Raw genomic sequence first — 575,318 nt, 5'->3', positions numbered from 1 at the left:
GAAAAACTGGCAATACTCGTTAAATTAAATCATTTTTATTACAACAAAGAAAATTGTAGGTCAGTTTTTTTACTTGCATATATGTTAATTAATTTAGGGCGTTAATTTAATTTAATATAGGGCGACATAGCTCAGGAGGTAAGACTGATTGTCTGGCAGTTGGAGGGTTGCCGGTTCAAACCCCGCCCTGGGCATGTCAAAGTGTCCTTGAGCAAGACACCTAATCCCTAACTGCTCTGGCGAATGAGAGGCATCAATTGTAAAGCGCTTTGGATAAAAGCGCTATATAAATGCAGTCCATAATTTAGCAGACCTCCATGGCCCACCTGTTTGTCATCTGTCAGCCTGAACTGTAGTCTGCTCAAGTGTGTACAACTACTCCCCTGAGAGTTTATTCATTTAGCTCTCCTTCTTACTCACATCAGCTCATAGAATAGTACATTAGGCCACAATAACTGTTATGAAATGACACTTGCTCAGCCATCCACTCCCCAGCACCAACCTCACTTCTTCCTGAAGGGATGCTGGGAAACATGCTTTGCCTCTCCCTTTACGGCTCAGGTGATGGGGTCCACCTGTTGCCCAAAACCACACTGCTTGCAACGGTGCCTCCCATACATCAGAGAAAACATTCCTTTACCCTGAGACTTCAGGCACCCAGTAGGAACGCACGACAGGGCATGGCAATAAGCCAGGTTTCCATTGGCCCCTGTTTAATGCATATGTGATGTACTAACACAGGCCACTATGGCTGCTGGCATTTTAACTGAAAGAAGTTAATTTACTAGTCAGGTCCTGGGGGTTGAATTTTATCTACACCTGTCTATGTTATGCTTATACTGTAAAAAAGAGATGTCTCGCCAGATTTGTGCAGTTGGCTGCTGCTAGCTTACAATAGCGGAATAAATACTTATGCTTGTATTCTGGATTCGGTGAGATCATAAAAACGAGATTACAGTGAAGAATTATGTGCAGTTCTGCTTCACAGGTTTTTTGTACAGGTTACAGGCAACCAGTAAAATGTTTTATTTTCTATTTCTATGTTTTATTTTCTCTCAGTCACAAAATATATGATATGTGAAAGGATCATGAACCTTGAAAAAGATACGATGATATTATGCTTGCCTCCTTCTGCTCAGCTCTCCCGGGCGCTGGGAAACCATTGCACTGTATCGATGACTGGCCAACTGTTCTGACTTGTTTTGGTAAATTTCCTGTGGAGGTCTCTGCCTCACCCCAATGGCATTTGTGATGCGTGCGGCACAACCCTCACTCCATCCCACCACAGCCTGGAGGCAGGGATCATTTAGACCAGGGGTTGGTTATTCCGGTCCTGGTGGGCGGGTGTGCATTCAGGTTTTTGTTCCAAACAATTACCCTGGCTGAATGAGCTAACTGGCTCTGCACACCAACACTGGCTCACTCGTAGATTAGATCACGGTTAAAACGTTTTATAGAGGGACACAACAACAGTCTTCGGCTGTCATTCGTACGGTTTTATCCGGAAACGTAGCTAAAATGTCAGACGGCGTAAACGTTTGGGCTTTATTAAGTAATTAAAGCCAGAAGATGGCATGAAAACCAGGAACAGATATGGCCCTTGTTGTCCACCTCTGATTTAGACTACGTCGGTTTTCAGTGGTTGTGGCTGGAGAAGCTACAGAGCGCAAGGGTCTTTCATTGCACACCATCAGACCACTCTAGGTAGGGCTTGCTAACCTTTCCACTGGAGCAAAACCCCCATTCAAAACACACAATGCAAAACATTCAGCAGAAACGTGAACTGTTGCCACCCTCTCACAAATGTGTTATTTTTCACAGAACATGAAAACACCCAAACAGGCCGCTGGCTGTGCACTGCTCTCCCACTGCCTGAAACTCCCCTTCCTCTGTTACCTCACCAGTATTTCAGTAAGTGAAGCAACTTTTAGTGATACAACTCTCAGTAGTGCACGATGCTCTCTCTCTCTCTCTATCTCTCTCTCTAACCCACACACACACACAGGCAGTGCAAAACAAATTCTTAGGCCTTTTCTGCTTAAAGGCCAGAGAACCTTCTAGAACCTCTGGCACTTCTCAGATTTCCATTACATTACAGGCATTTAGCAGATCTTATCCAGAGCAACTTACACAACTTTTGTTTACATTGTATCCAATTACACAGCTGGATATGTACTGAAACAATGCAGGTTAGGTATCTTGCAGAAGAGTACAACAACCTACTGGGGAATCGAACCTTTGACCTTTTGGTTACAAGACTAACTCCTTACCCATTATACTACACTACCACCCTATAGGATGGGGACTTTCAGTCAGCTGGGGTCATCGCATGCTGGACAGCTCCTCTCGTGAGCATTCTGTTTTGTAATCTACTTCCTGTTTCACCATATTTCCTGTTTTGCCTTCTATGGAAATCACCCACTGGTGCTGTACTCATCTTTGACCACATCTGTCCCTTACCCACCATCCTCTCCTTTCACCGCACTGTCAATCACACGAGCAGACCCTGTACTCAGTCTCATGAGAGAAGGAAAATGAGGGTTACTCCTGCCATACTCATAAATTCTCTATATAACACCATGCATACAGACCACAGTATCCACTGTGAAAACCCGCACAATCTCACCCAAAGTTTGCTGAACTAGCACCAACCACGAAAACACTGCGGGCTGAAGTGGGAAACAGCTTGCAATTGTTTATAACCTGGTTGTGCTTTTTATATTACATTACATTCATTTGGCAGACGCTTTTATCCAAAGCGACGTACAAAAAAGTGCATTTCATGGTCGTAGACAACTGCTAAACACGGGTTCAGTAAGGTACAATTACAAACTTATTTTGTACAGCTATTTCTAGCCGAGAACAGTGAACACTATTCTGGCCTAACATCTGCAAAGCCAACTAGGCAGAAGAATAAGCTACAGTATTAGGACAAATATAAATTACCAAGAGGTGTTGGGATGGGGCAACATGTAACAAGTGACAGGAAAAGGGTTTTTTTTTTTTTTGATAAAAGAGTGAAATACAGCGTGGTTAGTCTAGGTGTAGTCTGAAGAGATGAGTCTTCAGGCCACGGCGGAAGATGGGTAGTGAGGGGAAGGTTCGGAGAGGACAGTAGGTGCCAATTCCATAGGTATCAGGTGGAGTTGGCATAATGGAAAATAAGAATCAGTTTTTATAAACCCCTATCAATGCAATATACTAAGAAACCTTTCAGAAACAGGATTTTTTGTACTTGCAGCTATTTTATTGCTTTAAACATACGATTGTGAAATATTTGCTTTACAAAACCATGCCGACATTAAAGTGTTGTAATTAGACAATAAAAAAAAACTTTTTATGAAGATTCACGACATCATTGGACATTTTTTGTTTGGTATTTCTTTTCTCTGAACACTTTACTGTGACTAAGCAGCATCACTGACTCCATAATGCTCTGAAATTGTTGCAACTTCAGATCTTCACAAAAGAGAAGCTAGTGGTGAGCTAGGCCTGACCACTTGTAAAGTCTATTGTGTTTATTTGCACTTACGTGAGCCTTAAAGAATCATAAGATACATGGCCTAACTACACCACAGCCCCCCAACTTCACCCAACACCCACCCCACCCCCCGTGTCATGGGACAATTTCTAGTTCAGTGATGAATCATTTCCTCTTTGTATAAGCTTTCTATAATGCTCTGTTTTGTATAAGAAGTTGTTCATCACAGGCAGGTGGCATTAATCAAAACAATAGTGGTACCCTGGTGAATTCTTCAAACATGGCCCTTACATCGGCCCAGGTAATCATCCCTCTAACAGCTGATGGGAGTCCCACGCATTCCCTACCCATCTTCATTCCCTCGGTTACACTACACTAGAGATTGGTTTTCAGTTGACCCTCCTAGTTAAATATATTTTAAATATTTAACTCTCTCTTCCATGTTCCGGTCCTAGCTATGTATGCTCTGTCTAGTAAAAGAGCAGGTTTTCTTTAGTGAAACTAAAAAGAATGCACGAAAACAGTATTTAAAGTGTTGAAAACACAGTACTCAAGATAACTTTCAAAAAGTATAAATACAGTTATGGGGGACTATGCATGAAAAGGGCTGTAATTCCAACGCAGATCACTCTCTATGGATGTAAATACCCTCAAATTAAAACTGAGAGTCTGCAATTTTAGTAGACAATCATTCATTGTTTTATTTCAAATGCAATGTGCCGGAGTACAGAGGGGAAACAACAAAAAGTGTCACCGTCCCAATTCCTTTGCATTTAACTGAACAAACACAAGAGAACTGTGAAGTTTTTACGATGCACAGATGTCACCCGTGGCTGCTTCTGTACACGATGTGTTGCAGAAATTGAAAGCACGGGATTTTGTGTGCAAACCCATTTACTAAAGCAGCAGGAAACTGCTATTGGTTCAGCTGTTTGTGAAAGTCACCGCCTAAGCAGCGGATGACTGACAAGCCCAAGAGCCGTCTACCGTGGGAGGGCTCATATTTTAGGGCGATATTTTGTCGCGGGGGCGACAGAGCAGCACCACTTCACACACTCCGACGGAACTCAGCAGCACCTGGTTAGGGACGCCGTCCACCATGGAGCACTTCACTCTCCTGCTAATATACATTCTCCGCCTGGGCTTCACCTTTGGAGGAGATGAAGGAATTCACTGGACTTATAAAGGTAAAAATATCTTCCTATGCCTGTACCCAACCTGAAATCATTCTCTCTGTATGCATCTTACACATCTGAGCTTCTGTAAAAGTGGTTTTGTCTGTTACTTTGGACTGTTAAAATAATGCAGCAGTTGTATAAAGGTACCATTAAGCAGTATTCAGTGAAAGACTGAAGCTTGCACTAGCTTTGCACATTGTTTTTAAAAAGAGGTCTCTGCTTTTTAATCACTTATATACTGTTTTGGGCAGTTTGACCCTGTAAAATGTTCAGTTTTTATATGCGTGCATAAGAAATAAAATGTATTTCTTCAAAGCTGATTAAACAAGGGACATTTTATGTTTTACCTACAGTAGGCTTGCATTCTTGCAGTGATACATGTTGGTGTGTGTGAGTATTGCATGTAAAATGTAAATTATAATTAGAGGAAAGATATCAAAACTACAATAACCATGTTATTATTTGGTGCTTTTTTTTTTGTTTTTTACAGATATGTGTTGATGAAGTTGATGCTTTTGCCATTACAGCTGTACATAAACTGTTATCATTGACAGGACTCCCAAGGGCTATATTGGTCTAAAACAAAACAGAAATACTACTCCAATTACTACTACTACTACTACTACTAATAATAACAATAATAATAAGACTATTATAATTATAGTTATTATTATGACTGTAACTATGATTATTATTTAGTATGATTATTATTATTATTATTATTATTATTAGCGAAGAATTTGCACAGCAAAATGTTCAGTTTTCTTGTCTCTTATCTTCTCTGGGGGCGCGCAGAAGGTGCCTTGGATCAGATGCACTGGGCAGAAAAGTACCCCGAGTGCGGTGGGGCACGACAGTCCCCCATCGACATCCAGCGGAGAAAAGTCCGACACAACCCCTATATGCCAGCGCTGGAGCTCACCGGCTACGACAAGATAGAGAACGGAAATTTCCGCATGACCAACAATGGACACTCAGGTATCACCGGATGGACATTTTTTTGCCCCAACAAGTAGACTAGCATAATTCAATATGCCTGACCTTCTGCTAATAGGCTACCTTTATAACAGCTCTCAGATGGTCCGTTTTGGCCGCGCTGTCCAAGGAGTAAGCTACCCGTGTACCTACGGTCCCTTAAAGTTGAATTAACACTGGGCATTTTACGGTGTAGAATCAGTAAACTCCCACATAATCAACATCAATTAGACCGGGGGACACATGAAGGTTCTAAACACTGCATTGTTTCACACAGACACACTTTACAGGAAAACAGGGAAATAGCTTTCCAGATATGTTGCCTATGTTGACGCAGCACAAAATATATGGCAGCCGACACAATTTCAAAACGTGAATAAACAAAAATGAATTATTTTCAGAAAAATTACAAAGCCTCTTAAACAGGGCTCCTCAATCTTATCCAGAAACAGCCAGTGTGAGTACAAGTTTTTGTTTCAACCAAGCAGCCACACACACAGTTCTACTAAGGTCCTTAGCAAAGACTCTAGGTTGATTAGTAGAATCTGGTGTGTCTGCTTGTTTAAAATGAAAAAAAAGCATGCAGCCCTAGAATCAGGTGTGTCAAATTAGGGGTGTTCTTAACTGGCTAATTTTATCTTAAAGTTACATGCTTAATGGTGCAATCGTAAGCAGAATAAAAAGTAAAGCAAATTATTGAGTGCTGGATCAAAATAATGCTGCTTTCATTTTATAGCCAGTAGTTAACTAGTTTCTGTCAGTGTTCCTGGAGACAGCCGTAAAGACGGTTTTCGAACCCTCTCAGCCAAGAAGTGCGGGTGGTATGGCTAGCGATGAGACTCATCTGAGCCAACAAATGTTGACCTGACTAATCAGCGCAAATCTAGACATGACAGGCTAATTCAGTAGTTCTAGCTCGCACCAAGAGCGCAAGTATGGATGTACTGTTAATGTACTACAATCGCTTACAATTTGCCACTTGACTTCGCAAGGCTGTCAGTCTTGTTTATATAACAAATTAGATAATCCGGTAGGTCGTTTATGTGGGATTTCACAGTATCCAACGCAGAGATAATGCACGTGGAGTGAGTTTATTTGATACCTGCTGCCCTCTAGTGTGGATATGCAGGTACAGCACACGGTGAATCAAAGTTATGTTGGAAGCGTTTTAGATGAACACTACTCTGTAGGCTTACTAACATTTAAGAAGTTACCACTTTGTTTCGCCATGATGCATATGCGTGGATTTTTTTCGTGGAGAGTTGCAGGGAGAAAGAAAAATTGCTATTCTGGGAGAGTCGTTGTTTCTCCCTGCTCGGGTCTCAAGTCAGTGGAACAACATTTTTTTGTTTTGTCCCATCGCTCTTCCTTGCCCTGGACAGTTCAAATTGACCTTCCTCCCACCATGGTGATAACCAAGGGCTTCCCTCAACGCTACACGGCCGTTCAGATGCATTTGCACTGGGGAGGATGGGACCTGGAGGCCAGCGGATCCGAGCATACCCTGGACGGCATCCGCTACATGGCAGAGGTGCGCTGAAAACCTTTTTGTTTTTATTTTAGTTACAGAAAATGTATGCAAATGTCAGCAATGCAGTGTGCTGCTACAGTGCGCTGTTGATAACCAGAGGAATGGACTGATTACCGTAAACTTGATGGAAACGCACTTCACCAGTTTTATTCTTTTTATTATTATTATTATTTCGCTCTGCTGATCTCTCGTCTACTCCTAGTCTTTGCTCCCAAGGCTCCCTGAAGTGTGAAATGTATGACAGAAGCAATAAATCTGCCATGTCAGCAATGAAAATTAATAACAGGCCTCTTTAAAAATAATATTTTACTCAGGCTCTGGAACGCCGTGTCCAGGATTCATGTACCCAGTGGTTTCCTCTTCAAGCACAAGCACTGAGAACGAGCCCATGTCTGCTCACTGATGAGATGCTGAAACTTCCTCTTTCTAAAGCAGAGAAACTGGAAGCACTAGGAAGAGCATTCTGTTTTCTCACACAGACACTATATTCCATCCCAGACTGATAGTAATTGAATGGCGGGGATGTATTTAACAGGACAATAAAATGTGTGCTATTAAGTAAATATGCCTGCAGCATAAAATGTACAAAATTTTATATGCCACTAGTAAAATGTTAAGGTGGTGGCAGGGTTGTGTTGAGCAATAAAGGGACTAATTCAATCTCAAAAGCAATCTGCATGCTGTAGGATTTACAGATGCAGCGGCCCTACCTGAAGCTACTGGGCCACAAATGTTTATTATAATTCTGGAACAGACACTGCATGTAGTAAAATGCATGCGGTAAAATAAAAACATTGCTTACCTCAAAGCCGCTAGTTTTTAATTGCAACATTAATACATTGCATGCAGGAAAACAGTGCTTTTCCCAAGGGTGCAAACAGAATGATCAGCCATTAAATTTGATATTTTCTATCTTTGCCATTCGATTAGAGCATATTTACAGGACAGGGGACCACGCTTCTCCTGTCACAAGCCAGAATTATCTTTCTCTGTGCTGAGGTCCTGGGCAAAGTCAGGCTATTAGTTTGAAATTCCTCGAAATTGCCATTCAACTCCAACTCCAGGACAAGGAGTGACGCCCCTGGAAGCCTTAATCCTTAGTCCATGCTGAGACGGCTTGGACGTCCTGGGCAAGCGTGAACGCAGATGTCTTCAACTCACCGTTTGTTTCTGTTTGCCTTCTTTGTTACATTACATTACATTACAGGCATTTAGCAGACTTACACAACTTTTTACATAGCATTTTTACATTGTATCCATTTATGCAGCTGGATATATACTGAAGCAATTTCGGTTAAGTACCTTGCTCAAGGGTACAACGGCAGTGTTCCCTACCCGGGAATCGAACCTGCGACCTTTTGGTTACAAGCCCAGTTCCTTACCCACTGTGCTACACTCCGTCCTTGTTGCAGATGCACGTTGTCCATTACAATTCTGACAAGTACAGCAGCTTCACAGAGGCCAGGGATAAACCAGACGGCCTGGCGGTGCTGGCGTTCATCTACGAGGTGAGGTCTCGGAGGCTGCGGCCATGCCCACGAGCACAATCAGTTTGCCCTTCTAAACTGGGGGAATAAAAGCTGGTAAAACAAGGGCTCACGTGACCGGCTATCGCCATATACCACAATGTCCGTGGAATCTGTGGAAAATACTCGCACGCTCTCTGCACAGGGAGAAATGTAAATCATATGTCTGTACCTTATTTATTTGGCTACTGTTTTAATGTCAGCGATGCATCTTTCATTCTGAGAGACTGGCAAGGAAGGTGTTAGAGAGGATATTCTCCACATCAAAAAGCATTCTATCACTCTAAACATTCTAAACATTCTATCGGAGTGGTAAATCTGCTGCTAAATCTTTTGTATGAGAACATGTTGAATATCTTCCTGTTGGGTTGAATATTCTGTCTGGGATGTTTTTTTTTTTTTGTTCTCTAGGATGGGCACTTCGAGAACACGTACTACAGTGATTTCATCGCCAACCTGGCCAAGGTCAAGTACGCAGGTGATGCTTCACACATCAGCCAAGTTGCCACAAACCAGCCAAACCCCACCCCCCTTTGTTATGCTATTAGAAAACTCTCTTTGTGACTTACACAGCGTACATTTTGTATATACAGTATATTTATACAGCTTACAGAAGCTGTACAGATTAACTATCTTGGTCAATGGTAATGGAATCTACAACCTTACAGTTGCAAGCCCCAGTTCCCTAACCATCATGCTACACTGGTACCCAAGGGTGTGTCTTTGGTTTGAATATTGAGGGGGTTAAAATGCATAGACCCCAAAAACCGCAACCCTGTAGGGGGGATCTGAAGGCATGCTTTAGCCTGTTGGCTCCTCTATATTCCTGTTTTCCTGGCGTTTCAGGGCAGTCCATGACCATCACCTCAGTGGACGTGCGCTCCATGCTGCCAGAGAACCTGTCTCACTTCTTCAGGTATCAGGGGTCCCTGACCACCCCCCCTTGCTACGAGAGCATCCTGTGGACTGTGTTCGACACCCCCATCACTTTGTCCCACAACCAGGTGCGTTCCCCTCTCTTTGAAAATATACAACACACAGCATTCTGTGCACTCCTCCTTTGAAAGCCCAGCAGTTCATTTCTATGCAAACTCAAGATGAAATGTGATCTGTTATCCATTCAATGCATAGGCCTTCCTCTTGTCAAGCGTGGATGACTTTAGTTATTTAGGACTTTTCTGTCAAAAACCAACTAGCTACTTGGTACACAGACACAGGCTGTACTTTATATTGCTTTTGAAAATGCAAATACCTACTCAACATACACATGTTCATGTGCAAAAGTACTGTTGCTGTTTATTATAACAAGTGGAATCATTAGTTTAGTCTCTTAAAGCTCAAGATATTTATATTAGATGAGTGGAAAGAAAATAGAACATATATTACAAAACATCATATAGCATACCAAATTCCACATGTTCTGTACTTAAGATACATTAAGATGTAGAAACTGTGTGTGTGTGTGTGAGAGTCAGTGTTTAAATATGTGCCTGCATCTGTGTGTGTGTGTGTGTGTGCGCGCGCGCGTGCGTGCGTGCGTGCGTGCGTGTGTGCGTGCGGGGTCTAATTTTTGCCTGCTGCTTTATCGTTTCCTTGCCAGATCAGAAAGCTGGAGAGCACCTTGATGGACCATGAGAACAAGACCCTGTGGAATGACTACCGCATCGCCCAGCCACTGAACACCCGGGTGGTCGAGTCCTCTTTCCTGCCCCGCCTCAGTCAGGGCTGTGAGTGTGTTAGCCCGCTGGTGTTCAGGAGCTGCTTAGCCCGCTGCTGTTCAGGAGCTGCTTAGCCCGCTGGTGTTCAGGAGCTGCTTAGCCCGCTGGTGTTCAGGAGCTGCTTAGCCCGCTGGTGTTCAGGAGCTGCTTAGCCCGCTGGTGTTCAGGAGCTGCTTAGCCCGCTGGTGTTCAGGAGCTGCTTAGCCCGCTGGTGTTCAAGGGGCTGCTTAGCCCGCTGGTGTTCAAGGGGCTGCTTAGCCCGCTGGTGTTCAAGGAGCTGCTTAGCCCGCTGGTGTTCAGGAGCTGCTTAGCCCGCTGGTGTTCAAGGGGCTGCTTAGCCCGCTGGTGTTCAGGAGCTGCTTAGCCCGCTGGTGTTCAGGAGCTGCTTAGCCCGCTGGTGTTCAAGGGGCTGCTTAGCCCGCTGGTGTTCAGGAGCTGCTTGGCCCGCTGGTGTTCAGGAGCTGCTTAAACCGCTGGTGTTCAGGAGCTGCTTAGCCCGCTGGTGTTCAGGAGCTGCTTTGCCTTGGCTTTTCACTGAACGCTCTCCCTTCCCTTTCTTTTCTGCAGCGTTCTGTCGACAGGAGGAAATTGAAGCTAGGCTTACGAAGATAGAGGATATAATTACAAACGTGGACAAGCGCATTACCTCCGGTAAGTCATTTTTTATGTTTATGGGAAAGAAGAAAAAAAAAATTTAAATAAAATAACCCAAAATCAATAGCATATTTGCACTTGTTGAAAATTGAAAATTAAGGAGTAGAAATGGCCCAAATGTTCAAACCAAGCACTGTGTTCAGGTTGTCTTGTCTTGTCTTGTCCCTAACAGGGAGAGCTGAGACCAAACTGCCCAGAAGTGGTAAGTCCTTTGGGTTTGTGGGCTCAGTGGTGATTTGAGGGCAGCAATCTATCGGGGAAGTTTTCATCTTCCATCTTTAATTAAAGGGAAGTTCCACCAATTTCATTGTTTTTTTTTTTTTCCCCTTCAGCAAAATATGTGTAATTCCTTTCAAATGGCAAATGTAATGCTGTAGTGCGGAACTAATCCCGAACGCTTCTGAGAGCCCCTTAGCTAAGGCAGGCCTGTCTGTGACGTCACGGCAGAGATCAGAGTCGTTTAAAGTGAATCTTCTCTTTCTCTCCTCCGCTCAGGGCTGCGAGTTCTCTACCCGCTGGTGCTGTACTTCCCAGAGGGGTACCCTGGGAGCTACGCTGAGGTCACCCCCATGCGCCCCATGGACCTGCTCTCCTTCACGGTCTGCATGCACGTGCGCGCCAACCCCGAGACCGTGCACACCGTCCTGTCCTACTCCGGCCCCGACCGCGAAAACGAGCTCGCCATCACCACGGGCTACGAGGCGGGCCTGTGGATCGGCAACCAGTACGTCAACTTCGCCGGCGGCGCCGTCACCCGGGACTGGGGCCACTACTGCGTGACCTGGGCCTCCCACTCCGGGCGGGTGGAGCTGACGGTCAACGGGGCGTCGGCCGCGGTGAGGAACCTGCGCCCCAAATACGACCTGCAGCCCCGGGGCACCCTCATCCTGGGCAAGAACAGGGACGGCCTGCTGGGCGTCTCCGAGTCCGACCCGCTGGTGGGCCACCTGACGGACGTCAACGTGTGGGACCGCGTGCTGAACTCGGCTGAGATCCGGGAGCAGATGGCCTGCGGGGTCGACAGCCCCAAGGGGAACGTCCTCAGCTGGGGGGTCACCCCGCTCCGCCTGTACGGCGGGGTGGAGCTCAAGACAAACTACAGGTGCCCCTAAATGTGGCGCCCCCCCCCACCAGGCGGGAAGTCCTGCTGTGTTTTTATTTGGGCAAATGCTGAGGCAAATATATAAAATGCCACATAAAGAAGCAAAAATAACATCCATTCGCTGATATTCACATATGAATGAATGGATGGGCTTGTGTGAGTCCTTTATATTCTATCACATATAGGCTTATGCTATTAACAGTTAAAAGTATGGCTCAGCTGTGTCATATCATGTTTTGATTGCCTAAATCAAATGCAAAATCATCCTAGCTTTCGCTACCATTTTCAAAAAATTCTGAATGTGCACATCACCATTCACAAATTGCAACAGTATCTCGACAAGTTCAGTAGATATACAGGAGGTAAGCGAAACAATGGGAACATCGATGACGGAATGTGTGTTTTACTACTTTGATTTGGTTTGCCTGGAGAAATGTAACCATGGAGAAATACCAAAGGCAAACGTGTGAAATGAAGGGAAGTCAAACAATCAGCATGTACCTACATGTTTATTTAGCATCATATAGCGTTTTTTATACACACCAAGATCATTTATTGTTTCTTTTTTAAAGCAGTATGATACATTCCTTTAACTTAGGCTCTGTCGAGCTCAGTTAGATTAACTAACAGGCATTTTACCGGCCTCCTCTTCACTTCCTTCCCAGTCATTGTTGAAATACACATTGAATACACGTGGTTGAGTGCCTTGGAGTTCCAGCTGCAGCTCTCGAGTTGCGCTAGTCGTATTGGGTTCATCCCTGTTGCTCTGGTAGATGCGGGCCTCTCATCTTGCCTGCACTGGCTCATCTGCAGTGATATGTTGCTGTTGTTCTCGCATCACTGGCAGGATGTGCACTAGAGTCGTCTGGCAGATGAAAGGGAGAACAAAGCTGTGCTGTGGGTCAACTGTGCTCCTATTGGGCAAGACAGAACACAAATTGGGGGGGGGGGATTTAGAGCCCTCCCATGACCAAAAACAATGACGCAAGTAATAGATTGAATAATACATTTACATAAAGTTTGCTTAGCAGGCACTCCTATCCAGAGCAACTAAAAATGTAGGATTTATATAGAGCATGGTGGATGTGAAGTGAAGTTCTGCATGTACCGCTGGAAGCAAAATAAAATCTAAGAATTGTAAAATACAGTAGAAAAATGGTGTGGTGTTTTTTTTCCGTGTTTTTGTCTGTGTGCACGTGCGTGCCTATTTGCTGACCCTAATCATTCATTTATTTAACACATTTCTTTTTACTTAGGTTCTAGCCTTTTATTCTGCCCTCTCCATTTCTGACTGTAGTTTGCACGGCATAACACCTCCAAATTACTTTTCTACGTGTTCCTTTTTCTGAGTCATATTCAATAGAGCCAAGCTTCTCTTGTTTTAGATCACAGCATCACTGATCTGAATGGAGCACAACAGAACCATGTGTATATGTAGATTTCATATTCGTCGATTTTAAATGTTATGTAAAATTAAATGAAGGCTGTCATCTTTATCATCTCTTTTACCTAAAAGAATACAGCAGTTTCAGTTTGATGCACCTAATATTAAGAATAATATATAATATTAATCAAAAGGGGATAATATAAAATGTTAAAATATTATTCCCTTTTGATCATACTATCTTCATTTTGACCTAATATAATACAATAAACGCAGTCAATATTAAGCGTTGGAGGTGATCATTTTAAACACGCTGAACACTGCAGCAATGTCAGTGCGCTGTGAGCGGATTTAAGGAGCTCGGCTGAACTGCGTATGGCACAGAGCCCCCACACAGCTGAGGCGGAGACTGTGCTCGCCTGTGCTCTCTGCAGGTCCTGACAGGCGGGACGCACGCTGAACGATGACAGCTGCGTCTCGGCGCTCGGTAGGCCTCACACGCGCCGGCCCGCGCTCGCGGATGTGACAGACACCGCCGGCTGTCTGGGGCTGAGGATTTGGGTGAGACGGAAGGTACGCCCGGGCCCCACCCCATGCCCCTCTGACCCCGTCCTTCGGCTGTTCCTGAAGGATCAGCGGCGGCTCTCTGTCCTCTTCTGTTCCCGGCGAGGGAGAAGCAGCCAGACGCAGAGGAGCAGACGGTGCCGAGGGGCGGGGCTCCTCCTCCAGTTCACCTTTCAGCTCAGACGGATTCTTCACTTCCTCTGTCCCCCTGGGGAGAAAGGCCTTTCTGCCAAAGTCGGTTGGGCCTCTGCCTTTGCCTCCTCACTTGTTCCTTTGTTTCTCACTCTCTCTTTCGTGTTTTTTTTTCAGATGGTTTCTGTTTCTCGGCTTCTTTTCTATATCCTCCCCTTCATCTCCTTTCCTTTCTGTATTTCTGCACTTTTCTTTTGGTTTCATCCTTCTCTTTGATCTTATGAAAGACCTTGCTCAGTCCCTCCTGCTGAATATGCAGGTGAGCAATGTTTGGATTTGGAAGCTTTAGTGACTGGCTCCAGCAACTGCTGACGATTTTAAAACCAATGTCCCCCACCGCCTTCCAGGCTTCCTTAATCCCAAAACCACATGTGGCAATTTTTTCCTAGTGGACAGAAGCCATAAAATTATAAGTAACCATAACAGAAAGGAGAATTGGGGTCAGTTGTAGAATTTCAATTATTGAATTTCCCATACTTAATAGTACACTATTTCTCAGATTGTATTTGAGACTTGAAGCAGAAATCACAACCGTCAGATCTGAGTTACCGTCAATATTTTGAGAAAAGATCTGGCATTTCAGCATTCAAAATAATGTAAAACCGGAATTTCCTTCCCTTCGTGATAAGTGAACATAAATCGTTAAAATAAATCGTTTTGCCAACATCCCTGTCACACGCCAAGCTTGACATCCCGGAGAGGGAGATGTGGTTGTACCGTGCAAAACCGCTGTCTGTCGCATGGAGAAAGAACATCCACACAAACATGAATTCAAACGACCCACTTCACCCTTCCCCCTCACGGGTTCCGGGCGAAAACAATAAACGAAAACAACAAGCTAAATTAACAAAGACAAAAGAAAGTAAAACAAAGCAGCACAACTTTGCAGTTCCCTGTTCTGTAGCTGACCCACCTTCCCAGCCAGGTCCAGCTCCTCCAGCATCCCAGCTGAGGGTTCCTTTCTTTTCAGAGCTCCAAATAAAACGAACCGAAAATCATAACTGCGCTCTCGGTGTTAGCTCCCTGATTAGCTAACGCAACCCAGGTGCGTGTGCTTTCTCCACCAGCCAGCGCAGCCGAGACCAATCCACCTCTCCGGCGGACCGACTGCTACAATCCCAAACATACAACAGTTAAAAAAAACTTGGTAACCTAGTCACTTTTAAGCCACATGTGCATGCTCATGATTGCAACTGAAGGTTGAATTTTGAACTTCTAAAATATATACATATTGAACATATATTTATATATACGTATAAAATGCACTTGTGCCTCATAACGTTATTTTATTTCAATGTATGTAAATATATGATATAAAATTTATGTGTAATAAACATAAAATATAAGTACATATATTAAATACATGTAATTCCCATATAATTCCATATATCGTTCTTCCATATGCGTAAACTGGTGTCACAAGGTGAGCGTAAATGTTAAGGTATTAAACATCTTCACAAAACTTTTTATGGTATCCGTGACAGGGCAATACTTCCTGTCATCATGCAAAGCTCTCTTCCCATGCATGACTGACAGAAAGCATAGGTGTTTAACCACCGTCTACTTTATGGGTGGAATTCAGGTCTGACTGAACATTTGACCCTCAGCACCAACATGTGTGAGACACCGCCTGCTATTCAGTCCTGAGGGTGTGTCAGGCATAGGAGCCACTTCCTTGTTTGAGGAGCCCATTGGGTGGAGTTAGTTTGATTTGGCTCACCTGCGGTTCATCAGGCCTTTAAAGACTGACTGTTTGTTTGCTCCTTTGGCTGCGCATGGCATTGCCTGTGTGAACTTTGGCAGGGTCTCCTGGTACCTTTTTTGGTAACTTGTTGAGAGGACAACCATGAAAATGTAAGAATTGAGTAACAAGCACATATTAAATTAAGCTAAAAATTAAATGATGCTCAGTTTTGTTTTGAAAGCTAAGTTTTTATTCTTTTGTACTCAGTAAAAACCCCCCTTTCACAATTGCACCTTTTTTGTTCCAGGTTTTAGTTCTCTGTTGGGAAATGAAGCATAGTAAACAGACATCTTTCTGTGCGCAAGTGAATGCATCCAGTCTGCATGTGAAAATGTGTTTTTACTGTTAGGTGTCTGTTTGTCAGTACAAATTCAACTGATTCAACTAATTAACTAATCATGGTCTTCAATCAAAGCCTTGATAAATAGCATCAGGCCTGATAGTACTGGGCTATAACAGAAGCCTGCACCCACACTGGCCTTTTTTGGAAGTTTCCCTGTACGAGTGACGAAACCGGTGTAAATTTGACTTCTGTTTTGTGTTCCTATTTGTTGATCACGTTCCGTATTTGTCTTATGTCTCAATCTCAATGCCTTGGAGAAGCATTGAGGGAAAGTCCCTCATTTACAATACTGCCTACGCAATATTTTTTTATTTTAACTCGGCAGTATTGTAAAATACAGTATTGCCTGTATGGCTTCTCTGAATATAATAGGATAAAGTAAAGTAATTGAGAATGTCAGTTCAAAACGACAAATTCCAATAACCTGAGCTGCTGTATGTCTTCCACTTGTAAGTCCACAGTGGAAGGTGCAGATGATTTTGTTCTGTTGTGGTAGGAGGATCCCTGTCCGGCTTAAATCCCACCCTATCTACTCACCAGTGCTCCTGTAGGTTACCAGATGCTATCAGTTAGAGACGTTCCTCTTTGCTGACTGGCATTCACTCCCCTGTATTTTACTGTGTGGCTTCCAGGGTGGAAAATAAACACTGGCTCGCAGACGAGGAGGAATCCTGAAGAAGTGTTTGCTCTCCAGTCTCAGTGCTCCGTGTGCAGGTAGCGTAGCAGCGAGGGGGTTGGGGGGGGGGGGGGGTTTCCAAAAATGTCTTCATCTTTCATTAAACCACTTGCCCTGCTTCTCACCCCCGCACAGTCACTGAAGGGCGTAAGTAATTACACGGCCTGCAAATGAGTGCACTTTTAATTAGGACGTCCATTGATTGCCCGCTGAGTAATCATTCACTACCTCGCCCCGGTAACCCTACTGAGTTGCTGAGATTATTCATCTCCCGCAATATTGGAATCCTGCTCTGACTCTTAATGCTGTTTTGTGTGTACAAAGTATATAGATGCTCTGAGCCTCAGGCTATATGTATATACAGTATATATATATATATATATATACACATACATACAGAGTGTATATAAACAGAGTGAAGCCACCTCTGGCCGATTCTAGGCATAGGTGACATATGTGGTTGCCTAGGACCCCATCTGTCTGGAGGCCCATGAAAAGGGGACTAACTCCAGAAACGGAGCTGATGCATTTGCCCCATTCCTCAATGCTACACTAAAGAGCCCAACTCTAAGTGCAATTTTGGCTCATCATCCGTACGTTAAAACTGGGGCGCCCCTTCCACATGAGCTAGGCTTTTGCCACTGCATCTGAGCCCTTTTGCCCATTCCCCCCCCCCCCCCTTACCACCCTGATTCCTGAATCATAATCCACTCCCTCATACCGGCCCCAGCACGGCACAATGCACAGTACCTTATCCTTTCTAAACTTCATTTAAATTTACCACTCTATTTTGTCAGGAAATCATCCCAAATTATTTCATAGATTGTCCATATCATTTTATCATAACCATGGTTAACATTTTAATGCTTAATCTTCAAAAACACAAAAAATTGCATTCGATGTAACATTATTTACAGATTTGCTTCAGTGATTTAATAATACGGTAAACTACCAATACATTACACTATCCTCATTTTCTAAATGTTCAGCATTGGTCTGGATTTAACAAGAGGAAGTTTATGCACAGCCTTGTATAAAATAAAATAAAAATGTAAAACAGTCTAATGCACATGCCTCTACAAATACAGAATAAAAACTCTGACGATTATTGCTGCCTTTCACAAATGGTTATGACAATAAATGAGCACTAGAGGCCGCTATGCAACCAAGCGCAGACCTTCCCTGCACCAAATTGCTGCCGAATTAATTTTTTTATTCATCCTGAAGCTACTCATCCATCTCATTGATTAACCAATGAAAGAGGTCTTAAGCGTTTCATTTTGGCGGGTGATGAAATTAAAATCAGCCTTAATGGTGTTCTTCCAGGAATTTCATATAGAATAATGGTCTGTGCTGAGCTGGAAGGACTGGGGGAGAGTCTCCTCACTGTGAGTGTACATGCCTGTGGCTCCAGCATGCAGTCTGGGTGTGCAGGAATGTGTCATCATTTTGCCTTGTGTGCAATGAGGTATGCCTCATTCAGCCAGCTTTGATAATCTCAATGCTCATGCATGTGCACCTTTCCATCCATCCATCCATGATCTATACCTGCTTATTCCTGATCAGGGTCACTGGAGGTGCTGCTGCCTATCCCAGCATGCATTGGGCAAGAGGCAGGAATACAGCCTGGACAGTGCGCCAGTCCATCGCAGGGCAGACACACCATTCACTAACACACTCATACCTAGGGGAAATTATTACCAACTGCACCATTGTGCCACCCCTATGTGCACCTTTATATATGTGCAAAATATATATACACAAATTAAATAACCTACCTGCCTCCTTATTTTCGCTTTGCAGGACTACTTCCATGAATAAAGAATAAATTAAAACTCTCCTTATAATATCTAGCCTTTATGCCATACGTTCACATGCACACTGATATATGTTCTTAAAGTTCTCCAAACCATAATGGCCAGAGGCTGAAAGCACACACCCGGCCAGCACCCATAGATCCTGTAGGGACCATTATTGTTTGTGAATGACCTAAATAGGTATGAGTGTGTGAGTGAATGGTGTGTGTGCCCTGCGATAGACTGGTGGCCTGTCCAGGATGTAATCCTGCCTCTCGCTCAATGCACGCTGGGATAGGCTCCAGCAACCCCCGCGACCCTGCCCAGGATAAGCAGGTATAGGTAATGAGTGAATGAATGTTCTAAATGGGCAGAGTGTTCAACCAAGGTAAATTTGAACAGACCCTCCCCGATTGCAGGATGGCGAATTGGTGTTGACGTAATCATCCATCGTGTAATAAGGAAGGCCTACTACGCGCTGATAGAGAGGGTGTGACTACGACTGCTTTTGCTGTTGATTGCTTGGCCTTTGACCATAGGCTATCTCAGTTTTTAGAGCGGTCAGCATCGGATGTGTTGCAATGCCTGACGCGTAGCAGGAAAGAGAGGCTAGCTGACCGGCTGTTTCCGCAGAATGTGCCCTCAGCAAATCCTGCCAAGGGAAACGCATTCTAACTGGCCCTGGAAGATACATTGCAGACAGGCAGTGAAAAGACAGCTCTGGGGCCTGAGCCAGAAGCTGACTGTATCAGGCCCACCCTGAGCAGGTATAGGGTTGCGCCAGGGTTAGGATTTCATTGAAAGAACATTGCACCCCCACCACCCATTAAAATCCCCATCCATCCAATTTACCAAAGAAGTTTTTAAAAGAAATATGATTATTATTATTATTATTATTATTATAGAACATCTGGTTCTCTTAATTCAAAGTAGGTATGCTATATAGTCTCAGGGATTCCTTTTTAAAAATGATATTGTTATGGAAGATGGTGAGAAAATCATATTACACACACGGAATGCACTCGCAGTACATCTGTTGTCTTCAAAGCTGAACGAAAGTGGAAAGAGGGATGAAACCAGAATCCAGGGTCTCCATAAGTCATGAAGAAATCAATAAAAGACACAAGCTGTACATGAAAGGATCAATAAACTGAGACCAGGGACAGCCCTCCTTCCCGTCAGTAGTGCTTTACAGCGAGAGGAACTCTGCCAGTATTGCACTGCTTCCTGCACCTTAGCGCCCTGTCAAAAGCGCAATTTCCTTTAAACACGACAGAAAACCTGGAGGAAGGACTCGGGTGCAAATCTGTACTGTCATGCAAACCCTGAACAATTTATGTGACCCAGATCAACAAAAAATGTCACCTGATCTCTCTGAGCGAAGGGTACTGCTGGAGGTGGGTTCCGCTTGCGTAATGCAGTAGAACGGATGACCTCACAGGAGTTAAGGTTTCTGGAAGGTACAGTAATGGCGCTGGATCTTGCTTGCTTGGCCGCAGTCATCTGGGGCACATTTTAGGCAGTGAGATGGAGCGTCGTCTTACGAGCGCTCTTCGCTAAACGCGTCAGTCGCTGTCCGCGGAGGCGTTCAGAGGGGCAGGACTGCATGCCTCGGGTCATCCCTCTGACATCATCACGTGACCTCGGCTGGCGAGGTCAAATTGTTATCGACAACGCCTCCTCAAATTACCTGGCTGTCCTTGCTTAGCATGCAGAAGCAAGCAAACTTGTGTCTGGGGTGACCCTCATACACAGGGCTCTTGGAAACCTTGGGTGCTCTGTCTCGACAGGGACCGTTGCAGCTGTGGAAGTATGGCTATTGTCTCATTTTCTAATTTCTTTTTTAGCTAGTTTTTGGTACCAGGCGTCCACACTTTCTCTGTCTATCAATCAATCCAACAAACATAACCTCTGCAAAAAGAAAGGCCCACCATCTCGATAGCTACTTGGGAACTGGTTGGATTTATATACACAGGCAGCTCAGCTAGGCACAATGCAGGCTTTGGAGCAGCTGTTCATTTTATTAACAAGAAGCATTGCTCTAGGGCAACTGTGTTTTTCGACTGAATTAGGACCAGCACAAACAACCGATTCCAAGGGCAAATTTGGCTCTAGGCTAACATAGTGATGGTGACACGTGGTGTGTGCAGCTTGAAGGTTGTTAAGATTTTTTTTATCATGTCTTGCTTTTAATTGCATGTAATTAAAAAAAAAAAAACACAGATGCACACCCAATTCCTCCTGTTTTCCCTTTGAAGAAACACACACGAGTAGCCGCTAAACCGTTAAAATGGTTTTGTGTTTTGTTTGGAAATGGAGGAACATGTTTCTAAAATGCAAAATTTGGGGTGTGGGGAAATCTACCAAGAGAACATTCCTCATGAATGAATGAATGCTATATCCTCACACCCAGAGGAAAGATGTGCTTACAGCATCACATGCAAACAAGACACAGAATTAATAATACACACCAAGCACAACAAACAAAGCCACTTCTTTGTGAGACAGGATCAAGCCGCGGGTCATAATAATTAAAAGGAGCAGTTGTGTGATAATTCTCTTTGGATGGTGCAACACTCATAGCCCAAAATAGTAATCATGTTGGTTAAATATGTTTATCATTGTGAAACAACATCATTTTATTGTGTAATTAAGTGTAATTAAGTGGTTGTTAAAATAAGGGACATAACTCTAATAAGTTTTTGTTGGCTCATTTCCTGCTAGTCTTAGTTTTGGGTGCAGACTATTTGTCTCTGAGGGAAGATGTTTACATTCTTGGTGTATGTGATGTCGCATATATAAGTAAGGGTGTGTTTTGGTCATGCAGTGTATCTATGGGCAATCCACCGATGTGCTCAGCCAGAAAGTTTTCCAGGCTTTGAAAGACTGCAGGAAATGTTCGATGTGTGAACTGGACGTGAAAATACCTAGAAATATCTTTGTAAAGGTCTTGAATTGTAATGCATCCAAATACCAAAAGATGATGGCTTCCTCCTGCTTTGTCAATTCCAGATTTAGCCATTTTTTGTTGAAAAATGGCTGAATCAGGTTAACAAAACAGGTTAATAATTCCAGGGTTTCAAGGTTGTGTATCCACAACACAGCTTTTGGGGACTGATGCACTCTTTAGTCTTAACAATAAATATGGGCACTGTATAATTAGGCAGTGCATTACCAATGGAAATATTTCTGAATGCAACGGTGTCTGTCTGTCTGTTTGTCTGTCTGTGTGAGCTGTGCAGTTATCCAGTGCAGTTGCAGCCCAGATTAGTTTGTGGACTGAAGTGTGACACCATAGGTGGCAGCTGGCTGTACAAGCCTGGGAAAATGTCCCTCAAATTGATAGGGCACATAATAGACATGATAGTTCTTGGAATTAAATATTCCAAAGGGAGGAGAAAAAATCAGGAAAAATCCTTACTAAAAAATGTCTGTTTTTAACAAACAAAGCACTAGTTTGTTATTCAATTGTTTAAATGTGTATTATTCTGCTTACTGATACCTGTGAGATTGTGTAAATGAATGAAAGGATACTGTATATAATACTGTATAGTACACCTTGGATTTAGTTTAGTTGAGATTTAGCTTCCTGAAGCTTTGCCAAAAGCCCAAACGCAGCATAGAATGTCTTTAGCAATATACAAATATTGGTCTAGTTTACACTGATGAAACAGGATGTAGCCTTCTATTAGTACACGGATGTTGTCAGTACTTTTTGTTTTTCTGGCCTCTCAGCATATGCCGTATTGAACAGCTGTCACATGACATCACCCATCAGATGCTTGGAACATTTTTGTTCCAGAATTCCCACATTGTTACCATGCTGACTCGTCATGTGACGGGGAGCTAAGACCAACTGGCTTGTGCAGTTCCCCTGCCAGGCTTGGTACAGGTTCTTCCACAGAAGGTCACACGGCATTCCCAGAGAACGGGAAATAAAAGTGCAATCATTGCAAAACGTCTGCACGACTACATGGTGACCTGTGGTTAAGGAACCAATTTAATAAATGTTAGTCATGGATCCGGTTGGAAGAAAAACTAGATAGAGTGGCAGTACTTATGACCAGGGTTGAATGAATACACAAGCCATGTACACTGTATACTATGCCGCTGGTAATCTATTTTCCTCAAAGAATAATTGGTTATTCTTTTTAATCAACAAATACGATTTATTAGGAATACTGGAACATCAATGTGGAAATGTTCTCTGGAAACAGGTGTTATTTTGCATGTCCTAAATCGGGACTTCCTAACCCCATTCCTGGAGATCTACCATCTTGTCTGCTTTCATTTCAACCTTAATTTAGCAGACCTGATCTTGCTAATTATGAGCTCAAGATCTCTAGCTGCTGAATGAGGTGGACTGTGTTAGGGTTGGAGGGAAAGCCCACAGGATGGCAGATCTCCAGGTACAGGGTTGGGGAGCCCAGTTCTAAACAAACGCTATCTATGTACGCTATCACCCATTCAGTGTAGTGGGAACTGTTCGTTTTACTGCTAAAAATAATGAAACCACTCGAGAAACCTCCATGAACTGCTTTGCATTTGTAACCATTTTGATCTCCAGCATTTGGCCTGACAACCTGCTCCAGGAACATGCAATGTGGCGACACCCTTGGAATCTCAGTGGCGGTATAACATGTGAGACATTTCTGTGGAAGATTCTGCTCCCAGTACACATTCATTATAATAATGCACTCCAGGCCTGTCTCCACCCAGACTCCTTTGTGCAAAGCTGTACAATCACTGGGGGCCACAGCACAGTGCTGCAGAAAATAGAAGCCAACTTCTGAAATTCCAGTCAATCTGTCCTAATAATTTGATTACAGGTTATTATGTGCTCTCCTCTAACTCATTCAAATTTAAAGAACTAAAGAGAATGTGTAATTTTAAAGTACAGTTCAGGAAAGAAATGCAAGCACAAATTTGGCTAACAGTCACCTGGGATTCAGTATTTCAGTAACCTTTATGCTACAAAATGGAATTTATGCTACACAGGAATTGCAACTGAAGTGAAAATACACAACCCTCATAAAAATTCCAGGAAAACAAAACATTTACAGTACAGTACACTTTTCACCCCACTGTTACAAGACTGTGTAAAAACCTTTTTTCCCCCACTATAATGCCACAGTTTACTTTGGCTTCAAATTTGAACCTTGACCTATTTTCATATTTTAATGTCCAATCCATAATTCATGAAGGTAAGACAATTAGAATTCACCCATTCCCTATAGAGGACATTTTTTTTTTTTTTTTTTTACGAAAGGTGGCATAAAGGATAAAAATGAAACTAAATGGAACTACATAATAAACATAGGCAGCAAAAAAACAAACATTGGGCGATTTTCTTTTACATTTATAGTGAATTGATTCAACACAAGTATAATAAATCCATAGTACCAAAATCGTCCATCCAAAAGAGTACCAAAAATTGAAAAAAAAAAAAATGTTTACAAAACAAACACTATCTACAAATATAAAATATACAGCAATAGCAATGTGTAAGAGTCTTCACATTCAAGGAATATTGACCATTTCTTCCCTGAAGGACATCTTATACTCACTCACCACAATGAGAGAGATTAGATATAAAAACATTTTAATTAATTCACACAATAATGCCAAGGCACAACCACTGTAGCGGGTCACCATGGTTGTCTTACCATTGTTACCATTATGACAATGTAGTGGTCTGTCACTATACACCAGTGTACAAAGTCTGAATTGCAACATTGCCTCCCTGGAAGACTTGTATCATACCCACTGATATAAAAAGGTGGTCAGAGACAACTAACGCAGATAGAGAGATAGTTTAACACAGCCTCGGCACCTCTTGAGTTGAAAAACTTGAAAATCTGGAACCGAGTGATATGCATTCACCTACAGTGCACCACCAACTGGTGCTGATTTGTATGACTCAAACAATGCCACGTTTAACTTAACTTTCTTCACACTGAGATCAAACAAGAGAGAAAAAATGACCGTACATGCATATTAAGGAAACAACAAAAAAAAACCTTTAAACAGCCTCTCACTGTTTGCACTAGTGTAGTCCAAGAGATGGCTGTGCGTGTTTGAGTTTGTCCACTGACCTTAAAGGCACTTTCCGAAACATAAAGGCAGCGATGGACGGACACTCGGCCCCCCGCGTTAGCTCACTGCTAACGGGCTGCAGCGTCCCTAGTTTCGGCGATCTCGCCCTGGACGCTGCGGTCAGCAGTCCTCCTCGCCACCCCACCCGCGCGGGCCCGCGGCGTCTACGCCGGGCGTCTCGTGGACGGACGTGTCGGCGTTCCCACTCTCCGCGCGCCGGCGGCGGCAGCAGCAGACGGCGGCGAGCAGGCGGGACCTCACCGGCTTCGTGCACAGCGCAAACATGATGCAGTTGGCCGCTCCCTGGAAGGTGTTCCCGATCCCCTGAACAAAAAAAACAAACAAACAAACAAAAAAAAAAGGCGGCAAAGAAAAAAAAATGAGGCGCAACAACTGGGTAACCGTAACAACCAAAGAGCCGCCACTGATTACAGGCCATTCAGCCCAACAATGCTCGCCATTTTCCTGACCAAACTGTACCTAGTACTTACAGTCTCAATAGCATGTAACACCGTATCAAGCCTGGTCTTGACAACCCCAAAAGTTTCTGCTTCTACTATGTGACCTGGCTGGCTATTCCACACATTGACTACACCATTTACTCACGTGCAGGGTGACCAGCAGGGGGCTCTGGACAGCAGGGGATTCCATCAGCAAGAGCAAGAAGCGCAGGCTGCTCCATATCCGCAGGGCGATGAAGATGATGGGGATGAGGGTCATCTTCCTGTCGGCCATGGAAGACCGCGACTGGGCCTGGGAACTGGTGGCCAGAATGGGCCGGTACTCTGAGAGAGCAGCATGCTGGGATAGAAATTAAAAACAACTCAAATGCTATATAATTACTTGGATGCCCATTTTTAACGCTTGGTCTCATGCACAGAATGTTTGGCCTCAGGCTCAGAATTAAGATGATTGCTGTTAGCTATTCCATGGTTATTAAGAACTACTGATGACTCTATGGTCTAAGTGCATAATAATACTGTATGTCAGCTCCAAGCATTACAGTTTATGCAAATATTATACGTGGAGGCTTTTACAGGGAAGAAAAAAGGGAACGAAAATGTGATATTTCCCATCTCCTTGTCAATACAAGCCTTTCAATACCCAGATGTGATGGAAGACACTTGAGAAACACAAAGATCAAAGGTTATTGGTATCACTCCAATTGATGTATACCTAACTTTCTCTACAACTTTATTCTCAGATAAGAGAAGACTGCATTCATAACACTATAATATTTATGCTTTCCATTGTACCATAAAGTGGTTCAATCAAACAATCAACAGGCAAATGAAAGCTGCCTTTGACACCATAAACACGTGGCACACAGAATCCCTGTTTGCAGTAGCATTCCTTTTTTTAAAAATTGTTTGTGCCAGCTTAATTCTTTAAAAACAGCATTATCTTTAATGCAGTGGTGTTACTGCATGCTTTACAGCGGCAGATGTGCGAACTTCAGACGTGATTTTGGGAGTTTCGGTGAGCAGCGGGCGAGGGGGGCTCTCACCGCTCGATGGATGTGCTTCTTGATGAGGATGTAGAGCACGGGGAGTGTGAGGTAGGCCGCGAACTCCCAGATCTTCCCCGTCAGCAGCATCCACAGCACGTAATCGGGGGCGTGGATGCTGACCCAGCACCAGCCTACAGACACCTCGGAGGCATCGTACCCGATCTTCTGCAGGCTGACAGCCGCCACCGTGATCCCCAGGGGCAGGCCCCAGCTGTGACACACACACACACACACACACACACACACACACAAGCACGCACACAAGCACGCACACAAGCACGCACACGCAGGCACACACGTAGACACACACACACACACACACAAGCACGCACACAAGCACGCACACACAGGCACACACGTAGACACACACACACACACACACACACAAGCACGCACACGCAGGCACACACATAGACACACACACACACACACACACACAGGATTAAGTCCACAAATCGTCTATACCAGTGGTCTCCAACCCTGGTCCTGGAGAGCTACAGGGTCTGCTGGTTGGAGACCACTGCTCTATACTGACGGTAGCATTCAGCGTTAAGGCAGGGGTGCAAAACCAACAGCAGTTCTGCACCCATTACGCAATGCTGCATGGAAATGGAGTTGGGACAAACCAGTGTGAAATCCACACCAAAGCTTCAAAGGTGGACTGACTCCAAATAGCAACCACGTACCAGATCAGTTTTTTTTTTTCTTCAGCTCATGAGAGTTAAGATCAGGAGTGTGATAGGAAGGGCTGGGGACTCTGCAGCAGGAAAACAGGTTCTCTACTGAGCAACCCTGTGTCTACTCTCCTAACGACAGACTCTGGGGACACAAACTGTACAAATACTGAACCCGTTCCATTCCTCCAAACAGGAATATAGGATCTCTACAGCTGCATGTTCACCTTAAGTATTCATATTTATAAAATGAAATTTTGAGGACAAACTGCAAAAATGCAAGAATTCTATTTTCAAGCTAGCTTTGGGTTTTTGCTAGCCAGATAAGGGTAAAGCTGAAACTACACTTGTACCAGAAACACTGTATGGAAGATGGGGGAAGATTGCTTGCCCACGTAAAAATTTAGCTGCATTACACAAATCCCCGCCCCAGACCTGTCATTACAAAAAGTCTAACTACCTACGACTTCAGCCCCGAGACTTCATCGTTGACTAAAAGAATCAAAGAACAGCTGGTATGACTTATTTTTCTAAAGGGAACTTATTCTCTAAAAAGGAACCCTTGTCCTGGATCTGCTGAGAAGGACCCGCCACACGTGGCTTTCTGTGGGTAGTTTGGCTTTCAGCAGGCAAACCTGTCAGTGTGGAAACATCTGAGGGAAGACAGGACCGGGACGGGAAATGTGGTCTTTTCACACATCCTTGTCACGTTCAGGTCGGTAAATACCCAGAAGCAACCCCTCATACTTGTCCAAACACGGTAGGAAAAAGTCGACAAAGGAAACTTCAGGAAGGAGAAAGAACGAGAGCTTTTATGCACAGACGCAGGCTGCCCTCCCTTCATGGTGCTCAAGGAAGTGAAAAGTGGTTGTGAAAAGAGAAAAAGGCCTCTCGTACATTATGTCAGAAATTGCCATACACACCATGAAGAATAAAGTCCCATTGCGCTTATTGTGCTATATTGCACGCAACTGCATAAAAAGTGGTAACAAACTTTTTTGGACTAATCAAATTAAAGACGGAGGTGAATCAATAGGCTGCTAATTATGTTGCTGAACACGTGTTTAAGTTCTTTCCTAATTATTCCCTTAAACTTATTAACACAAGACAGGTCTGGCGTGTTATTTTCTTTGTCTTTGAATTCTTCATTATCTACCAAATGGTTAGTTTTAGTGGCCAAGTGTCCACACCTTCAGAAATTAGGAGCCTGCCCATTCGCCTCAGTCTTTAATTTGTTTAAAACGTTATTTCACCTCTTGTTAATGTAATTGCTTACAATGTAGCACAATGTGAATATGGGACTGGAGTCAGACACCTGACTCCACTCATCAAGTGTTTCTACGCTTGCAGGGAATTTAGTCTTGTGACAGGTAGGTATTTATTTTAAAGCATAACAAACCAAAGCTTCCAGTTTTTTTTTGTCCTTCCTGCAAATCAAAGATTTTGTGCAACAAAAAAAAGAAGCACATTGTGAAATAGGTACCACTGTCTTCCCACCCAAGTGCTGTTGGGCACTTCTGCAAGGGAGGGGAGGGGGGAAGCAGTCATCGGTTGATGAGTACACACTACCACAGCAAGAGAAGCGAAACTCAGGGCAACCACGTGGCTCAGTGCAGAGTAGCCGCCTCAGCGCTACTCTGCACTAAGAAATGCCACAGGGGCACTTCTCATTTTGTGCATTGCCTACACATTAAACTGACACATTGTTAAAACCATTGACTGATTAGGAATTTCACTGGCTGAAGACAAGACTGAAAGCAAAAATCCCCCCAAAACAAACAGGAACTGAAGATAGCTGCTGTACAGGCCTGGCAGAGCATCACCACGGAAGATACCCAGCCTGTGGTGGACATCAGTGTACTTATAGTACGTCGCTTTGGATAAAAGTGTCTGCAAAATAAATGTAATGTGGTGATGTCTATGGGTCACAGACTTCAGGCAGTCATCAAATGCGATGGATTTGTAACCAAGTTCTAAGTATGATTATGTTAATTAGTCTGATTACTTTTCATTCACTAAAATGAAGGGGGGGGGGGGGGAGGCAACTACGTATAAAAAAAGGTTGTAATTCCTACATTGATTACCCAATACCTAGAACACACAGCAAACAGTAGTAATTCTTGCTTGAGTTATCTTTTGGAAACCCCTTGTTGCACTCAACCAACTGAAAACCAGCATTCTAAAAAAAACATGTACCATAGACTATATAAAGTTATTTTCAGTTTGGATAACATTTGATTGGGAAAAATACTATTTTACATTATTTGTTGAAGTAATCAAACATTTAATTTATTACTGAACACAATTAGGTTCTGTAGTTTTATGCAAAGGAGGAAACAATCCGCATGACGCCAGTCAGAAATGACACGTGACATCAAGCGTATTACATTACATGTGTTACATTACACCGCGTAGGCCTACTGGTGGTCATGCCAGGATTTCGTCTGATTTAAGTGTGCATTTCCGCTGAATTGCTGAGTCCAAACATCCCAATGAAGACGCCTTCTCCATTTCGACACCCGTAATTCTATATGTCCGCAGTCTCCGCATAACACATGGGAGGCATCGCTCCAACGGTTCAGATAGCGTGATTTGACCACATGAATGTGAATGCACGTGAAGAATTTTCACGGTCACTATGTCACTTGATTCATTTGCCGAAGTGTAGGCTATGCTGTTCCTTCTAAGCGTGATTAAATACTGTATGTCAAGAAGGAAAACATTTATGTTAATAGCAACCTAAATGACAATGAGAGTTCTTTGGATTCTGAAATTCCATTAAACTTTTGATATAAGTGGTTTTTTTTTGCTCCTCCTCAAGACTCTTAGAACTACAACTGGGTTGGTCAGGATTTGACGACGTGGTCCAAGTCCAACAACTGTATTGTTTTTAAGCGTTTCTGCAAAGTCCGCTCGACTGTTTGTCACAAAGACACATTGTATGAACAGTAGGCTATCATAGTTAGAAATAGGAACATTTTATTGAATATTGAACAAGTTTACGAGATACTTCCCCGGGCAACTCACTAAAACTGAACTTGCATAACAAAACTTACTGACAAACTACATTTACTTCAGGCGAAAAATCCATACAATACCCGGTATAATACACGCTGTTAGTACTGTACCGGATGTCACACATACATGGGAAGTTTGACTCCTTCCTTACCTGATTATGTGGAACCACAGCACCAGGCTGTCAGCAAGTTGCTGATTGGACCTCACGATGAAAATATACAAGTAAACTGCAATCGCCACAGTCCAGAAAAACGAGCTTGTATTGGCGAAAGTGGATATCGCACCTTGAAGAACGCAGTCCCAAGTGTTCGATTTGAAAATCTTCCCAACTCCATAGGAGTAAGAAATCGCGGACAGCAAGTCGGCGACTGATAAATAAACGAGGAGCTTTCTTGGCTTGGTCCTTAAATCTGTCCAAATGACATAGGTGCATATTATCAGGGTAGATCCCAAAAATGACAGCACACAAGAAATCAAAATAAGAACCTGTTCATAAGCATACACCTCCGTCTCGTTTTCGTCAGCCATTGTATTGAATGTTGGAGATACCCCCACGTATACAAAGTGCCAAACGAAATTTGGCGATATTGATTACATTTGTCCAAGGTGCGTTTGGTTTAATCTATTGCACAATGGTTTTAGGAATCCTGTTGCTTCATCCACTCTTTCCGACTCAGCTCATGCTATTTCAGACCAACCCAATGCTGAACGCTGTTTACGTTCAAGGCAAGAGCAATCACGGGGTGCAATTACTATTAAATATGAACTTCGAGACTAACACAATCATTCTACACCAGTGAGAAGAAAAGTAAAAAAGCTTAGAACACAGAACTAAAAATCATGTTCAGAAAACTAATGGAATTTCACCATCTGATCGCATAAAAACAATAGTCCCGATCCGTATCCTTTCCCTTTCTTACAAAGTTTAACCCGGAACCCAAACTTGCAGCACAATCTGGCTCAGCACTTTTTGGATTTGTTCATTCGAGCATGAAAACACGATCATGTGAACCCCCAGTAGTCGCGTCTTATCCCTTGTTGTTGCTGTGCTCTAGGTCAGCAGGTTGCTAGCAAACTTCTCTCCAAGTCATCTCAGAGTTCCTCTCTGAAATACGGCCAAAGTGAACCATACTGCCCTCCAGCGATCGAGTGACTGTGGAGTGGAGAACTTTGATTTACCACAGATAAAATCAAGTAGTTACGGATTTAAAATAAAAAAATGATTAGTGTGATATTGTATTTGAAATAGGTGAAAGAAATCTTACAGAAAGTAACGTGAATTAATATTCTCACCCCTTGTCTTTTTACATCAGCATGCCTAAACTAAATCACTGCATCTGGGAATATTTAAATTCTATGAATCAAATAGAAATTAAATAAGAGCACAGTACAATACTGGGAACTAACAACCCTGCATCAAACACACGATAATTATGTAACTTAAGTAATAGTAGCCATTAGCCTATTAGAAGACCCGGAATGTAATTAAATTTCATTTGCCCCTGTTTTCTTTTTCTGAGAATTGAGACAGACCGTGAAGAGCCTAGGAAAGAGCCTGTCATTTGGCTGACACTTTCAACAAACACAAAGATCCTTTGTTCATGCTATAATTATGACGAAACGAATCTCATTTAATAGACTCGTGATTTACACTTATATGAAATTAGAGCAGTCAACCACCAGGTGGTGTAATCTGCCAGGTACACATAACAAACAAATGTGCGTTCTCTGGTTGATTGTATCTTAATTTTAATGTATTTTGGAATTTTTAAATCTGCTCTTTTCGCAAATCAATTTTGGTTGCATTTGCTCAGTTTGTAAATGTGTGAATAATGCATGAATTCAACACCTTAGTTCATCTGAGAAGCTCAGCTGAATGTTCATTCCATCCTCTCTGTGAACAATTAGCTTGCATAATAGTTGCGCTCTTCCGCAGAATAAGTTTCTTTGATGCTGGGCAGAATTAAAATTTTAGTAGGTCTTTGGGACTGGTGTCTTCAGAGTACTCTGAACAGTGAGGTATGCTGTACTCTCGCCTTTTCTCATTGTAAACAGGCACCAAGTGAACACACAGAACCATTGTGGAACAATGTTTTAACACTAGGGACCAGAGCAGCTGTCAATTATATTAGACTGGGACTAGTAATAATCCAAAATCATAATGCATATCACAAACATAACCATTCATGCCATCCCAGACCGTTCTGTATCAGTAAGTACTGCTTTATTTTCATTTCAAGTAAATTGTAATGATTGAATAGCAAATGCTATTTTTGAGGGCAATTTTTATTTATTTTTACAACAGATCATGACTATATCTATTACATGGATATTTCCTACTTTCCATCAAGCAGCGATTAAATTAGATAGGCAGTATGTCCACAGGGGACTACTGACACTTGAAGGTCACCAACAATATTCGTCATCATGATCTCCCTCTGCTATCTGTTGCTGGTTACTACATTTGACATGGAAAAAGCAACATTTGGACCAACATGTTTCCAGCATGATTACCATTGGTGCATACCTGACTGACAACCAAGTTCGGTCCTAGTAGCTACACAGGGCTAAAGTGTGGGAATGTTTGTGTGTATACATTGCTTATAGTTCTCATTAAAATGTTCAGTGTTAAATCAACTCTTTAACACTGAACATTTTACAGGGTACACATGGTTCCTATTGGATTCATATGTAGTCTGAGTTGAATTAACACGGGACATTTTAATGTTTTGGGCAGTGGAACAATTTTCAGAATCAAATCAGTGCACCACAAAATATAAAAAACTATTCTTAATAACTGATTATGTTAATTGATATTAAGTATAACAATAATAGGGTATATTTAATTGCCATTCATAAGCTTCTATTCCTCAATTGTGCGGAAAACTATAAATAATTTGCGAATGCTCAAATTTTATTATTAATTACATTAAATTCTCTGATACTGCGACACACACAAAACACTGTGCTGTGGTCACGACTAATAACCGTATTAAAACTCAGCATACAAGACTAAAGTACTCCATTGTAAAAGAACATTAGATGTTGTTCATTACAAAGGACCTTCGGGGTTAAATATGTTTTTATAAAGATCGATCTAATGCTGCAGATAGCGGTTTATTGCCAGTCGGGGCTTAACAGAGGTTGATGAGACTCGTTCTGCACTGGCTGCATGCTGGAGCGGTGAGGGTTGGGATTGGAGGCGTCTCACAGGCCATTAGGCCTCGCTACACTGCCTTCCAGCATTAAAGCCTCCGTGGGTTTCAATCTGCCTTTTTCCATCACCCTACCATTGAAATAAACCGTACTCACGCATCCCGGCAGTGAGATTGCGCTCCTGTTTGATCTACCTGGGATGTTCGGTCAACAGACTTCATGCGTACGCGGAGCTTATGTATAATACACACACACCGCCAGTGTTCATCCAAGAGGCATCCTTAAGCACGCGCCAATCTGGAGCACTGAAGCACTGAACCTGTGAGACTGCTGCATCAGCTGGCTGATACTCGGACAGCACGCACCGTGAAGTCACGCCTGTAGTTGATCGCCAAGAGATCAAGAGATGGTTTAGACCGTCCTACAAATTTGTTCTGAGACCTACAGTACACGGAGACTTGTGGAGCAGTAATAAGACTAGAGACATTAAATCTCATGTTCGTATGAATATCACAAGACCAAAGACAAACCAATTTATTTATTTTTTTAAATCAAAAACTTAGAATTACCAGTCTAGGTGCCTATCTCTTGGCCTAAGCTAGACTTTAAAATGTATTGTTGGCATTTTGCGTTGCTCTGTCAGAGTGGCTGGCATCTCCGGCCCCCCCTCCTCTCGGTTTGGGTGGCCCTAAACAAGAATGTTGTTGTGGCCCCAGTGTTCCAATAAACAAAAATAAAAAAATAAAAAGTAAAAAACTTGAATGGTGTGGCCCAGGGAGAGCCGTGGAGCTAAACGACAGCATGGAGCGATTATGCCAGTGGCCGGTTCCTGTGAGAATAGTCCTTACACACACCACTCACTCTGCAACAGACTTCTCTCATAACATTATTATGTAAACCAGGGGCTAAATGCAATAGTACAGATTTTGTTGAAAAATAAATAAATAAACAAGACCATTTATAACAAGCAATATTTTTATTTTAGAGAGAGAAAAAACACCTTCAGGTACAATAAATGCCAATAGTGAATTGCATCCATATAACAGCCATTAACGGATCTGAAAGTGTGAAAGCACAGCCTTGGCGGTGTTGCCTTCATAAATCAGAGTGATTTCATTCACATGCATCACTAAGGGCCTAATGACACTGTCTGAGCACCAACATCTCTACGTGGATGCAGTTGCCAGTCAGAGAACAACTACCCACCTGTCATTCCAACTAGCTCAGCCAATGGTCTCAGATGTGGGGGGCGGTGGCCTCAGGGGGGAAGGGGTGGGGCATCACAGGGTGAAGAGTTTCTGCGGCAGTATACTTGCTGATTGCTTCTTTCTCACTCCTCACAACAACCAGCTAAGACACTGCCACAGAAACACCCACAGGGTGCCTGGGTCTTCTCCTCCCTCCTGCCCCCCCCGCTGTGGGCCCCCTGTGGCCCCTCCATGGGTCTTGGGGGCCCGGTGAGGTGTATCCATGCGTTAAGCAGACCCACCGCGGGCATTCCTCTGACGTTCTGTCTGTGGAATGTCCGTCATGTGTACAGGCACTGAACTGCCATCGGCTGCCTTTCAGCTACTGTTAAGAAAGAAAATCAGAGAATTTATGCAAAGGAAATTATTTGAAGTTAGGTTGTTAATTACATGGATTTCTTTATGTTTTAAAAACCACCCAGTCCCTGAGAAAGGTCAATTTCAAGACTAAGAATAAATGGACCACCTAAAGTCAATCAGTCAGGACTGTTTCCTTAAAAGGGCATCGGATAACTTACCCTTGTGTTCTGCGGCCATTACCTGCCCATTTGTCAGGCTGCACTTAACACAGTGATTGACTCGGACCTTGCAGGGGCCTCTGAGGAGTGACTCCAGCCAATCATTTTAAAAGCCTCTCAGCACTGTGATGTCACAGGTGACAGGAAGGGCAGCCGCTGTGTCGGTATCTTCCAAAGAGCTGAAGCAGCAGCTTCCCAGGAGGACTTCTGGCGAAAGGCAGCAGGAACCGAACCTAAGGCCAGCAAAACCCACAGGCAGAGAAGGGAGTCAAAGATCCCTATAGCAGAAGTTATTGCCTTGCTACTCTGTAAATTGTCTTTGTGACAGTTCTCTGTAGAAAGCGCTATACAAATAAAATTGAACTGAATCGATTGTCTGGTGTTCTGGCAGGGCCGAAGCAGCCCTCAGAGGCCTTGCGTTCTGTATGCAGAGCCAAAATGTACACTGCAGCAGCCAGGGCTGGGAAACACATAGCGCACAGAGACCGTGCACCTTCATTTAGTGCACAGTGCTTGAGATTACAGACTGCACCTCCCTGCATCACACAAATATCTCTTCTGTCAAACAGAAGCTTGGTCTGGATCCAGTTCTTATTTCAGCCAAGCAGAAGCACAAAGGGAAATTGTGTGTGTGTGTGTGTGTGTGTGAGTGTCTCTCTGTGTGTTAACTTTCATTTGCACGTGTTTGTTTGTATGTGTTGTGTGAGCCTTGTGTATGTTTTCCTGTGCGCGGAGAAGCGAGAGGGAAGGCCAGATCACAGATGCGACAGTGATGGGGGGCCACATTCTTTAGCTCTCAGCTGGTGTTCCTCATCGCCTGGTTTATTTTTGGAACGTAGCCTCATTTTTCACACCACCGCCAAGAGAAGCCCACTGACGGAAGCACACAGATATGAGGAAGACCTCCCTCTACACCCACACGTGTGTCAGAGAGAGAGAGAGAGAGAGAGAGAGAGAGAGAGAGACTCTGCTCTGTCAACTTCCAGTGTCCAAACCTGGCTCTCCCTCTTCACTGTCAGATTTCACTCCGTCATATAATTCCTCGCGATGTAGAAAAGCACATATGTGTTTGGCCCAGGTGTAATCTCAGTCTGTTGAGGCACAGACAGAAAATTAGGCTACTCCAACAGACCTTTACGCATCTGCTAATAAAGCACAGACTGCCTTGTGAATCTTTTCACTTGTAATCACAATAGACACAGTTACTCATTTCCCACGCAAAAGGTCCCTAGTATGTCTATTTCCCACCTGGTGTTTGTTCATCACTTGCTTAGCAAGTTCACTCAGTACAAACCAGCAGACTCATAATACCAGCTATTCTACACTGAGGAATGCAGGCCATAAGGAAAGTATTTTAACACTCATAAGTCCTTGAAGCTTCATGTAAATACACTAAGAAGTCGCAGACTGTTTTTCACCGCTGAGAGAAATTTCAGCAACTCTTGGCGATCTGACAGAAGCAAAGGAAGACTTTGAAAGGAAGACACTAATTAAAAAATCCACCTACGCACAAGAAAATTATCCCTTGAAGTTTAGTGCAGCACAATAATTTGCAGAGTAACAAGCGCGAATACGCAATAGCTGCGACTGCACACGCGCATGCATCCTTGTGTGCATGCATCCACGCACACGCCCTCACACAAACACGTGAGCTCTTCTTTGGCTCATGACCAACCTTTCCACAAAATCTTGTGCAAATCTGTGAATCCACTCGGGAGTTACGCACCTTTTTGTGAAAGACCACGCCCATCGCCAAGCTCCCTCTTGGTCAATCGGCCTTGAAAGTTACTCAGCTCTACCTTTGGTCATGACCAACGTCCATGCCAAATTTCAGCCTCCTGGGGTGAAAACTGTGGCCGCTACGGGGTGGGACACTTTTTGTGGACCAACCGACTGACCAACCGACCGACCGACCGACCGACAGACAGAGCTATAGAGCTGCGGTCGCAGCTAAAAACCGGCCATGTCCATAGCTCACCACTCAGATAATGCAGCTGGATGTGACCTGAACATCTAACAATATTGTTTCTGAGCATTACCAGAGCTCTCCTGCTGGGGTTCAGATTCACGCATTCAGTTCTGAGCCATTTCTGGAAATGGGTGCATGTTAAAGATCTGAGGATAAGCCAGCAATCAATCGAGTGCACACTTTAAATAACCTAATGCCACTTACGATTCCGTGCGAGGTGTTCTTCTACAAGATCCTAAAAGTGCTGGCATTTAATATGTGAAGCGTATATTTGTTCTGTATTCAATGGCAGCATCTTCCCTCTAGCTTAACTTGAAAATGCACTTCTAAGAAATAACCCAAATTTGAGTTTCCTGTACAGAACAGCCTCTACCCTGACAACTGGGAAGTCGTTCCAGCCCATTTTTATAAATTGGGTGATATGAGAATTTAGTTCCATTGTCTCTCTTTAAACCAGGGACCAGGGGTGCACAATAAGGACCGATCCATTTCAGGGTTTTGTGCCAACTTCTGCTCTGCTCTAATTGTTCAAGTGGCCCAGTCATCTCTTGACCTGACATTTGTATCAGCACCAACTACAGCTGAAGACTGCAATATGCTGTATCCAAAAGATTTTACTGTGCTCAAGTACAAGAAGTTAATCGGCATAGTTTAAAAACTAAAACTAAGGTAATTGGTTGGAACAAAAACTAGCACGCAGACCGGCCCTCCAGGACCGGAGTTTTGCACCCCTGATTAAACGAAAAGCCCCCACCACCAAGGTACTCCCCTTTGCAATAATGTAACCACAGATTCCATTTCTGAGTGAAAGGCCAGTGTTAATGGAAAAGAGATTGGTCGATACATATTTTGTGCCAGTGTTTGCTTTTCATACAGATGCACACTCACTCACATGCACAAACACAAGTACAAACTGTACTGCACACACACATGCAAGGGTGTACACACAAACACAAGCGTTTGCACAAACACGCATACTCAAAATACACATACACACACAAACTCATATATCGCTGCAGACCCAGCAAGGATTATTTTAAGTGCGGACTGTTTAACTAGCAACTCTGCCAACTGCATGCACACAACTGATTGCAACTGCACATGTATGCAGGCATATTTACATGCTGTATATCACTGGCATGGTCCGTTCGACCTTTCCTGCCTTTGTCAGAAGGGAGTTTGAGAAAAGCACTTGCAGCTTCAAAATCACTTGTTTTCCCAGGGGGAAACTTCCTGCAAACCGCCCCAGCTAAATGAGGCTTCCATTAGCGTGAACACAAGACTCTTTAAAACGATGCTTGAAATTCACAATTTAATGCCCCGTGCTTCATGGGCAAGTGTTGTGTGCAAAAACACTTTATAAAGATTCTAGACCTTCCCTGGTACAGGCATTTTTGAAAAAAATGCTGAACTTGTCTAAAAGCACAAGGTTTTTTTGGAGCATAAATTTTCCCTTACTTATTTGCTGTGCAAAAATATCACCCATCCTCATACGCAAACGACTACTGATCAACCGATGACTGCAACCTGCGGGGAATGCTCAAATCATGTGGTGCGTTCCCTGATGTAAAAGCAATTTGGAAACATTTACCTTGGTGGGTGGTTTGAGCACGGGTAGAAGTGTGTCATTTAAGGCCAGCTACTTCTGATTTAACACCTAACTGTACGCATAGTGTGTACAAGCTAGTGATGGGGCTTATAGCACTGGTGTAAAACAGGCAAAGAAGGTACTCCTCAACATGGCTCAAAGTTCAGTGTTACATGATTATGACTTCTACGAACGTCCGATGAACTCCACAGTAATCACATTAACAAGCTGTATCCTCATTTGAACCCATGCAGGAATGGCAACTAAATAAATCAGTTTCAAACCTTATCTGTGAATGGACCGGTGCAAATCCGGCACAGTACATATTTAAGGTAAGTAAAATTAATTGGCTCAAGTAAAGTTTAATTATAGTGAACCATTAAAAATAGGGAATGCATTTAACAGTAGGTGGTGTCATAAGGTTTGAAATGTTTTGATCAAAGCAGGGTAACACATCAAACATAAAGTCGCGATTTTCTTACTTCTTGATAACCCTGATCCAAATACGCTGTTCCGATTTTAAAGGCACACTTACAGTATAAGTATGAGTCTTTTGTGGTTCAGTACATGGCAGCTCACTGGACAGACCTAGAGGAATACGTTTTATTTTTTTTTGTGAGAAGGATGACACTCACACATTAGCTATTACATATCAGTTATTCCCCCCTCTACAGAACAAGATGAAAGATTTATCTCCCAATATGTCTGAATGTACTGGAATATCCCGTAAGTGGGGCATCCTATGTAATTAAAAATACATAGCTTTTTACTATACATCATCTGGCTTTATAGATCCACACATCAGACATAATTACATAGGCACACAACTGCTGCATAATGCTGAACTGCACAAATAAACTTCTACTACTACACGGACATTTCCTTCATATTTTGAGTCAAGAGGCTTTATCTGAGAGTAGTTGCCGTGGCAAAGTGTGGTATATTTTGCCTGTTGAGATACCAGGTGGGGCAGCCAGCTGTATCTATCAATGCACCCCAAGAAATGGAGGAGGGCATAACAATATTATTGTCCTTTTCTTGTGTAAGCAGAAGAAAAGCTATTTGCTATTTTCACAACTTATCAACATTTGGTTTTTCATGCCAATAAATATTCAAATTTAAAATATTTGTAGGGCCTGTAACTTAACAACCCAAACGGAATGCTTGGTTGGAAGTTTATTTCTCTTTACTTCCCAGCTCTCTCTCTCTCCTGTACAGTGCCTGCTTAGGCATAACAGAGGCTTTGATTACTCCAGACCTCAGCACCCCACCACCCCCAAGCAAGTGGCAACAGATGGTAGAGGAATAACCCCTCACCCCCCCCACCCCCCAATGTGGACAGTGACTGACAGAGTCCCAAAGTCTCAGAAACAGAACAGAGATCATTTAAGAGGCCTGTGATACACTGACGTAACGTACAGTACTGTTCCTGTAGTGGAACAGGTAGGAGTTTAACTTAATTAGATTTGCATTAAAAGAGAATCAGAGCACACAACCATAACGATTTCTAGAAGGGACTCAGTGTCTCGCAGTCAATTGGTGCTTTAAAGGCACATGCACACCTGTTTAAACACACACACACGCACACACACACACAAATAAAAATTAAAAAGCTCACCGCTGTTGTCCTGTGCACAGCAGTAGAGAAGCCTGGAAGGAGCTCTCCTCCTCTCCTCTCTCACTTTCTCTCTCTCTCTCTCTCTCTCCCCGTCTGATTGGCAGGGCGCTGAGAAGGAAGCGCACGCGCTCACAATTAACCTCTCGCTGGACGAGCTCCGCTGCGCTCCCAGACGGCGTGAAGCCCGGCGCTGTGTACAGCAGTCACGCCTCGCTCCCGAGCGCCGCTCTCCTCACGCCGGGTCGTCTTAAAGCGAAAGTGGGCCGGGACCTGACGAGCGCGTAATCCGCTAACCGACGAATCCACACACGCCCCCCTCTGAAAACAAAAAAAAAACCGGGGAGTACAGGCACTTGAGTTTCCTGAGACATTTTTCTGAGCATAGATCTGGAATACTCTCTCTCTCTCTCTCTCGCTCTCTCTCTCTCACACAGCTGTCAATGGCACCAAAGGAGCTACAGAAAAGGAGCGCTCTCGCCGAATTCAATCATTTGTTTCCTTATCAGCTGAGGCTGAAAGCGCGGATATGGGTGCTCACGGCAGCGACAGGAAAATGCCTGGCATCCTGGCACAGGGAAATGCAGAAAGTTACAGATACCACGCTCAACAGGATGTCAAAGGGAGGCCTTTTCAATTAGTTATATGTCACTCCTGACACCTGCAACAACACTGGAAAGTTCACTGCGCTCCCTACACATTTTCAGCCTCCCTACCTTTTCAGGGAAACGCAAGACGCAGTACTGAATAAGAACTACTGGTTATTTAATTTTTCGCGGTCATCGGACTGTTCGCAAAGAACATTGCTATTCCTAATGCTCCAGCTATCCGGCTATGGAGAGCCCTGAAGAACATTTCATCCCTAGGTTTCCAAAAGTGACAAAGACATACAGAGATGTGTGCACGTATAAAAAATGTAGGAGGCTGCCCCCATTGATTCTTTACCTATTTATAAGGGGATGCACGTTTGGACTGCAAATGACAACACAGACTCAAGGTGTCCGGAAGCACACAGTGTGCTTCAATAAAACTCACCTGTTGCTGTTTTCATATGTGAGGGCAGCATAGTTGTGCGTAGGTTTCTCACACAAAGTTTCCTTTGTATCATACCTTACACGGACCCAGAAAGCATGTTGAGTTATTGGGAATAGTCCTACCATTCATCTCACTCTTGAAGGCCTGTTGTTCTTTCAGTTATTTTTTAATTACTTGAATTAAACAGTCAGTTACTGTCATCTAAAACACTCTTTTTAAAAATCACACAGTAACCCTAAAATGTCAGATGGGTCATCCTTCTCCCGGTCTTGATTGGCACATGAAAAAAAAGAAAAGCAACTGTGGTTTGGTTTGCAAATCACAGACATGGTTGCGGTAAATTCCCCCCTGTACAACAGACAAACATGCTAATACCTCATCACTGGAAAAGACCTGCCCAGACAGAAGCCACCAGGAAGTACAAAGTGCAGACACAGCATTCTGGCTCAGTATCAGTTTACCCGGCAGCCGTTAGATCAATCCGAGCTCTATTTGTGGAACTTTGGTGCATCAATAATTAAAGGCCTCCAGCTCCTCAGCAGTGGAACACTGCACAGGCTCCCTCTGATAACCTTGACAACATGCTTGAGACAGACGGGCGGCTGTGTGTGTCTACGTGTGTGTGTGTGTGTGTGTGTGGGTGGGTGCGTGTGTGTCAGTCAAAAAAATATAAATAAAAAATGGAACTGTGTCCCTCATAGGCGAGAGCTTCACAGTTTTTCTGACAGTGTATTTTTCAAATTCAAATTGTGACTTCATCAAATAAGATTTTTGATTGCATGGAAAAGTGTGGACTGCGCATGCAAAGTTGAGATACTGACAAGCACATTTGCTGTATAAGTGTGAATGTGTGGAGAACATGCAAACTGCATTTTGAATGCTCAGACCAGGGCTGCCCATTCCTGTTCCAGGAGATCAATGAAATCTCTAGCAGCTGAATGAGGTGTGCTTTGTTAGGGTCAGAAAGAAAACCTACAGCAGATCTCCAGGAACAGGGTTGGGCAGCCCTGGTTTTGACCATGCAAATGCTTGGACTTTAAGTGGCACCTGCTCGGATTGTGTGTCTTAGGGTACATGCTCTGTGCCAGCTCATCACTGGAAAAGAACAAGCGCATGGAGGTCTCCGTAGTGATCTACAAGTAGCACACACAAGTAGCTTTAATGACACTGCAGCAACTCAACTTCCTGTCCTTAAGCAAGTTTTAATTTTGTTCTGTAGGCTGGGGAACACATTGACTACCCAGCACCTCAATGACATGAACCAGGAAACAAATTCTCTATTAAATCTTTTCTGCTCGTTCCCTACGATCTTGCTTCGGGGAAAACAGCCATCAGAATGTCAGAATGGTTAGCGCTCAGCAGATTTCACACACACACCTTTCATGAAAATTGACTGGTGTGCTGACAGATTGCTTCAAAACACCCTGAACTGGAGTCAGAAAAGCAGAAGCATCAAAGAGAGGTGTGAATGGCGATATTATGGAGACCGAAACTCGGCAGCGTTGAGAAAACGCTTCTGTGGAGATTAACCTGGCCTGTGGCAATATCCGCTTTGTTAATATCTGCGCTCGTTTTAAATGTCTGATTTCGATGCCAGCGAGTCCCTACGAGTGACTCAAGTGTCCGTTTCGCTGGATAGCAGGCCTCCTAAGTAACACGCGCTACGCTGTGAAATTGCAGGGTCCGCCGTTCTGCGCGCATCGAAAACAAGGCGGTCTCGCACCGCGAACCCGTGACAGCGACAGAGACGGTGATCCATTAACCGAGGGCGTCTTACCCTGAACGCAGGTCCCGGCGGAGTCAGCCAGCTTGGCAACCTCCCTCTCCTGGGCTCGGCGGTGCGTAAACAGGTAGCCCGTGGGGCCATCGCACAGACGAACGGTTGACCTTGAGAAGGTGCGTGCCGCGTGCCCTTGAGAAACAACGACAAGAGAACCACCAGTGAGCATCATCATAAGCAGCCTGCGTGCTTATATACAGCACGACATAGCTAAAGGTGAGTCAGAAAGGGGAGATCGGAGATTCCAGTAAACCAACTGGAATTTTGCCTTTTGTTCTTCAGAGAAAGCTTCACTGTTTGCTCAGCAGCTGCTGCAGTGCTGGCTGGGAGGAGGACATGAGAATCGAAAGCAGCTGATTGAAAAAAAAAAAAAAAAAATCAGTGCTGTGGCCAAGTTTACAGCAAAAGCGAAACTTGTACACATCATTTGAAAAGTGATAGAAAGCTCTAGTTCCGCTGTGGCTGAGCTTTTGAGAAGCTTCAGTTTAATTCATCAGGTTACGCTTTGCCTGCAGCGTCAGGTTGGAACACGACGCACCATCCTGGCAGCCCACTGTTCCTACAACTGATAATTACTAAGACACTGGATTTGTAGTACCTATAAATAGTATTTAAAAAAAACAACTTCAAAAATAACATTTTTTTCCCTGCAAATGTAGTCAGTATTAAAACAGGAATTATCCAGAGAGCAAATAACTCATACAGAAAATAACAGTACAGTAAAAAATATTTTCACTGCATTCACTGGGGTTCTTCAAATTATCAGAAAGTTATCAGTAATCAGTTATCAGTAATCAATGCTCAGGTAGTAGCCACAAGTGATGATGTGTAAAAAATATTGCTCACATGTGCAATGGTACAGTGCAGTGCAATATCGCACTAAAGAAGCACAGGGTGGTCAGGGATTAATGCTAATTAAGACATACTAATTAAGGAATACTTAACTGTGCCCCCAAGGATTTTATATTTTCAAAGGTGTGTTTAAGTAGGCAGCTGTCCATGCATAAGCATTTGGAACTGGCCTAGATGGATTACCTTGAAACTTCAGAGTTCTGAATTATTACACATAACATTCCCGTCTAAAATTGCTTTAATTTTATACGCTCTTTATATTACACAAAAGGAGAAATATATTTTATTACTTTTTATTAAATGTGGAACTAATATGAAGTACAAAACAGTGTTATCATATGAGGTTAAAACTTCAAAGTGTGATATCCCAAAATTAACTACAGACATTATTTGTGATTACTAACATAGTGACAATCATACGTTTTATGTGGAAGAGAAAACAGTCATACAGAGCCCTCTTTGTAATATGCAGCCAAAGGGTAGTTCCTGCAGTAACTTTAACTTCCAGGAATTCAGAAATGCGTTTAATATAAGCGTCAAAAAATAAGAACTAAGAAATGAAAGGCACAATTTTAATAATCCTATATTTTTCCTGGAAGTCAGGTCCTATTTGACCAAAAAGGGAAGTCAGTGGCCATTTCACTGGTTGAACAAAATTAGTTTACTACGACTATCATTTCTCTTTTGACGTAATACTTCTTCAAATACAAGCTCAAATCATGTCGTGTCAAAACATGCCAGAAAAATCTTATTTTTTCACCCAAGCAGAAGAACATTCCACACGAGTATCTTTCAAAATACATCCATATCAAATTACCAAGTCATGGAAAACACACAAAAGAGAGACGTATAAATAACTGACAAAAATGGACAAAAGTAAAATTTAATTTAAAAAAATGATAAACATTGAATGTCACTAGAGAAATAAGAAAATTATAAAATAATTATAAAATACTATAAAATAAAGCTCCATAAAATATCACTCTTCAGTTTATATCACTTGATTATTATTCAAGCAACTGACTGATGGAATAACCAGTACTAATCGGTGTAGCATTTCTTTGTGAGACACTTTTTTACATCACAAAAAGTGTGTCATGTTTCCCTGCTGTTTACGCACAGACTATCGGAACTTGAGTAATTGTTGCCTACTCTTTCCTCTTCACGTTAGAAGTAATTAACAAAATACTGGCTGTAAATATCAATTCATCTGATTGGTGCTGATCAGGCAATTTAATGCGAAAGCTTCAATATCTTCATCAAACTTAAAATTTCATTTATTTAATGTTTGCTAGTCTTTGATAAAGAAATGCTCAAACATAGTGTGTAATGGAAGGATTTCAGCTAAAAGTGTAGACCATTCTTTGAAAAGAATTCTACTCAATAAAACCCCTGATTGTCATTTGTGTTCAGTAATGTGAATTTAGGAAAGGGAACACAACAACAGAAGACACAATTAAGGGGAAGCTTTGTGATTATTTGCTAGTTATTCAGATAATTGGCACACTAGCTAATCCAGCAATAAATCAAGGCAGGTTGAGCCCAACGATCAGCTTAAAGGTGAGGCCACAGAAGGCCTGGTTGTAGACTCCACAGTGCACTACCGCCCCCTAGGATGTTCAGGTATGATTTAAACTCTGCTTGTCCCTAACGACTCCTTTCAAAGTAAAAAAGCACACAACAAAACGCCATTCAAAGCAGTTCTTAGCTCTGGAGTGGGCCAATTAAAAAATGATGATGACTTATCCTGCTAAGCAACTCACCCATGTCTGGTTCCACATGCATCGAAATACAGATCTTGTGTCACAACTGCTCACTTTTAATAATACACATGATGTCACAGACTTTGTATGATTGCTGATGCCGTACCCAGAACATGCAGGGGACAGAATACAATCACTCCGCCTCGAATACTATCACGGCAAGCCCCTACCAGCTATCCTGGCCTGCTCAGACAGGACAAATATATATATTTTTACAAAGCTACATGTGAGAGAGCCTGCTACTCACTAACTTTGTTACACGGTGTATTTAAAGCTATTGTCCTTGCCCTAGAAAGCCACACTTTCTCCTTGTACAGCCAATGAGAATATAAGTATAGGGTTGAGGGCAGAAAATGTTCCAGACTGCAATTGAAACACTGAATACGACTAGAGGGTAAGAAGGAAACAAACAGAAGTCCCCTCGAACACTTGAATAACCGGCATATCCAGGAAACAGTGTTACTACACCGACCCAATCACTGCACAAAATTAAATAAATCCACAAATAGAAAACACCGAACTACTGCTTTTCCTCAAAATTCCCTAGTAAAACACCAAGAAGCTTCTACATTCCCTGACGTCGTACTCACAACGTAACCGCCTCACCACAGGAAACTCCCCTCAAGCACGGCAGGGCGAAGGGGAGGGTCAGGAGGACCCATGTTTCTGGTGAAGAAGTTCACTTCATCCCTTAGCAGCAGTGCTCTTTTGGGGCAAGTAGATGATATCCCAGTGCTGTTCGTTCTCGGGCCAGCCAGTCACAGCTGCACTCTCGCTGCCTCTCCGCAGTGCGCCTCTGCGTCTGCTCCCCGCAGTCCAGACAACTCTGCTGACCACAAACCTCTGCACTCACCCGGACAAGCCTGTGCAAGTTGGGGCATGTCTCAGGGACTGTCTCTGCTTCTCTCTCTACTTCACAGGCCTGGAGAGAGGGTGGGACTTCAGCAAAGACGTGGAAAAACAACAGTCAGGATTATAAAAGTGGCAATATATTCTTGAGGTCCTAAAACAAAGTAAAATAAAGAAGTTGGTGTCTGTAATTCTGTTGTCTTTGTATTAAACTGACAGTTCACTTTCAGTTTCTTATTAGTTTCGGTTGGAAACTATTTCCTATGGCTTCTACAACCTGAGACTGAGACTGAAACGCTCAATGAAAGAAGCTCCTCCACAGTAAAAGTAAGGATGTTTGTGTTTATAATTGAGAATAAATCATGTAAAATGATTCTATTATATATGGCTGTACAGTCTGTGGAAGCAAAATTGCTGTACAAGCTGCTTTGGAGTTACCTGAAGTGTATTTTCCTGCTTTAGACGATAAACTATTAAATAACATTGTAAAGGTGGTTGGCCATCAGAAACTTCTGTAAGTAAATAAAATATTGTGCAATGCACATAAAAACTGTTTGAGCCAATCAAAAACATACACTAAAACTGAAATACTAGTTTAAAAAAACCATTGAACTGTACCTTAAATGACTGTTGGTCATGACTCTTTTCAGTTTAGTTGGTTAATGATATCTCAAACTAACAAAACTGTCTGCAGTTACATGGAATATGAAGTAATAAGGACTGACCTCATTTTAAAATAAGCAGCACAACACATCAGTCTATAAGTAAAAATAAAGCCACCCTTACTGACACAAATGCAACTGCAACCTCATTTATATAGAGGGTCTGACTCATTGCAGCTTGCCCTGCAATGTCCATCTTATAATCAATAACATTAAGTATCACGTTTTCTTGTCCTTGCACAACATGGATATTTTTCATGTTAATGTCATCAAATTCTTGCTGTTAATTTACAGAGAGTAAATAAAGTAAGTAGTAAAGTACCCCTGTTAGCAAAACCTGGAATCTGTCGGGGTGGACATCAAGTTTGAGAGACGTTTTTGACATAAATAGACTAAGTTAACCCCAATGTAGCTCAGGTTTTACCCAAATAGAAAACTTTCACTTTTCAACCAAATGTATCAGGGTTGAAGAGATGGCAACTGTGAGTAGCATGTGGCTCATGAGACACTCCTAAAATAAAACAGCACCCCCTGGTGGGGAACGAAAAAAAACAACCCCACAGAAAAACTATGCAATTCAGGTCATTTTTCATCATTGATGGAACGTACTCCCGATTTCTCTATCTCTACAATTTTACGTAGGCTAAATGTTGGGGGGGAAATGATAGTTGCACTTCAACATCCTGACTATAAGCAAATTCTCTTCCTGAATGCAGGAGGCCGTAAAATGACCCAGCCGCACCAGCAGGTTTCTGCAGTAAAAAAAGATTTTTTTCGGCCACAGAGACCAGACAGCCAGCGAAACCCTATGTACTGCAGACAAGACAGTAGCACTGTGGAGATTTGGCTAATTTCTGACCTACATTAGGCAAATGCAGGAGAATGGATGGCCTTAATTAGATATACATCTTTTAGCACTAATGTAAAGGACACATAGAGATGTTGTCACGAAAATGACATAAATAGCAGATGCAAATATCAATATGAATGAAATAAATCTTTACTGTGAGGAACTGTGAGCAACTGAAAGAGCACGCACAAGGACACATGTGTACCTGGCCAAACACACACACATACACACACACACACACACGCACGCACAGGACGTTATGGGAGAGTAACGGGATAGCCTCTCAAGGGAGTAGCTCTCTCCAGCACTTTAGAAAGATTCACAGCCGCTCGTCCCACTTAATCATGAAAATTAGAGGCGAAATTAAGGCCATCCATTACTGATTCCCCTTTGCTCCTGTCACCGGGTCATTCTGACTTTACACACCGCACACGCTCCTCCGGGGCTCACTCATTGTTCCGTCCTGTCCACAGAGCATACGCGCTTACTCAGCTTATGAATAACGTCGGCCGAAAACACTACAGAGGGCGATACGTCGTCCTTGAGGCCAAAGGGCCACACGCATATGCTCGGCGTCTGAGGACGGAGGCTGTGACAGAGGGTCTGAGCAAACAGCTGAGCCCTACGTCGGCTGGCTCGCAGAAAAAATGGCAGACGCACATGTACATACGCGTATACGCACAGACCCTTACATACTGTACACATACACATTTGGAGACGCACACACACCTTGATAAACAATAAGAAAATCCAATCATAAGTCATAACTCGCCCACATCAGCACTATGCAGCCTGAGCGCTCACGTGATAATCTGCAGAGCCTGAGGGAATATGCCGGAATCCTGCTCTCCCTTCCCATTGGCCACCGTAGCCACATTCCCAACATATACAAGCACGCTTAGAGGCTAAGAGACAAATCTGGCAGGCAACAAATATAGGATTGTAATTATATACAACCCAAACTGTACAGGCAATCTACCCTTGGAAATAGACCTAAGGAGCTAGTGGGTAATTTCAGAAATATAATAAATACGACAGCATTCATGTTTGGGTCAATGACGCCACTGGAGAGTCTTTGATTAATTAATGGTATATTCTAATATTCCAGGGTCTCTTTCGCTGCTGCTGAATTAAATGAAGTACAAATGTAAAAAGCCATCACCTGTGCCCATGTTCCCATGAGCTACCCAACAAAAATCCTTCTCAATACGGTAACAATGGATTTTCATATAAATGTTAATGTCAACTGCATTCTAATTTGCTTTACCGAGGCAGAGCACTCACAGTTTGGAAGATAACAGCAATTATGAAAATGTGAAGAGCAAATGACAAAAATATTTGCAAACACACAAATGTCTGTGTCAAAGTGACATTCATTAATTTTCCTTTTTTAATACAAATAATATTCAGAAAGGTCACACAAGCAAACAGGCACAGGAACGGCTACGGTTCAGACGCCACACTATTTTAGCTCCTTGAACATCTCCACCGCATTGCAAGGCTGCAAGCAATATAGCCTGGTGGCGGTGAATACTGAACTGTGCTGCAAACTCAGGAAACAGTGACATGACAGCTGGGTGACAGAAAACTACATATTCCACCGCGCTGAGGCGTGCGCGCGATTCGTCCGGAATCTCAGGGGGACTGTGAGACACGGGACGGTGTGCAGTGTCTTGCCGCAGGGCTCAGATAACTGCACACCTTAGCGAGCGCAGCGGTGGCAGGTGAGCCTGCGCACTGAGCCGCCGGGAAGCTGAATGCACCTACGCATCGCTAAACTGCGACCTGCCGCGCCTCAGCGCCGCGGGACCCGACTCGCTGTGTGTACTCTGCTCTCCTGACATCCGCACAAGACACTCAAAAAGCGAAATACCCAACCACATCAAAATCATACTAAAAACAATGCGCTACGGACAGCGGTGAGACAGCGCATCACAATTTTACATTATCATTAAAAAAAAAACCCCCAAGAATTACATTCCCCAAATTTAAACATAAAAAAGATTACCTGTGTGGGAAATAGGTGACCTGAATTCTCACGGGAATTAAAGCCCAATTTTCGAATTGTCATTTAAGAATAAAAAAGCCTGAAATATATACTATTTGTACACTACTAATGTATAATTCATATATACACGCACACACACACAGAAGGTCGTTATTGCAGGACTGAAAGGTGCTGGGGCTGCATGCTGAGTTAATGTCCTCCACCGGGCACCCCCATACCCCCCCCCCTGCCCCCCCCCCACCAGTGACGTGCCACTAATCACTGACTGCACCATGCACAGTTCCAGATTTGCTTTAGAGGGGAAAAAACGGAGTGAGCAGGGAGGACGCACAGATTCCTTACCCAAGCAAGTCCACAGCTTGCTGCATCGATTACATCATCTGAGCCCAGCGGAAGAGCGCGGGACAATGCAGCACTGGGAGATCCTGCAGCTAATTCACCTCCAGCGTCTCCCTCAAGTGCGAGCCCGGCTGCCGCTGGCTGAGAGGACTCCAACTCCCACGCTGCTCCTGTTCTCCTCTGCGTCCACACCGTGAAATCCCACCACACGGCAGTGCGGGGAAGCTGCAGGGTCACACCGAGCACTGCAGGAAGTTAGCCAGCTGGCCGTCCCTGCAGCTAATGCACGCTACGCAGGGGGGCTTTGAGGACAGTGCTGCATAAAAAAAGGAAACGCACACACAGACACACACACACACTGACTCAGTCACTGACACGCATATTAACACACACACACACTCTCACTCACTAACAAACATACACACGCACACTTGCTAATACACACACACACACTCTCACTCACTCACTCACTCACACACACTTTCAGACACACTATCTGACACCCACGCACACGCACACACACGCACACACACTCAGTGACTCACACATATGCACTCCACTTAACCACACTGCAATGGAGAGAGAGAGAGACAGAGAGAGAGAGCATTAGAGAGAGAGAGAGAGCGAGCGAGAGCTGCAGAGGATGTCAGGTGAGTGCTCTGTCTGCTGCAGTTTAGTTTTGGCCACGAGGCGCCCAGTGCATCTGTCGGAAGCCTGAGAGCCTCGTCAGACCGCACACCGCCTCAGACCCGAAGTTCATGCGCACTCTGAACACACATCCCATCCAGGCAGTCCCGCACCCTGTAAAGTGTGCAGTGATTTCAGCAAGCGTCCCACAGGAGGACGCCACACCGTTTAGCCTGAAATGAACCCTGAGAAGGTACAGAATTCCAATAAGCAGAAGGTAGGCTCCAGTGTTTCAATGCAGGAGGGATGGGATTTTTTCTGTCACCTCGTACAAATTGTACTCCACGCAGAAACTTTTCAGCAATACGTTACCCCTGTTAGCGCGCGCCTCGTCTCACCCGTAAGATTAACTGGGCGAGAAACGGCAGCAGATAAATCGTGACACTGCAGCAAGCACAGCCAATCAAACCTGTCAGGCAGAATTTCAGCCCCGCGGACTCCCCCAATCAGAGCAGGGAAGGAGCGGTGCGGATCTGAGGAAAAAGAAAGCATAACTGACGAAGGGTGGAGGGAAATGAGCCCGAAGGACCTCTTTCCGCACCGAGAGGATCGCGGGCTATCCCGCTACTCTCCCGAAACGTCACGGAGGGGAGCGTCGGCGAGCTACAGCACTGCGCTGGCGGGTACCGGGCCAGAGCACTGCAGCACGGGAGGAACCCGGCTCCTGTCCCACCACGGGTCCACAAGGTCCACGCCACATTTTACCTGCAGCCCACTCCGGTGGGACAGATGACAGCCACCTCTCCTGGCCTTTCTATCGCGTTTGAACCCGCCGAGCCCGTCAGCCACGCGCAGTCCAAAGGACACTCGATCTCATACTCTGCCGGGCCACTCTGAGCCCCAGCTAATCTCTGGGTGGCCACGAGATCCTTCACCTTTTTTTCAGCCAGCTTTTTCAGCAGCGGGCAGGAGCTTGTCCCGTCCACGCTCGGGCACGAGAGCCTGCCTCTGAGGCAGCCTCTGCCCTTCCCTTCACTCCGCACACACTTCTGCCAGCAAGCACAGTAAAGCTGGAGGGCCACAACCGCCGCACTCAACTGTGCAAATTCCCGAAGCCGTTTTTTAAAAAGAAAAAATACCCGCACAAATTCCCACATACAAAGTACAGTACGGTCATCTACCTCTCCCTGTGGGTCGGGTTCCAATGCTGCAGATCGCTCCCAAAGACCTGGCCGGCATCGGTTCCTAACACACACCTACGCTGCTCAGATCTTAACCCGGCTGAGGAAACAGCTGAAGGGAGCGTGCAGAGAAAGGCAGCCGGTGCGCAGAGGCTACGTTAGCGGCGCTGCAGGCTGCGGCGTTACCCGCTGCGGGCGCCGGCAGCGAGGGCGACACGAGCGCTGCTGCTGCTGCTGCTCCCTCATCAACCGCCTCCGCCGCGTTACAGCATCACAGCCATCGGCACTAGGAAGCTCTCCGGATCGCTTTCTGCCTCCCGGCGAATCAGCCGGGAGAGCAGCGGAGAGACGCGCACGAGAGCAGCGGAGAGACGTGCACGAGGCGGGAGAAACTTCTGCATACTCACCGGCGCGGCGCTTTTTCGGGAGGCGACCCGGGGGACGGCGAAGTGCGCTCTCCCAGCAGGGCAAAGTTGACTGCAGCAACGCCTCCTAAACAGAATGACATTGTTAGCTGCATCCCTCTCCCTCTTCACTTTACCCCTCCTCTTCAGGCTCTCTCTCTCTCTCTCACTGTCCTGAATCCCCCTCCTCCTGGTGCTCTCTCTCCTCTTCATGCTCTCTCCTTCTCTCTCCCCCTCCTCCTCATGCACTCTCTCCTCTATCCCCATCCACCTCGTGCTCTCTCTCTCTTCCTCATGCTCTCTCTCTCCACTTTGTGCGCTCTCTCTCTCTCCCCCTCGTGCTCTCTCTCTCTTCCTCGTGCTAGCTCTCTCTCCTTCGTGCTCTCTTGCTCTCTCCCCCTCTCTCTCTCTCCCTCCTCCTCATGCTCTCTCTCTCCCCCTTGTGCTCTCTCTCTCTCCCCTCATGTCTCTCTTCTTCTCTCTCTCTCTCTCTCTCTCTCCCCCTCATGCTCTCTCTCTTTCTCTCTTTCCTCCTCATGCTCTCTCTCTCTCTCTGTCTCTCTCTCTCTCCCCCACCCTCGTCTCTCTCTCTCTCTCTCTCTCTTCTCCTCCTCATGCTCTCTCTCTCCCCTCATGTTCTCTCTTTCTCTCTCTCTCCCCCACCCTCGTGCTCTCTCTCTCTCTCTCCCTCTCTCTCTCTCTCTCTGGCAGCACAAACTGCAGCGCTCAGCAGTGCTTCCCCCGACTGCCGCAGCAGATCCTGCATGTGGCTCTGCGTATCCGCGTGCGCCACGACTTTTAAAGGGGAAATGCAGCCGCAACCTCCCCCCCGGGGTGGGGGTGGGGGGGGGGGCGTGCGCCTCCTCCGCACGCCCCGACTCCGGAAACGGGACGGCCCGCCTCGCCTCCGCACAAGAGGAGGAATATGCACCCCGTCCCGTGGCAGCTAGGCACGGTCCGCCGCTGCCTCGTTCACAATGGCACTAAAAAAGTACAGTAGCTCAGTATGACTCTGCGAGCCCGATCACGCCCCCGCGCCACAGAAAAATCCCCCATTGTTGAGCAAAGCGTCGTTTTGAAGCACACCTCTGCAGCGCACGCTGACATGACTTTATTTTTAACTTGCGGTGAGAGGTGGCCGGCGAACAGACAAGACTGAGCAGCACCTAAGACAGAAAAATAGAGCAAAAACAGAAGAAAAAAAAGACCCACTTTTAACCAGAATCTTACATCACTAGAACAGATCTGCTGGTAAGCAAATCACCACTGCTTTGCTCAGTGAGTCAATGCATTCAGCAAGCTGCAGGCAAATCTGAGTGGTGATGTGCAGGCGCGGTTTCGTCTGGAGGAGTGATAGAGAAGAACCTCACAACATTTATACACACAAAAATGAGCTACCGACAAAGTCTATCAATGTACGTCCTCAATTTTAATGTACAATGAAATACAATAATTACCCTTTCCTTCACAAATACGTTTTAGGATTGATGCTCATCGAAAGAAATGGGGAAACCTAAAAAATCTGGAAGTCAAACTTTTAAGGTCAAATGCTGGTTAAATCCAGGGGGCTGACCATGAGCTGTATGTATCTACAGGCATGTTTCTGATCACAGCGAACACACACACGACAGAATGCCCAGAGCTGAACGGTTATTCCAACCGATAGAGTTCATCCCACCAGCATGAACCAAACGCACGTACAAATGAGGGGTAAACTTCAGCAGTGCTCCTCTGCAGTGGTCAGCCCTCTTTGGAAGGGGACGGAGGCTCTGCGCAGAGCGCTCTGGAGCGGCGGACAGACCCAAACCCACCCGCTCCGGAACGCGGCAGAGACTGCAGCCCAGGCGAGGAGACTGCAGGTGCCCCCCGCGATGCAGAGGCTGGGGGGTTTCAAGGTTACCCCTCAATTCTACACAACTTTTTTTTTCAGCTTCGGCTGCTCAAAATAAAATACGCGATTAGAATGTTCTCACCTGAACGTTCTAATGCTGATGTAACAATCACGACTGGCGAGTTCTAGAACACAGATTTAGAATTTTAAGGGGGGAAAAAAGTATTCCAAAAAAAAACAACCTACTCTTCAAAGGGTTAACTATGACTAGTGTAATGCATTGTCGGCCTCAACGATGTGCCGCACTCAGTGTCTAAACACAGTGAAGAAAAGCTTTAGTGATATGCATATTAGTGTCAATTAGTGTTGCTTGCAGTGAGGGATCTTAGTCTAGTAGGTCTGAGCATTTCTGTCTTTGCTACGCTGTGTTCAGTTCACCAGCTAGTACTGGGGTTTGCTCTTATCTGGTGTACATGTTCTTACCCTTGGTTATTATAAAAATGGGTTCATATAAACATGACCTGCAGAATCAATTAACCAGTGACCTGTCAAAGAAAGACATGACACCCTTAACAGTCCCCACTCCTGTCACAACAGACATTGCATATCTTGATCAAGCTTCTGATTGAGCAGTACTGGGGTGGGTAATCAGTACAGGAATAAGTTCACACTGCCACACAAAATATACTACAGCATCTGGCCCTTTCCAAGAGAATAATTACAATTATGTTTTATTTTTTTATGATTTGAGATTTAGGACCATTTGACTGCCAAGTTGGAACCCTGGGGTAAGAGTTATATTATTTTCAGAATAAACAAACAGGGAAGGTGGGGGGGGGAGGGGTAGCTTTGTTTTGCCAAAGTTAACACCAGTGAAGAAAAGGTGAAGAATATCTCTTTTGTGAGCAGCAAAATAACAAATGGCACTTCCACTGATAAATAAAACATGGGAAAAGACCTTGATGGTATAACCCATCCCTGGCTATCCTACAGTAAAAGCAGCCCAGGCTATTATCAGGAAATGGTTCAGTGCAGAACTGGACGCACTCCTTCCACCCTCAGTCTCAAGGGCTGTGCCCCGGCTATGACTCGAATCTGCAACCCCCCTGATCCCAATTTCTGTTACCAAATTCCACAGTACAAAAAAATAGATAATAGAGTGATCAAATTTGCTTCTGCATCCACAGCAGGCCCCACCCCAGGACAAAGCTCAGCAGAGGGAAGGCTGCTCCAAGATGCTCAATAGCTTCTTATCCCTGCTACAGGCTACCACACAGTAAGAGAGGCAGCAAGACAGCTTGCAAAAATATAAATGCCAAGAGACATGATTTTGAAGGTAGCGGCCAAATATGAAACATATCTGGCAACACTTTTTATGAGTCAGCACTTTACATTACGTAAAATCAATTAGGGGCCAAGAGGGTACCCTTATGCAAATATGGCTTGCTATTACCATGCGTATGACATATGGAGAACTGCATTGTGGGTAACAAGCAGTGAAAGAAATCACAGGGACGTAGACCTCACCTCACGTGCCACCCTGAAACGATGACCACAGAACCATGTCAAAGTGCACAACCCAAGCCAGCTCTCCGTGACGCAGAGACGCAAGGATACAGAGGAGAGCTCATCGGTGCTATTCGCCAGCATGCGGCAGGTGACACTGTCACACTGTACATCGCTGGTTTATCATGAAGTGTCCTTTTCCCCCCTTTACACCCCTGATATCTAATGCAGTGAGACAGCTGATACCTCTGCCCTTTCTGCCACCAAAGCCTTTTTACTTGATGCAGGGATACAGAGGAAATGTCCCCCATGGTAGACCTTCATGCCATTAATACTCATAGGCATGGGAGTATCACCTCTGCTTTGAGGTCTAGCACATCAGTGTTTCTTTAGACCATTTTTAACTCATACAGCCGACTCTGCTTGGCTTCAGTTCTGGTGGTTTTGGAGTGGGTTCCTTTAATGGGCTCCCAAATTCTCCTCTGTGTGCCACCATTACGTCAACATCCCTACACCTCCCAGACTGATACAGGGCTTTTCAAAAATTTAAAAACTTACAAAATGTTGTTGTCAGCAAAAATTGAATATATCAATTAAAGTTAACATTCCATCATTTTACTATGTATAAACTGGATTTATTTGTATATTGAAATATTTATAGAATTTTTCCGTTTTTGTTTTATGATTTTGAATATGGAGAGCATGTGGCCCTGGGTCCTCAAATAACCTACCACTGCTTTAAATGTCCAGTTTTCACTATTAACCAGCTTTACTATTTTGTAAAGAATAGAGATGGCACCATATTCATGTTTTAAAATGTAATTAATTTAAGAGAATGCTGATCTTTTTTCAACATATAATAATTCCTTATTCATTAGAGGTAAAATAATTGCCATGAATTGCATGGACAGAGCAACCATATCAGAGGCAAAAAAAAAGGTAAATGAAATTATGTGCTAATTGAAAATCTTTAATTAATTCTTCAATCCAATGTCGAAGAAGGTTCAGGATAAGCATCAAATTGAGTTCTCTGACTCATGGTTACTGCTCATTAACTGCTGTTGGCTGCTCCATGAATAGGTGATATGGGTGCTTCTGACCTTGAATCCCAGCATGTACAGAAATCTGTCAGGGTGGAGAAATTGTAGACTGTCTGTGAAACAATGCCCAAACAAAAAAGAGGGCAAAAATGGAACTCAAGTATTCCCAGAAAATTAACGGGATGCTTGATGTGTGTAAAAATGCATTACACTCAACATTAATGATTTAATGTCAGAACAAAAATGAAAGATATTAACAAAATACTTACAGTATATGGTCATACTTTTCTTGATTCTAAGTAACTGTGTGCAACATTAAATTAATCGTCATGCTGCACTCATCGGCCAAATAACTGAAAGGCTGCATTTCACTGAGCAGTGCAGGTCATGCCCTGACGCAGAAAAGCCAACCACATCAGAAAAAGGTGCTGTAGAAAGACCACTCATCACATCAATCACTGCTCTTTCTCCACGCCCACAGAGAAGATCCCCCAGAATTCAGAGAGAGCATCTCACCAGGAGCCAGGTCATGTGAACCGTAGCATCACTGAAGCCTTTCCCTGATTGGCCGGAGCTTTGAAACACATTTCATCAACAGGAAGTGATCTTATTGATTAATGAAGGTCCCTGAGAACAAAGTCACCTTCCCTCAAAAATACATGCGAGTGAAGAGACAGATCCTCTGCTTAGTAATAGGAGCAATTTCTGGAGGATGATGTGTGTTGTTATACCTGTCAGTGAACAGCATCAAAGGCTGACTGACAGCCCTAGAAATAATATTCATAACAGAAAGAGATTTTCACCACTTTTGTGGCCTTCCCCCTTATAAGCCTTCATCAGCATCTTTAACTTGGTGGTTTGACAACTCAGTCAAAGCTTCTGCATGAACCCCAAGCAAGGAAATGTCAAAACACGCAACCACAGTACCACACTTCCGAGGAGAAACATCTACAATAAATATCTTAACTGCTTCGTCCCATTAAACTGATCACGTGAAAAAAATCTACCAAGAGCTCATTGTAATCCAGTTTTTCAAAGTTCCATTATTTAAAGTTCATTTATTGAGCATGCATCAATATGATTATTACACTTATAAGATTGGAATCACACTATAAACCGACCATTTGTCAATGGTGGCAGCCAAAATGTCCTTGCTGTCAAGCAAGGCTGTCCTTTTTGAATAAGGTAAAACAAATGGGAGTAATATAGGCCACAATCCATATTGCCTGCATATGAAACCAAAGCAGAATAGCTATCCTCAGCTCTACCTTTAGAAAATCTCCCTAGGTGTAGTTTAATCTAAGCCTTCTTACAACCGTCTGTCTGCGGAATTCAACTGATAACATTACTATAATTATAATTCTTGCTGTCGCCAGTACCATAACCTCACCACACGTGTGTTATAGTGGACGATGCTGTTCCAGTTTCAGTTCTGATTGTATACATTCTTGTCTGCCATAAGCCAAGGCAGTGAAGAACAGGGACACATGTATGGATTAACTGTAGGCATGCACATATGTGCCACAGTAGTGCGTTAGCCATGAGAATGCCACACGCGCTGTCTTCAGCCGACAAATGAACTCTGTGCCCTCTTCTGTCTGAGTATGGAGTTGCACAACGATCCTCTCCAGCACATTTACCTGGTCTCAAAGGTTCAGGTATCTGCTCAAACACATTATACATAAAACTCTATAACATGCAATAAAGAACATTACTTTTATTTTTTATAATTAGCACCTTATTTACAGCAATAATGTATCAACATCAGCATTTTAACATAACAACATTTTTAAAACATGAACTCACTAAGACAACAGGGTTTGTCAGTGGACAGTAATTTTTCTGAATTTCAATTCTCTATATGTAAAGTAATTAAAGCATTACTATTATGAGATGTTTGTCTTAGTGACTTCCCTCCAATCTCAGAAAAAAAAAAAAAAAAACACTAAATAATTTCTGTCCACACATGGGGAATGTGAAGCTGACTTTCTGGTCAACTCTGGGGAGAAACAATTACTGTCTTGGTGGTATTTTTCAACTTCGAGTTAGTTGTACCCGCAAAACAATATGAGCAAGCTGGGTCCGATTTCCACCATTGTTCCAAAATGAAGAACAATGTACACTGCTTTTTAAGAGAAGTGAAGGAATTTTACTCCACAGACAGAAAATATAGACAGAGACCAGAGACGCATCTAGGCCAATTTTAACCCTAAAGATGATTCGCCCATTCATGAAAACAGGTCTTTTTAAATTAATTGAACTAGTGGTTTAACTTTTACATGATGAGTTATATCACTATGCTGTATGGATTGTGCATAGCCTACTGGTGAAGGCATGTGACATCATGGGACAAAAAGTCCTGTGATCATTTCTGCAAAAAGGGTAAATCACTTTTTAAATAAACTTTTTATTTTTATTTTGCCATGACATGAAGACTATACAGAAGTGGCAGATCTACTGTATATTCTAAAGTGAGTAAGAATAATTTTCCCCTTTGATTTGGACTGAGAAAAATCTACACGATCAAGAAAAGAAGCTTATTTATTGTATGCACTGTGCATTTTCCTCATTACATTTTGTCATCAGCAAACTAACATAAGAAATGCATGTTTATAGTAGTTTATCAAATAGTATCTCACACTTTGCTTTGAAAATACCCATCACAAAATAAATTACTTACACTGCCATTGTCATTCCCCGTTTTTCTCCTCCATAAAAATGACTTATTGTAAAACATATTTAATCGGAGGTCTTAACCTTCTAAACTGGAAACGGAGGAATCATCTACCCATAAAACGGATGTCTCTCGCCGCCTACGCGCGTGACCAAAGTAGATGCAACGCCTCACTTTACAGTATTTCTAGAAAAAATAGAAAGAGAAAAGTCCACATGAACATTGCTTTTCAATGCGGAACTACAAGTAATTGTCGGTAAATGTAGCCCACACGCAATTTTATACAAAACCTGAATTTATATTCATAAACTTTATCTTTTATATGCGTGGGTCAATTAAAGCGTTTGAAGGTTTACAAAATAGCGACGGTGCAAAAGTGAATTCACGCTCATTATGCTTTGAATATAAATGTACAGTAGCCAGTATCCCTATTAAGCATAGTGCGGAAGGCTATCCAAAGTGATGCATAACATCTCATTTGCAATAGTCTTTGAAAATGGACTATTGAAAAGTAATTTTGTTACACACAAAAAAGACGCAAAGTCGTGGCCGACTTAGAGATATCAAGGGGAATTCAAGGGGAAATTTTTCGCAGTAGTACACGAAGGTAGCTGAATGTATCATTTTATGTCGGAATATGATTTTTGGCGCTATAGTGTTTGTTCGATTATAATTTTTTGCACATAATTAAGAAAAGATTGTTAAACGCGACATGCATACAGCATCGACTTCAAGTTTTGCAAGAGTGAATATTTCCCTCCGTCAGCATAATAGCCCACTCAAGCTCAGTAAAAATTATAATTAATCTGTAATGCCTTTGCTTTGTTGTGACGTAATGCACAAGCACATTTATTGAAATAAAACTATGTTGAAATCGACTATTTTATTAGAATCGTTCGCTGATGTTTCAGATTATCGGTAAAGTCGAACAGTTAACCAGTTTTCTCATGCTTACCGGTGTTTGTCAGGCATGCTCTTCATCGTTACACTGTATGCGGTTTTGCCCGGGCTTGTTTAGATAGCTTGTCCCATTTGCAGCTAACCCGCGTCAAACTACAGAAGCAATATAACATTGTCAGAGGGTCCCCTCGAAACCACCGATAATAGCCTAGAGTCTATTTAGCCACGTAAGTGACTACTTTTTCGTAAAAAATAAAATAAAATAAAAAAGAAATTGAATTATTCCTGAGAAGCGCGGTACCCACGCATCCACTGCAGTAGAGGAAAGAGGCTGAAGTGGACATGTTCAAACTTGTTTGGAGAGGAAGCGCAAGCCGATGCATGTCAGAAATCTGGCCGCGATGTTGCGTCACATAGCCTATATTTTCTTGACACGTGCCTTCATAGATTGGGTGAAACTGACCAGTTTTAAAAGCATAATAAGCGTTTCCCCTCGCACGTTTGATAGTAATCGCAATAATAGGGGACTTTTCTATGAATGACTCGTGAGATTGTTCCACGCCCTGGCTAGAATTTAGAAACCCACTGGCTGCTATGCAAAAGTGAAACTAGAATGTACGCCTTCTGATACATGTACTTGTTTTCCCACCTCATTGTTACAGTCCAGTAAAAATAATATTTGAAAACATTGCGACCCATATAAACAATGTCCGCTGTTCACTTTTAATTTAGGATGCTTTTTATTTTTGCATTGTATGCCTAATAATGATTTATTTATAAATGAGAAGGTAACTGAGCCAGTCAGAAGTGATTACAGTGGGTGTAGAAATATATTGTTCCTACCTCCTAAAATGTAAAATTTTCTTCTTTGTTATTACCTTTCATACCTATCTAAATTACCAAGCTAAATATTAACTGAGGACATTCTGGCTCAAAATAGTCATATTAAGCGAGGTTCTCCGTTTGGATACAGGGTTCTGTTATGACTGCATAATTAATTTTCTATAACCATCTTCTTACCCCTTACTTTCGCATTGTCGTCCCACTTTTGAGTGCCCAATCATATCTGCAGGCTTGTCCCATCACTGCTGGGTCCTGCATCGATTTGGTAATTCAAAATGTGTCAGCATTTCATTCTGACCAAGCAGAATCTCACTGCACCTAAGATTTGTGCCTTAGATGGACAAACCACCAGTCTGTACGACAAGAGGTCCCGAAAGGACTGTATTATCATTTTAGTACTGCACGGACACCATTTCTGACTACAAAACTATGAAAATCCAAACAAATGTGGCATTCAAAACTGAGAACACAATGTATTCCAAAGTGAGCAGATGCCCAAGGTCAGATACAATAACTTTTCATTTACTGATAATTTAATTTTGATATCATACCACAGGTCCTTTTCTTTGAAGTTTTTTTTTATTATGATGATGATCACGATGATCAGTAACATTCTATTGTTTAAAAGTAACTCTAGTTCAGAGTTATTTACTGGCAAGGCACATTAAATTCAAGTCATAGAAGCAACATGAACAAAAACATGGGTGCAAGTTGAAACACAAGAATTTAAAAATAATTAATTTCACCTTACAAACAGTGCCTAACTGTTGTCTTTCAGTGCAACACACCTGCATCATGCTAATGTACACATACTGCAGCGTTTCAGCATAAGTCCAGGGAAGGGAACAGTAGTGCTGTAGCCTCCACATGCTGCCTGACTCAATGTTCAGAACCCAGCCAGCCAATCAGTTTGCTCCACACTTAAGTCAGAGGACAGAACTCTCACCTCAGCTGACGAGAAGGCAACAGCAGATAAGAACATGATACACGGGTGATGCATATGTGTCATCAACTTTACATGTAGCTGGTAATGGCCTCTGAGAAAGCCGAAGAGTCTGTTGTCTGAGGTGATTCCCCTTGGAGGACAGATGACAGACAGAAGCCCTGTCTTTTCCACCAGCTGCTTGGGGAAACACGTCCAGCGCCAGCAGCAGCATTGATGTCACAGGTAAAGGTAAATAGCGCCACCTCATTGGCAGATGTCCCCTGGAGTAAAGGCATGTGCCAGACTTTTTTTGTCTGCATCCAGTTCTGGAGCCTGGGAATGGTGCAAGGGAGGGGACAGTGCAGAAGTTCTGATTTTAGCTCAGCAACAGTTAGTCCATAAACCTGCTGTGTTTACTCTCCTAATAACATGCCCCAGGTAGCAGGAAAAGGGTCAGAACTGGGAAATGTGTCCATGATCAAATCCAGTTCATTTTACTATATGGGAAAACCCATAATTCCCACTTGAGAAACTATAAAAGAATATCTAAACCTAAAATAGATGCCACACAGTAAAAAGCATGTTAATGAAGTCTAATGTGGGGTCAGCACTTCAGATGGACAAAAAAAGGATTGAGTCACATGACAGTGCCAGACCATATACTGTATGTATAGGTGTGAAACAAATGAAGATCCCTCTCTCTGATGAAGTGACAGGTGTAGATGGCTTCTTTAATCCTTTTTGTCAGGTGCATTGTGTATACAGTATATCCTTCATTGAAACCAAATTCAGGACAAGCCAAAGGGCTGTAACTGCAGGTATCTACACGTACCACAGCTTGTTGGCATTAGAACATGCTGTTTTTATTATTTTATGCTTTTTGTAGAATGATTTAAACATTCACGACTAAATGGACATAACTGTGTAAAAATTATGAGAATGATTAGAAGACAAACTGAATTTTGCTTTGCATTTTCAAATGCTGTTGTAGCTGGATTGTTTTAACAAGGTATTTCTCTTTGAAGTATTATACGCATATAGTTTTAATTTAGACGTGTTTGCATATCTTTCCACAACCAGCATATCAAATTTGTTCACGAAACAATTGTAGCTCGTTTACTAAAACGTTGCCTTTGTGGCACAAGTTTTTTTTTAAATTTTTTTTAAAAAAGGTTCAACTGTGCTCCTGGATTACTTCCAAACAAAGGGTGGTGAGATACTCAAGCTAACTTTGAGCAAGGGCATTCAGCCGCTCCCAGGGAACAATGCAGCTTTGACAATTCATGATAAATTAATTATACCGGCTTTGACACGGCTCTAGGAGCTCAGCCAGGATGGCTGCAAATGAGGACCTGCACAGGAGAGGAGAGGAGGGACTCCCACAGAAACAGAGTGGGAACACAGCGCCACTCACGTCTGCGAATTTCACAGACGGGTTAGGATGGCCTGGCCCCCTTCTAAGACTAAATAAGCAGAAGGAGCACCCATGGGAACCCCCAGAAGCTCCTGAATGTCAGAATAAGGGCAAATATTGAGGTGAACATACGCCTCCAGTGCAGTGTAATAATATGATTGTGTAAGCTGTTTGAGAGGGGAGTTGGTGGGGGTGGGGGGGCGGGGGCGTTGGGGTTTGGGGGTGCTAGGTGAACAGTCTCTCAGTTCCATCAGCACCCACTGATCCTTTCCTTGAACACTTGCTTCCAGGCTGCATGCAAAAAAAAAAAAAAAAATCTCTGACAATATCTATGCGATTGACATAAATTCCTTGTAATAGTTCCGGGTTTATATTTTCTTGCTGTATCATGAGTTTCGTCATGGAATCAATTTAAGAGAATGAAATACTTGATCACTGGCATAACATTGGCACTGCATTTGATATTAACAATATTATTTGTGACGTGGACAGTGCAGGAAGAGGAAGAGCTTGGCTTTAGCAAGTACTTGCCTGACTACTTTAGGTTATTGACTTATTGTTTGATGCAGTTTGCTCTGGTGTCAGGTTACAGGAATCAGACTGTTTAATAAGTGGCACTCCAAAGAATATGGATGCTGTGCTTCCCATATGGCTCTTTCTATATTTATATATGATGTCATATTACAGTTCAAATGGCTTTATATTCCCCTTTCAAGGGATCCTTGTCATAGCATAGGCCTACCTGATGACGCAACAAAATTGTATCCATTACCTGGCACGTTTGTATCTTAAAGTACATTAAACTCCACAATAAAACATTTAAAAAATAATTAAAAACACATTATTGTAATTATTTATCATCGAAGCAAACATATGATGGCAAATTATTATTTTTTATACTGAACATTGGTAGTCATTGACTTAATAGACTTAAAACTTTAACGTAAAAATGGACTCTGGAGATGGATAATTTACCTTTTAGACAAAGCATGCATTATCTTCAAGAAGCATCGGATTACACCATTCACCCACACTGTGGCTAATATTCATTGTTAGCGTATGCACGCAACATCTGAAAAAAAAATTAATTTAACAGGGTCCTCGAGTCGATCTCTATAATCACCACAAAATGACAGTTGAACAGTTAATTATTATAATAATTATAAATAAACGAAAACGATAAGCAGGTGCTCACAATGGACAATGTAGTGAACGCTACATTTTTATTGTGTCAAGACAACGCCCGCGCTATTTTTCATTTACCAAAATTTCCAAACGAAAACAACAGATTGCTTTGTCTGATCATTTCATTAGGTTTGGTGCAGAAAAATAACAATCCGAGAAATTATTTTCACTGTCGGAATCGAACCGTTTCAAAATCTTGAATGGATTTTTGAACTGTAAATGCGTTAACCTCATGACTTAGTCCGGATATCCTTATCACGTGATTACATACTAGAAGCCCACATCTCCAGCTCACAACGTGCATGTGTCATTTTGAACCTAAACAGCGTCGTTGTCTGAGCAGGTAAGCGTTGCATGATCAGTATGCTATACTTTCTATTGTAAGGTTAGGAATTCTTGAAGATTGCGCTTTATGTCAGGATGTTGAATACTGCTAGCCTACGCTTCGTTGTATTGTGTTTGATTATGTTAATATTGTATACTTCTTCGCTGTCAGTGGGCGATGTGTTTTGACATTCGCATGTAGGGAGTGCACTGCAAAACTGCGTGTCCCTTTGGTTTTAAAGTGGTCTGTACGGGACGACGAGCATGGGCCTCTAAAACCTTTCAAATGTAACAGGGAGATTTGTTGATTTTAAATTCTGTATGGCGGGTGGTTCAGTCCTCTTTTCCACATACATACGTCCAGTTATTGACCTAGTAACATTACACAATCAATTGTTGGGACATATAACATGAATCTCAGCATTAACCAATCTAGAAAGCAACCAGTGGCTGCACTGGCCGAGACCACATCACGCCCGAATCATACTCGTAAATCGGTGTCGTGGAAAAATGAAGGTTATGTGCCGGAGGATGTGAGACAAGCGAGGGGTGAAAGGCCCCCCTTGTTTAACCCAAACGGGGTAATTTTATGTTATGCTTGTGGAAAGGAAGGACATATTGCCAGGGAATGCAACTCAACATTAAAAAGAACATCTCCATATTCGGAGATTAGCAAACAGCTCAGTGAAATGCAGTCGGTTTTACAAAAACTGAGCGCCGAAAACGCTGAATTGCGCGCAGCTAATAAGGGGATGGGATCGAAATGTGCTAATGCTTCAGCATAGGGGTTCCAGGCCTCCGTGAACCACATTGCACCTTTGGAACGAGATACCTATGGTAGGCCAATTGTAAATGTTGCTGTTGGAGGCCGATGCAACAGTTGGCTAGTGGATTCTGGTGCTTCCTTGTCAATTATACACTCAGATAGTCACCCTCGCAATCCCACGAATACAATTACTCTGGAAGGTTTTGATGGTACAGTGTCTATTGCTTCTCAGTCGGACAGTTTGGCTTTTCGAATTGGCAGTGATTCTTTTAATGCTAAGGCTTGGTTCAGTACAACTGGTGATGCTCGCAATATTTTGGGATCAGACATAATGAAGAGGCGGGGATACATAATCGATTATGGCAATAATTGTATTTGGCGCAATACTCAGAGTGGGGATGATTTAGTCGAAATTTCTGATGTGCATGCGGTGTTTGCTATTAAGAAGGCAGAGGATTATGATTTGGATAGCTTGTTGTCACATGATGATACCCAGCTATCAGACCTGTTAGGACAACACAGAGGGGCTTTCGCTAAAAGCAAGCATGATTGTGGTCGCATTGATCCGGGTGTCATAGAGGTGAATGTGCAGGGGCGGGACCCCCCCCCTCTCAGACAGTACAGCTACCCGAATGAAGCAAACCCCTATGTGCAGAGTGCAATTGACTCCCTACTTGAACAAGGTATCATTAGGCCGTGCTTATCTCCATGCCTAGCTCCTATATGGCCTGTACGTAAACCGGATAACTCATGGCGTTTATGTATTGACTATAGGGAACTCAACAAGTGCACCCCCACATGTGCGCCTGTGGTAGCTGCCACACCTGATGTTCTAGCATCCCTTCTCCCAGAAGCTAACTATTATTCTGCCCTAGATGTCTCCAATGGTTTCTGGTCCATCCCACTGCATCCTGATTGCCAATACAAATTTGCATTCAAATTTAAAAATACCCAATACACTTGGAATGTGCTTCCACAAGGTTTTGCTAACTCACCGACATTATTCCACCAGTGTTTGGCAAATGTGCTAGGTGCTTTTTCTAGACCAGAATGTCTCATTCAGTATGTTGATGACCTATTGTTGCAGACTGCAACAAGGGAGGAGCATGTCAGTTTACTTGCAGAACTGCTTCACCTCCTTGAAGAAGCAGGAATCAAATTGAATCCCAAGAAAGCGCAACTTCTCAAATCGGAAGTAACTTATTTGGGCATTAAAATTACCAAAGGGGGGCGCACTCCTGATCCACACAAGGTAGAGATTATTCAGCGACTTCCAGTTCCAGTTTCAGTCACAGCTTTAAGATCATTTTTGGGGATAGTCGGATTTTGTAGGGACTTTATTGAAGGCTTTGCTGATATTGCCAGACCGCTTAACTCCTTACTTTCGGGGAAAAAGAAAAAGTCTGATGCTTTGGATTGGGGTCCAGAACATCAAACGGCATTTGAAAAATTGAAAGATGCGCTAATTAAAGCTCCTGCATTGCGTAATCCAGACAGATCACAGCCATTTATTTTGCAGACCGCAGCCACTGAGGAAGCTCTATCAGCAGTTCTGTTGCAGGAAGTTCAGGAGAATCTGCGGCCCATTGCATATGCCTCCCGTGTGCTCTCTCCGGTTGAGAAAGCATTTGACTCATGTAACAGGCACCTTTTGGCAGTTCATTGGGGAATGTCCCATTTCGAGTACATTTACGGCTTTAATGAAGTGACACTCCATACTCCCCATACACCCCTTCAGCTTCTTTTGAATGGCAAAGTGAAAGGAGTATCTAATTCAAGATTAGCACGATGGACTTTGGATCTGGGTTCCAAAAATTTGAAAACTGTGTACAAATCTTCATGCATGTTACCCCGTACACTTCTCTATGAAGGTGACCCTCACACTTGTGACACTAAACCTGTCCAGCCTCTGGACAGTGTCTTTGAAGTGTGCGCTATAGAAGGAGCCATTGATGTATATGTGGACGGGTCCCGATATTGGCAGGATGGTCAGTATCATACTGGCTTTGCGATTCATTCGGACAATGGGGATTTCCTTTACAGATGTCCATCTCATTTCTCAGCTCAGAAAGCAGAAATTTCAGCAGTCCTACAGACCTTTTCAGTTTTTCCAGATTCAGACTTAAACATCTTTTCAGACTCTGCATTTGTTGTTAACTCTCTCACTGAGTATTTACCCATTTGGCAGAAAAGGGGCTTCACCAGCGCTGATGGCCAACCTTTAAAACAGGTCGGACCCATACAGGCTTTGTGGACAGCAGCCAAGTCCTGTACACATAAGGTTGCTCTATTAAAGGTGAAAGCCCATCAGAAGAAAGGAGTAAGCCAACATGGAGATGGTAATTTAGCTGTGGACGAGCTAGCAAAGAAAGCAGCTGTAGCAGGGAGACCATTCCATGTTCTGGAACCGGAACCAGAACTAGTTGCTGTGGTAAACGTCAGGGAACCGACAGACCTTAAGGTTGCGCAGCAACGGGATCCAGTTTTGCGGGAAGCAATCAAGCAGAAACAGAATGGGGAGGCAATTTTGGAGGGCCCATTGACTCTGTTTGATGCACAACTCCTGGTCCATGATTGCATGCTGTTGTACACTGGAAATGACATTCCAGTATGGATCCCACCCACAGAATTGCGGAATGATATTTTGTATCATATCCACAATCAGGGGGGGCACTTAGGTATAGAAAAAACAAAAGACCGATTAAAAAACATGTTTTGGTGGCCAGACGTTGACAAAAATGTGAAAGATTATTGCACAAATTGTTTAACCTGTGCCCAGATTAATCCATCACCAGTGAAAAGGAAAGGGCGACTGAGGCCCACGTGTCTAGCCGAAGGACCGTGGACAAATTTGCAGATCGATTATGTAGGTCCACTCCCTGCAGCTAGAGGAGGCTACAGGTACATTCTCATCATAATAGATACATTCACTAAATGGATAGAGGCGTTCCCAATTAAGTCCGATACCGCATCCGCCACAGCCCGGGTATTATGGGAACAAGTCTACTGTAGATGGGGTCTGCCACTTAGCCTGGAAAGTGACAGAGGCACGCATTTCACAGGAAAAATTCATACAGACTTGGCAAAACTACTTGGGATAAAGCACCAACTACACATAGCTCACCATCCACAGTCTTCAGGCGGGGTTGAACGAACAAACAGAACACTCAAAACCGCATTGAGAAAAATGGTATTGGAAAATGGCACCAATTGGGCTCAAAATCTCCCTAGTATTTTGATGTCTGTGCGAGGGGTTGTTCACAAAAGCACAGGATACAGCCCCCATGAATTGATGACAGGGAGGGGAATGCGAATGCCAGAACATCTGCTACTAGAGGTGCCGAGACCCATGATAGAGGGATGGGCGACTGAAACCTTTCTGAAAAACCTCTGTTCTTCTTTACCTGCTATGTACCAGCAAGCGGCTCAACAGATTGGCTCGATTCAGAAATACAACAAAATGTATTATGACCAACATGTCAGTGAGCAAAAATTTGAGCCGGGAGATGAGGTAATGGTAAAGAATTACCATCATGCTGGGCCATGGTCAGCTAACTGGAAGGGCCCATACACAGTCATTGACAAATGTGGAGAAACTGTATATAAAGTCCAGTACAAGGCAACAGCACGACGAACCACAAACAAATGGTTTCATGTGGATCAGTTAAAATTCTACAAAAGAACAGAGAATAACTGATCGCACGTCATGTTTGTGTCTGTCTAAATGTTGGGGGGGTGGGCACTGATTTTTGTGTACACTTTTATTTTTTTCAGATCAAGCAGGAAGATAGGAAAAGAACGAAGATGCGAGGGAGTGTCCTAATGTTGATATTGCCGATGACAGTGGCGATGCTCCAGGAATGCCCAGAACAGCAACCCGCTCCCCAGTCAGGCATAGTGACAAGACCATATCCTGGAATCCTGATCAACAACGTCCAGTGGGTCCATGTACCAGTCCTGGTGAACCTGACAGCGTGGTCTCCAGATGTTGATGAGCTGTGCAAAGGAGAGAGTGTGGCTGACATCTACAAGGACCTATTGACAACGGCGTTTCTGAAGTACCATGGTGCGGTGGCAACCAGGTCATCAATGGAAAAACAGGCAGAGGGGCCCCAAACTCCACATTCAACGGGAACCCCAGTAGGGCGGAAATTATTGGGGTTCATGGACAGTGCACTTAGCGCAACTGGAGCTGGGTTGGGAGTGTCTAACTGGATGGACAGTCAACTTTTAAGGAAGAATGAGGGAAAATTGAAGGAATTAATTGGTTCACAAGTTCTCCAAACAGATGCGTACTTGCAGGAAGGACTGATGAGAGGAGAAGACTGACAGTAAACAACATCCATACCATTGCAACTGCACTATCAATTATCACTCAGAAGACAGGAGCTTAACGATGCAAAGAATATGTGACATTTTCATCCATTAGGCAACAGAGATTGAAATTTCATTCAAAAAGCAGATATCTGATTTACCTGCTCATCCATTTATGCATCCCGAGGCAAATAGATTGATTGTCCATGATTGCTATCCATGAAATGTCTGACAGAAGTTACCATATCATTCAACAAGTAAGAAAGATAGATAATCTATAAAGACAAAGACATCATACTAGGATTTGGTTTTAGGCATATTTGTCTCTTGTCAGATATTGTATGCTATCAAAAGATTCACCAATCAAAAACATTTACAATTCAAAAACAAAAAAAAATTAAAAAAAAAAAAAAAAAAAAAAAAAAAATATTATTATTTTATTATTTTTTGTTATTGATATTGATATCATAAAAAAAAAAAAAAAAAAAAAAAAAAAAAAAAAAAAAAAAACACCTTATTGATTTAAAAAAAAAAAAAAATTATTATTATTTTTATTATTTTTGTTATTGATATTGATATCAATATTAAAAAAAAAAAAAAAAAAAAAAAAAAAAAAAAAAAAGGCAGGTATCTACAACACTGCATAGAAAGCAATGTTTATTCATTATCATTGTTTCACTGTTATGACCACCCTGTACTGTCTGGCCAAATGTCCATTTTTTTTTTCCTTCACCCATTTTGTTTTTTTGTTTTAAATGCATCTTTTCCCCCACCACTCATTACACTGATTGTCACACAGCAAGCATTATCATACACCATTCGCATCACACCAGGTTTTTCTTAAAGCACACATATCTCCTCCCAACAAATATCATTTCAAAACACCCACTTCTTCACACATGTATTGGTTTCTTATGCTTGTTGAATACTTTCATGGTCGGGTTTGGTTACCTCTCTCTCTCTCCTGGTTGTAAGTCAGTAATGGATTAGAAGTCACAGTGTGGTTGGTCTGTGACTGGGACAAGGCAGCAAAAGCTTTCATGGGACCTAGGCGTGTGAGGCACAGTAATAGTCCAATGGCGAGGGGTGTATCCCGAGATGAGGGCATCACCCAGAGGCCATCAGCAGTTGAGAGCGACCCGCTGGGAGGGTATCCGGAGAGGCATGTGAGTAAAGGATGCTCTATGCCATACCAAGAAACCATACTGCTGGACTAACCGCAAGAGTATCCAAATGAGTGATGGTCCATGTTCGCAAATAAACCATCAAAGGGGGGATATGTAAGATTTTGAGTTCAACTACAAATCTTCAATACAGAGGTTGTGCCAAAACGCAATACTTGGGCCCACTGATGAAAGAAAGCCTTAGTTCACAGCTCACAAGACTTCAGTATCACTGTAAAGACTGACAGTGCCATATTGATACAATCAGCCAGGAGAGGGAGAAGGGTGAATGAAACTGACTCGGGAGTGATTAACAAAGCAGAGTTGCTAAGGCATTGTGTGACTCTTGACAGAAACTAATCATCTCACTCACCAATCATCACTGGTACCACTAATCAAATCACAACTAACAGCTTAAAAGAAGGCCAAGACAGACAGTCGGGGTGCATTTTGACTTCGATGCTCCCAGAGTACATGCTACGTGTATTTTCTGTTGCTGCCATATTTTGCCAATAAAGACAGTTTCTACGAAGACCAAGATTTTCTCGTCCGGAACCTTATTTTTTCTTACAGTACATTAAACTCCACAATAAAACATTTAAAAAATAATTAAAAACACATTATTGTAATTATTTATCATCGAAGCAAACAGGCAGCATATCAGATATGATGGCAAATTATTATTTTTTATAATTGGTAGTCATTGACTTAATAGACTTAAAACTTTCACGTAAAAATGGACTCTGGAGATGGATAATTTACCTTTTAGACAAAGCATGCATTATCTTCAAGAAGCATCGGATTACACCATTCACCCACACTGTGGCTAATATTCATTGTTAACGTATGCACGCAACATCTGAAAAAAAAAATCATTTAACAGGGTCCTCGAGTCGATCTCTATAATCACCACAAAAATGACAGTTGAACAGTTAATTATTATAATAATTATAAATAAACGAAAACGATAAGCAGGTGCTCACAATGGACAATGTAGTGAACGCTACATTTTTATTGTGTCAAGACAACGCCCGCGCTATTTTTCATTTACCAAAATTTCCAAACGAAAACAACAGATTGCTTTGTCTGATCATTTCATTAGGTTTGGTGCAGAAAAATAACAATCCGAGAAATTATTTTCACTGTCGGAATCGAACCGTTTCAAAATCTTGAATGGATTTTTGAACTGTAAATGCGTTAACCTCATGACTTAGTCCGGATATCCTTATCACGTGATTACATACTAGGAAGCCCACATCTCCAGCTCACAAACGTGCATGTGTCATTTTGAACCTAAACAGCGTCGTTGTCTGAGCAGGTAAGCGTTGCATGATCCAGATATGCTATTACTTTCTATTGTAAGGTTAGGAATTCTTGAAGATTGCGCTTTATGTCAGGATGTTGAATACTGCTAGCCTACGCTTCGTTTGTATTGTGTTTGATTATGTTTAATATTTGTTATTACTTCTTCGCTGTCAGGTGGGCGATGTGTTTTGACATTCTGTCATGTAGGCAGTGCGAGCTGCTAAAACTGCGTGTCCCTTTGGTTTTAAAGTGGTCTGTACGGTACGACGAGCATGTGCCTCTAAAACCTTTCAAATGTGTAACAGGTAGATTTTGTTGGATTTTTAAATTCTGTATGGCGGGTGTTCAGTCCTCTTTCCACATATCATACGTCCAGTTATTTGACCTAGTAACATTACACCAATCAATTGTTGGGACAAATCTTGGCAAATTGTTACATATTTTGTTAGAGTCATTTTTCAGCTCGTTAGACTTATTTCGGATTCGTGTAGCCTAACTGTAGCCTATGGTGCGTCCAGGATGACTGTTCTCAAGCTAGCAACACCAGTTTACTGTTACTTTACGGCATTTAGCAGACACTCGTGCAGTCCATTTCTATCTATAGTTTAATATTTAATCAATTCAAATACAATCCCAGCTGAGAATCGAACCCACAACACCTTTGAGTTACAAGACGAGTTCTTTAACGAAGTAATTATTACATTTTTAGAGAATGAAGTCAATCCAGTCTCTCAGGGTTGGATCAGTGTTTTGAGTGACGGATAAATCTGAGTCTATCTGCTTACTCCATGCCAAGGTGACTAGTTAGCTAGTCATTAACAAACAGCAAGATAATATAGATAGCTACAGCAATGGTCTTGCAAGAAAGCAAGCAAGCTAGCTATTTATATGGACAGCTATTGTGACACGGCTACGTAGCTGACAGGTATCTAACCATGACTTACAGTCTCCATATTCTGTAGTTACCTTTATTATTGTCACTGAGCTTATTCACAGGAATGCTACTGATCAATCATTTATCAGCAAATAAGTAAACATGACAATCTAAACCTTGGATAAGTTTTTTTTAAACTATTGTCAACTTTTTACTAACCCCTTGCATCTTTTCAATCTGTTCAAACAGACTCTTTGAAGATATACATCCTACATGAAAACCACTCTTGTGGCCCCACTATCAAATTTTGCTTTTGTTTGTTTTAATAAGGCTGCAACTGCATGTAGTAGGAAAATAAATGCTAGAATTTATGTTCTTAATGTTTTTATGGAATTTCCTTTGAATTTCCTTTCCATGCTTTCTCTTCCATGTCAGGTCGTTCGCTGGACCGCCATTATTGTGGCATTTGGTATTACTATGCCCTTGAGTGAAATGTTGAAATACCTGCTGGGAAATTGCAGAAATTTTGGTAAATCTGTCAATTATTAATGAGTCTGCAATATTGATTTTGCAGTGTTAAAGTAAACCTGCCAGTGATTTTTCTGGTTTTCTGTGTGGACTGCTATGAACATCAACTGTTGGCTCCACTTTGTGTTTAGTCCCTTGAGAAATGTTTATTTTGTCAAGGTTTCTCAGCAGACTTTACCAGAATTGGGTCCATCATCCTTGTGTATATAGCCTATTTGTCGTCATTGAAAATCATTGTTAACAGAAATTACCCCATATTCTTCCCCAGTGCTTATTCTAAAAGTATAAGGCCTATACTATTATTTCCATTACATTATAGTTACTGTTACATTTTAATATGTTTAATTGTTTCAATGGGCAAAACAACATTTTCACATTGTAGGTTAACATTCATTTTCATAATTTTGTTTAAGTTGTAAAGTAACATTCATTTGAATCCAAAAATGAGTGTAATAAAAAAAGATTCTGAATTTTTCATACAGAGGAGAGTTAGCCTAAGTGAAATGTGACTTTGACACTATACTTTTAAGGATTTGGTTGGATTGAGACAGTTCTGAACAAGCGATGGAAAAAATTTGGTGTGATAATTATGACTGATTTAGAAAATGGCCACTGTGACTAGTTTATAACTGTCTGGCCGGAATTGTTTCGCGGAAGTGGAACCCAGGATGTGAGCGTGTCAGCTTTGGATTTGCAGTAAGCGATTTAGCTACATTTAGCCTACTTATAAAACGGGAGCGTGTGTGTGATCGTGAAGTGATTGAGCACTGCTGTGTGTTTTGAGAGGTTTGAATGTTGCAAAGAGGAAACCCTACAGGGCCATATGCATGTTCCTGACAGCTGTGCTGTATGTATATAGGCTATATAGGCCAAATGAAAGTAATAAGAAGCCTGTAATTGAGTAAGCGTCTGAGCACCTCCCTGCTGGCTGTATGGGCAGTCTCTTCCCGGCAGTGCATCTGGTTGTTTGGACAGTGGTGTTGCAATGCTAAAAGTTCCTGTGCATCTGTGGACTGGTACAGACAGCACGGCTGCAGCAGATCAACCACTCCTACGCGTGCACAAAGCACTTCTGGTTCATCTCTGAGATCTGACATTTATTCCTCCCAAAACATATCTTTGTCTATTTTTACCTTTTCTCCCAATTTGAAAATTTTGCCCATTCGTGTTTGTAGCCTGAAGTGTCGGCTCTGGAGTGCGGACTAGCATGCCTCCAGGCTCCCAGCCACTGCTTATTTTCAGTCTGCTGTCTACCAGCTGACAAACGCCCCTTGTTTTATAACGCAATTAGCAGTAAGTGGGTCAATGTTTTGGTAGGAAAGCAGTGAAATCCTAATCTTGTTACATGGGCCATGGTTGATTGTACAACCTCGTTGATAAGGAGCAGTTGTGTGTGTCCTTTCTCTGTTTAACAGCCACGTGCCCCACAACTCTGTCTGCCATATTCTGTTTTTCAATAAAGTAGCCTATACCACGGTGGGTATTTATTTGTGCTTTTCAGAATCCCAGGAAGTGTGTTGTGATTGGTGAATATTTTGAATGTTGCAGGGTTGACAATAACTTGACATGATTGTTTATTGTAGCGTCATTGATTGACATTACTTGAATAATGAAAACTAGTCTTTTTTTATCTTTTCTTCTTTGAAAATTGGCTTGTAATACAGGTCCGTAGCCTTTAGCAAGTAGTTTCAGTCGTGTGGATGGAGTCCTTGCAGCCGTCAGCTGAAACATGGCAAACGTAGGAGCTCTATCCTGCACTGAGCAGAGACTGTAATTCCTCATTAATGTTCTTATTGTATAACAGTGTGGGGTGATGTGGAAAACGACACAGTTCTGCAGTAAATTAGATTCTTCTCTCCTCATAAACCTTGTGTAATTATTTCATAAGAATATCTAAGGCCTCTGGCATACTGTAAAATGTCCTCTAAGCTGACGACTGAATACTATCTAACTTACTGGGTCAGAACATTGCTTTAAACAATTACTAAAAGTTCAAATTATAGAAATTATTAGCAGGAATAGCATTGCATTATAATGTGAGGAAATGAATTAATTATCCATTAAACATGGATTTAGATAAGCATGTAGGTTATATTGTGACTATAACGAAACAAAATACTAAATACAAGAAAAACACACTCGCAGTGTGTGTTGGCCTATATTCAGTCGTATAACCTTCTCATTCAAACAAGTAGCCTATATTATTCCTTTACAACTTGCATATTACGTCATGACATTATGCTACCACAGTGACTCTAAAGTTTTTGCACTTAAAGGATAAACCGGTAATTTTCACTTTTTCAATATCGTCAAAATATGAAAAGACCTGTTGTTTCTGTCCAACCCTCGATTAATTTATCCCACAACCAATTATTATTTATCTAGCGAACTCCGATATAGGCTACCGGAAGTCATAGAACTCCATTTTTGTCCAAAAAAGTATTAAAATAAGTCTAAGAGATATGCTGTTGCTTTGAGGTTCACTTGACATCAGACTGGGTCAGCATAGTAGGAGTTCGTGGTTGGGTTCCCTTGTGGTGGTGTGTACCCAGCTATAACGTCGCCATGAGAACGGATTTCACAGGGTTCTTCCCCGTCTCTTCCCCCGTAAACCGACTCCTCATGGCCGCCATCGAGCATTTTAAGTTGGGAGAGAGGGGGAAAATGGCGGAATTAAGAGGGGCCTCCTGGGAAGAGCGTTCAGCGAAAGCGGTTATCCTTGCCCCAGAGGCGGGCCCCACAGAGCGGACCGAATCCTGTCGCTGCTGGTGCTGACGGGGGCCCATGGGGTGACAATGCACAGTTGGCTATTGTTTTGCCCCCCCAGGTAGTGAAAGGCTCAGCCGGCAGGGCTTCCTTTGGCTCATTATGCCAGAGCGACTGCTGTTAATCTGGGTCCTGCAGTCTGCCTGTGACAGATGTAGATGATTGTAATCCTCCAAAGATTATTTTGTGACTATCATAATCCTCCTTGTCTTCTGAAGACAGTACTTGACTGCACCAGCACACTGGTCTTAGGAATTGACATTACAAAATCATGGGGCATTGTAAATCATAACATTAGTAATGAATACATTTCCTAAGCTTTAAAATATTTTGAGCGTGCATAGCTCAAATTAAATTTTTCGGTGATAAACAAAATGTTCTGCAGTTAATACTTAAACATGCTCGGAGATTAGCTTGTATTGCTTTTTATCCTCATCAAGCTATCAATATGTTGAGGCGTGAAGAAAGCATAAAAAATTGTAGCTGTCTTTTTGTTTTGATTGGAGAAAATGGCGTCTGACACACAGCATACGGCTGTGTTCTGTCATCTGCCCGATTCACCGAATGGGAGCGCGCCTTTAGTAAGGATTTGTCACCTTTGACCTGTCCTGCTCAGGGACACAAAAAACTGATTGGCCGGACTCTTTAGCCGTTGGTTTTGAAAGGCTGCTTGCTCAGCAGGCATGTTGTGCTCAGGTGCTTCCTTCGCTGTTCACGCTCAGCTCTTTACGTTTCTGCGCGCTGGTGCGTCTGTCGCTCAGAGCGTCCGCTGACTTTGAAGCGTCGAGCCGCTGGCAGGAGTCATTTGCATACAAGAGCAATTTAGGCTGGCAAGCCGCCCATCACCTGTGCGTAACTCCGCTTGCACTGAGCGGTGGCACGCGATAATATGCCAACCAAGACCAAGGAGATTAACCGGCACACGATTTTAGAACTACATTTGTAGTTTGTTCTTCACCCTTAAGGGTGGACTACAGGAGTAATGGCTGGCTGACAGTTTGCCCCTGCATCTTGTTCTTTGTGACTTCTTCTGTCTGAGTCATTTTGTACTGTGGGGTTAAGGCCATTTGGGTACTGCTAATGCCTCTCTAATCTCTGTCAGGTGTTTTGCCTTTTCATTTTAGAGAAGCAAAGACAGTGAATTTAGCATTCATTTTGCTGTAAATGCTGAAGAATAACTGAAAATGGAAAAAATGCAAAAATAAAAATTGGAAAAGAAAATGCCCTCTACTTCACACAGGACACTGAAGTTCTTTGCTCGTGTGAAAGAGAGGCCACTGAAGCTGTATGTCATTTCCCCGTCTTTGCAGGCGGTGGTGCTCAGAGAGAGACGATGTGGAAGGTTGTGATTGGCTTGACCCTCCTGGGCGGGGCTTGCGTGCGGCCTGGCAGCGCGAAGGAGCCCAAGGAGCCCAAGGGGCACGTGTCCGTGGTGGTGGTGGGCGCCACGGGCGACCTGGCCAGGAAGTACCTGTGGCAGGGCTTCTTCCAGCTCTACGCCGACCAGGTCAGCGGCGGCCACAGCTTCTCCTTCTACGGCGGCGCCCTGTCCGAAGCGGAGAAGGGCAGGCCGGCGCTGTTCGAGATCCTGAAGGGCCTGGCGTGCCCCCAGGGTCTGTCTGAGGACCGCTGCGCCGTCCTCAGGGACCAGTTCCTCAAGCTGGCTGAGTACCGGCAGCTGAAGTCGGCGGAGGACTACGCGGCCCTCTCGGGGGAGATGGGCCAGCGCCCGGCGCAGGAGGGCCTGGCGGAGGCGGGGCGTCTCTTCTACCTGTCCGTGCCGGCGTTCGCGTACGCCGACGTGGCCGACAAAATCAACGGCAGCTGCCGGCCTCCCCAGGGGGCGTGGCTGAGGGTGGTGCTGGAGAAGCCGTTCGGCCACGACCTGGACAGCGCGCAGGTCCTGGCCGCCCAGCTGGAGAAGTCCCTGAAGGATGAGGAGATGTACAGGATCGATCACTATCTGGGAAAGCAGGTGGGTGCCTATCTGCTGCAGTGAGCTGCAAACTGACCCTTACACCCCAATCAGATCGTATGGAGCCCAATGGCACCGTGTTTCTACAAAACTTAATATCATTTTAGCTGTATTATAAACAGTGTTTTATTTAAATGTTCCCTGAAATGATGTAAAATAATGAAATGTCCATGTAGGGCAGTTCACAGAAGTCTGCCTCTTATCAGACCCTTAAAGTAAAACAGGCTGTTTACTGTGCTGAGTGGGAGTCAGCAATTGTGATCAACAGACTCAGTTGCAAACATCTGATTGGATCAGCATTATGTGAACTTTAGGTTCTCCATAATACAGTGTAATCATGTTTTGTATTGTTGGAAAACTGATGTCATGGGGAACAAGGTGGTGTCTTTAGTGGTGGGGTGCTGACTGAAGATCTTGATACCTACAGTATGGGTCAGCACCCAGCCAGATACAAAGGTTAATCCGGTGTGATATGCTAACAGAGGTGGTGCCAGCAGGATCATTGATCCATACTGTTTTGCCATGATTGTGCCTTTATTTGAAGACTTGGTGTTTTACTTCCATCACTTTGTATATACTGTAAGCGCAGTGGTTCGGGGAGACTCGTCAACACAGTCTCCTGGGCGTATAAGCCATTTACGCATATGGCCATTTCACCACTCACATTTTGCACCATTGAATATTGTCATTATTACTAGACACACTGAACAATGAACTGCATTCAATTTTAGCCTGCCATTCCTCCTTGAGTCTTACCATATGGGCCTAGCAGTTTTAAGGTCCTAGCATACACATAGAACTTAGGATATCTGCACCCCGTAGTCACTCGCCTATACTGTACAGTGTCGTAGCAGGACACACAATTGTATTCATGCAGGCTACACAAGCCAAAGACACGTCTGCATCTAGCAAGTTAGATGGCAATTCGTATGAAGCCACACTAATGGCGGACAGCAGTCTCCTCTGTCAGTGCATAGCTGTTAGCACAGAGGAAAGGTTAAAACGTTATTTTTGGAGTCAGATAACTGAGAGAACCTTAAACGAATCCCGTTCCAGTAGCACCGGGTAAGACTACACGTGTTCCTTCACCACTCAGATACCTTCGCTTTTTGGTTCGCAGAGGGGTTTCTTATAGGTGACCTCAACGTGACAAATTTTGGTCTCTTGGTGTTGGTGATATCGATGCACCATTTGGTGTATCTGAGGGGTTTCTTACATCCAGGATGAATTAGATTTTCCCGATCCTGAATATTATTCAGGATACCTGAACCTGAATAGTTTCTAATTGTATTAGTCTGTGCATTGCTCCTGCCTGTGGCATGCACGTGTGTCTGAGGACCTGCTGGCCATTGACCTGCCTGCAAGACTCGGCTTCCCACTGCTTGCAGGCAGGCACTGTGGTCCTGGCAGTTGGCTGTCAGTTAAGACTAAGCCGTCCTTGCTTGAAGGCCACAAGGAGAATGTTAAGCACCGTTTGTTTTTTTTTGCGTGTTTAAAAGGTGGTCTCCCAGATTTTGCCATTCCGGAAAGAGAACAGGATGTTCCTGGAGCCCATCTGGAACAAACACCACATCGAGAGGATAGAAATTGTGCTGAAGGAAACCCTGGATGCGAAAGGTGAATGGTTATTGAGTGATGGTTCTACCTGACTCTTTCTGATCTACACAAAACATGATATTGGCAAAAGCCTATTGTCATTCTTGTAGCAAGGTGCAGGGTAATTAACAAATGCTCTCTACGAGGGTGAAATGTGTGCCTCTTGCAAGCAAATCCGCTCTCGATTGCCTCGAGTCACAGCGAGTCCACTCTCTGCAGCACACTTGTGTTGCTGCTCATTGTGTAGAGTTCACATCAGTCCAGCCCCCCAGAACTTGAGCTTATCCAATATCCAATCAGTAGGGCTGGGCTATATATCGATATTATATCGATATCGTGATATCGTGAGACTACATATCGTCTGGGATTTTGTATATCGTAATATCGTGATATGGCATAAGTGTTGTCTTTTCCTGGTTTTAAAGGCAGCATTACAGTAAGGAACATTTTCTGAACTTACCTGACTGTTCTAGCTTTTCTATTATTTGCCTTTACTCACTTAGTTATTACATAGGCATTACTGATGATTATTTATAAAAAATCTGATTGTGTAATTTTGTACCAATAGTCATCCCCACAATATCATCACAATATCGATATCGAGGTATTTGGTCAAAAATATCGCGATATTTGATTTTGCCCATATCGCCCAGCCCTAGTACGCAGCTGGTCTGTGATGCAGTTCACCTGTCTGTGTGATGTCACAGGCCTGTTAGTTTCTCTTGGGCTTGCTCTCAGTTTATACGACCAGTTTTATTGGCTGATTTTGTTTTGAGCTGTTGACATTGTCAGGGTAATTTTATTCTGATTTAGACCCAATTCAGCAGAGTGACATTTTATGAGTTGAGACCTTATACTCTACAATGGCATTGTCTTTGCATAACAATACAATGACATTGTAAGGTAAAATTTTGGCTGCCCCAGCCAAAATTCCACGATTGGGGTCATAAAGATCAGAAGGCTGCAAACACAGCTGAAAAGACAATTTCCCCACAATCTGGAGTTTGCCTGGAGTTCGCGACCTTTTTGCCCTGCTGGCTCTTGTGGCCTGCAGGAGCGTGGATGGGCAGATGGAACAATGACAGTGTTTGTTTTCATGTCGTAAAATCGACCACAGGCACCGTTGGGTTAGACAGGAACCTGGTTGACCATTATCCACATTATGAACTGTTGAAAGTGTTATATGTATGTGCATGTAAATGACTGGGAATAGTGTGATAAATGTGGTGGACTGTGAATAATATAGGGGGATACTGTATGTGCAGACAGGCACACTGGGCTCTTATAAGTTGGTATAGGGAGGTTTATCCCAGGTATGTATTGCCTACATAAGTTTTTGGATTATAGAAAGACCACCTTGGGCCTCCATAGAAACGTATCTTAGAGACAGATACAAAGTATCTTATAACTGTTACTAGATTTTTAATGGTTCCCCTGGTAGCAGTAGATAGTCTTTCTCTCCGGGGTACAAAGTCTTGCCACCCACCATTTCATCACACCTCAGTCAACACACGTATATGCAAACCCGTATTCGCACACACAACCACCATACATATTTATGGAGTCAGATAAACTTGGTTTTCCTCATTGCAAAACACATCTAAATAAACTTCTTAATCTTCTTAATCACTTGGTCTCTTAGTCCCTGTCACTAATTTTAAATCCTTACAGTTCGGTGTCTGGACCGACGTGATCGGCAGGGCACTAACTTTAAACCCTTACAACACGTTATTGGATATTGATAAAATTCTTTAGGATTTTAATTTGAATATGAATTGGCCTTAAATCCCAACATGTACCAGTGAAATGAAGGCACAGTCATCCCAGCCCCTGCATTCCGGCACAGTCATACTGCTCATGCATTCCAGCACAGTCATCCTGCCCATGCATTCCAGCACAGTCATCCTGGCTCCTGCATTCTGGCACAGTCATCCCTGCACCCCTGTATTCTGGTACAGTCATCCCGGCCCGCTGAGCCGCCGGCATCCGTGCGCACTCCCAGCTGCTGGGCTGCACACGGAGGTCCAGAGGGAGGCAGATGCTATCCATCAAACAGAAATTTATTTTTTTATTAATTTTTTTTAAGGGTAGCTCAGGAAGTGAACACCGTGCTCAGATGAGCTTGTTCGTACTGCAAGGCCCACCCCCTCAATCCCGCCCCCCCCCCCCGCTGCCCCCCTCTCCATTCACCCCCACCCCCGCAGCTCCCCTCTCCACCTGCCCCCCCCCGCGCTCTTCCTGCGCCGTCTCTGCAGCTCTCCCTGGGGGGAGAGCCCCAGCCACAGCGCATTCTGCTGCTGCAGTGGAAAAGGCTCATTTCACCGAGCGCACGGAGTGGCTTTCAATGCAGCAGCACCAGCACTGCAGGAATCAGTCTAACTGCCTTCCGACCTGCTCGACCTTCAGCCTGCGCGTCTCTGCACAATGCCTCATCCAGCCACGTTGCAGTGGAGTTAAATTTTCAATTAAAGGCTCCATTGCATCCCATAAAATGAATTGCAAAAGAAATCTGTTGGGACAAACGGTTGCTGAGCAAATAAACTGAAATGACCTTAGGAATATCTGATTGCAGTTCAACCGTTTTATTTAGGAAGAAACGGCTTAATAATGTAAGCTGCATTGTGGAACAAAATTTTAATCGACTGATCAGCAGAACTTCAAACTTGGAAGTTAATTTAAGTTTAAATCTGTGTGTGTGTGTGTACGGATGTTGAATAATCAATAATAGAGAAATAATAGAATAACCTTTATCTGGAATGGTTGTACTGTATACGTTCCCCTCAGATCTCAACTTCAAAATAGTAACAAAATATCCTGTTGTCTCATTGAATAAATTATGCGGCTGAACTGCTGAAAGCTCTCAAATAGATCTACTGATGTCCCTAAATGACCCAAGTCATTTGCAGACTGAAAGTAACGTAAACCAGCCACTAGGTGGCAGCAGAACATTTCTCTGGGCCTCACAGGCCCTGCTTATGCTGACTGACTGGCCATACTCCCGCAGGCTGTTCTGTCCAGGTGAGTAGGCGCTGGACATTGTACACCTGGAGGCATGAGGTGATGAACAGCTTGTTGTCTTTGCTAAGGGCTTTATGGTGTGTCTGCATGTCTGAGTTCTGCATAATGGCTAAAGGCACTAGCACAGTGTACATAACCTTTAGCTATGGCTCTCCCGTGCAACTGTCACTCAGTTTTAATCCACAGATAAAGGATGCACTGATCAATCATTTTCATGAGCTGAATATGCCAAAATGTACTTTTAAAATATGTGTTCATTAAAAAGTTTTCACCAGGGTGTGTCTTTATAATACCGATCTATAGATCCAGGGCAGGGTTTTTAATCCATCCAGAGTAAATGTCAGCTGAGGTTATTGAGAGTTTAAACATGTAAATGTTTTCATGGATTAGTCTTTAATCTGAAGGTGTGGCTGACTGTTGTTTGCAGTGTTTTTTCAGGAAGGTGGCAGTTTTAACATTCACCAGTGTGACTCGACCAGTCCATGTAAGCTCTTTCTAAAGAAACAGCCCCAGGAGAACACGTGAGATACTCAAGCACAGGTCCAACTGACTGGCACGCACGTAGACATGTGGTACGGTTCATCGTGAGTGGATGAGTCAAAATGGAGATCAGTTAAAGATGTTGTCCCATTTTGGGGAATTACGTTTCCAGGCAGGAGCAAAACCCCTCAGGCACAGCGAATCCCTAAGACCGAGACCAAGAGTTTTGGTCAGCACTGCTGTGGCCAAAGGTTCGAATGAGAAGTTAGAATATTTTGGTCGACCCTGTTGTATGTGTGATGGAACTTACAGACGGACTGCTTCTCACGCATGAATCACTGTTCCTTTCAGGTCGAACCCAGTTTTACGACCAGTATGGGGTGATCCGGGACGTTCTGCAGAACCACCTGACCGAGGTCCTGGTCCTGCTCACCATGGGCGTCCCGGCCGACGGGGCCAGCAGCCAGGAGGGCCTGCGCAACAAGCTGGCCGTCTTCGACGCTCTGCAGCAGCTGGGGAGGAGCAGCGCCGTGATTGGCCAGTATGAGGCCTACGGTGGGGAGGTGCAGGAGGAGCTGAACAAGACCAAAGACCACGTCAGCATCACGCCAACCTTCGCTGGTAGGTCCCGTCCCGCACGGGCAAGACAACGATCCACACACCGCCAGCAGGTCTCATCTCAAATCCTCTTTTTAAGTGGTTTGAGGCCTGTGATGGCAGCTCTGTTTTTCTTTTTTCTTTTTTTTGCTCTCTCTCTCTTCTTGGAGAAAGCCTTTTGACTCAGTTACTGGAAGGGAATCTGTCGAAATGTCACCTCCCACTCAGCACTATTTGGTAATTTGTATTTGTCCTTATGCTGTAGCTTGTTCTTCTGCCTAGTTGGTTTGCAGAGGTTAGGTCAGAATAGTGTTCACTGTGTGAACTAGACTGTGTTCTTGGCTAGAAATAGCTGTACAAAATAAGTATTGTATCTTATTGAACCTGTGTTTTGTGGTTGTCCATGACCATGAAATGCACTTTTTGTACGTCACTTTGGATAAAAGCGTCTGCCAAATAAATGTAATGTAATGTAATGCTGAGAGCCCAGCTGCTTTCCAGAACAAATAAAAGAACAATGATCCAAACAAATGATTTATAGGGAGAGTGCTGTGCAAGTACCCAAAGAGCTGGTGGGATCTGCTGTAAAATACCATGCAAGGAATGGGACAGCTTGATCTACCCTCTCCTTTCACGTGTAGTCCCATAAAATTGATTTAATTCCACCTAAATCCTGGCCTTTAAAAATAGTGCCGGACAGCACTATTTCTCTCTCTCTCTCTCTCTCTCTCTCTCTCTCTCTCTTTATCCATCTCTTTCTCTCTCTCTCTCTCTCTCTATCCCCCCTTATCTTCCCCATCTCTTGCCCATTTCCCAGTCATGCAGAACCAAGAGCAAACAGAGAGAAACGCCTTCTTGGCTGATTTATTGTCCTAAGTAACCTCTGATCTTGTTTTGCCTGATAAACGTGGGCTGGAAGGAAACGTGGGCAGGGTAATGGCTCAGCCGCCGTCAGGGTGCCGATCGCACCGCGGCTGGAGCCGCCTGTGAACCAGTGCGGAAAGTTCACACCTATAGTAAGGTAGGCTAAGTGTCAAACTGGCAGCGGAGAGTGTCTCACGACTTCCCTGGGTGTTGTTTGTGTCCGCCCCCAACAATACAGGGCTTCGTGATTGTGTGAGATCAGAAAGAGGCTGAACTGAGCTCAGTGTAGTGAGACTTCAGTCCGTAAATTACAGACAGTGCATATAGCCGTGCAGTTCGGTGCAGGTTTTCCCTTCTCAGCAATGGTTTCATGAAAAAGTAATTTCATGTGAAATAAAAGAAATGGTGGCTTGTCCAGTGATACTGAAATGTGTTTGGAAGGTACAGTGTGAAAGAGTCCAGGTCAGAATGAGCCTTACTGCCTGTGCTCAGCATGGTGCTGGCATAGGCTTAGCCCCACAGACTGGTACTGGAGGATGGGGGGGGGGCATATTAAATTAGATCCCTTCAAATGGATATCAAACATCTGAAAGAAGTTTCATAATCACCAGATGATGATGCTTATTTGGTGACTTTTTTTGCGCCGCCTTTGTCCGTGCTGACCACAGAAGTTTAGCACACTCATCCACAAAGTTTTGTTTGTCTAGTTTCTTTTTGTCTAGTTTCTCTCCAACAAAGGATGCCTTCAGTATTAGCTAGAGCTTGCAAAACATCTCTCTTATTCTTCTGTGATGAAACAGGCTTTCCTAGAACGTTCTGCCTTTTTGTCTCATACCCCCTGCCACCCTGATTCTCAGTCCCCTCTTCCACATCTTCTACTGTTTAACCTACCCCCCCCCCAAAAAAAGAAACCTTTCTACCTTCCCCCCTCAAGTTAATTCTAGTGACAAAGGACTACCTATTTCTGCTGTCTTACAACCCAACCACTGCACTCTCATTAATTGCTACTTGTAATGTTGGTGATGTATGAATCTAGGCCTTTTCTTCATGCACTAATTGTAAGTTGCTCTGGATAAGAGCGAGAGCACCAGATAATGCCTGAAATGTAAATGTATAAGTTTCTCTTTCATTACAGCTAACTTCAGGGTAGTCTTCTGCTTTGCTGTAAATTCAGTTCAGGTTGCTGCTTGTCTTTTTATGCCTTTCTCAGTAAAAGCATGTTGTTTTTTTTTAAATGCCAGTTGCCGACACTGTTCTTGGTCTTCATTTCAAGCTTCGAATATTTGTTTGTGATATGAACTTGAAGTGTAAATCATTTTAAGTTATATTCCCATTTTCACCCTAATTTACAGTGCCCAATTTCAACTGCAGCCCCATCTTATTGCTGAAACATCAGTTTGGGGGCTACACAGTGCCATGTATGCCCTCCAAAACAGAAGCAGGCAGCTGAATGCTTCTCTTGTGCCCTAAAACTCGGCAAACTACTTTGCAAGACCTTCTGATAGAACTGGCACAGGCAGGTCACATGCATGTAAGGTAATTGCTAGGTATTCGCTAGGTGAGCCGGTAGGGATTACCCTGACAACCCAAACCCTCCCTCTCTTGGCAAGGCTGTGTCTAAGCCACTACCAACCACAGTTAGCAGTGGTGGAATTTGGATTATTGTCTAAGCTGACAGCCATGTCATTCATATTTTAATCCAGTGAGTTATTTCATAGCCAGTTTTTTAAGTGTATCAGCTGACCATGTTGACAAGAAGAATGAAAGATTTGAAGTTCAGTAGATATGAAGTGTACGCTAATGAAAAGCTGTATAGCATAAAATGATACAATTAATTTAATGAACGGATCCATTTCATACATTACCATTAGTTTATTTTGTGTCATACTCCTAAAAAATTGATATCTGATTTGCTTTTAAGTTTTAAAAAACTCTTGTGCTAAATTGATTCCAACGCTTGGATTTTCCTTGTTTCAAATGTGAGTGAGTTGGAAATGACTTTGTTATATGTGGATTTCTGTACTGGTACAATTAATGTTACAGCTACATTTGAGTTAGAGTTGCACCTACTTCATATATTAATACTTCATTAAAACATCAGTTTTTAATATCAGTAATAAAATATACCATCAGCCATTTTTTAAAACCTTTATTGGGGGCAATCTGACGCATGGCTGCACATGTAGCTAATGATACCTCAAACAGAAAATCTAAAAACGTGATCGAGTGAGCTTCGCCTCTTTTCTTCAAAGGTGTTATGGTGCACATGGGCAACGCCCAGTTCGACGGCGTTCCCATCTTCCTGATCTCGGGGAAGATGCTGGACGAGCGCGTGGGCTATGCCCGGGTCCTCTTCAAGAACGAGGTGTTCTGCGTGCAGAGCCCGGACGCGGTCCACTGCAGGCCGAGGCAGATCGTCTTCTACTTCGGGCACGGCGACCTCAAGTACCCCGCCATCCTGGTCAGCAAGAACCTGTTCCGGCCGGCCGCGGTGGCCGAGGGCTGGAAGGAGGTGACGGAGCACGGGGACGTCGGGCTGTTCGGCCTGGCCCTGTCGGACTACCACGTCCAGGCCCCCGCGGCGCAGAGGGACGCCTACGAGCTGCTCATCGCGCAGATCCTCCAGGGCCGCAAGGACTGCTTCATCAGCACGGAGACCCTGCTGGCCTCCTGGGGCTTCTGGTCGCCGCTGCTGGCCTCCCTGGCGCACGAGTTCCCGCGCCTGTACCCGGGGGGCGCCGCCAGCGGCAGCATGCTGGACCTGCAGGCGCACGGGCGGGAGCTGGCCTTCGTCAGCGAGGCGGTGGTCATCCCGCAGGACGGAGGGGTCAGGGTCGGGGTCGGCGGGGGGCCGGGGGCTGCCGAGAGCTTCCAGGTGATGCAGGGAAAGTTCCGGAGCTCGGACATGGTGTCGGCCTGGGCGGAGGAGCTCATCAACCGGCTGGCGGCGGACCTGGAGGCGGCGGCGGAGGAGGCGGTGCGGGAGGGCGGGCAGTTCCACCTGGCGCTGTCGGGCGGCTCCAGCCCGCTGGCGCTCTTCCAGCGGCTGGCGCTGCACCACTACGCCTTCCCCTGGCGCCACACGCACGTGTGGATGGTGGACGAGCGCTGCGTGCCCCTGACGGAGCCCGGCTCCAACTTCCGCGCGCTGCACGACCGCCTGCTGCTGCAGGTGCGGCTGCCCTACTTCAACGCCCACCCCATGCCCGTGCAGCTCAACCAGCGGCTGTGCGTGGAGGAGGACGGCGGCCCGCTGGTCTACGAGCGGGACATCGCCCGGCTGGTCAACGCCTCCAGCTTCCACTTCGTGCTGCTGGGCGTGGGGTACGACGGGCACACCGCCTCGCTGTTCCGGGACACCCCGCTGGCCGCCCACGGGGACAGGCTGGTGGCCCTGACGGAGAGCCCCGTCAAGCCCCACCAGCGCATGAGCCTCACCCTCAGCGCCATCAATCGAGCGCAGAGGGTGGGCGTGCTGGTGACGGGCAAGGGCAAGCACGAGCTGATCACCCAGCTCAGCCGGGTGAAGGACGAGCCGCGGAAGTACCCCATCACTGGGGTGCGGCCCGCCGCGGGGAAGCTGGTGTGGTACATTGACTATGACGCTCTCCTAGGGTAAGAGACCCCCCCCCCCCCCCCACACCATCACCACAGGTTTGGGCACAATGCAACCTATCACTGTGAAACAGTTTTTTTACCAAATAAAACACCTGAGAACTGTACTTTTTTACCTTTTGAAAGCTCTTTCAAGCCTTCTTCTGTTTTTCTGTGAGATTTAATTTGTCTTGGTTGCTTTTATTGTATTGGGGCCAACAATCGTTTTTTTTGTAAAAAGTTAATTCAGTCCAAGATTTTCTTGATTATGGACTTCTAAAAGACACAAGAAATGCAGGTTGATTTGTATTTTTTGTGTGACTGGTTCAACTGTGTGTGTGTATCTGTCTGTCTGTGTATCTGCTTGCGTGTGTATTGTTGGCTTGGGGTATTTGGTGTGGGTGATAATCAAAAGAAATGAAAATAATGAAGGATACACATTTCCTAAAGGGGTGATTGAATAATGCAGCTATTTTACCTTGAACTTCCAAGTAATCTTTCCTTATTGGTGTAATGCCAGGATGATTGTGCACACACACTAAACTTGTTGGTAGCATTGCCTAGGTAATGACATCACCTTGTTTGGTTTTATTAACTTAGAAAAATCTGAAAATGAGAAGTTTGGGGTTTGGGGAGGGTTGCTGGAAGTCTTGTCGGGATGATTTCTAAACGAACTGTTTGCACATGGTTTTTATATCAGTGGATTTTAATCGCCACACGCTGTGAAACTTGATTTTACTACTGAGAGAGCAATCAAAATGGTGCACTTTATATCACCCATCGGGACTCATTGGGCCTTCAGTCTCCTTTATGACTTTCTTGTCCTGTCCAGCCGTCGTCCAGAGTGATTTGAGGTTTAGAGTTCTCGTGCCCTTTGAGCTCAGTAGAATGCCAGGTCTTTACGCTCTTGTGTGCAGTGATTTGCTTTTATTTGAAGGTACATTGACCAAGCCTCTGAAGTGTTCCCCCCTCCCCCCCTCTTATTTTTGTGTCTAATTATTGAGTGAAGTGAGTGTGATGCTTCAGAAACAAGTTCAGCCTCCCCATAGCTACACTACCTGTCCGAAAGTACGTGGACACCTGACATCCAACATCTAATCCAAAATTATGGGCATTAATGTGGAGTTGGTCCACCCTTTGCTGCTATAACAACCTCCACTCTTCTGGGAAGGCTTCATACTACATGTTTGACTATTGCGGCAGGGATTTGCTTCCATTCAGCCAGAAGAGCATTTCTGAGGTCAGGCACTGATTGGGCGATGGCTCGCAGTTGTCTTTCCAAATGATCCCAAAGGTGTTGCATGGGGTTGAGGTCAGGGCTCTGTGCAGGCCAGTCAAGTTCTTCCATTCTTTTCTCGACAAAACCATTTCTATATGGACCTTGCTGTGTGCCTGGGGACATTATCATACTGGAAAGGGCCTTCCCCAGTCTGTTGGGGAAGCACAGAATTGTCTAGAATGTCTTTGTATGCTGTAGCGTTAAGATTTACCTTCAGTGGAACTAAGCGGCCTAGCCCAAACCATTAAAAAACGGCCCCAGACCAAGGGGTGTCCAGATACTTTTTGTCATATAGTGTATGAACTAAAGTGCCTTTCTAGATGAAGAACAGACACCAACTTAATTGAGATTTAGCTTTTGCATCTCAAATGTGTGGTCCAAGTCCAGGAAAAGATAAGGATTTATTTTTGCTGCTCACACAGATAGCCTATTTAGATTTATTTTCTTTTAAGTCTTAAAATCATTTATAGAACACTTGGCATTAAGTTTTCCTGTGATAAAATTATTTATTTTTATTGTTTTCACTGTTTACAGTCACTGATTGATCACCAAACCGGAGTGAATGATTTTTCTTGTTATTTTGTACTGCTGTCTAAATACTGCCATAAAGTGATTCTGAAGCCTATGATATGAATAAATCGGAACATACCTGCCTGCTTGTGGTAGGTCTTTGGCTTTTGACTGTCAAATTTTAACCTTTTACTTCCTGCAATAAATGCCAACTTTTGTAAACATGGTTGTTGTCTGTTTAAAAAAAAAAATCTAATTTAACAAGGTATTCTGTTTGTCTGCTTTTAATGAATTTGTGGAGTAAAAATTTGTTCAGAGTTGATCCTGCAGTACCTATGAAACTCTTGCAGAGGTTTTTACTTGTGCCATTTTGTTACTCTTTGAACTTTTAAGAAGAAATGCGACAGATTTGACTTTTTTTCTCTCTTCAGGGCACTAGTGCTTTTGGGTTTGATGATGGGAATCACTTTCTCTGTCACAGCAATCACTCATCTGCAGGTCTAATGACTTGAAGGAGATTGGCCAAGAAGGTGGGCTTCTAAAAACAATTTAAGGGGCAGTATGTGGTGCTAACGCAAACTCCAGTCCCTGTGATGATGTCAGGTTTACTGCTGTTGTAGCAGTGAGAGTTTAATTATGTTCCTCTCACAGTTCCGTGACGTCTTAGAAAGTCTTGTGAAATTTCTGTGACCCAACCTGTGCGGATAAAATGGCACCATCAGTCATTGTTTTTATTCAAATCTAAAAATCTACAGTGTCTTGTATGTGTGTGTGTGTGTGTGTGCACGTGTGTGTGTTTCTGCATGTACGCTTGTGTGTGTGTGGCTTGGTGTCTTTGAGATCAGTCACCTGAGATAACACAAAGGAAGTGATACAGTCACTGTGAACATGGGGCAATCTTCCCTACGAGGCAGCTGTTTAACATTTGTAATCTCATGAAAGCCAAGAAAGTTGTCTGCCTTTCCTCACCGCCAGGCCCACCATCATCTGAGCCATCACATATCATATCTTGTGCAAACTGGCTGACATGCTGGTCACCAGTCGGCACCCTGAGCCGACCAGAGGAGGATGGGTTCCCTTGAGCTGGTTCCTTCCAAGGTTTCTCCCCATCTGCCACAGGGAGTTTTTCCTTGCCACTGTTGCCTTAGGCTTGCTCCTGTGGGGGTTTAGGCTAGGGTTGTCTGTAAAGCGTATTGTGACAACTGTTGTAAAATACCCTATACAAATAAAATTTGTCACACACAGAGAGGATGGGGACTTTCCAGAACAGAATGAAAAAGGAGAAGAAGGTAAAGTGTGTGTTGTCTGAACAGGCGGCCTCCAGCAGAGAGCTGCTGCCTGGCATGAGACCTGCAGATAGGAGGATGAGCTCATCTGTGTCTCCAGACGGTTCCGGAGGCCGAGGTGCCAGGCTGCCGGCTGACTCAATCCAGGCGAGGGGCAGTACGCGCGTCTCTACCGCTCAGAGTCTGCAGGAGCACAGGAGCCGCGTCGCCCGTGGAGCCTGACAATTTAATGAATTCTTTTATTCATCCCTCTTTTTTTGGGGGGGCTTTTTCAGCTTAATTTGGATAGGACAGTGTAGAGAGGCAGGAAGAATTAGGAGGAGAGAGAGGGAAAGACGTGCGACGAAGGCCGGTGGTCGGATTGAGCGTGCGGGTAGCGCTCTACGGACCGCGCCACTAGAGGCCCCTTCTTTTATCCATTCTGATGACTACCTTGCGGGGGGTAGTCATCACACAAGAGGTGCGTGAGACAGAGCCCGGGCTGAAACTGACCTCGAGCTGCCCTTGTTCTTCAGTGGTTTGCCACGTGAAGCCCTCGGTGCCAATCTCCACCTCTGCCCCTGCCCCACTCCCACTCCACCCCCCCCCCACCCCCTCCCATTTCAATTCAATTTCCTGGAAAAGGGAGTGTAGCATCTGAGCTATTGCTCAACCATCAGAATCTGGAGGGAGAATATGGGTACAGGGTGAGACCGAAACCGATGAGCCATGTCTGCAAGCAGAATGCTTCACAGCACCTGAAAACTAGGCCCTCTTCACCACAAGTCTGGCCTCTTGCCAAAAAGTTAATTAACGCTCAGAAGCAGTAGACAGAAGTGCACTGTGTTATTTCTGTACTGGGTGGAATGAGCCTTGTACTTAAATATACTGAGTACTGGGCTGAACCCTCAAAAGTCTGAATCCGATACGGAGCAGCAGACAAAGTCACTGCCTAGTGCTCTCTGTTTCAGGAGGAAACATTCAACATTTATGGTAGTTCCCTCACAACGATCAAAACACTCTGTCGACCTACCACTGATTCAGTAGATTAACCTACTTTCAAAAGTCCCACACTTGTAGTACATTTCACTTCATGTTCCTGAGATTGTTTTGCAGTGTAGTTTCGGGCATGTTCAATAAAGTAAAGTTAAACATTTTTTCGTGCCATTTTTCCACTCACACGTCACATGGATGCAGTATGTTTACTACCTGCATCTGTATGGATAGTGGAAAAGTGTAATAACCAAGAAAAACAAAGTTATACGGGTGACACACATTCCTTAAGAGGGTTTCAACATTACTTCAGATTACTGACAAATGAAGAGCACTGTGTTCCACTTGTGTGTTCATTTGCCAGTAAAATTATAAAATTTGAGATTGGCCCAAACCAACAAAATTTGGCATTATTTCATAACATTTGAGTAAATGGCATTGACATTTATATAATTTTTTTAATATGGCTCATTCATTGTTTTGCTCATAGTTTCTGTGGTTGACCTCTCCTGGCATGCAGCTGTAACATCATACTTGCCTCCAGCTACAAATGCGTTACAAACCAGGGCTGCCATGCTAATTTTGAAAATCACAAGCTAAAGTGATGTCATCTGTCTGCCATGGAGGCCAAACACATAAGGCTGTACTGCCACAATATTATGGGGAGAAAATCCAACCAGCCGTTCAGCCCCAGGAATCGATACAAAATCAGCGTTTTATTGACGGGAGCCTTTGTCGGAAAAGACTACATCTTTGTCGCCAAGTCAAATAATATGGTGCAAATCGTCGGCCACACTCTTCATAATGTGTTATTCTGCCTGACGTGGTGCATTCATTTTGTGAGTACGAATGCATGCGTCACAGCCTACAGCATGCTTTCGTGCAGCCACACTGAACTTCAATCTCAATCACAAAAAAACATAGACTAGTAATAAAAACTTTTTGGTTGTTCTCCTTTTACATTAAACCACACAGTACAGTGGGAACATGCTGTTTTGGTGTTTCAAAATGTGCCTAAGCCAGGTCACATAACGCATAAATATCAAGAGCATTGCTCAATGGCCTCTGTAATACACTGGTATTGCATCAATGATATAGGAAGACATGGCACCCTTAAACCTCAGCTTGACCTAATACAGTGGTCTCACACTCAGTGCTGTGGAGGGCCGTGTGTATGCTGGTTTTTATTCCAGGCTTAGATCTTGATTATATAATTAGTTCAATTATTTGCTGAATTAGGGATGCAGGTTTGCACATAATGGTGACCCGACGTCTATGGTGACCCGCATTGTCTAAATAAAAAGTTTGCTTATATTCTGTTCTTCAATGCAATTAAATGCATATGGCTGAATGAGTAATTGGACTCAATTAAGGCAGCATTAATTGGTGAATGAAAACCTGCATACACACGGGCCTCCATGGTAACGAGTTTGAGACCACTGCCCTAATACAATGATCTTCATTCTTGGTCCTGACAGGCTGCAGAGACTGCTGGTCTTTGTTTTCGCCTTAATATCAGACACCAATTCAGACCCAAGAAACCAGGTGAGGTCAGTTAACTGTGAAATCGACTTCTTTAATTGATTAATTAAGTTCCAAGTAAGAACAGAAACCAGAAGACCCTGCGACCCACCCACGACCAGGAATGAAAATTCCCGCCCAAATATCTGAGACATAAAAACTTTGGTGAGAACTTAAAATGTGACAGTGGTAGGACCTACAGCACAGAAGCCTACCACATTTACCATCGTGCTGAAAGAGCATGTAATGTAGTTACATAACCCCAAAACATGTGAACACCACAGTCCTCCTGGTCTTTAGCTTTGCACCAGTCTTAAATTTAGCGCATTCAGCAACGTTGATTATAAATAATTAAAGGATACTAGCCTACGCGATCTTCCCCATTCGTCTTGGTTACATTGGTGTAAAATAGGTTGTGTGTGTTTGTTGAAAAAGATAGATCTTTCACGCGAGAGCTATCATGAAAAAACAAAAAGGTCCAGAACAGACGGTATAAACTTGTTTATATTTGAAACGGATATGTCATTTCAATGATTAACTGCATCTTTAAGAGTTATTACGCCCAATGAAATATGGTAATCGCCCGAGTAGTTTATTGTAATTGGGAGGTGCAGTTTCGCAGCTGGGAGCTATATGTACCACGTGACAAGAGAAAGTCTAATGTTTCTCTTGCAGTAGCAGCCATCATTTCACTCAATAGGCTAGAAATCCATCCTGAGAAAGGAAGAGGCGACGGAATAAAAGAAATAGCCATGGATTAGCAAGGGAACAATCAGGAGGGAATAACAAGTTGTTTTCTTTTGCTTCCGTTTTGAATTTTTGCGTTGCTCTGAATTTTGCAGGTAAAGTATGATTTCAATGTAACGTTTATCGTGCTTTGTTTCCACTCCAGGTTCAAAAGAGGAATAGTTTTTGTAAGCGATTCTAAAGATAGCTAAAGAGTCTGTGTCCGTTTAGATCATAAAGTGGGTATTTTATATTAAATGGTGAAATGAATGCAAATTTTAACTTTTTAATTCAAGTGGTCGAATTCCGTTGCCGTACCCGAACGTAAATAATGGTATCCTGTATTAAAACGGAAGTAGCTACTTGGTGTTCGTTTTAACGTTATTTACACAAGGATATATTTGGGCTTCAGCTGGCATTTGTCTTTTACTAGAAATCTTCGCTCTTGGTGCATTGGGCAGTGGAAATGCATTGGGGATACAACCCCGTGTAAGTAGCTTGTCAACAAACAAGGTAGGCTACTGTAGTGATCTAACAGTTCGCAGCCAAGGGCCGGTAACAAGTAAATATGTTGCGAAATTGGGATTATCTATTTACGATCTATCACTCACACCGTGTTCAACACATACAGTGAATGAAAAGAGTTAAATGATAAATGACATTGTGCGGATACCACTCGGACATAAATGTTTAGTATGTATGTAGTGGTTTATTTGTTTTGTAATGTGATGTGTAGCTACACTTAATTTAAAACATTTTGCATAAATAACTGACTTGCTAACGGCCTGTTATACTTTCGATTTGACAAAGCTGTGCGTGTGTAATCAAAAGAGCGCGATGTATAATTTCGTTGATAATTGATGCGGTCATATAATTGGCCTACTTGTTATTAATTTGCTTTCCTAAAATATTTTGTAACGACCTCTTCGTTAACTTTAGTTCCTGCTTTGCGACCCCCTTTTTCTACCATGTACTTTAACGTGAAGAATCAGGCGAAGATAGTTGGACGGCACTAGCAATTGGCCTGTGTGATACACTATAGGATATATAATCAGTTTTGCATACTGCTAACAGTTTTGGAAGTGATGCAACGAACTTTTGTTAGTTCTCTTGGCTACTTTGAATGTCTGCATGTATAATCATTTGACTGTCAATGTGTTGCCACCAGGTGTGTTCTGTTGGTATCTTTAATAACGCACCCTGGCAGCAGTGCAGTAGGCTATTCTAGTGAATCGGATATGTTGTATTTCCCTTTTATAAAAAGATTTTTTTTAAATTGAGCTTCTCAATTTAAAATGGGAGTTTCTTTTAGTGTTTGTTCTGGCTTGGGCTGGTCCTGTATCCTCGTATGACTTTGCTGTTAGTGTTTTAATAGTTGCAAAATGCACTTGAAGCTTTTTTCTCTAAAAGCATTATAGCAGAAGTGTTCATATGTGGTTTTTTTTTTTTTTTCTCCTCCATTGTGTAAATTTGTCCAGCTTTGGTAATTATGATTTAACTGCTTATTTTGCTGTTGGTGTGACACATTTTGTACATCAGGACAGTTAAAGGGCCTTTATCCCACCCAGACATGCCACCCTGTAGCCTCAACAAATGACTGAAGCTTCGTGGGGCTGCCCTGGGCTGGGCTGGGCTCGTACATGAACCAGAGGGCTCATGAGAAAAGCCAGCTGCTGGAAGTGTTGTTTGGCCAGTGGAGGGCAGTCGTCCCACTGGACCTGGACCATGTATGAAGCCATTTCTTTGGCCAGTGAATAAGTTCTGTAGGAGGCAGAACTTAAGAGGTCTGTCTTGGGTAAATGGTCCAGACTCTCTATAGTGTTTAAAGATGCCATGGTGCTTCTATACAAAGGGAGTGCTGTTCCCTGGAGTCTTTTTAGCCAGCAGCGATTCCCTTTTTTTTCTGTATATATCCCAACCTGTGTATTTTAGCTGATTTACCTGGTGACACAAAATGGCTCTCTTGCATCGGGTAAAATGGTATCCAAGATTCCTTGGAATGTCTTCTAGAGGAACTATTCTTAAGCATCCAGGTGCATTTCTCAGGCCAACAAGTGGATTAGCTTGTATTGTCGCGCAAGTATGCCAGCTGTATCGTACAGAAACTCTTGCTTCTTGATTGCCTTTATTACTTTAATTGACTGAATGTCATGTGAATAGCAGGTCAAAGGGCACACCTCCAATTTAGGCTTCCTCCTGTGTGTAGTTCTAATTTTATAGCACTTTATGAATATGCCAGTGAATGTTGCCCTACTTGATCATTTACGACATCTCTTGGCTCTGATCTCGAGTGGAATGCCCTGCAAGACTATTTTTTTTATAAGAGTACATATTTGGGAAAACTGATAGACATTGCTGCTGATGTGCTTACTCATGCCAGCACCATCAATTAGCTTGAGTATGTCTGGAGTCCTTGTTATTGTTGGACTGCTTTGGGCCAGACTTGTTTTAAAAGTCTGACGGAAAGGTAATGCGATGCAGTCATAGTCTTTGGATCGGGAGGGTGTGTTGTGAAAGGGGACTCTTTCTAATCCTCGTTGTGCACATTATGACTGCAGATTCAACACGCCCAAGCATTACAGTTTATAAATGTCTGACCTCATGTGCTTTTTAAAGTCCTTTTGTAGTGAACTGGCCTGATTAAAGGAACATGAATGTGGACATTTTTAAAAGTATTTTTTTCTCCCGTTCCCTAAAGCGCTGGGAACCTGGTGGGGAGGGGGGTGCATTTTTAGCCTGTGTGTTTTGTCTCGTGTTCTCTTGTCGTAACCTTTTTCACCTCCCCTCTTCCTCCCCTGCGGTGTGTGTCTGCCTGGCGTGGTCTGGCGTGGGTTCTCTGACCCCCTCGCTCCGCCGGTCTGTCGGTCGTCTTCCCGCGATTGTGCCGCGAGAGGAAGGGCGTGCGCCGCATCTGCCGCTGGTGCAGCGGCCCCGCTCCCCCCCCGGGGACGCCGAACGAGGCCCCGCCGCAGCTGCGCGGTGATTACGCGCTCTGATACGCCGCGCCAAGGTCGAGGCTACGGCAGCCTCTCAGCTGCCTTTCCTTTGAAAGCCCTGCGATTCCTGGAAGACACTGCCTGTTGTGCGAGTGTTTTTCTGCGTCGGAAGCCCCAAACAAAAAGCCTGCGTGCAGACTAGGGGGCGTGAGATCTCCTAGTGCTGGTCCTCCGCTGCCCACGCACACGCTAGCCTCCTAAGCGTTCCGCGGTGCTCTATTTCCCGCCAAATTTTCCTGTGGCAGGTGACTATTGTAATACAAGTTCCACGAATGATAAGGGGGGGGGTCAAAACGGCCCTTTTAATGGGGTACGCCCACAGGAAGGCCTTGACAGGAGTTATCTTTAAGGGCACGTTTTTGTTCTCCCAGGCCACACAAATGCAGCCACACAATGGCTGCCGTGATGGATTAATGGTCCTGTGTGCCAGCCTTGCCATCTGTCTGGCTGCCTGAACAATGTAAACCCTAATGATATCTCTATCTGAGGGGTGCCCGGTCCAAGTCAACACTCGAGCGTTTTTCTCCCGAGGGAGAGAGAATGGCTCAGTGTTCTGTGTGGGTGGAACTGGTCTTTGTTTAATCCCCTGGAGAATTGATTCCGTAATCCCGCTCCTGAAGCCCTACATGTACGTTGGCTTCTGTTTCCGCTGAGCTCAAATTAGCCGCTTGCGTTCTGCTGCTTAACTGGGTAGCCTCATCATCAGAATTTCACCTTTGACCCATGTTGACAGTTATTGGCTGTATGTTCTTTTGTTTATATAAAATAGGGTTATTTGGCATGTTGGTAAAGGTACAGGTAGGCTATGTCTTTATTTTTTATTTATAATTACTCGTAAGAATGTACAGATTACATATTCAGTGTCATAAACATTATTTGAGCTTGTGGTTTTTTTTTGAGCCCAAGATGAATGATTTAAATATGGGAGCAGTTTTAACAGATTGGCTCTGTGGTGAATGCTGCCCACATTGATTCCTGTATAGGTTCTGTGGAAGAATAATTGGCAGTGCTATGAATTCCATATCAATGCTTTACTCCGGAATCAACCTATTGGTCAAATCACTGGGCACTTAGGTTTGTAATTTGGGAAAATTTTACATTACATAATCTCTAACTTAATCACTTGAGGGGTTGAATTTTTCATGCTTTTTGCACCCTGTCGATTTTGGAAAGGTCAGATGAGCGCATGCTTCACCTCTGCATGTGGGGCCAGCTGCTGCTGCTTGTCTCTCTGCAGTGCACAAGTCGTACTCCGTCAGAGGAAGACACACCCTCCTAGCTAGCACAAAACGTTCTCACAATGTTACTGGGATGTTTTTTGAATGTTGTTATATTGCTGCTGCTGTACATGACAGCGACACTGAGAACATTTTGTTAGCTGGGCTGTCTAGCTCAACAGGCAGACCTGCAGGTGCATTATCTACCAGAAGGCTCACCAGTGTGCGATGAGATGTCGTCATCCTGTCTGACTGAAACCCACCCATCATGACATTGCTAGTTGCAATTTTGGATTGGCGATGCTAGTTCCAGTTGTGTGTTGCCATGAGGGGCTGACAGCCACAGTCAGCACTGGCAGTGTCTGTCTTCAGTACTCAAGTGAGGGGCCCTTCTTTGCACTAGGACAACACCTTAACAGGTTGAGCCACCCAGCAGCCCTGTAACTGATCCTTCATGAGTGGCCATGTGTGGAACTGTGACCATAAATACGTTCACATTGCATGACTCTCCAGTATGATAAATGCCCTCAAAGTTCTAGCCTAGTTAAAATTGAATGACTTGTAAAAACTAACTACTACTTTGTTGCTCCTAAAGCATGTACATAATGTAACAAAATGATTTTTTAAAATGTTGAATGGGTTATATGTATGGAGGGCCATGATGTGGAAAGGAGCAGATGTGTGAGCCGCATTTTCTCATTGGATGTGTGGTCAGTGGTCCAATTAATGAAGGGCCGTCTTTAGAGGAATGTAAGCACTGAAGCCCCTTGGCTTCAGTAAAAGCTTGGTCGGAGAGGGGGGGACGGGGCAAAGAAAGAACCTTTGGTTCTCGGATTAAAAGTCCTTGGGCCCAGCTGTACATGACAAGAGTTTTGAACAGGAGATCAACAAAATGCTTGTAGGATTTCCCTGTTGAGAAGACATGACCTTGCATTCATGTGGCAGCCTTGCTTGTGTTTTCCTCAGGCCAAAGAGCCTGCAGTGAGGGGTGTGGGTGTGCAGAGAGCGCCAGAATGTGTTTGGGTTTCTGCAAGGGGACAAAATAAATCCAGGTGCCAGGTGAGGGGTTGGGTTACCATTGTGTGGCGTTTCTCATACCCGGCTCCAGTGGCGCTTGTACAGCAATCTCTGACTCCTGTGCGGCTGTTGGCCTGTCTGTCACAGACATGGGGAGGGGTGTGTGTCTCGTTCTGTCAAGTGGACAGATGAGGCTAAGGGGTGAATTGTTCTCCAGTAAATTGTAAAAATATTTGCTTAAAGCTGACCCTTTGGTCATGTCTGGGTGGGTGTGCTGCTTCAGCAGTTTTTCAGCCTGATCCTCAAAAGCCAGAATGAGATCTGTTTACTGTAATATCCCAGGAGCATACATCTGTAAAAGCTCTTCAGTCTTTTTCCCTGTCCCCTGCTTCAGGCAGTCAGCAGTCTTTCATGTTGCTAAATGCTGGCCTCTTGGCTAACACATCCAACTGAAGCACTAGCTACATCTTGTAGTTCAGCGATTCACCCCATGGTCCAGTTGTGATGAGAGGATGTTTCAGTAGTGGTTCAGGCTTACACATGTGATTTGGGGTTTTTGAATTGGGAGAATATGTATAGAAACCCTTTGAGTGACCAAATTCTGTGTGTTTTGGCAATGCTGGCATAGTGACCTTTCTGCTGGTCGTGTTGGCAACATTGCAGTTTGTTCTCGGTTCATATTGTTTTAATGTGGACTGTTCTGGCCTGTTGACGCTAAGGAGAAATTCTGTAGCTGTAAACCAGTTTGCATTTGAGTTCACTGTGACTTGCAGTCTGTACCAAACTAGACGGAGTTTTGCAGGGTTTAAAAATTCGGCTGCTTTCCTTTTGGAGTCGTGGTGTCTGAAATGGTACCAGTCACCGTGTGACAGCTTCCCCTTCTGTGTGGATGTGAAGTCTGAGAGCACGGAGAAACTGGCTCGTGGAAGTTCAGCCCCAGTCAAGGGTTCAGCCTACTGGCCCTATTCCATTCTGGAATTTGCTCTCTTCCCAGTATTCTAATTTGGGAATGCCCTCTGTCAGCAATCCTAGTTCTGGGGCAGTTGGGTTTCATCTTTGAGGAGTGGAGCTGACATTGTTGCCCCCTGTCCCTGCCTTCATGCCCCCCTCCCGATGGGTTTGCTTGGCAGTGGGCAGAATCCCTTTCAGATCGCCCATCATTTTTTGCAAACATCCAGGGATGAAAACCTCTCCATAACAATGGGAGGGGAAAATCCGTTTCGTACGAGTTTATTTAAGCCATGATGTTTGCCGTGCTGCAACCATGCAAAATGAAATGGAAGCTAGAGTATTGACCGTTTTACTGCTATAATTTGAACAGCGTTTGTGTAAAAGCGAAGCCATGCTAAAGTCATTATTTCAGCCTCGGAGGAAGATTCTCAGAAGCTGAATGGGCTGGGCTGCTGATGGCTTTTCGACAAACAAAACCATATGCGAGGCTGCTGGGTAGCTCTTCCTGTTATGGCCCTGCTCTCCTGCCTGGATGGACCCCACAGTCTGGCATCTGGACCGTGCCATCGCCCTTTTTTGGACTCATGCGCACCAAGCAAATGCCAGGAGCCAAACCTGCGTTGTGTTTTTAAAAAATTGGTTCAAGGAAGAAAACGGCAGAACTGTCAGCAACCTTGGTTGATGAAGAGATTGTGCTGTTCTTTTCCACACAGCCAGGAGACCCCCAGGACCATGTTTGAGAACACCACCTGGTTCCAATAAGAATTTGGTATCCGTAACTCGGTAACCGTTTTCCCTAAATGTTTAAATGTTAATTTGACGTGTAATTTATTCATTTATGTATATATATTTTTTTACCTCAGGAATTGTTTTATTCGTGTAAACTAATGACGTCTTCAAGTTCTTATTTCGTTCCGCTTTAGAGAGAGTGTTCCTCTTTGCTGTGCTCCAATGTACAGATTTTATATAAGCCATGTCCTCAAGTGAAAGGGTTTACAAACAGTTCTGCTCAAATTGGGTTTTTTATTTTTTAAAGACTCCCAATGCAGTTGTTCTTAACATACTGTATTGGCCATAGTGCTGGCGTTCTGTCAGTTTCAGTTTCTTATTTGTTTAATACTTGTTTGTGTAGGAAACCTGGCCTACCTGGTCTTGTTGAAAGTAAAGGCAGCTGGGCAATCCTACAGGGTTTCTACTGCCGTCACCTGCTGAATTTGCTGCTCCCTGTGGTAGTTTCTTCACTGAGGCCTGCAGCACACGTTATTATTGGGCTTTCTCTAGAGTGCATTGTGTCCTCGAAAGGATTGTTAATAATCACTAATCTTATTTAGCTGGCTAGCGTTTGGGCTCGCGGGACTTGTACCAAGAGCACAATAAAGCAAGTGTGATTTGCTGTGACTGGGGACCAGATTATGCGTACACTGAGCCCTAGCTAGGGACTGGAGCACGCTTTTATGCACATAAGTATTCAGTTTACTGCCTTTGACTGCAAGCTGCAAGCAGTTAATTTGGTTTTTAATTTAAATGTCTCTGTGCCTACGAGACTCCAGTACACGAAAGTGGAGAGAGATTTAAATTTGTCTCCTTCAAGGGGCGATGGTTGTCTTGGTGAAATAAAACTTGCTTTCTACAAATGCTTTTTCAGAGATGGCCATAGATCAGTCTCTGCCTGGCCCTTTGTCCCGCTTGCTGTACAGCTGTGCTGCATATGTGAAGTACGATATGAAGTATTTGCCCTCTCATTAAGGAGTTCTCCAGGTAAGGGGAAAAGGAGTAGTTTCTTTTTGTCTGCATGGTCTAGTGTGGTCACAGATTTGCGGTAACTGTGACGTGCTGTGGGCACTGGACAAAGACCAGTTTCTCCAGAATACTTCCAGTTTCCAAATGAGTGCTTGGGGATTTTCATGTTCTTCTGCTTGCCATTAGAGGGGTGAGGAGGGGTGGGGGGGGGGGGGAGAAACAAGGCTTCTCCTTGGAAGCCTTTCACAGCTGAAATTCCAGGCCCGGGTTTGGAAACCGCAGCGAGTGACATCACGGGCATCTGGACTCCTCGGCTTTTTGAAAAGGGCTCCTGTCCTCGGAGCTCTCAGAATGTGCCACCCAGGTGTCTGCAAACGCAGCATGCGGCGCCGCGCTGCTGCAGCATGCCCCGCCCCCGCGCTGATGTCATCTCGCATGCGTGTGTCAGCAAATTTAAACCGGCTTGCGAGGACAGTTTTATTTCGGTGAGCGGATATTATGGTGGAGTTTTAATCTGGTTAGGAATCTATTTTTTGACATGCTTGTCAGGGTCCGTCTGTCCATAAGTGCCTCATCCCTCTGTATGATTTAAGAATTGGACACCAGAGGTATGAGCTTACCTTGCCTTGTGAATGTTTGTTTGCACCTACTGTATAAAGGTAGAATTGTTACCGGGTGTAAGCGTCCGTTGAGTCGTGTCTCTAACGACATTGAGAAGTTGTAAACCTTGATTGACGCAAGTTGTACTGCCCAGGCAAGTATGAGGGGCCTTTTAATGGTATTTATTTCCAGGCCTGTCCTTTATGACTTTCATAACCTGAACCAGGAATCGTAGTACAGTTTCATACTACAATTTAGTATGTCATGGGTGATATTACTACAGAATTTCAGCTTCTGTCATATGGTACCTAACATGGGAACCAATAGATATTATGAAAATGCCACTTTAGCTCAGGGCGTGGTTTTATTTTTATGCATTTCAGGTATTTGTGTATATGGAAGCTGATGCCTCCTGTGTTAATTTTCTTCTACAAGCAGTTGTAAACATTTGTTTTCTTGGTGTAAATTCAAAGCTGTTTGACGTTCAAGGTTGCAGTGTGTGGTGGGACATTATTTGCTTGTTTCAGTTTGTGATTACAGCACAGGTGTGTAATTTCATGTTTAATGCTATGGTGCGTGTGTTGGGGTCGTGGAAGCCAGATAATGTGCCACCTTCATTGCTTACTGTCCTGCTGTTGACTTGGATTTAAAAAAAAATAAATAGAATGTATAGCCTGTACAGTAAAATGTACTTTATCACTGTCCAAATCTGGTGTCGTTAATTTGAGTGTCTTAATGTAGCTATATTACCTTACCTGCCTTTCTAATCCAGGAATAAGGAACTTGCAGACTTACTTTTTTAGTCATTTTAGGCTTAATGAAGGGGTTCATGGCTCAAATACAAAACCTTCTAGTTTTTATATCGACTGTCAACATTTATGCTCGTTCAGTTGGAGTGGGTGGCACCACATTCTGGTGTTATGAATATTAGGGATGGACCATTTTAATGGGATTCTATTATTGCAGCACAAGAGATCCTCAAACCGAGCAGATGAGTGTCATTTTGTGACTGTTTCCAGTACTGTAAGCGTGTGTCAGTTGTAGCGGCTCTAGCCTGGGCTGTGTGAGGGCGTGTTCAGCGGCTTCCTGGCCCGGTGAGTGACGCACGTCCGGGCAGATTTCCCCAGAATCAGACCGAAGCGGTCCTGCTTTAGCGGGTCTTCGGTGTGAGTCTGTGCAGCATCCCCCCCCCCCCCCCCCCTGCCTGCACGCCCACTGTGGCCCTGCAGGAAATGAGTCTCCCCACTGCACTTCCACTGAACCGTCTTGTTGTGGCTGGATGGCTGGATGGCTGCGTACGCTGTCCAGGAAAGACCACCGCCCCCCCCTCCAGCCTTCACCACTTCCTCCTCTGCCTCACCGTTTCATCTGCATTTTTTTTTTTTGACGTCGGCAGACAATTTGGCGGTATCCTGTAGTGAATTACCCAGTCCGGTCTCTGTCTCGTCAGCGTATGGTGTTGTGAATGAGTGTATCAGTCTTGCTTTTGTGACAGTACATTGTTCTGCCTAGAGCTATTCAGACCTCCGCAGCCAAAAATACCAGAGCCTCCCTCCTCGAGACTTCAGTTAAATTGAATTTTTGCAGGACTGGAGATACACTTGGTTTTGCTCGTATGCCCAGTAACCGACACTAAAGTTTGGTATTGGGGGGGGGGGCTGGTGGATGATGTATAATTCAGAAGATGCTTCTGCAGGCAAACTGTGTGGCACAGCAGGTCTCCGTCTGCTGGAACGCCGTGGGTTTCCTTAACTGCTCCAGTACATTGGGTGACTAGTGCTGTTGTGCTCCCTTTCATATCGGGGGGGCGGAGGGGCGGGTTCACAGAGTTACTGACTTCCTCAGGGTATCTTCCCGCTGCGGATGCATCCAGCTTGGGAAACTGACGCATCTCCCGCCCGCGGGCCTGCCTGCTGTGCGCTTTGGGGGGTAACGGCAGGCTAGAGCCAGCGTGCCCGGCCGGAGCGGTGGCGCTCACACCGGCTGGCGTGTGGGCGGGGGCTTCGGCTTGCCCATCGTGACTGTGCCACGGTGCGGTGGGCGACTGCGTCCCCCGGGCCGGCCCGCTCTGCGGCACCTCTGTCCGCCCGAAACCCTTCGCACGGCAGGACTGGAACCGTTTAATCTGTCTAGTCAGTGGGTGAGCAATCTGTTTGTCTGTCTCCCTCCCATTACCCCTGCGCAGACAGCTGTGCTGAACACCACAAGACAACAGGGCCAAAAAGTGTTTACTGCATAGTCACGCTGCGCGACCAGAATCTGCCTTTACCCTAAAAAGCCTGTGCCGCTCACCAAAGGCATGTCTATGAAATCCTTATTATCTCAAGGAATTATCTTAAGGACCTCCAGTTTAACTCCAGTTAATGCCTTAAGGCTTTGGTTGTATTCAGGCTTTGCGGTTTCTAAGTAAGGGCTTTGATTCGATCCCCTCTGGAGCATGCACGCACTCAAAACCGACAGACAACTATGCTTTTCAGTGGTATTTACCCAGGTTACTGTATGATCCAATACAACAACCAACCACTGCTTTAACAGATTTGGACCTACAAATCAAATGCGGTATTGATTACTTCTGAAGCCGTTATATTATTGCTGTGTAGAACTAGCTGAAGTGCCTTTGGCTTTTAGCTAATATTTCACACTGCCTGTGCCAGTATGAATTGCCATGTTTTTCAGTTGACTCTGTTTAAACCCTCTCCGAATGTAATCTGTATTTATTGCTTGCTTTCTGTTGAACCTTCCAAGCTTGCGGAGAGAGCTCTTGCAAAGACTATTCTGTGTAATTGAATTGTAGACAAGAGTCTATTGAGCAGCGTTTTGGCCTGTGATCTGATGCGAGCGAGCGGCCATTTTAAATGGGTCGTGTCTCTGTGCCGATGGCCAAACGCAGGGGATGAAGCGAGCAAGCAGTGGGTGGCGAGTTTGTGAATGCAAGCGGGAGCTTTTTCAACGGCTGTCCGGCTCGCAGGGAAGGCCAGACGTGTTAATTTGCGCGCTCCTCTGCGGAGAGGTAACCGTTTCCTGTCCCCTATTCAACCGTAGAATCGTGAGTCCTTCGTACTGTACGCTGCCCTGTCCCTGAAGGTCTAATGATGTTCCCTGTGAGGCCTCCTCAGGGTGTGTCCTCACTTTTGTGAATGGGGGGCATGGGGGGGGGTGTTGTGAAAAAGCCCCCGCTCATTGGCGATCTCTCTAAGCTTGCCGCTCCTTGGGCCTGTTGCTCTGTGGACACGGTGAGGTCAGGTTGCAGGAATGCACGTCCGTCTGTCTGTCTGGCTGAAGGCTTGCTGATTAATAACCACACGGAGGCGGACTGCGATGCGTGGGAAGGAAAGGGGGTAGCGCGGGTTTAACGTGCCAGCGACACCGTGGGTTCAAACTCGCTTACTTTCCGCTCTCCTTTTGAGTGGTTAAAGTAATTCTGTTCCAGAAACGTAGCACCGCAGAGTTCGGCTAATTTGGACGCTTCCGTCGCCGTAGCGAGGTCCCCTGGAGCGTTAGCGGGCCGCGTGCCTCTGCGGGTTCCCCCTTTTTCCCCGCAGCTGGAGGGGGGGCCCTGGCACCCCGTGATTGGGGCTGATTGAAATGCAGAAAAGCCCTTTTGGATCCGCAGGGCCGAAGGAACACTGGCACCTTTTGTCTGAACCAGCGAGTCCACTTTTAATCCTCATGCAAATTTGGGCTTTTCAGGCAACTTTGCTCGCCTGTTGTGTAACCGCTAATTTAGTCTCTCCTCTTCCTCCTACATTTCTGTCTTGCTGCCGTACCCTCTCCCTGTTTTCTCACCACACTCTCACTCACCCTCTCTCTCTCTCGCTCTCTCTCTCGCTCCCTCTCTCTCTCCTCTCTCTCTCTCTCTCTCCTCACACACACACTCCTCTTAGGAGACTCCCACATTGCGGGCTGTTTGTCTCGTTTTCCAGTCGAAGGCCGATCCTCTCTGGGTGTCTAGATGCTTATTGGGCTGAAAGCAGCCCCTTGCGTCTGCTGTGTTGGGATGAGCCCCTGGAAGCACAGTGCTGTGGGATAGAACAGTGTCGTGTGCCTGAGAGCCTTACAGCTGAGTCTCTCCACACGTTGCCATCACCCCCAATTTTCATCTTTATTGTTTGTTTGCTAATCAGTTGTATGGTTAGTATATTGCTGCAGTTTGCACTTTTAAAATGCATTGTTGAAAGGCCCCTAAGGTTGCGTCTTTTCTTAAAAAAAAAAAAAAAAAAAAAAAAAAAACGCTCAGACGAAGCGGGGGTGACGCATGTGAGCAGAAGGTGTTACTGACGCAGTCATCTGTCACTTACCAAACCGCATCATTGTTCAGAGTCGGACTTTGTACGGTTTGGTGTGCTAAGAAACTTGCGCTCTTAATTTGCTTAAAATAAATCCTTAATTTGACCTGTTGTCGGTGGTGCAGGTGCACAGACACCTATCTGGTCTGTGTGCAGCTCTATAAACCAAACCATGTCGAACCCGAGAGCGGCTGTAATATCGCCTTTCCGCTGGGTGGGCACTGCAGGATGTCTCAGTCGTTGCTGCATGGTGCAGCAGGTGCTGGCCCTCAAGGGGATTGTGGATAATTTTTTACCCTGCTCACACAGTGCTGCAAGTGTGACGCCAGTCAGCGGTGTCCTGATCACTGGATGACCGTGTGCGTCAAGGCCCGTTAGCATAGCAACCAGCCCATTTTGTCGTGGTTTCGTTTAAAAGGAAACCGTCGCCTGCTTTTCCTCATTTTAGTCCGATGCTTTATTACTTTTCCTGTTGTTTGGCTAGACATTCAAATGAAAGGACATGGCTAATACGCTCTGTTCCTCCTCTGAGGTTCCTGCGAGCTGTTTCAAGTTGGGTCTGAGTGAATTTATTTCAGAGGTGTGGAGGGGTGTGCATACCTTCAGCTGGAGGAGGTGAAATTGCATTCCTGCTGTGGAATGAAGGGTTATAAAACACCGGTTAGCTTGTCTTCATTTTACCCTCCCTCCTGCCACGTCGCGTGCCTTTTGATTAAAATATGGCTACGGTGAAAAGCTGCTGCTCGGTCTTCCCCACAGTGGAGTATAATTAGACGTAATCCTACGCACAGCCTGCTGGGAAAACCTAATTTACTCCGTCAATGTGTCTGCAGCTCCCTTGCATTGGTGCCACATGCACATGGTGTGTGGTGGCACTAGATGTACATTTTATTATACATGTAGATGATAGTGTATAATTCGTCCAGGTGCGTAGAACTGCTGAAATCCGTCCTGCTAGAGTGGATAAGTATCTGCGTTCATTTACTAATTGCATACCGCGTTAGATTTTAAACTTTTCCCTGTGTGGAAACTGGTCTTTGGTTTTAGGTTGCGTTAGGTGTCTTTGTTTTTAGATTGTTTGATTCTTAGAATTGATAGATTGCGATTATTGCACTTATTGCACTATCACAAACTGTTAACCTCTGTAATCAGTGCGTTATTCGACTCAGCTTTTCAGCTGCTAATTAGGTACATTCGGAGCGACGCCTTATTAGCCCTGCTAACTCCCAGTTTAGGCAGTAAGTGTATAATTCGTCCAGGTGCGTAGAACTGCTGAAATCCGTCCTGCTAGAGTGGATAAGTATCTGCGTTCATTTACTAATTGCATACCGCGTTAGATTTTAAACTTTTCCCTGTGTGGAAACTGGTCTTTGGTTTTAGGTTGCGTTAGGTGTCTTTGTTTTTAGATTGTTTGATTCTTAGAATTGATAGATTGCGATTATTGCACTTATTGCACTATCACAAACTGTTAACCTCTGTAATCAGTGCGTTATTCGACTCAGCTTTTCAGCTGCTAATTAGGTACACTCGGAGTGACGCTAGCGTCGCTCCCTCCTAGTTTATGAGCCAGTTCCCCATTCCAGTCTGTGCTCTCCCCCTCAGAAGGCGCTTCCAGCGACGTGGCCCCCCCCGACAACGGAACCCCTGTAACCTCTGCTACCCCCCGCTGACCCCCTGTGAGAACTTCACGGTCACAGGGGGACTATGGAACTGCCAGTCCGCTACGCGCAAGGCAGACTTCATTTCTGCCTATGCCTCCCTCCAATCCCTGCAGTTCCTTGCCCTCACAGAGACCTGGATCACACCAGACAACTCTGCCACTCCTGCTGCCCTCTCATCCTCCTACTCCTTCTCCCACACCCCCCGGCGATCTGGCCGTGGTGGTGGTACCGGTCTACTGATCTCCCCCACCTGGAAATTCTCTGTTCTCCCCCTCCCTGACCTGTCCATATCCACTTTTGAATTCCATCCTGTCTCTATCACCTACCCTGCTAACCTTTATATTATTGTTATTTATCGCCCCCCGGGGCCCCTGGGAAGCTTCCTGGATGAGCTAGACACCTTGCTCAGCTCCTTCCCTGAGGACGGCACCCCGCTGATCCTCCTTGGAGATTTTAACATCCACCTAGAAGCCTCCCAGTCTGCTGCCTTCCTACCACTACTTCACTCCTTTGACCTCTCCCTACAACACTCTCCTCCAACCCACAAGGCAGGCAACCTCCTAGACCTGATCTTCCTGAGGACCTGCTCCAGCTCCAATCTTACGGTTACCCCCCTGCATACGTCTGACCATCATTTCATCTCCTTCTCCCTCCCCCTCTCTCCACACCCTCCCTCTCCCCCTCCCATCCCCACTGTCACTGTCCGCCGTAACCTCCGCTCCCTATCACCCTCTTCTCTTGCTCACAGAGTGACTGCCTCCCTCCCCACTCTTCAATCATTCTCCAAGCTCCCCACTAACTCTGCATCCTCCACCCTGACGTCATCTCTCTCCTCAGCACTCGACTCGCTATGCCCCTTCGTCCCTAGGCCAGCACGTTCATCCCCTCCCAGTCCATGGATGTCTGACATCCTGCGCACCTCCAGGGCCACCCTCCGCGCTGCTGAGAGGAAGTGGGCCAAATCCAGGGACCCATCTGACCTCTCAGCCTATCAGTCTCTCCTGAAAGAGTTCTCCTCTTCTGTCACTGCCGCTAAGGCAAAATTCTACCAAACCAAAATTCATAACTCCATTTCTAACCCTCGTCAACTTTTCTCTATTTTCTCTTCTCTCCTCAGCGTGCCACCTCCTCCACCCCAGTCTTCCTTCACTGCAGATGACTTTGCAGCATTCTTTGACGAAAAGATTGCAGACATCCGCACCTCCTTTGCCCCCTCTGCGTCCTCCGCCCCCTCTGCGTCCTCCGCCCCCTCTGCGTCCTCCGCCCCCTCTGCGTCCTCCGCCCCCTGTTTCTCCACATTTTCTCTCCTCTCAGACACTGAAGTCTCCCAGCTTCTGCTCACCCACCACCCTACCACCTGCGCCCTCGACCCTATCCCCTCATCTCTCCTTCAAGCAATCACACCAGACATCCTCCCTTTTGTCGCCTCCCTCGTGAACTCATCCCTATCTTCTGGATGTTTCCCCTCATCCTTCAAAAAGGCCCACATCACCCCGCTGCTGAAGAAATCCACACTAGATCCTTCAGTCATTCAGAACTACCGCCCGGTATCTCTCCTCCCTTTCCTATCCAAAACACTGGAACGTGCTGCATCTAACCAGCTCTCTGGTTTCTTCTCTGAGAACAACCTGCTTGATCCCCACCAGTCTGGCTTCAGGCCTGGCCACTCGACTGAGACTGCACTCCTCTCGGTCAGTGAGTCACTCCATGCCGCACGAGCAGCCTCCCTCTCCTCTGTCCTGATTCTCCTAGACCTCTCCGCTGCATTTGACACTGTGGACCACTCTACCCTCCTGTCCTCCCTGGCAGCATCAGGGATCCGCGGCACAGTCCTTGACTGGATTGAGTCCTACCTCTCTGACCGCTCCTTCCAGGTTGCCTGGGCGGGTAAGGTATCACCACCCCGTCCCCTCACTACCGGAGTTCCCCAGGGCTCAGTCCTTGGTCCCCTTCTCTTCTCCATGTACACCAGATCCCTTGGCCCTGTAATATCTGCCCATGGCCTGTCCTATCATTCCTATGCCGACGACACGCAACTCTTTCTCTCCTTCTCCCCATCGGACACACAGGTCCCTGCCCGCATCTCCGCTTGCCTGAGGGACATACAGAGCTGGATGGACAATCACCACCTGAAGCTCAACCCGGGAAAGACGGAGCTAATCTTTATTCCTGCTCTATCCTCTCCCCTCCTCGACTTTTCCATTTCCTTAGGGGACACCGTAGTGACATCATCACCCTGCGCCAAGAATCTCGGAGTGATGATGGACAACAGGCTGTCCCTCTCCAACAACATTGCAGCAGTAACCCGGGCATGCAGATTTTTCCTATATAACATCCGCAGAATCCGCCCCTTTCTCACCACCTACTCAACCCAGCTCCTGGTCCAAGCAATGGTTCTATCCCGCCTGGACTACTGCAACTCTCTTCTGGCTGGACTACCGGCATCTGCCACCAGACCCCTGCAGCTCATCCAGAATGCTGCGGCTCGTCTGGTCTTCAACCTCCCCAGACACTCCCACGTAACTCCCCTGCTCACTACCCTCCACTGGCTGCCTGTTATAGCTCGCATCAAATTCAAAACATTGGTTCTGGCATACCAGACAGTCAAGGGATCAGCCCCAGCATACCTTCACAAGATTTTCAAACCCTACATGCCAGCCAGATCCCTCCGTTCTGCTACCTCAGGACGCCTAGCACCTCCCCCTCTTCGCACCTGCACTTCCAGAACACGTCTCCTGTCTGTTCTGGCCCCACGATGGTGGAATGACCTCCCTGTGGAGGTCAGAACAGCTGAGACTGTGAACAATTTCAAACGACGACTGAAGACCCACCTCTTCAGGCTGCACCTCTCCCCATCCCTCCTTTCCCCCCCTGTAAATGACTAAACTTAGGGGTGTAACTAGGCAGCTGTTTAATAGGTGACTTAGTTGATGCGCCAGTCTTAACGACTACTTGTATTTGTATTTTTATTTATTTTTATTTTTCCATAGATTGCGTTGTTGCCGTTCTCGTTGTTAGTGTTAATCAGTTTAACCACCAGGGTCCAAGTTGAACTATGCGGTTGTTCCCTGTACTTGGACCGGTACTTCTCTCTAGGGGTTTCGTCATACTTGTTCCTGGTTATGGTTATACACTTTGTTGTACGTCGCTCTGGATAAGAGCGTCTGCCAAATGCCTGTAATGTAATGTAATGTAATGATGATGATACTGTAGATAGTTATTAGGCTGCTAGATGTATGCCAGATAACACATTCCTGGATAAGGGTTCCTCATGTGTTGTGAGTACATACAGCTTAATTTATCTTCCTTTCTCCCCTGCACAGTCAAACCTGAGATCTGGCACATGACACCATCTCCCAGCCTCGTGACGCATTTTCCTGTTCTCTGACCTCCGCAGGTGGGCTCGAGCAGCGTTGGGCGCGACTGTGTTTCCCTGCGGCCGCCACCGGGTCTGCCGCTGGACTGGTAGATGAGGCTGCTGAGGAGGGCGGGGCCACAGCCGAGGATATTCTTTTTTTTGCCGTATTTAATTTGAAGCAATTTTTTACATTTCGGTACGTGGGGGGGGGAGAAGGCCAAAACCGCGGACCTAAAACCCACCCGGAGCATGGGGCAGAAGGTTCCCGGAGGAATCAAGACTGTGGACATGCGGGACCCGGCGTTTCGCCCGCTCAAGCTGGAGCTGCAGGCGCTGGACTACACCAAGCCGGCCCGGCTGGACATGCTGCTGGACATGCCCCCCGCCGCCCCCGAGGTGCAGGTGCAGCACTCGTGGAACAATGACGACCGCTCGCTCAACATCTTCGTCAAGGAGGACAACAAGCTGGTCTTCCACCGGCACCCCGTGGCGCAGAGCACGGACGCCATCCGGGGGCGCGTGGGCTACACCCGCGGGCTGCACGTGTGGGAGATCAGCTGGGTGATGCGCCAGCGGGGCACCCACGCCGTGGTGGGCGTGGCCACGCGCGACGCCCCGCTCCACTCCGTGGGCTACACGGCGCTGGTGGGGAACAACGGCGAGTCCTGGGGCTGGGACCTGGGCCGGAACAAGCTGCACCACGACGGGAAGAACCGGCCCAGCGAGACCTACCCCGCCTTCCTGGAGCCCGACGAGACCTTCCTGGTGCCCGACTCCTTCCTGGCGGTGCTGGACATGGACGAGGGCACGCTCAGTTTCATCGTGGACGGACAGTATTTGGGCGTTGCGTTTAGAGGACTCAAGGGCAAAAAACTGTACCCCGTCGTGAGCGCCGTGTGGGGACACTGTGAGATCCGCATTCGCTACATTAATGGGCTCGATCGTGAGTATATAACATTTACTCAATGTACTGTAATGTACCTCAGTGAAGGCCCTTTGCAGTATTAGTGTGATTCTCCTCAGTTGTCTCATTTTCATTTAAGTTAACCTATCTTACTGAAAGGAGTGCCTTTTTGCGTAATTGTATTTGCTTGTGATCCTATACACTCTGGGAATATAGAGAAACCTCTTGTGGTCTGGGAACCCTTTGTAGAAAATGGAGAGGAGTTCTGCTTTCTGTGTTTTTTCACTCATGGAAGAGCTGCTGGATGTTGATGCTATTCTGCCAGAAATTGCGTCATTTCTTCCTGAGTGTGTGTGTGCGTTAAGATGATTCTTTCTGAAAGATGGGTGTCCTTCTTGGTTTCACCCGACCTGTGCAGAATCGTTCTAATGAGATTTCCTCTGGCCCGCGTGATCTGTAACCAGAACGGGTTGGGCTCCTGTGGGCAGGTGTCAGGGCGCTCGGCTCCACTGTGAGGTCACAGGATGTATGTGTGGGCTGTGTGGAGTCGGGCACGGTGTGTGATTTGATACCAAGCCGAACAGAAGCTGACACTCGAAACCCGTATGCTGCACCCAGGGATTTCAGTGCGAAATGAATACAATCCTCCTGTTCTGGGGAACAGTTGTAAACTCGATTTTAAGAATGGAGTTGATTTGTCAGCTCTCTACATTGTAGCTGCTTTGCTTGTTGCAGCTTGACAGGATGACTGTTTGCGATTGGCTTTTAAAACCTAAAATAGCCAGAGGAAGGCACGCCAGAGTCTTGAGAGGTATTCCTTTAATGCGTTCTGTGCATATTTAAATGCACTCTGGCAAAAGAAGAGCAACGATTTGCCATGATCATTCCATCTGCTGTGTGCTGCTGGGTGGCTCACCCTATTGAAGGGATTTTTATCTTGTTTATTTGTTTAGATTTGTGTTCGTTTTGGTATATGTTGCCAAATTAAAATGTATAACCTACACTAAATCTGAAAAGTGTGCATAAAATTTAAACTATCCCTTTATTTAACAGGATCAGCCAATCAGCTGCCATTGTATCTGCAGTTTTGTGATGGAATGATCATCAAATGTTTAATCTGTATGATGTAGGCCTAATTGTAGCAAAAAGCTTTTGCAAAATATATCCTACTTGAATTGGTATAATAATTCTAAAGAATAGAAATGTCCAGTAGTTGAGTGTCGTGTGCAGGGTGTGTGGGATTTTTTTATTTATTTTTCTTAAATGAACATCCATTTATTCAAAATAAGGTCCTTGCCAAAATTATAGCTCAGAGTATTCCCAGGCAGTCTCCCATCTAAGTATTAATCAGCCCTGATCCTGCTTAGTTTGAAAGATCAGAGGAAGTCAAATGGCAGACATGTTTTTAGCTCTGATGTGGCCCTTTTAATTTCCCATCAGAGTTTTTCCACAGCTATTTAAAGCTCAAACGCCTGTATGCTCAAATGGTACCCTGGTTTAAAATGGCTGAACCCTGCTAGTGCTGATAATGGCTATGACTGCACATCTTCCAGGGCCTTTGCCACGTACAGTAGTGCCTTCCAAGACGTGAGGTGAACTGCTAGCTTCCAACTGAAAAACAGCCTCTCTCTTTCTCCATCAGAACTCTTCGTTCAGCATTTTAGTCAATCGCACCACACGAGAGAAGAATAATGGAGACACTAAATTTTTCTGTTGATTTTGCTGTTCAGTTAGTCCATTTTTGTGAAGAATACATGTTAATTTATGAATATACAGAATAGTGCTGCAAATGCAGTATGTTATAAGAAATAATTGACCCCGAACCATTGAGATTATTGTATTGGAAAAAAAAACTAAAACATTATTTTATTTGATGTAGAGAGCCATGTTGAAATTCTGAGGGGCAGTGTCTACATTTCTTTACTACAATATCAAACTGTCCAGCTAATGTTATTGGTAATTGTATTTTAATGATGGGAATTGAACCTGAAATTGCATCCAGTTTGTGTCAGTGTGTCTGGCACTTCTACCTGGAGAGCTCTCCATCCTGTGTGTGTCTGTGTTTAAGTGAGAATAGCTGTGTGGTTGCCTGAGGCTGTGTATGAAGAGGACCGGCTGGTTCACTCTGACCTCAGAGGAACTGGCAATGACACGGGTTACACGCTTTTGAGGATGCAGGTGTTTCTTTCTCACAGCGTTTTCTCCCCTCCTTCCTGTGGGAGTTCTGTGAAGTTCTTTTTTTAAAGTATTAGTCAGAGCCGTGGCACCGAGCGCTGAACACTTTGGCTGCCACTTATGGGAACCGCTCACAGTTTCATAATGAGAACATGTTGACATTTTAGTTTTTAACGGGGTGATCCAGACATTGCTGATTCACCCAGAGTGAGGGTGATTTTTCTTCTCCTTTCTTTTCTTGGCCCATTACTCAAGCCCAAGTCACAGTCTGACTAAGTCCACTTTTAGGTGCATTGTTTGGAGAGGGGGCAGCTTTAGGAAATGCCATTTCCCCCAGAATAACTGCCGCTCGGTCTGGATGCTACTCCTTGAGTTCTTAGTCGTGACTCTGATAGTACCCAGAATCCTTTGCTCCTCTTGAGATTTTCATTCACAGGTAGTTGATGAACATGAACGTAGGAATGCTGTCTCTGTATAGTCTAATTACTGTTGACTAACTCTTTAAACCTGGTTTAGTGTAGGCCCAATGACTGATCATTGACTAATTCACTACAGTAAACCGGCGTAGGGAGTTTTTTCCTGAGTTTCCTGTTCCTTTCTCCTCGCAGCGGAGCCCCTCCCCCTGATGGACCTGTGCCGGCGCTCGGTCAGAGTGGCGCTGGGGAGGGAGCGGCTCGGCGAGATCCACAGACTGCCCCTGCCCGCCTCCCTCAAGAACTACCTGCTCTACCAATGACAGCAGGAGGGGGCCCTCCCTCTTCTCCACAGCGGGGGAAAAAATGGCTCACGGTGCAACCCCCCGAAGGGCTTTCCATCCGCCACCCGCCCGAAACTGCCTCCGTAGAGAGGTCACACGAGCCGCGTCTCAGACTCGACCTCTGCCCTGATTTTACTCCCCACTCCCACCACGCTGCAGTACCATCATCCAACCATTCCACATAAATGACCGTCTCCTCCCTCCCAGCTGGTTTATCCATTTTAAATTTCTCCTTTTTCAATTTAAATGCTAATTTTTATTCTCCGGTAAGGTGTCGGGGCCCTGTGTGTGTGTGCGTGGGCTGCAGGCGGTTGGTATCTCTGCTCAAACCCCCCCCCCGCTCCTCTGTGCGAATCGGATCGGTGCTTCAGCTCCGTATCCGCTGCCGGGACAAACTAAGCTTTAATGTTGCCGAGGAACTCGGCCTCCGTCGGCGCCCAATCAGGAAGCAGCTGAGCTCTCACGCCTTTCACCGGGAACCTTCGCAGGGCTGTTAGCCTGGCGTGAGCCCCTCCTCACTCAGTCCCACAGGTGGACTGTCCGGTTTCTCTTCGACATTTTAAGTGCCTGTGTGCAGTACTGGAATATTGCATTTTTTTTTTTTTTTTTTTTAAAGGCTGCTTTTAAAAGTATTGTTTTTAATGGCATAATTGCAACACTGTGATGGACTGTTATTACATCCCTGGATCCCCCTCCCCACTGTAAAATCTTGCTAAATATTTGATCAAAATTTTATTTGGTCTGAGACTCACAAGGAACAGAGCGGGGGAGGAGAGATGATGGTGCTGTAGCGTGTGTGTGTGTGTGTGTGTGGTGAAGCTGCTGTACAGTTCTCTTAATCACCCATTCTATTTTATCCAGAGAACGGGAAGTGATGTAAAGACATTCATTTACGAGAAGTTTTTAAAAGTCCCAAGTGTGCAGCCGTGACCTATTAACTTGACACAGAAGGTGAAAATTGCCAGACAATGTTTTCTTTGACTGTTTCCTAAATGATTTTCTTGTGTTCATGTGGTCCTAGTTTGGCATGACTTTGTGCGTATGTGCACAACCCCAGCCCCCCCCCCCCTCACCCCTGCCAATCAGGCCTGCATAATATCATTTTCTTTGTATTCAGTGATGTAAATACTGTTGGTAACTACCTAATAAAGTTTCTAAATTAATCTTCTGTTGGCTTTAAGTCATTTCCATAATTGTGATTTGGGTTTACAGTGTTCTCTCTCTGACACAAGTGCTCTCCTGTGTTCAGTTACAAGTGCTTCTGCAGCCCTGACCACAGAGAGAACTTCATGGGGGGGGGGGGGGGCAATACTAATGAGCGTTGTGAATGCATAAGAAGGCTACAGCTAGCTGCCCCATTGTTTTTGAAATGGAGGGTGCTGGCTGGCATGGAAGGTGTTAGAACTGGATAATGCTGGAGCTGTTCCGTTCGCGACCCTGTTACTAGTCCCGGAGGTTTTGAGTTTGCATGGAGAACCCGGGCTGATGGGGAAAAGAGTGTGTGGTGCATCTGAGGAGAATCAGCAGCCCACAAATGAAAGGCTTAGCTAAGCCCTGTGAGGCAGCGGCTGCTGCAGGATGTGAGGATGCTGGCTGCCCATTTCTCAGTTTTTCAATTTCACCGGCTCCAGGACTAGGACGGCCATTTTGTTTTACAGCTGTGTGGTCTTCACTCTTTAAATATGTATGTGAAAATGGAAAATTGGACCCTGTCCAGATTGTCCAAAATCCATATCCTCTATCCAAAACAAAACTGCGATGTGTGGATACAGAGGTGGTAGCACTAGACGTTGCTGGGCTCGCTTTCTTGTCACGATGAGTCCGTGTGTTCATGATTATCAAACATGTTGCAATGCCTCAAGCATCGCTGATGATTAAAACGATGTGTACTGGTTACCGTTATCTGTGCCTTCCCCTTTTCTGCTGGGTATATATAGCTGTAACTGAAAGTGTCAGTATTTCATCCACGGCCACCCTCCTTCCCGAAATGCGGTGTACCATTTATGACTAGTAAACTGGCCTTATCTTTGCGTGGTTGCCGAATGTTTATAAGATTGAGCAATCAAGGATGAGAACACCCGAGGTGCAATAAAATGGCTAAAGTTCATGTTGTGAAATGAGCATTGACTTGAACATATGCATCTCTTGTGAAACGAGCATTGACTTGGACCTCTCTCTCTCTCTCTCTCTCTCATATCATACTTGAATACCTCTTGTGTACTTTAGTCCAGTTGCATGGCTGTGGAGCGGTTACTGTAGTTGGGCAACGCAAGATTCATTCCCCACCCCCACCACACCTACTGCAGTGGAACATTCCAGTCCCCATTATTACTTGGCAAGAGAGAGATCAGCAAGTCATGAATACTTGAAAGCCTCTGGTTCATTTGTATTTATTATGCTGTGATGCTGTAGTGAAGCTTTGCACACTCATCATACCAGCAGGCTGGAGCCAAACCCCTTAATGATTCCTTTTTCCTCTGACGTGGAAATTCAGAACTGTTGTCTTTCTTTTATTGTTCTTTTGTTTACTGTTGCATCACCAGTACCATAACTGTGCTATATGAAACAAGAGGGGAAGATCTTATCCAACAGACATAATAAACTGGGTAACAAAGTTGCATATATGTGAGTTCAGGGGAAAAGATGGCACAATCCTTTTGAAAATGCGTGTGGTTCATTGTGTTGTTCTTGTTGGAAACTGTAATCGCCAAAGTAACAGTAAAATAATGAGGCCTTGCTGTGATGTAAGGAGAACGTTGTGCGTAACTGAGGAACTGAGTTCATTTCAATGTACTGAACCACTTCCTGACACGGTGCCTCATTGCCATGGAGATGTACTTGGAGATGTAAACACTGCGATCTGCAACTGAGCTATGAGGTCATTCATTTCAAATATGCAGTTGGGCTGGAACGGCATGGTGTTTGGGTGTCTGGAACTGTTCACTTCCATCTCTCCTTGTTCTGATACCCGTCCCAGATTTTTTAAAGGCGAGAATCAAATGCAGAAAAGGGATTCACAGTTTTATACGGCATTGGAACTACTTCACTACTTCACTATACAAGTGGTATTATGTGAATTTGGGTAGGATTAAGAATAGCAATAATGCTGTATGGTAGTACATGGAATATGTGTCTTAACCTATAGTTTTGAGTTCTTTAAAAAAAGATTTATGTAAACAACCTTTTTGTTCTTTGGGGAAAAGATTGCATAGGCTTACGGTTGGAAGCCAATATGCCCTGGTTTCTGCTTTACAAATGATTTGTGTACTATGGCCGTGGAACGGAAATGGAAGGTAATACTGTCCAAAATGACCCTGTGGACCCCTGGACATGTGTTGCATCATGGGAAATGAGCAGGGCAGGACAGATGTGCACAGCTGTGGACCACTGTAGACTCCGCAAAGAAGACCTCAGAACATGGGCACAGAGATGAGGACAGAAATCCGGTTTGATGCACCACGTTCTGGTGCTGATACAGCCGGTTCACATGACCCCAGTTCCCATCTGAACCCGTGAACGTTTGCCGAGGTCCGGGGAACGATCTCTGCGCGTTCTGTTTGCAGGCATTCCAACGTGACACCAATTTCAAGGAAACTTCATGGAATCAAAACAAAGTCCAGAACAGAGTGTGCAGTTTAACTGTCCACGCTCATGATGTTCTCATGTCATTGGATCTCACAATAACAAAGTCAAAACAGATTCTGTCAGTGACTATACTCTTAGGTCAAACTGGGAACTTTGGCCACTCCCATTCATTGCTATCTTTGAACTCGGTTTGAAATTCTAGCACTTTATTAGGGTATTTATTTTGTGTATGGATGTACTGTATCTGTATGTATTTATCCATGTTATTTAAGCAGTTTTATTGAACATGTGCTCAAACACCTGCCTAACCTAGATGGTGCAAGACTGAATATTAGCGGAATTAATTTTTTTGTTTTACACAAAAAAAGGCAACCACACACTTTCTCTTGCTGCTGTCCAGCTGCCACTGTTTCATCATGGAATCCACCGGCTGACCTGCTCAGTCCCTGTGGTAGGAGAACACTCCACGTGCATTTAGCACATTAGCGCAGTTAGCACAGGCAGACTGCTGGTCTTACAGATGCTTGCAGTCTTGCGTGATGAGGCACAGACTCCTCTGAACTCTCTGAACTCCCCCTCTGTAGAATGTGCACGTCAGTCATATGAAAGTAATGATTTACGAGGATATGACTCTTGACAGTCCCCAAATCCATGCTGCTTTTGGATCTTTTTGAAGTTACAAACTTTCTCTGACACACTGTCAGTCCCGTTGAAGGCTGCGCTTGGCAGAACCGTGTGCTCTGTCTGCCATATGCTGCCTAATTGGAAAGATAGGATCCTTTAAATGCTTTCCAGTAGTTTTGTCTGAACGACATTCAGCATTCACTTCCTAACGGAGGAGCTTTTCACGTTGATTTAACAAACTGAAACAAGGTTACTGCAAATGCAGGAGCACAGCAGAAGAAAGAAAACAACGGCACAGCTGGCGTCCCGCAGGTTAATCCATCAGGGTGTAGTCCCAGATGGCCCTTTTTACGGTTGATTGCAGCCATTTTTGTTTTCCCGAGGCCGAATAGACGAGGTTATGTGCTTATGTAATGCCCTGAGCTGTTTTCTGTGACCAATGAATGTTTTGTTGATCTGTGCTGTGCAAGCCAATTGTCAGGCCTGCTGTGAGTAGACACTGCAGGCCTCAGGTTGCTATCCTTCCCAGCATAAATGCAACAAGACGAAAACAACAACAAAAACTACTTTGAGTAGTTCTGTGCGAGGCTCAGGCCCCGCTCTGCATTAGTTTTCCCCATTGGAGGTCTGAGGAATGCGGCTAATTAACGTCCCCTCTGAGGTCGTCTGCCCTCGCTCAGGACACACATAGCCGTGCCGATTCTTGATGCTGGCCAGCGGTGTGTTGTGAGCCTCAGGGGGGGTTTTTTTTCCCCGCCCTGGTTGCAGCAGCGCAGTGCTGGAGATCACGGAGTGTAGGGACTCCTCTGAGGTTATGTGAACTGGAGGCGGCTCACCGTTTCCCTCTCTCCCTCCTCTGAGCTGGCGGCCCACGGGCCCTGAGTCTCCAGACGCCCGGGCTGTGGGTGTGCAGGAGAGTCGGAGTGTGATGACGAACAGAGGGCTGACCGCGTATTGTATTTTAAGCACTGGGCACACTCTGACAATTCAGCTACAGCTACAGGTGCCACAGGCCCCAGGAGGACAGTTTAATGTGCACTGATACCATCTTTCCGTCTCTGCAAGATACCCTTCCAGAGATTGAATGATTCAGCCTCCCCCATGCTTTTTATTTAATTTTAAAATATCTGTTTAATTAGCTGACTGATCTGATCATGAGCCAGTGGTGATACACAAACACTCAGAGCGTGAACACTGGCTGGATGGATAAATGAGTGAATTTAACTTGAGTTTCTTCAGTCAGAAAAGGTTGTTGCCACAAGGGCAGATGGAAATCCACTGCCTTTAAGGTTTACACAGCCTGCATGCAGCTGGTTTCAGTTAATCAGAGTGGGAAAGTGGGTTTATGTTCGCTGGGGTTCTGCAAGTTACTGGTACCTCTCTCAGCACCACACCAGGGGACCACAAACTACTTGTCCCCCAGTGAGTGATATACATCTTCTCTGATTAGTACTAGCCTCTCTAGTGATGGAGCACAATATGGAGGAGTGCATGCAGTTCAGGCGCAATGCTGTTGAGAAAACCCTTATAAAAATTAACATTAATTATTATTAGTTAGTATGGGGACAAATACAACAGGATTCTCCACATGGAAAAGTGCAAAATATTTTCAAAGTTGCCTCACTTATTTGGGGGGAATAACAGCTTTGGCTGAGCTGCAAATGAATATGCGACCATGCAAGAACCATGTTTCCAGCTGTGGAATGATGCATGTTTACAAGGATGTTGTAACCCACGTTGTCCTAAGTCACAGACTCCCTTTGTGTGTTGTGGTGGTTTTTTTTAATCGCTGTGTCTCGTGGAATGGTGTTCATTGTCGAGTGGAAACAAACAGGCTGGACGGGAGCACGTTCCTCTTTTGTTCCGGACGACAAAAGAGCTGCACGCCGGGGGGATTTCGATGAATAACTTCAGCGCCTCCATCCCGTCCCGTGTGACGCTGCATTAGCACCCCCGGAAACGAAGCTCTGGATCTTTGTCTCTTCAAGTAAATGAAAATAAACGGGCCGCATGCCATTCCTAACTGTGGGCAAAGGCTGATTTTCATGTGAGATGCTTAAGTGCAGCTATGCTGCATTTATTTTAGTAGTCTGCAGCTTCTTAATGACTCCTGCCTGTGATATGTGGAATTTTTGGGTGCAATGCTGAATGTTTTATCTCACTGAACATATGTAGAGAATTTATTGAGCTTTATATTAGATACATGTATATATGTGTATGTTTGAGTGATTTTAAATAGGGATGGAAAGGATTTGAGAGTCCTTTGATAGCTGTCATGACAAAATAACTGCCATGACTTCATTCTAATCCTTTCAGCAGCATCTTTTATTGTCACAGTAGACACAATGTCTGGACACATGCAGTCCATTCATTTGAATCTCTTGACAGGAGATAAAGTTCCTCGCCATTACTCAATCTGAGGAGAAATTCTGTGATGTACTGAATTTGGAATAATGTCCGCCTGTCGTATTAGGGTATGGATCTTTATTTAAGATTGATGGATTGAAGTGTATGTAGATGACCAGTTGAATTGAGGTAACGTACAAAGTGATGGGAGTTAATCATTAGCCTTGTAATGGGAGGACCACATGAGCTATATGTGAGGGGTTCATATGATTCTTATGCTGACAAGACACTCCATAGAAAAATACTATGATCACTAAAAAGAGTAGAAGTGTGTGACATTGTTAAACTCTTGTGCTCTCATGTGTTTATTAACAATCCATGATGTACGCCTTCCGGCCAACTATGGCTTAACCGTAATGATTCCATGTCCTGTAATATGTCCTGTAATTGTTGGTCTCTGAAAAATATCTCAGATAGCTTTAACGCCAGGGCATCCCCAATTCTACAAAGTTTCTTCTTGGAAATTTCAAAAGCGGTAGGAGGAATTTCCTGGAAATGAAGGCCCGGGATCTTTTTTTAATGGCCGGTCTGAGAGGTCCATCTGAAGTGGTTGGTGAGAGGCAGCAACCGGCGGGGGAGCTGAGGTTTTAAGGCCAGTGTTTCTGCCCTCTGCAATAAGGCTGGCTGTGCTAAAATTAACAAGAAATGTACCATTCCACTGCTAACTTCTTAGGCCGGAATACGATTGAAGTTATTGCATCAGTAATGTTTTTATGAGTCTCCAAATGATTCTTTGTCTCGTTTTTATGATTCTCCAAATGACTCTTTATGACTAGCTAATCATTCTCTCTGCTTTTGACTAGCAAAATCGAATGTGTAGCCAATCCCTTGCGTTCCCATAACAGCACACAAAGTCCCTGCCGGAATGTTTGCTTTGTTGTACGTACCGCAACTAAGCTGCCTAGGGATTTCTCAATGCCATGCCTCCTATACAAGTTTGGGTTTGCTGGAGATTTGGAAGAAAAAAAAAAGATTTTAAAAAGAGAGAAGACAAACAAGTGAGCTCATCACTTATCAAGCTGCAGTCGTGTGCTGCCTCCCCTTCCCGTTGTGTTTGATCACAGCTTTCTTTCAAGGCTGCGTGTCTTGTAATCTCTACCCTCCGTCCTCTTGCTTCGGAGCATTCGCAGTCTTTCGGAGCCCAGAAACAGTCACCGTTATCAGCAGACTCTTGGAGCCCCCTCAGTGAGTAAACACTTTAGTGACTAAGCAACAAGCCAAAACCATCTGACACATTTCAGAAGTGTTTTCATGTCCTGGAACAGGAGAGGATTCCGTGAGGGGAAACACGGCTTTGGACTGCGCTTCGTAGCTCCAGATCGAGCTGGTTAGCGTTGGGCAATCTCACATAAGGGATGTTCTCGGCACACGGAAAGCACAGCACTTCACCTCTGCACAGATACGGTATGCAATGAGGGCTACACAGGTGCAGGATGATGGATCGAGTTATCACTGTGCTGAGACTCTGGCTGTGTTACCCCCTGTGCCTGAGGTACAGAGGACATCAAAGGAACCTCACTGAGGAAGTCAGTCCCGCAAAAACACAGTCAGATCCTTTTATTGCAGCCTTCACCTCTGATTCATCCGAGCATTTACAAACACCAAGCGTGCGCAGCCGGTTCTCATTACCCAACTGTGTGTGTTTGTTTGAGGTGGGAGGGGGATGGGGGGGGGGGGGGGAGGACAAAAGCTGAGAACAGTTAGCTTGAGGTAGAAAGCATCGTATAGGTATCAGGGCAAATCGTTTTGAGACCATTCTGGAAAATGGGATGTTTGAAGTTACACTGTACTGGTGCCTCTTGCGATTTCCAGTTGCACTTTAAATCCTGACATTTTTCCAATTTCAGCAGCACGGCTCATAGCAGTTTAGAAAGAAACCTGTGGAATAACACATTATTTGGAAGGCACACTTATCCAGGTTGGCTTACAGCACAGCACAGGCAAATGCCAGTGGCAAATGCAAATAATAAACAAGCAAGCACCAGTACAAACTATAGCACAATACACCACCAAAATAATTACGATAAATTTATATACAAATTATGAAAGTGATTGAGGAACTGCTTGCAGTTATCAAAAATGATATATCCTTTGTCAAACCACAAGGAAGGTAGCTCACCAGGCTAGTTGTTTTCAAATGACTAGCTATGACCAAAAAAAAGTTCAGCCGAACCTCAAGGAAGCACGGTGGCGATAATCACAAAAGGGCTGGTCTAACGCAAGTACCTGTCCCCCACGACGGGGTACGTTTTCAGTTTGAGCCGAACACTGGCAGGTAGCATTCACACAGCGCTCTGGGACTCACCGAGTTACAGAGGATCCATTGTTTGTGAGCGCTGCCTGGCAACAGGAGGAGCTCCAGGTAATTCATGGACATTTTTCACTGTGGCCATTTGTTCCTCTCCCAAATGTGCCATGGGGAGAGAAGGAAGGAAAAGAGCACGAAAAACAAAGGGAGTTTCTGAGCAGAGGTTTGGAAATTGAATGACAATCACTAATTACATTGTCTGTACCTGATGGGTCTCTGTAATTTTTCATCCAATTTAACTGCGTTTAAATTTGTTTCCCATAAAAAGGCAGCTTTTCCTGGAAACTGTGTGCCTGGAAATTATTATGAACTCCAGAGTGGATTGGAATTCATAAGGTTATGTGCCATTTTTTAAAGCTACTAAGAATAAAAACATATAAACCAATAAAAATAAATATTGCAAGAGAATTTTATATATTAGTCATGCCTTATCACAGCAAGTGACTATGTACACTGTAAATCATTTGAGGTGAAAATGATCTGTTAAAGCACAAAAACAATCATGAACACATGCGTGCGTTTCTGTGTGTGTGTGTGTGCATGTGTGTGGGTGTGTATGCATATGTGTGCGTGTGTATGTGTGTGTGTGTGCACATGTGTGTGTATGAGTGTGTGTGTGTGTGGAGACATGACATAATATTGGCTTTGTTTAAATTAAATAAAATTGCACGCCACCTGTACCTGTATGTACAGTAAGAAGTTTGGAAGTTACTATCTCTCCCTCTCAAGCAGCTGATCAACTGATTTTTATTTTTTTTTGCGATTATGAATGCCTGCAGGCTATGCATTACCACACAAAGCCTGTATCTCATAACAAGTCTTGTCATGTCACTGCTATCAGATATTTTTTGAAAAATGTACTTCGAGGAAGAGAGCCTTCGTTTATGTGAGCTTCTGTGATGTGCGTGTGAGGTGAGACTGAGGGTTCTGTACAGATTTCAAAGCCTCAGAGGCACATTGACAAATCACCCCCAGACCCTGTGACCCAACGTGAGCCCTTCCTCCCTTTCTTCAAGGCTAACATAATCCAGACAAGCTGCACAGTCATAAAAAAGTCTTCCCCGCCATCCCTGTCTCCAGCGTCTTTTGCATGGTAATACTGAGATTCTAGGATACATCAAACATCAAAAATCAGACATGCTGCTCTCCTTTTAGGCAAATACAAAGAAACAGTCGATAGTTACAAGGATACTAAGCCTGTGCAAAAATAAAATAAAATAAAATGAACAAATTGAGCTATTAATGGCATTAAACGCTTTTTATAGGGCATTTATAAAATGTGTAACAATTATTGCATATACATTATATGTCAGAGGGCATTGTATACTTTAATATAAAATAAAATGCGCTTTGATCTGAAGTCTGTAGACTTAACTGCTACACCGCGCTGCTGGCCTATATTGCCTGAGAAGTTGTGTCACAGGGCGTGCTTCAGTGGTATTCCTGTGACTACTGCTAGGAAGCCATTATCTCTGTGTCCTTATCAGACCCTACCTTCCAACAGGTGAACCTTTATGCAAAGTACTGTGAGCTGTGCGCCAAATGCCTCCATACTCGCTGACACATATTGCGGGTTCACATTCAGTTCAGACCCAAGAACCCACGTGAGGTAAATTACTGCAACTGTGTAATAGACTGCTTTAATTGATCAATTATGTGCTGAATCACAATGAAAATCCAGCAGACCAAGTGGCTCTCCAAGACCAGTGTTCCAGACTCCAGCACCATACATGCAATTTGTTTCTTTAGTTTGTGTTTTTAGATATAACTGGAGCTCGTAATCCTGATAATTAAAGAATTCAAGCTGGGTGTGTAAGTGTGCCTAAGTAATGGATAGTCTCAAGTGTGGTTTTCAGTTTTTTTATTTAATTGCTGTTATACAGTCAGCAACAGACAAACCATTAAACTCCAGACAAGTGCTAAGAATAATGTGAACGCAGACAGACTAAGAGTGAAAACATGGGTTAGAAAACCTTGCCTGGAGCAAAGTTTTCTCTGCGGCATATTTAAGGATTCTAATGGAATTTTATGTGAGACTAGGGGTGGCAGACCAGAACAATGCATTTGTCTTGAATGTCTGGTGATACTGGATATTTGAATTTTTTTTTTGTTCCATGTAAAATTCTTATGTTATGCACTGTTGATGGTTTTGTGTAATCCTATGTCAATACATGCTGTCCATACATGCATAAAGTTCTTAATTCTCAGTGTGACTTCATGTTTTAAATAAAGAAACAATGAAATATAATCAGAGTCTGATCTGAGAAGAATAAAAATCACGATGATTGTCTGAGATACGTACGTATAGTCGCTGTCTCTGAAGACGGATGTTGACGCCTGCACTGGGAGCCGGGGTGTCGTTGTCATGGCGCGTGCCGCAGCCTCATTCTCATTTCTCACACCACCTCCTGCAGACTCTGGCTGGGTGTAGGTGCGTCCAGTGTGCCGTTGTGCCACTTTAAGTCGCTTTGGTATAGAAATGTCCCTCTATGCCCTCTCTGATTGACCCGCCCTATCCCTTGCTGTCCCTACATGCCTTCCCAGGGACAAATCCAAGTGTGTGTGTGTGTGTGTGTGTGAGGGGGAGAGGATAATAAGTCAAACAGGAGACACACAAATCTGTCAGCTAAAGGCCTTTGATCAGATTGTTATTCCTGCACAATTCCTTTCCCCATCGTAAAACTGCTTATGAACTGTTGCCCACACACCCTCGCCCCAGTCCTGGATTCAAATGTGGTTCCAGATGTTTCTGGCCAAATCTTTCAGGGGGGCAACTAGAGGGCTTCAGTTACCCTCTGACCTCTTCTTTGCATCAAAAAATCTCTCGGGGTGGGGGGGGTGGTAGCAGAGGGAGGGCAGGAGACAGTGCACAGCTCAGGCAGTAATACATGCCAGTTCAATTTCAGAAAGAAGTCATAAATAAACGACAAAGCTAAACAAATGAAACTGTGCTCAGAGTGGAACGAAGCCGTCAGATACAACAGGACCAGCAGCACAATTTGTCTTATCCCATCGGTAAATCTTGAAATAAGCCAAACTCACCTCAGTCCTTTTGCTTTATTTAGCAAAATAGAAAATAGAAAGTAACAGAAATGTAATTTTATGTTAGAAGATTGACTTTTTTTGTGTGTTTTTTTTGCAGTGTGGCTGTCGTTAGCCCCATTCAGGTGGAGGTGGAGGGTGAAGCCCGCTCACGCAGCTTTAGACACGGTTCGGTTTACCCATCATGTGCTCCCCGCGTTGGCAGCTGTGCTTCTTTTCCAGATGTAGCTTCTTTGCTGCTTCCAAGGGCCAACATTTGGTTACAGGTAATTTAACTCTTGCAGAAAAAAAGCTGAGATATGGACATTTTTACTTGAGTTGTGTAGTCAGATTCCTTTCCTCTATAAAACAATGCACAGATTACTAACTTGTTTATTGCTAAAGAATCTGTAAAGCAACACCTGATCCTTGGTTTGCTGAAGCAAACAGCTCAGGATTTGCGTAAAAATTGAATGACTTTTGGCAGTGGTTTGTGTATGCTGTGTATCATTGCAGGCTTCATATATTTGGCAAACCAACTGTTTAATTTCTAATTTGAGATCCTGTGTATTTATATGTACTGAGTTTGGAAACAGTATTTCAGTACCTTTCTTATTGAAATTTCCCTCAAGCCCTTCCACTAGATTCCAAACAACAACAGATTACATGCTTATGCAAATGTGGTCTTGAAACACTTTTTCAGGTTGGACATTGCTTCTCTCAAACTAAGTTGCGGAAAAAAAAAACAAGCTTGCATGCAATGTAATGGGAAGTGGGTGGTTTGGGCTGCGGACTGCACAGTCTGTGGCCATGTGACTTTCCCCTTTTCACCTCTGTGCTCCCCTGGTGCAAGAAAACAATAGATCAGGACTGTGCATACCTGTACATGCAGGAGGCAGCGTACGGTCTGTCTGAGAACATCTGGGGCATCCTGTGGCGAGACGCTGCTGAAGTTCATCGCCATGACGCCCTCACGTCACCATGGAATCTGGACAGACCGTAAAGAACCCCCCTCTCTCTTACAGCGCTCTTGGGTCAGCTTGATTCAGTTCTTCCATGAGCTCTCGAGGGTGGATTTCAGACATATGTCAAATAATCAAATTCCATTACAGTTACATGACTGGCTGCTGAAAAGGATGACATATTGCAGGTGGATTGCTATGAGTGTAAACTGCAATGAACTGATTTAATTCAGTTTTTCACAAAGCATCTAACCTTTCGGTTGGTAATTTCTGTGACATTCAATGTTCAAAAGTTTAAGTAGACTGGGAAATTGCTGTTATACTGTGTGTAAACTGTAAACTGTTTCAACTCTTAGCAGTCGTGTGCTGTTTTTTATGATTTCATGTTGTGACTAAATTATCTCTGGGCAACTCTTTCAAGTCTGGATAACTGTCGTCTGTGTAATATCACATATTCATCATGATGGGGCATTTTGTTCTGTCATACAATAGCTAAGTGTCTAAGTATCATTTTTATGCTATTCTTCAGTTTCTTTTAACAAATATTCAGTGCTTCAGGACTGGAACACTTAATCCTGATCATTAATAAACAATCAATACTTTATCATTTAATGTCCTTCAAATATGGAATATACTTACATTTACAAAAACATTCACGCTCCTTTTCATTTTACACAAAAAACGAAACAAAAAATAAAAACAGACAAAAAAGAAACAAGGAAAATGCTGAACTGAGTTTCAGAACACTTCCTCTTGGAAGTCATCTCTGTGCACAATTACTTTTACTTCTTCCAAACTGCTCGGGACAGGCTGCAAGCTTACTGTATGCGCACTTCATTCGGGAGGAGACCAGGGCCCCGTTAGGTAGATGAAGACTGAGACGTGTTCCTCACAGGAGTAGAGCTTTAACAGCGCGTGGAAACCAGAGGAGTGATTCACTGTGCCCGTCTGTCCCCAGCCCACAGGCGTGACCAAACTGCCACCCTGCAGGGGGTGTAAGGGGGAGGGGGGGGGAGATGGCGCTGGAATCAATGACATCAAAGCTGCACTGCACTGTACAGCAGCCAAAATCCACAGAACATGTGGCAGAGGGGGAGGCTGATGAATGGGGACTGCAGACAGGCAGATGCATCCCGTTTAATTTGCCGGTCCATTCGTCTGGGCTAACTGGGCAGCTGTGACTGCTCCGGTCCTTCATCATGTCAACGGCAGGTGAGCAGCGCTGTGTCTCAGTCAGGGGTAAGGAGGGTAAGGGGGTAGGGGAGTGGAATTGGGCAGTTGGGGCCAGACAGTGTTTTAGAGACAGTGGTGGATATGCACACCACATCTTTTAGCAGCCAGACAATATGAGTCATAAGCAGATTACTATGACAGATGAGTAAAGTCTAACCACAATCTTGGTTTCTGTGACTAGCTCATGGGGCCTTTGCTCTTCTGTTTCATGCGTCTACAGTAGGTACTGTGCATAGATAAATGTGTATGCGGACTGGTACAAAGTTGACAGTCGTCATGGTTAAAATGAACTGTTGGTTAGGTTATGAAAGCTACTACCAATAAACAGAGCACAAATACTTTAACATTAAGGCACCCTTTAGATAAACATGAAATGTGAGCAGGAATAATTCTTCAATTTTCTTTCCATTTCAAATGGACGTTAAATAAGGTGTACTTCTCAATGAAAAAAATAAGTTTTGCTGCATCTTATTGGCAGACACCTGACAATACCTACACTTATTCAATTCAATTATTGATGCCTTTTTATTTATTTATTTAATTTTTTTACCAGTTTTAAAAGTTATACTTAAGACATGATTGCTTTCTCATTGTATTTGTGATCTAAAGGCTGAGGACCTGCCTTCAATAAACAGAGAATTAAATATTACTTCCCACCACATTTTGGTAAAAAATGGCCAATGGCTTTTCAATCCCTTAGGTCAGTGCAATGCAGCTAATTAGGCCTAAAAGGTTGAACCTGGCACCACGAACTCACACTCCTGCAATCAAGCAGCCTTGATTGAACAGATGACACTTGTTATCTGAAGTCTAGCTCAGCCAGTCACACCTTCCTTGTGTGCATCTAGTGGTAATCACTTTGAAATGGAGTTAGTTTTGAATATCTATTATACAGATGCTTGAATAGCTGTCAATGGTCCTATAAACTGTATAGTTTAAAATATTGATTTATCTGCTCAGGATACAGCTACACACGTCAAATACAGCTTTTCCATTTTCACTATGAGTTGTGGGACGTGCATACGGAAGTGCATACAACCCGAAGTTCTTCACATTGTCCAGGCTCTTCTTTCAGGTAAGAAGCTTTCAGCAATAAACACAAATACTAAGGCCAGACAAAATAATGAAAGCAATCTCGGCACCTGAAGCTGTCTGAGAGATCTGATTTAATTAATATATAAAATGAAACTAACATAGGGCCAGCCGCACCATTCTGAGGTAAATACCCTCTCGGATTCAGGCATTAATAATGTCTGATTTGCATTTGCCTTTTTAAGTAAAAAATAATTTATTAACTGAGGAAACTGTACATGGTCAAGGTTGTGAACTAATGGTCAATTCATTGTATATGGCATCACAGACTCCACGGCAGAAAAGCTAATCTACGTAACAGGCACTTTGTGGTTAATGTATCTCAGATAACATAGCATTGCATTTAATGATATTTTTCAAATTTTGTGAGACTGGAATTTTTTTTCCCTTTTGCTTTATGAGAACTATCAGCTGAGAACGATCACCTTTAGCAGACGATTTCATCACCCTGACCCATCATTTCCAAGACGACGAATCGCAAATCTTTACTTCCACTTCTCTTTTTTTAAAACAATTCAGTAAGTCAGTGGGGTCATTAAGAGCTCAGAATTCCAGACCCTTCAAAACATGCTTCATCGCACATTGCGTGTTTGGACGTGAGTCATGACCCCCCTGTGCGATATCGACCGCGACTGTGTTTTCTGTGAATCCGAGGCAGCTTCGCTTTTTCGCGGTCCGGCCGACCACAGCTTCCTCCTTCCTCCTTCTCCAGCCTCAACCAGACACCATGACACTGCTTTTTTCTTTTCTTCTGCTGTTTTCATAGCATTTATCACATGCTGTAATTTAGCAGAATTGATATTCACAAAAAAAGGAAGGAGAAATGTATGTCCTTTCATCCTCCAGACTGGTGTTCATACTTTCTCAGCAAACATTTCAGCTGAGTTGAGCTGTCGCTGTGCTGAGCCTTGTCCCCTGGCCCGCTTCCCTGCGTTATTATCCAGCTGGTCTGAGAGCAAAAAACTATCATGGAGGTTTGGTCTTGTATGCAATGTGATAACTTGTTTAGACTTACAGCAAGTGTTTTTGAGTCTGTCCTAATTCAGTTGATTTGAATTTGCAACAACTGACGCGATCTTTTTACATCCAACCTTTTTTTATCCCATTCTGTGTCACTAGCTGAGCTGCACAGTCACAGGCTGTGCCTGAAACAGCTTACTTGTCCACTTTTGAGTATACACCTTGTATATTCGATAGTAGATTGTTTTGGACACAGCCATGATGTTGAAATACACTTCATGCACAGCTGACCTGGGCAGAATGCTGGCTTCCTATTGGCCAGAGTAGTTTTTGTTGAAAACCTGCTGACTGGAGCCCTCCATTCCTGAACAAAAAGTTGCCTTTTTATAAATAACCAAAATCTCATATGCAGTGCTTTACTGTTATTTTAGAACATTTTTCTGCTTGACTATTCTCTGACTGCATCTCATTAAGTGGTCAGTTTGAGTTGTTTAAAGGACTGGCATTTTTTTCGGCTGTGATGAATTAATCAGATCTTTAGTGATGAATCTGAAAGATCATCATAATGCTGCCTGCAGGTTAACCAGGAAAACCTGTTACATTTCCTATTTAGTAAGACAGTAATAACAAATGTCTTCCCACCGGGGGAACAAGTGAGTTATTGGCAGGTGACAGTGTGTGGGAGGTGTTGCTTTCACCTGTCCCCGCAGATGGTGAAAGATATGTAGGTAACTTGACGCAAGCAGATGGCAAACGAGGTGGCAGCCAGGGAAAAGAGTCTGTCTGTGTGCTCAGAAGAGCAGCAGCCAGAGGTGGCGGGAGTCATCGCCACGGATCACTGGGGCTGCCATGGTAACACAGGCTAAGCATAGCTCCACTTGTGCCCTGGCCTGTTTGTGCGAGTCCAGTATAATAGACCCCTCTGATGATTCCAGCTCTTGTACAGGCTGTCCCAGACATCATGCTGTGGTGAGAAGCCACAGTAATCACCCTAAAATGAATTTGTACAAGCAGGCATTTAGAGCTTGCTGATTTTTGTCAGGTGCCTTTTTTGTATTTGCATTATTGGACAGTTTCAGGTATTTCATGCAATTAGCTGCCACTGAACTACCACAATGTGACTTCTGCCAGCATCGCTTTCAATGGGCTCTTTCCCCCAACATTCCGCATATAGTTTGGTGCTGCAATTCTGTTTCATTGAAATGAAAAGCCATACATCCTTTCTTACCTCCTTCTTTACTTTCAACTTTCAGCCATTCAAGCAGTTGCTCCCTCCAGACAAATGACAGACTTCACCCACATATCTCTCTCTCTTTCTCTCTTTCTCTCATTCTGTCTGTCTGTCTGTCTCTCTCTCTCTCTCTCTCTCATATATCAACTTTATTACTAAAGTAGCTTTCTATATGTTTGTGCTTATTCAGTTCTAGCCATGCATGCAGTGTACTCTGTGCTGTTCATATGAACCACAAACCTCTGGGTTGAGATATTGTCTCTGTAGGTCTGTGTCGCGATCAGGGTGGAGGGCCACTGCTTTAATTTTCTCCTCATAATCCTGTTAATTGATTCGACTCATAAAAGATTTAAATGGGCTGAATGAGAGAATAAATGCCATCCAGCCCCATCTCATTTTTAATCCCTCGTTAAGATGAAGAGAATGTAGCAGAAGGAAATGCGAGAGGACGTGAGTTCCCCAATTAAAGTGAAAAGCGAGTTTCAGCATTGTGAACCTGTCTGTTTTAATGACCTGGGGAAGCCTGTTGCTCGACAGTGCTGCTGCTGAAAGCTCTAAAAAAAAAAACCCGTTACAAAACCCAAGGTGACAGACAAGCCTGTTTGTGTTCTGCCAGGCCAGTTTGAGGAAATGAGTGCATGTCAGGGTTTTTTTTTTTTTTTCCGAAACCCTTTTGCTGTTCTCAAGGTAAAAACAAAATAAATAAAACCAGCAACCAAAAAAAGTTTGGCAGCCTCTGCTCTAACGAGAACTCTTATGAGAACTGAAGGGGGCAGTCTAATTTACCTGGTTCCAATTAATCAGTTGTTCTTTATAACATTATTAACATTATTATTAACCAGAAGGGGGTGAAGATTTTTTTTCTCCCACCTCTTTACTTGGTAAACAGACTCTTGGCAGTGACACATCTTCACAGGAAACATCTTGACAAATGGCCAGCCCTGTGAACTAAGCTATTGACTACTGTATGAGTGGATCTGCTTGGTAACTAAACACTACTCACTGATATCTCTTCAGTCATGAAGGCGGCAGTGTAGTATAATGGGTAAGGAGCTGGTCTTGTAACCTAAAGATCACAGGTTCAATTCCTGGGTTAGACACTGCCGTTGTACACTTGAGCAAGGTACTTAGCCTGCGTTGCTTCAGTGTATATCCAGCTGTATAAAAGCTTTTCAGATTAAATGCTGGATCCAGAATCTCTTAGACAGCAACTGCTTAACATCACTGTCAATCAATCAGGAAGGAAGCATCACATTACTTCTTGTCTTGTGCGCATGAACTTCACTCCAAGAAGTTTTAATTTCATAACTATATGAATTGATATGACTGGGAATTCAACAAAAAATCTAGGTACCAATTAATATTCAACCACAAGGGCTTTCTTAACCATTTTGACATGATACACTACTTTAACTTGCACTGTGCATGTTGTACACTGACATTGGCCATGTGATAGGCCTTGCTCGACAGTGAGTAGCTAGCTAGCTGTTGCTCTTACACTGGGGTGTCAAACTCCTGTCCCGGAGGGCTACAGTGTCTGCAGGTATTTGCGGTTTCCGTTCTACCAGCTGCCAATTCAGCCCTTGAGAACAAGGTGTGTGTGGACTCTTTAGCCAATTAAAGACTTCAGTGAATTACTCGTGCTGAAACACGCCAAAATCCAGCAGACGGGCCTCCGAGACTGGGGTTTGACACCCCTGCTCCAATGTGAACAAAATGCTATGTCAGGGCTGTCAAACCCTGTTCCTGGAGATCTACTGTTCCGTAGGTTTTCATTCTAACCCACACCTCATCCAACAGCTAGAGATCTCATTGAGATGCTAATTAGTAGCATCAGGTGTGCCAAATTAGGGTTGAACTGAAAACTTACAGGAAGCTAGATCTCCCAGAAGAGGGTTGGCCAGCACTGTGCTGTGCCACAATTGCCAGTCCATTGACTAGTTTGTCATGGAAAAGAATGCATGTTTACATGTTCATGTACTGTATTTGTCTCATTTTCGGTGTACTCATGTTAATATATTATCTCAAATACTCAATGGCACTGTAGATGCAGCACAGACTGCAAAAAGCCAGTAGGAAAACAGTCTCTGGAGGTTCTTCAAAGTGTGGGTGCAGTGGATGCATTTATTTCCATTGCCAGAAATACAACTGATCATTTAAAATACATATTTGGTTTCGTTTCCCTCTGCTGTTTTCATCTGATTAGAATAATAAAGATTAAAGACACCAGTAGCTCCAATTATGTGTCACCCTGTGGGACTGTGGTCACAGCTGAGAAATGCTAGCAGACTGTGGGTCTCATCTATGCACTGGAACAGTGTCTTAAAAAAATGAAGATGCCAGCACACTTGTTTTCTGTTTATGTTAGCATTTTATAATAATTTGGGGGTGTTTTTTTCCCTTTGAATCCTCAGCATTTCTCAAACAATCAAAATACAAAATACTGAAAGTGAAAATACATTAATGTTCTGTTTCACAAACATGTGCTCTCATTGATATACTGGTTTCCTTGTGCAGGTGAACTGTAATATTACAGTGGTAGTATACCAGACCGATTATGTGTTTCTTTCCGGAACACATAATCTGATCAATTTGAGAAAGTCGGGGTTATCACAGTATGTGCCATACACTGAATGGCACAAAACAAACATTCTTTAGAAAGACTGGGTGCAGCGTGGTTATTACCTCCGTAAACTGTTTTGATAAGCTGCGTGCAATAATAATCTGCCTGTCCAACCGTTATTGCGGTTATTTGAGTTCATGCTAGGTTAGAGCGCAGGAACTGCTTTATATTGCTTTCTCTAAAAGAACATAAATATGTACGCTGGCAGTTATATAAAGGTGAGGTCTAAACCAGGCCAGTAGAGTTCAGTGAACTTGTGGTTCTTTTAATGTCTTGAGAACGCTGGGTGTTTATGATGAATTTCTCACCTGAGCGTTTATCATGGGCTACACTATGTACAGCTTGAATTCAGGGAGCACTGTTTTCCCTGGACCTGCATGCCCGTGTGCATTCTCAGAATTTTCTAATTTTTTCCATCTCCAGCCCCCCAAATCAAACTCGCACGCCATTTAACGGAAAGTGCTGTTATATAAAAAATTATTATTCTGGTATTATATTATGCACAATTAACTAGAGCCAACATCTCATTTTTGACACTTTAAATGCGGAAGTATTGTTTCTTCATAAAACACAATGAAAATTACATTACATTACAGGCATTTAGCAGACGCTCTTATCCAGAGCGACTTACACAACTTTTACATAGCATTTTACATTGTATCCATTTATACAGCTGGATATACACTGAAGCAATTCCGGTTAAGTACCTTGCTCAAGGGTACAACGGCAGTGTCCTTACCCGGGAATCGAACCTGCGACCTTTCGGTTACAAGCCCAATTCCTTACCCACTGTGCTACACTCCGTCCAAAATATATTTTAAAAAACACTTGTTTTTATTTGTAAATCATAGTTAACAATGAATGTTGATTGAATTCAGGTAAATCATTTTGTATTAAGGTGGTTTAGTGGTTGACTGTGGTAGAGGTGATGACTGAATCTCGAGGAATACCTTTAGTGGTGATATAGCCATTATTATCACGAGCTCAGTTTACAGCAGACTGCTAATATGGTTTTCCATCCGACTATGAAAAGAGAGCGCATTCAACGAATGTATGAATAACAGGTGGGTCTCTTTGATGAAACTGAGAGCGATTACAAAAATAAAAATAAAAATCAATGCATCGCACTCTTTTAGCCTCAGCACAGACTGCTTTAAGAGGAAATATTTATTTTGGAGGAAAAGCTCTCACCGCTGAAGAGATAAACACCATCTCTTTATTAAAGCGCCGTCTTGTTCCCCTGAGTGGAGCTGATTGAGTGAAATATCCTGCTCTTTGTGCCCCGGCCAGACAACCTCAAAGCCTATGCAAATACTTTATACCATCACACCATCTGCAGAATGGCTCGGGTTTGAACTTTGAGGTAAGGCTCACGGCCAGCCGGTTAATATGGTGCAGTGATGGGGGGTTAGGGTTAGGGTTAGGGTTGGGGGGGGATGGGGCTCTGGAGTGAGGGCATGAGGGGTTGTCTGTGACCGTAGGCTGTGTGAGAGAAGTGTATGATGCTGGAGGTATTGTGCAGACCTTTTAATGCAGAGCGATTCTCAAAGCCAGTTTCACTTGCTTTAATCCACAGGAAGACATGTGAAAAGCTGAAAGCTAAACGAGGTTGTGTGCAAAGAGCCAGCTTTTTAGACAAGGCACCATTCAAGCAGCAGAACAGAAAGAAAACGAGCATGTAATTGAACAGCTTTGGAAATCCCCCCAGAAAAATTTTGCAATTGGGGTTTTTTTTTGGTTTTTTTTTGTTCCAGATGCAACTGCGAATAAAAAGAACATAAAGATGAATAAAACGAGAGGAAGCACAGTACTACATACAGAATAGGTGTTGTTCTCCTGGCCAAAATGATGTTAAAATGCATGGCTTTGGGAAATACCCTGAAACACCCTGCAGGCCAATGGGGAGGGTTGGGGTGGGGGGAGGGTGTGTAAAGGTGTCATGAAGTGCCTCATGTTTAAACTCAAAACCCCTTTTCCTGTCTCACCACTGACGCGAGAGACGTTACGCACACAGCATACTCTGTGAAATGCAGGGGTGTTCTGCCACTGAATTCATTTGCGGCGGCCTTTTACCCACAAGGCCCTGGGATGCCTTTCCAAGAGATACAGTGAGGCGTGTGAGCCGGGGTCGGGCGCAGATCGCTCTGGCGGGTCCTCCAGTCCTCCAGGCGCCGCCCCCCTTGCGGAACTTGCCTGGTGGAATGGCCGCACAAACAAACAGTCCAGGTGATCAGAAACACTGAACGCACATAAGAGTGTTTTTCAGAACTCGCGTACGCAAAGCAGCGTGGGCTGAAATTCCTTCGGCCACGCAACACACGTTTCTCCGAATGCGCCATTTTTTGTAAAAAATGTTTTTCAGTTTTTCATTTCAGTTTTTTCCCCTTCAAAGGGCAAGCAGAATTCGGTCCTTTTGGTTTCCTGATATTTGGCACCGAAATGGGTTGTATGAATGAATGTGTTTTCATGCCATAGAAACATACCTCCACTTTGCAGCAAAGCCGGGTTTCCTTCATTCTTTGAGTCTAATGGGTGGGGGCTGTGCAGGGCCAACATGTATCACAATGGCCCCACATGTTTCCTCTATGAGGATTTACATTTTTATCCTGCAGAATTTTGATAATCCTTCGAGGACTGAAATGGGAACATACAGTATTAGAAATGGTAGAGATATCACGAGTCTGTCAGTGCAAGCACAGGCATTTTTGTTTGTTTCAAGAAACGACAAAGGAATAAAAACATAGACTTGGAGAACAACATTTTCATCTCTTCTTCTGTATTAAAGTTGGAGTTGGGGTGGGGCTTAATATGCATAAATATAAGGAGGAGGGGTGAGGGGGAGCTGGGCCTGACAGGACTGATGAGCAAAGGTTCCTGTCTAGTGCCTGACCTTTTAGCTGTTTTCAGTGTGGGTGTCTCATGGCCCTGGATCTATGGCGGATAATGTGCCCAAACAAGTGAAAGTCAAGTACAGACCTGGGTACACTTTGGGATCAGGGTATAGGGAATGACACAGTGATCTGTGAATCCACTCAAATAAAAATTGACGAGTAATATCTTCCTTACGGGTCGATTGGCATGTCAGGTTGTCGCAAACAACCTAACAAAATTATTTCGCCGCCTTCAGCACTACATGCCAAGAGCCACATACATGTGCTGTGCGCCGACTCTTAAGAAACCCTCAGGTAAATGCTCCATTTTCAGAAACACTTTTCCAACATTAAACCTTCTTGTGTGCAGTGCAGCCATACCACTCAGCATGCTCTTGCTAGGGCTGTTTAATGTTAGCGGGTGGTGCAGACAGGCTAGCCAATCGCACAGTCAAGGAGAAGAAAAAAACACACAGGAAGCAGAATGTTTGCCCTCTGCTCCTGCCAGACGGCGCTGCAGTTAAGTATAGCAAAGAAAAACAGTGGACTCTGTCGTATCAGGTAGTAGTCAGCACTCATTCACAAATTTGCCTTCCTTGAGGTCAGTTGAGGGGGGATGGGGGGTTGAGGCAGTTCTGTGATTCATTGGAAACATATTTATGTGTTTAAGTATTGTGTATGTGTGTGCGTGTGTGTGTGTGTGTTTATGGGTAGTCTAAACAAATGGACTGATCTTTTTGATATTAATGATTTAGCATGCAGACAGATTTTTTTTTTACAGATGTGTAGTGTTTGCTTTGCTTTACTTTCAATGAACTGATAAAGTCATTACAGAATATGCACTGATCGACAGTGGTGTTTTGAGAGGTTAGAATGGTTGGTAATTCCAAGCAGCTATTTTAAAACCAGTATGTCAGTAACAATAGGTTTTTCAGCAAGAGTCATCCTTGCCCAGCTTCAATTACATGTTGTCATTGGTATTTATGTACTGTCACTTTTCTGTTTATTATGCCTGTATTTTGTAATCAGCTTTGTTCCTATTAACCGGTGCCAGCCAGCAGCAGATGGGCTTCCCATTCCGAATCAGGTTCTGCTCAAGGTTTCTTCCTGTTACAAGCCAGGGAGATTTTCCTTGCCACTGTTTTTCAGATTTTCCTTGCCCAAGGCATGCTCATGGGGGGGTCAGTCTGGATCTCTGTACAGCCACTTTGTGAAAATACCTTTGACTTGAAATCTGTATTTTCTAATTGTCACTTAAAATGGTGAGAAGTTGTCTGAACTGATAGCAAGTTAAGTCAACATTGCAGTAACCTATATGGAATAGATAATGCAACTATAACCTCCCACAAAGAAAAAAGTATTCAAGTATTTACATTTTTTTGACGATAAGTATGCTGTTTGGAAGTGAGCAGTGTTTGTCAAATTGTATTTGGAAAAGGAAGTCATTCTTCCTATCCTGAGTTCAGACTAGGGTTGCCAACTCCCATCGGACAAATTCCAGATGACAGCATGGTAAATTATAGCACATCTCGTTTTATGACCATGTTTAGCTGAGCTTGTTGACAGTTTATCTTATCAGCCATGATTGAACATGCCAGTGTTTCAACATAATGTCAATTTTTGGGAGGCAGTAAGCACAAGAGTACTATTATTTTATTTCTCAATTTTTATGTTGCAACCGCAAAAAAAAAATATTTAAAAAGTTCAACTCCCAGAATGAATTTAGCAATTCCCGATCAATTCCAGGAGATTCTTGGCCATTGCATGCAAATTGCCAACCCTTGTCCTGGCCTTGCAATGGTCCTGACTGACTAGCTCTCTTTGAAAACAAGAACGGATCATTGCTGGTGATGTAATGAATAAGGAAAATAGAGAAGCAGGTAAAGCAGTAGTAGTTAAGGAAGTGATGCACATGTGATGTGTTCTGCTTTCCAAATTCCTTTCAGGCTTAGAGCATCTTGAGCAATGCCTTCTGGACAATCAAACAGTCCACTTTGTTTCATCTTAAATGTGTAAATATTCTTTAAAAGATATTTACTCTCTGGCAAAATTGCCATAAAACCTTGGTTACCATGGTTTGGTTGTTTCAGTGGTCTGTTTAAGGAGTCTCTGTTCTCCTGTGTCCTGTGCTCCTGCAGACATCTGTTTATGATGTTGTTTATTGATTACTAGGCAGCCAATTATTGCAAATGAGGGAGTCATTTATTTCAGATCATATCCCTTCTGTGCAAAAACAAGTGACAGTAAACTTGTTTGTGCAGAAGAGCCAATGGTGGCTGACGCGCCGCGTGGCCAGTGAGCAGTAAACAAATTAGTTGTGAACTATAGTATAAATGGGGCTAATCCAGCACAAAACCCCTCTCTGTCCTGAGATCTACAGGCCACAGAGTAAACAGCTTAACTCAATCAGTTCTGGCACAGAAAGAGAGGTTCCTCTTTAGCTGCAATTACGTAGAACAAGAACTCTTGCTGACACAATGTTTTTCAGAGGTTAGGCTAATAATGCTGAAATTCAGGCCGGAAGCTTTCATGAGGGGCGTTTATTGCAACAGCCTAACCAAATCGGCTCCCTGCTTATTTGTTTGGTTGTCCGCCGTTTATTTAAAGCACGTGTTTCTCTTCCGTAAGCACAGTGTATTTCCCCTGAAAGCCTTACGCTCACCGAGAGGTGGGTTCTCCTCCCATGACTGCACGCTGGTGAGTTCAAACGCCTCGGAGGGACACTGCCTCTTTGTGTAGTGTTGCCCTTATTACGAAAAAGACCATCCAGCTGTGGATTAGAGCTCTCATTGGGCAAATAAAAACAACGAACTTGGTGATCCTCACACTTTGACTTACAGACTCGATCTTGGCTCTGGACTACACTGGCTACTGTATATGTGTGCAATAGTAATTATCCGCTTGGGTTGTTAACAGCAGTTACCCGACAGTGTAAACAGATTCTGAGCTCTAAGGTCCACAATAAATCATTCGCAGTAATGCGTGCGCAGTTTGTTTTTGAAGTAACCCTGTATACGGCGATGAACCCTCGTGATATTTCAAAGTAAAGGGTGACTCATTTAGCACCAATCGTTTTGTACAGGTTTTTATGGATGACCGAGAAATCTGACTGTGGGAAAAGTGGTTCAGTGACAACGCTGTCCATCATTGCCAAATAGAGCAGCCATCAGGAAATGAGCGCCCTTGTTGAATTAAGGAAACTACTACTGCTGATCACATGACATAAAACAGCCCTCTGCGTTGTTTTGCTGTTTGTTAATACCGTATGGACTCACAAACCTGCCTGACCATCTTATGGGTCAGACAGGTTTGTGAGTAAAATGGCAATGGCAATGGTAAAATACAAGACCTTTTGAGCTTGTATTTTGCCATTGAATGGAGGGATTTTGTGCATTGTTGTTGAACGACATGTGAAGATGACCTCATGTCGAATTAATGTATTGACACACTTTGATGCGCCAATATCTTTCATTTTGGAGGCATTATAAGAAAAGCAAACACGAAGTAGTAATTCATTTGGAATATGTTTTTAATGTATAATTTGGTATCGGTTTTTGACATTGCTGTGGAGGAATTTTAGCCCACTCTTCTTTGAGGAACTGCTTTAATTCAGGAAAATTGGTAGATTTTCAAACATGAACTCCTTGTTTCAGGTCCTGCCACAGTATTTCTATTGGGTTCAAGTCAGGACTTTGACTAAGCCACTCCAAAACTTGTCAGCCATTCAGATGTGGACCTGTTTGTGTTTTAGTTCATTGCATGTGTTTGCCAGTGTTGCATTCCCCGACAGTTCGCCTTCCTAACAGTGTGGTGAAAACAAGTGGCTCACCCATTAGGCCTCTAAGCAGCTAGGTTTAGCTGAGGGTGCGAAAGGGAAATAGAGACATCGATTTGTATCTGCCAAGTTGCCAGGTCGTGCTGAGTGGGCCCACGGGGGTCTGACAGGGCTGGGTTGGCCCTGGGAGATGTTTAGGAAGGACTCGGGGCATCGCGGGAACAGACACGTGTGACAGACACCAGCACTGACACAGCATCAAGCGCGATGGCGTTGGTGCAGAAATGCAGAAATGACAGGCACCCTGAGGAAAGGCTAAAGGAGAATCCACAGACACTTTCAGCTGAATTTCGTATGCTTATCATTCATTTAAACTAAAATACTGGCAGGTAAGGAAACCACTCTGTGCCCTCTCGGTCTGTCCTAGTCTATGCATGACACTCCATAACAAACAGAAAGAAAGCGTTAATGAAGAATCACAATTCCAGCACTTTATTATGGTTTATGTTTATATCCCCTTCACAGTACAAACTGGGGAAACTGATCTTGGGGAATCGGCAGCACTGAGGAACTGGTCCCTAAATGTGCGAGCATCCATATAATGTGAGATGCAAAATGAAGAATCTAGAATAATATATTGTGCACAATTTGCTTTACAGCTGAAAAGCTAAATAAAATGCATGAGAAAAGATGATGATCGAGACGTGACATTACCTGGCTTGTCACCTTATTATCCTTTAAAGTTCAATTATCTGTCACCGAGGAAACTGCTACATTATTCATGGCCACTGCAATATGATGACTCTAATAAAAATAGCATGAAAATGCCTGTCCCTGCTGTTTGATGATGCTGGGTTTGACGCACGTTAGCAAATGATGCATGATATGATGTCAGCAGCTTGTCCTCAGCAGAGCAGTTCTGTTCTTTCCTTAATATGTCATGCGGGGACTACTTTTGGAAAACAAGGAAACAAAACATTAAAAAAACTGGACTAATGATATCAAAAAATAAGTCAAATTGCCTCCAGTTTACTTCTGATATACTTATTCTGGATTTATGAAATTTAGCATTATGTTAATTTTACGTATATCACATTCATGGAGACTGTTGGCTTCAAATGGCCTTTAACTGGCCTATCCAGAGCAACTTACACAGCGTGCCCCCACCCCTTGAACCACCACCCCCCCCCCACAAAAAATAATAATAAATTGAAAGATTTTTGTGATTGTATGCAATGCATAGACCAACTCTTTTAGACCAAAAGACCTGTCTTCTGCTGATGATTTTTAATACCCTGTCTGTCAAATTTTCTGTTTTGTCCTTTGTCTGTGTAGCACTGATTCATCAAATTCATCAAGTTCAGCAAACCTAATTCATTCACCCCTTAAATAAAATAGTGAAATATCTAACACTCCAAAAAAAACATGTTTCTAAGGGTTTATTTGGTCCAGAGTTTGAGAGTGCCCCCATCAGGGAACCTGATGCAGGTACAGCTGTACAGAATCTTTGGGGCAAATGTGCTGGTAAGAATACTTTAATACTAGTGCTGTACAGGCTTGTTCTTGCCTGGTTAAGGATTAGGTAATAACGGACTCTCTAAAACTATCTAATGATTTTTTTTGAGTTATCTTACAAGTATTTTATATCTAAAGTTATCTTTCAAGTATTTTGTATTACAAGTAATTTACTAGGCTAAAGAAGGTTAAATCTAATTAATGGGGTCATGGATATGTGGAGAGTTTAATAAAGGATTATAGCCAACATTTTCCCTACAATAAGGAAAATGTTGGCAACTAATAATGGAATAATAATTTTCAGTAACATTACAGCATTTGAGATCAAAGCAACACATAAACAGACTACATTTTTATATACAATCTATCTTTGCAGCAGATATTTAACATGCTCAAGGACACAACAGCAGCACTACCGCTGGGTACCGAACCCATAATCTTGAATTCAGAAACCTGGATTCCTGACTAGAAAATGGCACTGCTCCAAACCTCCAAACACAAGTACTACCATGTAATTTCCCTACATTTCTTCAGTTAAAAAGAAAATAATCTTTAAAGCTTTGAGGAAAAAGTTGTGTTTTAGCATTTGCACTGATCCCAGAAGGTACTGATACCATTCTGCCTTGAGGGAAATGTAATGTTCTGTCTGGAAATTTCTCCTGGTACTGCCTTGCTCTGTAATACTATTCCGATGATGTCATTTTCAACAAGTACTGCACAGGTGCTATGTGGTAGATCAGCACTTTGTCGTGCTGAGATGCACACGCAGAGGTTACTTGTTTTTAGGTTTTGGCAAAAATGGGCTACTGTGTGGCTCATCCTGTGACAGCATTTCCCAGCATGTGGCAGTGCCCACTCGGTCTGGAATCGATTCCAGTTTGTTTCATGCGCTGACTGTGGTTGTCAGCCTCCTGAGGCTGCATACAGTTGGCTGCAGCATCTTTGGAAGTCGCAACATTCCAAATGACTGTTGAATACAGTTGGCTGAGCCTGATTCTGGCATGTTGATGCAGTGCCCCCTGGTTTCTAAGCGTTTTAAACCAATTTCTTAGTAAGTCAGTCCCTTAATTTTCCTACATATTCTGTAATTTCCAGGTCTGTATTATACCTTGTTACTTCCACAGAGTTGAGACAGAACACCGGTTTGGACGGCACCCATCTTGTTGTTTGAATAGGTGCACGTTCATGGCCTGGACGAATGATGAACCTTGTTCTCTTGCATCGAGCCTCCCTGCCGAGCCAATCCCCGCTCACACGGGAGCCTTGTCTGATTTTCAGACTCGTGTCAAAGGGCACCTTCTGTGGGCTGTGAGGTGGAGATCTCTCCTCATACTGCCGCCTTTATTGGCCAGAGCTGCCCACTGCTGCACAGTACAGTGTGAGCGGAGACTGGGCATTCGTCAGCCTCGGCCATGTGTTCAGGGGAAAAACTGGAAAAGCCAGACATTGCTCACTGTCTGTCTGACTGTATTCATTTGCATATTGGCCGGGAATCACGTTAGGAGGAGACATTAATGTACTTTGTGACCTCATGCTTTTTTCTCCTTCTTTTCCCTGCAGAACACAAAAGAGCCTTTAGGTGTCCCTGCAATCATGAATTGCAAAATTTGAGACACAAGAAGAAATTGTGGCGTGCACTCTGTTTGAACCAAGTTGTTATGAAGCAATGTGGATCAACACTTGCCAAAGAAACCCCTTACGGTCCATCTATGCCCTTTGAAATAATTGTGACCTGACAGTCTGTGTTAAGTCATATGTTGTACTTATCTATACTATCAAAATAAAGACTTAAATCAGCGCATTAACTTATTTGTAGAATGAAAATCAGGAGGAAGACCATAGTTATACTTGCTCAATACAATTATCATGTGACTCATGTCTAGATTTAGAGTTGCTGAATAACTAGTTTCCAGGTACTTAACAGGGCACTAGAGGGAAAGTATCAATGCCAGCACACAGCTGCTGCAAGGCCCTGAAACGACTCTGAATTCAATGGCGTCACCCTCAAAGTCTCGTTGCACAGAACAGCCGCTATTATTTTTGTGGGTTCAACCCCGGGCTCTGTCATTAGTCAAATCTGTGTCCCCAGTGGCAGGACACAACTGGCTTAAGTAAGGGCAGCAGTGGAGCATAATGGTAAGGGGATTGGGGCTGCGGGTTTCAAATCCCAGGTGGCAAACTGCAATTGTACCCTTGAGCAAGGCACTTAAAATAATCCAGCTCTGTAAATGGATTGTATGTAAAGAATGTAAGTTTGCTAAATGCCTAAAATTTAAATGTATGCTGTAAGTAGGCCATGGTTCCCCAAGCTACTGGGGCATTAGTCCTTCCCAATGACTTTCAGAACACAGTAACTTACTATCAGTGAAAGAAGCCTCTCTTATAAAACAGGAGTGGGAAATGTTTCTGTCCATTCATTTATCCATTGTCTATACCAGGGGTGGCCAACTCCGGTCCTGGGGAGCCGCAGGGTCTGCGGGTTTTTGTTTTGACCTTCAATACAACAACCACTTACACAAAATAAACCAGGTGAGGTGAGTTAACTGTGTAATCAACTGCTTTAATTGATCAATTAAGTGCCGAGTAAAAAACAAAAGCCAGCAGACCCTGTGGCTCTCCAGGACCTGGGTTGGCTACCCCTGGTCTATACCCAATTATTCCTGGTCAGGGTTGTAGGAGGTGCTTGTGGTCTATCCCAGCATGCATTGGCAAGAGGCAGGAATACACCGTGGACAGGTCACCAGTCCATCGCAGGGCAAAATGTGCTTGTGTCGCGTGTATTGTGTTTCTTTTCATGTCGGTGTATTGCCTGTATGATTAAAGTTTTTGCAGTTCATCATGAATAATCGTGTTTTGAGGATATTTAAAACAGAAGGCTTGTTGTTCAGTACTCATTGGGCTGAATCAAGTCCCTGAATTTGCCAACTGAACTTGTCTGGTGTGAATTCATGGACAACATCTCTTTTTCTGGGGTTTGGGGAGTTCATTTTCATTACCCTCGCCTAACCATTTGGCGCAGGGTTTTCTGGTTTTCTATTCCCTCTGGAAAAGCGTGCTCAGTCTAGCGCTGTTTGCTGCAGTAAAACATAAAAATGAACACTGATTTATTACTATTGATTTAGAAAAGACCATTTTGTGTGTCTAAATAAAGCTGTAATAGGACTAAAATTGAGACTACAATTACAGAATTAATCAGACGTGAAAAGACTTCAGTGCTCTCCAAGGGATACTTGTGATTGTGGAAAATGACAGTGGAGAAAATGGGCCGTTGGGCGCAATGTGTCTGTTCAGCTCTGTTTTGCCTGCTTCAATCCATGTTTGTGAGACCTGTGGGACTCTGACACTTGTCCGAGTGAGAGTGGCTGCATCTGTATAAGCATTCGGACTGGTGGCAGTGTGGGCATATGGTCCCCTTCAATGCTAAACAACAGTTCCACTGCAGTGCTCTGCTATAAACTCACCCCCAGTCAATACACACACTTGTAAAATGTCCTTCAGCTTTTCCGTTTCGTTGGAAGAAAAGGCCAGGGCAAGGGCCAGTAATATGCAGTACAGTTGTCATGAGGGAAATCAGTGAGGCTAATACAGGTGGAAGTCTGTGTTTTCTGATTGTCAGTACTTTCAGTCATCTAAGGTGAAGTATTATCTTTCAGTGGTTGTGAATATGTTGTGTTACACAATCTAAACCCTCAGCTATCAGTGAAATGTGTGATCCTTCCGTTTCCCTCTTCCTCACAACCTTCACCTGCTTTTTATCATCGCTTGACTAGAGATTGGCAGCGACTCTCTGTCCTTCATCTCCTTGACAACCACTCTTGTGGTTGGGAGGAACCCTGAAGGATGGAGTCGAAGGTCAAAATGTACTGGTAACTGGTCAAGGATGAAAAGAGAGACAGAAGATTACTTGGTTCATGATTTGCAGTCCGTTTTAACTGTTTTCCAACAAAGGACTATAAAAATGCACAATGTCTGTCTTAATTTGATTGGTTGCTGAATATTGTCCAGCTATTTTGAACTATTTGTGTTTATCTTTTTATCTTCTGTTTAATATTTTTGTGATATCAACAGTACAGAATCAATGCATATTTTATGACATAAACAGATAAGTGATATATTTGTAATGGGAAATTACTGACAATGAAAATTGGGTTGCTGCTCTTGGGAAAAGTCAAGTAATCTGTTAGGATGTTCACTTGGCCATGAACCTTTGTGGTGTTTATTGGTCATAGTATAATTTAGTTCTCTGTATTTGTGTCTCTTTCTTTTTCATCATTGTTCACAAAAATAGCCATAATAATATAAAAACATACGTAAGGTGTAATAATTTATTTATTTATTTTTGTATGTGGATCATGGCTAGGAATTTTTTTTCTTTTGGTCATCTCATTATAATATTCTCCTGAATTCCCTGCCTTGAAAATGGAACCCAAATTAGACATTTGATTTATCATATGTAGACTTTCGGTGCTAGGAACAGAAACAGCTGCCTGACTCATGTAGATAAGATAAGCTGTCTTCCTTGATAACTGTGAAGTTTAGTGTTTCTTATTTAAAATAATTTTTAAAAACTGATTCATCAACTTTGAAAACCTCAGTGTATTCATTCCTATTGCTGTGCTATGACAGTGAGTCACCAGGGGTTGGCGCTGTTTACCCAATGCATCTTTCCCCCCCAGTAGAATCAATGTTTGCTAAGTTCTTGCTCCTGGTGACAAAATATGTCTGTTTATTTTCATTTAGGCTCCTCTTCATAAGTGATAATTAATTGAATGCTAATATAAATGTAAGACCCAGTGACAGTTTTACCCACTTAACATATCTGGTGAAGAGACATATAGTTGGAGGGGTTTGTGTTTTGAAAAATGAAAAAAGAAAATGGGAAATCGTAGCTTCAGCTTACTGTTGTTCCTATTTGCCACTTACTAATTCTTGAGGGTTTAGTCTCAACCATGCTTAACTGGTTGTTAATGCATAAATGTCTTCAGTGCAAACACAATTACCAGGTTTCAATCGACTGACCGAAACAGAAACGGTGATATCCTATAAAATTCCCTTCAGACTGTAATGTACCGTGGCCTAAATGGTACTGCATGATAGCTTAAAATTGTCCACATGTGTAAAACATGTGTACAGTAAAGTTCCCAACCCCTCCTTTTCATGGAGCCAAAGGGGGGGGGGCGAAAGGCACAATTGATCCATTGAAGAAAATGGCCTTTGCAGAACTTTCTTCCATATGTTGTCTGTTAGAACCACAACTTCCATAAACCAGGCATCACAGTCGAAAAAGGTCTGCCATTCAGCTCCTGTTATTTCTCAAAATAAGCAACTGTTTCTTATTTCAGTTGCATCACTACCAGGCTTGCGTTCCTTCAGCTCTCGTTGTGAAAGCTGTGTAAGTTGCTCTGGATAAGAGCGTCTGCTAAATGGCTGTAGTGTAATGTAATGTGATGTTGTTGCTGACCCCGTTCACTCAGCAGACACGACGGACATTGTTTTTCTCTCCGTTGTTATTTGAGACAAAGCAAATTATTTACTACATATCTTGCACATTTCTTTGGAGGACATGCGACAAACGGATACTGTCCTGGGGCCAACCCGATAAGGAGAAGGCCTTTGGTCAAAAACTGACAAAGATGTTGACGAGCAGAATTCCGAGTAGGCTGAAGAGGTTGCCGTGAACAACATGGATGGCACTGTCACTGCAGAGGTCGCGATCCAGAGCAAAGGCATGTGGTTCTGGGGCATTGCCCCAGGTCCTCACTGAGAGAGCCCTCGAGCCCCAGACTAAAAAAACTGAAGTTGACACGGTCTTCCCAAGTTCTGGAATTCACTCCCTGTTAACATTAGAAAGGGTGAGGCAGATGACAGTTTTAACTTTTAAGTCACTTTTAAATAACGCCTTCGGGTGAATTATGTTTTCATTTTGTGTCATTTTTATTTTGTATTTATGCTTCTTAATATTCTCTTATCATTTTCAATGCTGCCTATGTTTTGTTGGTCTAATTTTACCTTGTTACTTTGGTTTTTATTTTTTTATCTTTTTTTTTTAGCGGGTTTGAAAGTGCTATGGCATGTATATTCTAAATGTTATAGGTTGTGTGAATTAAATTATTATTATTATTATTATTATTATTATTATTATTATTATTATAACAGTGGTGCTGGAAACCCAGCAGTGGCCTACAGCAGCACTGGTGCAGCAGTAATGGTCGTGCACACTGAGGACAGGAGCGAAGCACCTGGGGTCTTTTCCTCTCCGGTGACAGAACCGACGGCTTGGAAGTGTTCAGTAATTCCACTCCGTTATCCGGAGGAGCTTTTCCCTGTGTTATCGCTGTTCGTGCTCCGGCCACCTCTGCGGTGTGAGAGGGCTGTGGAAGCTCAGCCGTGGCAACTGTTCCTCTCGCTTAATGCTATCCCAAAGGCCACAGAACAAGGCTGAGCTTTAATCAGATTTTAATGTAATGACGATAATTCTGTCTGTTGTTGATTGCAGTGATTGTGTATGCTGCTGATTGTGGTGACTGAGTCATGCTGTTTTCTCAGATGTGGAGACTTTAAGTCTTTAAGTGAAGCTGCCTGTTTTCCTCTTATTTTCTTTCCCTCTCTTAGAAATCAATTTTAGACCGGTGTCAGCTGGATTTCCCAAAAAATCACTGACTTTGATTCAGCTTCACAGACAAGAGCATAGACCACAAAGACATCATATAAAAGGTGTGTGTGTTATTTATTTATTTACTTATTTGTTTATTTATGTGTATCTAAAGAGAGGGAACAGTCCACACACCTCCTATTTTGTATTCAAGCAGGTAATGTGTCATAATACAGAAAGTACTGTGGTCATGAAACTAAGCCTTGGCCACAATGGGGATTAATATATGGTTGAGTTTGGCTGCCCTATGAACAACCTCACACACAGGTCTCCCTGCTAACATTTGGCCATTGTTCCAATGTTCTTCTCTTCATGGTTTTGTTTTTGTCCATTCGCGGACTATGCAACCTTACCTTCTGAGATGGGTCTATGATGCACCAGGATATAAACCGCTGATGTTCATATTTGGACCAGCTTGGGAACTAATTGAAACATTACATTCTCTAAAAGGATGCGCTAATATCCAACACTCTTTTTGCGGTACTTCTTTTGTGCTACTTTCAACACATTTTGCGTCAACGTTACTATTTTTGTCTTACAAATAGACAGTTTTTTGTGTTACAAAGGGAGGCTTTTTTTTTAAAACAGACTGTGTTGAAAGTAACACATAATGTGTTGTCCTTAACTAGAAATGGTGATGTGTTAAAAGTAACACGTTATGAGTTTTTAACACATCTGTTTAGACAATGTAGTGCTCTTCCATCCAATAAGTTAATTTTTTATCCTTCCAATCATGACCAGACATTTTCCTTTAACGCAATGTTTTTATTCATCTCCTCAATACAACTGACACTTCGCTTTCCTTTTTCACTTCAGAGACAATAAGCCTGTTAAACAGACTGCTAATAAAAGTATTATGTCTCAATGCCCTTCTTAAATTCATGGTGCATATGTTCCAGGCCATAGAGGCAATAGGACAGACTGCATCAACTAGAGCAAGATCATTTATTTTCCCAGTAGAAAGAATTCAAATGTGTACAGGCTATTTCCCCGAATAGCATCCGTTGCTGCATGGTTATGAGAAGCTGTTAATTTTATTATGTTCGGTGTTGCTGTTTCACAGACACTGATGTGCTTGATAAAGTTTCCCATGAAGAGGAATTTTCAGGTCTGGTTGTACTGAGGGCACACATGCTGTAGCCTACAATTTCATATTTTCATAGCTTTTCATGTATCAGACATCGTTACCTTAGAGTCATTATTTCAAGTCAGAAAACATTCATTAAGAACTACCGTTCTTTATTGTCATGTGTACTGTAAGTTCATTTCAAGATTATGTTTAACTGCACAATGCAATAAAAAAAGCTTGTCAATTTGAGGCTCTTCATTCCAAAGTATATTTTAAAGACAATTGATACAATTGAAATTAAAAATACATTTTACAGCCATGTTGGAACACAGAGAAGGGAATGTATAGCGCTTATACAGAAGCACAGAAGATTGTATTTCTATATAATATTCCATATCCTTCAGTATTCACACTTATGTCCTGCCCTCAGTTTTTTGGTGAAAAGACACACAGTACAGCTCACAAAAAAGTATCCCATCATGCCTTGTCCAGCTTTGTTTCCACACACTGGCTGTGACTGACAGGAACTGTTGTCTGCAGTACAACTCCTACATGTCCCTAGGTTATGTCATCCTCTACCACAGGAATGAAGGGGTAGGGGGGTGGGGGGTGGGGGATGGGGTTTATTTTATTTGACGTGGTGTCAGTTTCACTTGATAGGCTTTGATGCGGTGTCGTGTTTATGGCTTACTGCTAAAGCTGGACTCTAAAAGGGTCAGGACCGCCTCCCTAGTGACCCTACCAACCTGATCTTCAGGAAAATGTCTATGCCTTGTGTTCCTCTGGGCCAAATGTGTTTTTGCGTCTGCCTTTGAATATATGAGGTACTGGTGTTTGCGTGAGGAGGTTGTGCTTGAGGAGCAACCTGAAACTAGCCAAGTGGTCTCGCTACAGGGGAGGGTAGGGTAGGCAACGGCCACCGGTAAAACTCACGCCATTAAACGAGGACTGGTTGAACTAATGAACATACTATACATCAAACTGGAACAATTCAGGTTAAGCATGTTGCTCAGCACCATTCCCTCCTTCAACTGCAAGCTACCGAACCAAATGATCCATCAGCAAACCTTACAAGTGTCAATTTAAGAACAATTCGTTCAGTTCAGGGGGGGTTACAGTTTTGGATGGAACAGAAACCAACGTTCACAGGGCCATGTGTGAGAACCCCTGGAATGCTTTTACGTCAGGGTACATACTGTATTATTCCTGTAATTTATTGCACTCTAGTCCGCTTTGTTAAATGCTTTTAAAAACTACTTCTGATTTATATCTTTTCAAATTTCAAGCCAGCACATTTCGCAAGGTGTCTGAAGAGGAAGTGAATCTCTGGAGGGCTTCAAATCTAGGATTGCTCCCCACCCCAGGACCAAAAACCATTTCTGTCATGTAAATTATACAGGGGCAAAAAAGTGTGAGATCATGTATAAATATGCCCTGACAGCAAACAGATTCAAATGCAAGATTATGAATTTGGGAGGAGTATTTGTTGCGTAACCTGACTCATTTTTTTCTCACATTTTTTTCCCCCAATCCTGCCCCAAAACAGGTTTCCTGGGCTGGTTCTCTGGAAGAGCTTGTTTGTCTTTGGGACTTTCATAATTATACAGATATGCTGGTTCTGGAATCGGAGCCAATCAAGGCATTCTTTTCTTCAGCAGAATTTTTTAAAGCGATTACATGTGGTGAGTTCTCTAGGTAGGCTTTTCACCCCCCAACCAATCCAGTTACCTAAGCACCAGAACATCATAACAGATGTGCCGGAGGCTTCAAGGTCTGCCAGTTACGTAACTACCCATAGGCCAGGTCACACCATATGTTTAGCATAACACTTCTGCACATAGTGGGCATAGCAGTCCGGGTCAAGTTCGCTCGTAATGAGCATAGTCTGCACCTCGGTGTCCTGCAAGGCAGCTGTGGGCTTCTCCACAAAACTAGATTTACAGGATGTGAAATTCACCCACCCATCTTTCTGTTACTCTGTCAGGGCAGCATGCTGTGAGCGCTTCTGAGACAAGCAATATCTCTGCCTTTTTTTTGCAAATGAAATATATTTTCCCATTAATGTAAATTGAAAAGGGCCAAGATTGTCAAGTGTACAAGAAGAGGAGAAAAATGTGTGGGCTGTGACTTAAGTGCCTTACAGTCCTGGTAATGCTTATTTTATTATTTTTTTATGTTAAAATTTTGCTCTAGTCTTGATGTAACAACCCCCACTCTCTGGGGTAGTTGCAAATTAAGTGCAATGCCATAGTTGGACTGAATTTGCATGTTTTTTTCTAATATGTAAGACAATGCATATCCATAAGACCTTGGCACTAGCAGGGATGCTTACGTAACGTCAAACAGGTGGCTTTATGACTTCAGCCAGTGAAAATGTGAGAAGGCTGAATGGAGACAAGATGTCTTCAATGAGACCTTATGTGAGTTTAAATGTGTACAATGTCAAAAAAGTGATTTGGAGTTTGACTGTCTTCGTGAGTTTAAAAACTATTGATTTGCTTTGAATTGAGGCCACACGTGAGGGCTATCCACTGACAGTGGATGCGTGCTGCTAGAATCATTGGTTCCTTTCGTAAAATCAATTAAATTATCTTTGGGCAGTGTTTTCTCTGCCCTTAATCATAGGCGTCAGCACGATACAGTGACTGCAGTATGTCCCCTCAGTTTCCTAAAAATAACCTGCTCAAACAGAAGTCTGCTGGCCTGTTGATGATCTCGTTTTTGTTGTCATAGTTATCACATCAGTCAAGCAGAACCCAGACCACAGCATATCATACAGGCAACCTGACTGAAAGACACCATTTGTATGGACGTCACCACAGACCCCCGCAGACCTTTCCCTGAACTTGATTACATTTGGCAGGGCCTGGGATTGAGACAGAAGGGACACTGTTCCTGGTTACAGTTCGCCTGAATTAGATTAGCATTTGAAGCCTTTGTATGAATTTGATTTAGCGTGTGTATTAGAATGAGTTCTGAAAACTGACCCTTTACTTTTGCCAATGTTTAGCCGCTGCCTGTATATAGTGTGATCCTGTCTGAGAGTAACATGCTAAACTTAGGAGGGCAATATGTTGGTGACACCTGGTGGTAACAGATAACTACTACAATGGCAGGCCAGTTTAAATTTGCCTTGCAGAAACTGTATATGTAATCCAAAAATCTGACTGAGATCAGCAATAGGCAGATGAGGACTACAGTAGGAACCTCACTGCCAGCAAGAGGTTATCAATGGTTTGCAGCAACAAGTGAAAAACTTGTCATGTGTTTTGAGAGAGTGGACTTTCAAGGTAAATCTAAAATGTTTTTAATGTCCGCTGCTTGAACAGATCTGATGCAATACTCTCAATCAAGTTTACATAATCATTTGTGTAATTGTCCTATGCCCCCATGAACAACAAATGAAATTAAAATAACTTAAACACTTCTGTATATTATTCATTTTAGTGGCTGAAATTATTTTAAATAACATCCAGAGACACCTTCTCTCAAGTAGACCAGTGAGTATGGCAAAGCACAGTCATGGTATTTGTCATGGGATGCAATATTTATTGGCCTAAAGATCCAGAAAATCAAATATACTGTCACCTGCAAAAATGATCAGGCCACCAAGAGTGCTGTTTACTTTGAAATCCCATCAACCAATCATTTATAGACTGCCTGCCGGTTGCTACAGAGTTTTTATTGTTTCATTGGCACTGTGACCGGCCTTTCTGCAGGTCTGGTGTAAATCCACAACTCCTTTCTGCAGCTAAGGAACGGCGACTGGCGAGCTGAAAATTGGTGGGGCGCAAAACTTTCCTTTAAACGAATCATTGATCTGAACCTGTTTTCATTAATTTTCCTTTATTATCAAGCATGCCAACAATCGGACTAATCAAATGGCAAGTGGCCTAGCCTAACACACAGCATCTTCATACCGTGTTAGGGGATTAATTCATAAATTCAATTTATCCGTTAAAAATCCGTTTTAATCACCAAGTAGTCTACACTTAACAAACAAGACACACCAGTCAGTTATCTACCATGTTAGCTTTCAGAATAACCAGCAAAAACAAAACCTGCGCTGCAAGATTGTTTACAATCTACACATTGTAGATATTTGCCATGAATACAAGTGCGAAGAAAGAAGTACACGCAAATAATGTTGATTAAAAATATGCACAATTTCGTACTGCAAATGAAAATAAATGTAGGCTATAAGGCCTATAGGCTACTTGCTAAAACTGCCTATTTGGGGAGAGCTGGCTATAGGCTATATGATGATATTGAGTAGGCTATTTTGTGGATTAATTGTATTGATACTAAAGGAAAATCAGGAGAAGTTTCCGCCACTGATAGTGATTAAAAAATGATTTTTCTAAATCGCATTTAGGCCAATCATTTAATCACCCAAACACAATGCAAAGCTGTTGTCACTTTCCAATTGATTAGACGGAGTGTAGCACAGTGGGTAAGGAACTAGACTTGTAACCGAAAGGTCGTAGGTTCGATTCCCGGGTAAGGACACTGCTGTTGTACCCTTGAGCAAGGTACTTAACCTGCATTGCTTCAGCATATATCCAGCTGTATAAATGGATACAATGTAAAAATGCTTTGTAAAGTTGTGTAAGTCGCTCTGGATAAGAGCGTCTGCTAAATGCCTGTAATGTAATGTAATGATTAGTCAGCTCGTTTGCATGCTTGTTAATCACTGAAATTAATTAAAGCACTTTGAGATCAATGATTAGTTTAAAGGAAAGTTTTGCGCCCCACCAATTTTCAGCTCACCAGTCGCCACTGGCTATGGGGCATCTCTGTGCTGACTGAAAGTAACTGAAAAGAACACCCCTTGGGCCACTGGAACAGCAGCAACAGGCCAGTAGAACTTGGTTAAACAGGTTTTCTAGACCCTCATTGTCACCATAAACTATCCTGTTTCTCTGCCCCGCCCTTGCCACTGGGCAGATACACTAATTTTGGGAGGGACATCTAGGTCTGGGTTATACTTTCAGGGGTCCCCAGAAAGTTAGGCTCATTGTCACTTTCTAAAACCATGTGACCTAAAATTTTCAAATGTGTTCTAACCCAAGTCTCTTTTTTGACAACCCGTGTGTAGCAAACAAGTCATGAAAAAAAACAGCGGGATTTAGGTTAAATGTTACTCCTTGTGCTTTTTTAATCTTCAGAATTGCAAAGATTAGAGCAACCATTGAACTCTCTCTCTGTGAATCATTACTCGGCACAGAACAAGTCCCTGCTAACAGGGCAAGGCTAGATCATCCACATTGCTGTTTGCTGGTTAGGAGGACGCTATAGATTTGATGGTAATTCATTTAAAAGTTTTTATCCACTGGAGCCACTGAAGTTGAACTGGCAAAAAAGAATAAATTAAAATTAATTAATTAATTAAAAAATAAAATATAATTCCAATGAAACCTTATCACTGTAGTCCCATGATATCAGTGATTGCTTTTGTGTATTTATGCAGTGTTTTGAATTGATGGGTGGCCATGTAGTATTGATGACAATCCTAAACAATATTTGGATCAGCAGATTGTTATTTCATATTCCACTCACATTGGTGAATGAGATGGGCTTATCATTCCATGTTTCATTTCATTTTGGTCACCTTCTCTTTACAAATTCATTGCTGTTTTCCCCATTTTGGGTACTCCGCACCATGCACAAGGACACACACTTACATTTTTCATGTCATAAATGAGGCACAAAAAGCATGCTGTAAAATCCTTGAGAAAGATCTGTATATAATGCACTTTGTGCGTTAACATGTGAAGTCACAAAAATAAAATGGCAAGTGCCTCTATTCTAACAGATATAATTTCATGAATTATAATGGCAGAGTGTTCAACATTTTGATGGATTATAATAGAGCACAGCACAGAGTACAGTGTAGCAGTGAATCACGTTAAGTGGATCTCTATAGTAGAGCATTACACACAGTATATGGTTTGTATTGGCAGAATAATTATATGGTGGTTTAGCTGCTTGTATTAGCAGTACATAGTTTGTTATAGGTTGATCGTAACAGCAGTCAAGTATGGCTGATGTCATTTGCTGGCATGACATCAAATACAGTAAATTACTGCATCAGCGGGATTAACCAGTATGCTTTTATCCAAACTTACTTTCTTCACTTAATTTCCATATCCATATTTACAGATTCAAATAAGCAGACTTTTTTAATGTGGGGAAAAAACTGATCAAGTTAAGAAAGGAACCCCTGGAAACATTTACGTGCACTTATGCTTCTCAAGGTGCTAAAAACGTGGCCAAACTGTTTTCTCGTTATTCTGCAGTAATGCTGCGGAATGCTGTTCTCCCATTCTCCTTTGGGTTAGAGGTCAGTTACACAACTCAGTCTTCCCTGTCAGCTGCCTCATGTTTTTTAACCTAGGTATCATCTGTCTTCCATTAGAGGTTGCCCACTCTCAACAGACACATACACACATACTGCAATGGAAACAACACCTGCCACTCTTATGTATTTACTGCCCAGTAAAAGCTGATAAGGCATGTTTTTGCTGTACTTTTATAGCAGGGTACGTTACTGTGTGTTGCTCTTCTGTCAGAGGCGACATTGCTAATATCAGAAAACAAATGTACTGCAGAGCAAAAGTTTTTTTTTCCTTGGGGAGTTGGGGGCTGGGTTGCTGTTTTTCATTTTTAGAGAAAGGAAAAAACAAACTTGCTTGTACAGTACATTGTGTTATCATGGAGGGGCTATAACTTGCTTATCAGTTAACCAGGACATTAAAACGGAAACGTGGCTTGTTATAATATGACGCTGCAATGTATGTGCTGCTCCAGAAAACTGATGATATCACCCTTCACACACTTATTTATCCTCAAGACAGTTTGGCACATTTTCTGTCACATTAATCTTTTATTTAACAACCAAGATCTTGCAGGAGTGTGCCTGTGCAACTGCCTAATGTATTTAACGTGTCCCATACAGTGTGCCACTGGCCATCAGCCACCTTGCCCTTTGTTTTTGAATATGTAATCGTGTTCTATATTATACCCAAGTTACCAACCCATACAACACTGGGGTAGAAAATAGATTATTCATTTGAACCCACCAATGTGGTTCACACAGGACTTATATAGTAGCCTACTTATACAAAATCTGAACATACTGTCCATGCAGTTTATATTATTCAAATAAAATACAGACATAATTGGTGTTTAAAAGGGATCGTATCCCGTTGGACAGAGGAAAGCCAACTAAGGTCTGCTTTCATTTTGCATTAGTGTCTTTACAAATTCCAATAATGCAGCAGTATACCAGCCTACAGACCAAACGACCCAACGACTAACGGTTCAGATTATGTTATTGGAAGGCTTGATTTTATTTGTTTATTTATTTTATACGTTCAATAAAAATAATTATTGGGTTGCATTCATTTGAATTTGAAAGGTCGGACACTGCAATTAAACTAATGTTAATTTAGACTAATACGTAACATAAATGCTTGGTCTACTTTGCATGTGACTGCAAATTGCGTTTGAAATGCATATGCAGTTTCGTACTGCAGAGCATCGAGCAGTTTGAAACCTTACGTCGGTCATATGCTTTTTCATGCTAAAACAGTCCCCGGTATCGCTTTCAGTGCCGCTACGTCACGGACAACACCCCCGTCCCACCCCCACCCCGTCATGTGCGTCATTGTACGTTTTTCTGATTCTGCGCAGTAGGAGTTCCTGACCAAACGCCGGGTGTAAAAAAGGTGGAACAGCGAGACCAAGGTTACTAGGCTTGTGTGATAGCTGGAGCGAAGTTTATACATTTTCTTTTCTTATTTGTTGAGTGTTATGAGAGCTTGAAAATGGCACAGAAAGATACGTTTTTACATCTGTTCGCTGGAGGGTAAGTGAGACTTAATCGTGGATTTCTTCTCTGAAGAGCTCGTGTCACATGCTCGGCCCGTGACAGTATGTGGCCACAATGAAACGTATTTGCCTCCACGCTTACTAAAGCGCGAGTTTTCCAATGAAAAATTTATAATTATTGTCTAAACTATAATGTTCTTCCTGTTATTCAGCTCCTAAGCCTAAACATTAAGCTTACTGTACGCGGGCAGCGACCACCTATTTGTAAATCGAGTGGTGCATGCGAGCATATTAGGTTTGTATGTGTGAACGTTTAATGGCTTCTTAGCACTTCTCCACAATCTATACAAAGAACGAATACATGCAGGTTAAAGGTTATTGAAACTGCTTGTTAATTAAAAAGGTATATTTAAATCCATGAATCAGGGCTAAACTTGACAGAGGTCTGTGCAAATAAAGTCGACTTTATTCAACATAATTAACGAGGAATTTTTCACTGTGTGGGAAATGCAGAAACATTTTGATACACATGGCAACATACTGCATTGAACATTTGTCTTTTGTTGAGCAGTTTGGCTATATCTTGTAGTGTTGAGTTTCCAGACGTGCAAGGATATAGCAAATAAGTTGGATGCTGAGGCTTTTTCATTAGGTATGTTTATTTTATTTAACCAGGTAGTCTCTTGAGATATTCAGGGGTATATACTAACCAGAGACAGTCACTACCATACTTGGAATAGTTAACAGAAAGGATACAGCTCCATTTGACTCAAGATATCCCCTGCACCTTCAACAGACTCCACAAAATATGTGATGTTGGTGCGACAGAACAAGTTTCTGAAATGCCTGCTACTGGTGGGAAGACCTGGAATGCGAAACAACTGCCTTTCTATCACGTTTCATATATCAGTTTCTCCGTTTTGCTCTACCTTGAATGCTTCATCACAAGGGTGGTTGTGTCTGTATTATTTTAAGACCAACTGCTCAAGGACTGTGGAGCTCCATCTACTTCTAAATGCGTACATCTTTGGCTCTGTCCAGCCGCCCAAAGCTTCCTTTCATGGCCAAGAATAGTAATTTCATCTTCTAAAAGGAGTCCCTAAAGAGAGTTATGATAGTTACTCATTCAGTTTCAGTCTCAAGCACCAATAATTTTCAAGTAATAGTTTGTTTTCATGAATATTGTACTCTAACGAGGTTGCATGCTTTCTCAATTTCACTCTCCATCATAGGGATTCTGATGTTCCATTTTACCGACTTAACACAGGGCATTTCCGTTATGCCTCTGTAATAATTCAAGTCCATTATTTTAGGGTTGTGCCGGTTACTGTTGCATTGCTTAACGCGACTGGCCCTCTCTGGCAGCAGCTGAATGTACGGGCTGCCTGTTGAGAAGACAGGACGTGTGACAGTGTGCGTGCTGCCCGGTGATCCAGCATTGGCCTAGCCAGCGCTCTGCAGGAATGCTTTACGTGTGAAGCCCTGCAGCTGCTCTCTCCTGGGCCTGTGCTCCCTGTCATTCAGCTAGAATGGAAATAAATCTGTCTCATGACATGTCCTTGTACTGTACCTGAAGGTATTTTTTTTTTTTTATCACCTTTTTTTGGCACAATAAGACTTATTGGAAAACGCAGTGTTCTTTTTTTTTTTAGGGCTTTTTATCCTAAACATTTTTTTCCCATCCACCAGTGATCCATAGCCTCAAATGAGCCTCAAACCACTATGCTGCTACCAGATATGCAGTAGATATGCAATTTATCTGTTGAAACACTGCTTGTAGTATCCACTGCATATCTGGCAGCAGCACGATTGAGGCTCATTTGATACCTTGGACCCTTGATGATTTAAAGCCATTTAGCCAACAAATGTGTTCCATACTGTATCAGCATAATTTACAGCTGAATCTAGTCCCTGTTTTTCTCAGATTTGATCGATCACCTTCATCCTTTTTTGGCATCCTCTTAATCTCCTCTTCCGGATGTCATACTTTATTGGCTAATTGTGTTTGCCTTTTCTGATCGAAGTTACTTGCGTCAAACGACGTTGCAGATTCACCGGGTCTGTTTGTTTTGCTGTTTGACTAGAATGACCTTCTGAGCCTCTGAACTGTTGGTGAACTTGACCTGTGATCAGTGAACTTTTCAGTGTGCTTGACTGATTTTAATTTCAGATGGACTCTATTCCAGTTTTAACTTTATTTATTTATGTATTTATTTCTTTTTACAAATTATAATACTGAAAGATAATTAATATTACTTGGAATATTATGAAAGATAATTGATATTATTTGGAATATTCTGGAAGATATTGGCTTGTGCTAAATTAGCTGAGTAAATGTATGAAAGTTTCAGGATGTATCATAAACAGGGAAGAAAATTGTAAGTTCCCATTCAGATTCTTGCCATGCACTGTTTCACTGGTAGTCAGGTTTCCAATCCTGTTTCCTGGATAAATATGTTTTTGAGGTGCAGTGGTTTGTACAAGTTTAGAATGTTCTATTTGCTTGAAAATGGTTCGGTTTGCACAAATTTTGTAATAAAGTTTTTTTTTTTTTTTTTAAATAAGTAAAAGTGATTTAAAACGACAAGCTAATCTTATTTTTGTTTTGTGCCTGCTTGTGCACAGGTGTAGCGGCACGGTTGGAGCCATCGTGACCTGCCCATTGGAGGTGCTGAAGACCAGGCTGCAGTCTTCGGGGCTCACCCTCAGACCCGTGTTCCAGGTCCAGTTGGGAACTCTGAATGGTGCCGGTGTGATTAGGCCCGCATCCATGACGCCAGGTCTGCTGCAAGTCTTGAGGTAAGGGGGCAATGTTCGTTTTTTGTTTTTTGTTTTGGCAGACCTTTTTCTAAAGTCATTTTTGCTTACTTTGAACCGGTCTGATCTGGATCTAGAGCACCAGCTGGGGCCAGCAGGCACTGCCCAGTCACTGACGCAAGGGTACTGACCATGTAGGTCAGTGCTCTTCGGTTACTGCGGTCACATGGATCACCTGATAAGGATCTGACACCCGCTCCCCCTGACAGGCGCCTGCAGTAATCTAGTGAAATATGAGCAAGGGGGAGAATGACTTAAAAAATGAGTGTAGCTTAAAAAAAAAAAAAAAACCTATTAAATGTGACCTGTTTATTTTTAATGATTGCGATAGCACTGACGCTGGGGTCTCGCTTTGGCTCTGGCTCTGGCTCGCCAGCTGAGAGCTGTTGCGTAACTCCTGCAGACGTTCTACACAGGCTCCTGTTAATGGAGGGGTCGGCCTATTTCTGGCTCAGAAACCGGTTTTAAATGACCTGCCAATGCCGAGGGGCGTCGTGTTCTGGCGGGACTTCAGTGAGTGGGTGTGGCCGGGTGGTGTCGCATTTCACAGTGCTCACCCTACGATTGGCTGCTGGAACTCGAGTGTTAAGGCTGTAGTATTGCGCAGAACAACCAAGGTGATGACCTATTGGATGTACTGTACAGCCCCAATACAATGTCACCCCGTGGTCTTAATTAGGATCCTGATAGCAAAAACTTTCACGAATGTTATAATGGGTATGTCTTACTTAATCATTTAATAAAGACTGGAAATTACGAATACTGACAGATCTCTGCATTTAAAAAAGTGGCAAAGAAAATGGATTCCTGTGTGTTGGTATCCATTTTCTGACACTGTCCCTGAGGAAGCAAAGCGCTTACTATTATTTAACAATTTAACCATTAAGTGTTTAATAAGGCACTTGCACCGATTGAATAGGACTGTTTTTTTAAAGCTATGTCATTCACAGTGGTACAGTTTGTCTACGTGTCATCTAAGGGTCTTATTGGTCCTTCCATGAACACTTTTTGTCCGCTACTGAAGGCATATGACGCTTGTTTTTGTCACAATATGTTCATCTGCTGTGTGTTGGCCAAGTCATCGTGCCAGCATTGTGAACCTGCTAGAGTGGACTGACGTAAAGCCGTCACGGGCCTGAAAGGCCAGGGATCGCGTCGGCCTGGAAAAATAAACGTTCTTTTTTTTTTTTACGAGGGGGATGGCTTGTGTGTCGGGGGGGATTTGGGGAGGGGAGAGCGTTCGCTCAATGGGAAATCGTGACCTCTCCTGGGGGCTGGGAGGCGTGGCTTTGTGTCCCGTACGTGTGCTGACGTGTCAACGATTTCTTTCAGGGGTTGTGTACGCGGCGGATCATTCGCCAGCTTGAAAAAAAACAAACGGCCTAAATCTCTCCGCCATGTGTGCGGTCACACAGAAGGGAACTGTTCTCATCCTTGCCTCTTTGTCTCTCCACATTCCAGGTCAATTTTGGAAAAAGAGGGATCGAGATCTCTTTTCCGAGGCCTGGGACCAAACCTTGTAGGAGTGGCGCCTTCGAGGTAAATGCAAAGTGCCACTGTGAGGAGGAACATTCTGTCCTGAAGCATTTGTCTATTAGTGCAATGAAAGCACAATTTTTGTGCGATGGGTATGAAAGGTGAAGGGCAATCTATAATACCTGCTTAGATTTTGTACACAAATGTACTCAACTACACAACATAATACATTGCTTTCAGCAGCCTCAAAATGCAGCTAAATTTACAGACAAGAAAATGCTAGTATTCCCACTGCCCATTGTGGTATTTTGGTTCATTTAACAGGAAAAGGGATTGCGTCATTCAGATTTTTGTAGGGTGACCTCTGGCTGAAATTTTTGGCCTTCATGCTCACTATTAAGAGCTATGGCGAGCCCCCCCACCCCACCCCCCATCTACGAAGTAGCAATGCTGCAAGCATTTTTTGACATAGGTAATGAGTTACCAGGCAGACAAGGGGACAGTAAACAGTGCATGTCCTGGAGCTGTTTAACAAGACAGGCTCGGTCTGGGGGTGGGGCTGATGTTTGGCTGGTGTTTGTTGAGCCCATCTGTGAAATTTTAATAGCAGCCCAACTTTGAATGACAAATACACAGCACAAATACTCTGTACAGCAGTGAATGAACATGCTGTGCAGGCTCTCAAAGTACAGTTTCTTTTTTTTCTCTTCATTTAAAAGACCTGTTGAATTTTTCACCAAGGCGCTGCTGGGTATGTCTGGGGACTGGACAGTTGGTGCAGTCAGGGTGTGCTGACTGCACCATCTGCTGCTAGCAGTTTGGCTGCTCCAGCACTGTGGTGTCCAGTTTCAAAGTTGTGCTTAAGGGGCCTGTGTCCTGGCATTTAGTGAATGTGTTCCCGTTGGGCTGTCCCAGAAGTGCTTCAGAATTCCGTGTGGAATGGGCAGTCTAGCACAAGCATACAGGAAAAGGGAGGCTACACTGTGCGTGTGCATACACGCGCGCGCACACACACACACGCACACACAGCTACAAAAGATGAATGTTGTTCTTTTAATTAAACCAGAAAAGTCCCTTGCACCTCAAGTGATTGGCTAATGTTCCCTTTTTCCTTCTTCATTGTCCCACACAGAGCCATTTACTTTGCTGCGTATTCCAAGTCGAAGGAGAAGCTGAACAGGGTCTTCATTCCCAACAGTGGGCTGGTGCACATGTCCTCAGCTGGCTTTGCAGGTGAGACAACAGGCCAAGCCGCGTCAACGTGTGCCCAATGTCCCGCATAAACTATTAATAGTTATTAAAACCTACTTTCAAAAAAAGGCTAGGCCTTTGGAACAAATAAAGAGGTAACTGCCCTTGGATGAGTGTTTTGTGTACTGTACATTTTCCAAAATGCCTTGTGCCAAAGGGGCGCTGTGTTTGTCCGCTAGCGGTCAGGCTAAAGAGCTGTTTCCTAAGCAGCTGTCAATAACGGCACACGTATGTCAATCGTGTGCGTGTGTGTGTGTGTGTGTGTGCGCGTGTGTGTGTGATGTGTGGGGGGGGAGAGCTACATGCGCACCGAAGGCTACAAATAATTGGTTTCGTATCATATTTTGCTGTTTGACCTAATGTGTCGTAGTGTTCTCCTTACATGCATCCAGGAAAGAGAAAGAGAACTTTTGTGTCACCACTTCTATTCTGTTGCAATGCTGTTTGGCTGGTCTCCTCCCTCATAAATATTTTATCTGGCCTGTTCATTTTTCAGCCTTTGTTACAAACTCCTTGATGAACCCTGTATGGATGGTGAAGACCAGAATGCAACTGGAAAAAAGGTATGTTGTTTGCAATGTAGTAATGTAGTGTGGTTCACTGAGCATGTTCCACTGGCCACGTAGTATTATATGCCTATAGCGTGTTTGGTTTATCTGACATGGCTAGTGGACACAACTATTGAGCATTCAGATTAAATAAGACTTCATTTGACCGTGGCTGTTAAACCTTGAGCCTTCTTAACTGGGGACATCCTCCCTGAAAAAGAACACCGTGCCTGAAATCCTGCCACCACATGACCAGTGCCGAATTATAAATATCCGCCTTGGCACAGCAGCATGTGCACAGAGCCACTGTCCGTGTCTGCTGGAAATAGCAGAGGTCAGAAATTCTTATCATGATGTCAGAGCAGATAGCCAGAGCTAAACATGGCTATGATTCTAAAATAACCAGCACCTCGCGGTGGAAGAAGATTTAGTCCCATTTACTGCTATAAAATACATGATATTTTGTAGTCAAATAAGACTATGAACTACTTTCTTTTGCTGGGGGCTGGAGGGGGGGTGGGGGTAATGGAAAATTAAGCTACTGTAAGTGCAGTTTACAAATGATTTGTTTGTACTGTATTATGAAATGTTTGGTATTTAAATGAAATTTGATTTGCTTAAGCACTTTTCAAATGATAGCACATGCTGTTTCCGGCATTTAAAAGCCGTTCCCTGAACTCTATTCTCCCCTCCCCGTTCTCACTCGTTCCCTCCCTCGTTCTCTCAGGGCGCGAGGGGAGAAGAAGATGAACGCGCTGCAGTGTGCGCGGCACGTGTACAGGACGGAGGGCGCGCGCGGCTTCTACCGCGGCCTGACCGCGTCGTACGCCGGCATCTCCGAGACCATGATCTGCTTCCTCATCTACGAGACGCTGAAGAAGCACCTGGCCGACAGCCGGCTCCTCTCGCACGGCAGCGGGAACAACAAGGGCGCGTCGGACTTCCTGGGCCTCATGGGCGCCGCCGCCGTTGCCAAGGGCTGCGCCTCCTGCATAGCCTACCCACACGGTGAGTGCGCGGTCCGCCAGAGCCGAAAACCCTGCTCAGAACGCCTGCTGCAGCCGACTTAAAACTGCCGAGTACCACTAGAAGCGCAACTCTGCCCCCGTGTGGTGTGGAGTATCCCTACACTTCAGAGGAATGTTGATTTTTAAAACTCTTGGCTCACTGCCTGCCCGTCTGCCCATAATGTTACATTACATTACATTTATTTAGCAGACGCTTTTTTATCCAAAGTGATGTACAAAAATTTTGGAATCTTTGTTGTTGTTGCTGTTGTTTGAATGCGCGCAAAATACAGTACTGTTGGAGGACGTGACTTTCTCCCTGTCTGTCATTCACTCATCCTTCCGTCTTTCTCTCAACCCTCAGAGGTGATCCGCACGAGGCTAAGAGAAGAGGGCAGCAAGTATAAGCACTTCTTCCAGACGGGGCGGCTGGTGTTCATGGAGGAGGGCTATGCCGCTTTCTATAGAGGACTGATTCCACAGCTCATCCGACAGATTCCCAACACAGCCATCGTGCTCTCTTCTTACGAGCTCATTGTCCACCTGCTAGGCGATGGCTCCCATTGACAGGAAGGAGGCTCCTTTGATAGCTGATTGGACTGAATGGGAGCTGGAAAGAGGACTTCCTGCTCGCCAGCTACATCACATTGCAGGACAATTAAAAGTGTTCCAAGAGGAGGACAGCGGCCACTCCTTTTTCAGACGCATCTGTAGGAACGCATCCTAGAAGGGACAATGACACAGAATTGTATGTTGTAAATTTTATGTAAGAAAAAAAATATTTATTTTCACTTGTTTCTTATTTTGTTTGTTTGTTTGTTAAATATCCAAAGGAAATGGGTTTACCACTTTGAGAACAAAATCTATTTGAAAATATGCCAGAGTAATGCACATAATTGAAGGAAACACCGAAGATTGTTTGTTAGAGGCCACCACAAAGAGCACTGCACTCTGAATATAAATAATAATCTGTCTGTCTATCATGTAGCAAAATGTTTGGACATTAAATCGGATGCAAGATCGTGTGCTTCAGTGATTAAAATGGCCTTTACTCTGATTGGGTTCAACAGTTTGCTCACATGGTAAATATTCACATGTTCTTCCTATGGGGATGTTTGTTTAGTTCAGAACACTTGAAGTTGATTAACCTGTTCGTTCAGGACCTCAACCACACGGGTACTACCTGGAATTTAATTTAATCTGTGACCGTTTTTGTTTGCTCTTTATCCCTGATGTTTTTTGATAACAAAAAATAAATAATTTTATTTTACACAAAACGAGGCCATAAATGCATATTTGTCAAATGTGGCTTCACACAATGCATGAATTAACATGTTTGTTTGTATAGTATATGATTTTTTTTAACATCATGGAAAATATTTATCTGAATTTAGGAGAAAGCTAAAAGCTAAGGCAGACAGTCTTTATAACCAGCTGACCAGTTAAATCCAGTCGTCCTGTAATTACGAATTTCATAACATTGAAATTTACATGAAGTATTTTAGTATTGTTGCTCTAGATCAAAAATCTACTGATACAACGCTGTAAAGGTTTGTATCTTGTTTAATTACACTATACTAATGGAATTCTGAATTGCAAAACGTATTGACGTGCAATTCAAAAGGAAGCACGTGATCGTTCTAATACTAAAATAATTGTACAGTTATGTTCTTTACCCTGCTGCTCTTGTTTGATCATACGCCCCACTGCATAGTCCTGCAGACAGTCGAACCACCTCTTTGCTCATGTGATCACCAAGATTGACTTTACTGCAGGGAGTAGGTCCCTAAACTCACCGAGTGGGTGTTTTTACTCTTCACACAAAAACTTTCGGTATTCATATTTTTATCCGGGTACGCTTATCCTGGATCTTAGCATGAAGTAGCCTACTCGGGAAAAGGGAATTAGTGAGAAAGCAGTTTGGAATGCTGTACTCGAGCTACATATGCACCCAATCGTGTCACCCTATCACCATTTAAATGCCAAAATAAAGTACACAGACATCAGATGCCAGCCATGCGGGATTTTATATCAAGGCATCGCTGATTGGTTGATTCGTAGGTTCATTGGGAGGAGCTAGCGTTGGACAGTGGTAATCCAGCCAGCTGGTTACTTTTCTAGTAAACTACTATAGCTGTCTTGGGTAACGGCGCCGATAAACCGTGTAATACTCCATGGACAATGGAGGTCTTTAACCAGATTTTTGCAGAATATCCTCACGTAACATACGGAGGCGTGGGTGCTACGGCTTGTGCCACTGGAGCCCTGGTTTACAAAATAGCGACGAGGTAAGTGGCTATTTGGCTTTTTGGAGCTAGCGGGCGAAGTACATTATAACAAAGGCCTCAGAACGGGGGTCCAAGAAGCGTCATCTGTGACCCCAAAAGGTCTACTTCGTACATACTCGATAGCAACATTTTATGAGTATGATCGCCGGCAGTGTATGCATGGGCTTTGTGTTGCGAATGGATTTTGCTCGCTTTTCGCCTGTCTGTTAGCTTGTATTTGGTTGTATCTCAAATCCACGTTTTGTCCTGTTGGCACCGCCCCTCCGCACCGTGTGAAACGTAGCTAATGGATTTGTCTGGGGTATTAAAGTCCACGATAATGCATCTAGTTTTAGCTGCTTGTGAATTGTATTGAAAAAACGATTAGGTAATTCCTAACTAACATACCAAATAATGTGGGAAAGCGTTGTGTCTAGCGAATTGGCGTGCTTTTAAATATAGTTTCTTAGCAAAACTAGTTATGTAACTAAAGTAACATTAAGACCCGAAGCTTTCCTTCGTGAATGGCCAATTTCCCCATGTGAATGCTGTGACCACAGTTGTCATTTTGCGACGGGGTGTAGCCTATGTGCATGCAGAAAATGTGCTGAGTGTAGGTTTTTACACTGTTTTACATGTTTGAACGCTATTATATCTATATTCCGACGTTGGATAACTCCGCTATAAGTTCCTAAATGTTTATGTGTTGAACAGAATGGCCGTAAGTTTCAGTTGGTGTATCTTCATAGTCTACAACACAGAAGCAACTGTTGAGACAAATGGACCATTCGCTCAGGGGCGAGACAGCTGCTCGCCAAGCTGTCTTTCCTTTGCAGCAATTGTCTTTCAGGTTTGGTGGAAAAAGAAGTACAGACACAAACCACTCTCTGTTTTAAATTATTAGAAATAACTACATATTGATGGCGTCGAATAGGCTACTATATTTAATCGAATTGATGTGTACTGGGTCTTAAGATTTGATCGCACTGAGACGCAGGCAATGGCATAAATGTCTTTGTTCTGACGCACTGATACTTGGGGGAGACACGATGCCATTGAGTCTGACAGAGCAGCGACTGTTCAGCAGTTGCAACTGAATACAGGCTCCTCTTCGCTTTCAGGGTTTAGCGAGACAAAGAGCTCAGTAGTTGTGGATGGAGTTGATTGTCTTTAAGGATTTTACTGTAAATCCTGCAGTGCTAGTCACTGACTGAGAAAGACGAAGGTTATGACCTTCTCCTGGTGTGGTTAAAACATCAATAGCCGTGGCTTCTCAATTGCAAAGCTTTCACTGGATATTAAGTTTGGTGTCTTTAGTAACATGCTAAGGAACGCTGTTTTTGAATGTATACTTTAGGCTATATTTTATATAGCTAGCTAATACATTATGTTGAAATCAGACTATAGCCCGATTTCAACATAATTTATGAGCTAGCTTTATAAAATATAGCTTATCTACGTCAAAATAATGCTAATAAAGCTAATAAATCTTGTCGAAATCGGGTTACACGTATAGCCTATGCCAAACTAGTAGTCTATACTTGTATCCTATGCCAGACTAGCGTCCTCGTGGACGCAGGGATGGGAAATTCCTTAGCAGGTGCTCAGTGTGAGTATTACTGCTAATATAGAATGAAAAATGCTGTTTCTGGCCGTGGTCTTTCTCAACATTGGTCCCCATATACCAAATTAAGTAGGCCTATCTTATTTATTGGGTTACCTGTGCAGTTTTTATAACACACTTGCTAAACAAAAGTTGCACTGTGCACTTGATGATGCTAGTTCTCGCAATAAATAAATAAATAAATGAACTTTTCCCCCAGTAGTTACTCATAGCAAATCCAAAATATCAACTTGCTTTTCTATCCCAGGAGTCTGTGAAAATCGATGATATTTAAACCAGTTTGAGAAAAGAAAGTCAAAGATGGCAACTGGTGTTTTCCTGCTCCACTCGAAAGATCTGATTAAATCTCTTGAGGCAGACAAACAAGAATTCATAGTTGCAGCCTGATGGCGCGGCATAAAGTGATTTTGTCTCGCTGTAATTTTGCTTGAATAGGAAAATTCTATGTGTATGCATATAAGTTTACATGTATGATAAGATTATAAGAATCTCTGACACCGGAGATTTGCTATAGGCCTAAACTTTGTAAGCTGTAAAGAGCCCATCCACCCCACAGTGCAGGAAGGGTTGTTTTACCACCAGCTCCTGTGCATTCAAGTCAGGACTGGTGTCTACAAAAATATTCTTTGTTGTAATGAATCAGGAAGGTGAAGAAGTTGTTTTTGTTGGCACGATTTCCTTGTAAATGGTATGTTGTTGGTTTTTTTTATCGGACAGAAAAAAGCCCACTCATGTTGGTGTGAACTGCTGGTTCTGCAACCAGGACACAGTGGTTCCATATGGCAACAGAAACTGCTGGGACTGCCCCAACTGTGAGCAGTACAATGGTTTTCAGGAGGTAAGCTGAACATGGACGGTTTCATTTATGCAGAATGTTTTTGTTTGATGAAATGAGTGTCTGCAAAATTTTTCTGTTGTGGAACATTACGCTTCTGATTGCTGTCTAAAACGGGTGTCAAATTCAAGTGTTGGAGGGCCATATAGTCTGCTATTTGTGGTTGTTTTTTCAGTCTGAAGCAAAATAAGGCCTTGAGAGCAAGGTGTGTGGATTCTTTAGCCAATCAACAACTTAAACAAAATGAAACTAACTTGGTAACTGAGTTTGTGATACCAAGTTAGTTTCAGTGATCTTTGAACTCCCCAAAATGACTTGTGAAAAAATGAAAAGTCTTGTTTTTAATGGTTTTCCAGTGCAACGGTCAAATGTTTATGATTGAATAAGCTAGTGTTTCTAATAAAAAGAGCTGAGTAAAGGAAAAAAGAAGTACTTCCAGGTTAGATCATCCTTATACTGGAACCAATGCGTAGCAACACTAAACTTCTCTAGCCCCACCTACTGCACTCAGGGCTTTTCTGGATGCAGTTAAATGAACGTGTACCTAAATGAAAAAGGTGCAGTTGGTTTACTACAGCCAGTGTCTTTAAAAGGCACAGTTGAGGCCAAAAGTTTACATACACCTATTCTAAAGATATTCAAACTAAGTTTTTTACAACTCCACACATTTCATGTTACCATACATTTCTTTTGGCAAGTCAACTAGGGCATCTACTTTGTTCACATCGGCGGTCATTTTAAAACGATCGATTTGAGACAGATTTATTTCAGCTTCAATTCACTATATCAGAATGCCGGTGGGTCAAAATGCCTAGGTGTATGTAAACCTTTGGCCTCAACTGTAATTGTTGTGTAGTTCAGCTCCTGTGGCCTACTGACCCTTCTGAGCATGTCTTCCAGAACGGGGACTACAACAAAGCCATTCCTGCCCAGTACACGGAGAATCTGAACCAGGGCGTCCCCGCCGGCTCGCCCCGCCCCGAAACCAGCAAGACGCTGCAGTGGGTCAACTGCCAGATGCTGGTGTGCAGGAAGTGCAACAATAAGCAGACCCTGAAGATCAAGCAGCTCGCGTCCTTTGTGCCAAGGGAGGATGTACGTTGCACCTCTGTCACCTCTGCATTGATTAAGTGTAATTCTGTATAATATTCAGTATAACTTTATATTCACTCTTTCTCTTTCTCTCACTCATGTATTCACTGAAATGCAGTTAAAACCTGATATTACTATTCCAAAAAAACCCATAACAGCCCACGTAGATGTCATTTTGTGTGCTCCATCATCAGAATTTTATGTGTCTTTTTTTTTTTGGACAAAGGATGAAAGTGCCATTTGGCATTTAAGAAAATGATACATTCTAAAATTGTCTCGATTGCAACTTCATTTTTCATTGGAATTATTTGTTTGATATATTGTAAACAGATACTTGGTGTTGTATACTTGGTAATTTCATTTAATTAACTTCATAGGATATTAATGTGTAATGTGCATTGTGCAATTTGCAACATACCGTATTGATTTTACCTGTGCCTGAATAGGATTTGGCCCTACTTTTTACTTATTACAGGAAAGCCAAATTAAGGAGCAGGTGTATTGCAGTACCAGTGTTACACACTAGGGGGCACAGTGGGTGCACATTTTGAATTGCACTGGGCAAAATGCATTGCATGACAGCTGCTTGAATCCTCTCTTTGTCAAGTAAAAATGGAAATGAAAATATTTCACAGAAATATTTGTTCAGGGAATAAATGCGCATAAATTTGCATGGCACAACCGCAAGCTTTTTCATGAGGAACCGTTTTTCTTTTGTTTTGTTTGTTGTTTCTGTCAGTGCAATGAATATTTAGTGCGTATATAGGCTGTTATACAAGAGTGACTCCTAAATGATAAAAAATGTTGAAGCATTAAGTGTTTGTATCTCTGTTTGTCATGCTTAGTCCTGTAGGCCTGCTGTACACCTGTTTCTGGGTCTTCCCTGCCTATTCATCCCAGCTGCTGTCAGCCTCCACCCCCCGAGCTTGGTGTTGTGACAGCCACCAATAATTTTGTGGCATTGTTCTTGTTCCCTCTTGTCTTTCCCCGATCCTTGCCATTCTGTTAGAAGCCCAAGCAGCCAGGGAGAGCTGTTTCTTTAAATTCTTTTTTAAAAAGCCTCACTGTGGATCTGTAAAAGTGAGGGTTAGGCCAAGGTCACCTGATCTACTACTGCCTTTTTTTAATCTATGATGAGTTTCCAGGGAATAAGTGTGGGCTGAGATGCTTTCTGTTTGCTGGAGGGCAGAGTGGTTTTACCAGAAATGTATGTTTTGTGTCTCCAGGTACCTTACTGGCTAGGGCTAAGACTCACCCGATAAGAATCGCGGGAGGAATGTCAGTCACGGATGGCCGAGTCTCGCATTGTGCAGCTTGAGATCTTTTGCAAATGTTCCCTTTTCATTTTTTCTTTCGGTTTGGGCCTTGCTACACTGGGAAGAAATGTCATCAGTCAATCCATTCCTCCATCAATATGAAGGAAATTGCAAATATGCCATTTAATTAGGCTTGTAACAATTAGGAGGGCTAAATATAGCCGGGCTGCAGAGTTGTGCTCTGACTGTAATTACATAACTTGGTAAGTGCAAATGTCTGTGCTCTGTATCTCCGTTGCGTATAATGGGCCTTGACAGTGTTCAGACTGAAAGGTTTGGCGTTCCCTTCTGCCTTTTTTTAAGCACCAGCCATCCAAGCTGTGGAGTGGTTTGTGACATCAGTCAGTGTTGTGTTGCATAGGTTTGGTGACTGTGGAACAGTCGGAACACTGGCGACAGAAAGGGAAGTCTCAACAAAGATCCATTCTCATCTTTTTTTCCATCCGTTGTGTTGGTCTGTTATGTGCTGTGTGATTTTTGAGAGTGCAGTAGGAAAAAGGTCAATTTTCTGGACTGTATTACTGCTGTTGGTTATTTGCATTTTGAGGAAGAGGTGCGGTAAAACTTTTTTTTTTCCCGATATATTTGCATATTTTGCACATCGAGATGTGTGCCGGCTAAGCTGTTACCTGCTCTTGATGAGTGTTGTACTGCAGCGTGTAGATCTGTTCATTTTGCATTCTTGCTTTCATGTGATTTTTTTTTTCTTTTTGGTGTGTTCCATCTGCAGAAATGTTTGCAAAAAACGTTTAAAAAGCCATCATGCAGAAAAAACGTGGTCTCTATGTATCTGTTAATATGCACTTCCTCGGTTGGGTCTTCCAACGAAATTATTGATCTGCAAATGATGTTACAACAAAGCTACACTATTCCGAAGCAGTGCTACCAGTCTAGTGCAGTAGACTACAGTTTTTTTTGTTCACTGCTTGCTTTTGACAGAAAAAGAACCTTTATGGTTATAATTTAGTATTTGCCTTTTTTGTGTTTTTTTGTCGTTGTAATTTTATTTATTTTTTAAAATGAGACTAAACTAATAACTAAACTAATTAATAACAATAAACGTAACCAGTTAAATTATAGTTACCTGTAAATTAGAAGGGTTAACCGCATGGAATGAAGGTTATAAAGGTTAGGAATTATTTACAATAACATGCCTGTTTATTTTTTTTATGACCAGGGGAAGTACGACGAGGAGATCGAGGAGTTCAAGCGCCATGTGGAGCAGACGCACAAGCTGTGCCGGCCGTGCCAGACTGCGGTGGAGTACTACATCAAGCACCAGAACCGCCGACTCCGCGCCCTGCTCTTCAACCACCACCAGCTGGGGCGTGGCCGGGACGCTGGCGGGGCCTTCAGCCAGGTGACGGCAGCCCCGGCGGGCAGGGGCGAGGGGGGGCCACCTCACGGGAACAGGAACCTGAAACGGCGCTCCCATTGTGTAGCCGTTCGAGCCATTCCGGCAGAATTACTGAGTTGGCTGGAGAACTGCATCGAGTAAAACCCGGAACCCTCCCAAATCTGGAACATAGACTGAAGTACAAAGAGCCGTTCCAGGTTTTACTCAGCACTGTTATCCAGCTGACTCGGTAATCCTGCTTGGTTAAATATCCCCCAGGTCATTTTAGAATCCTGTTGATGGATTCAGCTCAGCTACCCCTGATTCTAGTAAGACCTGGAATGGCTAAACCCATTATGCAAAGGGAGTGCTGTTTGCATCCTTGATTTAATATTGTTATGATCATCTGATATTAATATGATTCAGGATTATCATTGATTTTACGTGTCACGGGGGACTTCTCATCCTCTTCTGAAATGCTGCACTAGCTGTTGTGATGCATGGCATATTGTGGCAGAGGGAGCTGAAGAGTATAAACACATGTATAATGTCAATAAAGAATGGCTGGAATGGACAGCTTTATTTGTCCATCCACTTCTTGCACATTAAGGAGTTGCTGGAGACATTTCTCTTGCCTCCTAATATGCATGCCTGTCGAACTGTAGGAAAAAAACTCCTTTATGTTTGAATTGCCCTTGTGTCCTAACGTTTCCGCTTCTCCTCTCTCTAGAAGCCGCACGCCTCGCCAGCACCCGCCGGGGCGGTGTTCCTCCGCGTTCTGGCGTTCCTCGCCTGCGCCTTCCTGCTGGCTTTGGCGTTTTGCGGATCCGGGGAGCCTCTCGGCCCCGGCAGCCCCCCCCAGCCGCAGGACGGGGGGGCGTCCGTCCCCAAACCGGTCCCGAACGGAGGCCCCGCGAACGGGAGCGAGGAGGCCCGGGCGGCCGCGTGGCCCGAGGTGCTGGGCCTGCTGCCGGACCTGCTGCCGGACGAGGCCCTGCGGAACGCCCGGCGGCTGTGGAGCTGCGGACAGGCGCACCAGGTGGCCGTGGTCTCCCTGGGCCTGCTCACCTGCGTCAGCAGCGTCCTCCTGGGCGGGCCCGTCAGGTGAGCTCCCTTCAACCGCCTCGGGTAGAGAAGGGTTTGTTTCGGGGGAAATCTTCAGGCTAATAATTTGTTTATATTAATGCAGTAAAAAGACACCGGTATGCATGTCGCATCTGGACGTTGGCGGTTATTTGGAGAAACAAGGAAACTGAATTATTTTGATGGAATCCTGGTCCACATCCCAAGGCGGGAATTCTTGGCAACATCATGCAAAATGGGTGGTTTTGCTTTACAAGTGAAAAATGAGTCACCTGTCGGATTGTAGTTTTCCGTTTATGTTGTTTTCACAACGGCTTTTTTTTGCCTTTAAGAAAATGTAATTAGTAATTTAAAACTATTTCATGATCCCCTCAATCCAGGGGTGGGCTATTCCGGTCCTGGTGGGCGGGTGTGCATTCAGGTTTTTGTTTCCACCAATTATCCTGGCTAAATGAGCTAATTGGCCGCATATACACCAACACTGGCTCACGCATAGATTAGGTCAGTGGTTCTCAACCTCGGTCTTGGAGTACCCCTGTGTTTGCTGGTTTTCATTAACAGCTTTTTAAAATGATGGTCTTGCATACACAGGGGTACTCCAGGAACGCGGCTGCAAACCACTGGATTAGATCACAATGAAATCTCTTGTATAGGGACAGAATAACAGTCTTCAGTTGTCATTCATGCGCTTATCAAGAAATTTAGCTCAAATGTCAGATGGTGTAAATGTTAGGGCTTTATTAAGTCATTAAGGCCAGAAGTTGGCATGAGAACAATCAATGGATATTGTGCTTGCTGAGCTGAGTTTAGCTGCACTGAGCTGAGCTGAGCAGCTGACGACTACTGAGCGACTGCACACTGGTAAGCTGAGCTAGCTGAGCGAGTGACTGCTGACTGAGCTGAGCTGAGCTGCTGAGTGCTGGTCTGAGGGCTGAGCTGGCTAGGCTACTGCCTGCGCTGCATTGCATGTAATCCTAAATCTGGGACTTTCCACACTTTGTTTTAATGCTACAGGCTGAGGCGAATTGACGCTGTGGCTTCTGTGCTTTGGTTCCTGGTCATGGGGCTGCACCTGGTAGAACACTACCTGAAGGATGTCCCGAGCTGGCTGGACACTGTCAAGCTCAGCGCCACCTGCCTGTGCTGCTTGGCGGGGTTCACTGCGGCTGTGGCATCACAAAAAACCGCAGACCGGGGGAGAACCAGGGGTCAGAGGTCAGAGTCTGAACAGTGACACCCGCATTGTGAAACTAAACCGACAAAGAAGCCATAGGACCCATTTGTAAATGAGGTTTGTGTTCCAATGTGGAGCTGGGGTCTTCTTCAGTTTTCTCTCTATACCTCTATTCACCAATTATTCAGTAGTATTAGCCAATTGGATACTGGTCAGTACCATCTTTCCATCTGAAATTCTTCAGTAGCTTCGGCGGTTTTTTATTTATTTTTTTCCCTCATGCCCTATACTAAAATAATGGTAATACTACAGAGTAAATGGTTGTTTATTGAAAAGTATTTGTTTTCTTTTAAGTTGTCCCCCAAATCCCTCAGCACTGATGCTAATTAAAAGTAAAAAATGGAGCAAATAATTTGATTAATTATTAGATTTAAAGCACTACATAAAATATATACATGTATATATGGAGCACTGATTGATGAATGTGATTGAAGTTAAGCGTTTTCTCCCAAACAAGTGATAAACATGTTAGTGACCAATGGTTGGTCTGAGACGATTGACAGCTGTAGCTCAAAGTAGCTGCCAGGAAAAGTTCTTATTTTTATTGTGACAAATTTCACTTGCAAGTCAGCTGCAGTACTTTCCTTTGATGCTGCAACTGCTTTTATGATGGCTAGATTTAATTTTTTTGATGAACCATGTTTGCTTGTTGTTTGGCTACATTGCTATATGTCCTCTCCATCAATGCATCAAAGAGTTTTAATTTTTCATTTAGTTTGTGAAATCTGGAATTATGCATCCAAGGACAGTTGTGGACCTCGTACGCAATTAAATAACCACCAGATAATCTCTGCATTTTTGCATTGTGACCAGGTTGTGTTGAAATAACTGATTGGTCAAACAAAGTAGCATAAACCTAAGGCACAGAAGCTGAAAAAAAGTCCTTTGGAATTTTTCATATAAAATTACAAAAGCTTTTCCTATTTCATGTGAAAAGCTTGCTTACTCTGCAGGATTTTGTCTCAAAACAAAAGAAACGTGGAGTTAGTTTATAAAAAAAGTAGTTGTTTTGGCAAGTCTTTTTTCCACTCCATGGCATAGTAATGAGCATATTTGCCCCCTTTCTACAGTGCCCTGTGATATCCTTAAAAATGATGTGTGTCTGTGAAAATAATCATTCTTAATTAGTGCATTTTATTCCAGCATTTTGGCACAATTTAACCAATGCAGAAACAGTTCTTGCAATATGAAAAACAGTGTGATTAGGAAGGATTTAAATGGCTAAACTCCATCTCAACAATAAAATATTATTCCTCAGATGAACCATGAGCGTAGGAGAAGTACATTAACTGTTAAGTTACTGGAGAGATAAAATTGGGTGCTGAATGAATCACCAATGCAACCAATATGTTAATATCCATTTATATGGATATGTCCATTGGCTAACTATCTAGTTAACTAAATATCTCATATAGTATTTGACACCTTTAACTCAAAAACCAGTGAGAAAACACTATGCCTCCTGCTAAAATGTGAAGAAGCTAAAATTCTGCTTGTCTGTTTCATAGTGAACACTACCATCTACTGTACTACAGTGGCTACAGTACATGCTGCTCCCCATGGTGATGACTCTGTCGTATGGGTAACCTGCCTGTCGAAAGCCTTTGTTTTTCCAGAAATTCTTTATTTCTGTATGTATCACGGTTTCACATTTTCTCATTCCTGTTCTGTTTTCAATTTTGGGCGCGCAGAAAGGCCAATCGGGTTATGTGTTCTTGCTGTATTCACTCATAATTATTATGATTCACGAAATAAATAATGTATTGACTTGAAATGTGAAAAGGATTATTTAGGGTTTTGTTGTTCAGGTAAAGTGGAACAACTAGTTAGACAAAGCATTTGCAACAGAAAAGCAGGCGCTAATGCACTCACCGCAGAAGCTGGCCCTTGACAAACAGGTTCCTTATCTCTCTAATAAGTATTGGATACTGCTTTGTAGACAAGTGGACGGGTCCTGTTCTCACAGTCTGAAACACTATAGTAATCCCTACAATAATGACGCATCTGTGTAAATTATCATCTCTGCTTCTTCATTTCTTGCCATTAAGATTTGCTTTTTAATTCCCTTCAGGATTTTTGAGTCCATGTGATTTTCAGACTACCTGTGTAAGAATCCCACACATTTAGTCTCAATCTGGGCATGTTTGCAAAGGATGAAGTGTGTTTCTTTCAGGAATAATATTGTAATTTTGCTTTTTTTTTTTACCCCAGCTGTACTGAAGAAATCTTTCAGTAAAATATTATATTGGCATTATATTGCATTGCTTGTGAGATGACTGGAAAGGCAAACTTCTTGCATGGTGGCATAATGTAATTCCCAACACATTTTAACTTTAACCTCTTTGGACGAAATGGAAGCTTTTTGTGAATGCATTGCAGACAACACTAAGGTGATAATTTAGTGGCTAATTTAGTAGTCTTCCAGTATAATACTTTTTCATGAACTGTTAAAAAAATGATAAATCATATAGCATGCACTTGCAGTTACTGCCATAAGCTGCAGTGAAGCTGACACTAGCTGATCTTTATTGATCCTGTTCAGGTCCAGATAGGGGAAATGGTTGATCAATACTGCAATTTAGAGGCAGCTCACATAGATGCTGATTGAGGACCCAGTATTATCATGTATATTGTTTTAAATTATGGATACTGTATGTGTACTGTATTTTTCTATTGTCTTTTTAGAGATTGCTGTGAATTAAATTAGTGTGTGAATAATTGACCGTAGATTGTATGTTCTTATTTTTTTTTTTTCTTTTCTCCAGCCGTTGGTAAACTGGATTATGTATGTTCCCTCATATTTGAGATCTTCTGTTTTTAGTATTATTTTCTTCTGATTATTAATCCACCCAATAAAGTCAGTACCATGAATTCTGTTCACCCAAAGTATTTTGCACACAGAAAACTTTGCACTAAGTACTTTTTGTGTGTTTATATTATTTTTGTTATCATAGATTAACTGTACATTTTGAAATCATGAATTTAGGTGAACTGCAGTATTTTTCCAAAGCCAAAACCTTTCGTAATATGCAAAAATCAGTTTTCCCATAAGGCTACTGGGTTGAGCTGCAGATGTTTGTGGTCAGCCCTGTATTCGATTAGTATGCACACAGGAACTGTTTGGTGATGAGTGATTGTTGGGTCATCTCTGCCAACAGCAGGATGAAAAAGTTTTTGATTGAATTGCTGTGAGCAGTGGAATTGATCTCCCCAAAGTGCAAAGCTGATTTGCTGTGAATATTTTCCCCCTTAGTCCAGTCATACTCTGCCGTTTGCTCACATGACTTGATTGCTAACTGATCCTAATACATTTTTTTCATCACCATGTACTTTGTTTTTCATCAAAATTTGTTATTTGTATTAAAAAAGGCAAGCTAAGGGATATTTCACACATTTTACACTGAATTAGCCTATTTTTAATGGTTTTATTTTATCCCAATGCCAATATTGCAGTATGCATACAACTGCTAAATAGTTTGCCTTTGTGAAACTCATTTGAGCGCATTGTGATATTTTCGTATGCACTGTAGTTGTTTCCTTATTTTGGGGTATTTTACTTAATGATCAAGTATAATTTAAGTTGTTGTCTCCACTCACAAAACAAAGAAGAGGATCAGCACCCTGATGGAACAACAAATATTTTCAATCAATTGTAAATCTGAATTGTATTCTTGAGGCCATCTCAGAAAATTACATGGCACTTGAGGTTTTTAAAGGAAAACTCCTGGCTAAAGCACTTACTCCTGGCTAAAACAATTAGCAGGGGTTCAAAGCAAAACCCCTAACTGAAATGACTGTCCAATACTTATAGTTGGTGCCATAGTGCGTTGAAGATGGACTCTCCTATTAAACTCCACTGTGCCCGCTGTGGCAATATTACAGTGTGATGTCACGTTGTCTAGAGAACTCGCAGTTTAACTGTGGAAAAACTGAAATGCTACACAAAATAGGAAAATAGGACCGGGGTTGCGTTTTACGTCATGAATATGCAAGTTCTAACAATGTCGAAGTGTTTCAGGCTGGAGTTTTCCTCTAATATGGAGTAACTGCGTCCCTCCATGATTTGATCCATCCATTTTATTGCGCTGTAATGGACGCCGTCTCTTCAGGGTTCACAGCTGTGTTTGCTCTTCCTCACAGTATATACTGGTAGTTATACCATTTCTCCAGAATGTATGTTGTATCATTTATTTCCTGTTATTTCAACCAAATAAATTTTAATCGAATAAACAACTGAAATTACTGTTTTTTTTGATGAATTTATTAAGCCTGCACCCTGCACCACTGGCACCTCTGACTTTTTAAAAAGAAAAAAATGTCAATCTGATAAAAAGAACTGCATCGTGAAACTTACAGACTTTGAGGCTGTCTAATGGCTAACTGTTGAAGATATCCTTTTGAAGTTTCTGAATGAGCTGTGTTCATATAGTCATGTTAGGGGGCAGGGAGAACCTTTGTCAGGGGCTTCTTATTGCTGAAGTGTACATATAACCCAAATTCATATTAAGGTGGTAGTAATGACATCATGCACAATGAGCATTTGTTTGTTATGTGAAAAAGGTTTAGATTAAACTTGTGATTAGATTAATCATGCATTGCAAAAGCAAAAACGGCAAACTCAGTGTGTACAGTAGCAATTTTAATATAAACAGTCCTCAATCAGTATTTGAAAGTATTTGAGTCATGCACATTTTCCCATTCAGTCAGGTTTTCAAATGTTTTCAAGGTAACCTGTTGACTCCTGATTTACATCGGTCACGTCCAGTAATTTCATACTCACGTTATCTCAAAGTAATGAATAAGACTAGTTTCTTCCTGCAATCTTGCAAGGTCTGCCAGTGCAGAGTTACTTGGATGTTGCTGGATTGGGTCCAACAGCTTACCGTACAAAGGTATTTTAATGTCTGTCTTTAAAGATGATGAACATGTGGGGTGGTCCTTCAATGCTCTTAAGTGGAATCTGTAACTTTGCATGAAAGATTGACTGTTTTTAAGCCATAATACAGGAATTGATTTGCAACTGGGAAATTTAATTTTTGTCTTTTAGTGTGTCGTAGCATACTGTATTTACCACTGTAGCAAGCGCATGCAATTGCTTAAAGGACGGCTTCTACATTACAAGAGGACAGCATCCATCCGGTCACCCAAATTTAATTTTTTTTGGCCAAAAGGGGGAATTACTTCCTTAATAATACTGTTCAACACTTTGAGACCAAAGGTAAGAGCTTATATCCCACTTATAATGGATGCGCCACTGTGATCGCACCTGCTGTTGTGTTATACTTTCATCTCACCCGAAGAGGACGTTTCCAGAGTTGCTTTTTTTGCTCATTCAGGCCCCCCCCACCCCCCCCCCCAATCTCTCATCTCCTGCACCAACGGCTGGGTCAGAAAGGTCACCTGACCTGGGCCTTATCCACAGTAACCATCCCGTCCTTCACCTGCACAGGTGAGTGTTCTATACGACTGGCAAGGCAGACAGTCATATCATGTTAGCACAGGAATATTGCCTTAATTGTTAGTTTTGACTTTGAACATAGAATAGATTCAAAGGGAAAAAAGAAATACTGTTTAATTATTGGCCTGTTTTTGCTACTGTAATCCATGTTATTTTATACGAATTATTAAAATGCTAGAAGTTTTAAAAAGGCTGAAGTATTTATGAAGACTTTAAGACTTTATTTCTACTGTTTAGGAAGTGATAAGTAGGCTTATGATTCCCTGATGGAAACACCTTGTGTCTGCAAACGCATTGACCAAGACCCATTTAATGTCCTTCTGAGATGTTATCAATCTAGCTTCCTTTCCCCTTTTCCTCATTTTAAGGTTTGGCTATATAGCATTAGCTTTATTGCTGATGTTTTCCCTCCAAAGGGTATATGTACAATATAATATGCTAGCTTGTAAAGTGATGTAAAACTAGCTAAAATGTCCTCAAAGAAAAGCATCATGTGCAATGGTATTGTACTGAATTTTTGTTTTGAAGGCTTCTAATGCATGGGTGCATATCACCTTGTTTTAATCTGATCTGAAAACACTTTTACCATTGGAGTGTGTAATTGTGTAATTAAGGCTTTCTGGTTTTTTAGGATTAAAGTTTTAAAATTAGACCAGTACCCTCTGCATAAATTTCAACTGACTTTACCATCTAGTGTTGCAGTTAGTGTGCACAAAGCATGGCAATTGACAGCCACTGAATGTCTTTGTAAATTTGATCCTCGATCAAGAAATAAGACTCCTTTAACAGTGCCGCAAGGTGACCTAGAAAAACTTTTTTTCCCAGTTGCCTGGAATTGTTGAGTTGAGTGACAGGTGAGAAATACTTTCTCAACAATGCGTTTAAGTGTGCTTCAGTGATGAGTGATGAAGTGCTTCATGGTTTTTGAAAAATAAGATAAAAACTGTGAACTGGTTTAATCATGTACAGGAAGGCAGGAGTTCTGGTCATGTTGATAAATTGGACTTTCTCCATTTTGGTGGATCAACTTGTCAATCTGTTGTAAGGGTCTTTACATTTATTTTATTTTTTCATTGCGTGTGGGCCGAACATCAGCCATCGTAGGTCGCGATGAGTATGTGGATGGTGCTCTACGGGCTACGGACCTGATGATGACCAGGCAGTCGAAACTTCATGCTTTTAAAGCAGTCATTTATTTTGCTACAGGTGACACCTTTTTTGAAGAACAGCTGTAGTATTTTAAGGTAACGCAAGTTGATGGAGGCCAAACTTCATATTAATATAGCATCTAGTGCCTTATATGCTTTCAATTGCTGACATAATCAGTCAACCCATGTAGGAAATGAGTTATCCCCTCACCCTATTTTAACAATGTTCCTCACAATGGTTGACTAGCAAGCCAGAAATTGCAGCCAGTTGACAGACTAATAACTCAAAACTAATTCTGCCTCCCGTTTGCTAGGTCAAACATCATTTTACAGCAAGAGATGGGAATTGGGGCCTATACTACAGTGTATGAGTTTGCAATATTCCATTGGTCAGCAATGTGAGGCATTTGGTGCAGGCCTCTTGTATGAGCCCGGCACAGTGAATCGGGAAGGTGGTAGACAAGGTTGTTTAAATGCTGGGATTAGGAGGGTGTGGGAAGTGATCTCTCCTTCCATAAATTACTATTGTGAAGCTGTGGGTGGAGCGCGGTTGCTTCCACTAACAGGGCTAAAAATGAGGCCTGCACTTCTCGGCACCTTCTCCTTTAATGACAGTGGCCAGCTTGACAGCTGCCTCAGTGAAGTCATCGGCTGCTTGCTGTCTGCATGCCTTTTGAAAAAATGCCCTCTGTTTCAGTTGAGACATGAAGAGAGTTACTTGCAAAGACTTAACAAAAAGACATTTGCCTCACAACACTTAATCAGACTTAAACATTTGCTTTAACCTGCTGCATAGGTGTTTTGGAACATGATGTGTAGCCCTATCATGTGAACATATGCCGTGTTTCCCTTTCACAAACAATACTTGTAAAGATATTTTATGTAGGCAAATCAAGACCGCATACAAAGGATATAAGCAGGTTTTGGTAGGTTCCATAGGTTTTGTGTAGTTGTGGATAGAAACATAAGACCACATGGTATTCCTTATCTCCTGAATAGGACAGAAAAGTGGAATTAAACAAACAAACAAAAAAAAAACGGATTCAAGACACTGATTGTGAATGCAAACAAAAAACATCCTACAGCAACCATATAATTGTTGCTTTGGTTACAGGGCTGAAACTCCTCCAGCCTGTGATCTAACTAAAGATCATTATTATAAAAGCAATTTTGAATGAGTGCACTGCACTGCTGCAATTGCATCCTTAGACCATTATAGGTATTTATTAAGTGGCATTCATCCAAATTGTTATTTCTGCGGTTTAAGTTTATTGTTAGCTAATTTTGACATAGTGAGAGTTGGACCAGTATATTTGTGATATGATACAGCTCACTTCTAAACTCTGTAAGTGTTTATACAGGTATCTTTTAATACATCAATACAATTAAAGGTTAAACAAATAATAACATTTAAATGCTTGATGTGTTCTTAGGCAAAACAGAACCCTGATTCCCTTTCCTTACTGTTCCCTCTGTTTCTTTGCTACATTTATTAATGTTATATTGTCAGTTTTCAAGAGCCTGCTGTTTTGTAGGTATCCCTTCCTGGACTATTTTCTCACATAAATTCAATTTTGTATTTATTTATTTATTTATTTATTTATTTACTTACTTATTTATTTATTACCGTGTCCCAGTTACAGATAGCTGCTTGTTTAGGTCGAGGGTTGGGGTCTTGGGATGGGGAGGGATTGGGTTTTGGGATAGGGGTGGGAGGGGCTTGATTTACTTCTTGTTTTACTTCTGCTTTTGTAAGATTTCAACCTATTGTCATCTACCACCAAGAGACCAAGAGAATATAAGTAATATTAATGGAAACTGTTACTAGCCTCTGCCAGGTTTGCTCATTGTATTCACCCCCCTAGGAGTGATATTATACAGGCAGCTGTTTGTGTCTTTGAATCTTCTCAACAAAGTGAACATAACCACTCCTGCATCTGAACATGCTTAACATTACCTTGCATTAGTATAGGTACTTCTCTTTTGTGTATCTTTTTTAAATTATTACCGTAACCTTACACTGCACCTTGTGTTTTTTAAGCCCTGCAGTGCTGTGCTTTTGGCCTAGATGAAATCTAATTCATTGTGTGTTATGCTACTGCCTGAAAGAAGCCTTTTCTTACAGAAATGTTCCTGGTTGTCATATCACAAATTATGCTTGTTTGCTGGTGGCTATAGTGAGTGGTCTGGATTTAGCAAATATGTTGGCAAGCTCTATAGGCGTTGTTTGAATTGCTATGAATTTATAAACAAACTTTAAAAAAATTTTAAAAGTAATATCTGGAAGGCATTGGCTACCATATTCCTTGTCCTTCCTGTCCTGACATGGCCTTTAATTCCTGCAGATACCGCTTAGAGCTGTCTGAGTTTGTAAGTGTGATGGATGAGCTGAAGGTTGATGGGACACAACCTGCAGGGTGGCCACACCACATCCTACTGAGTTCTAAGTGGTATGTTACTCTCTAGGAGCACATGTCAGATTATATGTTTCCACTGCTTGAGTGGTTAATGGGATGAGCCTAGAGGCTAACAAACAAACTTTTCACAGGCCAAGAACATTTAAAATGTTGGCAGTTGGTCCATTGATAGGTATTGGGCTTGTGTATACTTAACATATCCTGTACATGTGGTCTATTTCAAGACAGCAGAAGTTTCCTGCACAAGGATGAAATGGCATGTGATGTAGGACCGGCATTCTGGGCCACGTTTCACTCGTGGTACTGCAGCTGAGCAGGTGTTACAATTAAAGAATCCATGCTTTGGAACTTCAAAAAGGTGTGCCCGCCCCCCCCCCCCCCCCATTGACAGCTTTTTCTTAAAGATTGTGAGGGGTGATGGACAAGCATGCTGAGAAATTCCTATATATTTTCTCCGGGTTCACTCAGTCAAACCTGTTTGATGCCAGAACACGACCATGCGGCCTAGATGTTGCAGGCTCAAACACAGGGTAACTGGCACAGGGAATTGATGCTATAATGTAATCTGTGTCACTATGGCGATGGGCTTTGCTGGAAACCCTACTCGAAGTGGCGTAAAGGAGGCCCACAGCAGCCCTAGAATAATAGTTGGTATGAAATATCAAATTTGAGGGCATAAAAGGAAGATGCAGCTAAAGCACTGATTAACGTAATAGCAAAGCCTGTTTACATTTGCAGCAAATATTTCCAACCAAGAATAACATGAAACATAATTGTTAGATAAATAATCAGGTAATATACGCACAAACAGCCTCTGATGGCTAACTTCTGCTGTACAGGCTGCTTTTTGTCACCTTGCATGCCGGTCTGCACATTCTCAGATAGAGGGCAGTGCAGTGACAGGACTTTCAAATTGGCAAATTGAATTTTAAATATGGTAAGTAAGCAAAAACAATTAATTGAAAAGGTCTTGTATATAGAGCTTTTCATTTTTAATTTTTTTTTTTTTTTAAGTGCAGTACGTCTTTTTTCTTATTATGATAATTCCATGGTCTTGGCTTTTGAGATGGTGAAGTGCGCGTTGGGATATAATGACATATTGGGTATACTTCTGGTTTGGATTTTTTGGACCAGTGACAAAGGGGAGCACGGGGGGCTGCTGTACGGGTTCTTCAAAGCCTCCCACACAGGTATTAAACCCTGCAGGTGTGCAGGAGGCATTGTTCCGGCCACAGCCACGTATCTTCAGCGAGAAATGGTTGCCCTCTCCGCCTTCCACTCCGATTATCAGACATTGAAAGCACCTTTACTATTTATTATTTTTTATTGAATTCATTCGCTCTTTCTTTCTCAGAAATACATTTATGGTTTGCTAGGTGCTAGATATAAGATCCAGCAGAGACATTTTGTGATTCATTCAGTGGTGTATAGTTTCACTTATCTTATGTGCCTATAATTTTTTTTTTTTTCACTTTTTTAGAATCAGGCTACCTGTTAAGTGGAAGCAAACCCTCCATGTGCTTCCCTTGCTACATGCACCTTGCAGCAGCTTCCCAAAGTATTGAAGCTTGCAACATTTATATTATTTAAGTCTTAAGGCACACCACTCTATTATACATTAGCCTGTTATGGGATGGTGGAGTTTGCAGATAGGTTTTCAGATGGATGCATAGACATGCGAATGTGTCAAACTAATATTCTTGGCCAACGTGCAGTTAATTATGTGCAGGTATGCTTCCATGTCACTTGAGATCCACAATTTTGTCACTCAAAACAAAAAAACCAAATCATTAGTTTTATGAACAAGAGCCTACGTTGTGATACATTAATATTTTCACATTTATATATTTTTAAAATATAAAGTTGTTTTAATGACAAAAGTAGTTGAGTAGTTGTATTTTAGCAGATTTATGCACCAAAATTATAAACCCTCCTTAACCTTTTTTTAGGCACAGAGGGCAGGTTTATAAGCCAGTTGCAGCGTGACCCGTCTGTGAACCTTGAGAAAAGTTTTTTCCACGTAAAAATGTATCAAAGTAAGGGGAGTTTTAGGTTCAAAACGGTGACCTCCAGTCGCCCCAGCTGTGTTTTCTAAACAATCTTGTAGAAAGTATCCCTGCCATTTAGCAGCCGGCCAGACAGCTAGTGCATTTCACTTTGATGCCCCCCCCCTCTTTTCTGGGTATGTTTTCATGTGATGTGGCAGCCAGCCAACTTCACCTGGTCCCTGTCCTACACCTGTGGCCTGTTTAGTGATGTACACATCCAGCTCTGCATGGCAGTGGCGACCCCTACGCACTTTGGGCAGCTAAAAAGCTGCATTGATTTTCCTTGCATCTAGAACCGCCATTCCTGACTCCTCCTGCCTGCCCCTCTGGTCCCGAAATTTTTTCCCCCCTGGGGTCAACTCAAAGCAGAGGTCTCACCCAACCCTCCACACAACCACGGTACACTCCACATTCTCACCTCACATCAACCCACAATACAGTCCACATTCTCACCTCACATCAACCCATGGTACAAACTGCATTTTCACCTCAACAGATAAAGTACCATAGGGAGAGCTACATTCCCACACCATCAGACAACATTACCACAACATCAAATGTATCATTTGCTTAACTGTGAACGCAGAAAGAACCACAGTCTTTCCTCACCACACAGTAAACAATGTTCTGATCTTGCCCGCCTAAGCACCATATTACAAAACTGCATCTTCTCCTCCTCTCACTACTGAACCGCAATACACTAATGTCAAAGGACAGTATGACGCACAGTTCACAGTGTAATAATTCTCACCACTGAACTTGTTGTATTTTTTCTTTACTTAATCTCAGATAATTCTGTTTAATTGGTTACTGTATGTCTTAGTAAGCTTTGAAAGAGGAGTTTAACAGATAAATGTAGGAATTGTACCATTTGACCTTTGAAAGAGATGTAGTATCATCAGTCCTGCAACTTGCATAAGGCAACTTTAATTTGTGTTTTGCTTTAATAAGTGTTGCTACATGCATGCATTATTCAACCCACCGGTCAGTTTATATTTACTCAGTATTATATTTTATAATAAAGACATTAAATAATAAAAAATAAATCCAAAAAGGCACACACAGAATTTAATTTTTTTGGAAAGCCAAAAGGGCAAGATCAAGCAAGGTTTAGCGTTGGGTAGGCTGTTGTACTGTAGTACTGTTGCCAAAATGAGAAATTATAACCTTCCTCAGACAGTGGAATTACAACTGTGTGACAAAACCCACCCAGTACCTTTGATGAGGAGGAAATGATCCAAGGCATATAATTGGACACGGCAGGTATAAACAGTAAAGGGAAATAAACTTTAGCATTAAGCTGTCTATATGGATGCTGAATTAATCCATGTTTTTTTTTATCAAGGCCAAAAGATGTTTTCATCCATAAGTTTATTTTTCGCCTAGACAACCTTAATAATGATGCTTCTGTTTTCTGTTACCCTAATAAAAGATTTTCGTCACTGCTCTTTTGAGGAGACAATGGTTGGCAGTTGCTCTGTTTTAATTTCTTTCATTTCTGTCACCTAAAAGGCTATTTACATTTGGCTCTGTTTCAGGTTTTCAGGGCTTCTATTCAGCCGAGTTGACTAATGACTGTGTTGATTTCTGAGAAATGAGCTCATCACTGTCTGTCCGCCTGAAGCTAAATGTAAAAATATTGCAACATCTGTAGCTGAATTTACCTGCAGCTTCAGATAAAATCCCAACAGGGGCCCAGCCTTTGTGGCCGTGAGTAAAGTGATTGTCCATCCAGCTCTGGATGTCCCTCAGGCAAGCGGAGATGCGGGCAGGGACCTGTGTGTCCGATGGGGAGAAGGAGAGAAAGAGTTGCGTGTCGTCGGCACAGTGAGGTGAAAGCTATGTAATTTAATACAAAGGTAAAAGTTTGCTCATGCTTGGAGCTGCGGAGGAGAAGCCAGAGGTGCAGACCAGGAGCAGGAGGCACAGAGGAGAAGCAGGAGGTGCAGACGATAAGCAGGAGATGCAAACTAGGAGCAGGAGGCGCAGATGAGGAGCAGGAGGTGCAGAAGGTACAGAGGAGGAGCAGGAGGTGCAGATGAGGAGCAGGAGGTACAGAGGCGTAACACAGAGGTAGCTCATCTGCCTGCCCGGTCGATAGAACCACAGGGGGAGGAAAGGATTGCATGCCCGAATTGAAGGACAGGTGTGCCACCCACCATTCTTGTTCAAACTGATGTACGCCCTGTGACATCACGCCATGCAGCAGAACGGCATTCTCCCAGTCCCTTTGTGAGTCTCATACTGAGCTGCAGTTTTTTTGGAAGCACCGTGAAATTAGTTTCAGTTTAAGCCACAATCTCATCTCAGCGTTTTCTTCTGTGTGTTGAAAAGTGGAATATAGCCACTCATACTTTCCTTATGTGCATTCATGAGCAATTGGCCACACCTTATTGGAATTTATTGATAGATGTTTTGCTGAAATATCAAGTAGTTTGTGTGAATGGTGAAAACTATGAATTTACAACATGCTTTTGAACAAAAAGCTCTTTCTTAGCTTGTTTTTTTTTTTTGCATACTTCTAGCAGAGCATGGGATGTCCAGCCACCAAATATCCTGTGACCCTGAAAATGTATCTGAGTGTGTATCTAAGTTTTAAAATTTAGTCCCCCTACAACAAAAAATTGTATTTGCGGGTAATACAGCGCACAATACGATAAACAATAAGGCTGACAACATTAGCTCATTGATTAGCACAGATATTCAGGTAACTGATACACTTAAAAGATTAGGTCATTTGTCAAATTAAATGCACACAAATAATGTGCATCACTTTCTGACTAATCAGAAGCCACACCCTGAATCATAAGATCTGGGCCAATAACATATCATCCAATCCTCTTGGCAGCTTTTGTTGAAGTACCTTGAAAAGGGGCTGGGTTGAATAATGTCTGTTAACATTGTTTTGAACACATACTGACAAGCAGGAAGTAATCCGAGTCAGGCAGATATTCTGTTTGGGCTTGTAAGTGAGTGATTCATAAACAAAACGAGTTGAAATTCTGTAGTGCTGTATCCTTATGCAATTAATAGTTTTTTAGATAAAAAATATTCTTAACTGTAATATCCAGCAAGTTAAATAAAGTTGACAGACCTTTATGTATACATGGCTTTTCATGCAGTGCACTCAAAGTGCTTTCCCAGTGCAGAAAACACTATTTGAAAGATACTGGAAGGTACAAATAAAGACAAGATATAAAGGTGAAGTAACAGCTAATAGTATAGTACAATGTACATGGCTAAAAAATACTATGATGGTTATTATCAAGCTGTTTACAAATTACAATAACCAGGGGGACCAGTATGCTGTCCTTTTTGGCTGGAGCGCAACAGCGAGGCCAGCCCTATAAACGCGAATGTCTGACTGAGTGACTGAGTGATGAAGTTACACCATTGGTCGGCCGAGTTATGAAGTTACACCATTGTTCGGCTGGATGTAGTGTGTTAGGCCCAGCCATATACTAGGTTTTGACCTGGTCTTGTTTTCCTTTTTTTATCCTTCCAAGGGCTAAATCTATGACAGCATCTGTAAGGAGCAATTCTGTGCCCGTTTGATTCCATCTCTCATTAGCTCACCTTTTTCTTGGCTCATAACAAATTATCATGTGCTACTTTTTCTTCTATTCTGACATCAGATGATGATTCAAGCAAAGGCCAGTTGGTTTCACACAAGATTAATTAAAGAAGGAAAATGCTCAACTTTAAGTTACTGATAACTACAAAAAATATTATTACTATTATTATTACTATTATTAATAATAAAAATTACATATTATATTTTAACCATACTGCAGTATGTTTTTTTAATGATATTCAACAACTAAATACTTTACTTAACTGCATTACAGTTTTGTACTTTAAATCATGATGCAATGTCAACAAGTTCACATACAATTTATCTACAAAAGCAGAAAATGGAGAACCATTTACTCACCTGAAGTAGAACTGTAAAAAAATAAAATAAAATTTGAATTATGTTCTGGCTAAGAATTTCCCTTGTGATGGTTGGTCATTCATGATCCATGGAGCAACGATACATTAACTGAAAGAGGAAGAATGGAGTTTGAATAAGTGAAATAAATATTGAAATATTGATAGTTGTAGTATGTAGTGGTTTATTGTTGCAGTTGTATATGGAATATTCACATAATTCCAAATATGTGCACATGAATCTTCTCACTTCATCCACTTCTGTCATTTAACGCCCTTTTTGGGGAAGGCTTTGCAAGTCTACAGCAGAATCAATTCCATACAACAGCTGTGAGACTTGTTTTTTTTAGGTTTACCTCCACTGTCAGTTATTCTTAGTATTAACTGTAGAGCATTCTTTCACTCTGAGCATATTATGGGGTGTTTTGAGTGTGCTGTAATTTGAACTTCTATATTTGATTGGGAAGACAAATCAAAACAAGCCAAATCTTGAAATGGCTGTTACGCTTCATTTGACAAACGAGCTCCACACAGTCCATAAAAGGTTACATGTGAACACAGAACTCTTGCCTCTCCTCAGTCCTCAGTGTGCAGAGTTAACATGATGGAATTTATGAATAATTGTAATTATATTCAGTGAGCTCCATAAATGTTTGGGACAAAGACATATTTTTTTTCTTGATTTGGCTCTATACTTCACAATTTTAGATTTGCAATCAAAGAGTTCACATACGTGGGGCTAAATTGCCCATTGTCAGCTTTTATTTTAAGTTATTTTCATCACTATGTAGGAATTACAGAACTTTTTATACAGTACATAATGGTTTAACTAGTGGTTTGCATCTTGCAGTGTAGCCTCTGTAGTTCGCTCCCCACCTCTCCCTACCTCCCTGTAGTCTAATTGGCTATGTAAGCTTAGGTATGTAGCTAGGTAAGCTGTTTATTTTAGTTTTAGTTATTGCACTCGTGCCTACTTGTTTAATTATTGCACGTATTATTTGCATAGACTGCTTTGCTGCTGCTTTTGTTTGTGTTGATCAGGTTAGCCATCAGGGTCCAAGTTAAACTACGCAGTTGCTCCCTGCACTTGGAACTGTACTTCCCTCTAGGGTTTTCAACACACTTGTCCCTGGTTACGGTTGTACACTTTGTTGTACGTCGCTCTGGATAAGAGCGTCTGCCAAATGCCTATGATGTAATGTAATGTAGGTCTGTCAGTTCTGTCCGGACAGTAGTCACTGACATATCCATGCCAGCCTTCTGAAGAATGTTTGTGATCTGTCGGGCAGGAGTTTGGGGTTTTTTCATCATTATGGTAAGAATTCTTTGTTCATCAGCTGTTGAGGTCTTCCTTGGCCTACCAGCCCATTTGTGATAACTGAGCTTGTTTGTGCTCTCTTTCTTCTTAATGAGGTTTCAAACAGTTGATTCGGTAAGCCTCGGGTTTGGCCTATTTCTTTGACTGTTTTTTTTTCTTATTGTTTTTTTATTTTTTATTTCTCAGCCTCACAATGGCTTCATTGACTTTAATTGATGCAACTCTGATCCTCATGTTGACAAACGTCAATAGCAGACCATAGAGGCAATCAAAAGCCTAGAGTCAAGACTAGATACTGAAAGCTCTTATATTTGCATTACACAAACCCTGAACCCACCTGACTACTCAGAAACGCCTGTGAAGCCATGTGTCCTAAACATTATGGTGCCCTGAAATGGGGGACTGTGTATAAAAAGCACTGTAATTTCTACATGGTGAAACAAAATATATAAGGATACCCTTAAAAACCTGAGAATCTGCACTTTAACCACATGTAAATTGTTTGGTTACAAACGTTAAATTGCTGAGTATAGAGCCAAATAAAAAAAAAGTATGTCTTTGTCCCAAACTTTAAGGAGCTCACTGTATATACTGCCTTTCAAACCCAAGGCCACTTTGCATAGAATATATAATGGGAAAAAATATATTCTATCATGGAATTTAAGGTGAGCACCAAGTCGTTAACCTTCATGTTTTGTCGGGTAACATAATTTGTCTCATGTCATCCTTACTGTGAGGCCTGAAGATTTTCTTTTGAAAATGTGAAATGAACTTGGCATGAAGTAAGTGACAAGTGATATCCTGTCCACAGACTTATCTCACCCAGATTGTATCACTGCATTTGCTATTTTTTCTTTTTTTTCTTATTGTATTGAATTACATCCATTTGCCTACAAGACAATTAGAAATATTTTATTTAAATGTTAACTTCTTAAGTTCTGATAAATTATTGTGAAACAACAACTTGCAAAAACTTGTGAAAATGCCTTTTAGCGACAAAAACATCTTTTCACAGATTCAAAAGCAGATTCCTCCAAAGATAATTCATTCCCATGGCTCTGACATCTGTTTTTTCTTCCACACAGCCCCAAAATACAGAAACATCTTCCCGCCAACGGAAACCCTCCCTCCCTGCTGTCAGTTATGAGCTGCCCTATGGGGCTGCCAAACACTAGCATGGTCAGGATTCAAGAGGTTTTCCATTATTGTGTTGCTTCAATTTTAGTAAGTGAGATTCTGAAGCGATATTATTCCCATATTATTGTCTTTAGAACAGACTGCTACGGATGTGTGATTCTCAGGCACCAGACGTAGACCTACACCGTACATTATCTGTGTAAATAAATAGATTTAATCTGGTTTTCAAGTGTTGGATTTCAAGTCTGAATTAATGTACTTGGTATAAACAGTACCACAATAAATATAAATATTAGGCAACTGCAATCACAACTAGACAATTCCTGCAGAAATTGTGAAGTGTGGTTGCCGCCAACGCAAAGTCGACTTTGTGCTGAATGGAGTGAACAGTGGTAGGTAGTTTCTATGATGTCTGAGGCAGTTGCTAGGGTGTTGCTAGGTGGTTCTATGGAGTTCTAAGGGGTTTCATGGAATTCTAGGCGGTCGCTAGGGTGGTGCTAGGTGGTTGCTATGGAGTTCTAGGCGGTTGCTAGGGTGTTGCTAGGTGGTTGCTATGGAGTTCTAGGTGGTTGCTAGGGGGTTGCTAGGGTATTCGAAGTGGTTGCTAGGATGTTGCTAGGTGGTTGCAATGGAGTTCTAGGTGGTTGCTATGGTGTTGCTAGGTGGTTGCTATGGAGTTCTAGGCTGTTGCTAGGGTGTTGCTAGGTGGTTGCTATGGAGTTCTAGGTGGTTGCTAGGGTGTTGCTAGGGTGTTGCTAGGTGGTTGCTATGGAGTTCTAGGCGGTTGCTAGGGTGTTGCTAGGTGGTTGCTATGGAGTTCTAGGGGGTTGCTAGGGTGTTGCTAGGCGGTTGCTATGGAGTTATAGGCGGTTGCTAGGGTGTTGCTAGGGTATTCTAGGTGGTTGCTAGGATGTTGCTAGGTGGTTGCTATGGAGTTATAGGTGGTTGCTAGGGTGTTGCTAGGGTGTTGCTAGGTATTCTAAGTGGTTGCTAGGATGTTGCTAGGTGGTTGCTATGGAGTTATAGGTGGTTGCTAGGGTGTTGCTAGGTGGTTGCTATGGAGTTCTAGGCCGTTGCTAGGGTGTTGCTAGGTGGTTGCTATGGAGTTCTAGGTGGTTGCTAGGGTGTTGCTAGGGTGTTGCTAGGTGGTTGCTATGGAGTTCTAGGCGGTAGCTAGGGTGTTGCTAGGTGGTTGCCTGAGTTCTAAGGCTTGTAGTGGTTTGCTAGGTGGTTGCTATGGAGTTTATATAGCGTTTGCTAGGGTGTTGCTAGGTTATTCTAGTGGTTTGCTAGATTGCTTGGTGGTTCTAGGTTTATAGGTGGTTGCTAGGGTGTTTCTAGGGTTGCTATGCATTCTAAGTGGTTGCCTAGGTGTTGCTAGGTGGTTGCTGGTGCCTGGTGGTTGCTAGGGTTGTTGCTAGGTGTTGCTAGGGGTTGCAAATGGTTCTGGCAGTTGCTAGGTGTTGCTGTGTTGCTTGGATTCTAAGTGTTGCTAGGTGTTGCTAGGGTGTTGCTAGGTGGTGTTGGATTCTAGCGGTTGCAGGGTGTTGGGTGGTTGCTATGGAGTTCTAGGCAGTTCTTAGGTTTTGCTAGGTGTTCTGCTAGATTTGTGCATGCTAGTGTGTTGCTAGGTTTATTCTAGGTGGTCAGCAGTTTGCTAGTGGTTGCTTGGATTTGAGGTGTTTTTCTAGGTGTTTTCTATGGGTTTGCAGGGTATTCTAATGTGCTATGGTGTTCTGTGGTTGCTATGGAGTTCTGTGTCCTAGGTGTTGCAAGGTAGGCTCATGGAGTATCTAAGGCTAGGTCAGGTGTTGCTAGGAGTTCTATGTTGGTTGCTATGGATCCTACGGCTTCTAAAGCTGTGAAGCTGTGTTGCTATGATTCTAGGTGGTTGCTAGGGGATGTGTATCAGGTGTTATGTTATGGGAACAGTTTTAGGTGTCCTAGCATCGCTATGGTGTTCCGGTTTGCTAGTGTTTGCTAGCGTTGTATGTGCTCAGATTGTGCCTAGGATGTTGCTGGCTGTTCGCTATTTTAAGGTGGTTGCTAGGTGTTGCTAGGTGGTTGCTATGGTAAGCCAGGTTTCATGTTATGGCAAGAATTTGCTATGGTGTTCAGGTGGTCTAGTGTTAGTTAGTTGGTTGCTATGAGTTCTAGGCTCAGTGTTCCTAGTGTGAGGTGAAGTTGTTTGAAATGTGGATTGCTTGGAGTTCTAGGCGGTGAGTCTTTCACTGATCAATACCCGATGCCTAGTTCTTTTGCATTAACTGTTCAAGTTATTAAATTCATCCATTACAGGCAATCAGAAGGGTCAAAGGCTGATCTCCCAATTTGACAAAGTATCTCACTATGTCAAATGAGACATGCCTTAGCGACTTTGGAAATTTTTCCCATTGAGAAATGGCCAATTTCCAAACCTAGATCGAGACCGACAGTACTGTTTTTAGAAGACAGACCATGAAATCACAAATGTGAGACGCAACGATTGACTCACAAAGTGAACATTGCCCTATCTCAAATCTCATGGAAAATTGCAAGAAGAAATTCAAATTTTTTTCAAAACTTGAACATTCTTTCACAAGTAATAGCACACCATGTCTCAGACAACGCTCGATTTGACATATTGCACGGTACGTGACGCAAACCTGAGGAGTACGGTCAAAAAAGCGAATAAATATAAATTAATAATAATGTGCTAAGTCTAATATATTGCCTAAGCAACCACACTAATAAGAATACATATGCTGTCCAGTTTCTGGTGGAAGGAAACTGGACAGCATATGATAAAAATGCTGAATTAAGGCATTACAGTGTGAAATTCAATACTATCTTGATAAGAAACATCTAAAATCATTTTAAAATATCCAATGACATTAATTTTACTCATGTATTTATTTGTCACATTGAATTATTATTATTTATTTTTTTTGTCATGTCTTTGTAAAATCGCTTTTTGGAACAAGCCCGTTCACCTTTAATGTGTCATACTAAACTGCTGTATTATATTTTGCTATACCTTTATTCTAAAGCAGGCCACTTTGTTAGCCACAGCCTAGCCCATTTTCTTATCCGGAGAATCATACATGTAGCCTAAATAGTAGAGGATATGGTGTAACTTAGTGTCCTCTTGAGGTTCACCCTTAAGATTCTGTGACCATAAATCCCTGTTTTGTATCTGACTACAAAATAATCTGAGTTAATATTTGTGTGGAAAAATTACAATAAATATTGTGATATGGAAATAAAAATTGAATTCAGCAGCCAAAGGAAGTCCTGAGAAAAGAGGAGTGTTGCTGGTGCGATGAGTTCGTTACTTCCAGGGTCTGCTTTGTTCCCTATCACTTGTTCAAGGCAGACAGTCTGTCTGCGGAGGCCAGGTTATGATTATCCCAGGTCTCCCACAGCCAGGGTTTGCATGCCTGACGGTGTGTGGGTGGAGATCCCAAAGCTGCCAGTTTAGCATTTATCCCCCCTCAATCTTAACGTAGAGCGAATTCCCCTTGTAGACAGGAAGAACACGATTGCGCAGCAGTAGGCCTACTGTAACATTACAAAATTACCGCAGTAAGCTCCTGATTGTGAGACTCAAGCCGAACCACCAATTCATTTCAGCTGGTTATTGCTCCTCCGTTGAAGAGAACGGATGGGTTATGCTCCTCGCGGCGCGGTTTGTTTTGCCTACTGTATTATGGGGCCCGTCAGAGGCATAGTTCCCTCATCTAGATTTGTGAATGGCTATACGTAACTGATCAATACATTTTAAGAAATGTCGTGACCAGGAGGCATAGGCTTCTTCTCATGAAAGTCCAATTTTCTTTAAGGCGTTACTAAGAAGTCTAATTTTTTCTTACCGAATGAGACGCTGGCTCATTGACCCTAATTACCGTTTGGTTCGAGGTAAACATAACGCAGTTTAGCTGCTTCTGTCTGAAGTATGACAACTGGGATACATTATGGAGAGATCACTTTGTGTTCCATCTTAGAAAAAAATCACAATTCAACAAATGACAGGCGATAAACTGAAAGTTATGTGATAGCGACCAGAGCGCAATTTGACACACTTCGTCATTCTGTAGGCAGTAATGGTGTGTGTGTGTGAGTGTGAGCGCGCGCGCGCTTTCTATTGAATGGTGATACATGATTACTGACTGGGAATTTCCTTGTTGCGAAATCAGCAGGTTAGTACTTGCCATGTATAGTGGATTTGTGTATTACGTTCTTGGTCAGATGTAAAACTACTTCACACAGGTTTTCACAATTGAAACAAAGGACGTGCGCCAAAGTACAAAGAATGATTCTGCGATTCTGTGCATAAAATTCGCGTGACACGAATGACAGTGCTGATTTTAATGCATGGCACAGTTTTAACATACGTTACAACAAAACATTTTGTTTCAGTTATGCATGTAAGAACATATGTTTCTCCCTTGCGTGCCTGTCGTAGCCTAGTCTTTTCAATAAAAAAAAAAATAAACAATTAGGTTTACGTTAGGGTACAAAAATGTATAGTCCACAATTTAGGTTGAACTGTCAGTTTATTTCGTTTAACATTACCCTGGCCTGGATAGGCTATTGTTCATATTAATCAGCCGATACATTTCTCCTGTACTATGCTATGCGTCGTTCTGACAAAGAGCATCTTCTGATGAATTAAATTTTACTGTAACGTAAATGCTATATTTGCGCTTTTTAATGCATGACATTCACTGTTATGACATCATGTAATGACAGTCATTATGTTATGTTATGCCATCTACAAAATGTGAATATCATAATAATAATACTAGTCCTACTATAATAATAATAATAATAATAATAATAATGATTATGATGATGATAATAATGGTATAAAATTATTATTATTATTATTATTATTATTATTATTATTATTATTATTATTATTATTATTCATTTTAATTCACCTTTGGATTTTTGTTGTTTCTGGTCTGTGTTCTTAAATGAATTTTCTCAAAACATATGCTTTATGCATTTACGTTTTCTCTGCCCCAATCGTTGTTAAATTACAGCCAACCATACATTATAATATGGAAATGCAAAGTCCAGCCTATGTCAAAACATCTGCAAATAGACTACACATATAACAACTGCAATGCACGTAACCATTTGACGGCATTGAGGGCATTGGGGTAACAGCACGTACCCAGGATCTAAGTGAAATATTCACTTCGAAAAGAAAACGTTTACATTTCGTACTGACATTATTTTCAGGACACGAGGTAATTTGTTTACTGTAGTTTCCCACGGGAACATAAGCAATGGACAGTGGCTTGTCAAAACATATGATTGACCGCCACGTGAACCTGAACAAAAATGAAGACTCTTTCGACCAGAAGTATGTTAGAAGTTGAATGAAAAAAAAGTTTTCACCTACTCCGAGAATTTTCTGTGGGAGGGGTTTACCCACTCCAATGTAACCACCGGGACACTGTTTGATATGCCATTTCGCGCAAGAGCGTGCAAAATAAACTGGCTGGCTTGCTGCCTTAACTGCTGTTTGAGAAGAAAAAACAGAGATGATGGACAGATTTCAGGACAGCGAGGACTGCTGTGGGCAGCAGAACCCAGACGGCACGGAGAGTACCCAAGATTTGGACTCCATCACGACGGTCAGTAGTCCGGGCTCGGGCGATGGTAGCGGGCAGAAAGGGGATGAACTGGACAAAGTGGACGCTTCTCAAAAGCCCCCGTATTCATACGTGGCCCTTATCGCAATGGCTATCAAAGAGAGCCAGGAGAAGAGGCTGACACTCAGTGGGATTTATCAGTTCATCATCACCAGGTTCCCCTATTACGAGAAAAATAAAAAGGGATGGCAAAACAGCATCCGGCACAACCTCAGCCTGAACGAATGCTTCGTAAAGGTACCCAGGGAAGGCGGTGGGGAGAGGAAAGGTAATTTTTGGTGTTTGGATCCTGCTTTTGACGATATGTTCGATAAAGGGAATTACAGACGCCGGAGACGAGTTAAGAGACCGTACAAACCTCCGCCTGTCCCGTATTTGCCGGGGAAGCCTTACCTGAACTACCCCGATGGCTACTACTTGCACCACAATCCAAAGTACTTGCAGACACCTTTCGTCGGAAGCTCATGGTCTCTTCCCCAGGCCAGCTCCTTGGGCCAATCCACATCTGTGAACTATCAGCACTTGCAGTCCACCAGCGGAGACACCAGCCCGGTGTCCTCAGATGGGTTTTCCAATTCTTCAGTGAACTGTTGCCATAGCCATCTACACTCGTCTTACAGCCCATACTACCGACACCCGAATGTCCTCGTGTCTCACAACAGTAGCCCGTATACGGGCATCACCCAGTCAATCAGTCCGAGTGCTGCAGGGTCCACTGGTAGCTACCACCAATTATCCTGCGCGTGGCAGCCAGACATGTCGATAATGCATTACTATGATTAGTTGGACTTGGATTTTTGGAGTTCTTTTTTTGGTAAATATGCATTCGGTTCTGTGCGTATTTCGTGTTAACTGTTCTTTTTTGTTCATTCATGTCAAAACTGGATTTCAAAGAGCAGAGGGGGAACTGCCTTGCACAGTTAAAATTACGATGAAGTTTAACGCTGTTCACTGGTTTACATAATTTTTCACCTCAACTGTAGTTGCGTTTAGCGGGACTCCTTTCTCTTGTTCAGCAAATAGTTTCTCATTTGGAGGAGGCACGCATTAATTACTCTAAAATGTGTTTAAAATATTCTTGTCGTCATTCATAGCTGTGGAACAGAACGTCATTTTGCAACGTTGTTGTATTGTTTCCCGTCCATTTCGAAGTTTCTTTTATTTATTTCATTTCAGTAGCTATAACAGATTCTACATGATTTGTTTCATTTATTGGCAACAGCCTATTAAATAGTCATAAAATTGGCAATTGTGTCATGTTTTTTTATTTTTAGAACCAACAGATCTAAAGATTCCTTATGTTTTAAGAGAAAATAATTAAAATCAAGGTTTAATGTGAATGTCACCGCTTGGTAGCCTGTCTTGTGAGACTGAGATTGCAACCGTGACAGTTTTTCTTGTTTTTGCAGGTTTACTTGTCTTGGCATTTGCATTATAACTGAATTTTGTACAACTTACTGGAACAAAAAAACGTGTTTTGTTTGTTTGAAATATGTTTAAAATGTTTACAGGGTAGCCTAGCCTTTATAACATATTTGTAATAAAATATTTGCAAATATATTTGAATGCATGTTTTTTTTAATTTGCAGTTGTTGCTTTCTATGGTTTCTTGTTTGTTCATAAACGGTACAGTGTATGTGAAACTTATTAAAACTTCGCTATAACCTGTTTTAATTTTAAACGTGTCAGATTTAACCAACCGAGCTACGTCCATTATCGCCAATCTCATCCACTTCCACCAAAAACCAAATCTTCGTGTCAATGCTGACCAGCTTTTAGCGGTATTTGCCTGGGGAGAGTTTGGGTTCTAGGCCTACAATAGAAGTGATACCGTACTCATGCTGGTTTACTCATTAACGTATTCGCAGATGCAAAATGGCCAGGACAGTCGGCTAAATCCAATCAATTTTAATTTGATGCAAAGACCTTGTCCAGTTTTCGATATAGCTAATTAATGCAATTGGAAATACAATTACCTAAATTAAGTAAAATCTATTGAAAATCCTGACTAAACTGTATAATGTCATAAATTAGTGAAATGATTGGTAGCTATGTGATTCATTAAGCATTTGTTTGAGCGTCTATCAAGCAAGGAGGAAAGCGCCACCTGGTGCACAGTTTTTAAATTGTGCAATCTAGTTTTACAGAATTATGACTGCACAGCAAATTTGGGTGTGTGGTCCAAGGAAATATTACAACAATGCATAACTTTTTTATTACTATTATTATTATTATTATTATTATTATTATTAATAATAATAATGCGTGGCTCATTATAATAATAGGCTATTCATTTGATTTTTACCTTCCATAACAATGTGGCTCACTGTAATAGAATTAGATTGCTTCACAGCATAGGTCAGACGCAACTAAACATGTAAATTCATCATATGGTCTTGCTTGGCATTGTCCAGTATCTGAAGCGTAGTATAGCCTACCAGCAACCAGAAGCAGTTTTATATATGACGACATGTTGTCCACCCTTGATTCTTACGTGGAAATGGCTCGCGTGCACTTGGATTCTCATGGTCTTCCCGTAGTCAGTAAGTAATCACAGTAATGGCAGAGACAGAAATGTTCACCAGGTGGCGCTGTTGCAGAAGTGAAGCCGACGAGATGTAGTCCATTTCCGTTGATTGGAACGGTCTGACTTGTTTATCACCATGGCGGGGGTTATAGTCGCATGGGCAGTTTTGAGGCTTAATAAGGAACTCGGAACAGATGCTAAGGGAGGAAGTTGGTTATGGTAGTGACTTACTGGCAGGCGTTTTTACAAGGCACTGGGTTTTCCTGCAGGAAGAAAATGGATAAGGTGAGCCTTTTCTTCACCTCATATTTTTAATTCATGTCATGTTTAGGTACATAACAATATGTACCTAAAGTCAGTACTGATTATTAAATATTCTGCGCAGTTCCATTGCTGCATCGCATGATGTTGACCATGTCTTTTGCACAAATATACTAAATTATTAAGTAATGTTTTACCATTCTAAAGCCGTTAAAACATTTGTTCTTACAGCTTGTAGCTTTTATACGAACGCGTAGATTTACTAAGTCTGCTTTTGTACAGTGAATACGTGCGAAACCCCCAGGGTATTTCCCCAAGGTATCTTTAGGGTACTTCTACTTGAGCCATTAGCTTTAATTTGTTTGCAGTTTTGTATGATACAGTATTGTGACCACGCAACAAAATTTTCTTTTTGATGGCAAAACACCCGCAGGACCTTTGGGACACTGCATTTAAGGTTAGCGCTAATTACGAATCGTCATTTAGTCAGTCAGCCCTGCCAGATTTGGTTCCTGAGGTGACTCTGTAACCTGACCGGAAATAAATTTTCCATTGTTTTCATTTGTTGAAGATGAATTCTTTATTCCTCAGCAACATTTAAGGTGTGTATTCACTTTAACAGGGGAAATCCTATTTTAACATTTCTGTAGGGGAAATCCTTGTTTAACATGTGCACGAGGTCAGAAGTGTAACATGTCATACTTGGTTAATCTAGATATGGAAAAATTCCACCACAGGTTTGAAGGACTGTTTTACAAGATGGTATCAGTCATTTGCCCCCCACTGGTGAATATGTACTTTCCATCTCTGTGGATTTGTAATGCAAAGATTTATTTCTTGTGAAGTCTAGGTCTTATTGTTGTTTGTACGTCACAATGTGTTTTACAGAGATAAACTTACAATTTTATTAAATTAAACTAAAATGTAAATCGTACAGGGATTCATGTCTTCAGGTTGCCAAAAATGATTTAATGTGCAAGGAAGGTTACTCACACATTCACTGCAAAGTGGGGTTGAAGAAATTGCTTGATTTGTCGTGAAAATAGGTTTGGGTTTTCCCAAGAGTTGAGTTGAAACTTTTTGGAAGCGTGCATATTATTAAAATCTAACCTATTACCCATTATCTCCTCAGCACAGTATTTGTACATTTCTATATATGACATTGTACTAAGATGACTTCCCCACTTAAGAAGATATGCCAAAAAGAGAGATAAAGGCACCATAGTTGAGGATGCTGGGGGAGGGGAGGCCAGTGCTAAGTTAAAAAAAAAAAAAGAAGAAGAAGAAAAACAATACTGAAGACACAGACAGCCATTCTATCCAAAGTCCATGGAAATGCCCGTTCATTTACACTGTAGAAATGCACAACCTTGAGTGTTTATTCTCTTCTGCTCGGCGTTCTTTATTTGCCTCTCGAATCCGCCGTTATACAAGCAAATATGCGATGTCCTTGAAACCAGTCAAGAAATCAGCTGTGATCTCAGTGATATCACATCAGTGGCGACCTGACTGTTAGGCAGAGCTGCCTTCTGTGGTTGGTAAAACAGAATTGGCGAGCGAGGCTGACCTTTTATTTTACTAGTGTTTTGTCGCATGTCATTTTCCACTTAATATAAACACCATGACAAATGCTGCTGGCCTTATAATACTTTGTAATCTAGTCTAATCAATTCACGTTGGTGTCTTGTATTTCTCCATGTTATCACAGAATTCATAGATTTTAGTTTTTCTTTTTTACTCTTCTCTCTACGTTCATTATGTACTGCCACTCTTAGTTGCCTGTCCAGAAAGTCTGACACCACTCTTTGCCTTAGCTTACCAGGACTTGATCATCGTTGATTGATTGTTTTAATTTCATGCACCTCTAACTGACCAAAAGTAGACAAGGAAATGTCATCATATATATGACTAGTGTTACAATCTCTAAAATTATGCTTCATCAGTGTTTTGTTTGTGAATTGTAATGAGGCATTTGCAGTTACAGTAACAGATATCTCATTCATGGGTGTTTTTTTTTTTTTTTTTTGGGCCAGTTTGCTAAGTCATTCTATCAATACCTTGTCTTTTGAATCAAGCAACATTTTGAAATAATAAAAACATAGGTTTTTCCACTTTTAAACTTTCTGCCAGAAAGAGTCTAAGATATCGGCTTTGGCATTATGTGGTCAGATGTTTTTATTTTAATTCATGCAGAAAGAATATTCATGCCATATTTTTAAAAGTATTTAGAAATTTTATCATTTTTTGTGTCGTGGTCTGTAGAATGCAATGTATTGAAAGAGTTGTATCCCCAATAATTTTATACGAAAGACATACAGAATGATGGGTAACGGGGTTGTCGGAATTGCAGGTGATAGAGAAGCGTCTAGGACGGTCGTAGCTTTACTAAGCCCTCCTGTAACCAGTAGCCACCAAGCACCCCAAGATGTGGACACAACCAACAGTTTCTTTTCTCATTGCATGGATTAACTCAACAGTGTTAATACACGCAATGAGAATATGAAGGCCTTGGAAAAATGATCACCAAACAAAAAAACCGTCCAAGTAAACAAACTGATCCTGCATAAAAGATGTGATCATGAACTTCTTCAGTTGTAGCTTTGCGTTGCTTTTATATGCAGCTGCCCAAATTATTATTAAATATGGTCCTGATTATTAATTCAGATCCAGAAGCTTGTCGTTTGAAAAAGAACAAAGATGTAATGGGTGTTCTGCCATACTTGATGTAAAAAATATATTAGAACTTGATTGTAGGAAAATGTTGCATACTTACAAATATTGTACATCCAAACTTATTGTACAATACTGAGATATATTGCTTGAATTGAGTATAGAATTCCCAACATGTTGAATTTATTTAACTTTATTTGTGTTTCAACAAAATTAACCAAAAAGAATAATTTCTCAAATTACATATTTATTTCCAAAAAAAAAAAAAAAAGATCGCATCCCCTGTTTCCGTACTTTATACTGACCCTTTATTTGTAATGCCTTATTATATCAGCACGCATTGCATACAGGAAGGGATTTTTAGACCGTTCTCTCATGCAGAATCTTTCCAGATCCTTGAGATAATTTGGTCTGCTCTTATGGACTGTCCTAGACTGAGGTGGCCATTGCAAAATGATATTTCTGTGGCCAGTTGACCATTTCTTTGTTGTAGTTCCTGATGTGAGCATGGGAAGTCATTGTCTTTCTGGAAGATCCGCGTGTGGTTACGTTTCAGCCTCCTGGCAGAAGCAGCCAGGTTTTTGACTAAAATGTTCTGGCACTTGGTGAAGATCACCAAAATGTGCAATTTCTTTTCCTCCTAAACCGTCTATATCGCTGTGCATAGGGGCAACATACACTTGCGTCCTCTACTGGGAGGGTATACAACTGTTCCAGTGATTTTAAACCTTTTAATAATTTATTTAATAGTGGTGGGAATTTCATTTTATATTTTAGTTTTTCGTCCCCATTTGCCTCTTCATGTGTGTGTTCTCTGCCTTTACACATAGTGAAGAATAAAAAATGTATTTCACATGGATGTTATCTCATTTTTATACCTCAGTGAACCAGAAAGTCAATTTTAGGCCTTGTTTCATTTCCTAATACTAAGGCAAACTTTAGACAGTAGAATATTATTGAAGATTTTATTTTGTTTGGTTTATATGGTAAATAAAATAATTGTTAAGAGAACATTTTATCTGCAGTTTTATTAGAATGAAAGAATATAGTTTTCTGTGTTGATTATTTTTTTCTGACCTTTTTTGCTCTTTATCAAGAGTGCAAGTAACTTTGGAGAAGACCATATATAAAAGACATTTCTAAATTCTATATTTCAAAATGCTGCTTTTCAGTAGTTTATGCACACAGGCTAGTCCTGTCTCTCTGTTTAGACAGAGTTAAAAAGTTTAAAAAGCATTTTAGGGAGAAAGCCACTCAGTTTGATGTCTGTCAGAGTGGATATTAACTTCATTGTAAAGAAGGGTGTTTATTTGACTGTGTGTTTTTTATCTGAAGGATGAATAAGTGGCATGTATTGAAAGTTGTTGCTATGGCGATAGGAGACAGTATTGGGGGTCAGAGGAATAGGAATTCTATCAATTTAATTTGTTATTTTTGTTCATATCACTTTTATGTTTTCTTTTTACTTGGTTGCTGGCTTTAAAATGGCAGACTTTTAGTAGGCTAAAATGTGAAGGCAAACAGAAATGAAGGGGGAAACAAAATCTTTGGTTTTTTGGTTTTTGGTTCCACGGTTAATGACCAAAGCAGTTGAGCAATAGTGAAAACAGAAAAGAAGGGGCATCTTGGCTTCAGCTTGCCGGGATGACAGGAGAGTAAGAGCTACGGCTACAGTATCAAGCATCATTTTAATGCGTTTTACAAACTGTGTTTGTTTGGGGTTTTTTTAAGGGGGGGGGGGTGTGCGGGGGGTGCTGACACAGTTTTGAGCACAGTCCCCTGGTTTCCCCCTTTCAGTGCTGTTTGTTTCGAAACTTTGTTGTTACCGTAAGTGGCAGTAGCTCATCTGTGCAGTTCGCTGCTCTGTGGTGACTGGTGGGAGGAGCAGGGCAAGGAGGGTGTCGCGAGGGGGGGTGGGGGGTGGGGGGGGGGATGAGGGGTGGGCGGGAGGAGGAGGGGGGGGGAGTGGGAGGAGGAGGGGGGGAAGTGGGCTGCAGCTTTATTTGGCTCTGTATTCTGAGTTTCTGTTCTGCACTCTGACTTCCTGTTTTGTTTTTCGCCCAGCAGCACTGTTGCACTTTCTGACTGTGTGCGGCTCTGAACGCTTGACCGCAGACACTCATGGTTGTTTGGAACGCTGGTATCAGAAGGACTGTTTAAACACGCAGCAGTTGTGGTTCACAGGGTTTGTCTCAGTAGGTCTAGTCATCTAGCATCCCTTTACCCCTGAATGGGCTGTTTTCCAAGTGACCATGAGCAACGTGTGAATTACCTGCAGTTGTCAACATGGTTTGGAACTGAAACCTTGATCCATTGCATCCCAAGTATGATCTCCATAATGTTAATCATCAATACAATATTGACGGGAGGCCACCACCGGGGCATAGTCAGATTCTTGAAGCGTGCTAGAGATTTAGCGATGCCAGTCTTTATAGCTGGTACTGCTCGTGCAGAACTGTTTTAATGATTTTTAAAAGATTACTCTCTCAGCTCTACCATCTCCAGCCAACCCTGCATCCCTTCTACACAGGTGCGATATATGGCTGTTCATAGCGTACGCTCTCTACTGATTTTTCATTATCCTTGTTCGCTCTATTTGATAGCTAAACTTAATGTTGTGTGACAAATACTTCAGTAGCTAAATAGAAGTAAGTCCGTGTGATATCTAAAGTGCTTAGAAGTCGGTGTCAAAATAAATGCTCCCCATGTAGTGGAATGCTCAGACATTGCCAACTTGAGATTCTGCTGCTGGTGGACATGAGCGTATGTACAGCACATTACAGTATCTTACTGTAATGTTATGAACTGAATAATTTCCCATTAATTCAGATATGAAATATCAGATATTCACATTGAGGTTATTTTGAGTGATTCTTATTAAAAACAGATTTAGTAAGGTTTTAAGGGAATACATTAGTTGTGTTTTTTCTTAACTGCGTGGATAATTTTAAAACTGAAGTTGATAGTTTACAGTTCATATGCAGTACTGTGAGTTATTGTTTAAGGATGAAAATTAAATGTATACTTACCTTTGAAAATCAAATAAATGCAATGAGCTCCATAACTTTTGGGATGAAGACATTTTATGGCTCTGTACTCCATAATTTTAGATTTATAATCAAATTCATGTGTTAAAGTGCACATTCTCAGCTTTTATTTAAGAGTATTTTGTACACTTTGGTTTCACCATGTAGAAATTAGAGCAAAATTAGAAAATTCTTGATTTGCCAAGTCATTAATCCGATCTGAATCCAATTGAACATGCATTTCATATAGGCAGGAGTTTCAGGAGATGGCAGCAGTATGTGCCTGGCAGGGCATCACCAGAGAACATACTCAACACCTGGTGATATCTGTGGGTCACAGACTTCAAGCAGTCAATGCATGCAAAGGATATGTGACAAAGTGCTCTACAAACATGACTACTTTCATTTACATACTGTAACATTAATATGTCCAAAACATTATGGTGCCCTGAAATGGGGGGATTATGTATAAAAACTGCTGTAGTTTCTACATGGTGAAACCAAAATGTATTTAAAAAAATACCCTTTAATAAAAAGCTGAGAATCTGAACTTTAACCACGTGTGTTTTATTACAAATCGGTAACTGTGGAGTACAGAGCCAAATCAAGAATAAGAAGAAAAAAATTCTCTGTCCTTCACTAAGGCATAAGAAGATGAACTCTGTTTTATAATTATGTACTTTGAAAGCAATTTGGTCTTCTGGGGATATAATTATTAATTCATATATATATTATATATTTCAATAAAAAAAGTTAAGGTGTTATACAATGGACAGCATTTCTATCCATCATAATTTCATGGTTTCATTGCTATTTTCTAGTCTGTATTTTGATATTCACCCTGTCACCAGACACGTAAAGAGAATGTGATCCTGGTGCAAGGATCATAAATGTTTTTAGCTTGTTGTTTCACAAAGTTGAAGTTATGAGTGGGTGGGAATGGCAGTTATGGTTTTGAGTGGGAAGCGAGAGGTGTGTGGGAAGCAATGCGTTAATTCGAAATTCTGCCTTAGGCAACAAATATTCACGGAGTCTTGTGTGTTTGTTCTTGTGTACTTATCAGTTCATCTAAGTTTACTTGTGACAAAACGTCAGTTTTGTATACGTGTGTTTACGCGTGTAAAGTGTAATTACAAAGCACGTTAAGGAATGTCAGAATCAATTGACGCTGTACCACATGAAGCAATTTTTGGGCAGCTGTGATAAGATCATTGTACCCATTCACAGTGGTGGACTCAGGCTGTTTGAAGGGCAGGGGCGAAAAAATAAAAAAGGGCACCTACTGCACGACATGGGGCCCCACCAGCACGCAAAAAGCTGTGATGCATCGTGGTTTCTCACTTGGAAGGGCATCTAAGAGGGAACTTCATTAGTTTTTTTCATCAGAAAGGCACCTGTAGGGAACGTCAAGTTTATCCCATTGTAAGGGCACCTATATGGCACCACATCACATTTTCTCCACCGGAGGGGCATCCATTAGGAAACTTCCCCACATTCTCACGCAGGTAGGGACACCCTTTACAGCACTGCATCGCATTTTATCCACTGGAGGGACACTTCTCCATTAGAGGAGCACCTAATTGGGCACTTGATGATGTTTTCTCACCTGTAAGAGTACCCTATACAGCACTGCATCCCATTTTCTCTACTGGAAAGGGCACCCATTGGGACACTGTCATTTAGGGGCGGCATAGAGGGAACTTCATAACTGCACTCTTTTCCATTGGAAGGGCACCCATAGGGAACGTCAAGTTTAGACCATTGTAAGGGCACCTTATGGGGCACTGCATCACGTTTTCTCCACTAGAAGGGCATTCGTTAAGACACGTTATTGAATTTTCTTGCTCTAGAGGGCACATCATCATAATTTATTGCATGAAGGGGCACCCTAGAGGGCACTCAATCATTTTTTTCCCATGTGAAGGGCAGCCAATAGGGCACTTCCTCTCATTTTCGCCACTCTAGAGGGCACTTTTTCAACCATGGGGGCACCGGGGGGGGGCGGTCACCCTCTCTGCCCCCCCTGAGTCCGCAAGTGCCCATTCACTTTGAGGGGGTACGTACCTCGTCAAAAAACCCTGATCTGAGCATTTACGTATTTACATTATAAATATTCTCTATTGTATAACCGCGTCTGCTAAATTAATTTCTCAAAATGGCAGAGTTCTGTTAAAGATTCCTATTCTATTGCTACCTACCCTTTTTGAGAGAGGCCTTTTTGAGAAACTGATTTACAGACACGCTGTAGAAAATATGTGGAAACTTTGTTTTCTGCGGTACAGAGAAGCTCATGAATCTGGATTACCAAACTCAAACTAAAATAAATTCTACTGTTAGTGAACTAAAACATAATTTATTTAGGTTTCTAAGAGTTTTGATTGTGTATTTTTTCATAGAACATTACATCATTGCATCCCATTAGATATGGGATTATGCATTTTGGTTAAAGACATGTGATAATAAAACTGGGAGACAAATGTCTCTGCTGGAATTAGAGTCCAATCATGGTTTCACTTTCAGCTACTCTGACCAGGTTCCTCTTTCCTGATATATGGATGAAAAAGTTCTCCTTTTGAAAGTAACCGAAAACAGCCTCTTTTAGGGAGAGGATGTGAAAATGGATTTTTGTTTATGTTTTACATTTATTTTGGGCAGAATCATTCACTAAAATGTGTACTGTGCATTGTTCTTTTTTTTTTACATCTACATGTAATATCCTATACATGGTATTCAGCTTGTCGTCCCTAATATTTGTATGTAAAATTAATTACAAACAATACCACAGAGTAAAAAAATTCTTCCCGCATAAAATTCCAAGTATACATGCCTGAACTGATAACTTTCTCTTTGTCTAACTTTGTGTACAGAATATTCCCAGAGCCATTCATTGTAGCACAATTGCCTACTGCATTGAAGTACACGGATATTTCTTAGACACTCTGTGGACCCTTTGAACTCCCCCTGCTAAGAGGGAACCATCTGCTGCGCTGGGTTATTTGAACCAGATAATGAATCAAGCAGGGATGACATGCAGAAAGAGAATATCTAATTAATGTGTGCTTCTCCCAGAGCACAGCCCTGCCCTGTATCTCTCCAATCAAAGGGGTTCAGGATGGATGCTAGGCAGTCTGAGAATACCACTAGGGAGTTATACTAAGGGGACACCCTCATGTTTCTTATTGAGGCATTACTTAATGGTGACATATATTTTATTACTATATATTTAAATATCTGTTGCTCCTTGTGTGAAAATGTCTTCTGTATAATGCTATGGTAATACATTGCTTGAAATCAAGTATTGGTTTCAATATTTTATTCAGCACCAGTCCCATTAGATTTCTTGAAAAGGTTGGTTAAAGATATTTTAATACAGGTAATCTGGTTCCATCTGACCATGACCACATGCAAGGAAATTTAAGTTTCATATATTATACTATTTCCCTGTTAATTCTACATTTTTATTTTGTGGTCAGTTTGCACACAGAAAAATAACCATAAAAATAGCTATAATATTCCAAATGTTCCAAATACGTCCACCAAAAGCATACATACGGGTGTATATTAGTAATTTCAAATTTCCAAAGTTTCGCATGTATGTTTAATCAGTGGCTGTTGTGAATAAGTGGCTAGCTCTGCTAAAGCACTGTCACTCAGTGTCCGAGCCGGCCCATAGGTCTGTGGGGCCCTAGGCTAGATCTTAAAAACGGGGCCCAAAATATTAAGTAATAAAAATGATAAATAAAAAAAACACCACGCAGGCCCCTTAACCATGGCAGGGTGCGAGGCAGTCACTTATATACCCTGATGGACCGACCAGCTCTGTTCAGTGTGGTGACAAGCGCCACAGTCTGGTGTTCAATTGTGACCGTGCAATTGCCAGTTATAGTGGGCAGTCCCACAGTGTAATCGGCCAAAGTGTCATCCAAGGAGGAAGGGAATCGATCGGTTGGGTTGTCTCAATTTTATGCCAGAGGGATGCCTCTGGTTGAAGAGTTACCTGCGGTCTGCCTGCACAAGCAGTGTGTTAACTGTAGTCCTCTATCACCTTGGTTTTCCGGTTTTCAACAGGGGGGTCATTTTGGTTTTACCATGTCGAAATTACAGCACTTTTTAATACATAAAAGTGCTGTAATTTTGGGTATACTGGTTCGCTGTGCTGTGTGCTGGCTCAGGTGTAGGTGTGTGCTTCTCTAACCTGAATTTATGGGAGATCTTACAGTGATGGGAGGGACCTAAAAATATGAAGGAGGGTTCCTTTTTTTGTGGAAAGAAATAAAATTACTTTATTAAAACTGGTTCAAATGGTGTGTTAATTCCCTCAACACACTTCTGTTTTGAGGCGTGTTTGTTAGTGCCCATGCTGCACCTACCTATTTGTGTACAGTCCATGTTTCATCAGAGGTGTCAGTTCTGTAGTCGCCTGAGTAACGGACAATGATTTTAGGTTAACGGAGGCACACAAAGTGCTGTGAACATCCAGGCTGTGTGGTTTACAGAGGTGCTAAAGGTACATTAGAGGGCGCTAGGCTCATCAATGCCTGTTGCCGTGATACTGTACTTGTGTCTCTCTATAAGGGTGTCATGGCTGCCCCTGTCATCTTGTGTCATGCGCTGCTGTGTCACAGATTTGGCAGTACAACTGGATGTGTGCCCCGGGGTAAGTAAGGGACAACTTGGAATTGGTGAACAAAATGACAATCAATTGTTAATTTAGCATGGGGCTGACTGGGATGGGAGAGAATCTGGCTGTTTGTTTCTTGCATTGTGCAATAACGTGCATGAGAGTAACGGCAAGTTGTGCGTTTGAGTCCATGGAGCTGTTTATCATTGCCTTCAATGACAAAACTGCCATTATCTACCTCAATCCACCGTGTTGTGTTAAAATGTATTTTCCGTTATAGCACGCTATACATGTATTTTGTTTTAAATGTTGACTGTCCAGTTTGGTAATGGGTAAGTTGGACACTGAAAAATACGGCAGACTGAGCGGAACATCCACTCTTTTTAGGCACAAAGACGCACCAGTACCTCTTCAGCATCACTGATGTATATACAGTGCTGTAGCCATATCCACACTATTCAGGAAAGGCTCCAGTTGGAGCTATGACTCATGGGAAGGCTTTTCCCAGAACATCTATAAAAAGGAACATTGCAATGCATTAGGGCACTGTTATGGATTTTCCTTCTGTCTCTAGGCCTGTGCCAAGGGATTTAAAATGCTGGAATTAGCATAGCATAAGTAAATAAAATCCTTCATAATAAGCAAATAACATATTTGTTTGCCAAATGTATGATCACAGTGAAATGTAATAATTGTTTTTGTTGCATGAGGTTTGGTGTGTTGTATGAATGTGTGTGTAGTAGTAGTAGTAGTAGTCGTCGTCATAGTAGTAAAAGCAGCAGCAGCAGCAGCAGCAGCAGTAGCCATATATTTATCATGTGTGTTGTGTATATATATATATATATATATATATATATATATATATATATATATATATATATATATATATAAGGCTTAAGGTTATGGAGGAAAGTGAAACTTGTAATTGTTTTGACCCTTAGTTGCACTACAGATTACTCATGTTAACCAGATTGTGAAACTTTGAACATTGCTGTTTGTCTGCTTTTATAGTATGTTAAATGTTGAAATTTAGTTGTGTCTGTAATCGACTGCTGCTTTCTTGGCCAGGTCTCTCCTGAAAAAGAAATTTCTAATCTCAATGAGACTAACCTGGTTAAATAAAGGTTATATATATATATAATTTATTATGGACTTTACAGCATCTAAATCATAATGTTTGGGAATGTTGATTATTAAGTACACATAATATTTTATTGTAACTCGTATGCAGTAGTGCTTTGTAAACAGTCTAAAATTTACTGTTGCCCGCCAAAGTATGCAGAAACATATTTAACGTCCTACATTGGCATCCTGTATGACTGTAATACACCAGTGTTTAAACAGGGATGTGGCAGAGACACTGCCTGTTTTGAGGTGATAAGACGGATAGCTTACAGACAAGATGGGAGAAAGTCATAGGAAATTGGAAAATATGATCCCTTATGATCTGTGAGGACTGTCGTTGACGTACAATGTGAGGTCAGGCTTCTTATCTGCGTTTTAGGGCTTGGGCTGAATTTCATTTGTAAGGGATCATCCCTCATGTACTTTATCTCTGGGAAAATGAAACATACTCGCTCATTTTTCATGTTTGTGCGTGGGGTGGCACTAAAATACTTGTCTAGTCCTACCGCATTTCCTGTGTCATGTATTTTTTCAGTGCTGCTTAAGCGCACATTTATTTTTTGGGACTTTGATTTGATATACCATATTCACTTGTCATTTTTTGTTGTTCATTATCATTGTAAAAAATATTACACACATTACATAAACACATGGATTTTGTTGATATCGATTGTTAATCCTCATTCAGCTCAAACAGCCAATTATTTTTAAATTTCAATTTTTTGTTATAGCAAAATATTTTCTTTGGCTAACACTTTTATGAACCTTGTTTATAATGTGTGTTGTGTCTAAACTTATAAGCTTTGTTTTCCAACATTTTGCAGTAGCTCATATCAAAAGGAGAATTTTGTAGGCTATCTCTCGTGGATTTATGGGTATTTCGAAAAAAGTTTTTTGTGAAAAGATAACTTTTGAGACGGTCCCTATTCGTTCGAAAAGTCAGGTTTGTGGGGTGGTTGCAGCAGCTAAGCGAAGTAAGCGCTGTGCAGTTTTGCACTTCTCCCTCCCAGTTGACGAGAAACGGAACGCCATCGGACTCTAGTTCCTTCCATCACTTTCTTGGCCGTAGAGTCCAACAATCTACAGTAATTCGTCTTTTTTTGAGGAGAGCGGGAGTCATATTACAGTGAGATACAGTGGGCCGTCTCGTATGAGTTTATACTGAATGCTAGGCAACGGCTGTACTTGCTGTATAGAGATGGGCAACTAGCTAAATGGATCGTACGGCTAATCATCTTCAGCGAAGGCAAGTGACAAATCGTGTTATACACGATTAACTAGACGGTGTTTTAAGTGTTTTAATTGAATGTTGATCATTTTAGCATTAGATTCCTTGCCTAGAATATTGACATTGAACCCTGACATTTCAATTATACGAGGAATCACATTATTTTTATTATGCACAATTATTTCAATAGCTAAGATTCCTCCGCACTGTTGGGAGCCAAATATGTCGTTCCTTGCTTTAATCCGTGTTTTTTAATCGATTTTCCATATTAATTCATTTCGCTTTAAAATGTAACTTGAGCTCTTTGCAGTGATGACGGTTTATTGTAAAGTTCGAGTGACCGTATATTTCCATGTGCGGTTTATGCTTCAGCTAGTCTGAAGATGAAATAGAACACTCGTCGCAGCGATTAAAAGCTCTCAATTTTAACCTGTGTTCGCTGTTGTGTCTCTCAGGTGTTGCAGTTGATATTTCCATTGCAGTTAATTGCGGTGATGTGCATAGTATAGTGTAACCATTAACTTTCCAAGTTGTATTAAATTGACGAATGCATTGCTAGTAAACCGAGTTAGCCTACACTACACTTTTCTACACGCTAGGTGATTTAAAAAAAAATAAAGTAACAAAGGCCCAGTGGAACGACAGCGTTCTGATTATCTTCAGACACTGTCGAATTGAGTTTCAAACTCAGGCAAAAGAAAAACAAAAATATTTGTTCTGGTTCATTTTGAAATTTTAATGGAAAGATATGTACGTAACTTGGACACCCCCAAATGTTTTAACAATTCCAGGATTATTTACATAGACAACCACATTCACTTAGTTTCATTGCATTATATGTAAAGATTTACTGAAGGAAGGTTAAGTGCTCCAAACCTGCAACAGCAGAGCAGAGTTACTGAGTTTCAAGCTCACTTCCTTAACCACCATGCTGCTGTCTGAATTGGCTAGCTGCGTTCTTAGACCTCAACCATGTCTTTGCATGTACACGATACTGCAAATAAAAATAACGTGGATGAATCAACATTGTTTATTATGAGGGTGTGTGGAGAATAGGAAAAAAACTGGCTTTCTCTTAAGTGGAAGAGAGTTGGTGATTCTCTCTCCTCCCTTTTTCTCTCTTTTTCTTATTTTCTCAGTCCCTTTTATCCATTTCTCAGCCTGCTGCTGTTTTCCCACCAGTCTTATCAGCTCATGTACTTCCTCTGCAAATATTTTCTTTATGATCTTGATCTTGTGGCAGAAAGTGTAGCGTCATGTCGCAATCGGAGCAGACCGTTACCGGTAAGCCTTGTGCATGTTGCAAAGGCACGGCTGAAGAGGATGTAGCCTCCTGCAGGGCTGCCCAACCCTGCTCCCGGAGATCCTCCGTCCTGTGGGTTTTCACTCCGGCCCTAACAAAGCACACCTTACTCAAGGAGATCTTGTTGAGCTGCTAATTGGTGGAGTCGGGTCTCCCACATTAGGCTTTGAGTGAAAATCTGCAGGACTGTTGATCTCCAGGAGCTGGGTTTGGCAGCCCTAGCCTGCCGCGTCTTGGGAGTTATGTGTGCAAGGTATGCTGGATATGTTGGGAAGCTGCAGCTAGCAGAGACAAATAAGTGGCTCTTTAAGGGAAATTCAAAGTTCACACGATGGTGCTAATCGGCAAACCCAGATTTGAAAGAACATAGGAGTGCTCAGTTTTATCATTTTTTTAGGCCTAGTTTTTGTGTTTTCCGTTCTCTGCATAGCCGATCCCTTTGAAAGTAGTCATGCGCAGACCCACACTCTATCTATAAATTTGTAATCCCTAATTCTGATGTTTTTTCAATTATGGTCTTTGTTTTTTTTGTTTGTTTGTTTGGGAATATGACGATGTTTATGCCCACTTGTCATTCGCCAGCGCTTTAATCTGATAGGTTGATGAGAGATCTGTTCACTTGTTGTCTGCAGCAAAAATGTTTCAATTGTCAGAAGACATTCGCCCCTGGATTTCAGCCTTCAAGCTGAATTACAAGCAGTTAAAATTAGTTGTTTTAGGAGCCACATGATTAGTTTCCCTCAGAACTGAGGTTAATGGAGAGCACTTCCATGCCCTGAAGGGCAGTTCTGCCTCTTCCATTTTCAAGAGATGCTTTTCCCTGTCACTGATTTATAGCCAGGGCCCCATATTATTAAAGAGAAAGGAGTTGTGGGTGTAAATGGTCTTTTTTATTATAGGCAGGATAAGGTAACCTCAAATTAGTTCTATAAGGAAATATAAACAATAGATTTTTACAGCAGACTGATAGAGCATTTGCTGTAAAATTTGTGAATCAGACCTTTGTAGGTTGATATTGTGTGTGTGTTTTTTTGGGTGTGTGTATATGGTGTGTCCAGCGGATTGCTTTAATTGGGATTAATTTTCAAGCACTGCATTGACTTTAATGTGAGTCTTAATTTCAAGTCCCAGTTAGTACTCGTTAAATGATTATGGAAGTGAACCCTGGTTTTGGGGGACTGTCCTGGCTCGACTGTAATGGGTTGAGCATCGTCAGGTCTCAAGGCTCATGTTTCTTTACCACGCTGCATTAGACGAATGTCCCCTCTTCGCTATTGGTTTGCCACTCCGTACGTGATACAGGTTTGGTTGACTCTGGTGTAAGCTTTCCTTATTGGTTTACTAGCACATCTTTGGGAATAGGCAACTAAAACTACTCAATGGCTGTTGATCGCTTCACGTCTCTTAGTTCTTAAACTGTGCTTTTGCTGTACTTCAGGCAGCTGTGGACAGCGAATATCTCATTCATGCTGAGTCTGTCTTCTTGTGAACTGCAAAAACTCCCTGGCCCTCCTTTTACTGAGTTCCTGTGAACAGAGTAGAAGCCACACTCATTTTGATTAAACACATTTATGAACCATATTTAAATTCTTTTAAAATAGCTGTGCCCCTGTTGGTGATTTAGAATACAGTCCTTCAGTTCATTACACAGGAGAAGTTTACAGATTTATGCCCTGCGTCTTTTAAGAGATCACCATGACCCGTGGGTTAGTATATGAACCTGCTGGTGGGTTTCTTCCCTGGTTGAATTGAAATTGACAAACAATACCATAAAATTTGATCCAATGGATCACACGTAAGAGGAAAAATCTTGGAAACGGCAGGAGCCAGTATAGAGGTCACCATGGGCTGCTATTCTCGGACCATCTGCACGTCTGTGATGGCAGTGTGAGTGAATTAAGCTAATTCGAGCAGTATCACACTTTCTCAGCAGAGAAGGGGCAGTTCTGGTTACCTCATGGTAATGGGATGACCACTATAGCCGTCCACTCCCTCCGCCTCCCACAGAAGTGTTTAATTAACCAGGAATGTTCTGGAACCAGGCCATTGGTGTTATTGGAATAGCGTCCACTCCCTGCACGTCGACTGTGGAATTTCACCCAAACATGGAAACGTGGGCTGGGTGCCCCACTGCTTATCTCTTCTCCCACAAGCAGATCATGTTTTTCCACAGACTGAGGCTTCAGGTCAGAGGTGTTAGGACATGTCCCAAATTTCACCTGGATTCCCGCACACGCCCTACCCATCTCCCTCTTATGATCGAACACGCCGTTTCCCACAAGTGTGCTGTTGGCAGTCAAGCATTAACAGCTGTGTGTGAAGAAATCCCCCACCTTCACTACATAACATGAATATTTTTGCTTTGACACAATATGATATTACCATGCTGTGTGAGTTTGGATGCAAGACAGTCTGGTTTCCTTTACACATTTCCATTGGGTGAATGTTAAGAAAGGTCTCTCCTTCGATTCTGGAAAAAAAGTGTGTTGAAATGCATTGTCTTTTTTCTTTGTATAAGGAGAATCCACATACATGGAAATAGACCTTTCACAAAAAAATGCAAATGATTCTTCTGTCTGCCTGTTTGTCCAGCAGCTGACCTGGTTGTAGATGAGTGGCAGTCACTATGCCGCCGGGGGTCCACAGCATGCTGGATATCTGGGAGGACGAGAGCCAGCAGATCCAGGTGGACTTCCTGCTGCCCACGGGGATCTACCTGTCCCTCCCCGTGTCACGCAATGACACCATCGGCTCCATCAAAAAGGTGATGAAGACCTTTCTCTTGAGTGGCAGATCCCAGCTAACAGTTGACAGAGGCTCTCACCACGGTTGATCCTATAGCTGACTTTACAGGTTTGGGCCTGGGCCATGTTATAGGCCCACTATTACTGGATTTGGACTGGGAGTCTGTCCACTAGCTGGGCACTGGCAGAGTGGCTTTAGGTTGGTCAGGGCTGCTCAGCTATTGCTGTATAAGCTCCTGCCAGTGATATAGTTGGGTTTGATGCACCTCTCCTCTAGTCAGTGCTAGCTCTCCTGCAGTTCTGTGTTGCCCGTAGTATGGCAAACCGTCACCGGCCCCCAGTTGAGGGCACTGAAGGAGGGGGCCTGCCCCAGCTTCGGTGCTCCTTGCGCAGGTAAAGGGAGGTACAGCAGTGAGCGGAGGTGCAGTTGCCATTTCCAAAGTGGGAGGGGAAAAGAGTGAGAAGTAGCGTGTCAGCTGAGCATTGCAGGTGAAGCTTGTGCGGTGGCGGCCTGGAGGAAGTGTGTTGGGGGGGGGGGGCGAGGAGGGAAATGGGTGGTGTGTTTGGGGGGGGGGGGGAGGAGGGAAATGGGTGGTGTGTGGGTGGGGAGTGGGTGGTAGCAGGCTGCATTTGATGTCTGTTTGATGGCTGAATGGAGTGTGTAGCTGCAGAGAGGGGGGAGGAGGGGGGTGGTTCGTGGGGGGGAAATGTTATTGAATTGACATTGCTTTCCCAGACTGCATTTCCTGATGGGCTTAATGCGAGTGGTTCTTTGTTTGTTCGGCTTGATCAGGCAAATAATAACAGGATAAAAATAGTCTCTGAGTGACATGTTGCGCAGAGTGCTGGCATCGCTGCAGGACAGATTCTGTCTTTGATACCCACCGCCCTGCCTTCACCATCATCTAATTTCAGTCTAATCAGACAGGAAGTGGTGTCATGTGCTTCCTTTTCTGATAAATTATGAATCAGCCTGCTGCTGCTGCTCTTAAGTTCTGTTGTTGTTCTTCGCTGTGGATAGTTTATTTGACTGTTTGACACTACCATGATTCAGCATCGCACTATTGGAACACGCATGTTATTCTGCCTGTGTGCTGAAAAATTATTCAAATCAAAGAATTTTGTTGCAGTTAATCATGCAGCAGCATTCTTCTTTTTGCCACTTTTGTAGCAACAAGAAATAGGCCCTGAGAAAACTGCACAGAGTTGTTTTAAATGTAGGAACTATTGGTGTCATTTAAGGAGGAAGTGTGTAGAAACGCATAGTTGCGTACACACCACACCTTACATATTGGGGAACCATTTGGAGAGTTGTGTGGTTTGTGTAAGTGTAACTGCAGTACACCACAGCACAACAATTTTACAGAAGTCATTGTATGTGGCTGTTGTTTTGTTATGCACTTACTGGAAAGGAACAGTATTGTACAGTAGTATACAGTATAGTTTCTTACGTGATCTGTAGCTTACACTTCAATGTAGCACGATCAAAGTATTTTTTCTCAGTGCTGCACAGTCACCATCATTCATCCATGAGTAATGACTAATATGATGAGATAATAAATAATATGAACTGTCCACGTGGTTTGCAGATCATTATACTGGGGAATCTGTACAGCAGTGATGAGGCAGGCCTCGAGGCATGCAGTGTAGTGGGGACTGGGGCGGTGGTCGTTTTAAAGGGATATGAAAGAGCGTTGTGAATGACCGTTTCCCTCCTCCGCACGCCTTCCCGTTAAACCCTTGTTTCCTTCGCCGGGCTCTCTGCGGCTCAGATGTTATGGCGGAGCGCGAAGAGCGAGCCTCTCTTCGGCATGTTGAGCGACCCGGACGCCTACGTGTTCACCTGCATCAACGAGACGGCGGAGCAGGAGGAGCTGGAGGACGAGCTGCGGCGCCTGTGCGACGTGCGGCCCTTCCTGTCCATCCTGCGGCTGGTGGCCCGCGAGGGCGACCGCGTGGAGAAGCTCATCAACTCTCAGATCAGCCTGCTCATCGGCAAAGGTCTGCTCCTCACCCACCCCGCGTTCTTAAGAACACACGAAGCACTGCTCAGTGAAGATCTGCCCACCCAAAAGCTGTTCACCCAAAGAGCTGCTCACCCAAAGAGCTGCTCATCCAAGAGCTGCTCACCCAAGAGTCCCAAAACCTTATTAGTATCTGTGGTCTTTTTAATCCAGTTTCAATTTTATTCCTCTGTGAATATCAATTTTTCTTTGTAGCAGACTAGATGTTGCCCTTAGCTGCTTTATATTATGAAGTGTAACCTTGTATGCGCTGTTGCTATGGCTGCAGTGTCGGCTGTTCCAGTTGCTTTAAGTGGAGGTGCCATTGTTCTCATAGCTGCCACGTTTCTGCTTTCACCAGGCCTGCACGAGTTTGACTCCCTGAAGAACCACGAAGTGAACGAGTTCCGCTCCAAGATGCGGGGCTTCTGTGAGGAGCTGGCGCTGGACCGCCAGCGCCTGCCCTGGCAGCAGTGGGTGGAGTACAGCTTCCCCTGCGACCTGGAGCCCTGCGTCCTACTGCCCCAGGCCGGGAGCCTGAAGGCCCGCAGCACCAAGAAGATCATCGTCAACGTCAAGTTCGAAGGAAGCGACGTGAGTCCCCTGCTCTGCTTCCGCCGCCCGTTTGGGCCGCTTGAGCGCTGGTTTGAAACCGAACTGAAACTTTCACGACAGAACGTTGTTTCTCTTTTAGAACCCAACTAAAACTTTCACTACCAAACCTTTTTTCTTATTTAAAACCCAAACAAAACTTTCACTACAGAACCTTTTTTCTTATTTAAAACCCAAACAAAACGTTCACTACAGGACCTTATTTCTCATTTAAAACCCAAACAAAACGTTCACTACAGGACCTTATTTCTCATTTAAAACCCAAACAAAACTTTCACTACAGGACCTTATTTCTCATTTAAAACCCAACTAAAACGTTCACTACAGAACCTTGGTTTAAGCCTGTTTCTGCCTGTACTTATGGAGCAAAGCTTGGTTAACACTGTATCTGTCCTGTCGTGTGTTTATTCTGAATGGCCTCGTTAGGAAAGCTTCATGCTTCAGCTGGAGCCTCAGGATCTCCCCATGTCTCTGAAGCGGAGCGCACTGAAGAAGAAGGCCACTGTTTTTCGGCCCATGAAGCAGGAGAAGCCCGAGGACTACACCCTGCAGGTCAACAGCAGGTGGGAGTTTATCTACGGGAAGTACCCCCTGTGCCAGTTCAAAGTGAGTAACCCAGGACCCGCACTCAGACCTTCTGCGTGTGTGTGTGTGTGTGTGTGTGTGTGTGTGTGTGTGTGTCGTGTGCGTGTGCATGTCTGTACTTGTGTGTGCGTGCGTGCATGTGTGTGTGTGTGTGTGTGTGTGTGTGTGTGTGTGTGTGTAAATGTGCATGTGCATGCATGCGCATGCATGTGTTTGTGTGTGTGTCTGTGTGTGTGTGTGTGTGTGTGTGTGTGTAAATGTGCATGTGCATGCATGTGCATGCATGTGTTTGTGTGTGTCTGTGTGTGTGTGTGTAAATGTGCATGTGCATGCATGTGTTTGTGTGTGTGTCTGTGTGTGTGTGTGTAAATGTGCATGTGCATGCATGTGTTTGTGTGTGTGTCTATGTGTGTTTGTGTGTGTGTCTATGTGTGTGCGTGTGTGTGTCTGTGCTCTACCAGCTCAGTTCACTGTGGCAGCTCGTGTCAGCCAGTCGAGACGTTGTTGCTGATACTGAAACAGCAGTACCTGCAGTGATGAGTCATATAGCTACCAGCTCGGGGAAGTGATGCAACCTCATTGGTTGGCCCATTTAGTCTCTTGTGCTGCACAGCATTTACTTTTGCATTTTAAGTCTTACTTTTATAACAAAAATGTTTCAGTGAAAGGAGTTTATTGGAATAACTTGGAGTGCCCTGCAGTAAAGATAATTGCTTACTCTGTGACTAAGAGCTGAATTCTGAAAGGTAAATTTATCTTATTAATGTGTCTCCGCTCTCTTTCCCTCTCAGTACATTTTCACCTGCATACACAATGGCCTGACCCCACACCTGACCATGGTGCACTACTCCACTATGGCTAAATACCAGGACGAGCAGGGCGGCCTGAACAACCAACTCTCCAAAGTCCGGTCCTCGTCCAAACCCCCTCCACTGCCCCTCAAAAAGGTGAGGGGGCTGCTCCCGCCTGCTCACCCGAGATCTTTCATTAAAAATTAATTGCCCTCTCTGGTTTTTTCCGCTCGCTCAAAGTTCAACCGGCGTTCCGGACTTTGAAATAGCCCGGACATACTTGACGGAGTAACCCGTCGATCCGTCCGGCGGAACGCGCCGCGCGCTAGCTTACTCATTTACGAGCTCCTGTCGCCACTGGGGAGAGGGTTTTGGGTCAAACCGCACGCTTTCTTTGGCCCTTTCTCGGTTTCTCTCCCGAGAAACGGCCCTGCGTAGCGTGCAGGGGCCGTTAATGGCTGTCCTCACGAGGAATGTCACGCGCGGTGCGGCAGCGGGACGCCACAGCAGATGGCACCGAAGGGCCGCCCACAGGCACTGCGGCTGGCGTTGCGCACTGAGGCATCATGGGAAAATAACTGTAGAAATTTCACTTCTAGCGGAACGCTGATATGATTAATTGTGAGTTTGAAGGCGAGGTAACTGCTTAACCTGTTTCTCTTCAGTTTGTCCAATGCAACTGCAATGAACCCCAAGGGTGTGTGTTTTATAGCTAGATGAAGTGAAGCTCTTGATTGTCATGCCATTAAGGAAGAACTGAGAAGCCAGCCCCCTGTCTTACTGTAAAAGCCTCTCTTGTTTGCCAGTTTACACAGTTCCTCATTTCGTTAGCAAAGCTGAAGGGTGCCAAAATCTTATCTTACCCTCTGGTTTAATCTTGCGTTAACGGGTTGACAGTTTTAAGTGTTTGTCAAAGACAAAAACAAGCCTGGTTTTGGTGCGATTGAAGTTATGTGTAAATATGCACATGAGGTAAACACATGGGAAAATGTCATTGATAGTCCACCCTTGTTTTCTGAACAGCAAACCACGTCCTCGCTCTGGTCAATCCAGGAGCCGTTCTGCATCCACCTGGTGCAAGGCAGCAGGGTGAACGCGGACGAAGGGATGAAGGTTGGTGGTTTCGCTCTCTTCTGTAAAAAGCTTCAGGCTGTTTACTGATACCTTGCCTTCAGCAGAAAGGTGGGGGAGGAGGTGCACGCTTCACCATGGTCTGGTCATGTGACCCCGGCCACATATTTCCCATAATTCATCAGAAGCGGTTTGTTGAAACTTTTCAAAACAGGAAGTGGGGAGAGACTAGCCTTAGCGCCTCCCCGCGAAGGCCATGATTCTTAGAAAAGGGCAGAATTTTTGTCACTAGTTCTTCGTATCACTCTAACCCCTTTTCTGCGGTTAGTTTTTTTTTCACATTTTTTTGACAGATAAAAAAAGGGGGAGGGGAAAGAGAAGAGGAAAATGTGAAGGGCGGAAGCCGGGGAGGTGTATGCATGCTCATGTGTGCAAAAACTGTAGTAAGCTACTGAAGATGTATAATGGAAGTTTTAGGAAAATGATTGCGCGCTCCCCTGTCGTAGTAAAGCACACAATCTGGATCTGGGTCTGTGAAAAATGTGCAGAAATGAAATCTACACACATGAACAAAATGGAGAAATTAATTAATTTAAATGTGTCCAGTACTAGCATACCTACTGATCGCGCCACTGCAAAATACAGCTTACGTTTTTTTTACTTGTTACGTAAAGCCCTTCTCTATGCTGCTCGTAAGATCTAGCGTAGTTATCTTAATCTGCCTGTTTTTTTTACTCTTATAATGGTGGGGTGTAGTGAAAGTGAGCTTCCTGCACGAGACCACTTTTGTTTGGCACAGAGGAGGATTCTCTGCACGTTTAGCCCTCTCAGGTTTGGTGCTGACTCCGGTGGGCGCCCCCAGCCATGTTCCACGGGGCCTCTGCCATTTTCTGCACTGGAATTCCGTTGCAGCCCCCTCTGACTGCGACACCGCAGGCCCACGCAGGCCACCTTCCGCTGACTTTGAGGGGGAAATGTTTTTCAACGTTCAGGGCCTTACGGTCACAGAGATCTGAATCAGTTCGCAGAAGCGGATGGCGTGATCGGAGGGGCGGCGTGTTGATGAACGCACAGCCACGTGGGAACAGTGAGCTCTTCTGTCCTGTGTAGACCACAGCCGACCGTCTCCCCTGGAGGCCTTCAAAGGCCAGTCAGCCCGTCTCACCGTACGCTCACACTGTAGCACTCTGCACTTCAGCAGCAGAGATCGCTGTAGGTGCTAATGCACGGATCAATGGGTTTCACCGGGCTCCGTTGTGTGCAAGCCAATTAACTTCTCGAGAACGTTTCCGGAGAGCCCTGCAGCAGATCGTTTAGTCACTGTGCTTTACAACATCCAGGCAGAAGCGTTCATTTCCTGTGTTGTGTTGTGTGAATGGGCACGGCGGAAAAAGAATGTCACGGCTTAGTGATGGTTGAAGGTGATGGAGGGCACTGCCCGCTTCTCGTCGGTTATTAATGGTGCGGCTGTTGGGGTGAGGCCTGCTGTGTGACGGTGGTTCTCTTTGCTCCCCAGTTGGTGGTCCAGGCTGGCCTCTTCCATGGCGGCGAGCTGCTCTGCAAAATGGTGACCAGCAACGAGGTTGCCGTGTGCTCGGAGCCGCGGTGGGACCAGAAGCTGGAGTTCGACATCAGCGTGGGAGACCTGCCGCGCATGACCAAGCTCTGCTTCGCGCTCTACGCCGTCATCGAGAAGAGCAAGAAGCCACGCTCAACCAAGAAGAAGAACAAGAAGGCTGTGAGTCCAAAAAAGAGCGGGAAAAAAATTTAGCTAACTGAGTGAGGGGTTCCCCGAAACACAATCTGTTATCATTTTATGCGCACGTTTTGTTGGAGATCATCGTAAAAATAGTCATTTAACTACCCTCCTCTTCAAATTGTCTTTGAAGAGTAGATTTTTTTGGAATGTTTTTCAAAATTCGAATTTAGTGTTCTAGGACATTGCTTTCAATTACCAGTAGGGATTGTTACAGAGTGTTCAGTTAAGAAGTTTCTAATCCCGTATATGTGATCTTGCACCTTAAAGGAGTACTATGGTGATTTTCACACTTTCTCGGTTTTATGTGCTATTTGCACAAGAGGCATTGAAGAAACACAATGAGTATAGTATTAAATATGTCCGTTCTGTATTTTTGGAGGAATATGCATTTTACATTTATCATCCTATTTTCAACCGGTTGAGAAAATTGTCAACTTGGTGCGTCACGAACACAGTAACCACTCCCCTATCCACGCCCCGTAAACCCATGGATAACTCGAGACCCATAGTTCAGACCAATGCAAATATTTGACTAACGTTAGGTTCACTTAAATTAGAGTGCCTTTTAAGGACTATTAGATAATTTCTGGTTGTATTCATTTAGCTAGCTAGCTAACGTTAGCTAGCTAGGTAGTTTGCTTTCATAAGGAAATGTTATTGATAACGTTAGCTAGCTAGTTTGCTTTTATGAGGATGTTATAGTTGTGCTTTTATCTTAACTTGGCTAGCTAGATAGCAAAAATTATAATTGGATATAAGTCAACGTCCTTACCTTAGTTATCTATCGATACTTGATATACTACTAAGCTAGCTAGCTTGTGAAAAGTCTCCCAAAAATAGCACGTACCATGGGGGTAGCTATGGTAACGGGGCACGATCTGTCAATCATAGCTAACTGACAGTTCTCATTACCACGCCCAGATGGTTCGGGTGAACTTTTATAGTGGGAAATTTAGGCTTAGAAAAATACGTTTTAAAGTACATTGAAATAGTTATAATAAATAAAAAGATTTATTTATATAATAAAAAGATTATGCACATTTGTTTTGTTGTTGCCTAAAGACAACTGGGAAGTGTCACGTTCAACCACCATGTTACTCCTTTAAAGGGTTATAGAAGTCCTGTGCATGACAGATTTATCGATTCTTCATAGATTTAACTGTAACATTACCTTGAATTCTGGAATGGACGTACGTTTGTCCATTTTAAATGATGGTTAGAGTATAAAGATGAGAAAGTACTCTCATTTAAGTTGGTTGGAAAGCAGAAGGAAGGCTGGGCATTTGTACTCTAGGCTGTACGGTCGAATTAAGAGGGTAAGCACAGAATATGTCAGCACAAGTTCTGTGATGCAGAGCATCAGCACATCATGTGCTTTATGAATGTTCTGTGTGGTGCACATATTGTCCCACAGCCTGATACACAAGCATAATTGTGTAAGCTGGTTAAAAGAGCATTCAGTGTCTGATCGGAAGCCCTGCCACAACCACCTGAGCTTTTGCATAACGCTTTAGTCCCAGCCCGAATCTCTGCGGCTTTCAGATATGTGTGAGTTTGTGTTTTTTGTTTGTGTCAGTCTCTCCCGGTGTCTCTCTCTCTCTCTCTCTCTCTCTCTCTCTCTCCTCTCCCTCTCCCTTTCTCTTTTGCTCTCTGTCTTTTGTTCTTTCTCTCTCCCTCTCACTCCTTTACTCTATCACTTCCACTCTCTCTCTCTCTCCACATTTGTGTTTGAGTGTTTGCTATGCCTATGAAACTGCCAGCTGAAGCTGTGGTCAAAAATGTTTGGTCAGATGTAAGCAAGCGCACCTGTTTCCCTTCCAACACCTGCAAACACATTTCCATAGAAGCAGTTACTGAGTGCGGAGGATTGTGGAATTTCTGAGCAACTTAAATAAAGTTAAACATTGATCCGCTTCGGGTGGCAGAGATGGGAAATGTCCGAAACGGGAGGGCAAGAGTTGAGCCGTCACAGGTTGTGTAACGAGACACTGGCCCGATCAGAAAACAGTCCGCTGCCCCCAATTAGCGTTGGAACGTGGCAGAAGGATCCTGGATGTGACAGAAATGGCGCCTCTTGATACCACAGATGCTGGTCTGTCGGCTTTCTGACTGGCTCCCTTTCCCCCATAATGTGTGCTGGCAGAGAAGTCTGGGTGAAGCCAGCGCAGAGGGACCAGCACTGCTCAAGCGGAGGGATGTTTTTCTGATTCGCTGGCTTGGTTTCGCTCTGCTAGCTCACAGCTGCTGCTTATAGTTGTCTGGAGTTCTTTTGCGCTCAACTTTTGTGTCTGCAACACCCGTGTGTCGACAGATCTCTTTTTTACTCATTTTCTCATCAACTGCATTTTATGTCACTTGATTCGCTGGAACATGATGCTCTTCCGTTTCTTTTTTTTTTTTTTTTGGTATTTTGCTGTCAAACGTATGACTTTGCACTTCCAAAAGACAAATTTGAAAAAATTCTTGCTATATGCTAGGCTGAGATTTTAGATCCCATCCGAATAAATTTTGAATGGCTTGCTGTATGATGAACTAAGTCTACAGATGTGTAGTCTACAGGTGAAACTGTTTAACGTGCAGATGTTGCACATTAAACACTTATGACTCATAGAGGTAGTAGTACATAGTAGTGATGCGAGCTGTTCAGGTTGTTGTTTTGAAAGTTAGTGCTTTGATTTTTTTTTTTTAAATCTCACTCCTATTCATTTCAGAAGCCCAATCTGAACCTAGTATGCGTCCGCACTCTAAACTGCCACGTCTTGTGAAGGAAGAACTATTTGGAAAAACACAGATAACTTTTTGAGTCACAGTGTGGACATGGAGTCATTTTTAAAGCTGCAGAGGAGGGTGGTGAGTGTTAAAAATGTGTGTACCTCTTTTGTGTTGGCCCCTGCAGGATTGCCCTTTATCATGGGTGAACACTATGGTGTTTGACTACAAGGACCAGCTGAAGACTGGCGAGTATTCCCTGTCCACTTGGCCATCGACTCCAGGTAGTTATCTTAGATTTTACTGTACAAACACAGAAGCATTGCTCCTTCTGCCTGAGACTCTACAGAATCATCTGGCGTTTTAAATTGGCTGCTTTTCTAAAAAATGTGCAAAACTTGACAGAACTAAAGCTGTCATTTGTGCATATAGCTACATATGTGTGTACTCAAGTGGGACATCATGCGTTCAAAGTACACACATACAGAGTACAGACAGTTTCCGTGCGTATGTGGTGAGTGTGTTTCTTGAACCTAGCACGAGCACATTTTCTTGGGCTGGCCAATTGAAGACTGTTTTAGTCCGGCAATCCCTTTCGTGTTTCAGTATACATTTATAATGACAAATTAATTCAGTCCTAGTTTTGGTGTCAACTGGGGGCTTCTGGTTATGTTGAAGGGGTATTTCAGATAATCTAGGATATACATTTATCATACATACATATCGAATTCTCCTGGTGAAAATTAGACAATGAGATGCAATGTTACTTATCTATAGTTGTGGTTTTTGATTAGTAACTGAGGTGTGGGGGCGGGATGTTGAAAGATGGGTATATTTTAACAAGAATGATGATGTGATAAGCGATGTTTAAGATTGCTTTCTTTCCAAGAGGGAAGTTATTATTATTATTATTATTATTATTATTACTATTATTATTAATAATAAACTTTATTTATATAGCACCTTTCATATCATAAAATGCAGCTCAAAGTGCTTTACAAGAGAAACAATAGAAATCAGTACCACAGGTATTAAGATAAGATAAAAATAGTAATAAAATAAATTGATAATGATAATAGCAGAAATGAAGTAAATAAAAAATAAAAATAAATAAATAATAAAGAAAACATAATAATAATACTAATAAAAATAAAATTAATAAAATAAAAGTAATAAAATAAATTTATAATGTTAAAAACAATCCTAAGATATAAAAAGCATAAAACAAGTATAAGAAATATAAGTTAATATGATCAGAAGAGGAAATGGAGGTGTTTGCACTGTGATTAACTACATACATATTGTTTGCACTGACTACACAGCTCAAGTGTACTGATCCGTAGTAGCAGTTTATAATGATATTAGGGAGCACGGTGAATCCTGTCAGGCATTTAGAGATCTCCGGTGTGTTTGCAGATGATAAAAGTGACCTGCTGAACCCTATGGGTACTGTGGAGATCAACCCCAACACCGACAGCACAGCCGGACTCCTCATCAGCTTTCCAAACATCAAACCCCATCCCATCTACTACCCTCCCCTTGACAAGGTAGATCAGGGTGCATGTAACAACGTGTGCACGCTAGTCCCATCACACCCGTCTCCTCATGCTAACCTTCCTGTGACTGTGTGGGTGAGCATGGGCCCGGGGTTACAGATATCTTATCTTGAAATTATCTCTATTTTCTGTTTTCAATTGTGTTAAATTCTGTCATTACTGCAGTAATATTTTTATTATGTCCTATTACACTATTCTTGTCTCTGTCCATCTCCCTGTCTACATAAATCAGTATATTTTAAGATAATTATTTATACATTTTTGTCTAATTTGTCTTTTGAAAATTGTAAAATCTTAAACATCTGGTGCTGTGATGCACTCAGTGGCAGCCTGTTTGAAAGAGTAACCGACAAAAAACTGTATGCACTGTAAGCAGAGCTTTTTTTATAAGGGCAGTGTTATAACTTTGAGCTGTAACCTATAAGCTAAGCATTATTTCTATGAGCTGAGCATATATTGTCTTCTTTTGTCATGGTTTCAAATTGGAAAAAATATGTTGGTCGGAGCAATGGAATCTGTGGTTCCATATGTAAAGGCTGTGGCCTGGTCGCCTGGGTATGTATGTCGAGCATGGGTGCAAACGGAGACCGCAATGACTGTTGAGAGGGCTGATATTGGGCTAATTTGGTGGATACTCGCTTCATGAGCAACTCTAAGGTGACCGTTGACCTCTGGTGGAAAGATATCATCAGCAATGGTTAACAGTAGGAGGGGGCACATCCTCTTTCTGTTGTTGTATAATCAGCACCACTGTGTAAATGCGTGTGTGTTTGTGTGCATTTTTACTGTTGAGCGATGGTGAGAGCTAATTTAGATATTTGATGTACAATTGTCTGTATGAGTGCAGCTGATTTTTAGTTAAATCACCTCTCTCTTTTGTCAGATACATGAAACTGGAATAAATGGAAGGAAGATTGTGGCCACTATGGAAGAGGTAAGAGATTTCATGATCACATCCCTGATACACAGTTTTTTTAATTTATTTAAAACATTTTTTTTTACACAATATCAGCACAATACGATGGCACTGTGCTATCTGATGTGGGCCATGCACATACAATGACACACATGTACTTGGTCATGTGAGAGACTTAACGTGTTATTAGAAAATCACAAATTTGGCCCAGCAAGAGTGTTTGACGTTGGGACAGCAAAGCTTTTAGATTTGTTCAGTGAGTTTCTGTCTAGATCTTCTAGCTCTTTTACCTTGTAGCACTTGTACATTGACCTGGAAGTTGTAGTTCTTTTATCATGTCTCTTGCAATCTGTTGTAATCGTGCCTCACTTCTAGCTTAAGGCTTAGCCATGGCTTTCCTGACTTAAGACGTAGCCATCGATGTACTGTGTGAACTCGACTTGATGTTCATGGCTTTGTATAGCTGCTACTTTATGATAGAATTGTACTTTATTTGGCCTGTGTTTGCTCCAATGACCTTTGGTATGTGCTGATTGTACACCACTTTGGATAAAAACATCATATATAATGCAATGTAATGTAATGAGTCAAAAAGCCTTATTCTATTTATCACTCATTTTTACTGGGATTAGCTGGTTGCAGAGTTCACTGGAAGCTCTACAGGTGGGTGTACAGGCCTCTTAGCAGTGGAAATGGGGATGTTAGCGTGCTAGCTAAGCCGTCCGTCTCCCTGCGGTGAGACGAGAAGGCCGCCGTTTCACAGAGAGTGCCGTCCTCTTTGCAGCACACGAAGCTGAGCGAGATCGTGGAGAACAAGAACTACACGGAGTTCTTCGAGGACGACAAGGAGGTGCTGTGGAAGCTTCGCTACGAGCTGCGGGACAAGTACCCCGAGAGCCTGTCCAAACTGCTCCTCATCACCAAGTGGAACAAGCACGAGGACGTGGCGCAGGTGGGGCCGTCTGCCGGGGGCCGCGGTTCCTGCCTCTGTCTTTGATTAGCGAGGCGGGGATTCTGTGCGCTGAGAGGCTCCTCCTTTCCTTCAGCACATAGGCTGTTTGCTGGGTGTGGCCACACGGTTTTCAAAGATCCACGTTCCTTAGTACTGTGCGTATAAAGTTACCGGATGTATGTCACACAGCTGTCAGGCGATAAGATTTCCTGTCCTATTAATTATGAATGACGGCGATCAATCGATGGCGCGCGTTCGTGCTCTCTCCTGTGTGCCGATGAAGCTTCAAGGCTTCATGATTTGGCAGGGGGTATTCTACCTCATAAGGGTGAGTTAAGGGTCTTTCATGTGCAGAGGATTTTTTTATCAGGAAAAATGGTAAAAATCTGCCTTGGCTCTCAGCATGGCTCCAGTGTGTAGCTGTTGTTCAGAGGGCGGACCCAAATTTACTGACGTGCCCGAGGAGGCCGTTTCTCTCGAGGCTTCTAGCTGGTGGCTGCACTGAAAATCACGCTCCCAGGGACGCTGCCTGAGACCAGGCTCGTAAAGGAGAGGAGAGGCTCTAGAGAAGCCCGCCTCCAAGCCTGCAGAGCGCAGAAGCAGCGGTTCGATCGCTGCGCTCGGTCCAGCATTAACGCGAGTCTTCAATGTCCTCCTGTGCGTTTCCCTCCTGCCCAGTTGGTGTCGCTGTTGCGCACGTGGCCCGACCTTCCTGCCCTTCATGCGCTGGAGCTGCTGGACTACAGCTTCCCGGACCGCAACGTCCGTTCCTTCACCATCAGATGTCTCAGAAAACTCCGGTAGGCCTTCAACTGCCGTTTAAGATGGACTGCTGTGCATATCCGGTCCTGCTCTGAAAGTTTTGAGTTCCCTCATATCTCACTTAAGCATCCTGCATTTATTCCCATACATTTTTCCTATAAAATGTCCTTCAGGAATTCTTGTGAAAGTCATTGGGGGATAGTCCCCCGGGGGGTCTGTTAAGCTCAGGGGTCAGTGTTGCTCATTTTTCTATTTTTTTTCCTCCACAGTGATAATGAACTGTTGCAGTACTTGCTGCAGCTGGTTCAAGTTCTGAAATATGAGCCATACTTGGACTGTGACTTGTCAAGGTTTCTTCTGGAAAGAGCCCTCTCCAACAAGAAGATTGGGCATTTCTTGTTTTGGCATCTCAGGTACGTTTTATTGTTACAGGGTTTACGCGGATCTGTTGTGTTAGATGCATTAGTAGGCTGGCTCGTCCTGCTTAGACAGTGAGTTGCAGTGAAGTGATGCTTCATGCGGGCCACTATGGAATCTGACTGGCCAGCAGCCCCATGGGTCTGCTCTTGATTAGCCGTAGCATTACCCAGCACTTTCAGCTGGAGGGTGGGTTTCTTCTAGTTTTACTGTGAAAGAGTGACGTCTCTAGAGGCCTGCCCTGCAGTCTGCCTGTGTAAGTGTACTCCCCCTATGCAAAGACTGCAGCTCAGCTGATGGACTGCAGTGTGGGAGGAAGTGGGATCTGGCAGCCCAGGCTTTAGAGGAGGGCAGTAGCTCGCTGCCAAAATTAACAGAGTATGTTGCAGCAATGGGTCAGGCCTTAGGGAATACAAGTGAGGACTTCAAATTTTGGGGGGAAGGGAAAAAAAAACATTTCTTGTAATTTTTTTGGAAATGGCTTCTGAGAGAGAAGAATGATTTTTCAGTCTGTTGCGTCAGCTGTTTAGGATCCTTGGTCTGTGTTTTCCTGCAGGTCAGAAATGCACGTGTCCTCTGTCAGCCTGCGCTTCGGCCTCATACTTGAAGCCTACTGCCGGGGAAGCAAAAATCACATGAAGATTTTAATGAAGCAGGTGAGGCACAGGAAGGGCCAATCAGGTGAGGCACAGGAAGGGCCAATCAAGTGAGGCACAAAAAGTGCCAATCAGGTGAGGCACAGAAAGGGCCAATCAGGTGAGGCACAGAAAGGGCCAATCAGGTGAAACACAGAAAGGGCCAATCAGGTGAAACACAGAAAGGGCCAATCAGGTGAGGCACAGAAAGGGCAAATCAGGTGAGGTACAGAAAAGGCCAAACAGTTGAGGCAAAAAAAGGGTCAATCAGGACTGTGCCATTTCCAAAACTGGCAAGAGAGATTACCAATTTACTTAATGGCTGAGAGTGCTCTGTTACTCAGAGAGTGGGCACAAGTTAGACATCAGCCATAGTTTGATGAAAGACTTCTTGCCGGACAGTCTCTTAATGGAAGTAATGTATTCTTTTTAGCTTAATGCATTGTTGCACTGCAGCCAAAATGCATTGGTACATTTACAACAATATAATAATGTATTTATATATTTATATATGTATATAAATATGATTGTATTATAAAATATCATTATTATTTTATTAAAAGCTGCTATAAAAGTACATTTGCTTATTGCCAGAGGCACAATATATTACGTTACATTAGGGGCATTTAGCAGATGCTCTTATCCAGAGTGACAGTACAGCTTTTGCATTTACGTCGTATCCATTTATACTGCTGGGTATGCACTAGAGCAATGCAGGTTAAGTACCTTGCTCCTGGATACAAAGGCAGTGTCTTACCTGGGAATGGAACAGGTTTACAAGGCCAGTAACCATTATACTACCCTGCCGCCTATAGACGCGTGGGCAGTGTAGGGGCCCTCCTGCACCCACCGACACGGCCCTGAAACTCGTTTGTCTCCCCTCCTCCAGAACGAGGCCCTGAACAAGATGAAGTCCCTGAACGACTTTGTGAAGTCGGGCTCCCAGAAGAGCTCCAGCTCCCGGGCGCAGATCACGGAGGACATGAAGCAGTGCATCAGGCAGGAGGCCTACCAGGAGGCGCTGTCCGAACTGCTGTCCCCCCTCAACCCCAGCCTCATCCTGTCCCAGATCTGGTGCGGGCCCGCTCTCCTCCTCCGCTGATTAAACCCTTCATCTGCAGCGCCAGTGTTCTGTGGCCTGCTGTGTGTTTATTTAAACATCCCCCACCACCCCCCACCCCCACCCCCCAAAGATGAACTGTATGAAACTCAAGCTCTTTCTGTGTCGATAATGACTCCCTAAGGAGTCGTGCACTCACGGTCAGGCAGGGAAATCAGTGATACCAACTGAGTTTTTTTAATGCTTAAGGTTGCCTGTGTGAATATTTGTCATGTATGATGTATCTATTTTCTTCGTTTTTGCTATTTAATAAGCATTCAAAATCTGAGCAAAATAATCTTGTTTGTGATCTTAAGTTAAAATATTCACTGTGTGAATATTTGAATATTCAGTCCTGCTCCGGCTCGCGGCTCTCCCCCGCCTCGTTCACAGTCCCACGCTTCCCCGGCACGCAGCCGATAGCACTTCAGCCTGGTCACGTAGGTCAAGTGCTGCTGATGCGCTAACTAACTGTGGCGATGCAGTTACACACAGACGCAGCGGCGCGGTACGCTGTTATCAGCATCTCCGCGCTTTTAAGCTGATTCAGCCTGCAGTTGGGTTTATTTGAGGATTTTGGCCAGCCACGCTGGGGCTCCTGGGAGGCGCCTCTTGTTTGTGTGTGTGTGTGTGTGTGTGTGTGTGTGTGATTTTGAAACTCGCTCGCGTGGAACCCGAGGTCAGGCACGGCATTCTGTGAGCCTGAGCGGATGATGCAGAATCGCGCTTTTCGCGGAATGCGGAACTGCTCTAGGTGTGAGATCAAACGCTCGGCTGCCCTGAAATTTCCTGTGGCCTTGCTCGTCTTGGTGGTGTGAATGTGCTATCTTTGGCTTTAAAGCGAAGGCGAGCGAGACGGCTTTATCTGCCAGCGACTCGCGAAACATGAAGAAATGCGGGCGTGTTTCACATCCATCTTGCTCTGTGTATTCTGTGCTGTGATGTTCAGATAGGCTGAGGAAAGAGTTTGCAGCACAGTGCAAATATACCATAAGAGACAACACTGTTTCAGTGTTGACCATGATGAGAGAGTGTATTTTACGGCTGGCACTTTTGGCAGAGAGTGGCTTCTCTCTAAGACTGAGACCTTCAGCCAAACTCAGCTGTACAGTCACAGGTGCTCTCAGACTGTATCAGGGGTTATACTTATATACTTATATAGTGCCTTTAAAACAAGGAATGTCTGCTGTCAACGTATTTTCAGGGTAGACTGATGAATATCAAAAGAATTAAGGTACTGTAAAATATTCAGAGAATTTTGCACTTAGTCGCATTAAACCTTGTGTGGCTGCACTGTCCACGGTTGCGTTGGCTCAGTTAGCATAGTACCTGTAGTGTGTGTTGAGTTGAGTATGTTGAATGAATTGCTGAGCTTCTCTCGTTTTACACTTGCCTTGTTTATCGGGTCTCTCTCGTCGCATCTGTGCTGAATTTCCCCTGTGTTTGGCTCAGTCCGGACAGGTGCAAGTACATGGACTCCAAGATGAAGCCGCTATGGCTGGTCTACAGGAACGACAAGGTGCAGGGGGACCCCGTGGGCATCATCTTCAAGAACGGAGACGGTGAGCGCCCCACCTCTGTGACCCCACCCCTACGCCCCACCGTGCCTCTGCAGCCATTGGCAGTAACTCTGCCGTTTTGCATCTTCCACAAGTTGATCATATAATCATATAATCAAATACAAATGAGCTCCAGGGAACAACGAAACCCAGAAACTAGAAGTGCTCTTGTGTGCGTAGTGTATTTAAATTTGATGTGCGTATTATCACTGTTTAACTTCACGCATGGCTTTCTGTCCTGACTCAGATCTTCGACAGGACATGTTGACGCTGCAGGTGATTCAGCTAATGGAGGTTCTGTGGAAGAAAGAGGGGCTGGACCTGAGGTATGTTTCCCGGGAGTTGTGATGTAATTTACAAAAAACCCGCTCAAACTGTGAACCCGAATGGGAACTTCGCGCCGCGCCCATTTCTCCTGAAGCATGTGGTGCTCTGCACCGTGACGTTGTGGGCGTGGCCGCTGCTCACAACCGTTCGGCCTAACCGAATTTCCCAGACTGAACCTCGGCGGTGTAACACCTGAATAAACTCCACCCCCCCACATTTGCCTCTCGGGGAGGTTTTTTATATTCACTGTGGGGGTTTGCCAGTGTGCTAAATGACTTTTTTGGCAGCTATCTCTTTAGTGAGCCTGAACGCTCCAGGCGTGGTGTGGGTGTGGCTCGTGGTTTGTGAGGGTGACTGTCTCCGTTTGATGAGAGTGTTGGTAATTGCAGGATGATCCCTTACGGCTGCCTTTCGACCGGGAACAAGACGGGCCTGATCGAGGTGGTGAAGAACTCTGACACCATCGCCAACATCCAGCGCAACAAGAGCAACAGCGCCGCCACCGCCGCCTTCAACAAGGACGCCCTGCTCAACTGGCTCAAGTCCAAGAACCCAGGGTGAGTGCCTGCGGCCACGCCCCCAGCCTGTGGCCACACCCCCAATCTGCAGTCATACTCCCACCATGAGGCCACGCCCCCAGCCTGTGGCCACACCCCCAATCTGCAGTCATACTCCCACCATGAGGCCACGCCCCCAGCCTGTGGCCACACCCCCAATCTGCAGTCATACTCCCAGCATGAGGCCACGCCCCCAGCCTGTGGCCACACCTCCAATCTGCAGTCGTGCTCCCAGGATGAGGCCACGCGCCTAATCTTGGGCCACACCTCCGATCTGTGGTCACGCTCCCAATATGAAGCCACACCCCCGATCTGAGGCCATGCCCCCAGTCTGTGACCACGCCCCCTATCTGCAGTCACGCCCCTCGATCCGCAGATGCTGCATCCATGCGAACATACTTCCCCCCCCTTCTCCATAGCAGGGGTACATCCATCCCTCCATCTGTAACCGCAGCCAGCGCATGAATCCGTCTGTATTTGTGTGAATTCCAGAGCACCAGAAGCCCGTTTTCTTCCAGACGCTCATGTGAACTGAAAGCGCGGACGGGAGCGGCTCCATAGTTCATTCTCACGAGTGCAGCAGAATATTATTCATAAGAGCATAAATCAGCCCTGGGCCATAAAAACGCTGAGTCAGCGTGTGTGTTCCTGCGCAGTGGAAATTGGCTGTGTGCGCTCTTTGTGTGTGACCTTTTTCTGCTGAGGAACACGCTGCTGTGCAGCTGGGGGGGGGCTCGGCTGTCGTTGGGCTTTGCGTCAGGCAGCACGGCCGAATCCTCAGGGGGGTAAATTGTTATAAATCTCGCCGCTCTCTGTGGTTATGTCGGCCGTTCCGGTTTCACACCCCCAGGAGCGAAATGCGGTAACCCCCCCTCCCTCCTCACAAGACCGCTTTTGTTACCATTGTGTGGGCGAGCAGTGACCCTTACTCCAGGCAGCGGCGTCCCGCTTGCGGGGGGGCGGGTGGGCTTGGCGGGCTCTGGGGCGCCGAGGCGGGTACAGCGTACACCCTGCCCCGCCCCGCCCCGCCTCGCGCGGGAAAGGTCACGCAGAGGTCTTGCTGCGGAACATCAGGCCTGTGATGCTCACTTCCTGTTTGGGCCCGCGATGGCCGACCGGGCTCGTGTGTCTGAGACCCCAGCCGCTCGATAGCGCTGGTGAGATTCAGCGCAGCAGGGAGCGTGCCCAGGTCCTGCAGCGGCCAGCAGTTCCATTCCACGCTGAATGTGACTGCTGTACGACAGTGGGGTGTTCGTGTACATGTACATGCACACACACACGTAATAAACTTGTGTCCTTTTCAGTCCTGAGAAAGGCAACAGGGTCTGACGTGTCCCCCTCTCACGCCCTTGTGCCTTCAGGGACAAACTGGACCAGGCCATTGAAGAATTCACTCTGTCCTGTGCTGGCTACTGTGTAGCTACTTACGTCCTGGGGATTGGAGATCGGCACAGTGACAACATCATGGTCAGGGAGAATGGCCAGGTGAGGGCGCTATTCTTCCCTCCAGGGGGAATTTTTTTTTTTTTTTTGGGCTTAGGCTTGGTTTTTATCAGTCTCTCTTTTTCCTGTTTTTTTGTAGAGCATCTTGGTGACAGTGTCTCTGTAAAAAGTGAAATTGAATAGATTTATGCAGATAAGTGTAATGCACTGCAATGTAAACAGATCTTTTGTGTTGCCATCTAGTACTTCCCTCCCCATTATGCAACAATAGATTTGTTTGACCTCCATTGTCAGTGATGATATTTCTCATGTATATGTCAACCACAGTGTAGATATGGCACCAGATAACAGTGCCACCTACTTGCTGCTTCACTGATGCAGTTACTTCAGTCACCACTAGAGGGCTGTATTTATATTTCATTTTCAGTTTCCTCCCTGTTTTGACATTGTACATTCTCCATACTGCTGTCAGTGTTATTGCCACTGTTCCTGTTATCATTATTGTAAGCGTCTCTTCTTATTGTTCTTGGTTCTTCATCCATGTTCCAGCTGTTCCACATTGACTTCGGCCACTTTCTGGGGAACTTCAAGAGCAAGTTTGGGATCAACAGAGAACGTGTGCCTTTCATCCTGACGTACGACTTCGTCCATGTCATCCAGCAAGGGAGGACCAACAACAGCGAGAAGTTTGAAAGGTCCTTTCAGTTGATTTCTGCACCCCACACTGATTTACCTGTGCCACGTTCACTTTAAAAAAAATGAATAGACGTTCTGCGTTTGAATTGTATCAATACGGAGATCTAACATACAGTGGAAGGATGTAAAGTATATTTTCTGGATGTTTTATAGAATTAGGCTCCTGGGTGTTGGAATAGGGTGATGGTACCAGAGATGCATACAGTTCCATGAGATTTTTCTGTATAACAGTGGCAAACAGGACTGTGCTGGATGTGGAAAGAGACTTGTTCTGTGGAGTGATGCTTGTTTGTATCAGCAGCATTGGATATGTTTGTATGTTCTGCATGAAATTGCTTCAACATCTTGTTTTCAGTAGTAGAACAACAAATAATAGTAAAAAGTGTCCAAGTAAGTGTTTTAAAAAATATTCAGTACTCATGCATATGGAAATATTGATGTATTTCACTATAGGGCAAATTTATTGGTGTTTCAAAACCTCAGTTATCTTTTCAGGTGAAAATACTGAAAATTTCAACTGAAAAAATATGTTCTGAAGCCCGTGTGCGTTCCGCCCGCAGGTTCCGTGAGTGCTGCGAGCAGGCCTACAAGATCCTGTGTCGAAACGGGACGCTGTTCGTCAACCTGTTTGCGCTGATGAGGGCTGCAGGGCTTCCCGAGCTCAGCTCCTCCAAGGACATACAGTACCTGAAGGTAAGGCTGCCGCTGCCTTTGAAGGGAGTGCCTGAAATATCCACCTCCCAGTCATTAAAGAACACCGCCAGTGAATGGCCGAAGGCCTTTCGGCTAAAGAGGATAGCGCACGCCTTTAACAGCGGTGATGCGCTTTGGGTGAGGTCTCCGAAGAGGCTCCTCCGGTGATTTTTGGTCTCCACCGATAATCAGCGTGATTGAAGTGGTGTTGTGTTCGTCACACTGAAAACGGGCCGTTCTCCTGGTGCTGTGATAAGACGTCGGAATGGTTCAAGTGAAATTGCTTCCGGGCTTTTCCGCTCATTGCTCTGCCTCTGTCGTAGGACTCTCTAGCTCTGGGGAAGTCGGAGGAAGAGGCCCTGAAGAATTTCAAAGTGAAGTTTAACGAGGCGCTGCGGGAGAGCTGGAAGACCAAGGTGAACTGGATGGTTCACAGCGTTGCCAAAGACAACCGGTGAAAGAGGTTTTTCAGAAGGTGCGGACGGGGCGTGCTCAGCAAGCCCGCCATGGTCTCATTGCTTTGTATTAGGATACAAGGTTATGCAGCTCGGGACGCTGGGGGCAAAAGAATCTGCAGTGTTGCCCTCAGTTTTATTCCTCACACGGTACCATTAATCACTTTAATAATGTCTAATAATGTTTACATTGGCAATATGTGTTTGGTGGTTGACAGTGTTGTTTTGTTCATGAGAGAGGCAAAACGAATGAGAAATGACCAAAGTTTAAATTAATTATCAGTGGGGTACTGGCAATACTGGGTAATGTGGACTTTAAAAAGAAACACTTGTGGTGTTTGATATTGTTTACATCCGTTACGGATGACGTCATTTTAATTCTCTATTTATTTGTACCTTTGTTGTTGTTGTTTTTTTTTTTTTTAATTTCTCTTTGTGTTTTTTTATTTTTTAACATTTGTTGCCATTAAAATTTCATACTTAACATTTTTGGGGGAAAAAAGTTGAAGAAAACCTTTAAAAGTGTTTAAAAGTGTGTTAAAAGAGTGCACTTAATCATATTTGCAGGCATATCAGTATGTTTTTGAATATGCTGTTAATAAGATTTTTACATAGAAACTGTTGAGCCAGGCCTTATGAAGCTATATTGTATTTGTGCGATAGAAGACCTAGATTCAGCGTCCTCTGATTTCTGCCTGAACTGTATGCACAAACTGACCCTGTGGATCCTCTTTGGAGGGAGGTCTGTTGTTGCACAGACTCTACTTGCAGATGGGTTGAAGTACTTTATTACCCCAGGTCAGTTGAAATGATCTTGGCTTTGTGTGGTGCCAGTTACATACTGTAAATGCTCCAATATTGCTTATTGCTGTGTGCCTATAACTGATCCATCAGTTGGATAGTCATGATATTTATTGATGTTGATTTACTTAGTGTTTTCAAAATGATTCATGTCATTCACTGTCATGCTCATGGGATTATTTTTAGCCCAAGAAGCACTGTTGGGAGTCATGGATAAGCCAAATCTTGTCGAGGATGGTCAAAGAATATTTCACAGTTGCACTGTATTGATGTTTGTGTTATTTTGTAATATTACTTTCAAATGTTTTTTATTTGTATTCATGTTTTATACAGTAGGATGTGTATGTATGTGTGTGTGTGTGAGACAGAGAGAGAGAGAGAGAGATAGTGATAGTGAGAGAGCAAGTGAGTGTGTGTGTGAGTTACAAAGTTCAGGATGAGGATCAAAGCCAAAATGTTGTACTTTAATGATTTTTTTGTTGCCAATAACTCCAAAATGCAGATACGAAAGCAGAAGAAAGGAGGTGGTTGGTACACAGTAGCACTATTGCTGTTGCATTAGACTGGCATTGAGATGATCATGTCACAGTTTCATGGCTAAACACCACACACATTACCTGCTTCAGCAGGACTGCAGCCAGTTTCATCAGTACAGTATGTAATTCCAGAAAGGCTCTGGCCTTTGTTCTCTCGAAGCACCGTATCTGTTGCCAGTTTGCCACAACGGTGTACTTATGCAGTGGGGCATGACGCTTAATTGTTGACATTCTTGTGAATTTCTGTGTGCCTTTGTAGGAATCTTTGACAAAATAAAGGAGTCTTCTCTCGACCGCTCCTGACCCGAGGCCAGCTTTGAATTATGAGCAATGTTTACGAAGCCTGTACTGTATGCAGTGGCCTCCAAGCTGGGTGTGCACTCTACTCAGCCACCATTTTGTACATTGCACTGCACCATTATTGATTCGTGATTGTTCCATGAAATTCCATGAAAAGTGTAAAAATGTGTGTACAACGATCAAATAAAAAAAGTCTGGTTATTAATATTTTTACTCATGAGGCAAAAAAAAAATGAGAGAGAGCTTCTGGGGTGTAACGAAATGCTTCAAGAACAGGAAACAGATTTAAAAACCTGGTCAAAGGTTTTGGCTTGCTTTGTTTGTTTCTGTTCCACTGCACTCCATGTGGCTGAGTTCATGCTTTGCATTAAAACTGTGAAATGCTTTAGGATGCACATGGGAAACTATCAAAAAGAAATATCTAAAGTACAGTTCAAACAGATAGAACCTGTATTTGGACTGATTGGGCTTAAAGACCAGAGAGACGAGAGTTCCTTCATTCTTCACAAATTCTTGTTAAAGATGATTCTTGCTGTGCACATTATTGTGAGTGTTTTATGGCATCATCACACAAGCTAGAAAGGAAGTAGGAAGCTTGGCAGCATTTTCCAGGTAGCCATAAATACTGTAGTGGAGGAAGAAAACCTTTTATTTGCTCATCATCCTTGGCCTGTTTTTGACTGTTGTGCTTGAAATACAGGTTTAGTAACCTTATACTATTTTAGAGTTGAAGAGTTCTCAGCTTTCTCTGTTTGTAGTTCTTAAGTCACTGCAGTAGTGTAGAATTTTGTGTAGAAAATTGTCTGCCAATGGTGAAGGTCTGTGGGTTTTGGTTGTCAGATTTAATATTTGAATCAATGGTTTCCCCAATTTTAGAATTCCTCCCCAATGTGGCATTCCCGATTGTTGGCCTGGCCCATCACTAGCCTGCATCCAGGAAGTCAGGAGGGTGTGGACCAGCAATAATTAAAACGTACCATCGAAACACGATTAAATATTTGTATACTGACTGGTGCCTAAGGAATATATCAGTTGGCCATTGTTAGGTATTTTAACTATAGGAACTAACTAGATCAAGCCTGCCAAACTTTGCTTGAATGGGCTAAAATTTCCATATCTTGCATAAAGCCGTTTCACACATTTTCAGTCCCTATCCAAAAACGTTGAATCTGACCATACCATCACCCTGAGAAAAAGAATTAACATCCCAGAGAACTTCTGACTCCAAGCAGTCACTTTGGTTATGTTCTCCACACAGTCCCTCCTGCAACCCAATCCTACAATTCAGAACGCAACACAGTAGACTACACGCAGCAGGGATTACCAGTGTCAGAAGGGGTGGGCTGCTACATGCACTAGCAGCAGGTGACTGAACCACTTTCCTGCTCCAGGTGCTCTTTGTCATGCAAAACTGTTCTGTCCATGCATGGTGAGAGACACCAGGGAATGCTACCTTGCCACAGGTAAGCAGAGAGGTGATCTTGAGTTGTGGATCCTTAGGCGATCGATTGTATTTTCCACATGTAGGGCCTTTGGTGGGTAATAGATGTGGTAAAATGCATCTATAGAGTGGTGTTTCTGAACTTATTTAGCAGGTTAACTTTATGCATTTAAAAATAAGAATAATTTAATGTTATATTGTTTAATTATACTGAATTTAAGTATTTCCGATAAATAGTCATATTTTCCTAAATCAACAGCCAGGTTATATCAGACCTGGATATTAGTCCTGAATCTAATGTGTATATTGCAATCATATTTATTTGAGGCTGTGCTATTTTACATTATACCTAAGCTGAAAATCTCTTCTACACCACCTGGTGGTAGACCAAACTCACGACCTGACAGGTTTCCTGCTTTAGTTGTACCACAGATCCTGTTCCTTTTAAATACACATTTGTAACTCCCATCTAGGTCTTGTTTGTGCTGGTTGAGTTTAAAGATTTCAGTTAGTGGCAGTGAACAGACAGGTGAAGAAATTTAGTTTTTATCAAATTAAAAATCTGGGATTTGTACTTTATTTTATCCTGTGACAATATTGCATTTTGTTAATGCCATATATACTGATTTTGACTTAATAAATTAACCAATTTTATCCCTCCAACAATGAACCTGCCATTTTAGTTTAAAAATCAAGAACATATATGATTGTATTAATACTCCCAATAACCGTTACATTTGTAAGGCGATAATGATCAATTATACAAGTGCAATCATTTTGCACTTGTATAAAATGATCCCAGTTTGTTTTAGCTTGATGTAAAAGAATCCTTAGAATAAAGCCAGTGGGTCTACGATGGCAGGGTTTCCCTCTCTGATATGTACAGTCAATGCAGAGCGTAGACAATATTTAAACTAGTATCAATGTAAATAAACATTTTGACACAGTGCTTAGAAATGTGGTCTCTGCTGGTCCAGAGCCTTTTAGCCCATGAAAGTCCAAATTACAAGGGAGGTGAAGAATTTAATTCATTTCTTTATTAAAATTTGCTAATAAGATATTAGCTCCACGGTGTGATTTCTAGATGAAACATTTTTGTATAAACAAGTCATAAGAAAAAATGGACAAGTAATATGAAATAATTTATACGGTGTGCCTGACTTAAGTCTAGTGGATTAGTCCCAGGAGATTGGTATATTACACATCGGTTTATTACGCCTTTGTCTACCTTAAAACAGATTAGTACGAATGAATTAAATACAAATACAGTTCTCAACATGGCATAAGAGGCAAGCACAAAACAGCAACAAGAAGATTTAAGGACACTCATTCAATGATGGCACACATGGTTTCATTTCATTTGCTCCTAGTCCTATTCATGTGAATGGCTGGAAATATGTTGTTGATCAAGAAAATGATTTAAATCTCAATTTAATCTCAAATTTCAAATGATCTGACTTGGAGTTCATTCGTTGAATGAAACTTTAAAATGCCGTCACTTCTACCGGACATTCCATCACCGGAACTCCTTTACTCCTCAACAACAACCGGTACTCTTTCGCGTTAGAAAATCTTTTGTCCAAAAACAGCCGTGGTTTCCTCGAACGCCAAAGACCGACGTACAAGGAGTCAAACATCTGGCTGCATTATATTATCTGCGGGCTTTCCATACTTTGCCTCTCTTTACCATAGATTATTGTATGCTCCTCTTTACCGATTGTCGGGATGTGACCCCGGAACAGGACGCATCCTCAGAACGACAACAAACCATTCAATCTGGACCGGGAGAGGTAAGCAGTTGGATTACTATTGTCCTGTTGAGCTGATCATTATAATGCATGAAAATCTCACCCACGAGCGAAAGAAGTAGCTAGCACTAAATATTTAACGCAGACTCGTTTCACCGAGGACGTTTCCAGTGCAACAATGCGGTAGCTAGCTATATCGTTAATGTTAACGTAGCCTGGCAAGGGAACTTCATTCAGGCTTTTAGTCCCCTTACTGCCAGCTTGCATGCTTTGTTGAAATGAGATAAGCATACAGCTAATTAACACTAACGAGTTTGCTGTAGATAACATTTTGACTGGGTAGACACGTAGAATAGACCAGGACGATATTAATATTTCGTGCCATCTAGGCATCGACCCACTTAAACTACCGGTAATTGTGTCGATTTGATCCGCAACCGGGCTGATGGGAACCGCCTGTATTCCTAGTTAGCTGTGTTAGCTAGCTAGCTGAAAGCTTTTGAGCTAACGTTAGTTAGACTAGATAGACTAGCCGTAATTGGTTTGCGTGTTTTTGTTGTAAAACTTACATGCTAGCTAACTTTGTCGGATTCAGTGTATTTACCTGTTCGCTCAGTAGTACAATTCGATATTTTGTTGCTAAGAACTAACAAGACTCAAAAGGCTAGCTGTGTGTCTGCAACATTAGCTAACTTAGACTAGACTATTTTTCAAAAAATTGCACATAATGCTAGCTAGCTACATGCGTGGATGTTATCATTTTAGCTGGCGTTAGGTAGCTATACAATGTTTGATGAAAATATTAAGGAATCGACAGAAAGTATGACTGGGCGATGTAGCTATATATTTAGTTTCTAGGTTTCACCGCTACACTTTGTATCCACAATGCCCATATTGTCCACTAAAAGGTACCATTTAGTTTGCTAGCAAGATAGTGAGTACTGTTTATCCGTTCATTACAAATACAACACAGTCATGCTAGCTAGCATGCTAACTTGAAAATTATTGATGCTGCAGCGTATTAAACGATTATACCAGCGGGTGCTTAGATTAACTACAAACTTTTCAGGAAAAGTGACTGTCACTGTCACGCGTCCCCTCGAATAAGCCGATTCAGGCCTGGAAATTGTCAGAGAGCAGAAATGAGTTGTTCACATTGGACAGCGGGGGCAAGCATGTCTATTTTCGTCTTCCACACCTACACTCCATGGCTATTCGCAATAACCTCGTCGTTCCCAAGATTAGAATGCTTGGGAAGTCACAGATGTTTTTCCAAGCATATCTTTGGCTTCATATTAAACCAACCAGATTGGTTTAATTCAGATTCTCATTTGGGAAATATAATTCTGTCGTCAAGAAAATATCGAAAGTTAAATTGGGATCACATTACCTGATATTTTGAAGTCATTGCATTACTCACTTTGCCACCAAAAATATTACCTGTTTGTTTGAAAGTGCTTGCCCATAATTTCAGTTTAATAGATGAACAGAGGCAATATAAAAAATACTCCTCAAATATTTTTTTAAAAGATTATTAAACTTTTATCAAACCTTACAATAACAAATACTTAAAATTTTCCATGTTGTTTATTTAAAGTGTGCATAAATCATTTGGTATTCAATGTAATACATGCCATTAAAAAAAAAAAAAACATATCGTTATATAGCTAAAACATTCTAGTTTAACACAGGTTTCCTGTCCTTAATTCCAAATGTCCACAATGTCGGCCCGCTCTATTTAATAAAAATGAACATTTGGTGACAGTTGGACCAGCCCATTGACAGCACATGCCCTGCAGTACATTAAGGCAGTATATGACTTGGAACTGGACTAAGGCCCACACCACAGCAGTTGCAACTCTAGGAATTATCCTCCCCACAGCACCCGAAGCTGCAGGTCCAGGGTTGAATGCACATTTCTATTACTCTGCCAGTTTTCATTGAGTGCAGTGCTATGTGCCATTAGCCTACAGTAGAACCAGTGGCAAGGGTTTTGAATTTTATCTGTAAACCAAACTGACTTTGTGCAGTCTTTATATCACACTTGTAGGCCTTGAATTTATTGATGTCCTGCTGTGTGACAGCCTTTGAGTGCCTTACTTATTTTGCATTAGAGCTTTTTCAGAGCCTTCTGCCTGTTAAGGGACTTATTTGTGACAGCTTCATGCTGAGAAGTGGAAGTACTGGTGTATTTTAGTCCCTGTGCAATTTGCATGTGTAAGTGTCTGATATGTGATTGTACTGTGTGTGATTGGTCTTTCATTTGAATGCGCAGCCAAAAAAAATAGAAACGAGACGGGGTTATTTGCAAGCAAAACAACAAGTGGAACGATTCAGATGGATGATTTGCCACCCTTTCCGACTGATTATTTGGCACATTCTCACTGCTCATAATGTGCATGGGAAATGTCAGTTCAGATTGCACACATCATTGTCCCTGTAGTAAGTGGTGGTTGTTTTTCCACTGCGAATTTGAGGAGAAGCTAGTGACATCCACATCATTCACAAGCGGTGCGCTGTGTGCAGGACCTTTTTGCACACCCCCAGTGTATTGTGGGAAAAGCTGTGGTTAGCCAGTGGTTCTTTTTCCAGAATCGGTCCTCAGATGTTGTGCAGATTATGCGGTTTTGAATCCTCTGCAGCCGACATGAGTGTGTTTAGCAGTGCCTTTCCTCCCACAGAACCGCCATGCACAGGAACCCAACGTGACCTGGCCTTAGAATCCTAATCTTATAAACAAGGGTAATTTAGTTACAGTGTAGAATACAGTGCAGTTAAAAATTCTTAAATTCTTAATTCTCATTACTGTTATACATAATTAAAATGCACTTTACTAAATATGATTTTAAGAAGGTTTCCAAATCAGGGGATTCCACGCTAAGTTACTGTTGACACTGTGCTTATGTGTGACCAACTCGACATATAATGTAACCTGTGGAATTCACTCCATTTTGACTCCTCCTTAATAACACATTTATTAACATTTATTATTGCTGACCAACCATCACCAAATTATGTGTGTTGCAGTCCTTAATATATTGGGCATTCATGACCAACCACACAGTATTCTGAGGTTTTGATAGTGAGTCATATGTTGAGATGCAGCTACCCTCATTGTGGTAAAAATATATACAACTAATACGGGGGGGATGAAAAAATAATGCTGTTGCAGTGAGATGAATAATTAAGTCAGCCCAGAGGACAGTGATGCTTGCCCAAAAAGCTAAGAAATATCTCTGTGTTTTTGATGTTTTACACGTTTGAATAGTCTAGCAGGAGTCCACAGACAATCTTTCGGTCTTTGTAATCAGAAGAGAATGATCATGCATGCACGCATGTGTGATGTACAAAAAAGATTCCGTACTGTACATAGATTTTTAGACGAAATGTTTCACTGCCTGTCGGGTGAACTGATCATTCATGATTGAGCATGGTACGCTTGAGTGACAGTGTTCTGTTGCCTCTTTAGTCACAGTACGCAGGTGTGGAGTTGATTGGACCTCTTCTCTGAACTGGTAGCTTTGGAATCAGCATTCACAGGTCGGACAAGCATGCAGGTCCCCAGTGATCACTAATGCTGTATGTCAATGTAATGCTACCTTTCTGAAAGTCCTTTTTTCTCTGTCTCATTATGGTGGAGATTTCCAACGGGTATTACTTTCAATATTGGCCCTGTACCCTAATCTGATATTTTGACAGTGGACTGTACTGATAAGCACTCTTTATCACGATGCAAATTAGCATAATAAAGTTAGCTTTGTCATATGCGGTCAATAGCATGTCAGGACATCTGCTACAAAAGAACTTGTAGTGTTCCTGATATGGCTACTCTATAATACCTGGAACATTAATCATACTTTGAGTTTTTGCCTTCTTGGTACCCCGTGTACCCCATTTAGTGGGAAAATTGCCCATCCCGACCTTCAACAGAGTTTGTAAAACCTTTAAAGAAATAATATGTTGAGAAGGAAGCAGAACTTTGCGAATCATTAGGGGATGACAAATAACATTTAACAGACACGCTTGGTTGTCAGACACTTTAAAAGAGCAATTAAGTGTCTTGTTTGTGGCTGAGATGTCATTGCCTATGAACAGCAGCTATCTAGTGATCTGGAAATCTGTACACATGTCACAGCCTTCACCACCAAACAGAAGACAGAGCTAAATAAAAGGAAATGGCCTTGGATGCTAACACCCTTGTATGGTGCTTTTTGAAGGGGAGACTTTTTTTGTGACTGGTAACAACAGTAAATCGGGTCAGCCTGGATGGTGTGGAATGGTAGCCCCAAAGAGAGTGTTTACTTTACGGGGTAGGTCCCCTGCAGAATGGGTTGAGCCCTTCATTCTTGTGGCTTTAGCGAGATGTAGGCAAGCACGAAATTGCCCTGGTTTAAAAAAAAAAAAAGTTTCCTGCGTTGACTTTGCCTTTGCAGTTTTAAAGCATCATCTCTTGTAAGCACTGCACTGATCCTAAATGAAAAGCCTTGGGTCTGTGTGGTATAGTGTGGCAGGGGTCCATGATTTAATGCCGTATAAGCCAAGGTTTAAACTGCAAGCTGAGTCATGCTCTAGGGGGACATAGATTTGCTTGGGTGCTTTTTATGGGCTGTGGAAGTAACTAAGGCCTGCAAGACCATCACAGCAGGTCAGCAGGGATTATGGGTGATGTGGGAGAAAGAAACAATTTTATTGGTTCTCTGGGTTTTAACCCTCTTTGCTGAACTGACTAATAGATTTCTTACTTGTGTGTGCTGAGATGCAGTGAAAAGACTTCTGTCATGAATTTGTGCATGTTTATAATGGCCAAGAATAAAAATTGTCTAAAGAATCTTGATAGGTCATGCCATTTCACAAAAAACAATGTGCTGTTCCATCCTTTTACAGCTGTTTATATGATTATCTTTTCAACTCAGGATCTTCTCTGATCATGAACAGCAGCAACATTGTGATGAAATGCTAACAACAGCTCAGAGGCACATGTATAGGCATTTTAGCTGCCAGCCTAAACAAGATGTGAATTTAGCATGCTGTCGTCCATTTTGTCTGAGTCAGTCGGTTTCTAGGAGGGCTACATTTTCAACCCCCTTTTTTATCCCGTTACTGCAACGTCATTGGTCAGTTTGGGAGTTTGTGTGGGGTGTGGCCGGGCATCCGCTAAGATGTGCGGCCAGCCGAACCCTTTTCCAGCAGCTGTCGGCTGCGGCTAACATGCTGGAGGGCTTGGCAGCCGAGGCAGACGGGCAGGTGCCCAAGTGACCGGAGGAGTCACTTTTAAGCGAGGAGGCCGGCTGTAACCTGGCAGCTGAGGCTGGCCCTTCCCGCGTGATGAAATGGCCGTCTGTGTGTCACCCTGTTGAGTTCCTACTGCTGAACTACAGCCAGCAGCAGTAGAATGCCTGGTGTATGGGGCATTTAGGCACTGAGGGGATTGTGTAGTAGAATGTCTGGTGTATGGGGCATTTAGGCACTGAGGGGTTTGTGTAGTAGAATGTCTGGTGTATGGGGAATTGAGGCACTGAGCGGTTTGTGTGGTAGAATGTCTGGTGTATGGGGCATTTAGGCACTGAGGGGTTTGTGTAGTAGAATGCCTGGTGTATGGGGCATTGAGGCACTGAGGTGTTTGTGTAGTAGAATGCCTGGTGTATGGGGCATTGAGGCACTGAGGGGTTTGTGTGGTAGAATGTCTGGTGTATGGGGCATTGAGGGGTTTGTGTAGTAGAATGCCTGGTGTATGGGGCATTTAGGCACTGAGGGGTTTGTGTAGTAGAATGCCTGGTGTATGGGGCATTAAGGGGTTTGTGTAGGTTGTGCAGGTTCTTCCTGTATAACATCCGGAGGATCCGCCCCTTCCTCACAACTTACTCGACCCAACTCCTCGTCCAGGCAGTGGTCCTGTCCCGCCTGGACTACTGTAACTCCCTGCTTGCTGGCCTCCCAGCATCATCTATCAGACCCTGCAATCATCCAGAACGCAGCAGCGCTGGTCTTCAACCTCCCAGACATTCCACGTTACCCCCCTGCTCACCACCTCCACTGGCTCCCGGATGGCTCGCATCAAATTAAAACATTAGTGCTTGCCTTCAAGCAGCCAGGGGTCAGCCCTCCCTATCTACGTCAACTCATCAGACCCTACACCCAGCTAGACCTCTCCGTTCTGCTGCCACATGTCGCCTGGTCCCTGCCCCGGCTCGCACCAGCACCCGGTCAGCTCCTGTCTGTTCTAGCCCCACGGTGGTGAATGACCTTCCTGTGCAAGTCAGAACAGCAGAGACCCTGGCCGTCTTCAAACGTAGACTGAAGACTCACCTCTTCAAGCTACATCTCACCTCATCACCCCCCACTACCCTCTAACATTTTTTTTCTAAAAAAAAAAAAAAAAAAAAAAAAAAAAATAGGGTGTACAATTCACACTTATACCTAAGCAAAGTTATACCTATTGTAGCTCTCTTGCAGGAATGTTGTAAAGCGCTTGTCTCTGAGTTTTGTAATGCACTTGTTGTAAGTCGCTCTGGATAAGAGCGTCTGCTAAGAACCTATAATGTAATGTAATGTAATGTGTAGTAGAATGGCTCGTAGAGAATAACAGTTCAAGTAACTCCTAAGTAGCTGGTACAGTACTGCCACTTATTCCTGTATTTATGCCTGGACTGTAATCAGTTTAAAGAAAAGTCAGTGATCCGTGTAGTATTCTTGATTGACCGGGACATTGTCTCGAACAAAACTTCAGGTCTACATGGCCAAGATTGATTTGTTTCATATACGATCACTCTCTCTGTCTCGCGCACACGTACGCGTATACGCACTTATTTGGTTATCTACTGGATTAGTAAATTGTCCATGTATTTTGCCAGTAAAGATCTGTGAAGCAAGAAGATGAATCCGGGCTTTCCGCCCGCTGAGATTCTGACAAGAAAAAAAAACAACAACTCAGAAACAGCATCTCTTTAAATGTAAAGTGCCTGTCATAAGAGGATGTGTGCTTCATGCGAGCTCTTATCAGCACACACGTATTCAGTGCTGTCAGCGCCACCCTTAGACGCTCCACACGCAGTCCAATTTAGACGTCAGCGGGTCGTCGGGAATTGCATGCATGCGGGGAAGAGATGGGGAGATCGCACAGAGAGGTGTGCGCTAAGAGAGCTAGCGTGAGACGTTCATGCAGGCCATTAATCCTGCTGGAGTACCGTGTGCACAGCATGTAGCACAGAGCGTTTGAATGAAAGAAGCCCCCACCTAAAACGCTGCAGCGTTCATGCGTCTTTAGTAATTGGTACACTTCTCCTCTGAAGTACTTGAGCTTCTAACACCTAAACAGCCAGCCTTTGCTAAAAAATTATATTTTGACAACATATGTCTCATGGTGTCGTATGTAAAAAGTGTATGATGTCGTATGTAAAAAAAAGTGTATGATGTCACATGTAATAAATGTGTATGATGTGATATGTAAAAAGTGTATGATGGGAAGCAACCTTTCTTGGGCTCTACGCTGACGGTGTCTGTCTGGGCTGTTTCCAGGGCAACGGGAGCCGGGGGGATGAACCGAGAGGAGGCCCCGGGCAAGTCTCCCGAGGAGATGTACGTCCAGCAGAAGGTGCGCGTGCTCCTGATGCTCAAGAAGATGGGATCTAATGTGAGTACCGCCAAAAATCTTCCCCAACCCTTACAAACATGGTTCCACCAGCAGGACTCATCACTTGTACAACTGTTAGATATTTTTTACTGCAGAAGTCCTTCTATTCTGAGTGGATCTACAGTATAAATTGTTCTCATTTCCCTCGAGGAATGAGTTTTATTGTAAATGGACGGCAGTGTCCTTTTCTGCCTGTTTGCTGTATTTTTCCAGACTGAGGGTAAAAATAGCTTAATTGTTTATTTGTTCATTGAAAAAATAATGTGGATGAACCCTTCTAGACATAGATCCATGGTAGTGCAGTCCCTCTTAAATTCTGTCAATGGTTTCCCTGCAGTACTGTGATAATATTGCTATTTAAGATTAATGGAATCATTACTGTGAAACAACTCAATTAGATGTTAAAGAGCCAGTCATTTATCTGTATTTAAGGGATCCATAAATTGTTAATTATTTTAGTGGGGCTTTAATTACCTGTGTAAATTGCATCATTATTCTCATTGGATCAACTGATATTTGCACTCGAAAGGGGTGGAATGAACTTCTTTTTTAATTGTCTCTAAGACAATTTATCACAGGTGTTAGGACCCTGTCCTGGATTTATTTTTAGCAAAGGCTTATTTCAGTGTGAAATCTGTGCGGCCATGACTTGGGAGAATGAAAGCACCTGTACAGAGAAATGGAAGGAAGCATGAAGAACTCAGTGTTTGAAACTTCACCCTGAATGCTTCTTGGTCCCCAGCTGACCCCGAGTGAGGAGGCGTTCCTCCGGAACTACGCGGGTGTGGTGCACAGCCAGATGAGCCAATTACCACAGCACCCCATCGAGCAAGGTAGGCCCGACTAGCCGCACGCCGACACTGTGGGCCTGACATGTCCCACACTGACACACCGTAGGTCTGACTAGTTGAACACTGCTATGCACTTTGCCCTGATGCTAAACTGAAAGCTAAGAAACTCCTCTCGTTGAGCCTGTTTAGCAGGGCCCTCCCGGATCTTAGATAGTGAACGCTTAAAATTTATCCATGATCTGCCTTTACAGAGAGATCGGATTGGAAAAAAAAAAATTGTGAATCGTGATATGTCATTAAAAAATTGTGGTGATATTTTGGCTGTATTGCCCACCCCGAGATGGTTCAAGTGTTGATAGGGGCAAGGATCCCCCCAGAGGGGAAGGGTTTCGGTCTGCAGGACTTCTTCATCCTCATTGATCTAGACTGGCTCATCTGCACAGTAAACTGTTAAGTGTTAAATCAACTCTTACTTATTGGACTCGTATGTGCATTAGAGTTGAATTAACACCGGACATTTTACTGTGTAGCTGGTCGGATGCCTGCAGGCTGTCTGCATCACCTGTGCGTGAGGTTTACTCCTGTGACACACCCGACCGTACAGATTAGCTGGTTTGGATTGTCCAGGGAACAGAAGCCCCTGCTGGTAGCACACGCTTTTGGACGAGGGCCTGTGCTTGTGTGCATCCTCCCTGTAACTACACTTCCACATTTGAGGAAAGAACATTTCAGTTAGTTTTAAGAAGTATGAACAACAGCTGTTTGGACCACTAACCAGGAATGATGGTTTGCAGCTGTGGTTTTTTTTTTTTTTTTTGGCTTTGCAGGGATTGGTTGGTTGACATATCATTGGCTTGGCTTGGCTTGAGTACTCTTTGAGTCTGTAATCTATTAGTGGTATGCTAATCTGAATTATTGCTTGTTAACTTGCATATCAAAGGGTTATTATTTTAATGAATGACAACATGTTTTATTCTAGGCATAATTTGAGCTGATATTTATACATTTTAAATGCCATTTATATTTTGTTTGACATCATACGAGTTAATTAAAATTTTATAATTCTATAAGTTCATGGGAAGAAGATTCTGGATCAAGGAGTTGGTGCATAGCGTACTTAATTTGTTAAATATAAGTAGTGAATGACAGGAAGATTATAACAGTGTTTTTAAATTCTTCATTCTTCAAGTACAAGCAAAGAAAAAACTCCTGTTGCGGTCAGTGCAGGATTCCTCTTCACGTACAAAAAAGACTGTTCGGTTACTGAAAAGAAGCTGGGAACATTTCTAAAAACATTCACATCAGTGTGAACTAATTCAGGAATGCTAAAAATAATGAATAGGCCTAGATCTACAGGAGTAATGGCTTTGACCAGGCAGGAAGAATAAACCGTTTATGAGTATTTATGTGGCTATTTTGAAAGAAACATTTGAATGTTAATAAGGCCTTTGTGCCCCACACAGGGGTGAATACACATTGTCTGAAGCAAATTCCCAGAGCGCCATAACCACCAATTAGCAAAGGAGTTTGCACAGGAAAGCCTTGTCATACTTTGGCCAAATTAAAGTAGAGCCGTGCAGTGCTTTTTCTCGTTCAAAATTCTCCCGTCTTTTCGGTATTTTTATGCTGACGTTTCGTCTGAGGTGTCGTTTTTGGGGCTTAGCGGACGCCGTGGCATCAGACGCAGAGCGGTAGGAAGTAGAGCTGACGCAGAGCGGTAGGAAGTAGAGCTGACGCAGAGCGGTAGGAAGTAGAGCTGACGCAGAGCGGTAGGAAGTAGAGCTGACGCAGAGCGGTAGGAAGTAGAGCTGACGCAGAGCGGTAGGAAGTAGAGCTGAAGCAGAGCGGTAGGAAGTAGAGCTGACGCAGAGCAGTAGGAATTAGAGCTGACGCAGAGCGGTAGGAAGTAGAGCTGACGCAGAGCGGTAGGAAGTAGAGCTGACGCAGAGCGGTAGGAAGTAGAGCTGACGCAGAGCGGTAGGAAGTAGAGCTGACGCAGAGCGGTAGGAAGTAGAGCTGTGCCGGACTGCTGTGGTCATTTCCAGTGCAAATTGGCCCTGTGATCTGCTTAGTGAAACTGCACACCCCGGGCAGCTGCACTTAAGACTTAATGAGCTGTCGAGTCTCCTGATCGATATCTGGACCCTGGAAGTCTTCCTGGGCAGGAGCTGTGAATGGAGGCCTCGGCTGTTTGAAGTTGGCTCGCCGAAGATGAAAAAGAATACATCGAGACGGAGAAGGCCACGCACATACGTACACGGCACACGCACACACACACGCACGTGCAAACGTGCACACATACACAGCGAGGCTGCAGTTTCCTCCCTGAGTACCAGCTTGAACAACTGCAGCCTCACGGTGTATGTGCACATTGGTACGTGTGTGCATGTGTTTGTATGCTTGTGTGTGCACGCGTGCGAGTGTGAGTCTATGTTTGTGTATGTGCATGAAGCCATTTCTCTCTCTCTCTTACACACACACACACACACACACACACACATAATATCTTGACGCAAATACACCACACCAGGGACTTTCCTGCAAAATTGAGTATTTTGCTCTAGCTGACAGGTATTAGCATGCTTATTGCATTTGTTCCAAATCCCACCTTCCAGTTGTGCTGAAAAGCCTAACTGTCTGGCTTTGCAAGACCCTGCCAGTGTTCAGAGCCAGTCAGACTGAAAAACCCCCTTTGAGATCATACAGTGGGAGAGAGCTCTGTGTCTGAGCCTTCCTGTAATGTCATTAGCCTCCCTGTTGCTCTTTTCTCCCAGCTTAATTACATGTTCTTTTGTCTGCATTGATTTATCTTTCCGTACATCCCTGTACACTTGCCCGTATGTCTGTGTGTTTTGCAAGGGAACGCCATAATGAAACAGAGACACAGCAGTAACCCTCTCACGTCCATTAGCAACGTGTTGTAATGCCTTTTTTTGCCCCGGCCTGAAAGTGGCCAGCGCCATTATGAGCATGGAGCACGGCTGACTAACTGCATTCTGCCGCGCGGTGTGGGTGCGTCATCATCATGTGTCCGTTAAGGCCCTCCTCTGGGACCAGCGGCTGGACGCTGAGCTGCTTCACATCGCTTTCAGTGTCTGCACGTATCACTGTGTGGAGCCCTCCAGGCCCTTTATACCTGTGGAACGCTGCTGTGATCTTGCCATTTGCTTCAACGCCTTACATTCAAATGAGCAGCGCTTTGTATTTTCGGGCTGTTTCTTGCAGTAGTCTCTCGTGCATTAAATATTGTGAGCCCTTGAGCCCCAGCAGTGTTTTCTTAACATATGTGGGGAAAAGAAGATGTAGAAAACCTCTGAATCGGCTGTGGGGCTGAAAGTGGATACAGCACCGCGTATTCATTAACACCCATTAAGGTGACATCTTGGCAGCTTTTTCTAGATCTTTACGTGTCCCTTTACTTTCTGTGCTGGGCACTAGGGGGCAGCATATGAATAGGAATCTATAGTAGGTGTGTCTTGGTGCAGTTAGGTGGTGCCTGCGCTAAGATCGCATTGGAAGGATGAGCGTGTGTAATTTCAGCTGGCTTATCGGACACGTCGCAGGCTGAATGGGCACCAGCCGCGGCAATGAGGTCAAAATGTCCTGCTGTGCCCTGCGCAGACGGACCTGTCTGCGGTACGTCTCTGTAACCTTCTCACTGCCACAGAAATATACCAGCTGTCCAACACTCTCAGCTCCTGCTCTCTCTCAGCTTCAGACTGTGGACTCTGCTTCAGACTGTGGACACAGCTTCAGGGGGCTATAATGTCTCTAGGTTGCTCCAAAAATTACTTCAGGCCTGGCATTGCTAGTAATGTGTCTGTCACAGGTGCCTTTGAAAAAATAGGGTCATTTTTAAGTAGGCTGAATTATTAAGTACATATATTTTTTTTTACCTGGGTGGTGCTGGTTTTCCCACAAATTGTGTGTGGCATAAAAAGTGCTTTTAAGGTGCAGCAGTGGATGTGGTAGAACATGGGAATTCATTCCTTACTTGAAATTTGAAAACGGGTGGTGGCTTGGAAGACCCGTTGTTCTTTCTGCCTCAGTCTTTTCACCTTTTAACATGCCCAGTTTATCTGGCAATGCAATTTCATACAAACGTGTACATCTTCCTTAAAGTTGCCTCCCTCTGTCATTTTCCCTGGAAATGGTAACAGTGCTATTACCTGGTGGGGACACAGACTGTATAAATACACTCTAGAGATGTGTGAGGTGGCCCACCTCCAGGGGGTGGGGCTTTTGAGATGGCCTCATCAGTTTCCCCGCGCCGCACTGACCTGCCTGAGCACAGGAGGTGAGGATATGAGGAGAAGCGCGTTAGGTTGTGTAAAGGAAAGAGACATGAGTGGCATGCTAAACAGGCTTTTCCATGCTTTAAGAGGGAAAGCTTCACAAAACTGCGTATGTGTTTTTATTTTTTACATGAAGTTTAAGGTACGCGTGAAAGGCGTTTCAACACGTTATCTCTGAGAGAAAAATTATTAGCATGCTGCAGCTCCAATTCCAAATATTACTGCTAGTCTGAAATGTTGCGTTCTGAATAAGTGTGCAGATTTAGAGGCTCAGATGTACCCCTACTGGATTTTAAGCAAATGTCACTTTATTTGGATCGCGTACATTTACATATTTACGGATCAAGTCGTGTGGTGCTGTCAGTTTGTCAGTACCTTTGGGAAGATGATTTTTTAATAATGTTGTGCCTACTCTAGGCGCATGGCAATATTCAGTGTGATTAATGAACTGTGTTTTTGAATATTTGAAGATGCGGGTGACTGAAATTAATTTGCTGGCATTGTAGATAGTTGCTTGGGATAAAGAGTCCCTACATTAATTTGTCCTGTCATCTCATGGTCTATTGCTTTTCCAAGCACACACTTAACTGTGACAGGCCCAGACCATTCCAGTAGAGAACAGAGCATTTTTATTAAAGCTTTTGCAGGTCAAAGCTCCCCCCCCCCCTCCCCCGCATGATAATGATGAAACCAGGGGCCCTTTTGGGGGGTGAGCCAAGATCATTTACTACTACTGTAAGTTGCATGTAAATTTCTGTTTTAAGAACGCACTGACCCCAGGGAGGTGGGCACCTTCCTTCACGCAGTCTCCATGCCGCGCCAGGCCTGCGCAGAGAGAGCCCGCGCTGGGTCCGAGTGCCCTCCAGGTGCCCAAAGCACGGGGGCCCTCCAGTCACTCAGTTCGCTGCAGAAATTCAGCGGCTTACCTGCCGCACTTTCACCTGGCAGAGCCGGGACCGGCAGCTCATTCTCCATGGTGACTAGAGGACTCACCACTGACAGTAGGATGTCCTGCTGTCTTGTACCCATTCCTCTCCCCTCAGCATTCGTGACCCCGGGTTGGTGTTACCCTACTGTACTTTCATCCATTGCCCATTAGGGCATAGTCAGGATTTGATCCGAACCACAGTGGCACATTACTGCTCCAAGAGCTTTGTCAGGCACCTCAGTTTGATGGCTCACTCTGGAGTAAAATGACTCCCTTTTTGACGGCGCGGGATTTAAATAGTTTTAATCTCGTTGTTTTGTAAAGGGGTCTCCTGTGGTCAAGGCCATTATTTACTCTCCGAGATTGCTTGCTAATAGTTTAATGTGTCTCTCAGTGGGGCCTGGTTCTCCATCACAGGACGGTCCGAGGGACTGGTAATGTGATCTCTCCGTGGGCTGCCTGACCTCCCTGACGCACGTAAACACAGCCATAAATAATTTTGTTGTTCCGAAATCTTATAAGAAAACCGGAAACGTTTTATCTCTTCTCATTAACCGCCAGAGTTTTGGGCCCGAACGATGGAGCCCATTAACGGCGCTTTTTACGAGCGCGCCGCTCGGCAGTAACTCACAGTGAGAGCTGCCTCTGTCCTCAGGAGGCCGTGGCGTGGAAAGCGGGATTGCGGGGAGGTAATTGTCTCTTTTTTTTTTTCTACCTCGCCGTTCGTTTGTCATGATTGAAAAGTGCCGACCTTGCAGAGAGACATAAGGGAACGGAGATGAGGTCGCCGCCGTTTCTGTCCGAGCGCTGTGATTTATGATGCGACATATTGCATTAAATCCATACAAAGCGCACAATGGCATAATCAAGATTTTTTTTTTTTTCGTATTTACTGGTTTATTTAGAATTTTCCCTGTCTTTTAAATCAGTGAAAACGTGTCCAAATTTAGAATGGTGAGTCCCTGTTGACTTTGGTGATGAATGAGCAGACTGGTGGAAGTCTAAGAGGATAGTTTCAGGATGGGACACAGAAGCAGAGGAGCCAGTTTCTGTATAAACTCTAGTCACGGTTGAGTACCAGTTGATGGGTCTTTGAGGTCCACCTCAGGTTCTGTTCTGTGTTCTCAGGCACATTGCTCGCTTCAGATTCCCAGGCAGGTTTCGCGGTCCTGAGGCACCATGGGTAACTCTGCTGGACAGTAACTCTCAGGGAACGGGCCTGGTTTGTTGGCATTGACTTAATTTGTGCCTTATGAATGTTCCTGGGCTGGGGAGTCAGCAGGTGGGCTGCAGCAGTTTTTCAATAATGGGAGCCTCAGGTGTGTTTAAAATGGAAATGCTTCCAGTCTTACCGGCTCAGCACACACACACACACACACACACACACACATATTATCCCGCTATCTCTGCCTTATCGCTGCTCCAGGCCACACTCGAGTACTATGTGGTGTCCAGCGAGCCCTGTAATATAGGCCAGGCAGCGCTCTCAGGCAGGCGGTAATAAGACTCTGCTAATATAAGGGCTGGGCTTGCTGGCAGCCTCTGGCTGGAACCCGTCTCTGGGCCGCGTCGCCAGCCGGACGGCTCTGTTTGTAATGGAGGAGGTGTCTGGCCACGGTGGCGGAATCGCTGATTAAGGCAGGAGCGGACGTGGCTTTGGGGGGGGGGGGCGGGACGGTGGTCTGCGGCAGCGTAAATCGCCCGCCTGCGCATCGATCCGGGCTGTGATTTATTGGTCGGTCTGAGGCTGGGAGCGGTAGGGGGTGGGAGCTGGGGGGGGGGGGGAGCTGGGGGGTGGGGGGGTTGGGAGCCGCGCGGTGGAGCTGAGGGCTGCTCAGGACACGTCCGGCGCTCTGCGGCACGGTCAGCTCCCGCGCGGTGCTGCGCTCTGTCCTGATCCCCACCGCTGATCCGTCTCGCTCAGCCTCAGCAGGGTAACCAGGTCCACGGCCAGGAAATGGAGGCTGCTTACTCTAATCAGACTGCAGCGTACTTTGTACATCGTTTTGTGGAGGAAATTTTTTAATTATTTGTTCAATTTTTGAGACATCATGATGAACTCAGTAGTACAAGTTGAACTGATTGAATTGACCAGTCGGTCACATACAATAGGTATTTTTATCGAAGGTAAAGAGTCGCAAGTGCACAGAGATATCGATCATGGTTAAAGTGACACTGCAGCCCCGTGTAAGATTGATCTTTTTTCTGAATGCCTTCCCAGAGCTATTCTAGCTTTAAGAAACCTTTTGCAAATTTAGCGATTCTGCTGAATTTGTCATTTGGCTGTAATGATCCAAAGTTGTCACAGAGGCCGTAAGAGAAATATTATCGATGTATAAATCTCCTGGTTATCGGAATGATCCAACCCAACAATACGTGAGTGTAGAAATAAGCAAGCTGCTTCACCCACTGTGTGATGGCCCTATAAGCCATATGAATAATCAGGTGAATGAATAAGGGAAGGAAGGACAGACAGACAGACAGACTGGCGCTTTAGTTGAAATAACTGGGGACTCTTCCAGGCTTAGTTTATTCCATTGCAGTGACTCACTGATAAGAGGGCAGTGCAGAAGTTTCATTATGTTTTGAGTAAATGTCCGTTTATGGGAACCACTAATTTCTTTATCTGTTTGTATAAGTAAACCTGTCAAATACTGAATGTTCTAAGGATTTGCAAAATTGATGCCAAATTGTCGTGAATATGTTAATTGAGTTCACAACCCGAATTAGCAAGTTTGGTGTTCTGTCATTTCCTTCCATTTTCACATATTTCTGCATGGCAAACTGTCGTAGTTTCCTGGGGCAGGCCATTTTGGCTCCCCTGTGGTTCCACATTGCTGGCATAGAGGTGTTGCTCCTGGAACAGAGGAACAAAGCTCGTTAGAACTGAGAACTGCACACCTGTTCTGCTGATTTCTTCACAATAGGATTCCATCTTAGCGCTGTTTTCTGTGTCTAGGCGGCCTTCTTGGTTGCTGGGTGAATGCAAGCAGACCTTCAGCTCTGTAAGCTGCAAAAGAGAAATTGTAGGAGGACTGGAAATCGGATACGAGCGTTTTGCTTTAGTATTCCTGTGCCATTCCTCGTTGAGGCTAATTTGGGGGAAATTTCAAGGCAATACTTCCATGCCATGATGGGGAATGCGAAACATAATATTTACATATTTACTGGCGGATGAGTCGGGTATCGCTCCTTAAGAGGAAGCGAAATGCTCAGATGAGCCGGGCTGTATGGGCTCCAGGATTTGCATTTGCGATAGTCTTAAGCCGCGTTTCCACCAAAATTACCCGGAACTTTCAGTCCCAGGAACTACTTTACCAGGAACTAAAAGGTTCCTTCAGCCAATGGTTGTCTGCGTTTCCACCGGGGTCTAAAGTACCGCGAAGATTAGGCAAATTAGCCCACTGACGTTGTCGTCGGTCCATCTGTCATATGATTTCTTCTATAACCCCATACTACCACCGAAGTAGCCTACATTATTTTCTAATAACCGGGACAGCCCGGAGGGGTTTATTCCACTTATATACAACGGGTTACCAACAATGACTATATATGGTTACTTTTGTATTTATTGATTTTCATATATCCTCTCAAACACATTCATTAACAGCAGAAAACATGCACACGTTGTAAACAATTTGCTGTTTTATTACTTTCTCGTCGTCAATTCCATATAGGCTAATCGCAAAATGACAAGAATAGAACGAAAACTCGGACTTGCGTGAAAATGTAAATTAGTAGTGGTACAGCCACCGTTTGCTTTCCTTCGAAGTTACTGCTAGCCGAGCAGCGAAGTGTGCCCTCCAGATGCGAACCATGCACCATAAATGAGTCCATAGTCTTCCTGGTCTTTTCGTGGAATTGAAAAATGGCAGTAAAATTGAGTAAAATTACGGCAGTCTGAAAAAGCTAAAGGGAAGATTACTAGAATTAACCTGTTATTTTACCCGGATAAAAAGTGCGGAAGGTGATTTCCAGTTTGCTTGTACTGTATCACCAATGTTAATTATGCAGAACTACCGCATACCTCACATAACTGTATCAAACGTTTTGAGTCAATTACAACGGGCTAACAAAGAAAATCCGGAAGAAAATATTCAGCAACCGAATTAATCCGTTTGAATGTTTTGGTAGCCTACGTAATATGCTGTCCCAGCATGAATGCTTAGCATTTTATAAAACGAATACTAAAGCAAAAAAAGAACAGAAGAGCACACGTTATAATTCCAAGACGTTGACAGGCTATAACCAAAAGTAGGCTACTGCGCCGCATAACATACAAGTTTGATTTGAAGTTATTATTAAAATAAATTGGTTTGCCGCTGCATATTTTCAAACATAGCGGGTAATGGCGGAAAATAAATACAACACAAATGCTACGAGTACTCGACCAATCAGAAATGTTCAGCGCTGCAAGCTCCACCCAAAAGGTTCCTGTACTTTCGGAAAGTACTACCCCCCGAGCAGGAACGTTTTGGGGGGTAAAACAAAGCCCCCAGAACTAAATTTAGACCCTAGTTCCTGCGGTGGAAACGCACTGAGTTCATCAAAAGGTTCCTAGTTCCGGGGTATAGTTCCTGCGGTGGAAACGCGGCTCAAATGAGCAAATTAGCATAGATGCATCTGATTAAATGAAAGCAGTGGAATTTAAATTTGAGCTGGGGTTGATGGCTCATTTGGGGCAGGGGTGCTCTGCTTGGTTTAACTGCAGTGAAATTGCATTCTATTTATTTATTTTTTTTAATTTTTTTTAAGACCTGTGTGGAATCTGATGCGGGGAGGGGAGGAGGGGGGTGGGTAGGTAGAAGTCCTTGTTTACTTGGAGTAGAACAAAAAACAGCCAAATTTCAAGACCAGAGCTGTCATGAGCTGAAAGCTTGCTTTTGCTCATTAAAATCACCCTGAGAAATATGAGATTTTCCTCAGTTCACTCATAACTACTTGGAGAAATTATCTTATTTAGAACTTTGTGGTTTATGTGCAAGAGACTGGTGCATCATGCCCTAGGGATCTCATTGTCAGGGGATTAATGCAGTTATATTGTTTTATTTGCCATGTGTGGTCTATTTGATCAAATGTTTTTTCTTTATTTATTTTTTTATAAATTTCACATACATGTGCTGGTGCACACTGCTTAATGTAAATGTGTCCTATGAATTGAGCAATCATATTTGTAGAGGGAATTTAATTGATACCTCATGTAAACTTGTAGATACTGTGTGTCTTTTCACATTATCAGAAGTATGTTAAGTGTGTTACAAGTCACAGAATGGAGTAGAATGCATGCACTAAAATATAACAGTGTTTTTTCATCTTAAACTCAAACTAAACAATTATTTTAAGATGCATGTATTAGATCAAAAGTTGAACATCTGAAACATCCAACTGAGCACCATGATGTGATAAATCCTCCACTGAATTTACTCTGCTGCATCAGCGTGCTGTAGAGTGGTCATGAATCACTCAGTAGTGTGGTCGCTCTTTTTTTCAATAAGCATCGCTGTGTGCGGTAGCCAAGTAGCATGTCTTACATTTGTTTTAGTGGCATACACCCACAGTCCAGTCTTGCATTTGGAGTGGGCAGCACTAACTGCATTGAGGGGCTGTAATAGGACATACCATCACATAGGGGGAGCTGTTTCACTTTTGCAGAATTTTGTTACTTAGGAATGAGTTCCCTCATCAGTTATGCATCTGGTTGGTTTCTGTCTGCGTTCACGTTGCGTGCCTCTCCAGTGACTGCAAAGTTCAGGGGGCAGACCACAGATTGGGGGAAAAAATGGCAGTTTGCTGAATATGCTTTGGGTGAGAGTGCTCGCTTGTCTGTGGAGAAGGACTTTCAGCAGTTAGATGGTTTTACCAAGTTGGATTGGGCATTCCAGATTGGAAGAACAAATAAAAGGTCCCTTTATTGTTCCATCAGAAAATCCATGTGCTCAGGAGCAGGACGATTCTGGAAACCAGATTTCGTCATTCATTTTTCTTTTTCACTGTCAAATTTACACTGAAACCCAAATGTGCCAGATTCTGAAACTATTTCAGTAAGGTAAGGCTGGCATGGCCATTATTTTCACAATCGCAGCAGTGAACATTTATACTGATAGCTATAGCTAAAGCTTGTATTCTCCCTCTCTTAAACATTGTGCAGCATGTCAGCCTTGCTCTGATAATCCGTCTCTGAATGAAGAGTTATAACTCATGAAATGCATTGTATACATATCTCATGATTTATCGTGTTAAAACCGCAGCCTCTGTGTGCTCGTTCTGCAGAAGCTCCCAGGCGCTCAGTGCGTGAGCCTGTTTTGCCAGCTTTGGGTAATTTGATTATTGAACTATTGTGAGTTGGGCGCTGGGGGCCCCCCCGATAAAGGATCAAGTGACATCATTTGGGGCCGAGTCCCCCCCTGTGAAATGGCTGGCAGGCCACAGGAGCCGTGGCGATGAAGCGGGGCCGATGGAGATAGAGAGGGGGGCCCCCCGCCGGGCGCCAGGGGACGGAGCGGCGGAGTAGAATGGAGAGGTTTCCATGGCGACGCTAACAGTTGGCGAGGAAGCGGAACCCTGCCGGGCACGATGCCATGGCGCGACAAGAGGGGGCACAGCGGAGCCGGCTCCTCATCAAAAGGCCCGGAGACGATCTGCGGCGTTAATTATGGGATGGCGGCGCGACACAACGAGCGCTCCTCTCTCTTCTGCCCTTTTAATGCCCAACTTGTATTCATCGGGGGTTTTTATACGGGAGGCATTGACTCTGGGTGAGTCACATCATTGCTTTGGAGTTGCTTTTCCTTTGACCAGCCAGACAGCCTTTAAATGTCTTTGGTAGACATTTCCTCATCTCTTGTGCCCTGTTGCTAGGAAAGGTCTCGGCCTTGCGCTATGCTCAGGTTATTTTTCATTCCCCGCACCACACGTGGGCTTGTATTGTAGACTGTTGGCCTGTCAGTTGTGAAACGTCTCCGATATCCGATCTCAGTTGAAAAATTTAATGTGTGATTCACAGTGTTGTACATACTGAAATGGAATAATAATTGCAGCGGTTTGGTGCTCTTCAGAAAACCAGTCTGCTGAAATAATGCTTTTATACTTTTTATTTGATCGCTAACCGGAAACGAACATGAACAGGCAGAAATTGGCCTATGTGGGTAGTTGTTAAATTTGCTGTGGGGGGGGGGGGGAGTTAAACGCATTAGAGTATAGTCAATGGGTCATTTTGTAATAATGGAATATAATGGATTGGACATGGGATTGTAGCAGCCCAGTACTGAGTAATAGGGCCTGTCCACCACAATACCGCCATTAACGTTAAAGAATGCTCCACGTGCACCTGCTCTCAGGTTTGAAGCTGAGCGCCACCCTGGAGCTCCTCACTTCAGGCTGATGGCCTTCAGTGGTTCGTGGGAGAACAAGGGTGTGTGTGGCTCACCGTACTTCCATCTTCATAATGGTTAAAGTGCAGCGGCGCGTGCGAAATGCGCCATTTTTCCGTGACGCGTACGGTCACATTTGTACCGCAGCCGCCTGCTGGACACCACAGCGCATTACCGCGGGGGATGTGTTAATAGCAGAAGATCGCCTTTCTGATGCCATCAAATGGCAGTTGCGTATTTTTGCTGGCGCATCGACTGCCGCAGCTGACAGCTGTGCTGTGCAAAACAAATTGACTGGATGCCAACGTCTCCAGCCGTGAGATAAAATGGGATTTTTATTTGTGTGTGTTTTCATATAAATGGAGTTTATGTACTGTAAAAGTGAACTTGGAACTTTAAAGCCAGCAGGGACACCATGTAGAATTAGTGTTATTATCATTATTATTTGTGATGATATTGTTAATGATGTTATTGTTTTTACTGTTATTGCTAATCTTTCAGTTACTGGTGTTATAGCTGTGTGCAGATATCATTTTTCTTCTTGTACGGTGGAAACTTTACCGTGCATCTTTAAACCCGAAGGAAGTCACTCCATCCTTTCAGACACTGCTGAATGTCAGGGCATTCATTAGCCCTTGTTCTCCTCTGGAGAGCTGTGCTTTTCCTGCGTCTGCGCAGTCAGACCCAAATGTCCAGTTGCGTAATTACTCAAACATGCCACGCAGTTCAGCTGCTGAGTGGAAGGGAACAATCGCTGCTCTTCAGCCAGCCCGGTACCGCAGCTCTCCAGACTGGCCTCAGAACGAAGACGCACTGGGGCCTGGCGCCATGGCTGTGGAAGGCTTGCCTTTGGTATATACAGCTATGTAATTGTTTAATGGCTGGAAAAGGCTTGCCTGTGGGAACGATTGGCCCCTTGCTCTGTGTGGTTGTGTACGTACTGTAGGAGTCATCTGACAGCAGAGATGGAAAATCCCGGTTTCCGAAAAGCAGGAATCCTCCCCGGTCTTTTGTTCCAGTCGCCTGGTTTTGCTAATTGGCGCGGTTCTTCGGTCAGGAGCTAGTACTAATTGGTGAAATCAGCTGGCTGAGTTTGTGGGTGGAAGAAATCCGCGGCAGGACTTGTAATTTCTGAGCCCTGGGCCTTCCACCCTCTGTCTGACTCATCAGCTTTCAGGGGTGACTCAGAAAAGGCTGCTACACTGAATGAATTTCAGCAGCGGTTGTCGCATAGTCTTTCAACCACTGGCCAGATCACGTGCAGGCTCTTGTACTTCCGTAGGCCCATTAATGCTGCAGTTCATGTTAAGCTCCTTTATTCAGTGGTGCAACAATAGTGCCCCGCCTCGGGACTGAACCCACAACCTGAGCTACGAGGCCAGTTCCCTTACCGTTATTCTACACCGCCACCCTGGGGCAAAAGGCTCTCGTTTCCCTGGACTCAAACAATCCCTGACTCCCAGGACCTCTTCAGGACTGCAGGAAATGGTTTTCATGTATTCGTTAAGCCCCTGCAAATGGAAAACAGTTCCGTGAAAGGCAGTTCCTGTTTTACAGGATGAATATTTCTTGTCCTTGTCTGATCATTACATTACATTACATTACAGGCATTTAGCAGACGCTCTTATCCAGAGCGACGTACAACAAGTGCATAGGTTTCAAGATGTAGAGGCGCAAAAGAAACACTAGAGTGAAGTAAGGATCGTAGTGCCAGAAGTGACCACATCGATCAGGACTCCAACCCTGTAGAGTAAGCTTGTTCAGCAGCAAGAATCCTACCAAGTACAAAGTACAAACTAGCACTGGAATCACACCTAATCATACAAAAACAATCCTACCAGATACACTAACATAATCAAATTATCCTAGCTAGGTACCATGAGCTGAACTATAGGCTAGGGAGGGGTGGGGAGAGGTGCAGCCTGAAGAGATGAGTCTTCAGTCTGCGTTTGAAAGTGGTGAGATTCTCTGCTGTTCTGACCATCACGGGGAGGTCATTCCACCAGCGAGGGGCCAGGACAGACAGCAGACGGGAGCGGGAAGTGCAGACGCGAAGAGGGGGAGGTGCCAAGCGTCCAGAGGTGGCAGAACGGAGAGGTCTGGCTGGTGTGTAGGGTCTGATGATCCTCTGAATGTACCCTGGTGCTGACCCCTTAGCTGCCTGGTATGCAAGCACCAAGGACTTAAATTTGATGCGAGCCATAACAGGCAGCCAGTGGAGGTCAGTGAGCAGGGGGGTGACATGGGAATGTCTGGGGAGGTTGTAGACCAGACGCGCTGCAGCATTCTGGATGAGCTGCAGGGGTCTGATGGCGGATCAGAGTGAGTGATCAGATCAGAGTGACAGTTTTGAAATTGTTGATTTTTTTTTTTTAAACCATTAGGACACTTAATGCATATAACCATACGCACAGATACAGTCCCCATACACGGTACTGTAATATTGAGGTGTGGCTGCTGGAGGAGGGATTCAGGCATGTTGGAGAGGTCCCATCTTGGAATTGATTCAGTGTACCAGGGCATTGTGTTTGATGCTTGGCGGTGTGTTTATATTATTCTCTCCCTGATACAGTTTTCCAGCTGATAGATTGCGTCTGCTCTAGACTGCTGTGATGTGATGCACTTAAACACAGTGTGCACATAACAGGAATAAGTAAAAACAGTGGAGTCTACTGTGCCATAAAATGCACCATGAAATTCCCCAATATGTAATTTTTGGGAGTCGTTGCTAGACAGAGTGTTGATATTGATGGCACTTAAGCATTTGGATTTGACATGTGCCAATCCACTGTCTGTCCTTGACACAATTTACCTGTTATTAGCTGAATCATGCCACTGGGTGCACTGAAATGGCAAATATAGTTGTTTTTCTGTATGTGAGAACAAATTTAAACAATATTGATTACTCACCCTCCCCACCTCCCCTCCAGCAAAACTGTATTTACATTTTATGTATTTTTAGATAACTCAGCATTGTGCACGGCCAAAAACACATGTTTTTTTCGGCATATTCAGGAGTTTTAATTTTGCTCTGTCTCTAGGCAACAGGCCTGGTCTGACTGCGCCATAGCTCGGATAGCGTGTTCACATAGGCTCCTAGAATTTAAATCAGACGGCCATTATTCTCCATTATTATGAGGCGTTTGTGATCGTCCACATCTCAACCGCCATTGGATGAGAATGCAGAGGGTGACTTGGATTGAAAATCTGGTTTTCCATTCTAATTTGGTTTTCTCTAAATGGGAGGGGAGCATGTAGCCTACCTATAACGCACCTGTAAGTCTACCTTGAGTGGGATCCATCCATATTTATAAGCATTAGTTATATGCATGTGTCTCTGCGCACCTGTGTCTGCTATCAGAAAATATTATACCTTATAATGCCAAAATATAGATTTTTCTATTGGAATTCCAACATCACAACAGTGGCTCCTCAGTGAAGGCTTTCGGTGTTTACCACTGCAAAAAAGTTGATGGTTAATGTGCATCCTTTTGAACTCCTGCTTTTGGGAATTTATCCCTTGATGTCAGCTTGCCAATTAGAAGGCATTAGTGACACTGGTGGTGTTGCCTACTGTGGTGGAGACGGATGGGAGGGGTCAGGGCTGGGTCAGGTGTGTAGGGTTGAGTTATTTGTGTAGCTCTGGTCTGGTTACCCAATGACAGATGTCACACGAACAGACCAGCCAATCAATGTCCTCACCTCAGCCCCATCCATTGTGGAAACACGTAGGCTAATTAGCAGTGGTGTTGCCCAGAGAGAGGGAGAGTTTCATTCAGCAGGGCTTTCCGAGCTTTACTGCTTTGGTCGAACGGGTGCTTGCAGCCCGCGAGCAGTCAGCCATTTTCTGCTGATGCAGAGAGCACCACTGGCCTCCACTGGATGCTCCACTCAGGAGCCCTTCAGTTCAGCTTCCTCCTCTTCCATTTTCTCCAGCCTTTATGAATTTCAGGTTATGAATTGATTTGAGGCAAATCGCAAAGCCGGACAGATTCTTTTGGATTTTTGGGGGGATTTATGTTCCAAATGAAATGTCCTCCAAGAACAAAGACGCCTCAGGGGCTCACCTCCCGTTGTTAGGCCTCTCCCTCTCTCATGTTTGCTCGCTCTCTGTCTCTTTCCCTCTCTCCCTCCCTCTCTCATATTTGCTCTCGGTCTCTTTCCCTCTCTCCCTCCCTCTCTCTTGCTCGCTGTCTCTCGCTTTCTCTTCTCTCTTTCCCTCTCTCCCTCCCTCTCCCATATTTGCTCTCGGTCTCTTTCCCTCTCTCCCTCCCTCTCTCTTGCTAGCTGTCTCTCGCTTTCTCTCTCTCTTCCCCTCTCTCCCTCCCTCTCTCTTGCTCGCTCTCTCTCTTCTCTCTTCCTCTCTCTCCCTCCCTCTCTCTCGCTCTCTCTCTTCTTCCCCTCTCTCCCTCCCTCTCTCCTGAGCAGACCTGTGAAATGAGCTTTATTAGGTTTGCGCTGGCCGTCTCTGCCCTATCCAGTGGAAAATGAGCCTGCATTGTTTCTCTGTCCCCCTCTCTAATTAAATCCATCAAGGTGTTGGATCCTCTGGGGGCCCTTTTATAAGCAGGGGCCAGACAGCGCAAGAGAAATGAAGGCGTTATCTCCTCCGCCTCCTCCCCAGCACCTCGCGGATGCTGTTGGGGAGCAGCACGCATAAACGCCATTAGCGTTTCAGCGTTGCTCTGCAAAAATGAAATGTCACGTCAGTGGCCGATAAGGACTTGACTGAGGAGTTCGCCCCGTCCTCTGGGGTAAAATGCTGCTGCTGGCTTCTCTTGCTTGAAACTTGAATGTGTGAGGACACGACTCCTGCCTCGCCCCCCCCCCCCCCCAGTCTGTGCAATACTTCCCTAATACTCTAGATAAACAAAGCTGTCACCTCAACTGATGTTGGCAGAGGAAAATAATGTGGTGGTGTCATTCTGAAATTTCTAGAAGTTATTGTCAAGTGGTGATATGCGACATACTGCAGAAGCAGACAACTGGAAAGACAAAAAAAGTTTTTTTTAAATACATTTTTTCCCCCCTCAAGTCCAGAATTTGATTTCCTCTGTATGAGGCCAGCTTTTCCATCTGGCAGGCAACCTCCTGCAGTCAGGCAGCTGTCTCTCTTCCTGTCGTCTTCTTTCATTATATATTTTCTGCTGCGGGGGGTATTGCGTAAACCATTTCAGGTGCCTTGCATCCTTAGCAATCGCCACCACATTTGGTTTAACAAATATCTGTCTTCCAATTAATCAGGCACTTAAAATAAACTTGAAATGATGTTAGGCCACTGAGGCTCTGAGCATCTGAAGGAATTTAACAGGATTATAAAGACTATTATTGCTATGTGGGAACTGTTATATCATAGAATGACCGTGATCTAGCAGCACGTTGAAACGGTTAATTTAAGTTCATTAGGTGTGTTGATTTGCCATAATTTAAGTATCTGGGTTGCATATGCATTTTACAGGCCAGAATCTGGCCCTTTAAGTTGCACCAGATATGACTATTTGGCAATAAACCCCTTTTGTAATGTATTTTCATAATTGTTTTTATGTATTAATGTTTTTGACTGAATCACTTTTGATGTGATTATTCCAAGGCCTTTGTTGTGCTGTGGTTTGTGCTGTCCTGTGTGTAATGCTCCTCCTGCTGTTCCAGGTGCTGAGGATGGGGTGATGGCCTTCTCCAGATCAGAAACTGAGGACCGGAGGCAGTGACCTCCATCAGCACTACCCCCCCACCCCCCACCCCCAACCCCCCACACACACACCCAAATCACCTTCGACTACAACAACACAACTACGGCTGACCCTCAGACAGGGGCCCGGGACGCTGTTCGGGGAGAAGCTCCTTCCTCAGTGTTTTTTTTTTTTCTTTCTCTTCCTCCTCCTCCTTTCTCCCCAAACACAGCTGGTGCCCCGGCTGCAGTGCAATAGAGACAGGTCCTGAGCATGAGGAGAATATGAATGGATCGGCAAAAACGGGCGGTTTTACACTCTTTTTGGGCTCCACTCTTTGTATTCCCCCCCCCCTCCCCAATTTGTATGGATGTTTTTCTTTTTTTTTTTTTGTATCTGTCTTCTGGGAAGTGACTGGAAGCACTCAGGCCCTCTAGGTTAGCCTGAAGAGGAATGAAGTCGGACAGTGATTAGTAGGAATTAATCCTTCAGTGATGGACAGTCATGTTAGCTCCCGTTTTTAAAATACTATCACTGGGGAGATCGATTTATTTTTAAGTGTGTTTTAAAGTTTTTTTTTTTTTTTTTTTCCCACCCCCCCTTTTGGTCACATGAGGAAGTCCAGTGGCAGCTGCAGTTCTGCACTCTTTAGCCACAGGCTGTCCTTTTGCCCACACACTCCTGTAAGCTGCTGAAAGTGGGGCCCTGCTCGTTCTGTCAAATGAGTGGACTGCTTTAGCTTGACAACAAACTGACAACAAATTCAGATTTCTGTGATCGTTGTGATTATGAATACAACTGGTTTTACTTAAGTCGGTCTAATTAAGGGGAGTGAGCACACTCGGTTGCTGTTGAATTGTGTTGTGAAGTATAGTCGTATGAGACTACTGGCACTGCTGGTCTTTGTCTTATTGTAAAAGCTTGTGCAGCATAGACAACTACAGAAACTTTGGATGTAACAATTTGTGCCAGTTGTTTAAAATGCCAATAATAAGAAATTTAAAATGAAGGTCAACATTGGGTCTAATTTATTGTTCATTTTGTTTTACTATGATAGTTTTTAGTTTTTAAATGTGTATAGCTAAATTGTCAAAATTGCATACACTATTCAACTGAATGAACACAAACTGAGATTTTAAATTCCTTTTATTTTAAATGTAACATTTCCTGATGTCTATTGTGTTTGTACCCAGGACCTGGTATAACTTCTTGCCGTAATTAGAAATTTGGCAACCACAAAAAAAAGGCTTTGCCTAGACCGAAAATCACTTACAGCATCGTTTTCATGTTGGACAAATGAATCCCCAGTGAGATTCAACCAAACGGCGATGTACAGTCATCGAGATAATATACAATTTGGCATTTTGATTCTATTTGTTTTCATCATGCCTTCAGCAAACACAGGAGGACTGAAGGAAAATTATTTCATTTTTTAAATCAATGTCTTCTGTTTACTGCACATGGTGATTACCAGTTTCTTAACGCTCAGTATTTAATACGTGTGTGTATCTTTGCTGCCTTGTGCAAGTTAATTATTCAGTAACAGGCATAACGGTCCTGAACATTTACACTGCAGTTTACTGAATATATTGGTATTAGCTTCTGACAGTGTTCAATGATTTGACTTAAACTGGTTTTAAAGACACCAGACTATTGCCATGTTTGCAAAGGGATGGTATTGAAATTGTAATATTTCTTTCCCACTAGAAATATACTTTCCCTGTATGTAACCAGTGAATGTGGACTTTTTTTTTACCGCCAGACATTTAGCTTTATTCCAAATTACAGAATGTTTGACAAATTACAGTGGTTTACAGGTTTGCTGTAAATTTTACATTTCAAATTCTAAATATTTTTCCTAATTTACCCTTTGTAATATGTACGAAAGAACAACTTCTAAAACTGTATTTGTGTTAGGTTTTTATCTCATCACTGACATTAATGGTCTGTTTGTATTCTGGTTGTTTGGATTATCAGTGCATTTACAGCATGGTCCCTCGATGCTGAGTTGGCCAATGGGATTTACAGCATGTCTTGTACCACTGCAGTGGTGTACCTTTTGATGTCATGAACTGTAGATGACTTGTGGGTGCTTATCTTTATGGGTTTTAAAAGGTTGTATTGCTTTTTGGTGTTTTAACCCCCTCCCCTTACTTAATATTAGTGTTAGTAATAATTCAATTGTAATTGCTGGATGGCTTCTGACCTCACCTTGAATAAATGCTTCCAACCCTACAGACCATGTCCAAACCATGACAGAAATTTGAAGCATTTCGTTTGCAATAGATCAACATTAAGCTGCAGAATTTAACTCTTTGCATTCACTTGTGCCTGGCACAAGAATATGAAATCAGAAATCACTGGTGGAATTTGGTCTATCCCATTAAAAGAAAGTTCTGGAGTTTTTCAGTGACCAGCCTGAGAGGCATAGATGCGTACCGGCAGTATACAGTGGCCATCAGCACTGATCATTCCCTTTTAAGATTTTGGTGTTTTTTTTGCATGTGTGTTTTTTGTACAAAACTGAAAAAACTAGAACCGAATCGGTCTTTGTGTATCCCGGATAATTATTGAGTCACAAAAATATGAGTCTCTAAAATATGTCATAATCTCAGCGCTACTATTTTGTACACATGTGCATCGGAGACTGCTGAAGACTTCACAAAAGTTTGATCAGCAGTCTGAAATAGGAGAGACACTGGCAGACTGGCAAATACCAGTCATCCTGTTTATCTCACTCATTATCAGGCAGTCACTACTGTTGGGCAGTCTTAATTGCCACACAAGAATGCAATTGAAAGAGTGTGACCTGGAGATAAAGTCATGTTCAGTATTGTAAGGTATTTATTTACTAAAATATTACCAAGCATCTAATAATCTACTACATATTAATACTATTTTTCTGGAAATTGCGTAGAAATAGGGAAATGTGTAAATGCATTGTGAGAATGTCTGATGATGATCTCCTATCGTAATTTACCCTCCGCAACAAAATAAAATCTGTGACAACCGCACACTTATACTACCGGCAATTAGTGCATACATATCCTTCACAGTTTGCATTAAAATTATTCTTCGTGAAAAGTGGCAGTGTTGCTATTCAAATCATCAAATGTATACATAGGCTTTTTTTTGGTAATGTGAGGTGTGGATTGTGAGAATTCAGGCAAACACTTCATAGGAGGGAATCTGGTAACAGTTTGTTTACAAAGAGCAGTAAGCGCTTTATGCATCACTGCCTTTGTTCTATCTCTCATAACATCCTGGGTGATGACATCAATAAATGCTGAAAAGAAAATGCTGTGAACTGTAGTCCTGAGGGCATGTCTTTCATCTGTGTACTTGGACTTTGCAGGATAGTGAATTATTTTGCCAAACCAGTTCTTTGATTTCAGGGCTGACTAAAGAGTTGAAATGAGTTATGGATTAGATCTCATGTTTTCACTTTTTCTTTAAATTTGGAATGCCCATTTGAATTTTTTGGCCTGTTCCCCCGTAACAAGGGGATGAGGAGCAGAGGCAGACCCCATCCAGGTGACCTGGTAGGACCTATCTGCAAGATAGGAAGCAAACAAAGACAGGGCAGTCCCAGATGTGCCCATCTCAGCCAACAAATACTGCGTGTGTTTAGAATGTTCTTAACTGAACATTCTAATGCCGATGAAAGCAATGGAGTTCTGGAACAGTGACTTTGAATTTTGAACGCACATTCCAAAAAAACCTACTCTTCAAAGGTTTAAATGTAAATTCACCCCTTGTTCTGAAGTTCAGTGCATCCCAACTTCCTGTTTCACCTAAGTAGGGTCTGTGCTGTGGGGTTGTAAACGAAACTGCGAGTAAACATCTTTCCCCTCCACTCAGACATTACATTACATTACATTACATTCATTTGGCAGACGCTTTTATCCAAAGCGACGTACAAGAAGTGCATTTTCATGATCGTAGACAACTGCTGAACACGGGTCCAGTAAGGTACAAATTACTTATTTTGTACAGCTATTTCTAGCCGAGAACAATGAACACTATCCTGGTCTAACATCTGCAAAGCCAAACTAGGCAGAAGATCAAGCTAGAGTATTAGGACAAATACAATTTACCAAGAAGTGCAGGGATGGGGCAACATGTAACAAGTGACAGGAAAAAGGTTTTTTTTTTTTTTTTTTAATATATATATACACAGCATGGTGGTGGTTATTCTAGGTATAGTCTGAAGAGAGGAGTCTTCAGGCCACGGCGGAAGATGGATAGTGAGGGGGAGGTTCGGTTCGTCACAGTTCATCACTTTATTCCAATTGGCTGAGAAAAAAGGTTGGTTTTATCTGTTTGGCTGGATGTTTACCATCTCAAGTATTGGCTGTATATCCGATAAGGTGATGTTGGAGGGAACTACTGCAGTGTTCATGTATAGAATGTGCAGCAAAGTTACGGGGAGTAGAGTAAGTGAACATAATGTTCAAACCTGGAAGTACATAGATAAGGTAACGTAGTGATTTCACCTGCTAGTTTCTTTTGTGTTCCTGATACAGGAATCTGATAAATAACCCTCAGTCAGTCAAGTGCTGGAGCTAAAACACAAGAATAAGTGCCTTTGTTTGCTTCTCTGCTCAATATAGTTCCCCTTTCAACTCAAAAGAGGAGAATGACACCTTCCACTGGGTGTGACTCCCCTTTGGTTACAAAGTGCTAAATGTATTTTTAATGTAACGCTCACAACAGGGTTTTTTCCCCCACAGTGCTGGGTTTGTCAGAATGTCTTTGTCACCTGATTTGCACTAGATCAACGGCAAGTGATGCAATTACAGTTGTTAGTAGCTGCTACTTATTAATGAACTGGCTGCGCATGCGAATAGAGGAGGACCGGCGAGGTGGGAGTGGTGGCAGTCCAGAAGGAAGAGTACCCAAGCCTGGACCTCTGTTGTGTGGAAGGATTTGTAATAGCCCCTTGTTATTCAAGAAATATTTGCATGATTGGCTCACTGATGTAGTGTTCTAAAAAAAAAAAAAAGGTTATAACAGAATCCTGACCTTGCCAGTGCTGACTGCTCATACTCTGGGGTGAGGGGTGCAGTTGGCAGGATATTCCCCACTTCGGTTCACAGGTACTGTTGCCAGTCGCATGCATGCACCTGCTGTGCATGAAGGGTTACTCTTCAGTGTGAACAAAAAAACGCTTGTCTGTGCCCTCCCGAATTCGGGGAGAATTTGCGATGAGAAGATGGACCTTAAAATACTGGGAATTTCAAATCCAAAATATTTTGTGCTTTGATACATTCTGTGCTCCTCCAAATTTGTTGTTCAGTGTACTGATTCTGTGTCAACATAAAACTTTTACAGCTCTAAGACTCCCGTGAAGTGAAAGCATTGTGCCATGATCCACAGTGCCAGCATGCAGAAAGATCAGGAACTGAGCATGGCATGGCTTTGGTCATAATAAAAATGTTTAATTTAAGACCTTTAATTTACCCTCATCTGAAAGATGATGACGTGTCTCGGAGTTCTATATATATTAATAGAAGGTGGGAACACAGCTTTCAAAAGCTGTATAATATGCTCTGATTAGTTGCTCTATTCCTGGAGAGCCACAGTGTCTGTTGGTTTTCATTGTGTTTCTGCACGAGTGATTAATGTAAGTCACTGATTGGCTAAAGAGTCCTCACATCATGTTCTCAAGGCCTTAATTGGCTGCTGATTGGAAGGAAACCACAAATACCTGCAGACACTGCGTCCCTCCAGGACTGCAGTCTGACACCCCTGCACTACAGCTTTATGTGCTGGATAACAGCATGCACAAATATTCATAAATATCCACGCCTGCTTATGACAAATTACATGAATTCTGATTGAGTATAAGGTTGGCTGTTTAGTATTGGTTGTTAGTGGGAATTCGTTTTGTGGGTGCGTTATGTTGTTCTTGCCCTATGACAGACTTCTCAAGCTGAATGGATTTCGTGAAAAAGCAAGGTATAAATAGAGACCTGCATTGAATAATATGATTCTGATGTGTAATAAATCTTACCTTTATCACAGTAAGAAAGGGCAGCCAGGAACGTACCAATCAAGGAGAGCCCAGGGAGTCATTAGGTCGACTGCTGGAGACGAAGAAGCTAAAAATAGGGAACGTTTTCATGTAAAAACCTTGTTGAATTTAATATGAGTCTGTGTTGAGGGACAGTGTAACTATGCTGCTTAGTTATTTGCTGAGAAGTGAATGACTACGTTGCTGGTTTCCTCCAACTTGTCTGCTCATATTCTTTGTCATCTCTGTGTGTGTGCTTCATAGGAGCGTTAATTATTATTCATGACCTTTATTTAAAGTCCACTAAGTTTGTATTTTGAACTTTACTGCTCTGAAATTGCTAACTTTTATTTTTTTATTTAACCTTTAACCAGGAAAAACTCCATTGAGATCTCTTTTGCCAGGGGGACCTGTAAGTAGTTGACTGCTCTTGTCGAAATAAATATGCTATAGGACCAAACATGTATGGACACCCTGGGGCTGTTTTTCATTGTTTGGGCTTGTCCCCTTAGTTCCAGTGAAGGCAAATCTTGACGCATTGACATTCTGGACAATTCTGTGCTTTCAACTTTGTGGTAACAGTTTGGCGAAAGTCATTTCCTCTTTCAGCATGACAATGCCCTCGGACACACGGTAAGCTCCATATAGACATGGTTTTGTTGAGATTGGTCAGAGCCCTGACCTCAACCCCATCCAACACCTTTTGCATCAATTGGAAAGCCAACTGCAAGCCAGGCCTAATCGCCCAATCAGTGCCCAACCTCACTAATGCTCTTCTGGCTGAATAGAAGCAAATCCCTGCAGCAATGCTCCAACATCTAGTATAAAGCATTCCCAGAAGAGTGGAGGTTGTATAATAGGGAGCTACCAAGGGTGGACAAGCTCCATATTAATGCCCATAATTTTGGATGAGATGTTGGGTTAGGGTTAGGGTTAGGCTTAGGGTTACGGTTAGGGTTATTCTGTTCAACCAGGATATTTATATTTTCAAAGTTATAAACTGCACAAAGATTTATTTACATGTTTTATTTATTGTGTTTAGCAAGTGAAATGAGTTTTTGTCATAATTATGTCGAGCGAATTCATACTGCACATCCTTATGACCCTCCAGTTATTGTAATTATACCTTACAAATAGCAAGGAATTGAAGGTGCCATATATATTTTACCATAGATATTGAATAGCCAGGAAAAAAGACAGCAACATTTTTAAAGATGTAGATGGTTTTTATGTCCAAAAATTACAGTATTTTAGAATGTTGTGAGAATTTTGCTTGTGAACAGGATGTTTATTTGAAATAGGTCACAGCTGTTTAAAGCACCCTCCATCAGAGGTTCTTAATTTTGCCTGTATTTTATGGAACGTGTATTTTGCGCCAGCAATCTGGTCTGTAGCTTCATCTGATAGGAGGTTAATTAAGCATTGGTTTTTGATGATGGCTTGTCCCATTGCTGCAATACTGGATGTTTTTCTCTGCAGTGCACCAGCTAAAGTGCCACAGTTACAGCACAGAGGGACTGCACACCTTACAGAAATGGTGCAAGCCGATTGCACAGCGATCCTGGGTCACCCAGGGACCAGGGTTAATAAGGCATGGCTGGAATTGAGGACTGGGTGCTGATTAAAATCCTCCCGTCCTCTTCGTGTGACCCAAGCAACAGGGCAAGTCCCTAGTAGCAGGTCCAAAGAACCACACGGGCACGAACGGGTATGATGCACACGTTTATTAAGGTGAAGTGAGCCACAACACCGTCACTGTCACTGCTGTTGCAGTCGCCGTCTTAGTTGTTGTAGTCATCATCGTTGTCATTGTCGTTGCTGTTGTTGTTGTTGTCATCGCTGTTGCTGTTGTGGCTCCTGTGCTTGACCGTGTGCATCTGTGGTCTCACTGCAGGCAGCACATATCACGGTTAGCACCAATCACGTAGCTGCCCACAGCTGCGACTGCCGGCCGACTAAACCACTCCCCCCGTCTCTCCGCCTGCAGCTGGCACCACAACCACGCTGCCCCCTCACATCCCTCCAATGGAGACACCGCTTGGAAGCCTTAAATGTGAGGATGTTAAAATATCATTTAACCAAATGATTTCCTCATTATGAATCACCAGCGTGGGATCTGATTCTGCATTAGGCGTTTGGTCATATAAATATAACTGCATCATAACAGTGTACAGATTTTTTGCGTTAAGCCAGTAACCAACAACTCCCATAACCTATTTTTTTTTCTCTAAAGATCCAGTTCCAGGGTTGTAATTTCTCAGCACTGTGTAACTAAAGGGAGATGCAAGAGGCTTCTTTTCCTGTTTTTAAAAACCGCTGCTGAAATTGGCCTTTGAAAGTGCAGGTGCTTCATTGGCTTCTCTCTGTGGGACTGAAATGTTCTGTTGCGATGGCTCATTAGCCCGTTGGCAGATACATTGCACTGTCCCTCTGGTCTCAGTATATATCTATGAGCAGAACATGGCCTCCCTGCTCAGGCACAATTTCTGTGCATGTTCACACTTACTTCAGTGTGTATATTGCTGTCTTTGGAAAGGTTCGTTTACACAGTCCTGCATCAGAAACAGCTTGATGTAGGTTGTGGTCCATGCCAGATAATGTGGATTTGGTTATGCACACATTATGGTTGCATTATTTCACTGTTTTGATTTTTTTTCTTTCTTATTTGTGTGTCATTTCATATATGACAATGCAAAAGCCACTGCAGTGTGATGTAACGTGTGTGAGAGAGAGAAATAGAGCACTGCAATAGAACTAACATTTGTCAAAAATGCCTTTGTCCAAGGGGGGTCGGGGGGGGTACCAGTCTTGAGACCCTAGATCTTTGTACATGCATACACTTACGTACATATGCTTGCTACGCTCCTGCTGTAAGTTCTCTCTCATTTGTTTCCCTGTGTGATGTAGGTAATAATGAAGACGACTGAAGCAGGACATGTCTATATAAGGATCTCCGACACGTGGGGAAATGGCGGCTGTTTTTCCCACGGTCGTCCACCACGTCAGCACTACCCTTTCTGTTTGTCGTCTCCACCCGTTATTCTCACTATTCGTTGTTACCTGGCAGATGCTGATTGTTTTTGGTTTTTTTTTTTGTTCCTTTTTGATTACACCTTTTTAGGTAAACAAAGATAAGCACTGGTAAGATAGTTTCTGGGAAGACTCATTCCCCTTTTGTGCCCCCCCCCCTCCCCCATCTAAGCAGGTAAATACTTCAGGTTTGCAGGGAAACTTGAAGGGACTCTTTTTGTTCTTGCTTTGTTGTTAATCAAATACTTGTTTTGATGGCAAACTTTGTTCAGTCTGGGTGCTTTTTGTATGTTGCGTGTCGTTGTTTTAGGTTTGGGCGTTTATTATAAACAGGCCGGATAACAGTGCTTGTGTCATTTAGACTTTGTGGGGAAAAACTGTGAGAGCTGGGATCAGAGCTTGGTCTTGGGAAAATGGACAGCTGTTCACATTCACTGAGAGATTAAAATCTCCAGATGCCGACAGATGTAGTGGCTATTTAGATACATATTAATACTGCTCAAGGCTGCCAAGAGCCAGAGCCTGATGCAACCTCATTGACAGCACTGCTTCGTTCTCCAGAAGAGTATTTACACACCCGTTTATTTATATTCCCCACTGTGCTGAATGTACCAAGCTTAGCAGTGCATACTGAGTTATTGAGAAAATATATTTTTATTTCGTACATTCCAAACACCTTTGGAGTTGATTGATCAAACCCAGTTCTAAATCCCCCTCACTTGTGCTTTTGAAGTGAATGTAGGAAGATGCTTTGGTTATTGGTTTGAATCAATTAAAAAAGGAATAAGTGGGTACATGTTTTCTTAAGAAGAGGGAAGTCAAAGAATACCCAGAAAGTAGTTGCTGTGGCAGCAAATAAAGAAAGTGACAGTTGGCCAATAAGCATTTATTTTCACTTCTGTTCTCTGTCAGACGAAGTCTGAGTAGCAAAACTCCACCGCTTCAGCGCAATGTAAGCACAAATTAAAACAGGCCTGATTACAGACTTCTAATGAAGCAGATCAGTCTGCATTTGATTTAATGAAAGACCAGTCAGATGAGATAAGCTGCATGCTTCTACTTGAGTGAGGAAAGCCTTATTTGGGTTTTTTTGATTCAAATTACAAATGTAAGGCAACAGGTTCACTGAGTCTGGAGTATTCATTATTTCTTTTTTTTTTTTTTTTTTGAATGCTCTGAATGACTCAGCTAAATCTCAGCATGACCTGGCAGGACATCCATCAAGCTAGCGGCTCTGTCGGCACACAGGCGCCCGCTGTTCCTTTGACTGGTGTCAGCCGGTACTGCGGCCCGAGCGAACAATACAAACTTCCCCCCGTCCCGAACGACACCGGTGCTGCCCCAAACCGCTCAACTTAATTGGATTTGTTTAAAGCCTTTAACCTACAATAGCTAAGACATCTCAATCTTCTAATCCATCTTGCAGAGACAGGGTCCTGCTTCTAATTTCGGCCTGGGAGCAGAGCAGTGTGTCACCCCCATGGGGATGATCGCAGACTGCGGGGCAGGGCGGTGCTGGTCCACGGCTCGAACCCGCTGGTCTCGCACCTCGTCTGGTGTCTGCGGTCGATGGAATTTCATTCTGCTACACTGAAGGTCAGACGAGTTGTGAGGGGAAGATGGTAAACATTTTGTTCCCAGGTTAAAGAAAGACATTCTGCGAAACGTGGTGATAAGTTACTGTTCGGGAAAATAGCCAAAAATAAATAAATAAATAAAGCATGTCATGGCACTCAGTGGGTGCGCTGGCGAAGAAGAGAACAAAAGCACCACCACTTTTTGTCCGAGGATCAGCTGGACTTGGAGACACAGCCAGCTGCCCCTCTAAGTCACATGACCTCTCCCTTATCTGCTCTCTCGGAAGCAGATGGTGGGCCTTAGCCTCACTTCCAGAGCTCCTCTGTAAAGCAATTAGGGGCCAAGGGAGAACTTGCAAATGAAGTGCGCCAATATCACTGTTCTCCGGGGAGTGGCTTCGCAGCTGAACGGTGGGGAGTGTGGGTTGGAACCGTGAGGTTCACCAGAGGTGTTGTCATGGTGAAGGTGAGCGAGGAGGACGACCAGGGAGGGTGGGGCAGGTGAAGGTTGGTGTGAAATTTGCTTGTGCCAGATCAGAAAAACTTGCCACCCTTTCTTCGAGCCACTTCAAGCTTTTTTTTCTTTTATCTCTCCGCAGGTTTAGGCAGTGTTGCCATGGTTACTACATTCCCAGGGACAGAGCAATGTGAGCATAGCCTATAGCAGCGAGAGGTGAAAAGGTGTGTTGCTGCATTTATTTATTTATTTATTTGTCTTTAAAGGCGTACGGCTCGTTTTGCTGTTGCCAGGTGCCTGTTGTCGGGGAGATTGCTGCCAGCATTAGAGCTGGGAAGCGCAGTGTGTCCGCAGCCAATCGTTCTAAACAGCATCCATGTCCTCTGGCCCGCTGGTTAAAATTAGGGGACAGCTGTTCCCCCCAGTTATCCTTTTCTGGAACATCCTAATCTATCCCAGTCTTTTTTCTGTCCTGTGCTTGGGTATATCTCATGAAACAGGACCCACTACAAGTTTGTATTTTCAGAAGCCATGCTTATTTTACACCCTGACCCTGAGGTCTCAGCAATAAATAAGTGTGTGGCATTTTGAAACCCCTGACTGTGAGTTACGGTGTTTCTTAAAGAAGGCAAATTACCTTGAGTGTAAATTACCTTGCCAATCTTATAATACATGTTTCAAAATTAAAAGTAATTTAACACTAAAATAATAATTAGCGGCCTTAGTAATTGTCAATAACATCACTCAAGTTAAATACCTGGCGCGAAGGGGTGAAACCAGTACCGCCAAACTTGGGCTATAAATCCAGTCGAATACTATATAAAGCAACACAATTCTGTCTCTGACATTCCATCAGGCTAATAAAACTTTTAATTTTTAAAAATTCTTTCCTGAATTTGTTTGACAATATCTGGATACCATGTACATTTAACAATGTTTCTGAGTGCATGGTTGGCACATGTGCAATCACTTTGTGGTTTTAAGGAAGGAATTTTCACAAAATCATTCTTACAAATGTGATTGAGAGGTAAAAAAAAAAAAAAAGAACATAAAATTAAACCAGGGAAGGCAACTACAGCCTTCTTCAAGTGTAGCTAAATGTTTGGTGTGGCAGCCTGTGTTTAGGGGTATGCTAGGGCCCAGAATAGTGATGTGTTACATTACATTGTATTTGGCAGACGCGTTTATTTGAAGCAACGTACAAACAGTGCATACCGAAGGTCACTGGAACAAATTCACACAGTAAAGATTTGGCTAAGTCAGTAAAGCTATGGCTAGGTCTTAAGTGAGAAGTGAGGCATGATTACAAGAGATATGACTATGGAAAACTACAACATCAAGATGAAGATACAAGTGCAACATGAACGTGCTAGACGATCACACGTGACGTGTCATACTGCTGTGTGCTAATATTGCTGCAGGGATGTAGAGCTGGGAAACGTTCACTCAGTCCCACCACCCCACCATCCCTCTGCAGACTTCACCAGACATATCACTCACATTCCCCCCATCACCGCGGTTACGATGCTGACACTGCAGATTCACAGCGACCAGAAATAACATGTGCCAGAGGGCACGAGGTGGGGTTGCAGGGTGTCGAGAGAGCAAGAGGTGACAGGGGTGATATGGGGTGGGGGGGGGGGTGAACAAAGTATGTCTTGGCTGCTGTTGTGCTCTTGTGCTTGTAGAGATCAGTGGGTGGTAGTAACTGGGCTCCTCTGTGTTCAGCTCCCATTCCAGCAGTCAACCTCAGTGGCTGACCACTACCAAGGTGATGCCCAGACTTCCACTGCCTGTGGTGTTTGAGATTGAGGTTTGATCCGTCATTGGTCCACATGCATTCCAGAATGTCCTGCTCTCCCCACCCCCTGTTTATAAGAATATTTTTCATTGGTTGCACTGCCTGTCACCACACAGAATTTTTATTACTGTGGTGTTTGCTTATGTGTTTGTGCACATCTGTGTATCTGGGTGAGTATGAGTGCGTGTGGGCATGTGCGTGTGACTTTGTGAATTTGAATATAAATATGTGTGTGTGTGTGTGTGTGTGTGTGTGTTTGTGTGTGTGAGTGAAGCAGAGAAAAGGAGAGCCCTGTCTGATTGTATCTGGTGTCTCCTCAGGTGCACTGAGCTGTAAAATCAGCGGCCCCAGGGTCCGTCCTCTGGGAGCTGTGAAGAAGCGACCCTCGGCCTGAGTCCCAGGGGCACAATGAAAGCCAAAGAGTGAAAGCTATGGGGTGACTGCGGTTATGGGGACTCCCCTCAGTCATGAGATTCGGGGTAAAAACAAATGCTAATTCCCGGGACCGTGGCAGAGAGGGTTCAAAGCACCACATCGCTGCATGTCTTCTGGCCCAGGGGGTCAGGGTGACACTCAATCAGGGTCACTGGTCAAGGTCTTTAAAACGGGACTGTAGAAACGGAATCCTTCTGACGCGGGTCCTCTGTCAGGGCGATGTCTTTTCCATATGGCGGCCGGGAAAAAGCCCATAACAATGCGTTAAGCCTCTGACCCCTGGACTGGGGATCCGGAGGGCCACAAGAGAAAAGTGACGTGACGCTCTGAAGTGACATATGTCCGCACAAACACGGACTCAGAACGTGCGACCTGAACCTCAACGGAGAGCGGCATGCACGCTTTTCGGGTTGACCTCCGTTAGATTTCTGTCAGCGGCTAAAGGAACGACATCCTTTTAAGGCAGATTTTTTGGAACATTTTAGTCCATTGTGCGCCCTCTGGTTCATTGAGAATATTAACAAGTGGGTGGGTCGGGGTGAGTTGGTCAAAGTGGGGAAGTCCAGATTACCGTTTCCTGATCAACCATCTGTTCTTTCCCCTCATTTTGTCTTCACAGCAGCCCTCCATGTTGTCAGTTCACTGTCTCCCTCCATCAGGATGCAGAGATCTTTAGATTCTCCTCCTCCTCTTCTTCTTCTTCTTCTTTCGGCTGTTCCCGTTAGGGGTCGCCACAGCGGATCATCTTTAGATCTTTACATTCTTTAGATTCTCCTCAGTTCCTCAAATGATTGTGAGATAACTCTGCCAGTGGAGGAACTGTACAGCGTTCCTCGATAACTGGTCCTGCATCACAATCAAAATTAAACATCGTATGGAATGGTGGGGTGGAGAGGGAACTGGTCTCAGATCTTATATCAATGGTGAAAAACAACTTTGATCTTTGAAACAACTTTTTGTTGATACCTCTGTGAAGGTTGTCTTGACATTACCAACAATGTCTATGTGTCTCTCATAAAGTCACATTTCTCAATTGGTTGTTTTCATTATTCTATCTGATATGAAACCCCTAAATTTGTAATCAGCACAATTTCATTCTGTGACTCTGTTCTTTGATTCTGTTTTATTATCTTAGGTTTCGTAGTTCCGAAAGCAATTCAGTTAATATTTATCCTTGTAACCATTATTTCTCTTCAGAGTTTTAAACTGATTGAAGTGTCACATACACTATTGACAATAGCAATAGCAACAACAATATATAACAGTCGGAGCATAAAATGTTTATGCAGCTCAGCAATATTTTTAGCACTCCTGATAAATTCTGTCATATTTTAATACAGCAGAAAGTTAAGAGCGATCTACAACACACCGTAGCACCTACAAATGAAAAGATACGGTATGTAACATGGTCACCTGTAGGGTCAGATGCTAGGAAGTGACTACATAATGAATTGTAGGCGCTTTATCAGTCCTGCTGGCCCATAAACCCCTTTAATCACAAAAATAATATTAATCCTGATGAGGAAAAGAAAATAACTTGTCTCCGGTGTCTGACTTCGATAAAAGGAATAACTGTTTCCATCCATCGGATCAGGAAATTTTTCTAATGAGTTTATGCAGTCTTTGGCTTTGCTTTGTGATACAATCTCTGGATTCCCGTCTGCTATAGGTCTCAGTCTCGATTTGGACCGCATCCAAAATGCAATCGACCAGTGCCTTGTTATGGTCAGATCTACTGGACCTCATTAGATGCAGGTGTAGATGGGCTTGAGGAAGGCTTCACATAACGGTCAGTCAACCTTGACCAGTCACGTTCCTCCCCCCTCCCCCCCCCCCCCCATTGGCCTCATGGCTCAACGTGGTTGAGAGAAATATGAAATATGTCTCTATGGAAAACTTCTTAGCCTGGTTTATTGATGTAGTTTTGTACATGCACAAAACTATGCACAAAATATGCTTGACATTTAGAACTGAATAGGTCACAGAGAACAGGAGCAGACCTATTCGGCGCGAGAGGGTGATTCAAACGGCTATTATCTGCAGCAAAACACGGCTTCTGGAAATGATGGAATCACTCTCTGTTCCCATGTTCTCTGAAGAAAACGTTAAAAAAATAATCAAATGAAATATCCTAGAACGCTTCACCCAGAGTGAACTTGTCACACAGAATGACGTGGAAAGCACAATAAGGAAAAGATTGCTTCCTAAGGCCCCTTGAGTTGTCCTTTGAGAAAAGGAAAACCCATGGCATGTTTCCTTGTTCATTAAAACTGGGCTAGGCATGCTCAAGTGGTTTTGACTGTAACATAGGCGGTGACTGGAACCCATTAAATGATTTGACCTATTTAATATCAGGCCCAGTGAAAATCAAGAAAAAAATATGATCATGCCGTTAATACATTGGGTAAAGAATAAGACAGAATACTTTTTAAATCTGCTTGTTTTCACAGATATACATTTATCTTACCTGCTACAAATTCACAGTCACTGTCAGGAAAATAACAATATTTTCTTTGCAGCAGGTGCTCTGGCATTTAATTGAATGCATTTTTTTTTTGTATTTAGTAGGACAAATTCATAAATCAGTGTGTGCTCAGTTTGCATTTTAGATGCTGGATAAATTACTCATATTATTTGTGATATTTATAGTTATATACTCCTGCGACTAGGCAAATTATTAAACCCATTTGAAAGCAATCCCAGCTCATATAAATAAACAGGAACTATTAAAAATATGGTGTTTTACTTTTAAAAATCCAATATACAAATTATGCTTTTAATTTATTTAGTTATATCTCATCTTATTGAAATTCCACGGATCAATTATGACTTTGCAGTGGGATACAGCCATTTGTTAGTCATCTAAAGAGGTGCTGGGGAAGGCTATGCCTGTTCTTCTCGCACTTCGTTTTTGATTGATCTGTGTTCGCGACAGGCGCAGATGGGCAGAAGTGCAGATGTACTTCTGCACGGCGGGGGGCCGTAAAAGAGAATATCATCGCCATAAAGCAGCGGCGTTCTATTATCACAGGACGCTTTGATACGAGAAATAGCCCCGGTTCCTTTATCCTCTGTCTGATGTTAACCAGAGCCTTTGTTGGAAGCCTTGTTTCCTGCTGAGACGTCTTGTTCGCTGAAATGTCAAACCTGGGTGCCAAGGTTTTTTAGCAAGGCATTGCCTGTCTGTGCATAATGCGAGGGTGGACGAGCTCTTATCTTTTCCCTGAATGCCATCAGACTCTTCCAGACTGACTACTCAGGAAATTTCGGAGCATGTGGCTAGAGACAGAAAGGGGGGCTGCCGACAGATTCTGGAAAGCACATCTGTGCTTGAAAAATGAGGAGAGGAACATTGTGCTCTTGCAGGCACTTCTCCTCCTGATTCAGTGTGTCGACAGCTTTCATTTCTATTTATTTTTTTTAAACGTACTGAAAAGCAAGATGCAAATGTCTCCATGGTTCCCTGTGTCCCTGAAGAAAATAATACAGTGCTCAAAGCATCTAGTCGGTTTCTGTTCTGGTCATCCATGTCCATTCCAGAACAGATTGGGCCCTCCTACTGTCCCACGAAGCCTTCACAATGAGCATTCTGTTCTTCATCACTTTCTCCCGGCAAGTTCATATCTTGCCAAGGAAAAACAAATGCTCATTGTGCTCAGCTTCTGTTCCTGGCCTAAGATAGGCTCTGTTGTTTAGACCCATCAGTTTATTGCTGTTTCACACACTGATGCCCCCCCCCCACCGTCTCCATTTGCCTCTGTTATGCATGACTGTAGCTCACTAAGGAACAGACATTCAGACATTACATTGCTTGCCTGGTCACTACTCTGAGTCAGCTATTAGTTTACCATTGAGGTGTGGGGCTGTGTGTGCGCATGGTGTATGTGAGGGAACGAGAAGTAGCTAACAACGGAAAATAAAGAAAATGTAACGTCTGAATTAACCTCTGAAAATGAAAGCAAGAAAAATCTGCTGATATCACTTCTTAATTGGTGTAAAGAACCATTTTTTAAAATCACTTTGCAAAGCTGTGCGCTTCTGTTGGTAGTTTGAATTTTGTGGCATCAGGGAAAATTTAGTCTAATGGAATTTTGAGAGGAAGAGAGTGGTTGCATCCTGGGAGTATTACAGTAAGTGCTGTGTTGTGGCTCTGATGGTGATGTTCACTCTTTTGGATCAGTGCACTGGGGAATTAGTGAAAATCCAGTCATTGTTGTTCCCGAGACCGAGAGACACGGACTGCTTAAAACAATGTCTCTACTTGTCCTGGACCTGGATGTTTCTCTCATCCTTACTGAAATCTGAGGATCTTACATATTTATACAAATGCAGGTGCATGTTTTCGCAAGTGAAACGCTGTATGTTTCCAGTGATTTAAAGACATGTTTTAAAGGAGAAGTGGCCACAAATTAAGTTTTGCACGTTGGCATATTGTGTGAACTTCCACAGTTCAGGGCCCCTTTTATTCCCTGCATTAAAAAATCAAGGCAGAAATTATGTAATGTATTGAATGCACTCAAATGATTACACGGCTGCATACACACTGAGATCTGACAGATAATCGTGTGTCATTAAAAAAAAGGAAACTGTAGCCAAAGACTGAACACTCTGGTAACCCAAGGCTACTGTATGTGCTTGCATTTAGTTGACCTCGCTCATAATGGAGGAGATTCCTTCACGTATCCTTGTTGAATTGACATGTAAGCGAGGCGGGAGGCGACCGCTTGTACCACATGCAAAAACGCCTGTCCCTCGCCCTAACCACGGCAGTCTATGCGCTCCGTCGTTCTGTGCTTAGCAGCAGGCATCCAACACTCCCACAATAACATCCTTGACGTCATAGCCATCACTCCCGTCGGAGATGCAGCTGCAAAACTGCTATAGTGTGGATTGAAGGGGATAGCGAAGCGGCGGTGGCAGCCATCTTACAGACCGACCGTATGCGCCCGGATTGTTTTGTACGGTTCAGTAAGGCAATACATTTGTAGGCTATCCATCAGAATAAGTAACGCGATTCTAGGTTTTTCTTTTTCTTTAGAAATACGACATGCATTGTCGACGATACAAACCACCCTCATCTGTAATGGGGCTGGTCCTTGGACTAATATGTGTGGTGGAGGCAGCTAAAGGTATGTCAGAAAGCAAACCGGGATTTATGTGATGTGTGTGTCTTTACTCCAGTTACTCGGTTTAATTTTAGATGTCATCGAAATTACGATTTTCATACTGATTGGTAAAGGGTGCTCTGTTTAGCTGACTCAATAACCAATTGGCTATATTTACCTTTGTTTGTGATTATTTATTTGGGGATGCTGCGCGAGCTCATCCAGCCTTTGAGAACATTTGTAAATATAGCTTCAAAACATTGATTCGAATTTAATTTGAGGTACATCGTAGCCTACTTTAGGATGTTTATTTTATAACATCCATAATGTTTCTCAGTCAGTATCCCGTTTTCTTTGTATTTAATGTGTGGTTGAAGGTGCAATCATAATGAATCTATTTTGAATAATGAATAATGCTTGCAACTGGCCCTGTGCGAGCATTTGGGGTTACTGGACGGTTTGTATTCTTTCTTATTTCGTAGAACGTCCTGAGCTTTTTCGTGTCAATATAGAATGAACTCATGACACACTGTTTCACAGTGTAGCCAAATTATATCAAGTCATTGAGATGCCTTCGAGCACCTGCCACTTCACTGCCTGCGTAGTCTGAGTTGACGAATAATTCCATGGTGTCCGGCCAGCATTAAGCACATAGTAACCTGCACCGCATTCATTTAAAATACACAATATTTGTTGGCCACGATGTGTGTAACCTAATGCATTTGTTATAACTGTGACTGTTTGATTTGAGCGTTTATGTGTATGCTAACTTATAACCAATTCCCCGTCGTTGTTTGTGGGTAGGTTACATGGGGGTAGCCTATAAGATACGCATTGCAGATCTCCTCACGTTCGGCCGCTTGGAAAGGAATTTAAAATGAATGCGCCAGATTTGTGAGACAATGAAAATGTAACCAACTTTAAGTAGTTTACAAAAGGGCAATATTTAAGGAGTTCAATTTCAGCTTCCTTACAATGTAAAAATGAATAAATGAATATGGCATTTTAGGCTATGTAGTTTACGACTTTACGTTGGAATAAACTCAATTTCGAAGCTGTTTGACTGATAACTCCTACTGTGCGGAGCTGTGCAATTTGGAGATTTGGCAGTCTGACCGGACTCATGATTTAGATTTGTAGGCTATGTGAACAGCTCAATGCAATGGCTAATTACCATGCTGTTAAAATGTACAACTGACCGATCCACTGGCTGGTTAATATCTGATTTAATAAAGTTGCTCGATGTTTTGTTTGTTTTCAAAGTAAATCAAACCGTATTAGCCCAACGCATACAGATCATTTTATATGCGTTTTAAAGCAGTCGTTTAAAAACGCATGTAGTTCATCTGACATTTTGTATTGCCTGGGTGAAGGGAAAGCTGTCAATTTTCTAGAATGTCGTGCACCTTTGCTCGTGCTTTATGCAAGCGTTATCCTTGAATAAATCGTTCGGGAACATAATCACTAGTAGCCTATAACGCTTTCGTCAGTAGTCTAGCGCATTTATTTTTATAGAATGTGGAACGTTTCAAGTAGACTATGTACTGTATTCTACCAGCCCGTGCAGGGCCCCGGTGCTTTATTAATTATTATTTGTAGGCATTTGGTGATATTGTTGAATTGTGACGCGATAAACTGGTTGAAAACGGACACAGCTGGACATGATTGTTTTGAAACATCGCCAAGGAGGACATTATTTATTTATCTTTTAAATAGTGCAACCAAATGTTGTTTGTTTGATATTAAGTTTTAACGTGTATATCGTCTCACACAGTGTGCCACAAAACATTTAACACAACATTAAATACGCAGCCTTTTCATCAGAGGACCAAGGCACCAGATAAACATCACTCAATAGAGATCCCTTCCAGCGTGTAACAGGAATGCAGTAAACTGGTACTAGCACAGAAATTGGCGTCTTCCTTTTAGCATGAAGGGTAAGCATTCAGAATGCGTACTATTTGATAACTATAAAAAAAAATTCATAGCTGTAGAGGTCTCTGTACAAATATGGGGCAACTGCCTTTCACATGGCCATAGGAATTTTGTATCCGATGTCCTGCTCACTCACTGCTCACTGCATACAAACTGCTACCAACAAACAGTGGGATTGGGATTATGAAATGTAAACTGGAAAAGACACCTTAAAAAATGTTTTATTGACTACAAACAATATGTTGCTTCTCATGATATGGTAAATTATCTTTAGAAAAATAATTACTTGAACTGGCATAAAATAGGTCCAGAATAATTGGATTGTTTCTAAATGGAAAAAATGAAATTACCTGGGTTGCTGTAGTTTTAGCTATATTAAACAGCATAGTAATAATGCAAGATTATATATGTGAGTTAGACTGCATGTTACATTTAAAGCTACTGGTCATGCAGTGTATGACTACAATGCCCTGACTGTATGTCCCTGTCACTTAAACATGTTTTCCAGTTTAGGCATAGTTGTATTTCTGTCACAGAAATGACAAAATTAAGGGTATTCTAGCTGTACAACTGAACAACAGTAACACATTTTTTCTGAGACTTTCATTTGCCATGTAATTGCATTCAAATATTCTGGACAGACCTTTCCATAAATTATAAAAGAAAAATGTTTTTGTATGTACAGTCGCTGAAATAATCTGCAGTTATAGTGCTTTTAGCCTGCTCGACCTTTGGTGTTTCTCTCATTATGCGTTCTGCTGTTTTTCGCTTGGCATTGTAAAGTTTGAATGGTAGGTAGTGATGAAAGGGATCCTTTCTCGCTGCATCAATAAAAGGTAAAGGTTACAATTTATTAATGCATTGTGTTTCCAACGTGCATTTATATAGCCTTTTTACCACGCACGACATCTTTATCACGGCTGGTTTTAGTTGAATACTGATCATTACTACTGTGAAAGACAAGGGCTTATCTCCCTTTTTTATTTTTTGTTCTCAAAGTTGTTTTCAGTTGCACTTGAACAGGTGTGTTCTGACTGATACACCTGTGACATTTCCCATCATTAGGAAGCAAATAGCCTGCAATGCCCAAATGTAGCTTTTACATTGAATGCCGGTGTGACGTACTCCAGCCGTGCCACACAAAATGTTGTTATTTTTCAAGTATAATTGTCTTGTAAATTCTGCTTCTTCTTATGTTGTTTAGCACGAGGTTGGAGCAAGGTGCGGCCCTTAGTGCATTATTGTTTTGCCCTCTCTCGTGACTTTAGCCAGCTTGAAATATGAAAAGGCTGTTTCATTCAGATAAGGGAATTCTGTCACAGTGTGGTTTTTGCTTCTTACATTTCTGAAGTTGGGCAGGTCCGGTGGCATGATTGTTCTGAGTAGTAAGTGGATATTTAGCCTGTGATTGTGCATATGGGCTTACAACGGACACACACACACATAGGCCTCCACACACACACATACACACAAACACACCTTTTCTGTGTTGACGCTTATTAGGATATTGCACACCCTTGCATATTTTGATGTTACCTTTCTCAAGGGTATATGACCTAATGATGATGCTGCTTCTGTTTCCTTTGCTAGGTATAATATTTTCACAATTATGCCCAGCTGAATAATCTATATAAATGGGCAGGGAAACATTGCCTTTGCTGAGATGTGTCTGTGTCTGTTAATATACTTTCTGCGGTTTATTTGCATGCATCTGCATTAACTGCAAGTGACATGCTCTAGCTATGTGCAGTCAGAATGTGATATTTCTCAGGTCTGTTTCAGGGCTAACTAATGAGGAGAGAAGTTCCCAATCACATCTGAGATTTTACATAGATTTTGTTCAGATAAGACCGAACAGTGGGGGGAAAAAGAGGATCTTTTTTTGCACAGCACGTGACACATTAGGATCAGCTGCATTGCATTTAGCACTAGTGGCTGACGTGATACACAGAGAATGTGTGAGATCGAACCCGAGATTTTTTGGTAGGAATTAATTCTGTGGCTTGCCCCAGTGGCGCAGCTGCAGACGCCTCTCCCCTCAGCATGTGGTCCTAGGAAGCAGCAGGCAGAGTTTATACAGGCTTTTCAATTATTCAGTTGCGGCAGTTGTGTCGGATGTCAGTCTTCGGCACGTTCATAATTTATTGCCTTTTTGTGCACGTGATCTGGAAAATGGAGAAATGGGTTCTTAAAAAAAACCCTGCTCATATTGTATTGAAGAATGCTGGACTTTCTGGAACATCGCGGTTCTTTGGATACTGTTTTTTTTTTCTTTCTTTTTTCTCTTTACTTTTCATTGTTCCTTTGGTGTTACCGAACTTGATACTGTATTGAAGGTGAAGCATGTGAAACCAGCAGAATGGTTTGATGCCGGTCATGTGATTGCCAGCTCACTCTTCCAGTTTCCCAGCAAAACGCCGCGCTGGCCTCTGCCATGTCTGAGCATGCAAGCGGTGGCACATGTGCAGAACAATATGCACGGCTGTGGAGTGTACATGAGAACTGTAAAGTCTGTTAAAAGTGGTCATTTCCCTAAGGCCGTAGCTCCTGTGTGAGGGAAATGTATCAGCTTCCCAAAAAGGACATGCATCCTGTAAGGTTTCTGTCATTATGATATCAATATATTCTTTCTCAGCTTACCATTAGTTAAGTAAACAAATAAGCTTATGGAATTTATAGTTTGTAATGTAACTGTAGTGTTTGCCTCCAGGATTATGTTGTTGATGCATGTTGCTGTAATCGTTTAAAACAGTGTCTACAGTAAAAACAACAAAAAAAGACTTTAAAAAATCTAGCTAAAATATACTAATACAGCAAACAATTGAATAAGCTGCCGGACCTACAGATGCTAGTTATATACACATTTCTGTGTGTAATATGATTTTATTGTTTTACAGAATGAATATGGGAGATCCCATTTTCAGTAGTGACTCCTTCATATGAGATGTACAGTGCCTTGTATGGACAAATCACAAAGCATTGCCAGTGATTTATTTATTTTTATTCACAAAAAAACAAAATGGCCACCAATATCTGTAATTTAGTAAACGCCTGCCTGGTTAGAGAAATTTCATGATATTTTTTTGCACAGTTGGCGGTGTAAGGTACTGAAGGTTCGGTGTTCTCTAATTCTGTTTATGGTGTTAGCCTTGGGACTGATATTTTATACAACTGTAGTCAGTACAGCACAGATTCTAACCTTGTCTGGACATTTCTCAGTATGTCATTAATGTCCTCTCATTAATAATGGATGAATTTGTCGCTATATAACAATATTCGCTATGTATTTTTAATGATGTTTAAGTTATCAATGCTTCACTAAACTGCACCACATCTTGAAATGCTGCCCAATGTCTGAATAACAGCTGTGTCCACCTTAGGCTTGATGGTTTACATCGATAATCAGTCATCACTTGCTTTGTGTTTCTTTTTTTGATGAATACAGTTTTGAACACACGCCACAAATCTCTTTTTCTACACGTCAAACCCTTGACTGTGATTTTCAGGGGCAGCTTTCTCCTCTCGTTCTGTTAGGGAGGCATCGTGCGTGATTCCGCGCTCGCTCTGAGCACTGTCTCCAGGCAGAGTGCCTATTCTGAGCCGTGTAGCCGAGCCTCGCCCTCCTCGTATTGTCGTAACTCGCGCTGATGATAATTGGCAGCCTGTGGGAAACTGGCACATGGATCAGGAGGAAAAGCCGATTCACCGGTAACTTGAGGAAACTTGAGCCAATCCCCACCGCACCCCTGGTGAAGCGTATGCCGTTTATCCACCGCAGTCATCTGTGGTCATAGTCGGCTCATGCTAGCCATGGCTTGAATCAGTGATTTCTAGGCAACCTTGATTGGTACCATTTGTTCCAAGCAGAACATACAGTTCTGTCAGGATTTGGGAACGGGCAATAAGGTGTGTTCATTTATTTAGCATCCTTGACAGATTTCCAAAAGTCATCCACTGACTCTAACTCTAATTCCTTTTTTCCCCTCTTTCATTTGCGCAATTAGTGGGAGTAACTCATATATTTATTGTATTCTGAAGTTTTTTTTTTTTTACTGAACTTGAGAAGGCCCCTGGGCCAAAATGATCAACACGGTACATTAAACTAATCTCTGCGTGAAAGCCTTCAGCTTTCCATTCAGTCTTTTCTAAGACATTTGCCTTGAAGCTCTTGAGCTTCACCTTCGCTCGCCTCCTTTCGTATTGACTCTAATGTTGTGGCTCTTGCATGGGCTTGCAGCATGCTTACTCAGCTCCGTGTTTGCACAACGTGAGAAGCTGCCTGTGAATAGGCAGGGGCATGCAATCTTATCAGGTGAAGACTGTGCTAACGCCTCAAGCCAGACAAGTCAATATACTTATACACACATGAGCAAGTCCAGCTGGTTGGCTTGGATTGAGATCAAATGACCTGTAGATCCTTTCCTGTTATCTCTCTGCTGTTATTCTAACATTATTCTGTCCCTACCCTTCAGCGTACACTTAACTACCCAATACCTGTGAATGGACTCTATGAACCCCATGACTGGTGAATCCATTGTCCGTGAATCACTGCTTTAAACCAGTCATGATATTTTTCAGGCGAAGACATTTGACTGAACGTTGTTTTGTTGGTTCATTACAAGCGTATGCTAAAATAAATGTAATGTAATGTCCATCCATTATGGGTCTTAAAGCCTCCGGTCACTTGGTAACGCCTGTGAGACTGCACTAGTTCTGTCCAAAAATGCTTAAAATAGTTAATCCCTCTTCAAATAGCTTAATAATACATTGAGTGGATCTCATAAGCCACTGTTCTCTGATTTATTTGATTTGGATTTATTTGATTTGATTTTAAATAATCATTTCTTATAAATGAAGAAATATATTTCATGTAGTTCAAACAAAGAAAATCCACCAACTGTCAAGTTGCGAAGGCCCCTGGTCATGCCGACCTTCGACAGTTCAGATCGAATAAGGAAGTATTTGCCTCTGTGATTATTATCAAGATATTTTCCCTTTATTTTGAGAAGCCAGTTCCTGCTGCTTCGCCCTTCTGGTCCACATTGACACATCAGCTAACACTTCTGATGTCCTTTACATGTCAGATGGGAGGGTGGCAACAGTATTAATTGGCAAAGCATGTTCTCGTTCACACCGTGGAGTTGTTAAGTCACGCCTGGGTATTGCGTCTCCCAGAAATGAATCATTCACCAATTCCAAGTCAGGCTAAAAATGGACACCTAACGTGTGAAGAAATAGCAAGGCTGGATGCGTTTTAGTTTTGTTTGGAGTTTACTCCAAGGGCAGGCTATTTACATTGCTATCATTGGACTTTAACAAGAACATGATCCTGCATTATGAATCTAAAATAATCCTCCTTGAAATCTGTGAGCTTATAAAGTCATAGCATGAGTGCATAAGTCAGAGGTCAGATGCTTGAAGTCTCATGCAGAATACATGAAATAGAGACACCTGTAGTATTAAACTAATGATAAACTCAATGACAGTAATGGTGGCCATAGTGACAATGGTTACGTACAGCGTTAGTGTTCAGGTGCTAGGCCTAAATAAAGCCGAGATGATAAGGGGTTTGGCCGAGTCTCTCTCTGGGCCAGTGTTCCAGTGCCAGGCGTGTTTTGCTCCAATCTCGAGTTACCCCGCTAAAGTATTTTTCCCAGTCATTACCCTCTCATTTTTTTCTTTCTTTCTTGCTTACATTTTTATATACGGTCTTTTCCGCGAGTAGCGTTTAGGCAAATGAGCCGAGCAATCAATTTGCCACGCCAGTGGGGCCTAACCCATCGTACGAATGCTTCCATTGTTGAAATTGTTCATGGATTACTGCACTGCTATAGGAGATTACTTCTGAATCATTTTTGGAGATGATCTATGGCTAAACCACCTGTGTGTTGGCTCAGAAAAGCTGTCCCCGGAACAGAATGGAATTCTTTCGTCTGTCTTTTCTTTACTTTATGATATTTTAAAAATTCCTGCAATATTTTCTGCAATAACAGCTTGCTGTTCCCCGCTGTTTTCTTTTGCCACCCGAGGCTAAAATAGTGACATCGGCACAGATTTTCCTTCTATGAAATTGGCTCCTTTGTTTGCGGTGTGAAACGCAGTTCATTGCATTATATCGTCTAGCAATCAGTGTGACGCGCAGTGATTTGTGTTGTTTGTGCAACTGTATTTTGTTCAGATATGCGTGGGAAGAATCTTTCATTCAGTAGAATCAGTGTAAAATCAAACACAGTAACGGTACGCCACTTGAGAGTCAAACCTGGCGCTCTCAATCTGGAGATTATAATTTCCTTCAAATTCCTTACGGATTCCAAACTCCAAACTATTCCATGCATCCCAGCCCGTTTGTCAGAGGAGACAGAAAGAACAAAGCGGGCGTGAAGTCACGAGCGCTGAGATTTATTCGTGAGGGAAATGACAGGTGTGCGGCGATTGACCCGCTGTGCTGAGGCAGGATGGCTGGAGTGAGGCTCCCCTTGTGTGTGAGGCAGTGCTGCTGGAGACGGCGACCTCACCGCCCCGCGGCCTTCTCTGCCTTCAGAACAGAAGCCGCGGACATAAATCTGCAGTCTGCCCCCGCACCGTCACGCCAGCATGCGCCAGATACCTCCGCGCTTTGCTGGAGGCGTCTGTCCGGCCCCTGACCCTGTCGCTGAACGAAACGGGAGCGGCCCGTTATAGTATCGGATGCCACTGGGATTCCACCACTGGGAACGGGGGGGGTGGGTGGTGGGGGGGAATTCCACTGGCTTCCTGGGTGACTCAGGTGGTAAAAGACGCTCGCCATAAAACGGTCTGGGCATCCATGTCATCGGTCGACTATGAGGTAGTCTGCTGTGGCAGCCAGTCCTCTTCCTGCCAACGGAAAAGTGGGTTGAAGTTGGTCAGGCTTCCTTGGGTTGTACAGGCTTATAGGAATATGGGAGGAGTCACACGCTTTAGCTGCAGTGCTCTTGGCACCTGGGTATGGGTGCTGTAACAAACCCCAGAAGCACAATTGTGATTTCATATTGGGTATAAGTATGAAAAAGCAGAGGAGTATTAATACTTGCCGATTTTGCTTAGATCATAAAATGAACAGCGGGCTCAAAGGTTGGACGTAAGCATGCATGTACCTGATGGTACAGGTATGGGCCTATCTAATCTCAGGAGGGCGGTTACCTGTCATTTTCCAGGTGAAGTGCAAAGCTGGGCCATTGCGTTTAAATAATACTTTTTTTGGGATTGTTCAAATCCTGTGAGACTGTGCCAGGACTGCAGCGCTCTCCAAAATGAAATTACCCACATGAAAGGTCATCGGTCCCATGGCCGTCTTATCAGTACAGCTTCCACTCACAACAGGCAGTGATAAGCAAGAGTGTACATCTGAGTTGGTTTTAATGGCTTACTTAGCTATTGAACTGAAGGATGAACCGGATAAGATTGTATCCGGGCAAATGGATTTTATTTATTTATTTATTTATTTATTTATTTATTTATTTATTTATTTATTTATTGTCCTTTTTTCCTCCTACTACCTATACTGGTGCGTGATGAAGAGTGTGCGAGGGTAACGTTTGCACGATTTCTCTGAAGCTCTTTGCATGAGGGGCCTAAATCTGATCATCCTGGTTTTTCACTAGTCTGGACCTCGCAACCTGAACACAGATGTCCTCAACATATTAGGTCAGGCAAGGGCCACGGTTAAGAAGATTTTCAATAATGACGAGCTTTGCTTCTGCCTTACAGTCCGCACTACTGAGAGATCAGCTGTGAGTTATTTTTCCTTTGAGGCAAAAGATTTCTGCTTTTTCTTGCCAATTTGGACTGTCCCATCATGCTCACGCCGCAGTGCTCACCACACCCGCCGTTTTCCTTATGGGAGAGCGCAGATGAACTTGAGCCTCCCTCTGAAGCACGTGAGGTCATCGGCCTCTTCTTGCCGTACTGCAGTTAGTGCAGGTCTGAGGCGGAGGAAGACTCATCATGTGCTGCTCAGCAGGGGAAAGTGCAGGTGCCCAGTCGCCCGGCGGCGGGTGCGCACGTGATGACGCGCCATCTTCTTGGCCACTGCAGCGCTCATCGCGAACTCAGTGCTCGTTAGATCTGCTCATCATTTTCCCTTAAAATGGTTGGCAGACTGCGGAATAGAATCCTCCTGACTTACTCGGTTGGCAGGGAAACGGCTGTGAGGCCATGTGTTGCTGCTGCACTGTCAGGGATCAGCTGTGTTCGCGTTTCAGCTGGGGCGGGTTACACAGGGGCTCATTGTGGCAGCTCTAGGACAAAGAATACCCCAGAATTCCTGGCAGTCACACACCGTGCAGGCAACAATCAGGGCTGGCCTGGGAAGCCACGGCCATGGTCTTCATCGCTTGTCTTTCCTCCCTGTCTTTCATCCCCCTGGATGGAGGGATGAGGGGGGTTCAAAAGGGGTCGCTCCATGCAGGTGTACCAGTCTCCTTGTCATTTTGGTTTCTTTGACACCTGAGTTAGTCTTCTAAATAATAACAGAAAGCTTTAAATGTGACTTGGCAAAGCTTTGCAAAAATGCTTTGCAAAAAGCTGAGTGACCTTGACAAGCATGAAAACCTCTCAGCTTACAAAAATGAGATTATTTTAAAAAGCCTCATAGCTTACTGTATATATTTGTCCTGATGCAGTGGCTTGCAACTAACTGCTGGATCTTTCATGTCTTGAAGGGACAGGGAAACAAGCACAACTTCCAATTATGGAACTGATTTCATTGTTGTCACATTAATTATTTGTGTCTGATGTGCGGTTCCCACCGTGACATAAAATTCTTTCAGTTTATGAATGCATCTGTTCTGTACAATCTAATACTGTCAGAACTCTACTGTTTAATTGTGCCAATATTGTCTCAGTCTGTTAATAATGTCTTTGTCTTCTGTGAAAGAGAAATTCATTTTAATTAGTGAAGGAATGCGTTCAGTATCATCTAGCCTAGTAGTTTTTGAATTCCTCTGCTGATTTGTGTCGGTTTTGTCTCTGCCTGGTGATGTGTTTTGTTGAAGGTGACAGAAATTCATTCATTTTAATGGATGTAGTTATTTGTTCTGTGCAAAATAAGTGTTCTTCTGCCTCGTCTTTGCTCTGTTGCTGCTAGACAGCAGATGGTATCATTATTGTAACCCCTGGAAATCAGCCGTCAGGCGCTCAAATGCGTTAATGGTGTGCATGAAGAGTGGGATTATGAATAGATTCATCAAATTTGGGATTTATTTCCAGCTGCGGATGATTTGTCAGTCATTTGTCATGTGACAGTGAGAAGGGAATCTGGCAGTTTGAGAAGCAGCACTACGCGTGCGAAGGACACGGGGAGCGGATTGGATAGCAGACGTGTCGACGCCGCTTGTGTCTCTGTCGGAAATCTCCATCGCTCGACACGCGAGGGATTGGCTGCTTCGCAGTCGTCGGTAGCAGCCTTGCATTGCCCTCCGGTCTCCCTCGTTGTCCGTGTAGCAGCGGGAAATGGCGATCCTCTGGGAGTTGCTTAGCGATCTGTGGTCTGCTGTTGAGGTCCCCGCAGCTTTTACTGCTGCGGCAGCTAAAAGGGAGAGCTGTCGGAGGCTGTGCTTTTGTCCACTTAAGCAGGGTGATCTGCATTGATGGCAAATGCTTCCGGTCACTGTCTGACCTACAAAGGGAAACGGCAACTGTACAGTTACTCTCCTCAAATGCTTTCGAGTGTCACCCTGACAGCGCTGGGCCACATTTGTGTGATAATATCTTTTTTTGCTTGATTTTTGCTTGCATACGATTAAAAATGACCTGAGTTGTAATGTATCTGAATTGATACCATAACAGTAACATATGGTAACATAGCCGTCATAATAGTTCAGCCAAATAAATTCTTAACAAAATCAAATTCATCCTAAGAGGGCAATTCAAGAATAATACAAATGATAGAATAGCATTGTTAAATTAAGCTCCTGGTCAAGTGTGTGCAGTTGTTTTTAGCACCTCTTCCAGATTGGGCAGCGGGGCCCCTGTATCGTGATTTTGGAATTAGACTTGATGAGCTAAGAGGCACTCCTATTTTGAATGAATGTGAAACATTGCATTTATGTAGCACTTTTCCTGACACTCAACGTGCTTTTCTGCACCACCAATTTTGTAGCACCCATCTGGGTGATGCACGACAGCCATTTTGTTCCAGAATGCTCACCACACATCAAGGGGGGGGGTGGTGATTAAATGGCAGGTTGGGAATTTACCCTGGACACCAGGGAACCCCTACTCTCTGTGTCATGGGGTCTTTAATGGCTCAGTGAGTCAGGAACTCAGTATAACGAGGCCCACTATTTCCTGCAGCAACTTATTATCTCAGGAGGGCTCCTATCCAAGTACTAACCAGGCCCACACTTGCTTTGATTCAGCCATTCAGCAGGAGCAGGGTGCATGGTGGTATTGCTGCTGGCAATTTTAGGGTTTTACCCTTGATCGATTGTCATTTGTTCCTAATTGTTTCAATCTAGCTCAATAAACGGATAATGTGTTCAAATTTAAGCTGTGCACACACCTCTGGTTAATGGCATCTGCTAAATGTATAAAATCCTAACTGCCATTATTTTACCATTCTTGCATGTTGATCTTGATTGGACCGTCTACTGCTCTCCGTTTCAGTTAATAAGCACAAACCTTGGATTGAGACAACATACCACGGCATCGTAACAGAAAATGATGACAAAGTCCTGCTGGACCCTCCATTGATAGCCCTGGATAAAGATGCCCCACTTCGCTATGCAGGTAAGAAGGGAGTTCTCTTTTCTTCACTAGGAGGCATATGCCTACTGCCTTTTCATCTCCATTGACTCACTGCCTCCTGAAAAGAATCTCTCTCTTTTCATGAGGTAGTTAGTTAAAGCTGGCATTCATGCAGTTTTCATACAGATATTTGTAAGATGTTTTCGTGTACCTGGTCTCGTATAAACATTGGATATATGCACTGTGTGGATAATGCATTGTAAGTGCTTATGTAAATTTGTTCACAATTTAATGTAACTAACTGATGTTTCAAATTTTGTGATCATTCTGTCTGAATAAATTTCATTTGTATTGTGATTATTTTTAGTGACAAATGTGGCTATTTTTGTCTCCCGTGTTTTATCAGTTGCAATTCAGCAGTAGATATGTTATGTTGATTTACCTCGGTTGCATGCTGAATTAGATTACAAAATGAGCTCTAAGCCACCGGCAGCAGAAATCCATGCTATGCTAAATGTGTAAGTACAGAGCAGAGCATGTAGCTGCATGTGGTGAGTACAGAGAGCTTAAGCGAATAGCTGCATCATGAGGATTAGCGCATCTGTAAAGAAGATGCTACTGAATTCGTTTTACATATTTACTTGAGATTTCTATGTGCATAAAGCGAATACGACCTTTGAATGGCTGTGTGCTAGACTTAAACTTAGGTCAGGACAGGATTGTATTGCCTTTGTTTCATAATCTTGTTCATGGAACTCAAGTTCAATGCAATTTATCTAACTGCTCTCTTGTGTGGAATAAGGTATTTAAATTTAACTGCCGGTGACCTCCATATGAAAGCATCTCTCTCTCTCTCTCTTTCTTGTCTCCACATCAGATATCTTATTAGCTTATTTTACTTATACGTGTAACAATTGATGACCCCATGCCAACCAACTGTGCTTCTGATCTTGGGCCCCATTCAAAATATGTTGATACTTAATCGCCATCAGTACATATGGCTTTGCATTTTGCCCTTTTGCTTCTTCCCAGAGCACAACTGTCACGTGATTCTCTGTTTGTATTTAAAGAAACCATTTTAGAACTGCTCTATATCCTCCTAAGACCAGGCAGTTGATTTTTGTCCCCTGTAGAGGACATGAGTATTTATCTCAAGAACCATATGTTCTACTATGGTGAAACTTACACTACAAGGTGTATTTTATAAAAATATAAAAATACTCCAATATCCTCCTGAGACCCGGCTTCTAATTCTTAGATTTTTGCACCCAAATTATTTAAGGGGTTTGTTCAAATACTTCAAAATTGTTTGTTGATAAAAACTGCCCAGTTAAGTAAAAAACTGTTTTACTTAACTGGGCATGCTGGTAATAAGTATTTGCGTAAGCAGACCCAGAGGGAGGGGATGAGCAGTTGGCACCCATACCCAAGCCTGTTTTTGGCATTCTCCCTGCAGATTTCCTGGCAACATGGTGTCAGTTAGAAGTGAATGGACATTCCAATGTCCAGCCAATCCCTTGTTAGCACAAAGTTTGGTCTGCTGTCAATGAATCATCTGCCCCTGATCCTTAAAAATAGCTTGTGCGGGGCATTCATAAGGGCAACTGCAACCAGAGGTTATGCTTCTAGACTGAGACCAGTCAACCAGCGTAGCGTGGAGCTGTTGCGGAGAGTGCTGTACTGTACATCCAGCCTATTGACATGAGCCTCAGCTGAGTCAGGGCTGACTGGTCATGGAAGCTTCTAGATTTCCTGAAAGGGTGGTACAGCCAGAGTTGCACAGCTTGATCAGAACAGCAGCAACCAATGGGAGATCCATCTTGAAGTGTCCACCAGAAAACCAAAAGCATTTCTCTGGTGGGAGGCAAGCAAAGCTGCCAAATTGACTGGATAATTCCACTCTGATTGGACCAACAATGGGAAAGTATTCCTATTTTATTGCAGTAGGTTTGAGAGCTAAAATTAAAGTCATTAGGGATTTGATGTTTTGTTGATGGGGCAGGAGGAATACCCTTTCAGGACACAAAGGGTTCGGTCAGTACCAACACAGCAGTGTCTAAAATGCACTTCTGCATCCATATAGATTAACATTTTTCATCATGTAGTTTGTCGCACTGTAAATGAGAACATGACATATGGCAGCCAGATTAAGTGCCTGCTTTGACAGGACCACATGCCCAGATGGTGATCTTTTTTAAGGGAGACGTGTTAGAATGGCTGTTGCTGTAGAACACAGAGTGGTACAAATGAATTCATTTCCCCTTTGGGTGAAAAACAAGCAAGCTGGGCACAGAAGAGGAAGTTGTTTTCCCCCTGTGAATGAACCTACAGGAAGTGTTTGAAATGATGGAAAGGAAACCCCAATTTTAGACACTCCAACCTTGTCCTGTACATTTGAAAAAGATTGGAATTTGGGTACATTGCTTTGGATATTAAAGGGTACTGACAAAAGATATGTCTCAGATTCTTACTCTCTCCTGTGCAGATAATTTGCAGCCCTGGGTGGTATTGCTTATAGTTCTGACCTGCTTCAGAGGGTGTCTTGCGTCCACGCACACTGTTACACTGAGTCTTCTGTATGTGAAAGGTTATTCTTTGTGCAACTGACTTATCTTCTCTCCCCTCTTGTAGAGAGTTTTGAAGTGACCTTCACCAAAGAAGGTGATGACGGGTTCTTTTTCCTGCCTGTTATGCCGTTGTATTAACCCACTAACTTCAGGGCATCGGCACTTTACACAGAAACTCCTGTCATGCTTTTTAATAAGACGCTCCCAGTTTGTTTATTTGCGTTTTTCTTTGTTTCACCCAAAATTGTTTGAAAAGACCCAACTGGATGAGAAAAGGCTCTGACGTGGGTTTGGGGGCAAGAACTGTTAGAAATATCCGTGCATGAGACATCCATTGTACTGTGCAGATACTAACACTACATGAGTCACTTTAAGGAGGGAAAATACCAAGCTGGGCTCCAAGATATTTATTTGATGATAATTTGTAATTGATGGTGTGGAGATCACAGATCAGACATATTTACATCATGCCACATAAGATTACTTACGTTTTACCTTCTGATGTCAGAATGTAATTTAGCTATTTTTATTTACAAGGGCATTCAGTGAAGCCCACAATCATAGATTACAAAAAAAAAAAGCGTAATTTATTTAGGTTTTCACATGCTTTAAAAAAAAGGAAAAAAAAGAGTCTTTTTCCAGACTCAGTATTTGTAAAGGAAAGCCTTCAATGGAGGACTTGCCCCACAGATGATGACTCATGGCATGGCCAAAGCTGTTTTTTTTTTTTGTTTTGTTTTTTTTTTCTGTGTGTGGATGTCGACCAAGTTGATATTTCTAACCTGTTACCATCCAGTGCTTTGGTTTGACCCCCCTTTCCTTTAATGTCTTGGGTTCGATTGCTTTTGTTGTCCGAGAGCGGTGGGGGAAGGCAGACAACATTGCACAGGAAGACTGTTTTCACTGGGGAAAAAAAATCTAGATTTGATGAACAAGCGATACAAATGGTGACTTATTTTTTTTAAACTTGTGCTTAGATATTGAAACCATTGACAGGAATCGTAACACTTCTTCATCAATTCTACTTTTAATACAACAAGGAAGCTATTAGCATGTTATCTCTCTGAAGCCCCGCCTTGTATACATTCAAATATTTGTGATTCCACTGAACTTGGCTCTATACTTGATCTTATTCATGTTCTATTTTCTTTTAGATATTGGGTCCTAAGTTCTCCTGTGAAATGCCTGTCCACATCTTTCTCTTGTTTCTTCCTGCATGACTGGATGCAATGTGAACAAGTGGCTTGGAAGGGACACCCCTGTTTAACCGAGATTTTCAACCCCCACCCCACCCCGCTCCCCACTCCAACCCAGTACTTACCATCCAGCACAGTGCTTCTGGCTTTTTCACAGCCTCACTACCCCATGGCTGCCAAACGATCGTTTTTTATTCGTTTATTTTTGTGCGTGTTTTATTGATGCAGACGGGCTGTTTTTGACTGTGTCATTAATCTTTACGGCTGCAGTTCGGCATTTAAGCTTCCCTCTCCCGTCCTCCCGTCGATGTGCACAGGTGAGATTTGTGGCTTCAGGATTCACGGGCAGAACGTCCCGTTCGAAGCGGTGGTGTTGGACAAGTCCACGGGCGAGGGCGTGATTCGGGCCAAGGAGAAGCTGGACTGCGAGCTGCAGAAGGAGCACACCTTCACCATCCAGGCCTACGACTGTGGAGAGGGCCCCGATGGAGAGAACATGAAGAAATCCCACAAGTGAGTCAGAGGCTCACGCTAAGCCACCCAGGGCCTTTCAGTTCTGCTGCCCACAGTGCATTCTGGGAAAGTCCGGGGGAAAGTACATTTTCATCATTCTTGATATGCCCGAATCTATAAAAGGAATATACTGTGTAGCAAGTGAAATGCATCCATTCTTCTTGCTAATTCGCCAGCTTGATATCATTTACTATAAATTACAGCAGTGAAGTCATGCTGACATTAGCATTTTTAAAGATATTGGTTGCAAGTCGGCTTGACAAATTTATTCATTTCTAAAACATGGTTACCTGTTTTTGGACAACAAGAAAAGTAATCACAAGAATATGCATGTTTTATTATTTGTTTAGTTTATTTTAGCCAAGTTTAAATGTAATTAAACAAACAGCAGCATATATTGGGGATACTTTGTCATTGGGGTCATAAATATTTAAACCACAAAAAAATGCAAAAAATGTGTTTGGGCCACATGGAGTATCAATACATGGATAATTATGAGATGCATTCACTGTTTTATAACCATATTTGTTTTTTTGTATCAAGGACAAAAGTGAGTTATATATCTCTTATTATAATGTTAATAATTTATGAATAATGTTACAGACAGCCTATCTCATTCCCTGTACACTGTAAAGTGCACAAAAAGTAAGTGAAGTATGATCTCTAAAACAAGTCAAATTATTTGTTATTATTAATTATTTACATTATTCTCTTTTTACTTTTACAAAAAATACATTTTAAAAAGTGTGACCAATCCTGACGTCTGAAACTCAATTATATGGTGAGGTCATCATAATAGCAAGCAGAGAGCACATTACTCTCTCTGTTTATTAGTGCTCAGAATAGATTTTCTGAGCCTTATAAGATTACACTGAGACTCTCCAGCCAGAACAATGCTCAGGCAGAAATGTCCCATGGAGGTCTGTCTATATATTGCCCTGAAACATGACTCCCAGTTACATTTATTAAATCTATTTTATCTTTTAGCTGGTTTAGTTGCTCTTGAGATTTCACATCAGCATATTGCATTGGTGAACTAGCAGGTCATAGGATCAGTGGAACCTTTGACCTGAACGTTCCACTATCACAATTCCTGAGCCATCTGTAGTTTTTCCTGTTCATTTTTGAATGCTTTTTTCCCCCCGGTTGACTGGCTTTGGCGAGAGCCTCGTTCTGAATCGTCTGTGCGTTTCATCCAGGGCCACGGTCCACGTCCAGGTGAACGACGTGAACGAGTACTCGCCGGTGTTCAAGGAGAAGGCGTACAGAGCCACGGCGATCGAGGGGAAGACCTACGACAGCATCCTGCGGGTGGAGGCCGTGGACGCTGACTGCTCCTTCCAGTACAGCCAGATCTGCAGCTACGAGATCCTCACCCCCGACGTGCCCTTCACCATCGACAAGGAAGGTTAGACACCGAAGGGACTGCATTACACCCCCCGTCTCCCCCTCCCCCCCCGTCTCCCCTGAGCCGCTACTCCTACCTACATCAGAAATTGATTTATGAGCTTTTTTGGCACTACTGCATTATTAAATACACTTCTTAAATGGGCCAAATACAATTGATCTGGGTGAGCAAGAGATTTTCCAGGAAGTTGATGTGATCTTTAATGTAGCCCCTTTATTATGTGATCTTTATTAAGTCTATTCTTTCAGTTTTTTTTTGCTGGTCTAATGTTATGTCAAGTTAAGCTTTTTTCATGCTCCTAAAGTCAGTGCTGGCTCAGCTGTGGGCTTTCATTGTTCTCAGGCGGAGCTGCAACCGGGTGTGTCGCTCAACGCTGAAAAGAGTCCGACCAATAAAGGACTAGCTCATTTCCATTGTGATTTCCCCCCCCCCCCCCTAGGCTACATCAAGAACACAGAGCAGCTCAACTACAGCAAAGAGCGCATGTACAAGCTGACAGTGACCGCCTACGACTGCGGGAAGAACCGGGCCTCTGAGGATGTCCTGGTGAAGGTCGACGTCAAGCCCACCTGTAAACCGGGCTGGCAAGGTGATCGAGCAGTATTCATTTACCTGGGATTAGCTGCAGGTGTAGCTGAACCTTCTGTCTCAGTACTGCGGCAGTTAGGCTCTGTTAAGCTACGTAATTGGTCATGGTGTCATTCACGGAGAGTTTATGTTGGTTGGGAATGGCTTGAAGGTGACTCCTCGGCTGTGTAGTGTTCTGGTCCCGTAACTGTGGCACCCCAGTTAGCTCGCTGCTGCAGAGACGTGACGTACATGCACACGCTCTGCCAGATTTGTGGGGAATGTTGCAGTCGTGAGTTGAGCCTATAGTTTCACATTTAACCACCCAAACATGGGCGAGAAATGAAAGGTGGGGAATAAGATTTAGCTCTGCTATGTACCTCATTGAGAGCAGGACATTAAACCCCCCCCTTATGGGCTGGTGTCAGCAGCTAAAAACATTACTCAACACTAGAGTGGCAAATGAGATTTGTGCTCGAAATGCCCTCACACTTTGCTGTTCTGCAAAGTGGATTATATTAACTTCAACTTGAATTGCTCTCGGATAACTTACGGCTGTGCTTGGCATCCCTTATGGGCTTGTTTGCACAGAACTGGGTCCTTTTCTGTTGTTTCGCTCAAACTGCTGGTTTCCTTTGGGGCAGGATGGAACAAACGGATGGAATATGAGCCAGGCACAGGAAGTCTGGCGCTATTTCCCAGCATGCACCTGGAGACCTGTGAGGAGCCAATAACCTCTATCCAGGCCAACATCGAGCTAGAGACCAGCCACATTGGAAAGGGCTGTGACCGGGAGACATACTCTGAGAAGTCCCTGCACATGATGTGTGGTAAGCAAACCCTTTTCCTAATTGGCACATTAGAGAATGGATTTGAGAAGGAGGGTGCAGGAAGGGGATAGGTTGTACTAAAATTCTAAAAGAATGGTAAAAATGGTGGTAATTGGTAAAAGGATTTATACTCTCCCAGTAACATTCTGTTCAGAAAATTGTTTTTTTTCCCCCCTTTGATTTACAGTATCCTGTGCAATTGTGAGGAAGAAATTGACTTCCCAAAGCCTTTTTTTCTAATTCCTTTAAAATAATTGTAGACCCCCAAAATATTGTTTAAATATTTTTTGCCACATTTAAGATTTTGTGCTGCTCACTTCTGTGCTCTTGTCTTTGTTGATTGATCATAAGGAATTAGTTTATTTGTTATGGTCACTGTTACGCAGGCTTAACTAGTTTACAGTCGATTCTGAGGTTTTCACATTTGTGATATGACTTTACCTCCCACCTCTAGGGTTACTGTTGCTCTTAAAGCCAAATTATTTAGTTGTCTTCTCATTGTAAATAGATCTGGATAAGCGCATCTGCCAAATGGCTGTAATATAATGTAATGTAATGTAGTGACACACAGTAACCCTGTGTTGGCTCCAGGTGCGAGTTCCGGAACGGTGGAGCTGCTTCCCGCCCCCAGCGGCTCAGCCAATTGGACGGCGGGGCTGCCCACGGACAACGGCCACGACAGCGACCAGGTCTACGAGTTCAACGGCACGCAGGCCATCAGGGTCCCCGAGGGCGTGGTGAGCAGCAGCCTGAAGGAGCCATTCACCATCTCCGTGTGGATGAGGCACGGACCGGGGGCCAAGGAGAAGGAGACCATCCTCTGCAACTCCGACAAGACAGGTACCGGCCCAGCCCCCTGTGGAGAAATACCCTCCAGCGCAGCCTGTACATGGACATAGGCAACATTGCAAATTACAAAGCGTGTGGATGAGAGTGTAGGGGTGTGAATAAGTGCAAGTGGGTGTGTGTGTACGTGCACAGGAATGCCTGTGCGTGCATACAGTACGTGTGTATGTGTGCGTGTGTGTGTGTATGCGTGTGCGAGCACGTTCTCACACGGCCCATATTGACACTCTGTGCCTTATTTCCTGTGTGATGCATCCCTGAGTGTTCACCCTGCAGTGAGCGTTGCTCCTCACAGCCCGTTCTATTCCGGGCAGGCTCTCGCTGCAGAGGTCCCTGCTGTAAATGAAGGCTTAGTGAAACACTCAGAGGGAATCCGCAGGTCTTAAACGCTCACCATCACACCCTTTAACGTCTCTTAGACGGGACACCCACTCGGTTACAGGAGTGTAACGGGGCCGTGTAGCGTGGGCCAGGCCGAGGTTGCATAAGCTGCAGGATTACAGTGCCGGGGTATACCCTCCCCCCCCCCCCCAGACAGAGAGAACATGCAGAGGTCTGAAATAGGTGACCCACATAGTCCTGCACTTCTGCTTTTAGGATTTCCCTGTTACTAAATCTGGTCCTGTACGTTAGTTGTAACATGTTGTGTTGTGTTTTAACTTTAACCAGATAGAATGAATGTATTACAGGCTGTAGGTTCAAGATGCTAAATATATATACTTTCTATACTTGTTGATGCAAGACAGTACTGGCTAGGGCTAGCTATCATGACACATTAAATTCACTGTTTCAGTTAACATTTTTTGACCACCACATAAATCATTTTCATTCCTTCAAAATATATGTCATGAATAACAATGAATAGTCGCAACGACCGGCGGTCCTGTTTAGTACTTCCAAAATGAATCTGCACGCAAACTATCAATGGAGAGTTCTTAATCTAAGCTTTAAATGGCTTTGGTAAATGTGACATATATAGTACTAGGAACAGAATAAAAGTTACGTGCGGAAATAAGTGCTGTTTAATGGCTATTTAATCAAATGTACAACATCAATCTTGATTGATTACATCCACCTGTAGCTTCTCCTTTTCAGAAAACTAGTTTTAAAGGCATAATATAATAATTACGTACCTTAGAAAATGTGGGAATCTGTGTTTTTGTGAACCGTGACATTGCACCTCCACTTAACCGGGCCATTTGGCTCAACTTCTTATGGCCGTTTCCCATCAGACTGCTGAGCGTTTAACTGCTGTCACCTCCCTTTCTGGCAGAGATGAACCGACATCACTACTCGCTGTACGTGCACAACTGCCGACTCATCTTCCTCCTGCGCCAGGACCCCTCCGAGTCTGAGAACTACAAACCAGCCGAGTTCCACTGGAAGCTAGACCAGGTCAGGAAGTGGTCTGAACGCCCCCACCTACCATATCTGACCTCCGTGGTGCATCCCGACTGTACACATGCACTGGGAGGTGCCCAGTTTTGTTGAACATAGGGGAGATCGTGCAGGGCCGTTTGTAGGACAGTAGGCTCCCAACCCATACATGAATCCTGTCGTGCAGCAGGATTACTGTCATTGGCACTTTGTGTCATGTGATACTTTCTCTATCCCTAAGCCTTTGCTTTTTCCATCTGAATAAAGTGGAAAAAAATAACTAATGAGGGAAGATTGTCCACTCTCTCTTAAAAAAAGGAATGAAATAATTGTTGACTGAGGCCTGCACACAGAATTTCAATTTAATGACCCATCACAAATCCCCTTCCTCATAAATGATAGCAAACATGCTCTAAACTAGGCCTTTATCCTCTGGTCACCTTTCACACCGTAGACCGGTTACAATGCAAAAGCCACAACCGCAGCTCTTGGTTATCAGAAGCCATTGCTAACTCAAAACGTGACATTGTCCATGTAGGTATGGTTATTTGCTTTGGTAAATTGTGTATGTCTACTTGAGCAATCGTGGGTAATCATCACAAACTGGTCTTTTTGTATCTTTTTTGCTTTGCTGGAATTATTGATGTGTTCCTTTTATTTGTTGTGAATATAAAGAAATCATGAAATTATTATCCTTGAAGACAAGAGGCAGTTCATTTTAAAGATGAACAAAGTGTTCTTCTTAGCTTTGAGACAGAGAGACACGAAGGACCACTTCAGCCCTGTGTTTAGGTGAAGGGCAGGAACTCTGTTTACAGATTCCTGTTTCAAATGGAATATCAGAATTCTGTGTGCAACCTCTCACTTTGGAGCAGTGCAATAAATAATTTGTCTCCTTGCTGACATCTTCTTTCTACCAGTAGATTCTGTGCAGGGTATTTTTAAGATAAAACTAGTATCTGAAAGTAAAATGAAAAGTATCCAAATAAACATGAATTATACCGATGCTGTTTCAACCAATGATAAAAATAGTTCCCAACTGCAGCATCTTCTTAGGCAGATGAGAGGCAATGGCTGTACTCAAGCTCACATCAGCTAATAGGCATTATGAAAGAAAGTGGTCTATTTTTGGCTTTAAATAAAATCAACCTCATAATCTTTCCATTACCGGCTGTAAGCGTGTGCTGTCTGAACAGCTCAAATTTGTTTCTTTGAAGCGTGGACTAGTAACTGATTGGTAAGCCTTGCTTGCTGTTATGTTCTGAGTCACCAAAGAAAATGGTTCTTTAGTGAGCGCTTTGGTTCTTTGGTTCTCAAAAGCAGCTGGATATTTAAACAAAAACAGAATGAAAGGGGGTTTTCAAGAGGCACCTCCTGCTAAAGCATTGCTTCTCAGTATAGTGACGTGCCCCATCATCATGAATCATGTGCTGACTGTGCCAATGCTGACCATGGCGGGCAGCTGACTGGGTTGTGTATAACTGGTCGACTTGAGCCATTTGTGTCATTGCGCAACAGCGCCTCCTCTGGTCTGGAGGCTGCCTGCAGTCGGAGTGCTCCAGCTGCACATGAAGTGTACTCATATGTGATGAGCACGCAGCTCACCAGGTTGACTGCTGTATGCAGAGAAACGGCAGCTGGCAGCAAACTCTTCAGAAGAGACCGGTGCTTATCTGTTCAGGTGAATCGACAGAGAGCGTTGCAGCGATGGCAGGAAACTTGTAACACCCATTGTGCATTCTGAGCCAAGAAAAGGGAAATTAGGGTACGTGGACTGGTTAAAAATTTGAATAAATGTTTTGACAACTGCAGCATAAAACCTGTGGTTTTTCTCCTCAGGTTTGTGACAAAGAGTGGCATCACTATGTGCTAAACATCGAGGTCCCCGCGGTGACACTGTTTGTGGACGGCGTCTCTTTCGACCCCTTCCTGGTCACAGAGGACTACCCCCTGCATGCCTCCAAGATTGAGACGCAGCTTACCATCGGCGCATGCTGGCAAGGTACGTGAAAATCTATCAATTTCTGCGAAAAGGTGTGCAACATTACGTAACATTTTAAACGGTGGCAGACCAGTATTACAGTATGAACCAAAAACATTAGGCCTCAACGCTTATTGTGTGTTCTAATGTAATATAGTCATCATATCAACTGATTATTTTCTCAGCTCAGATGTAGGTCACCTTACAAAATAATTTTGGTGATTATCCCTTAATTGACCCCTGCCTAATTGTGAGGTTTAAAGGCTATTTAATAAAATGTACAACATGAATCTTGATTGATTACTTCCACCCTCGTTACACTGACAGTGTGTGGCTTCTCCTTTTCAGACGACTACTTTTAAAGGCATAATTATGTACATTAGAAACTGTAGGGATCGATATTTTAGTGCATGCAGAATTCCAGTCATCGGAATTATGCTCTCACCACAGGCTGACCGGCCAATAATCTCTTGGGTACTCTGAACATGAATAATTAACACTTCCCACATGAGCTATTTTATGAACGATGCATCCATAGTGTAGAATATAATTTTAAAGGGGCCACTGAGTGACTCTTCATCACATTCTGTCAGTCACTGACTTTTTTACGGATTGAAAAACAAGTGGGTTTTTGGTCTGTGAGTCATTAATAACACATGACAGCTTCGCCCATATCTGGGTTCACACAGCCCTGGTTCAGCTTGCAGCGTACCCTTTTCCCTTAGGAGCCACTGTAGCCTCCAGTAGTTTAATGGATCTTATCAGGATGAGTAAGATCTACAGAGGGGACACTGAGACATTTTCCTCTATCAGATCTGATAAAATACACATTTTGGGCACTTGCAGAGCATATGGGTTCTGCACCAACAAAAATGAGACTTTATTGTTTGGGGTTTTTAAAGACCATTCAGTGGAAGTGGGAAGAAATAATGTGTGTAATAAAGCAGGGGAAATATCTATATTTAAGATTTGATCAAAATAATTTGAGATTACATTTTATTTACTTGGCAGACACTCTTATCCAGAGTGACCTATAGAAAAGGTAAACATCAGTGATGCTTTCAGGGATATAAAAGTGCAGTATCACCGAGAAGGCTCAGAACGCCTATTTATGATCAATACGTGTAACGATAGCTGGACGGGAAAAAAAAACAGTATTTTTGCTGCGGGCTTCAGTGTGAAAAGAAGCAGCCTGGTGACATCACGTGTTTCAGTGAAGAGCTGTAGATGTCTGCACTCCTGAAGCAGCAGTGGGGATCAGGCATGAATGCAGCCGGTTGCAAGGAGCAAATAGGACATTCCAAATTAGGGTGGGCACTGGACATGTTCAGCCCCATGTTGCCCGACAGTATTTATATATTTTTTTAAAGCGTAACGCAGAGAATGCTAATCAACATAAAACAGTGTGAATATGCATGTCATTTTTTTTGATGGGTACCAAGTGGATTAAATGATAGGACCTAATGAATTGTAATTATAACTTAACTGAGACTGATATTGAGAAAAGTATAAATATGTTTTCTACTGGCAAACTTTGTGACAGCATGACAGATTATTTTCTGCAGGTCCACCCTGTGTGTTTAAAGGGTGAACTACTCCTTCAGATAATCCATGATTCCTCTTCTCTTCCTCTTTGTCTTACCTCCACAGACAATTCAGGACATGACAGTGACAATGAGACAGACTTTGAAACTTTGACAGGTTGATGGAGTCTTTCTCTACTTGCTCAACCAGCACTCATAAGCACAAGCGTACACATGAAGTCTGTGTTCAGTGTTCAGTGTTTTTTTGCATGCGAACATGCGGCTTATAAACTTTTGAAGCATGCCCGGTCCTGTCACCCTTGCCCTGCCAGCTGCCAGCCCATCATTGTGTTTTTCTCCTGTTTCTCATCTTTTGTTGCTCCAGATTAAATATTTTCTTTCAGTTTGCAGCCGACGCACTGAAATGGTTGTTAGCGAAACATACGGCATCTTTAAAAGTACTCGAGAGGCATATAGAAATGCTGTTGTCTTATGGGTGTATAATGCTGTTATCGTGTTATAATCTTTGTTGTGCTTGCACATCTCTGTGACCTTGGTGCAGAGAAAGGCTTCTAAGAGTGTCATGTCACCAACCGCTGCAGTCAATACTGAGCTTGAGTTACACAGTGACCTTGGGCATCTATCCTCACTCTCCCTTATCCTTCTAGAGGGCCTTAACGTCTCAGAAATATGCCTGTATCCAAATGGCCGTAGTTCAGTGTCTGTTTGAAATATGCAAACTGGACTTGGTAACATACTATGAATCATTTTGAAGTTTGAAGTTAAAGGGAGACCACCAAACCCAGGAAAATTAAGGTGCAAGGCAAATATTTCAGGATTTACAGTACTGTTATTTGATTACTTTTTTCCAGTCAATGAATTATAGCCTGTTAAGTAATAATTCCAGATCATTTTTAGTAAGGATGTCCTTGTTATTCATCACCACGATGCCTGCCATTTTTATGTTTGTGTTTCTGTGACTTCATTGTGAACAGTCATCTGAAAGTATTGCATGTGGGGCCAATTTCAGTTTCAGCTCATCCTGTTCTTGGCATTGGCCTCCCCCAGACATTGTTAGGTGCGATGTACTAACCTGCATGAGCATGATTGCAGAGACACTGCATGCCTGATTTGCTGGGGCAGTAACCAAAGGAAGCATGAGAAGAGTGTTCCCTACTGACACCATCCCTTTCTCCTGGCCTGTAGGGGGCAGCGCTCAGATGTCGCAGTATTTCCGAGGCAACTTGGCCGGACTGATGGTCAGGTCCGGGAAACTGGAGAAGAAGAGGGTGATCGACTGTTTGTACACCTGCAAGGAAGGCCTGGACATCCAGCTCCCTGAGGAAGTGGGCACCAACATCAAGGTAATCAGGCAGAGCCTTTTAGCTTAAATTCATTATTTCACTGGCTTGTACGTTAATAGGTAAGCCCATTAACGTACAAGGTTATCAGTAACAGGGATCGACAGCCAAGAGCATCTGAAACTGTATGTCTGCACATTATTTTCATACTGACAAATTGTGTTTCCCCATATAATTCTGTATGTTCTGACTTTGAAACAATATGAATCATTGACAATACCACATTTATCTTTAAAAAGTCTTTAAAATGTCATGGAAAATATAAGTCTTCTCTGGGTGCCTCTCTTGCCCCTTGCTGTCTGGGCTATTCTCTGACATGCACTGGGTATTTGGTTTAAGAGTCGGCACCATCATCCTTCATAACAGACACCAGTTTGCAGGACTCTGTGGCTGATGTGAACTTTTTGTTGATGTTACATTTTTTAATAGATTTTTTTTGGTGATTTTTCTGTTTTTGATTTTTTTTTTTTTTAAACAAATATCGAAAGTTTTGGCATGGACATTGAGCGCATGTGAAGACTCATTGCCGACCGCTGATTTGGTTGACCTCCATTTGGATTTAAGTGAAGGTGAGGCTTGTGCACGCAGGTGACACTGTCCTGCCTCTCTGCAGGTGCAGTTTAACCCCAGCCAGTCGTCCGTGACCCTGGAGGGGGATGACATGGAGAGCTTTGACAAGGTCATGCAGCACGTCTCCTACCTCAACTCCAGACAGTTCCCCACGCCCGGCATCCGCCACCTGCGCATCTCCACCACCGTCAAGTGCGTGTCCGCCTCCATTTTGTCTGTACAGTAGTAAAATCATCATTGTATGGTTAATGACGTAGCTGTGGCTTGCAATTTATAATACTTTCCACCAATGTGCCTTTGAGGTATTTGTCTACAATAAATGTAATTTGGGGGCCTATATGGATCTGCTTTATCGTAAGATCAAACATTGAAGGTATTGTTACATTTTAGCATTGAACACCCCTATACTATTAGAAACAATTGATTAACTGCTCCTAATTACCCATGTCAGCATCTCTTTAAAATTAGATTCAGAAGAAGGATCCTGTGTATTCATAATGTGATACATGAGTTAAATGCTGTCATGGTGGGCCCTGGCATAAACATAAACGTGCTTGGATACAGGAACAGAGTTTGCCCTTGACTGACTTAACAGTAGAAAGTAAAAGAATTAAGAGGAACATTGAAATTTTTTTTTAGTTTTCTAAATTCCCAAACAGGAAAAAGGCAAGTCACTGCTGGGAGAGATATTGTCTTAAACAAATGACCTGAATCTCGTGAAATTATCAAATGAGGCCAAAGCTAATATTGTAGTTTTCCATTTCTGTATATAAAAAATGTCTTATTATGTCCTGTACAAAACCCCAGATATTCAGTGCAGCAGGTCTTTTAAATACAAGCCCTAGTTTGCGTAAATTCAGTCTAACGGTGGGCCGCAGGTGCCTCAGCGGTTAAGATTCTGGCAAAGCAGGACTAATTACTGGTAGGCCTGACTGTCCTCTGCCCTGACACCCCAGACCTCTTTCCCCTGTCCCCAGGTGCTTAAACGAGGAGTCGTGTACCTCTGTGCCGGACGTGGAGGGGTACGTGATGGTCCTGCAGCCAGAGGAGCCGAAGATCAGCCTGAGCGGCATCGACCACTTCGCCCGGGGTGCCCCCGAGTTCGAGAGCGCGGAGGGCGTGACCCTGTTCCCCGAGCTGCGCATCGTCAGCACCATCACCCGCGAGGTGGAGGCCGAGGGCGACAGCGAGGACGACCCCACAGGTGCCAGCGAGGGTTTAGGAGCGGGGGGGCGGGGGGGTGCGTGGATGGGGCATGGGTGATCAGCCCAGCAGTGAGGAGAGAGGGAGGGGTGACGTGGGGGAGTCTGAGCGTAGTTTCGCCATCTGGTGCATCTAGGCTAAGAGCCAGAGAAACACTGAATCACAGATCCAGTAGGACAAAGGCTGAGCATTAGGTCAGCCTTTAATACTGTGCCAGAACTGCTTTTCCTCTGAAAATGTCCACCTAGTCATGCTTGCCTGTATAAAATAATGCTCATTCGCACTGTTGTTTTTGAGTAAATTATCAGTTTATGAATGCAGTCCTTTAAAATAACGGGCGCTTGCGGCGTCCCCAGTTCAAGAGTCGGTGGTGTCGGAGGAGATCATGCACAACCTGGACACGTGCGAGGTGACGGCGGTGGGGGAGGAGCTGGACGCCGAACATGAAAGCCTGGAGGTGGACCTGGCCCAGATCCAGCAGCATGGCCTGGAGATGAGCTCCTCAAATATGGGCCTGATCATCACAGGTTAAGCTCCGCCTCTAAGCAGGGGCCCAATCACTACAGGTTTTTAAGGACCGCTCTGGAAACAAGTAGCACCAGTGCACTATTAGTGCACCTGTTGGAGTGCTTTAACTACTTAGTTACTTTCAAATAGTTCTCGACGTTTGTCATACGTATTTTGCATCTGAGCCCCAAAAAAACACGCTTACATTTGAGTTTTCATTCCAGTTCTTTTTGGGATTGGAAGTGAAAATCTAAAAAGTAAAATCAACATATCTGTGATATTTTTATTTTAATGAGTTAAAACACACTACTAAGAAAAAACATTCCTGTGAAATGGCCGGAAATGTTGTCTGAAATCTTTCTTTCCTGCGTGGTTTTCCAGGTGTCAACACAATGACGAACTATGAGGAAGTTCTGCATCTCATCCGCTACAGGAACTGGCACACAGAGGCCCTCTTTGACAGGAAGTTCAAGCTGGTGTGTTCCGAGCTCAATGGCCGCTACATCAGCAACACCTTCAAGGTTGAGGTGTGTGGAAGAAGCTTTGATTGATTGATTTGATTTCCACCCACAGCTTCATGCCATATTCATATGGAAGATCGCAGCCAAAGGCAGAGGCTGGGATACAATTTGTGAGAAATGGTGAAAATGATTGCCCTCTTTCACGATCAAATTCAAGAGTAAAATAATATGAGAAGACATTGCAGAATATAATTTTTTCAAGAATTTATAACCTTACTACCACGGACAAATGCAGTCGTTTGTCAGCTGGGTTTGAGGAAAGCAATTGTTTGTCGCAACTGGAACAACATGCAATCCACAAAACACAAGATACCAGGCCATATCATACAATTTATGGCCAAAGTAAATGTCTGCTAAATAAAAAAACACTGTCAAAGACTATTGTTAGCTAAAAATTTGTCCAAGCTTTAAGTTATCTAGGACATTTTCTTATGGATTTATCTGCTTGCATACATGTGATTTTTGTGTCACTGTTATGCTATGTATATTCTTTAGCACAAGCTAGCATGATCAGTTCTTGGGTATGTGTATGCTACTTGCTAACAGACGCAAGGGCTTACATGGTCATTTACATGTACAGATATTCTGTATTTGTATTAATTGCTGTACTGTGTACTTGTCACAAAGTCAGACATATTCAAGTTTGCGTGTGTACACTCTGCTTCAGGTCAATGTGATCCACACTGCCAACCCCATGGACCACGTTAACAACGCCATGATGCAGCCTCAGTTCATCAGCCCCATCCACCATGGCTCCATGGACCTTTCCGGACACACCCTGGCCAATTCCCACCAGGCTTCAGGTAGCCACCGCCCCTTGTGTCGCGATGATTCAGCCCATTTTATAGCGCGCAGAAATGTGTGGCTGTCCTTGAACGTGGACGTTAACACAAAGATCCAAGCTCTGTTCTCTGTCGGGAGAGCATATACAAAACCAACATTCAGTTCGAATGCAGGCTTGTGATGCTTGACGCCTCATCTAAGGATTTGGGCAGTTAGAGTAACAGCTATGGAATCTCTCCAGCAGTAGTTAATTAATCCAAATCGAAAACACTTCACTTTTGTGGGTTGAACTCTATATTTTGTGTTCAGAGAAGAGATGACTACACAGATGTGTCTTGCGCATATTATAAATGGGACCACACCATGTCTGTGAACACAATGATCTCGTGTGACATGGGCTTGTAAAATGGGGGAGTAACTGACAGTCCATTAAAAATCCAGATGCATATATGCACAATATGAGCTGTCATGTAAACTGTCCACATCTTAACCTCTACTTAAGTCAGATTATGTGACTAAGCTTTCATTTAGATTAATCCTGACCTTTGTAATGGAAGAAATCGTTTTATTCTCTTCCTTTGCTGTGGATTAGTCCATTTTTAAAAAGTAGGACAGTCATGTGCTATATTTTTGTTATTTAAGGCAGTTGTTGTAGATGTGGCACATAGAGCTACTGAGCTCAGTAAGTGTGACCTGTGTCTGGTGCAGTATTTTTCCTGTATGCTGATTTACAGCTATTTCTGTCCTGTGGTTTAAATGTACCGCATGTGCATTTGTTGCCATAGTAACGAGGGTGAAGATCAGACATAATAGTCTGATTGAGTGAAGGAGTTAATTCAGTAAGATTATTAGAGTCAGAATAGTTCACACTTTAAACCAGAATAAGAGTGTAGCGGTTATGCTGACCTCACCCCTATCTCTCTCTCTCTCTCTCTCTCCCCCTTTCTAGTGGTTCCTAGCGCTGCCACCATCGTCATCGTTGTGTGCGTCAGCTTCCTGGTGTTCGTGATCATCCTGGGCGTGTTCAGGATCCGCGCCGCCCACCAGCGCACCATGAGAGATCAAGAGAACGGCAAGGAGAGCGAAATGGACTGGGACGACTCCGCCCTCACCATCACCGTCAACCCCATGGAGGTATCCTCCACCACTAATCAACCACACCCCCACCCGCCCTTACGAGCCCCAAAAACTGTCCGATGAGTCTAACCTGCTGTTTGATCTCTCAATCCCCCCCCCCCCCCCGCAGACGTATGAGGACCAGCACAGCAGTGAGGAAGAGGAGGAGGAAGAGAGCGAGGACGGCGAGGAGGAGGACGACATAACCAGCGCGGAGTCGGAAAGCAGTGAGGATGAGGAGGGCGGGGAGCCAGAGGACCAGCAGGCCGCGAACAGACAGCAACAGCTGGAGTGGGACGACTCGACACTCACCTACTGAGAGCACAAGAGGGCAGATAGTGCACCTGCACACACACACGTTCACACATACACATACGCACACACACACACACACGCACACACGCATGCACACACACGATCACACCCACTCGCACACACGCACGCATGCGCACGCACACACACACACACACACACACATACATGCTCACCGACACACACACACACACACACACCCTAGAAGCTCTGGGGCATTCCATGTTCCTGTTACGGTCTCTTAAAATGACCTGTAGTGTTGAGAGAGAAAATGTATATCCCTTCGAGCAAAATAAATACAAATCTGGTGTTTGTAATGGCTGATGTTACTGCTTCAGGCCAAGAGTTTCTGTCGTCATTCGAGTCGTAGTATTCAGTAGCCATAGTATGGTAATCACAGACCTTTATTTTTTGATCTCTGTGAAACTTGGCCTCTAGATTTGCGTTTATTTTAAGCTATGTAAGGAAAAAGCCTGCACTTTTTGTTTTCTTCACTGTCAGTTCAGCTGTGAGACTTTTAAAATGGAGAATGAAAATGCGATAGACCCTGCACATGAATATCAGACTGACAGAACAAAGCTTGGGCTCTGTGCTTTTTTCCCTTTCTGTTTGTGTTGTCTGGAGCAGAGGAAAGCAAGATGATACATCACAAGCTTTGGGTTTTTTCCTCTTTTTATGCATGAGAAAACTCAAATAAATCATACGTGTAGGTGAACAAATAACTTTTTCATATTTTGTAAATATCATGGAGTTATGTAATAAGGCCAAATGGTAAAGAACAAAAGTAGACAACAGGGTCCAAAAATAGGAAAATGTCATACAGTATGCGCTGTAGTATACACAAAGGGGTATAGCATGTTCTAAAGTTGGGCTCTTCTGTCATGCTTCTGTAAAATGTATGCTGTAGAGAGAGAAACCCATGACAGAAATTATGAGGTTTCCGTGATTTATTCACATTTATTATTTTCTGGGGAGGAAGGGAATGAACTTTTGGGTTGGGGTGGGGTTGCATTTTAGTGTGATGGCTACACTTGTTAATAATTTGCCAGGCTTGTGTAAGTATAGTGACAAAAAATTTGTGAGATAATGTTGTATCTGAAGCCCGCAATAATTCAGTGAACTGTTTTGGAATCCAGATGAAACACAAAGGATTTGACAATTGTTTATGAAACGCCTGCTGTACAGTTTTAGCACACTGAAGCTTTTAAATTGTCATTTTTCATGTTGATGTTCTAACTATTGTGCGCACATAAGCTATAGAAATCCATCGTGAGCCCACGCCAATTCCAGTTGCCTGCCATACCTTTAAATATTGTTCAGAAGATGCTGAACAAAAAACAACAGGAGAAGCAGGTATTTGCGTGTAGTTGGAGCATTGCAAGGTCCGGATAAAGTAGATTTATATGGGAGCTGCTTGTCTTTGGGTTTTGAATGAAAAAGAGCATTTTCCAGAAACTGATAGACTGCAATGCCACATGGGTTTGTACTGTAGAGCTATTTTCTAAATATTTGTTTACATTTGAACAACTTTTTTGGTTGCAGTATAAAGAAATTATACAAGTAATTGGAATTATTTCTCTTTTTGATGTATTATTTTCTCAGTAACTGTTTTGTTTTCTTTGCGGAACGGGTACCCAATCATATAAGAGATCAAAAGGAAGTTCCTATTCTATCTGGTTTTCAAATATAATGTAACACAGCAAGAATGATTCAGGGCACAAAAAAAAAAAAAAAACTAGCTGGTCCAAACCTGAAAAAGGGTTGCTTCTGATAAATGGACGTTACATCACAAGTATGGCAATACTGCATTTCCCGTGATGGGAGGCCTGATTGTAACACAGTCACCCAATGTGTAAAAGTGCCGTCAGCGCTGAAGTACTTGCAGGTCACCTCACGTGGTGTATTGCATTGTGTGGAACTGGGAATTGGAAATTGGGAATGCAATCACTGTCATTGAACCCCAAAATAGTATATAAAGGTCAAAGCCTATCTTCAAATTTTTTGAATTCCACATGTAACAAGGTGTTTAATTTACTAATTCTGGTCCAATACTGATTCAATATAGTACATTGTCACTCAAATATGACATCTCTGTCTGACAGATATCTACGGACAAGATATTTGGATAATGAGTTTTTGTTCCTTGTTGCACAGCCTGTGTATTGATGCAAAGTAATAAAAATGGTTTGCTCCCTCATTTAAGACCATACCTGGGTGCTTAGATTGCAACAGATGTCTTTGGAACTTCCTGAGTTAAGGCACCAAAGATAAGTAGGTTCAGCAGGCATGTATAACTGAAAGGACAGCAATGACAGCCACAGTGTGTGTCAGTGATTCTGCAAAATCACCACGGTTGGTCACATTGCTCCTTCATTCAGCTGAGACCTGTGGAGAGGCCCAACATGATCAAAACTCTGGCGGTGTTGGGAGTGCCTTGTACCTATCACAACACATTAACACAACTAACAAAACACTCATACACGCTGTTTTAGTTGTGGCCATGTTTGTGTGTAATTTTTGTAATTATAAAATGCTAGATTTCTTACAAGTCGGGGGAAGTGGTTTTATTTAATTCCTTTCCATTTGTTGTAATGATAATGATGGAATAACTGCTAGTTTTATCTGTAGTGAAAGTTTGTCCTACATTGATGTTTTGTGCTCATGTGATGTGTAGACAAAGTAGGTCTTTCATATATCATCTATAGATATTGTCCTTAGACTAATTCATGTTTGGGGGAAAAAAAGAAGCAATTCTACTTCAAAAAGGATGTACATTGTTAAAATTCTATATGTAGCCAATGTGGGTATAACTTACAAATATGTATATGGTGATTGGTGAGACTGAAAAGCCTTTAACCCTCCAATAAATTTCAATGTATATGTAAAATGTAGGTGCTTTTCCCTACTTTTTTAACATTGGTGGGGGGAGTGTCAACACTGAATTTTCTTTTTTTTAAAACCCCCTTTACTTTCAGAATTCCCACAGCTCTACTTGTCACTTGCTATGGATATTTAAATGACACAAATGAGACATCCAACCACTATCTTCTCATTTCCAGAATTGGACCTATAAAGGGTTACTGTCGGGACTTCTGGAAGTCAGTGATTTGAACATGTTTTGTGGTAAAGAAATGGGACGAATAAAAATGTAAACTGGGGCTATTTGTGAAGCATTATTTCTGTATGATTCCTATCTGAGTATACCTGTTAGAGCAAAGTGCTTTACACATAGAGTTGTGTAGCTGAGAAGAGAGAAAGCAAAAATGTTGTGAACCAGTTAATGATATAAACTACTGATGGTGAAATAGTCTGTTGTACACATTTCATGATTCAGTTGTGCCACCAACGATTGTCTTCCATTTTTGCATTGTTCTTTTTTGTTTTTCTTTTTAAGAAGTGAAAGGAAAGGGTGTTTTAAGAGGTGTAGGAAGCTGCACTCATTTTCTGACCAACCAGACTCGGTAGCGAATGGTTATAGTGAAGTTGATGCTTGCTTATGAACAAAAATAAAGGATGCCGAGATGGATTCCCAAAAACATGTGGACTGTAATTTCAGTTGTGTTTGTCTCAACTGGTGAACATGATGTAACTTGTGTGCACCGAGTATTTTACCAGTAATTAAATTATACATTTGTGTAAATTTTCCTCCATCTTGGCATCAAAGCCAAGTTTTATCAGCACTCATTAGTTAGGTGTTTGTAATTGCCAAATTCCATAAATAAAGTTGTTTCTAATTCTGTGGAAAAAAATTAATTCCTGACCCATTGACAACAGCATGTTCAACCGCGTGTACTTGGGTGCCCAAGCCGCTGGGTTCTTCCTCCCAACGGGAGGTGAAACCCATACGGAGAGCACAGGAAGTACTGTTAATACAGCTAAACATTTTGCCTGTTGGCTATCCAAGATTACTGCAGTTGGACCAATGTTGTTGCCAGTCCTGTGTGCTTGGGTGCCCCCTGGTGCCCACTTGAAGAACTCCAACCTAATGCTTTTGCTTTGTCCCAACCATGTCATTTTTCACAAAAGATCCATTAGTAATTACTCTGGGGTTTTCTCAGCAAATTATACACATTTGTACATTAAATATTGGTTAGCAGTCCTCACGTGTGTATAAACCTTCTATCACATAAGCTAAAATAACTGCACAAAACCTGAGTTGATAAAATGAATCTGTTTTGTTACCAGGAAGGAAAGTTACATTAAATTCTTATCCGGACCACCATGCAAACCGTCATAATGTAGTACATCATGTTTTATATGTGTAGGCCTTAATCACTTGCATTCTGTTGTTATAGTTCTATTAAGCACTCGTAAGGTGTTGCAGAGATATTTGAAAAGTGCTATATAAATAAATATAGTTTTATGTTTGTGTTATACCTGATGTTACCATACAACAAACTTGTGTCATTTTATTCATAACAAACAAAGCGTCTGACACTGGAGAACTGTATGAAGGCATGAAAATGTAACAAAAATAATTACAGCGCAACAGATGTACATGTCCTTAAGTATATGAAAAGTTTTAAAAAGATGACGCTTTGGGTGGGTGATATTTCCATTTACTCAAGAAAGGTTTCACAACTTGTGTCTTTTTTGAAAGACAGTATTTCTCAAGAATGTTGGAGCAATACTTGGAAGAGTACTTGAGACCTAAAGCTGTCAGGACATAAAAACCAGCACATTTACTGTCGAATGTATAGAACTAAGGCAATCATGTCTGACACAATGTAGAATCTGTTCTTAAAACTTAAATACAGATTATACTCCTCACTTCTAAAATGGCTTTTTAAAAAGTGTCATTCCATCCCCCTGAGAAGGCTTAGTACAGTTTGTGAAATGCTTAGGTTGAGCAATGAAGACCTTACCAAATCCCAGCTTTTCTCTGCAAGAACTAAGATAGTGTTCCAATAGTGAACGTATGCAGCGTTTCCCTCTCTCTGTATAAAACATTAAACTTTTTAATTGCAAAGAGCACTACAATAGAAATTAATACATTTGACACTAAAATACTTACTGGATACTAAAGAATACTACATTCGGTGAGCACGTTCAGCTATTATGGCTCAGAAAACGTTGAGGTGAATACTGGCTGAAGATGTATCATATCAAAACTCTTTATTTGAATGCTGTATGTTGTTTGATAGTACGTGCCCATCTTTTTTGTCCTGTATTGCACGTTGCCGTGGATATCAGTCAGTGCTATTCCACGAGCCAGTGCACATAACACACGTCACACCGCATCGACAAAATAACATAGTTATGCCTTATAGTATATAGTTTATATACTTTGATTTGCCAGTCTTCGGTTTATTGCTTGTGTCACGTGCTAAACGCACCACTGTCAGTTCAATCTAGAGTAATAAAGCAGCAACTTCACGCATTTCGCATTAAAATTCCCAAAACCCGTTTCGACTGTGACAGACCAACGTGTGAGTAACCTCAGAACCAAAAATAAATAAATAAATAAATAAGAAACCAAAAATCAAGTGTTACGCCTCCAGGTAACACCCTCTCGACGTACCACAGAGAGTACACATGAAGACTTCCCGTTTTAGACTTCCGGTATTTATCTGAAAGCTTATACCAAACTAAAAGTATATTCTTGTCAAGTTTCAGAGACTAACTCTGATTACAAAAATGGTTGACTAAAGTGATTAGATGTTTTTACGAAGGCCTGAAATCGTGTTCAACACAAAATAATATTATATCAGAAGTATAATACCGTTCATTGTAGTTTACTGCAACGAGACAATTACGAAAAAGTATAAATCCTGTCTTTTATTTTGGAATATTCCCGCCTTGCTAATTGCAGCAAACACTTCCTTATTGTGGTCCTCTTATTGTTAGCGTGTCAGAGGAAAACTTTGGCATGAGTTATCGTAAAACCGATTCTTGCAAATCACACATGTATTAGCAATGTAAGTAAATTCTCAATAATGCTGCTAGTTCGTACAAAGCTTGCGTAAATGTGGCTTGCAAGGTTTACGCTGAATTGATTGCAATCTGTTGTGATAGGTGGGTGTCTTGCTAGACAGTGAGTTGGGAACATGGGCAATCAAAAGAATTAGCTGGCTAGCTAGCTAGCTCATTGAATTTCTTAATGAGGTGGTTCATCCGACTCAAATAGTTAACGTAGCTTGAAAAGCTGTCAAATTTCGGAGTATTACATTGTATTTTGAATACCTCTCTAGGTTACTACAGGTTGCGGCAGTGAACAGAGAGTGCATATGTTTTTGTATTGGAAATGTGATAATATAGCTAGCTTATAACTCGTTGCATTAGCTAACTAACTTGTCAGATTGAAACCGAAGTCATTCCTTGCCATTTCCTGGAGGCACGTACGTTGTTTTATGATAATTTGTCTACTAAACGCAAATCTTATTATTTAAGATTCCAAACATGATTTACGTTCAGTTATTAAAACCCTCTTAGCCTAATTCAGCAGTGAGCAATGCGAACTGTGTCTGTTTCTGGATTTAATTTGTGCTCTTCAGTATTTAATTCGCCTTTTATAGGCTGACATCTGACATTTTTAGCTAAGTTTATTTTTTAGCTCATGAATGACAACTGATAACCGTTTTGCTTCCCTTCTATGGAATGTTTTACTGTGGTCTAATCTATGACTGAACTGGCATTGGCATATAGAATTTATTAGCCAACTAAATTAGGGTAGTTGGTATAAGCAAAAATGTGCAATACTGTGGCCCTCTGGGACTTCTACTTCCACTTCCAATTTTGATGTTTGGTTTGGGCTTCTGTACAGCTTCCACATTGTCTTCAGAGCCTTTCAGTAATTGGATATTGCATGTAACCATGCAGAACTCTCCAGCTTTCAGTTGTTGAGGCATTGCTATGGAACCGGAATGCATTATAGATGTCGCCGTGGTTCTGCTGTGTAGTCAGACATGCCATAGGCAGGACCAGCTGTGGACTGGTTCATAACACACCCCACTCTGGGAGTACCTGTCCAGGGCCCAGCCAGGATGCAGTGTGTTAGATACCCAGAACCCTCCCATCACCAGGAAGAATGCTGAAAGGAGAAGTATTCGTTAGTATTGGTCCCCTGCCATTATCATCAAATACTGTTTTAAAATTGTATTTCAGATTTTCACTTTCAGGTAAAACTGAATGAATAAGTTTCACTATTATAGTGTATTATAGATTTTTGAAACCACTGTTGCCTTTTTACCTGTAGTCAGGACACACGCCCAGGTTAGCAGGTAGGACATGTAGTACAGCTCAGGAGTAGTTTTTGCCTAGGAATGCAAATCACTTTCATTATTATTTATTTTTCTGTGTGTTGAATTTATTCAGTTCATACCCCTGTGTGACTAGCAGCCATTTTGCTGTAACATACATTGCCAGTCATTCCTCAACAACCTTGGTGAGTAAAGCAGTGGAATGTGATTTCACTTAATGAAATTAGATTTGGGTGCTTTTCTCGTTTTTTCTTTTTTTCTTTTTTCTCTCGCCTCTGAAAACCTGTTGTACTTACGCAGGTAGTTGCTGTGGCGGTTAAAACAGTGGTGCAGAGGCCCTCGGCAAACGACACCACTCCAAACACGTGGAAGGCTGCTTTGAAGGCTTGAGGGACTGGGTCCAGTAGTGTAAACACCACTGCAAAGCCTGGACCAGCACAGTCCCATTAGTCCAGGGCTGCACGACACTGCTCTTAGAGATCTACCTTCCTGTAGGTTTTCACTCCAGCCCAAACAATGCAGACCTCATTCAACAGCTAGAGATCTCACTGAGCTGCTACTTAGTCAAATCAGGTGTACCAAATTAGGGTTGGAATGAAAACCTACAGGACGGTATATATCCAGGGGTAGGGTTGGGCAGCCCTGCATTAGTCCATACTGAAGAGAGGTTGAGCTGCTTAGTTATACTAAGCCTCAGCTAAAACATGTACATTAGGGTTTACCTTTTTTTTTTTTTGCTGTCAGCGTACAACAACCCTAAATGTGAGCTTAAAGTGGCATTGTTACTCTGCGTCTATGGCCGACAAGTTATATCACACACTTTATGAAACGATAGAATGCTAACTCACAGGTATTTCTGGACTGAGCTGGCTGCAGTTTTATCTGCTTATCCCTGCACTCTGGAGATGAGGATATTTGCCCCAGTGAAAATTGAATTTTAATCAATATGGCGCTTTTTGAGAAACACAACGCTGTTGCTATGTGTATTTGGTCACAGATGTTTGAACCTACCTGTAGCCACAAGAGATAGCATGATGAAGCATGCAAGGTTGTTCAGAAGAGGCTGTTGGCAGTATCGGGAAGATTTAGGCCTGCTTGTAATGGAAGAAAACCCTGCATTAAAGGGTTGACAAAACACATTTATTATTATCTAATATTTTTTCTGTTACATAGATTTCCAGAAAGACTTAGGTATATATGAGTCATTTGAAATACAATTTTTTTTTAAATGTATGTTCTATTTTTTGTTGTAGTTTAGTTTTGTTTTACTTGCCTTGTTAGAACATACAACTGAGGGGCAAGGACAAGCATCACAAAAATCGCAGTTATGATTTGACTGTAAGAGAAATAATTACACAGATGTTGGTTATTGTTTACAATGTTAAATAAAAGGCCAAACTCAATGCTATCTATACGCATTGTGCATTATTATTATATCACCAAAGTAAAACGTGTAAATGCTTAAATTGTTTATCATATTAACCCCCCCCCCCCCACACAAAATCACAATTTCTTTTAGAACTTACAATTTCAGCCTCTGATGTTTTGGCAACCACCGGCTTAAATGATACGCCATATGGACCAAGCAGTAATGCAGCATTATGTGGTTTGATTAAATTGATGCGTCTGTCCCTGAACGAATGCAAAACATACATTTTGTTACCTTTAGAATGTGAACGCGGATCATCAGGGTCAAAGCCAATGTTAACAGTTCATGTTTGTCAGAAACAAATTTCTTGGATATAATTTCAGTTTAAGGATGCCGCGAAAATACTATTTTACACCTATTCGTGCAGTTGCCATACCTTTTCGTTCACAATTGAAACGATATGTTCGGAGCGTCTATGCACAACCGGGAAGTAGACTATTATTTTTAATTAATCATTAGGTCCGTTGCCTTGACTGCCGTATTTTCATTGCCAACACGCTACGAGTTGACTAAGTAGGTAATTTCGGTCCCATATTTAAAGACCTATGTAATGAATAAATACGCAGAGGATGCAGCAATGTTCTCTAACGTAAATAACTTCGTCTACCATTTCTTACCAGCCACCTTACCTTCATCACCTTCGCTTGTACAGTGACGTTAGAGTGGATGTATGTTTAGCCGACGACAGTTCTTTACACCGAGGAACAGGTGTTCAGTGGCTTGCGCAGGGTCATCACCAAAGGGGAAAGAATTATGTTTTAGTTTTTATTGATTTAGCCGGACAGTTGTTGCCCCAGAACACAGAGCCGGGTCTGCAGTCTTGCAGTGAAAACTGACAAATTTGTCTTTCAGAGGCGGAGCTGCGGACCGGCTCCCAACGTTGATTGGTTAAGGCTGGTTGAAATGACAATTCTGTTCTTTAATCACCCGTGTCTTATTTTTACCATTTTGTCAACAGCTCTCTAATGAGAATCCATGGAAAAATCAAACCAAACCAAAGTGGTGCTGCTGGCATGTGGTTCATTTAACCCTGTCACCAACATGCACCTGCGAATGTTTGAACTGGCTCGGGACCACCTGCAGGACACAGGTATGTTTTTCAATGCTCTTAATCTGTAACATACCATTTACCTGGCTGCTGGTAGCTTCCACTGTTTTAAATTCTGCAGTTTATTAAATAATGTATCATCAAAAAACATTGGTTCTCATGGGTCATTGAAATTGCATTGTTTACAGTAAGGGTGGCTTTTCTTACATAAAAATGTGTTCATTCATATTATTAGAGGAATCATGCATGAATCAGTACATGTAGTTGGTAGGAAATATAATAATCCTTGGCTACAGGGACACACAGGTATGGGGGTTCTGAAATTCTGGTTGACAGCCTTGCTAGTCACATATTAAAATGTTATATGGGAATTATCATTACTAACTATTTTGTGTTTGCTTTTTGCTCAATGCAAGGAAACTACCGAGTTATTAAGGGAATTATATCCCCTGTTGGTGATGGCTATAAGAAAAAGGGCTTGATTGAAGCCTCACATCGGATTGAAATGGCAAAACTTGCTACCGAGAGCTCTGATTGGGTGACAGTGGGCCCATGGGAGGGCCAGCAGGCTGAGTGGGTGGAGACTGCCAAAGTAATCCGGTAAGTGCAATGCTGAAACATTGTTCTTGTAGTTCTTTTACTTCGTCTTGTCATTATATGGCTTATTTCATTACGTGTTAATTTTGTATATATATATATATTTTTTTTTATTCCCCCAGGCATCACTATGAGGAGCTCCTGGCTGCAGAGAGGAATAAAGATGAGGTGGACACTGTGAAGATTGGCAAGAAGAGGAGGCATGAAGACAGAGATGGATGGGCACACCATGGGAGGACAGGTAACAGAGTAGAGTTCAGATATGGTCACTTCATTGTTTTTACATCCTGGTCTTCTTTCCATTCTTTTACACGTTTTAGCTGCTATGTTAAATAAATAATATTTTAAAAACCATTCAGATTTTTTATTGGGAAACTTGTTGGAGATTCATGTAAACAGTAATATTCTAGGCTAAATACTGACACTGACTTTGTCTCAAACTAATTTAGGCAAATGTTGTAATCATTAGGATAGTCATTGCGTTAACAGCTTCTGCTGTAGGTGTGCCCCAGCTGAAGCTGCTGTGTGGCGCGGATGTCCTGGAGTCCTTCAGCGTACCCAACCTGTGGAAGGCAGAAGACATCGCCGAGATCGTGGGCCGCTTCGGCCTGGTGTGCATCACAAGGGCGGGCAGCGACGCCTGGAAGTTTGTCCACCAGTCAGATACCCTGTGGAGGCACCGCAAGAACATCCACCTGGTGAAGGAGTGGGTGACCAACGAGATCTCTGCCACCCACGTGCGCAGGGCCCTCCGGCGTGGCCAGAGCGTCCGGTACTTGCTGCCCGACCCCGTGGTGCAGTACATCCGGGAGCAAGGCTTGTACACCGCCGAGAGTGAAGAGAAGAACGCCGACGTCGTCCTGGCTCCACTGCAGAAATATTCTGAGGGTTGCAACTGAAACGTGACCTTTTCAGCAGCCAATAAATGCAAAAAAAAAAAAAAAGCCTGAACGAAAAAAATGAATGTAGTGTGGTCCTTGCGTGGTATATAGGTAGTAGGGAGTGGCAACAGCAATAAGCCAATAAGCATTTTGGTACACTTGTGTGGAATCACTATTTATTTCCGAGACCTTAATGATGCACATATTTACTTAGGTTTTGGTCATGTTGTGAATGCTGGGAGAACAGTTACAAGATGCCTAGTACTAGTCAGTCAGTCAGCCATGATGAAGCAGTGAACAAATAGATTAGCTAATTTTAGCAAGCGGCTGTTTCTTTTTGTACAAACTGCCCTTATATAGTCTTTGTAGAGAACGTGTGCTGTGGCTGGATTTCGAACCAATAACCTCAGTTAATGAAACCTATATTGCACTCCTTACTTGCAAATGGTTAATTTGCTAAAGTTTGGGTGTAATAAAATAGTAACATATTTTATTAGCCTGAAATTGAAGTAACATTGATTGAATGTTTTTTTAAATGTGAAATTTTAAAGCCAATTTTAGAGCATTTTAGAAATTGTCCTGTTATTGAAGTGTGAAAATGTGTTCGTTCCTATAGATACATTTTTTTAGAGAAATAAATAGTTACTTGTGCACTACAATTTGTTGACTGTTGAATTTGCTGTCTCAGTCCATTTATCCATACATTAGTACAAGAATACATTAGTACATAGTACATTAGTTGCTTTTGGTACTCTGTGGTAATATCGCAAAAAAATTTAGGTACCTAAAGGAAGTGCAGTCCTCTGTTCCTTGTTGTTGTCTGGGTTTATCTGAAGTCCACCAATGCCATTTTACAACAAGTCTTGACTGAGTTCAAGTTCCCATGTTGTGTTTTAAAGAACAGAGAACTGAGGGAAACTAAATCTGGCCCAAAAATAGCATTGTATCCCAGTTAAAAGTCTTGGTTCACCCTGCTTGCACATCTGGCTATTAGCAGTTTACGTGATTTTATCCCCCATTATTCATTAGCCTTATTTCCTGGCAGTTGTTGGCAAAATGAGGGCATGGGTTTATTTCAAGAGGAAATAATTAATAGGAGAAAAAATGGCAGATAAGGTGTTTTAAAATGAGCTAATTCACAAGAGTCTAGGAAATTCATAAATATGACAATATTGACTGGTTTTGTCGACAAAGGATTCAAATCCAAAGTCTGGGTAATCCTGTTTATTCCATCCAATTTTTTTTCCTTCTGTTGTGTTAACCACTGTTGATTGCATCATATGCACATTTGGTGAATAATGTGTATGTGAAGAAATCAGTCAAAAGTACAAATGTCCCTGTTTCATTTTATAATGAAGTTGTACCACTGGAAATTGAAAAGGGTTGTGTGTGTGTGTGTGTGTGTGTGTGTGTGTGTGTGTGTGCGCACGGGCATACAGTATATGCAGCCTTTATATACACACGTGTTATATGTTATTGTGCTAATAGGCCTTCAAATACCTGAAAAACATAGGAACATATGTTTATTGCATTTTCTTGTTATTAATTTTTCACTTTACTAAACAAAGTCGATTGTCTTTGGTAATTGTGCAAAAAGTAGTGTACCGCCCCTCATTAGGCTGCTTCCACTGAGGTCACTGTGTCCGGAATAGCTGTAGAACATGTGTGAAAGTTCAGCTCACATTTGTCCTGCGTGCCCCTTTCACCAGTTGTTCACCTATTACCCACATTTCTAAACACAGAAAAAAAAAGAGATTGAAGTGGCCCCTACATACCCTCTTCCCATTCAGTGGTTTTAAAAACCGCTTGTATTCAGTGAACTGATTTCAGTTTGAAGCCCGCTGGCCAACCTGCTGTTGCTTTGCTACGATTCTGACTTCAGGTGTCCAACTTCGCCATAAGCATGTCTGCGGACTACAACGGCACTTGGGACATTGTCAGCAACGATAACTTTGAAGGTTACATGGTAGCGCTGGGTATGTGCATCTGTTATTAAGAAGTACTTCAAATTAGCCTACTGGTAATCAGCAGGCTGACATGTGCAGTTCGTTGCGTGTACAGTGGTATTTTTTATTTTGCTAGCATTAACTATCATTTTTGTGACCTTTTGTTAATAACAAGGGATTGTGAAAAAATGAACTACAGATATTTTTCGGAGGTAGCGCCTTCTATCGTTAAACAACAGACAAACGAACAAAACGCAGTTTCCATAAAGTTTTTAGAGTCTTTTAAATGACGCTTATTTGCGATTTTTATTTTATTTTATCATTTTTCAATTTTTGTTTTATTTTTGTCAAATAAGACATTTGGACAAGTACTCAATCGAAGTTTAGAAACCTTGTACATTGTACATATGTTTTTAATTGTAAAAGACCAAGGTAATTTAAATAAGGTTATATATTTTGATTAGTTTAATCCTGCATTTATTTCAAGACCTTCCACGGTTATTAAACTCAAATTGGTGATGATCGTGTTACCTATGTTACCAACAGCATAAATCTGCATGGGTTCTTATGAATACATCATTTTAATGGCAGATATATTTAACCTTCAGAAGATGGCTACTTTATTATCTCCGAGTTTTTTAGGAAATGACCTATTGACTGTACTATGGGGGAAAGAATTCTAAAGATATTCCCACTTTTCCTGCCATTCAGTTCTTGCGAACGTGTAAGGTGAGTCAGTGTGAACTTTTGCTTAGTTGATAATTGCCATTTTTATTCCAGTAAAATGGCAGAGAAGGACAATAGAGGTCCTTCCTGTGAAGTAGCTCTATCATTAACTGCCCTGGAGGCTGTTGTGTTCTGACATAACCTCCCAGGTTTTTTTGTGTTCTTGCAGGAATTGACTTTGCCACACGCAAAATCGCAGGAGTACTGAAGCCGCAGAAGGTCGTAGAGCAGGACGGGGACTGCTTTATCATTAAAACATACAGCACCTTCAGGAACTACACATGCTCCTTCAAGATTGGGGAGGAATATGAGGAGGTGACCAAAGGACTGGACAACAGGAAGTGCCAGGTGAAAAGGACATTCAGTGATTCAGCGCCCCTCAAACACATACTGCTTTAATCACCCATTGCAATTCAGCACGCATCTAAAAGTACAACATTTATGTCTAAATGTGTCCCACAGCCTGTCTCTTGGGTGGTACCCTATAAGGTGATCTCATCCTTGTTATTTTATCCATTTGTTAGCAGATAAAACAAATACTAGCTGCAGACTTTGTTTAGGTGTTTAAATTGGATGCATTTTAAAACAGTAGAGGAACTGCTGGGTATTTTACACAGTACATCATTGTAATACAGCAGCTTATCAGTGATGTATAACAATGAAACGTGATGTACTGTGCATGGATATATTAAAATTGACGTGTTATAGTTTTGACATATAATATACTGTATGTCGAAACTGTGTAGACAGTGGTGAACTGGGACAATGGCAGACTGGTGTGTGTGCAGAGGGGAGAGAAGAAAAACCGAGGCTGGACGCATTGGATAGAGGAAGACAAGCTCCACCTGGTAAAGGCTTTTCCATTTTACTGGGAGATACCACCAGCTATAGCATTACAAATGGCAGTTGCTTCTTAAACTGCTGATATTTAGTTTTGTATGACCAAACATCTACAGCTATAGAAACACAAGCATTCAAAATTCTTGTTATGGCAAACTTTCCTAATGCCTTTTCTTTCTGTATTGCTCTTTCAAAGGAACTTCGCTGTGAGAAGCAAGTCTGCAAGCAAGTTTACAAAAGGAGTTCTTGAGCGCATGGTCTTTATGCCAATTTTAGTCTGGGGCTTTAAATAGCAGCGCAGCACATAATTCAAGTACACTAAGGATATATAATTGGATATAAACCCATCACCCTGTAAGATAATGGCGAGTAACATATGAAGGTTAATATTGTGTTATCTCAGCATTAGACTGCCCAGTCTCTGGGTAATTGTTGCTGTTGCTATTTTATCTAGGGAAACTAGAAACAAATGTATTTTCTTTGTAATATGTGACATTCCTCTCAGCGGATACTAACCACAGATACTATTCACTGCATTTGCATGCTGGAAAATATAGCAATCAACTGTGATATTTACACATTGCCCTTTCAAATCTGTCATGTTTCAAACTCATAAGTAAAAAAATAAATGTATTTCCTTTTTGTGTGTGTTGTTAAGTGCTGTTTTCATGGAAGTGGTAAAAAAGGCAAAAAATGTATTTTGGTTGTTTTGAGAAATGTAGTTGCCATGAAGGTTTCTTGCTACAGAATACTTTTAATCTGCAATGGACATTTGCATTATTGTCCCCTGTCTTACAAGACTTCAAGACTCTCTGTTCTGCAGTTGTAATTGGCTAAAAGCAAGACACTTGTCAACATGTAATATGTGAAAATATTGATAGCATTCATGCCTACATGGCAGATATGACAAGGTCGGAGAATGTCAGCTGATAAAGCTATTTTTAATTTTCATTTTGTTAGTATTTTTTTCTTAATCCATAATAATTTTTTTTTTAAGATTTGAATAATAACTGGATTAAATGTTTTGAGTGTTTTTAGTGTATGAGAGGCATGTAGGGAAGGATCAAGGTAAGTGGTTATATTATTCTAGTGATAGTTAACCACATCGGTCAGCGAGAAGATTACAACAAAGTCTCCAAACATGTCTACCCAATTACCCTGTTTTAGGCCATACTGAGCGCCTAAAAAATTTCTTGGACATTAAGAACAATTTTTCAAAATTTTGGATGGAAAGGAATTTCCCTGGGAAGCCTCCAATGGAATGCTCAGCGATGCTTAAATTGTACAACAGGCTCAGATTCAAACTAGGAAAGGTATACTTGAAATTGAATTGAAATAATTATTATTATTTCTTGTATGTGTTCCTGTTCAATTCAAGAATTTATATTGGAATTTAAATCAACAAACACTGATCTTCTCTTGGCCCATAATTATATTTTGTGACTAATTTGTGAACAAAGCATTTTATTTTTAAAAACAGAGATAAGTGTGCACTGAATGTCCTTAGTTTTTCCCTGCATTGTGAATCTATACATGTTTTTTCATAATGATGACGAAATATTGTAGCCTGCATATTGAGCTGTAGAGGTCCCCATCTCATCACTTTCTTTGTCTGTATTCCCTGGTTTGAATGAAGCCCGTGAGGTTGCTTGGCACGGCTTTTTTCTGTGTCACCTTTTCTCTGTGAAATCATATTCTGGGAAAAAGCAGTTTGGACATCTGAAAAATATCTAGCTGTACAGAAAGCCATTTTAGCCTAATCTTACAGTATAATTGGACTGTCACGTAGGTGTTCTCCTTGGAAGGTCAGGGACATTTGGTGACAAACACCTATGCTGCAGATGAAAGCATTTCCATCACCTATTGAGCTGGATAAGTATAGTATGAAGTTCGATTTTTCAAATGAAACAATATTTCATCATAGTATTGTGTTCATAGTCATCATAGTCAATATGAGTATAGTAGTGGCTGATGTGATTTCAAAAGAGATAGAAGTCTCTGTACAAAGCTTTGTGCTGCCAAATCTCACAACAAGGTAAATACTAATCTAAATAATTTATCTACCAATAATATTATAAGATAATTGTAATAACGTAATTTGAGAGCTTGTAAAATTTTTGACATAAAAGAGTCCATGCAATTAAAGGGTATTAATTATAACGTGCCACGGCGTTGTCACAGGTAGTGCATGTAGACCAAGCTCTGTTAGAATTATCTTAGATTACCTTTTTTTATTTGAAAAGGCGATGTGCAGAGGTGTCATGAGCTTAAATTACCCCCTCTATTGAATACATAAACAAACACTGAAAACAAAAGGTCTATCGGCTGCTTTTGCTGTAAGCATAACAGTCAGTAATGCAGCCAGCTCCTTGGGAGTGGAGAGCTCAAGTAGGTTTCCATAGGAAATGAAGTTCTTTCAGATAAAGTGCCTAGTCCACTGACAATCTATTAGGTTTGAAGCAGTACATTGATGTCAATAAAATATTTAACGGGGATCCAGTGTAGAGCTATGGTAAAATGGTTGATTAATTTAGTCAGTTTCCTTTTATAAAGATATTTTTTCTTTCTCTGCCGAGGATGCAATTATTTCTTTCCTCTAGAGTGAGCATTATTTTTTTCTTTCAGTGTTAGCTGGGTCATTACTTTATTCACTGTCTCTCACCTGCTTCTCTGAGTTTCTCACTGATGATGTCGCTCAACAATTGTTAATTGAATCCTATACATTGACTCATTAAACAAAATTCCCAGGCTGAGGTGTTTGGAGCAGTCACACTTTTCCCTTTTATGAAGTATAATGCTGACAATGTCGCAGATATTTTTCCAATTATCAATGTTTCGTTCTTATAAAATTGTAGACTAAGTGACACACAGAAGCTATATACAATACTTTAGCTCAGACCAGCATATATGCTATGTGCATCTACACATTAAAATATCAAGTGTTAATTCAACTCTAACAGATAACATTTGGTCCTACTCTGAAATGTATTTAGCTGTTTTCCACTTAAACACAGATGCACAAAATATTGAACACAGAAGCACAAAATATTTGAATAGCTTATGTGCAGCTTTCTGACAAGCAGATAGCGACTTCTTTAAGTTTTGGTTTGGCATAATATTAGCATAATATGAGGGCTATTCCTCTACTTGTAAACCTAGGTTGCAGACATATTTTTGTCACCATGTAAGAGTAATATAGCAGTTTTTGCATCATGAACTAGAGATTAACTGAACTGGTCCTTGGTGAAATGGCTGCATTGTTACTGATTTTGCATGTTTTTATGTTTTTTTAGTCTCCATTTTAATGCATATCTTAAAGAAAAACTGTCATATATTCCATGACAGCGGACACTTTGTGCTTCCTTTGTAGCCTGAGAATTTCATCCACTTTTGCTGCAAAATTATCTTCATTCTATTTGTGTTGTCATGGAGACAGAGGGATCAATCAAAAGGACAGTTAGGTTTGAAGTAAAATGAACATATTGCAGGGGTACCTAATGCTTTGAAAATAGAAGCAAATAAAAAAAGATATCAGATATAATTAAGTTTATTGTTCATGAAATCACATATTTGTAAAAAAAAAATCTAAAGGAGGACATTGCAGCAAACTATTTGTTCAAGCTCCTCATTCCCCCATCATTACTACAAGAAACGCATTCAGCAGCTGGACCCACACACATCCTGAACTGGCCACTCCATGTGCAGACAAACACGAAGAATTTAACCTCATAGCCTGTAGAAGCTACAATCAGCAGGCCATTCTATAGCAAAACACTACATCACACAACACTTTCAGTCGCACAATGACGTTCAGACAAAAACCCTCCTGTTGTACTAGCTTTACGGTCACTAGAAATTACAGCGGAAGCGCCGCCCATTGCTCTGTTGCTGTGTGCGCAGTCACCCGGTGATTGGCTCTCTGGACTTGCCAGCTCGGAATATCCCAGACCCCTGTCACGTGACTCCAGTTCCAAAATGGCCGCGTTGTTGTTTTGATGAATAATACTTTGTGTTTGTTTCATTCTTTACTGGATCGAAAAGAAAAATCCGTAAAACGGAGCAATATACAATTACAGTTCCTTTATATTTAAACATACATATAGTAAGATAAAAAAAGGCATTCGTCAATTTGAAATACTTGTAAGACTATGCACTTTTGGTCATATTAGCTAGCTAGCTAGATCAATTGGAAGAGAAGGATACCGATAAGAGTGAGATTAAAATTACAAGGAAAGCTATGGAGGAACTTAGTGCCGATGAGGTAAGAGTGGGAATTTTATTTTTTTCTGTGAATATTTATTTCGTGATTACTGACTGGAAAGGTGTTGTTTGCACAAGAGCTGTGGTGGCCAACCAACAGGCTATCGCTAACCCGGATAGCTAACGCAACTGAGGTACAGTAACGTTTGCTAGGAAGCCGGGCCAAGGGGCTCCATTGTACATGAAGTTATAGCAAGCTAACGGCAACTAACATCTTAACTGGCTCTATAGTGCCCCGATTAGCTACATGCGTCTCTGTCTTATATGTTGTATTTACTGAGTCAAAGTCGCGTCGAATGGGTCTTATGTTGGCCAGAGCTACTCAGATATAAATATTCGCTGGTCGTGTAGATAACGTTAGCTTGTGAGATAGCTATTGTGCAATCTGAAAATAGAAGCCTCTGCACTTGTTTGTACCTTAAAGTCTTTCTCGTTAAATTTGCCAGTACGGCTGGTGTGTTTGTTCTTAATCGCCTTTCTTCACAATAGTGGTTCATTACTGTGCTGCGTCGTACGTTGTGAATAAAATATTTTGTGACCAAGTATGCATTAGTTGGTCTATGTTTGAAGGTGAAGCCTAGCTGTTGTATTGGTGTGCATGCTAGTTGAAACGGAAACCCTAATTTTGACGACTGTGGCCAATATAAATTATGAACTGAGCAGATTTTATTCAAATTAGCAAATTAGAACTGTAACTACCATATAAACATGTATTCACCACTATCAAATAGCTACCTAGCTAGGTAGTTTTCTTATCTATCGATAACGGTTATTTTACTGTTTTGTGGTTGGCAGCTCATTGTCAAATTTTTGGTTTTTATTTATTTATTTATTTATTTATTTATTTATTTATTTATTTAGTTTGACTAAATGTATTCAGCAACATAGTTGCCAATGAGTTTTGCTTGAGAAAACGCAATACAGTGAGGCGCATTTACTACCACATTCTAGAATTGGCTACCTAGGCTGGTAAATTGAAAAGAGCCAAACATCGGTGCAGTCCAAATAAGCTGTGTTTGGATTGTCTACAGTACATAATTGAGATCAACCCACATTTATACTGTATCATTCTTTGTAATGATTGCTGCTTCGTGAAATTATCTTGCATATTGAGTCCTTGTGATGGAGCAACCTGGGGTTGAAGCTGTGGCTACATTAGTTATTTATGTGACTCAAGGTGAGGATAACAGCCAATTAACATTATTCCTTTGAATATAGAGAAAAACAGAGGAATGTCTTCATTATACTGGATGACAAGGAGCTCCGTTGATGACACTTCTGGTTCTAACAACAGATGTTCTCAGTACTCTTAAATGCAGAATATGTGGTTAAAACACATAAATCAGTTTGACCACACGTTCAGTTGACTTTGATCACAATGCATTTGTTATCCATGACAAATGTATTGATACAATTGTCCTATAACTTTTTTAAGCCTAGCTTCTTGTTCTCTGATGGAGGTGGAAAGTTTTTACTTCGTTATTCTATATATTTGACAACCTAATGCTGAATTACTTAACCACCTTACTGTTTTGCTAATTGTACATACATGAAGCTGGGTTTCTCCTCAGTCAAATGGCAATAATGATAATCAAAATGACAATAATACGCATGGAAGAGGCAGTTTTATGAACAGAAATGAACAGCAGAATACTTAAGTCGCTGTGTCATGAATTAGGCCTACATGTTTAAAAGTAGTCTATTTCCAGCATTTACTTTCAGATCAGTTCTTATTTTATTCAGCTGTTAATGGAATAGCATTACATTACATACATACAGGCATTTAGCAGACACTCTTAATAAGAGTGACACAAACATTTACATTGCATCCTTTATTACAGCTATATATATTGAAGCAATGCAAGTCAGGTACCTTGATCAAGGGTACAATGGCAATGTCCTACCTGGGAATCGGACCTGTGACCTTTAGGTTACAAGATCAGCAAATATTTCATCCTTTAACAGAATGTAAGAAAGGGTATTTTGGCAAGATATTTCTATTAGCTTGTCCATTCTGTACAAGTAAGCGTGGTTCCGACAAGTATTCATATTGACTTAAGTGTAATTGTTCTATAGGTCAGTGCACAAATAATTCAAAAATTACATATAAATGATAACGCAATTATACACAATAATAGGTCATGGGACAAATAATTATAAGGTAAATATAGGCATATCCCAGTTTGCGTTTGGGTGGCAGATACTAGTAAAAAATTCAGAATCGACAACCAGTGAATATTGGATGCGCTTAGAATATCATGTTTCTTCTCAAACAGACTGTGGCAGGTTAAATGAAGGGGTATGAAATTATGGTCAGTATCCGGTTAACAGCTCAGACAAACACAATTAACTGCGAGCCCAGCTGGACAAAACAAATGAAAGGATGCCATAACCAGCGCCTATTGCAGTCAAATGTGTTTCATTAAGCAGGTACATCTTTTAAATTAACATAACACATTCAAAGCCGGTAGGGCAAAAGGACCCTCCTCATTACTGTATTCTCATGTTTAGACTAATGGTAGAGAAAGGAAAAGTGCCAACTCCTTATCAGCCTTCTCCTGGAAATGGAGCATGAATCAGATATGGAGTATTTCTCAGTTTATTATCAGAAGGTATTGTCATAAATCTCACAAGCAGTTATGTCTCTGTTATGTTTTTGGAAGTCTATTACAGCATTGCTCTCTCTCAAAGGTTATGCAGCTCGGGGTTGTGGCCTGCATTATAGCAATGTAATGCCCATGGAACCTGAAAGGATCGAAAGTTTGGATAAATCTCATTTTCATTTTAGGGCTAAATGGGTAAATTTGAGGCAAGAGGTGCACTCATTGTTCTGGCTCATAGGAATCAACTTCAGACTCACAGATTACCTGCTGTAGCAGTGTATGGCCTAGTTACTGAGAAAACATTCGAAGTAATATGTTTTACAAGGTCAAGGCTCTGTGTAAAATTGCTTTGTTATGCTTGTGCCACTTCAGATGACCATACTTGAGAAATGATGCAAAATGGGACATGGGCCCTGTGCTTTGATACGTTGTATAAGATGCATGCATCTGTGTGAAAACTATTTACACTTATTTTGGAAAATTATATAGAGGCATTGCTTTGTATCACAGAGAGCTCTGAATGCACTGTAAATCTGTAAAGCAATAGGTATAGGCTACTTTTACTGTGCCAGTGAATAATTTGATATTCAGCAAGAATGCAAGACCTCAGGCTATATAAAGAACATTTTGCCATGCAATAAAGCAAAATAAACCAACAATAAACATAAACAATCACAACTACCTAAATAGAATATGTGTGGTGAAAATTATGAATAAATAAAGGGATAAAATGCTAAAATACTGACCGAAGTATTCAGGAGGTAAACTATAGCAAAAGCAAAAGTAAAGATGACTTTTTATTAGTGGTGGAAAAATAAAAGCACACACCCAAGCAGAGTTCAGTATAATTAGACTGGCCTGGATTTCCCCTTTAGGTAAACAGAATGTAAGAGAAAAAGGCATGAGTGTTATTTGTATGAAGAAGGGTTTTTCCACACTTAATAGCAAATAATGGTAATATTTTCAGTCTGGAAGACGGTAGGTAGGGCTTGGCTGGTTTATTAACAAACATTCATGTTAATAGCAAAAAAAAAGGACTTTTTGGAATTGTTCCATTTGTGATGCAGATGGCAGTCCAGTATTTTAGAATTACTTTGACAAAAGTAATTATACATTTATATATAGCAGAGTTTAGCATTATGTAGCGCCGGTAAACACCTTTTGAACTTTGCTCGTTCTCTTTTGTGCTAAATGAAAATGCGCTGACTCAATCCAGTGTTGTCAAGTTTTTGAACATTATAAACATCAGGAGCATTCTCCTTTTTCAGCTTCATCCTTTCTTTTTGTACTTTAAGTATTAGCACTTCTTTGTCTGCTTTCCTAGTGGCAGTGGTGATGTTGTAGATTCTTCTGGAAGGCCCAAAGATCTGCAGTGATCCTCAGACATGTTGTGTTCTGATTTTAGAGTAATTCTCTTCTGTCAGGTTTCACCCTGGTTTTCCCAGCACTCCCTGTTCAGACGAATGCAGTTAGTATCTGGTACTGCTGAGCTTCCCAGTTGCTTATCAGTTTAAGATTGAGCTACTTTCACTTTTTCTTTTTAAACTATGGATTAGCCTGTTTGACCAGAAGTTTTTCCATTTGAAAATGTTTTAATTGGAATCTTAACGGAAAAACACAAAATCTGGATCATGGCTTACATTTGTGGCCTTCTCTCCTTCTCTAAAGGCTAATAACCAAGCTTCAAGAATACCTTTCTCCTCAGTAGAACTGGGACGGTTTTGTCTTGCTTATGCTCTTGGTGGTTTCACATAACTGAATGGCTCATTTTCAAAGCAAGCTGTGGGAGGAGTCAGCAATGTGCTAACTCATAGCTTCCTTTTGCATTGCTTCTAAAACTGTGGGGACACGGAAAAGATGCTGTCGCTCATCACAGCAAAATGGCAGAGGTAGACTGAAGTAATGTGGAATCTTTTTTTAAATTAAAAAAAAAACTTTTTAAATCAGGCTTGGTCCAGATGATCTTGGTGATCTGGGTAGGTGCCAGCACCAGGAAGAGCACTGCAGCAAAGCAAGAGCATTTCCTGCCAGCTGTAGGATCCAGCTTGTCGTAGCGTAGTTTGGATTTTGCAGTGGAAAATGGGGTTTTATCTTGTTCTTGTATTCCCATGATCCTCTTTGTGCATGAAGTCACATTTTATCACACCAGGAACAAACGACTTGAGCTACTGCAGGGAAATTGCATGACACCCACTTTCCTGAAAGGCCAGACTCAGCATTTGTATAATGTGAGAAAATATGCAACTCAAAGGTGAGGAGAAACACATACACCATGAAGGGGAAACCTTTGTAAGGGCTATGAGCTGCTAGACTATGTTTTCGTTTTCTTCATGTAATGGTGTGTTTTTTTTCTATATAGTCGAGCACATTCCCTCCAACGTGACAGATGAAGAAATGAATTTTTCTGACCCTCCTTTTGAATCTTCAGGCTGGAGGAGCAACGGCACAAACCCAGAATGAAATAAGGATGAACCATGACCCAGGTTAAATTTTCTGAAAGGAAATGACGGTCTGAATTAAATTCAAGTGCTACAAGTTTATCACAAGGTCGTGCATCGTGTTCATATTTGCACTGAACCATAGTGAAGCTGCCTCCTGCACAAAGGCTCTTGTCTTGACTGACAGGATTGCAGTTCAGTGCAAAAGTTAACATTAGCTTCATGTGTGGAGTGTTTCATTTATATGTGCTGTTGGTTCCAGTTGCTTCCTCAGAGGGACTTTTGTAGCCTAGCAACATGGCTGTAATGTTCCCATAGACAGACTGTGCAGGTCTCCTCCAGCATGGGAGACATTCAATAGTCAGTTTGAGGAAGAATGCTGGTGAATCCAAGTCTTTTTGCGATGTAGCCTATGCGCTAGGTGTGATTGGGACTTGGCGCGTGTTCTTCAGAACTGCACATGAATGGCGGGCTTTGAGTTGGCGCGTCCACCTGAGACTCTGCCGGGTTGGCTGCCCCATTATGTAGATCTGGTTGTGGCCATGCTAATGCCGACTAGCGGGGGTGACCGATAATTAACCCTGGCATTGTTCACTGGAGTTTCAGCAAGCTGTCGTCCGCCTCGTTGAACAGCGGCGCCTGTTGCAGTTGAAGGGGCTCCTCTGCTGTCCCCGTATCAGCTGCAGCAGATGCTCAGTGCACAGATGCAGTACCTTTGCAGAAAGGCTTGTGGCTGCTGGAGGGGAGAGCAGCAGCAGCAGCAGGATTTTGGGACGGTCCCACAGTTACAGCGAGGTGTTCCTGATTGGAGCAGAAAAGAAAATGTGGGAATTGTGTTGTCAAAGAAACTGAACTGAACATGATGCCCAGTGTCTTTTCTTCTTTGGAGGCCACGGTCGCATCTTAGATCCTGAGACTGCTTTTTTTTGGGTTCATTCTGTGCTTGAAGCCTTTAGTGCCAACGAAACGCTGCATTCCAGCTTGAGTTTCTTGCTGTGTTGTCAGGCCGTACTTGGCTGCCAGTATTATTGTTCTGAGGGCAGCAGTGTCACAGTAGCAGAGTGCTTAGCTGAGAAATTCCAGCTTCTTCGTTGTGAGCAGTTACTGTGCATCTATTGCAAGAGACAAATGCACTACTGGTCACCTTAACTTTCAGAATCCATTCATCTGTCAACATCGCCTATATTCACAGCCCCTTTTATAGTGAGGAAACGATTGTCTCAGTCCAGTTGACCACTAATGTCTTTGAAAGCAGATAATGGGCTATCCACTATGAGGGGTGGAAGTAGCAAAAATGACAAAATGCTGAATTGAGTAAATTGCAAATAAATTAAATGTTGCATCAAATTAAATGCAATAAAATTAAATGTTGCATGAAATAAAATGCAATTAAATGTAAGTGTGAGCATGCTATCAATTTAAATAATCCATAGATGATAAAATAATTTTCAAAGCAGTGTATTTGATCGCCTTGACATTCACTTATTCACTTGCAGTTTAATCAGTTCATTGCTCTGTAATTCCAGTCACCACCTCTTTTATCAGTACGCTGCTGCCGTCACTGCAACATTCATCAATTGAGTGCAACTTTTATCACCACTTATGGCATGGCAATTTCACCATGCGTCAGTCAAATTGTCCCACCCACTGATGTTGCTTACATTTGTGCACACAGAATGCCGAAGGGTTCAACTTGCACATTATTTTGTTTTCTTTAACATTTGTCTTTAAATCTGCTTTCTGGGTCATTCCTCATCTTCTAAGGCCTTTTTAAAGGTCAAAGGTTACAAAGTTTAAAAAGGAGATAGTGACTTCAGAGGATAAAGAATTTTGACAGAAGTGCTTTCAGTTAAATAACTTGCTTGTTAGGTATCTACAAACATGCTTTTGTTTGTTTGTGAAACAATGGATGGCGTTTACTGCTGAAGAAGAGGGGGTTGCAACTTGATACTCCACACACATCAAACTTCTTTCCCTGTGGACACATTGTAAGCTCAGTACAGATAATCAATAGCTATCTTGTAAAATTCCTAAGCAGTTTATAAGGTGATATCTTAATTGAAGGGGAACTTTAAAGTCAAAATGTGCTATTGTATTCAATTTGATTGTACTCATCAAGTAATTGCTTACACGACTCGGTGTTCTAAACTGCATTACTTTATCGCAGAACCCAATGCCCCCTCCCATCCTCCAGACAAAGGCCCAGGCCAGTCTTCTGAAAATATGATTTTCATTTCTAGGCCAGACTGTGCCTTTGGATTCAGCGAGTAATTAAATTTCAGCGGAGTAGATCTCGGGACCCATTAGCGAGTGTGGGGAGAGCTCCTGGGCCGTGTCATTCAGAAGGGCCCGTGGACAGCTCCGGAGGAACGGCGCTGGGAGAGAGGAGATGAGTGGGGGTTTCAGGTTAGTCCTCAGGATCAGCGCAGGGCCTTGTTTTCGGTCTCCGGCCTATATTTAGAGCAGCCATTTCGGCGAGGGCCGTGCTCACAGTGAAAAGCCTATTGTTTGAGCGCCGGGGCTCGAACAGTCGTTTTATTATTAGACGTCTGCAGTGGCAGGGCAGCGTCGCGTGTTCTCGAGCACGCTGAATTTCAGCTGGCGGGGCCGTGGGGGGACGTCTGCACGCGCACAATAGATTATTTTCATGCCATCATAAATGCTTCGTTGCTGATGTGGGATGCAGGCTGTAGGCTTTAGGCTTAATCAGCCTCCCCATTGGTTGATGGTTCTGAGGAGAACTGAACAGCGGCTATTTGAAATCAGGTTGTCGGTTACACAGATTATTATTATTTTTTTTAGTCTTGCCTCACAGTTTGCGGTGACTTGTTGCTGCAAATCAGGACTCTCAGGCTGCAGTCATCACCTTCCTTTGTTACCAGAAGAGGGTCCACCTGCTTAAAACAAGTCTGCGAGGTTTATTGATGAAATACGCTCCCCAAACTTGTTGACCTGACACCAGCAGCATTGGCCTGCCATAGCATTGTGACTAGAAGGAATGAGAGGGCTTAGCAGCATAGGTAAATGCCAACGCCCCACAAGGTCATCCCATTAAATCTCCTTTAGTGAATTTATTTAGCTCCAGGTGCTCATCTTGATTTCAGCGGATGGCTGTGAGAATGATGTTTGGCACATTGGATTCCTGCTGACCACCTCATTTCAAATGCTTTTGGTGTCCTACCAGTTTTCACCATGAAGAAAAACACAGATATGATGCTGGTGATGTGTAATCTCTTTGGTTGTTTGGGGGGTACGGCATATGTGATCTCTTTGGTTGTTTGAGGGTAGGCTGCTGCATATGTAATCTCTTTGCTTGTTTGGGGGTACTGCTTAGGCCTATGTGATCTCTATGGTTGTTTGGGGGTAGGCTGCTGCATATGTGATCTCTATGGTTGTTTGGGGGTACTGCATGTGCAGTCTCTTTGGTTGTTTGGGGTTACTGCATCATATCTATTCTTTTCTGGGTTATTTTAAAGTTGGTTGAGGTCATGTGATGTTCTTTTCTCGTTTCAGTAAGATGTGAATGCGTTTTGGCCTTGGAAGGAGCAGTGCTTATGTTTGCGTTCCTCCCCTTGTCGCTAATGTTGCCCTTAAAACCCAGGGCATCTGGAGGCTGTGCACAGTGCATGCCGCTCTAATGAGCAGCTGTCCTCTGGAGATCGTTCCATGGCATTTGATTCAGGGGGATGGTCAGGCCGCTGTGTGGTTAGCATTAGTGGTGGTTAGCGGAGAATCCGTGTCGCGAAGGCCTTCCTAAGCCTTATTGCTACTTCGAAATGCATTGCTATTGCGACTGCGAGTTATTGCTACTTATTTATATTGTTTCTTCAATTGGGGTGCTGATCCCATTGGAGAGGTTTAAGGATTTGTGCTCTTATCCTGCTTTGACCCCCCCCCCCCTCCCCCCAGTTTGTCTGGACCCGAATAGACAGACTGAATTAAGGAGATCAGCGTGGCTTTCGTTTTCAGTTTTACTCCTCCGATTTGATTGGCCGGGCCTTTTGTCTCTAGACCGTTGTAATCTGCTCGGTGCGTTTAGATCGCAGCTCTGTCCCGCGTTCAGATGAACAAGTGCAGTCCTGGTTTGCTGGCCCTTCCCTCTCTGTTTCAGTCGCTCCGGGTCAGACGTTGTTTCTGAGTCTGCGTGTGGTGCGTCTGCGCAGACAGACGAGCGGTCCGGAGCGAATGCAGTACCCTGTGGCTGGGGGAAGGAGCACCTGATTAAATGTATCTTTTTATTCAATCAACCTCAGAGGCGAGCCAGGCGACCGGCTACCAGAGCTGAATATGGATTTGCGATTGTGTCTGGTGTTTGATAACCGGCCCCCGCTCGTTCTCTTCTCCGAATTTAACAGCACGTCCTCAGGTGGGCCGAAGTGATACGGGTGCTGCTGTCTTAATGGAAGGTCATCGCATCCTTTATGTACAGCTGTGCGGCTGAACTAGGCTTTCTCTTGCAGTGAAGAAAAAGTATGTTTTTTTTCTTATATCCGGCCGTGGAAGGAAGGCTTGCAGAAGTCAGCTATCTTCAGATATCTACAGTCGTGCACGCTAATGTGTGTTAGCGGTTTCACTTCTCCCAGACAGCTACGAACACTGCCAAGAGAGAGAGAGCCGTGTTACAGTGTAGACTGTAGTCAGAGATTAAATGTGTGCAAGCCAGTAACATCTGTGTGACTAATAAATATTACCAATATGACATTGTTACAGGTTTGTTTTGTTCCCCTTTTTATTATGAAAATATTCCACATTTAGTCTAAGATAGCTTGAGTTACTGGTAAAATACAGTGGGCCTCTGGGAAAATACAAGCAAGCAAAACTTTAGTATCCTATTCACTGTATGTTCAGTGAATAGGGTACTAAAGTGAATCTACTGAAGTAGGCTACTGAGTATTATGAATATTAGATGTTATGCCCACTTAGCCTTATAAAAACCCCGGTGATATAAACAGCAACAGCAATACCAAAATAATGCTCATACTTCAGAATTATATTACAAATATAGCAAGTTTGATGGAAGCTTGTTCTGTTTAATTAGTACTTTTTTTATTTGGTATTTAATCCAGTGAAATGTAGGCTAATTTATTCATGTAACTGTCCTTTTTTAAACTGCATATTTTAATTAGTGTTTCAAAGATAACATTTAAGTTTGTTTGAAGTAATTCTTTTTTGCTTTTTAAAATGTCCATGATGTTGATTGCACAATAACTTGGCAAATTAATATCTATTGTCTAACTCAGGCATGGAAATATCACTGTGTGTTTAGGCACCAAAGTATTTATTTGAAAAGTTCATTATCCTTCTCACAATTCCACCTGTTTGCTATGTTAATTTTGTCTTTTGATATAAAATTAGATTAACAAATGAAGATGTGGGTGTGTTTGTTTCTACAAACAAAGTTGCTGTTCCATCCGTACAGTCGGCTGTATGAGCACTAAACCAAAGCTGGAAATGCTCTTGCTTTTTTACCCCCCTTGGGGAAAGTGGGATCTGTGTAACGGTGGAGTTAGTAGGTCTGTGTGAGATGACAGACCTCATTCTCCTGCATTATTTAACCCTTGCATGTCCTGAGCCTTAAGCCCAGAGAAGGGAACAGCACTGTTATGAGGGCTTGCTGCGCATCGTGTTGTGTTGTAAACGTGAAGCTGCATAATCGCTGTTTCTTCCCGCTGCAGATCCGCAGAAGGCGATTGGCCCGGCTGGCGGGCGGACAGACGTCACAGCCCACCACGCCCCTCAGCACCCCCCTAACGTCCCCGCAGAGAGAGACCCCGCCCGGCCCTCCGCCCGGACCCTCGGGAGTCCCTCCGCACCCCCCGGCCCACGCCCCCTCCCACAGCCTGGGGCTGAGTGTCCACAGCGGCACCCCGGCCACCTCCCCCATCGGGGCCTCAGGTACGAGGGGGGGCTCTGTCAGCAGCCGCGAGCTGTTTACCGCAGTCCGAGCGTGCTGGCGTGCGTAGTCCTGCTCACCGTGTCCTCGGCGCGCAGTCAGACCCGCGTGTTTGAGCCAGCCGGGGCACTTCATAAATCAGCAGTAACTTAAAGCTGTGTGGAAACAGGACTCGCCGTTGGAGCTCAGGACTGGAGGCAGCAGGCAGAGGCAGCAGGCAGCAGGCAGCAGGCAGCAGCCTGGGAACATGTGTCTGCAGCCTGAGCGAGGGGATCGGGACGGGGAGGGCGATGCAGAGCCGCACTGAGAGAAGAGCAGGAGTACTGTGTGTTTCCTCTGGGGGTTTTCCATGCACCAGGAGGGACCGTAATCTGCTTTAGCAATGCAGCCTGAAATCCTGGAAGTTCGGCTGCTACAAAACTGTTTAACCCTCCTGTTCTGTTCATTTTTTAGGTACAGCAAAAATGTTCCCGGGTCAATCCCCATACAGGGGGGGTTTGTAAATACATGAAATGAACCATTTTCATTTAAAATGTTGATTACACTAATTAAGGCCAGTAGAAGAAGTTTCATACTGAAAAAATAATTTTAAGTATTTTTCCTAGATTTTCAAACTTTAAAAAGGGTCAATTTGACCCGCAACATAACAGGAGGGTTAATATCAAATGTTTCTAACATATTTTTGATCAACTGAAAAGGCGTTCAGCACGTACAGAATTGTTAAGCAAGGTCTTTAAAATCCAATTGATGCCAAAATCAAACAAGACTTCATTAATATGCTAACTGGCACAGTGTTAGGACATGAGAACATGAGTATACAAGTATGCAAACAGGTCATTCAAGCTTACAGTGTGCCTGTAGACTAAAGCATATCCTGCGCCGTGTCAGTAATGGATCAGAAACCCCTGAGCTCGATTCCCAGCCTGGGCCTTTCTGTGTGGGGTTTGCATGTTCTCCCTGTGCCTGTGTGGGTTTCCTCCAGGTACTCCGGTTTCCCCCGACAGACCAAAGACTTGCCCGTTAGGCTACTTTGGGGGGCATTAACCGGGCATTGCTGTAAATGAGGATGTATAATTAAAGGTTAATAAATAAATAAATAAACAAACATAACCGGGCGAACTGTTCCATACGTTGAAAACTCTATCCTCAAATTTTTCTGTATGGCAGTGTTAGTAGTACACATTGTACTGCATTAAGTCATTTAATGTGACCTACAGCATAAAATTAGTGCAATTAATATCACCCTGTAAAAGGACTCCTTCAGAACGGCCCGGCATTCAGTGAAATCGGTAGTCTTTGAAATAACATTTAGCACAGTCAACATGATGAAGGCTCTTCTCCCACGCTGTCACCGCGGACCGAGCTCTGCCTGTGTCTGCTCAGTTAAAAGCCATGGGAACGTGAGTGAGGCCGTGAGGCCAGTGCTGCGTTAGTGAGATAGGCCTGCTCGCTCGCTCTCTTTAGTCACCGGACGTCTTTATGTCCTCCGTCAGCGCTGTGGCCTTGCAGGGGTGTGTGTGGGGGGGGGGGTTCCTGGGGTTCCTGGGGCCGAACCCAAGGCCGGAGCGCAGCTTGTTCTCCTGCCCGCTCCGTTGTTCCGTCTCGCGTTTTTCCGCTGAGCTGTGCGCGAGCGGGACCCCCGCGGTCGGGGACTGCGCGTTTATTCCATTCTCCAGCTGCCGGCACACGCCTGATTTATGGCTCTTTCTGGTACTGTCACGTCTGTTTGTGCAGCAGTCCATTTTTGAGGGGAGCGTTGCGCAAAAGCAGCGTTTCTGCAGACGTTTTGTCCCCCTCCCCCGACTGCAACTAGGGGAATGAGCTCAGCGGTGTTCGGCGGCCCTCACTCGCTGACCTCACTGTGTGAGGTCAAAAGAGCTCATGATGATGAGGGCGGGTCATTCTGCCCATCTACACTCATTTCTCTGTGCTCTGCTTCAGAAGAATATTAACAGTGGCTGTTGAGCTTTTGCCTTAGGGGAATTGTGGACCAGAGCGCTCATCTGATGTGTTATAAAGGTTATAAAAGTGTCCTTCAATGGAGATGATGCTTTATACGGTGCTGGAAGTGCACCTTGTTAATGGCAGTTGGCATCTCAGCTTCTTAAGCTAATGTTTATGCACCAGTGTCCCTAAACCTTGAGTGAAATGTATGCTCAGTGTAGATTTTCTGTCCAATGAACCTGGGAATTAAAAGATTTTATGTCCTGCTAATGTGGTAATTTCCCATGTAAACGCAGATGCTTCAGTTCTGCTAGTATTTGTGTTATTCTTCCAGACAGTTAAAAGTTGTGTCATGTTACCTTCTTCACATTCCCCCCTTCCCCCTCCCCGCAGGGGTGGCGTATCGGAGCCAGAGCAGCGAGGGGGTCAGCTCCCTGTCCAGCTCTCCCTCAAACAGCCTAGAGACCCAGTCCCAGAGCCTGTCCCGGTCGCAGAGCATGGACATCGACACGGCATCCTGTGAAAAGAGGTGAGCCCTGTGCCCGGGTCCCGCGAAGGGGCCGAAAATCTGCTGCCGGTTTTAAATGGGCCCTGGGTTTAAATGGGCCCTGGGTTTATATGGGCCCTGGGTGGATATGGATCCTGGGTTTATATGTGCCCTGGATGTACATGGGCCTTGGCCCTGGGTTTATATGGGCCCTGGGTTTATATGGGCCTTGGGTATGCAGGTACCTCTTTCTTAATGTCTCTCAGCTTTTATTATAGGTACTGTGCCACTTTTTATTGTAAAATGTTTTTATGTTGCAGATAAAGTTATAGACTCATTTGATCATGGTCTTAATTGGTTGTCCCTGAGAAGCTATTTTTTTGTAAAATTTGATGTTTGAACTTTATTTTGATTTAAGGTTAAACTGTAAACTTTTGAGGTATGTTAATAACCCGTGAGGAAATTCATATCAGTGATAACTTCACATTTTTCATTTGAATATGGCCATAAAGCATGCTCAAATGCCTTGACACTGATAGAGTAGCTGTTAGTTGTCCTGTGTTGTCCTACAGCTGTATTAGGACATTTTATGTGTGAGGCTAGCCATCTCTTCAGTGAACATGCCGAGTGATGGTGCATTTGTGTTCTTCTTCCTTTTCCTCTTCCGAAACCAACACGCTCTTCCCCGTCAACCTCCTCACACTCTTCCCCTTCCTCTTGGTCCTCTGCAGCAGCATGTCCCAGGTGGATGTGGACTCAGGAATAGAGAACATGGAGGTGGAGGAGAACGATCGCAGGGAGAAGAGGAACCCGGCCGACAAGGTAGGCGTGACCCAAACAGAGAAGCAGGCCTGTAGTGCTTTGGTGTTCCTGTGTATACCGGTAGAGCGAAATGGGAATATTCAAATCTGCTGCCGAGTCTGCTGTGACCTTCAGCAGATGTCCATCATCGTCAACGATGGTGACTCTGCTCATTTTCAAGGACGACTCCAATTATGCTGTTGTAGGCGTGCATGCTTCCAAGCATGCGTGTGCGTGTGTGCGTGTGTGTGTGTGTGTGTGTGTGTGTGGGTGGGTGCGTGTGTGTGTGTGTGTGTGTGCGTGCGTGCGTGCGTGCGTGCGTGCGTGCGTGCGTGCGTGCGTGCGTGTGTGTTCAGCTGAGAAAATAAGTTTGTCACATGTCTCTAGCACAAGACCATCTATGCTGACAAGATAATCTAATGATAGAATCTAATGTTAGAATTTGATGATAGCAGTCTGATTTGGGAACAGAAGGAGGGAAAAGTGTTGAATAGTTACAGTATTTTTGAAATGTCACTTTTTGATAAATAGGTTTATTTTAAAAGAAACTTCCGTACTTAACCTTTGGTATTATTCTGTTGTATTTCTTTGTAATGTGAAACAAGATCGGTAGATTAAATAATTAATGCCAAACAGCTGATATTTAAAAATATTTAATCAGCCTATTGTTCCAATTTATTCAGTACAATGTTTGAAATGTGGGTGATGTTTCATAAAGCTGGAAACGGAGTCCAGTTGTTCGCAGAGCGTACCGTTGGAAATGGGTACATCTATTGTTTGGGAACACGGAGTGCAGCAAAAGGATTTCTAAAGACGTGATTCATGAAAGAATGCATTACGGTTGCCACGACAACATCCTTGCCGGTCTGCTCCATGGGTGTCAGTCAGCGAGCTGCAGCATCTGTAGAGCTGGCGCTGAAACGTAGAGGCGTGCTGGGGACAGGCCGGCGGTGGAGGGTGCTCTCAAGGCCTGGCCATTCAGTGATGAACTTGAGCTTGTTATTGATTTTATCTGTTAGGACTGTGAAATTGGTTTTTATTTTTGTAAAACATAATTTTATTTGGCTGATTCAGACAGATCTATCATAATGTTGCTGTGTATTTGACCATTCTATGATATTTAAGTTTTTCAGCTGGTTTGAATTGGTCATTAAATTAAAAGCGGTCCACTCCTTAACGGTTTCAGTAAATATGTAATGATGAATTCTAAAGCTGGAATTTATTAACAAAATATTTCTTATGCTAAATGGCTCCAATAAATAATATGTGACCAGGAACACTGAACATAGGCAGTTTGTGGTATTATAAAAATTTGTGGTACACATCGAGAAACTGATTTGGATTTCAGAATGGATTAAAAGTGCGTTTAACCAGTTCTCTGAAGGGGAGTGACTCTGAATGGTATTTTGATAAACGCAGCCGGCGCGGTGCTTTTTAAGACCGTGCGCGTGCTGCTGCAGAGCAGAAGGAAAAGAGCGTCTGCGCAGACTTATTTCCCTGCAGCCGTTGGGTTTCTCCGTCTCAAGACGCTCACGCGCAATCTCCTTTCAGGACTCCTCCGGTCAGGACGTGTCCGAGGAGCAGGCCCTGCAGCTCATCTGCAAGATCCTCCGCGTCTCCTGGAAGGAGCGGGACCGCGACGTCATCTTCCTCCCCTCCCTCGCCACCGAGTTCCACCAGCACCCCAAAGAAGGTGGGGCGACCGCGAAGCGCACGAAGCGCACGGCTAATGAGCCTTTCCGCACGGCTCGCCTCTTCTGCAGCCTGCACCATTAAAGTAGTGTCATTAGTGTCATAACCAAGTACAGTGCGCAAATAATTACTTCTCCTCTGCTAAACATATCATCATTATTCATTTTAGTATTTTATTGTTATTATTATTGCGCTTGTGATTATTGTTGTATCTGAAGGATTCTTACTGTTTTTTTTCTCTCTCTACAGTCTATGCGGATTTCAAGGACTTGATTGGCCAGATTCTGATGGAGGTTCTCATGATGTCCACCCAGTCGCGGGATGATAACCCCTTCGCCAGCCTGACCGCCACGTCTCAGCCAATCGCAGCTGCCAAATCTCCTGACCGCCATCTGACATTAGTCCCGCCCTCCAGCCAGGGGAGCAGCCCTATGTTTGCCTGCGGCGGCTCCTTCGGTGCCAGCTCTCTGTCAAGGCAAGTTCACGCCGTCATGGAGCCATGCACACGCACTTGCACACACACACACTCGCACGCACACACACATGCGCTCGCACACACATGCTCGCACGCACCCACACACGCACACGCACTCACACACACACGCTCGGACGCACCCACACACATGCTTGCATGCACGCAAACGCACTCGCGCACACACGGTCGCACACACACACGCACATATTTCATAATTTATAATCAGATTTGGTCAGGTTCAGGTAAAATGCTCCACTGGTCTTCAGTGAACAGGCAGGTTATTGGTTAAAGCCGTCAGAACCAGTAATACGTAGGGGGAGTTGTTACATGAAGGGCTAAGGGTTCAAATGTCCTTTACACTAGTACGTTTATCACTAATCTCTAGGAACATATACATTTCTTTTAAAATCCATTCCAAATCCACTATACCTGCCTTCAGCAAATCTCTCCTTCATACGGTAGTTAGAGCTACTTTTCTCACTGCTTGGTTGTCCCGCTCTCCATGTTCCTCCGTGTACAAGTAGTCAACCTTTTTATCACAGTGCTCAGAATCACCCGTCACACCAACAGAAACACGCCAGGCTGTGCAGTGTTCATGGTATTCATTTGTATGTGCAGTTTTTTGTTTTTCAGCAGCTGATGTGTGCGAACTCTGTGTGAACTGCCTCCCACTCAAAATGTGTATATATATAATATCGGCAGGAAGTCTAGAATTTTAGGGGAGTGGTGTACCATACCATGAGCTTGGGGGGGGGGAATGCAGCTGTTACCAAAGGAAACAAACCTACCAAGTACAAGGTCTAGCCTATGCTTGTGATGATGATTTTTGAACTGACCCACTCAGAAGCCTGGTCAGGATTTTCCAGGTTTTAATGCTGTCTCTTTATTGCATCGTAGCCTTGGTTTGGTAACTGAACTATAGTTAAGTGGGGCCATTGAGTGTTTTTGGGGAGGTTACTGGTCTGTTCCCTTCATCGCCCCTCTGTCAGCTTTGGTATTGTGGACACTGTGAACATGTTTCAGGTTGTGTTGTCAGCCCTGTTCTGTGATGTTGTTTGCAGTCTGTATGGCTGTAGCCCACACCCACAGGCTTTCAGCACAGCCAGGATGACCCCGCCATCTCTCCCATCAACCCCTGGCACGCCCTCATTCTCTCAACCTGTGCCTCCCAGCCCCCCCGCCCCACGCCTCTCCTCTGGCTCCACATCTGCACCCCTGCCAATCTCTCCAAGGTACCGCCCGTACTCGGTCACCTACCCATGGGGGGCCTCCTCCTCCCCGGCCCCTGGCCCCAGGTTTGGATCAGTGGGCCCCATGACCCCCAGCCCTGTGGCCCCGGGCATCCAGGGCCCCATGGCCCCCAGCCCCCAGGGCCTTGTTGTCCCCAGCCCCCTGGGCCTTGTGTCCCCCAGCATCCAGGCCCCCATGACCCCCAGCCCCCAGGGCCTTGTGGCCCCCAGCACCCAGGGCCCGGTGGACCCCAGCCCCCAGGGCCTTGTGTCCCCCAGCATCCAAGGCCCCGTGACCCCCAGCACCCAGGGCTCTGTGGCCCCCATCCCCCAGGGCCTTGTGGCCCCCAGCATCCAGGGCCCCATGACCCCCAGCACCCAGGGCTCTGTGTCCCCCATCCCCCAGGGCCTTGTGGCCCCCAGCATCCAGGGCCCCATGACCCCCAGCACCCAGGGCCCTGTGGCCCCCAGCATCCAGGGCCCCATGACCCCCAGCACTCTGGGCCTCGTGTCCCCCAGCCCCCAGGGCCTTGTGGCCCCCAGCACCCAGGGCCTACCCTCTAGCCCTCAGCCCATCTCCATCAGCTCCCCGCGATTCCACCGCCCCACCGCAATGCTCCTCCCCCTGACAGCCGGCTCATCCGCCGCCGGGGCCCAGCGGACTGCCCAAACCTCCAGGATCCCTCCTAGGTACCAGACGGCCTGTGTGAACCATGCAAAGTAGAGCCTATTGCAGATTTTAACCCAGCCGCCCAGTTTTAACTCACTCACAGTTTTGACTCACTGTCTGGAGTCTTGTGTCCTTGTGTTTGTTCAGCTTGTTCAGGCTCAGCTTTTGTGGGTGAATTCACAAACTAATTGCGATTTGAATGCTTTTTGTTTTGGTTTGCATTAACCAGAGAGGGCACTAGCTAAACCCTGAAATCCCAAAACAGATGTCAGTGCCTAATGGCTGTTTTGAGTCCATTCAGTTTAATACCATTCTGCTGAGCGCAGTGCCCTCCGTTAGAACGTATTTAGTCACACAAAATAAGAATGCTGCACCGTCGTGCTTCCTTGCGCTGAAATGAGAAGCGCGACATTTCAATTCTTAGTTTAATCCTAATTAGCATTTTTAAATCTCTTCGATGCCACCATCCACAGGCAGTGCAGGAATGGAAAAACAATCCGTCGTCTGAAACCTTTTCTGCTGCATGCAAATATGTTGTGTGAATAGCATTGTTCATCGTGATAAAAAGCTTTTTCTCAGCCATGCTCGTAAGGCCACCAGCACAAATTTCCATTTTGCAGTCCAGTACCTAAGCACAGGCAGTGTACGGGTGCCAGCTGATCTGAGGAGTTCCTCTTGTGTCCTGCTGCCTGAAGTCTTTCCATCTTGGTAAACAGTGTGGCCAGCTGTGCATAGTTCTTCTGGAACTCTCCATATGGGCTGGGTCAGTCAGGGTTATCACTGCAGCTAGTGCCTTAGCTGGAGGCCGCTTTGTGCTTATTACCGAACAGCGAAGTAGGCCGTGGTGCAATGTATAATGATGTTTTATTGGAACATGCACTGTATCATGGGAAAAATACCAGTACACAGACCTTTTTGGATTTATAGAGAAATTGCCATTGAGCGGCTATGCGAAACTTTAGTGTTTGTGATTTATTGATTTCTGCAGCTTTATGGTTTTTTTTTCCAGTCCCAGCCCGAGAACGAGAACTTAAATTTGCTTATGACACGGAAGGCACTATTTGGATTTCATTGAACCGACGTAGGTTCCTTCTCAGCATAAATTTATTTTTGGGCTTAATGCCGCACGAAGAAGGGGCTTGAGGGAGCTGCGGACGGCGCAGCTGTTAGAAATCGGACCGATATCGGACCCCGGTGCCGTTGCTTGTGTTCCTGCGCGTTTTAGCCGGCGGGAACCGCTCTTCACCCGACAGCGGCCTCCCTGCAGCTGCAGAGCAGGGTTTTCATCTGCCTGTCCGCCCTTTGAAGCACGAATGGACAGCCTGCTCAAATGGATCCTGCTGTGATCTCGTGAATGCAGCCATCACTTCTGCTTCTGGTTCAGGCTTGACGTTTCCCTTTTTCCCATGGCTTTGCACGAAGCATGTGTATGGTTTTAACTGGGAACGGTTCAGTTTTTCATAGTCTCACTGCATGTCGTCCTCCTCCAATGAGCATTATTAGGTTGGTAAGTCATTGCAGGGTGGTAGATTATTAGCACATTTGTAAGCAGTGATGAATGGATGGAGGAGCTGGGTTTCAGTAGACAGGACCTCACCCCTTTTAGGCTTTAACTGTAATCCACTCCTTTTCCTCCTCTCATCTTATGCACTTATTTATGTTTTTATTTTCCTTTCAGTTTGTCCCTCACTTTTGTGTTTCCATTTCACACCCTTTCCTCCCTCTTTCCTTCCTTGTCCATGCCATCCCCCCCTTGCCCTCGTCATCCAGTTTCTACGACAACCCCCTCTCCCTCCTCTTCTTTGCCCTCTCCGATGTCTCTGAGGACAGCAGCGACGAAGAGCCTGATGAGGAGGAGGAGGATTTTTCTAGGGTGACTTTTGGGTCCAGGTACCTGTGCTGTGCCTGTGTGCTGGTAGACTGCATTTCCCAGCATGCCGCCTGGCCACTAACACTGCGCTGCTCAGCTGGGCCCTTTTCACGTATAATATCTACTTTTATTCGCCAGGCTGCCTTCCCCTCATAACAAGTACAGTTTTAGGGTGGGAAGAAAATGGTATTTGTGGGAGTTACTACTAAAACATGTTTTGTTATAGAATATTGATTATTAAAGCATACTATGCAGGATTTTTACCTTGAAAATATTATAAAATAACCATGTTCAATCATATCTATAATGCCCTGGCAGTCTCTGTCTTTGTTCACATTTGCCGAATCCGCGTTCCATTGCCTGTATTTCTTCTTCTAAAATGTGTTTAGGTCCTTTCTGGGCGTGACTTCTCTGTGGGGAGTGGAGAGTGTGGCTACAGAGCCTTTGGGTGGGATCTGGTTTCTGTAGCTAGCTAGCTACTGTAATGGCAAGGTGTAGAAGCAGAGAGAGAGCGAATCAAAATGATAAGCCTCATTCAAAAACAAGAGTCAACCTTGGATTTGCTTTTCCTCGATCATAACAGCTACAGTTCACAAAGGGTATGAAAAGCTATGTGGATTGGAGGCGTATTTTCTGTTGGACTTGTAAGTAATGTTACCTGTAGCTATACATTAGGTAGCTAGATGGCTAGGTAAGTGGCTAGGTAAGTCAGGTACTTGGGGTGAATGGGCAGGCTTGAAGACGGAGGAGAGTTTCTTTTATTTTAAACACAGGACGACAGCACACACACACACACACACACACACACACACGAGCGCACGCTAAAAAAAAACCTTGTAATAGAGCACACCTTGAATTGTTGCCCAGGGGTCAAACACTACAAGAAAATCACAAATGGTTGAGCTTTCACAGGACCTTTGATCTTCAAATCCAGTGTTCTCTCAAACGATTTAAAGATTGCACGTATTCAGTTGGACAGCTGCTGGACTTAAACTGTAAACATTGACCAGTTCATTTTCGTGTGACTGTAATGGAATAGTTGTCATTTTGTGTTCATGTTTTCCAAATAATACCTTATTTAAAGGTGTAGTTTGTGTAAAGTAATTTAAGTTAAAGTAATAGCAAAGCGAACTTGTTATGATTTGTTAAAAGCATACTCTTCGGTCGTTTCTCATTCCCGTGTTTATATGGTAAGCGGCACCCTGTGCCTGCGGCCAGTGCACCTCCCACAGTGCTTTGCGTCAGGCATGTTGAGGGCGAAGGCACACATGACCCCGGGGACTTGAGTAATTAACACCAGGCTTTGATAACCAAGAGTGCGCAAATAAGGATCCGTTTGGCCCCCCAGGAGAGGGCTATCCTAATTTCCTGCGGATTCCACAGGAAGTGTGTTGTGGAGAGATAACACGACTAACCGGTAGAGCCTGAGGTTTGCTGTGGAGTGTTTCTGTTGACCAGTGACTATGGACCTGGGGATTCCCACCACTAACAAGGCAAATGAGCATACTTTTGATAAATCTACGTTTTTTGTACTGGACCTCAAATCCAAAGCTATTAACTGGACCTTTTGCTTTGAATACCAGTGTTCTTGTGGATTTTGAAATTCACTGTTAATGTAACATAAGGATTCACTATGCTTTCTGTCATAATTTGTTTGCATATCCAGGGGCTACTTTCCTGGGTAGCAACTTTTTTCATTCATTGGACTGCAGATCTGTGTTGTACTGTGATATTACTTTATTATAGTACTTACAGGGGGACAGTCCATTGGCTTAATTAACTTTTCTGGACGAGAATGAATGTGGTAAAGCTTAAAAATAAGTATCTAATATTGGTTTTGCTTCATTATGAAAAATGGAAAACATAGGCGAGGTAGGACAGAGTAATTAGATTGCTCCTGGTTTATGGTGGATGCAAAACGAGTCCCCGTGTGGACAGAACAGATTTCTCGTTTTCGTTTTTTCCTCTCCTTTTGTGGGTGATGAGTGGTGTTGTCTCTGCAGCCTGGGGGCGTCTGGAGGGGGCGCTGTCTCCGATTCGGGCAGCGACCGTTTCACCATCGAAACGTGCAAGGAGACGGAGATGCTGAACTACCTCATCGAGCGGTTTGACAGGGTGGGCATGGAGGAGAGGAAGGCTCCCAAGGTATCCGAAAAGCACTTAAGAAAAAAGAGAAGACACATACTGGTTATTAATTTGCTACTAAGGTTTGGTTACAGGATACAGGAATGTCTGTACAATTACTCTGCTATGAAAAGAGACTTGTTTGAAGGGTTGCGTTTTTATACTGTTGTTATGATTACTGCCAATGGTGTTATTATTCTGGTCATTTTATTAAACAAATGACCACATTGTTCCCCTGTGAAAATATTCATGCTATCTGTAGTCAAGGAGTACAATATAATTAAAACACCCGAAACGACAGGGAGAAAATAATACTGTAACAAGACAATAATAGGTCAGAATAATGAGGTCATAATAATCTACAGACATGCTGAGATGATTTCTGCCATCAGTGCATCCACATCATTTATTGAATGCAACAAGGAACATTTTGAAGCCTGGCATAAAAGCTTTTGGCTGTTATTTCTCTTATACCATAGGGATTTTCAGTCAGGAACATAATACAGTAAATAATCTGAAATAAATTCTGTTTTGCAGGGGTGTTCAATAACGACAGAATATTAAATACCTTTTCTCTCTGCAGGGGTATTTGGTATTGAGGATAATAAACTCAGTGTAATATCTTCTGTTCCTTTCAGATGTGCAGTCAGCCCTGTGTCAGCCAGTTGCTCAGCAACATTCGCTCACAGTGTATTTCCCATGCTGCCCTGGTCCTGCAGGGCACCCTCACGCAGCCCAGGTGAGCGACTGCTCTCCCGTCCAATCAGTGGCCGGGGCAGGTTTTACTGGTCTGGCAGGGGTTTTATCAGTCACAATCTGGTGTACAGAGAGCTGGACCCTTTACTTCCTTATTGTATCACTTTTGCACTCCCTGAGTAAACAGTGGTATTTGCCCAAAGGGGATTTTTCTGTTTTTAGGTATTGCACTATATTTTGTTCTGCTTTTTGCATAACCTGTATGGAGAAGGAATGACAATAAACTTAACCTTAAACTTATTGGACATACCAGTGAAAGCATGTATTTCTCCATTGAGGTTTGCAAGATCTCTTGCCCACAAAACAGTGTTATGTTTAAAAAAAAGAAAACATTAGTGTGATGTGAGGAAAGATGAAAGAAATATTCTTCCATGGCATTCAAATGGCATGTGTTATCTATGGTTTCAGTTTCTCAGCATAGTGGTCTGTCATGAAAAGCAACAGTAACAAACACGTAAGACCCCTTCCTGTACTTGGAGCCAGTGTTAAAGGGGACAGTTTAAAGTGGTGGTGGGCTGGATCAGTGTGGCCAGGTCTGGGTTACTCAGTGCCCCCTCTTTCTGCGGCTCAGGTCCCTGCTGCAGCAGTCTCTGCTGGTGCCCTACATGCTGTGCAGGAACCTGCCGTACGGCTTCATCCAGGAGCTGGTGCGCATGACTCACCAGGAGGAAGAGGTGTTCAAGCAGGTGAGGAAGGGAGCGAGCTGGGCAAAGTCCACGGGCTGGTCGCCCTTCTTCTGCCAGGCTCGTTTTATAACGAGAGCTCCTATTGGATTAGCGCCGCAGCTCGTGATTGGTTCGGAGCTTATAGACCGATAGAGGGAAATGGCATCGACCGACCCGGAGAAGAAGTGCATTCCTTATGAAACATTCAGAGATGTGACTGCCAGAGTTATTGACCTTCACTTTAAAAAATGAGGGAGGCGTGAATAATTATGCAGCCCTGGCGCATATGGCGGGCACGGACGCCACAACAAACAGCTCAGTTGAGGAAAGATAACATTTTCTGAGTTTGCCCATTTATGAATTCAAATGAGAATTTTATTCTTTGAAAATGTAAAATGTAAAATTTCTTGCGGTGGTACAACAGAGGAGCGTCTCTATCCAGTTTTCCTGAAATATCAGGTCACGGCATCCCGTGAGATTAATTAATTTCAGTGTCACGCTGTTAATTAATCCTTCATTGTACCGGGAGACTTCCTTTATTATATAGCGGAGAACAGTTACAGAAATATTCGAATAATTGTGAAATAAATGCATGCTGTGCTGTGCCATAGTTCTGCAACTGTACTCACAGCACTGTGCTACAATGCTTTATATGACAGCATAGAATATTATTGGCATGATCATAAAAGCCATTTATTGTTTACTCGTTATTGATAGCAGATTCAAGGAGCTTTGGTCTATTAGACCGGCAAGTGCTGCGATTGCAATTAGGAAACCAAACGGTAAATCCCGCCGATGTTCTGGAGAGATACAGAGCTGCGAGTGTGAGGACATTCGGGAGGGGGAGGGAAAGCGGAGTGTGAAAATTGGCCTTGAGAACACGCTGCTCCTCCTCCCAGACGCCGAAGTGGATACAGATCTGCAGCCTGAATTGCAGATGGAGGGACCCGCCGCGGCACGAACACAGCGAAGCAGACCGTGCCTGTGAACTCCGAGCGCTGCTGAGTCCCCACTTTCTGCTGTTAACCGTTTGCAGATTCGCAGATCAGAGATGAGTCGCGTGTGCTTCCTGCTCCTCGCGTACCTCAGCTGCCTCTGCGTCCGGTTCGATCCTCGGGCATTTTCGGACCGAAAATAGGATTGGTTTCTTTCCTCTGAACTAAAATGTTTTTTTGTGTTTTTCTCCCCTGCTGCAGATCTTCATTCCTATTCTTCAAGGGCTGGCTCAGGCCGTGAAAGAGTGTTCCTTCGACAGTGACAATTTCAAATATCCCTTGATGGTAAGGCAACCGTAAAAGAGCCGGTTGAAAGCCTCGCGGCGTCTTTGTTTTGAAACGGCCTGCCCATCTGAACAATATCAGCCTGTCAACTGAGAATGAGGGAGATTTATAATAGTGTCCACATGCAGCTCTGAGCAGTCTCTGTGCGCTGCAGGGGAAACTACGAGTTTCAAAGTAAGAGGGGAACAATGATTACACACGGTTGAGCAAAGCATTGTTTTATGGATTATTGTGCTCAGGAATGCTTTGCTTTGCATAAAACCGTGAGAGCCGATATTCCCATCCAGACGATTTTTATAAAATAAGAGAGTTCAGTGCCCTGCAGATTACCTTTGCCCTCTTCAGTGGAGCACTGTCTTCCTGCTGAGGGGGTTTTTCCTGGTAAAGTCCCTGCTCCGTGCTGCACATGCCTAAGGGTGCTTGAGTTTAACTGTAACCTTATCTCTGCCTTCACTGAACCTCAGAGCCTGACTCATTGTGTGTGTGTGTGTGTGTGTGTGTATGTGTATACAGTATGTGTGTGTGTGTCTCTGTCTGTGTGTGTGTGCGTGCTCGCGCGCGCATGTGTGTGTGTATGTGTGTGTATGTGTGTGTATGTCTGTGCGCGCGTGTGTCTGTGTGGGTGGGTGTGTGTGTCTGTGTCTGTGTCTGTGTGTCTGTGTCTGTGTGTGTATGTGCGTGTATGTCTGTATGTGTGTGTGTATGTGTGTGTATGTCTGTGCGCGCGTGTCTGTGTGTGTGTGTGTGTGTGTGTGTGTATGTGTGTGTATGCCTGCATGTGTGTGTGTGTGTGTGTGTGTGTGTCTGTCTGTGTGTACCAGAGTGCTGGCCGTGGCGATAGACCCAGTGGAACACAGTTGTTATTGTTGGTCTCCAGTCTCACGCTGGTGTGATGGAATGCCTTCACGGCAGTAAGCTGCACGTCTGGCAGTTTTAAGGGGCCGATATGGAAATCAGCCAAACCGAAATCAGCCTGCTTTTTATTTCTGCTTCCCCTGTCAGTGCTGTACGTGCTACACTGTCGGGCAGTCTCGCCACAGGCTTTGTTTTTTCCACTGTGCTCTGCATTGCTTCAGCGGACTGTATATGAAACTGTGTTACTGTACCTTGCTGCAGATAAAGACGGTCTGTTGTTTCGCACTGTCTGTGAGGCTGAAAAGCCTCAGATTTATACATCTTCACAGATTAATGCACTATATTTATACCTCTTCACAGATGTATGTGTAATGCGTGATAATGTAGTGCTTGGTGTATGTTTTATTGCAATTACACTTACAAGGAGTTATCTGCAAACGACAACATAACACCATGCTTCCATGAATACGCTGTGTGAGAGAGTAAAACATGTGGGATGGATGTTCTTCTTACAAGTGGGAGGTCATATCTGTTGGATTGGTGTAATGTCATGTGACATCACCCTTCATCTGACATCTGCGGTTAAGCATTTTCTAGTGATGGGTATTTTCATAGTATTGCGATGAGTAATTTATTGGATATAATGCATCATCACCATCATCAGGTACACGTCCACTACTCTGATTATCTAGTTTCGTAATCAATCAAATTTGTATGGGAGTACCATAGATTTCATTTCCAGAGTGTAGGTGATGCAAATAAGTGAAATGATAAATCAAAAAAATCTTTCTGATTTAGCGAGTAGTTATTTTTCTTTATTTAAAGACTTCTTTTGTCGCCGTAAAAAGTTTACGACTTGCAGTAATGATAGCGCTGCGTGAGTCACTTTGACGCCTAAGTCCCACCTCCTTCAGGAACCCGGTATTACCCCAGGGTAGTTCCTGAACGCTAATGTTGTTTAAGGTGAATGGTCGGTGTGATGTTAAGTAATGCTGTCGTGCTCCTGTTTTCCAGGCTTTAGCGGAGCTGTGTGAAATAAAGTATGGAAAGACGCACCCAGTGTGCAACTTGGTAAGTGCTGTTAAAACTGTTAAAAAGTGTAGTGATGTGTATTTGCCTTTTTAACGTTTTTCTTCCTGTTTTAAGCCCTTATATTGTTTTTTCCCTATTTGTGGATGGCCAATCATATTACTAAACTCATCCCATTGCCACGTAGTCATGCATCAGTTTTCTGCATGTCCTCAGAGTGTGTGATGTCAGAAGCATAGCCTATCACGCACGTCCTCAGAATGTGTGATGTCAGAAGCACAGACTGTTGGATTAAAGCAAATCATACAATGTCCCTTGGGATTTCCAGTGAGAAATGGCGTCGCTTGTCAGCACTGTGTGAGCGGCGATGTTGTTGTGTGCACACAGGCTTGTGATAGCACAGTGAAATAACGCAGCTCTCTCCCCCCGGCGCAGGTGACCTCTCTGCCCCTGTGGTGTCCGGAGCCCCTGAGCCCCGGCACAGGCCGGGAGGTGCAGAGGCTGTCCTTCCTGGGAGCCTTCTTCAGCCTGTCCGTCTTCGCTGAGGACGATGTGAGTCCGCTCGCCTCAAAGCGCAAAAAGCATCGTTCACAATGTTGGACCAAATCAATGCGAGGACGAAAACAAGGATAAGCCTAATGAGAAAGCAAAGGGAAGAAAAAAAACTCCCTTCAGAGCAGTTGAGGAAGTTGGGCAATGGCTGCTTACAGTATGGCCTTGCTAAAAGAAAGTATCAGAATGACTGTTCAAAAGAGGTAATATGAGTGATTTGGTAAAAAAAACGGTCAGTGGGTTTATCAGTCTGAGTCAGTGCTGTTAGCATGCTGCATCGGGCTCCAGTCCATCGCACCAGTGTCTGTATCTGAGAGCCTGAGAGTCTCTGCCTTCTTTCAGACCAAAGTGGGAGATAAGTACTTCTCCGGCCCGGCGATCACCCTGGAGAACACGCGTGTGGTGAGCCAGTCCCTGCAGCACTACCTGGAGTCCGCCCGGGTGAGTCTGCCTGCGTCGCCCTGCCGCAGGGCTGTGCCTCGCAGCGTGAAGCTGCCGGTGCATCTGCTCAAATCCAGCAGCGCTCGAGTGTTTCTGCAGGCTCGTACATTACACCACTAGCGTTTACAACGCGTTTAATTTATGAGCGCTGCTGTAGAATCCAGAATATTTTCCAGCAGGGAATAAAGAGATTAAGCACAAAAAAGCACCTTCTCTAAGAACTGCCTCTGAGAGCAATTTACTTCAGTGCTGAAGTTTGTGGAGCCCCAATTAAATGTAGTCCTATTCCAAAATGCCAAATGATAAATGGCGAATACTAAAACGGCACAGTTTAGGCACATGCAGATTTGGCATACGAGTAGGACTACCCATTTAATTTGGGTCACACACTGTGCACCTGCGTACATCCCCAGTGTGTTTATTTCTTACCATAAAGCCAATTTTGATGTTAATCAAAGAAATATTCCACAGATTTTATAACAAATGCATTGCAACTTGACAAAATTCACTGTGTGGACAATATAGACCAATGGTTTTTCGAAGTTCAGCTATAGTTTAGCAGATGAGCTCGTGTGTAGCTGTGTAACTCTGTTCAGTCCTTTTCCATGATGTAGTGCTGCACTCAAATGAATGCTTTGATATGAACTGCAGTAACATTTCCTGCTGATCACCAGGGCGACCTTTTTAAAATCCTCCACAATATCCTGCTGAACGGAGAGACTAGAGAGGCGGCTCTCAACTACATGGCGGCGCTCGTCAACCGAAACGTGAAGAAGGCCCAGATGCAGGTGAGCAGTAGATCAGGCTAGGTGTTGAATCTGGTGTTCTTAGTACTGGTGCACCAGTTAGCATCACTACAGTGTAGCCTCTACAGGTATTTATAACTGAGATGAACTATAATCAAGCTAAAAGATTGTATTCTTTTATATTAGACTGTGTGTGTGTGTGTTCTTTTTTATGATCATGTTATTTACTATTCAGTAGTGTAACCTTCTGTGGCATACATGCAGCTAACATAAGCTAGCACAATGCTAATACCTGACCTTCTCACAGACGTGGACTGCCAGGTGAGAGTGGGTAGGGATTTACAGGTGTGAGATGAAATATTGTAGAATACTGAAGCTGGAGGATTGACAGATTGGATCAGTGAATTCACAGACCCCCCCCCCCCCCCAAATCCTGTCCTGTCCTCCCCTAGACGGATGACAAGTTGGTGTCTACGGACGGCTTCATGCTCAACTTCCTGTGGGTGCTGCAGCAGCTGAGCATGAAGATCAAGCTGGAGACGGTGGACCCTTTCTACATCTTCCACCCCAAGTGCCGTCTGAGCGTGAGCAGCGAGGAGACGCGGCTGAAGGCCACCATGGAGGAGCTGAAGGGCTGGCTGCTCGAGCTGCGTGAGTGGGAGGGTGACCGCTGTGCGCCTTCACAGAGCGGAACACTGTAGGCCTTCACAGAGCGGAACGCTGTAGGCCTTCACAGAGCGGAACGCTGTGCGCCTTCGCAGAGCGGAACGCTGTGCCCTCAGCGGAACGCTGTAGGCCTTCACAGAGTGGAATGCTGTGGGCCTTCACAGAGCGGAATGCTGTAGGCCTTCACAGAGCGGAACGCTGTTGGCCTTCACAGAGCGGGACGCCATGTGCCTTCACAGAGCGGAACGCTGTGGGCCTTCACAGAGCAGAATGCTGTGGGCCTTCACAGAGCGGAGCACTGTCCGCCTTCGCAGAGCGGAACGCCGTGCTCCTTCAGTGGAACACTGTGTGCTTTGACAGAGCGGAACGCTGTGCTCCTTCAGTGGAACGCTGTGTGCTTTGACAGAGCGGGACGCTGTGTGCCTTAACAGCATAAAATTCTGTCTTCACAGAGCCGAGCCCTGCATGAAACATGATGCATGATGGTTCCCAACCCTGTTCCTGGAGATCTACTGTCCTGTGGGTTTTCATTTCAGCCCTGATTTGGCACACCTGATTCGACTGATTAGCAGCTCAGCTAGATCTGTAGCTGTTGAGTGAGGTGTGCTTGGTTATGGCTGAAGTGAGAACCAACGCGACGATGGGTCTCCAGGAAGAGGATTGGACAGCACTGCTTTGTAAGTGTACTGTGCAGTGTTACTGCAGGCCTTGAGTATGGCCGCAGACTGACGCTGCTGTTACGTGTGCGAAACGCTGTGTCCGCTCGCTCTTTCTCCTCCAGACGAGGACCCGTCGAAGTTCTCGGAGCCCAAGTTCCCCACGGAGTGCTTCTTCCTCACGCTGCACGCCCACCACCTGTCCATCCTGCCCGGGTGCCGGCGCTACATCCGCAGACTGCGCGCCATCCGCGAGCTCAACAGGTGCGTGGAGCGACCGGCCCCCCCCGCTGGCCAGTAACGGTCACACCAACAATACACATTTAAAACCTGTGGATGTTCGGATATACTCAGTGCTTATGCATGCACAAGGACATGTCAGAATAGCTCTTTCCTTAAAAAAAAGTGTTTTTTTAAGGAGAGCTAACAGTCCACCCTCCTTATGTATTTTTCTCACTTCATTCAGAAGGGAAAGAACATAGGGTTACGGATAGAGAAGTTATCACAGTACAGAAAGCATCATGGCAGGGAATGGAACCTCTAGGCGCGTGGGAGATTTGTATAAGGGTTCAGATTTTTACTGTGTCTGATTCTGGCTTTAGATAGGCCAGTATTTTCAGTTCTTATGGGTGGTAAACAGGTCCTGTGCAGGGAATTACATTGGGGTAGTGCGGATGGTGGGTTTGTTGTCTTGGTTTTCTCACACTATGTCGGAGCGTTGCTGGGAACCTTCTGAAATAACAGCGCCTGTGGCGTGAGGCGACCCTGGTGGCAGCTGTTCAGATCCCTCACAAGGACACTGAAGCCACCGGAGGAAGCTTTTAACGAAGGCCGCGGATTCTAACTGCCGTGGCATATGCTCCCTCTGCTGGTGACGTAGTGAATAGCACCCTGTTATTGTTTGCAAGATCTGCAGGATGCAAGCTCACTCTAGTGTAGCTTTAGTTGCAGTGTCTGAAATAGAACAGGCTGTTCACTACCCCTGTCTGATTTCTGGTCACTGTGGTTTGTGCATATTCAAAGAGATATTGGAGTTGTTCTATGATGTGAATTGTTTTCACAAAACTGATTCAAATATAATTTGAATGTTACTTTTGTTATTAAAGGGCCATTTTCAGTATTAAGTCCAGTTGGTGTGACAAATCCAGCCCTGAATACAGTTGCTGTAGCCGGTTGTACGTCTTTAAAATCAGAAAATGAATTCAAATTCAGTTCATGAATTGAAATGCCTGTAATGTTCTCAGATGATTTTTCAGTCCGTGCCATGAATTCCAGTTAAAAATGGCCCTGCGCCCTGCTTGAAAGTGCTACCTTGGCTGGTGATGATTTCACCATAGAAATGCGGAGCATGTCGTTTAAGGCAGCAGTTTGTGTCTGTAAACCGGGGGTCTGTTACCGACGAGGCACGGTGCTGCAGAAAGACACGTACTGACTGTCTGAAAGTGGCTGAGTGTGTGTGTGTGTGTGCGTGTGTGTTCATGGTGCAGGACGGTGGAGGAGCTGAAGAACAGCGAGAGCCAGTGGAAAGACTCCCCCCTCGCCCCCCGACACAGAGAAATGCTCAAAAGGTGCAAGACCCAGCTGAAGGTACGTCTCGCCCGATCACGTTAAGACACAAGTCTGCCGTTGGCGATCTTGACCGTTAGGCACCGTAGGTATGCTGGCATGATGTAGTGTTTTACGCACCATTGCTGGACATTGTTAGTGTATTTTGTTCTAATAAAGCAATGTGAGACACTGTGAGTATAGTTGAATGATGTGGTTTTAATATTTTCTCATGGTTCATCATTTGAGTCAGACACTGTAATATACTATAACGTCTCTTTATGGTGTATATCAGGGCTGTCTAATCCTGTTCCTGGAGATCTACTGTCCTGTGGGTTTTCATTCAAACCCTAAGAAAGCACACCTCATTCAACAGCTACATATCTCTTTGAGCACCCTAGTAGAACAAGGTGTGGCAAATTGGGGTTGAAATGAAAACCCACAGGCCGGTATAGCTCCAGGAACAGGGTGGGGCAGCCGTGCTGTAGATAAAGGCGTATGATTCATTTAATAAATAGCTGCAGATTTATGTTTGTTTTAACGTTGTCTGCATCGTAATGCTGAATCACTGTGTGACAGGGCGTCCTGTTCTTTTTTCACGGCGTTCTTGTTGCCGCCGCGGTGCAGAGCAATCATGTTGTCATGAGGGCCCTGCGAGCTGCTCTGAATAAGAACGCAGGCCGAGTCATATCCGCTCGTGAGCTTTCTGCTCGTTTTAAAACAGTTAAATGGCTGTAGGCACCAGAAGGCTCGGGGGCACAGTGCCCCCTGGTGGATACGCCACCTGGGAGGCGTAGTTTTCACAGTACAGAGAGCGACAGGAACTTGCAAGTCGTATGTGTAAAAGAGAAAAACGGCCTTGGGCCCGCCCGTTGATGCCCATGTCGTCTGTCGTCACACGCAAACCCCCGGCGCTCTTTCCCTTGTGTGCACGCAGAAACTGGTGCGCTGCAAGGCCTGCGCAGACGCGGGGCTGCTGGACGAGAACCTGCTGCGCAGATGCCTGCAGTTCTACAGCATGGTGATCCAGCTGATCCTGCGCATCGTGGACCCCGCATACCCACAGTGAGAGAGCCTCTGCTGCTTTCAGAAACCCGCTCAGCTGCTACTGCACCTGCGCGTCAGCGCACATCAGTGGACATGCTATCCACTTTCACTGCCGTTCCAATGCTACTGCAGGGCAGTGCTTCATAGTCATGAATATCAACGTGGTGCCACTGTATTTATTGTGCAAGTTAATATTGTTTATATCCTTTGTGTTTGTATAAATGAACTTCATTCAATAAGCTCTGTTTATTTCCCTGGTGAAACAGAGCCTTGTTTAATATTACGTTTTACGTCTTTTTTTTTTAGCATGACTTTACCCCTGAACCCAGAGATCCCCAAAAGCTTTGCAGCGCTCCCTGAGTTTTACATTGAAGACGTTGCTGAGTTCCTGCTTTTTATTGTACAGTAAGTCTGCGCAGTTTGTGCCTCCTGACATTATATGTGGTTATAAGTATAAGTGCGTATAGGCATTACAGGTTGACATGTGACGTGCATTTGGTTGTGCTGCATGGTAACGAGAGGCCTTTTCTCTGGTCTCAGGTATTCCCCGCAGGTCCTGTACGAGCCCTGCACTCAGGACATCGTCACCTTCCTCGTGGTCTTCATCTGTAGCCAGAACTACATCCGTAACCCCTACCTGATCGCCAAGCTGGTGGAGGTGCTGTTCGTCACCAACCCCGCCGTGCAGCCCCGCACCCAACGCTTCTCCGAAATGATGGAGAACCACCCGCTGGCCGTCAAACAGCTGGTCCCCGCCCTCATGAAGTTCTACACGGGTGAGAGGGCCGTCCTGGCGGGACGCAGTGACCGATGGGCTCTTTGGTCTCGTAAAGTGCAGTTTGGGTGGAATTGTTAACTTTCGCTCTTCTGTTCTAAGCACTTTCACTGGGGCTGAAAGTATAAAACTGTTACAGCACGTTTTATGTTTTTACGACCAAGCTGACACAGTGCTGGATACTCTGAAGGCATGCCTAGATGGGCTGAATGGCCTGCACTGAACTGACCTTGGTTTGTAACATCAGTTACAAGCAGTTAAAGCGGTGGAAGCACCCTTGGCATTTAAGATAAAAGTATTTTTCAGAAGGGAGCGATGAATAATAGATATTTCCCTGCTGTTACTGGTCGGCTCATTTAGCTGGTGAGTGATTAAAGTTTTCGTCTCTCCTCCTCTCAGATGTGGAGCACACCGGCGCCACGAGCGAGTTCTACGACAAGTTCACCATCCGCTACCACATCAGCACCATCTTCAAGAGCCTGTGGCAGAACATCGGCCATCACGGCACTTTCCTGGAGGAGTTCAAGTGAGTCCGCCGCCCCCCGCCGCCGCGTTTGAGGCGGAGGCACCTGTGAAAAGCCAAAGTTCATCAGGACCTGCGGCTCGGAAACCCCGCCAGGTGCTGCACATTTAGCTGTGTAGCCCTGCCCGGGGAGGGAGCCTATTAGTCAGCAGGGTTTCCCCACTCCACCCTACAAGAGCCAGTCCTCTTGCCTTTCAGTCCCATGTACTCTGCTGCAGCAGCATGTGCTTGTAGGTACTCTGCTGAAGCCATGGAAGATAATACATGGATGGGACAGGGCTTGGGTTTGGCCATTCCAAATTGGGAGGAAAACTCATTTTACATGCTGTATTCTGAGCCATTTCGGAACTCTCTTATAAACTCGATGCACTCTGTGCCCTCCCTCCAGCTCTGGGAAGCAGTTTGTGCGCTACATAAACATGCTTATCAACGACACCACTTTCCTGCTGGACGAGAGCCTGGAGTCGCTGAAACGCATCCACGAGGTTCAGGAGGAGATGAAGAACAAGGAGCAGTGGGATCAGCTGCCCAGGGTTAGTAGCGAGGAATAGAACATTCCAGAAGGAAGTCAGCTTTGTGCCTTAGTACCTAGGGGAAATAGAACAGGGCTAATTCCAGAAGGAGGTGAGCTTTGTGCTTTAGTACCAATGGGGAATAGAACAGAACTAGTTCTAGAAGGAGGTGTAAGCTTTGTGCTTTAGTACTGAGGGGGGATAGAACAAAACTAATTCCAGAAGGAGGTGAGCTTTGTGCTTTAGTACCAATGGGGAATAGAACAGAACTAGTTCTAGAAGGAGGTGTAAGCTTTGTGCTTTAGTACTGAGGGGGGATAGAACAAAACTAATTCCAGAAGGAGGTGAGCTTTGTGCTTTAGTACCAAGGGGGAATAGAACAGAACTAATTCCAGAAGGGAGGTGAGCTTTGTGCTTTAGTACCAAGGGGGAATAGAACAGAACTAGTTCCAGAAGGAGGCGTAAGCTTTGTGCCTCAGTACCGAGGGGGAATAGTATAGAACTAGTTCCACAAGGAGGTGAGCTTTGTGCTTTATTACCACAGGGTAATAGAATAGAACTAATTCCAGGAGGAGGTGAGCTTTGTGCTTTATTACCACAGGGTAATAGAATAGAACTAGGTCCAGGAGGAAGTGAATTTTGTGCTTTAGTACGGAGGGGGAATAGAACAGAACTAGTTCTAGGAGGAGGTTGGCTCTGTGCCTGGTAATGTCCGCGCTCCAGGGCCGTTCTGACCGTCTGTCCCACGCAGGAGCAGCAGCAGAGCCGACAGTCGCAGCTGACGCAGGACGAGCGGGTGTCGCGCTCCTACCTGGCTCTGGCCACCGAGACGGTGGACATGTTCCACATCCTCACCAAGCAGGTGCAGAAGCCCTTCCTGCGGCCGGTGAGTGCAGACCTGGTATTTGTAGTTCTTTGGACTCTTGAAATGGAGTAGTCATGGATATCAAGACACAGATGTCAAGATGGGCAATTTTTCTCTGTCATCTCAAATAATTGGTCAGTGTTGATTGAGTTTTTTTAATTTTTATCTTTGACGCCATTAATGAAGTTGATCATAGAAGCTATTCCATGGTGGGTGTATGTTAATATATGAATGTATGAGCCTATGGGTGGAATGATGAGTCTGTGAGTCTGGTTGTACTGGGCTTTTCTCATATTCTTATGTTCCTGTACATTGGTAGAGGTGTGAAAGAGACTTTTTACACATGACAGCCAGGTGAATAGCAAATCCCTGGGCAGCAGCTGATACTGATGCGTGGAACAGGGTGTTGGGTGCGAGGGGTTAATCTGCTCTTGGGGGTCTTTCTTTCAGGAGCTGGGTCCTCGTCTGGCTGCCATGCTCAACTTCAACCTCCAGCAGCTGTGCGGACCCAAGTGCCGGGACCTGAAGGTGGAGAACCCCGAGAAGTACGGCTTCGAGCCAAAGAAGCTGCTGGATCAGCTGACCGACATATACCTGCAGCTGGACTGTGCCCGATTCGCTAAGGCCATTGCTGATGACCAGGTGAGCAGCAGCCCCAGTACAGCCACAGATATTCTACTGTACATAGATGTTCAGCTCCTGTGTTCACTCTATCCTCTGTGCCTTATTCTATGTTCCAGTGTTGCCTGTCTTGCAATTCTAGTTATGGGTGTTTTGTTTTACACCACACACCTTCATAAAAATTCATAATCAGTCACTCAATAAGAATATTAAAATGCAGAATTAGTGTAGAGATAGTACCTTTGGTGCAACAATTCCACAAGGTATTAAACTCTCTGTAGATCCTCAGTCTGTAATTAAGAAACTTCAGGGCACATTTTAAGAATACTGGATATATGGATGAAATACAGGAGTCTAAATATTTGTGTATTAACAGATATCGTATGAATTTCCAACCATGGGCATGAAACCATAATTTCTTGAACAATAGCTCAGCCAAAATATGTCTTGAGCAAACTTTGGCAGCTTCTGCTATAGTTCGTGTCTTAAATGTATTTTATTTCATTTGATGAAACGTTGTCTTTCTCTGCTGTTTTTAGCGCTCGTATAGCCGCGAGCTCTTCGAAGAAGTCATTTCCAAGATGAGGAAAGCTGGCATCAAGTCCACTATTGCTATTGAGAAGTTCAAGCTGCTTTCTGAGAAGGTTGAGGAGATAGTCGCCAGAAACTCCCAGTCGGAAATCGACTACAGCGATGCTCCAGACGAGTTCAAAGGCGAGTGTTGGGTTTAACACAGCTGAGGCTTACTCGTGCATTGGTCTCCTTTGCCTGTGCGGCTCAGTGAAACTCACACATTTTCACGTGCACAATATGGTCAGAACATTCTTCATTTCATTGGATTTCTTGACTATATTTTTTATTGTTATGGGGCGGTTCAGTAATATAGATGCAATATAGAGGATTACATTTCATCATTTTATTCCATTTTCAGCTAGATTAAACTTGTCCTATCACTCAGCAATTTTTACAGTTTTTGAACTACATAAACCCTTGTAAAATATTTATTGCAATCTGGAGTGCTGGCCTTTTTATAGTTAAGAATTTCCTGACATGTGCTTTGTGTGTTGAAACATTTTCTCAACTCCTGAGAAACCTGCGGGTTCACTCTGAACTGCCCACACTTGCCAAGGTTTTCCCCTTTGTCACCCTCGGCAGTTGTGGAGGTCACATGGCCTTTGTTTTGTGAAGCAGTGGCATGCTTACAGATTTGCGGTTGTCTGAAGCTGGGATGTGCTAAAGGTCGTTTTTTTTGCGGGATCTTGATGACCTGAGAGCACCTGTTCCTCTGCCCTGGAACGCCATGACGGCCATCTGCGCCCCTGCTCACTCCCACGACCCTTCAACAGACACCTGACCGAGACATGCTGAGTCAGTGTGCTCATACACCACACAACACACACACACACACCATAACCCCTACCATACACACACAAACAGCGCACACATACACTACACGCGCCATGTAACACACACACCTGCCTACATACCTCATACTCAGGACACTGTCACTGCCATTAAAGCGCCTGACAAACAGCAGCAGTGCTATACACACACACCTCATATACACCTCATACCCATACACACACAAACAGCGCACACATACACCTACACGCACACATGTACACACACACACACACACACACACACCTCATACTCATATAGACACTGTCACTGTCCCATTAAAGAGACCGCCCCTGACTGAAAGCATGCTTGGGTCGGATGTCCTGCACAACTCACACTATTAAGAGAGAGCAGTTCTACACACATACCATTCCACTTTGACAAGACACTGACAACATGGAGGCATCTTGGCAGACACTCACAATTACACATACAGTTTTTCTTTGTCAGGCTATTTTCCTTTCTGTCTAAATCGAGAGAGTGAATGTCTCAGTGAATTCAGTACGTGGTCTTTGCAGTTAGTATTAAAATGTTGTATTGTTAAGTGTGCTTCAGGGAGGAAACATATGCACTTATATTCTAAAAATTGTGTAAGAATACATTATTTTGCCCTTTAAACTGACCAGAAACTTTTGTGTATGTCCGACAAGCTCAGCGTGGGACCTTAGATTTTACAGGATAAATCTCTGACTGTACCATTAGCCGACGACAATTAGCATCCACAGCAGTGGCACACAAACCCACTCTACTGGCAGTACAAAGCGAAGTCTGTCCGCTGTCTTTTACCACTGCAGGCTTCCCCCACAACATGTAAGGTGCCCATAGACCAGTTACTGACAGTGAGAGATGGGTCTCTCCTTTGAGTACGCCAGCTCTCCTGTAGCACTGTGTAGCCTGTAGGAGAACAGCCATTCTGAGTGTGCACACTTCAGCAGCAGTGCTGCTTTAATGGGTGAGGGCTATACAGTGGTAACTCGAGGAACACCGTTTCCATGTCCAAATTATGGGGGGAGGGGGGGGACAAACTGCGACGGTCGACTTTTTTTTTTTGGTGTTGAATCCGTGATTGGCAGTGTTGTGTGCATGTGATCACAGTGGGATTTGGTCTTGCTGTCTCGCAGTTCCAGAGCTGAAGGAGCGAATCCAAGCTTGGATGAGAGAGAAGCAGGGTGGGCGTTACCTTCAGTGAGTCACGCCCACTGCCATCACTAAGGGACGACCTCACCGCACCCGGACACATCAATGTGAAGACAGAGGAAAAAGGCCTAATTTGATTCTTTGATTTTGTTATTTTTGCTGTATTTTATTATTTTTTTGTAGGGCTGAGGCCTCAATGACTGTCAGCTCTAAACGTATTAAAAATAATAAAAAATAGACTTTTAAAAGGTTTTGTTTGTGACTTTGTATATATCTATATATATATACATGTTGCGGGGGACAGCGTTAATCCACTGAACAGTTATTTAAAATTTCAAAACCTGAATTAGTGGCAGATATTTTGGATGTCTGCAATGAACTGATTTAGAATCATCAAGGTAATTTTCTTCTGCAAAATGTATGTCTGCTTCAGTAGATTTTGAATTTTATTATGATAGGTAGTTTAGCACCAAATCATTGAGGCAGGCATGCCTTTTACTGTTTGATTGTAGTATTTATGAAACCAAAGTGAACAAAATACCCAGCATTATAGAAGCTGAAATAAAATAGCCATTACTGTTTTATGAAGTGTTGGGCACAACCATGTCAATTCTGATCTCTGGAACAAATTCTGCACTGAAATGGTGGTACTTTGGCGAAATTACAAAATGAAATTCAGCATTCTTAATACAGTTTGAAATTACCATGCTAATTTGTGTTGGTGAGGAAAAAAGTTATGTTGAATTGCTTTGATTTAAGTATAGTGTCCGTGAAAATAATTTCAGAAACAAAACGGTAAGTATTTAAGTTTGTTTTCCTATTATGATTTTATATAGAAATGTGCATAATTGTGCATGGCCTAGCCCTGGGACTTGGAAAAGCACCTCAATAAAACAAGGACTGCTACTGTAGTTGGGGGTGCAGGATTCAAAGCAAACATTTTTTCCATAGTGTCCTAAGTTGAAAAATTTAGGAGTACATTAATGCATCCCAATTAGTAGATGTGCTCATAAATTATTTTTCCACTTGGGACACAGCACCATTGAGTCCTGGGGTGTTACTGTAACATAAGTTGCAGCAGTGTCGTATCTGAAAGCCGGAGAGGACATGACTTGCCAGCACAGCATGAACCGCATTTAAAACAAGATAGAAGCACAGAGAGGAACGTTCCAGCAGCAGGGCCTCCTCACCACCAATTTACGTGATCAACCCTGCTTTTTGTAAATCCTGGTTGTTGGACTGACTTGTGAATTATGAATAAATAATTTAAGTCATATTTTCAGATTACGACTGTACAGGAACTTGTTTTATTTGCAACATACTTGTTTTTGAATCCAGGACCTTGAATTCAAATAAACGGCGATTACAGCTAGTTGTTTCAATGAATTTTGTATACAGGAAGACAGGGGTGCTTACATACATTCGACCAGGTCGCATATCCTGGAAGTGCACTTTTCTTTGGACAATCTTTGGGTACGCCAATTAGATCTGAATAAAAGCGATTGATTGTGAAATCAGTCTGCATCAAGCAGGCTATGTTGTGCTTTTGATGTTTTGCTGTTTGTTCAACAGGCTGTGCAAACCTAAGTATTTTTTAACATTTGGCGTTTGTTTATTTATTTATTTATAAATGTGGGGGTGTTGGGAAACACAAAATGAATATTTATTTCAAACAAACCACTGTTCACCACATTGTTAAAATGTCACTTTTCTTTACAGAAAGATTCTTGCAAATAGGCATATTTAATCCAGCAGACTGTGGAGAGAACAGGGCGACGGTCAGTGAGTTTTATGGAAAAACATCCGTCAGACAAACCTATTTTTTGTGCATGATTCAGAACGATTAGCCTACGTCAAACATTTGCTGTAATCATATTCAACGTCATCTGCACGCCCAGTCAGTTGAGAAAATCCGTTTAATTCTGACAAATTCTGCAAAAATACATGAATGTATATTACTGTTTAACCAGAATTCTTCATTTTATATGAACCTATACGTTTACCGCTGCCAGTGTCTTGCATCAGTAGCCTAACCATCATTATAGCCTACAGGATTGAGCAGCCGGCTGGGTAGCCTAAATCGTGTCCTCATTTCCACCACAGCAGCTAAATCGCTTCAATGGTTCTGCCGTATGCCGGGAATCAAACCACAGTCTGAACTTAACCGTCGCACACTATCACATTTCCATTGGGAAAGAATGTTTAGTGAACAGTTTTAATGGAACGCCAGGCGATGCTCTAAGCTACTCCATGGCACATCAGCAGTGAGAACTGCGAAAACAGTAGCCTAGGAAATCCTGCGCTTTTGCGTCATTGCCAAACAGAGGTCCTCTTTGCTCTTCGACGGATCTGCATTGGTCCATCATTAAATTTCTCCTGGATTAAACCCACTTTCATTGGCTGAGCTAGCCGACAGTCAAAGTGGTGACGAACGACTGGGGTTGACATCACCCTTTGAGCAACCCAAGACATTCCAACTTCGTTTGCTACACAGGGAAGAGTCTGCATCAGTCCTCCGAATTGCATGTAAAATATATTTCACGCTGGGGTTTGGACACAAGGCTACGATCGTTCATATAAACGGAAAGCTATCTGCCACGTCGACGAAAGCAACGGAAGATACTTTGGTGGAAGAATAAAACCGCATTCTATGATGGGTGTGTTTGACAATAGGATAATTGTTGAATTCTAGCAGCTCGACACTGAGCAGTGACATTGCTGCTGTAACAGTTCTCACTGCTCGCTGCTTCCCTATGGTATTTCAGTATCTGCCCTGCGGATCAATATAAGTAAGTAAATGTTTAATTACTGCCTTTTGTGTTATAGGCTACACATAGCATACCAATTCAAGTAAGTCAATCATGACATGATTTTCTTCGCTAAATCTGACATAGCCTAGCCTAGCGTAACTGAGACGATAAAGATGGGGATCTGGATGTGTGGCGCTACCCCACGAAGATGAGTCTGTACAGGCAGTGGCTGTTTTTCTTTTACTCAACCATTTAGTTTATGTTGAACTGATTCGTCAGCCACAGTGATTGATATCTTTCATGAAACAACCACTGCGACTAACGTCGATTAAAATGCGTTCAGAAATATGCACTGGTATGCGAACCCTGAACATTAGCCCTCAATGCGATTAGTTTCTTTGAACCACAAAATGTATCCAGTCTTGGCGCTGTGATAATTTTAGGGACACTGAAGGTTATCAAGCAGGCAGCGGCTATTTGCGCATAAAAAACGCAACATCAGCACGGCGGCCCTTAGAATACAATACCCCATACCACCCAGCATTAGGCTTGGTTTTGTCAGAAACCAATAGCATGACATTGCTTTGTTGATTTTTTCATATCGGCATATGAAGCTGATTTTGCATGGAAACGACTAATCTGCGACGTCTAGACAGAGAAACAGGCTATATGCAAGTGCTTCTCCTCCAAATCCCACATCAGACCCACCAGAGCAGTAATTCGATCATAAAAGCGATCGTTGCTGGATCTTTAATTTTATAAATAAACCCCATACATTGGCCTAGCAATGCGCCTGGCTAACGGTAATGCATTTTACCGGGCCTAGCCTTCTCTGTAGCCAGAATTACGTGGGAGGGCGTGCCACACGATTTCGACCACAGCGAAACCCCATCCCCTCCAAATTCACCACACTCATCTGTTGCAGGGGTAACTGTTTTTATGCAAACGTTCTGCTACAGAAATTATTTTATTTTCAGGCAATTATTTAGTTTCACTCGTAAAACGTTAACCATATTCGGCAATCACGGGTTTAAAAACTACGTTTTGAAATAACGCAGTCGTTACACATTGAAATAAATAGGCCGGAATTTGGAACTGCAGTGGAATATACTGCCGTGAAAATCCTGACTGCTGGTGCGATTTCTTTAAAAAAGAAGTTCGACTCCGTCTGAAGAATATAGGCCTGATTTCATAGGATATTATTCTCATTAACGTCTGCAACCGGGTGGAGGCAGGATTTGGAGAAATCAATATTGAAAAATAGCAGTAGCCCAGATACTCTCAAGGCCTGCAAGCAAAATGGTTTGGGGAGTGCTGTGTAGGCTATGAATGAGAAATATTTTGGTGAATGTTACTGCTTGAATGCGATTTGCCTAAACAAACACATAAAACGGGCAAAACAATTCTAGCATCCAGAGTAGAGGAGATATCAGACAGTCCAATTGTCTATTGACATTTTGTATATCGATACGAGCACACTTTCAGCAACACCTGAATTGCTCTATACATTTTGTAAGAGAGACATGTCAAATCCAGACCAATTGGCTGTCGTACATGTAAACGTAAACTGAAATTTATGAACTGACACAGTTGGTCCCACTAACGGGACATAGGACTACAAAACGTCTCAATATTCTTTATCAAAAATGTGTAGGAGAGCACAATCATTTTAATTTATAAAGGTTTTAAATATGAAAAGCTAAATCATAATTGCATTTACTACATTTAGTCACAGAGGAGTTGAAAAAAGTGTAATATTAGGTGATCCATCAACAACTGACCTTTATTAAAATAAGGTACCTATTAGTTTATTCCATTTAAAATTTGATTCTCATCCATGCAGTTTTATTACCTTGCCATTTTGACTTTTGAGGCTTCATAAATGTTGGAAATTAGGTTGACTTATTCCTGGTAAGCCCTCCAATCCATTATCATTACTCATTGGTATTTACAATAAAAAGCAATCGAAGCAATGTTTGTAATACCTGTAAGCTGCACGCATATTCTAAACCCAAATTAGACTGATTGAATTCTTTGAAATTGCTAGCCAGCAGCTGACAAGCAGTAGGCCTATCCTATAATCTTTCACATAACATGTCTGAAACTGTTGTGCTTTCCAATGTATGGACATGGATTGGCTGAATAATTTATTCTGTATAATACGAGTTCATCTGTTCACCTTGCTGCTGTTAGAATTCTAAAACTCATGACTTTCCCTGCAGGAAACAGACCTGTCTGAACAGTGGAATCGCACACAAGCAAAGGAAAAATACTGACTTCAGAGCCATGTCGGGAGCGTCTGTGAAAGTCGCTGTCAGGGTGCGCCCTTTCAACTCAAGGGAGACCAGCAAGGATTCAAAATGCATTATTCAAATGCAAGGGAACTCAACTAGTAAGTGTCTGTAACACCCACTCCCCCCGACCCCCTTTGCACTCTTTCATTCTGTAGCAGTGTGGTTGGCTTGCTGCGATAATGTGCCTTGCTACTAAATTGCTAAAGTGGTCCTTTTCATTATTGCTGCTTTTGGCAGGAGAGTTGTGGGTTCAGGGCTGCAGGTTTGCCACCAGGATTATTTTTATTTTTATTTTTTGTTTACCAGCATAACTAGTAATTTTCAGTGTTTTGGCTTTTTGGCCATTTTTCTGGAAGCAGGCTGGAAATTATAAGAATTAGGCACTTTCCTTAAAAATGTGCAAGAAACTCTGTGTTGTGTATGTAGTTTGTATAAATTAATTGACAAAATGACTAAGCACAAGAACAAGTGGACATTAGCTGCCATGCAAGAACAGCATTTTCATTCCCTCATGAAAAGCAAAGTACTTCTTCAGAAGGCCTTTTAAAAATTTTGAAAAATGAAAGACATTATTTAGAAATGATTTGGGAAGTTCTGGACGAGAGATTGGACAGGACCAGCTCTGAAAAGAAAATGGAAACTGTGTCGTGCTGCTTCTTTTTGAACAGAGTAACCTGAGTAAGGTTATTGGCAGTAATGCGTTATGAAGCCTGTGCTGACCTTCTCAGTGTAGTGCTCTGGTGGTTTGCTTTGAAAGGCTGCTGTGTGATGTGTCCTCTAGCACATTATAACAGCGCAAGCTCTGGATAACAGGCCCATTTTGGACCTTCTGGGTTTGGTGTGGTCTCCCTTGGCAAGCGTTAGGGTGCTGGTGCCTTAGCAACATACAGGAAATGGAGGTGAAAGCCCAATCTTCTCACCCAATTCAGAGCACATTTAGTTTTTTTAAACTGAAAAAAGGTGCTGATTTTTCTGCACGCGTGCCACACAGTGTGCTGTGTACTCGTTCGGTTTCTAACAGTTTAATAAAGCTGCAGCCAGGGCTGTTGATAAGTGCAGTTTGCAGTTTTACCGGAGAAGGACAGAGGATCTGCTGGCTCCTGTGCAGAGTGCAGAGCAGACAGGGCCTGGAGTCTGGCCTCCACTACTCCTGATCGCCTTTTGCAGCTGGTATGCAGGGAATGTTTCCATCGTATGAACTGGTGAGGAGTGGTGGCCTGGCTCTGCTGCATACGGAGCTGTTAATTGAACCGTAGGGAAGAGGGAGATGGGCTGCCTGCAAGAGGCAGAGGAGGAGGAGGAGGAGGAGGTGGCGAGAGGAGGTGCACTGTTAAGAGTCTTTGTGTTGTCTGCAGGAGCAGGGAAGGGAGGAGGTCATTGCTATTTTTCCGCTGCGCATTTTCTTTGCATGCTTTAAAGAACAGCGTCTTCTTTTTCTGCCCTGACTTTACACTGCGCTGGCCAGCGGAGGATGGGCTCCCCCTCTGTAGCCGAGCGTCTCCCAAGATTCTTTGTCACCAATGTTTTGAGTGTTTTTCTCCCCACTCGGGAGCTTTTACTGCGCTTGCTTGCTTGCTTTTTGGAGGTTAAGGCCTTGGTTTCTGTCCATTTTTTTTCTGCTTTCTGAAAAGCATCTTTGTGACAATTCCATAAAACGCTATCCAAAATAAATTGATTTGATGTGATTTTTCTTTTGAATCGTGTTTTGGAAATTTGGGACAGCCCAAGCTGAAGCTTGGTTCCTGTGTATTTCAGTAGTGAGTCTCGTGACGCATGACTTGGTGCCACCACTTATTTGCTTCCAGAGATATACAGTAAAGCAGACTTTAAAGTGTGCTTCATGTAATTACGGAGGTATTGCAGATAGTCTGATGAACACAGTTTTTTGTGTTCGTCTTTGAATGTCCCCTCAGATAGACCGCATGTTTATCTCCATGTCTGCTAATACGGTACTTTGGCTGCTCAACTAAATAATTTGTGAGAGAAACTGAAGGTTCCCAGTGATAATGTTTTTACTAGCGTTGCATTGTGTAGCCAGTTATTTTTTCCACTGTAAACACGCGCACACACACACACACACACACACTCTCACACACACACACACACATACACACAATTTCCTCTGTTTTGTTATGGACTGCAGAATTTTGACTGCCCTTATTAATGCATCGCCCACTGCCTGCAATGCAAGATTCTTGTATAAAGTGACTCATGTATTTCTCGATAAGATTGCGGTAGATATTGATCATGGGTTTTAAAGAGAATCACATGAACTCATTGTGCCACCCAAAAGCCCCTCATTGATTTTGCACTTGGCCTGCATGTAATTTATCACAGTAAAGTGAGGAGAGAAATGTGTTTTCCAGGTCGCAATATTTTAACACAGAAAATACTGCAATTATCAGAAAAATGCTCTCCAAAATGTAGCCGCTACGTTATATTTCCTATACTAGGAAAGACAGTTTATCTTTAGTTTGAAAGCTCATTTATCATATTCACACCTGCTTAGTCCCTATCAGTGAGTTCCTGACTGATATCATCAGCCTCCCTGAGTGCAAAAGAAGGATAACTTCCTTGTCTACAGATTGTTGAACAGGATTTATTATCAGTCTTACACTCGTTGAATAGTCTTACACTCAATCAAATGCAAAACATTTAGCATATTTTAATAAATGTTTCTGTGTGCATGAATTTTCGCTGACTTAATACCCTTGCAGTTTCATTCAGTACATTATCAAAATATGTGAAGATTGTTGTAATCTCCATGTCTGGACACCCCAGTGCTTCTAGCATTAACCCAGATATGTCGCTTTTTTACATAACTTGATGGTATAATACTGTCTAAAGAGTATCTAGCACTGTGTGCAACTGTGCACACCCCGAGCATCGTCTCTTCAGCATGCATTGACATTCCATGCATTCGCAGCCTGCTGTGGGAAAATTTTTTACCTTTACAGCATTTCACCTGTGGTGCCTTGCTCTGACGGAACCTGAAATACACTCTCTCATGCACTTTAGCAAATGTAATCACCTCAATCTAATCACCCCCTTTTCCTGAGGCTGAAGAGGTTAAGTGGAGCACACTGCGGTGCTGAAACCTGTGTTTAGGCCGTATGAGCCACCCAACTGCCCCTCATTGTTTGAACGATGATGCGTGAAGGTGGTCTAATATGCAGGCTGCAGTAGCTGCCACTGCCGTGAAAGCTATCGATCCCAAATTATCTAGCATAATCTAATCTCATCAGATAAATGGTTGGGGAGGGATAAATGGGTGTGGGAACGTAACAGGATCAAGGAAAATAGGTTCGAGGATAGCAGTGTGGAAACGTAAAGACACGTTGTCATGGGGAATGGCATTTTACATTTGAGTCTTTCATCCCTTCTCCACCAAGGGTCAGGTTTTCACATTCCGTAACAAACAGTCCTTCACCCTGCTTTGTGATTGCCCTGGTCCGTTTGATTTCTGACAGTCCATTGAGGAATAATGTGCCAACGGCTGAGAAATCACTCTCATAAAATATGAATTATCTTTCACAGACAGTATGCTTTTGGGTGTTGGTGAGTGATGAACCAAATTTTGGTTTGTAAAGGTAGAACCATGGGTAACTAGGATTGCCCACCTTTGCACTGTGTGATCATCCCTGTCCTCTTGAATGCATACTGAGGGAGATCACCGGTCCCCTTTAAGGTGTCACGTTCCTCACTGGGCAGAATGCACACTGCTCTAGTGGGTACACACTGGGCCCCACTTCCCTGGTCATCTAGTTAGCTCAGACTGACGTATCGTTATTGGCAGGACCACAAGACACCAGCATGTAGCACGCCACTTCCTGAGCCGGCGATGATGAATTCATCATTAAGAGGTTCATAATCATAACTTCATATCCACAGCAATGACTAATGTGTTTGAAGAAAAATATGTTTGCAAATTCTCAAAATGGCTCCAGGAGTTATATTACATATATGCGTATATAACACATTACATATATGTATATAAATACAACAAACAAATAATACAGAAATATTAATGACAAACAACATGATTTTAGAAAAATAGCTTTAGCCTAATCACTGCGGTGGGACCTAGGCTTTATAAAACTCCCATTAGTTTAGAAGGATAATGGGTTGTAAAGGTTTATGTGATGGTGTTCATGATGTATAAAAGCTTTTACACGCCTTGTACTTGTGCCCCATTTCCTTTGTTGACGGTTAACCCCATGAATTTCCGGCTGAGGCTCTAGGAGCAGGAGCATTAGGTCATGCCCGGAAACAATGCCTGTCCATCCCTGTCAGTAACACTGCTTGTGATGGCTGCTGCTGGAGACCGTGAGGTGTCTGGTGGAATTCATTTTTTGCTTGTTCTTTTAGACCTCTTTTTGTGGATCCAGAAGAATGTGCAGAATATGCAGTACACATATACCATTGCATACACATACACTGTGGGTATGGCTCTGCATTTTTAGCTGCTGAATTTTAATTGTATGCCCTGTAATTCAGTCCTCTTGTTAACGAACATTTTTAAAATCATGAAATACTTGGGTATTGATCAAATTTAAGTGTGATTTAGGTGGTTGATGTGTACAGAACACCAAGTGGCCATGGATGTCTTTTATAAGCCATTACTTCACCCCATGTCCATTTATCTAGTTTATAAGTTTTTTTGGACTGAACTGAACTCATGAGTAGTTGAACTTTTTCTGATTAACCACTACAAAATTATAGCTACATATTTTGTGCATTCAAGCTACTGTAACTGGTTAGGTATGAAGCAAATGGTTAGGTATTAAGCACCATAGACCCTGCTGTAACAACAAACAAGAAATTAGTTATGACAGTGTGGAACCAAATTGGATGGTATTCTTGTTTGTGGATTTACAGGCACTGATCGTGGCCAAGCCTGTGAGTGCCGGGAATTCAGCAGGAGGAACATGACGGCACTCTTTCACGAAAAAGTCAATCAACTCACTCCTTGTTAATGGAAGTGGAAAGCATGATGTCAGATGTCATTCCAGAATATCTCATTAATTGTTGGTCGAGTTCAGCTCTGATGATTAAGAAGGCCGTGATATATGGAAAACGGCACGTCCCTGAAACCAGTGGGCAATTGCTTGTTTTCTGTAGATGGTGGCATTGTCATTTTGGAAAGACACCCTCCTTTTGAGCATATCAATTCTTTAACATGGGGTGAAGATACTCATTTAGTAACATTAAGGAACAATTCATAAACCTTGCCTTTTTAGAACCATGCCTGGAAAATACACTCCCATATTATTATGAAACCACCAGAAACCTTCACCGTTGGATCTTACTGCTGTTTCAACATTTTGCACACTTCTAGTGTAGTTTATCTCAAACCAATTAACATTATCTTCATTACTTATTCAGTACCTGTCCATGGGATTGTCCATTTCTCCTCATATACCTATGGCTCGTATGGTTGATCATGAACCTGCATTCTGCCTTTGTGAACTATGTGAGTCTACTTCCTGTGAAACAGTGACTGAGCTGCTTTCGACGAATGTGTGCTTCACTGTGCTTTGCTGAATTCAGTGCAGTCATGAGAACACCCTCCAAATATAACTGGATTTTTAATTTTCAGAAAAACAAAAACATTTTTAATAATCAATCAAAATTGTTTAAAAAAAAAACAAACAAAACAAAAAAAAAGCTTTGAAATTGAGCCTGAATCTGTCCTGCAGAATTGGCTCATAACTATGAGCTGATAAGTTTGAGGTTCTCGCTCTCTCAACTATCTGGGGATATCTTCTTTCAGTGTGACTGCTTTGATGACAAAGCGATATAACTGCTCTGTCATCATCCACTCTCTGACCCTGTGGACTCTGTGAACCCGTTTAACGAGCTGTATAAATATCACCTAGCCAGATTTAGTGTAAATTATCTATGGGTAAGCACTGTTGACCACTGGGAAGAGCCAGCAAAGTCTTTAAACATCTGCTGAACCCAACTGACATCTATTCAGGACCTTGACAGTGATAGTCTAGGGATAAATCCCTCTATTCTCTCGAGAGACTAGAAACAGTAATTAGATATAGTAGGCCTATGCCTTGCTGGTATCAAATAACTATGGCTGTGGGTAAGACTGAAATGCTTACGTGAAACTTTGTAGATACCAAGATTATTTTTACTTAGGGTTGGCAGTGGTCTCATTAACTGAGACATCCTAAATTTCAGCCAGAAGTGGGTTGACCCACATAGGGCAGCCTCTGTTCAGTATCTCCTTGTGCCCGATGAATTACTGTGACACAGACTATATAACAAAGCAGGAGATTGAAAAACGAATTGATGGCACTTTCCAAATTCAGATGATACTTAAATGCTTACAGTCTGCTGAAAATGTAATGAATTTGGTAAATAAGCACCAACCGGCCTATACCTGCCAATCGCCTCTGGCTCCACTTGAGTGTGTCATTTCTAATATTTGAAAGGAAATCCTACCATTACTATATCCCCTTATGGCAACAAACACAAGGCTGTTGTGTCCTGAAGAAGCAAATTTCTGATCTCAGATAAAGTTCAATGCATGTTCATGGCAACCATCCACAAGGTGAAGGTTCTGTTCTACATTGAGACCACAGTGTATTTTAGAGTGCTGCAGTTTCTTAGTAAACAAAGGAGTACAGCTGAAATGAAGGCTATTAAGCAAATTCATCTTTAAATGCTTTAAGTGCTCAGGAAATGAAAGCATCTTTGCCTTAGATCAGTGGTTTCAAACTCGTTGCCATGGAGGGCCGTGTGTATGCAGGTTTTCATTCCAACCAATTAATGCTGCCTTAATTGAGTCCAATTACTCATTCAGCCATATGCGTTTAACTGCATTGAAGCACAGAATATAAGAAAATTTTTATTTAGACAATGCGGGTCACCATAGACGTCGGGTCACCATTGTGCACAAACCTGCATCCCTAATTCAGCAAATAATTTAACTAATTATATAATCAAGATCTGAGGCTGGAATGAAAACCTGCATACACACGGCCCTCCATGGCAACGAGTTTGACACCACTAGATCATCCATGTCTTTGACAATAGTCAGCTGTTTGTTGGGTCAAAAGAAGCTTTTGTTTTCAGCTGAAGAGTTTCTCCCCCTCATATTTTTCCTAACAATTTGCATATAGATTTGTTTGAAAATTAGATGATGACCATTAAAAAAAAAAACAACAAAAAAAATTGATCCTTATATTTGAGCATTGATTGCAAGTGCTGATATCATGATTTAATCGACAGTCGTAAGCATAGTGCCAAAGCCTGAATCTTTGGTGGCTCTTGTTTTAATGTAGCTATGTAGTACTGTATTAGAGTCTGCAGGCCTGGTGTTCTTTGACTGAGGCACAGTCCTGAGCTGCTATGTGTTTCCGCAGGAGGAAGGTGGGGGGAGGAGAGGCACTCATTGAGGAAATATGCTGGTGCTAGCTGGGCGTCACGTGCAGGAAAGGGAGAGACAGGGTCTGTGGGTTTGTGTCCTGGAGCTGACTTTCTTTTTGCTTTCCTGCTGTGTCGTGACTACTAGTTCCCTGTACAATAAGAGTTAGACCTGACTGGTTATTGAACTAACATCAGTGACGGAAAACAACGGTGTCCACCTCGCGCACACACACTCTTGCCTTGCCTTAAATGGTGCAGTATAGTATTCCACTTGGCCCTTCGATGTCATTTACATTTTTTGTGTGCAGCCTACTGTGAAAGAGACCCAGTACCTCTCTGAGGCTGCTGTGGTTGTAATCAAGCGAGGGCTGGGACTAGCGAAAAGCATGGAAACTTTGCATCACACTCAATGGCCAGGCTTTGGGAAAAGTGAAATGGGAGAGGATTACAGGTCTCGCCATTTGCCACCTCATGAATCATACATTTTTGTCTTCTCTAGAAATTTACAGAAAAACTACAGAAGGCACAAAGATATGAACATTTGTTTATCCCAACATAGTCTCTATTTTAAAATGTATTAGCTACTGTACCAAAATCAGTGAGCTCCATAATGTTTGGGACAAATACATTGGGAAAAGTTTGGTTTTGATTTGTCAGTGTATCCCACAATTTTAGATCTGTAATGAATTCACATGTGGTTGAAGTGCTGCTCAGCTTTTATTTTTATACACTTTGGCTTCACCATGTAGAAATTATTGCACTTTTTATACAGATGTCTTTGTTTTGCTGTCTTCTTTGTCTTGTTTTTGAGGAGAGTGTTTTGAATGAGAATCTCTTTGCTTTTGTTGTTTTACGCTCTCATGCTGTTAGTTTTCTGCCATGTCATGTCTACTGTACGCTAATGCACCAGTGTTGAAGGCCACTTAATGTCTGTGGCCAATATCACAAGGCTTGCGTCCTCTAAATCATTCAGAGATATTAGTGTTTGCTGTATACCGCGCATCACAAGCTTTTTATCGCTCAAATACTGTTATGTCAGGGTGGTGTTGGAGTCTTTAACTATATTTAATCTAATTACCAATGAATCTCATTCTGAATGGGTTCAGTGTAGTGTTGCGTTCTTTGTGCCACCGTCCTTCTGCAAGGCATCCCTGTTAAAGGCATTGCTCAAACTGCAACTCATTTCAGAAACGCTTTGTGTGCTTCTCTGGCAGTGTCAGAAACGGAACACGGGGAACACGGAGGCTCAAGGCGAAATGTCGGGTGTTTGTGTTTCCTGCGTACCCGGGGGAAGCCATGGCTCCTTCCCACGTTTGTGGGTGAATGGCGTCTTCTGAAGCTTTTCTGAGCGCTCATTCCTGACCTTGTTTTTTTTTCCCGCCCTCTTGCTGCAGGGCGAAATGGAACACAGCGGGGCGGTTTTGTAGTGTGCGTGCGACCAGCGGTGGGTTCCTTGCTCACTTTTTATTATTCATGAGTCCCTGGAATGGCGAGATTCAACTAATTTAAGAAAGCACACGGTTTCCTTTATGCTTGTTTTGGCTGTGCGCTCTTTGCAAACTAAATCAGGCCGCAGAGTTCCATGAAAGCCACTACTGTAGGTTTCTGCCATCAGTGAGAAATACCTCGTCCTTTAGCAAGTTGGTCTCACAGACGCACACACGTACACGCACACCAGTTACATGCAGGCTAATCTGTTCAGCACAGCATTTCATTTAAAAACATAATTATTTATTTAGGCAAGAGCTTGTTTTTGAAACCGAAGGCCTTTAAACTAGAATCACTGTGCAGGGCGGTTTCATGTTTCAGTTAAATATACAACAAATAGGCTCTAATAAGGTTATGCCCAAATTAAACATTACAACAACCCTGCATTTCTCTATTATACAATGGGCGTATACTATTTATCTGCTTTGATGTAAACTGGAGGGGCTTGCAGAGCCATTTTTACCCACTGATATTTGACTGCTTTTTTCCTCTATCAAAAGTCTTTTTGCTTTTCAGATGCAGAATTATCAACAGATAATAAGAATTTGCTCTTCATAAAAAAATAATAATAGACAAAAGAGCTGGTTTTGGACTTTACTCCTTGTCATGTTGAGGTCAGTTTTTATTGTGGCCCCTGACTTCCTGTCTGTTGAAGGGGACATTCATACTGTATGGGTCTGGTCTCGCCGGCTAATGTTTGGAAAGCTTTCCAGGACAAGCTTCTAATTTTAAAATAGCATTTCCTGTATTTGCTGTGTACTGTATCTCATGGCGTGGGCATGGCAACCCCCTCTCCTCCATAACGCCAGCTGGGCTCTTAAAGTATCACCTCACACACGGCTACAGCAGTGAAGCTGGGGGAACAAATTTTAGATCTAAAACGAACAGCATTTGTCTGATGTTTTGTTTTCATAACATAGCAACAATATTTTCAAAAGTGAATGAAATATGAATAAAAATACACATTTATTTTGACAAGATTCATTTTCTCTCTTTTTTTTTTTTCTGGTTTCATGTGCAATTTTTCTGAATTATGTGAATTGTGGGCTATTTAACATTTAATGATAATTGCATCTTTGTCAATCATATGTATGGTATGGTCAGTTTCACTGTATATCCTTTGCTCCAGTTAATTCTCTGTGAGACAGAACTTTTTTTCTCTGTTTGAACAAATAATGTAAAACTTCATTGCAAATGTATTCATTGAAAGCTCTAGAGAGCAGCCTAACTATCCATTAACAAATGTTATTTTCAGAATACAAAATGCCCCCTAAGTGTTCCCTGACTCTTCTGCAGTGGAATGAGATGGCCTCAGCATGTTTGCAAGGATATTTAAACTGTCACCTTCTCCAAGAAATGCCAAGACACCTATTGAGTGTAAGGCTGACCCCAGATCAGTTTGGACTGATACTTTAAAAAGACATGCAGCATGTAGGTCTAATTATTTTCTAATGACTGACCTCAGTTGTGTCATATTTTTTGTTACCATATTTTGTTACCATATTGGTTGGACAGAGTCAAGTTGGCCAAAGGTCCCCCAACAAACCACAGCCAACACTAGTACCAATTTGGTGCAGCTTGCTCGCCTTTAGTGTGGCTTGCTCAGAGTTCTTTGACATTTGTCTGTTGGTTTCTGTACTGAAAGGAAGACATTCTGATAGAATCGGCCAATTTGGCTATTTAAGGTTAAGGTGGCCTTGCTTTTTCTTTGCTTCGGCAATGGTGGCTTACCAACTCCATTGCAAAGCAAAACAAAAAAAACTGCTCTATAACTGATCCAAGTGCCTCTGGTGTGGGCCTTGTCTTGATAATTATTTACATCCATCATTTAATGGCCAAAGTTTACTGAATCTAGATTTATTTTGCTTTTTAAACAATTAAAAGTTTGTTCTCTTTTGCTGTTACAGTATCAACGCGGAAAGAAATACAATGTTTTGGGTAGCCAGTCAGATATACGGTGTCATTTGGTGGACAGCTGTAGAGAGCCATGTTTATGTGAGAACTGTTGCCCTTGGCAGTTGGAATACCGCACTGTAGAGCTCGGTGACTCCTCCCCCCTTAAAACATTATTTTTTTTTGTTTAATGTAGTCAGAGAACCCACCAGGTGGTTCTGTGTATGTTTGCGTGGGTAGGCGATGTGCAAAGCCCGAATACCGTCCCGTGTGGGCGGCTGATCTGTGGCATGCGTTCAGTGGATTTCCACAAGCAGTACTTCCCAATACAATCACACAGGTCGTGCGGCAGGCTTCTCCCCTTTCCTCGCTTTGAGTCTGCTGGCATATGCAGTGGCCCCTACCATCTGCTACACTATTAATAGGCAGTGCTATATTCCCCAGCAGCCGGGGAATGGTGCACTTTACCAGATGTTTCCAGGTGGGTGTCTTGCTTTAAATGAATAATAATACCAAACACTATTTCGGCCGTTTCACTTAATCATTTCGATGAATTTCCAAGATGCATTAGTTGAGGATATTTGTATAGTGTTCAAAAAAGCACCAAGGATTTAGGTCAGTTTTACGTCCGCTGCAAAGCATTAGGCCTATATCTTGCATCTCCACTCCCTACAGGAGATCAGGGATAATTTTTGTCATTATATCATTGCATACTCTCTAATCTTAATGTGAAGTGCTTTGAATACAGTTTAAATACATATATATATATATATATATATGCGTATATATATATATATATATAGGCATATGTGTGTATATGTGTGTATATATATATAATATTTGTATACATCATGTTTTATAGCTTTATAAGTGTACATTTAGTCTCAGTACTGCCTTGTGCAGTTACATCTCTTATCTTGGTGAAACGTGGAGTAAATGTGTATGTTTAAATGGAGCTTCAACAGGATGTGTGAATTTTGCTGTATACATTCTTTGATGATTGCTGATTAAACAAGAGAATTATCTGGTAAAAGGCTGGTAATAATTCAGAATGACATATTACCTTACATGTGCAGTGTCTGTTGCTGAACATGACAGTTCATGAATCTCCTCTATGCTGGTTTCCTTTGCGTCAGGTGAAAAGGGTGAAGATATGAAATGAGTGTCAGCCTCTCATTTGGATGTTGCAGTAACAACAGGTTTGAGCTGTGCCTTCGCCACCGATAGGACAGCCGGTCATTTGAGAAATTAGACCAGTTGATTTAGTGTTCTTGTAGACACTGCCTATTAGCTATAGTCTAATACACCTACAGAGTGAAGATGTGTTATATTAATGTTATGTGATACTGCAGGAGAATTGTTTTTGCTGGTGAGACCCATTTGGGCACAGTAAAGTAAAAGGAGCTGTGGCTGCATGTCGGGGTTCATGGCTGGTGGGGCCGGATTTTCCCCGGGAATTGCAGTTGATGTGATCAGCTGTTTAAAAAAAAAAAAAAAATTGTGTACTGTTGTCTGTCAGTTGCTAGGCACAGATGCTGACTTGGTCAGTGCTGGAAAGCCCCAAGCCAGCTTGAACTCCAGCACCTGTGACAAAATCCTCGCATCTACTGTCACTGACTTCCTGATTAACAGCGGCTAGTTTGGTTATGACAAGTAGGTTATATTAAACCATGAAGCATCTCTGGCTTCAAATGTGACTTCAGTCTTTCAGTGCAGATAACCTCAGAAGTGAACTTCCAGAATCCTTCCTGGTTCCATCATTGTGGTGACACAGTAATACTGATGGTTGTATTTTGTGGCTGTTGTACGTTGGGCACTCATGCTTGATATTAACGGCATGGTTTGGAATTCAGTTTGAATGTGAAAGTCATTCTTATTCTACTCATTTTGGGCATCACTTGTCTGTTGTTTTCCTGGAGAGCATGTTTAAGCCCTCTATCCCTGAAATATTCCTTCTCTTATTTAGACTGATTATACATGTAATATTTGTCAAACGTATGTTACTGCATTCAGCTTTTTTTGGAATGTTTTAAAGGAGAGTAGACGGTCCACCCACCTTATATATTTTTTCACTTTATTCAGACGGGGGAGGGGGGTGGGAGTTACAGAGATGGGATCACAGTGCAGAAAGTTCCATGGCTGGGAATGTAACTACCCCCCCCCCACCCCCACATGGGGGTACTTGGTTGAAAGTCGCCGCCCTATGGACTGTGTCTTGTATTTCTAATTAAGCTATTTTTGTGTCTCCATGTACTGAGTGTACAGTGCAGCTGTATAAGGCTGTCTGGCTATAGGGCACAGTACTGTGGCAAGGCTGTGGGTGTGCTGGGGGTCCCGATAGAGACATTGGCACATTCCATCGCATTAGGCCTGCTATTCACACCCAGGTCACCTCTCACCGGCTGAATGGAGAAAAGGCTGATCTGGAACTCAATAGCACCGTGAGCTACACAACACCCCCCCCCCCCCCCCCATCCCCCATCCCCCATCCCCAAAGAACAGCTGTTATTTAGACTTTTGACCCCACCCCCTTTATTTTAGACACGCTCATTTGTCCTGCAGGGGCAGGGCTGCCTGGCCCTTGGCCGGCACGGTGGTGCAGTGGTGTGAGCACTGTTGCCTCGCAAGGAGGTTTCGGGTTTGAGTCATGGCCGGCCGGTTCCTCCCTGCGTGGTTTGCATGTTCTCCCAGCTTTTAGTGGGGTTTCCTCCGGGTGCTCTGGTTTCCTCCCACACCGGAAGACATTCATGTTTGGTTTGGTGCTCTCCCGCTGTTGCTGTTGACCAAGGCACTGGGCCCCAGAACTGGAGTTGGTACCCGGGCGCTGCACTGTGGCTGCCCACAGCTCCCAAGTCCAAATGCAGAGGACAAATTAGCCCGTGAGGTTCAATAAAGGGTATCTTATCTTAACCGTATTCCTGGAAAACTATCGTCCTATAGGTTTTTACTCCAACCCTAACAAAGCACACCTCATTCAACGGCTAGAGATGTCACTGAGCTGCTAATTAGTAGAATCATGTATGCCAAACTATGGTTGAAATGAAAACCTACAGGACGGTAGATCTCCAGGAACAGACATGCTGGAAAACATACTGTTGCTTGTGCAGTGCCCAACAAAAGTAGATTCCTCTGGGTTGGCTCCACTAGCTGTCAGTCAGTCTTTTTTGGTGTCTGTAGGTCAGGTGATGTCATGTATAATCTCAACTTTCCTTGTTCATTCATCTTTAAATTGTATTCTTGAATGTAACATAAAATGGGGTGCCAGCCAAAAAATATGTATAGGCCATTTCATTATATTGTATAGGCTAGGCCTATATGTTTTAAATAGTGATTGCTGAGTTCCAAATATAGCCTAGTTCTCACAATTTTATTAATAGATCAATCCCAAACATTGCTACGAGCTAGCTCTATGTAGCTTCAAGTATTATCAGTTTATATATGATCCAACTAACTATGTCACTCTTTGTGCGTGAAGATCTTCATTGTCTGATTCAGTTATTGAGCCATGTAAGCTGAAGGTTTAGCTGTCTAGCCGTATGTAGGTTTATAGCTGGAGGATTAGTCTACAGTGAAGTGTGTTCAAATGAGAACTAAATGAGGAAGGTGGGGAAATGAACATGTGACATAGATTGCACTTTAACACTCACTGTTTTTGGCCTGGTGTAATTCTACAGTAAAGACCACCAGCTATCACATTACATTCTGAGGACTTTTTCAACTGTTAACAGTGAAACACATAATGAATAGTACCTCAATATAGATAAATTATATAAATTGCATAAATAAATAAATATTGTAACAGACAATGGAAAGTTTTATTTTGATTTGTTTTCCATTGCGCTTCAGAAAGGGTACAGTTTTTTTTATGGAAGAAACGAATAACATCATGCTTTAAATTCAGGTCAGTCAGTTTTCAGACTGTGCAGGCCCTTGTTGTGGAAGCCTGTTTTTCTGTGTTCTCAATAGAAAGCAGTTTCAGAAATTGACAACCTAGCCTAGGTTGTCATAGCGACCAGTATTAAAATGCAGTACCTGTTGTCAAGGAAAGTAAATCTGATGTTTGGGACAATTAAATTGATATTATACAGAGCGAGGCGATCAGGTTCATGGGCTGAGTTAGTCACGTTCTATTTTTACAGAACGTGTCGTTATCTGTCACGGGGACTACGGAACACCGCCATTTCACGTAATGTGAAGGACTGGCTGATTGTGCTCTCATTGATTTTTAACTGGTGAACTCATCTCTTGAAAGAGACATTAGTTTGCAAGACATTTTTTAAATCAAATTTAACTGAAGTCATTACATAACATGTCATAATGTATCTACCAAGCTCTAGGCTGGCGGCGGATTATGCTTCTAGGTAGCCAGGTAGCCGTTAGTAGCCCTACTCCAACCCAGTACTGTGCAGGTTCAATTTCAAAAGCAAAAATATTGTTCAAGAAATAGACACAAAAACAAACTCAATTTTCAAAACGGGGATTATTTTTCTTCTGATCATTTGTCACGATTTTAACAAGTGTCTGGTATGACCTCACTGCATGAACACTCAGAAAAGTGAATCATCTCTTGAAGAGGAGTGTCTCCTCTTTCTAAAACAGGCTCTCTCTCTCTCCTGACCAGGCTCAGAGGCAGCCAGCTTGCCTTTTCTCAAATTTACACCGGCTCTCAAGGCTGGGGGCTGGGGTTTGGGGGTTGGGGGTTCAGGGTTCAGGGAGGCGGGGGTGGGAAACGATGAGGGTACAAGTGCCTCTGAGTAACACTCACTAAAATCTGATCTGGACATGAGAGTTTAGATCACTGCTTTTAATAGGCAGACAATCAGTGAAGAGAGTTTCCCTCTGCCCCCCTGTGTCTGTAGCAGCTCTGGCTCTATTCTCATGTGTCCACTTCTAATGATATAACAACAATGTAACAGAGCTACACCCCCCTTCCCCCATTGCTAGCTATTGGCCCATCCCATCATTGTAACATCCCCAGTTAATATGGGTCAGTGAGAAGTGCATGACATCAGCCCCCCCCTCCTTCTTTAACCATGACGACTTTCGCGCCATAGGACTAGCGCCATTAATTCAGGCAAATCGCAGGCACCTGATCAACCAGAGGAGGCGCTAGTGAGGGAAAAAAAAGTTCAGGAAGGATTCTTTTGCTATGTGAACCACTGCTCTGAACGGGGGAAAGTGAAATGGGTTCAAACCTGGCCATGGAAAAAAAAAAAATTGTTTTGTTAAGAACCTGGCAGTAACAACAGGCCACGGACCCAGAAATGGGTGGCTGAGGCTTGGGGGTTAGGAGGGCTTTTGCTGTGTTCTCTGTGGGTTATCACTTGTCTGTCCCCTCAACATGGCTGCAGCATCTATTGTATACCAGATCTCCCTTGGGGTGAAGTGGCCTCCCTCTTGTTTGGCTGTCCAAACTGTTTGTGAAGGGCATTGTCTTTGACACTGGAGGGTGTTGGGTCTCACCGTCAAACGGAGGAACTGCTGATGTTCAAAAATGTTTCCGAAACGCAGCATCCAAACATGACTGAGCTATTAATGTTCACGGCGTATTGGTGTGCTGCTATATTTGAACTCGTTTGGTTGAACCTGTTTTTTGTGATTATTTTTTCAGTTTTTTTCATGAAGCGCACAAAATTTACGATAATTTTGGTGACAAGGATAATAAAACAAAAACCAAAGGATATCAATGCAAAGTTTAGCAAATTGTCATCTGGCCAGAATTGGAGGAATTTATTGAATTATACTTTCATGCAAAAAACGAATACAGCATGAACCTTGTGCACACACACACATACATCTTTATATATATGTGTGTGTGTGTGTGTGTATGTGTATCGCCATACGTAAGGTTGTGCCTTAAAAAGTCAGAGCTGCATGGTTACTTGGCAGAATCGTCACTTCTGTTGCTTCGTTTGTGTTGTTGCTAGGCTACAAGCGCTCTCATCAGATTGGTCAGTCGATCCTTTATTTTCCGCCACCCCCCCTCACCCCCCGCCTCTGTGGCCCTGATGTGTTCGTCCAACAGCCTTAAAATCCAGCAAGGCCCTAGCTGACCCACCCCGAGGCAGTTCGGGGGAGGGGGGGGGGGCTTCATGAACAACTGCAGCTATTAATACACCCCCTTACCTCTCATCCCTCTGTCCATGGCAGGGCTTAGCTTTCTGTCTGCACTAAGGGAGGGGATTGCAGCTGGGGGTGGTATGGAGTGGTGTGGACGGGGGTGGTCTGTGTGCCTGGTGGGGCTCTGCTGGGAGTTTGGGAGGAACAGCATGCCGGGCATGGCAGCAGATTCCTGTTCGTTAGGACTGATCGCAGTCCAGAGAGGAAGAGGGTCGGGGAAAGGAGACCACGGGAAATGTCGCGGTGCACCAGGTGCACGATCCGGTTTCACCATGTCAGACGAACTCAGTAGCCCACGGTGGCGCGGTGTGTCACTGTCCCCAGTCCTGAGCGTGATGAATATTTTCCTGCATGTGTTAGAGCGCAGAGACATCTCGGAAAGTTGACGTGACCCCCTTTGGCTAAAGGTTGGTTTTGCGCGATGGCGCACGTGTAGGAATTGAAGTGGATGGCGGCTGCTGTCCCCCATCAGACTGCATACGTTTGCGCGTTGCATCTGTACCTGTGATTCAGTTTGACATCAGTTTCCTTTGCTGCACAATTCCTTGGTCACCGCTCTCATCCTGTAAACAGGGCTCTATGCTATCATTTTGAAAACTTCAGGAGCATACCACTGCATACAGATTGCTGTAGTAGATTGATGCTCCTAAAATTGGAGAACTTTAGAGCCGTGGTAATAAAAAATAATAAATAACCATAGTGACGATGATAAAGTAAAACGCTGTATAGTCAAGAAGTTAAATTAGGTTTGAACATGTGGCTCTGTAACTTGTACCATTCCATATAGGCCTATTAATTGTATTCACACTTTGACATGAGTTGTGTCGGGTGAGTCAAGGTTTGACTGATGGTAGCTGGGGGGAGAGCTGTTGTCAGGAATCTGCAAATCTTGTCTGATTGGCTGCTCCCATCTCTTGGTCTTCATTATCTAAAAAGCAAATATTTGCAACCTCTATTCATTTCTATTAACATGATACATGATAAATAGATGTTTTACTTTATTGTCAATTGTAAATCTTGTAAATCAAACAAGCAGTGAAATGGTAAGGAAATAAAAGTGATTTAATTCAAGAGGAATCTGCAGAGAATTATATTTTTGAAATTTTTTTTATGAAAAATCTTTTTTTTTTTTTTTTAAATCACATTGGTGGTTTTGCCTGCAAGCTAATTACTATGCCCATCTTGTATAGAATACATATATTAGCCTATCTGTGTGCATTTATAATGGAGTGATAACAGAGCGATGAATGAAAATAAATCTTTCTGTCTTTTTACAGTCATTCTAAACCCAAAAAGCCCAAAGGAACCAGCAAAGTCCTTCAGTTTTGACTATTCCTACTGGTCCCACACCACGGTAAGCTTATGACTGCTGTTTATCTTCTCCAAGAGCTCACCTTCTAGACTTGTGATTCCATTTTCCTTCAAGTGTCACTGTAAAATGTCACCCCCTCCTCCCCATTAATCTTCCGGATTTTAAATGCACATTGGTTTTGCAAATGTATCCATGGATGCGTATAAAAAATGTGTCAGCTGAAAAAGGCGTCAAGCTTTCAGCTTGCCTGTTTGATGTTTGTGTTCACAGGATTGTTGAAGGTGTTACAGGTGGCCTAGAGTAATTGTCTGTCTGTCTGTCTGTCTCTCCATGTTCTCCTCAGCCAGAGGACCCCTGCTTTGCTTCCCAATGCCTCGTGTACAATGACATTGGGAAAGAGATGCTGCAGCATGCCTTCGAGGGCTACAACGTCTGCATCTTCGCGTACGGCCAGACGGGGGCGGGCAAGTCCTACACCATGATGGGCAAGCAGGAGGAGGGGCAGGAGGGCATCATTCCGCTGGTACGCCACTTCAGCACTTCTGAGATTTGCTCTCGATGTGTATCATGTGATACGAGTCACTGCTTCTCTTCCCTTGTGGATGCCCAGTGATGGTGGTGCGCTCTCCTTTCTGTGCCCCCTCTTAGCTCTGCGAGGAACTCTTTGAGAAAATCAGTGACAACTGCAACGAGGAGATTTCCTACTCGGTGGAGGTGAGTGCCTGACCCCCTCCTCAGGTTCGGCGAGGCAGGTGAAGCTGCATCCTCTGTAGCTCCATTAGCGTTGCTTCCCAGCCATACTTTAGGCCTGGTGATGAATTCGGTCACAGCCGAGCTGTATTAGAGATGAAGTTTTTTTTGCGAAAGGGCCTCATTAAGACAAGCTGCTGGGGGGATCCACTTGTTCAGTGAGCACACAGTGACTGTTTCATAGCGGTTTCTCTCTACATGCTAGTTGAGTGACTTATTAGCAAGGCACCTCCTTGCTGTTGTGCTTCCTTATCTCAGTCAAGTGCTTAGTATTCGCCAGGTGTGCAGCCATGCTCCGTCTGAATGAGAGAAGCCATTTCATGTGATTTTCTCTCCTCAGGCTGCCTTCGCTGGATAAGTTACCTTTAATATTTTATTTCTGATAGCAGCGCAATTTTGTACTTCCAGAGATCAAATTTGGCACCCCCGTTCAATGTTATTTTTCCTGAGCAACCTCCCATGCACCAAAAAAGTTTACCAAATGCAGTATTGGGGAAAATAATGAAAAATAGTATTGAATTAAATGGAGCACAAGTTGAAATTAAAGATCCTTACCCAGGGGACCATACGCGTGCCTAACCCGCACACAGGCATGCCCTAATGTATGATGTGTAAGATAATAAGTGATATATTGAGAGAAACTTCATCTGTCTGATGTGGGTGGTAGTGTGCCAGACCATTTAACTCCCCGGCTCAATTTCATAGCCGTGTCCAACAGCTTGCGTGAGGTTAATGCGCAATACATACTTGAAATATACAGAATGCATTCCTTAGTCTACTGCCAATTTAATGAGCTGTTATGTCTGGAACAGTGGTAACCATAGTTTATTATTGAAACGCATGTCTTGGAGGTATAGTATTCTGTTGAGTCATCTCCAGTCAGGACATTTAGAGTATGCATAATTTTTAGGCTTTGGAATGTTCAATTAAAAAAAAAATGCTTTCACTTTCATGCAGACATTCCATACAGTATTTATTATTGTGGTATGTGTGTTTTCACAAAGCAGCCGTTGATGTATATAATTTGTACAGTGGATGCATTTGTCTGTGAAACAATAACAGTAATTTAACATTGTTTTGTTGGTCTGCCGTTGAATTTCTGCACTGAAAATTGATGTGCTTCGGCTGTGGTAAATAAAAGCCTCATGATAGGAAGGTGCCCTCCTTCTGCATCTAAATGTGCTGTCTCTTTTGGGGAAGCCTGTCATAAAATGATTGGCAGTGTAGTTGTGTGCATTCCTTTGAGAAATCAGTGCGCTGAACGTGAGAGAAAAACAACGAAACCGACACACTGGCACATGCTAGAGACCCTCGTGCACAGATTGTTGTTCTGGACTGGTGAAAGTGACCTGTTCATTGGGACAGGGTTCATTGTATGTTCTGTGCACATTTTCTTGTTCTCGTTTATGTTTTAAATGCCTCAGTGATCAGAGGTGTCTTCAGCTATCTTGCATTGTCTTTGAAAGATATGTTTATTGAAACATCTAATGTAAGTTACCAATTTGGTCCTGTGTCACAGGCTCATTGTCATTCGTTGATATCTGGGGAGTGTGTTCGTTATTAGGTTAACCATCTTCTGCTAAAGGATCAGGATGAAAATATAGAGAATCATTAACAATATTTCTCTTAATTCTCCCACAAATTCCGCAGCAGAGAGTTGAATTAGTACCAATTAAGCTGCAGTGGTCGCAGAGACTTTTGGTTGAAGCAGAAATTATCTTGAGGAAGAATGCCAATAAAATCTCGAGGCCATAACTATGATATCTACCGGTGTAAATCAGAGCAGCAGCGTTTCATCATATGGTTCACACTACTTAAGTAGTGTTGTACAATAGTACCAGGGGCAATAACATGAGTAAAAACTATAATTACAGGAACAGAATATACTACCATGTAGATTAGATTTGATAATATATTGTCAATTAATTGTGAATAATATATTTATTTCACTGTTTTTTCAAATGTATTAAATTAGAAAATTAACCCTGATCTGCCCTTTCCACTTTTGTTGGCTGTGGAAAATAGCTGTAGGAAGTATGGAAAGTATGTTAATTGTATTCAATATTGACTGGTAAAAACCTGACAAATCCACAGTCGTTAAAGTTTCAACAGGTCAGTGTGTGGTGTTTGTGAAATGAGCAATCAGGTTAGAAACCACAGAGAAATTGTGTTTTAGGTCAGCTACATGGAGATCTATTGCGAGAGGGTGCGGGACTTGCTGAACCCCAAAAACAAAGGCCACTTGCGGGTCCGAGAGCACCCCCTCCTGGGGCCCTACGTGGAGGACCTGTCCAAGCTGGCTGTCACCTCCTACACTGACATCGCTGACCTGATGGATGCTGGGAACAAGGCCAGGTGAGCCTCACGAGAAGAACACATAAAAAAGTGAATCCGTGTACGTTTACCTGTGACTTGGTTCTGTGACGCAGCCCAATTTTAAATTATCTTCGTCTGTTAAAGTTTCATTTCTAATATGCCAAAATGACATTGTCCTCAGAGGCATTGCCTTTTCTTAATCCCACTTTATTGGATTTATTGGTTATGAATTTTCTATGCATTATTCTTCTCTCCTGATATTTTTTGAATGGCCTATGGTTAATTTATCTCCTTTCTACTGAATCTCCTGTAGAGCTATATTAGTTATCTGCTTTATGCATTTGGAAGGAAGCTGATTAGGAAAAGATTTTATTGGAATGAAGCAAATCAGTTGTAGCCCCTTTCTCAAGGGCATTACATCCGAATTGAGTCTCAAATCTACGACCTTCAGTCTTCAAACCCAGTTGACTAATCTCTACCCGCACAACCAAACTTCCCATCTCCATTTCTCCCAGGACTGTGTGTGGTTTTGTTGTGCTTATTACAGTGATTCGCATTACAGAAGCAGGCGTTTTTGCCCGACTTTCTGCATTTTAAATAGTAGTATACAACAGCTGCGTGCTACCTGGGAATTAAATAGGCAACATTCAGGTTACCAGCCCAGTTCTCTAACCGCTGTACTACACTGATATCCCCTCATATCCCGCAGGATGAGCTTGAGCTCTGATCTGTATCCCTAAGGGGATACCTACAGTAGTGTGTTTACCGTGTGTTTCTGAAAATGGCTTCTTTTTTTGTGTGTGTTTGTCCTCTGGGTACCAGCGGTAAATAGCCTTGTTTTTGTCTCTGCTTAATCAGTTTTTTTTTTTTTTGGATGCTGCCACAACCTGGCTGCCTTCTTGCTCTTTCCTTCCTCCAGATCAGTAAATGATCAGATCAGCATCACCAGTGAAGGGGAGGGGGGGGCTGGGGTGGGGGGCACACTGGCCTCTTGCTGTTTCCCATCTGTGCCTGTCTCTTCCTCCCCTGCTCATTAGTCATCTTCTGTTATCCATCTCTGCGGACTGATTCATTGATGCATTATGCGTCTGCGTTCCAGGAATACTGCAGATTGAAACACCAATGAGAAGCAGAGTAGCCCCCAAGCAGGGGAGAGAGATCCCTCATACACGCCTTGCATACGTGCCTTGCAATGCACACCAGAGCTTTCTGTGTTCTTCAGAGAAGCAGTAAATTATTTCACCCAGGAAATGAACACTGCACATTTGGGAATGTTTTAATTGATTTAACTGATTTCATACCGTATCGACTTTCAGTTTATTAACTTTTGTTTAACCAGAGTAGGACAGTGAGACCTAAGTTCTCTTTTACATGTTCACTCTGTGAATTAAAGTAATTAATACAGGGTATCAAAAAATAAGTGTAAAATACAAAATTGTAAAACTAAGTTTGTGTATATAATATACAATATGATTATAAAATATAACTATGTAAATATAAAATGTAAAACAATATAAAACTACAAAGCAAGAAATTAAACCCTGTACTCCATTAAATACTCCATTAAGATATTTCTGCAATTCATTCCATTTAAGTGATGCATAGTATTTGAAAGCCTTTCTGCTTAGTTCAGGAATAAAAGGAGGTGCCTCTAAGGTGAGCCATTCTGGGGATATTGTATGGCAGGCTCTCACTCTGCACTATGGTAATGATGAAAGCTAAAATGGAAGTTTGCCCCAGCAACGCTTTTTAAATTAAAAGCAGGAAGTGATTATTTCTTTGGTCAGTGAGGGACAGCCAGTCAATATTCAGATACAAGTCGCAAAAACAAAAATTTATTTCCAGAAATGAATGAATCTTGAGGTGCTATGGTGCACTGCATCTAGTGACTTCAATGCGGAGACAGCCGATTGCATGTAAATAGTATCATCATAGTCCAGGACTGACATGAAATTTTACATTTTATCAGCCTGTGAGAAACATGCCTTTTCTCCATTGAAGAATCCAAGCTGAAATTTCAGTTTTTTTATTAAGCTGTACAATATGCAATTTGCCTGCGGTATTTTTTGAGATGCCTGAAGCTATGGTTTCATTCGTACGTTATTGAGAGCTAATTATGCTTCTGTAAATGTATTATGTATTAATGTATAAATATTGCTGTCTTGTCCAATGATATGTTCGATCCGTCCTCCCCTCAGGACCGTCGCCGCCACAAACATGAATGAGACCAGCAGCCGATCCCATGCGGTTTTCACCATCGTCTTCACACAGAAGAAGCACGACAGTGAGTCTGACCTCGCCACAGAAAAGGTGAGATTCACCCTCATCGTTCATTCATGAAATGTCATCTCTACATTGCCAACCAGGTCTAATTTACCAAATAAATACTTTAATCTACCGCTTTAGTGCAAAATACTTAAATACGGTACTTAAATATTGGAATGATTTGTCTGTTTCATGCTCGCATTCTGCAGAAATGTCTCTTTCAATCTGGGTAACTAACCATTCTCCTTCAAGTGGGCTGGCATTTTTTGTGCCTTCATTACCAACCTCACTTCATTAAGTCTATTCTTCAGGAAATTTTGTTCGGTTACCCTTCCTGGCTAAATTTAGGTAAAGTAAAATGAACACATACAATGCAGTTTGGCACCAATGTAAACTAATGTTTTTTAACTGTTTTGTCCTGCGCGAAAGCTGCTTTTGTCCATAAAAGCTTGTATGCAGCAGAAGAATGTGGCGTACATCTTCACTTTTGCAAAGCGCTATTGATTAGAATGGCACCATTTGCATTTAGATTTATTACCCTCTCCCCTGCAGACGGTTTTTGATTTTGTAGCCGTTCCAAGTTTCCTCTGTTCTCGTGTTACAGGTCAGCAAGATCAGTCTGGTGGATCTGGCAGGCAGCGAGCGAGCTGACTCGACAGGGGCGAAAGGGACAAGGTTAAAGGTGCGTCTAATTTAACCGCACCACGCGCCGTCGTTCCGAGAAGCCGTGAAGCGATCTGCCGCTCTCTTCCTCGGGCGGCTATATTTGGAGACCTGCCGCACGGGACGTTCACCGAAAAGGAATACGGCCATTTTGCAGTGAAATTAATCTGATTTCTTTCCACCGGAAATGACGACTTGGATTGTGTGCGTCTGATCGGTATGAAGTGGAGGGATTAAGCTGTATGACCCTTCTGTGATGGTGACAGAAATGCATGGACGTATAGCAGCACACCAGCTGTCATCTTGTAAGAAAACACACCTACAGTGTGCACCGGTTTCCCTTCTTAGACTGAAATGTAAAAATTTAAACTGCTATTTTGGGGCCTATAATGTAATTTAAAGAACTTCCTGCTTTGGCCAATTTTTCACTTTGGAGATCAAAATCATGCTTTTAAATTAATTCTGACCAGTGATCACATTACGCTGCATTCAGCGGCTTTAAATTGCAGCATGATTTGGCATAGAAAAGTTCTCTTCATGGTAGTTGGCTGTTACATCATCAGGCTACAATAGCTGCTTTGTATATATTCCATCTTTCCCACACTTTCAAATGCTCATACTGAGGGCCATTTCTCTTTCGATCTCTGGTAATGTTGCAGTCTGAATCTCAGCTTGGAGCAGTTTCAGGGTTTGTGCCCTGTGACGTATGAACTACATTGACACACTCATAGACATTAGCCGCTTGGTGACCAGGTGGACATTAGTTGCCTAATGGGAATCTGCAGTACCTTTGTGCAGATTTCAGTCAGTAGTTCTGAATTTAAGGGGGGCCAAAAACCTTGATGGTTGCCTGTCTGACACTGAGTAACAATGTAGTCTGTGTTCTTCTTTCCAAAAACATACAAAAATAATTGGTTGCGGGCCACGATAAAGAGTATTAAAATGCAGACAAATGTTAATGTGATGAGAACAGTGTCCAAGCTTATGCTCAGTTATGACGTCTAACATTCAACTGTCACATCACAATTAGCTCTCAAAATGAATGGGATTATTTTTTGCATGATAATTTTGGATGCCCGTAGCTGATAGATAAGACATGACTCTTTCCCTCTGTTGCTGTTTCAGGAGGGGGCGAACATCAACAAATCTCTGACCACTTTAGGCAAAGTCATCTCAGCCCTGGCCGAGGTGGTAAGTGTTGGGACTATCCAGTTTCCGTGACTGACAGACCCCGGCCTGGCGGGTTATGCTGTAACATATCCCTCTTGTCTTGTTCTCTCCCTTGTCTCTGCTTCGCTGCTCAGGATAACGGTCCCAGCAAGGTAAACCCACTCAGCTTTTAACCAGTGACTGTTGCAGCTGTGCAAACGTGCGTGTAGCCCAGACATCTGTTAAACACTGCCCGATCCATCAGTTTATTAATTCTTCACCCCCCAGCACAGCTGACCCGTCTCTCATTCTCTTGCTTTCCTCATCTCATATCGTATGCGGTAGGACTAACTTGGGTCGTCAGTTGATATTCTTTCCCATTTCCGCTGAAACCCTTTGTTCATTTGAAACAGAGCAAGAAGAAGAAGAAGACCGACTTCATTCCGTACAGGGACTCTGTGCTCACTTGGCTGCTCAGGGAGAATTTAGGTATGAGCTTTTGTGCTAAAATTCTAATGCTAAAGGTATCCCTCGTTTGGTTAGTTTGCACCGAAGCCTGATGCAAAGTGAGTCCCTCCTCTCCACGACTCATGACAGCCACACAGAAGAATGAGTGATAATGAAGTGACAGTCTCACCCCCATTATCATTGCTGAGAAGAGGCTGTTTATACATGACTGCACTGATTACAAAAGTTGCCTGACAGTACAATATGCTGTGCGTCCTTATGTAACCAAGTGTCATCTTTTGACTAGTCTGTGTGCTTCTGTGAGACTGTTTTTCCCCTTTTTATAATTTAGAAAAAGCAGCATCATCTCTTATTTCAAATCTTCTGAGATGCTTTTCTTTTTTATGCAAATGCATTGTCATAAGCCTATATTGGGTCCTAAATGAATTTTTTTCATTTCAGGTTTATCGTTTCTTAATGGCTTGTTTTATTTAGATTTACCGGATTCAGTTAATTTTAATTAGTGTGAATGTGACCTTGCTGTTGTGTGCTTCAGGTGGCAACTCTAGAACTGCCATGGTGGCAGCTCTTAGCCCAGCCGACATCAACTACGACGAGACCCTTAGCACCCTACGGTAGGGCCTGTTTCCTGCCGACCCTTTCTCAAAAAGACGAGAGGAGCATGTAGTAAACCATTACCATCAGCCAGGGACTGCCATGAGCTCCCCTGTGTGACTGTTCTCTCCCTGCCCGTCCCCTCAGATACGCGGACCGAGCTAAACAGATCAAGTGCAATGCCGTCATCAATGAAGACCCCAACAACAAGCTGGTGCGCGAGCTGAAGGATGAGGTTACGCGTCTGAAGGAACTGCTCCGTGCCCAAGGGTTGGGAGACATCCTGGATGGTAAGTCGGCCCGGTGTCATTTCCTCCTGAAGGGCACCACATGCACAGGATACCAGACCAGTCAGTAACTCCGTCATAAACTCTGACCATGGACAGTGGCACATTTTTGACAAAAAAGGCTTTTTGAAAGTAAAAGAGTTTTCCAACTCTTACCTTCCATCAAACCTTTTACCCCATATTGCACAGAACTCCATTTACCAGCACCAGTTCACAACTGGCTGCTTATATGTATTGCATTTACATTCCTTAGTGTAGAAGACGTTGTTATCCAGGGCATCTTGCAGAATCATGCATACTACGAGGCTACACAAGTTTCAGTGTACATGAGTATATGAAGCTGTGCTTTGATAAACGTGCTGTCATGTGTAAGTGCCATAGTGAAGGGGAAAAAACAAAAATCAGTAGTAAAATTACTGTAACGTCAATCACATTACACTTGTACTCAACAGATTTGTTCAAGGTTATTGTTCTATGACTAAAACTGTAACAGAACTAAACGAACACTTTTTAAAGCCATTTGAAATGGTGGTCACCCTGGAACTGTCACCTTCCTTATTTTACCCAAGACCTCAACATGCAATAGATGTACTGTACAGATTATAAATAACGTGAAATATAAATGTATATATAAATATGCTTTTTATACTTGTAGGATCGGCATGGAATGAATGGTTCCTTGTGATGTTATTAAATAAAACAGTCCGTTTTTAACATACTGCTTTGACACATTAAAACCCTGTATCTATGAATAGCCGATTAATTGAGTCTGTTTTTCCCTACATGTATTAGCACCCTTATTGAGGTTGTATCTTTGTGTCATTAACTCTCTGTCCCTCAAATGTATCCTGTGTGAATGTGTCATTCATTCTCCTCTTTAACATCTGAAAGCGTATTTCCAGTCAGTCTGTGTGGTACTAACCCTACCTCTGACCCCTCTCGTATTTGCCTGCTTCCGTTCAGTCGAGCCAATGGGAGATGATTACCCAGGAAGTGGAAGCAAATGTGTGTATTTCCATGGTGATACTGCTGCTGCCTTGCTCTCGCCCTCCTGTCCCGATAGCAGACCCGCTGCTTCTCCTCGACATCCAAACAGTCCTCTTTGCTTTGCATGAGCCTAAGGAGTCAAGGAAGCAATGAGATGTCCTGAATTGAAGCGAGGGTGTAGTTTTGCTGCTGTCGCCTGCTCTGTTGCCGTTCTTGCTATTTGCAGTGCATTTTCTTTAATGCCTGAGTAAGGTTGAATGCTAATGACGCTGAAGCAAAGGGAATTTTTTATGGTGTTGATAGTAAAACTTCTGACTGGCACATTGTTTATACCAATTACTGCTGCCATAGCCCATGTATTATAGCTGTTGTGCTTTATCTGGCAGCAATGAAATCATTTTCCATTAGCATTCAACTGTATTGCGATCAGAAGTTTAGTGATTAGTTACATCAGCAGTTTTGTGGGTTGCAAATTTATGCTTCCGACTCTTCTGCTACAGAAGGGGCAGATAGAAATGCCAGAAATCAGTATCACTTTAAATGGAGTATAAGTGACAACTCGTAGTACTGCAGCACTTACAGAGCTGTTTATGGTGGAAACTCCTGGGATGATGACACTGCATTCTGGTTGAGTAGTTTCCAAGTGTACCCAAGTCCTGGTCAAACAACCACCAGAAATGGTGAAAGTGCTCTTGTAGGGGGTTCGTCATTCTCTGGCACAGTAATACTCAGCACAGTAGCAGCAGGTGCTCCAGTTTCAAGTTTCCTTTTCCAGAATTTAAAAAAAAATTTTTTTTTAGAATAATGTTTGGCTCTCGAAGCTCCAAAGCTAGTGTGAACTGAGTGGCGTTTTGTGTGTTGAGGAGGTGAATTGACTTTGTTGCTGTTGCAGTTTTGCAGTGACTCGAGACCGAAAGATCGGAGTACCCTGCAGCATGCTGCGCGCAGATCCCCATTGGCTACATCGGCTCATCCCTCTTTGCCCCGCGCTCTGTGACCCGCTTGCCTGTGCTCCTCCTCCACCAAACCTTTCGTACAAGGCTGTTTTCACACCGATTCCAGTCTCCGTTTAACCTACGCGACAGATTCCTGCAATTAAACTAACAGTTCTTAAATACTGTTCATGAATAAATATAATACTATTTACACCAAGTGTAGTTTGATTGGGACTGAGGTTTTATAGAGACCCGATTCATGACTTTAGCTCAACATGTGTGTTGCCTGCAAATGGATGAACACATTCTGTTGATTTAGCCAACTGTCAAGTTATTTTTTAATGAGGAAGCATTGTATGCTTTATGACACACTTGTTCTTTAAATCCCAGGCAGTGTTGTGCCATTGTGAGTGCCAGCACTGTTGGCAGAGGTATTCATCCATATGTTCTCAAGAATTATAACTGACATTGCAAATGTAGTACCCATGAGTGGGTATGCAATTTCACTACTGTGAAAAGGTAGACTACAAATGCTGTAGCAGCATACCTCTAGTTCAGCTTCTCTGTTTTTATCTTGAAACTCATCTACAAATAGTGTTCTGATCTGAGCCCCAAGACTGATTTTTAGACGTGCAAATTGCTGTGTAAACCCACCGGTGTCCTGGTGTGAAAATGGCCTCCTACTGTGATTGAGGTTTTTCTTACTGCTGTCTTTTTTACTGTGGTCCCTCAGCTCTACTTGAGTGTCTCTCACTCGACTTTCCTCCTCTTTTCTTTCTTTCTCTCTCTTTCTCTCAATCCATTGTCTGCCCTTTTTTTTGTTTTGTTTTGTTCGTTTTGTTTTCTTGTTTTCTGCTTCCTGAAAAAAAACCCCTGCGGCTCTCTACTGTGGCTCAGACCTGAAAGATATACACAACAATAAGCATAGGTACATGCTGTCCTCAGAGAACCAACGGCCTGGCCATTTCTCCACAGCGCCTATCGGCTCTCTGTCCGCCTCCCCGTCTTCAGGCACGCTCAGTAGCCAGGTGGGCCTCCAGGCTGTCACAAGCATCCAGGAGCGCATCATGTCCACGCCCGGCGGGGAAGAGGCCATCGAGCGACTCAAGGTATCCCAGCACGTTGCGTCGCATTTAGCTCGTTCCGTCGCTCGCTCTTGCCCCGAGCGGCTGAAGTTCACGATTGCGTTTGGTACGTCTGTGCGAACTGAGAATAGTAACTGCAGTAGTGAATAGGTGACAGACGCAATGCAACAAAAAAAAAGTTCACCGTCATCAGCTGTCCTGTAAATCCTTGTCAGTCTAGGAAGCATATCCAGTGTTAAGCCAAGTGCTCAGGTTGGTGGAGTGCTATGTTAGAAGGTCAAACCCTTCCTCTTTCCTCTTGTGGTTTGCACTGTAGATGGTCTGAGCTTGTATAAAATGTTGCTACATTACATAACCAAAATCATTAATGCAGTTACACCTTAATTCAGGGTGGTGATCAGCCAATTGCAAGCAGCCTGACTATCAAGTGAAGTCAAACTTTTTGTCCCAGCCTGGGAAATTTGGTTGCAGACAAGTTTAAAAAAAAACAAGACATATTCATGCTTAGAGAGACTGCATCACATGACACATGCACAAACCGTACAAGGACAAGGTAACTAAAAGCTCTAAAATGTTTTTTTTTTTTTTTTAATCACTCACCCTTAAAGATGGTATCAGCAGCCGATCTGGCATTTGCTCCTGCATGAATGTAAATCACTGAAACAGATATTTGAGGAAATTCCCTCGTGAGGTAGAAGGGCCTTAGCAACAGACAGCAGCTCTATGTCTGCTAAACAATTTTGGTCTCCTACAGCTGTGTTACTGCACCATTTTCGATTTATATACAGGCAAGCATCTCCTCCCTTTGATTTCCACGTTACCTGATGGTCACGATCAAGTTGAATTGAAGTCCAAAAGCCATCAATATCCAGGGAGGAATATTAAGTCCATGTCTGTCAGCCAAGTTTCAGTCAATGCCATGATACAGGCGCCTCTAAATTCACATAGGTGAATGGCATTAGTTTTCAATTTGTTTAGTTTATTCCTTAATAATTGTACATTTGCTAAGATCGTAGCAGGTAGTGGTATGCAGTTAGTCCGTTTTCGTTGTCTAATCTTCCACATTTTTTTTTTTGACTTCACACTTTTTACTGCTTTTACTGTTTCTATCTGTTGTTACTAATATCCAATGTTTATTTAAGAAATAGAAACAAAAATATAAAAGGTAGTTATTTATCATTGCTGTGTGTGTGCGCTTCCCCACAGATAATTCCATTTAATTTTGGAATAACTGGACTTTCATAAAGCATGTAAATCTTAAGGGGGAAAAGGCTGGATTGTGACTCCCTTGAGTACAGATATTTATTTTTTACTGAGGCTGGTCATTCGTCAGTGTGTTAATGATCGGTATAAATGTCCCCAAAGGAGGTAATCTCAAAAATATGGATTGTGACACTAACCTCCACTCTTACACAAATTCTGTGGTCTTTCCCTGCTGGGGATTTTAGCTGTGGGTTCATTTCCAGAATAATTTGAACATACCCCAAAGGGAATATCCAGCAACTGGTAATCCAGCGTCAAGTTTCCTTTAATAAATGGCGTGGCTGTTATTGCAGTGTAGCAGTATAATGAAATGAATCACCATGGTAACCCTGATGATGGCTCCCCGTATGCATCGTCGTTGCCTGCGTTTAGTCTTTCCAGCCCTGAGGAAAAGCACTCGGGGGCATGCAGCTAATCTTTGGGAGATCTGGAGTAGTTCCAAGGATTTATGGGGCTCATGTAAAGTGAAGTGTAATTAGGTAGCTCTTGTGGAATATTATTTGGTTGTTATGATTTTATCCAGGATATGACTACACCAGGTCAGGTTTAGAGATTGTTACATGTGAAACAATAGGCAGGTTTTCTGTCTGAGTGTAGAGTTTCTTTCAGTGTACGGAGCTGAAAAAACAATATTTATCGGGAAAGGTTTCAGGGTACTCATCTTGCTTCTCTCTCTTCTCTGCCCAATACGATTTCCTGTTTCCATGGGAATGTTCTGGCTGTTTCCATGATACTTGGCGCTTTAGCTGCCAGTCAAAGACATACAAAGAAATAGTGCTACTAATGTCGCTGGGACAGCCTTGAATGTTGCTTTTGGGTGGGAAAACTGAGGGAATATTTGGAGTAATATTGTTCTTATTTAATCAGGATGATGTGTTGCTTTTTGAAAGATACCTTATCATCAGTTTTAAATCAAGATGGGGACAGACAGATTGTGTTCATAATCAAATATAATGGGGTGCAAAGTCAGGTGAGGAATTTGACCTGGACACTAAGGTTAACATCACATCTACCCTTTCAAGAAAATGCTCTGCGAGCTTCGGGAGAACCAGTTAAGACCTCATTTTAACATATTATCCAACGGCTTTCAGCAAAAAGAACTCCGAGGTTATTGCATCTCTTCGGAATCTCTTGCCAAAGGCAGCACACAGATTAAACCCCTATATTATATTATATGAGTTGTGGGATCCCAATTGTTCTTTTCAGATCGGGATCAAATTGTAAGAAAAACGTTAGGTCTTAGCGTTGCAACTTGCCAAGTATGAGATACTGATCCGACTGGTTTCATGCTCCTAATTGTTTTTTGATGTCAAACAAAATTTGGGCACGGTCCTCTTGAATTGTGAATCGTGTGTCATGTGTGAGAGGTCATACAAGCCAATTCTGTGTTTCAGTGACCATTGACCAATCAGCAGGTAGCTCTGTGTATGACAAAGGCCCCAAATTTTAGTGAGAGTCAGCTGCCGGACGCATTTTAACTGCTGGTCTTCCGGCCTAAAGGACAGCCAGAAACATTCCGTTTTCTGAAGAAGACCACAATCTGAAAAGGCTTTCAGGCTGATGGGAGTGTAGAATGCGGCCATCTTGTTTTAATGTTCTGTTTCGGGTTTTAAGGCTTTATTTACACTGGTAATTTGAACCTCCAATTGTAACCAATTTTTCCTCATAGTTGGTTTTAAGGTGCTATGATTTTTCTTTTCAGTTCTGAGCTGCTAAACCATGGGCACCTTTTATGAAAACAAGTGTCACAGTTCTCTTCATTTTTTCCAGCTTAGAAAAATAACCACACCCTGAACCCCCCTGTTTCCCCCCGCAGGAATCTGAGAAGATTATAGCTGAGCTGAACGAGACCTGGGAGGAGAAACTGCGGAAGACCGAATCAATCCGCATGGAGAGGTCAGTGAGGGGATGGGAGGACAATGTGTGTGTACGTCTGTTCGTTTGTCCTGCTGAGGCCACCATACCCCACCCACCACTGCACTCAGTCAGTCATTTCCCAATACAGAAGCCCCAGTCCAGAGGGAATCTGACACTTCAGCTCTGGCATTTTCCAGGAAGTCAGAGTGCATTAGCCAACCTTCTTTAGAACATCTTTCAGGAAGAATATGTGCGCATGTGACTAAGTGTGAATACATGCGGCACACAGTCTAAAGGAAAGCTTTTCCTTTGACAGAATATAAGACCGAGAAAAGTCACGCAGATTTTTTGCAATTCCTTTATCCATTTTTATTAATCTGCTTTTATTTTAATGTAATTCGCTACTGTATTGGCTGAATGCTGGTGATATGTTGTTCAGCTGCCAAGAAACAGCATTACATTTTATTAAAAATAAATATGGGTGTATTTTTGGCTTTCTTTGCATTGCTTGCATTGGTTTTTGATATGAATACATAAGTATGTGTGCATCTGAGTGTTGATATTTTGTTCCGATTAACCCCTTAGGGAGGCACTCCTGGCTGAGATGGGCGTGGCAATCCGTGAGGATGGGGGCACCCTTGGAGTTTTTTCACCTAAAAAGGTAATCAGGGTTTCAGATCACTGAGGGCACCAGTCACTCTCCTCTGTTGGCCACTTGGACAATACTGGTTATCCACCCCTATTATGATGTAATTAAACCTTACATGCACAGTTATTCAGAACTGGGCCTTGGGTAGTTTCTTTGTTACTTTAATGAGGCACATTCTGTTTCCCCCCCATCTCCAGTGTCATAATTTAATTTCCTTTTGCAAGTTCTCTCCTATCCACCGTTCTTCTCTTTTTTTATTGTTTTCATTATTTTTTCATTCTTTCGCTTCTTTTCCTGTGTTCTGTATTTGCCCTGGAAAGCCAGCTCTGATTATTTTCCAGGTAACATGGTCTAGGAAAAAAATTAATTTCACAATTTGCAGTCTCTGACATCTTTTGGAAATCATTTTGCCTTTTGCCTAGAAAAGCACTGAAATATGTGTTGTTTCAGTGTTAATGTCTTTCTCGGATCTTTATGTGAATTTCAGACCCATGATTGTCTATATTCAAATACAAATGTTCAAACATATTATTCCTAGAATATTTTACAAATGTTAGTATGATCCTTCCTAGCATCTTTTGGCACAGTGGTAGACATGTCAATGTTTCATAGCAGCAAAACTGACACTCAAGGTTTTTAAAAATCAAAAACAATGTTTATTTTTCTTATTTAGATGGATATTTTGCAGAGGACAGTCTCCGCTTGGTTCGTTATTGTTCAGAGCGTGCACAGGCTCAGATTGTTGTGCGGTGTGCAGTATATGCACTTGAGCAGTCCTCTACTGATCTCACTGTGGGTTCTCTAATCAACAGACTCCTCATCTGGTCAACTTGAATGAAGACCCCTTGATGTCAGAGTGTCTGCTTTATTACATCAAAGATGGTATTACAAGGTAATGGGCTCATTGTCTATTTTTAAAACTGGAATAACTGGGTCTTTTCTTGGCAGAAACCTACTGCTCCGGTGGTTTTCGCATGTACACTCGAAATTTAAACTGTTATGAGAAATGCCCTAGCGTGCCCAGATGGGTGCCAATCCATGGCGCACACCTGAATGTCGTGAAAGTGGTACTGTCAGCTGAGGAATTGCCCCCAAAATAAACCCATTTTGTCTGAAATTGGAAAAAGCTGTTAAATTACATGGGCCATCATCCGTTCTGCTGGTGGTTGTAAATATAAAAATGGGCAGCACCGGGCCTTGTGCATAACGGTGCTGATTGGTCGGGGGAGTCTCTGGGTCTAACGCAGCCTACCCGTGGGCGCAGGGTCGGGCAGGCGGACGCTGAGAGACGGCAGGACATCGTTCTGAGCGGAGCTCACATCAAAGAGGAGCACTGCGTTTTCCGCAGCGAGAGGAACGCGAACGGCGACGGTGAGCATGGGGGAGGGGCGCCTCTCTCCACGTCTCCAGGGAGACGGGAGACACAGCGGTTCCTGTTTTGTTCTTACAAAGTTCCATGGAAAAAATGGGTCACTTGAGGGTGTCCTAGCATTCATTTGCAAACTAGCATTCAGTTATATATGAATATTCTGGTAACTGCTGTTGTTAACATATAATATTAATACTCTTAACATATAATATTATAATGGTATTTTTGTTGTTAGCAGTTGAAATAGATTTTACTCTGTAAAGTTTATCCTTGACTTACCAATGCTGGTTTTTTTTTGTATAATTATAAACTGTATGTATAAATGATTTTCAGTGTGGTACTTTTTCAGTTAAAAAGAAGCTGATTTTACTTGTCAGACAAACATAATATATTGATAAACTGTGCTTAACTCTTAAAGAAAACCCAACGCTTAGATATTTGACATTGATATATCGAAATTCACTGTGCTATTAAAATACTGTAAATGCATATTAAAATATGCCGAACCACAGATAAGGATTATTGTGTCATCCTGATAATGTTATTGTTGTTGGCCCTACAGTGATTGTCATGTTGGTGCCTTGTGAAGGATCAGAGACGTACGTCAATGGCAAGCGAGTGGGTGCCTCCGTGCAGCTACGCTCAGGTCAGGATTCCCAGCATCCCTTTCACCAGTGGTAGACGAAGGGCGGGGTAGCATAACATTTAAGCAGCTAGACTTGCAGCTCCAAGGTTTAGGGCTTGATTCACAGCTTGAGCACTGCCATTGTACCCTTGAGCAAACTGAATTGCTTCAGTAAATATCCAGCTGTATTAATGGATTTTATTAGAAAGAATGCTGGTCTGGATAAGAGCGTCTGCTAAAGGCATAAAATGTAAAGATGTAAATGGAGGGAAATCTAGTATCCTTTTAATGGCACTCTCATTGTTTTGTTGAGCCTTGGGGAGGAAGTTACACAAGGGAAGATGTCTGAGGCATTTTAAGAACGTTTAAACAGATTTCAGGCGGACATTTTCACTTGTTGTTTTGTGTTTCTACGTCAAAACCACTGACTGATTTTGTGTATGTGTGTGTGCGTGTGTGCGCATGTGCATGTGTGTGTCTTCATTCACATCCCAGGGAACCGCATCATTATGGGTAAGAACCACGTGTTCCGGTTCAACCATCCGGAGCAGGCGCGTGCGGAGCGGGAGAAGACCCCGTCGGCAGAGACGCCCTCGGAGCCCGTGGACTGGACCTTCGCCCAGAGGGAGCTGCTGGAGAAGCAGGGCATCGACATGAAGCAGGAGATGGAGAAGAGGTAGGATGCCACTGTGTGTCCAGCTGGAGGCTGTTTAAGCATAAGACATAAGGCCACTAGTGTGATTTTTATTCCCCAAATTATTCTTCAAACTCCAAATCTTCTGTTGAATTAATCATTGCATATATATAGCATTTTCCCGAACGCTCAAAGTGCTTTACAGTGATTGACTCACCTCACCCACCACCAATGTGTAGCACCCAGCTGACTACTGTACTGACTTTCAAGCCATCCCAATCCCCCGCCCTCCATTGGCCCAAGCAGTGTTTGTCACAATTACCGAGGCATTACTAGTTCAAAACAGGACTATGTCACTCGCCAACATTGATTGCAGCAGCAGGCCTGTGTGGCTTTGTTGTGAAGGCTTACACTGGTACGTCAGCCAGGGTGTCCTGCTAGCTACCAGTTGTCTTCCTTGAAGCGTACGCCTCTCCTGCAGACGTCCCTGTCTCTGCTGAAGTATGCTGCGTGGCTTTTGGTTTGGAAAAATGGTAACTGTTGTACTGGAGGAATGCTTCAGCCACATATGACTGGCTGACTGATGGATTACACAAGAGAACAGGAAAAAAGTGTTTCGCTTACAGTAAACATGTTGGCCGTCTCCTACTGTGTGTAGAAAAGGTGTTCTCATTTCTCAGGCTGACTGAAATGGAGATCTTGTACAAGAAAGAGAAGGAGGAAGCAGACCAACTTCTGGAACAGCAGAGATTGGTAAGCCCAGATTTGTTTCTGTTTTAAGAGTCACAGAAGAAAAAAATTATGATTGGAATTTGTTGCACAGTGGTGAATCAGTGCCCGCTCAGGTTTAGCTTTAGTTGAATATTTAATTTTGATCTACAGTTATGCCTATATCATTAGATATTTATATATTCAATTATTTGTGCCAATATTAAACGAGGTCTAAAAGGATCATTTTGAATGGCATGGAATTTAACACAGAATGGGGTTCACTTGACATTTTATTGCAGAATTTTGCAGAAGGCGATCAATATTACTGGGAACTTTGCTCAGCAAAGCAAACTGATATTTAAGAATGCTTTTAAGCATTTTGTGTAATGTTTTAAAATGAGCTTTGAATATAAAACAGAAATCAAAGCTACTGTTTTATCTGATGGTTATGTGGAGTTGCTGGTCTCTTTTTAAGCGAGTGGTTTTTGTTTTTCTTGCTTTGTTGAATTCTAGCCAGCACTAATTCTGCACTCTAAGCTCTGGCACGGACTGGTCACAAAATGGCTTCTTATTGCAAACGCATGCATTTTCTCTGCCTTCTTGCATGGAACTCCACTAAGTAAGGAGCACTGTGGAAATATATACCAAAATGTATACCTTGCTCTCACATTATTGCAGAATTCCTTCAGTATATTCAGTGGAGAATCAAGTATTCCTGCTTTTTCCATTTTTGGTCCATTGTTTCATTCTTACACTCAAAATGACCATGCAAAACAGCACACATGTTGCATTCTTATGGAATTTGTAAAAGGAAAACAGCTCTTGTCAGTCCCATAAGATTATCCCTGTTGGATTCAGTTGGCACTGCTCAATATTTGAGCCCCAAATTGTAGTCTTCTTGCAGTTCCAATATGGAAAACAAATGTTAAAATCACAGCTGTGATTGATTATAACATCCACTCAGGTTTGCTGCTTTTGCATGGTTTCTGGTTTCCCATAGTTGTTTTTCTTGTAGATTGTTTTAACACAACCTTCTTATAAAGACAGAGTAGTGGTAGTATTTCTGGAAATATGTTTTGGAACCAGAGTTAAAGTGTGCAAGCCTTCAAAACACTTTAGTAGCTCCCAGATAAAGGTCTTCAGTGGGTATACATATGCGATTAAACATCACTCCATTGTGAATTTTATATAATTTACAATGACTTTTAACACTGATTCCTTCTCTTCCTGCTGTCAGTCCCATAAGTATGTATGGGGGGTAGAGGGGGTACATACATGATCAGTACATTTGAATATGTTTTTAATCATGTATTGCTGAATCCCTATTGTACCGCAAACAAAAGTTTTGGAACAACATTTCGGATGAAATATGTACTCATCTCTTATTTATTATTATTTTTATTTTTTTGTTATTTTATTTTGGTCCATTTTAGGTATGCATTGTATGAACTTTACCTATGTATAAAATGAGAAGCTCTAGTTTCTCTGAAGTATCTTGTAGTGTAATGCATTAACAATCCTTGTACTCACTTTCCTGCTTGTTCTCTGTCTACTTACTGTATAATAAACCTTGAATAGCTCTTGTGTGGTCTAATGTGCTACTAATACTAGATGGACTCTAAACCCTCTCTTTTGTCATGGACTTCAAATGGAGGAATGCATGAAATTTGCCTCCACTTTTTTGCATGACTTTGTAGCATGTTCGGGGTGCAGCTTTTGTCAAAACAAAAACCAAAAACCAGAGTACTGAGTCCATTTTTTCCATCAAATATGTTATTTTGTTATTTATGTTATTGGAACCCCAGTCATAACTTTACCTTTGTGTTTTACATTCATATGCAAAATAAGGAATCGGTCTGGCCTGTGGATTGATAGTCCCTTATGAAATGTTGCCTTAGGGCAGGGCTGCCCAACCCTGTTCCTGGAGATCTACCGTCCTGTAGGTTTTCATTTCAACCCTGATTCGGCACAGCAGATTCTGCTAATTAGCAGATCTCTAGCTGTTGAATGAGGTGTGCTTTTGTTAGGGTTGGAATGAAAACCTTACAGGGTGGTAGATCTGCAGGAACAGGATTTGGCTGCCCTGCCCTTCAAGGTTTCCTTCCCCTTCAGTTATGTTGGACCTTTTATTTAAAAAAAAATTAATTTGGAATTCTTCAAAATAGCTTCAATGACCATTACTGATCATTTTGTTTGGGATAATGCTAAAATATTAGTTTACACACCTCAATGAAAATTAAAACATTTTAGTATCTGAATCTCGGGTTGGTGATTGGTGTCCTTTGAAACATCCCAGAATATTCCAGGGCCATGATGTTTTCTCTTTTGCATATTCAGTTATATTCGTTAAGCCACCTTTAAGTTTTTTTTTGTTTCCCATTTAAATTTTGGTTTGGTTTTTTTGTGTTTTTGGTTTGTTTCTTGTTTTTGTTTTTATAAAGGACGGAGACTCTGATAGTGGCGATGACTCTGATAAGAGGTCTTGTGAGGAGAGTTGGAGACTAATCACCTCCCTGAGGGAGAAGCTGCCACCCAGCAAGCTGCAAACCATTGTGAAAAAGTGCGGCCTGCCTAGCAGCGGAAAACGCCGTGAGCCAATCAAAATGTACCAGATACCCCAGCACCGCCGCATCACCAAGGACTCAAAATGGGTCACCATCTCCGACCTCAAGATCCAGGCGGTGAAGGAGATCTGCTACGAGGTGGCGCTCAACGACTTTCGCCACACGCGGCAGGAGATCGAGGCCCTGGCCATCGTCAAGATGAAGGAGCTGTGCGCCACGTACTGCAAGAAGGATCCCAACGAGCGGGACTCGTGGCGTGCGGTGGCCCGGGACGTGTGGGACACGGTGGGAGTTGGGGAGGAGCGCATCGAGGACGTTGTGACCAACGGGCGGGGCCCGGGCGACATGGACGACCTCAAGGTGCACATCGACAAGCTGGAGGACATCCTGCAGGAGGTCAAGCTGCAGAACAACATGAAGGACGAGGAGATCCGCGCCCTGAGGAACAAGATGCTGAAGATGGAGAAGATCCTGCCGCTGATCAACACGGCCGAGGGCCAGGAGAGGCCCGCCCCTGCCCCTGCCGCCAACGGTCCGCGGGAGGTCAGGGCCCACCCGGAGGTCAGGGCTGAGAGCGAGCCGTCGTCCAGGGCGGCGGGCGACGACGCGTCCCTCCGGCGGGGCCAGATGCGCTGGATGCGTCAGGAGCAGGTGCGTCTGAAGAACCTCCAGCAGCAGGAGATCTCCAAGCAGCTGCGGCGACAGAGCGGCCCCCACCGCTTCATCCCTCCGGAGGACCGCAAGCCGCGCTTCCCCTTCAAGAGCAACCCCAAGCACCGCAACTCCTGGAGCCCCGGCACCCACATCATCATCACCGACGAACAGGTCATCGAGCTGAAGGTGCCCAAGGACGCCCTGCAGGAGGAGGAGGCGCCCCCGCGGCCCGCGGACGGCCGGGACCCCCAGATGGGCGTGGCCGTCCAGCGGTGCCCCCGCGCGCCCAGCCCGTCTCCGCAGAGGAGGAGCAAAGAGGCGGAGCCGGGTCAGGGCCTGCAGGCCCAGAGACACAGTTACAGGAACCAGCAGCCGGTGCGCGGCCGCAGCAACTCCTTGAACAGCAGCCCGCCGCAGCAGCAGCAGCAGCAGCCCGGCAGCCCGCAGCGGCAGGCCTCCGGGTCCATGGAGTCCCTGCACAACGCCGGCGACCAGGGAAGACCGCAGCTGGCCCACCAGCAGCGCTACTTCCATCACCCCATGCAGCAGCAGCAGCAGCATCGCAGGCCCTGCCATTACAACAGCGCCCCCTACAGTGACATCGCCAACTCCGCCGGCTCCGGCAACTTCCAGCACTACTATGCGCAGGCCGACCGGCACGCTAACTTCAACGGCTTCACAACCCCACCGCGGATGCGGCGGCAGCTGTCGGCACCGAACCTGAAGTCCGGTCGAGAGACGGCGGTGTGACGCACTGGAGAGGCCAAACCCATGATCAGTGGGGATGATGTCACAGAAGCAACGGCGAGACTCGACACGTTTGCGTTCAGTTGCACTGCTAAAACTGTGACCTCTCTCTCTCTCTTTTGCACTGGAACACTTGAGTGTGTTTTGTGGTTGGTTGATCCAAGTTTTTAATTGTATGTATTAAGAAAGCACAAGTTATACTTCTGTGAGTGATGTCTGCTACTCATCATCCCATCTCTATCAATGGTGCCACTGTGTGATCTCAGATATGAAACACAGGAAATGTAGGGGAACTGCCATTTACTGTATATCATAGGCTTCCGTACTTTTTTTTACACTCGTAAAACGTATTATAGCCAAGTAGTGTTGAAAACCAAGCCCTCTATGAACCAACTAAAGAAATACTTATGCTTTATGTTTTATTTCTGAATGTCAGCATGTCACATTTGATTAATTTACTTTGGAAGCAAATTGTTTATGCATTCTTCCGATTGTGTGTGTATTTTAGCCAGTTTAATGTGCACAGTCTAATTCAGGAAAAGCTGTTGGTTTAAAAGCCATATAACAATATCCTTGATGATCATCTGCAGTGTTTGTTTGTTACCAGGTCATTAATCTGTAACACAAGATAAAAATGCAGTTAATTTTAAAAGAGCTTGTATGATGTTGAAATACTAACAACTGGTTTTATGTTCAAACCAGTTGTTTTTTTTTATGTTCAAACCAGGTTGTCAACCATTTTCTAAATGGATTTCAATTTTAATCATTTTAAATGGGTTGAAAGTGAAGAGTGTGGTGGTGGAAACTTGTTTTTAGATAAAGAAGGATGAAGATGAAGAGGAGTGGGTTTGTAAGGTTTTCCCAGTGAATGGTTTGTGTAAGTTGCGAAAGACTCAGAGAAAGTGTTAGAGAAGGCATACGTTTCTTGTCTGGTTGCTTTCTACTGGAGGCAAAAGTAAAGTGCCTTATTGATTTGCTAACAAAACATTAGCATTACTCTGCATTTACAATCCAGCCTCAATATTAAATACCTCTTTTTTTGTGTGAGGACACTTAACCTGTTTCATGCCTAATTTCTGATACATTATGTAATCCAAAACAGTGTTGTTATACCTATAAAATAGTTTAATTTTCAGCATTACACAAGTACTGATAGCCATCCTTGACTATTCCGAACTTGTTTTCATTTGATTTTTTTTTTAGAACAGTGGCTGTTAAGTGTGAGATTTTGGGAATTACCTTAGACACCATCATGTTATATCTGCGATTATAACATTGAAAGCTGGAACACTTCAAACAGCATTAAATTGGAGCCTGGGTTAGTGAAATGTCATTGTGATGGTCCGCATTTCCATCGTGAAAATGGTGTGTCTTCTGAGTAGAGTGTTGTGCCTTCTCAGAATTTGGGAAAATCGCAACCTCATTTAATTCATTTGTTAGTCTGGGGTTCTGCTCTTTTAATATGTATGAAATATAACTCTAAAATATGTTTTGAGGTTGCCATGACTTCCAGTCTGCAGGCCCCAAAAAGCAATTGCTGCCAGCTGCATATTAGATTGCTGTCAATCATATACTGCTCTTTCAAGCTATAATTTGCATGCCATATCGGTCTCCTGTAATCTTCTATTTATGCCTTATGCTTACTTCTGCCACAGTACGTGCTATTGAAAGTATATAATGGTGCTAACTGTTAACTGAACACAGATTGTGGAGGAGGATGTTTAAGTCTGTACAAAAATGAAATGGAAAATTATGTTAGCTGTTCAATCTGGATATAAATGTAAGGAAGTCTATTTCCGTTTTGCTTCCTCCATTCAGTGTTGTACTTTTTGCTGTCTGCAGTAGAACCTATCGTGTGCCTTCCAGGGGTGACATGCCCCAGAATCAGGGTGTTGGGGCGCTTCAGGAGTGAGCACTTTAAGCACCTCAAGGCCAAACTTGAGCACTCACAAGAGATTTGCTGATTTATTAAAAGGGCGTTGGCTGCTTCCTGCAGTCACTGAATAGCATTTTTAAGGACAGAATGAACTAAAATAAACTGGCCAAATGCACACTTTTGATGCTTGTCCTTCTTGCTGAATGAGTTCTCATACTCACACTACCTGAACATCAAAACCAGGGGTCTTCTAAGATGAATGCAAAAAGACTTGGGTTGTTAGTGCTGCGTAATTATGGGCAGAGTTTTGAGGTTTGTGTGGACAGGTGTACTTTGTGCTCTTGCTTTCCAACAATACAGATGAGCATCTCACCCTCCCATCCATGTTTTTCATCTGTTAGTAGTGATGTATTTTTATTTTTAATTATCCAAACATAGTTTGTATCCCACACTGTCAAACTATGACTCTATTCAGCATCCATTGTATTTTCTACACACGTTAATATTGAAAGTAATGCTTCACTCAAAGTGCCATTTCTCCCCAGTTATTTTAGTGCCATGTCTTCTTTTTGGAACATCACACAGAACCAATTTACTGTTTGCTTTTATGTGAGCTGTCTAATAAGTGTCACGTGAGCTTATTTATCATGCCTAAAATGTATGTATGCCTTTGATCATTTTCACACACTTCGCACAAAAATAGTTTGTTCGAAGATCACAGAAAATGAACTTGTGCACAGGAATCATACAGGATATCATGTAAAAAATTTTGGCATGTTCTGGATATTTTATCTCTATACAGAAAACTAACAATATCTCTGTGTAAACAGTACATTTTGGTGTGCACGCTCATTTTATAGCACAAGCTGATTGGCTCTAATGGTGCTTGAGATGAAGCAAGGCGCTTTGATTCAGAAAAATGTATTTACAGCGCTTCCAATTGAAATGCCATTTGTGCTGGTAACCATGGTGACAAGTACTAGAGCACAAGGGGCCCTGTATTACCTAGGTGAAAACTGTGTTTGAGTGAACAAGAATTTTATGAATCATTTGAATAATCATTTCAATAATAGAATTTTAGTCAGAACCTCTCCGCCCCATCTACTGTCACCCCCGTTTCCTCCATAATCATTCAAAAAATGTAGCATTCACAGCCCCCTTTAATATAAAACAACAAAATTCTGGTCAAGTTCAAGCCTGTGGTCAGTCAACCATTTCTTAGTTGATTTTCATGTATTCTAGGGACCGTTGTCTTGGATTTGTCTTTCTTGATTTCATGATTCCATTTACTTTTAAAAGAGACCCAGCACCCCTTGATGTGAAACAATCCCACAACATCAACACTTCACAACCATATTTCTCTATTGGTCTGCCATCCTTTTCAATGTGGGTATCGTCCATCCCATGCCACTAGCACCGCTGGTTCAATTGTGGTCTCATCTGACCATGATGGCATAATGCTGAAGTTCCACTGGAACCGAGGCTGGGATGGCAGTATGTCCATGTTGCTTTTGGGTTTGAGTGACAGCTCTCACTCCCTGTGCATATGTCCTTTGCACAGAGGTCTGTCTGTCCCCTCGTGTCCTGTACACGCTGTCTCTGTGCCACTGCGCAGGTGTACGAGAGCAAGCTGCAGGAGCTGCAGAAACAGGTGGAAACGCGCTCGCTGGTCGCAGAGACCCCGGAGGAAGAGGAGGAGGAAGAAGAGGAAGGTGATGATTATTGCATAGGAGGAACAGAGAGTCGCTTTATCGCAAAACACTGTGGGCAACAAGACAGGCCTGAGCTTCTGATTCCTGTACTATCATGTATTTGCATACAACATGACTTCAGTGACCTTTAAATGTATCCATTCCATTGATAAATGGTAATATAAACATAATTTAAATGAGTTTAAAATTTAAGTACTAGTTAAAAAATCAGCTTTTACCTTAAAAAAAAAATATATATATATATATACACATATATATACAGTAGCATGTTTTCTACACATAATTGTATGTTTCAGGAAGACATGTTGCAAGCTGTGGTAAATTATGTGCACCTACTTGATGCCTGTTCTTTTCAGCACATGTTGAAAGTGCGTTTCACCTGTAAATACAGATTGCAGCAGGAAGTACCCCCCACTTTATATCACCTATTATACTATATATGCACATACTCTCTGATATGGTGTGTATGTATGTAATGTGCGTGTCCCTGTACCTGCCTGCATACCTGCACACGCTCAGTCTGTGATGTCATGTGCTTCGTGCTCCGCTCAGTGCCCTGGACGCAGCGGGAGTGCGAGCTGGCTCAGTGGGCTTTCAGGAAGTGGAAGTACCACCAGTTCACCTCTCTGAGGGACCAGCTGTGGGGGAATGCAGTGTACTTGAAGGAGGCCAACGCCATCAGCGTGGAGCTGAAGAAGAAGGTATTGGTCGATACTGCACACGCACAGGTTTTATCTGGTGAGAATTAAATATTCAAGGGTACTGGACATTATGTGGTCTGGCATTGAGTTAAGTATGGAATCTTTTTTGGAGTGTTATACAAATTCTGCTTTATCAGCTAATATAAAGAACCTATTTTAATTAATTCCAAGCTGCAGCCCTGATGGATTGGTGTGATGGGAAAAAAATCTATTCATTAAATTTGCTCTTCAGAGCTACAAATGGTGCCAGCTGAACAAAACATAGGTAGCTCCAATTGGCAGTGAGTGCTGTCTTGAGGTATCTTATTATAATATTTGTGTTATACACTCACTCTACAGTATATTATGCCCTGGTTATCATTGTATCATTTTTAGATCAGTGTCCGCTGTGTATAATTTGGGAAATATGATATACTCAGAGTGTGTATCATTTCTGTCATAACTTCGGCCATGTTTGTACTCTACCCCCCCACCCCTCCAGGTGCAGTTCCAGTTTGTGCTCCTGACGGACACCCTGTACTCCCCGCTGCCCCCTGAGCTCTTGCCTCCTGAGCCTGAGAAGGACCGAGACCCCCGGCCCTTTCCCCGCACGGTGGTGGCCGTGGAGGTCCAGGACTTGAAGAACGGGGCCACACACTACTGGTCTCTGGAGAAGCTGAAGTAAGATGATTGGTTTCACCAGTCCTGTACAGTCCTGACCAGACCATGAAGATCATTATGAACAAGTAGCAGGGAGACTTGAGCTCTTCATCGGTGTCATTGGTGATTGACTGATATGACAGGCCTGGAGTAATTCATTGAATGTAAATCAGGCCACAGTAGATGATTCATACTCAAACCTTTAATATGAATGCATAATGTACAGATCAGATGACATAATAGTATTACGCAGGAAAATAATATTTGTGTGGGAGTGCTGTCAGTGTTGGTTAGGACTGAAGGGTCAGTGTCATAAAATCCTGGTTGATTTTAGCAGGAAGGAGGATGACAGAGCTATATTTAAATGAGGTAATTTTGACATTGCTTAGGATAGTGGATGAAAAGAATATTCTGTAGTGAAATGAATCTGACAGACTGCTCTGTTGTCTGAGAATGACCCTTTACTAACTGTAGTGTGAGGTGAAATTACTCGGACTGACCTTCGCATTGGGTTTTGATGAGGACTTGTTGAGGAAGTGAAGATTAAATAGACTGTACAGTTGGTTTAGGTGCCCCTGACAGACCGCATGGTCAGGTGTGATGACCGTTCTGTGCTGTCCAATCAGGCAGAGGCTGGAGAAAATGCGGGAGATGTACGACCGTGCCGGGGAGATGGACTCCCCCAACCAGGAGGACAACGAAGTGATGCTGTCGGGGAACGATCCCTTCTACGACCGCTTCCACTGGTTCAAATTGGTGGGAAGGTACGTCCCGCCCTCACAAACTGTCTGTCCGTATATTAAAACACACCCGTGTTTTGTCACAGTATTTTTTTGCTGTATTTGTTCAGTAGTTAAAATTTCATAATAATACTGCACTTATACTGCATTATGACCCCAGACATGTGGTTTAACTGCCTCTTGGTTGTATTTACTTATTGTCAAGTATTGTCTTAGGAGATACCCGCATGTAGGAATGTATTGTTACTAAAGAGGTATTGCACTGAAGGGAGGCTATGGGAAAGAATACCTTTGAGTGTCTGCAGTAGTGATGTGGAGTACAGTGTGTTTTCCTTAATGGGTAACACTTACTGAGGATTTCTGCTTCTGGAACATTCTGCCATTGAGACCATTTACCATTAATCTGCACAGCATGTCCATAGCTCAGTTTTCATCCCAGTTTATGGATAAATAAACCCCTTATCCCCTCCCCCAAAGTTCACCAATGTTCCAAGGCTGTGTGAACGAGCGCCCCACAGACCGCACCCCCTCGCCCACCTTCTCCACCTCCGACTCGGAAATCACCGAGCTGGCCGACGAGCGGCCGAGCGAGGCGGACGACTTCGACGACGAGGCCTTTGTGGACGACGGCAGCTCTGACGTTGGCACGGAGGAAGAGGAGGAGGAGGAAGAAGAGGAGGGGCCAGACATCTGTAGCGATGGCCAGGACCCGTTCTACGACCGCTCGCCCTGGTTCATTTTGGTGGGCAGGTTGGTGAGATCCACAAGGGGGGGGGGTCGGTGTGGGGGGATGGAGGAGTTAACTGCTTCTGAAGCTGTAATGGAGCAAGCTGTTCATCACTACCTGCTTTCTGGAAGAATGTGGGGATTTTTTTGCCTTTGCAATTAAGTGCCTGTGTTTTCTTTTTTCTTCCCAGACATGGCATGGTCCAAGAAAGTTCTGCAAGCTCATAAATTTACTTTCTAAACTGTTTGTGAAGAAAAAGAGCTGCATTTATTTTTAAGTCAAAGTTAATCAAGTGTTGTGTGAGACATGGTTCAAATGGGGGACAATTCCAAGTTTAGTTATTACTTTGCTTCTGCCCTTAAAAAGTACAGTTGCAATAAAATCTAACTGCACAGTGTTAAATGCATGTTGAATACTTTCTTTGAATAAAGCCAAATTATTTTTACAGCTGTCTTCCCAAACTTTATGAGATGTCAATTGCTGTAGTTATTGCTGTTAAGCACACGCTACACTCACTTGTAGTACAGATCTTATGCCTTAGTGTCTGTGGCCTCAGGCCTCTGGGTAATTCTAGAAACCTAGGTGTGTATGGACAGTTACTAAAGTGAGGTTAAGGGATACCATATGGCTGTCTGTTCCTTTGACCTCTCTGCACTTCCTGGGTCCTGCAGGGCTTTTGTGTACCTGAGCAACCTGCTGTACCCCGTTCCCCTGGTGCACCGCGTGGCCATCGTGACAGAGAAGGGCGAGGTACAGGGCTTCCTGCGTGTGGCCGTCCAGGCCATTGCAGGTTAGTGCTGCTCAGGAAAAAACTGACACTTGGCCCTAGGGCGCTAACCTCATTGTGGGTTGTAGAGCTGTTTATGCAGAGACCTCACTAATGGTTAATAAAGGTGGCAGGCGTTGGGTGTTAGCTTCATCTTGGGTATTAGGAGCTGCTGCCGAACACCATTTCTGCTCGTGTGTCTGTGATGAACGCCTGTAAATTGTTTTATTGTTGTATGCTTTACAAACAGAGCTCTTATAGTTAGGCAATGCCTGTGAGTTTACCGAGAAAATAGTCTCAATTGAACTATTGTTCTTGGAGTTAATTTGGTACTGTGTTGTATTTAGCTGACGAAGAGGCCCCAGATTTTGGGTCCGGAGTGCGGCAGTCCGGCACAGCAAAGATTTCCTTTGATGACGAATACTTCAAAACGGTATGTGGCGTCTTAGTCGTCAGGGTGACCTCTGGCAGAACTAGACCATATACAAGTGTGAAAAGTATTCAGTGATATTTACTGCACATTAGAGGGCATAGCTGTAATTGAAAATACACATATACATGTCAAAAGCTTTATGCATTTAAACAGTTATTTTAACTAAATCTAATTATTTAAATCTTTTAAATATATTTGATACATTGTTAAACCTTGGTAATAATTGGCTATTGCTGCCATTCAAGTTAATTCCAAAAAGACATTTAATATGAACAGTTTGTTGAGAAATAAAAGTGGCATCCTTTTCTTTTGAAAAGATAATGTTAAACGGAGATACAGTAAATTGCAATGAATACCAGCACTAATGTTACATTGGCGGCATGAATGTGCAGTTTATGTCAATTTAAATGAAACTTGTTTAAATTTTATTTATGTTATCTCTTGGTTAGCCTGGCTTAATCTGAATACAGTAGTAACTATTTTGAAGTAAATTTCTAAATTTATATTGAACTTTCCCCCCTTCAGAAGGACTGCTCTAGTGCCACCTTGCCCTACTCTGGGTTCTCACAGGAGGAACTGCGCATTGTGGAGGGGCAAGGTCAAAGTTCAGAGGTCATCACACCCTCCGAGGAGATGAACATAACAAATGACATGGGTATGACTTAACAGGCCAGCTTTTTAGGGAGTTACTTCAATTTGTTCTGATAAGGCTCTGCATCATTTAGATCATGCTTTTTGAAATGCTTTTTATTTCATTCATATGGTCATAATTGGGCACATATTTGTAGAGATATCGGAATGCTTCTTTTTTCCTGCCTTTGATATTGAAAACAGATGACCTTCTCCCAAAGTCTTATGAATAATACAAAGTATTAGAATGGTTTATAGATAATCGGCATGTTGCATAGAGTAAATGTTATAGTGACTCAACAAGCTTGGCTGAGGAACCATTTCAGACTTAATGACCACTGTTCAGCAAGTGCAGTTTAACCTATTATTTTTTTATGAATTGTTTAAAAACATATATTTGTGGAACTCCTAACAGTACAAAATATGTTAGTATATTATATCCCTTATTTGTACAGTACTGTTAGCACCTGGCATTTTAAAAAGTGCAGTTCAGGTATGATTATGTGCGCTCATGCGTCCATCTGTGGGTGAACTGTGGTGCCTGTGGTCAGATCTCAAGCTTGAGAAGATGGACACCAAGCTTGGCGTGTCCGAGGGGCTGGCAGAGCAGCTGGAGGTGGGCAAGACCTTCACCTTCCGTGTGACCGTGCTCCAGGCCAGCGGCATCCTGCCCGACTACGCCGACATCTTCTGCCAGTTCAAGTAAGTGCCTGAGGGTCCCACCCCCCAACATGGCTCCACCTCAGGCCCACATCGGGAGATGTGATTAGGTCACACTCCACCACTCCTGTGGCTACGGTTACTGCTGTTTCTATCATTTCAATTTCACCTGGCAAGGACTGGGCTGCAATAGCAACAATGTCAAACGTGGCTTGCTAACTGCTGCACATGGAAAATGGGGACAGTATTATGATGTTGCAGATTTAAAAATGTTTGGATTGATATCCAAAGACATGCTGCACAAGAATGTAAATTAAGTGACACAGTGACAAACGTGCACCTGCCAAACTTTGCTTTGAATGTGCGTGCTGTATTTATTGTGATTGAGATGCAAATTAAAATACTTTAGCAGGATTTGTAAGTGTCAATTAGGAAAAGTTAATGATGCAATCTAACTGTAAAGCTATCTTCAGTACGGTTTGGCTTCCCGCATCCTGTGATGATGTGTGGTATACCCATAATCAACTATTCTCCTTACCCCTTCTGTCACACTGTTTGATTGACAGTTTCCTCCACGGTCACGACGAGGCCTTCTCCACTGAGCCCTTGAAGAATTCAGGAAAGGGATCCCCGCTGGCGTTCTACCACGTGCAGAACGTGAGTACTGATGGGCGAACGAAAGAGAAAAAAAAATGTTTCCTGTCTTTCCTCTGCCTGCCTGCAATTCGTTTTTTAAAATAAGAACAGTGTGCAGGTGGACATCTCGCACTCTCTAGTTCCTAACCCTGTGGAAAAGAGTAAGCAGTGGCCTGGGCATTCACTCTCAATAGCCCTCTTTATTCTGCCCCTTGTTGGTTATTGATCCGTTCTGCATATTTGTGTGGGCCCCCAATATGCTGGGCTGTGCAATTGCTGCACTAATTACGCATCACCCTATAGGACACAATTAGCCATAACCTGGGTCACATCACTGCACAAAGAGCAAGTGCCCCAGCTGGACGCCCATCCCATTTACCCATGTTACTACTGGTTTTCTTTGGTGTACGGTGACAATCTTTTGTACCTGTGTGGTCTTAATGCGCCTTGTGTGGTTGTGCTCTTCAGATTGCTGTTGATGTGACCGAGTCCTTCATTGAGTATATCAGGACTAAGCCCATTGTGTTTGAGGTGTTTGGGCACTACCAGCACCCTCCTCTACACCTGTCTGGCCAGGACCTGAACAGGTGAGCATGATCACCTTACCTGCTGACAAATGGTGACCTAATCAATGTTTTTTTTTTTAGTTTTGGAATTTGTGGAATTTGTCATGGAACTCATTCTGGTTTTTGTTTTCAGCTTTCTTCAGCCTTCCAGGAAGCACCCTCCCCCAACTATGCCTCTGTCTAAAACAGGTATGGGCTCAAACAGCGATGCGTTCGGTTTGGTCCTCCCTGTTCTCTTCTGTGACGGCACCAAGAACATTTATTTGACACGTCCACACACTCACAGCTGTCAAATTCAGAGGTGTGTCACTGGTCTTTGTGGCTGCAATTCCTATCCTGCAGTCTCTATCCACTTCTGGTATAGAAATGAATTAAAATGCTCCATTATAAATCATTTGAGAACCCGATTTAAGGGAATCAGTCAGGATGATCATTACAGGACAAGTCAGTATGCTGAAGAGGCAACCCTCCTAGCCTTCCTATCTCTGAATTGAGATTTATGTCCTGTTAAAAGGATTCAGTATTTTAACCACGTTTTCATTTTGCACGTGTCCTTTTTAGATTTGTATTAATTTGTCACACCCTGTTCCATTCTTGGGCCAAATAAAACACGATTGTTCCTTTTGTGTGTCTCATTTTCTGCTTCTTCTTTTCCTTTCCCAGTTTTCTGTCCATCTGGTTACCAAATGGTGTTTCCTTTTCTCTTTACAGGGCCAGCTTTTAACAATTTTCAGGAGGTTATGAACTTTGGAATCACAAGCATTATGGAATTAGTGATTTACTTTAGCACTAGTATGTTACATAAAAACCAGTTTCTACAACGTGGATATAATATTTATGTATGGTCATGAACAGACGCATGATGTAGAGCTTATTGAGAGGCTATGAATGCTACATAAGGTTTGATGCTGAGTACAGACCCAGTCTAGCTTACTATGCTCATAGCAAGTGCAAAAAAAAAGAAGAAATCCTACTGTGCAAAAGCCTTTTTCTACTCTTAATACTTGGGGAAAATAGTAGCGAAGACCAAAAAATTTATTTTAACTAATTTCAAGTGTTTCTAAATCTGAAAGCAGATTTGCTGTCAAACCAATAAACATTTGGAATTGGGAGAAGCATACTCTTTCAGTCCTGTTGGTTGTGGCTGTGTTTCTGTGCTTCTGTGCTCATTTGCGGTGCTTTTGTGCCTACAGTGCCAGCTACGAAGCTGAACGCCATCAGCAAGCGCGACCTGGGCCAGTGTGTCAGCAAGTACGACCTGCTGGTGTGGTTTGAGATCAGCGAGCTGGAGCCAACCGGAGAGTAAGCCCCCATCATACCGGGGTTAACTGGGGACACACAGACACCCAGCGCACATCTGGATCACTGCTGGCTATGTGCAGCGTTATCAAATGAACTGATGCTATATTTAATGATTTCTCTGAAATGATCTATTATTTTTACCTGCAGGAATGTGACTGGGGAAACATTGCTAATAAAATATGTACATACCTTTGTTTTGTTTTTTTACATAATGTTTCTGCTTTTATTTTGCATCTTCTAAATATGCATCTGTTGATTAAATTCTGATTCCCATTCTGCCATGGTTGTTATTATATAGTAAGACATCTGGAGTTTACAGTTAATTAGGTGTGTAATTGTTCATTAAATAGTAACTATGTGCCATCACCACATTCGCAATGAAGTCCTTTGCGATATGCTATGCAGGATAGAACCAGTACAGTTTAGGGACAGAAGGGGATATATGTTCCCGGTTATATGTTTTCATCGCTGTCCTTGTTCTCAGGTATATTCCAGCTGTGGTGGATCACACTGCAGGACTGCCCTGCCATGGAACCTACCTCCTGCACCAGGTACGCCAGCCACAGTGTAGATACAACACTCTGAAGTTTACACTCAAAGCAGAGTTCTGCTCTGTACCAAGGAAAATGGCATCAGTGTACAGGAGAGTCTTCAGTTTAGTGCCTAACCACAAGAAGCACAACATTTTAGCCCTTTTATGTACTTAAGGTGCTTGTATTGGCAGCAGTGTAATGCAATTGCCTGAGAAGGAGCTCTGCTATTGAGCAAGGTAACAAGGTTTAAGGTAGCTTTGTGGAAGAGTTTAAGCTGAATTCATTTTGTCTTTTTATCCCTATCATTTGTCTTTTTTCCCTAAATATTATTTTAAAATAAATATCATAACGTAATGTAGTCATGTCTATCTGGTTCAATCGTATTCAATCACACAAATGAGAAAGCAGATGCTATGGACAGGAAGTGAGGTAGAGCTGTGTCCTCTGCAGGGAATCCAGCGCAGGATCACGGTCACCCTCATTCATGAAAAGGGCAGCGAGCTCCACTGGAAGGATGTGAGGGAGCTGGTGGTTGGTGAGTGACCTCTACGAGCCTCACATCCAGTCACTTCCTGTAGCATTTAACCCTTTGAAGAGTTGGTTTTCCGGAATGTTTTTTTTTTAATAATATTTTTTTATCCTCTCCCCCAAAAGTCACTGTTCTAGATCTCTGTGTGATTGTTGCTGCAGAATTATAAGGTGCAGCTAAGAATATTCAGATTGCGTAGTTGTGATCTTACACCTTAAGGGGTTAATGTAAAAATTAAGGTAATGAATTTCCTTTCGTTGCATTTGTTTTTTTTCAAGGGCGTCAGTGTTGTCTGCTGATGAGGTTAATAGACATGACAGTGTGTTATTGTGGCGGGGATGCTTGCCAGTTGAACACCGCAGGTTGTGTGTGTGTGGGCGCACGCGCGCGTGTGTGTGTGTGTTTACCCCTGTGTGCATGCGTATGATCTTCAGTTCTCATATAGTAATGTCACTGGCTTAAAGGGAGCTGGTATAGATAGTGGACTTTAGAAGCTGACCTGTTTTATGAATTGATTATTCAATTAGGTCTGCAAGCGTCAAAATAATGCCAGCTTAGCAGCACTCCCACCCTCACATTTCCAGAAAGCAAACCTGCTTCATTTTGTTCTTGAGTGTCTCTGAACTTATGTTTTGTGTTAAGGTCGGATTCGTAACAAGCCAGAAGTAGATGACACAGCGACAGATGTGGTTCTGTCTCTCAACATCATCTCAGCCAAAAACATGAAGTCATCCCATAACGCAAATAGGTATGGTTTTCGAAACAATATCTCTACAGATGGTCTGTATATGCACACCCATCTTCAAGAACAAATAAAATGTAATTTCATTTAAAAAAATAATTTCAAAAATAGGAAAAGAAAATTTTGAGATTAAAACCATTATAATAAACTGGTTAGGGGAAAAAAATAAAAATCTTTTTACAGATAACTTTATTTTGTAAATGAATCACTTTTGCCACTGTATATTAGTGGTGTATGGGAACCAGAAGGCTGTATTTGCAATTGCACAGAAGGATATGTTTTCTTCCTGAAAGGGTGACAAATGGTATTAGGGAAATATGTGGAAGATGATTTTGGTTGCAAAAGTGTGCATTAAATGGGAAATGAAACAATAGTAATTTGTTGCGCTCAGTGAAACGTGTGCTGTATCGCATGTTGTGACGGATGCATTCGTTTAATAGCGGTGCAAGTGGCTGACTGCTTTAAGAGAATGAGCATTGCTCATATGAAAACGTTTATAAGGCTTTTTACAAACTGTATCATAAATCCTGCCACTAATTAGTGATAAGAGGGAACCCCCAGAATGCACTGAGCTGCCGGGTGTTCTTTAATGAGTGTTTTGATCTTTTATTAGAGCAACATCTGTTCACTGGTTCACATCGAGTCAAAAATAAACGGCACGTGGCAGCACCAATTAAAAATGGTGTGTTTTCCTTTTTGCCGGGGAATAGATTGTACTTTCTCCTCACCCTGTGGCAGGTGTGCTTGCATTCACACCTCAGTGTGGGTTAGCTCCTGCCGTGATAGACAGCTCCAGGAGAGAGATAATGAAAGCCAAGCCAGTTAGGATGCTCTGTGGGTGGACCAGCATGCCCTCCTGGGTGACATTTGTGTGAATATCATCTGCTCGAGAGCTGGGATTAGCTGGCATGTGTCTCTCCCTTGCAGCCTACACATGCATGCACACATGTAAACAAACACATGCTCACGGACAGACACGCTTCCACACGCAGTCAGGAACAAACGCAGACACGTGCAAGCGCACCCATACACGTGCACATAGACACATACGCGTACTATTCTAAGTAAAACAATCTTCTGTCAGACTCGGTTATTTGTGTTTGTGAGTCTGTCTGTTTTTATATTTATTCATTTTTATACAAAATTATATATAGTGCAAAAATTGTATTTTGATACAGTGCATATCAGCTGTGCCTGTCTTGACACCGCCAATGTGCATGTCCAGTATCTAATGGTATAATTCTGCAGGTTTAGGCTCCGGTGAAGAATCGCTGTGCTGTTCAGGACTTTATAATGCTTGTGATTTGTGGGGACATTTGAGACCACAGTGGAGTCGCTATCCTCTGACCCATTAACCAGGGTTCTTATAATGAGATTTACTGGGACGCCTAAAACTACCTGTGTTGCATTGTGCCTTCACCCTCTTCTTAATGTTGTACTTAAATTAGGAAGCCAGTACTAACTGTCATATTAGTATTGTTCTGCATACGGAACACACACACACTTATGATGCAAGTTTGAGTTGGACTGCAGTGGGCTCTGTATTTAGCCAGTAGCCCGAAAAGGAAGGGTGTGGAGGCTTCGTCCTGCTGTGGGAGGGCGGGATTAATTTGGCTGGTTTCCTCAGTCCCCCACTGGGCGGAGAAGTGCACACACAAGCTGTGGTGCTCCTTGCACAGTTACTGCTGGCACAGCGGTGCCTTTTGAGGCACATATGCTGATTGAAAATTGGGGAGAGAAAAAATGTAATTTAAAAAAATGTGAACTGAGAGACATTAATTTCTACCTCCTTGAGGACAGACGTGTCTGTGCATATTGCCATAGCAGAATGAAGGGTTTGTGTGCTGTTCTTTGTAGAGAGAATAATGTGCCTTCTGTTGAATAAAAGCATTCCTTTATGCCGAGATTATTGTATTTTATTTTCTATCATACAGGACCTTCTACCGGTTTGAGGCTGTGTGGGACAGCTCCCTCCACAATTCTCTCCTGCTCAACCGTGTGACTCCCTATGGGGAGAAGATCTACATGACCCTGTCTGCCTACCTAGAGGTGAATCTGCAGCTAGCATGAGGCCACTCTTATCTTTTATTTTAATGAGTTAACATAAGTGCCACCAAGGTCTGTTTTTTTTCTGAAAAGTATCAGTAGTTTACCCTAAAACATTTCCAAGTGAATCATATCCAGTTGACGTGTATTTAGTCAGTTGTACCCAAGTGAGGGGCCCTTACACCTTTTATTTGTAAATTATTGGTGAGCCCAAACACTGCTTTTGTAGCATATGTACCGACTTTTGTTCCCTTTGTGTTTCTAGTTATTCAATCATTGACAGTATTAGGAGATGGTGCCAGGGTAGAGAGGGTTTCCAGATCACAACGTTCCTTGCAAGCGTACATTCACATACTGTATTTACTCCTATCACAACAGTGCATATTCTCACCTTGTGTGGAGTTTTCTCAGTATCGCAAACCTGACCACAGTGAGTTATCTTTCTGTTGTGCTATGACCGCTGTGCGTGTAGTTCTAACGCAAGCTGTTCCCGCAGCTGGACCACTGCATACAGCCTGCCATAATCACCAAAGACGTCTCCATGGTGTTCTACTCCAGAGACGCCAAGATCTCCCCGCCTCGCTCACTGAGGACCCTGTTCAGCAGCGGCTACTCAAAGACGCCAGAGTGGTATGACCTCATCTATCTGGCCTGAGCATATTTCCTTTTTCGCTCTCTCTCTCTTCCCTTCTCCTTCCCTCTTTCCCCCTCTCTCATTCTTTCTGTGTGTCTCTCCTCCCTTCTATCTCTCAGTCTGTCTTTCTCTCCCACACCACACTTTCTTTCTCTTGACACTCTTCTCTGCCTCTAACAGCAACAGAGTGACAGGGATCTACGAGCTGAGCTTGTGCAAGATGGCCGACACAGGAAGCCCAGGTGAGTCACCGGACTACGGTTACACTGATATGATTTTTCTCTTCTGGTTCCCTAATTAATTCCTTAATTTTCGTGCTTCCCGCCCCAGGGATGCAGCGTCGGAGGAGGAAGGTGCTGGATACCTCTGTGGCGTACGTGCGGGGCGAGGAGAACCTGGCCGGCTGGAGACCTCGAGGTGACAGCTTGATCCTGGAGCACCAGTGGGAGCTGGACAAGCTGGAGCAGCTGCATGAGGTGGGCACTGCACCAGGGCAAAGGGTCAAGGGGCACAGAATGAATGGGAGCTCTTCCATTTCACTTGGTTCTGTTGGTATGACAAACACATTTGTGTAGCAAAAGTTTCTCTCTCTCTAATATAATTTTGACAAAAATGAAAATGATTGATAATGATAGTATGTATAATAATAATAACAATATTATTATTGTTGTTATTATTAATAATAATGATAATAATATTAATAATAACTTGATGTCAGTCATTGTCCCTCTGAATTTGCCAGGTTAATATGTCCAATGCTGCAGTTGATACCTCTATAGGACCTTCCCCAATAGGATTATATAGGATTAGGAAGGATTATAGGATTATATAATATGTCCTTCATAGTTAAAATCATTTATTAAAATATGCTATATGCTTATTTTAAAATATTTTTCACAGTTTTATGTGTTTCTTTGTCTTGTTTTTTGTTTTTTTACTTTCTCAATCTTTCTGTCTCTTGTCACTTGATTTCAAATTCAGATCGTGTTATTGGCAGGAATCGCGTCTGTAAATATTTCCATAGTGTGACAGCAGCATGTCCGCAAACACAGACGAGCACTGCGTAAATACTGTACTTACATACTCTCTGTAAATAAAGCCGCCCGCTCCCTCTCTCCTCCTCCTCTCTCAGGTGGAGAAGACCCGGCACCTCCTGCTCCTGCGGGAGCGTCTGGGGGAGACGGAGCCGCGCTCCCTGAGCGGCTCCCTGTCCCCCAGCCTGAGCAGCGACTCCCTCAGCACCTCCACCAGCATCTCCTCCCAGATCTCCAACGCCACCTTCGAGAGCGCCCTCACGCCCAGCGAGAGCAGCGGCTACGACTCCGCCGACGTCCAGAGCCTGGCCGACCGCGAGAAGGAGCTGGCCACCAAGGTGGGGGCTCATATCCCCCCCCCCCTTCGCTCGCGTGTCACTTATGACATCACTTCATCACTCAGTCGATCAGTCAATCAGTCAACGCTTACTTTGTACAGTGTCGGTTCTAAACAGGTTGGCACACTGCTCTACATTTGAGATTTCCCTGGCGAAATATAAATGCGGTGTGAAAATCTAATCTAAAATTAAGTCAATGCAAGAAATAAAATAAAAGAACCTTGAGAATTACTCCCTGACCCCACACTACCCCTTAATAGAGGTGTCCAACTTTAATTCCTGGAAAGTAGTGAAAAGCTAAATATTCCAAGAACGACTAGTTATTTCAGAAATTAAAAAGAGGCAAACGTATCTTTCTTGTTGTGCTTTTTTTAGCATTTAGTTTGTGTGTTGTGCACCAGACACATTGTGCTCTGACCATCTGCTGTCATCCTGCAGTGCTTGCAGCTCCTGACTCACACCTTCAACAGTGAGTACATCCAGGTGTGTAACAGCATCAGTGACTGCAAGGTAAGGAAACGACACGCTCACCTCTGATTGTGACTGCCGGTATGAAGCCTCTGCATGTTCAAGGAGAATGCTTGTGTAATGACTCTGTTCTCATTTTAATGATCAGTACAATAAGACCGTTACATGTAAAAATGTAGAACTGTTGTTGTGGATCCTTATATTTAAACATGGTGATTATTGTATGGTACTTTCTCATGGGCCAAGGGCCTGTTTTTCTTTCTTAATGCTAGTGCCATTAAAATACATTCTGCAGGCAGGTAAGGCTTGGTGAAATTTGCAGGCCATGTGAATATTATTTAGTTTACCCACATGGTGGTGCTATAATAAGCAAAATAAATGCAAGGCTTTGAAAGGTCAGCCCCCATGTCCTGTTTGGCCTAGATTCTTGAAATATGATACATTGTTCCCTCTACAAATTTAATTCAGGGACCTACATCTTCTGGCATGCTGAAATATCTGTCATTTCACATTTTTGAAAGTCCTTTGTCATGTACAAATTTATTTATTTTTGTTCTTGGCTAATTAAATAAGATTTTAAAACAAAAACGAATGTCAAAAACATGCCTACTACATGCAAATTTATTTGCATTCAAGTCAGGTCAAGTTTGACCATGACAGAAAACATGGTGGACACAAGAGATTGAATATTCAGCATTTCAAAAATAATTATTTGTATATGATACATAATCATACTTATCAGGCTTACATTTTTACATTTTGGAGCGCATGAGCTCCTAAGCTGCAAGATTTAGGAGCACACCAATGTATCCCAATTAGTAGATGTGCTCCTAAATTATTTTTCCAGTTAGCACACATCTATTTTCAGGAGCAAAGGTCTAAAACAGCAGCACTGTGGAGCCCTGCTTATTATAATTATTTATTTGAATTTAGTATGATAGGCCTTTTCCTTATGGTATATATATGGTAGGTTTGAGATGATTGATTGCTTTTTGTTTCGTGGACATGTTGAATTGCAGTGGAATGTTGCACTGAATGCTTGGACCACAGAATATCTGGTTGCTGCCATATTTTCTAAATATTTTGGGTGGCTTTAAGTTGTACAATAAAAGATGTGTTTAAATTGTTTTTGATGCTATGCTTCTGATTTTTGTCATCATATACTAAACTGTGCAGCATGTCTGAATTTGTAAGCTATGTCTTTCTCTTTCTCTCTCATTCTTCCCCCCTTTTTCTTTCTCTCCTTTCCCTCTTCTGCTCTCTCTCTTTACTCCTCTTTGACTCTTCAGTTGCTGGATATCTCCCCAATGGACCGGGACCCATCCGTCTCCAGCCTAAGCAGCGCCACGCTCACCCCATCCTCCACGTGCCCTTCCTTGGATGAATCCCGCTCAGTTGATCTGAAGTAAGCTGCACTGAATTACACGCACGTTGATAAATGTGTCTGTCACCAGCTTAGGCTCAAAGTCTTGGAAGTCTTTCTTACCACCTTCTCTCTCTCTCTCGCTCTCTCTCTGTCTTGCTTTCTCTCTCTCTTTTGCTATCTCTCTCATTCACTCTCCCTCTCTCTCTTTCTCTTTGGCTCTCTCTTTTTCTACATCTCTGTCCTCAGGACAGCAGAGACCAACTCCTGCGCCACCAGCCCCTCCTGCATGGACTATGACAACTTCCCTATGGTGCCCACACTGGACACGTCCTACCTCGCCCGGGCCGGCAAAAATGAGTTCCTCAACCTAGTACCCGACATCGAAGAAATGAGACCCGGGTGAGCATTTGTACCACAAAGCAGCAGCTCTTGGCAAAATTCTACAGGTCCTTGGACACGTGACCAAAACCCCTAGTCGGCTGTTGCTTAGTAGAGCTGGATGAATTGTCTGAGACACTGATTTGGTTTCTTTTGCGCCCTCCTCACACTCAGGTCTGTGGTGTCAAAGAAGGGATACCTGAGTTTCATGGAGCCACGCTCCAACACCTGGGTGAAGCACTTTGTAGTCGTGCGCAGGCCCTACGCTCTTATCTACAACACCGACAAGGACCCCGTGGAGAGGGGCGTGCTCAACCTGTCCACCGCCCGGGTGGAGTACGGCGAAGACCAGCAGGCCGTGCTCAAGGTGGGACCAGCTTCACATATCCGGCTGTGTTTTACATACACATGGGCTTAGATATGTGACAATGTTACTTGAGGTTACCTAAAACCACAGCAATGGTGAACTGCAGTGCTATTTTAATTCCTAAGAACTGCGTGCATTGCATAAGTCATGGCTACATCATAATGTTCCAAAGATGCAGCATGCCTACAGTATGGTTTTGCGTTCATGATTGAAAGAAACGTTTAAATTGAGAATAACGATTGGTTGAATAATAATGTAAATTATTTATTTTGACTTCCGAGTGTTTCAGTTGGTAAGGGCACTCACCACAGTCACAGGTTCAAGCTCAGTTTCCTCAATAGCAGGACAATGCCACAGACCACTGTCAGATGTCCGACTCTAAACTCATTTATAAATACTCCATGAAGCTATAATTTGATTCCCCACCATGGTAGAAAGAAAGGAGTAAAGTAGAGACTGCTCTTCTTTTTCGGATAAAATGCAAGCATGAATACAGTTTGGCTGTAAGTGTCATAGCGGTGTTTATTTTTCTTTGTTTCTCTCAGGCCCCCAACACGTTCGCTATGTGCACAAACCACCAGGGCATCCTGCTCCAGGCCCTCAATGACAAAGACATGAATGACTGGCTGTATGCCTTCAACCCACTCCTGGCTGGAACAATAAGGTACACATGAACCTCACCTGGAAAGCCCTGGCCTGAGCCTGTCATTGGGCCACATGTTAATGAGCTAGTTCAGGTTGCTTCAGCCTGCCAACCAATACAGAGAACTGGTAAACAACTGTATTCCAATACACCATAATTGTGTAACAATTCAGTGCAAGTTTGAAGGCCATATTTGAAAGTGCACTATATACAGTATGAACTCCCTCAATTCTGTTGGTGAATCTAATGAGTAGCTAGCTGGCCTTTTTTTTAAAATCCAGCCTCATATTTTGTGTATTTATCCTGCAGATCGAAGTTGGCGAGAAGACGCTCGGACCTGTTAAAGAACTGAGACGCATTCTTTCTGCGCACTAGAAGCCCATGTTATTCTGGCAAGCCTTTAAGTGTTCCAAGTGTTGACACTTGTTAACCTTTTGTGATTGTTTTCCTGTACATAGACCTGTGGCTTAAATCTCCTTTCAAACCAACCTAGTGTAAACCCCTGAGGAGCTTTCCTATTCCCACCAGACCAACCAACCCCTGCCCGAACCCCCTCCCCCCCACCCCACCAAAAAACTAAAATAGCATTTGATTCTGTTTAATTTCATTCCCACAAAAAATCTATTCTTCGTCAGCCTAAAATGTTGTACTAGTCGCATGTTGTAGTGCAGTCTAGTTGTGTGTGCACGGTACTTATAAGCAACTTTTTTCTCTCAGCTTTCTTCATTTTCTGAGTGTCTGTATAGATTGTCACTTTTTCCGAGTCATCCATTAGTCGGGAACATTCTTTTACCTGTTTGGTATCTTTTTTGCTGTCCTCAGGGGAAGGTATTTTGCTGAAAAAGCAAATGTAAATATGACAATGAAATTAGAACATGCAAAAAAAAAATGATTTGAGTGTGTGGATTCCCATTGCCAGGATGTTGAAATTAGACGGTAACAGCGCTGGCCACTGTGAACATGTTTTCACCAATAACAACACAAGTTTCAGTATTGTCCTTTGGCTAGCTACTGCTCTCCCTAAATTGGAAGCTTTCTTTGATTATAAAATGGTGAAATATTGAGTAGGTGCCATCAGGCCAACATATTAACCACTGAAGATATAATGATTGAGAAATGCTGAGAATTTTCTCGGCTAAGTACACACACTGAACAGTGGGATCATTTTGAGTTGAAAAGTTTAAAATTTCACTATCCTCAAAAAATGAATGTAATTAATATGAACGTCCATCAAATAATGAATGTAATTAATATAAACATCCATCAAAGAATAATTATCAGTTTTTAAATCAATAGTACAGAAGCCATGTAAGTGCAAACCAACAAAGGAACATACTTTGTAGAGATAGTTGGGCAAACATATCATCTTAATTTATTATATTATCTATTTGAATCCATTTTTGTAGTGTTATGTGTGAGAGAGAGAGCAGGCTACTTTTAAATATAGTACATTCAAGTGTATTCTGTGTGCTATATAATACACGTGAATATACTGTATTTATGTGTATTATATGTGTGCTATATTTGGTTTATCTGTACTATATAGAACACACATAATACACATGAATACAGTACATTCACGTATATTATGAAACACTCATATAATACATGTGAATGTACTGTATTATATGTGTGCTATATTTGGTTTATCTGCGCTTTATGTACCAGCTGAGATATAATATTTATCACGCATATATATTACATACGTTCTCCAATTGTATATGTAGATTTTAAAAATAATTTATTGAAGAAAAAGACAGCAAACTTTTAAAAGAATTATCATGTCAGGTCAGAAGAACCATTATTGGCTTAAATTCACAATAGCTCATTGATAATGATAGCGAATAGCTTCTTGCTATGATGTGTTTTTTCACAAGCCTGTTACAATAGGTAGCTGTCGTTAACATTGTATAAACCCATTCATGAGCATTGTTGTCTTCCAGTCATTTTATAATTTACTGCAACCAAATAGAACAAAGTCATTTTGTTCGGTGATGTTGGGGTAAGAACAATAGCAAGTGATTAGTTGAGGTGTCCATTGCCTTCACTTATTGTGTTCTATTGGCAGTTGCTTGCTGTTTATTGTGTTTAATTTTAAATGATAAACTAGTATTTGAGCAGTGTTCTCCAGCATGCATGCGAACGCAAAAAGCTGAGTTTTTTATTTTCCTACTATTCATATGTAATATGAATTTATAAATTAATGCAGATTGGATTAGGTGACCAATACTGCTCTTTTCATTGTGAGAATCATTATCATTACAAACTACGTCATGCAGGCCATATGCAGGTGAGCTAGCTACCAAGCTAATTGTAAGGCAGGTCTTACCAACCAACAAACAAAATGGATCAATACATTTTATCTACAAACCTGTTTCCATATATATGCCCATGCTGTGTTTTTAAACCTGTCCCCCTTGTGAAGTAGCATAATCTAGCAACAAGACCATGTATGTTTATCTCTTAAACTAACATTTGAAATAGCCGGGGGGGGCATTTAAGTTATTTGATTAATTTCAATGAGCTACTCTATAGGAATGAACAAACCAGCACATTTGATGGGATTTTGACCCATAATGCTAATGAAGCCTATGAGAAGTGATGAAATGCTTGATGCTCTGTGCATTGCACCTATAGATTAACCCTACCACATTAGCAGTGGCATGGCTGAGTGTCTTACCAACAAAACATGCAGCACACAGAGATGGCAGTAGCTTGCTAACCGACACATACTTGAATGTGCTATTTTCCTTTTCCTGTGTCATTTATATTGTGTAACTAATTTTTTCTGCATCAGTAATGGTAATTTAACCAAAGGCATTGTGCAATTAATTGGTATATTAAGATACCCTCACCAAGCCTTGGTAGTAGTTCCTAAGCCAGCCCCTTCCACCCTTAAATATTTTTTGAAATGCAATGTATATGCAGACCAGGTAGATTCTTTCTGGCTTTGGAGTATGTGATCTCCTCAGCCTGTTAATCATCTTGATATTAATTGAGGGTTTACATCATGGAAACTATTGCATTATGAAAGCTATAGAGCTCAAACTAAAGCAACTTCTTGTTCTGTCAACTTATCCTTAATTCCCCTTGGAAGGTATTTTTAACCACATAAAAGCAAATATGAGCCTGGCACAAATGTAAAAAAGAGTAAGGGTTATCTTTTTCTCCAGATACTATAATCAATGTGATTTTGCAGATTATATTTGCACAAAGAAAACTGACATGGCCATGAAAGCTGCTAAATCTGAATACAGCCAGTTTTTATAGTGTATTATTTTTGATGGAAGCCAAGCATTAGAATAAATGAGAACATCACAGAACACTAAAGTATACACAGAAAATATTTTATTTATTTGTTTGTTTGTTTTTTGTTTCCTTATTTATTCCTAATTTATGGTCTCTCTGTATAATACTGATGAAGCAGGCCTCTGGTCAACCAACCAGTAGTGACAGGCTCCCCAGTATTGTGCATTGAGAGTGTTGTTTCCAAGCGCAGGTTATAAATATATTATGTGCACAAATAATTATAGAATTATATAATTTCAGATTTTTGAACCATTGCAAGGTAAACACTTCAGAGTAACACAATAGAGAAAGTTTGATTTGGAAAAGAAAGTAGATGGTAAAGGTTCATTTTTAATTGACATTACATTACAGGCATTTAGCACACTCTTATCCAGAGCGATGTACAACAAGTGCATCAGTTCAAGGTGCAGAGGTGCAGAAAAACACACTAGAGTGAAGTAAAGATCGTAGTGCCAGAAGTGACCACATAGATCAGGACTCCAACCCTGTAGGGTATCCTGTTCAGCAAACAAACAAACAATCCTGCCAAATACAAAACTAACATGATCTCATTAGCCTAACTAGGTACAGCTGTGAGGTGAGCTAAACTAGAGGCTAGGGAGGGGTGGGGAGAGGTGCAGCCTGAAGATATGAGTCTTTAGTCTGCGCTTGAAGGTAGTCAGATTCTCTGCTGTTCTGACCGCCACGGGAAGGTCATTCCACCAGCGAGGGGCCAGGACAGACAGCAGACGGGAACGGGAAGTACAGACACGAAGAGGGGGAGGTGCCAAGCGTCCAGAGGTGGCAGAACGGAGAGGTCTGGCTGGTGTGTAGGGTCTGATGATCCTCTGGATGTATCCTGGTGCTGACCCCTTAGCTGCCTGGTATGCAAGCACCAAAGTCTTAAATTTGATGCGAGTAATTCAGGATCCTGTCTTGTGGCCCCTCACGCTGAGTGTTGAGTCACCTGGTAAAAGAAGCTGCTCTCTTGGTATCCTCCTGATTCTTTTATTTCATTATTGGTTGTCGGGGTTACTGTCCGTGAATAAGACTTGAGGGCCTTTTTTCTGTTGTTTGTTTACATAAGGGGTCCTCTGAGACACTTTTTATAGATGATGAATGAAAACAGATGAATTAACACTATGAGGTCAGCCAGCCTCAGCCAAGAGTGGTGTTCTGGAGCTGTTGTCATAAATTGTCTGTTTAAACTGTCACACTAGGGACTCTAAAGTTGAAGTTTCTCAGTAGGATTTACATTTATTTTAAGGTTACTGATGGAGTTTGTTTTCACTTGGAATGGAATTACAGATAGGCCTCGTTTTCATAGATATTTTTTGAGTTTACTTGCATTTTGTGGCATTTGACATTCAATGTCATTTTTTCTTAATTGCAGTGTGTATATTAGTTAGAAGTTTATTGAAAATGTTATTTTGAAATTTCAGCAACGGATAGAACAGTATCTCATGAAGGGGGAAGCACTTCTACAGGATTCTAGAACAAGCCTAGTCTGTGATAAATAAGTGGTCAGTCAAGTCAGATGGAAGTATTCCATTAAAAATTATAATATATACGGACATATAAGAACATTACATGTAAATATCATTTGTTGCTTTGCCATCAATGAAAATAATAAGGCAAGTCCAAATTTAATCTAAAATGGCATGTTGAGCTTATACTCCATGTTGTTACAAAATAAAAAAGTGGAATTCCAAATAATGGATTATCTCAGCAATCAAATGCAGAATGTCAGCCATGCGTCTTTATTACTACAAAAGCTTTTATGGGAATATATATATATATATATATACCTCTTTAAGGGAAGCTACAGAACATCAGCTGTTCGTTGTTAGTAATAATGGCAGATGTGTTCTTGAAAGGCTGCATTATGTATCCCTCCCTCCAGTTAGAAACCCAGTAAAAATATTCAACCATATGACCCTGCCAGCCCACAGGGGAGTTACTTTGAAACTGGGTATTGCAATTAATCCCTGTCTTTGAGAAGTGAAGATGACAACAAAACGGACACTTAACTGTACATTATTTACTTTTTGCCGTGTTCATTTTCATAGTTATTTTGTACATATGTGTTGTATGGAGCTTGAAATAAAATGTAAATATGTTTCATGTGTTTGTACTAATTATAATTTGCTGTATAGCCTAGATGTGCAGTTCAGATACCGTATATCTATAATTCTGTGTATTGTAATCTTGCACCATTTAACTGTTAAGTGACAAGAGGTAACAATAAAGGTACAACCAGTGCATTAGCAGAATAAACAAATACCTGTGTGCTGTCATTTTACACACTCAAATTTTAGCTACAGGTGAATCACAAAACTTCAGTCCATACACAGAGGGCATATTTAAATCCAACCTTCTGCAAGGCAAACAAAGTGATGTTTGGACACATCGCAAACTGAATAATGTGATTTACTGACAAGCGGCATGTGGTCCACTCATGTTGGAGTTCTTTTAATTTAATGTTTACATGTCTTTGTAATGTAGCTAACTAAAAAAAGGAATAATTGAATCAATTTATTTAAAAAGATTATCTTGGAGGAACCAAATAGGTATACTAAATCTAATTGACAGTTTACTTGTTCCCAGAGACGCAGATGGAAGCTCAATCGCAGATCAATGCAGCAGCCCTGTTCTACTGCCCCTGCCTTCCTCCGTTTCTGCGCTTGATACCTGATAATACTCTGAATTGCATCCATCTGCTGCCCTGCTTAGCTTCCATTCAGGGTTGCTCAGATAAGTGATTAACAAAAATGACAAAGCCGATTTGCCCTGGATTATGTGCGCCGTCTCGAACCGTAAGGAATGCCAATTAGTCAGATCCCGAGAACTGACATATGCGTTGTGGGCCACTAGGCTGCAGAGTAAAGGGCTTATCAGAACCACAGTGTATGTGCGTGCATACGGTATACTCACGTAAACTTCTATTGCATAATAACTTTCACGCTTATTTGTAGAATTTTGATTTATCGTACATGAACTTGGCCACATTTTTTTTAAAAGTGTGCTTCGCCCCCAACTCCCCCCAACCCACTGGGCTGCTTATGACATTACAAAAAGACACAGATAAAGATATAGGATTTATTACAGACGAAACATTTCAGAATAACACATAAGACAATGCAGTTTGTGCAATTTGTTAAAAAAGTTCTTCGATAGGGCTGGCTGTTTTCCTCATCACATTCCAGATCATGTTGACTTTGAGCGCCTGAGCAGCTCGGAGGCAAATGCGCAATGTGAACACTGCAAGGAGAACAATTGGCCCCTTCATTTCTTCACCAGTGCACCAACTTTTAAATAAAAGCAAGCTGTCCAAAAACAAACAAACAAACAAAAAAAAAACCATAAAAATTCACAGTTGCCATGCCCTGTGGAAACGGTGTCTCTGGCCTGGTTTTAGGTCATCTTGAAGGAGTCTCCAGTCATCATGGCCACGAATTCTGAGGGGTTGAAATGAATTGTCTCTTAATTTATATGCAAGAACCCACTACATTCATTATGTTTTCATTTACCTGATGACACACTTGTGATTTATGAAATGCTTTGGATTCATCCTTCAGGAATGTCCTTGAAAAAAATATTGTACAGGGCACCCATACAGGACAGTTGCTATGAAGAGCTTTATAGTAGGTTGTTTCCAACCCAGGCTTTGTGTGGTAATGTCACTGTGCAGTAGAGTGCTAGACCTGAGTTCAGGGACTGCATCCATCATGTCTGTCTCCGCTTACTCAAAACACATCCTGCTCACCACACTTGACTCCCTGACTCACGTTAACCGCAAAATGTTGAGATTTAAAAACAGGTCAAGGATGACAAAGTACACGGCATACTCTGTACAGTCATTAAATCCATAAGCGGATTACGCGTAGTTATTAATCAGTGACAGCGGCATGAGCCCAGAAGAGGATGTTTCAGGTTAGCTACGCAAAGGAAAATGATAGCAGTTTTCATTACCTTCGTAATCGATGGTTCCGTCTCCGTCCTTATCGGCCTCTTTCATCATCTGCTCTGCCTCTTCGGCATTCAGCGGCTCCCCTGCGTTCATCAGCACATACCTGTAAAGCAGGTAGAGTCGCCATTTAGCACGGCTGATGATCGTGCTAGCTCTAATAATGAGCTATTGTAGCCACACGAAATACAGACAAACAAAATCACATCACTTGGCACTGCAACTTATATATTTGTTCTAGTAACTCTAAAGTAACAGCTAAATTTGCTGCTGTGAATCTCCTGTCAAGGGTCTACAGGAACATTGGACCCAAAGGTGAGGTTAAAGCTACGGTATACTGTAATGTCCTTGGGTTATGGCTTTCATTAATCAAATCCCTTGCAAAATAATTATTTTTTAACCATTGCATGATAATTCACCGTTAAAAGGCAATTTAGAAAAGGTAATCGTATTTTACTTGAGGGTGTCCCAGTCAATGTAGCCTTTTGCCTCCTTGTCGAAAACCTTGAATGCTGCACGCAGTTCGGCATCCTGGTTCTTCGCTCGCTCGTGATACAGAGCCATCAGACTCAGGAAACGTTCACGGTTAAAGGTTCCTTTGCCTGTAACAGCAGAGAGAAGTGACATTTAACAATCCAAAGGCTGGTTTTAATTTTATGGAGTTTTATTTTTCAGTTGTCCATAGGCTGGGGTTTAATTTCGACACCAAGTAATTTCATTACAGATGAAAATGCTGAACCATCAGACAAAGTTACATCATCATCATCACAGTGTACCTGAGAAGGTAAGGGGCACTCAAATGAACACAGGTCACCTGGAGGATTAGCAGCAATGTGTGACAGGCAGACAAGTTCAATGGTACATACTGCAAGGAAATTGTTCAGCTCTTCTGTGATTTGTTGTGCAGTTATATACACAATATATTAATTTAAGATAAGAGTGTCTGCTGAATGCCTATACATTAATGTAAATGTTTATCCATAGTACATTTCTCACCTGTTCAGGCACATAGTGTTTTGAGTCCATCAATATGTTTTGTCGAGTGAGTCTGATAGAGTAATATCCTTATTTGGTATAGCAGTACAAAGGCATAACTTTAATTTAACATTTGGAACCTTTCTCATTGTAGATATTTACAAAATATTGGTAGAGAGGTGAAATATTTAATCAATGGCTTTAAGTTTTAAAGACGCCCAAGCTAAAAATACATTTGTGTTGTCAATTGGAAAATAGCATTCATTTATTTTTCATGTTTTTAACTGGTGTTTTCCCTTTTTTTCCCTCCCCAGTTTGGAATTGTTTCTCTAATATAACTTGCCCAAATGACTACATTCCATATTGGAAGAACCACAATGCAACAGGACAGCTAGCGCCAATGAAAGAAGAGTGAGCTTTTTTATGTTTCAAGCGTCCAGATACCCAAGGCATTCAGACTGACTTCAGTCCAGTCTAACGCTGGCAATTCTGTCACAGGCAGCATTGTAAACACAAAAGGGACCATTATTAATATGATTGACCTGGTTTTAACAAGTGTAGAGTAGGTAAATCCCCTTCATACACCCCAGATTTTGTTACATTTAAATCTAGCACATAAAAGGCAGACCTTTGTGACTTCTAAGAAAAGCTATGCTGCAACAGTTTGAACAACACATGACCTAAGGTTACATACAGTGGCTTGGCTCTCCAATTACTATCCATTGCAATTCAATTTGTAGACACTAGATGGAAGCAAAGTGGTATTCCTCTTCCTCCTAAAAGGGGAACATGAAAAAAGCACCCACACCCAGTAATATGCTAACCCTGTAATGTAACAGAAAAATGTAGTGCGCACAATATTAATTTCAATTCTGTTAGAGTGCTTTTAACTCAAATACAGTGTATCTGTTCCACTAACAAAGTGGATTTAACCGCAGTGCCTTTTGCTGAATAACTGACACAGCAGACCCAGTGGTCAAACAGGAGAGTCAGCACTGTGCGGTGAGGAAGTGAAAACTCTGCTGACTGAAACTCTCTCTTCATGGGCGATGGTAGGGCCAGTTGTGCATTGCCTTGTGTGGCTGCCAGACGCAGTCGGCACATGCACAGCCAAGGCAGCTCGCCTCCCTGGGAGCTGTAGTTTTACTTGAGTACACTACAAAAACCTTTTTTTGTCAGAGCCAGGAGAATGACACATATCCGCAGATGACATACCGTCTTTGTCCACATCCTTCGCCATCTGAACCAGTTCTCTCTTGGTGGGGTTTATCCCCAACAGGCTCATCAACCTCTCCAGCTCGGCTGTCTTCACGTCTCCATTCCCCTCCTCGTCAAACATCTCAAACACGCCCTTATACTCAGTAATCTGCTCTGGAGTCAGTGCGGTTGCCTACAGACAAAACATGTTCACAGACATTCTGCATTAGCCTGACATTTTAGGAAAAGTCAAACATATCGGTTTAACTGAATCATGTCTTATTTTAAGAAGACATATGCAATAAAACAATTTTAATCAAGACACATGATCCCAAAAGCCCAACTTAATTTCAGTAATGGGTCTTTTGATTCTGATGTGCAGCATTAATACAATGAAAACAATTTAAAATGTATTTTCAGTAAATGTGAGATCAAATATATCTTAGAATTTCTTCTGAATGTATTGCTTTTTTATTATAATATCAATAGTGCGAGAATACTATATAATTGCTTTTAAACATGGGAAATTATCTGTATATACTACAAATGCAATATATTTAATGCTAATTATAAGTCATGTTTTGGAATTAGAAGTTAGAATATTATAATATTTCTTCATTAGAAGTAAACAAGATCATTATTTTCATAGGTTACTCACCATTTTGTCTGGGAGAGGGTGCGATGGTTGACCAAGGTGTTCTTAAACTCACCAAGCTGTACCCCAAGTGAGAAAGTAAAGTGGCCTTGAAGATTATTGAAGGAGCTATGCTAGCCAGTCCCTGAGGATTTTAAATCCACATTAGCCTTTTATGGTGCATAGGCGATGGGCATAGCCCTATTTCTGGAAGGATATGATTTGTATGCCAATTAAGTCTTTGTGAGAGTATCACTAGCACATACCTCAGGTTAATTCTTAAGAGTCCTGACTCCTGAGGACACAGATCTTTTACAATTTTCTCAGATAACCATTTTACCAGACAGTTCACCAAGTTACCATTTCCTAAAAAAATGTGTGTGTGTCTGTGAGCATTTATATATCAGCAAGAAGAGTAAATTGCTACCATCCAATGCTAAAGACATAATATTTATGTGCCAGTTTTCCTCCAGTGCTTTTGCTTACTGCTTTCAGCTGCTTAGATTCTCAACAGGTGCGAGAGCATCCCCAGTGAATATACCCTAAGCAACGTCCCAAATAAGGGGATGAGGCAAGGCCAAGAGTTATTTCCATCAGTACTGGGGAAGCGCGGTAGGGTTGGTGCTAGGGTAAAGGGGCTCAAATGGGACCTTTGGGAGGGCTCCATCACAGGCTTTGGGTTTTGCAACATAAAATGACACCCTCTACTAAAGCATCCTGCATATGCTAATGCCAGCCAGCACGCCAATATCATCCAATCACCTTCTCGTTTCCAAGAGTCGAACCTAAGTGGGCTGGCCTTGGTTTGAACGTGGATGACAGGCAATCACGGTTAACTTTAAGCTGCTGCTGGATGTGGTGTTGGTGAGCTACTATGGGTCCACCAAAGGGGCGACAGTTCTTGCCATTTCTAACTTTTCTTCTTTTTTTTGTCCAAGCTTCTGACCACATAATTACATTTTATTTAGGTCAGGACCACAGTACTGCTTTTGTAAAACCGATCTGCCTTGTTCACAGTGCATATAGTGCGCATTTGTATGTATTTGACAATGTGAATTTATTATACCATGTATAGGTTTTGCTAAAACCTAGAACGGTGACATTCTGTATCCTGAAGAATTTGTGGTCGGTCATCATGCTGTTTTCCAATAACATGCTGTCCATAAGGGAAGAGTTGGATTCGGAGGATTTTCTATTCCTTCAAAGTCTGCTGGTGAAATAGGTTCACAGGCAGAATCTCATTACATATGTTGATTTTAGAGCAGATTTTATTATACAGTCCTATGATAATATCATTTTTGTCAGGGTGTATTTGCGATGAAGCCCAGTTCCAGTTTTCTGTATTGCGCTGATTAGAGAGTTAAAGAATCATCTTGAATATTTGGCCAGGGTCAACACCCTCACTCTATGTACACCAGGAAGGCAACAGCACTTCTAGAATAGAAAAGACCCCACCTTCCAATTACACACTGAGGCATTATTTTCAGTGGGAAGAGTGCCCCCTATTGGTCGCCTGGCTAAATCCTGCATGTTCTGTTTTCACTAGGTGTAAAGTTAATTTGGAAGAAAAGGTTTTCATATATGACTGCTTTTTGGCTGGACCGCAACAGCGGGGCCAGCCCTATAAACGCGAATGTCTGTGACTGAGTGAGTGATGAAGTTACACCGCGCATGTCTGTGACTGAGTGACTGACTGATGAAGTAACACCATTGGTCGGCCGGTTCGGTCCAGCCATATACTAGGTTTTGACCTGGTCTTAACATAACATAACGTAAGATAAGAACAGGCCATTCAGCCCAACACTGCTTGCATATTCCTACCACTAAACTGTACTTAATGCTTAGTTTACCTAAAAGCTAAATAGTATCTAACACTGTCTAACACTGGTCTTGTTTATCTTACAGTCACTTACTAATCAAAAGTGCAGACCTCTGAAAACTCAATATTCTCCACAGAGGAAATATCCAGTTCTGCAGTGGGGGTGTTCATAACAGCTTTGTCTCAGCCCGCTCTCACATTCTGTTAATACTACAGTTAGTTCCTGTGAATACTGCATTCTACTCCACTGTCAATCTTACCAAGTCAGTGCCTGACTAAGAGAATGCAACAGGCAAGACCACAACATATCTATTCCCTTGAGACATGCAACAAAACTATATAGCACCTCCCTCTCATCCATCTTATCTGAACTGCCCCTGTGCCCCCTATTGATAAACAGAGTAAATGCTATAAACACTGGTAAACACAGACAAATGCTATGAACGTTAATAAGCTTTATCACAGAGGCATAGCTGGCGACAATCTCATGTTTCTGTTTTGTTTGCATGTATGTGTCGCTGCCTTTTGAAACTGAGAATAGCAGCTTTTAGTCTCTAATCCTTCAGCATTTGGGTTGTCTCCAGGATCTGATATACATTACTTCTTCTGCTCTAAGAAAGACAAAGGAGACGAGGGAGTGGCTGGTAGCCTAAGCTGCTGTCCATGTTCAAGATTATTTGTACCCTGTAGGGCTTGACAGTGCACAGTAGTTCCCTGCCACTCTGTTGCAGCAGAGCCCCCTAGTGGCTGCATTCAGGGCTGATCCTCCTACTGACCCATAAGAAATAGTCACTGATAGCTTCATATCTGTGTCTATCATAAGCTTAAATATATTACTTTACTACAGTAGCTATGACAGATTTTTTTGAGGTTTTTCCACCAATGTCCATAACATTTCCTTCTGCCAAACATATTTGACAAAATATTGTTTGAGGGAACATAATAATACTGAGGCCTATGATACTTGCACTGGTATCCCACTGAAGGTAAAATTTTGGTACTGTGACACTTGCAAAATAAATTTAATTAACTACATTGATGCATATCCTCAGTAAAATATAGATGAACCTGAAAAACGTAGCCAGGTACTGGACCCTCGACTTGGTTAGCAGGTATTGACTATTGAAGAAAGCGATGATGGCAAATCAAATACAGTACATATCAACAACGTCCAGAATCAGGATGTAAATTATAAAACTAGAGAGTGGGACATTATAGAGAGATATTAGGATGAGTTTTTCCCAGATGATCTGGTCAAGGCTTGGAGTGCCATTAAATAATTCGGAAATGGTTCTTTGCCACTCCAGATTTGTCTAGAGTGAATGCCATAGAACTATATGTTCAGTGGTGTTTTAGAATGAGCCTATGGCATTGTAGCCTTCCTTCACACACTGAAGGTTTTCAGGGATAAGTCCAGGTGGAATTCAGTTTCGAGATCTGAGCGACCTATAGGCCAAGCAGGGCATGGATTCAGAAAGTAACCTAGCCACTACTACAAGTGCTGCACTGCCCCAGCTTTGCAAAGCCAGCTATTCTTTCTCAGATATATTGAGCATTATAAGCAAACAGCCATAAACTACCTCCAAGGTATACTGAAAAGTGGATTCAAAAAGCCGCCAACTCATTGCCACTTAGATCGGGGTGTACGCGTGAAGGCAGCTCCAATACCGAGTTAGTTATTTGGTCAGTTGTATGTGAACCTACATATATTTTTGTGCATTTGTTGGAGAAAAAACAGGACTACCTTTTCTGATTCCAACGTACTCTATTGTCGATTCGCTGTATTTCAATTGTTCCTTATACCTCATAGTAGGAGTAGATGCCTTTGATATTTCACGACTGGAAAATTTCTAGCTAATGTCTGTTAAATAGAGAGGACTGTAAGACATTTGTCTTTTATCTAATGACAGATATCTTCTTCATAATTAACTGGCAGAACAATACTGATTGTAATCTGTTTTTACAAACATTTGTTGGTGTTTCGATATAAAATCACAACATAAAGTTATTTTGCATACGTACGTACTTGTTAAAACACGCATTGCACGCTGATTGAGGGGCCTACGGCCCCAATTTACGTAGTGACGCTACTGCAGCGTGGGGTTTCCCTGGGCTAAGTGCAGGGTTACCGCGCCCATCTCAGCTGTTTGATGGCCGGGAGTGGAGATTGAGGTGTGGGAGAGAATTGAGGAGTCTGGCCAAGGGAGAGAGAAAGATTAGAAGGTGAGGGAACTGGCTGTTGACTGGAGCAAGCTGCAGTGAGACAGTTACACGTATCACCAAACGCATTTTTGCAGTTTTGACTGTTTTCCTGCTGCGAACTCTAAAACATCTTTGCGCCAGTGTGCCGGTGTGTTTTCCTTGGCGTGTCGAAAAAACTGGGCTCGGGGAGTGCCGCTCCTCGGTAGCTAGCTAGTTAGCTAGCTGAAGTCTACCGTTCTTGGTTGATGCTAACCGGAGTGGAGAGTCAGATCTTTGCTGTGTCCAGTCAATGCAATATAAACAACGGACAGCTCGACTGAAAACAGGTAAGGCTAAATAAAAATTGGGGTAAATGAGGGAGAAATTCAAAGAATGTGTAATCTCAATGCTATTGGAAGGGGTTAAACTGGGTTGGCTGACTCGATACGTTGGTGTGTGCTGCGACGGGGGTGGGGGTAGCTTGATTTTTAGCTTGCTAACTAGCAACCATACGAGCATTTTCATTAGGTAAAATAGGTGACATTTATGTAACCAGTTCGTTGCTGAGATTTCATTAAACTGCCAGTTTGTAAATGTCAAAGTATTCGTGTGCTTTTCAGCGTCCATGAATTCGATATTCGGAAGAGTTATTCAGTGTGGGTTACCTCACAGCTAGCGGGCTAGCAAGCAAATTAAACATTTGCATTTTAGACTGCTCCAGCGTTAGCTGACAGTTAACATTGGCGTTAACTTACATACTGATGCAGATATAATTATGTACGACAAAGAAATGCAACAATGTAAAGCCAGGGTAGATTTTCATGTGATTGTAGGTTGATGTCTGACCAGAAAAAACGGCACGGAGTAAAATGTTTCATGTTGGACCACACTCTCCAGTGCTGCTTCCGTGCTTGTTAAATTAGTTGATTTGGTGTTCTGAAATCTTTATCGACGACGTAGCACTAGCTAGATAAGCACTTCCGATGAGCAGTCTATATAGCTACAAATTGTTGGCTAACATGGACTCTAACCACCCTTTTCTCTCCCAAGTCCATCAGCTAACAACTCATCTAGCTATTAGCCGGCCAGTAGTCAGTGTTTCACAAAAGACTAACTGTGTAACCGCTCATATCCGTTTAATATAGCCTAGCTATGTTGGTACAGTTTCCAAACGGGCTAGTTGTCCAGTTAACCAACCACGCCTGAACTTTTATCATTTAATCTACTGAATTCATTACGCGATGATTTACTGGCTAGGCAATGGTGATATTTTGCAAGATAGACTAGACTAGCTTGATTCCTAGCTACAAGGCGAACGCTACAAAATCAACTTAAATAATGTTCGCAAATATGAGGTAGCCAAATGTATTAATACACAATGTAGCCTTTCTCGTTTCGTTATTCCACATATTATGCCTACGTTATTAAACTAACTGAATGCCGAGGATTTAGAACCAATTACAAGTTAAAGTGGGATTATTTCCCGATAGAAGCCATATCAGGCGTAGCCCTAATCATGTGGTGGCTAGCTGTCTTACATCATGACCTGTAGCAAGTGCAAGCTATTGTTTCTCTTTTTTGTCCTGATAGTTCTATTGCTAATTAGCGTTACTAGCTTGCTTGTCAGGGTTTCATTGGGGATCTAGTATTAATATACTTCAGGTGTCAAACTGAAAAGTTCCCTGCTAACTACACACATTTACGAAGATACTGTCGCAGCTAGCACTAGGTCCGTGGTTGCACAAATAGCTGACATTATGACAAGCAGGCGTTGATGATAATTTCCTCCTCAACTAATGTTAGTCTAAGTATCATGCCATTTTTATAATCCTGTTACCAGCTCTCACATTGGCGAGCTAGCCCACGGTACCTTCGAGTTTAGTTGTTACTGCTTGTTTTAATGGGCTCGTAGTACGGTAATTGGATTGTGGCAATCCAATACAATTAGATGGCTAGTCTAGCTACAATTCTTTTTCCTTTGAGTAAAGTAGTCTTTCCTTATGTTCCCTTCCATGGTGGCTGCTTGGCTACCACTAATATGGAGAAGAAACCCGTTTACCGAACGCAGCTAGCCTTCTGCTCGATATTTTGCTAAAACGAAGGGCACAGAAACATTCCTGTTAACCGGAGCAAGTTAGCAAATACAGCTAGCGCTAGCTAGATAATGCACAAAGCTGTATTGACGGGATTATTCTAAAAGAATAGTGTTAGCATCGTTAACATTACCTAACCTGGCTGTGTCAGACATTGAAGCCACCACACTCGGTCAAGCAATGGCATCGTCTAGTACCGTTACCAGATAGCAAACCTTAGTCAATGTATATTTTATAATGTCGGTTTTAAAAAATTCATTTGTGAAGTAGCCTTCATGTTATTAATGAGGTTTTGTGAACATGAAACGGGTCTGGCACAGTGATTTTATAGGCTTCATAGGCATTGGAATTATGGTTAACTTGGGTCTCGGTTTTTTGTCTCCACCTTTCTCTTCATCGGTGACAGTTGGCGTGCGTTTTTTTTTGTTACAAATCGGAAATTACCGTTGTTCTCAACGAGTATAGCATTTTTCATATTTTTAAAGCTCAGCATGTCGTTTCTATTTTTCGCAAATTTTATTAATAGACTAGGTTTACTCTGGGCCTGTGCAACTGCAACGAACAAGATGGCGTTTGCAGCGGTTCTCACAGGGCTTTCTCTGTACAAGTCACAGGCATAGCATCTAATCGGGGGGAAGAGGAGAAAGCTGGCTACTGTAGGTCTCCTCCATCCTTATCCTGGCCATAGTCTATTTTAGTTTCCACCTTTTTACGATAGTAATGTTATTTGTTTTTCATGTCGAATGGTATTTTAGGGGAACGTTGTTGAGGATACCTAATTTTGTAATACCGTAAATTTTATGTGCATTTTGCACTTTAGTAGAAATGATTGAGTTAACTATGCATTTAATAAAAAAAGTTTGTTCCTCCATAATTAAGGTTCTTTACTCTTTATTTCCCTCATAACTGGAATAAACATCACTTTAATCAGGATTACAGTCCTTTTGCTCTGATCAGGAACTGACTGCATGCGTATCTCAGTAGATATTGTAGTTTTAACCACGTTATTGTTCTGATCATAAACATTTTATTTTATCATCTCACATTGCTTTTAACTTAAACTTAAAAAAAAAAAAAAAATTATGCCTGCTTCTGTGTAACAAGTCTTTGTGTGATGGAGTGGGATTTTTCATACAATATATGCCTTTTTGGAACCAGTGAAGCTTGTTTTACGCTAATTAGAACATGATCCAGGCCATGCACCACATCTGTTGATCACTGTCCAAAACTCTGGAGTGCAATGAGAATGCACACAAACATGTATATATAGGAAGTTCCTCCCAATGAGTTGGTTAATGTACAAAGCACAACATGAACAACTGATGGCATCTAATAGGAAAGGGGTAGATAAACCCCTGTTCGGCTTGCTTAAAACTAGTACCCAGGCTGCCAAATTTCAATAAAACCGTTGGAATAATGTAATGACCTTAAAAAGTACCTATGTCTGGTCTCCCTCTGCACATGGCATTGGCTGATGCTCACCTGCGTGCCATTTCATGGGAGTAAACTAGCAAATTATCATAAAGAAGAGTGCAGGCTAGCATTTGTGTCCCTGAAATGGGCTTATGGGCTGCAGGTACCTGGTTCACCAGGGTAGAGGCTCTTGCTTGATGAGAGAATAAACCTTGAGGGCTTAAATTCTTCTTTCCCTGGAGAAGGTCAAGGCCAGCTGTGCATTATAGCACTACCATGATCAGCGCTTGATTCCCTACTGTGGGCTGTGTCGTTTCACTGAGGACTAGTGCTTTAGAAATTGAGGCCCGTTGTGGCAGTTGCTGTAAGTAGGCCAGCTAGCTGTTTGGCAAGGTGGTTTCATGTCACAAAGTAGCGCATGATCAGTCGTCTTCAGTGTAGGCATTAGTCATGGAGAAGTGTTTTGTTTCAAGAAGATTTAGCATTTGGCTAGTTTTAGTGGACTAAAAACTCTTTGTCAGCTATAACATATGAACTATAAGCTATTGATCTGCCAATTAAAGCTGCTTTAGGCAACTTTCTTAATGGTGGCAATGTTATGAAAACATTTTGAGAATTGTAACACCCGTTGGCCCTCCCCACAAAGAGACACACCCACCCCCCTGCTTCTGCACACACCTCTTTGTGAAAGTGCATCAACATTTCTAGCTATGACTCCTCAGCAAGAACTATTACTGGCATAGCTACACTAACAATGTAAGCTCCAAGAGGCAGTTTGCTGCTTCTAGGACAACAGACCCAGTCACACTGAGTTTTTGTAATGGTAGTCTGAACCACGCATTGGCTGCCTAATATGATCTATCCGACTAGTAATATTAGCTTAGTTATCTTGCCTCAGTAGACTACCTATCTTCACCCGCACACAGATAACTTTGGCAAACTTTTCCTTCTTCCAAGAACTAGTATCAGAATGAAGTAACGTTATCAATAATAGCTGCCAGCTGATTCGATGGCTAAATTCATTGGCTGGCGAGCAGAAAGTCCAGGTGCATTAGTGTTGAAATTTAGACCTAACTGTCCAGCAGAAATGATGCCAGTTCCTCGTCAGTCTTCAACTCCACCCACTTCCAAAGCTCTCGCCACCTTCTGAATTGTGCTCTGATGTTCATTCTACTTTTAGAGCAAGCTGTATCTAGTTTTCTTTTATTCTCTTTGGCAGTAGGTAGCGCCAACGATGCAGGAGCAGGTCATGCCATTGGAGAAACTTTCTTTTTCCGCACATCTAGCTGTGTGTACTGTTATGTGAATGTGTAAGGCCAGTCTCACTGTTAGGCCGGCTCACTTTAGCCGCGTTTCCACCGCAGGAACTATACCCCGGAACTAGGAACCTTTTGAGGAACTCAGTGCGTTTCCACCGCAGGAACTAGGGTCTAAATTTAGTTCTGGGGGCTTTGTTTTACCCCCCAAAACGTTCCTGCTCGGGGGGTAGTACTTTCCGAAAGTACAGGAACCTTTTGGGTGGAGCTTGCAGCGCTGAACATTTCTGATTGGTCGAGTACTCGTAGCATTTGTGTTGTATTTATTTTCCGCCATTACCCGCCATGTTTGAAAATATGCAGCAGCAAACCAATTTATTTTCATAATAACTTCAAATCAAACTTGTATGTTATGCGGCGCAGTAGCCTACTTTTGGTTATAGCCTGTCAACGTCTTGGAATTATAACGTGTGCTCTTCTGTTCTTTTCTTGCTTTAGTATTCGTTTTATAAAATGCTAAGCATTCGTGCTGGGACAGCATATTACGTAGGCTACCAAAACATTCAAACGGATTAATTCGGTTGCTGAATATTTTCTTCCGGATTTTCTTTGTTAGCCCGTTGTAATTGACTCAAAACGTTTGATACAGTTATGTGAAGTATGCGGTAGTTCTGCATAATTAACATTGGTGATACAGTACAAGCAAACTGGAAATCACCATCCGCACTTTTTATCCGGGTAAAATAACAGGTTAATTCTAGTAATCTTCCCTTTAGCTTTTTCAGACTGCCGTAATTTTACTCAATTTTACTGCCATTTTTCAATTCCACGAAAAGACCAGGAAGACTATGGACTAATTTATGGTGCATGGTTCGCAACTGGAGGGCACACTTCGCTGCTCGGCTAGCAGTAACTTCGAAGGAAAGCAAACGGTGGCTGTACCACTACTAATTTACATTTTCACGCAAGTCCGAGTTTTCGTTCTATTCTTGTCATTTTGCCATTAGCCTATATGCAATTGACGACGAGAAAGTAACCAAACAGCAAATTGTTTACAACGTGTGCATGTTTTCTGCTGTTGTTGCCAGTTATACATATAAATGTGAATGCATTCTGTCGCTTCGGATGTCAAGACATGAAAGCGAATGTTCGCATAAAAACATAATGAATGTGTTTGAGAGGATATATGAAAATCAATAAATACAAAAGTAACCATATATAGTCATTGTTGGTAACCCGTTGTATAAGTGGAATAAACCCCTCCGGGCTGTCCCGGTTATTAGAAAATAATGTAGGCTACTTCGGTGGTAGTATGGGGTTACGGAAGAAATCATATGACAGATGGACCGACGACAACGTTGCTTTTTCATACGTCAGTGGGCTAATTTGCCTAATCTTCGCGGTACTTTAGACCCCGGTGGAAACGCAGACAACCATTGGCTGAAGGAACCTTTTAGTTCCTGGTAAAGTAGTTCCTGGGACTGAAAGTTCCGGGTAATTTTGGTGGAAACGCGGCTTTTGTGAACCAATTGTGCCAAAGACTAGGCTAGCGAGTTGGCTTATTGGATCAGTTATATAGATGGCTGGCTAGTTAGCTTACTTGGATACCTAACCGGCTGACCAAACTATCTACATTTGCAATTTATTGATTGCACTTGCAATATTCATGTCACGTGTAATCATCTTTACATTGTCTTGAAAATCATGTTTTATTTATTTCATTGTAAATCCAGTTGACATTAAAATGCACCATGAAGTGCTGGATTGGTGTGCCTGACCTGCTCCATCTTCTTGGATGCAGTCCTCCCAGCCTAATGCAGTCACCTTAATTGAAATGGGCCTCTATCATGGGTTTAGAAACGAAGCCAATTCAAGATGCATCCATCAAGGTCAGACTAACCCTTAACTGGCACGCACAGACAAACTAAAATGAACAATTTTCCTCTTGAGCTGACCGTTAAAAGGGTTGATTGTGATGAGAGACCATAAAGGTATGGTGAGTTTCCACCCCTAACCAAAAGGTACCACAACTGGATAGGGGCAACGGTGGATCTTTGCCAGGCCAATTTTAATCTCTTCAATCAGTCATTGGAATGCAGATCACTCTTCAGCAATCCCATTCAGTTGTATTTAATGTCTTGGTTGGGGGAGGGGGGGTGGTACTTTGTGTTGTTGAAACAGGAGAATATATTGTGTTCTTTTATTATTGCTTTGTCTTATCTCAGTGTGTGCTGACCCACTAATTTGTGTGTGTTTTGCTTATAAATACATTTTCAGACTAACTACTTATGTTAGGCATTCTATCCTTGATCTGTCTTCCTTTGTCAGCACTTTTTGAATACTCATGTCTTTGTCTTCCTTTGATATCATCTGCTGTTGAAGTAAAGCAGGTATTTATTTTAGTTCTAAAACATCTATCATCATGGATTGTAATTTGTCATATTACTGGACTTCTGGTTGCCACTTCTAGTATCATTTCTTGTCAAAAGAACTTCATTAAATTGTGCATGGGCATGTGAAATGACTGTGTGCTTGGTCTAATATATACAACTTAGGCAAAGTCCATGGATGACCAGCTGTAGGCTATGTGTTGGACTTGCTCTGTTCTGAAGTGTTACTTGCTGAGATGTGAGTTGATGTGTGTGCAGTTTTCCAAAGTCTCATGCATCACTGTGTGCCATGAAAGAAAGCAGATCATTGCCACTGTCTCTTCTGGGATATTTTCCGATATTTTCCAACTTCATGCACAACTTGTAAGAACAGTGTGCGCAGTTGTGGTTGAAAGATAGTGTGCCAGTGTTTCTAAGTGGAATACATTGGCAGTTGCTAACTGCATAATAACATCAAATCTAACAATGAACAGGGGATTAAAGATGATGTGGCGAAAAAGAATGAGTGAAATGCGTAAAGTTTTGTACCTGCAAAATCACTTGGAAAACATCATAAGGAATAATATTTTATGCTGATATAAACATGTTATGGAACATGTTATTGCACTGACTAACACGTTCCTCAGTGGAATTCAGTCCTTACTGGCTATATCTATGGGGAGGTCTAGGCTATTTAATGAGATTTCCCATCATTCATTTGAAGGCTGACAAAGGATAGGCCTGTCCAGAATGTAAATCTGTCAAAATAAAGGTGCCAGCTAGCAACATGGGCAGTGTTGCGGTTTAAATTTATTTTAGTTTTATTGCCACTCTTGCATCTGTGGTCCACGCTGCTGGGTGTACAAACAGTTTCTTCCAAATTATGTTTACATGTTCCTGGTATGTCGAACATTTTCATAAAAATATGAAACCCAACTGTGGAAATTATGTTGGGCTTTATTCCTGTGATGCACAGAGCAGACTGAATATACACCTTAAAATGGTGTTGGGCAGTCCAGGAAAAATTAATAAGTAGGCTATTTAAAATCGCGGTAAAGCTGCTGTATAGAGTAGATACAAAAATCTGCAGTTGTGCCCAATTATGTGATTCAGTGTCTCAGGGATGCAGAATACTGTCACTTCAGAAATGCAGTTTTCAATATTAAGAACTGACCACACTGTCAGCGAGTGGAAGCCATGAAACAGAGGGCCTGTGTATTATTAGTTTGGCTGCTGTCTAGCTTGCTTGTCTGTAAAAGACCTGTCTCTATGCTCTGCTCTCTTGTTCTTTTCAGGATGTCTGGTGGAAATAAATAACCGCAGTCAGTTTTGGGGTGTCAGATTATTCTGTATGACGAGCGCATTCAGGCCTTGCCTTGTGTATATCCAGCGCTCGAGTTAGTAACCACTTTGAGACTCGGTGCTAATTGAGTTGAGGTTTCCTCACTGAGGTTGCAAGTTTAGATTTTCCTGTTGAAACGAGTTGCGACCCTGCAAGTGTGAACACGGAATCCTCCGCATGCCAAAAATGGTTTTCTGTGTCTACGGCCTCGGAAAGGGAGCTCTGCTGACCTGGACCTCGCCAGACTTTGCTATTGTCCGTAGCTGGCTGTGTCCTGCCGTGAACTGGAGCTTGAAAAACAGATGCAGGCTACAGTCATTGGAAAGTTTTTACTGTTCAGAACATAATATCCTGTACAGTTATTTTTACCGAAATGTTTTACAATGGACAGTGGCAGCCATATGGATTTTTGCAATGATTATTTTGTGTGGTAGAATAATCTTCTCATTGGCATGATTCGTTCAAAGGTTTGCTCGACCAACAGTGTACATTTTGTCACTAGCACTCTGTTCATAGAGCATTGCAGCTGAAGCATTTGGACCTCTATACCCGTTTAATGACAGGTTGGACAGTATTGTCTGAGAGGTAGCACAGAATGTAGGAGAAGTGTATTTCTGGGCAGACCTCTGTCTGTAGCAGGGTAGTGTGTATTTGGGAGGAACCAATGCAACAGTAACCAGAAGAACTCTGGCTGTTTGAAGTTGAAAATAAATAAAAAAATCTGTGATGACATCACAGAACCTTCAAAGGGGAAAATGGTCCCTTTCAGGCTTTTATTTGATGTGTGGGAGAAATGGTAAATTAGTGGAATGGAAAATGATTGACCCCTGCATAGTTAGGCCTATGTATTGTTACAGATGTTTGGCTTTATTTTCTTTGAGACATCAGTTAGAAATTAACTGTTCTGAATTGAACTAATTGGTCTCTTCCCATCATAGTCTGTGCTTTGTTTTTTTGAAATTTCTGTTGAACAAATAAAAATGTAAAAAATTTGCCATGTGTTTAAAATGTAATAAACCTTTGTTAATAAATAGGGGTATGACCATGGTTACAAAAACAGTTAAAACAAATGAAAGAATCCTGGATTAAAATTTTGAATGAGTGTATTTGTCCTTAATAGAATGGATTTTGCATATCAAAGCTGGCTTCAGCCAGATGTTTCCTCTGCGTGCATGTGAATGGGATTATATTCTTACTGTCCATGAATTTCAGCTTTTAGGATTATGAGCTTGGTCAGTGATATTGCTGGTTTTCGTATTTTCTATGATCCTCGTTCAGCCATATGGAGTTTACAGTAATGCTATCATACTAACAGGCCTCATTATTTCAGATTGTCATACACTGGAATGGATTCTTGGATAAAAATGCCATGCACACAACTAATATATCAATGTAAATATCTATATAATGCAAATCACTTGTAATAGTATTAATATAGCTACTTCTATTAAATATGAATATGGAAATGAAGACTTCATATGTACTGTACTAATCCTGAGTGTGTGACTTCAGCTGAATATATGAGTGTTGTGATTGAGTGTTCTTTCTAGTATTCAGCTTCTTTCTAGAGAACTGAAAATCAGTTCTACAGTCTTAATGTGTATGGTAGATGACCATTGTGAAGTTGACCACTGATTGTTTCATAGAGGAGATTGTTTGGTGATTTCTGGCACAGTTTAATTTTAACTGAATCCTGCATGTTGCCACATGTTTCTGCCCCAGCATGAGGCTGGACTTTTTCAGTGGATGCAGGCTGTCATATCTGCTATGTAGTTGTGAAATTAAAGAATGAATGATTGAATGAATCATTGTATTGGGATGTGGGTTTTTGTTTTTTTACTTGTTGCGTATTGTTTACGTTGGTCATGAGTATTCTAGTTTTTTTTACCAGTAGAATGCTGAGCAGACATCCTTTAGTCTTGAGCACACTGCAGTAGTTCTCTATTAAAGGAAGTATTCTGTATCTCTGAACTCACCCTCTACCTGCTGTAAACCATTTTTTTGACTTTTAAGATGTAGGCTGCTGACTTTGCTCATTTGACCTTGTGTTCATCTGAATTTTTTTTTAATTTATTTTTGCAGCTGTATTTGTTGTGGCAACTGGTAGTCAACTCTTTAGTACTGATGAAACACTGAACACAAAATTAGCCAATCATATTTTGCATTCTGGGATGCAATGTATTTTTTTTCTGTATTTTATCTAAAATGAAAAAGTATGAAAGTACCTTGTGCATGTATGAAAGTGTGTGTCATCACTGTCATACATGTATATAAAATGCATAGCTGTTCATTGTAAAAGATCATTATGTGGCAAAGTAATATATGTAATTAAGAAGTTGCGTCCTGTTTTTTCTGTTAGCCACCTGTGTCTTTTGTCTGAATGTTTGTGCTTCATGTTGGTGGCCTTTGTGCTTGAATGCTTCTGTTCTCAGCACTGGCAAAAGTTTGCGCTTTCATTTCAGTGTTTTGAAAGAAAGTGTGTGCGTGCGTATGTGTGTGTAAATTAAAGAATGATAATTGAGTTTAAAGTAAAGCAAGTTTTACTCACAAGCTGTGACAAACAAGACAAAAATGAGACAAAGTAATGGTTTGTTGAATTCGGTTTTGCATATTCACATTTAGAACTTGAGTCGGCTGCTGTGTTTATTTGAATTTTTACCAGTACATCCAAACTTTTATATGTTCGTCTCACTCTGGTCCCATTGAAGTTGGTTGTGCAGCAGTTGTACCTGAGATTAAAATGGTCTCTGAAACAACTGATGTTGTGGGTTGTATTATTAAGCTTGGCACATAAAACAGTGATGGTTGTTAAACCAAGGGGTTAATTCAGAAAGACTTTTTTTTAAAGTAATATAAATACATGTATTAATTTTTGTCTTGTCAAAACTGAGAAGAGCAGTGGTATGTTCAGCATGTGTAATTGCAAATCCCTTCTAACGTTGAATAAAATGTCTGCTGTTTCCAACAGCTATGTATTTCAGCTGTATATAAATCTGCAGTAACCTGGATAAGGTATGCAGTGCCGCATGTGTAGATTGTAATGTACAGTCCGCTGAGTCATGAATTCGCGTAGCCTCCAGTACTTCTGCTACATGACATTTTAAGTTACAGCTTCTCGGGCTGCAGTCAGCATTGGCAGGTTCCTGTATAACCTGTTTGCTGTGGGCCAGGTGCACGGAGACACTGCTGGTCGACGGGCGGGGAGGACGGTGTAAGGCTATGGAGAGGAACACTGGTGCTAGGGGTCAGGTGAAAAGGCTCATGGGTAATATCAATATGCTGTCCATTCACTGGAATGAAAGGACAGGGGGGTCAGGTAAGAAAAGCAAGAAATAATCCACCTGTCATTATGAGTTGGTACTATATTGTAATTAGTTGTATAAAGGCAGTTTTGGTCATAAATTTTGAGTCTCATTAGCCTAGATCTTACTCTGCAGAAAAATGGTGCCAGGTCAAGCTTAGGTCATTTCTTCAATTCTCTGCTGCTGTGCTGTTGAAATTGTGACTTATGGGACTGTAATATAGAAACTGAAAAGCACAGCCTGTTCCATTTTCTTTGGGAAGTAGCCTGTTCATTACACTGTATTGTCATTACAGAATCATTTGAATTGAAGGTGAAAATAGTCGGCCGTGCTCAAATTTCCTAATGAACGGAAACTTGCATCAGAACCGAATCATTGCATTGTATTTTGCTTAACTAAAGAAATTCCAAACAAAAACAGTGGGGTTTAAGTGTTCCTCTCCTGCTGTTCAATCTGTGATTGGGTTTAATTGCTGTTTCAAATCACATGTTTAGAGAACATTTTGGGAATAGCTGAACTGCGTTTTGCATAATACGATGCGGTCCTTGAATATGACAGAATTGCTGTAGAACCACACTAATTAAACTGTTCCAGAGTGCCATGTAATCTGGAGCACAAACATGGGGCAAGACACTACATTTTGCAGTTTTATTTGAGTGATGGTCACATTCTTGCTCTTTGTAGAAATGGTTATGTTTTGGTTAGAACAGGCAGCCATCAGCACTTTACTTATCGCTGAATGAGTTATGAATGGAGGTGAACTTCTGCATCAGCATTTTCACATTTTCCTACCGCAACATGTGCAAGGGAATATGTGGATTATTTCTTTGCCTAGGTAGTGACAAACGAGACCAATTCTTTGTAGATGTCAGAGTCCTCCAGCCTGAAAATATACTCGTCATAGATAATTTCTTGTAGATTAGCAATTTGCCATTTGATGTCCTCAGTTATTCTTCTATTCTGTTCTATCTTTTTGTGTGATGAGCTTTTATGGCAGAATTAGATTTAAAAGAAGAAATATGGAATGTGTGAACAGTAGGCTGAAGGTTTTAGACTGGAAGCAGGATGGCGCTCTACGTGGTGCCTGTGGAATTCACGTAAAGGTGCAGTGTGCACATTTGTTGTAAGAACACTTTTGTTCATGTTTGGTAAAATTTCCTTCGCCTCCTGACATATCAGTAAATTAAAAGTTCTAAGAAAAAATCTGGTCCCTCTGACTGCCCTAGGCTCTGAAATCAGCAGTTCTAATTTTCACCGTGCCTGAATCTTCACAACCAATCAGGACTGCCGTCTGCCCTGCTTCCTGTTGCGTGATCACCTCGCTGCCAGAGCAAACAGGGTTGGCGGGGCTAGGGCTACAGAGATAAGAGCAGAACAGAGGTAACATTAGCTAGACCTCCAAACGATGCGAACCTCTGGTACTGCCTTGTCATCATGTGTTTAAAACATTTAAAACTGTATTTTTAGTCTGAATTGGACATTTTTCGTAGACCCTTTAATTTATTGATATCTGTCGGGATGTGGAGGATATTTGACCAAATATGAACAGAAGTGTTCTAACGACAAATCTTCATACTGCATTATTAAGCATCCCATTAATTTTTTTAAAGCGTTTGTTTCCTCAGGTTTTCACCCTATGTAGAATGCTCGTTTGTAAACTGTAGGCCCTGTCCATTGCTGCAGCATGCTCCCATCTGCTGCGCATGGAGCAGGTGATCACGTGCTTCCTCTGAAACATGCGCAGCCGGCTGCCCCTGGTTCTGGCCCTCGTCACTCTACGACTCACCAGCCCAGCTGTGCGGTTACCATGCCGGTGAACTCTGCGACTCTGCGGTGCAGCCAGACTGCTTTCGGGGCTGGACGATGGGGTCACTTCCCGACACTAAGAACAAGTGTGTTGCCGGGTGCATCCCCTGACACCCCGAGCGCCGCTGTTTCATGCGTTTCACAGTGAGACAAACAGGAGCCCAGGTCTCCAGTGGCTGTAATGCCTGAAAGGGTTGCCTCTTCCCCTTCACAAGGGGGTTAATTAGCATCTCACCTCCCAAAGGCATTCTGCGTTTGCTTTCTATTGTCTAATCTCTGCCATGTCACTGTTACACTGACTTTTGGCTCTACCTCATTCCAGATGCGCTTTAAAAGTCTGGTTTTTAACTTTCGGCCTGCCTGACTGGGTTTTCGGAATAGGCCAAAGGAAACATCTGTCCTGTCCCTGTTTTTGTGACCCTATAAAACAGCTGAAGGTTGTTTTGTGGTGATGTAACGCCATGCAATTTAGGGAGTCCCTTCGACCAGCCGTCAAAATGGGAACTGCTCATCACGGGATTGCTGGCACTCACCGTGACGCTGTGGAAATTGTCACAAAGGGGGGTGAGGGGTGGGGGGGGGGGGTCAGCAGAAATAGGTCAACATCGAGATAACGAAGATCCATGGTGTGGCCTCTTGTGAAACTTTGAATGTGGCCAGAACTCACTTGCTTTCCTCTTGTTGTTTGCATTCTGCCCAAGACTGCAGAAGAAATGTAACTAGAAATCTGAGATTGGCTTCCCTCTTGCCACTCATAGAAATATACCCTTTGGAAGTGCATATATGCAGCTTGTGCAGTATTCATTCCGCCAGTGTATGTTGGTCAAACTAAAGGGTCATTCTAAAAGTCGAAATGTACATGAGTTATACAGAATGCCAGTTTAAGGTTGTCGTGTTGTGCTATGCTTTGAACGATGTTCAGAAACTGGAAGCTCATTTGGATTTGCTGTGTGACTAATTAATTCATGGTTTCCTTTGCTAATGGTTCCATGGAGCAGATTATGGCCATATCCATGTCATAGGGGTTGTTGGAAAGGCAGGGGGGAGCTAACTGGTTTTGACACTGTGGACAATTTTGATGTGGAGCGGGAGAGGATGGAGGAGGAGAATTAACCAACATTACCTACGACATTTTTATCAGCAAGATTAGAGGATTTGGATGAGTTAACTAGTCACTGACCTAGTTATTGATGCCATCCAATCAGCAGGGAGTGTACTGCTGAGACATGGTTAAGGTGTCTTACTGGAGAAAGGTGTTCATTCTTAAGGTGTCCTGCCGAACAAGACTTTGAGTTGTGGAAGGCAGAGCTTTGGGTAAGGCCTATTCTATTTGCCTTTTCAAATCAAAACCAATGGTAACCAACTGCTGCCACCCACTGTAAAATGTGGTTTAAATGGTTTGAACAGGCTTTTGTGTACAAATTGGATTTGAGCAGGGTATGGAATTAGAATATTTACTTGCTCTTATTGTGGGGATATCTATGGTAGAATGTGACTAGTTGAGACCAGTGAATTTGGGACTGTATGTAGTGCATGCAGTTTAACTTGACTTTTTTCAATTGTCATTAATATTTTAATGAACCTATTGGAGGAAGCACCATGATGGCGAATTGGTGGTTTTGTGTGGTCAGAGACTGAATTTAGCTTGGCCGCTGGTGCCCGTCTGAAAGGATTTGTAAATTATCTGGCATCTTAGTTTAGTGGGGTTCGGTTTAAAAATCAGTTTTAAAAAAAGCTTGGAGTGGTCATGATACAAATCATATTACACTTACTGTATTTCATGAAATCATTAACCTTTTGTTGTACAGCATTACACTACAGAATCTCTTTGTGAATGCAAGGAACGTATAAATCCACAAAGCAATAACTTTGGTAGTTGGTATGTGTGGGTGTCTGTGGGATTGGGGTCAGCGAGGATAGCTGGTGCTTTTAGGATCATCAGCAGGTCTCATCTTAACGGGATTTGGCTGGAGGAGCTGAATCAAGTGCGTCCTCAGGATTACGCGAATGACATTGGGAGGAGAGGTGATGAAGTGCTGCTGAGGTGTTGGAGGTGGGGGGAGGGGGGGTGGAAAAGGACTGGGGTGGGGTGGGGGGAAGTATTGCACCAGCCTGTTCTCACCTGCTACCTGGGGGAAAAGGGGCGGAGCAGCACTCATCTCCCCTTGGAAAGGTTACCAGGCAACATCTGCGCAAGTGGGTCGTCTTCGCGATTGTTGTGGTGGTTCCCTGTGCGTTACTAAGTGGTGTTCAGAATGTTTTGTTTTTTTGGGGTTATTCCATAGAGGAATGCGCAGTGTGATTCAGTCCTCTGTTTCTTTAGTGACAGATTGGTGTTTTGGAGTTCACCACACCACTGAAGATTTCAGTTTTCACATTACTACAAAAAAGGAAAGCAAAAGAGGTCTTGAACACAGGAATAGCAACAGAATCTAGTTGCTTGGTAACCATTACAGCCCAGCGATGACATTTTGATTCTTAAAAGGGGATTTGCACAAGAATTGTACTCGAACAAGTCTTTGTTTCCCATTGATTTTGAGCATCTACTACAGGGTCCAGTTCACACTTATTTGGGTGTGCATTTCATCTTTATCTGTCAGTTTAAGCTCAATGGAAGCCACTTCTGCAATTGCAGTGAAAGAGTAACAAGTGTGAATTGCGCAGAGCACTATGCTAACATTTTTTTAAGTTGAAAAATTTGGGAGGCACACCTGTGCATATCAACTGGTACAAGAGCTCCAAAATAGTTTTTTTTTTTCTACAGTTAACGCACAAGTTTTCAGGTGCAAATGCTCCTAAAATGGGAGCACTATAGAGCTCTCTTGCAAATTTTGTGTAACGCATTCTTTATACTTGTGTATTTAGACAAATGATGTTTGAGTGAAATTGGAAGAGAAAGGTCATGCAGTCATGTCCTCCTTGCTGTATCCTCAAATGAAGTTGCCTTAAACGTTCTCCTTTGTGCACGTATATGCTTACTTTTTCACATTTAACAGAACATGAACGTAGGAGACTACCAGCTGTACGTGTTCAAGTAGACCATGAAATCAAGCACATTGATTTTATTTTCTAAATATGGACTACTTTCTTTGAAATGTAAATGAACTTGCTCAAGAATTGCTAGGTTAAGAAATCAGGAAAAAACATATGCTGTTGTGACACTGTTTTGTTAGGGTTAGAGGAACATTGTCATTTTTGCTGGTGACCGTCTAACCATTTGAGTAAGACTTGTGGTCAGTTTCGCTTGCTGTCATATATTCACGAGGCCTGCCTTGAAATGTGCTCTTGTTCAATTACATTGTCTCTTTTCTCATACATTGGATGTCAGTTGTGATTTACCAGTGCAAAAGGAGACATTGCTTTGCTTTGAATAAATGGGGCTTTGTCCATTGCATCAGGTGGGCGGGTTTATTTTTGAAATGCATCGGTTTGCTGGGTCATTCAACACTGTTGACTCCTGCACAGCCGCATTGATTGTCGTGTCCCAGAGTTTTGCCTTTTTTTTTTTTTTTTTTAATGTCATCCAGTGCGTTGTAAGCTCCAGTCAGACGTGTGCCGCTTTGCGTGTGCCCTGGGGGTCATGCGGGGTCGCTGAAACGTCGTCTGCTCCCCTCTTTCAGAACAGCCAGTGTTTGGGCGGCCGGAGCGAAGCAGACCATTTAGCAGCGGAAGATGAGCGAACTCGACCAGCTACGCCAGGAGGCTGAGCAGCTCAAAAACCAGATTAGAGTGAGTCCCCTTTCAGAATAATGCCCTTTTATTTAGAGGTCTCATTTTAAATGATGCCATGTGAGGTGACCTTGAGTGTTCACAAAGGCGCCTGATAAATAAAATGTATTATTATTATTAAATGTCATTTGTTTATATAAAAAAAAAGTAACTGTTAGGTTGTCTTGTACCAGCGACTAGGATTATGGTTTTTGGAGTAAGGTTGTTTACATAGCTCTGGTCGTACTCAGAATATGTGAATATCCTGGTTAACTTCAGAGTATTACTTTGCATGTAAACAATGTCACTGTTTGAACTGCATGTATCACACAGACCACATTTCATTCAAATGGCAACTTTAATAAAGGGGCTCCTGTATAGGACAGGAAGAGAATCCGTGCCTATTTTGCTGTGCATATTGCCTCAAAAAATGCACTAGAGTTCTAATCTGTAGAGTGATAAATACTGTTTCTGGACCATTTCAACAGAGACATTGGGTGCCAATTCACAGAACATCATGAAAGGATTTTTTTCTCCAGCTGCATTGACAGCTACCAAACATTTGCCTGAAATTACACTATATATGTAACAAAATCACATTTACCCTCAGACCCTTTCCTGTGCCAGACAACAATTTGCTGTCAAATACTGTTAGTGTCCTCAATGATGCAAGGAAGTCATTCGAACAGATGAGGTTTTGGTACAGTGTTAATTAGCGCCTTCTCCTGGAGGGGTTTATGATGGATTAGCCTGTTGGTACATCTTATTCTAAGGCAAACATTGTTGAATTTACATTTATTAGATGGGAACAGGAATGGCCATGTAAGAGCTTTGCATTAGGAAATTACGACTGTTTTAAATTGCCGTAGAAGGGCATGAAGAGATTTTAATTTCAAGATATGTAAATGAAATTATCTAGGAGCAGGAACTTTAAACACTTTTAGGCCTATCTGATTTTAATGGATTCTTTCAATACTTAAAGAAAAATCATTGGGATTTTTCCCCCCTTTTACAGTAATTTTGTACTAGTGCTACAAGCCAATATTTTAACAGGCTATTACGGGGACTAAAGTACTGTAGCTGTCAGGTTTACCTTTTTCCACATATCCATTTCATTTAAAAAGAGAAAAATTTGAAATGAACTCAGGTTTAATTTGTTGGAATCTTCTTTTTTTCTTGCAGGATGCCAGAAAAGCTTGTGCAGATGCCACCTTATCTCAGGTAAATGCCTTTTCGGGAACCTTCCTGGTTAGCCTGTCCTGAGCAGCTCAGATAAAGATGTTTACTCCTGAAGGATATCCAGTTTGAGTCTGAGTCGGTACATAAGCCAAAGGTGACCAGGTGCATTTAGTAATGGGAAACAATCTGGGCGTGTGACAGGAGCGCACACAATGGGATTACGGCTCACTGTTTGCATACAGGAAGTGATTCCTGAAGTGTGATAAAGGAGTGGAAAATACCACTTCCTGATGAACTTACAGGAAAGCTATCCTGGCATTCCCCTCCCGTCAGACTGATCAGGTCTGGAACTGGAAGTCCCAGTGCATTATGGTTAGAGCAGTTCCCGGTTAGAATGGCATAAGGCAGTCCTTACTGGACGTAGGTGAGTACACTTATAGTTTCAGCTCCACGGAGGAGCCTGGTTCCAGTGAAGCCTGGGTACACTGAAACCGCTGTGCTTTGAGAATTTAGCTTTTGTGCCTGGCGGTTGGGTGCAGTGGGTGTCTGAACCTCTTTGAGACTTCCATACAGCCTACTACTGACCTGGTTTGGTGCAGTTCATGAACCTGCATTCACATATGTAACATGCACATTGCTGACACGGTGTGTCCTGTCTGCTAATGGGACTTTCAGGCTCAGTCCCAGTATTCTGTATTTGTTGCATAAAACTGTGAAAGAAGCTGTGAAAGATTTCTCTACACTGTGAAGACCTCACCTTGAGGCTCAACCAACCACTCTACGTTGGTTACCGTCGGTCACAGACCACCTGCACTGGGACCAAAGTGCTTCATGGGTTTTTTTGTTTTTGTGTTGCAGATCACCGCTAACATCGACCCTGTTGGCCGAATTCAAATGCGCACTAGACGAACGCTGAGGGGTCATCTGGCTAAAATCTATGCCATGCACTGGGGCACTGATTCAAGGTAACTGCATAGCGTTGTCCTGTTGTTCCATTTAAGTCCAGATGGAACCAGTGATATCCTTCATATTTTTTAGTCTGATCTCAATGGTTTCACCAACATTCCTCAAGCCGTTTAATGATGCTTTCCCAAAAATGCAGAAGCACAAGTCAGGTTATTTGTGGATTGCTCATGTTGCCTCATTTATATATTGGGAGTAAAGTGAAGGCCACTTGCTACACATACCTGCTCAGCTTTTGTGGTCAAATATGCCAAACAAATTTATCATTTTTATTTTTAATAACTGGTATTGGTTTTATGTCGGATTAAAAGCATGTGGTATGGGGTTGGGTAAAAAAAAAAAAGAAATCTAATTCCCAAAGTCCTGATTGTGTAGGGTTGAAGGTTGATGTCAGACTCACTACAATGCAAATTAGATTCATTTTTCCATTTCATATCTTATTCTTCAGGCTGTTTATCTGGGACCCAGTCCACCCAGAAAGGCTTGCTCAAACAGTTTGCGCAATAACTTTTTGCATAATATTGAGACTGAATTGATATTTAAAATATAACCTGTTTTCCCCCCAAAACGGAAACCACTGTCATCCTGACATCAAAGTTTATGCATGATCCCCATGTAGTTTCCTGTGTTGGGGGAAATTTGTCTTTGGGGAAAAAACCCTTCATCTTATTTTGTGCATAGTAGGGTAAATGTAAATTGGAGGGTGGTTATCACCTCTTCATTTCCACCGAAGTTGAATTGTTTTGAGATTAATGGAATTTGATGTCATTTAACGTGTCTGTCTCAAGTTAAATGACTGTGCGGAACTTCTCCCTTTAAAGCGTTGTGATTTCTGGTGTCAAGCCTTGTGGCGACAGTTTTAATGATCTTGCAGTTACAGGGGCATCCAGATTTGATCAGTAGGTGGTCTTCATCACACCTGCTTGTGCCCCGTTTGAATGTTTTTGTCTGTAGATTCAATTAAAAATATTCTTGCTTTTTTATGGACAACCTTAAAACTACTAATATTTGAGTAGGCCACCAATGACACATTTTAAGTACACACTGAATGCAATTTTGTTGTCATTAGTGAAAAGGATGTGCCTGTTTGGGGACCGTGCAACATTAACACCGCACCAGCTTTCTGAATATCAGAAATTAATTTTGATAAAATTGTCACTTTGCCCAACAGACCTCCTGGTATTTCTCTTAGCAGTCCACGGTCCAGTGTGAGAAAGCAGTCATCAGAAGTAGATCAGTTACAGTGTGACTTGTGCCGTTTATGCTGACTGCTAGTAAAGCACAAGATAAGAGCTGGAGCAGCAGCCATCAGCAAGAGATTAAAAATATAGCCGAGACTTAAAATAAGCCCATTACTCACCATAAATAAACGATAGGGTGAAAGGGTAAAGAACAACAGACAGAGAAAACAACAATACTGACTTGATTATTATAAATGTCACCAGAATGGCGCCAAGAGATTTTTAATGGTTTTATCGCTTTCCGAAATTTTCAAAACTGGTCATAAGTACCCCCCTCAAAATGACATTACTGCAGTTTGTCCCAGTCCTGTCTCTGACAGGCCTCTTCTCTGTTCTTAGGCTCTTAGTCAGTGCCTCCCAAGATGGGAAACTCATTATTTGGGACAGCTACACCACGAATAAGGTAAGCGTGCACACCAGAAATGCATCATTAAATCCCCCCCGAGCGCTGATTTCTCAGCCAGTGCACCAAATTAGAATCCGTTCTCTAATAACTGTCAGGAAGGCCCACTGTAATGGTGATTTGTGTAATGATGCAAATGTTTAATGGTCTTTGAACACGTTTGCCCTGTAAACTGAAAATGCTGAAAGTTAAGCTGAGGGAAAAAGCTGTTTCTCCTCATTTAAAAATAATAAACTAAAAAAAAAATTTTTTAAGTTCCCTGAATCTGTTGTAAATAAATACAGAATTCATGCTTTTGCAAGCCTTGCAAAAATAGCATGGATTAGTTGCATGGGTAAAACTTAAAAAAAAAATTTATATATATATATATATATATATAGGTAAAAATATATATATTTTTAAAACCTGTGGGTAAAAATATATCCGTGTTTGCTCATAGTTTGCTGTCATTTGCAGTGTTAACATGCAGATTGTTAAATTCACAGGGAAGAGTTTTTGCTTAACTTGGCTAAATCAAAAGATTTTTCAAATGAAGAAATTTTTGAACACAAAATGCTTATAACTGACAGAGTACATGTCCAGCTGTGGTCAGGGTGGCAGGTGTTCCACCTTGCAGAGTTGCAGGTTGGCAGAGCATCCTGCTCTTCCTGTACAGAGTGGAGGGTTTTCCACAGAAATAGCCACAGGTGATGAAAGCCTACGGGGCCAGAGGGCCAGTGAGTGCTGCCGAGCTGCTCTGTGTCTCAGTTCAAATCGGGGCTCAGCTAGTTCTGCCTGAGTCCTGCCGTGCTGTGCGAAGTTGACCATGTTGCTTGGAGAGGTTTACATGCATTTGGGGTGTACAGTCATACAGTACACATTGGGTGGGTCTGCTAGGTGTTCCCTGGCTAAAATACAGGGAGGGAAAAAAAAACATTTAAACTGAGGACAAAAATTACACCTTATTTCAGACATTTTAAATGGTCTTCCATTAACCTCATGCAGGTATAAGCCATTCTGCTGCTTTTGGTGCCAGTATGGTAGACTTATATTTGCAAGTCTGATGTGACTGGCTTATGGAAAATGTTGTGCAATCCTGGGCATTTTTGTGGGCTGGAAGTTTACCAAGCAAAGCATTTCCTGCAATGTGGTTGAAAATGTGTCACATCACAGATATTGTTCTTACTGTCCTAAAGGATTTTTTAAAATGTGCTAAACTTATATTCCTTTTGCTCAGCAAACGGATTGTCATTCAAAACAAAGACTGTAAAAGATGGGACTCTCATCGTGTCCATAAATGTGTGCGTTGTGTGTGAACGCTGTGGCGCTCTTAACCCTAAACCCCTGAGCGTTTGGCGGCTCCTGCAGGTGCACGCCATCCCCCTGCGCTCCTCGTGGGTGATGACCTGCGCGTACGCCCCGTCTGGCAACTACGTGGCCTGCGGTGGCCTGGACAACATCTGCTCCATCTACAACCTGAAAACGCGCGAGGGGAACGTCCGCGTGAGCCGCGAGTTAGCCGGACACACAGGTACAGTCCCCACTGTTTCCGGCGACGTGATTCGCCGCTCTTTGTGTGCGCTCTGTCCACAGGGTCTACCATTGGCTGCTGTCTTCGTTTTTTTTGAAGTGTGAATGACCACTCTGGCTCATTCGGTTTACTTTCATCAAATATGAATTGTTAATTCTGTTTAATTCCAAGTCACAAATTAAGTTTTGGGATTCAGATCCTGTTTTTAGTTGGCTCGTGTTCATGCGTCCACTGGATTTTTAACACTTGGATTAAAAAGTTGAGGGAAAAAGAGCCCTGCTACATGGAAGTGAAAAGTATAGATATACTTTTCCAATACTGTCTGTTCAGACATGAAATGTTTTTTTTATTTTTAAAGCAATCTGGAATGAATACTGAAAGGTGAATTATGAAAGATACAAGGAAAACTAATATTGAGCCTGCACGGTCTCAGTACATGATTGCAGTGATCGCATTGCATAATAATCATTGACTACTGTATTTTGTGGTTGCACATGTGAAAACACGTTTTCTGTTCAGTAGAATATTTAGTCTGCATTCTGTCTACAGTATGTCTACGGTAATGACAGAATGATATGACACTGATTTAAAGATGACATTAGATTAATTGTCCAGTCATAGCTCCCCCACACATTGAAAGTGGAAACCGCGTGCCTCATTTCAGTTTTCCTGATTTCAGCATTTCACAGATGCCCCACTAGGTGGCCATGTAGAATAACTTCACGTGTTTTTACAGAACAAAGTGTTACTTATCCAGAACCTGTTTCGTCATATTGATATAAAAATGCCAGGAATTGATCATAGTGGTTTGATACAGTAGGCCTATACTTCGCTTTTTTTTTTAGATTAGAAATGGCTCTTTAACAGGGACTTCGATTAATATGAAGCTTCAAGCATGAATTTTCTGACCAAACTAGTTGCTTGTACTCAAAAACAGAGCTATTGTATCTGATTGACGTGGGTGTAATGTAAATGTTACTGGATCAATTTAGGTTTTTCTTAAATAGTGCCCCATTTCAAATCGAGGGAGTGAGTGAGTAAACTTACTACAATTTTCAGTGATATTGGCAAAAATCACACTCCTTTGTGACAGTACCTTGATTTATGGGAATTCCCACCAGTTATGCATTTCCTGTGTACATAATGCGTTTGTGTGTTTTCAAGTGGATGGAATATCATTCATAATCAGGTGGAAACTTTCTCAAAGTCACTCAAGTGTGTGACTGGGACCCTTCTTGAATAGCACAGTCACAAAACATTGCATAGTGTAGATTTACCTTTATTTTGACAGAACAGACAGACTAACTGAAAGCTAAAATGGTTGGGAGTATACAAGACCCTAAGGGAAATTACTTCATACAGAAATTACACACCACTGAACATGTGTGAGTCTTAACAGCTTGTCATCCTTTCTCCAAAACTTCGAGACTGATCTGTTAACTGAATTGAAACGGTTTTTCTGTGGCATTTGTTTGCATGTAAGTTTTTAAATCTTATTTTCTGAAACGCTCTTTACTCTTGACTAGGTTACCTGTCCTGCTGTCGTTTCCTGGATGACAACCAGATTGTCACTAGCTCTGGAGACACCACCTGGTGAGTGAGGGAACTGCATGTTGCTGGTCCCCTTGGTGAAAACTACCTGCTCTTCTGTTCCTTTACAGTAGCATAACCTGATATTGTTTGGAGCATAAATTCAGAGATGGGGTTGATCCATTGTTACATGCTAAAGCTTTCTCTCCAGTGTCTGTATTGGCTGCTGAGTAATTCGGATGAGTTCTGATCTCCTCCCTGCTGCGTAGTCCTGAGAGTGCAGCCCATGTGACCGCTGTTCTGTTCGCAGTGCTCTGTGGGACATCGAAACCGGCCAACAGACGACCACCTTCGCCGGCCACACCGGCGACGTCATGAGCCTCTCCCTGGCGCCGGACACCAAGCTGTTCGTATCGGGCGCCTGCGACGCCTCCGCCAAGCTGTGGGACATCAGGGAAGGCATGTGCAGACAGACGTTCACCGGCCACGAGTCCGACATCAACGCCATCTGCGTGAGTCCGCCTCGCGCTCCTCCGTGTGTGTGTGTGTGTGTGTGTGTGTGCGCGCGCAGCGATTAGGGGAGGGACCGAGGGGGACGTCGTAATGGAATGTCTAAATCAGGAGCCAGCGCCGATGTGGGGGTGCAGATCTTTGTTTTAGGCCAGCGCTACACCCGATTCAGCTAATTAGCTAATCACCGTCTTCAGTCAAGACCTTGCTAAGTAGAATCAGGTGTGTTGGTGCTGAGCTAATACAAAACCTGCACCCACATCGGCCCTGTTCAGATAAGATTGGGAACCCCCTGGTCTAAATACATGATCACAAGCGTGGTGATAATGAACACAAAATACTAGAGTAGAACGATCTGTGATGTACAGCTAACACTCAAAGATAAAAGGAACACCATACCGCTGAATTAAGTGTTGCCACTCAAAAAGAACAGGATGCAGCAAACAGGCTAATACTTGCACTATTGTACTACAGAACATGTACGTGTTGTTGTGTACGACATGACGGCCAGACTTCCGGTGCAAGTACTGACCTGTGTGTTTACCTACCCTTTCAGACTTCTGCTTACTTAACACCACGAGAATAACAGAATTTCAAGAACACTGGGCTTTTTGACAGCATTTACTTTCAGAGGGACTGTTGTCATTTGTGTTCTTCTATACAAAATGAGATTTGCCAGTGCCATGGCTGTGTTTTCAATCCTCCATTTTAGCGAATCGTTTGAACCCGTCTCTGTGGTAAAGATCTTTATTTGCGAGCTTTGCTCTCCGTGCGTCCGTCTTTCGCAGTTCTTCCCGAACGGCAACGCCTTCGCCACGGGCTCGGACGACGCCACCTGCAGGCTGTTCGACCTGCGGGCCGACCAGGAGCTGATGGTGTACTCCCACGACAACATCATCTGCGGCATCACCTCCGTGGCGTTCTCCAAGAGCGGCCGCCTGCTGCTGGCCGGCTACGACGACTTCAACTGCAACGTGTGGGACACGCTCAAGGCCGACCGCGCAGGTGAGTCTCACGCACGGCCCGTGGTGCCCGCGGTGCCCGCTGGCACGGGTGATTCCGCTCTCGGGTTTGTTTGGTTTTGAACCGTTTTCCAGGGTGGATTTTTGCAATATGCAAAGCTGTATGCAAAGTGACCTTGTTTGTGTGCCATGAAAACAAAAAACTTGGCAATTTGGTACGGACTGTGAAATATGTGTCGCCTGTTTTCCACTGAGCACCCGTGTGTGCCTAGTATTGTGGCACCACGACTTTTGCGTAACATTGCCACGGTATTGCTCAACCTAACAGCACATTTGTTGCTTGGTGTCTAGATGCGTGTGAAGTACTTTTAATTGCTCTGGTTCTTAAGCACCACTAAATATAGGTGCCAAATGCTTTTTCAGACACGTGCATAAAGCCACCCACGCCATCTCTCATTTGCAGCACGCATTTGGGACTTGATCTGATTCAACCGTGTTTTCTTAACTCGTTGATTCTGAGCACACAGAATGTAATATTGATGAATGCGGTTTTTTTTACTTTTTTTTTTTTTTGACGCTGCCAATAAAGACACTATCAGTCATGTCTGTCGGCAACCTCTAGTCATTAAAAATGTATTTATTTATTTTTATTTTTTTTGGTGAAGCACTTTTTATTCCTAAGTTAGTGAGATCATTCTCTGAAGTGATCTACACTTCAGAGCTGACGCTGTTGGATCACCTCCAGTGATTGGCTCACAGTCTTGTTTTGTTACTCGGCTTTCTCGGAGTTAGTTTTTCAGGATGCGAGTTTTCGGACAAGGTCACTTGCCTGTAGTTGCAGGCAGGACGTGGCTGTGCTGATGGCAGGAATTTCAGTGCCAGGGATTTCACCGGGTGGCTGTTTTACGTTTCCTAACGCTCTACAACTGGAAATGGGTTCAACCAGGGACATTTGATCAAAAAAAATAAAAAATAAAGTCCAAGCACAGCTTTTCTCTCTGTGGTCCACCTGCTGAAACACCACAGTTTCTGTGTGCCGGAGTGTGTGTGTGTGTGTGTTTCTGTGTGTGTGTTTCTGTGACCACTGTTATCATAAAACTACGTTAGGTGAATGAGCATGAATACGCTAGCTTGTGTGCAGTCTTCATCTTTTCTAATCATATGCGAGATTACGTGCGTCTGTTACAAATTGGAATGTTGAAGTAACAGTTATTTAATAAATGTCAGATTACTGTGGGGGTGGGGGGAGAACTGCTCGCTGTTCACTTTTCATGGCAGTATTGTGAATACAGATTTCATATGAAAATATATTTGAAGTGCAGGGGTGCGGGTTGGGTCCAGGTTACCGAGGGGAAAGAAAAGGCGGTGTTTTTGCCGCAGTCCTGCGGTGTAGCGTGCTGAACAGCGTTCCGTGTTCCAGGTGTGCTGGCTGGCCATGACAACCGCGTCAGCTGCTTGGGCGTGACGGACGACGGCATGGCCGTGGCAACGGGATCCTGGGACAGTTTCCTCAAGATCTGGAACTAAGGCCTTAAGGTACGTACCCTCTGTTCTAAAGGAAAGGGGTTTTTGGTGCTCCCTTGGCTTCACCAGGTTGTTCCCTAAACATTCAACTGAATTATGCATTTTACATTTCACTGTTTGGAGTGAAATGTTTTTTTTGTAGCTATGATTTTTAAAGTTCTTAACCAATAATCTAGCTACGACCCTATCTCATTCTGTACGTCGGTTTTTCCTGTATTCCTGCATTCCCTGTAGAATGTTGTGTAAAAAGTTGTGTAAGTCACTCTGGATAAGAGCGTCTGCTAAATGCCTGTAATGTAATGTTTTAAAGTGTGTATATATATATCAGACTTTTTTTGCCTCTTTTTCAAACAGCCTAAAATTTAGAGGGTACTTTTTTTTCAATGGATAGCTTGATAATGTATAATAGTTTAGTAACCTCTTAGGTGAGTGTTCATTTTTCTAACTAATTCTCATTTCTGATTCTCCTGTAGTATCATTTCTTGGAGACAGAAATATGGCATTGGAGATATCAGTGTGAATATCTTATTAAATACAAATCAACAAGTATATGGCCGGATTTAATCTATCAAAAACCAATAATTATTTCTCTTCCTGCTTGCTTGCTTAGATGGCATTTGGACTCCAAAGTTGACTGGAAGATCATTCCAACTTCAAAAAAAATGTTTCACTGCATATCCAACCTTCTCAAAAGCGCCATGGAAAACTCAAGACACCCCAAAAAACACCGAAGGGAAAATAAACCGATAACATTTCCTTCTCTTTCAAAAAGAAGAGCACAATTGTTTTATCACCCAACTAAAGTAAAGAGTAAATCCAGTGGTATTCTGTGAAAAACACAAACTTGTGCATTCCACCCGGGACCACATTGTTTGTTACAAACGTGAAAGAGAAAAAACACAAAACACTACTACCCCATGCAAATGTACCATATGTTAAACAACTGTTGGAGTGTAATTGTACAAAATGATCGATCTCCTATTTTTTTTTTTTGTCTTCTTCCTTTTTTGTTCCAAGAGTTATCTGGAGAACTGTTAAAATGAGGATTGAAAGCTTTCTTTTATCTCATAGCCTAAAGATTTTAGAATTGAGCATGTAGATGCGTTTGAAATGAGTCTTTTTTTTTTTTTTTCTTAAATCCAGCTTTATCATGGGAACCACAGCTCAACATGAGATGAAGCAAATCAGAAACAGCGAGTGCTTTTCTGAGTCCGTGACCAGATTTTAGGGGAGACCAATCGTGTATATTTAGGGCCAGGATATTTTTTCTAATTGTTTGTCCAGTTGTTATTGTTCCCCTCCCTTTTCCTTCTATTTACACACATCTTTGTTTGCACAAAAAAAGAACTTTGCAGATAGAGTAATGTTGGAAACTAACCAAGCACATGCTGTTAATGATACCGAATGCTTGTTTTTAAAACAAACAACAAAAAAATCGCAATTTTACATTTTTTTTGTCATCATTCTTGTTATTGGGTAATGTGGAATGAGTTGAGATGAACCCCTCACCTCTGTATTGTCTTATTTTACCTTTTTGGATTTGGCTTTGGGTGCTGGGGTTGGGAGGGTGGGTGGGTGGGTGGGGGGTGTCTTGGGGGTTGGAGGTCATAGGTCATAGGGTAGGGTTGGGCGGATGGGGCTGAATTTTTACACTGTTCCACTCTGGAATTTCCTGTTTAAACAGAGATCCCCATTCTGAGCTTGGAAATGCAGTTACTACTCTGTGAATGAAATGTTGTAAAAAACAAAACAAACAAAAAAAATGAATCAATGTTTGAAAATGTTGAGATTTCAAGTTAAAAATAAAATTTATTTTGGTTGTTTGCCATGGGTGGGTTAACTCTTAGAATTGCATGCTGTAGAATTGCTTAAAGTGCATATGGAACTAAGTCTTTTGATGTTTTTCTTTTAGAAAATAACCTGTTAACCATAATCATTGCAGTCGTATCCATAATTGTTTTGCCTACTCTGTGCATACACCTTTCAATTAAACTGGCAGAGCTATGCACTTGGGAGAGAAGCAAACGTTGGGTTGCAACTACAGATTTACTGTGAACACACACTAACTCGTTCTGATGCCCACCCTAGAAATGATTCTTAAAAGCAATGAAAGAAGTCCCTCCTGTTGTGAAACTAAACAGACCTCCTTTTCACGCATACAAAATGTACACAAATGGAACAAAAAGATTCTTAGTTCTTCTGTAACTAGTACTTTAAAAAATGCTAGACTCATTTTTGTAACTTTTTTTGCTTTCTTTAATAAAAAATAAAAAAGCATCTGAATGGCAGAATTTTCTGTTCCCTTCTCACTGTAAACAAAAGCGCTCTTTATTTAGCAGTAGTGGCATTTTTTTCTGCAACACTGTACAAAATGTGATGTAATTGTGCATTAGGCCTGGAGTAAAGAAAAAATGTAAAAAGAACAAAAAAAAACAAAAAATTCCCTTTTTCTCTTTCCATGAAATAACTGTAGAGCTCTGCACCTCACTGTACCCTTTCACCTTTTGTATTTAATTTTAAAGTCTGTCAGTGTACTACAGAAAGCTGGATGCAAGATAGAAACTATATTAAAATGTACTGTTATTTAAGATGTAATAAAAAGCAGTTGGAGATGTTTCCCTAGTGTCATGAGTTTTTCATTCTGGAACGAGGCTTTTTCGCTGTCTGGCCGGTGATGAACCCACCTTGGTGACATGTTGCTTGCCCACAGCATGCGTTTTGTTTGTATAGCCTAACCCGTTGGCACTTTTTGCAAACGCGATGGCAGCACGCACAATACAGGGCACCAAACCCAGAGGACATGGGTGATGGCAAGCTTGGCTCAGTGCCATTTCAGGTTCAACCCTTGGATTGTAGTTGAGTGGCTATGCCTGAGAGTCTAGTGGTCGGACTCAACCGGCCTCTTTCTGCCAGTGGTCTGGGTGTCCTTCTCTCCCCGGGTTCTTTGGGTTCTCCCCAGCCGCTTCTCTTCTGCACTAGCTCTGTCCTGTGGTACTTCAGGGTGCTTTGGGGACAAAAGCAGAGGTACAGTAGTGCATGCAAGTTTCCGCTGTGTTACCCCCCTGTATGTGGGTACAGTTGACACACCAGTGAATCGAGACTCAAGTGGCTTCAATTCTGGTTCTGATTTGGGGAAGAAAGAAAGTTTGTCTTTAAAAAAATGGCTAACACCCCGCAGTGGGCATTATTAGGGTGTACGTCAGGTAGGTGATATTCACCAGAGCAGCGTTTCTCCATTGTGTTTTGCTGGGTTGGGTTCTGCAAACTTTTTGGCCATTTGTGGGTTTGACCATTAATTTAATAATTACCAGCATTTGACACGTACATCTTCCCGTTATATGCCCTTTCTGGTATGTAAAGTTGGTATGTTTTCATTGTCCGTGTAATTGAAATGCTATTTAAGTAAATGTGCGCCACATGACCAATTCGGGTTTTAAGCTCATCTCAGTGCATACGATGTATGATCGTAGTTTCCTATTCTACCGGATAGAAGAATAGCCACTGCCGTCGTTTTATGGTGCAAATAATCTTAAAATGAAATTTCTTAATGGCATGAACCATGAACGTTACCACAAGAGGGCGAGAAAGACCACAGTGCTGATACATTGACACCCTCTTTAGTCTGGAACGCCCAGACATGTTGGATTATACGCAACATACTACCATCACTGCTTATGTAAATCTTAAAAAATAAAAAAATATTTGTGCACTGTTGATTTTTGTCATAAAGTGTAGAGTTAACCCGCTCCTGTAAGCAGACGAAAACATTTACCATACATCATTTACTTAAACAATACTGTATAATTAGCTTTTTAATGTTATTCTCAAACACTTCAATCTTAACCAGGTCACTTTGGAAGTATTGTTGTCCACACGCTTTTCCTTTTCTGTGCAACACTTAAATCCTTTTGCCTGCATAGTGCTGTAGCCTCAGCCATGGATTAGGATAAAGCTTGAGAACGGATTTAGGATATCCGATTGACACATGTTGCACAGTTTTACTCGGTGTCGGGTAATTTACAGCCAACGCTAACCGACCATTTTAAATAACTAATATGTAAGCAAGGAGGACTCAAAGTCACTGCTTAATGACTATTAATTTTCAAATGAAATAAGAACTGGAAAGAAAGTTAATGGAGGATTTTTACGCGCGACACAAAACGTAGGCCTTCTTCAGACAAAGCCGACGCCTGCCAAAGAAGAACAGGGACTCTCGCCTGTAACATGTGGATTATCTGGAAGACATGTAGACTAATAATAAACCGGGTGGGAATTCGGCAGGTCTTGCAACCGTTGGTATAATGTGCAACGCCACGCAAGGGTCAATGAAAGGCACCCAGATCTTCATTCGACTAACTTTTCATGACAACAGGCTGTTCACCTGAGCTAAAAAAAAATTACATTTGGATTGTATTTATAATAATCTTCTGGCGTTTACACAAAAACCTCCTGGAACTATTTGATTGACAACCTTGTGCTGCATCCCAGAAGTATAAAATGAGCCTTTTTTCCTTCGTGAAAACTAATCAGTGTGTTTGTGTTCGCAACAGAATTGCCAAGCGACGGAGAAAGGTAACCTATATGCGGTTTCGGGCAAATATCCTAAATTTGTGACCCCGTGGGTTTTACATGGAGAAAAGAACTGACAGGACAAAAACTATCAGATCAGAGATGACTGCATCTCCTACACCGGTGCCGTCGTCTCCGATTATGATTCCATGTTCTCCAGTCCTGGAGCCGACCACCCCCGGAAGGCGGTCATCCTCCCCGTTCAGGTCTCCTACTCCGGTGCTGATGACGTCTCCGAAACTATGGCACAAATCTTCAGTGTCCCGGCTAGCGGAAGAGTTTTTCTGGATTGGCGGTAGCATTGTGGCCACACCAAAATGGAGAATGGGGCAAATAGGTAAGATATGATGTTGGATAAAGTAATGTTTATATTCGGTGGCTAGTCTGAAAATCCCATTAACCCCCCCTAATCAGGTATTACGCAGGGACATTGTACAGGCGACTTGTTTTCACAAGAGACCCTAGCTTAACACAAATAACTTTTTACATTGCTCAGAATTCCTTTCCCCAGTGCTTTCATTCCATAAGCAATAGTGGGGTGTTTCACTCTTTCCATTCTGCCATGAAAGTATGTTGCATGTATCAAATAATTACAATAGCCAGACAACATGAAATCACCTAAAGAATGTTGTCATGAACAGTGTTATTACTTTTCTTCTTTCATTAATTACTTGTGAACAGCGGGGAAAAACCTTGTTACCCACAACAAGTACAAACAGATGTTAACAGATTATCTTTGAAGTATCGCAACTCAGAAATTAGGCCAAATGCCAGATTTTGCAGGGTGATGATACGGACACACGCCATTCATGTGCATCTTACTCCGCTAAGCTGGAGACAATATCTTGCAGTTGGCCGGGCATAACTCATACCTATGCAGCACTGAAAGTTTTGCATTTCCCACAGTATTAACTACACAATGTTTGCTTTTATGTTTTTAGATTTTTGTTCTTGTCACTTGTTTTAATTGTGGTCTAAACATTCATCTTGTGGGAAAGGCGTATTATTATATTCATAAAAATAGTAAATAAATAGATATTTAGGTTAATCAAGCTAAATTAAAACAATATGTCTTTTCTCCTTATTCATTTTCTATGCCCTTTATTCCAACACATCTATTTGATGAGATCAGAAATGTAAAAATAGGTATAATTTAAGGGCTCTTTCCTATGGTATGATTTGGCAGGTTTGATTGAACCATGGGGATGACTGTAAGCTTGAACATAGTCTGAAAGTTGTGGTCTATAGGGTTACAACCCTATAGCCAAATAAAAGTAATTAGTTCATGTACCCTTAACCTAAGCAACAGTATGTTTTAAACATATTCATAAGCATCATTCTTGATGTTGCCATCACAAGCATTCCTAAGCCATTATTAAAAATGATGGCCTTCTGTGTTTATTTTCTGAATGTGCATATCCACCAGTTTAAAAGTTGATAACTTGATGAATTTTAAGGGGGCAGGAAATCCTTTTCCGGCTGAGATGGTTTTCTTTTTTTAAAAAATTCCTTGTGAAAACTGTCCCCTGTGAAAGGCTGTGTGGCAGCCTGTTCTGGAATGCTGCTGTATCCATTGTCTGAAAGGGGTGGGTTCCTCATTGGCTGAAGTTCTCTCTCTCCCTCCTCTCTGGCCTGGCGAAAGTGGAGAGGTGCATGAGCTGCATGCAGGCCGGGACTCGGATGGTGAAGCTGCGCGGGTCCTCCAGGGGCCTCACGCGCTGCTACTACCTGGATGAGCACAAGTCCTGCGTCCGCTGGCGGCCCTCCAGGAAGCACCAGAGGGCCAAGAGTGAGTACCCCCGGTGCCCTCTGCTCACTGTGGCCCTGCCCAATCCCGTGATGGGCATTTGGGAATTTCGTATCACGTGAGCACAGGACAAATACTGGAGTGAAGCTGACAGAACAACAACCATAACGGAACAGTCGGTATACATTCCTGGAATACAGTCTAGGAGTACTTACCTGGGATCTAGCCAAATAATCCCACGACAGCGTGCATTAAAGTGCTTATGTCCCCTCAGCTAATACTGTGCTGTGCTCTGTGCAAGGGCAGTTAGAGGTTTCAGGCTGCTCTCAACATTTTATGACAGAACCTTTTTTAAGGGGCCACTCGTTGCTAAACAGTCTACTTTAGGTACACTATTGTTAATTGGTGCAGATTGAATATTTAATTGATTTGAAAATGAGATCACTAATCCATAGTTTCTGTGGTCTGTGGGAAAATGCATGTTGATTAAAAAGAATAGGAAGGATACATTTTAAAGAAATATTTTGTGCTGGATTTTGCAGTGCAATATCACGTGCAAGAAGGGGTTTGATGATATAGCGTTTTAAGTTGCAAGTGGATTTAAGTTTAGTGTTGAGTCTCACATAAACTAGAATGAATGCTCAGTGGGTTTGTTGAACCAAGATGCAATATGAACAGGTTAATCTGCAGTGGAAGACAGGCAGTGATTTGGCTGTCCCAGCTGTAGTGGGGAAATCAATCATTTCTTGTGACCAAGAACAGCTATTCAGGAAAGGATGAAAGGATGAAGATTGAGATTGAGTTGTTTGGTAAGCGTTTCAGGATTGATAAATGATTGTAGCAAAGAGGTTGCAGGTTCTATTGCTGCCCCATAGGATTTGTATTTAATTCAGGCCTCAACTCCTAACGAGTGGATACAGATGAGGGGAAGTATGAGACAACAAAAATGATTTAAAAATGTTATGTTTTAATCCAAATGTAAATGTAATTACAGTTCCATGTCAAGGTGGTTGAGGTGGTAAAACTGTTACATATTCTTTTTGGGAATTTGAATTCTGCACTGCACTAATGTTCATGCATTTTATACCTATTTTTGCCCTCTTTAGTTACCATAGACTCTATCCGCGAGGTTTGTGAGGGCAAGCAGTCAGAGATCTTCCAGCGCTACGTGGACCGCAACTTTGACCCCAACTGCTGCTTCACCATTTACTATGGAGCCCACATGCAGTCGCTGGACCTCGTCACCAGCACCGGGGAAGAGGCACGCACCTGGATCACAGGCCTGAAGTACCTCATGGCGGGCATCAGTGATGAGGACAGCCTGGCCAAGCGACAGCGCACCCGAGATCAATATCCTTTCAGCTGCTGCGGGAGCATCACTCGGAACCTCAAAGTCCGTACACCATTACTGGGTGCTCACAGCCACAACAAAAAAGGATTTGCATTCACTGTTACCGAGGTCAAGGTCAGAGTAAGTCAGTGTAGTAAGTCAGAGAAAGGGGTGTCCAAGTCAAGGCCCGGAGACCAAATACGGGTGCCAGAATTGAATTATGTCCACTGTTTAAATGGGGTCTACTGTAAGCCATAGACTATAAATTAAGCAATACACTATGAGTATTGTCATTGTTAACAGATACAAAATGTAAACAGTCATTATGTACTATTACTACCCTAATTTCATCTAGTTTTTGTTTTTATTGTGGATTTTTGCATTTATTTTTTTAATTGTACCACATGTTCTATTGATCTGTTGAGATGAAAGTCCTCTTGTTAACCATTTTCCATCAATAAAACCATGCCCACACTGCCTTAAATTCCCCAGACAAAACTTACCAAGCTGTGCCAGACAGGCTGGTCTTCTGCCTTGCCACTGAAAATCACAACCATAACCAGTGCTGACTGCCATTTCCATGATGAATAATTACCTACCTCAGTAGTGATAGCTCATTTCTCCCTCCCTGCACTTCTCCCTTAACCCTTATGTCATGTGGCTGAAGCAGACCTTCACGGAGGCAGACAAAAATGGCGATGGCTGCCTGAGTATTGGAGAAGTACTTCAGCTTCTCCACAAGCTGAATGTGAACCTTCCCAGACAAAAAGTCAAGCAGATGTTCAAGGTGCTCTCATCACAATTTTGAATAGTCTTAATTGTATTAATTATTGTGTATTATGTATGTATGTATAATGTATAAATTAATTGTATAACTTTTTTTTTACTGGAGATAGTTTGAGAGTTGTGCTGTTTTAAGGACATTGACGCTGGGTTGCAACCAACATTTGCCCTTAACCTTAACTTAAAAGCAAGATTTTTTCTTCCCAAACTCGGTTTGTTTGGCAATTTCGGCAGTTACTATAAAGACCTCACCAAACTGACTTTATGTAGAAAATGTGTAACACCTGCATTCACCTCTTCCTTTTCCAGGAAGCGGACACGGATGACAACCAAGGCACGCTGGCCTTCGAGGAGTTCTGCACCTTCTACAAGACCATGTCCACACGCCGTGATCTGTACCTTCTCATGCTCACCTACAGCAACCACAAGGACTACATGGACACAGATGACCTGATCCGCTTCCTGGTGATCGAACAGAAGGTCAGATCATCCAGGCTCGTATGTGGGATGACTGTTCTGTCTCTTCCTGTGTCAATTTACACAGACCGTCTTGCTACAACTTGCCCTTTCTTAATTATTGGTAGCATTGTAAAATATGCATGCTGTCTTTGTTGAGTGTGATGTCCTCTTTGTGTAATGTTGGACTTGAATTGCTCCAATGAGAGTACCCCAACTTCAGTGTCATGTGCCAGAATAAGATAAACCTTGTGGATTCACACAAAACTGTATATCTGCAGTATATTTGATCTATAGATAGATAATACTGGATTATAATGATTAAATGAAGTCTTTTGATCTGTTTTTTGACTTGCTATCAGAAGTTGTTCGATACTTCAGTCTACTTCACATTCTGGGTTCCTTTTATTTGCTTTTAATCTGTATTAATTCAATTATTTTTGTCTTTTAAGATGAGCAATGTGACAAGAGAGCATTGCCTGGAAATTGTGAGCAAGTTTGAGCCCTGTCCTGAAAACCAGGATTTGCTGGTTCTTGGCATTGATGGTAAGAAGTTGCTCCTGAATACTCTCTGTCTGCAGCACTTCTGCCAGTGTTCTCATGGCCTTAATTGGCAGCTGATTGAAAGGAAACCACAGATACTGCGGCCCTGTTGGGATTCAGTTTGACACCCCTGTATTAGACGACTATTTCCACCGCAGTAGGATACAGTTGTTTCTGTCTTGTCAGGGTAGGGTTCTTTGAGTTGACCAGATTCCACAGATCTCTTCTGTATTAGTTCTTCCCAACAACCTATACATATAGGCTACCAGTTGTCTTCAGTGTGACATTTGTCACACCTCCTTGGATCTGTCTCTCCTGTAGTATTGTGACGCCTGAAATTGTGCATTGTTGTCGCTGGATTTTGCAAGTTTAAGAACCATAACCTCAAAACCAAGAGGAAGAAAAATCATTGTGTAATTATAATTTTCCTAGAGGTATATTTAAAAACAACTCAAGGGCAGTGTTGTTGAGACATGTGGGCAGGGAGGTAAGGTATGCACAGGGCAAGGCTCCCTGCACTGTTACCTAATGTGGTGGTAGATGTTGCAGCAATGATAAGGTTGAGTATATCTAATTGGGGTAATCAAATCAGAGACAAAAATTGCCCCCCCCCCCCCAAAACAAAAACAAAAAAAAAGAACATTTATTGACCCCTCCAGGCTTTACCAACTACATGCGGAGTCCTGCGGGAGACATCTTCAACTCGGAGCACTATGAGGTGAACCAGGATATGACCCAGCCTCTCACCAACTACTTCATCAATTCCTCGCACAACACCTACCTGACGGGCGACCAGCTGCTCTCCCAGTCCAGGGTGGATATGTACACTTACGTACTGCAGGCCGGCTGTCGCTGCGTCGAAGGTCAGATTCTCTGTCAGGACAACCACACCCTCCCCCATCGTTCTGATGAATGGAATCTTCACCCGTACATTCACAGTATTCCTTACTCATTACTCATGTGTATGAATTTAAAGGGCATGAGTTGAGTATCATTGAGTACTTCGATAGCACAATTCCTTTTGGCTGTTGTGACGATCAATATTTATATGTTAGCATTAACATTTATTCATATATATCATGTACATTAACACTTGTTAGCATTATAGATTAGAATTTCAGATAATGAGAGAATTGCACCCCTTTTTTCATGGAGAGAAATGTATTAGTTTGGGAGAGGAAAAAACTACTTCTTTACCTCTGTTTTGTTTCCAGTTGACTGCTGGGATGGTCCGGATGGAGAGCCAATTGTGCGCCATGGCTATACCCTCACTTCAAAAATTTTCTTCAAAGATGTCATAGAAACAATCAACAAATATGCATTTTCCAAAAGCCAGTAGGTGTAGCCCAAGCTAATTTTGTTATTTGAAGTATAGCAACTAAATATATAAACAGTAGGCCCTAAACCTTTTAAGTATTTTTTAGCAACAAGTTTACTTTTATGGAGATATTAATTTGTCAATTTGTGCGATTCTCCAACCTCTACGTCCCACTACATTCATTATCGCATTACGAAATGTCTATTAAATTGCTGGAAATCATGTGTCTGAATTTCCAGTTCACTTGGAGTTCATTGTGGAATTTATTATCATATATTGCATGCTTTCCCAGATACCCTGTGATTCTGTCTATTGAGAACCACTGCACAGTACCCCAACAGAAGAAGATGGCTCAGTATCTCTTGGAGGTGCTTCAAGACAAGCTGGACCTGTCCTCCATTAATATGAACGAATGCAGACGTCTCCCCTCTCCAGAGATGCTGAAAGGGAAAATTCTGGTTAAGGTAAATCAGTGTTTCTGTCAAACAGTGTGAATGAGGCTAAAAGCATACGATAGAAATGTCAGCAGTGCTGTGTAAAACCTCAAGGCAGTTGGAGGCTTAAATTTCTTTCACCACCAGGGGCAAAGTTATAAATTAACAACTTGCTCAGGGGGTCACTGATACCAACCACTGTAATACACCAGCTTTGAATGATTATAAAAGAAATTACTGAACGCAGATTTTATACTATGAGGATTATAATAATAATAATTATTATCATCATATTTAAATGTATTCCGTGTACTAAGTGCCTTTACAGTGCTTTACAGTTATGGAGAGAAAATCGTTTCAAACGCCACCAACATATGTAGCATCCACCTGGATATTACCTGATGGGTTAATGAACAGTTACAGTATTATGATTTAATTGTATGTTCATGCATGTCATGTTCTATGGTGTGTATCGTTGGTTTTCAGCAGTATTGTTAAATTATATCTTTAGGGGAAGAAACTCCCTGCAAACATTGATGCGAATGCAGAGGAAGGGGATGTGTCTGATGAAGACAGCGGTGAAGAGACTGAAGATGAAAACAAGGTGACAAGTGCAGATGTAAGTGTGCAGGACCCTCTTTCAGTAAACTGAAACCTGTAAAATGTATGTCATAGCACATTTTCACCACTACGTCGTCACAAATAACTGAACAGTTATGTTTTCTGGAAGGAATGAAAATAATACACTATCAAAATGCTTGATGCACCAAGTTGATTACTGTCAATACCGCCTTCAAGTAATAATTGAAGGCGGTATTGACAGTAAACATTTTTTTTGTTTTCTAGCATGGTTGACATTGCTAGATATGGTACCACTCAAAGGTTCCATGAGTAACCATTTCAAATATGTTGTCTTTCTAAAATATAATGCTGGCATGCTATACTACACAACTGACATAATACACACAAAAGTGTGTAATATTTGTTAGAGGGGTAATAATACTGTTGTTTCATGTCTTAATTATAGTTAGTATAATACAAAGTACATAGGGCTATATATTATGATTACTGATTATTACTATTAATTTCCAGCAAGCCATGTTTCGGTCCCTTGCTGAGTCAGTGTGCATATACGCAGTGCACAGTGTATATGTTAGGTATAATATTGTCTTATGTGTAATGATATAGTTTTATGAAAACAAACTTTACGTTATAAGTTAATACATATAGTAGCCTATATGAACTTGTGGTTCAGTTGCAGTATTTGTACTTTGCATTCTTGTGAAAGTCATAGACTATGAAACTGAGAATTAGGGGTCCACACATTGTTGGAGCACCATTGAGACTTTGAGTATTACCTTTTCACAACAAAAAACCGTATAAAAACTTGAGAGCCTTTGAATGTTTCTATGGCGATGAAATACTTCCGCTCCTCAGTGGTCAGCTCTGCTCTTCCCGCACGTTGAGTGTGCCAGTTGCCAGTGGAAGCTGTGCTTTTATTTCAGGGTAAGAGTGAGGAAGGCACAGACAGCACCACCGATGCAAACCCCGGGACCAACAAGCCCCTCAACAGGTCCCTCATGGGAAGCTTCAAACGCAAGGTCATTCCCTCTCCGTAAGCACCTTCCCTTAAACACCTCCCAGCCTCTGCTCATGTCCTCTCCAAAACCAAAATATCTCTCACCTTAACCCCCTGTGACCTGCTTCACTCCTCTTGTCTTCATCCCATTCACGCTGGAGTGGAAAAGTCCAACCTCTGTGACCTGGCGCACTCCTCGAAGCATGTTACAGTGCAGTCTGAGAAGTACAGTCTGTATGCTGCTCTGATTCTTCACAGATGATGTCACATCCTGGAAAGCTATTGAGCTTGGAGAATTAACCTCGCAGTGAAGGCTGGTCCTCTTCGTTTTTTTTCCTTAAAGAGACGGCGAGTGAAAGTAAAGAAGGGATCCAGCCTTGAGGACACTGATACGGATCAGGAGAGCTCCTCTACTGCCCCCAGGGGAGCTGTGGTGCATTACAGCAGGTACTGCTATATCTGCACATCGTGGGCTGATCTACCCAGGAGCCTCTATTTCTCTACTAAATTAATTTTTTTTAATGGTTTGTTGTACATTATTATTATTATTATTATTATTATTATTATTATTACTATTATTAAGAGTATTTAATTAAAATGTTAAACACTCTTCATTTCTTGTAATTCTGAATGCCCAGCAACATTTGCAACAACAATCTCTGCAACATCCTGTGTGAATTTCAGTCATTCTTTAAATGGAATAAATTCAGTTAAGTTGAACTATGAACATATTTATCTGTTGAAACGCTGATTGTCAAGGACTCTTACTGAGCTCCTCTGTCACGTTCCCAACAGGAGGAGGAAGACCATGCGGCTTGCCCGAGCCCTGTCTGACCTGGTCAAGTACACTAAATCTGTCCGTGTCCATGACATTGAGACACAAGGTGAGAAGAGAAATTGAACCTAGACTAAAGAGTGTGATTTCACTGGTAATGCATCTCTCAGTACAGTCCAATCCAGGATAATAAAATAGGGATAAAGACATGTCGCCACTTTTCCACATAGTAACCAGAAAGGAGCTCTCCATCAATCATGGAGTACATTGGTAGCAAGAAATAACAGTAAATTGTGCCTACCTTCAGTTGGGCTATACTGCCTAGATACAACTAAGGGATCCTGGAAGTACAGCATAGCTGGAATACAGCCATCACTCGACGTAGGCATCATCCTGTTCTTTATTAATAGCACACTCTGTGATTGGTGTAGCTCCTCTCTGGTTTCTAAGTGAAAAGTGACGTCATTCCTATGCCTATTTTAGTATCCCAGATCTATTCCTTGTTCTTTTTAAATAGAAATAATTATTTTCATCCCTTTAGGTTATAAATAGAATGTTAGTGGTTAATTAGTTAATACTAGTGTATGTCTCCAGCATTTAGGTGTGCTTCAGAGAACAGCGTGCTGAGAAGAGGGTGTAACCTGTGTGTGTGTGTGTGTGTGTGTGTGTGGTGTGTGTGCGTGCGTGTGCGTGTGCTTGTGTGCGTGTGTTCATTGGGCCGCAGCGGCAACATGCAGTTGGCAGGTATCATCACTCAGTGAGACCAAGGCCACTCAGATCATGCAGCTGAAGCCAGCCCAGTTTGTGCGCTTCAACCAGAGGCAACTTGTGCGCGTCTACCCTTCTTCCTACCGTGTGGACTCCAGCAACTACAACCCCCAGCCTTTCTGGAACTCCGGTTGCCATCTGGGTAGTACATTTTATCACAGATAAACTACATCCTGGATATTGAACTCCATGAGTTTCACATTTGATGTGCTATTTTGCCCAGTGCTTGAGATCCAAGTGTTCTGATTTGCTTGTTTGACATTAATTAACATTAAGGGGTGTGGTTGCAGATAGTATGCGATTTAGCAGTGTAGATTATAGTCTGTTATGGCACTCCCTTTTCAACTGAGAAGAGGTATTATGAGGGAAATGGTGATTCCACCATTTTAGAGTATATTTGGTTTATTGTTATGTGATTCTTTTTCACTTCTGGCAAACATCACAGCATGAATATAATGTTTATTGTATATTGTATATACACTGTGCGACACCACATTTATTTTCTTCCAAATTTGTGTCCTGGGTTCCCTTACTGCCTTATGGCTTATGTGTTCCAAATAGTTTGAATGTTTCAATTGTTTGAATTTTTTCCCACATCAGTTGCCTTAAACTACCAGTCAGAAGGCAGAGTTCTGCAGCTCAACAGAGCCAAATTCTCCAGCAATGGTAACTGTGGGTACATCCTGAAACCCAAGTGCATGTGTAAAGGTGAGCACCAGTTGCTTCTAGTAGTGCCTCAGCACCCACCAGCATAGGGGTTACCACTGGATAATTCATTTGAGCTTTAAAAAAAAATATTGTAGAACGACTCAGATAAAAAAAAATGCTTTGGGAAATTCAGAAACACTGAGATGTTGAAAACTTAAAGAGTTACATGAAATTTTAGAATGTGAATCCTTTATATATTGATTTTAATCACTTGCATTTGCTGTAGCATTTTTTAAATAGGCCACTCTTAATTTGATGCAATAAATTGTAAAAAAAAATAAAAAAAAATAAATAGTAATAATAATCTTGTGGTAATTGGGATCTCTTTTGAACCTTTTTTATGTCTCTAGCCACCATGGATATGTCAGTGTGCTTCCAAACAGTCCACCTTCTTTTTAGTGCCCTGCTAGCTTTGGCCTCTTTTGCAGACTGCTTTTTCTTCTTCATATGAAACAGGATTGATTTTCCCACCTAATATTCTTAGCAGCATTTTTTATATGATATGTTTCATTTAATGCTGTATTGACATAGTATAATGTGTAATGCAGATCCTGATATTGTTAAAGCATAATTGCAGTTACCAATTTGGTTGATTAAGTTCTGGTTTCCAGAACATTGGGAATTCTCTGAGTTTATACTGTTGCAGGGAGAGCTTTGAGTGGATTTTAGCTTTTCCTTTGCTTTTAAAGCACATTTATTGTGCATACCGAGTATTATGGTTACTCAGCATTTTCCCACCCTAAAGGTTTCACATTTTTTTGATTAACTAACTTATACTTTTGCATAATGGCAGTTATCTTCATGCAAGGCATACAAAGTGTGAAGAAACTTTTGAATAATTGAGATGGACATGTTGTCTCTTTAAGGTGCCTTTAACCCTATGTTGGAGGACTCCTGGCAAGACCAGGTAAAGACGCAGTTGATACTGAAGATAATCAGTGGCCAGCAGCTACCCAAGCCAAAAGGCTCCATGCTGGGGGATCGAGGCGAGGTGAGGACAGGAATTCGGAGGGAGGTTCTGAAAAACTTTCACATTTGTGGTTCAGCACCCAATTTTCAAAGGCAAAAAGTACATCTGTCTTGTGTGTTGGATTAAAATGTTTAAATATACTTTTATATCTCTTTGAGTATATATTTATCTTTCTGAAATGAAAAGAAATTGTTCTTTTCTTACCATATTAATTCATGGATACCAGTCACCCTTTACACAAATGTTGTCCCCAATCACATTGTTCAAACATTAAAGGTCACAGAGGTCAAAATTCCTGGATTTTACTGTACTGATGCAGTATTGTTCCTCACTTTCTTTGTGCACCAACTGACAATTGTACATATTTAATAACATGAAATGCTGTTATAATATTTTAGTCATATTCTAATGTATTACCAAACCTATTCTAATGTATTACCGAACCTATTCCCCTGCGTTAGCACTAGTCCATGTGATGGTGTGCTGTGGGGTTCGGGGCTGCTGCGTAACCAGGCGTTGTCCTTTCTGTAGATTATTGATCCCTATGTGGAGGTGGAGATCATCGGCCTGCCGGTGGACTGCTGCAAGGACCAGACTCGGGTTGTGGATGACAATGGTATGCACCAGAGTAATCATGGGTGGGCTGGCCTTCAGCACAGTACATATTTAACAAAGTGTTCCGAAACACTGGGTTTGAATGGGTGCAATGAGCTCCTCGGAGATAGCTGAAGTCTCTGATGGTAGGCCGTAAAGTGCTAAAGCACGCACCTCTTTTTATATCTCTTATTACCATGATTGATACATTTTCTGCTGAGTGAAGGAAACTTGTTAGATTGTAGATCAGAATAATAATAATAAACACAACAACAACAATAATGATAATAACAATACCTGCAAACTGCTATTATGGGGAACCTGTTCTGCCTTCTCTGTGTTCTTACTGATAGGAAAGAACCTCTACTTCACTACATAACAGTTATTTTTAAAATAAATTAAACAGTACCTTGCCGGATTCTGTTTTTGGCACTTGGCGTAATTGCTTGTACTTTTATTATGTGCTGCAATGCAATACATTCTAGCGCTTGCATGTAGGGCAAAAAAGACACAACAGTAAAAAAAATATTTATCTGAAAAAAAGAATGCAAATATTATAGATCACATGCTACTAGAGCAGAATTTTGGCTAATCCAAAATGAAAAACAAATTTTTTGACATAATGAGCAACCCATTTAGTTTTTTTTGTTGTTGTTGTACTGTATAGCCTAGCCCAGTGTAACTTTGCTTATCACTCAGACCTTTTACACAGTATGTAAACCAACACAGGTGTGGCACATAACAAAATGACGTCACTGCCTGTATACTGAGGTATAATTACATACATGTTATTTTTAATTCCTCATTATGTTTTTGTTCCAGTTTGGTTAAATTACTTGATTCTCTCTCTGGCTTCCCATCCCACCCTCCACGCCAGGATTCAATCCCATGTGGGAGGAGACCCTCGTCTTCACTCTCCACATGCCACAGATCGCGCTGGTGCGCTTCCTGGTGTGGGATCACGACCCCATCGGCAGGGACTTCATTGGACAGAGGACCATTGCCTTCACGAGCATGCTGCCAGGTGCACGCCTTCACGTCTGACCCCACACATTCATACCTTACCTCACATCAGGGGTCTCTTTAAGGACATGCAATGAACTTTCTGTTTCAAATCGAGTTTTCTCTCCTGTCTGTGTCCAGCAATGCAAACATTTTCTGATATTACCATGCTTGGTTGTGAATGTTTTGATTACCGTCAGGTTACTCATGAATTTTTTTTCTATGAATATTTCCGTAATCTGAAGTACTTGAAGTGATATTTTGTATATTATTTTACAGGATATCGGCACGTGCATTTGGAAGGTATAGAAGAGGCTTCTATTTTTGTTCATGTCGCTGTGAATGACATCACTAGTAAGGTAGGTATCAGTGTTGGGGCTTGTTCACGATTTCACACAGTACAATTATGTAAATTTAACTCAGTGTCAAGTAAGCTGTCCTGGCCCTGTTAAATGAGAGAGCAGTACATTGTTCTCAGAAAGTGAGAGAGATAAGGTTAATACTGCCAATCAAACTAGTTGTCTTTATCTGAAAAGCTGTGTCATAATATGGTAATAGCTCTAAGAGACTCTATTTAGCATATTATCTCTAGTCAGGGAGGGTTTCAGTTTGTAGGGTCCCCATCTCATTGTACAACTTTTGTAGATTTGATAGATGTTTAAATATGTAGGTTACTACATTTAATATTTGAAATGTGATCAATGTAAAAAAGCACATATAAGCATGTCTGGTGGTTTCTTAACTAAATGAAAACAACAAACCAAAGAATGTCAAGATACACATCATAATATGACATATTGAGATACTGTAAGGCATAAAATGGATCTAATCTTTGGAAGACAGGAGTTACTGAAAGAATATTGTATTGCTGCTCAAAGCAGCAGTTTGCAGACTGCTCACTAGAGGGAGATGGAGGATAAACATTCTAATACACATTAATCAGTAAGTTAATGGCTACTGTCTCTAATTGTTTTGTAATTTTATATCAAGTTTGAATAGATGTTGATTATAGTTCTAGCAAGGCAGATAATTAAGCAAAAATATATTTTATCTACTGCAACATTTGAAATTTACTGTCAAAAGAAGTTGGATAGACCAGAGTCTCACGTACCGAACCTGTAGAGCAATATAGGGCAATCATACGCATTCACTGAGAACATGTGGAATGACACCTGCTTCTCTTAAATTTCAGGTGAAACCTGCCAGTGGAATAAAAGGGATATTTCACAGAAGCCATAATCAGGGCTCTCCGGACAGCGACACGTTTGTGCAGCTGAAGCGCAAGCCTACTTTTCGGGAAAAGCTCCTGCACAGAGCGGCGAACGGCCCCACCAAGGCCCGGCACAAAGCCCGGAGGCGGGGCCACAAGCCCCCCGTTGAGGAGGACAGCTCTGATTCGGAGTCTGAACAGGTGCGAGACCAGCGTGGCGCCACTGGGGACCTGAATGATGGACAGATACCGGGCAGGTTGGTGCAGAGCGAGCCACTCAGGCGCGCAAACAGGGTGCAGATCCAGGAGCCGGTGCATAAAGAGCAGGGCCTCCTTAACCGCCTGTCCAGCCACAGCCCCAGAAGGGGTAGTGTGGCCACCGGCTGCATCCGGTGGGCGGTCGGCTCCAAAGGGGGTTCCAGCCAAGAGCTTGGATCTCCCCACAGGCCGGAACCAACCCAGCGGGAGAGAGTGACATCGGAGTCGAGGTGGGTGCAGCCTGAACCCCCCCAAGAAACTGACAACCATCCCCCGCCCGCGGACTGGCCCCAACCCAAACTGCCTCCCTCCCCCTGGGCCAGAAGGAGCCTGGACACCCGGCGCAACAAACACGGCTCCGACCCCCAGCCGGGAAACACGCGGTCCTGCAGCATGCCCAGGAGGAGACTCCCCTCCCCCACACCCCCGGCACCGGGCGGCAGGTCCAGCTTAAACTGGCAGAGGCCTGGGTGCACGGGCACGGGCATTGGCAGAAGGCTGGCGCAGGCCGTGTCTGACTCTGAAAGCCTCTCTGACAGCGACTCCCCCAGCAGTGCGGACAGCTCGGACAGCCTGGACAGCATCGACTTCCTGCCGTCGCGCTGGCCCGATGACAGGCGGCCGGCCGTGGGAACGCTGCAGAGAGAGATGAGCGCTCTCTTTGACCAGAAGATGGACGAAATCCGCGGTAAATCTCCCATATTCTTCACTGGTAAGAGCTGACTGGTGCCCTAACTGCCCAGCCAAGACCCATTCACAGAGTACTCTGTGCTGTGGTTAGCTCCTTGAGGCCCTCCCACGGATAGCACTGTGATGAGATTAATTAGCATCTCAGGGCCCACCCATGGAGAGTGCTCTCTCGATGGTTAAAACACCAGAGACTGTGAAGTTATGCGCTCAGATCTTTCTCTTTTGTTTTGTTCGGCACCTCTTGGAACGCTAGAGCAGAACTGCTAAGATGACCAACAGTCAGATGAAGAGGCCTTTTGAACTCCAATACCCTTCTACTGATGTACTCTGTTTTCTTTTTTGTGAACTTCCTGTCTGTTTTCTACTTCCTTTTCAGGAATTAAAACTGCCTTGTGGGTATTTGAATGACTCATTTAGGGTATTTAATGAGGAACTGGTTTCTGGTTTGCAATTGATGTGTGTGGAACAGTTGCCTAGTAAACTGTGTCATCCTTGACATTTTGACTATGCATTTTGACTATGGGTTTTGCCATTATAATGATTTGATTTGCATTTTTTATTTTATTTTTATTTTTACCATCAATATGTCCTTTCATGAATTTGTCTAACATTGAGATGTCAATTCTGGTTAGGGTAGTGTCCAGAACCTAATAAGCTAAGCTGTGCATTTAAATTTCTAACAAAAAAAAGAGAACTTCTTGTTAAGGTTATATTTTAAGTAATAATCAATGAATATTATCATTTATAATCATGACCATTCTCTTTGCCATATGATCATTTTTGTGCAAATGTTATTTACATTTCACTCTTCTGAGAAAAAGGACAGGTGGAGATTGAGAATTAGAATATGAAAAGAGATTTCTAAAATTATACATAATAATGGTAATATAACATATGTATATTGTAATGGTTTCATTGGGTTAATGTAGTATTTATGTATTTAAATAAATATTTAAATATTTCTATATTAATATATTAATATTTTTCTATATAAATTTAAATTGTAAGTGTATTTATTTTCAAAATTTCTGTTCTGTACCGAACCTGTGTGTGTCTTTCAACATGCTAATTCACAAGAGAATCACTGTGCCTTAATTGCTAGCTGCAACCTCACTGTCTGAGCAAATATAAATGTATGTATTTTTTTAATTTGTCTCGATACTGATGAGGTCCTAATAACAAACATATTTGCAATTTAGTAGCATAAAAAGGAGCACTTCAGTTAGCAGGATGTTCTGATCTCAGCACAAACAAGGACTTCCCCTGGGACCTGCCAGTGATGTGCATTATCCTAATGACCTCTTTTCATATTAGTGTTACTCAACTCAAATGTACAACAGATGTTATCCAACAAAATGCAAGAAATAAATGTCAACACAAGCTTGGTCAACTGTGCTTCAGTTTCCTGACTAAGTTGAGTTTTTTCTTTTTTATTCAAATGTAAAATACAGGTTACAGAAAGTCATTTCAGCAATATACATTTCAGCTGTCACTGTCAGTATTTTGTATCTTGTTTTGAACAATTTAACAAGAGTAGCCTATGATTAAAAAAAAGAAACATACTGTGCATGTCTTAAGCTTAGTGGCCTACATAGCAAACAAAATAAGATTTAAATGAAATAACCTTCATTGTGGGTTTTTCAAAGACAGCCTTATAATATTTCACCAGCTTTTGACTTCTGAGTTTTAACTGACATTAGACGCGAATCTAATTTGGTCAAGATAAACGATTGAGAGAAACAGGTAGACCACGGGTGGCATCATTATGCAGAAAGGTCGTCGCCATCCTGCCCCGTTGCTATGTGACCAGTGTCAACAAAAAGCGAGTGGAATGGCATCCAACTTTTCGGCAAACCAGGTGATTACAGCTAATGCTTATTCATTATAATTCAGTTTTGTACTAAAATAATATGTATATCCTGCTGAAACGGGTCGGTTCATACATCAGTCTGGTAATACATTTCGCATCGTGTTATTTATTTTTTTTATTTCGTAATCGTTCTAGGTAAGCTAATTGGCAGTAGCCTACGGGGCTATGCAAACCTATGCAGCTAGTCTAGCTATTGAGCGGTGTAAAATTTGTTCTCATAACCAGGCTATTACTTGTCTCGTTTTTACAGGCAATGTCAGCATGTTGTAATACTTATTTTTTAAACTGTGATTGAGCTCAGATTTTTCTTTCAGTATGAAAATGCATTCAGATCACATAAACTCCAAAACTGGACCATACCCAAGCAATTTAAAGAGGTAAGTTAAGTGCAGATATGGATGCATGAATTAAATTGGCTTAAAAATAAGTTTAAAAATAGCAAGACTATCATTCAAATTTTTAAACCGAGGTAAAGTTGGTTTCATATTGGACAATCAACAGACATTCACATTCGGCATTTTGTGCTTTAGTTAGGAACCGAGGTACATTTAATTCTGCTTAGATCAATATTTAACAAAAACACCTCAAACCAATTGCGGATTATTCTATTAATGCCTGGCCTTCTTCCACAACCTTTGCTTTTCACAAGTAATTGAGTGCAAACTTATTAAAATTCAAGAAACACATTATTAAAATACATTTAATTTTGCTTAGATCAATAACATTACCGATATTTAACAAAAACACCTCAAACCAATTGCAGATTATTCTATTAATGCCTGGCCTTCTTCCACAACTTTTGGTTTTCACAAGTAATATATTGCCATTTTATTAAAATTCAAGAAATCAATTAAAAATACATTTAATTCTGCTTTGAATAACTTTGCCAATATTTGACAAAAACACCTCAAACCAATTGCAGATTATTATATTAATGCCTGGCCTTCTTCCACAACCTTTAGTTTTCACAAGTAATTGATTGCCATTTTATTAAAATTCAAGAAACACACAGGTTCCTGATTATGATTGTACTTTTACCTCGGTCCCTAACTAAGGCACAAAATGCCGAATGTGAATGTCCAATGTGAAACCAACTTTACCTCGGTAATTTTAAAGATAAAAACTTACACAGAGGTGGTTTATCGATATCCTAAAAATGTGTAATTGCAGAGGCCAACGGTTGCGGACGGTCACACAACGTTCATTGCCACGGACCGGGGACATCTTCTCCCAGGCGTGAAGGTTTTCGTCTCACTCTCACGCCCGTCCTGCAGTCAAATGTCACTGAGTGAATGCCATTGCAACCGACATCCACAAAAAAAAACCCTTCCATTACATTACAGGCATTTAGCAGACGCTCTTATCCAGAGCGACTTACACAACTTTTTTACATAGCATTTTACATTGTATCCATTTATACAGCTGGATATATACTGAAGCAATGCAGGTTAAGTACCTTGCTCAAGGGTACAACGGCAGTGTCCTTACCCGGGAATCGAACCTGCGACCTTTCGGTTACAAGCGCAGTTCCTTACCCACTGTGCCACACTCCGTCCCAAAAAAGTTCCGAAGAAAGTTCCAGAATTAACTGAATTAGTCACTATCTAAAATAGATTAATTTAGAAGTAGGATTGAAAGTAGTGGCAGGAAGGCTAGTAGTAGTGTCGTTAAGGTATAACAGAAATGCTTGTTCAATAAAATTGTAAAAAAATAAAAATAAAATAAAAAGTACACCACTGTAGTATCATTAACCAAATAACAGTAAATTAAATTCTATAGGTATAAGGATACTGCAGTACTGTAATACTTTAGTAGGCTACTTTAAATGCTTGTAAATTAATTTATACATATTTCTCTCAAGCTTTTACAGTAGTTTTTGATGCACTTCCTGTTTATGTTCAGCAAATCTATACATTTAACCTTTCTCCACGAATGGAGCAATATTACCCCACAAGGGTATCATTTAATAATACTGTTTGAATAATTTTACTATTATAGATCAGTCCTGTTCATCCACCTGCAATTTCTGTGGATCATTACTTAAAACAAGCATCAAATGGAGGAGACCAGGGTGTGGTCAGTTTCCTATAACTAGGCCTTACTTCCAAAAGTAAGAAAGAGACTTTCTAGAATTTTAAACACATTTCATACAAACTTCCACACAATGTGCCTCTCGAGAGCTCCCATCCTGAAACAATACTGTACAATACTTGTTTTCAATCATATTTTTCCACATACATTTTGGAAAAAGCTACCTTTTTTATTGCATTAAAATATTAATATGCTGCCATGATATCATATCATGACAGCATTTTAATATTTTGATATCATATGATCATGGCAGTATATCTGATACCATATTATTAACATGCTATCAGATATCATCTGTGGCTAAAAGAATAGCAAATGGTTAAATTAGAGCCCAATTTTAATAAATGTAGATTGTACCACATCTCACTACAGAACTTTAATGGAAAGAGAGGAAACAACTTGCATCAAGTAACTACACAGAGTTTAACAGATTAAACATAATTAGTAAATATATTTTTTGTTTACCTTCGTTCAGATTTTATTTTCAGATAGGAGTTGCATGTTTGGATAGTATGCCTCGTGATTTCTTTAGCATATCACATCCCATTTTGCTAAATTGGTTGTAAGGTGTAAATGCTGAAATAATGCTAAGCGCGTCCTATTTCAGCGCGGGACCCACTTGAGCACATTCGTTGGCACATGGGACCTGCCTCGTCAGCTGACTCCCAGCCACATTAACCCCACGGCTCGCTCACTGGACGGCCAGGAACGGCTGAGGTGCTGGGACACAAACCAACGGTGCAACCGGAGAGCAAGCTTGAAGAACAGTGCCCAGGAGGCTCCAAAATCACCAGAGAATGCGGCAAATGTGGGTATTTCACACTTATTCATTTATGGATGGGATGGGATACGTAAAATGTTTGCAAAAAAAAAAAACAGAACGTTGGACACATGACATTGTGTCATATGAATCCATCCATCCATTTTCTATACCTGCTTAAGAATTTAAAAATTACTGATGGGTTCACATCTTTTGAAAGTAGGATTTGTTAAATGTTAGATTTGGGATGGTTCCCTTTTTTGTTTTGGTGTATTCACAGAATGCACCTATATATTCGTTTTTAAGAAAATTCACTACAAGCGGGTTACAATAGTATTTCAAGCCCACAGCAGTAACACACTTTGGTAATCACATGCTAGTCAGTTTACAGGCTGGTGTACATTTGCTAGGAAACTAAAACTGCCTGTCGCATAGTTTGTCAGTACAGACATGGTTTAAGTTCACACTCTGTAACTTTGTTACTGATATCTTGAAAATAAAATAAAAAACCATTTGTCGTTTTTAAGGATACCCTCACCAGCCCAACTGAGGGTCAGGAGATCCCTGAGGCCTTGCCTCAACTCGAAGCCCCCCCTACCTCACCCAGGCCTGTGTCCCAGCCCAGAGCAGCATCAGCAGACCACCAGGAGGAAGTCCAGCCAAATGCCGCTGACAAGCTCAGCCCAGAAGTAAACTAAACTAAGGGAAACAAATTTTTCAATATTTACATTGCTATGCACAGATGTGTTACTATTAACCATTAATAATAGACATTGCCGTGCTTGGTAGTGTTTGCTGTATAGAAAACTCTGATGGGTTTCTCTTTTTATAAAAAAAGCTGTCACCAATTTGCTAGCCAGAGAACCTGTTAGCAGACAAGCCAGCCATTTGTGCTGGAGAATTATGTTGTAAATAAAGTTGGGTGTTTTGGGTTTTCAGCAATAAAACTCTGGCTGTGATGCAAACTACTGAGACGTGTGTGTGTGCATGTGTGTATGCATAATTATTTGCTCAATCAAAATAATGACGACAGATTGCATTCATGTAGTAGGCCTATATTCATCTTGTGCTTTCAAAGAGCTTTACAGTAAATGGCTGGAGAACACCATAACTGGGAGCCATTTTGTAGAGGAAACACTCAAAAAAGAATCAGCTCAGTTAGAGTGGCTACTTAAACTGGAAGATGATTGGCTGGCCAGTTTAAGAATGACAGGTTGGGAATTTTCAAGGCAGGGCACTGCGTACAACCTGGGAATAAGTGGTACAAGCAGACAAATAACGACCACGAGTTAAGACCCTTAATGCCTGTTCTCAAAGACAGCGTGTCCTTCAACACAGGACCCCCTCAACCACTTTTGGGGAACTGCTTTTATTTATTCTAGAGCAAAGACGCTCCTGCAAGTTTCCTGCGAGCCTTTGACACAAATAAACAATTAAGTTCAGAGAAATTATTATCCACCAATTTTATTTAGTTTTTGAGAATACATTTCTTTGAGTTGTACTGACACTGAATTTAATTATCAATTAATATACAGGTACAAATACGCACACTGCACACAATCATCCTCTTGGTCAAAAACCAAAAAAAAAAAAAAAAAGATTAAAAATGAAAACCATTTTAGTGGTAAGGCCGGTAATCTTGAGGTGGTATTTTGTTTATTTACGGAAAAGTGTGCAGAACCGAAACAGATAGGAGGATTACATACAGGTTATTTTTTTTAAGTGGACTTGGTATAAAAATAAAGTGCTCTGCACAGATCCCCAAAATGAGTATGTCCACCTGTTTTGTGTGTCTCAGACTAGAGAATATGTGCCTTTCGATAAACCATTAACAGCTCCACTCCTCCAGCACACCTGTGATTGCTTTGGCAACAAAGGACATAAAAAAGAAAAGGTATGAAAAAAAATGATAAACACCTTTTGAACATATTTACATTTGCAAAACCAGCCAGAGATGACGAGGAGCGGCCATCTTTGTCTGGTCTTCATATCTGCTTTGTCATAGATCCTCTCTGAACATAAATGTCTGGGTAAAATGAAAGTCCTCCTCACGTCGTTTAATATTTTTCAGCTCCGCTCCATTAAGCCTCTATTACGGCTCCACCTTCAGAGAGAGACAAATTACTGAATTTACTCAATGAAGAATCCAATTTATTAAGCATGTTCAACCATACTTCTCTTCAAGCTCTAAAGGTGGACACACTAAGGCCTAATGGAGCTTGGAAAATGACTGGATGTATTCATCCAGTCAAGCACCAACATTATTCAACAGTATAATACAGTGTTATTTATAGACCTCACTCCAATGGAACTGCAAATGCACTCTGATTTAATCCATTAAAACTCAAACAGGCCCTAACAAACTAAAATTTATAATATACAACATATGTAATAGATATCTGCGTTGTAACTCATTTTAATCCGTTAAGGAAAAAAACAGACAATCTAATGTTGAGTCTCGTGGCTGCATCCAACCTGCTTTCACCTGGAAGCCAACCGACATTTAAACGTCGTCTTGGAAGAACCCCACACAAAAATACCGTCAACATAATAATTAGTCTCACAAACATATAAATTAAAACAAAATAAAATATTTGCCGCCACATACACATCGACAAATCCGAAAAACCTGCTGGGATTCCTGCACTTGTTTCAGTAATGCTTAGAGTAAATGATACCCTGGACATAATTAGAATGTGTTCACGTCGTACAAGGAGACTGCGCATGTTTAGTTCCATGTGATTCTGGGAGGTTAGACATACATGACTCAATGGACAGGTGTTTCCAATGGAAACGTTGTATGAGAACTTCCTCCACTGGCCTTTCAGCGCAGCTACTGAACACAGCACCATCCCCTTCGTTCTCGGGTACGTCCAAATTAAACGCTTAAATGAAATACAATGGCGGCCGGAATGCAGCCAATTCCACTCTCTGCTAAACACACGAAAAAAGGCATTCAGAACCTGCTCACGCTCCACAGATTTTACAGAATTTAAAGTGAGCTCGAAATAGTCTGAGCCACTCTCTCCACAAACATTTCTGGCGACTCCTCACCAGCAAGTCCAAATTTCTCTCATCCTTTTCTGTTCTCTCTCTCACACACACTCATTCACTCACTCGCTCGCTCTCTCTCTCTCACACACACACACACACGCCCCATATATTCTGCATGCTCAGTCAGTGTACAATGTACCAGGACACCGTGGAAGAGCTACATGTCCTCACAAACAAAATTCCAATTGGCTCCACCCTGCCACGCCAAATGCACCACTCGCTAAAGTCAGTCACAGACAAAACCAGATTGCAAATTTCCCAGCTCAGAACGCGAGACCAGGGAAGGGTCAGGTCCCCACGCGCCGTTTCCTCCTGCGTTTTACGACGGATGAACAACACAACACGCCTCCCAGTGACTCCGGTCCTCCCTCAACGATACATTCCGTAGGACGCTGCCGCGCTCCAGTCCTTCGCCTCTCAGTACCACAGCAAGCCTTGGAACACACATCCTTACGATGCCATGCGCCGCATTCCCGCCAAACACCCGGGTGGGGGGGGTGGGGGGGGGGGGAGCGTCTACGAGGCCGCCTCCCGGGCCCCGGCAGAGCCGGCAGAGCCGCCCCCCGCCGCCAGGTTCCGGAGCAGCTTGCGCCTCCCGGCCTGGTAGTCCTCCTCGTCCACGTTGACCAGCAGCTTGATGGCCTCGTGGCCCACGGCCTGCTTGAGCGAGTCGGTGATGAAGACGCCCTTCAGCGCCTCCAGCAGGGAGCCGTTGATGTAGTCGCGCCAGAAGGCGTCCAGGTAGGTCAGCTCGGAGAACTTGATGTCGCAGATGATGGAGCCCAGGTCCCGTGACTTGAGGATGGTGTTGGCCTGGTTGAAGCGCTCAAACTGCCTCTCCAGCGCCTCCTGCTTGTTGGAGAAGACGTTGCCCTGGAGCGCCGACTCGTGCTGGCAGTACTCGGCTCGAACCCGAAGCCGGATATCTGGATAAGGGAAGGACAGGGAAGGACAGCGTTGAGTTGGTTTGATGAGACTTAGTTGTTATTGTAAAATCGTGTTGGGCATAGTTTAATTCCTATTTTATAAACCAGAAATATTTTAAAGCAAGTAGTAAATGCGCACGCTACATAGGGGACAGCTGCAACCATATGATTTCATCCTTCAATAGCAAGCGTTATGCGTACATATTCATGAGAAAAATAGAAATGTTTGTGGAAGGTACTGCTTTCAGCTTTTGAGACAAACAATCCTTTTAAGTGCATGGTATTTGAGAACGGGATAAAAACAGGTAAGCCTATACGCATAAAATAGCTGCATCCTATAAATATTCACGAGCAGCTAAGCCATAATGACCCTTCTGCATCTATTCTTCCTGTCACTACAACAAAGTTCAGCATATCGCATTCACTTTTTTATTTTAATAGTCTCAGAGCAGCTGCATGCCTATTTCAATGAATATACCCTTACTGAACCGGCCAAGCCTGGATCACCCCACCCCCCCCCCCCCGACATATTCAAGCTTTAAAAAAAGAACCTGCATATGTATGGGATAAAATGTAATGTGCTGAACTTGAGTCACAGGAAAACCATCTCAAAATTCCAGCATTTTTTTTTCCCCAATGTGCACTAGAAAATAAACTAAAACACATTTGCTGAGGAGCAGCAGTCCACTGGCTCCGCCTACAGCACAGGGCACACGACAGCTCCTCATTGGTCAGCACAGACCTAACTGGGAACAGTGCTAGCACGGCCTCTACCTCCGTCCTCTTTACTCCGAACAGCATGGACATACCAGAGGCCTCAACTTCACCACAAAGGAATCGTTTGTACGGTTCAGTATTGGCCTCCTGATTCGGTGCATTATGCTATAATGTTGCGGCTGCTCCCGGTGCGAAGCACCGCTCCTCTCTCTCCCTCAGCCCCTCACCACAGGTCTGCTTCTCCCTGCAGTCCGCCGCAGTGTGGGTCCTCTTCCTCTTGCGGCTGGGCAGCAAGGGGCCAGGCTTGGCCCTCGGGGGGCATACCTGGGGGCCCGACGGGGAGCAGCAGATCACTGGCTGGGACCCTGGGGGTGGAGGGGGGAAGAGAATTTCACTTTACCGTATGATAGGCTTGCTTAAAGAGGAGAGAGAACACACGAAGCACAGTACGCACTGTACTCACTGTACAGCTAGCCCCAATCTCACTCTGAGAAACAGTGCACTTACATCAGCCACTTTCATCAGCACAATATAGGTTACAACTTTTGCACTGAGGCAGAGTAAGTATGTGCTGGATATAGAGAATAGAGATATAGATATAGAGAATAAGGTGTGGAATGTAATCAATGAGCAGCACTGATCTGCTACACTCCTTCTTTGTTTTAACCCATCAAGACAGAAACAGACCAAAAGAAGAAACTTAGGTTCATGATAAATAAATCCAAGACGCTGCATAAGGGACGTAACGTTACGTAGCTGTTTAAGTTTCACGAACAACACACGGTTGCAAGTAAACAGAAATATTAAAAGAACATTCATTTCTCAATAGCCATTTAAACAGCTTATTTGGAATACTGTCCAATTCGGAATAATCGCAACAACCAGAATATTGGGTGCATGTAAACATAGTCATTGATGATTAAGGAAAACTATAGAATAGCCTATTATAACAGCGTTACTTTTTTTTAAAGCTGTAAAGTTCTTCCCTCAACAAACCCAATGCCCCGGACGCAGACTGACCAGCTCTCCTGTGTGGAGCGGCCCCCCCGCTCTCTCCTCCACACCGCGGGGACACGTAACGCACCGACGTTTCCTCCAGGTATTTGTCCACGGGGTCTGGGCAAACTGAAAAACAGAAAAACAAATTGAGTCAGTCATGTGAACTATGAAATCTATATTTCTCTGCAGCATACTGATTTTGGGACAACTGTTTAAAAGCAACGCCTTTTTAAAATGCAAGCACACAATCTTATAATATTAAACCACAACAGGCAAACTATTCAGCATTTCAAATTTTATGGGAGCCATTTTCTGCTAATTGGATAAACCCTCATGACTTCAATAAAAATGCTTCACTTGCTGATTTAAACAATAAATTAGAGAAAATACTACTGCATATTCTGTGGCACGAACGCATATTTCAAAATAAGAGCACCTAATCAAATTACATCTTATTCAAATAGGCGGCTAAGATTTCCAGCATTAAAAAAAATACCAAAAAAGTCTCACAATGTTCAAGACACACATAAAACAACCGGTTTCTGTCTGCCAGCAGTGTGCAAAAGCGAAATTGAATTACAGTGCCAGACTTAAGCTTGTTTCCTCAAAATTCAATAAAGCAAATAGCAGGGCTGACGTGTGCTACAGGAAGCACTTGTTACAATTTAGACAGCAGAGGGAAAGAGTGTTTCACCCAGAAGCTGATCCAAGTCACTGTCATCTCTCTTCAATGTCAAGTGCCTTCACTGTCCTTTACTAATTCATCCCCCACTTGCTAAATTCCACTCATTGTTTCTGTTGGGAGTCCTGTAAAAATTTTAACTGACCAGATTCCAGACTTCATGCATGTTTTTTTGAGACCCAGTAGGCAAGGTTGGTCAGTTGGTTTTCTGCCATTCCACAACCACACCACACACACACACACACACACTGAATCAGCTAGCAACAACCACGGTGAAGTAGGTAAATTAATGATTGCTTAAAAACGACAATTCCGTTTTAACACATTTTTGTCATAAGCATTTATTACACTTATTCTCATTCCTTTAACTTATGCAGCACTGACCACTTAACGTAATATGGCACAATATGTCTGTCACATCCTTGAAAGCACCCCCACAAACCCTATCCCCAAGTGTAAACAGGGCTCTACGCTAACCTTACTTCCAAGGAGCACATGTGCTCCTAAGCTGAACAATTCAGAAGCACACTAATGCATCCCGATAAGTAGATATGCTCCTTATTTTTCCAGTCAGCACACATATTTTCTCAGGAGCAAATGCTCCTAAAATGGGAGCACTGTAGATCCCTGGAAAGCGATGACTGCTGTCAGTAGATATACTACCAATTAGCACTTAGGTCCTCCCAACAACATGCCTGAGACCCACAGGCTAAAAGCAATTATCGATGAGAAACACGCAACTCCTCATCAGCGCTAGCTCTCCTGCAGTCCTGTATAATGCAAAACTGTCCCTAGCTCATAAGCAAATGCATCAGACTAGTGCACATGCTTCAGCTTCAGTGCATCTTCAATCAGGACAGGTGGCACAGCGGTGACCAGAACTACAACTTAGATAACTTTTTTTTGAATGACAGCATCGGAAAACCCATCTAAATCCATTTGAAGTCAGGAAAATGATATATGAATTTTCTAGGTGGAGCACAAATGTCCGGTATGGGTCAGCACACTCACCAGCCTGTCTCTTTCTGAGAGTGACGTAGGGCAGCAGGTCGTGGCGTGTGATGATGCGGAGCAGCTGGAGCACGTGCCTGAAGTTGGTCTCGTCGCAGCGGCCCTGTCGCTCCAGGGCCAGCAGGAAGTCCTGCCCGCTGCGGATGCCCCCTCGCTCGTACTCGTCGATAACGTCCACGAACAGGAACGAGAGCACCCGCACGTCGCGGTGGGTCAGCTGGGCCCCCACTATGTCAAACATCCGGTGCAGAGAGTACAGTCCGTAGGCATTGTCCACTGCCTCCTCGGGCCAGGGCTCAAGCCGACCTGTCGACCGTCTCCGCGACGATGACGATGACGACAGTGGCACGGGGCCGGATCTTTGAGGCCCTGTTGCGCGGGAATTTTCCGGGGATAGGGAAGAGGCCATCCCGCCCATGTTGGCACCTCTGTTGGTGGCAGATCCCGCGGAGCCGCCTGGGGTAGAGTCCAATGGCCGAGTGGGCGACCTGCCCTGACTGCCGGACAGGTTTCTGGTGATGAGCAAGCGAGGGCTGGTGTTAGCTTGGGGGAGAGGATGCTGCTGTGAGGTCATCACTCAGGGCCAAGCTGGGCTGATGGGAGCAGGGTGCAGGGCACACCGAGGCTGCTTCAGTTCAAATCACTTCATTGAATTTCTGTTTGCAAAATAAATGCATGAATTAATTCCAGAACAACCATGTTCCCATGTCACTTAAATGTATAGTAGAGGCATGTCACAGATGGTTAGCAAACAAACAAAAACATAGGCAGATGCGAACCTACCATCATATCTGTACATTCCCTGCGGCATAATTTTTTATTAAATAGCTCTAATTTAGCTTAGTTCAAATGTGACGAAATGTAGGCTAGTGCGTAAGTATTCAAAACACACTGAAAGTATGCCTCACACTTAACTCATTTGCAAAGGACAATTTCCTGTCCTACAAACAAAAACCACACCTATTCGAACAGAGTAAAATAATTTAGCTAACGTTAATTTTAGAATGCGATGTCCAGCCGATTTGAGTACTAAACCTTCTAGCTACCAAGTGGTAAGCTTAACTAGTCTACAGAGATCATTTTAAAGAAATCGTGTCCCATATTCCGAGGTCGATTCGGGCAGCTACAACTCACGTTTGCGAACGTTAGCTAGCTACACATGTCGACAACAACTCTGAATTAATATGGTTGCTAAGTTGCCAAATATCCCTTCATTGTTGAATCTGCTGTTCTGTCACGAGAAAAGATTCGTGTCAGGCAAACCTGCTCGAATCCTTAACCGAGGCAGGAAAAAACGACTATACTGTATATTTTCTTAGAGAAAATGGTCTCAAGTTGATAGCAGTGTGGCTACACATATCTACAGCAATGGCTACTATAACGTTAGCATATAGCCTAGCAAGTTAGCTAGCGAGCAAGTTAGCTAGCGAACAAGCAAACAAACAGCACCCAAGCATTTGTAGGTCTACCGCCTTTGTTTTTAAATGTCGCAACTCTCAAGTCAGCCAGTAAGCGCATAAAATACATCATGTAAGAGCAGAAGCACTTAAAATGTGAACTTACGTGTACATTCATCCAAATGACATTCAATTTAGGGTAACTTCGTTTCTTGTATCGCCGGCTTATGCTAGCCGATTAGTAGCTGGCTATTTAGTTAGCTATCAAGCCAAGGTACGTTAGCAATAAACTCTCCCCAATTTCCAGGGTTTAATTCGTAGCTTTAGCTAACCAACCAATACAAAAAAACATGTATCTATATTAAACATTCTATATCACGGACCAAAATCACATTGTTCAATCTTAGCTGTAGGCAACGTTGGCTATATATTATGCGTTCCGATAACGCTGACAGCTCAGCTGCTACCTAGCTAGCTGTCCAAAATTAATTAGATCGTTTGATTTAGGAGCGACCCCTTGGTTTTCAAAAACTGTTGAACTTGGGAGGTTCTTCGATGGGGTGACAAAAATTTCCTGGATGGCATGAGAAGCTCATTTTTTCTTGTTTTTCTTAAAAAACTACACAACAACGAAGGCATGCACGGCCATGTTTGTTCCACAGTGGAGAAAGCAGAAACGACATCTGGGATGTGGTCAAACAGGGGTCAACATCCGGGAAACTATTTGGGCGTTACACCCAGGTTCCACCAGGCGTGTTGCTGCCACCGGTGTAGTGGAGGATTTCGGAGAATACAATAACTTTGTCCACAGAACTCGAATGCAATTTTTGCAAGATGGTATTTGTGAATTTCACTGTTTAAAATTCTATGCATTTAACTTTTTTCTTGGATTTTAAAGTGTTTTAAATTTATAAAACCAATGTATATAGGCCTACTTTTTTCCTAAATTACAAACAGGGAATCATTTTTTATTATTTTGATGTAAAACATGTCGTTAATAAACATGAGAGTTTGAGGTCTGGCACTGCGTCCGTTCTTTAATGGATATTCACTTAATGTTCACTTCTGATTTACAGCCCGGTAAAATGGTTTTACTCAGGCGTACGTGAAAATGTCATGGTCCCCGAAAGACCCATAGGAAATTCTCTTGTAGTGGGCAGTATAAGAACTGTTGCTTTCAAGATGAAAAAATACATAAATAAAACAAAGCATTTTAATTCTCAACAGAACGAAATGTGTGTAGTATCATAGCATTTGGTTTCTTTGTATTTGTAAAACTGTCCTAAATGTAAAATATCAAAATTTAACACTGACCTGACCTGCTCTGGGTTTGAAAGACTCATATTCCATGAGAATATATTGTAGAGAATATAGGATATAGCCTTCTTGTTTGAATCAGCTCTATTGAATCAATACACCAAACTTCTTTGAAAAAATCTCCCCATTGTATTGTATATCAGCTAATACAATCAAAAAGTAGTACAGTGCCCTCCAAAAGAATGGGAACAGTAGAGTGAAATTTGTCATTTTTGCATTAATATAATTAAGACATGTGGATTTGTGATCAAAAGATGAATATGAGACAAAAGTAAAGACAATAAGCTTTTATTTCATGGTATTTACATGTGTATGTTTTGCCATTCTACAGAAACAGTTGTTCTTGTGTTGAGTCTGATTGTCTGTACTTTTGTCCCATATTGATCTTTTGATCTCAAATTCAGATGCATTAAATATATAGCAAAAATAACAAATTTCAGTCTACTATTCCCATATTTTAGGAGGGCACAGTATTTCAACCCAGAAACATACAGTTTGAAGAGCATATATCATTTTACTGGACTTGTCCGCCTTAAATATTTAGATATGCTGATGGACAAGTGATTCTACCACTGGGGAACGAGAGAATGGAATGGTGAAGTTCTTGAAGTAAATGAGTGCATTACCAATGAATCTTTCTCCGATGATAGTTAACACAGAGGGAAGAAGAGATACCTTGACGCTAAAGAGAAACATAATGAAAAATGCAGCATGGAAAAGCAGAATTTAAGCAAGTCACTCTCCCATTCATCTTCGTTCCTAACTTATGCAGACTAGTGAGGACCTCTTGAATGTATGAAAAAGTACACTTCCTGTGAGCTTACTGAAAAACATACTACTCCCTTTTTTGTTGTGACACAACAGAAGCAAGGTCAGTGATGTGCATTTTGGAAAACACACAAACAAACTGAAGGACCTTTTAAAATACTTTTTATTTGTATGCTTTACAATAAAATAAGACTCTGAAGCAGAATACTCTGAGGCTTGCACATCCTTGTGTAAAACTGAATATGCCTTATGACAATACACATGTAAAGTACACTTCGTCTGACCACAAAATTACTTTACAATGCACAATGACCTGTAATCTTCTAATCTGTATACATCTCCAATATCAAAATCAAAACTGACAGCTCACTGTTCTAATGGGTGTAATGCTTTTGTCTCTCCCTTTCACATAACACTTTTGGTTCATGAAACTCACCCGTTAATAGATGTTTTAATCAACTGAAATGATTGCTTGTCTTCTTGCAAGCATTTGTTTACTTTCCATTAGTTTACTTGTTCTTCATTTATACTACATAGAATTTCAGAGGATGCCTGGTCTCTCTTGAATCTCCCACTTCAAGGTAACTAAATGATACATTACTCACCTTTTGTTTTTCAGTAGTTTAATTTGCAAAACAGCATACTCTATACTTAACAGGGTTGAATCTAAAATATAAATATACATCTCTATTAACATTAAGGCATCCTAGGGACCAGACATTTATTTGATGGACCACACACAAACCCTGACCAAAATATTGATGTTCGTAAAGTTGAAGGGCAAAAAGGGGCACTCATTTCAACATAGATGACACTGTCCACAAATAAATTTGATATGGTATTAAATACATTTTTTTCAAATTAAATTATAATTTCTTTTCTGTGTCAAGTTTGTTGCCTGACAAAGTTGCAGTGCTACTTAGGATTTTAAAAAGTTGGAAAATACTTGCTTGAACTTAATACTCAAAGCTTGTCAAATGCCATACTGGTTAGATTGAATGCCCTCCACCCCCCCACCCCTGCCCAATGTATTATAACGTATAAAGATATACATGTATATATGCCTGCGATAACACCATATGCTAGCTATATATATATATATATATATATATATATATATACATATATATATATAGCTTATATATAGCATATGGTGCTTGTACATACATTTAATATATATAAAATGTATGTACATGCATACAGTAATGTTTACACAGTGATATTACACATACAGTTAACAGTGCGTATTCATTTCATGTAAGTATTTACAGATCAAGACACATTCCCTAAGGACAAAATCAGCCTGAAATGAATAGGAGAAGGTAGGTTATTTCAATTTCCAAAAACTACATAATTTTATAGAATCAATGAATCTAACTCTGGCTTGCTAAAAGGTAAGAATTTGAACCATTAACACCGTATGAAAAAAGAAAGCCTCTCAAATTCACCTGCATTTTTTTCCTGACTGAAGGTACAGGTACCTACATTTAAAAGCAGTATGGTAAAATTAATTTTGTCCATGAAGTCATTTAAATACTCAGCGATTAAAAATTATGCATGAAATGTCTAATCATTTATTTTAATTCATTAGCCTTTTCAAATCATTCACAGTAGCTACTTGTATTATTCCCACTGTGGTTAAGCATTATTTATTGTACCCTGTTAAACTTTTTGAATATTGTGGTTTATATCTACGTACCACAATAAATGGTGTACCATGGATTCATCTTAATAAAACTATTCAAGTGACTAATCTGTTCCTTCAATTGCTCAAAAATATCAGAATGAGGCCCTACATGAAACAGCACAGCAAAAAGCTTCATCATTTAAAATAATTTTAATTTGGCCTGACAATATCTACATATGCAGCAATAATACATGAGGAATCATCAAGGAGGTTGTTGATGACTAAAACGATCATTGAGAGGTTAAGGCCAAATTTCTGTCTTGAATTTATTAAAACAATCCACATGGTCAGCATTATTTTCTTAGCTTAATTTGTTATTCTATAGAACTTACACCCTACCTCAAACCAAAGCCACAAAATCTAAAATCAAACACAGCATCAAAAAACAAAAATGATACCACAACTCATCGCATACTTAGTAGATTTCATATGATTATCTCAACACTGTCTAGTGTTTACACAGTAAATAAGAAGGCATTTAAAAGATAAAAGCAAAGTAAACACACATATTTCCAACAAGAATAGTAAGACAGAACCCATTTTGTACAATAAAGTTTAAAATCTAAACTGGGCAATGCTCATCTTGAACTGAACACTGGTGATAGCAGAGTTATTTAATTAAACCCAAAATGGGTGGAGCTTCCATGTGCCATGGGCCACTAACTCAGAAGTACCAAAAAAAAGTACCAATCGTAACGCATTTGCTGTCTGTAGTAAAAACTCCCAAGAAATAGCAAATTTCATTGACACCCCATGATAGCTCAACCCATTTTAGAGTTAAACGTCACTCTACAACAATCCTGTTACATAAGAGGCACATAAAGATTGAGCAGTTTTTTTTTTGTTGAAATGACTTGTCTTTACAAAAAACATCCTTAAAACAACCATAATTTCATCAGATACATTATACAGTTGTATTGGAAACCACAACAGCAAGCCTTGTGCAACTCAAAGCAAAAAAAGTAATATTTCTAAAATGGATATGCATAAAAAGTACAGTACTTCAAACAGATAATGACTAAAAATAAAACTGTCAAGTTCAAACTTGTCCAGTTATTAGAGCCTTCACAGATTCATTTAACATCACAGTATAGCATTGTGGTCATATGCCCCTCAACAATGCAAAGTTGATAAGATTGTGGCTCCCTTTCTTCATTTTTATCATAAACATAATTTGGTCTCTGATAATGTGGAACTTCAATAAGGTTGATTTATAAAGGAATCCATTCAATAGCAAGGGATCAGGGTTCTGTTACTGGTGAGAATAACTCAGAAAACTGGGCATGTATAGCATATCATAAACAAACTGCTCTCAAATCAATATATTAAAAGCAACCACTAAATTTCTTCAGTTATGCACACAACTAATCAGAAAACCTATATGAAATTAATGCATTCCAGCATTACAATAATCATGTATTCTAAAACTTGATTTGTACAAGGATATTTATTAGTTCTACATTTTTAAAATCACTTTGCTTGCTTTATCATCTAATTCTTGAAATATTCTGATTGTCTCTACCTAAAATAAAATCACAATCCACTGAAACACCAAACATTGTATGCTTCGGGAATATTTTGCAAGAAAACAGCAAAAAAAATATATCAATATCAGTACATATCTGAGAAATAATTTATAAAGAACTAACAAACTGATGCACACAAATATAAATTGTACATCTACAAGAGAAAAGGCACAGAAACACAAACCCACATTTTGGAGGTAAACAGCAGAATTTGGCAGCAGCTTTGTTGGAAAACAGAAGACTTGTACCGGTGAAAGAGTGTCTGTTCCCATATGGTGCAAAGATCTCTGGATAACAATGAATCGCTCTCTGCAGGGTAAAGGTCAAATACAAGAACCACCGGACAAAAAAAAACAAAAACAAGATAAAAACAGTAAACCAAGTACTCTTCACCTCACATTCCAGCACCACAACAGCCATTTGAACTGTTTTAACGTTGACTTGTTCATTTCCACCCATTTCCCTGGGAGGAAGTCACCTTGCGGCTATTTGGTTGGTGTTGTAACTACCACTTGGAGTAGTTCATTCCAACATCCTTCCTTTCATGTGTACAAATAGGTGAAAAAAGAGGCTTGACAAAAATAAAGAAAAAAAATAAATAAATAAAACTTTTTTTTGTTCAATACCTTTTTGCAAAGACCAAGTCTTCATGAGTTAAACACACAAGATAACTGCAAAGTTATAGTCAGGAGACCGAGCTGGAGATTTCACAGCATAACACCATCTTCATATTCTCAGCCCCAGCCTCTATTTTACCACTCCCCTTTGCCTAGAGGTCTTATTGGCCCATCCCTCATGGACACGATCCGTTTTTGGAGCGCTGGTTGTGGGCACAGCCTTTTTTGTCAGTTTGGTTGGAGGAGGCGTTATTTTTCTCGGTGGCGGAACCTTCTTCAGTGGATGCTGAGGGTCCTCCCCAATGTTGACAGACAGGTTGGTGTACAGAGGCTCCAGCTGCTTGGACAGCAGTTCGTAGGTGAGGGAGTTGAGACCGTCGGAGCGCCAGTTTATTCTGGTCCGCTTCAGCAGGTCAAACCTAGCAGGGAAGAGAAGGGGACGGAAGTCTGTCAGCCTTATTAGCAATAGACCAATATGCAGTTTTTAATTCAGAGACCCCCTCCCCGTCATGTTTGGATTTTTGTGTTATGTGTTTGTTCCCCTATTACGGCTCAGTGTTCTGGCTGGACTTTTCTGTGCGTGTATCTAAAGGTTTGTTTCAAACGTTGTCCACAAAAATAAGAAAAGGGCAAGAACATCAGATGTTGGGGTACGGGATGTACTACAGTATATGTTTCCTTTTTTTCCCCTTTTCTTTAACTTAGTTCCCAACAAGAAGTTTATCAAAACACACATTTGGGAAATGCAGATGTTGTAAATATTCACATAAAAATATATATTACATTTTTTTTTAAAAAAAGCTTACATTGCTGTTGAAAGGGCTTATGACCATGTGACCACCATACCTGCGTGGATTCTGCTCGTTGCCCCTGTCGCCCTTGTGCTTGATCATTTTGTAGTGGCCCACAGACACTGAGGGACGAACGATCTTCATCCCAGACAGACGCACCCTAGACAGACACGGAGAGGGACAGGGGGACGAGAAGAAAGAAAGGGTGTAAAGAAAAGAAGGACGAAAGAAGTAGAGGGAAAAAATGGTCTCCAGATGAGAATGAAATTAAGTAGGACAAAGGAGAGAGGTTGGGTGACGTAGAACTTTTGAATTTCTGTTATGTTATTTTATTGAAGATTAAAAAATGGACTGAAATCAAATACAAGTCTTTTCCCCTCAATTACCTAAACAAAACATACAATTGGAATCAATCCATGGTCGGGCACTGATCCTGAAAGCACCAGTAAAGACTGTGGAAAGCAGCCTTGCAAGGCGGCACATAATTGGCTGCAGTGTCACTCGGGGAGGGAGGGTTTTAATAGACACGATTGACCTCATCCCATCGCACACACGAGTAACTCTTCTGGTTGACTGGCTGCCTGCAGAATACCAGCACCAAATGAGCATGGAGCGTAGTCCTCTCCTGCAGACACTGTACAGCTCAGGTGATAGACTGTGAAATGAGAAGTAGTGACAGCTAAGCATCATGCACTACAGGAGAGAGCACAAGCTTTTCTCTCCCCCTGTGTCTCTCCTAACTGACAGAGGCTGCTGCAGCCACGAGACAGGTCTACCAAATGATCAGAAACAAGCATATAAATTTCTTCAAAAGGACCAGAAAATACTTAAAGCCTCAGAAGTTAAAGCCTTGTTCACAGACCAACCTGATTTTATGTACTCACACATACTGACCATCCTGCAGGTGTGTGGATGGAAAGAAAGAGCAGTAGCGATGGAAAAGGGGAGGAAAAACAACAGAATGAGAGCCATGAAAACACAAAGGCAAAAGCTCAGAAAATGGAGAGGGGGATGGAGAAAAGGAAGAAAAAAAATGCAATGCAAGACTCCCTCTCCCGACATTCATCTGTTCATCCATCCATCCATCTATCTATATTCACCAATCCAATCCTTGTTTTTCCCTCCTGCCATTGAGTGAAATGATCATGTGTCCATTATCCCCTCATAATGTCTGGACAGTGGTCCCCTCATTATCCCTCAGTGGTCAGCAAGCAGTCTTGCTTCTCACCTGGCCGCGATGTCATCGTCCTCCCCGCCCCAGCCCCAGTATTGATTTGGGAAGCCGTTCATCCTGAGATACTGATCAGGGGTCACTGCTGACACCCCTCCAAAATACTGGGAGTACGGCAACCTGCACAGGAGGGGGGAAAAGGGGGCAGGAACAAGTCTGTGGTTAGATGGCTAGAGACACTGAATCCACAATTGATCCATTTTGAATCGAAGCACCACGCTGTCTATAGCTAGCACTGCAATCTTCCATCCCCCACAGTGACTAATGGCACAACATCCACCATGACGTTTGGGGGGGAGGGGGGGGGCTCCTGAGTGGTGTATAAATCTTAGCCGTTATTTCTTAGCGCACTGAGGTGCTCTATATTTCACATGAAATCCTGACAGCGTCATGGCAGCCCCATGGGGCAACACATTACTGAAATCAGAGGGGGAGCGTCTCATAACACCTCTTCTGGTTTATTAAGAGCCCGTGACCAGCCTGCCCCAGCGGCAGCCATTCTGTACCCCAGAGCAGCCGCTGAAGACGTGCAGTCTCCAGAAGACGCTTGGCTTCGAAAGCGCTCCCCTGAATTTATGGAGTATACTGCAATGGTGTGACCAGCCAACAATGATTGGGGTCTCACAAATTTCTTGAGAGCACGGGAAAAAACAACAGAAAACCAAACAGCTGAAGAGAACCTGTAATGAAACTTGTCCATGGCCACAGACAGGTGCGTGGGATACTTAGGGTGGCAGGTGTAGCTGTTGTGGTCGTTCTCCGGGAGGAGGTCCACATCGTGGAGAAACAGGCAGCTCCAGTCTTCGTCCCGTAGCGCCTCCCTCACTCCCACGTTCAGCAGCTTTGCGCGGTTAAAGGTTGAGTTTCCCATCTGGGAGCAGAGCATATTCATATTCCAGCATATTAATATTTCATAGATGAGCAGTTTATGAACCACACATTTTCTTATGCACATTTTATATTATCATTTAAACTGGGATTAAAATGCCTGAAAATAAAAATCAAATAAAAGTAATATTATTTAATTTAAACAGAGTAAGATTTTCAAACAGTGGGTTATTTCTCTTTTGCACGGTCCAACTCCATAACCACCACCACCACCACCACCAATCAAGTAGTAAAACATAAGCAAATATAAAAACAGTAACAGTACAATCTCTATGCCTTTCTCTTTCCCTTTACTAGAACATTCTCAACTATAATGCCAAACTGTGTGATGAATGTACATAAAATATAGTAAAACTTGTCAAATACACAACAAAAAATAAATAAATATAAAAAATACAAAATACGGCAACCTGAAATTAATTAATCAAGAATCAGTGAATGCTTAACTTTAGCAGGTTTGAAGTTTTATATTCCTATCTTCAATGTATTTACACATTTAAACTGCTTAATGTGTTATCGCTGTAGATACTCCCTTCAAATTATAACAGCCCCACAGTAGGAATAGGCTTGAGACCTGGTGTACGATGTAGATGCTGTAATGCAGCTGTTGCCTCTGCAGGAAGGGGTGGAGGTGGTACAGCAGAGAGCGCAGATGTGCCTGCCTATTGCGGTAAGGCACCACAATGGCGGTATGGTGGTGGGGCTCACAGTCAGGGGGGCGGTACCGGCCCCCTAGGGTCACCAGGGGGTTCTTTTCCCGAATCTCTTCCAGGGTGAGGGGAGAGGACAGGCGCACAGACACCGGGCCAACTTAAAAAAAGAGAGAGGAAACAGCCAGAGTCAGAGACAAGAGTTTAGCGTTGACACGTCATTTGATTCAGAGTGAGAATAAATAGAAATTCTAGGGAAACTAACAGAGGGAAACTGAACTGAAATGTAGTGACAGCTAACTCAGGCCATCTAAAATGACTCAACTATTTAACTAACTGCTTTATCAAGGAATGGTCAAGTTCAAACCACGATCAGGCATTTGCTGTGGAGAACATGGGACGGGACTGGCGGTAAAGGACACCCCCATCTGGCATCGATGAGACAAAAAGATGGAAATGCAAGAAATTACAACCAAAATAAATAAAAAATAAAAAACAGGAAACAGGAAACAGGAGCACAAAGAAACCGCACCTGGCTACACAGAACACAACGCAAAAAAACAAGTCAACATGCGATGATGAATGTAATGCCGGACACACACAATGCAGAGACACCGATGAGCTCAGAAACAAAGTCCCACCTAGAAGAGGAGAAGGGGAGTGGCAGTCCCTCAGCTGCTCACCCTTCCCGGGGGCTCCAGTGTGGGAGGTCAGCAGCGCCCCCAGGTGGCTGAGGTTGGTGTAGACGTCGTGGGGGTGCGCATAGTCAAACTCGGAGTCGGCGGAGTGAACCAGCACCGAGACCAGGCCCCGGAACCCTCCGAGGGAAAAGTAAACCACGAAGGCGAACTGGAACCCCACCAGCAGGGCCAGGGTGCAGGGGGAGTCCAGCGGCCGGCCAAAACACGCCATGGCGCAGAAGAGGGGCGGTCTAAGGCGTGAGGGCGTACGTGGGACACAATGACTAAGGCTCGGCTCAGTGAGGAACAGCAAGATTTGCGCGGGGAGTGTAGAGATAGTATCCGGCTAACGGCAGCGCAGACGAAACCAGACAATCAAGGAGGTCCACAAGGAAAGAAGGAGGAGAAGATGTGCTCAGGGAAAAGATAGTTGGGAGACGGGAGGTGAAAACTCCAAGCGGTAGCTTTCCTAACAGGGAAAGGAGGTGGGAGTCCAAAATAAAAGAAATGAACCGTGGGAAGTAGGAGAGGGAGGCAAGAGTGGAAGAGGGGGAGTGTGGACAGGAAAAGATTAGGGGAAGTCAGTTCAACAATCTGACAAAACACATCTCAAGATATGAGAGCAAGACAGAGAGGCTCTATTATCGGCGGATGGGATTTACTCTGAAAGAGATGTGAAATAAGAAAGAGGTTAGATGCTGACAGGCAGATTCAGGAAACACTGTCATTGAGAAAATCTAACACACCAGATGCTGTTCATCTGCATTAAGCTTAGAGAAAAGCTACACTTTTGCTCAATTACATTTTTGCTCAATAGATGTATGAAATCGCAATTCATGACATGCCAGAGAGATTTCCTGTGTTCTGTCAACATAGCAAAGGCAAAAAGTGTCTACTTAATTATCAGGGAGGTGCAATTGTGTGATACTGTGAAATCTCCAATATCCTACTGATGCAAGATTTTAAAACATGTCCTACCCAATAGTGTACTCGTACAGTCACCACTGCGCCACCTGCATTGCTACATGCTACACGCTGATGCAGTTGGCTATGCAAGCCATCTTAACAGAGGATTGCGCCATCTTTGCAAAATGGAGGTATGCCCCTCTGCTGGTGTGGTGATACCTCTGTCCTGATTCAGCCTGGTCTGGGCAGTGTCAAAGCCTTTCTCCCAACAGGCAGCTCTCCTCCAGAACAGGCCCTTCCCCCTGGCTCATGTTCCAGTCTGAGAAAGGACAGAAATTGGCCCCTGATGAGAAAATCGGGCTTGAAAGAAATCCGCTGTGCGGTGCTAAGCAGGGCCCACTGCTCATTTTAAATCCGTTTAGTTGTCCCGTTTACTTTGTGCTTCAGCTCGAGCCAGCAAGGCCGAACTGGGCAAGCCGAGCCCCCCTGAACACAGGGCTACTCTTCACTCGATTTGCAAGAATCACTCGTGTACCTCATATTCGGATAAAATATGAACCCCTTCAACCCGTGAACACCCCTTATCTGTCTGTGGCCCGCTCTTGTGGTAAACATGTTTAGAAAACAAGTTAAAAAATAATGACAGAACTAAATAGTGAAAAATATTCAATTGCCCTATTTTGGTCTATAATGAGCATAAAAAACATTTTGATGAAAATGGGTAATTCAGCCTAGCTAGACCATCATTTTTACTAAAGGTCAAGTGTCCTGATGAGCTGTTCCATAACCCTCTATGGGCCCCAACCACTTTAATGCATGTGCATATTTACTAGCAATTTCATATATCCATCATTTAAAAAACATAATAAAATTAAAGTATTCAAGTCAAGCAATAAAATTGGTTATCAACTGAAGTTACACATTCTTATATTTTACAGCATTGCTTAAAGTCTGCTGTAATAAAATATATAAGTTTCCCTTTTTGTGCATTATTTTGTTCATATATCTAGAATGTAGCCAACATCCTGTCAGACTTGTTTTCCCAGGGGGCACTAGTGTGGATGACCTAAACTTTGACTACTACTCCTCTGATGTAGCATTGAGCTCGAGCAGCAGGTGTGTGTGTCAACTAACTGGGCAGTACTGCAGAGGATGTTTACAAATAATGAGGCACCAAAATGCTCAAGCCAGCTCACAGTTCTTCTACAAGCTACTTAAAATTCATAGTAAAAAACCGTATGGCACACTTTGAATCCCAAGTTCATTTGCAGAAGGCCTCTAATCTTACAGAGGGGCTCAAAATTATAGGTGTTTGAGAACCATTAGAGATTGCAGAGCCATGAAGCATAATACCCAACAGATAGCACTTTACTGAAAAGCCCCTATCAGAATCAGGCTACATGAATGAGCAGAGCAATCATTTTGGAAAGCAGAGTTGCAGTTATAACTGATGGTGGATCTTCTTGTTGAAAAGAAGGGTACTACATAACTTCAGATGGAGATATCCAAAGTAAGGCTCTTTAAACATAAACATTAAGTGAAGCGTGCACTGGACAAAAACTGGCCGTCATAAGAATGGTTTAAATTGAGACAAAAATGTATGACATAAGGTGTTTTACAAACACAATCAACTAGACGATTTTTGCTGTTTTTCATTTAAGTGCTAAAGTCATTGCTACAGCATCCTAAAAGAGATGCAGGAACTGCCAGGCATCTCAAAGAAAAACAAAACACATGATAGTGTGATAGGTTTCTGAATGGCAAACTGATGGGTTTTTTTTGGGGGGAGGGGGGTCGTACAACAGCTGAATCATACATTAATTATACATCAAAATAAGCATGCGAGACATGGTCACAGAGTCATAGAGTAAAAGTGGAATTTGTCATACATGTAATACACATTAATTTCTCAGCAAATTATTAGTGATTGAAAGTATACACCAGCTAACAAAATTTTCCATTCCTCAAAACAATTAAGTGAGAAAACTGAACATGCTCAAACCACCTTGTTTATTGAGGATTGTCAAACATTGTAAGATGCAGCAAACAAAAACAGGGCGCAGTGTTTATTTGAAATAATTATCCAACCTATAACAAACAGCTTTGTTGACATGGAGATATACCAGAGGCATAAATAATGCATGCAAGTTTTGACGCTTGCCAAATGGCCACATGTAATCTATATAAAGGTTTGTTAGAAGTAGCTGCATCACATGTAGCCACACGTATTCATAACAAATTCATAACTATGAATGTGACAAGCACAGCAGAGAATATAGGCATAGGAGAAACAAAACTTGCACATACTGAACCAGCCAGTCCACAATGGCTGCAACTAAAAAGTTCAGGAAATCACAGCCTGGGATCTGGGACCTAAACTGGTCCCTGGTGGCTGCTTTGATACAAAGATAAGTGACTCCCAGGTCTCGTCAGGTTATAGCGTCACATTGTGGCATGTGAAGGACATGCACTATTAAAGGACACTAAAATAATGTTTCAACAAATATAACCTCCTCGGTATTCTCTGGAAGGTGGGAAAAGTCAATGTCATCAGCCGAAGCTTCAGGTCTTATAATTTGTATGTGCTGTAAGATAGTAAAGCACCCTCAAAGCGAACAGAGCTATTCGACGTATTAATATTTCTAATTAAAATCCGGAGGTTTAACACCACTTCAGTTGAACAATACAAGGCGTACTGCAGCAACGTCCCACCCAAGTTTCAAGATTGCAACTCTTGGGTTTAAGCACCACCCAGGCTACAGCGCTTCAAGGAGTTAGAATTAAATCAATTGTTGCAATTATAGGCACACTGTCTGCACACTGTATAAACATATGCTAGATCTTTGCGCTAGGACTGAAGAATCAGATGAACAGTGATGCCCAGGCTCATCGTTAAGTAAAACAAATGATAGAGGCGATGCGATGGTGGCATTTCCCTAAATCATCATGCTAAACTGTAAGCTAGCAACCTTTTAAGGCACTTCACAGAGCGGAATGATAATAGATTCTTATTAATAACCGTAAGTAGAAAACCAGAAATACGCCGAGTAAACAACTTCAATTGCTCATTTTTGGGTAACTATTTAACGTAAACAAATATAAAATTTGGTCAGCAAAATGTTATTGACAAGAGAAACAGTGCATTGTAGCTGCGTCAACAATCAAAAAGGGTCGCGTCAGATTAATCTATGTAGGCTATGTATTTAGCCTAATAGATGACAAAACAACAACAAACGTAAACTGCTCGGATTGGTAACGAACAAACCTTATCAAGCCTGTGCAAAGCTCTTCATTAGAACTGTTACGAAACATCTGTGTGATTTATGTTTCCCCATTCATTGCATGTTTGCAGCGTTAGCTTCATTAATAAAATACCTTTCACTATCATTGTCCTGCAAGGTTTCAAATCTCCGGCTACATAGGCAACGAAAAAGACCAGTGTCTAAAAGCGCATTCGATTGAAAGGATATTACCTCATTCGGTGCGTTTCTTGTTATTGTTGAAATCCTCTGATATTGCTTCATGTATCGCTTCCCAACCACATCGGCGATTCACGCAAACCATCTCCTATCTGATATCCCTCTATGCAGGGAGCAGCAGCGGTGGCGGTGCCGAGTAACCGACATATTGAGGGGCAGAGATGACGCGCATTGTGGGACAGAGCTAGTTTTCGGGAATGACTACAATTACCGAGCTAGCAACCATGACTTACAACAAGCCGCCGGAACGAAATACGTCGCAATCATTGCAAGAAAAAAAGAACTGCGACAACAATGGCAGTGACCAGATACTTACACCAGGTTTTGAATAAATTATGGCGACTACCGAAATAGGTTATATGTGGTAGCTCCACAGAACAGCCTGGAGGTGCCACCGACGAACGGGATCACTGTAACGCAAGTGCAACGTCGACTGATGTCAAACACTGTAGTTTTTAATTTAGACGATAGTAAGAAATCAATAGAAGGCTAAAGCGCAACACAACGCCAAACTACGCAGATGAGTTGTAACGCTACTATTTGGCCCTTAAAAGAGGATCACAGTCAAAAATTTCCAACGTTTAAGGTTCTCTGGGTTAAATTAATTTTCTCAATTTTTGCATTCATTTCAGACGTTTGTATTTATGAAGATATTTTAAGTTACCAGAGAACCTTAAATGTTGGTAAGTTTTAGACTAGTCTAATCATGAATCTGGGGCTTGGGTTTTACTGCAGAATATATGGTGCATGAATATAGGTCTATCTCTAGGAGACTGCCTATGCTTAAAAAAAGTCAGAAGATTGTCTTTTTTATTTTACAGGTTATATAATAGAGCAAAAAACTACTGAACAGACAAAGTGTATTGTGTGGTATAGGCTATTGTGTTGCTTTAGAAATATTAGTATCAAATAAAATACATTTGTTTGGTGTTAAATGCTGACTACAAAATCAGATATTTTTGCGGATATTTTATAATATACACTGTAATGTTATCACATCCATCCGTTGTATATTGCGGATTTTGCGTGAACATGACTTTATGTCAGCAGTGGTAAGAGCTTTTCCTGGATTATGTCAGGTATTGTGTAGTTTCTCACGGCCACTGTTCATGGTGACTCACTAATCCCTGGCCATGTGTTCAGTTTGAAGTCAATGAACAACTGGATGGATTTTGTTCCATTTCAGTTCAGCAAAAGCAAATATAACCTGGTGCTTGAGAAACATATAAAAGATCTAAGATAGATAGTGTGAAGTACTGCTTTAATGATCATGCCAAATATTCTAGTGAAAATGCCATTAGAGAAGATGAACCACAGTTATTCTCTCTGCTCCTTTTCCCTCTTCCACAAAATTACCTATAGCATGAAACTAGGCTATTCCAACCACTTCTCAAGACAATGACAGAAATGGCAAACTTCAATTAGCCAACTATTCTTGATTAGACAATATATGTGTTATGCAGTAAATCTGGTTTAAATTTTAAAAATAAATAAAGAATGCAGATTGTAGACCTCTTAGGACCAGGGTTTAAGCTATGGGGAAGCCTTTTTTAAAACTGAATAAAGAAAGCAATTTTCTGGTGCTAGCTTCAGTCTCTTGTCTGTGTATGAATTAAACATCTTAACCCTTTGAAGAGTAGATTTTTTTTAGGATGTTTCTTCCAAATTAAAAAATCAGTGTTCTAGAATGTTGCTTTCAATTACCAGTAGTGACTGTTGTCAGCTCAAGTCTTTGAGAACAATTTAAGTTCCTGGCATTCATGTCAGTACTATTCCTTGTAACCCAGTCATCATATAAATGAAGGTAATTTAATAAATGCATCTTGCTGATGATAAGTTGATTATCTGCTGATGATAAATGTTGTTTACTGCTCCAATGTATAAAGTGCAGTGAAAAAAGAATGGAATGCTACAAGGTGAAACATTAAGACAGCTACTTGGTTGTTATCGGTTATATTTTCACATAGTAAGCAGAAAGGCAGCTTAGAGATGGGTCCACAGTCAAGTCAAGTCATAAATTGTAAGGAAAACTGAGACAACTGCAGGCAAATCCAGTAATTTAAAGGACAGAACATCTCTTGCTCTTGGTACCATAAACAAGGCCATCATAGACTAAAAAAACGAAGAGCCTTTTGCTGGGTCTATATTGCATTTGCACAAAAACATTTTTTTTCTCTATATACAGTATCAAGGGCACATGAGTGCAAAGCAAGTTCACCTAGTGCACAGATCCAGAAGACCAACTGAGGGACTTTGGTGTGATAAAGACCAAGTTTTATAAATTAGCTTCTTTGACTTCAACCCCATCCTTCTCATCAAACTCTTGTTTTGCCATCAGCTCCTTTTCTCTTTCTCCCAATCACAGTTCATAATATTTTCCTATGACAGAGGTACAGCTGAAAATCTTTATTCTTACATATCGAAATTGCAAAGAACACAATATGCATCCGGGCAGATTGGCCAAATATACATTTTTATGCTTGTTGCAAACCCTGTGGTACACCACACAGAAAGCTTTTTGGAAAGAGTGATTGGATTTTTGAGTGAAGAATAATACATCAGCCATTGCTGCCATAGCACAAAAAGTCATAGATTCATCTCCCTAGCCATTTAAAACATATTAGCTTGAGATGTTCCCTTCAGCTAGTAAGTAATGTAGACACTGAGTTCACTTGACACAGTACATCAAAATTGAAAAATGTCCTTGAGATCTGTGGGAAGACCTGGTACACTTGATTGCCAATGCCCCAGTTACTGTAGCAAGGATGATTCATGATACAAACATGAAATAAAAATAAAGCACATTTTCAAGTTTGATCACCCAGACTCAATGTTTTTAGAAAAGAAAAAAGAACAATTATAATAATGATAAAAATGTTTTCAGGCATTCCTTTGTAACAGACATGTTTTCATATTAGCACACAATGGACAAAATATAATAAAATAAAATAAAATAATCATCATTATCATCAACAAAATTCTGTAAAAGGAAAAATATATCACTGCACCAGAAATGCTTTTTCCAGCTTTTCCTAAATCATTAAACAGAACAATTGTGATGGTTGTCAGTGGACAAAACTTTAATAAAGAGTCACATCATTTATGTTTTTGGAATTGGCCTTTTGAATGTTTTCTTTTCTCATGCAAAGAATGCCATTTTAAATTCATAGGAAGGAGGAATTGAGGCATTCTGTCTCCACACCATGGCACAATCATCACAGAGATTTTGAGGAAAAAAAAAATATATATATGGGACCAACAACACACTATTTGTTTCTCCTTCATCTACCTCTTCTTTTCTGTTGTTTTTTTTTTCTCTTTCTCACTATATCATTAATATACATATTTGCTTTTATGGGCGGGTGACTTCATCCCTCCCTCCTTATTCACTGGTTTCCTTTCTTCTCTTTTTCTTTCCCTCCGTCTCACTCCCTACTTCCTGTAGTTGCCGAACTGTATGGCCAATCGGTGAGCAACGCAGCGGAAAGTGGCCGGCTGCACCTCCCAGTAGTTCACGGGGTTGCTATAGAGACTGATGCCATTGTAGAAAGTCTTCTTCATCCCAAAGCCCTGGGGGCAGAAGTCGTTCACACCAACCTGGCCAATATTGTTGTTGTGGAGGTAGACCACCTATAGCCAGACGTACAGAGAGGTTAGACACATCGTGACAATTTTTCTAAACCTATAGAGTCATCTTAACGGAAAACCATTGAGGGTTGATCTTTTGCAGTGATACAGTAATGCAAAATTTCCCTGCAAACGTGGTAAAATATAAAAATGAGAAAGTCAGTGTGTGTGAAACGGAAAGCCACTCCCTCTGCTCTCCTCACCTGTAGGTACTTCATGTCGGGCAGACCCTGTGGCACACGAGAAAGCTGGTTGTTGTCCAGGTGAAGTTCTCTCAAGCTTAACAGGTACGGCAGACTGCCATTCTCAACCGAGCGAATGCGGTTGAAGCCCAGGCCCAATCTTACATAGCAAAACACGGACACAGGAAGAGATAAAATTATATGAAAGAATGTGTGCTGTACTGCCGTTGTACAATAAAAAGTCTGAGTTTAAAAGCATGGGTGAGCATCTGCTACAGAAGGCAATTTCACTTTCAAGAGCCGGGCACAAACTCTGGCCCAGAAGCCAAACTTGGTCTGTTGAGACTTTTGATTTGGCCATAAGGGGATTAAAACAAAACAAAAATAAAAAATAAAAAAAATAAAGTGCTTGCCTAAATAGGCAGACTCAAATCTTTAAAAAATAAGTCACATACTTAAATAAAGGCAATTTATCAACAAATATGTCTGAAGCAGTGTTCACATGAACATAACCAGCTATGTAAAGTCATGCTGTAACAGTACACATGGTAGAAAGAAAAACAGTCAATGGCCATTTTTGTAGGGGCTAAGGAAAGTAATTCCTTCCTGCAGAGGGTCCCAAAACCCTCTCTATCGCTTTTTACACTTACAAACTGCATCAGAAGAATAATGCATGCATATAGATTAAAACATAAACTAGAATAAAATCCCAATATAAATATCAATGACCTGGCTAACTTACAGTTGTAGGTTACCTAGGTACAATGCCTATCTTCACCATCAGTGTTCAATAATAACATATAGCATCTTGAGATATAAAGACACTGAAATGACTTGATCTATGACAATTTGAATACAAAAGCAAAATACATTTTCTTTGAGATCTCATCTGCAAAACCCCCATTTGTCCATTGATACTAGGCCAATCTTTATGAGTTTGCCTCCACTTTTCTACATTTACAAACTTCAGAAATCAGAATATTTGATTTAACCAGACAGTAAGACAAGTGTGGTCATACGCTCTTTTTGCACTGAAATGAACTTGTAATTTCTCACAATGCCAACAGGGAGGGCTGTTTACATATCCAAGTCTTAAATCAAAGCTCTAACATTGTTCCCAACTTCTCCGTGGGGAAGAATGGCAAATTGACAGTACTTAATGCAAGATAAAGACTTATTTTCTTTGCATAGCAATGAACTGGATTCAAGTTTCAAATTTTAGCGGAGTTTCCTTGAAAGCTGTTAAACGCAGACTGCTGGCAGTGCACTTTCACATCTGGGCAAATGCAGTGTTCACATTTTTGATGGCAGATTTGATGTTACATTACCTGGATTTTCACAGGCACGAATCTCATAAATGGAGTGAGGCTAATCTTCAGCTTGAGCTGATCATGATAAACACATTCCTTTTCAGATTAGCCATCACCATTTCTGCACAGGGTGTACCTAAACATCTGCATTAAAGTAAGGGGTATAGAGTTCTACTTGGGTTTAATTTGGGTTTAAGTCTTCTTTAATTTGAATAAAAATGGGCTTTTCTTCATGGAAAACCAACATTTCTGTCTCAAATGTAGTTTATATATTCCAAAATATAATCACTTAAATGAAGAGATTTTAAATGAAAATGATACAAGAGTGACTATTTGGATTTAAAGCTTATGAAAATTATTGGGTTAACTCACAACAAAAATTTTATTCTCCGAGACCTTAAAAGGTAACATGAGATGAAGTCCTGAACTTGGTCACACCTGGTTCATTCTGCGGTTAAGACTTTGGGGATTTGGACATACCTGTATAAGTGCTTGTATTTTTTCAGGTCCTCCCGCTCTATGGCCTGTATCTGGTTATGGTCCAGATGAAGCTCATGTAGGTTGTCAGGGAGGTCTTATATTTATGTATGTGTGTAAGAGGAAGGGAGGGAGGGAAAGTGAGAGAAAGAAGAAGGGAGGGGAAGAGGGAGGGAGGAAGAGATGGAGACATAAAATGTTATAAATTTATTACTTTAGGCTGACATATTAGAACCAGTTCTGTTATGTTACAATAAACCAATATTCTTTTCATTATTTCAGGGTGATGCTAAAAGAATGTGACGTTGATTGTTGCAACTGTTTGGTTTCGAGTCTTTTATTGCGCTTTACCTTTGGGCACCCCTGTGAGCTTGGCTTCAGAGATGCGTAGGTAGTTAAGTTTGAGTCCCTTAAAAGCCCCTTGCTCAAAACCGCTGTTCTGAATGGGGTTTCCTCCCATTTCTGCGAAAAATACAAACGCAGTTATGTAGATTATTCAGTTACGCATATATAGTTCACTTCTACTTTGGGTACTTTCTTGTTACTTTTCCGCACCTGTAGTTCCTATCATAAGAAAACACAGAAACCACAATAGAAGAAGAGTAAAACAGAGGGACCATAAAATTTACATAAATTGTGATGGATAAATAATTGCAAAGATTGTGAGGGAAAAAAATTCTATACAGTAGAAGAAAAGGGAACCGCAGGCACTATACACACTCTGAACACACATTTTGAACATTTGAGTTGGAAATGAGGGGAACCCAAAAAAATGACCCATGCAGGAAAATACAGGCCCTTCCACAGAAAAAGCTGTCGTAGGCGCAGAGATGCTGACCGATGCAGTTCATGCTGCCCATGCCAGAGAAGGTGCCCGTAGCCACCTTCTTGATACGGTTGTCGTGGATACGGAGCTCCATCAGCGAGGGGGGCAGGTTTTTGGGGATCTCCGTCAGCTGATTGTGCGAGATGTACAGCTTCTGCATGTGGCGCAGTGGGGCAAAGGCCCGCGGGTGCACCTTGGATAACTTATTGTTCACCAGCGAGAGAGCCTGAGAGGAAGAGAGGGGAGGGGGAGAGAGAGAGAGCACGGTGGAGGAGCGGAAAGGAGAGAGGGAACAAAGTGGGATGGTGGGGAGGGGGGGGGATAAAGAAAAGAATGTAGAGTAAAAATATAACAACCAGAAGAAAGGGGATCGTGTCAAAAAGGTGGAATTAGGAATGTAGAGTCAGGACAAAAAAAATTCTGCCTGTTAATTTTGGAGCAAAGACGAGTACAGTGCTCTTGCCCCTCACAAACACAAATACAAGCTCTCTGTGCTTTCATAAATGTGAGACAGAGCTTAAACAAATAAAAACCAGAAGGGAAATGCTTGACTAAAAAAAAGACATTCAGCCTGGAAAATAGGAAATTAAACGTGAAAGAGCAACTACTGGGAGCAAACACGAGGATCCACACAAACTGCTAAGACACGAATATAAAAGACATAATCCTATGGGTTTTTTTAATCTTATGTTTTTATTTCTCATTCTGGCCTGTCCAAATATTGTGTTGGTCAATTCTCCAGAGCAAATGTTTAGTAATGAGTCCTTTTTTAAAAGTGAAAATATTCATTTTGGCCAAAGAAACAAACATGAAACAAGAGGGATCCTCATGAGCTGGTTCATGAAAAAGGAATAAGGAAAGTTATTGCATTTTTTATTTTTGCCCAGATAAACTGGCCCAAAGCCTCAATAGCCCTCTACTTCCTTGCCCCTTCTCTCTTACATAAAGGTTGCTGAGGCCCTTGAAGTCATTTTCTCTCAGCTCTGTGATCATGTTGTTCTGCAGGTCCAGGAGCTTGGTGTCGGCCGGAATGTTCTTTGGAACAGCAGTCAGTCCTGATGACAAAGGCACACAACACTGCTGATATGATTAACATTGTACCAAAGATGGAGCCCAAGAAAGCATAATGTAGGTGATAAGTACAACAGAAATGATAGACAGGCAAAATGGGTACAAATCCTATTGGAAAGCTTTGGGGAACCTGAACAGTGAAATAGGGATACCATCTGTTTACCATTAAATGGTGCTAAGCTTACCATTGTATGGACCAGCACTGCTTTAAAGAGGTGGACAATCAATCACAATAACAACAGCCAGCTTCTTGCACTCATATCAACGTATGTGTCCACAATAATGTGTGTCTATTGTTCTCAAGGTCCGAAATAGCAATAACAATAACTGTAAAATTATATAGGTGTTATGGGAGAGTAACATCATCACATTTCTTTTCTCAAAGAGACTGTAATATATTGTCAATCCACAAAAACATGCATGCACACACAGACAAACACAACACACATGCTACAAGCTGTACAGCTGGTTCAAGTTGAACTGAGTCTCACTGTGGGAGGGGAGGGACATTTTTCTGTGTCAGCAAAACTAAATGAACATATAAATTAAAATGTGCTGCCATTATTTTTTCATGCTGTGCTGAAAAGGAAAATGATTAAGGTTGTGACATTTATCAACATATTGATTTATAATATAAATTTTGCAGCCCGTTTTAACAATTTGATTTAATCAGCAATGTCGTCAGGAAGCTGTGCTGTGTACAAGGTATACTGAACAATGGGGTATGAATTCAATCAAACCTTCAGCTCCTAATAAACAAGTACAGATCAATACTAATGATGCAGTAAACTACAGAAAGAAAAGCCAGTCTTAATCGATGTCTAAAGAAACTTTCACTAGAGCATTTACTGAAACTGTTTATTCACTACTGTTATCTGTAGGTTTGAATCTTTTTGGCTGGACCACAACAACAGGGCCAGCCCTACAATTGCGAATGTCTGTGACTGAGTGACTGAGTCACTGAGTGATGAAGTTACACCATTGGTCGACTGAGTTATGAAGTTACACCATTGGTCGGCCGGATTGCATGTGTTAGGTCCAGCCATATACTAGGTCTTAACCTGGTCTTGCTTTGAAAGTGTATAGCAATATACAGGAACTACAAACCTGTGTCTATCCCACCAAAATGGTCATAATAATAAGAAAAATGAAAGCCTGTATGGAAAGTACTGATGTTCAATTAATAATCAGCCACACTGACTAATGTAACTGTAACCTCGTGTGATGTAAGCCTGTGCTCAGTCAGTCTGACAAAATCCCAACCAAAACCATAACCATCACTTTGATAAAAATTTATTTCACATTTTATTCGACCATGTGGTGAAACTCCTTTTATTGAGCTTTGAATGTTCAGGCACTCGTTGAGTCAGAAATGGCCTTGCCAGTTTCAAGAGACAAAAAAAAGCATCATTCACAGAAGGCTTCTGGTTACCGCCTTTCTGTTTCACGCCACTCTACCCTTGATCAGACACTACGAGTTTTAAAAAGGTTGGAAGCACTTTGCAGGAAACACAGAATAGCTATTTTTCATTGGTTGCTTGCAGTCCCCCTGACAAGATTGCCTCCATACTGAATGAAATTCTGGTGAAAATTGCCTGACCCTGAAGAAATTTTCCATATCTCACAATAGATGCTTGCAGGCACAATTTTTTATAAATTACAAGTGACTGAAATGCAACCAGATATATGGTGTTGTGATGATGTAGCCAGCGATTTCACTGCACATTCACCAGCAATACTCACAGCAAACTTGCCATGAGCTCTTAACAGCTCTGTGACCTACAGTATAGTGTGGAAAGCGTTAACTGGCTCACGAGAGGGTGTATTACATCAGTACCACTGCAGTACTTGACCAATTAAAATTTAAAATGCACTCTCACTGTTATTTTATTCATATTTGCTATTTTGCATCTTGTCAGAATAAGATGAAACGTGTGACCTTTACTATAATCTATGCATGTTGGCAACGCAACAAAAAAGTCACAGTTCATCATAGTAGTTCAAGTACATATAAATCATTGGTTTCAAGTTTTTTTGTTTTGTTTTTTAGTTTTACTCTGGCTTTACCTCCACTGGCCATTTAAACCCACAAACATCTTATAACAAACCTAGAACCACATAAGCAGTTCCCTGCACAAAACTGGACCATATATGTGTATCACTTTAAAACAGCACACAACCACAGGACACAGCAGACAAACAACATCTGTTTCAAATAAGCTCCAGCACTGTACAATGCAATTCTGTCACTTCAATTCTTTTAGAGAGTGTTAAGCAAAAACGAAATCAAGTTAAAACAAAACTGAAAAATTAATAAATATAACATAATAATGAAAAATATGGGGGAAAGGGTGGTTTGTTTCTTTATAATAAATTCAAGAAAAAATTCTCAGATTAAATCCATTTATGAATAATTATAACAAAAATTATGTGAAATAAAGAATTTCATAAGCTCAGAAATGTAGAAGTAATGGATCATTTAGCGTTTATCCAAACGCTTACAACTGATGCCTCTCATCGCCAGAGAGTAGGTTAGGTGTCTTGCTCAAGGACACTTCCCCCAGGCGGTTGAACAAGCCTCTATGCAGACAATCGTCTTACCTCCTGAGCTATGTCGCCCCAATGTATGCACTTGGATCAGAAAGAACACCTTCCACAACAGCTTTGTTGATGACTTATAAAATTAAAGTAATTTGAGAAATGTTTAGGTAATTCACTAATTGTGTGTGTGTGTGCGTGTGCGCACATTATGAGTAGGGAGAGATAGCAATAGGGCTTTTATAAAAGCTTTTCCTATGTAATTAAGGACAATGCCAGAAGCCACATAGTACACATTTATATTAAATAGAGACAGAAAATTATATCATTTTCACACTTTTGCACGTATAAATACTAATTCCATTATGATGGCTATAATGAAAATACCTTTTTTACCATTTTACTTTCAATTGAAAAAGAAAAGATGAGAATGTCTGACTGTAGCTTGTTAACTGTGACTTGAAAGATGCTTTAATGTCTGTCCATGTAGTATGTTTATGTGGACGTTTTTCAATTCTAGCCTTCTGTGTGGATACATCAATGAAAGGATTATTAAAATAATGCATAAATTAACAAATGTTTCCTGCTGTCTTAGTGACTCGCTCACTCTAAGCCTTTACATCTTGGTGGATTTCCTGCTCTATTAAATATCCTGTCAGTCTCCCAAGCACAACATCAAAAGCGCCATAAAGTCATAAAGGAAATGAAGTATTTAGCTCTTTTTCATCACAGGCAGTGTCTGTTGCTTTCCTTTGTTGGTTTGTTTGGGATAAACATTGTGGAAAACTCAAAGAGGGCAGCTTCTCACAAAAATATGAGCTAGCACACTGACCCACTGTCACATCTGAAAACAAAGGCTCCCTTTGAGGTTTCCTGTTTACTCGATTCAACTTTATACTAGTAGTCCCCTAAAAGAGGGGTTTACAGACTCTGGTCTGTGGACCCCCAGCAGCCCATGAAAGAGTCCCAGATGGTCCGCAGAAAATAAAAATATTTCATTTGTAAATAATATTATGATTTACGTTTCCATATTTCATATAGTTCATATCATAGATGCAGTTATGTCCGATATGCACATCATTGGTAATGGTAACTACAATACAAATCACAACTGGATTTCACAAAATTGTTATATTGTATTAAATCCTAGATCTATTATATAATGGCATCACAACTGAGAGAGCTACCATGCCCTAGTATGTTAAATAACCATTGCATTGACATTTAGATACAGTATTTGGCAGAGAATACTTTCATGAGTCAGTCATCCGCCACAGTGTGGTCATTTCAGGGGGCCTAACGATGAACAGTACTGGAAGCCTCCTTCTGGTTTGGGGTACTCGGCCCTTCTCAGTGCCCGTACTCACCTAAATCGGAGCACTGCACCACGCGGAGCTGGCACTGGCAGCCGAAGGGGCAGGAGGGTATGTCCGGTGGGGGCAGCTCTTCCGCGGCCGAGCCCTCCGCGTCGTCCCTCATCATCATCATTCCCCCTCCGTCCCCATCGAGCCCAAAATCCCAGAAGCCCCTCTGCTCGAAGGGCAGGGCCAATGAGGGGGCGGTCAGGTGACCGATGGACAGCAGTAGGAGCAGCGATGAGTGAGGAAGCATGGCTTTCCAAAAATAAGGAGTTTGCACAGACGCACACTGACCTGCAGGGCAGCAAGAAAAAGAACAGAAACTTAACCTCTTCAAGATGTGTGTGTGTGTGTGTGCCAGAGCAAAACACATTAGCATTATTTTTGATTGATGATTGTGTACATAATTTTCCAAAAATAAGGAAGCATCATTAAAAATGCTATTACATTTCTTTAGGGGCCCCTGTATAAAATAGATATTCTTTAAAAAAAAATCCTTAATGCTACAGGGAAATTATGTAGGAATGCATATACAGTATGCACTTACCATGTTTGTATATATTGTGAATAAACATTGATTTTAGATTTATCCATCTTGTTGTTTTGGTTGTAATATATTTTGTCATAAATACAAAAAGTCCTTAAATGTAAATCTGAGTTTAAACCACAAAGCAGCAAAGACCAAAGCTCAAATCTCCTCCATTAGAAACCATTTTAAGACTGTTACCAGCATGTTTTTCCGGTCTTCACCCCTCCATCCATTTCAAAGCATGGCACATGCTTTAAAAAAATAAAATAAAACAAACTGACAAGCTCAGAATCTCCTTCACTCCTCCCTACTTCCTCCGAGGGCCACTCTTTAATTTGCAGGGAAACGGCTCAAAACCACTGTGCCTCCCTTAAAAATGTCAAATTCCGGGGGGTGGGAGTGTTACCACTGCAGCTGGAAAAAAACCAAAGAAAAAAAGCTGCTTGAGCTCCTGGTTCCCTCTATCTGTCCTCCTCTCCACCAGTCTCCCACACCATTAACTCCTAACCCACTGAGAGGACATCCATATCCGTTTCACACGCATGTTCAAAGACTGTGACATATTCAGTACAAGAGATGTTGTGGAATGTAACTGGAGGTTCACTGCACTGGCAAGATACAACCGCCCATCTTGTCCTTCTCTCTCCATTTCTCCTTTATGACCATGGGTCAGTATTTACACAGAACTGGTTACATTTAAAAAGCTTATAAATCATTGATAATAATTACAAATTTCTGTGGTTAAAACAACAACCACAGAAATTTTAAAGGGACTTGTGGGTGATTGGGGGACAGTATACGAAAATGAAAGGCAAAATGATGACCAATTTGAAAACTATCTAGAACACGTGCTGACTAATGGCTTTATCAGGGCTACTATTACCAGTGGTCATCATATTGTCAACTCCAACAACCTGAAATCTCACATGAAGGAGCAAGCTTTTTCAGCTCTGACTATCATTACACACTATCCATAATGACTACATTTCTACTTTTAACTGAATATGGTTCGAAACAAAACTACTGGGGATGAAACACATTTCACCACAATCAGAAGAATAAAATGGTAGCTACAATAATGTTGGTGTAAATACATTTTAAAAAAGAATCAGATTTGTAGTGGTAGCTATTTAATCATTTCTTCGCAAAAATAACTGCAAAGTAAATTTTAACACAACCATCAGGGGATTCCAGTTAAGTGACTTGTAGAGGGGGTAAAGCTTTCCTGAAAAAAAAATAAAATAAAAAAAATGCCTCATTCATACTCATCAATTGTAATTGTATATATTTATCACCAAATGCCTGCATTACATTTTAAATGTCTCCTCTCCTTCACCTAGGTAATGGGAGCATGAGCCTGCATGTAGTTTGGCGTCTGATTAAACTGGATTAAAAATGGGACTGTTAAACATTAGCCTCTGGGGATACTGTACAGAGAGCACCAGTGCTGCAGCACAGACAGTGTGCAGATTTCATGCAGATTTTGAGCGCAGCCTGATGTGTAACAGATGTGGCTTCCCATTAGCTGCCTAAGCACAATAGACCATTTGCAGAAACCCGTGATCTCCACAGGAGCTTGGCCATCTGAACCATAAATATTAGGTCAATGTGGCGGGCGACCCAAACTTGCATGATATCAATCCGTTGGGCACTGTCCAATTTCATCGAGTGAGTCAGACCATAAATACTGGGAAACTTGCTCTTATGGCTCACGAGAGCGGTGACAGCACAGACATGACTCAACGAAGTGCGCCACCCTCGACCCTTTCATTTTCCCTTCAAGAGTAACCAAGTAGGAGCCTCTTTGCCGTGAGCCCCACCTGTCATATATATATAAAGCAAACGATTTATTTCAGGTCCTCAGATTATTCAAAATTTATTTTGGTTTTGGGATTTTATCCACCCGTCTATTCTTGACTGTGAAACTCGGTGAGGATTATTTGCTCATTCCCCGAATTTAGGCTAATGTGGGTGAAGACGCGTGCAAGACGTGCACACACGAGTGCTTTATGAAAGAAGCAGTTCAGTTCAGGATGATTTGCTACAGGTTATGATGATGCTACTACGAATGTCACATGGGAGAACAGCTGGATAAAGTGGAAAGAGGAGAAGTACAAAACAGGCCAATGTTACAGTAGTGAGTGTGAGTCAAAAGAAAAGGCATCTGTGACTTGAATCCCTGCATGGTAGAGCATAACTGGCTATAGTGTCAATCAGGCAGAGAGGGTTACAATCTGCTGGGCTGTTCCTATCTCATCATACAAGAGTGACTCCTCTCGCTAATTTGGTGCCTGTGCCAGTTATACAAATGCAGTCCTCCAGCACAGAGACTCAGCTCAGGTGGTGTGTTATGAAAAGAAGCCGTGCTGGCAGCGCATTTCTTGGAGGAGAGCACACGCCCATCTGCTCTCTGCCTAACTGGAAGGCTTAGAAGGGCTGAAACGAGACTATTATTACAGTTTGGAATTCTCCAAACTGGGAGAAAAGGAAAATATCAGCAATGAAAACTCATGGAACAAAGCAGCAGAACAGCTTTTATGTTTACATGAAAATATACACTCATTTCTTCTCTACAGGTGCGTTACAGCTTTCAAAAGACAGCACAGAAAGGCGGTGGTGCCACAATGCACATGGACAAATTATATAAATAACTTCAGGTTTATAACTGTGGGAACTATAATAAATGTATAATATTTCCTAAATTTAACCCACTCTTCCTGCTAGGGCCAAGAACATCCTCAGGTTAAAATTGCCTTGAGTAGCAGCCGATCAGGAGTAGCACATCAGGGTAAGGCACCTAACCGTAGGTCAATAACGCCATAATGTCCTATAGCCCGGGTCATTTCTAGACCATACCAGTGTCGACTATGGCCTGGATTGTGATGAGAAGGCAAGGCCTCATGCACAGAAGTGCCCAAGGAGAGACTGAGTTGGCACGGTAACCCCTGTCTCATCACTCACAATCCACGCCTCAAGACAGTTAAGTGACTGCAAGCTGCCATTGTCAGCTGAATCACAAGAGCAGTCGGTAACACTTTATAATAAGGTCACATGAATTAGCATTAACTAATGTAGTTTTAAACTACTATGTACTGAAAAGTTCATTTTTACAACCATGTTAATCTATTTGTAGATCATTACTTCATGTTAACAGCTACATTAGTTAATTCCAGTTCATATTGGAATAATAAAAACAGTCAATTTATTTGTTAATGGTCAACTAAATATACGTTTATCCTATGTTTTACTAGTGTATAAATAATCATAATACATTAGTCAATGTATCTGCTGACTAATGAAAGGTTCATGCTTAATTAATATATTTTTGCAGCAGTGATTTATGTTAACAACTACATTAGTTAAGGCCAGTTCATGTGACCTTATTGTAAAGTGCTACAGACCGGTCTTCCAGTGCAGTGGTGGCTTTACTGGTAGAGCCGTCCCAGAGACCATGGAAATGGTCAATAAATGACTGTGCTGTGGTCCCTTTACTGGACTTCATGCCTTGGAGGGTGGTCCTCGCCCTCCTGAATCAACAGAAGATGCTGCAGTGATGGACCAGGACTATAATTACAGTATGACTGGCTATGCTAAATTGGAGGAGTAAAAAAAAAAAACATTTTTTAAAAACCCAGCCCATATAAGAAGTGCAAGGTTAACAGTGAATTCAACTGAGCCATCACATCACAACAATTCCAGAAAAATCAACAGTGTGACATGAATTATACTAATCATAGAGACATCCATCCATCCATTATCTATACAGGGTCACTGGAGCCTCACTCAGCTTACATTGGGCAAGAGGCAGGAATACACCCTGGACAGGTCGCCAATCTATCGCACGGCACACACACCATTCACTCACACACTCATACCTACGGGCAATTTAGAGTCTAACTTTAGAGTCTGGAGTCCAATTAGTCTAACCTGGATGTCTTTGGTCTGTGGGAGGATACCGGAGTTCCTGGAGGAAACCCGCGCGGACACGGGGAGAATGTGCAAACTCCACACAGACAGGCCCAGTCTGGGATACAAAGCCAGGATCTTCTTGCTGTGAGGAGACAGTGCTACCCACTGCACCACCGTGCCGCCCCCACAGGATAACATATTTAGGTTAAAGGAGTAAAAATGTTAGACCAGACACCTTTATAAAGAATGTAAAAGCCTAAAACAGAAAATGCTAAATTATGGTCCCATCACACAATTATGTTATCATCATTCATACAATTATACAAATCAGCAGTAAAAAGCAGCTACAAATATGCACGATGTGTAATGCGATTATCTTAATTATGATAATGTGTATTTTGAGAGATGAGACAATGACACATAATTGCTGATCATATTTTATAATTGACATTAAATACACAAATATTACAAGCACATGAATTTTTTTGAACCAGATATTAACTTTGATTCTAGGTAACTTTTTCTCCTCTAATCTCAAAGGAAATTAACAATCAATGTCAACTATTCGTACACATTCAATTCACTATATAGAGAGCAGTTATGATTTCAGTGTTCAGCATTTGAAAGAGCATGACCTGATCTGAACTCCTCTAGTCCATAACACACCAGTGCATTTGATTAGCTTGTGAGTGCTGAGCAATGTTTCAATGTATGTCTAGAGACAAGGATTGAGAACTGTGGCAAATATTTATTGAACGTATGATTACAAATTTTTGCAAAAAACTTTTGAAAGTCAAATTGTTCAGTTTGTTACTATTGTTTGCTATTTTCAGAGAAAAAGGTGAGCTACACAGACACATTTATACCTGAATTTTAATTTTACAAAAGCTTAATTCAAATAATAACAGAATGAGTAATGGAATGGATTATTTTATATGCATGCTCTATTGTTGCTACTTCATCAACCTCACTCAAATTGATACTTTAGTTAGGCTCTTGCCAGCAAGCCTTTGAAATGATGGCCAAAGTTTTCCCAAACAACATATTTATCTACATACTTGGACTAATCCTTTTTATTTATTTTTTTTTAGCAGCAAAAAGAACACACTTGTGCACTCCAGGCAATACTGGAATGGATTCTGAAAGGGCTGCCCTTTTGTTTGAGGTAATATTACTGTTATACAAATACAATAAACACAGTGTATTATTTTTACGTTATGTAGGAGCGTGTATGTTCCCAAATATTGTCCCACTCAGTTTTAGAATGTCTGTTCATTCCTGACATGGCCCCCTTCAGCCTGCTCATCAGTGCTGGCACATGAGGCCATGACCAGCTGGAGTAAAAAACCACACGTCTCTAAGTCAGCAAAAACATACCCAAGCTTCCAATCACATGTGAACACACTTTTTTTTATTTTTCCTGGGGAAGAGACCCGTGTTTATGTCGCATCTGTACACATTCAAAGGAGTGACCCCCGTCCCCCCCCCTCCATGTGTCCCATAGCTATACGAGTGGGCAGTGGTGAAACACTCTGTGTAGGAAGATTTCAGACGTCTGCTGCAGCGTAACCAGGGGGCTGAAACCGCAGGATTACTCCCCACTTCCGAATCCCAGAGAGGGGTGGGCTAGAGGGGATTAAGTGAGCTTGTGTCTGGCGTAAGATCTCCTTTCTTGGGCGTGTGTTTAGGAAGGAGACTGTTGCTAAGGGTCCAGCCGATCAGGAGCATGCACAATGCAACTAAGGAAGTCCTGCAAGTGGGAAGCGAGGTGTGAGAGACTAAAGTGACTGCATAGCACAGAGACGTGTGAAGTGACGCAGGTTAAAGGTGCATGACGTGGGTCACATTCACAAGTCTCAGATGTCCTTTCATGGGTGGTGGTCACAGCCTGCCTCTGTTAAAAAAGTATTTCAGAAAGTTACATTTGGTAGGGAGTCTAAAGTTAGCCTTCTGCCTCAATGAACACCACAATCAATAAACATGCTTCTAACTTGAAATGACTTTTATTTGCCAATACGCAGCAGCATGCCTTTCTTTCCACAGAAGCTAATAATTACACCAGCCGGGTCTGAACGGAGAGTAGACTGAACAGAGCGTACCGAGCAGCTGAAGCCTTGTCGCGCCAAAAATATCGACTCAAACACAGTATTGATGGAGTCTGCACCGGTAACAGCGCTCACCAAAGGCCTTTGCAGCCCCAGTGGAAAATTTAAAATGCCTACCTAGACGTTAAACACACCACCCATTCATTCAGACAGGATGTTTCTTTTTTTTTTTTTTTTCTCCCACCCTTTGCCATGATGTGTGTCTATGGCCGGCGGAGAGACAGAAAAAGCTGATGTCATCGCTGAATATACCCTACAGCTGATGGTGAGGTCAACCCCTTCAGGAAAAAAAAAAAAGTGCGAGGCGTTCCCTTCATAGGGCTGGTCTGCCAGTCAGACACGACATCCTGGATCATCACTCTCATCTCAGCTGCAAGTGCTGAATGCTGCCCGTGTCTGTAAACGGACTGGGGTCCCGTTTAACAAACGAATCAAATACAATTTCAGTTCTCGAAGGCTATAAAAACACTATTGCTTGGATGCTTGGTCCTTTGGAAAGGACAGAGGTGGAGAGAACATCATAAACCACCAAGGAACTGATTTGCGCATTTGCTTTGGGGATATCAGGTCTAGTGTTCTCACAGTAGGTTTTCCTGTATAATTACTTACTGGCTTCCCTCAAGTCATCATGTTATTAAATGTTACATATGTTGCATTTCTGAGCCCTAAATAATGCTTCCCCACAATTTGATACCGTTTCCACTGGATGTCTATGTCTAAACCAACATCCTTCAATGCAGGGGACTGCATGTGCTCAGTTACAATGTAATTGGGGGATTACAACAGAGGGGAACAAACTGCCCCCTACTGTGGGAATTTTGGATTTGGTTTCTGTCAAGTAAGCATGTTTTCCTTGTAAAAAAAGAAAAAAAAAAAAGATTACTTTTATTATCTGTTGCCTACACTAATGGCACAATAGTGGACCCAAAATTGGTCTCAATAGCAATGCCAATAAACAGACCTTTTCTACATAACTGTGATTACAAGCCATGTGAAAATTCCTTGTTGCCAGTTATCTGACCATATGTCAGAGATAATGTTAAGGCTAATTGCCAAGCCATTGAAATAGCGAGGCAGAGAGTACATCTATTTTGTGCCGACGTCAAAACAATGCCAGCTGTCATTGCGTAATTAAGCTCGAGAATCATACTGAGTGCTCTGTGTGGACATCCATATGAAGAAATCAAAAAAACAAACAATGTAATAAGAAGAGACATACTGAAATGCTCTATTATTGGTTAAATTCCAAAGCTTGTAAGCCAAAGTAAAAAAGAAAAACCACATCAGACAAAATTAAATAGTTCCAGATGGGTACTGTGCGGCCACTAAGCACTTTACCATTATCAGATATTCAATATTTTCGTTGTGTTGTGGCTGTCAAAATCTAAAAGCTGCTTAGGTATAACAAATCAGAGGGATAACATCTGACATTTGAATGATTTACATGGTCAAAACAAACCAGAATATAGATGGGAAAAAATACCAAAGCTAGCACAAATGTTTCAGGAATATTGGGCAACATTCTGGTTTGATTTCAACTTGGTCACAAGACTTGGAACATCATAGGAAAAAATGTTCAGTGAAAGCCACATACACAATGACTGGTTACATCTCCATACACCCATATGCACACACGCACACACACGCGCATACACACAGAATACCAGGGGGCCAAAAACAGACTAGTCCCATTCTAAGATAGAACATAAACCACTAAAGAGCAGTACCAGAAATAACAAGAGTGCTTATTCTACTCAGTAAGATGTTATGATAGACTGTCCAATGTCACACTCAGATCCTACAAGAGGAATACACACATGAAGACCGCATCAGCAACCAATAGTTTTTCTGATAAGAACAGTTTAAATATCAAATTTCAGATTGAATAGTCTTTAGCTGCAAGTTGGTTTTAGTGCGTTGAGATGATACTACATAGGTAGAAAAGGTGGATTGGAAATGGGTTTGTAGTTTCTAGGACATCAAAATTAACGCCAACATTTTTCAAGGCCAGGATGATAAAGGCTGCAAGTACAATACCAGAGCTAAGAGATTAATTTATAATGCTGCTGGTCAGAACTGGGTCAAGTGTAGGGAGATACGTTTTAATCAAGGCAGCAGGCATGGGGTCTGGTAAGCAGGCAACAAACTTCATCTTACCATTTCACAGATGGACGTTTAATTAGTTAGAAAAAGTGAGTAAAACTGGTAATGGACAGGAAGTGTATTTATTAATGTTATTTTCTTCATTTGCTTTTTTAAAATACAGCTTTTACACAATGAGGTAAGGAAAACCCTCTGGTCAAACATCCTGGTCAAACATTCACTTTGCTTACAAGGGTAAGTAACTATTAAATACCAATGTGTGGTTAAAACCTGTCACAAAGGGCGCTGAAGAAAACATTAAACGAAATCACCTCGGCATAACGATATTCCCTATTTCAACCAGTGCCTGCTCACGCCACCGCCCAGTCACTCCAGCGACTGACCGTCAGGGTGACAATGTGAGGAACAGATGTGCCAGCAGAAGACGTACGTGGAGAGAAGGAAATCGAATGTCCTGAAATCCCAATTCAGCTCTCACAGCACTGGATTCAGAACTGAGCTCCTGGAAGAACTTCACTTGTGTCATAAATGTGTGCGCCATCTGCCACGGAAATGGCTTCCCATTCCAGACTCCCGTCTTCCTCCAGAGGAACGACACTCAATCCCTAATCTATTACTGTGAATACTGCATTATTGACAGCTGTACATCTCCAGTTGGCACAATACAGGGAACAGTAAGACATTTGGTCCTTTCAATTCCTTTCAATTTAAATATAACCAAAAACGAAATCCTAACTGCCACCTAAAACTATAATTCAAACTTCAATCATTCCCCAATGGCAACAGCAATCTCTTCACACTATTTTATATGGTTACATGTGCTGTTAAGTGTATTTAATTAAAAGATAAATATTCCTTTAATTAAATATCACTCTGGGGTAGGTTATTCAATTTTTCCCCTCAAGGAATGTGACTTTGAGCACAGGGGGTGGTGGTGGCTGTTTGTGGGGGTGTGTGGGGTTCTTAATGGCATACTGTCATGCCCCATTAAGCTTGCTTCAAGGGAGTCATGCCACCATTCTGGTTTCAGGGCGTGTAGCAGAAGAAAAACCTAAGAAGGTCCTTTCAAGACCCAAGTCCATCTTGCCCGTGGTGTTATGCACAATACAAGTTGAATATTCTCACCAAGCCGTACATTCTGTAAATGTCTCGAAACTCAAATACTTCAATTCAGATTCAAATCTGTATTAGAATCATCCTGAACCAAAACCATAAAGACATGTTGGTTAGTTTAAAAAAATAAATCAAACTTCAGTGTCACATTTTAAGAGTGACACCATGCTTTGGTGTGAATGAAAATTTCAACGACAAATAGCTCATTAGCACAGATTTTAATGACCTGATCAAGCTTCACCAAGCTACAAGGCAACCAGGTAAAACAGCCAGGCTATAGTTAAGTCCACAGCAACAGATAAGTCTCCTCTTTGGATCTGAAGTATGTACTTAAGAGTCCGTCTTTGATTAGAGCCATACTTTGACACCATATATATATACTGACATCACAACAGTATCATTGCAATAAATGTCCTGTCCTTGATACATAAACATCCACATACATAAACAGCCATCAAACTAGAATGTTTCAGTTTTGTGGACAAGAGAAGCAGCATAATCAATGTTAAGAAAATGACACTGATGACCTGGTCAATACAATAAATCCGCAAGACTGAGCCAAAAACCCGAAACAAGGAAGCAAACAAAGTTGACTAATCCTGTGTGCACTGGATAGAACTGTGTTGGACGAGTGTTCTTGTCTGAGCCAGCCGGAAAACTCCTGTATGCACCTTTTCCAGTGCTTCCACAGACTTTCTTAAACCGTTTTTATAAACCTTTGCACAAACAACCAAAGCGTTCTTTCCCCATACACTTGCTCATTTCATTACATGTGAACACATCATTCTTAAAGCTGTGCATGCAATATATAGTTAAATACATCTGAATTGTTACTAGTGCAAGCCCTCTAAACTGAATATAGACTAGTCTTCAATGAAAAGGAGACTATTGTTATCCCTCTGCAATAGAATTTCTTGATACGAAAAGGTATCACCTAATGAAGAGGTGGTAGTGGTACACCATTGTTGTTCAGTTGGAGGTGGTATGCACAAGGAAATCTTCTATCATCACATATGGCACACTGAAGGTTTAAATTACCCAAGTTATAATAGGGACAGCAACTTGACAACTTGGCTTTAAATTGTAGGTTAGTAATCAGAATTTGCACAACTATCCAAACAGACTCTGTTGTTTAATTTTTTCTGAAATCTTATCTTTATAACATATTTCAGGATGCAAATGTTGTCACAACTGAATACCACGGGCAGATCAATTCAGCATGTACTGTTAACGACTGAAAATTAAGAAATTAATTTTGTTATAGAATACAGTGTTCTGACTGTGATGTCTCATTAATTTGCTAAATAAAGGGCAAATGTACATTCAGTTATCAAAGGAATTTAGAGGATAAACGGACGTTGAATTTATGAATGCATGTAATAAAAATAAGTACAACATAAAAATATACATATATAAAACTATCCAGAGCCATTCATGATAATGGCCACGACTGAAAGCAAAAACCAGCATGTAGTTGGGTCTCTTTCACAAAAATAACAACTAAATTATACCATGGTCCCAAAGAATGTGCGGTTTTGGTTTGCGATTTTTAGATATGGCTTTCTGTGTTTTGCAAATCAAGCAAAAACTAATCAAATGCCGAGTGCCTTTGAACAAGAAAGAATGCAATTTGAAAAAACAGAAACTTCAGCAAGCAACAAGCCTTCAACTTTAATAACTGAATGACCTGTTCCCTCCTCCTCAGATCCGGTGAGACTGTAATTGGGGTGTTTGTTGTTATCTGGATTACTGGCTTCATTGACTCACACTAGATGTGGTAAATAGATATGCTTGATTTGTGTCATCTCTGAAAAATATTTTAGGAAACACAGCATAGTTGTCCCCTCTGGAAAGTGTGTTGTAGTATACCATGATATCAGGGAAGTTAAAAAAAAAAAAAAATATATATATATATATATATTATAATCAGCAGCCTCTGACATGCTCCACAGTGCTCTATGACTAATGCCTGTCTAGGTGAGGGGAAACCTCCTTCCACTCAATAAAAAAGACATTTTGGCTTTTATTTTTGCCCCCCTAGAGGAGATTAGGTTTGATTAAAAGTTTAACGCGACTCTGAAAACCGGCTGAGAGAAAGGCAGACAAAATTCCATATTTCCTAACATCCTCCTCATCTGAGACAGAGGAGAGCAGGAAAGAAAAGAAAATGACTCGGGAAGAATGAAAGGGTAAGGAGAGGAAGAGAGGGATAGAGAAGATGGAGGGTAAGACAGGAAGGGTGGAGGGGTTGGCAGGTGACAGGGGCCTGGACTAGGACTCATAGTGGTGGAAACAGGGCTCTGGGTCCCAGCTGTCGAATGTTTTTTCTTCATCTGATCCCAATTACTTAAGGAATAACAGGAAAGGCGGAGAGACCATCAGCATTTGTGCTGAGCTACCATTTCAGCTCCTCCTGGCTACACACTACAGGTTGACACACGAGACGCATCATGTTCTTTTGATTCATTTCAGTGTGATTCATTTTAACAGTCGTTTGTTAATAAAAAACGTTTCTTCCCCGACACAGATTTAGCAAATTCCCATTTTTCTTTGCCTCCCCACAAACTCCCATTAGACAGCTGGTTGAAATATGAAAAAAGGTTAGAAACACTGTATGTGCTGACAATTGCATACACACACACATGCACATACTTATGCATATACTTATATTTATTTGTCTCTTATTTGTGTTTTTCTCAGCCAGTCTATACAGGATTTTGTATTTCTCTGTTATTCCTGCTACTCTGCTGGCTCATTATCATCAATGGAAAGAGAGGTGTATCCATTTCTAGACTTACAACTAAGAGTACCTGATGCCAGTTATAGCATGCATGCCAAGTTCATGTTTTTTTTTTTTAAATGGAGGTGTAATAGGACCTGGGGTCGAGTTTGGTACAGTTTTAAGGCTGTGTCGCTCAAAGTGATTATCTTCAATCAAGCCATTCCATCTACTGCCTTCAGTCCCTGGGTAGAAACAGTTTCACAGTAAAGGGACCCAAATTTGTCTGCTTCAACAATAGAACCTGATGAGAGAGAGCAACCAGAGAGACTCCCTCCGCCCTCATATGTTACTGTGGAACAGCTGTGTGGTCATGCTGTGCAAATGGAATTTATGAACAGCAGAGCTTTTTTTCTTTCTTTTCTTTTTTTATTTTTTTAAAATCAATATTAATAAGCAATATTGCAAGCCAGTGAGCTTCCAAAGCTGATCTCATTTCTAAGCATTTGCGTTTCAGTCACAGTCTGAATCCCTAACCATTTGAACTCCCTGTTGATATTTTATCTAAATGCTTTGTATTTAAATACGTTGTGAACGAAGGGCACCGAGAAATTTTACCCTTGTGTAATACCGTTTACCGTGATTGCTGCAATAAACCAACTGAGATGTGGGAAAGGCACATAAAGTACGAGAAGAGCGAGGGGGAATTTCCTTAAAAACATTTAATGTTGTGTCTCCAACGTCTGTCTTAGGGAACCCACTATCCATTAAACTCGCCCAAAAAAAAAAACTCCTCTGCTCCCTGAAAATTTACAGAGCCAGACAAATTGCCATGGAGACAGCTATTTTAAAGGGGTTGTGACTCTAATACCACCCTGCTGGGAGACAGAAATAGGATGGGGGTGGGGGTGGGGGGGTGGGGGGGGGAAGACGCAAACATTTTAGTTAAGACTGCTAGTGGTGTTTAATCTTCCCACACTCTCAAACTTTGGGCTAAGAGAGAGGTTTTCATCTTAGCATCAAGTTCAACTGAGCAATTATCTAAGGTCAGTCTCCTGACCCAGCACTTAGAAAACTACCCTGGTTCAAACCAACACTTCCTGTGCAAGGCTGTGCTATGTCTCCCGAGTGAGGAAGTCTGTGAAAAAGCTCCCAGTTTTAGTGCGTGGACAGACTCAGTTTGGGGTCATTACCGCAAGCATTCGGTGACATGCAAGATAAATGGACCTGTTGAAATACTTTGTAGGTTAAGCAACGAAAAAAGTTAAAAAAATAAAATAAAATTCACCCAAATTTTAAACGGCCCGTTACAAACATATGACCATCCCTTCACTGAAATGCAGACAAGCATGTGTCCACCAAAGCATGTCAATTCAGCCTGAGTTTGTTAAGACGCTGTGATCCTGTTGCTGCGGTGGAGGACTGCAGTGTTTCAGCAGCTGGTGAAGCCGGACCACACAGGTGCAGGTTCAGGACATTCACACACCTGGGTGATGAGGCAATGTCCTGCAGGACTCCCAGCCACAGTCTGCACCAGTAGGGCCAGGATTCCACTCAGGACCATTCAAAGCCAGAATTCCTACATCTCATCTTTCCTCAATAAATGTCTGTTTCCCTGTAGAACGTTCTGCAGATCATGCTCCACTGTCCCGAGAAAACAAAGTAAAATTCTTTTATTCCTCCTTCTCACCATTTTCCTCTTTTCTCCTTGAGAAAAAAGAGGCTGCCCATGCCCTTCAGCACAGGAAGGAAAGCAAGAGATTCTGGTTCCTACCACTTAGATAGCACTGTCACAGCAATCAATCACCAAAATGCCTTGTGTCCCTTTACACAACAAGAGTCTAGGAGCAGAAAACGCTCTGGTAAAAACCCTAATAACCCATGAGGATTTAATGTATTTTCTCACTGAACCTTGGATCAGAGGATCTTTCAAAGTCTCAGGACCATTCAATAAAGGCGACTCTGGGGTCTGGGATGAGCGGAGCACAGAAAATGGTTCTTAATGAATGTCAGCAGAAGGGTTTTCATTAAGAAAAATGTCTGTGCCAGGCAGCGTAAATTTGGATATTCAATGACAAGTTTCCATAGACTTATAATTACTGGCTGGCACAACCTAGCCCATTTCATATGCAGATTCACATCTTGATTTTTTTATTTCAAGTTTTATGTGAAAAGGGTGCGGCTGACATTACATTATAATAATGAAATAAATTAATTACACAATTCCAGAAACCTTTGCCTTGATCAGCTGGAACTTAAAGCACATGCCTCTCCCAACTTTGGGTGGGAACATGCGTGGGAACCGGGTTTGGCTTAACATTTGCCAACCAAAGCATAAATATTTACCAGAATATGAACCTGATTTTTATCTGCAGCCCATGGAAATATCCCATGGAAATATCCCTGCCTTCCAAAGAGAGATTCAGGAATGAGTCACCATGACATTCCTTGACATTGATCAGCTTTGTCATACTGTGGATGTACGTCAGATGTACGGAGGGCCAGTTCCTCAAATGCATGAACCCACGCAGAATACAAGCACACGGACAGAGACTGCGGCACCCCAATTTTAAGTCAGATGCCCATGTCATATTGCCCTTCAAAGCGTATCTTGACGCAAGCATTATTCTTTGCACGCGCTCAATGCCGTTTGTGGCACTGGCCCTCAAATGTAAGGACCTATAAAAATCCATCTGTAAAATATACATGTCGGTGAGTCTAATTTTGACGGACACCTCTTTGGTTTGTTTTGTCCTCTTTTGTTTTTTCAGGGTCTCGCTCCTTCCTCCCCTTCCTCGGAGGTTAACGGTAAACCGCAGGGTGGGTCCGGTCTCCGTGCGCGCGGGTGGAATTTGCATGAACGCCTTGGCTATAATTTGGTGACTTTTGGTCCCTAAAAAAGGAACTCGCTGGCAGGCTGTCTGTGGCTTCCTTGCTTGGATGTGGTGGGCGCTAGAAAATATTGGTGAACAGGAATCTAGGTCCAGTTTTGCATTTATTTATAGTAGCCTGTCCAAGTTCTTGCTCTTTGACTTCTGCTTCTTGACAGAACTTCATGTTTTAATATGAAACCAACCATAGGACAATACTAATTTTCAATATCGCACTTAAAATGAAAAACACTTTGAGAAACCACAGGCTGATGCTCCATAAAACTGGGCCCCTCTCCCCCTTCATCTTCAATCCTTCAAGCTCTGTTATCCTCAGTGAATCGTCAAGCATGCTTTCTTGTCCTAGCATTCTTTAGTCCTCCCCAAAGGTTCAGACATACACTATATGACCAGAAGTATCTGGACACCCCATGGTCTGGGGCTGTTTTTCATGGTTTGGGCTAGACCCCTTGGTTAATGCAATGGCATTCTAGAAGATTCTGTTTCTAACTTAGTGGCAAAAATCTAGGGAAGGCCCTTTCCTGTTTCAGCATGATAATGCCCCGGGGAACACAGGGATATATATATATATATATATATATATATATGTAAATGGTTTTGTCGAGATCGGGGTGGAAGACCTTGACTGGCCTGCACACAGCCCCTGACCTCTACGCCATCCAGCACCTTTGGGATCAATTGGAAAGCCAACTGCAAGTGAGGCCTAATCACCAAACCAGAGCCCGACCTCACTAATGCTCTTCTGGCTGAACGGAAGCAAATCCCTGCAGCAATGCTCCGACATGTAGTACAAAGCCTTCCCAGAAGAGTGGAGGCTGTTATTGCAGTAAAGGGTGGACCAACTCCATATTAATGCCCATAATTTTGGATGAGATGTTGGATGTCAGGTGTCCACATATTATTGGCCATGTAGTGTACTTAGGAGAGAGAGAAAAAAACTCAAAACACAGTATAATTACTGTGATCAGGGATGTAGGGTCAATAATCTATTTGGTCAAAGCTGGCCTTTAAAAATGTCTACTGTATCAAAGTGGTGAATCTAAAAATGCTCACTCACATCTCATGGTAAATATTTAGTAGTTTAGTCTCTTACTTGTTAGCTGCTGACAACTACTTTTACTGAAAACTTTGAGACAACATTCCAATATTGTATCTGGTTACCCATCCCATAACATTGAGAAATATTAAGGAAAAGCAGGCTTCCTAGCAGAATGTCAAATTTGCACATCTGAGGAGTGAAAAATGAGTGTCATTAAAAGTAAGAAGCAGTTCTCAAGATATAAGGGCAACATCAAACATCCAGGAAACAGAAAATTTTAAAATCTTTTTTTTTCCATCAATGTCTTGATTTTTTCTTTTTAAACTGTGGCTCTTATGGCATCAAATCTCATTGAACAAAAAATGGGTGTGTATTTGGCTGAGAAACTGCATTATTATCAAGTCTAACCCTGTCAGTGGCCACTGTGGATGGCTGTCACGCAGGACGGCACATAATTGGTCTTAGGGTCCTTCAGGGAGGGAAGGGTTTCATTCCTGTCTCACTGTCTATGGATGACTCTCCTGGTCGATTGGGAAAACATAAAAGAAATTGCATAATTATGTGGACGCTGTACTCTAAGCTGTTCAGTTTGGTCTTGACCACAACAGAGAGTTGGGTGAAGGAAATGCTCTTTAATTTGAAGTTCCATCTGCATTTTAACAGCAGTGCATTCTCAACGCACAAAAAAACACTACATTAATTATCGGTTGGTTAAACAGCTGTACAGGTTCTTTAAATGATTACACAGCATCAAAGTTATTCCATGAGCCTAAGTTCATCATAAAATGTCATTTGTAAAAGCTACTGTATGGTTTTTTCTTTCTTTCATTCCCCCAAAAAAGTTTAATGATAGTAGTTCAGGGGGGTTTGTAAACAGTAATTATTAGATGCCAGCAGAGGCCAACCTTAAGGATACTATCAAGCAAGACCCACAACTGTTCGGATTCATCGTAATTATCTGCAGAACGAACTCACTGGGATGAGATGAGATGATTGGGAAATAAAACCTACTGAGAAAGGAAATTTCTCTAAGTCTTTTTATCCCCATATATTGTCGTCATTTATTTTTCTTGGTCTGCATTGGAAATACATTCATTAGGTCATTAAAACAAAGCCCCTTGTAGGCTACTAATTTCCCGTGCCTTCAGGTTTGAATTATGATTATTTAAGAAAAAATAAAAGACAACAACTTAAAATTACAATACTAACCCAACCCTTCCAAAAAAGGGTTTTTTTTAAAATAAAAATGGGAAAGGTGGAGCGTAGACGAGTTTCTAATAACTTCAGTTCTACTGTTTTTTCGACCATCTGCAGTCCCATCTGTTGCAAAACAGAGGTATTGCAACCTAACTTTCCAATAATCCTAACCACTGTGCATTTCACCGATGCACAAGTAGACCGTGCGATAGGGAGCAACAAATTATGATAACCACAGTATCACCTCAACGATACGCCAAGCAAGTTCGTTGAAAATGTTAACGCCATATTGACATACATAATTATGAATGTATGTTTCTGAATCATACTTTAAGTTTCTAACATATATTTAATACGATATACGCTTCCGGGAGGAATGAATAAGTCTTATAATCAACTCAGCAACTGAAATGACCCGATCCTCTATCAATCATAAGACCACCAAAAGACAGCTGTAAGTATACCACGCCGGAGAATAAAAGTAACTGGTGCACTACTGGTTTTGTAGCCAAGGGAATAACAGAAACGAACTGCTATACTATAAGACTACGCAGATTTAGTGAATGGTACATAAAGTTTGCCAATACATTTTTGTTTTGCTACATTACATCCACGCTGCAAGTATTTTAAATGTAGCAAAATGAGCAAGTATCAACCTACCTTCAGGCTAAATCACGAATTTCCCAAGGAGTTTCTTTTAGAGAAGTATTGTAAATGTTGTTACCTTGTAACAACTTTAAATACAACTGTATTAACTCACATATATAAATCGGAGGAATTTTTATTTTGCTTATAAAAATTTGCGTTTCTAGGTTCCCAAACGCTGCCTATTCCACGAGCTCTTGTCTGCCAGCAGAGATGGAGCTCTGAACTTGTCCAACAAACTAGGAAAGTAACACGGGGGATTCTGAAGTCATGCCCAAAATAGATGAACCAGCCTTCTTTTCTCAAGATGCGAGTGCGCGACAGAGAAAGAGAGAGAGAGAGAGAGAGAGAGAGAGAGAGAGGTACCTTGTGCGCAGTAAATGGGTATAACAAAGAAATCCTCGTAGCCTACACATTCAGTTGTACGTTATTGTCGTCCTAGGCAATTCCCACGACCTGCTTTCAATGTCATGTATGTCCACTTCTCCGTGAATTATACTCTCCGTTGGTCCTCAGTTCTGTCATAGTTTAAAAAAAAAAGTTTAGTAGTGTGTGAAACATGGATAACATCTGGTGTCACTGGTTTGGATAATGTTAAGAACTTGACTTTTTTGCATTGCTCATGATACACGAAAGTCCTTTCAAAAATATTCGTTCAAAAAAATAAAAACAAGTACATTTAAAAAAAACTTCGAAATCATTCAAAACGCATTATACATTTATATGCTGTCTGTCAGTTTTGTGATGCCTATATCTTCATGTACCGGAAATGGAAGTCATTTCATATCATTTAAACCTCCCTACAATTTCAGTACTGTAGTAACAGATGTAATTTGGTCTATCAACTGAAAACGGCTAATTGGACCTAACATTGCATAAACGTCCCTATAATTGTAATTACAGGAACAAGCCACATAAAATGAAAACAATGTTATTGCAAATTGACTATCTGAGACTGAACAGAACGCTTGAATTACACACTGTTCAAATTACAATTCGATAAATCAAGCAAGTGAGTTTTGAACATCATTTCATTAAACTATTACTTAAAAAAAAATTGCAATGGCATACAGAAGTTTTCTTTTTAAAGGTGACAGACCTGAATTTTCTCCAAACCATCCAGCAAAATGGACAAACTCCCTCAGTGTCAGTGAGTGTTTGTGTGCAATAATCAGAAAGTTAGGGTTGCATGGGGGAGTTTGTATGTTCTCCCCATGTCCATGCGAGTTTTCCCTGGTTGCTCTAGTTTCAGCAGTAGCACTTACATGAATTTATTGTTAATACTTTATAGTTATTTCCTGTTATTTCACAGTACTTTACTGGCAACTCTGATTACAAGCACATGCACCGCATGACACACCCGGTGCATTTTATGTCAGGGAGACAGATTGATATTACCACACTGTACTTCTGAAGCACAGTCACGCATGTCAGTGTGTATATTTTTTAGGGGTGATAGCAAGATCAAAGTGTGAAGGCCAAAAAGGAACTTCCCAAGATCTGAAGCACCCCCTCAACTCTGAAACATGGTGATGGGGGTGTTAAAGATTTGGCATGTATGGCAGCCACAGGTACTGGCTCACTTTATTGATGATGTAACTGCTCATAGCAGCAGATCTGCAGAGCATCTTATCTTCTCAAGTTCAAGCAAATGCCTCCAAACTCATTGGATGGCACTTAATCCTACTGCAAGACAGTGATTCCAAACATGTTGGTAAAGCAACAAAACGGTTTCTCGAAGCCTGGCCAAGTCATTGATCTGAATCCAACTGAACATGTGTTTCATATACTTTAGAGAAAACTGCAATTTTGCAAATAGCCCGTGGAACAAACAGGATCTGAAGATGGCTGCAGTACAGGACTGGCAGAGCATCATCAGCACTTGGTGATGTCCATTGGACACATCATTCAATATGGTACAAAGTACTAAACATCACTACTTTCATTTACATTACCTTAATATTTCCCAAACATTACAGTGCCTTAAAATGGGGGAGCTATCTACAAAAAGTGTGATTTTTTCTACATGCTGAAACCAACATTTATTTAAAAAAAAATACCCTTAAATAAAAGCTGGGATTGTGCACTTTACCCACATGTGAATAGTGTGATTGTGAATCCAATACTATATACACAGACACAGACACACACACACACACACACACACACACACCTCATTACTGACTGGCAAGTGTCCCACAGTTCACAGACTGCAATTATATTGTAAAGCCTCTTGTTGAGAATTATAACCAAGATCCATCTGTGTTCAGCAATTTTAAACCTACTTCAAGCCACCACATTTTGAGTAAGATTCCAGAAAGCGTTTTTTACACAAATAAACAAAACAAAATTCAAATAAACAAAACAAAAGCAAAAACAAACTCTTGAGAAGCTTCAGTATGGCTTCTTCTCTAGTGAAGGCTATGAAGTACCTTAACCTAAGCGTTAAAGCCCAGAATTGTTCTGCTCTTGTCCTATTAAATATTAGTGCTGTGTTAGACAATGCTGATCATAACATTTTATCACACTGCCTGAAATCATACTAGATATACACCTGAGGATATTTCCCTCTGAATAATGCTATAATTGTAACTGTGTAAAGATAGATGTCTAGTGGTACTTCCTTCAGTTACAATACAAATTGTTGATCGTTAGGTTAACATTACACTTATTGATCATTAATGGGCCTCTATGCCTTATGGATCGTGTCACATTTTTGTAATCCTGAGCATTACACTGATTTTCTCCACTTATGTATATTGCACTGGATAAGTATCTGCCAAGTGATGGTAATGTAATGTAAAAAAAAAAAAAAGAAGCTCAGTTAGCAGCCTGAAAATGCCTCAAAGATAAAAATAAAAATTTCTTCAGTGCATATAAGACAAGACATACATCTTAAATTACTGGACCAAAAGTAAAAATAATAAAAATACCAGAGATTAGGTAATCTAGCGCTAAGTAACAAATCGGAAGTAAAGGATCTTGTGGTTATTATGTATGCTGACATCAGCTTTCAACCTCATTAAGTGTAGGGCTTGCATTCCCATTACTGTAACAGCGTTTCAATGGAAACTGCTGGTGGTTGGAGGACATACTGCCACACAGCTCGTTGAGTTAACCTCAAATTTATGAAAGGAACTTCAACCAATTAGCAGGCAGGCTATTATCCAATGGGAATTTACTGAGCAAAATAGTGACCACTGACATCCTCAAATCCAGTGCTGACCCTGAATATATATTAAAATGCATTGAAAAGGGAGAGTGATGCATATGTAAAGCAGCCATGTAGGGTGCCTCATGGCTGGGCGTAAGCAGCAGAGACCCTGTGATACAGTTGGACCTTCCAAACTGACAGCCATTCGCAGACTGTTCTCAGCATGGCCTCAAGCTGATAAGCTCGGAGCCACAGTCCCCTCTGGGGCCAAAGCTGCTTAACTTCAATGTGGAAATGGCCCACAGGACACTTATCAGTTCCAGATAATTTACCCATTATCCAGCGACAAAGGGAAATCCCTGCTGATGATACCTCTAAGATTGCCAGTCCACCACTTCCTATGTGATGCTATTGTCAGGAGACCTCCTTCATGACTGTGATTCGTACTAGAAGAGCATTAACTGGTTGAGAACATGGCATAAACTGTAACACCTGCCTTAATCCTTTGAGGAGTAGGTTTTTTGGAATGATTTTCAAAATACTAAGCCAGTGTTTTAGAACTACTCTGTTTTCATTTACCAGAAGTGACAGTTGCATCGGCAATATAATGTTCAATTAAGAAAATTCAAATCACATATTTATAATCTTACACCTTAAAGCATTAATAAGACAGTGTTAGTACTGGGTGGGAGTGTGGGTGGGTGGTGTTTATTAATTTATTTCACTATTCATTTACTGTAAAAGCTGAGCTTATCAAACATCCTGAGAATCTAGCCAGCGATGGTACTGTGCTTAAAAAAAATCTCTTGCCAGTTGTCTGTGGTAAGTTCTTTATGCCATTCAGGATGCTAGTGTCACCTTCAGTGGGCGTGTGAATGAAGCCATGCAGGGAAATTTTGTCAACAAACGCAGTCCTTCAATGAAATCGTGTTTACTCAGGCTTTTTAGCGATGTATTAGAAATCAGATACTACCATTTTTGCAATGTCACCTTACTTTAAGCTTTAAGCAAAAAGTTCTTTAAACAAATACTTTTAAGTTGAAAACAAACTGCACATTTAAAATTAACACTGCTTTGTGTACTGTCCTTTGAGAATTGGTATACAGGTGAATCATTGCAGGGCAGCCATGCTATTCAAAAGTCCTTCAAAACAAGGCTTGTGCAGTCCCTTGTTTGGTTAATTTGTAAACATTTCCCATTGCTGTACATTCATGAACATCCACTAATTTAAACATGGTTGCATCCCTCTATTTCTACCTCCCCCCCAAATCAGAAATGTGCAGTTGCACTTAGTTAGTTAGTTGTAAGCTCATCACACATGCAGCCAGCCACAGGCTGTTTTCACTCTGCAGTCCACCAAATGAGCTACAGTCTCATTGTCAGATTACTGCACCACAGACTGACTGCAGGCACCCGGTCAACCAGAGCGGTCTTACGGATGACGCAGGGGAAACCACCCTAGATGAGACTGTGGCCAACTGTTGAGCTGCCTGCTGAGACTCCAGGCATGGACAAGACTTCATGCTGGGCTGTGTGGTGTATGACCAGCTAATGGACTGGTGCAGCTTGGATGCAGGATTAATAGCAGTGGTGATGCGTCTCAGCTAAATTCACAAGCACCTCCGCAAACATCAGATAAAAATCAATAAAACCTCAGACTCAGATCATCATACACTTATGCTGAACCATTCAATAAACGTGTGATATTTAACACAATTGGCACCGTGTAGTCATGTTTTCTCCAGGTCAGGTGTAGGCTGTACCATGTGAATATGATGGATCGCTGCTTCACACTGCCACTGCTTACCCTCTGAGGCACTCCCCACTCCACTAACTATTTTCCTGGGGGAAATCCTTAAACTATTCCCTGAACGACTGTTTCACAGAATCCACATATAAATGAACAGTCAGAAACAGAATTTTGAAGGGAGTACAGCGCAAATGTACTGTGTCCTGTTACAAGCCAGAAACAAGATCGCAGGTGCTCGCACGACACTGGTCCATTGTTCAACAAAGAGGTGGATTGTTTACTGAGGATTAAACACCACGCACTTGTGACATTGGAAATTTCCTATTTGTTAAACCAAACTTTTAAAAATTTTTTGAGAATTTACTCGCAAATGTATAATCCAAATGAACCGTAATGCTTCTCCCATTCTATTCTGTGACCTCAATTTGCCCACACATTCACCAGCACTGCGGGCAAATGAAACACTGAGTCACCTCATTTAGAGTCACACTGCCTCATATTAGTGCTGTAACAGCAGCAGCTTCTGACCCATAATGCTTACACCGTAATTATGACACTCAATCATCCGTAAATAAGGTCCGTGGCCGAAAGGTCCTTTGGTGTTTCTTCGGGAAAACATGAAGTTCCCTGGGGAGGCATTCCATCTCAAGCATAAACCTGTTTACAGCCCCAGCCTTTACGGACATATTTACAGGATTGTTGATATGAAAGTTACGTCTGTACTTTACGTCAAGCAGATAAAAATATGAAACAGCCACAAAACTATTTAATCAATGAGAAAAAAAATTGCATTGCTTTAAATAGGTCCATAGAAAATAAATCCCATGCATTATATAATTCATAAAATAAATATTTTCAATTTATCAGTTTCACCATGCACTAGTCACTTTCTGCTATGAAAGAAATAAATATAAAATGAAGAATCCTGATGTGCCTAAATTCATTGGACTGATTCTTACTCCTATGTCACCCACAAAGCAACCATAGCACTGTGCCCAGATCGGAGGAATTAATTCACCATTAATATGGAACAGGTCTCCTGTTTATTACTGGAGATACATTTCAGCAGTATGCTGCCATTTCCCACAGGCATCTGGTCTTGTTATTTTAATGAATAATTTTCCAAGCCAGTTCCCACAGACTTGACTCAGTATGAGACAGTAAGCATTATTATAGCTTGTTTTTGCAAGTTTCTTGTAAATATTTCGGATTTGAAGCCCCACGACTACCTCCATCCCTATAACAGCCATCCAAAGTCTGCTACCCAATGTATGTGGTGAATTTATAAACAAATAATATCGAACATATCAATATATAGCATCGGTGTTGCAAGTCATCCTTCATTTCCGGTTTGCTTGTTTGATGTAGCCTACGTGCCGGTGTTTGTTGTGGTGTGAATATTTCTCTCTATTAAGCATGCTAAATAGGATTTTCATTGTCAATTACCAAATAAGGCTAGCAAGTTCAACCAAAAGCAAAATAGTGCAGGAATAACGCTTTCACGACAGATTCTCACATTCTATGATTCGGAGCACAAAGTAAAATGTAAAATCTCGGTTGAGAATTACAAGGGGACGTACAGGGACCAATATGATGTATTACCTGCTGAGGTTGCATGTCTCTATCAGTCCATTGTCCATCAATGTCAGTTTTCCAAAGAGGGGTGATTTCCTTTCCTTTTCATGCGCTTGTGCTTGGGCTTAAGTTTATGTGGGTGCTTTCTGCACTACGAATCTGCACTTGGGTGGCATGATCGTGCACACTTTCACAAACCTGGCCTTTCTTGGAGGCTCGTATGGGCTTGACGTTTTTTTTTTTCAAAAAGAAAGGTTCAATAACAAGATTCTGAAAACATCAGTAAGACGCTTCTGTGCGAAGCTAAACCTGCAGTAGGTACTCCAAAACATTTGATACCTTGTAAAAACAGATCGTTTGATGAAATTCGTAAAATTCAGCCAAAGACCTATCAAACAAACCAGGAACGGATAAGAACAAATTCGGCCTGCTTTTACTTTTTCCAAGTCTGCCGATAAGACCCGTTTTTATTCTGTTTCGTGGCTCTGTGGGGATTTATGGGTAATGCCTTGGCGTGCGATGGAGCCAGGCTGCAGAGAAACGAAAAACCAAGGAAACGTGAACCACCAGCTTCTGTTCAAAACAGATTAAAGACAACGGCAGAACCTGGGAAGTTCAGGAGCAGGATCGTGAACAGCAGCTTCAAAAAACAAATTGCCCACCTGAAAGTGGAGCAAACTACTGCGTTCATGTCATGTGAACAATTTATCTCGGACTTGTTTTGCTGCCTGTGTTTGAGCATCTAAATAAAAGTATTCCAGCGTCTTCTGTGCATAAATATATGCAATTTTGTCTTCACAATCTTAAGTACTTTTCAGAGAGGAAATGCAGACAAAAAGGTGAAAGCTCCCATCATTTGGAATGAAAACCAGCCTATTACAGAATACAGCAGGGACGAGGAGGTGAGATGAAGGTGAAACAAATTCATCACAATCAATCCTTTGCAAATTGGGAAAACTACATTTTCTCTCCATATGTGTGGGTCAGAATTTTATTCCTATTTCAACACCAATGATGGAATCCTCCATCAGAATCCTCTCATGCTGTTTTGTGGTAGCTTATTTTACCAATTTAACAATTATTATTGTTGTTGTTGTTGTTGTTGTTATATTACCTTTTTGCTGGTTTTAGATGACTCCACATACTGTACCTCATGCCACTGCCAGATTGTCCATTCTTCCAAGCACTGCCACCACTTGGCTGTCTCACTACACTTACAGCACATACTGTAAGGGCACGTTGAGGAAGTTCCATAGATTTAGTCATGATAATATCTGCATGATAATATCTCACATTTGCCACTACAGTGCTGCTGAGATAATGCTGGGAAGTGTAACAAGATCAGGTCACCAAAAAAACCCCAAAAAACTAAAAGCTGAAGCTTACTGATAGAGTTCAGTATATGTGAAAATATTTGAAAGACAGTGGAAAACTAGTAGCAGAATCGCCAGCATTTGTTGCCTGTGTTCTGTGTCCAAGGCAGACCAATTCCTTTTGCAACCACTGCAAACTTAACTGGCCAGAAATCACCATATTAAAATACAGATTAAAAAGTAAACATTATTACATCTGCGAATGCTAAATGCAATAAAAAAAGGGAAAAACAGCTGTCACAGAGTACTTTTTAGTGTTGAGGGAATGGTTGTAAATTCAGAGAAATGCCATTGAACGATGAAACACATTACGTATCCCGCTTTAACGGATGACAGCGGAGCACCAGGACCTCAACAGCACCAGATGTGTCATGAAAGCCCATTCGCCAGCCTCTGGACACATGGCTCAAAGCTATGGCGAAGAGGCAAAAGTTGAATGACCACTTTTTCACTTCCGTTATCGCTGTGTACGCTGCTGATGACTTCATCATGTTTAGAGCTGAGCCATTAATGATCAAAGTGTATACTGCGAAATGACAATGTAGATCAGGGGAGTGTACATTGGAGGAAAGTAGAATTTATGTTTCCTTGGAGATGAATGTTTGTTGTCTGGATGTTTTTTGTTGGCTTCCTGTGTTCTAGTTTGCCGTAACCCCTGACCTCCCCAAGAGGAGCTTCCGATCCCAGTCGAAAAAGCTCTAGAGGAATGTGTTCCATGTTACGGGTCA

At 42.5% G+C, this 575,318-nt stretch overlaps 22 protein-coding genes and 5 long non-coding RNA genes across 59 annotated transcripts; 18 read left to right on the top strand and 9 right to left on the bottom strand.

The window, feature by feature from the left end:
• Positions 1–4,463: 4,463 nt before the first annotated feature.
• Positions 4,464–13,312, top strand: ca6 (carbonic anhydrase VI). The gene is made up of 9 exons (XM_064304971.1): positions 4,464–4,668; positions 5,455–5,637; positions 7,017–7,165; positions 8,578–8,673; positions 9,103–9,169; positions 9,538–9,695; positions 10,292–10,418; positions 10,977–11,060; positions 11,559–13,312. Exons 1-9 carry the CDS (start codon positions 4,581–4,583, stop codon positions 12,173–12,175), a joined length of 1,569 nt encoding a protein of 522 aa, XP_064161041.1. The 5' UTR covers positions 4,464–4,580; the 3' UTR covers positions 12,176–13,312.
• On the bottom strand, positions 12,656–15,477 carry LOC135237649 (uncharacterized). The gene is made up of 2 exons (XR_010324885.1): positions 15,219–15,477; positions 12,656–13,079 (listed from the first exon to the last, which is right to left on the bottom strand). It is a non-coding gene; the product is annotated as an uncharacterized LOC135237649 (long non-coding RNA).
• Positions 15,478–16,025: 548 nt separating this feature from the next.
• Positions 16,026–26,355, top strand: LOC135237681 (uncharacterized). The gene is made up of 3 exons (XR_010324889.1): positions 16,026–16,159; positions 17,025–17,106; positions 25,573–26,355. It is a non-coding gene; the product is annotated as an uncharacterized LOC135237681 (long non-coding RNA).
• Positions 23,812–31,301, bottom strand: gpr157 (G protein-coupled receptor 157). 2 transcript variants are annotated; one of them, XM_064305028.1, is made up of 5 exons: positions 31,030–31,301; positions 30,314–30,572; positions 26,468–26,681; positions 25,567–25,761; positions 23,812–25,284 (listed from the first exon to the last, which is right to left on the bottom strand). In XM_064305028.1, exons 1-5 carry the CDS (start codon positions 31,040–31,042, stop codon positions 25,081–25,083), a joined length of 885 nt encoding a protein of 294 aa, XP_064161098.1. In that variant the 5' UTR covers positions 31,043–31,301; the 3' UTR covers positions 23,812–25,080. The 2 variants fall into 2 exon arrangements, with proteins under 2 accessions (XP_064161098.1, XP_064161097.1); XM_064305027.1 differs by having other exon boundaries at positions 30,314–31,300.
• A 2,974-nt stretch (positions 31,302–34,275) lies between these two features.
• Positions 34,276–43,552, bottom strand: LOC135238313 (uncharacterized). Its single transcript, XR_010325093.1, has 2 exons — positions 40,259–43,552; positions 34,276–35,316 (listed from the first exon to the last, which is right to left on the bottom strand). It is a non-coding gene; the product is annotated as an uncharacterized LOC135238313 (long non-coding RNA).
• Positions 43,553–72,685: 29,133 nt separating this feature from the next.
• Positions 72,686–91,098, top strand: h6pd (hexose-6-phosphate dehydrogenase (glucose 1-dehydrogenase)). 2 transcript variants are annotated; one of them, XM_064304589.1, is made up of 6 exons: positions 72,751–72,808; positions 74,105–74,198; positions 78,274–78,938; positions 80,438–80,555; positions 84,384–84,653; positions 87,746–91,098. In XM_064304589.1, the coding sequence occupies exons 2-6, from the start codon at positions 74,147–74,149 to the stop codon at positions 89,110–89,112; spliced, it is 2,472 nt and encodes an 823-aa protein (XP_064160659.1). In that variant the 5' UTR covers positions 72,751–72,808; positions 74,105–74,146; the 3' UTR covers positions 89,113–91,098. The 2 variants fall into 2 exon arrangements, with proteins under 2 accessions (XP_064160660.1, XP_064160659.1); XM_064304590.1 differs by lacking the exon at positions 74,105–74,198 and having other exon boundaries at positions 72,686–72,808.
• Positions 91,099–95,293: 4,195 nt separating this feature from the next.
• Positions 95,294–117,057, top strand: spsb1 (splA/ryanodine receptor domain and SOCS box containing 1). 2 transcript variants are annotated; one of them, XM_064304447.1, is made up of 4 exons: positions 95,294–95,497; positions 95,815–95,894; positions 113,247–114,150; positions 116,895–117,057. In XM_064304447.1, exons 3-4 carry the CDS (start codon positions 113,457–113,459, stop codon positions 117,020–117,022), a joined length of 822 nt encoding a protein of 273 aa, XP_064160517.1. In that variant the 5' UTR covers positions 95,294–95,497; positions 95,815–95,894; positions 113,247–113,456; the 3' UTR covers positions 117,023–117,057. The 2 variants fall into 2 exon arrangements, with proteins under 2 accessions (XP_064160517.1, XP_064160516.1); XM_064304446.1 differs by lacking the exon at positions 95,815–95,894 and having other exon boundaries at positions 95,297–95,497.
• A 14,667-nt stretch (positions 117,058–131,724) lies between these two features.
• LOC135238217 (uncharacterized) lies at positions 131,725–154,660 on the top strand. The gene is made up of 3 exons (XR_010325046.1): positions 131,725–132,257; positions 151,861–151,962; positions 154,516–154,660. It is a non-coding gene; the product is annotated as an uncharacterized LOC135238217 (long non-coding RNA).
• A 6,002-nt stretch (positions 154,661–160,662) lies between these two features.
• On the top strand, positions 160,663–169,178 carry LOC135237466 (solute carrier family 25 member 33-like). Its single transcript, XM_064304623.1, has 7 exons — positions 160,663–160,839; positions 163,428–163,601; positions 165,081–165,158; positions 166,228–166,328; positions 166,843–166,909; positions 167,622–167,902; positions 168,266–169,178. The coding sequence occupies exons 1-7, from the start codon at positions 160,799–160,801 to the stop codon at positions 168,466–168,468; spliced, it is 945 nt and encodes a 314-aa protein (XP_064160693.1). The 5' UTR covers positions 160,663–160,798; the 3' UTR covers positions 168,469–169,178.
• A 792-nt stretch (positions 169,179–169,970) lies between these two features.
• LOC135237465 (transmembrane protein 201-like) lies at positions 169,971–182,930 on the top strand. The gene is made up of 6 exons (XM_064304622.1): positions 169,971–170,189; positions 172,510–172,630; positions 173,528–173,722; positions 176,213–176,395; positions 177,102–177,475; positions 178,469–182,930. Exons 1-6 carry the CDS (start codon positions 170,083–170,085, stop codon positions 178,686–178,688), a joined length of 1,200 nt encoding a protein of 399 aa, XP_064160692.1. The 5' UTR covers positions 169,971–170,082; the 3' UTR covers positions 178,689–182,930.
• An 18,695-nt stretch (positions 182,931–201,625) lies between these two features.
• On the top strand, positions 201,626–203,368 carry foxl2l (forkhead box L2-like). Its single transcript, XM_064306365.1, has one exon. It carries the CDS (start codon positions 201,679–201,681, stop codon positions 202,570–202,572), a length of 894 nt encoding a protein of 297 aa, XP_064162435.1. The 5' UTR covers positions 201,626–201,678; the 3' UTR covers positions 202,573–203,368.
• A 1,076-nt stretch (positions 203,369–204,444) lies between these two features.
• Positions 204,445–244,733, top strand: pik3cd (phosphatidylinositol-4,5-bisphosphate 3-kinase, catalytic subunit delta). Of its 4 annotated transcripts, none has more exons than XM_064304330.1 (23): positions 204,445–204,601; positions 221,143–221,314; positions 223,067–223,295; positions 223,659–223,891; positions 224,336–224,515; positions 225,286–225,441; positions 226,309–226,398; positions 227,873–228,094; positions 231,012–231,108; positions 232,241–232,371; positions 233,264–233,314; positions 234,081–234,248; positions 234,927–235,048; positions 235,280–235,423; positions 235,984–236,083; positions 236,952–237,136; positions 238,614–238,723; positions 238,968–239,046; positions 239,437–239,604; positions 240,966–241,089; positions 241,597–241,742; positions 242,304–242,436; positions 242,760–244,733. In XM_064304330.1, exons 2-23 carry the CDS (start codon positions 221,177–221,179, stop codon positions 242,892–242,894), a joined length of 3,141 nt encoding a protein of 1,046 aa, XP_064160400.1. In that variant the 5' UTR covers positions 204,445–204,601; positions 221,143–221,176; the 3' UTR covers positions 242,895–244,733. The 4 variants fall into 4 exon arrangements, with proteins under 4 accessions (XP_064160400.1, XP_064160401.1, XP_064160399.1 ...); XM_064304331.1 differs by having other exon boundaries at positions 204,452–204,601; positions 221,146–221,314; XM_064304329.1 differs by lacking the exon at positions 204,445–204,601 and adding an exon at positions 216,960–217,265 and having other exon boundaries at positions 221,146–221,314.
• A 2,753-nt stretch (positions 244,734–247,486) lies between these two features.
• Positions 247,487–276,637, top strand: LOC135237617 (beta-catenin-interacting protein 1-like). The gene is made up of 4 exons (XM_064304913.1): positions 247,487–247,759; positions 255,233–255,347; positions 256,090–256,180; positions 274,381–276,637. The coding sequence occupies exons 2-4, from the start codon at positions 255,252–255,254 to the stop codon at positions 274,437–274,439; spliced, it is 246 nt and encodes an 81-aa protein (XP_064160983.1). The 5' UTR covers positions 247,487–247,759; positions 255,233–255,251; the 3' UTR covers positions 274,440–276,637.
• A 15,879-nt stretch (positions 276,638–292,516) lies between these two features.
• Positions 292,517–328,180, top strand: LOC135238440 (calsyntenin-1). Of its 5 annotated transcripts, XM_064306333.1 has the most exons (20): positions 292,517–292,654; positions 292,755–292,845; positions 305,383–305,505; positions 308,095–308,124; positions 309,544–309,739; positions 310,939–311,147; positions 311,587–311,736; positions 312,359–312,544; positions 313,136–313,384; positions 314,664–314,785; positions 316,607–316,769; positions 318,399–318,449; positions 319,478–319,635; positions 320,246–320,394; positions 321,180–321,406; positions 321,762–321,932; positions 322,294–322,439; positions 323,101–323,236; positions 324,166–324,350; positions 324,463–328,180. In XM_064306333.1, exons 2-20 carry the CDS (start codon positions 292,764–292,766, stop codon positions 324,649–324,651), a joined length of 2,922 nt encoding a protein of 973 aa, XP_064162403.1. In that variant the 5' UTR covers positions 292,517–292,654; positions 292,755–292,763; the 3' UTR covers positions 324,652–328,180. The 5 variants fall into 5 exon arrangements, with proteins under 5 accessions (XP_064162403.1, XP_064162402.1, XP_064162404.1 ...); XM_064306332.1 differs by having other exon boundaries at positions 292,544–292,845; XM_064306334.1 differs by lacking the exon at positions 308,095–308,124 and having other exon boundaries at positions 292,545–292,845.
• A 1,564-nt stretch (positions 328,181–329,744) lies between these two features.
• Positions 329,745–333,477, bottom strand: LOC135238442 (uncharacterized). Its single transcript, XM_064306341.1, has 6 exons — positions 333,370–333,477; positions 333,117–333,179; positions 332,855–332,934; positions 332,140–332,270; positions 331,834–331,900; positions 329,745–331,674 (listed from the first exon to the last, which is right to left on the bottom strand). The coding sequence occupies exons 1-6, from the start codon at positions 333,441–333,443 to the stop codon at positions 331,544–331,546; spliced, it is 546 nt and encodes a 181-aa protein (XP_064162411.1). The 5' UTR covers positions 333,444–333,477; the 3' UTR covers positions 329,745–331,543.
• Positions 330,429–336,457, top strand: nmnat1 (nicotinamide nucleotide adenylyltransferase 1). Of its 3 annotated transcripts, none has more exons than XM_064306340.1 (5): positions 330,429–330,562; positions 334,231–334,362; positions 334,737–334,920; positions 335,040–335,158; positions 335,419–336,457. In XM_064306340.1, exons 2-5 carry the CDS (start codon positions 334,248–334,250, stop codon positions 335,814–335,816), a joined length of 816 nt encoding a protein of 271 aa, XP_064162410.1. In that variant the 5' UTR covers positions 330,429–330,562; positions 334,231–334,247; the 3' UTR covers positions 335,817–336,457. The 3 variants fall into 3 exon arrangements, with proteins under 3 accessions (XP_064162410.1, XP_064162408.1, XP_064162409.1); XM_064306338.1 differs by having other exon boundaries at positions 335,407–336,457; XM_064306339.1 differs by lacking the exon at positions 330,429–330,562 and adding an exon at positions 330,594–330,982 and having other exon boundaries at positions 335,407–336,457.
• A 1,080-nt stretch (positions 336,458–337,537) lies between these two features.
• LOC135238443 (retinoid-binding protein 7-like) lies at positions 337,538–339,952 on the top strand. Its single transcript, XM_064306342.1, has 4 exons — positions 337,538–337,774; positions 338,640–338,818; positions 339,217–339,318; positions 339,507–339,952. Exons 1-4 carry the CDS (start codon positions 337,702–337,704, stop codon positions 339,558–339,560), a joined length of 408 nt encoding a protein of 135 aa, XP_064162412.1. The 5' UTR covers positions 337,538–337,701; the 3' UTR covers positions 339,561–339,952.
• Positions 339,953–343,265: 3,313 nt separating this feature from the next.
• ube4b (ubiquitination factor E4B, UFD2 homolog (S. cerevisiae)) lies at positions 343,266–380,076 on the top strand. Of its 3 annotated transcripts, XM_064303856.1 has the most exons (27): positions 343,266–343,571; positions 354,287–354,506; positions 356,842–356,977; positions 357,667–357,757; positions 359,288–359,429; positions 359,678–359,903; positions 360,965–361,822; positions 363,573–363,692; positions 365,676–365,817; positions 366,435–366,535; positions 367,124–367,238; positions 368,414–368,497; positions 370,367–370,423; positions 370,817–370,933; positions 371,276–371,374; positions 372,049–372,162; positions 372,573–372,771; positions 373,568–373,706; positions 374,930–375,029; positions 375,925–376,052; positions 376,341–376,439; positions 376,575–376,810; positions 377,209–377,335; positions 377,721–377,865; positions 378,596–378,730; positions 379,160–379,351; positions 379,870–380,076. In XM_064303856.1, the coding sequence occupies exons 1-27, from the start codon at positions 343,548–343,550 to the stop codon at positions 380,059–380,061; spliced, it is 4,338 nt and encodes a 1,445-aa protein (XP_064159926.1). In that variant the 5' UTR covers positions 343,266–343,547; the 3' UTR covers positions 380,062–380,076. The 3 variants fall into 3 exon arrangements, with proteins under 3 accessions (XP_064159926.1, XP_064159927.1, XP_064159928.1); XM_064303857.1 differs by lacking the exon at positions 363,573–363,692; XM_064303858.1 differs by lacking the exons at positions 360,965–361,822; positions 363,573–363,692 and having other exon boundaries at positions 343,268–343,571.
• A 4,111-nt stretch (positions 380,077–384,187) lies between these two features.
• LOC135237102 (kinesin-like protein KIF1B) lies at positions 384,188–453,715 on the top strand. Of its 10 annotated transcripts, none has more exons than XM_064303846.1 (49): positions 384,198–384,657; positions 386,841–387,010; positions 405,074–405,150; positions 405,452–405,631; positions 405,757–405,822; positions 408,035–408,213; positions 410,373–410,484; positions 411,044–411,121; positions 412,228–412,293; positions 412,407–412,424; positions 412,665–412,740; positions 413,255–413,333; positions 413,461–413,603; positions 414,564–414,605; positions 416,420–416,631; positions 419,687–419,766; positions 420,313–420,388; positions 421,189–421,268; positions 421,641–421,747; positions 422,308–422,391; positions 422,866–423,046; positions 423,685–423,757; positions 431,172–431,268; positions 431,821–431,969; positions 432,451–432,629; positions 433,235–433,372; positions 433,826–434,098; positions 434,747–434,865; positions 435,189–435,274; positions 435,800–435,929; positions 436,456–436,606; positions 437,131–437,221; positions 437,669–437,787; positions 437,900–437,955; positions 438,960–439,068; positions 439,553–439,619; positions 440,052–440,136; positions 440,773–440,878; positions 442,807–442,921; positions 443,415–443,548; positions 443,733–443,794; positions 443,883–444,028; positions 444,685–444,924; positions 445,363–445,434; positions 446,682–446,797; positions 447,005–447,157; positions 447,311–447,503; positions 448,049–448,167; positions 448,456–453,715. In XM_064303846.1, the coding sequence occupies exons 2-49, from the start codon at positions 386,905–386,907 to the stop codon at positions 448,496–448,498; spliced, it is 5,463 nt and encodes a 1,820-aa protein (XP_064159916.1). In that variant the 5' UTR covers positions 384,198–384,657; positions 386,841–386,904; the 3' UTR covers positions 448,499–453,715. The 10 variants fall into 10 exon arrangements, with proteins under 10 accessions (XP_064159923.1, XP_064159924.1, XP_064159916.1 ...); XM_064303850.1 differs by having other exon boundaries at positions 384,201–384,657; positions 416,498–416,631; XM_064303848.1 differs by lacking the exon at positions 414,564–414,605 and having other exon boundaries at positions 384,199–384,657.
• Positions 441,963–444,716, bottom strand: LOC135237126 (uncharacterized). The gene is made up of 2 exons (XR_010324755.1): positions 444,637–444,716; positions 441,963–444,098 (listed from the first exon to the last, which is right to left on the bottom strand). It is a non-coding gene; the product is annotated as an uncharacterized LOC135237126 (long non-coding RNA).
• Positions 453,716–454,519: 804 nt separating the features above from the next.
• Positions 454,520–458,293, bottom strand: LOC135237123 (calglandulin-like). Its single transcript, XM_064303897.1, has 5 exons — positions 458,232–458,293; positions 457,592–457,766; positions 455,859–456,003; positions 455,407–455,507; positions 454,520–454,892 (listed from the first exon to the last, which is right to left on the bottom strand). The coding sequence occupies exons 1-5, from the start codon at positions 458,232–458,234 to the stop codon at positions 454,849–454,851; spliced, it is 468 nt and encodes a 155-aa protein (XP_064159967.1). The 5' UTR covers positions 458,235–458,293; the 3' UTR covers positions 454,520–454,848.
• Positions 458,294–462,117: 3,824 nt separating this feature from the next.
• LOC135237118 (guanine nucleotide-binding protein G(I)/G(S)/G(T) subunit beta-1-like) lies at positions 462,118–491,934 on the top strand. 3 transcript variants are annotated; one of them, XM_064303889.1, is made up of 11 exons: positions 462,118–462,249; positions 479,409–479,517; positions 480,679–480,717; positions 481,534–481,640; positions 483,219–483,282; positions 484,630–484,792; positions 486,319–486,385; positions 486,633–486,834; positions 487,621–487,837; positions 489,215–489,330; positions 489,929–491,934. In XM_064303889.1, exons 2-10 carry the CDS (start codon positions 479,461–479,463, stop codon positions 489,319–489,321), a joined length of 1,023 nt encoding a protein of 340 aa, XP_064159959.1. In that variant the 5' UTR covers positions 462,118–462,249; positions 479,409–479,460; the 3' UTR covers positions 489,322–489,330; positions 489,929–491,934. The 3 variants fall into 3 exon arrangements, with proteins under 3 accessions (XP_064159959.1, XP_064159957.1, XP_064159958.1); XM_064303887.1 differs by having other exon boundaries at positions 462,148–462,554; XM_064303888.1 differs by lacking the exon at positions 462,118–462,249 and adding an exon at positions 476,979–477,102.
• Positions 491,935–493,300: 1,366 nt separating this feature from the next.
• LOC135237124 (1-phosphatidylinositol 4,5-bisphosphate phosphodiesterase eta-2-like) lies at positions 493,301–510,442 on the top strand. Its single transcript, XM_064303898.1, has 20 exons — positions 493,301–494,224; positions 495,530–495,676; positions 496,741–496,984; positions 497,622–497,751; positions 498,057–498,227; positions 498,656–498,749; positions 499,406–499,609; positions 499,961–500,081; positions 500,357–500,528; positions 501,010–501,117; positions 502,004–502,099; positions 502,421–502,524; positions 502,873–502,961; positions 503,577–503,762; positions 504,221–504,328; positions 505,195–505,319; positions 505,830–505,914; positions 506,770–506,916; positions 507,174–507,253; positions 508,087–510,442. The coding sequence occupies exons 1-20, from the start codon at positions 493,948–493,950 to the stop codon at positions 509,083–509,085; spliced, it is 3,687 nt and encodes a 1,228-aa protein (XP_064159968.1). The 5' UTR covers positions 493,301–493,947; the 3' UTR covers positions 509,086–510,442.
• A 397-nt stretch (positions 510,443–510,839) lies between these two features.
• cfap126 (cilia and flagella associated protein 126) lies at positions 510,840–514,742 on the top strand. The gene is made up of 5 exons (XM_064303895.1): positions 510,840–510,910; positions 511,237–511,299; positions 512,093–512,164; positions 513,621–513,821; positions 514,301–514,742. Exons 1-5 carry the CDS (start codon positions 510,884–510,886, stop codon positions 514,469–514,471), a joined length of 534 nt encoding a protein of 177 aa, XP_064159965.1. The 5' UTR covers positions 510,840–510,883; the 3' UTR covers positions 514,472–514,742.
• Positions 514,743–515,219: 477 nt separating this feature from the next.
• On the bottom strand, positions 515,220–523,264 carry LOC135237113 (death effector domain-containing protein-like). Its single transcript, XM_064303873.1, has 5 exons — positions 522,726–523,264; positions 521,163–521,818; positions 519,491–519,595; positions 518,698–518,835; positions 515,220–517,753 (listed from the first exon to the last, which is right to left on the bottom strand). Exons 2-5 carry the CDS (start codon positions 521,734–521,736, stop codon positions 517,344–517,346), a joined length of 1,227 nt encoding a protein of 408 aa, XP_064159943.1. The 5' UTR covers positions 521,737–521,818; positions 522,726–523,264; the 3' UTR covers positions 515,220–517,343.
• Positions 523,265–524,789: 1,525 nt separating this feature from the next.
• Positions 524,790–537,706, bottom strand: b4galt3 (UDP-Gal:betaGlcNAc beta 1,4- galactosyltransferase, polypeptide 3). 7 transcript variants are annotated; one of them, XM_064303875.1, is made up of 8 exons: positions 537,094–537,408; positions 533,693–533,939; positions 532,676–533,377; positions 531,959–532,194; positions 531,177–531,367; positions 530,494–530,616; positions 529,321–529,425; positions 524,790–528,893 (listed from the first exon to the last, which is right to left on the bottom strand). In XM_064303875.1, exons 3-8 carry the CDS (start codon positions 532,944–532,946, stop codon positions 528,605–528,607), a joined length of 1,215 nt encoding a protein of 404 aa, XP_064159945.1. In that variant the 5' UTR covers positions 532,947–533,377; positions 533,693–533,939; positions 537,094–537,408; the 3' UTR covers positions 524,790–528,604. The 7 variants fall into 7 exon arrangements, with proteins under 7 accessions (XP_064159945.1, XP_064159944.1, XP_064159948.1 ...); XM_064303874.1 differs by having other exon boundaries at positions 533,840–533,939; XM_064303878.1 differs by lacking the exon at positions 537,094–537,408 and adding an exon at positions 536,886–537,040 and having other exon boundaries at positions 533,840–533,939.
• Positions 537,707–539,036: 1,330 nt separating this feature from the next.
• bgnb (biglycan b) lies at positions 539,037–567,169 on the bottom strand. 2 transcript variants are annotated; one of them, XM_064303885.1, is made up of 8 exons: positions 567,151–567,169; positions 548,498–548,782; positions 544,464–544,576; positions 543,534–543,747; positions 543,047–543,157; positions 542,699–542,792; positions 540,930–541,068; positions 539,037–540,729 (listed from the first exon to the last, which is right to left on the bottom strand). In XM_064303885.1, the coding sequence occupies exons 1-8, from the start codon at positions 567,152–567,154 to the stop codon at positions 540,532–540,534; spliced, it is 1,158 nt and encodes a 385-aa protein (XP_064159955.1). In that variant the 5' UTR covers positions 567,155–567,169; the 3' UTR covers positions 539,037–540,531. The 2 variants fall into 2 exon arrangements, with proteins under 2 accessions (XP_064159955.1, XP_064159956.1); XM_064303886.1 differs by lacking the exon at positions 567,151–567,169 and adding an exon at positions 566,754–566,997.
• Positions 567,170–575,318: the final 8,149 nt, after the last annotated feature.

The sequence above is a fragment of the Anguilla rostrata genome, chromosome 13 (assembly GCF_018555375.3).
Source record: "Anguilla rostrata isolate EN2019 chromosome 13, ASM1855537v3, whole genome shotgun sequence".
Classification (NCBI taxonomy): Eukaryota; Metazoa; Chordata; class Actinopteri; order Anguilliformes; family Anguillidae; genus Anguilla; species Anguilla rostrata.
This window is presented reverse-complemented; position numbering and strand designations above follow the sequence as displayed.

Coding starts and splice junctions, on each gene's coding strand:
- LOC135237102 (XM_064303846.1), top strand. CDS start 386,905: ATGTCGGGAGCGTCTGTGAAAGTCGCTGTCAGGGTGCGCCCTTTCAAC. Junction 437,788..437,899: donor TCTGGCCAGGACCTGAACAG/GTGAGCATGATC, acceptor TTTTGTTTTCAG/CTTTCTTCAGCCTTCCAGGA. Junction 442,922..443,414: donor CCCTGTCTGCCTACCTAGAG/GTGAATCTGCAG, acceptor CTGTTCCCGCAG/CTGGACCACTGCATACAGCC.
- LOC135237123 (XM_064303897.1), bottom strand. Junction 456,004..457,591: donor GAAGGATGTGGACAAAGACG/GTATGTCATCTG, acceptor CTGCTGTTACAG/GCAAAGGAACCTTTAACCGT. Junction 455,508..455,858: donor ATTGACTGGGACACCCTCAA/GTAAAATACGAT, acceptor CCTGCTTTACAG/GTATGTGCTGATGAACGCAG.
- foxl2l (XM_064306365.1), top strand. CDS start 201,679: ATGATGGACAGATTTCAGGACAGCGAGGACTGCTGTGGGCAGCAGAAC.
- gpr157 (XM_064305027.1), bottom strand. CDS start 30,690: ATGGCTGACGAAAACGAGACGGAGGTGTATGCTTATGAACAGGTTCTT. Junction 26,682..30,313: donor CTGTGGTTCCACATAATCAG/GTAAGGAAGGAG, acceptor TGTGTGTCACAG/CTGGGGCCTGCCCCTGGGGA. Junction 25,762..26,467: donor AGAAGCACATCCATCGAGCG/GTGAGAGCCCCC, acceptor TTTCTATCCCAG/CATGCTGCTCTCTCAGAGTA.
- ube4b (XM_064303856.1), top strand. CDS start 343,548: ATGGAGGAACTTAGTGCCGATGAG. Junction 367,239..368,413: donor AGGAAGAGGTGTTCAAGCAG/GTGAGGAAGGGA, acceptor CCCCTGCTGCAG/ATCTTCATTCCTATTCTTCA. Junction 370,424..370,816: donor CGCACCCAGTGTGCAACTTG/GTAAGTGCTGTT, acceptor CCCCCGGCGCAG/GTGACCTCTCTGCCCCTGTG.
- LOC135237113 (XM_064303873.1), bottom strand. CDS start 521,736: ATGACCTCACAGCAGCATCCTCTCCCCCAAGCTAACACCAGCCCTCGC. Junction 519,596..521,162: donor TCTCAGAAAGAGACAGGCTG/GTGAGTGTGCTG, acceptor TCTGTTTTTCAG/TTTGCCCAGACCCCGTGGAC. Junction 518,836..519,490: donor CGCTCCACACAGGAGAGCTG/GTCAGTCTGCGT, acceptor CTCCACCCCCAG/GGTCCCAGCCAGTGATCTGC.
- LOC135238440 (XM_064306333.1), top strand. CDS start 292,764: ATGCATTGTCGACGATACAAACCACCCTCATCTGTAATGGGGCTGGTC. Junction 311,737..312,358: donor CTGTAAACCGGGCTGGCAAG/GTGATCGAGCAG, acceptor CCTTTGGGGCAG/GATGGAACAAACGGATGGAA. Junction 316,770..318,398: donor CATCGGCGCATGCTGGCAAG/GTACGTGAAAAT, acceptor TTACCTCCACAG/ACAATTCAGGACATGACAGT.
- LOC135237617 (XM_064304913.1), top strand. CDS start 255,252: ATGAACCGAGAGGAGGCCCCGGGCAAGTCTCCCGAGGAGATGTACGTC. Junction 255,348..256,089: donor TCAAGAAGATGGGATCTAAT/GTGAGTACCGCC, acceptor CTTGGTCCCCAG/CTGACCCCGAGTGAGGAGGC. Junction 256,181..274,380: donor ACAGCACCCCATCGAGCAAG/GTAGGCCCGACT, acceptor CTGCTGTTCCAG/GTGCTGAGGATGGGGTGATG.
- cfap126 (XM_064303895.1), top strand. CDS start 510,884: ATGGCATCCAACTTTTCGGCAAACCAG. Junction 512,165..513,620: donor ATCTTCTCCCAGGCGTGAAG/GTTTTCGTCTCA, acceptor GTCCTATTTCAG/CGCGGGACCCACTTGAGCAC. Junction 513,822..514,300: donor CACCAGAGAATGCGGCAAAT/GTGGGTATTTCA, acceptor GTCGTTTTTAAG/GATACCCTCACCAGCCCAAC.
- ca6 (XM_064304971.1), top strand. CDS start 4,581: ATGGAGCACTTCACTCTCCTGCTAATATACATTCTCCGCCTGGGCTTC. Junction 5,638..7,016: donor GACCAACAATGGACACTCAG/GTATCACCGGAT, acceptor TGCCCTGGACAG/TTCAAATTGACCTTCCTCCC. Junction 10,419..10,976: donor GCCCCGCCTCAGTCAGGGCT/GTGAGTGTGTTA, acceptor TCTTTTCTGCAG/CGTTCTGTCGACAGGAGGAA.
- LOC135238442 (XM_064306341.1), bottom strand. CDS start 333,443: ATGCTGCATTACTGCTTGGTCCATATGGCGTATCATTTAAGCCGGTGG. Junction 332,935..333,116: donor CAGTTGTATGTTCTAACAAG/GCAAGTAAAACA, acceptor CATTACAAGCAG/GCCTAAATCTTCCCGATACT. Junction 332,271..332,854: donor GCTATCTCTTGTGGCTACAG/GTAGGTTCAAAC, acceptor GTGCTGGTCCAG/GCTTTGCAGTGGTGTTTACA.
- b4galt3 (XM_064303876.1), bottom strand. CDS start 532,946: ATGGCGTGTTTTGGCCGGCCGCTGGACTCCCCCTGCACCCTGGCCCTG. Junction 532,195..532,675: donor CTCCCCTTCTCCTCTTCTAG/GTGGGACTTTGT, acceptor TCTTTTTTTAAG/TTGGCCCGGTGTCTGTGCGC. Junction 531,368..531,958: donor GCATCTACATCGTACACCAG/GTCTCAAGCCTA, acceptor CTCTGCTCCCAG/ATGGGAAACTCAACCTTTAA.
- LOC135237465 (XM_064304622.1), top strand. CDS start 170,083: ATGGAGGTCTTTAACCAGATTTTTGCAGAATATCCTCACGTAACATAC. Junction 172,631..173,527: donor AGTACAATGGTTTTCAGGAG/GTAAGCTGAACA, acceptor CATGTCTTCCAG/AACGGGGACTACAACAAAGC. Junction 173,723..176,212: donor CCTTTGTGCCAAGGGAGGAT/GTACGTTGCACC, acceptor TTTTATGACCAG/GGGAAGTACGACGAGGAGAT.
- LOC135238443 (XM_064306342.1), top strand. CDS start 337,702: ATGTCTGCGGACTACAACGGCACTTGGGACATTGTCAGCAACGATAAC. Junction 337,775..338,639: donor AGGTTACATGGTAGCGCTGG/GTATGTGCATCT, acceptor GTGTTCTTGCAG/GAATTGACTTTGCCACACGC. Junction 338,819..339,216: donor TGGACAACAGGAAGTGCCAG/GTGAAAAGGACA, acceptor GAAACTGTGTAG/ACAGTGGTGAACTGGGACAA.
- h6pd (XM_064304589.1), top strand. CDS start 74,147: ATGCCCTTGAGTGAAATGTTGAAATACCTGCTGGGAAATTGCAGAAAT. Junction 80,556..84,383: donor GGAAACCCTGGATGCGAAAG/GTGAATGGTTAT, acceptor TGTTCCTTTCAG/GTCGAACCCAGTTTTACGAC. Junction 84,654..87,745: donor CATCACGCCAACCTTCGCTG/GTAGGTCCCGTC, acceptor TTTTCTTCAAAG/GTGTTATGGTGCACATGGGC.
- spsb1 (XM_064304447.1), top strand. CDS start 113,457: ATGGGGCAGAAGGTTCCCGGAGGAATCAAGACTGTGGACATGCGGGAC. Junction 114,151..116,894: donor CTACATTAATGGGCTCGATC/GTGAGTATATAA, acceptor TTCTCCTCGCAG/CGGAGCCCCTCCCCCTGATG.
- LOC135237466 (XM_064304623.1), top strand. CDS start 160,799: ATGGCACAGAAAGATACGTTTTTACATCTGTTCGCTGGAGG. Junction 160,840..163,427: donor TTACATCTGTTCGCTGGAGG/GTAAGTGAGACT, acceptor GCTTGTGCACAG/GTGTAGCGGCACGGTTGGAG. Junction 166,329..166,842: donor GTCCTCAGCTGGCTTTGCAG/GTGAGACAACAG, acceptor TTCATTTTTCAG/CCTTTGTTACAAACTCCTTG.
- LOC135237124 (XM_064303898.1), top strand. CDS start 493,948: ATGGAGAAAAGAACTGACAGGACAAAAACTATCAGATCAGAGATGACT. Junction 505,320..505,829: donor TGCTGGGGGATCGAGGCGAG/GTGAGGACAGGA, acceptor TCCTTTCTGTAG/ATTATTGATCCCTATGTGGA. Junction 507,254..508,086: donor TGAATGACATCACTAGTAAG/GTAGGTATCAGT, acceptor CTTAAATTTCAG/GTGAAACCTGCCAGTGGAAT.
- pik3cd (XM_064304330.1), top strand. CDS start 221,177: ATGCCGCCGGGGGTCCACAGCATGCTGGATATCTGGGAGGACGAGAGC. Junction 239,047..239,436: donor AAAGAGGGGCTGGACCTGAG/GTATGTTTCCCG, acceptor TGGTAATTGCAG/GATGATCCCTTACGGCTGCC. Junction 241,090..241,596: donor TGGTCAGGGAGAATGGCCAG/GTGAGGGCGCTA, acceptor TCCATGTTCCAG/CTGTTCCACATTGACTTCGG.
- LOC135237118 (XM_064303889.1), top strand. CDS start 479,461: ATGAGCGAACTCGACCAGCTACGCCAGGAGGCTGAGCAGCTCAAAAAC. Junction 480,718..481,533: donor CAGATGCCACCTTATCTCAG/GTAAATGCCTTT, acceptor TTTGTGTTGCAG/ATCACCGCTAACATCGACCC. Junction 486,386..486,632: donor AGCTCTGGAGACACCACCTG/GTGAGTGAGGGA, acceptor TTCTGTTCGCAG/TGCTCTGTGGGACATCGAAA.
- bgnb (XM_064303885.1), bottom strand. Junction 544,577..548,497: donor GGTGCAGTGCTCCGATTTAG/GTGAGTACGGGC, acceptor CTTTGTCATCAG/GACTGACTGCTGTTCCAAAG. Junction 543,748..544,463: donor AGGGCCTCAGCAACCTTTAT/GTAAGAGAGAAG, acceptor TCTTCCTCTCAG/GCTCTCTCGCTGGTGAACAA.
- nmnat1 (XM_064306338.1), top strand. CDS start 334,248: ATGGAAAAATCAAACCAAACCAAAGTGGTGCTGCTGGCATGTGGTTCA. Junction 334,363..334,736: donor GGACCACCTGCAGGACACAG/GTATGTTTTTCA, acceptor GCTCAATGCAAG/GAAACTACCGAGTTATTAAG. Junction 335,159..335,406: donor GGCACACCATGGGAGGACAG/GTAACAGAGTAG, acceptor TTGCGTTAACAG/CTTCTGCTGTAGGTGTGCCC.